Source organism: Chelonia mydas, chromosome 1 (assembly GCF_015237465.2).
Source record: "Chelonia mydas isolate rCheMyd1 chromosome 1, rCheMyd1.pri.v2, whole genome shotgun sequence".
Lineage (NCBI taxonomy): Eukaryota > Metazoa > Chordata > Testudines > Cheloniidae > Chelonia > Chelonia mydas.
In genome coordinates, this window is record NC_057849.1 from 165,790,263 (window position 1) to 166,258,461 (window position 468,199).

General features: G+C 41.8%; 1 protein-coding gene and 2 long non-coding RNA genes across 9 annotated transcripts; all 3 read left to right on the plus strand.

The window, feature by feature from the left end:
- Nucleotides 1-33,146: 33,146 nt before the first annotated feature.
- Nucleotides 33,147-38,202, plus strand: LOC122462161. The gene is made up of 2 exons (XR_006284551.1): nt 33,147-33,639; nt 35,306-38,202. It is a non-coding gene; the product is annotated as an uncharacterized LOC122462161 (long non-coding RNA).
- A 63,796-nt stretch (nt 38,203-101,998) lies between these two features.
- Nucleotides 101,999-403,368, plus strand: LOC102936614 (amyloid beta precursor protein). Of its 7 annotated transcripts, XM_043538320.1 has the most exons (18): nt 102,355-102,549; nt 176,586-176,753; nt 220,721-220,850; nt 247,969-248,081; nt 249,860-250,053; nt 265,074-265,276; nt 277,541-277,708; nt 287,697-287,777; nt 304,927-305,060; nt 327,713-327,787; nt 329,080-329,238; nt 343,282-343,410; nt 344,877-344,976; nt 371,963-372,184; nt 378,558-378,611; nt 390,059-390,159; nt 394,801-394,947; nt 402,156-403,368. In XM_043538320.1, the coding sequence occupies exons 1-18, from the start codon at nt 102,490-102,492 to the stop codon at nt 402,255-402,257; spliced, it is 2,340 nt and encodes a 779-aa protein (XP_043394255.1). In that variant the 5' UTR covers nt 102,355-102,489; the 3' UTR covers nt 402,258-403,368. The 7 variants fall into 7 exon arrangements, with proteins under 7 accessions (XP_037761521.1, XP_037761532.1, XP_037761537.1 ...); XM_037905593.2 differs by lacking the exon at nt 287,697-287,777 and having other exon boundaries at nt 101,999-102,549; XM_043538321.1 differs by lacking the exon at nt 378,558-378,611 and having other exon boundaries at nt 102,354-102,549.
- On the plus strand, nt 176,773-179,777 carry LOC122464098. The gene is made up of 2 exons (XR_006287974.1): nt 176,773-178,951; nt 179,082-179,777. It is a non-coding gene; the product is annotated as an uncharacterized LOC122464098 (long non-coding RNA).
- Nucleotides 403,369-468,199: the final 64,831 nt, after the last annotated feature.

The window sequence follows — 468,199 nt, forward strand, 5'->3', positions numbered from 1 at the left end:
TCAGGAGCACCAATGCCTAAGGCCCCTGCAATGGAAGGGGATTGATTTCATGAGCTATATCCAGATGATCCTAGTAAGCAACCCATGAGGAAGAGATTGGCAAAACAAACAAAGGGCACTGCCAATCTGCTTTTAGTGAATATTCCTTCCCAACCCCACATATGGCAACCAGTTAGACACTGAGCATGTGAGCAAAACCCACCTGCCAAGCATCTAAGAAAGATAATTCTCTGTATTGCCTGAAGAGCACCGGCCCATTCCATCTGGTGTCCCCTCTACAGACATCACCATCTCTGATGCATCTGATGAAGGAAACCAACAAATCCCATAACATTTTGAGGGGAAAGGTTTCCTTCCTTCCCCCCAAAGGTGACTGTCCGAAGCCCTGAAGCATGAGATTTAGGAACGTAAGACATAGGACCAGAAGGGACACCTTGGACCACTAAGCCAAGTGCCCCTGCCACTGCAGGCAACTTTGTCATACAATCCAACTCATTCTCCAGGGGGCGTATTCTATGGAGCTGTGCAAGAATCACAGGAACAGCTTTGTCCCATTCCCAATCTCGAAAGCATGGAAATGCCAGGACAAGAATGAAGCCATACATCATCTACTACATATTGAAGCCATACAAACTGCTCCCCATTGTATTTATAGCCTCAGAGAACTGGGAACAAAGTGAGAGGGGCTCCACCTGACAAACATCTAAGTAAGTCCCTAAAGGCGGCTTATTTTCACATTCCCATTTTACCATCCCATGGACAATTCCTCCATCTCTCATACGGATGGCAGTTTTGTCTCCCCCCTAAAGTTAAAAATTGCCATTTGATCTGACCAGAGGTTCCCAGGGTCTTTTCCATGATCATGGTAATTTTCATATTGGCTTTACATCACTTTAACTCTCCTGGGTGATTTTTGTGATCACCACTCCTTATAGAGAGAAAGCTGAAAAGAACACGTAACACTGACAGACTCTGGTCATTAGGAGGATCGAACCTAAGGGCCTCTGTAGCTAAATGCATAAGCCTCTGTTGCGTTAACTAAAAGTCACAGGGCTCTTAGCCAAGGCTGTAGCACGCTCATCAATCGCTAGCTGGGCTAGGTGCCACCAGAGGGGGACAGAGCGCCACACCAAGCTGGCCTGGGTTACGAACACAAGAGTGATACAGTTTCTAGAATCGTTGGGATTCATGCTGCACACAGACACATGGTGGCAGGAAAGTCAATCATAGGGAAGTCAATATTATCATGTACAAGATCCCATCTCAGCAGAATGTTAACACAAGCTGAAGAGAGCCTTAAAGGAAAATAAGTGGTATCACAGAAACAAAAATCCAGTCCTTATTGGAGCTTATTGGGAATATTGATCTCATCCACAGGCATGCCTCAGTGACTCAGAGTTCTTATAAGGCCACATCTACACTACATATCCTAGTGTACGTGGAGCTACACAGAAAAGTGAAAAGCAGGCTGTGTCTACACTGCAGTGGGTAGCTACACATGTCAGTGAAAGGCTCTGGCAGGGGGGCAGACCACAGGAAAAGCTTCAGCAGCTCCCTACTACCGGAGCCTTTCCCTGAGGCAGTGAAGAGCTTCTGCAACAGGGTCCTGGCAGCCTTTCCCTGCTGCTAGAGTCTTTTCCTATGGTGGTGTAGGACTCCAGTAATGGGAAGCTGGCAGCCTTTCCCCACTGCCAGAGTCTTTCCTATGGCAGAGCTTTTCCCCACTACCGCCCCCCTGCCAGAGCCTTTTCCTGCTGGGGGAGTCTTCTCTTGCAGGGGGAAGGCTCCAGCATCAGGAAGGCAGTGGGACGCTACAGTGCTAAAAAGAGCAGTGTAGATCAGGAGGAACTGCTTGGGTGAGTAGAGAGCATATAGGGTATGCACTCACATACATACTCACACCCTTCAGGTGTGGCTTTACTCACTCAAGCCATGCCTCACTGGCCACGCGCCTATTTATGCCTGTGCTGGGGGGCTCTGTGTGTATGTGTACTACACACCACCCAGAGTGGTATGTAGTGTAGACATAGCCTAAAACCTATTCAGTAACTACTGTTACTCCCTCCACGCAGAGCTCAAGGTCCAATTGTGTAGCCTTCCCTCAACTGGTGAGTGCAGAGAACCAGACTTTTGAAGGGATCTACCCATTATAAATAAGGTAGCATGATTCTTGTGTCTGATGCCAGCTGAGAATAATGCAGGGGGCTCATTCAAGCCCCAAGTCAATCCAAGGAATGGCTACCAGGAAGAGACACAGAAGAGCATCCACTAGCTGGAATGCAATGATTCACTGAGGTGGCAAAGCACTGTTCCTTCCATCGATAGCAGACTATTCTAATCATAACAATCAATGTGTCTGATGGGGATTTCATCATTACAGTAGGAAACACACGATCAGCCCTCTCCCAAAGAGAGAAATCAACGTCTGTCCTGGGCTGAGCAAGTTTCTATCTCCCGAATTGGCAGGGAGACTAACACCTATACATAGAGATCAGAACTTGGATAAAGCAGAGTGGAACCTGCACTCAGAAATAACCTCACACATTTTATGTCCAGTTGGTGGGCTGGTGCTTTTAACTTCTTTGCATCTGGAAACAGCTATAAAGTGCCCTATGGCCTCTGCATATCTCAGGACCTGGGAGTGAGGTGGGGAACAACCTCTCAAAAAGAAGGGCAATGTCTCTGATATATGCCTTCCCACCCTTTTGTCTTCCCTCGGGACCATACAAAAGACAGGAGGGAAAGAGGCCTTCTGTACTGAGATCGGTTAGGCAGCTGCATAGCCATTCATACATAAATTCACCAAATTATGCACATTGATCAACCAATCTTTAGCAATGCAAGATTTTTTATTTTATTTTATTTTATTTTATTTTTTTTTGGCAGAAGGCTTCACCATGCCTTAGGGGACAAGGGCAGATGAAGGATATATAATATCTCTCTTTTTGGAGCTCCATATTTAAAAAATGCTCTTACTTCCCATCCCTAGAGGCACACTGCTATGAAAATCCCATTGTAACAGATCTGTGGGCCTGAACATGGTGACAAACAGGAATATTTATCTGTGCTTATCTGAACATTTCATTTTTTCAAGTACTAAATTGCATCAATCCAGCCCATCCTGGATACAAATAGATTACCCAGAATAGGGATGAAAATTGATATCCAAAGATTTGGGTTTGGAATGAGGGAGAATTTCACATATCCTGCAGTAGAAGAAATTATTGTGCATTTTCCTCAATGTATATTTAACAATTTAGGAAAGATTTGAATGATCATGGCTGTGGATGTTATCTCATCTGAAGGGAGTAGGGCATGCGGCTGCTGCTGGTGACTGACAGGTCTGGTTCTGCCCTCAAGCCAGCTGAAATACCCATTGTAACAGATCAATGGGCCTTATTACTTGAAGAAAGGAAATTTTCAGGTAAGCACAGGTAAATTTTCTTGTTATTTATACCTCAGAGATCAGTGTTTAAAAGTACAGAATCTGCAGATAAGGATACTGGACAATCTTGCTGTCTTGTCTTGCCTCTATATTTCCCAAGGGACTGCCAAGTGTTATTTCCTCTCTGGTGTTGTCATTGTCTATTGCCTTGTACATGATATATATTTCAATTGACAATAACATATATTCCAGTCATACTGAAACTGCATTTTATTGCCAGTGTGGATGGTAGTCATAATTGAGGATGTGTCAGTTAGTTGCTGGAGTATGAATAATTGATATTGAACAAAATTCCTTTTTATAGTTCTTATTCATTAGAGAGAAGGCAATCAGGGAACATCATTTTCCTGTTGTTTGCCTTCAGGTATGATTGGACAGTCTGTGTGTGATTCAGAAGGGGAAATAATCATTTTTATACATGCAGCATGTGGTTAGGTTCTAAGTGAGTGAAGACTTGAACTCATAAATGTAATTGGGTATGACAAAATATTCAGTTTTGCCCATGGAAATATCAAATACAAGGTTAGCAGTGAAAATGTGTCCGCAGCATTGCATGCTAAAATGAGTCAGCAAGTCTCAGCTGACAACCTTTTCGCCTGTGTGTTAGAACATCAAGGGATCAGGGCCTGAACCAGAACTTGGGCTCCTACTCCAGGCTGACATTTCAGTAAAAAACCTATAGGAGTTATGGTACCATTTAAAGTCTCATTCTTGTATGAGATATCTTCCCCTCCCAGGTTCTGGAGGCTGTTCAGATGGAAGATAAAAACCACATGACAGTTTTCTAAGCACCAATATGGGAAGTGCCACATTGAATCCTCTTTTTATCTACATAGTATTTGCAGTACAGGCAACAGCTGGGCCCCTCAAGTGAACCTCCTAAGCCACATTCTTGAGCTATAACCTTTTAGGGTGAAAGAGTGGTTTATTCTCCAAACCCATTTAATCCTGGGCTTCTGCTGAGACTAATTGTGACGGTGATTAATGTCTGTCATAGGGAATAGCTCAACCTTGGGGGATTCAGGGTGATAACCCCACCCTAAGCTTGTCACTGGATAGAAATCTCATAACCCTGTGCACACTGCAGATATGTAGTCAGACCCAGCAGGAGTTACAAAACAGTGGGGTTTGCTGGCAGGTGTCCTTCATTAGCTTGTCAATTAACCCAGCAAGCTATAGCATAGGTTGAGCTGTGCTCAAGTGAACCTCACAGACATATCCAAGACAAGCTACAGGCAGAACTCTATGCTAAAAATATATAAATAACTAAAATTAACCGAGGGGAATGTATATGTTTAGTTGGAGTGTTTCACTGATTTCTACTATTTGTTTATAGTGACATAAGGACCTGACCTGTGGCCCTGGATTAGGAATCTGTTTTTGTCCTTGTTTCTGTTGAACACTGAATAAATGTAAATGGTTGATGGGGGGCAGGGGAAGCTGTCATTTAGTTTAACCATAACCCAGTGAGACCAGTGTCTGTTTTAGGGCAAGGAAGTTTGGTCCCATTCCATACCTGAGTTCTTAGACACCAAGATAAGAGGCCCCTTAAGCTTTAGTCTTTATTGCTAAAAAATTTGTTTTTACCAGGGGGTAACCAATGCATGTTAGCTACCTCACTGTAAAATTCTAGTGCAGGCATGGCAATGTAGTTTTATCATGAGTTTAGGGTCGGTGAGGTCATCCATGGGTAGCGTATATAGTGTTGACCTCATCCAGCTACCTTGCAGTAAAAACCAGAGGTGTCTTCTCTCCACTAGGGTTTTACGGTAAGATAACTATTGTGTCAGTTATCTTGCTTTTTAAAAAAAAAACAACACCTTTTTGGCAGTAAAGACACAGGCTTAGAAATAATTAAGATTACATATGGTCACATATCCATGGGATTCATTTAACATAGGCCATTGAACAACTATTAGATGCTAATAACTTTCAGTCACTATGATCTTAGGCCCAGATTCCCTGCCATAGTCCCAGCTCCTTTCAGGTTACTGAGTAATGTGGCTAGAATCACAGCTGGCCAGTTAAGAGCTTTCCAAGCAGCGTGGAATTCTCAGATGGAATAAACCCAGGCTTCTGTTCCAGACACACTCTCTCACACACACACCCTGGGGGAGGCAATGCCTCAGGAACATGTCAAGCCATAGTGAGTAGGGCTCTACTACACCAGTTCACAGCTAGTGGATGGGATACATACAATGTTGAGGTGGTGATGTTTTGTAAAGGTGGTTTTTTGGGGTTTTTTTTTTTTTTTGAGTAATTGTGACCCCATGGCAAGGTTTACATATCATCCCAACTATCTCTAGTCGACAGCAAGTCCAATGCAGATGTGATATGCCGGCTTCTTCCTTGAAAACTGCTTGAAACTTCATGTTAAATATACTGGAGATGGCAGCTAGTTTTGGCAATTATGTTTGTATGTCTATATTTGAATTTCATACTTCAATGCACTCTCTCTTTACCCTGAGAGCTGTCTGTATACATCAGTGAAGCCACTTTGGCCCAAACTCTTCTTACTCACACAGGTGGGCCCATTGGCTTCACTGGGATTACTTATGGGAGTAAGGTGAGCAGCATTTAGCCCATTGTTTGCCTTATTAAGATGTCTTTGTGAATGCCCGGACATGTGAACCCAATGCAAGATGACTGGATCACCCATAGAAATATTCTTTTGTGGTATCGTATCAAGGCAAACAGAAGAAAGTGTCAAACAGCTGACAGGGTGATGGGTGGGACATTACAAAGAGAGCCTGACATGCTTTCCTTATCACTGAGCAGCCTGTTTGGTGGTGGGCTAGCACAAACTGCTACAATCCCCAGAGAAATGACAGCAGGCACAAGCTTACTACACAGAAGAGTCATTGTTTCTTGCTGTAAAATGTTCCGTGCGCAGATTTCCTCTGTGACCTTAGGCAAGTCTCTTTGGATCAGAATTTTAAAGGTATTTCAGTGTTTGATTCCTATTGATGTCAATGGGCTGAATGGAGAGGTGGCCAGGCCAAACCTGAATGGTGCTGCGAACCCATGCAATACCCTAAGTGGGGAGCCAGGACTAGCCCCACAGGACAGGAGCCACTGCTGCTAGGTGAGTGCTGGGCAGGCTCACTCTCCAGCCCACCGCCAGTCACTAGTGACCCATCGTCCCCTTACACACACAGACACACACACCCATTTCGAAATCTGGCTCTGCCACTTGCGGGTACCTGATGAAAGAGTGAGCACGGAATGCCCCTAGGCTGGGTTGCTCTCCTAGAGGGAGCGCATTGGGAAAACGTATTTGGTTAATGGGGATGGGGTCAGTAGGAAAGGTATCTATATCATGGAGGGGAAGCTAGTCAAGACTGAATGTCTCAAGTTGGATTGTGTTGGGCATCAGGAACACTATGAGGTAAGTGCATGGGAACTGGTCTCTAGGTTAGGAGCAGTGAGGAATTGGTTTGCTGGGGGGAGAACAAGTCTCACTCTCCCACAGCTTGTACCCCAATATTTCCTGTCAGAGGCCAGTTTATCTCACTGAGGAGCCGGAGAAGGATTATATAAACTTCTCTTTTTTCAATTTTTATTTTACTGGCCAAACTATAAATTGCTGCCACCGACTTGCAGGAGCTGTTGGTTTATTTGTTGCACAAACTGGCAAAAAAAACCCTGACTAAAGACTAACAGCTCGTAGACCCAATCTATTGTATGTTCCCAAATTATCTCTGACTGTACCTAATTTTTTTTCAAATAGAAGAGACCTGCCTTAGCTGTTCATCTCAATCCTTATTATAAGGGGTTATCAGTAGCCCTTCTGCCCACAAAAATGAATATTCTTTTCTATACATAAAACCCATATTAATGCTCATGGGCGGCAAGGAGGCAGGCAACTCATCACCTCCATTTAACTCAATTCAGGGGTGGGTGGGAAAAGCTCATTCTGAAAGGCCTTTCTCCTACATAAGCTTGCTACCTACATAGAGGGGGGAGGGAACCAATAGCAGCCTTTCCCTAAATATCTCTTCTGCAGCAGATCTCAATGGTACATGTCACTTCATGTGCATCTTATAATACTTTGGTACCAGTATTAGATCATGTAAAATGGCTACTTATTTAAATTATCCCCCTAGTTAAAATTGTGTGGAAAAGGGAAAAAAATAGGCAAAAATGTGATATACTGCAGTTGTATTATTATTGCTCTTTGAATTTTCTGTAATAGTTGTGCAATATACGGTCCTCTGCAAAAAGATTTATGATGAACTGAAAATGAGCCTTCACTAGAGCTAGTTGATTTATTCCTAGCATACAATTTATTGAGTGGCTTCAGGCCTTTTCCTGTCTGTGATTTGTGCACAGGCATTTATTCTTATTATTGTGCCATATCTCACTAGGCCAGATTGTGCCCAGCTGCTCAGTATGGGAGGAGATGCCCTGCTTCTTACACCCCTGCAGTGGACAGTTGCGGTCACTGGGCTCGTTGGAGAGTAGGAAACGCTCCCTTTGATGTAAGAGAGCCCCAGGGGTTACACATCATGGGAGGCAAGAGAGTTGCTTGCAAACTGTTCACTACAAGTGTTGCTTTAAGTATTTGCGTTTTGTGACTGGTCTCCTATGTCACATGTATTATTTCTGATTCCCGGTTGGATGACTTATCCAGTCTTTTTCTCCTAAAAACAAATTTTGTTTAGTCACTAACCAAGTTTTGTTTTATGATGAAACCAGTTTCAGCAATGGGTCCAACGTTCATTTTCCGAGCATGCTCCTGTGATTGATTGTTTGATTGATTTTCATTTCAATGTTCATGGAAAAGTGAATAAAGTGGGAACACAGCTGAAGCAAATATCTATTTAGAGGACTTTAAAATGTTCAGGAACTTTCCTTACTTGTAGCTCAGCTCTGTTTTTCCCATGACTTCAAACTGTGCTCTCTAAAGCCATGATCCTGCTCAGACCTATTCACATCTGTAATTTTACACACTGTGGGAAACTGAGCATAAAGTTGTCAGCTCTCAGGAAACTCCAACTTGTACAGAACCCTGCAGCAGGTCTCAGCAACACAGGTCACCACGAGCACAGCATATTTTTCTTATGATCTCTGTTGCTGGCTTCCCATAAAATATGGAGTCAAGTTCAAGGTCTCCAATATAAATGCAGAGCAGTGGTTCCCAAACTTGTTCCGCCGCTTGTGCAGGGAAAGCCCCTGGCAGGCCGGGCCGGTTTGTTTACCTGCCGCGTCCGCAGGTTCGGCTGATCGCGGCTCCCAGTGGCCGCGGTTCTCTGCTCCAGGCCAATGGGAGCTGCTGGAAGCAGCGGCCAGTACGTCCCTTGGCCCGCGTCGCTTCCAGCAGCTCCCATTGGCCTGGAGCAGCCAACCGCAGCTACTGGGACCCGCGATCGGCCGAACCTGCGGACGCGGCAGGTAAACAAACCGGCCCGGCCCGCCAGGGGCTTTCCCTGCACAAGCGGCGGAACAAGTTTGGGAACCACTGACACAGAGCAATGTGTACATTTAAAACAAACAAACAAACTCCAAACCCTACCAAAAGAAAACATTATACTACACATACTATTCTTCCTCTGGGGAGGGTGGTCAGAGAGAGAATGAACGCACACGGCCGATGTTGGTCACTTTATGCACTAGTGGAAGGAGCTTAGATACTACTGTGCTGAGGAAGGTATAAGAATCTGTATAGCACAGAATATTGGGAAGTTCCACTGAAGTCAGTGGGACTACTCACAGTGTATAACGTCAAGCACATGCCTATGTGTTTGCTGAATTAGGGCCTCAAAATGGTCAAATAACATTCGAACCGTTTGTTTGATGAAAGTTGTGATTTTTTTTTTTTGCATAAATTCTTTGAATTTTGTCATTCACCTATCTCTAGTATTTACAGCTTTACTCTTTTTTGTGTGCAATTTCTCGGATCTTTTTACAGATTAAAAAGCTTTGAAAATAAGCAATTGATTTGTTTTGGCCACCATGGATTCTTATTATAATTTCAGGTCTAATTTTTGCTGTAGAGCAGAGTAGGGATGGAATGGTTAATATCTCCTAGTTTTGAGGAAGCCTATGGAGAATAAAAACAAGGAAACTTAATAATGCATCTATAATAATCATAATGCCAATGGATGTTTTCCCTTGGGCCTGCCACAATAAGTCATATGCAGCCTTAATGCAGACGGTCATAACTGAAGATTGCCTACTAGTTCTACCTTATGCAACATAATCTGTTTATTCAGAAGCTATGCTCTATGTTCTGAGCTATGATTCAGGAGAATCTTAATCTGACATGATTTCTTTTGTTCTGTCTCCCTTGTAAGTAATATTGCAGTTGCAAATGTTGGACTGACTCTTTATTGAAAACAGTGTGTTATAAAATGATTGTCTTGTCAGAGAAAATGTTATCTATAGCTGTTATTAACTATTTTAATCTGGTATTTTCATTCTATAACAGTAGTATTGTTTTGGAAGAGAATAGTTAAGTGTGTGTGATTTATTTTTGTTTTTATTGCAAGAGCAAACTTGCTAATTAAAAGCAGGGACAGGGTATAAAAAAATGTTTAAATAATAATTTTTAGCACTCCAGATTTGAAGCTCTCAGAGTGCTTCACCAAGCTTGGTAACTGTTAATAACCCTTTGTGCTTTATAGGTGAGAAAACTGAGGGACAGAGGTTAAGGCCCACATTTGTCAGAAGTGACCACTGACTTTCGGGTGCCCAAATGGAGGTACTCCTGGCCTGACTTTCAGAAGCACTGAGCACCTGAAGCTCGGCACCTCAGGGAAAAAAAAATCAAGCCGAAGGTGCCTCAATTTGGATAGCTAATTCCCCGAGACACCCAAAATCAGTGGCCACTTCTAAAACTTTTTGTCTAGGTTCCTGGGCAAGGCTTGCAGCTTTTAGAGGTGGTGAGCCAGTGATTTGATCAATATCTAAGCTATTTACATTATATGTTCTCAAAACACTAAGCATCGTTTTTCCTTCTCCATTGTCCTGTTTTCCTCTCCCTCTTCCCCTAAGGGCAAGGGTCAAAGCAGATGTTGCTCCCTCATTCAGTGTCCATGGTCATTCCTAATCAAACCTAAACTACAGCCATAATAAACAAAATGTGAAAAGTCATCCAAAATATCATGTTAGTTATAGAACAAGTGACATTCTCAATCACTCAAAATGGAGAACAGTTGTCAGCTTTTTGCTCAGTCAAATGTGATGACATTATAAGAGCTTCTCTCCTCAGTTTCTTGCTGTCCCCTCCCCTGCCTCTCCGCCTCATTAATCCATCCTCATTTTAATTTCCAAATATTTAACTCCTAACAGGATACAGCACAGGATTGGGTTTCAGGAGACTCATAGATTTATAGGCTTTAAGGCCAGAAGGGGCCATTGTGATCATCTAGTCTGACCACATTCAGGTCACACGCCACCCACCCACTCACTCCTGTAATAGACACATAACCTCTGGATGATTTAAAGACTTCATGTTACAGAGAAGCCACCATTTACTCTAGTTTAAACCTGCAAGTGACCAGTGCCCGATGCTGTAGAGGAAGGTAAAAAATCCTCAGGGTGTCTGCCAATCTGACCTGGGGGGAAATTCCTTCCCAACACCAAATATGGTGATCAGTTGAACCCTGAGCATGTGGGCAAGACCCATCAGCCGAACATCTGCGAAAGAATTCTCTGCAGTAACTTAGTGTCCCATCTCCAGCCATTGGAGATATTTGTTATTAGTAGTCCCAAATGGGCCACATACCAATGCAGGCAATCTTATCATACCATCCTCTCCATAAATGTATCAAGCTCAGTCTTGAAGCCAGTTAGGTTTTTTGCCCCACCGCTCTCCTTGGAAGGCTGTTCCAGAACTTCACTCCTCTGATGGCTAGAATCCTTTGTATAATTTCAAGCCTAAACTTATTGATGGCCAGTTTATATCCTTGATTCAATTCCCAGCTCTGCTACAGTTTTCAGATGTGACCTGTGCTATTGATTAAGTTCTCCAGGAAGCGTAGAGATGCCACACTTCCTGGAAACTTTAGATGCAGTCTTTGGTTTCCTGGGACATTTCCTGCTGAGGAGTAGAAACAAAGAAGTGCGAGACAGGGCGGTCATAGGCTGCAGCTATGCAAAGCAGTAAAACTGGAGAAATGGTCTGAAGTAAATAGGGCAAAATTCAATCAGGACAAATCCAAAGTACTCCACTTAGGAAGGACCAATCATTTGCACACATACAAAATGGGAAATGAGTGCTTAGGAAGGAGTACTGCGGAAAGGGATCTGGGGGTCATAGTGGACCCCAAGCTAAATATAAGTCAACAGTGTAACGCTGTTGCAAAAAAGGCGAACATCATTCTGGGATGTATTAGCAGGAGTGTTATAAGCAAGACACAAGAAGTAACTCTTCCGCACTTCTCCACACTGATTACACCTCAAATGGAGTATCATGTCCAGTTCTGGGCCCCACATTTCAGGAAGGATGTGGACAAATTGGAGAGAGACCAGAGAAGAGCGACAAAAATGATTAAAGGTCTAGAAAACATGACCTATGAGGGAAGACTGAAAAAATTGGGTTTGTTTAGTCTGGAAAAAAGAAGACTGAGAGGGGACAGAATAACAGTTTTCAAGTACGTAAAAGTGGTTACAAGGAGGAGGAAGAAAAATTGTTTTTCTTAACCTCTGAGGATAGGACAAGAAGCAATGGGCTTAAATTGCAGCAAGGGTAGTTTAGGTTGGACATTAGGAAAAACTTCCTAACTGTCAGGGTGGTTAAGCACTGGAATAAATAGCCTAGGGAGGTTGTGGAATCTCCATCATTGGAGATTTTTAAGAGCAGGTTAGACAAACACCTGTTAGGGATCATCTAGATGCTACTTAGTTCTGCCATGGGTGCAGGGAACTGGACTCGATGACCTTTCGAGGTCCCTTCCAATTCAATGATTGTATGATTCTATGATTTAGGCTCAGTCTCTGTATGGGCCAACTTCCTCTCTGATGTTACTTCATTACAAAAGGAGTTACCCACTGTTTTAGCCCAATGACAGCATTTCATTTTTATCCCAAATGTGTTACCTTGCATTTGCTCACACTTTCTACATGAATATGTAGAGTTTACATTCAAACTCGTCTCCTGATACATTTTTCAGTAGGTTCTATCAGACTAGGCATTATAAATGCCAGTGTCATAGACTTAGCATCTCAGACATTTTAGGGTTAAAATGCCAGTCAAGTTGTATACAAAGAAACATATTTTTAACAAAATATGGTACAAATCAGTTAAGCCTTTAAGAGAGGCATTTCAAGTAGGTCCAAATTTGTCGTCTTCTTGGTTAATCTTTAAAGATTTTATTTTGACCAATAGTTTTTCTCCTTCCTTCTACTCTTTTTCTTCACTGTAATCTTTCTATTTTATTTTTTTCCTCAAGAATCAAATTGAATTCATAATCCCAATATAAGAAGACCAAAAAGTAGAGCAGGGCAAATAATTTGTAACAAAACTGTGTTTTATTGGCTACATAGAGCGGCTGATTTGGAACCACTCTGTAATAATTTATGAATATTGTATGTTGGCTTGCTTATTGAGATCCTTGCTGTATGAATATATTGAGTTAAATCAACTAGGCTGCCTGGACAAACAAGCAGGAATGAAAAAGAATGGCTCAAAATAAGCCACTTCTCTGCAAACACTTGAGAGTTGTTAAGGCGAAATGCCAGACCTAAATGCTTTTGCGATTCCGGTTCAATCTCCTGCTGAGCCTACAAACTAGTAATGACCTGATGGGTCACAGCTGCGGAACACAGAAGAACACAAGATCCCTGAAAGAATTAAAATGAACCTTCTCTTATGGGAAGCGGGGTAGTTTTTTGGGGAAAATCAGAATGAAACGCAAGCACCCACTGAATGAAACATATGCCTACTTCAGTTACCATCATGGGATGGTAAGCCTTTAGCTAAGGTAAACATCTGTGGACTTTTTAAAAATCCTTTTTCTCTAAATGCTTTGTTATATCTGTTAAAATAAACAATTCTCTGGTTTTTGAGAAGATTGTCTGGTCATTATATTCACCACAGGTCACAGATTTCCAAAGAGAAGAACTTCAGGTTCTGAACACAGTTGGACCTGCAAAGTAACCACTGTTGACAGATCGTGCCCTGTGTTACAGCACCCTGTGTAAGAGGGAGAGAAGTGCACAGTTCCACACATAAGAGGTAACGAGGCCTGTGACACTCAGAGAGACCAGCATGTGGACAGAGATCCAACTAACCCAGTAACCTCCATGACGCATAAGTCACATGGTGCTTGGATACATGGATTCTAAGAGCATAATTCTTAGAATCTTGTTTCCAGAATGTATGCTCCCAGTTATGAATTTGAAGTTATGGAAAGCAAATAAAATTGGCATGTGACCTGTCAAAGCAAAATTCTAAAACATTTGAATGAATATTCATGTGAATTTTTTTCAGTATTTATTCAGCTCTGCTAAAGAAACTTGTTCGGACTTCCTCATTCTCCTTGTTGAAAGAAATAGGTTTCAGTAAGGGCAGCTTGTGAGACTGGGGTCTGTGATGTTTGTGTCAGTCTTTTGAATTCTAATTAAATATTGAAGAGAAAAAGGAAACTTGGCAGACAATTGCACTTACTGTGGACTAATGTCATTCAGTTTGTTTGAAGAAAAATGTTCTAAAACAGCTGAGAAACTGAACTTAACTTTGAAAACCACACTGAGCACTCCCTGGCAAACTACTCTTTGCTTTATCCTCAGCAGTGGAAAATTAAGGTTTCAGAGTAGCAGCCGTGTTACTCTGTATCCGCAAAAAGAAAAGGAGGACTTGTGGCACCTTAGAGACTAACAAATTTATTTGAGCATAAGCTTTCGTGAGCTATAGCTCACTTCATCAGATGCATCCAATGAATTGAGCTGTAGCTCACGAAAGCTTATGCTCAAATAAATTTGTTAGTCTCTAAGGTGTCACAAGTCCTCCTTTTCTTTTTAGTGGAAAATTAACACTACTAAAACATCAGATTTATTGCAATGAGACTGAAGATCTTACGTTAATGTTCTCTCCGACATTGCAATATGACTCCTGGCTTTTGAGGGGCAATATCTTTGTTGTTTCAAACCAGCTTAGATAGTGATTGGTAGGTGGCCAGCTGGCAGGTTTATCCTGAATATTGCACTAAATTGGTTAATCTGTGCTATATTTAAACAGTGGCAACAGCTAGATTTTTCACATACTGATTTTTCAGACTCTACTAGCTTTTTGAAACAGGCATCTTTCCTTCTCTTCATAGTAATTGATTCCAAACCAGTATCTAGTAAAATTACACAAATGCATCTCCAGTGATTATTGCTACCACGGCCAGAACAAATAAAAGAGTTACCAGTTCTTCCTCTTCCAGAAGTACTTGATGCTTTGCTGGAGTCTTCTGCCTATTCTTCCTGTATGCTCCAGCCCCTCCTGTACTTCCTCAAATGAAGATTAGCAGCATTCAATAAATAAATACCACTAAAAACCTTCTAGTTACTTGAAACTCTAGTGCAACAAACTGTACAAAAAGGAAAAGTTGTGTCTTGGGAAAATCTTTCTGTGCCCCATTTCAGGGGTTCTCAAACTTCATTGCATCGCAACCCCCTTCTGACAACAAAAATTACTTCACGACCCCCAGGAGCAGGGACCAAGCCTGAGCTTCACTGCTCTGGGCAAGGGAGCCAAAGCTGAAGCTCAAGGGCTTCAGCCCCAGGCAGGGGGACTGCAACCCTGAGCCCTGCCGCCCAGGACTGAAGCCCTCGGCTTTGGCTTCGGCCCTGGATAGTGGGGCTCAAGCTTCAGCCCTGGGCCCCAGCAAGTCTAAGCCAGCCCTGGCGACCGCATTCCAAGCTGGTCGCGACCCACTTAGGGATCCTAACCCACAGTTTGAGAACTGCTGCTCTATTCCACTCCTTGGGCTTATTTCTTCATTCACCTCAACCAGTGAAAGTAAAGAATAACTCTACCGAGGTTAACGGAGCTACACTTAGGTAAGTGAGATGAGACTCAGGCTTCCCATAGTCCCACTAAACTTCATCCCTCTCTACTGCTGCTTTATTTTTTCTTTTGCCCTACGCTTAACTTGATGAGTCAGATCCTAGGCCAATATAGCAATTTGCATCTGCTGAATGAGGATCTGCTCTCATCCCTCTTTCTGAGGTTGGGGCAGCCTCCCAATCAGCAAGCTAGAAGCCCAATTTGTCTCCTTTTTCATATCTCTGCTACAAACCTCCCTGTTCCATGACATCAGCCTGTTCTAGTCTTCACACACAGCTCCATTATCCACCTCTTGTGTTAATCGTACTATTTCCTTCTAGACTAATTTCTGATGAGCTTGTACCTTATTTTCTGTCCTCGCTGTATTTTTACTACTGTTCAGTGCTTTGTGCATCTAAAATGTAATATAAAAATAAACCCCTAAAATTCAGTTGAATTGGCTATTATGAATGCACAGGAGCTACTGTTCGTAACATTTGCTTAATGATTAACAGATTAAATCTTCTTCTGACAATATGATTAATACCACTGCTTCCAATGAAAGGGCCTCTTGTAACAGTTCATCTGCCTTTTGGTTATAAGCCCTGAAAGTCCATTTTTTTACCCAGTTATTTAATCTCTTCACTCTTTCAAATTGCGTCAGGCTGAACTTTGGAATATGACTCATCAACCTTTTCTTAAAGAGAAGGTCACCCCTCAGGAGGACAGAGGATCACCATGGCTTTTGACTTTGTTACAATAAGAAAAGTAGACAATGAGAGGCTAATTCATACTAAGACAGGGACAAAAGTCTTCTCTACTTAATCCATTACTGCTCTGGATCCAGAAAATATGGGTATCATTAGAACAATGCATAGGCTGGCAGGCTGGCTTCTCGTAGTCTTTGATCTCTGTGAGATGCCTCTTATAGAATTAACATGTCTGAATTATTTTCACAGAAACAAAATTTAAATCTGAGATTCTTGTAAACTGTAAAAAATGTCACCTGAAAAGGAAACAAATGTCTTGGGTGACTGCTATTCTGTACTGTAAATTAAAACAAAAGGAAAGCAAATGCCTCTCCAGAAAGCTCAGATTCCCATGCTCATGATGGTACAGATTGAGGATGCAGAACACTTCAGTAGTACCCAAGGAAATTTAAACAACAAGGAGTCTGGTGAAATCTTAAAGACTAACAGATTTATTTGGGCATAAGCTTTCGTGGATAAAAAATTCACTTCTCCAGATGCACGGAGTGAAAATTACAGATGCCGGCATTATTATACTGACACATGAAGAGAAGGGAGTTACCTCACAACCAATGTTGACAGGACCAATTCAATCAGGGTGGATGTAGTCCACTCCCAATAATTGATGACGAGGTGTCAATTCCAGGAGAGGGAAAGATGCTTTTGTAGTGAGCCAGCCACTCCCAGTCCCTATTCAAGCCCAAATTAATGGTATTAAATTTGCAAATGAATTTTAGTTCGGCAGTTTCGCTTTGAAGTCTGTTTCTGAAGTTTTTTTGTTCAAATATGGCTACTTTTAAATCTGTTATAGAATGTCCAGGAAGATTGAAGTGTTCTCCTACTGGCTTTTGTATGTTAGCATTCCTGGTATCTGATTTGTGTCCATTTAGTCTTTTACATAGAGACTGTCCGGCATGCCGTGGTTGAGCTTTGTGACTTTGTCCTCACCCACAACCATTTCAGATTTGGGGACAACATATACCTTCAAGTCAACGGCACTGCTATGGGTACCCGCATTGCCCCACAGTATGCCAACATTTTTATGGCTGACTTAGAACAACGCTTCCTCAGCTCTCGTCCCCTAGCACTCCTCCTCTACTTGCGCTACATTGATGACATCTTCATCATATGGACTCACGGGAAGGAGGCCCTTGAAGAATTCCACCTGGATTTCAACAATTTCCACCCCACCATCAACCTCAGCCTGGTCCAGTCCACACATGAGATCCACTTCCTGTACGCTACAGTGCAAATTAGCGATGGTCACATAAACACCATCCTATACCAGAAACCTACTGACTGCTATACTTACCTACATGCCTCCAGCTTCCATCCAGGACACATCAGACGAGCCATTGTCTACAGCCAAGACCTAAGATACAACTGAATTTGCTCCAATCCCTCAGACAGAGACAAACACCTATAAGATCTTTATCAAGCATTCTTAAAACTACAGTACCCACCTGGGGAAGTGAGGAAACAGATTGACAGAGCGAGATGGGTACCCAGAAGTCACCTGCTTCAGGACAGGCTCAACAAGGAAAATAACAGAACACCACTGGCCATCACATACAGCCCCCAACTAAAACCTCTCCAGCATATCATCAGCGATCTACAACCAGTCCTGGAAAACGATCCCTCACTCTCACAGACCTTGGGAGATAGGCCAGTCGTGGCTTACAGACAGCCCCCCAACCTGAAGCAAATACTCACAAGCAACTACACACCACACCACAGAAACACTAACCCAGGAACCAATCCCTGTAACAAACCTCATTGCCTGCTCTGTCCCCATATCTACTCTAGCGACACCATCAGAAGACCCAACCACATCAGCCACACTCTCAGAGGCTCATTCACCTGCACATCTACTAATGTTATATATGCCATCATGTGCCAGCCATGCCCTCTGCCATGTACATTGGACAAACCGGACAGTCTCTATGTAAAAGACTATATGGACACAAATTGGACATCAGGAATGCTAACATACAAAAGCCAGTAGGAGAACACTTCAATCTTCCTTGACATTCTATAACAGATTTAAAAGTAGCCATATTTGAACAAAAAAACTTCAGAAACAGACTTCAAAGCGAAACTGCCGAACTAAAATTCATTTGCAAATTTAACACCATTAATTTGGGCTTGAATAGGGACTGGGAGTGGCTGGCTCACTACAAAAGCATCTTTCTCTCTCCTGGAATTGACACCTCGTCATCAGTTATAGGGAGTGGACTACATCCACCCTGATTGAATTGGCCCTGTCAACACTGGTTCTCCACTTGTGAGGTAACTCCCTTCTTTTCATGTGTAAAGTACAATAATGCCTTCATCTGTAATTTTCACTCCATGCATCTGAAGTGTGTTTTTTACCCACGAAAGCTTATGCCCAAATAAATCTATTAGTCTTTAAGGTGCCACCAGACTCCTTGTTATTTTTGTGGATACAGACTAACACGGCTACCCCCTGATAAGGAAATTAAATTTTTCTATTTTCTTTTCTACTACTCTGATTCAGTAAACCCCTTCTCAGGAGCTAATCATGTTAAGTGCTTTAGCTTATATTAGATGTGATAGTGGGTAGTCCCATCTAGGTCTAACAGCTGACTCATACGTCAGCTAATGATCAAAGGGTTAATTTATATTCAGAATACTAAATGTGAAATACCTCAGTTTCAACACCAATTTTTTTTTAGGAATAAATGATACTGTAGACAGCACAGCCTCTTTTGAACCCAAGAGAGGAACCATTACCATGAGAGCTCTCTGTGTCCCAACTTCTCTAATAAAGGAAGTCCAAAATATTCCTCAGGATTGAGAAGCCAGGAGGAGGAGGAGTTTCTTCAGTTATTCAAAAGCCAGAGGCAGGGATATTGTATGTTGCACAAGAGGTTCTGAAATAAAGACGCTCTGATCTACACATCAGTTTGGTCATTCTCATGTCACCCTAATGGCCAGCTTTTGTGCTGGAATCATCTTCTCAATTATCAAAAGAATCAATCAATATGGACCACATACTGAAGAATCTTTCTGGGCTTTAGTTACTATTACAGTTACTACATGTAAGGGAGGAAAGCATCTTTGGAATCATTAAACACCTTTCATGTTGATAGAAAAAGTAATTGCAGAAAGGCTCTTCAGAAGTCATTAAAATAGCTGTAGATATTTTTGAATCAGACACTTGTGTTACAAGAAGATATTTCAGAGAAGCAAGTTGGAGCCACTTTAAAGCACATACTCATCAAATAAGCCCACAATTTGTTTATGATAGATATCCAGCTTTGCAAACCTAATGCCAATGAGATCAAATAGCTGATAGCCTGAAATTTGATCAAGGGAGACATTCTATGTGGACAAGTATTTAAATTGGCTTATCTAGTGAAGAAATAAATCAATGTTTTGCAAACTCCACTCAGAAGTCCACATCCTATTTGTCAGATTCAGTCATAGACAGTATTTAAGTTCGTGTTTGCCACACACTAGATATGGGCTCAAAATTGAAAATTCTGGATACTTATTTAAATTTTGAACAGTGCAAAGTCAAAGTTCGGTGAGTGCTGAGAATCCAAGGTTTTGATTCACCCCGTTATATAGATAGGTGCCATTTGCAAAATTTGAATCTAGACCCCTAGAGTGAAATCTTGACCCTATCGTAGTTAATATGTTTTACCATTGTCTTAAATGAGGTTAGAATTTTACCTCAGTTTTTGGTTTGAGGGAGGGTCCATCTCTAATGTATGTAGGTTTTGCATCTAATCAGGATCTTTTCATCTGATCACTAGGGAGCATCTCCCAAATCTGAGAGCTAACATACTAGGAGCGCCCAATGCCAGATGGCATGCTGTTATGATATTTACCCAGAATGTAGCATATACTGTATCACTGGAAAACTAATATCCCACTGATCATTAACATTCTTGCATGATGTCCATATAGTAACCCCACAAAGAACTTTACAGATGTGCTGGAAATCTGTGACTAAAAGGTACTTAAACTAGACATGTCAGAGGGAGTTGATAAACGGGTTTTCTCCAGACAAATGAAAGAGGACAACATCTCAAACCAGGTGTGGCCGAATTCTATGGGCTATTCATTTGTATCAGAGGTTGTTGCAGGAAGAGATCATTTGCACTGTAAAAACCACCAGCAGGGGAGGAACCAGCTTGGTGTCTACACCCATCCAGGGAAAGGAACTTTATCTGGGTACACCCTTCAGAAGAATGCATTTCAAAGATTAACTGGACTATAAAGAGAGGGGGAGAGAACCCTTAAGTTATCCTTCACCTGCGGAGTCAAAGAAACTGAGAATTTGAGCTCTGTGAAGGGTCTTAGCCAGAGAGTCTGGTCAGCTGTGTTCCCTCTAAGTTATGCACCTGCACAGCCGCACAACAGTCCATCAAGTGCCGTGCACTCGATTATTACAGCTGCACACCTCCTCCTCAGCGACTTGTGTTCAGTGCCCCTCCCTCCACTGCTCTGCTGCCAGGCTGCTCCTGCCCTCTGCCTTGGAGCCATCCCTGGTCAGCTGCTTCCAGGAGTTTCCTGCTTGCTGTGCAGAGTGGAAGGAGTGCTGATGTCAGGTGTCCCCCTCCTCCAACCTCTCCCCTCCGTCCATGTACCCATCTCTGCAGAGCAGTGGGCGGGAGGGGGGACAGGGCTCAGGAGTGAGATGGAGCTGCTGGCGTCTGTTCCTGTGTTTGAACAAGCCTTTAGACTGCTGAGTGCCGCTCTGCTTAAAGTGACAGTGCACAATCTCCTATACACTTCCCCAAAACACACACACTCTCTCTCTCTTTCACTGTCTCTGTCTCTGTCTCTCACACACATACACCCTGCCTGTCTGTCTCTCTCTCTTTCTCATATACATACACACACACACACACATTGTCTCTTTCACAGTCACCTCCCAACACATACTTTTGGCGGTGTGGTTGATGTTACTTCTTGGTACTTCCTGCAATGCACATATGTTCTCTATAATTTTATTCTTTCAGAGTGCTGTTATTTTAGTTTTTTGACTGGTCTGTCCATTTCATAATTTTATTTCTCTCTTCTACTTAAATTTAATGCGTTGACTAGTGAGTTCTAAAATGCCTACTCTGTCCTAACTGGAGTAATTATCATTATTACTTTTATTATCATATTGTGCTTTGTCATTCATTATTTAAAGTAGTACAATCAAATAATAGTACCCTTCCAGAATGTAACTTTAGCCTGTACTAACCTTAGAAGTGCTAGTTTAAAAAACATTAGTTAAATAAATAACTTTAGACACTGTGCAGATGAAAGTTGCTTATTTTCAAATTGTATTTTTAGTTATATCTGTAAAATAACTTAAAATTTGCATGAAAATAAATGCAGTATATCTAGGTTTTTTGTTTCAACTGGTGGTGCACATCTGCACATTACTTCAATATTATTGGCGCACATAACAAAATTCATTCCGCACATGGATCGAAAAAATTAGAGGGAACATTGCCGTCAGCCATGCTGGAAAAAAGACTTGGTTAGAGCTAGTTTGTTAATTCAGGTTTTAGTCCTAGAAGTGTATTTTTACTTTTGTTTGCTTGTAACCCTTTCTATCATTACTCCTTATACTTGGCATCACTTAAACCTATGACTTTTTGTTTAACAAACTTGTTTTACCTTTACTACAAACCAGTTCAGTGCTTTGATTAAAATAGAGTGTTTGTTAACCCCAGTTAAGGTAATCAGCTGCTGAGTGCTGACTCTCTGAGGGAGGAGAGAACTTAATAACCTCCATGAGTGCTCAGTAAGAGGGCTGGACACTGAGAGAGACACCTCTGAAGAACTTGTGAGCTGGGTTCATTGATTGTTGCCTGCGGGGCAAGGTTTGGATGGGCAGCATCCTGAAGAGTTTGCTGGCAGAGCAGACAAGTTGGTGTGTGAGGGAGCTGATACATAGCTTAGCAGCAGCAAAACTCTCAACTGCTGGGGCGAAGAGGGGTAACAGAGTAACTCACAGTTCTGGGAAGTCCAGCAGATTGTCAAATATTATCCACTAACACTGAAAATAGAATTTGGCTGCAAGTATTCATCTTAAAATCATAGAACCACAGGGTTAGAAGGGACCACAAGGGTCTTGCTCAGTTCCTGCATTTTTTTGTCAGGTCACTATCATCTTAACACCTTAAAATTATAAGAGGGCCACAAATGGACTACCCCGGCAGTCAGTGACCCTTGTGCCATTAAAGAAAAAAAAATTAAGAACTAAATCTCTCAAGTTGCTTAAGCTACATTGATGACAAGAGAAGATTGAAACTATTAAACTGATCATGTATATCAGCTAGATAACTATGCTATCAGCATTCTCTCACTGAAGCATTTTGCAGGTGGCAGAAGGTTTCCTATGTATAAAAAACAGAGTGATCCCAGAGGGAGGTGGTGCCCCTTTGCTTTTTAGGGACTGGGTGTGTTTGCTTTGCCTATCACTTTCTTTATTTTCTTCTCCAGGTCATGGGATAGATGAATGTTAAGCCTATTGAGTCTTGAGTTATAGTATTTCTCAGGTTCAACAATGTGCCCAGGATGGTCCAGGATTCGGTGTTTGTCTAATTATCTTATACTCTTTCTGCTGGTCCTACTCACTAATAAAGAGGACGGGATTCATCCAACAACAACACCTCACCTCAGTTGAGCTTTTCGAGCTGACCTCAGGGGACTAGAGATTCTGCCAGCCTGAGGAAGTAGCAACAACTTTGACCTGAAGCTGACAACAATCATTACCATCTAAGTGCTGTTAGGTTTTTGTTATTGTTTAGGTTTTTTTCTACCTTCTGGCTCTGTTCAGTTGGGGAAATGACTTGATAAACCACCAGCTTTGGTTAGCACTTTTCTTAAAGTGATGAAAGTGTTAAGAAAGGAAAATCCGGTTAGAATTTTTCCCTGGTTGTTTAAATAAATATAGAAGGTTTACATTGTGTGTGGCGTTAAGAAGCTAAACCTTAAACCATGGCAGAAAATCCGAAATATTTTAGCATTAGTTCTTAGCACTAACTACTACCGGAATCTAAGTAACATCTAATGTAGCCATATTATGTGTGTACACATGCAGAGATAGCAATTTTCAGTATATTGGTCATGAGGCAGTGTCTACTAAAATTCTGCAAGAATTCCATAGAGTTGAAGCCAATCTAGCCTCAGTATTTTTTTATTTGTTGGGACTTAGGCGAGTTTCTGCTTCAGGAAGCCAGAGAATTTTCATTAAGTCTGGCTCGGTGCTGGCAATAGTTGTATTAGTAGATATCCTACTCAACAAAACTTGTTTTTCAAATTCTCCACTATGTATAAACTTTGTGTGCATTAAACCATTGCTGTTGCTTAATTAGATACACCAGTAGATTCCCCGGAGTATACAGCCAACAGTTTCTTTAGCTTGATACCTGCAGTTACTTGTGTCTCTTGGCATTTCATTCTTTTTTGTTAGGAGAAAATCTCCTCAGCATTGAGGTGAGTCACTGCTCAACTTGCCTTTGACCATCTGTCAAAGCCTTACGGTGGTATACAGTGTGTGGTGCAGGCCCCAAATTAAAGGGAGAGAGAAAATTATTCATGTGTTAAAATGTTGTGGAATTCATTCATTTGGCGTCATTAACTTTCTATAACCTCAGTTTTACGATTTTGCATTTCTAATGTAAATTATTGTCAAACATGAAAGTGAAGGGACATTGGAGTAAAGTGAAATGTAGATAATTTTGGAGTTTAAATGAGTGTTGTCCCTCAAAATGTGGCACAGTTGAGAAGTATGCTTTGCAATGCTTTTTAATTTTTTTCTTGTTTTGCTTAATATCTTTGCAAAAAAAAAAGTGACAAAACTGTGGCAATCCGTATAGAAATCTTCTAAAGAACCCCTGTAACAGACACTGCCTGCTAATGGGAGCTGTGTGTACAGATCTGTGAGGAATAGATGCCTTAATCATCATCAACTTCTGCCTTATGGTTCTCTGAAGTGGTCTGTAATTCAGCCCTCTGTCTGTTAAACACATTTTATGTTTCATATAATTTCTTAATTATCCCACAAAATATGTGAGAAAACTGCTCATCTGTCTAGGGAGTGGAGATTAAAATTAAAACTGTCACAGTTTTCTTCTACATTGTGTGGGTGTCAGCTTAAAAACTAATATGGAGCAGACAAATATCAACAGAGATGTCAGCAAAACCAGTCATTACAACAGCTGGAATAGTAGTTATTTCCTTTTTTCTGTGAAAGTGTTTTCTCAGTCTGTCTGTAGGTAATAACAAATCCGTTTAAATACATTTTGTGTTCATTGCCTGACATTGACTCTGGAATGTTTAATCTCTCACTACTAAATGGTATTTATGTTTTAAGAAGTAAGGGTGAAAAAATCCTATTTCTTTTAGCACCAATGTTGAGGGAAACAGCGACACCGCCCAGGCATTTGTCCTTTTTGGGGTCAGTAAGAAGCTCCTGTAGAAATTCAGACTTTGAATATGCTAAGAATCTGGTTATTGCACGTAGGTTGTGGCACTGATTGTTTCATTATTTATTTCTCTGGTTTTGTTCCCACACATTAACATTTTGCAGGTCATAGCCTGTTAATTCAAGATGAGGAGCAGATGATATTTTCCCTCCCTAGTTCAGCAGAGAACAGCTGTTGCATGGCAAGACTCTCTGGTTAATAAAATAAATAAATAGAAATAGGGTGATACATATAGCAGTAGTTCAACCTGGAGCACTAACAAGAAATTACCCAGGCTGGTATCCATGGGTTAATTGACACTGACCATCACAGATGTGCTTTCCAATTAGCCTTTGGATAATTTCTCATCAAAATAGAAATAATGATCTAATTATAAAGACTAATTAGGGCAAATACATTATAGGTACTAGCTAGTCTTAATATAATTTACTATACAATAATCCAAACTTGTCATTGGAAAATGTCTCTAAAGTACAGAGGAGGTGTGCAGGACATTTTAAGGCTATTTTATCCATGGCAACCACTCAGTTACGCTATGTCTGGAATAGCATTCAGGTCTGTTTTAAATGTCTTTTGGAATCCATGAATTTTGGACATGGTTTGTGTCAGTGCAGGGTAAATCTTCCAGAGATTTCAAACACATACTTATCCAGTAAACCAATTTTCCTAACCATAGTGTGGGTGGAATTGAGAGAATAAATATTAAACTGGTAATTCCTGGAAATGTGCAGGGGCAAAGAATATCTTATTAATGTTCATTACTATGGAAGCCTGAAAATGCACATATATATGGTTGACATTGAGATGACTGTGAAGAGGGGAAGAACAGTCCACATGGAAGATGTTCTGGTTTATTGAAGCACTGTTTATACTCAATGGTTCCAGCAAGACAATGGTCCAAACTTCCCTTCGTTTCACAGGTATACATCCACAGTATCACCACTGAATTTGGCCCATTGTTGGGCTAGAATCAGCAACTGTCTTGAGAAGCCATTGGACTTTTTAAAATGCCACCTGCTTTGAGATGTCATCTGACCTGCTGGCTTTAATTTGTGCTGAGCCAATACAGCTGTCAGGTGCTTGTTGAGCTGCCTGGACTACTGCTGCTGTTGCTTTGGGATGCCTTCTGGGCTACCACTGCTGGTACTGAAAGGCAGCCTTTAAAGGTGGTCCCTGTTGTCTTTGCTTTTCCATTGCTCTCAGTTATTGTACTGCCATGGAGACGGACAATGCTCCAGGTGTTATATTTCAGCCCTGCTAGACTGGCGGATCACTGGTGATCACGCTGATGACCCTGGGTGGAGAATGGGTAGCTGTACTCCTGACGGAGAAGGGCATGGGTCTGGGGTATGCACTGGCCCTACAGGCTTAGAACAAGGCAAACCGGTATAATGCCCAGTGCTGTTGGGACAGAATTTTTTAATATGGGACACTAACTACATCTGATGCTCTTGATATATGGCCGCTCCAATGGAAAAAGCACTTACATATACTGTGACTGAATTCCGTCCATAGAGTAGAATTTAAGGGCTCCTAGTTTTTCTTGTTGGTGATGGTTTATAGTTTATTTGTAATATGCTGCATTCAACATGAATAGTGTAGAATTCAATGTGACTGGGTTTTGATTAATTTAAACTTGAGAGTGGCTTTTTTCCCCGCCATGGGTTAAAGAACTTTGCCCTGTGTTTTAGTTTCCAGTCTTGTCATTAAGAGCCAACATATAAGGGATGGCTACTCCCTAAAGATAAAGCTGATATCAGTGTATTGAAGAAATGTGTTTCCTGAAATGCTTCCTCATCACATCTAATTTTGAAACCAGAATGGAAACACTCTGACATGCAGATATGAGTGACTGTTCTGGGTAATCTAAATCTCCTGAGCAGATGCCCATATTCAGCAAAGAACTTGAACATGCCTTTAAGTCCCATTTACTTCAATGGCACTTAAGCACATGCTTAAAGTTAAGTGTATAATCAAGTGCTTTGTTGAATTGGGGGTCTTGAGATATTTCACTTGATAGTTTCTCCCTTTTCCCTAGCCACTGAGGTTCCTGCAACTAAACTAGATGTCTACAGTCCCTGTAACAAGTTTTGGGGAGGGGGAAATACTGAATTGAAGGTATTGTTACATCTTGAGGAAAATTTGGAGTTGCAAGTTTAGGGAGAAAATTCTAATCCTTTAATGGGAGTATTTATCAAAGGAAATGTCATATTACATTGAAAAGTAGAAATTACTGCAAATAATCTCAAAAGATTAAATCTCAGAGTATTAAATTTATGCAAAAGGAGAAAAGGAGGTGATCCCGGTACCAGTTTACTTGCCGTACTGGAATCTTTCCTTGAGAGAATTTAATCTATCAGTGCAGATAACTGAAATTTTCAGAGTGCTATTTAAATCAGTGTTCTCTAAAATACCACCAAAATAGGCTTTTGCATGCTCTTGTCATAACGTTTACCTTGTTTTGAGATAAAGACTGCATTATGTTCAATATCTAAAAACATCATGATTGTATGTCCTTTTAACAGGGAAAACCAAAATAAACAACTTTTCCGATTTAGACCAAACAATACAGGCCCAGAAGAAAAGAATTACTAACATCTATATTTACTTAGGAATTAATTATACTGTTTTACTTGCTGCCAAATTTCAAACTATTAGCGATGGGGAGAGGAGGAAATATTGTTCTCTACTATAGTACTTGATTTTGAATGAGCAGAATCTAAAAATCCTGCAGATAGTGATAAACAGAATGTAGAGTGTATGATGCTCATTCTGATATATTGTTGAAATCTATAATCCCAGATTTTGAATACATGATAGATTGGATTTTCAGAAATGATAAAGATTGCTAATTACTTGTTAATTTGCCTCTTTTTTTCACATGACATGCCAATGTGTAACTTTAATAACTAAAGTAATCTTTCTGCTCAATCTATTTTAACCCATTTGTTGTTTGTGGTGTTTATATGGTGTGCAACATATCCTCCCCTTTCCTCCCCATCAGTAGTACCTTTTTGATCTTATTCTGATGGACCCACTTTGTAATTAAAGGGGGCTGTATACTGGAAGGTGATTCTATGACTTTTTCTTATGTATTGTAACCCTGTTCCACCCGTCAGCTCTTAGATCAATACTCTGTATATAGATAGGGGTATGCATGTAATGTGTATATTTTAAAATTGATAAATCTTTTTAAAGTCTATTTGCACTGAATTAATATGTCTTTAAAATATACAGTAAAACATACTATAGGTCAAACCATGTTGCAGATCTTTTGGAGCTACATGTCTAGCTGGAGTCCACAGTCATACAGGTCCATTCATGTCCTGCAGCTGAGAAGGGGTGGCAGAGCCTTCCCAAAAGTGCTTGGGCGAGGGCCCCCCACCCCACCCCCAAGGCCCCACTCCCACACCTCCTCTTCCCCCCAAGGCCCCATCCCCCCCCCCGCCCCTTCCCCCCGAGGACCCCCTGAGGACCCTACCTGTGTAGTCTCCTACCTGTGTCCCCACCCCAGGACTCCTATCCAGGGCAGGTGAAGGGAACCAGGCTCCCCACAGCTGCCCAAGCGCCCCTTACCCAAGGGATCACCAACGTTTGGCACGCAGCTCGCCAGGGTAAGCACAGCATCCAGGGCTGGGTCAGACCCACCCCCAGATTTCTCCCCAGGCTGCAGGAAGCTCTGCAAACTCTCCCCACCCCCACTTCCTGCACCCATTGCTCCTTAGGTGCAGGGGGAGGGATCACTGTACAGGGAGCTGCTCCCCCATCTACCCCCTGTATCCAGACCCCCTCATACTCAGACTCTCCTGCCGAGCCTCAAATCTCTCCCCCCACCCCCCGCACCCAGAACCTGCCCTGCTGAGCCCCACACCCCGTACACCTGGATCACCCCGGCGAGTCACTTGTACCCAGAGCCCCACCAGCTGCACCTGGATCCCCACCCCACTGAGCCCCACTCCCCCAGCATCTGGACCCTGCACTGAACCCCCCCACCCCAGACCCTCCACCCCCACTGAGCTCCAACCACCTTCACTGGAGCCCCTGAAGAGTCCCAATACCCTAGTACTCAGAACCCCCCCACCAACAAATCTCTGTGCATCCAGATCTGCCCGCCCCCTCACCCAGATCCCCCAATGAACCGCCTGCACCCAGATTGCCCCACACAGAACACTCTCAACCCACACCTGGATCCCCACACACTAAGCCCCTCCATGCTTGGATCCTGATGGACTGAGCATTTCTGCACACACCTGGTGCACCAGGCACAGAGGAGCAAGGCCCTGGGGTGTTTCTGGAACAGGCCCAGTCCTTGCACTGTGTCAGGGTTGGGTGCGGCCTCACTGCTGAGTACGTGTCCTGGGGGTGGGTGGTGGGGAGGCTGCAGAGTGATCTCCCACCTCTGTGCAACCACTGGCCTGTGCTCCCCAATACCATGCTAGAGCCTCCACATTTATCTGACAAATAAAATTTGCAGAATTTTGCAGAATTTTTAAATATTGTGCACAGAATTTTTTTTTTTTAGTGCAGAATTTTTAGGCGCAGAATTTTTAATTTTTTGGTGCAGAATGCCCTGAGGAGTATGCTACACATTGGAGGTAGTTTAATTATGTCAATGGGAGAGCTGTTTCCTGTCAGCATAGAGTGGCTACACAGGAGATCTTACAGTGGCGCAGCTGCATTGGTACAGCTGTGACACTGTAAGCTCTCTAGTGTAGACATGGCCTAAAATGTCTCTGAGGGGAGGCACGAGCTAGAGGGGCTGAGAAACGATGAAGAGTATGTCTACACCCTACACTGCAATGTAAGACCAGGATTAGTAAAACTCAAGTAGCTGACCCTGGGTTAGAGAACCCAGGGACTGAGCCTCAGCACTGATTGTTAACCTCACGTTGAGAATTTTCTAACATGGGTTTGAACCTGGGGCTCTGGCATCTGCACTGCAGCATGCAGACCTGAGTCAAACTAACCGTATCCCAGCCTCCCTAGCACCCTTCCAAAATGTTGCTGCTCTAGTTGGTGCACTGTGGGTAAACTTGACTGTCCACCCTGCATGTTACAGGAAGTTGAAACAGCCCACCGGCACAGCCTGACGAGCAGTTTTTTTAGCCTGTGTGCTCCCAGCTACTGGAGCCAGCACCACGGACGAAGTGCCTTTTGAAGACCTTCTCTTGCTTGTGCTTCCACTGCTGTGCCAGGAGACAGGCAGAGCTTCCGTGAGGCCCTGATGGACATTTTGGCAGTGTTTTCTGACCCACCAAATGGCAGAGCTTGTGATGGAGGAGGAGGAGTACCCCAGCATGGCAGAGTCAAACTGACTGATGCTGCTCATGACTCGCGGTAGAGCCGCTGATGCCCCCTGCATAGACCGGTGCTTTCTGCATCACATTGTCATGCAGGCCTAGGATCACCAGCAGTGGGTCCAGAACTTTTGCATGAAGAAAGCTACATTTCTGGAACTTTGTGAGAAGCTTGTCCCAACCCACATGAGGGCAGCCTTTGCCAGTCCAGAAGCAGGTTGCTATAACTGTCTGGAAGCTGGCTACCCAGGACTGCTACAGGCTTGTTGCCAACCAACTGGTGTTGCAAAGTTGACTTTGGGTAAAGTGGTGGCACATGTTTCTGAGCCTACCAGATGTGTGGTTTACCCCCAGGTGGCAGCATACTAGCTATTCCTAAAGAAATTACTGGCTTTGAGACAATGGAGTTTCCAACCTGTGCTGGGGCCATTGATGGGACTCATGCCCATAGTTTGGCCTCCTCAAAGAGTACATGAGTACATAAACCCCAAAGGGTACATTGTTATGCAGTCCCTCATGGACCACAGAGGGCAATTTATGTATGTTGGTGTGGATTGCACTGGGAAAGTTCATGATACCTGTGGTTTTTGCCAATCAGGAATCTGTATTCATGGACAGGCTGGGACATTATTTTCCCTCCCCTCCTCCCCCCCCCCCCCGCCCCCCCGACACTGTCATAAAGAGAGTTACTGTCCCCACCGTTATTCTGAGAGACACTGCATACCCCGTTTTGCCTTGTCTTATGAAACCTTACCCTGATTTCAGAGGCCCTAGCAAAAGGTACAGAATGGTTGTTGAATGTGCTTTTGGAAGTTTGAAATCCTGTTGCAGATGTCTATAGACCTGTTTGGATTCCAGTGTCATCAATGCTGCCCACGTTACTGGGGCTTGCTGTGCTCTTCACAACCTTTGTGAAGCCAGAGGTGAGCTATTTCCCTATGAATGGACCTATGACAGCGAGGGGCTGCTGAATCGGTCCCCTCAGCCAGAACGTGCACCTAGAACTGCGGGAGCTGGATGCGCCCGGGCAACAGAAGTCAGGGAGGCTCTGTGCTCTCACATTATGGACTTTCATGGCCAATGGAGGAGGGGGAATAGTACTTCTATGAATGTATTTGTGAGCAGTGGAGATGGGGCTCATTGATTTCGGGGGGGGAGAGGTTCTGTGCTTGGGGAGGATTGGGGCCTTGATTACCATGTAATGTACCTGTGAATGACATGACCAGGAACAACAGAACCTTCCAAAAAAAGTGCAAGAACAAGTGCAAACAGTGAAACCAAATACAAGACAGAAACCCCCTACCATTGCATGTCCCCTGACCCTTTCCCCTTCTTTCCCTGTTTGCCGTGCACTTGGCACTGGGAGGGGAGGAATTGGTTTGAGCTGTGGTTTGAGCATTGAGCTAAACCCAGGGTTGTAAGTTCAATCCTTGAGGGGGCCATTTAGGGATCTAGGGCAAAAATCTGTCAGGGATGGTACTTGGTCCTGCTGTGAAGGCAGGGGACTGGACTCGACCTTTCAAGGTCCCTTCCAGTTCTATGAGATAGGTATATCTCCATTTTTTTTTTAAAAGTGGGGTGAAGGCAGCCACAGGGGAGGAGGTCAATATTGAGGGATTCATGGGACAAGGTTATCCAGTCCAGCCATTTCTGGGACCCAATTCCATGGGGCACCCAGCCGTGGAGTTTTCCACTCTGTTTCTGGACTGCATCACAAGGTACCATGCAGGGGACTCGAGCCCTGGTGTGGGTGATGTAGCAGGAGCCAATACCTTAGCGGCCACTAGTGATGTCAGGTACTCAAACAGTTATTTCTGCTCAGCTCTGTCCTCCTCCCTTAGTCACCGTTCCTGCTCCAGGAACTACAATGCAAGTGTCTGCTCCTGTTGTGAGACCCTGTCCACAAGCTGTGCAGCCAGCCTCTGCCTTTCCTCTTGCCTCTCACCATGCCGTTCCACTAGCTGTAGGTCCCTCTCTCTGTGTTACTGGGCCTGCTTGTTGGCCCTCTCCAGAACTTCAACCATAAGTTCATCATGGAAATGCTTCCTCTGGAAACAGTATGTCAGCGCAGGCTTCTGCTGAAGTTTGGGCAAGCTGTGGAGGTACTGCTGCTAGCAAAGGTTGAGAGGCCTGGAACAAGACAAGACACCGAGGGTTATTGTCTCAAATAGCTCAGTGCAAGAGCACAGAAAAAATCCTTGTGGAATTTCAAGGACATAAAATGTTACTTTTCCAAAGTGAACTTCAGTGTATTGTCAGAGAGATGCTTTAGACCACAGAAGCTCCCTGGACACAGCCTGGTTAATCACAGTGAAAGAAGTGCAGAGACAATGGTAAGTTAAAATTCAAAGCTGTCTTTTGTTTTCTAAAAATTGCAGAACTACTGTGTTCTAAAACATTGCAGTGGACGTGCTACAGAAGCTTTTTTCTATCACATCAGTCATGTCAGGCCTTCCACATTTTGGAGGACATAACTGTACTTGCGGTGCCCTATGGGCAAAGGGAGATGTTATTCCAAGCTACTGGTGGGAAACCTGCAGTGTAAGCAGCCGAAGTAGTCAAATATAAGTGATCGAACAGCACATCTCTGAGTGGAGTAGGCTAGTCAGCTTCCCAAGTGGCCCTGGAAAATACATCCTTCCCTGCAGTGTGACTACCTATCTAGAGTTTCTGCTTCAGGAAAACGTTGCAGCTTTCAGCACCCAGGACTGGGTTAGAATTCATGATGATGCAGTAGAACAGACTAAGCCAGTGGTGGGCAACCTGGAACACGCTGGTCATCACTTTCCGCAGCTCCCATTGGCTGGGAACAGAGAACCACAGCCACTGGGAGCTGCGGGGGCCATACCTGCGGATGGTCAACTGCGTCCGGCAACCAGATTACCCTGATGGGCCGCACACCTCTCGACTAAGCCATACGGAAGCTGGCTGCAGGCGAACATGCAGAACTCCACAACCTTCCTCCTCCCCCCCAGCCCATTTCTGGACAGAATTTCAAATCCCATTCAAATTTGGCACATATGATTTTGTCTGTTTGTTGGGGGTGTACTCCCCACATTGGTTCTGAGAGGGCTGAATTAGGCCAGGTGGGCCCAATCAGCCAATTAAGCAGCAAATGAGGGAGACATAAGATGTTTGGAGGGAGCTAATTAGGAGCAAACTCACCTGTGGAGAAACAGAAGGGGGTTCTTATAAAGCCCTGTAGCTGAGAGCAGTGAGGACCTGCAGGGAAGTAGTTTGCAGTAGGTCTCTCGGCGAAGAGATGTGTGTTTGGAGACTACAGAAGCAAGTAGCCTACAACTACTACCTAGGAGGAGGAACTGGGAGGCTGGCAACCCCAGAGAGAGAAAGGAGCCAGACAGGAAACCCTCAGGAAAAGTAGCAGCAAGGTTCAGAAGGGGATAGATCTTGACTGTTGATTAGAGGGTCTCTGAACTGGAATGTGGAGTAGAGGGTGGGCCCAGGTTTTCCTAGAAGCCATTGGGGGAAGTGGCACTGGTTGGGCAGTGAATGAGAAGACTGCCTGAGTCTCTTCCAAAGAAAGGACTTTGATACCCCAGAAAGGGAAACTGCATGGTGACCTGGCCAGAGGGCTAAGTCATGAAGCCGCAGCAGCTCCTGGAGTGAGAGATGGGGTGCAAACTCAGGAAGGGGCATTAGTTCACAGAGTTAATCCCCAGAACGGCCAGGAGGAGGTGCTTATCTAGCGGTGAGTAGAGCACCTTGTGACAATCACCTATGGTGAATAGGTAATATGAATTAGTGGGGGGGGGAGCCAAAACACACTACAGTTGACCCAGACCAAAAGAGCCCAACACATCTGACTGCTAATGCTGTTTAGTAAAATTAGCCATTTGTTCTTTCAGTTATAAAGGTGAACATAGAACTATCTGGGGGCAAGCGTTTAGCCTCCAGCCCAATCATGTGAATATTTGTATACTGCATTATTTACCTACAAGTTATGTCACTAATCCTGAAAGACATAAGCACGTGAGTAGCTCCACTGAAGTCAATTGCAGGATCAGGGCCTATGGATGCAATTTCAGTCATATTTGAAGCCTATGCCTCACAGCTAGAGGTGATCAGAAACTTTTCACTGATAGTTTCCATTAGCATTTCAATATAATATGGGAGGTTTTCATGACATTTATGGTGACATTTTTCTCCTGACTAGCTAGTCACAGCTTCAAGTGTAACCCTTAGGAAACTAGCTAATACCCAGAGGGTGTTATCTGGGGACTGAGTAACTTCCATAGTTTAAGGGAGGTCACTGTGGCATGATAGGGGCCCACTTTGGAATGGTGAAGAGAAGTTTGTCCCAAACATAACTCATTTTTCCTGTGAGTAACATCTATTGTCTTGCTACCATATTCTGCCTCTTTCTGTTGCTGGTTCTTGATGGCTACATTATAGCAGGAACAAGCATGGTTCAGCAGTTGAAACCAGGGGTGACGAAGAAACCTCTTGGAATACAGAGCAGCTCAGAACCAGTAGTACGGTGAGCTGGGTGGGGGGGAGAGAGAGGCTTTTTGTTCACTGGGGTACGTACCATTTTTGTCACTCTGCAAGTGGCTACACCCTGCAAGGAGAGGAAGGGCTAGGCTAAGGAGTGAGAGGTAACAAGAGAAGGTGAGGAAGCTGATTAGCTTTGCATCAAGGTGTATTTGACCCAGGTTATTTAACTTAGCCTTCCATTAATTTAAAAAAAAAATTGGAATAGGGATAGAGAGAAATTTAAATTCCAAACAGAGCTGACACTTAATAGAACATTTAGGAGTGAGGGTCAGGGATACAGCAAAGGTCTGGGAAACACCATCTTTAGCAGTGGTCTCACTATCTCTTCTCATTTTGGTGAGTTTGTGTGTGTGTAGTTTGTTTCTTTCATGCTGAGTGGTAGTGTTGAAGCCTGAGGAGGCAAATTTTGCCCTTTCCAGGCACAGTTGCTGGTTCAGGTTGTTAGATATCTCCATTCAATATGAAGGCACCCAGGGGTACATGGGAAGATCCTATTTCAATAAATGTTCATTTCTAATGAAAAGTAATTACAGAATAGGAAGCAGTTTATTGATTGGCTAAACACTTTTGCAATATAGTTATCTTTCTGGGGACTCGTTCTCATGGAGACAAATTTCACTGAGAAAGGAAATCCGTACTTTTTACAAAGGTTGGTTATTCTTTCTTTTTCTAAAATTATTTATCCTAATCCCAGAACAGAAACCTAATTGATTCAGAAGGAAGGTAATTTATACCGAAACTTTGTGAAGTCCTGGAATGCATCAATGACATTATCTGATAATGGAATGATACATCAAGGATATTTTCAAGTTAGAGCAAGAACTAAATGGCAAGTAGTGAATTTTCTTTTCTTCCCACAGATAACAATGTTTTCATGGAATGGCATCCAGTATATCTTACTGCAGGAAGGAAGCAGACTGTTCTACAAATCTATGATAGCCCAATTACTGAAAAACATAAGAGGCATTTTGAACGCTGTAGAGTAATTTTCTCAAGTCACCTGCAAAACTTTTTTCAACTTTGTCTCTTTTTTCCAGCTTATGAGACTTATGGTCCATGACAATCCATTTCTACTTTTTTTTTTTGGTCATAACCACAGTTTTCATGTTTGTTTTTTAAAATTAAGGATAGTGGCTACGCCCTCCCTCTCTTGGAAAAAAAACATTTAAAAAACAAAGAAAAGTGGGCTGTTTTGTTATTGGGACCTAGCATATGCTTTTTAGCTTTTAGAGGGCAATTCAAAAAAGTTTTGCAGATCCTCATTAAATCCAAAGCTGTGAGGGTTCCTTCAGCTGTGGACACTTACTGGGAAATCATAATAGGTGACATTGGCCTCAGCTGGATCTTTGGCACTATATTCAGCCATGTGAAGAGACACTTCCCCCATAATGCGGTACACCAAAGCCAAAATAACATTTAAAAGCAAAGCCCAGTGAAACATTTGCTTCATGAATTTTGATTCTTTCCCCTTTTTGCACATGGAGCATCCATGAGTAAAATGCAATTTATTCAGAGATTTAATTTTTAGAATGCATTCAGTTTATTTATTATTTTATTTTATTCTCTGGATTGAATACAAATGGTTCACTGCAAGTGACTTACTCAGTATCCTAAATTTAAGTAGTGTGCATTAGGGCAGGTGTACACTTGAAACTTGCTGTGTGTTTTGGGTATCCACATGTAATGTATGTCTACATAGCCCATGGCTGGCCTGTGTCAGATGACGTGAGCCAGCTGTAGGTTTTTAGTTACAGTGCAGACATACCCTAAGCGATCCACAACAACCACGGCACAAGCAATGCATAAATACCACATTGTTATCCCACAGTTAGGTTATTCTTTTCTCTCAATATTGTGGTCATGCAGCACAGCAGTGTTTCAAAACAAGCGCTCAGCATTCTGGTCAGACATCACATGGATCATTTCTTTATTGCGTTGCAAATTGTGAGATACCTACCAGAAGGCAATGGGATTCTGGGACTTGGGGATAAACTAAAAACTCCCCTTGATGTCTCTTTCATCCCATCAGTCATCTGATTTTTACAAGCCAGCACGATTTTCAAAGTGCTCTCAGACAGCATGGAGGAAGCATTGGCAAGAATTGTAATCAATACAAATAGGCCATTGGAAGCATATCTAAACAGAACCAGGGTAATAAGAGCACCTGAGGAGGGGGAAGCTGAACTTGAGCAAACACATCTCCAAGATCTCTTTCTAGAGTGGTTTCATTCCTAGAGCACCACTTTTGAGCTCAGCCAACTAGCACTGACTGGTGGGACAGGATAGGGGTGATCAGCACTGGTGAAGAACTTCAGGATGTCAAAAGCCACTTTCCTAGAAATCTGTGTAGAATTCTTGGCAGAACTACAGCTGCAGAACACCAGCATGTGTTGGTGCATGGAGAGGCACGTGGCCATCACCAACTGGAAGTTCGCCACCTCCAATTGCCTCAAGTCAGTAGCCAGTCAGTTTGGTGTTGGTAGAGCAACCATCAGGGCTGTTGCCATGGAGGTGTGCCGTTATCAAAAAGGTACTGCTCCTCTGGATCATAAGGTCTGACAATTGACAAGAGGTTATTAATGGTTTTGCCCGGCTGTACTGAGGCCATTGAAAGGGTCTGTGTGCCTATTCTTTGCCCCCAATACCAGGCCTCAGAGTTCATCCACAGAAAGGGTCTCCATGGTGCTGCAAGGCCTGGCTGCTCACTGTCAATCAGTGTTAACATGAGATGATCTGGAAATGTCCAGGATGTCTTGGATCTTTAAAAACTCTAGACTGTTTTCTGCAATGTGAAATAGAACTTTGGCTCCCATGCTTTCTATGGACACTGATGGTGTTGCCATCCATGCTGCCATTCTGGGGGACCCTGCTTACTATCTGCATCCATGGCTTATGAAGCCTTTTGCTCGATAATAGGATGGGAGAATGGAACTGTTCGATTATACCTTGACTAGTTCTAGAATGACAGGGGAATATGCATTTGGGAGACTGAAAGGCAGAAGAAGGAATCTGGTGTCGAGGCTGGAGACTGACTAAAAGTATTTGCCTCTCATAGCTGTTTGCAGTGTTTTGCACAATACTGGTGAAATCAAAGGGGAGAGCCTTTCAGATAGATGGGAGGAGAAGGCTGGTAGACCTGCTGAATGTTTTGAACAGCCAGATAAGATTTCTCTAAGAAATGTTACAACTACTCAGGGCAGAGCCGCTGGGGTCCCCTGCCCACTGCAGCAGCATGGGGAGCTGCTAGGTAACTCCCCTGCCGCTACCGGGACTGCGTGGGGCATACCCCTTGCTGCCGACAGCTAGGAGCTTGAGGACACTGCTGCCTCAGGCAGTAGGGATACCTCACAGCTCCCTGTCACCGCGGGAGGCTGTGGAACCCTGCAGCTCCCAGCCACTAGGGGATTAAGTCCCGGAGGTCTTTGGAAGTCACAGATTTTGTGAGTTCTGTAACCTCTGTGACTAAATCGTAGTCTTAATTAGGATTACAGCACGCACATTGTGTGTGCAATGGTGCAAAGCTTTTATCATGCTTCATGTGGGGATTCTAACATGGTGCATGTATGAATCTTGTAGTGTATGTGCAGGTGGTATTTTCATGGGTTTTTTAATGAATTTGTGTACAAGACGTGCATTTTCATGAATTGTTTAATGATTGTTGCATAAATTAATGCATGGAGATTGACATTTGCAAACTGTTCTAGTTGTATGACTGAAGACATTTTCAATGAATTTTTAATAAATACACCAATTTAAACAGTGTGAATAAAATACTATTAAATATACCTAACAAAGTGAATTAAACTCATCGAAACCCCAATAAACTTATGAAATATAGTGTTCAGTCAATTTTGTGCTTTTAAAGTCACAATTTTGTGTATGTAGGTTGCTCAAAATTGCTCTCTGCATCTTGGGATGTTAGTAGAAGGGCCTTCCCCTCAATGGTGAGGGAGTTAAGGGGATCTCCCATTGTCTCTATTCTTTTGTTGTCCTGCGGCAAAGATTGCCTAGAAAATGACCTGTTTCTGGGCATTGTTGCAGTGAATGGTGTATGTCCCAGAGTGCTCCAGTATCAGGGGTAGAGGGTTGCAGGGGATTTGTAGTCTGTGATGTAGTCCTTGACTAGAAAGTCACTGTGTTCTCTACGAGTGGTGTTTGCCTCTCCATCATCACCAATAGCTGTGTATGTGAGGACCTAGCCAGTTCCACATACTTTTCTCTCCTCTGTTGTACTTTGGGAACGCTTCTCTTTTTAGCCCTCTCTTGGGATGTTGATGAGTTCTTTGAACATGTCATCTCCTGAGCTCCTATTCCTCCAGTGTAGATTGGACAGACGTTCACTCAATGTTAGTACTCCTGTTTTATCACCACAGCATGTTAGTTGCTATTGGCAGGTGGGCAGCGGGAGGGGAGGGGGGAGGGAATGGACAATTAGTTAATGTAGACAGTGATAAAATGTTGCTTTTTCCTTAAATGTGAAATTCCATTCCCATAGGCTCTTCCCAGTCTTGGTTGAGCTTGTCATAGATTCTAAGACCGGAAGGGACCATTGCAATCACCTAGTCCAGTGGTTTTGAAACTGCAGGTCGCAACCTAGTACTGGGTTGCGGAATGTAAGGCACTGGGTCATGGTGACTCTGGTCAGCATCGCCAACTGGGCCATTAAAAGTCCAGCACCCCAGTCCCACCCCAGAGCCTGGACACCCAGCCCAGAGCCCTGGCCCCCTCCTGCACCCCAAACCCCTCATCCCTGGCCCTACCCCGCAGCCCTCATCTCGCACCCCAACCCTCTGCCCCAGCCCTGAGCCCCTCCCACACCCCAAAACCCTCATCTCCAGCTCCTTTGGGTCGCAGGCATCAACAATTTTCTTCAACTGAGCCAGAAAAAAAAATTAAAATCACTGATCTAGTCTGACCTCCTGCAGAAGATCAGACTAGAACAGACAGGCCATAGAACATCCCTATGCAATTCCTGGAGCATGTCTTTTAGAAAATCTTGACTGAAAAACTGTCAGTGATGGAGAATCTCCACATCCCTTGGTGCTTTTTCCAATGGTTAATTCCTTTCACCGTTAAACATGTATGCCTTATTTCCTGTCTGAATTTGTCTAATTTTGACTTTCAGCCAGTAGATCATGTTATACCTTTCTCTGCTAGATTGAAAAGCCCATTATGAAATATTTGTTTCCCATATAGGTACTAGTAGACTAATCAAGTCACTAGTTAACCTTCTCTTTGTTAGACTCGAGGATCTCAATCTACTTAGCCTATCACTATAAGGCATATTGTCTCATTCTGTATTCATATTCTTGGCTCTTCTCTGAACCCTTTCCAATGTATCACCATCCTTCTTGAATTGTTGGCACCAGAAGTGGACACAGTATTCCAGCAGCAGTTGCACTCATGCTAAATATAGAGAAAAAATCACCTCAAGATTCCGATTTATGCGTTCCCAGGATCACATTAGCTCTTTTGTCCACAGCATCACACTGGGAGCTCATGTTCATCCACTACAACCCCCAAATCTTTTTCAGAGTCCTTCCTTCCCAGAGTAGAGTCCCCCCAACCTGTAAATATGACCTACATTCTCTGTTCCTAGAAGGCTAAATGCAAATGTATACATTGTTCACTTACACACAGTTTACCATGTGATCCAGATGGCTCTGAATCATCTGTCACCTTCATTATCTACTACTCCCCCAGTGTTTATCTTCAGACTTTATCAGTGATGACTGTTTTGCTCTTCCAGATCATTGATAAAGATGTTAAATAGTGTAGGGCCAAGGAACTAGCCCTGCAGGACACCACTGGAAACAAAATGACAAGGTGTTTTCACAGCCTCTCTTATTTGTATAAGACTCCTGTGGTGTGAGGGGGGTGGACTGGCGGTGGCTGTTCTGCCAGTTTTGGGAAAAGGTTAGTAAACGAAGGTAGGTCGTGGGTGGTGGGGACCTATTTAAGGATTGTGCAATAGAGGCAGTCTAGTAATTGCATCTCTGCAGGTTGCTAGTGGGGTGGGGGTTGGTGGCTGGAAGGTGTGAGGGAGAGGCAAAAAGAGGCTAATAATTGTCTGTGCACTTCTGGAGTATGTTCTCCTGAAGCATGTCCATTGTCCCCAAAAGGCAGAGAAGGATTTCATTCACAGACACTGCGGAAAATATGCCATGTTTTGCCAGGATGGTGCCCACAAAACTGGTGTGGGAACAGAAAGAAACCACAAGCTATGTGGGCAGTGCCAAGAAATCTGTATTGCCATGCAGTCTTTGTGCTAGATTAGAGCACTATGTTTGACTTAAATTTTCTTTTGTTAATTGCTATGAATAAACATATAGTGCTCTGTAAAACATACAGAATTCTGCAGTTGCCCAGAGGAAGGTGACATACTTAGTGCCTTATAACTTCTTTAAATATTTGTGCAGCATGACTTTGCTGATTTACCTTATTACCTCACATGGTATAAAAGCTGAAGTCATCAATGAAACTGTGGAACAATGCTAATCAATGAGACATAGTAATACCAGAGTACAAAATATATAGGAATGACCGAGTAGAACATAAGAACAGCCATATTTGGTCGACTAAAGGTCCATCTAGCCCAGAATCCTGTCTTCTGACAGTAGCCAACGTCAGGTGCCCCAGAGGGAATGAACAGAACAGGTAATCATCAAGTGATCCATCCCCTGTCGCCCATTCCCAGCTTCTTGAAAAAGAGGCCAGGGACACCAACTCTGTCCATCCTGCTTAATAGCCATTCATGGACCTATCCTCCAGAAACTTATCTAGTTCCTTTTTGAAGCCTGTTAGTCTTGGCCTTCAGAACATTCTCTGGCCAGGAATTCCACAGGTTGACTGTGTTCTGTGAAGAAATACATCCTTTTATTTGTTTTAAACCTGCTGTCTATTAATTTCCTTTGGTGCCCCCTAGTTCTTGTGTTATGAGAAGGAGTAAATAACACTTCTTTATTTACTTTCTCCACCCCAGTTATGATTTTATAGACCTCTGTCATATCCCCCCTTAGTAGTCTCTTATTCAAGCTGAAAAGTCCCAGTCTTATTAATCTCATATGGAAGCTGTTCCATATCCCTAATAATTTTTGTTGCCCTTTTCTGTACCTTTCCCAATTCCAATATCTCTTTCTGGAGATGGGGATGACCAGATCTGCACACAGTATTCAAGATGTGGGCGTACCATGGATTTACATAGAGGAAATATGATATTTTCTGTCTTACCATCTATCCCTTTCTTAATGATTGCCAACATTCTGTTCACTTTTTTGACTGACGCTGCACATTGAGTGGATGTTTTCAGAGAATTATCCACAATGACTCCAAGATCTTTCTTGAGTGGTAACAGCTAATTTAGACCCCATCATTGTATGTGTATTGTTGGGATTATCTTTGCATTTATCAACATTGAATTTCATCTGCCATTTTGTTGCCCTGTCACAGAGTTTTGTGAGATCCGTTTGAAATTCTTTACAGTCGGCTTTGGACTTAAGATCTTGAGTAGTTTTGTATCATCTGCAATTTTTTTCTAGATCATTTATGAATATATTGAATAGTACTGGTCGCAGTACAGACCCCTGGGGGACACCACTATTTACCTCTCTCCATTCTGAAAACTGACCATTTATTCTTACCCTTCATCTCCTATCTTTTAACCAGGTGCTGATCCACAAGAGGACCTTCCCTCTTATCCCATGACAGCTTACTTTGCTTAAGAGCCTTTGGTGAGGGTCCCTGTCAAAGGCTTTCTGAAAATCTAAGTACGCTATATCCACTGGATCCCCTTTGTCCACATGCTTGTTGACTCCCTCAAAAAATTCTAGTAGATCGGTGAGGCTGATTTCCCTTTACAAAAAACATGTTGCCTCTTTCCCAACAAATCGTGTTCATCTATGTGTCTAATAATTCTGTTCTTTACTGTAGTTTCAACCAATTTGCCCAGTACTGAAGTTAGGTTTAGCGGCCTGTAATTACCAGGATAGCCTCTGAAGCTTTTTTAAAAATTGGCATCACATTAACTATCCTCGAGTCTTAGAACCATAGAATCATAGAATATCAGGGTTGGAAGGGTCCTCAGGAGGTCATCTAGTCCAACCCTCTGCTCAAAGCAGGACCAATCCCCAACTAAATCATCTGGTATAGAAGCTGATTTAAATGATAGATTACATACTATAGTTCTGCAATTGCACATTTGAGTTCCTTCAGAAGTCTTGGGTGAATTCCATCTGGTCCTAGTGACTTATTACTGTTTAGTTTATCAATTTGTTCCAAAACCACCTCTATTGACACCTCAATCTGGGACAGTTCCTCAGATTTGTCACCTAAAAAGAATGGCTCAGATTTGGGAATATCCCTCACATCCTCAACCGTGAAGACGGATGCAAGATTTCATTTTTCCACAATGGCCTTATCTTCCTTGAGTGTTCCTTTAGCATCTCAATCTGGAATTGAGCCCACTTACTCCTAGACTGAATTTAAATGTATATTTGTAACCTTTCCAGCTCAGGAATAAAGGAGACAAAGTACTGAAATCATGATAGCATAACAAGGGCTATAAAGAACAATTTTATTAAAGCTAGCTCCATACTCTGAGGCTGTTTAATAACTTGTTTCAGTCTTCTGCAAACCCACTTTTCTCCTTCAATAGCTTTGATTCAATTCTGGAAAATTAATATAACACTCCGATAATGTAACAGATAAAACAAGGGACAACGGATTAATGTCAGTGAGCTATAAATATTTCATTTCTTAACTCTCAGAAAACTTTTATATCTTGGCTTTAATTCAGCCTATTGATCTTTTGTGGTGTTTCTTGTGAGTTTATGAAAGGATTTTATTATGATTTAATCTATGGTGTGATCGATGAATGTTGTTTACCACAGCTGACTGGTTCTAAAAACAACATTGGCCTGGTTTGAGTCTTTGAGAAGTGCTTCCTGTTTTTAATGTTTTAAGCTACTTGTGCAGTTTTAGAACCAGGTAAAAGATGCAACTGACAGCAGCGTTTGACCAATTTGAGACTTTACTAGACAATTCAAAACAAAGAACCCAAACCAAGCAATTTGCTTACCTACTGTCCAAGCCTGCACCCCTAAAGTCAATGACCAATCTCCCACTGAAATCAAGAGGAACAGGGTTCTTAGGTCCAAATCCTCAAAGTTGTTTAGGAACCTAACTGTTTCAGTGGGAGTTAGGCAGGTGGCAAAGTACCTTTGAGGATTTTGGGGCCCAGTATCTTTACTGGCATGTTTAACCAGTGAAGTAAAAGGCCATTTTTCCATTGTAAAAATGTGTCAGGCAGCACAAATATTGCTAAAGAAGTAAAAAAAATTTCCTTCAAAAAAGCTTTCCAGGACAGTGCCCAGCATATGGGGGAGGGTGTGTGTGAAAGCTCCTTAGTCTCAATGCATTACTACTTGTTTATCTGGGGTAAGTGTTTTCAGCTCAAACTCTTTGTGTTAAAGACAAAATTGGTCATTATAGATGACATGCTCTGTTTTGTTTAATTATTTATGGTTGTGTATTCTCTTCAGTCTTCAGCTGCAATTAAGTGTTCCTAGCAACTTGCAAATTAGCCTGTCATTTTTAAACATTGCATTTCCAACTCTGTAGATATAGCTCTGTAATTATGTAACTATTCTCCTTATGGCACTAATTCACCAGGTACTTAAGCCTCTGAGTAGTCCCTTTGAAACCACTGGACCTACTCACATGCTTAAAATTGTTCAATTATTTGCCAGTATACTTAGCTAGAGATGGTGATATGAGTTGATGGGTTGTACTCATTCTAAACATTACAATCAAATTTGAGGTTTCTTTATTATGAACCTTTAAAATTAGTCTCTGCAGCTGAATAATGGCACTAGAATTTCAGTACCATTTTAAAAAACCTTTAGATCCCTATAAATACATCAGAGAAATCTGTCTTCTGTCTTAGAAACTAAATTTATCTAGGTCCTACACATTAGGAGTAATTCCCAAAACATACCTTTATCTAGCATGTATGTTGCATTATTTTGAATGAATTGGAAAACCTGAAGCATGGCCAACGGGGTGGTGTCCTTCCGTTTTCAAGGAAAACGAGACAGTGAGAACCACCTTTTGAAAAGACCTGGAAAATTAAGGTGGCACTAATACTTTGTACACATTTTTACCAGAATTCCACATAATTTCTAGGCACCTTGAAAATCACTGGAATCCACAAACCCTGCATTAGGCACCTAGTCTCCATATGCAATATGCTTGGGGAGAAAGAGGTTTCTGAGAATATGATCCACAAAACCCAGCATGTTAGGCCAATAGGAGATGCTGATGAGATTTTGTGCCTTAAACCCCACCTTTCTCTGACTTAGGCACCTCTCTGTAGCCCAGACTTAGGTGCTTATCTCCTCTTGGGATCCACAGCTGGGAACCCTCTCAGAGAGTCTGGCACCTAAGCCAGCTCTTATGGGAATGTCAGCAGTACACGCTCAACTTCATACAAAATGGCTGGTGACAGCAGTGGCAGCCTCCCTCATAATCTTCACCCCAGCTGTTAGGGTACTCACCCAAAATGTGAAAAATCCTAATTCAATTCTCCCTCTACCTGATAAGGATGTGAACAAGGATTTTTTACCCTCTCAGATGAACGCTCTAACCACTGGGCTAAAAAATAATTCTCATTCTTTATCTGGCCCAATTAATATTTAATTATTTAATACAAAGTAGAATATCTTCAAGAGATTGAGGGAGATATCCCAGTGGTCAGGGCCTTCTCATGAGAGATGGGAAACCTCTATTCAATTTCCTCCTCCATACCAGCAGAGGAGGGATATTGTACTAGTGAGTACCCTGATCACTGGGCTAAAGTTTAGAAGGGAGGCTAACTTTGCCTCCTGCCCTCCCTGGCTATTTTGTGTGGAGTTAAGAGAGTTCAGAGCACACCTACAGATCAGGTCATGCTGATAAGACAGGCAGGGCAACACCTATTTTCATTTTTCAGTGAGGGTCACACTGGGGCTTAAGCATGAGATAAGCAGCAGTGCACATGCCCTGAGGCAGAAACTCATGATACAATTCTGCAGTGACCTGGAATCCCACTTTCGCTGTCTCCGACTCAAGGAATATTTTCACCACACCACTGAACAGTACACTAACCCACAGAAACCTTCCTACCAACGCAAAAAGAAGAAGGACTCCTCCTGACAGTCAAAACAACAGACTGGACTTCTGCATAGAGTGCTTCCGCCAATGTGCACGAGCTGAAATTGTGGAAAAGCAGCATCACTTGCCCCGTAACCTCAGCCATGCAGAACACAATGCCATCCACAGCCTCAGAAACAACTCTGACATAATCAAAAGGGTACCCAGAAGTCACCTACTACAAGACGGGCCCAACAAAGAAAGTAACAGAAGGGCACTAGCCGTCACCTACAGCCCCCAACTAAAACCCCTCCAGCGCATCACCAAGGATCTACAACCTATCCTGAAGGATGATCCCTCACTTTCACAGACCTTGGAAGACAGGCCAGTCCTCACAGACAGCCCCCCAACCTGAAGCAAATATTCACCAGCAACTACACACCACACAACAAAAACACCAACCCAGGAACCAAACCCTGCAACAAACCCCAGTGCCAACTCTGTCCATGTATCTATTCAAGGGACACTATCATAGGACCTAACCACGTCAGTCACACCACCAGGGGCTTGTTCACCTGCACATCTACCAATGTGATATATGCCATCATGTGCCAGCAATGCCCCTCTGGATGTACATTGGCCAAACCGGACAGTCTCTACGCAAAAGAATAAATGGACACAAATCTGACGTAAGGAATTATAACGTCCAAAAAGCAGTACGAGAACACTTCAGTCTCTCTGGTCACTCAATAACAGACCTAAAAGTGACAATTCTTCAACAAAAAACTTCAAAAACAGACTCTAATGTGAAACTGCAGAAATGGAATTAATTTGCAAACTGGACATCATCAAATTAGCCCTGAATAAAGACTGGGAGTAGATGGGTCATTACAAAACCTAATTTCCCCCTACTGTTACTCACGCCTTCTTTTCAACTGTTTGAAGTTGGCCACTCTCATTACCACTACAAAAGTGATTTTTCCTTCCTTCCTATCCTGCTGTTAATTGAATTGTCTGGTTAGACTGACCTCCAACTTGGTAAGGCAACTCCCATCTTTTCATGTGCTGTGAATTTATACCTGCTACTGTATTTTCCACTCCATACATCTGATGAAGTGGGTTCTAGCCCACAAAAGCTTATGCCCAAATAAATTTGTTAGTCTCTAAGGTGCCACAGGGACTCCTTGTTGTTGTTATAATCAAAAAGGCTGACAAAGGAGTTGCTGTAATCATCATGAATAGGTTAGAGTATGAATGAGAGGCTGCTAAGCAACTCTCTGACACCACATTCTACAGGCCATTACCCTCTGATCCCACTGAGGGGTACCAAAAGTAACTGCACCATCTGCTCAAGAAACTCCCTGAAGAAGCACAGGAACAAATCCACACAGACACACCCCTAAAGCCCCAACCAGGGGTATTCTATCTGCTACCCAAGATCCATAAACCTGGGAATCCTGGATGCCCCATCATCTGAGGCATTGGTACCCTGACATCAGGATTGTCTGGCTATGTGGACTCCCTCCTCAGGCCCTACGCTACCAGCACTCAGCTATCTTCGAGACACCACTGACTTCCTGAAGAAACTACAATCCATTGGTGATCTTCCAGAAAACACCATCCTGGCCACTATGGATGTAGAAGTCCTCTACACCAACATTCCACACAAAGATGGACTACAAGTCATCAAGAACACTATCCCCAATAATGTCACGGCAAACTTGGTGGCTGAACTTTGTGACTTTGTCCTCACCCACAACTATTTCAGATTTGGGGACAATTTATACCTTCAAATCAGCAGCACTGCTATGGGTACCTGCATGGCTCCACAGAATGCCAACATTTTTATGGCTGACTTAGAACAACGCTTCCTCACCTCTCATCCCCTAGTGCCCCTACTCTACTTGTGCTACACTGACATCATCTGGGCCCATGGGAAGGAGGCCCTTGAGGAATTCCATCAGGATTTCAACAATGTCCACCCCACCATCAACCTCCGCCTGGACCAGTCCACACAAGAGATCCACTTCCTGGACACTACAGTGCAAATAAGTGATGGTCACATAAACACCACCCTACACCAGAAACCTACTGGTATACTTACTTACTTACTTACTTACTACCTATCTCCAGCTTTCATCCAGACCACATCAGACGATCCATTGTCTACAGCCAAGACCTAAGATACAACTGCATTTGCTCCAATCCTTCAGACAGCGATAAACGCCTACAGGATCTCTATCAAGCATTCTTAAAACTACAGTACCCACCTGGGGAAGTGAGGAAACAGATTGACAGAGCGAGACGGGTACCCAGAAGTCACCTACTACGAGACAGGCCCAACAAAGAAAGTAACAGAACACCACTAGCCATCACCTACAGCTCCCAACTAAAACCTCTCCAGCGCATCATCAAGGATCTACAACCTATCCTGAAGGACGACCCATCACTCTCACAGACCTTGGGAGAGAGGCCAATCCTCACTTACAGCCAGCCCCCCAACGTGAAGCAAATACTCACAAGCAACTACACACCACAGAAACACTAACCCAGGAACCAATCCCTGCAACAAACCCCGTTGCCAACTCTGTCCACATCTATTCAAGGGACACCATCATAGGACCTAACCACATCAGCTACACCATCAGGGGCTCGTTCACCTGTACATCTACCAATGTGATATATGCCATCATGTGCCAGCAATGCCCCTCTGCCACATATATTGGGCAAACCAGACTGTATTGGGCAAAAGAATAAATGGACACAAATCTGACATCAAGAATTGTAACATTCAAAAACAGTAGGAGAACACTTCAATCTCCCTAACACTCAATAACAGATTTAAAAGTGGCCATTCTTCAACAAAAAAAACTTCAGAAACAGACTCCAAAGTGAAACTGCAGAACTGGAATTAATTTGCAAACTGGACACCATCAAATTAGATCTGAATAAAGACTGGGAGTGGCTGGGTCACTACGAAAAATAATTTTCCCTCTGATATTCACCCCTTTTCGTCAACTATTAGGGTGGATGTGGCCCATTCCCAACTGAATTTGCCTTGTTAGCACTGACCCCCCCCCCCCACTTGGCAAGGCAACTCCCATCTTTTCATGCGCTGCATATTAATACCTGCTGACTGTATTTTTCACTCCATGCATCTGCTGAAGTGGGTTATGGCCCACGAAAGCTTATGCCCAAATAAATTTGTTAGTCTCTAAGGTGCCAACAACTCCTTGCTGTTTTTATGTGCCTAGGTGATTCTTACAGCAAAAATGTAGGTGCCAAGTGAATTTAGGCACCTACATGTTAGGCAGTAGCTGAACAGGAGTTTTGTGGATCACAGTGGTGCCTGTTTCTGGGATTTAGGCACCTAGATCTGGGGTTTAAGTGCCTAAGTCCCTTTGTGGACCTGGGTTCAACTGATTTGTGCAAAACATGATAGAACAATAAAAAATAAGGAACAGGAACTGGATGGATAGCTTTTTCAGGGAGGTGGGCCCATCTGGTCCTGATTACCTGCCTTCCCATTGATGGATTTGCATTGGTTTTAATGATATTCATACAACCATTACATTATGAAGATAAAGACAACATAAACAGGGCAGGAGAGAAAGGAACTTTAGCCCAGCTATGTACAGCCTAAGCTCAAAACGCAAAGATTGAAAAAGTGAAAATATTCATCCTGGTGTCATAGGCTGGGTTTTCCCCACCAGTGACTAATTAGCAGACAACCAGATGATGATTTTGAGGCCAAAGATCAGGTGATTGAGGATTAGTTGAGCTGCAAGCAACCAGCTAAAAAGCCAGCAAGTAGTTCAGTTAGGGGGCAGATGTATAGGGAGTAGAAAGGCATTCAGGGCAAATACCTGGAAGGGAACTTTCAACACCAGACCTGACTAGAGATAACTGCTGCTTTGGCATGGACAGAAGTCTAATGAGGAAGAGGCTTTAGGAGGGATCAGACAGCAGGATCAGACAGCAGGTTTATCTCTCTTGCTTGGTTTTGTTTTGAAAACAGGCCCACCCCTGAAGAAAAGGAATGAAATTCTGCTGCTGTTTGGGAGCTCTGTCATACAAGGGTTTTACTTGGGGCAATGAGAGGGACCTGGCAATGAGAATTGGAATGATGATTCTGTCTTGTGGTTGTGGCCCATGTATGGACAGTGGGACAAGTGACCGTGGAGTCTGTGACCCTGCAATGTGGTGAATGACCCATAAGGAGCACTTCCAGTCCATGCATTGCATTGTTCTGTTGCGTCTGTCATAGCACCTGCATTTACAGTGTGGGCAGTGATACATCTGTGCAGCATCCAGCTCCCTTACCCCTGTCATGGCTAGGGTAGTAAGGGTGGCCCCTGACATTCTCAGATTTTCCAGGAGTTGGTCGACCCAGGGTTCCCCCCTCACCGTGATGCCACCTCTTGTCTGGCAATTCCCTGCAAGCCAACCTTAGCCTGCCTCCACAGAAGTCACCACTTCTTCTTAATGTCCTTGGTTCCCCTCCCTGGGCATCGACTCAGTCTCTGAGCTGCTCCCAAAGCCTTTCCCTAACAGCCGAACTCATCTCTGCAGCTCAGGCACTCATCAGGACATCAGCATGGGTGACCATGAACCCATTTATGGCTGACACTCAGCAGGTATAAAATTGGCCCTGCGCTGCCCATGCCCTCCTGGGTGCCCACTGGCTGCTCCCTCTCTCCAAGACAGTACATGCCATGGTGATGGCCAAACTGAATCCATATTGCTGCTTTTTATCAGCTGTTCAAAATGGACACTTCCCTGTGACCTCATAGACATGTCTTTCTGTCCACAGCTCCTTACCCAACCCCTGCTTGCAGTATGGCTACCAGATAGCTACCTCAGTCCAGCTCCCTTCAGGTTTGGACAGATCTCTCTGACCTACGGAACTGTGCCTTTCCAGCATGGGCTGGCCTTCATCTCCAATCTGTGAGGTCAGGGGTTGGCTGCAAGCCCACCTAAGCTCAGGCCTATTGCATGGCTGCTGCTGGCAGGGTTTCCAGTTTTCTACTAGGCTGCCCATGCAGGGCAGGGCAGGGCGGGAGAGGTGGAGGATGGGGACAGTAGGAAAGCCCAGGAGTTTCAAAACAAAGGAATGGCTGTTGTGGATGCCAGGGAGCTTGCACCCGGACACAGATCCATGTCTCCCCAGTTCTACTTCCCTCCTCTGCTGTGTGGTCCTCATGGAGCACAGTGGTCCAGTCCTCAGGGGTCCTCAGACTATCTCGTGGCATAAGATCTTCCTGGGTGTCACCCCTGCTGCTGGCAGAGCAGCTCTTCTGCCTCCCCTCTTTTGTGTCTCAGGTAGTGGTGAGTTGTCCTTGCAGTGCCTGGCCTCTTTCTTGATCTGTGGGAGGCAGTGCTGGGGGCGGGGGGAGAGAGGGCTACAGGCACCCATGCATACTTCTGGAGGATGAGATCTTCCAGGGTTAAAACCAGCCCCGGGAGAAGGTAAGTCCTGTCCCAGTTCCCAGGATAGGAAACTGCCCCCTTCCATGCACGTATGAGGTCAGGCAATATGAACTAGTGCATAAACCCAGGGGGTGTCTCCATCTGTTAGATTTCCGATATTCTCTAGAATATGACCTCAGGAGACTTCTTGGAGGATTTTCCTTGGGTTGGATGTAGTGGGTCGCTGAGCCTTTGGTAGAGGGATATAGCGTTTGTATGTGACAGCCTGGCTCAGTTTCCCTCTCCCTTTGGTGACTCTGCCCAGCATCCTGAGTATGTGAGATCATATGTCCCTCCGCTGTTGTTGCGGGGGGGGCAAGAGGGATCTTAAACTCACCATACAGTGTGTCATCTGTAAAGAATCCAGGTGTCAGCTGAGCTGTGTGCCTGCTGTCCTGTGTAGAAGGCTTGGCAAGGGCAGAGGGGTACTTCTGCATCTCTCATTCTGTAGCTTAGGTGGCTGTCTGCCTAGTTGGTTGACTTGGTGGATCATGTACTTGGATCTCCATTCACTATATAGAGGACCTTGGTTCCCTAACTGTGCTTGGTGGACAGTAATGTTCCTGTAATTTTCAAGATGCCTAAAAGTTAGGTGCTGTAATGCTGAGTGCAACACCGATGTCTCTTCATGGATTCCAGGGTATGTGCTAAAAGAAATCCCTGTTGATCGCTCTTCTGGGCAGAGATCTCATCTTCCTGGTCATTAAAAAAAACTGTTCTGATAGTGTTGGATGCTATTTGGGGGGTGGGGGGCTTGGGTTTTTTTAAAAAAAGCAGCCAAGGAGTTTTAGTTATAAGGTTAAATGTTTTTTTTTATTGGCTGGATAACTCTATAATACAAACTCGCCCAAGTGAATTCTGGAGTAAAGGGTGCAAGAAAGCTCAAGAGACTGACATGATTCCTTTAAGACAGTTGGATGGAGGGAAACTTAACTAATAACAAAAATATTCTTTCTGGAACATTACTTCTGATAGCAGCATCTATGCTTACTATAAACTCAAAAATGTTCACTGATTGTGATGACTGAAAATTGAAAAAAGAGAAGGAGTACTTGTGGCACCTTAGAGACTAACAAATTTATTTGAGCATAAGCTTTCGTGAGCTACAGCTCACTTCATTGGATGCATTCAGTGGAATAAATTTGTTAGTCTCTAAGGTGCCACAAGTCCTCCTTTTCTTTTTGCGAATACAGACTAACACGGCTGCTACTCTGAAACCTGAAAATTGAAAGTAGATTATGCCCCTACTATGGAGTCACCGGGCTCTACAGTATTTGCTCAAGTAATAATGTTCAATCTAACTTCCTGCAACTGAGACTTATCGTTTTGTTGTTCATTTTCTGAAGCCTTGATTTTTTTTGGCAAGAGGAGTATAGTGGAGAGAAGGTGTGATCTTGAGAGTTCACAGGAGGCCTGTCCTTCATTTGTAATGACAGAGGTGCTGGGGCTCAAGAAATTAGGTGCCAGGGCTCAGGCAATTTTTTCTTTCATAACTGATGCAGCAAGCCCAGAGATGCCGGGGCTCTGAACTGCCACTAAAGGTGCCAGCCCTGGCACAAATTAAGCACTGCAGGAGGCCCAGATTAAAGAAAAGAGGGGAAAGTCTCTGGATGAAATCCTGGCTACATTGAAGTTATTGGGAGCTTTGCCATTGGCTTCAGTGAAGCCAGAATTTTACCTTTTACTTGCAGGTTTTATGTTCAACCAAAAAAGTCTTTAGCCTCCCTCTCTAATACAGTTAATCTATTGTCACACAAAACATAAGCAGAACAGCTTTTCTGTCTACAGAGTTGCCTGTTGCAAAACATTTTTTAAACACTTTTTTTTAAAAATTGGGGGGATTTTGATCAGTCTGCTACAGAGCTCCGCATTCTGGCTTCTGGTCAGGAAACCCCCAGTCACTCAATCTCCTAATAATAATCTATGTCTTCTTAAGGATCTTATTCCACCTAGACTAGCTATGGCTGATGATTTTACCTCAGGGAGCTACTGACAACCTTTTTGGAATTTAATCCCCAAAGCCCCATGCTGCTCTCTGACTTTCTAATGCAGCATGGGAGGTGTCTCATCCAAAGACCACCAGTGAGTTTGAGAGGTACAGGGCTGCAGAACAAAAAAAAAAAAAATACACTACAATGAGGAATATAGGTAATCTGAGGTGAGATGCAAAAGTTGCTGACTGACAAAAAGACAAACAAGGCAAAGAATAAGAAGGAGTTGTAAGAGAAAAAAGAAGCAATAAACAGTGAACCTACAAGAAATAAAGATTTGTCTACACGCACACTGCAACCAAAAGAGCTAAAATAATTTTAATTATTTTAAACATTGAATTTTTGTGTGTGTGCACATGTGCTAGTATCTGCGTGGCACTATTATTTTGGAATAAGAGTGCCCATGTTTGATTTAACTAAAGTTTGTTTTACTGACTGAAGTTAAATTGAATTTGGGTGCCCTTGTTCCCAAATAAGGGTCTATACTCAGACTTGCACTGAAAGAACTAAATGTGAATTAAAACCAATTTTGTTATTTTTGGTTTGAGTTTGTGTAGACAAACCCTAGGTATTTACAAAGCACAAAACATGAAAAATGATTTGAAGTAGGGAAGCACTAAGACTTGAAATATGTCTCTAGTTCTCATTTGTATTATAGATAAAGTTTAGAGATGCACCTCTGATCTTCAACATGCACAGTCTACTCTTCCCTCCCTCTCAATTACTTTCCTTTTCCATTACTTGAGGTTCTCAAACATAATCCCTTATTCTGCACTCCAATTACATCCTGGGAAAGTGGTTTTTAGAAGCTAATGGGTTAATTAATATTTATGAATGAGGCTGATGTTTGCTTTTAGAAAGATTAACTATCAACATTAACACAAGTGAGTATTTTAATGTAAACACAAGTATGGGGTTCCAATTATTTTCTGTTTCCCTTTGTTTGCTCACTTGTTGCTTTATCTAATGGCTTAACAGGAACAAATACTCAGCAAATAACAATTTCATTTTACCTTAGCATACCCATAAATTTCATATTAATATACTTCTTTTCATTGATTTGAACGATACCGCTACTTTGGCATATATCCCTTACCCAGCTCCTTCCCAGACTCCCTGCTGCTGATCTGGACTGATTCAGCATATGACACATGATGCGCTGGTGTCGCTGCACTGCTGGGTCTGTTGCCACTCCCTTCCCACCTGTTCAGGAGAGTTATGTAGCTACTCTATGGACAATCCTACCAATTATCTGCCCTACCGGGTAGCCAGTATAAGAGAGCAAGGAGATACCTTATGCCCCTAATTCCCTTTCACTGGCACACAAGAGTAGATATAATCTGACCCTGTATGTGTAAGTTAATGTATTTTTTAAATTATTTAATGTGTACTACACAACATACCAGAAGTGTACTATGACTGACTTAATCCTGGAACCTTAACATTTAAGGTCAACCTTCCTTGTGATTTTTTGTGATTTCTTGTTTGTTTTTTATCGTGCAACCCTTAATCATATCGTTGAACACTCACACAGGTAGTCCTATTGACCTCTCTCTGTACAGGCTCACTCACCTGGAGGCATCATGTCTGCTTTTGCCTTAAGAAGGTACAATGAGCCTACCCACTGTTGTTCAGCCATTACCTCTTTTACTGTATGCTGGCTTAAGAAAGCCATAATTGTTATTAGGGTGAACCCTACAAACACCATCAGGCATAGCACAGACTGCTCTGGAGCTCCTCATCACAGTCAATACTGTGCTTGACAATAAGGGTTGGATCCACAAAAGGGATTTGGTCTTAGCATTGTAACACCTAATTTTAGGTGCCCTGCCACCCAATGGAATCTTCATCCCCTCATTAGGCACCCAGGCTCCCTATACAATGCATGGGGACAGCTAAGCACCTAAGAATGGGATTCATATAAATACGCATGCTAAGAAGGGAGCCCGCTAAACCAGCCAGTAGGAAATGCTCTGGGTAGGGGTGGAGCTGACGCCCCACCCTTGAAAAGGAGTTTGGTGCCTATCTCCACTCAGTTCACAGCCAAGAATCCTATCTCTCCTGGAGTGAGGTGCCCAGGCTCTTTCATACAAAAAACTGAGGCAGGATTGGGGCCCCACCCATGCTTGTAACCCATAGCCTGATATTTAGAGCACCCAGCTGGGTTGTGGGAGACCTGGTTTCAAATTCCCACTCTGCCTGATTTGGAGGAGGGAACCTGAACCTCTGGTCCCCATATCCCACTTGAGTGTTCTGACCACTGGGCTATGGCTCACTTGATTGCTCCTGTTGAAGTTGTTCTTTCTATAAAACATTTACATAGTCATCAGAGCAGGACCCGGAAGCTAATGCTCCTAAGTGAGTGCCCTAGCCAATGGGCCATAGAGTCATTCGAATTGTCTCTGGCCTGGGTTCAGCTCCCAGCTCTGAATCCAGCAGAGTGGGCATTTGAACCCATGTCTCATAGAACCCAGGTAAGTGCTCTACCCATTGGCCTATTGCATATATTGGGGGCACCTGTGGAGTGGTAAAAAATGGAGTGGGTAAAACTAAACTCCATATTCCTCAAATGAGAAGTGGGTGAACTCTGTTTACCCTAGACTACGCTGCTGCTCCTCTGCCAATGCCACGTTTTGTGCGAGGCCTGAGATAAGCTCTGAGCACACCTACCAAATCAGACCACACGAGTGAGATAGGTGGGGGGATATCCTAATTTTAGAATCCCACCGGGGCTTAGACACCAAGCAGCTCGGTATATTCAGGATTTAAGTGACTTTGCACATGCTCACAAGCAGAAATATAGGTGCCATGGGGACTTTTCTGGGGGAAATTTAGGAGCTTAAAGTCCCTACCAGGTTAGGCAGCAGGTGAGATGGGGTTTTGATGAGCTAAATTTTGCACTTAAATCTCTTTGTGGATCTAAACATTTGCAGGATCAGCCCTTATTTGGGAATATACCTTTCTTTAAACAATTCTCTTTCGCAGTTTGTAATCCTTGGGGGAAGGGGATGGAGGTTCCATTTGGGTACTATCAAATTTTATCAATGCTTTGAACAGTCCCTATATTTTGTTTTTCTTACAAAATAGATGTAGACTGGAGATCATGCCTAATAATTAGACCTGGGTTTTTTTTAGAGGTGTGATTTCTAAAACTGCAGCATGTAGATTCTATCCATGACCTCCTCCCAGAGTGACTTTATCTTCCCACACTCCTGCAAAATCATGAGCCTTCCTTGCTCTTACAGTGCTTGGATGCCTTGTGCTTTTTAGCCTTTTTTAAATAAATACAATACTTAATTTCTTTCATCAGTTATATTTAATGAGCCTATCCATCTCTGGTGTGACTCAATTGATCTTAATGAAGTTACACCAGGGATGTTTGTTCCAATGACTTTCAGGGTAGTATACTGTCTTCTCCTTTCTGCCCATGCCCTCTTAATCTAATTTTTAATTGTTTTTTCCCCCCTGCATCTGTTGAAGTTGCAACATTCCTATTTTGCCTAAATGCTAGGGCAAGAAATGCATTAGAAACGTATAAAGGGGTGTTTTCCTTTATGTCCTATGGGGACAGTGTCTTCATGACATGTTTGCAAGAGTAACCTGGTACAATAGGGCCCTGACTGGGACCTGTAGGTAATAATGGAATGTAAATCTTCTGAACAAGACTCTTCCCAGATTTCATCAAAATAATCATGATAGCATCCTAAGAATCAATTAGATGTTTTACTTTCTATGTTATGTCTATGAATTTAGCATTGGTGAAGGGATATACATTGCCAGTCTAGTGGTGAAAACCTCTGTTTGTCCATAGAATACCTTAGTGCAGCCATGCGGTATGTATTTCTTTCTACACAAGGCTACATTCTGTGTCTGAGAAAATAGAGCTGAAAGTGCCTTTGTGGAATTATTTCTAGGGATCAGAGTGTAGCTCATTCTCTGTGCCCATTTAGTTCTTGGCTTCGATAGCACCAGTGCTAACATTCTCAATTTAATGCCACTTATGTTGAGAGTGGATAGCAATAGGGACACCTGTCCATTGTGAAATGCACCGAGAATAACTATTTGTCACATATGCTACAAAAATAATTAACTATTTTTTCCCAGGAGTGGAGGTGTGAGCGTTCATTCACTATTCTTTTAACCCTGTAACAGGAAGCCAGGCAGGAGGGGACTGTGGAAGAATTGAGGTGGAAGATTTACACGAGAGAGAGAGAGAGAGTAGTTTTAGGGACTATATGGTTTTCATTATTTTAAGAAAGTGCCTCATTCAGTGTTGCGCGGGGGGGGGAAGGGGGGAGTCACTTTCTGTGACCATTGTTGCATCACCAGTGGGGAGGAGCTGAAAAGAGTAAATTAATTCATGAACTTCATAAAGTTTACAAGCAAAAGGAATGAATTCAAGTCACTCATCAATTCACTGATGAGAAATTATGAAGAATGTCAAATGTTAACTTTTTTGTTCTCATATATTGTGTTTTGTCCTCTCTAGAAGGAAAAGACCCACGCTAGCTCAACAGGGAGACATATTTTTATGAATTGATAGTTTTTACTTTAAAATTAGTTTCATTCATTGAAACCTCTTTTCACAGGTATTAAATAGCTCAGAGTGAGAGCCAAAGGAGGTGTGGCCCTTGTAAATAAACCTGTACATGCTGCTAGGCTGGAGTTCAAAACTCCTGCCTCCTACATAGGCACAAGGGTTCAGATTTTTAGTCTAGGAGCATAGGTGCTGGAACTGCTGGTGTGGGGTGGGCGGGTGCCACACCTCCTGGCTTGAAGTGGTTTCTATTATATACAGGGTTTACAGTTTGGTTCAATGGCTCTCCGCACTCCCACGATAAAAATTGCTCCAGCACCGCTGTCTAGGAGTTAGATATGTGTCTCAGTCTTTAAGATAGCTTTGAAAATTTTAGCGAGGATACTTACTCCAGCTAGTCATTCTTAGCATTCTTCAGAATGTGACTTGTAACCGAGGGATAACATGTGGTGTTATATGTAGCTATTTTGTATCTGTCCACCTAGTGGCTCATCTTTGAGGCTGGCAATGGAATGTGGTATGTTCAGATGTAAACCCTAGCACATAGATGCGGGGTAATGATGTGTTTAGAAAGGCAGGCTCAAGAATACTGCAAATATCAGTTGCTCCCTCCATTTTCAAAGCTTTATTCTGGGCTCTAGCAGTGAAATTCCAACCTACAGTATACCTGAGTCATGCAGTGAAAGCTTCATGCAGTTTTTTGAGAATGTACGAGCTATGTGACTGTATTTTTTGCCACATACTGCTTTAAAACTCACAATACTGGTTCACACTTAGTTGTTTTATCCACATGAAAAGGAAGTTTCCAGTCATCTCTCTGGGACAGATTCCTAGCTGGTGTAAATCAGCTAATTTGCATCATCTGAGGATCTGGCTCTCTCTTCTCTCCCACCTTTAACTAGAAATAAGAATTATAAGCATATGCCTCAGTTTACATCAGCCATCTCACTTCCTGCACCTAAAGAACTGCTGTCAGTAGCCCTAAAATTACTTCTCATCCTGTGAGAGTGGCAGTGTAGGAGATGTGCTTCCCTATCCTACATCTTTGCTTATTTACCCAAATATTTCTTGCAAAACTGTTCTCTTTTTTTGGTCAGCTTTTTCAATGCACTGAGGGCTATGGACTATATATGAGAGATGTATGTGACTATTTGTGAAGCTGCAAAGACGTACAGATTTCAGCATCTCAAACAATATTGCAATATGAATAAGCAGATGACCTGACTCACCACACATGATTGCCAAGTGCCTACTACACCTGCAAAGGAAGGACTATAGGACGCACAATATTACTTGTTATGGACCATATGAGGCTGCTGAAAATGTTTCATGTACTTATACTTGGCTGTGGGATTCGTTCTGTTTCCTGAATATCATTTGGCCTAATGCACAGTTGGTTAACAAGGACTTATAGGGCTTACTTGCCCCATTAAAGTCAAGGAGAATCATCTGAATAAAATTTCAAAATGAGGGGGTGGAATAGGGCTGGGTTCCCTGGAGAGGAACATCTAGGTTTAGGATGATGTAAATTTGGCAATGCTACGTTGCCATAGATTTTAGCTTGCCTCTGGCAGAGGCATCCCATAAAAATGGGTGACCTCATAGGGAGCGATATGGCATTTGAGGGGGAAAATGAATTTTGAGCAGAAGAAATGTCTCCTGGATACCCTTGGAGACTGCTATCTTCTCTTATACCTCTTCAGTGGCTAGAGACTGAGAACAGTGAACTTCACACCAGCAAATATGCCTTTATCCTGACCTGGGCTGGAATGACAACTTCTGGGAATGATGAGGTAGTTCAGTCTCTATACCCATTCAGTCCGTTTCTTATCAGATGTAACAATAACTATCAAAGTATTTTGAAATTCTGATTAATTCTTATATTGAAATTAAAATAATTAAAAAACCAAGATGAATGTTTCATGAAAACTTTCACAAACTGCTTTCCATTTTTCAACCACTTCTAGTTGTAACTTTGCACCTTAGATTTTTAAAATGTCAATACCGTAGTCTCGGTAGTTAAAAGTGAATGGTCTCTTGGAGTTGAACATAATGTAGGCTGATATAATACTATTTTAATGGCATAACCTTTGATAATGTTGCATTCACATTTTGCGTCCTTTCATGCAAAAAAAGTTAGAACAAAATGTAAAGGTCAATTGAACAAGCAGGCAAGGATTGGAAGGAAGATGAGGGTTAAGAGGTGTGGGCAGGCTATATTATAGTTATTTTTAATTGAGAAAACAATGTAGAGAATACAATGTGTTTTATTATTTGAATAGCTATTCATTCCCTCTACATACTATTACCATTACAAACCTATGTAGGTTAAATTAAAATAAAGCCTGGAGACTTAACTGAAACTTAATTTTTATAGCTGCATGTTAATTAAATTGTATATTTTACCTCTAGAAATAAAATATAACTCATAACAGTTAAGCCAGTTTTACAGTTTTAAGTTCTGAAACATCTCCATCATCATGATTCTGAGTTATTTGGTATATGAGCCATAATATCCATTAGAGAATGTGTTTGGTCTTTGAACTTTCATTTGCAGCTAGGTAACTATCCATCTATTATGTGAGTGGTGTAGTAAATAAGTAAGTAAAATATTGTCATCCTCTAGAATGAGGTGAATGTGCATAACTGCAAATTCAAAGGAAAATTCTCCTGTTAAAAGAAGATGCTTCTGTCCCTAATAGAACATTCAAGTTTGCGTGGTAATTTCTTTCTTTTTTTTTTTTTTAAACAAAAAGCCTAAAAAGCTCTGAAACCATTGTATTATAAAAATGTTTGCTACCTATACTGAAGGACATGAAAATATTCCCAGTTGACCTTGGAGAAAAGAGTGAAGGACATTATGTAATTTTGCATCATGTAAAAGAAAACCTTAATTTTAACTGCAGATGTTCCTGTGGCGCTTATTTCTAGCATTTGATGTGACCATGAATAATCTTGCATGCCTTCCCATTTTATATCACACTATATAAATATTTTATCAATCGTGTAACTCTCATAAGACCTGATCTCCATTATTCACATACTTTAACGTTATAGATTTTTGCACATCAAACTAAATCTGTCTGGTTTCTTTCACACGCTGAGATTAGTAAACTTGATGTAATACCTTAGACATGTTTTAATAACCTATTGGACTAAGGTACATCAAAAATATGGATGTACTTGTGATTAACTCAGTCTTTCCTGGTTGCCCTCTCAGAGTACAATAACTTTAGTGGCTTTTGAACCATTCGTCATTGCCTGTCCTACTCCAGTTAGCAAATGACTGAGTTCAATCCAGCTGCCCTTTTAATCAATGGAGAGTCAATGGGAGTCGGATTTGGCCTCAGTGAGGTTGCTTTAATTTGGGAAATGTCAGAACTCTAAACCCACCTATTGAAATACTTTAAATGGGGTCATGGATGGGAAAAGAAAGTGATAGGAAGTTGCATGGATCAGCTGCAGAGCCCTGGAAGTAGGAGCTGTGCAAAACACTTCATGCAGAATCAGATGCACTTGTGACTTTCCTGGATCTGACTTTGTAGAGTTTTCATGAGTTGGGAATGTTGTGTAAATTGTTCATATAACTCCTTTCACTCACTTTTCTCTCAGGGATTGGATGCTTTTTGTGCATCTTCTGACTCAGCCAGAAAAAAAATTATGTGGGTTTTTTTTCTCTGTACCTGAGCACTAGGGATTTTTAAACAATCACTTCCAAGAACCTACAGGAGTGATGTATCTGTGCAAGTTTCCTGGGAGCTAGTGGAAACAGCAAGAACCACTGTGGGAAGGAGGGTTACTTACTGTCCCCTGAAGACCATCCTGGACTGATGATAGTAGTGACCAATGCTCATCAGAGAGGAGAGCAGATCATCAACCATACAAACCACTTGTTCTTCCTCCCAAAATGCAATGCTAGGTATGAGTGAAAGGGGTTGTTGGCATCTTTCTGGTGGCAAAGTATTTGTGTTGAGCTGGGGGGCCACAGTTCTGGCTTCCCTAGTTTCAGGTAGTAGTTTGGATAAGCATCCATAATTTGGAATTGAACTTTGATGCATTTGAGGTTTATATATAGTTCTATGCTGTCTAGGCTAGTTTACTGCATATGTATACAAAGCTTTTGTGACCATTCTAGAAGCTTGATTATTATATATGTCTCATCATCACTGGATGGCACTACTGGTTATTTTGCTTTGGATTAGTGAAAAGGTAATGTTTTTAAGATTATGAAGTCATAGTCCAGCATAGCCCTCAGCTGAATCTAAACTATTGGTTTTATTTATTAACAAGCAATACTTTACACCAGGAGTCTCAAATTCAATTTACCTTAGGGCCAGTGCCAGTCCTCAGATCCTCCCAGCTGGCCAATAATGTCACTGAAGATGGTGTTCAGAAAAGAAAACGTTTATATTGTATTTTTTATTTTGAATTTCTTAGAAATAATAAAACGGTCATACAACTTTATACAATTCTTCACCTGCCAGAGAGTTTTTACTGTTTGCCAGATACCTGGCAACGCTTCAGTTCTGTCAGTTTGTTGACATTTGGCCTCAGTGACTGAGCGGTTGAAACCTTCAGGATTGCAGCAAGGTGTACCGCAGATAGCTGTGTTCGGTATTTTGACTTGTTTATAGTCGTGGAAAAAAGTGATGCTGCCTCCATGGCTGACTCTGCCCAGGGACTAGTGATGGTATCTCTTGTCCCTCTCCCCCAGCCAATGGGAGCTGCGAGGGGCGGTGTCTGCCACAGATATTGCTGGCAGCGTGTCTGCATATGTCTGTCCTCCGCGGGCTGAAGTGGGGAGGTTCTCGGGTTGCAGATGGCCCGCGGGCCGGGACTTTGAGACCCCTGCTTTACACACAAAAACACCAAGAGAAATATGTTATATATCAGTGATAGGAGATTACAAGTCATTTAGTTATGTTGATGTTCATTCTTAGACTATAAAGTCTCTTCAGGGCAAAGACCTGTTCCAATATGTGCAAAATGTCCTCTTGAGGACATTCTGCACCAAAAAATTAATTCTGTGCACAGTATTTTAAAATTCTGCAAATTTTATTTGTCAGATAAATGTGGAGACTCCAACATGGCATTGGGGAGACAAGCCTTTGGCTGCACAGAGGTGGGAGATCACTGTGCAGCTCCCCTCCAGGGCTCAGACTCAGCGGTGAGGCTGCACCCAACCCTGACACAGCACAAGGACTGTGCCTGCCCCAGAAACACCCCAGGGCCCTGCTTCTCTGTGCCCGGTGCACCAGATATGGGCAGGCAGGCTCAGCAAGGCAGGATCCAAGTGTGGAGATGCTTAGTGTGGGGGGATCCAGGTGTGGGTTGAGAGGGTTCTGTGTGGGTCAGTCTGGGTGTGGGTGGCTCGGCCGGGGATCCAGGTGTGGGGGGATCTGGATGTACAGGGGCTTGTTGGGGGGTTCTGAGTGCAATGGTAATGGGACTCTGCAGAGGGGACCAGGTGAAGATGGTTGGGGCTCAGCGTGGGGCGGGGGGTTGGGGGAATAGAGCTTGGCAGGGGGCTGGGTGTGCGGGGAATCAGTGTAGGGGTCCAGATGCTGGGGTAGTGGTACTCAGTGGGATGGGGATCCATGTGCAGCTGGTTGGGACTCTGTAGGGTGGGGATCTGGGTGTGGGTGGCTCATAGGGGTAGTCCAGGTGCAGGGGGAGTGGGGCTTGTCAGGAGTGGGGCTTCTAGATGTGGGGGGGAGGCTTGGCAGGGGGGGTCTGGATGCACGGGGATTTGGCAGATGGGGGAGCAGCTCCCTGTACAGTGATTCCCTCCCCCTGCAGCTGAGCAGTGATGGGCACAGGAAGTGGGGCGGGGAATGTTTGCAGAGCTTCCTACAGCCAGGGGAGAAATCTGGAGGTGGGTCTGACATGGCCCCGAATGCCGTGCAGGGGAAGAAGTCCTGTCCTGCCCAGCCAGGAGTAGCAGCTGAGCCCAGCACAGTGTAGAAGCTACCAGCCTGGTCTTCCCCAGTCCTTTCCCCTGCACCACAGTAATTTAACTCTCTGCTGGCTGCCCTGGGCACTCCAAACATACTGCTTGGGAGGGTCACATGACAGGTTTTGTGGCTGCCCTTTGCTTCCCCATCAGAAAGTCATTTTTCTGTGGGGAAGCAAAGAAATCTGCAGGGGACATAAATTCTGCTCATGCGCAGTGGCACAGAATTCCCTCAGGAGTAATAATGGAACCCTGAATCTGATTAAGGCCTTTGGGTGTTATGGTGGCAGAAGTATACAATAATGATAATTAATAAAATATTGCATGCTCATTTACTGAGTCGTCATATTGCTTCTGGGATTTGTATGTTTTTGTGGTTTCTTTCCCTCACCAGAGAAAGAGGGCAAGAATTATTTAAAGGATACATTTTTGTTAATTCCATTTAGGATTCACAAATGAGCAGGGAGAGAAATATGAATAGAACTAGCTCGGCTGGATGGGCGAGGAATGTTAGCTCCCGTCCTTCAGTGCATACTCAGAGCATGTATTCAATGCAGCACTTCATTACCTGTGAGAGAGGAGGTCAGGCTCAGTAATGATTTGGCAACACATTTACAATAGTGAGAAAGGCCTTCCAGTCTGGTTTTCAACTAGGATCCTATCTAAAGTTTCTGTTACTGATCCTGACTGAATTTACTATTTTATTATACTTTGTCGATCAACACGCCTGTGCACTTACTCTCTGAGACCCTGTCAGGGGGCCAATTTTAGTGTTGCTGAAGATGCTGTTTTCTGTGTGCAGGTCTGTGTTTCATCTAAACTCTGTCTGTTCTTTCAATCCTCCTGCTGCTTGTGTTTGTCTTTCTCTGTATCCTGCCTACCTTCTGTCTTACACATCCATATCCCTCCTGTCTAATGCAAAGGTGGTAAAAATGCTGGCAGTCAATTTGTCTAATTGTGACCAAAGGTGCCAACTATTCCCGGTGCCGGTGGGAGCTCGTGCCCCCCCCCACGCCTCCATCCCAACTCCACCCCTGCCCCGCCCTTGACCCGCCACCATTCCAACCCCTTCCCCAAAGTCCCCGCCCCAACTCCACCCCTCCCTGCCCCTATTGGACTCCTTCCCCAAATTTCTGCCCCGGCCCCACCTCTTCCCCAAGTACGCCACGTTCCCCCTCTTCCCCCAAAGGAAAAGTCAAGGTGAATTTAGTGTTCAAGAAAGATGCTAGCTTGACAGCTCTGAAGGTTCTCTCTCCCCAGAGCAGGTACAGAGTAAGTACTTATACTGCAAATTTTCCCACAATACCATGCCAATGTGCCTCAACCCTGAGCTGGAATGACAACCTTGAAGGGTGAGAGGATATTTCAGTTTCCATACCATTCAAATCTCAATTTCTCTCCTTCACTTTCTTTCTCCTTGTCCCTACTCTTCTTTCCTCCTTTCATCACCTGTCTTTATCCTCCACTTATCATCCATACCATTGTTTCTCTCTCCTCTGTTCTTCCCACATTTTCTCTATCCTCACCATTGATACACCTTTCCCCTTTTCCCTTTGTCTCAATTCCAGGGTCTGTCCTTATTTCTCTGTTCCCTTCTGCCTTCCTCAATCTGTTCCTTGCTCTTATTCCATTTCACTCTATCCCCTTCCATCTCTTTTTGCCATTCAGGGGTCCAGACTGTCCCAGGGAAAAGTGCATGTCCTATCTTTAGTATCAGTCATTTTGTCCTTGGTTGCCACAAGCAAGAAGACAGTGTTTCCAATACACTCCTCTCCAAGTTGCAGAAGCAAGCTTTAAGAAAATGATGCAAAAAGAAGCCTTGATTCACCACACTTTGACGACTAACTCTTCAAGTCCAAGGCTTCTACAAGTTACTTAGAAAATAGTATCTTATAGTTACATTTCAAATACTTGTTTCCTGCAAAAATGATTTCCTCCATTATTTATTGCCTTTCCTAGCCCCATTTTAATCCTTTTTTCCCCCAACAGGGATAAGATGATGAAATCAGCTTTTGGTAGTTCTTTTTTTAAAGCATGGGTTAATATTGCCCTCTGTTTATTAAACCTTCTGTCCTTGTACGGTGCAGAAAATCAATAGGCACTTCCCAAAGGACCGCAGTGCCGGTCCAGCACCTGACAGTGTAAAATGGACCCTCACCATGCATGCATCTTGTGTAGACTCCACATGCTGAATAATGCCTTTTGTAAATAAAACAAAAAATCTGAGATTGAAATCTGTAGATTCTCACTTTGTGTATGGGACTCGCTATGCTTTGAAGTCAGCCATTTATTATCATTCTAATACTGGCACAACCTATAAAACATTTATCCTCTCTGGAATACTGTGACAGGTGCAGTATGTCCATTTTTATAGTGATTTGGTCTTAACTCGAGCATTCACGTAGGTACACTCAACTGCAAAGTCCTGCAACACTGGCTGTGCTGTCCCACAAACTCAGACACGGGAGTTCCAAATGCGAGAGATCTAGGCCTTCAGCTTGCAAGGTTCTTCATGCCCTCAATTTCTGTTCATCACCATGGGAGCTGAGAAGGCTTGACACCTAGCAGTTGGTGCTCAGCTCTAATACTACTAAGGTACCCACAAAGAAAAGAAAAATGACTGGTGCTTACTAAAGCTAGTCTGGTACATTTTATTGGCAAACATCTTTTCTCAAGAGAGGAGTATGAATTCTGTAAGTGAATTGAAAATTTTGCATACATTTCATTGATAAATGATCAACAGTGTTATGGCCTAATTCAACGTGGGACTGAAGTACATGAGCAGTCTCACTGAGATCAGTGGAACTATTCCCATGTTCAAAGTTAAGTATATGCTTGTGACTAGTTCCATTGATCTCGATGAGACTACTCAAGTGCTTAAAATTAGGCACTTGCCTAAGTCCCTTGCTGAATTAGGCCTGTAGCTGTGAGGTAACATTCTTCAGTCATCTCTCTCTTCTATTTAACTGCATTCCTCTTCCTCACATGGTTGATTGGCTTTACACTTTAACCTCTTAGCAAGCAGTCATAAATGTCTACACAAATCTGAGGATGTCAATAGTAAATGCCAGCAACGGCAAAACAAAACCTCTCCATTAAATTTTGGTCTGGTGTGTTCATTTTTATTGACAAAACCCTACTCTACTCATCAATCACATTTGTTCACTTTGAGATTTTTTTTTTTACTTTGTTTTTACCAGCGCTGCAAGATGTGATTTATATCCAAATGACTGTAGGTGGTTATCTAGAAAGCATGAAAGCTAGTAAAGGATGTCTTTGGAAATGGAATACTTAATATCTTTTAGCTCATTTCTATTCTTTTTGCTCATTTCTGTTCTTCAACTTACCTCAGCACTTGCTTAAATGTGAACTTACTCTATCCATAACCAAAAAAAAAATTGCTTTAGACCACAATATCTCAGTAACTGTAAGATAATATCTTCAGTTTGCTATGCCAGCAAAAAAATGTCTAGGCCTACAAGACTGCCAACATTCATAAAATTCCTTTGCATCATTACCAATTTATTGGCATAAATCTACCATAACTCACTTTGTTTACTGGTTTTGCCTCAACCTCATGTCAATGTTAACTTTCTTCGCTTTAACTCTCTCCAGTATGTTTTGACATGATGCAGGGCAGTTTGGATGTTTTTTTTTAAAGAGGAGATTGTCTTCAAAAGTGGTGTTACAGGAAAGAGAGGTTGTGTTCAGACTGATAAAGTTTTCTATAGTGAGCTTAATGTGGACTTGAGCCAAAGAAAATATGCATCAATGTTTCCTTATGTGACACACTGAAGTTTAAATTTCATTATTTCGGACTATTTCATCCAAAAAAAACCCCAAAAACCACAAAACCTTTTGGTCTGAGTCCACTGCTATGATGAAGCCAAGCTCTGTGCATCACAAAATGCAATCTGTCACGTCCCATAACCATATAGTGTAACAGCATGACTTCATTTCTAGCGAAATTTGCTGACTGAACATTTTGGCAGACACCTGCATGATACTAGAGCAGCCGAACTTCCACCCTTAACAGTAAGAGATTTGTGTTGTGGCGCTAACTATGGATAGGGTTCCTGATCATCTAGTAATGGGGAGTCAATGGAAGTTTTGCTTAAGAAAGAACTCATCAAAGACTCCAGGTGTGACATTATATCCCATATTCTTCATAGAAACATTAATATGAATATGGCATAACTAAGATATGTTTTATGCAAGATGTGTCATGTGAGGTATCATTGAAAAGATTCTGATCTACTGACTGTGTTTATCCAATTTGTATACATGTATCATTTCTGTATCTGAGGTTAGGAATATTGACTTTGTTACAATTACAGCTGTGTGTGTATTGAGGGGAAACACCCCAAGCACTAGGCTACTAGCCTGAATGAGCCATTTAGTAACTTCAAAGATCTATTGTCCTTCTTAATCTCCCACTGTCCTGAGGAGCTTCCTGGGATGTTGCTTTGATACTGCAGGGTCATCTGATGATGTCACCTGGTACGGAGTATAATCTTGGACACTGCTGGTTTTTTTTCCACTGGAAACAAAGGATTCCCACCTTATGTAAATTCTATTTAAGGCTGGTAAGTAAGGCAATTGGGACTCTTCTCCATTGCCTCCCTATCCAAGAAGATTGCTAAAAACATCTGAAGGGTAAGGCAGGGGCTTAGTCCAGTCATAAAGAGAAATAACTGGAACTCTAAGCTACAGAAACTCTGCAACCTGCCTAAAACAACATTTAGGGTGAGAAATTATATTTTTGTAACCTGTTTCTTCAGTGTATTAAGCTTAGTTTGCATGTTTTGTTTTATTTGCTCAGTAATCTTTGTTCTGTTTGCTATCCCTTATAATCACTTAAATTTACCTTTTGTAGTTAATAAACTTATTTATTTATTTCAAAACCCAGTTTGTGAGATTCATATTGTGGGGAGGGGGAAGCTGTGCATATCTCTCTCCACATTAAGGGAGAGGGCGAATTTTTATGAGCTTGCGCTGTGCAGATATTTCTATACAGCGTAAGACAATATTATTTTGGGTTTATACCCCAAAGGAGATGTGCATGTGAGAGCTAGGAGAATGGCCAGCAAAGTCCTCCCACACAGAGCTGATTTCAGTCTGTCTGCAGCTAGGTGTGGCCTTACCTATTTGCGTGCTGGAGAAGGCTTAAGAGCCTAGTACAGCAAGCACAGGTTGAGAAAACCCAGGCTGGTGGAAAGGGTGGGCTCAGTGAGACCCCAGCACATTAGGTAGCACCCCAAGAGGGGGATCTAAACTGTCACACCAGGTTTGGCCCCAGACTTATATAGAAATGACACTCATAATAAGAAATTATATTTGTGAGCTGTAACCTGTGAAGAGGTTTATATAGCACAGGCAGCCAGACAACTGTGGTTCGTGCATTCCTGTACAGTGATGCCAGAGTCCCTAAATATATTATTGACACAGAGGAAATGGACAAAGAGTTAACTATTCTGTTCTGTTCTATTCTTGTGCCTCCTTCATCACACTAATATCTGAGCATCTTCCAGAAGGTAAGCACATCACTTAGTCCGCATCTATCACGTGTGGTTCATTCTTTCTCTCAACCTCTTCTTAGAGGGAGAATTGTGCGAGGAGTACGGAGAATTGATGGGGAGGGAGGAACTTTTTAAAATGTATATGCGACTCTGTGCTTGTATGAGAGAAGGCAAAGTGAAAGAAGCAGGTCCTGCCCTTGGAACAGAAAGGAGTGAGGTTTGTGAATGCCTTTAGTTCCTCAGACTGGCCCCTGAGAAAGTTGTGTCCCACACAGAGGAGCTTAACACTTATGATCGAAAGTGGCATTATGCCTGAGGAGCAGAGTTGCCCACCATGATCCTCATGCTTGAGCATAAGTGATCTTTAAGATATGCTGGGCCCAGGCCATTGATTGCCTTGAAGCTAACAATGAAGTCCTTGAACTTGACTGGTTATTCTATGGGAAACCAATGTAGATCTCAAAGCACAGGTCTAATGTGTTGCAGTAGCCCATGTTGCTGAGACCACCTACCATGATCTGTACTAACTGAAGTTTCCTAAGAGCTGATGGTTTCATGCCATGTATATCACATTACAGTAGGTAACTTTGAGAGGCATATGGAAGGTACGGATAGGTTATATACTATTTTTAAAATAGGTAATGCTTGTCAGACTTGGTAAAGGAGTTAAACAAGCAGTTCTTTCAACTAACCCTTTTTCCTTCCAAATATTCTTCTGTTAGCAGATTTTATGTGGTACAATGGAGCTTGTTCTTGTCATGTCATGTATCCTGTGATTCTCCTTCATGGGAAACCAAAGTTTCCACCAGTGAGCTGGTCAGGGAACGCGCATGACGTGTGCATCTTTAAGAACATGAGATTGTTCAGAAAGCTGCAAGCAGGGACTTTTTTTTTTTTTTGGCTGACTGGCAAATTACCCTTGAGAATGTTGGCATGCCAATAGTATTCCTGGGAGACACAGCTTATACCATACTCCCGTGGCCCATGAAGCCATACACTGGGCACCTCAACAGCACCAACAAGTGTTTCAACTACAGGCTCAGTGGTGCAGAATGACAGTTGAATGTGTGTGCCATTGGTCATTTGAAGGGTTGCTGGTGTTGTTGTTTACTTACAAGATTGGACATCCTTGAGGAAATATCCGAATGGTTATAGCTGTCTGCTGTGTCCTGCATAATGTCTGTGAAGCAAAGGGGGGAAATTTTAAACCAGGGTGGAGGTAGAGTAGCTATCTGCTGAATTTGAACAGCTAAATACAAGGGTTATTAGAGCTCAATGCAGTGCTATAAGGCTCAGCGAGGCTTTGAAAGAATATTTTAATAGTGAGCCAGAGTAACGGGTATTGCTGTAGAGTGTGTTATCTGGCCTTGCTCTCTTCCAGCCTAGTATGATTCTTTTAGTAATTGTTCTGCATGTGTTGGATCATATTAAAGAAGTTCTGTATTAAAATCACAAATGAGTTTGATTCCCCATAGTTTAAATTCCAGGGTATTACTAATTAAGAGGTCTCTTGGTTTTTGGTACTGTTTCTCTCCCTCTAGGTGTGAAACTTGCAAGCTGCTAATTGTGTTAGTACATTCTAAGACAGAGTCTGTTCTCAAAGCAATTCACAGAGACTCAAAGCAATACTCTAACAACAGAAACAGCACCCAGAGACTCCCCGCCCTTTTGTTGTATTAACAATTGTGATTAAAATAGAGATAGAGGATGTATGTGGATGGATGCTTGGTGTGGATAATAACTGCATGATCAGGGAGGTGCCAGCCTAAGAATCCAGTGTCCATCGGCTGAAGAAGGCGTCAAGTGGAAATAACCAGAGGACCCCCGGAGGGCAGACTGGAATCCACCCAACAGCCTCAAGAATGGGAGAACCAAAGAACAAGATAACATCTTGGAGCCGTCAGGAATGTGCCATCTGCTGATTGATTCAGCAACAGCATGATGCAGCAATTCCCATAGACTGGCATAGGAAGAAATTCCTATAAAAATAGACTCTAAAAAGTGAGAACTTTGGGGTCTGATTCTGCAAACCAACTTCCAGGAGCATCAGATGAGCATCTGACAAGGCCCTGCTCCCTCCTCATGTCCAGGCCACCTGGCCAGTGGCTTGGCATGAGCAACTCTAAGGCTGGTAACTATGATAACAACTTTGCAGAACCTGTGTGTGTGTGTGTGTGTGTATGAGTGAATGTGTGAATAAATATGAGATTGAATGGAATGTTATAGCTATAACTAACTGCTTACTATGATAACAACCTTGCAGAACCTGTGTGTGTGTGTGTGTGTATGAATGAATGTGTGAATAAAGATGAGATTGAATGGAATGTTACAGCTGTAACTAACTGCTTACTATGATTCTTTCTGTATTCACAATAAATGTGGTATTTTGCCTTTTTCCCTTTAATAAGATCCTGCTGGTTTTTATTTTATTGGTACAACATTTTGGTGGAGAATTGCGAAAGGGGGAATATTGGTAAAAAACCTCAGTTATTGTAAATATTGGTGTGCACACCGCCAGCTCTAGTGAGCTAGGCATTTCTATTAGGTTAACCAGACCTGCTGGCCTCCGAGAAGGTAGCAGGGGACCTGCTGGCCTCCGAGAAGGTAGCAGGGAAAACAGATTAAACCAGACCTGCTGGCCTCCGAGAAGGTAGCAGGGGACCTGCTGGCCTCCGAGAAGGTAGCAGGGAAGAACAGATTAAACTAGATCTGCTGGCCTCCGAGAAGGTAGTAGGGGACCTGCTGGCCTCCGAGAAGGTAGCAGGGAAGAACAGATTAAACTAGACCTGCTGGCCTCCGAGAAGGTAGCAGGGGACCTGCTGGCCTCCGAGAAGGTAGCAGGGAAAACAGATTAAACCAGACCTGCTGGCCTCCGAGAAGGTAGCAGGGGACCTGCTGGCCTCCGAGAAGGTAGCAGGGAAGAAATAGGTTAACCAGACCTGCTGGCCTCCGAGAAGGTAGCAGGGAGAAATAGGTTAACCGGACCTGCTGGCCTCCGGGAAGGTAGCAGGGAACCTGCTGGCCTCTGGGAAGGTAGCAGGGGAAAAACGCATAGATTAAGCTATGATTTCAGAATCTAGGCTGTGTCACTTGCTAAGTAATACCATCAGTGACAAAGAGATTGAAATATCCATGTTAAGATGTTTAAAAGAAAACAGGGTAAGCCAGTACCAGAGGGAGGAATGGAGTCAGAAGGAACTCCAACCTCACCTTTTGTTAAAGAAATTACACCTTTTAAACAAATCCTTCAAAAATTTGGCCACAGTCCTTGGACTAAACAAGCCCTAGCTGATGTCTGCACTATTTCGGACCTAGAGGATAGATTGGCTCAGTATATCCTCATATACAAACCTTCTAGTGGTGCCAAAAGAGATGCAGCAGCAATTTGGTTGTTGTGGGAGGCATGTAAGGATTCTTCCCTCCGCTTGTCTTCATGTAAAGAGGAAAAGACACAAACGGAAAAGGGAGCAGACAATTGGAAGGTGCTGGCTACAAATACCCAAAGCCAGCTGAAAATAGTGAAAGAGGCACTCCAGGAATACAAAAAGAGTGAAAAAGTTAACTCTGCAGAGGCTGGAGGGAGGCAGGTAAAGGGGGAGAAGGTCCTATGTATGGCACCCCCAGGCATAATTACAAAGAGAAAAGAGTAAAAAAAAAAAAAAAAACTCTGCAGAGGCTGGAGGGAATTAAGCAGCTAAACTTTGAAAATGTTAAAAAGGAAAAGTGTTAGAGAAAGAGCATTCTTGGCTTCTTTGCAGCCATTCTGAAAGAAAAATGGGCCCTTTTCCAAAGGAATGTTTGTAAATTAGCCAAGCAAAAATAAACTATCTGATTAAAATCATTTGACTGGACAATTTAGTCAAATTTGCTAAAAGAACATAAGAGGATTCTATTGGAACTTAACTGCCTCAAATGTATAAAGGGAATGTAAGCTGTAAAAAACAGAGCAGTGTGGAAGGGATGTTAAGGAAAAGAAAATGTGTATGTATCTGTCTGTGTGTGTGTAAATATGTAAAGTTCTAAGGACCAGTTGGTTTTGTTTTTGTTTTAAATAATGCCACTAAAAATCCATTTGACTCTTTAATTCAAAGTTGCAAAACTGACAGACCTTTTTGCTAGACACAGGTAATTAGTGTTATTTGGCTTTGGGATTTGGCATTTAACCCTTAAAAGGTAACTCAATGCTTTACAAAAATTAAAATGTTTTTAAGTTGTGGCTGCAGCAGGGCAGTCAAAATCAGGAGAATATAAAAAAAAAAAAATTCTGGATTCTTTTTGTTTGTTTGTTTTTTGTTTGTTTGTTTTTGTAACAAAATAGCAGATGAGAGTTGTAGAAAAAAAAATTAAAAAAAGACAGTGCCTCTCTGAAGCAACAGCAGGGGTGAGGTGCACAAAACAAAAAGAAGCAATGTGAGAAACACTGAGTCTTAAAATGGCTCTGAGTAATCAGACTGTCACTTTGATAAAGGTACATGAAACCTCTGTAAGCAAAAAAAAAGAAATAGTGACACCTTACGTAAAAATGGATCTGGATAATGTTATAGAAGTTAAACTATGGAAGGAATGTGCATTTGCCCCAGAACATGTGCAGGGTATATTGTAGAAGGGGCAAAAGAAATGCAAAAATACCATGCTACTTAATTAAAATGCTATTAGGGCTCCAAAGGGAGCCACAATAGGTTGGGTTTTCTTTTTCAGATTGCTGTGTGTTTTGGAAGCAGAAGTTAAAAGTAATCAAAACTCTGGTGAAAAGTTGATTGTGTCCCTTTTAAGATAGAGTCTCTGAGCTGCTGATGGCTTTAAATCCAAAAGCAGGAAGCTTCTGTGAAAATGCAAATTACCTAAATGATAAAGGAAGGAAAGAACTAGCAGCACAAAGGAGCTGCAGATAAAGGACATACCTGGTCAGCAAACAAATTGTCTAAATAAAAGGCATGGGATAACAAGATAATTTTAATAAATTTAATGATAATAAGTATCCCTGTAACAATGTATAGTGTGTATGATTTTTGGAAAAACCCTTTAACGTCGTATGGTAATGATGCTTCTCAGTTATTACCTGTAAATAAAACTTAAAGCTTAACACAGCAGGAAAAACATTATAAACTTGGTCTGCTGTATAAGAAGGAAAACTCAGGGATTTAATGACTAAACAGTGGGATAATTTCCCCGTAACCCCTTAAAAGATAAAAGCCATTGAAACCTGGCCTGCCTATAGAACAAAAACAGGAAAATGTGGGGGCAATTCCTCTGTTTTGCCTGCAATCAGCAAGGGTATTTGTAAAAGAAATATTTTAAGCAATAATCTGCCACCCCAAAAGGGGTAGAAACATGTTCTTTTTGTCTTTCAGAAAATCAGGAAAAGCTGATGCCAGCTGAAAAGAACCCAATACCATGAATCTACTGTCACAACAGAAATTGTGTTTTGTGTTCTATGTTTTGTCTTGTGTTTTGTCTTGTTGCTAGCACTGTTGTGTGTTTAAAAAAAAAAAAATACTGAAGACCTGCAGGAACTTAAAAATAAATTAAGCTTTCTGTCCCAACTACAGGACAGCCTGATACAAAAACAAGTACATGCCAATGTAGACTTGGTCCAAATTGGTCTGGGTAACCTAAAAGGCCGATGGAATCTTTAGTAATGGCTTAATACTATCACATGGCTTATCCATAAGAAAAAAAAAATATATTAGAAATAGGAAACTACACAGCCATAGCTATGGGACGCACTGAAATGCAGAGACTTGCACTAGCTACTTTGGAACACAAAATGTTCTGGGTCATATTGGGAAATATTAAGGGTTTGATGCATTTGTTAAAAAAGAAAGAGATCATTGTTTGACACTTATCAATATGAATGGATGCAATATGTTTCCAGTATTGTAAAACCAGACTTGTTAATGGGAGAAATTGTTGTCAAAATTGCACACCAACAGTCCCTGGAGGCAAAGGTATTGAAGGTTAACCCACTCCCCATATTACACATGGGATCCTTCTGGCTACCCTGGACCTCGAGCCAGTGGGCTGGGGAGGGAGTGAAGCTATTGGACACTAGAGGTTGTACCGAATGGACTCCTCAAAAGTGGGTGTGCCTCACCTTGCCTGTTGCCCCAGAACCTTGTAGTAAAGATACATCACTAGGATCGTGTATGTGGCATGAATTGGAATCACAAAGTCAAATTGCCTCACAGTACTCTCTCTTGAATAGGCTACATAGAAAGTGACACTGACGATTATAAATCTTAGTGTCAAAAGGGGGATTATGTTGGATCATATTAAAGAAGTTCTGTATTAAAATCACAAATGAGTTTGATTCCCCATAGTTTAAATTCCAGGGTATTACTAATTAAGAGGTCTCTTGGTTTTTGGTACTGTTTCTCTCCCTCTAGGTGTGAAACTTGCAAGCTGCTAATTGTGTTAGTACATTCTAAGACAGAGTCTGTTCTCAAAGCAATTCACAGAGACTCAAAGCAATACTCTAACAACAGAAACAGCACCCAGAGACTCCCCGCCCTTTTGTTGTATTAACAATTGTGATTAAAATAGAGATAGAGGATGTATGTGGATGGATGCTTGGTGTGGATAATAACTGCATGATCAGGGAGGTGCCAGCCTAAGAATCCAGTGTCCATCGGCTGAAGAAGGCGTCAAGTGGAAATAACCAGAGGACCCCCGGAGGGCAGACTGGAATCCACCCAACAGCCTCAAGAATGGGAGAACCAAAGAACAAGATAACATCTTGGAGCCGTCAGGAATGTGCCATCTGCTGATTGATTCAGCAACAGCATGATGCAGCAATTCCCATAGACTGGCATAGGAAGAAATTCCTATAAAAATAGACTCTAAAAAGTGAGAACTTTGGGGTCTGATTCTGCAAACCAACTTCCAGGAGCATCAGATGAGCATCTGACAAGGCCCTGCTCCCTCCTCATGTCCAGGCCACCTGGCCAGTGGCTTGGCATGAGCAACTCTAAGGCTGGTAACTATGATAACAACTTTGCAGAACCTGTGTGTGTGTGTGTGTGTGTATGAGTGAATGTGTGAATAAATATGAGATTGAATGGAATGTTATAGCTATAACTAACTGCTTACTATGATAACAACCTTGCAGAACCTGTGTGTGTGTGTGTGTGTATGAATGAATGTGTGAATAAAGATGAGATTGAATGGAATGTTACAGCTGTAACTAACTGCTTACTATGATTCTTTCTGTATTCACAATAAATGTGGTATTTTGCCTTTTTCCCTTTAATAAGATCCTGCTGGTTTTTATTTTATTGGTACAACACATGCAGGACTATTAGATTGTCCATGCACCTATTAATATTGTCTGTGAATGATGTTATTTGTTCTGTGACAAACTGAAGTAACAGGAAATTGGTGGGTGTCAGACCTGATCAGCATCAGACAGCATATGTTGTGAACTAATAAAGATGAATGTTGTTCCCAAAAATAGCATTTTATTCTGTAACATGAACCAGGCAATTAAAAAAATTAAAACTTAATAAATTAACAGAATAAAACTTATGAAGGGGAAAGAACATTTATTTCAGGTACACATACACGAACCATGGCTTTCACAGGTCAGTGTATGTGAAGCTGTGAATGTCTTTCATGTCCCCCCAGATGGAGTGGTAAGGGTAGTACACTGACCCCTGATGCCATGTGGAATGTTGATGGGGGAGTATAGGGAAGTCCTAATATTGAGTTCTCTATAGGCTGCAGAGGGAGGCAAGCATGGGAATGTTGAACCTGCAGTTCTACCAGAGTCTGCAGCACCTGTGTGCTGTCTGAGAAGCACGAGCATCTTCTGCTGCACATACCTTTCTTCTCTCCACTCTCTCTTTCTCCATGCTGTCTGCAAGGTGATCCTGCCAGCCCTGTGCTCGTTCTCTGATGCAGCACTGGCTTGCAGGATCTTCTGGAACATGTCATCTGAGTCCTCTTCTTTCTCTTCCTTATCCGGCTCAAGTGTTCTGCAGGTGTGGAGGAAGAGACCATGAAGGCCACAATGGCAGCAGCGGCAGATACAACACACAGAGGTACCATTTGTCAGTGTATTCACAATGGAAATCAAAATGTAAGATACTGAACTCACTTCCCCTCCTCCCCAAAAGTTGTAATTTCTGCATTCTCACTTCTGCTTGGGATTGATAGAACACAGCACCAATCACAGCACCAGCCAGGGTGAGTATGGCCCTCAGAGGCTGGGGGGAAATGGAGGAGGAATAGCTGTGGCATGATTATAGTTGTATAGGGCAATGGGACTGAATACGGCACCGTTTTCCACCAGTGCTGGTGATTTTAGAGGTGATGGTAACAGAGGCAAAGAGAGCATAGCTGCTGCAGGTGTCCCGATGCTGCCCAGGCCTTTATGCTGCTAGGCTGTGTATTGCAATAGTTCCTGCTGAAGTAATCACCGACTGGCATGGGAAACTGTCCTACCATGCTGAATGTAATAAGGCTGCCATCCCAAGAAACCGTCAGCAGAGGATTGCAGAATGCCTCCATGTAAGTTATATCGAGATCTCTAGGGAGGAGTCATGTTCCAGTACCTCTTCTAGCACAATCTCCGCATGCCCCTTCTACATGTCGCCTATGGGTGTGGTCTTCAGAGATGGAACAGAATTACTGTAAAACTTGGGAGGAATTTGTTACACTGAATGTGAAACAGCAGCATTCATTTTAATGGGCTGTGCTACCACAGATGTTTCTTGCGCCACAGATGTCTTCACTATGCCTATGATAGGTGGCAGCCCTGAGAAAAATGGACCATTTTCCAATATATGAACACATTTTTAAAGGTGAAGTTAGACGTACAGGCACATACCATCACCCATTGATTGAAGTGAACATTGCCCCTCCAGGACAGACTTAGAGTTAAAGGCATCAGAAATTCGGAACGAAGGTTGCATTTGCCACAAAAAGCCACATGTATTTTACACTAGGCTATTTTGGAAAAAAGAAAAGGCCACACTTGCTACCACCAGTTCAGCTACAGCAGTTGTGGCAACAGAGTATTAGTGCAGACAAAATGTCAGAAGCTGCCAGCATTTTTACCATCATACCACTCAGACCTACTCTGAGCAGGCTTAGACAACAGTAACAGAAGTTCTGGCAGCTCCGAGAGCCTTGCCTACAATGCAGAGGAAGCTGTTGGAGCTCTGCAACAGGCCTGAGATGGCTCTTTGGAGGCTTCTGAAATCCACCCACCTACCAGCAAGACTCAGTCCTCCTAGCCCCTACCCTGCTGAGTCAAAATACAACACAAGTTAGGGTCTTCAGATTCTAACAAGTCTTTTAAGCTTGTCAGAGGTCAGGAGAGACCAATCATGAGGTATGCTAAACTTGTTTTGGGGAGGGAAAACAAATTAGATTTAGCCTTGTGGGGCAGGGTGTCCAATGTGGGAGGCTCACTCAGGGTTCTTGCTTTCCTTGGGCTTCAGAAATTTCACAGGAGGAATTCCCTCAGTCTCCTCCCCCGCATCCCCAGGCTCTCTTCAGATGCCTCACAGATCTCCTAAAGGCCTGCAGGATAAGACTTTCTAGCTACAAACCTCAGCAGGTCCACAAGGGGAGAGGACTGACTGAATGAGAGCAGGGGACACACAGGTAGGATACTAAAGGGACATTCCCCACATTCTGCTTTTCTGGGGAGTGAAGAACTTCCTCAGCTAACTCCTACTGCCCCCTGACTTGCACTGGTGGGTTCCAGGCAAGCTAAACATAGCTACCAGTCAGCATGCCATTGTAACACTACTAATTCAATTTGTATTCATTTTTGAAATTTGACTAACTCAACTCAGCTTTGGTCCCGTGGACTAGATCAGGGGATCTCAATCTTCCCAGACTACTGTACCCTTTTCAGGAGTCTGATTTGTCTTGTGTACCCCCAAGTGTCACCTCACTTAAAAACTACTTGCTTACAAAATCAAGCATAAAAGTACAAAAGTGTCACAGCACACTATTACTGAAACATTGCTTGCTTTCTCATTTTTACCATATAATTATTAAATCTATTGGATATAAATTTTGTACTGTCATTTCAGTGTATAGTATATAAAGCAGTATAAACAAGTCATTGTCTGTATGAAATTTTAGTTTGTACTGACTTCGCTAGTGCTTTTTATGTAGCCTGTTGTAAAACTAGGCAAATATCTCGATGAGTTGATGTAACCCCTGGAAGACCTCTGCATACCCCCAGGGGTACATGTACCTCTGGTTGAGAACTAACTGTGCTAACCTATAGGAGGAGTACACCTGAACATTCTTAGGGTCAGGAAGTTTAAATATGGACTGAGGAGGCTGGACATCTTTATGAATATTCATGATAGCCATCAAACTCTAGAACAGGGCTAATCACAGCCGGGGCCATTGGGAGCTGTTGTCATGCCTGAGATAGGATAGGACCTTCATGGACCAACACCTGTCTCATCACTTCTAGGTCTCCACGAGGATGGTGTAAGTATTGTCCTGATGCTGGACGTATGGACACTATTGTATTTTTGCTATGTACTTTTTTGGGTTGGAGTGATTGTGCTTTTACTAATTGTTTTATTAAAACTATAACAGGTTTTTTCTTAAGTTTGAGTATTGAACCTGTGCATCTCATGGTTCCCAAATCAATAGTAATTCTAATAACCGTGGGCTTGATCTTGGGACTAGACCCTGCCAACCCACAGAGTGCTAACTGGGGAGTTTTAAGTAATCAATAGAATTAATACACAATCAATAGACCAAGCAACCTGCTTCATCAGTACTGAAAAGTGTTTTTTTTCCATGTACCTGGTACTATTATGAGAATCAGTATTGTTTTTCATGACTAGATGTAGAGACATATCAATAATTGCCATAAGAGTTTACAATATTTTCAGTATTTTTTTTAGGGCTGTCAATTTTTATTAGGGCTGTCAATTAATCACAGTTAACTCACGAGATTAACTCAAAAAAATTAATTGCGATTTAAAAAATTAATCACGATTAATCACACTGTTAAACAATAGAATACCAATTGAAATTTATTAAATATTTTGGATGCTTTTCTACATTTTCAAATATATTGATTTCTATTACAACACAGAATACAAAGTGTACAGTGCTCACTTTATATTTTTATTACAAATATTTGCACTGTAAAAATGATAAAAGAAATAGTATTTTTCACTTCACCTCATGCAAGTACTGTAATGCCATATTTTTATCATGAAAGTGCAACGTACAAATGTACATTTTTTGTTACATAACTGCTCTCAAAAACAACAATGTAAAACTTTAGAGCCTACAAGTCCACTCAGTCCTACTTCTTGTTCAGCCAATCAAGTTTGTTTACATTTACAGGAGATGCTTCTGCCTGCTTCTTATTTACAGTGTCACCTGCAAATGAGAACAGGCGTTCGTATGGTACTTTTGTAGCTGGCGTTGCAACATATTTATGTGCCTGATATGTTAAACATTCATATGCCCCTTCATGCTTCGGCCACCATTCCAGAGGACATGCTTCCATGCTGATGATGCTCGTTAAAAAATATTAATTAAATTTGTGACTGAACTCCTTGGGGGAGAACTGTATGTCTTTGGCTCTGTTTTACCTACATTCTGCCATATATTTCATTTTATGGCGGTTTCGGATGATGACCCAGCACACATTTGTTTTAAGAACACTTTCACAGCAGATTTGACAAAATGCAAAGAAGATACCAATGTGAGATTTCTAAGAATAGCTACAGCACTCGACCCAAGGTTTAAGAATCAGAAGTGCCTTCCAAAATCTGAGAGCGACAGGGTGTGGAGCATGCTTTCAGAAGTCTTAAAAGAGCAGCACTCCGATGCAGAAACTACAGAACCTGAACCACCAAAAAAGAAAATCAACCTTCTGCTGGTGGCATCTGACTCAGATGATGAAAATGAACATGCATCAGACCGCTCTGCTTTGGATTGTTATCGAGCAGAACCCATCATCAGCATGGACGCATGTCCTATGGAATGGTGGTTGAAGATGAAGGGACATGTGAATCTTTAGCGCATCTGGCAAGTAAATATCTTGTGATGCCAGCTACAACAGTGTCATGCAAATGCCTGTTCTCACTTTCAGGGGACATTGTAAACAAGAAGTGGGCAGCATTATCTCCTGCAAATTGTAACAAAGTTTGTCTGAGTGATTGGCTGAAGTAGGACTGAGTGGACTTGTAGGCTCTGAAGTTTTACATCGTTTTATTTTTCAATGCCGTTATTTTTTGTACATAATTCCACATTTGTAAGTTCAACTTTCATGATAAAGAGATTGCAGTACTGTACTTGTATGAGGTCAATTGAAAAATACTATTTCTTCTGTTTTTTACAGTGCAAATATTTGTAATAAAAATAAATATAAAGTGAGCACTATACACTTTGTATTCTATGTTGTAATTGAAATCAGTATATTTGAAAATGTAGAAAACATCCAAAAATATTTAAATAAATGGTATTCCATTGTTGTTTAACAACGCGATTAATCGCACGATTAATTTTTGTAATCGCTTGACAGCCCTAACTTTTATATATTGTGTTCATAAAGCGGAGTGGGCGGAGGAAGCAGAGATCAGAAAGTATGCAACTACACAATTTCATCATTAGATAGTAAGAGCTGCATTACAATATACCTTCTATTAGATCAGATTCCATATAAAAGGTGTAAGAAATCAAATGATCCTCCTAACACAGTAAATCAGGCCAAATACTGCTAAATATATCTATCTGCTCAATTTCCTTCAATGCACTTTTATTTGAGATTATGGTGGTTGAGCATCCCCATGTCCAAATTAAAATACTGATTTCTATTTATTCTTTTCAGTGTTTAGTTTTATAGGCACTGCATACCCTTTATATGCTGTGTATTTATGATGATAGAAACATTCGCCTGTTATTTATGATATGACCACCCTTTTTTAGTGTTCTCTACCATAAGAATTTCCACCTGGGTCTACACTACTAAACTTTGGTATAACTTAATATCACTCAGGAATGTGAATAAGCCACCCCTCTGAGCGACGTAAGTTACATCAACGTAAGCGCTGGTGTGGAAAGCGCTGTGTCCACGGGAGAGCTTCTCCTGCCGACATAGCTACCACCTCTTTAAGAGGTGGATTTATTATGCTGATGGGAGAGCTCTGTCCCGTTGGCATAGAGCATCTTCACCAGATGCGCCACATCAGCACAGCTGCATTGGTGGAGCTTTGCTGATGTAGTGCTTCTAGTGTAGACTAGCCCTAGGTTGCCAGAAGAATTCTTCCGTCAACCTCGCTACCTCCTTTGGGGAGGTGGATTAACTACAGTGACAGGAGAACCCCTCCCGTGACAGTATTGAGCGTCTACACTGACACACTACAGCAGCATAGCTACAGCTCTGCAGCTGTCTCACTGGAGTGTTTTAAGTGTAGACATAGCCTAAGGCGTCTTAGGGCCTGAATCACTTTTGAAAATGGGACTTAAGCAAGCTATTACTGGATATTAGTTTAGCCTTATTTCAGTTGATCTAACATATGATGCAATAGTTCAAAGAAAATTATGTAATATATCACAGCTAGTTAGCTCTTCAGATGGATTTCTATTGATTAGGCTCCAGTTTGGTGTCCGAATCTGCTGTGTTTTTTCAGTGCTGATGCTTTGAGAGTGGAATGATCTTTCAAATATCTTACACAGCACTCATAATTCCCCACTGCTGTAATACCAGCTGTATCATTAAATGCACCCATTTTGAAGCAGCTTTTAATCCTTTTTTTAAGCTGGATATTTAAAACAAGGTGAGTAGGAGGGTGATGATCTATAAATGTCAGTACATCTGTCATCGTGAGTTCTTCATGCTTATGGGTGAAGTTCACGCCCCCATCCCTGCCCAAAGCCTGAGTGAACAGGGGACTCTGCTTGTACTGGGAGTGCAGAATCCATCCCCATCCTGCACGCCGCATATGGGACAGTTGTGGAGCCCTTCTGAGGCTGTTACTGCAGCTCCTGAAGTGGAATGCCAGCCACAATCCCTCTCATATATGGGGATTTGTGGCCACTGAATCTATGCTAACAGCAGATGCCCTGTCCCTCGCTTTTCTCAGCCTGCATCCTAACCCCCAACCTGAGGTGGCCCATGCATAGCAACAGCTGAGCCCAGTCCCACTGCAAGCTAGTGTTCAGTGTCCCACTTGCAGTTCTCATGCAATGGATCCAAGGTGATTCTACTGCACGTGGGGCTTTCCACAACTCCTTCAATGGCCGGTGAACCCATGAGATCACCTACTGACATCATGCCTTTGTGCCTCTATTCTGCACCAGAAAGCTTTGCTGTCATTTTTAGAAGGGGGATAAGCCAGACATGTGCAAATTTGATTCAAACAATAATTTTCAAACCCTTTTGCTGCAAAAAATTGCAGTGTGATTACAAAAAAATACAGGAGCTGAGGACGACATTACTCTTGTTTATAGAATGATCTGCAGTTCTTCACCATTTTCTCTTCCTTCATTAACACTATTTCATTCACTGTGAAGATCCTGCAAGCAGTGATTTATAGGCTGGTCACTGAACTTTTTGTCTCTAATATTTCTAACACTTCATAAAACATGGTTACAGCTCTTCACTTAGATGGACTCACAAATATCCCTAAGAAGTTACATTCTCTACTTATCACCGTGTACTCATTACCCTGTCTGTTGCTCTTGTGGTGGTGTTCAGCTGCCTCTGATTTTAGTCTTTCATCAGTTATTTCAGTATTGCTGTGAACCTCAGTAAAAAGAAGCCATATGGAAATGTCTGGTTGCATTTTGTCAGTCACCTAACCTGTGTACCTGTATAATGTTCTACCCTTCATGGCACCACTCCACAACTGAAGAATATCTGTAGATTGGCTAGGAGGATTTTGGTAAGTAATACTAACTGCCACTGGTCTTTGTCCCCACACAGTGGTAAGAGGTGAACAAGGGGAACTTGAAGGTTGGTCAGTGCTACTTCTAATATTTGCTTTTCAATTCAGAAAGAGCTAAATTTAAGACAGTACAAAACAAAATACCTGCCATTGAATAGCTGCATGAGAAAAGTTCTGACTTTTCTGGGGACTTTTCCATTAACTTGACCAGCATGAAATAGAACTACATTAAAAGTTTATATCAGAGCTCAGCAAGGGTGGATGAATATTGCACAGGTTGTTTTTTTTTTTTTTTTTTTAGTCTAGCCATTATCCCATTCCATCCTGCGCTTTTTCCTTTAAACAGTAGCCTAGTTCTTTATCTCAGTGATAGTGGGTAGGCAGTTTAGCAGTCTTTGCAGCATGTCACACTGCCCTATATATCTATCCAGTGAGAAACAGTACTCTTAATGTCAAATGACAATGGTTCCATCTCTTTGTATTCTATTATTTATGTCATGAATTTCAGAGTTTGAAGTATCACGTTTGAAGGCAGAGAAATATTAAACTCTAGCAAATTCTGATTAGAACAACTTTTCTTATGGAAGACAGGTCTAGGATTAACAAGGCTGAACTATGTGGATTTTATACAGTAGCTGAGTGTACACTGATATCCAGTGGAGGTGGGTGACATCTGAAGACAAGAAGATAAAACTGACATATACAGAGATGGATGATACTTTGTGATATCATTCTCCAATCAACAGACATTGTGAGAAGTAGAACATCTTAAAAATATCCACTAAGTTTGGAGATAAGATGAATTTCACTGTATTTTAATACACAAACTAAGTGACCACCTAAAGAACTGGCAACAACTGGATGCCTCTCAGAGCTGTTCACTAACTTTGTGTCAAGCAAAATTGTACTGGAACCTTGGGGATTTGCAACAGTGGACTTTTAAGTAGTGTGGACTTCCCTGTGCTTATTCTAGCCTTTGACCTTTCAACAGCCGAATATTTGAAGAAATGAACACCTTAATGTAAGGGGACTGTTGCCCCCTTACTAACATTCAGTGGAGGTGTTTTGGTTGGCTCTGTCCCAGTACTAAAAGGGGGAAGGGTCGATGGGGAATCAGGACCCTGAGACTGACAGCCCCCAGGTACAATGGGGAGAGGCCAATGTTCCAGGTCAGCCTGAATGACAGGGTGGGCAGGCTAATCAGAGAGTCAGGAGGCTAGGGACGTCCCTTCCTCCGTGTGAGCTGGATTTGCCTGGGTCAGACAGAGTGGGGCCGAGCTAAGGAGAAAGCAGGGGCCCAAGCTAAGCTGGGACGCAGAGCTGCAGCCCCTAAGCCAGAGGCACAGCCCAGAGAGAGCAGACTTGCCCTGGGAGCAGAGCCGCAGCAACCAGAGCCAGAGGGGCCAGAAAAGCAGTGCAGGAAGCAGGTCAGTGCTGGGAGCAGAGTCACAGAAGCAGGCTGCAGAGCAGACCTGTCCTCGGAGCAGAGCTGCAGCAACCAGAGGCAGAGGGGCCAGAGAAGCAGCCCAGGGAGCTGGAGGCAGAGCAGCAGCAGCAGTGCAGAGACAGAGTGGTGGAGCTGGGGCTGGAGCAGTCTGGAGCTGGGTGCAGTGAGCAGCTGGGGAGAGCAAGGGGGACCCTGGGCAGCAGGCCCAGCACAGGGAGACTCAGCCAAGAGGCTCTGCAGCCCAGGCTTGGATCGTAACCCCGACAGGGCGGGGGTGACACCGGGAAGAAGGGTCCTACCACTTAGAGCCTGAGAGCGTGTGGCCACCACCAGAACAAATGTCCAACCCACAGCATCCCTGCAGCACAGCCAGGGCCTGAGAAGAAGGCCTGGGACTTACAAGGAACAGACTGTGAACTGCCCTGACATTCCAGAGACACTGTGATGTTCCCTGCCACAGAGCGGGGTGATGTGTTTCCTTTAACCTTTCCCATTTTTCCTTATTCTTTTTAAAATTAATTGTTGATTAAATAACTTGCATTTGCTTTAAATTGTATGTAATGGTCAGTGGGTCAGAGAAGTGCCCAGTGCAGAGAGAGTACCCTGGAGTGGGGACACCCTAGCCCCTGTCCTAGGTGACCACAGCAGGGCTGGGGGTCGAGACCCCCAGGAATCCTGGGCCCAGCCCTACTGGGGTTACGAGGACTCTGCCAGACAGGAGAGTGGAAGGGGAGGCCACTGGGTAAAGGAAGTGGGAGCGAGGACTCAGATCCTTTCGCTAGCCCACTTCACCGGGGTACTGCAGAAGCCAGGAAAGTTCCCCACAAGAGCGGGACTATTCTCCCGCTTACATTAACAAAGCTGTTTGGCCCAGATCTGCTTATTAGGTCTTTGGTTTCTTTGGGGGTTGTTTTTGTTTTTTAATGTTTTGGCTAACCTTGATGCTTATTAAAGTGAGACACTGGCAGCACTAGTTAAAATGATAGATGTACACGAGCACAGAAGTGGTGAAGAACTTCAGTATTTCCTCCTAATACATTTTTCTTGTTTAGTTCAAATAATCCTTTCCCCTATCAACAGACTACTAACTAACCAATCCCTATAAAATTTTAAAAGCTGCAGTAAATAAGTGATTAGCCTTGTCATAGCAGGCCTTTTCAGTCCAATAAAGATAGATCGGGATAGTTAAGTGCCCTTCTTGTGGTGATAAAAGAATGCCATGGAGGGTCTTATCATTATTATAAGATAAGACATTAAAGAATTTTTTTTCGATTTTTCAATTCTGGGAACTCAGTGACTATGGGCTGCCATTGTTGCAATGGAGATAGATTGTGTTCCTCCAAGTCCATTAGTGAGGGAGGCAGAAAACAGTGACATGCTTCTTTCCCCAGGAAGACTTTCTTTGCTTCACGGTGAAAGGAACTTTCTTGGAGAGGGGCTGGTAGTGGCTTGCTCCCAACTCTTATGACTTTTAGCCAGGACAGTGGCTACCCAACGCCATCTCTAGAGCCGCAATCACCTAGAGGTAGAGTGATGGTGCTTTGTTCCCCTCTACAGAGGCAAAAGGTCTCCTAGTCAGGACACTGCTACTTTTCTCCTTCGCGGATGGTGAGGGAAGCAGTTTGTTTACATTTTGTTAAAATATGCAAGATTGGAACTATACGTTGACCACTCAGAACACTGCATGTAAATTCTCAGCATTCTTCCAGGTTGAAAATAATGTTGACTACAATCATCCTTGTTCGTTCATTGATCTTTATGCAAAACTCCCAGTGGTCTCCTTAGGAGTTCTATGTGCAGACCTAAATACTAAATGACCTTTAAATTGTGGGATAAGTTTTTGAAGTAGTACTGGAGAGATGCTCTGTGCAACAAACATTATGTAATTGCATTGAATGTGTGTGTAATTTTCTCCCGCTATGAAAAACTATTTCTCTGTGGTCATGCATGAACAAGTATGAACTGTTTAAATCCAAGGCGAGAGTCAGAATGGGGATAACACCGAGCATTCTCGTCAGAGGTTCAGAGCCCTAAGGTGGAAACCAGACGTGTCATTTACCCGACATGCCTACCACATTGTGAAACATTGGGATGCCTGGATATCAGGAGCAAGTGTTGAATCTCCAGTAAATTTGCCCTTCCTAATGCAAATGGAACAATTCTTAGAGGGTGTTCCTGAGGAAATAGAAAGATACATCCCAGATGGGAAGCCCAAAACTGTAAATGAGGCAGGAGAGATTGGAGCCAGATGGGTGGAGGTGGCAGAGAAGAAGAAAACTGGTCGCAGTTGGAGCGGAGACCAGAAGGGACAACCCCAGACCACACCCTATTACCGGGGGCTGCCCAAGGCCCCACCTACCTCCCGAAGAACCCTCCAGACCCCTTATCGTCCCACCACCCCGTTCTCCAGCAACCCACCTCGTCCCAGTGACCCGTCAGCTGGACGATGTTTTAAATGTAATGAGCTGGGGCCTGTAAAGGCCAACTGCCCTAAGAACCCCAACAGATTACAGTTCATTGCACCGGAATCACACCAGAGGTCCGCAGGCCCAGATACCTCCCAGATACCCTTGGAGCGGAGGGAAACTGTGAGTGTGGGCGGGAAGAAGGTCACCGCGTGGAGGGACACCGGAGCACAAGTGTCAGCTATCCATGCTTCCTTAGTGGACCCCAATTTAATCAACCCAGAGATCCAAGTGACGATTCAACCCTTCAAGTCCAACTCTTTCGATTTGCCTACAGCCATGTTGCCTGTCCAGTACCAGGGCTGGTCAGGAACGTGGACTTTTGCAGTCTATGATGATTATCCCATCCCCATGCTGTTGGGGGAAGACTTGGCCAATCATGTGAAGCGGGCCAAGAGGGTGGGAATGGTCACCCGCAGCCAGGCTAAACAAGCCGTGAGGCCTAGCTCTGTTCCGGAAACTTCTATCAGGACCCGGTCAGAGGTGATGGACCCGGACCCCAGGCCAATGTCTGCAACAGCAGTAGTGGATCCAGTCCCAGAGACCCAGACGGAACCAGTCCCAGAACCGGAACCAGCGGAACAACCAGCACCAGACCCATTGCCAGCACTGAATCCAGTACTTGCAACCTCAACACCAGAGTGCCCCACCGAACCTGAACCGGCGGCAGCCCATAACCCTACACAAGAGGCTCAGCCAGAGCTTGAACCCCAACAGAGTGTCCCAGCGGAAAGCGGTTCACAGTCAACGGAAACAGCCCCATCCCCTACATCGCTTCCAGAGGGACCAAGCGTAGGTCCACAATCCAATGAGGAACTGATGTCTCCAGCATCAAGGGAACAGTTCCAGACCGAACAGGAAGCAGGTGAAAGCCTCCAGAGAGCTTGGACGGCGGCACGGAGCAACCCACCGCCTCTCAGCTCTTCTAATCGATCCAGGTTTGTTGTAGAAAGAGGACTTTTATACAAGGAAACTCTTTCTGGTGGACACCAGGAAGACTGGCATCCTCAGAGACAGTTGGTAGTTCCAACTAAATACCGGGCCAAGCTCTTGAGCTTAGCCCATGATCACCCTAGTGGCCAAGCTGGGGTGGACAGGACCAAAGACCGTTTGGGGGGGGTCATTCCACTGGGAGGGAATGGGCAAGGATGTTTCTACCTATGTCCGGTCTTGTGAAGTATGCCAAAGAGTGGGAAAACCCCAAGACCAGGTCAAAGCCCCTCTCCAGCCACTCCCCATCATTGAAGTTCCATTTCAGCGAGTAGCTGTGAATATTCTGGGTCCTTTTCTGAAAAAGACACCCAGAGAAAAGCAGTACATACTGACTTTCATGGATTTTGCCACCCGATGGCTGGAAGCAGTAGCTCTAAGCAACACCAGGGCTAAAAGTGTGTGCCAGGCACTAGCAGACATTTTTGCCAGGGTAGGTTGGCCCTCCGACATCCTCACAGATGCAGGGACTAATTTCCTAGCAGGAACTACGGAAAACCTTTGGGAAGCTCATGGGGTAAATCACTTGGTTGCCACTCCTTACCACCATCAAACAAATGGCATGGTGGAGAAGTTTAATGGAACTTTGGGGGCCAGGATACGTAAATTCATAAATGAGCACTCCAATGATTGGGATCTAGTGTTGCAGCAGTTGCTCTTTGCCTACAGAGCTGTACCACACCCCAATTTAGGGTTTTCCCCATTTGAACTTGTATATGGCCGTGAGGTTAAGGGGCCATTACAGTTGGTGAAGCAGCAATGGGAGGGATTTACACCTTCTCCAGGAACTAATATTCTGGACTTTGTAACCAACCTACAAAACACCCTACGAACCTCTTTAGCCCTTGCTAAAGAAAACTTACAGGATGCTCAAAAAGAGCAAAAAGCCTGGTATGATAAACATGCCAGAGAACGTTCCTTCAAAGTAGGAGACCAGGTCATGGTCTTAAAGGTGCTCCAGGCCCATAAAATGGAAGCATCGTGGGAAGGGCCATTCACGGTCCAGGAGCGCCTGGGAGCTGTTAATTATCTCATAGCATTCCCCACCTCCAACCGAAAGCCTAAGGTGTACCATATTAATTCTCTAAAGCCCTTTTATTCCAGAGAATTAAAGATTTGTCAGTTTACAGCCCAGGGAGGAGAGGACGCTGAGTGGCCTGAAGGTGTCTACTACGAAGGGAAAAGTGCTGGTGGTGTGGAAGAGGTGAACCTCCATGACCCTTGGGCGTATGCAGCGACAGCAGATCAAGGAGCTGTGCACTAGCTACGCGCCGACGTTCTCAGCCACCCCAGGACTGACTGAACGGGCATACCACTCCATTGACACAGGTAATGCTCACCCATTTAAAGTCCAACCTTACCGGGTGTCTCCTCAAGCTAAAACTGCTATAGACCGGGAGATCCAGGATATGTTACAGATGGGTGTAATCCGCCCCTCTGGAAGTGCATGGGCATCTCCAGTGGTTCTCGTTCCCCAACCAGATGGGGAAATACTTTTTTGCGTGGACTACCGTAAGCTAAATGCTGTAACTCGCCCAGACAACTATCCAATGCCACGCACAGATGAACTATTAGAGAAACTGGGATGGGCCCAGTTCATCTCTACCTTGGACTCAACCAAGGGGAACTGGCAGGTACCGCTAGATGAATCCGCCAAGGAAAGGTCAGCCTTCACCACCCATCTCGGGCTATATGAATTTAATGTCCCCCCTTCCGGGCTGCGAAATGCACCCGCCACCTTCCAAAGACTTGTAGATGGTCTCCTAGCGGGATTAGGAGAATATGCAGTCGCCTACCTTGACGATGTGGCCATATTTTCGGATTCCTGGGCAGACCACCTGGAACATCTACAAAAAGTCCTTGAGCGCATAAGGGAGGCAGGACTAACTGTTAAGGCTAAGAAGTATCAAATAGGCCTAAACAGAGTGACTTACCTTGGACACCAGGTGGGTCAAGGAACTATCAGCCCCCTACAGGCCAAAGTGGATGCTATCCAAAAGTGGCCTGTCCCAAAGTCAAAGAAACAGGTTCAATCCTTATTAGGCTTGGCCGGTTATTACAGACTATTTGTACCGCAATACAGCCAAATCGCCGCCCCACTGACAGACCTAACCAAAAAGAAACAGCCAAATGCTGTTCAGTGGACCGAAGAGTGTCAGAAGGCCTTTAACAAGCTTAAAGCGACACTCATGTCTGACCCTGTACTAAGGGCCCCAGACTTTGACAAACCGTTCCTAGTAACCACAGATGCGTCCGAGATGCATGGTGTGGGAGCAGTTTTAATGCAGAAAGGACCTGATCAAGAATTCCACCCTGTAGTGTTTCTCAGCAAAAAACTGTCTGAGAGGGAAAGCAACTGGTCAGTCAGTGAAAAAGAATGTTACGCCATTGTCTACGCCCTGGAAAAGCTATGCCCATATGTTTGGGGACAGCATTTCCACCTGCAAACCGACCATGCTGCACTACAGTGGCTTCATACCACCATGGGAAATAACAAAAAACTTATTCAGTGGAGTTTAGTTCTCCAAGATTTTGATTTCGACATCCAACATATCTCAGGAGCTTCTAACAAAGTGGCTGATGCACTCTCCCGTGAAAGTTTCCCAGAATCAACGGGTTAAAATCGTCCTTGAGATGTGGAAAATATTGTTAGTCTTTATGTACTTGGTAGTATATTTAGGGGTGCATGTGTCTTATTAACTTTGTTTTTCCTAGAGCTCCAGGAAGAAATCCCAGCCAGTGTTTCATCCTAGCTGAGATTTGGGGGGCATGTCATAAATAGAAAGGGAAGGGTAAACCCCTTTAAAATCCCTCCTGGCCAGAGGAAATCTCCTCTCACCTGTAAAGGTTTAAGAAGCTAAAGGTAACCTCGCTGGCACCTGACCAAAATGACCAATGCGGAGACAAGATACTTTCAAAAGCTGGGAGGAGGGAGAGAAACAAAGGGTCTGTGTCTGTCTGTATGCTGCTTTTGCCGGGGATAGAAGAGGAATGGAGTCTTAGAACTTTTAGTAAGTAATCTAGCTAGGTATGTGTTAGATTATGATTTCTTTAAATGGCTAAGAAAGGAACTGTGCTGAATAGAATGACTATTCCTGTCTGTGTGTCTTTTTTGTAACTTAAGGTTTTGCCTAGAGGGATTCTCTATGTTTTGAATCTAATTACCCTGTAAGGTATCTACCATCCTGATTTTACAGAGGTGATTCCTTTACTTCTATTAAAAGTCTTCTTGTAAGAAAACTGAATGCTTTTTCATTGTTCTCAGATCCAAGGGTTTGGGTCTGTGGTCACCTATGCAAATTGGTGAGGATTTTTACCAAACCTCCCCCAGGAAGTGGGGTGCAAGGGTTGGGAGGATTTTGGGGGGAAAGACGTGTCCAAACTATGTTTCCCAGTTAACCCAGTTAGAGTTTGGTGGTGGCAGTGTAGATCAAGGGTCAAAGGATAAAATTAATTTGTACCTTGGGGAAGTTTTAACCTAAGCTGGTGAAAGTAAGCTTAGGAGGTTTTCATGCAGGTCCCCACATCTGTACCCTAGAGTTCAGAGTGGGGGAGGAACCTTGACAGAGGGGATTATTGGAGTCTCTCAGTTTTCTCCTACCTGGCTCTTTTCTTTAAAGTGCCCCAGTTTTAAATTGTGTAAAGGGAAGAGGAAGCTGCTTTTCTTTCCATCCCTTGTCAGCCACTTCCCTCATCCACATTAACAACCTATTCCATCACATGTGCACACCCACCAGCAAGGTCTCAGGTTTTCCCTAGGAAAATCTGGCCATTTTACAGAGGACAGGTAGGGGTTGGAGAGGCAGAAGCTGAGGGTATGGCCCCTGGGGACCCTTCTTGGAAATACCAGTTGAACTGGCTACCTTTTGGAATTTAAGGTATTGATTTTGACCTGTAAAGCCCTAAACAGCTTAAAATCTGCCAGCTTCTGAGACTAACACTCTCCCTGTGCAATCTGGATTGGATCCATAGAATATCAGGGTTGGAAGGGACCTCAGGAGGTCATCTAATCCAATCCCTCTGCTCAAAGCAGGACCAATCCCCAATTTTTGCTCCAGATCCCTAAATGGCCCCCACAAAGATTGAACTCACAACCCTCGGTTTAGCAGGCCAATGCTCAAACCACTGAGCTATCCCTCCCTGCAAAAAGAATCCCCTTCAATTTAAAAGGAGGCGGTTAAGAGGGGACTCTCTGTGAGAGCCCATTCACTTGGAATTCATTTCCTGCACACTATCTCCCTGTTAAATCTGAAATAATCCAAATTTGTTGACTTTCCAGGCATGCTGCAAAGCCAATCTATTTGCATGGGCATTTGGGGAAGGCTAAGTTGTGTAGCGTTTTGAACAAAGCAAGCTGAAGGGCAGTTTTATGGCTGAGTGCTGTTTTGTGCTTGGTGGGATCTGCAGCTGTTTTGTTGTTTTGTTTTTATGTACATTAGTACAGATTGTGGCTGGGGTTTTCAAAGAAGCCTAAAGCAATTCGGCACCCAATTTCTATTGAAATACAATGGTAGCTGAGTGCCTAATGCCTTTTTACCTTTGAACATCCCAGCCTGTGTTTTTCAATCAGGTTGCCTCAAACTTCTGATAGGCACTTCTAAGACATTACTCTAAAAGAAATAAAATAACTGCATTCATTTTTTTCTCTATATTCTGTACGGAAGCATTACTCGCTTCAGCTGAGTTCACTCAGATCCTTAAACATTTTTAATGTGTACCTCATTCCAGCTGCTGCTTCTTTTTTTTTTTCAGTGAAGTGATAAGTAAAGAGCCAAGGCTCTGATCCAACAGCTGATTCTACAGACAGACTCCAATGCTCAGACAGAGCCCCATTGCCTTCACTCCGTGTGGATGCAGGGATCGAGCTGCATAGAATCACTTGTAGGATTGTGACCAGAATCTGGGTCCAATGGAAGTCAATATAGAATCACCATGATTTGGCTCAGAATTCTTAATAAATCCTAGCACCATTTCATTTTTTATTACTGCCCCTCCCCCCCCCCCCCCAAAGGAATTAAGGAGGAATTAGGCATCATATCTCAGGACATTAAAAACGTATGCCACAAAGACAATATAAGATAGCTGGCATATTTGTATGAGTACAAATACACATATGACTTAGACATTCTCAGCAACTTATTCTAGCTGTTTAAAAATAATTACTACTCCCAAAGATTCTGCTAGGTGGAGAAGAGTAGCCTGCAACATCTAAGTATGTTTTAATGAGTACATTACTTGTATTCTTAGCTTGTTGATACCTGAGATGGTGAGGAAACAGAGCACTAGAATGTCTTTCAGTTGCAGTATTTTATTGACACAGAGATCAGTCAGCACAAGGCCTAAAACATGCAGGAAGACTCATTGAATGCAGTGAAAAGAGTGCAGTGAATGGTAGATCCATTCTGCAGGGCACATTTGCATTCTGTAAGAAATGGGTAAACAAAATCATGGATGGCAAATCAGAGTCAAACGAAGCAGAAGACACATTCTGAATATCGCTTCTTTGAGATTGCATCAGCAACAATGGCCTCTACAACTCCAATATGTGCAACTGGGATAGGCATGCAATAATGTTGTATTTGCATTGCACGTGGCAGTTTGCATACAAAAACACATCCTAATAACTAAGGACTTATTCTTGTACACTTCCTTATTTATCTCATCTGTATACCATGCCTCTCTTCGAATTTAAGATTGTGTTCTCCTTATTCACTCATCTCTATCACTTTTACTGTCTACATGCTTCAGCAGATACCATGTTATCCTAACTCAGTATTATGCAGAAGAGAGATTATTCACATATAAGCAGGTCACTATGGCTACTGGTTACCTATTATGTAAAGCAAGTCTGGGAGCCAAATATTAAGGCACCCTGCAGAATTCAGGCAAATATAATCTCTTATATGGTACCTCTACCCTCAGTGAAGTCATCCCCACCCCTGGTTGCTGCTCACATTGCAAACTTCCCTGGGTTTGATCAGGTACAGTTCTCCTTTTCCTGTTTTGGAGTAAGTTTTATAGCATCTATTACCTTTGCTCATGAGGTGACTCCAAAGAGCTCATAGACTGCAAGGTCAGAAGGGACCATCATGATTAACCAATATACCCAGATGTTTCTCCTCCTGTCACTTCCAACTGATAAATCCCCAGTTTATAGCAAAAAGTCTTGTTGTTTAGTCCCTAAATGCATGAACTTGCACTTTGCACTATTACATTTGATCCCATTTCTATTACTCCTATTTATAAAGTCATCCAGATCTTCTTGTATGATATTCCAGTCCTTCTCTGTATTGGCAATACCTCCCAACTTTGTGTCATCCACAAATTTTATTACCATACTCCCACTTTTTGTGTGAAGGTCAGTAATAAAAATGTTAAATAAAATTGGTCCCAAGACCGATCCCTGAAGAACTCCACTAGTTACTTCCCTCCAGCCTGACAGTTCACCTTTCTGTATGACCCTTTGTAGTCTCCCCTTTAACCAGTACCTTATCCACCTTTCAATTCTCATATTAATTCCCATCTTCTCCAATTTAACTAATTTCCCATGTGGAACTGTATTAAATGTCTTATTGAAATCCAGGTACATTAAATTGATTGAATTTCCTTTGCATAAAAAATCAGTTATCTTCTCAAAGAAGATCAGGTTGGTCTGGCATGATCTACCTTTTGTAAAATCATGTTGTATTTTATCCTGAGTACCGTTCACCTCTATGTTCTTAACTACTTTCTCTTTCAAAATTTGTTCCAAAACCTTGCATACAATTGAGGTCAAAATAACAGGCCTGTAGTTTCCTGGATCACTTTTCCCCCCCTTTCTTAAAAATAGGAACTATATGAGCAATTCTCCAGTCATAGAGTACAACCCCCACGTTTACAAATTCATTAAAAATCCTTGCTATTAGGCTTGCAATTTCATGTGCTGGTTCCTTTAATATTCTTGGATGGAGATTATCCGGCTCCCCCACTTCTACACCTTCCCGCCCCCCACTCCCATTTAGGCCCATTAAGCTGTTTGAGTTTGACTTCCATTTTAGATATGGTAATTTCTACCTCCATATTCTTGTTCCCATTAGCCACCCTGGCACTACCCCTGCACTTTCTGACGTCCAAGACACTGTGTTTCTGAAAGATAGTTACACAATGGCAAGTAGATTAATTTATAATCGTAACAGTTAAAGATCCAGCATAAACTGTATGGAATTTCAAATACAATAAATTCTGTGCTGTTAAGAAATTCTGTTGGAAGGTCTGAAATGTACTTTGAAATTTTCCCCTACATTTTTGGATCTATGGAGGAATACTAATACAGGCTGGGACTTTCAGTGAGCCTAAGGGAGTTAGGCACCCAAATCCTATTTAAATTCAATGGGATTTGGGAATTTATCTCCCTTAAATTCATTTGAAAATACTAGCTTAGTACTTACATAGTGCATTTGTGTTAAGTGAATTACAAAGGAGGATGGGCATTATAATTCCCAGTGGAGAAAATGAGGCACACCAAAGTTAAGTGACTGTAAGGTAAGACAATGAATCAGTGGCAGAGTCTGGACCAGAAGCCAGGTCTCCTGACTTGGAGCCCTCTACTCATCCTGAGAAGAACTGAAGTCATCTCAATGAAGGTATTGGCTACATCTGCCCTATACTTAAAGTTGACTGAAGAAGCATCTATAATGTGAATAAAATATAGTTGGGAATGGGGCACATGGTAGCATGAGGGATAATTTTATAACAGGGGAGAGAATAAGTCACCATGATTTGCAACTGACTGTATATCAGTCAACAAATATAAGGAAATGTTATGCACACTGCACAATTAAAGGGACACAGTTGAAAACATCTGGAAGTACTTTAATCAAAATCCATGCACAGGAGGTCTTTCTGCCTTCAGAATTCATGTATGACTCCTGCTATTATAATTCTCTGATGTGAGATTTTGGCAACCATCGAGGGAGAAATAGGCCTCACTGACAGTCTACAGTCTGATATTAAAACAATAGAATATTTTAAGTGTTGAGCCACTATAGTAGATTTTCTAACAGCCACCCTGTCTTCCTTCATGTTATTTTGTATTTTCTTTTTTGTGTGGAGAGGGAGTGGATATTTAACAATCACTTCTGTCTCTCAAGGCTGAAATAGCCCAAATCTGTTCAACTTCTGGGCACAAAGCAAAGCCCATCTGTTTTTATTTTGTTTTGTCCCTGGCATTTTGTGGGGGTGAAGGTGTAGAGGGGGGTAGAATGATATATTGGGTTACTTGTTTACTATTGGCTATATATGGATTTTGTTAGAGTGTGAAGCCAATTAGGATATTATAATATACTGTACAATATTGTATATGATTTTAAATAATGGCAAGGTTCTGAGCTTTTTGGATAAGGGCCTTTTGTTATCTTAGAAAGTTCAATGAAAAAATGCATTTAATATTTGTTTTGTTGGGGAGGGTTGTCTATATGCAACAATATTTACATCTTAATATATTATATATTTTTACTGTAAATCCATGCCACTCAGAAAGACAATGCACACTGCTTCAAAACAGTCAAACTATGAAGCATGGCATTTAAATAGTATATCCACAACCAGCCATGAAAATAAAGTTGGCTAAGAAAGCTAAGCAATTTTAAAAAATCACTTCTGAGCATGTTCAGTAGTCATCTGCAAAGAATTAACATTTAATCACAGCCTACTACAGCCCTTCCCACTTTGTGGTATCACCTGTGCACATTTTCCCTTGCTCAGTTGCTCAACTTTCAGTCTCTTAGCTATTGTAATGTGATAATTTCACTAGTTCCCCAGTTATCTTAGAGTTTTCTAGACTAGTCCAAACCTGAATATCTATTCTAAAAAACAAATGGAGGAGAAAATAAATCTTTCAGGCCTTCTTTATATACCACGAAGAAGAAGGAAAAAATGTGACAAATTTTTCTTTCCCTTTGCAGGTCATCTGCAAATTTTGAAGCACCTATAAACTAGTACTACTAAATGGGCCCTCAGTTGCTATTGCCTTTCAATATTGCTAACTTTATATTTCCTTATGCTATATTATAAACTAACATTGCTGGATTGAACAGGTGTGGGCTGGCTGTAAATGTGAATACTACACGTGTCATGCTTACAGGGCTAGCTGCACCTTTGATTCCTCTCTGAGTGCACCTCCTCAGGAGTTAGGCCCCATATCATTATCCTTCTCACGATAGAATCCTGTGTAAGCTCAAACACTTGTCTTTCTCACCAACAGAAGCTGGTCCAATAAAAAATATTACTTCACCCACCTTGTCTCTCTAATATCCTGGGACTGACATGGCTACAACCACTCTGCATACAATGACTGACTATATGCATGTGTTGGTGTATATGTTAGATGTAGCTGCTGGACACTGCAGAACTGTGTAGGATCTTATCTACTATCTACCTGCCAGAGATCACTGAAATCAGCAAGTGTGATCAGAGCAAATCCCAAAAGCCCAGCCCCTCCATGTACTGCCTGCTCCATAGGCACCGACTTCTACTGGCGCCGGTGGGTGCTCGACCCCGCCCACCTCCGGCCCCACCCTGACTCCAGCCCTGCCCCCTCCCCAGCTCCTTACCCAAAGTCCCCACCCCAACTCTGCCCCTTCCCTGCCCCTATTCTGACTTCTTCTCCGCACCCCTACCCTAACCTCGCCTCTTCCCCGCCTCCTCCCCCCTCCCTCCCGGAGCTTGCTACAGCTGTTTAGCGGTGGCCAGCGCTGGGTGGTAGGCAGAGGAGCAGGGACGTGGCACATTCAGGGGAGGAGGAGGAGGTGAGGTGAGGTGGGGCGGGGAGCTTGGCTGCCAGTGGGTGCAGAGCACCCACTAATTTTTCCCCGGGGACTGGAGCATCCATGGAGTCGGCGCCTATGCCCTGCTCATTAGTTTGTTTGAGAAGGTTCATATTTGTATGAGGCTAAACTGTCTTCTAAATGTATGTGCTTGAATCTGAAATAAATCTGTGGAGTTAATATATTTTATTATTGTATCTATCCACCTTATAGAATGCTCCAGTTAAACCAGGGGCGGGCAAACTTTTTGGCCTGCGGGCCGCATCGGGTTTCAGAAATTGTATGGAAATTGGCTGTGCCTCCCCAAACAGCCAGGCATGGCCCGGCCCCAGCCCCCGCCCCCTATCCGACCCCCCCTGCTTCTTGCCCACTGACAGCCCTCCTGGGACCCCTGCTCGATCCACCCTCCCTGTTCTCTGTCCCCTGACTGCCTCCGGACCCTCCACTGCCCCATCCAACCCCCCTTCTCCTTCCTGACTGCCCCCTGGGGACCCCTGCTCCATCCAACCACCTCTTCTCCCTAACTGCCCCCAGACCCCCCCACCCCTAACTGCCCCCCACGGCCCCATTCCAACTCCTCCTCTCATTCCTGACTGCCCCCCTGGGACTCCTGCCCATTCACCCCTTCTGCCTCTCCCCTGACCGCTCCCGGAACCCCTGCCCCTGACTGCCCCCCGCCACCCCATCCAACTCCTCCTCTCATTCCTGACTGCCCCCCTGGGACTCCTGCCCATTCACCCCCTCTGCTCCCTGACTGCCCCCAGAACCCCTGCCCCTGACTGCCCCCCGCCACCCCATCCAACCCCTCCTCTCCTTCCTGACTGCTCCTCCCGCAGGACCGCTGCCCCATCCAACCACCCCTTCTCCCTGACCACCCCCGGAACCTCTGCCCCCATTCAACCCCCTGTTCCACACTCTCTGACCGCCCCAACCCCTATCCACACCCCCGGCCCCTGACTGCTCCCCGAACTCCCCTGCCCTCTATCCAACCTGCCTCCCCCACTCCCTGCCCCCTTATTGCACTGCCTGGAGCACCGGTGGCTGGCGGCGTGGCTGCACCAGGACATACAGCCATGCCGCCCGGCTGGAGCCAGGCACGCACTGCGCAGCACAGAGCACCCGGTCAGGCCGGGCTCTGCAGCTGCACTGCCCCAGGAGCTCACAGCCCTGCTGCCCAGAGCATTGGGCCAGTGGTGCAGTGAGCTGAGGCTGCAGGGGAGGGAGGACAGCGGGGAGGGGCTGGGGGCTAGCCTCCCGGGCCAGGAGCTCAGGGACTGGGCAGGATGGTCCCACAGACTGGATGTGGCCCGTGGGCCATAGTTTGCCCCCCTCTGAGTTAAAGTCATGTGGCATATATCTGGAGGGGTGGGATGGGAGGGTGTGTGTTGTTTGGCTTGTGTAAAATAATTAATTGATAAGCAAATAATAGCTGAACCTCATGTAGCTAATCTAATACTTGTTTATCAAGATGAGGTTAGAGTGTATAATATCTCTCAGAGTAAAATACGGGGACCATGTTCCATAGTTTGGAGCATAGGTACTAAAGCTCATTCCTGGCTAAATTACCCCATCTTGTAGTATGACCCAGGAAGGTGGAAAATGCCATGAGGGTCCTCTTGCAAAATCTCTGATTGTTCAATCAGTAGGTGGGCTTTGCTCTTCTAAAGGCCCACCCACAAATCTTATGGATTCACATGAATCCAAGACCAGCCACTGAGAGGCCCTGTGCCTGTGCGCCAGCTCTGTGGTCTGGACTTGATCTTTGATAAAGATGAGGCTCTGGCAGCAGAGCTTCAGCTTTATCTCAAAGGAGGATAGATACCAACTTCAGTGTAGAAACAGCAGAAAGGACACTACAGCCCCAGGATCTATTAACATCTTTTCCATGTACTCCATTACAGGAGTAGGGACAAATTATGTGGCTCCCTTCATTTGGCCTGGCCACTTCTCCCTCTTATGTGGACTTTGGACCCATGGACTGGACTCCTGGGGGTCCAGAGGAGAGTGTGGACACGGTTGCAGAGGCAGCTCCTGTCTGTGAGAAAGTGGAGATATGCAGGCAGAAGGTCTGTGTGTGGATCTGGGGAAGCATGGTCAAACCCAGAGATTTTAAAAAGCAATTTAAACAAGCTGAAACCATTGACAATTTTTAAGCCCACATATCCTATATTATGTCATACAGGGAGATCGCCAGTATTGATGGTTTACAACAATAAGAAAACTCTTGACATGAACATGAAATGTGATAAAGATCATGATTGTACAAAACATTTGCTTCTAAATTTGAAAAACACACAAAAAATTTTGTGGGCTTTGGGGATGCGGGTTGACTAAAAATAGGATTATTTTTGAATCGAAATTAATATATTTTGGGACAGATCACTTGGTATTTTTGAAACTGTATGTGGATGAAGATAACTGTTCACAACAAAATATGCTATTTTTCTAACTTTCACAAATTTCAGTGTGAAACTATGATAAAGATTATCCATTTAGGCTTCCTTGCCGATTTATTGTACACATTATATTATACAATATTAATTCTGTTGAGGCCACAAGAAAATAGTTTTTTGTCATGTATGGGTCTTGGGCACCAATCCTGCAAGCACTTACACCTGTACCTAGTTTTACTCATGTGAGTAATCCCATAAATTCAAGCACAGATGCTGCAATTAGTAGTAAGAAATGGTGCCCCCTTATGGGCACAGCTATCCACCTACAAGGTACCAGTTGTAGAATTTTGGCCTTGCTTTTGTGTTTGCAGGACTGGGGTCTAGGGAATTGAACCTATGCTTACCTACAGGATCTAGCACCCCAATAAGGTCATTAGATCATGGTATAACTTTACCAGTGTTTGAAGAGACTAGTTTAATATGACAGCTAACTGGTCTGTAAAAAAATTAATGAAGAGCAAAATTTCTCCAAATAATCTGCAATTAACTTGTGAATGTGTATTTGTGGAGACTTCACAAACATTTTCGGGGTTATCTCTGCACATTATATATATATATATATTTTAAAACAGGGATGACTGATCAGTCAACAAAGTACCCCAGGCATATGAGCATTCTGTAAAAGATATCAGCAAAAACTGCTGCAGGCAGAGAATTACAATAGCTTTCGGAGCAAGGAAAATATCAGTGATCCCACAGCGATTAAAAAGATGTTCTGGTTACAAAGCATGAATACAAATCCAGCATCAGTTTAATGCCTGAACTCTTGGTCCTAGGAGATGGGCTCCAGGACATAAAGAACTGCTGCCCCTCCGACACGAGCTTGGAAGCAGCTGTCTTTTATTTGGATTGAATTTCGTTAAAACGATGCGTTCTGCCTCTCTGGCTGTGGCGCAAGCAGCGGGTCTGACAGCAATCTCAGCAGAGGGGTGAGGTGAGGCAGGCAGAGCTCAGCGTCTCCAGTGCTACATTTTGCAACAGAAAGGCAGTTTGCCTTCCCTAAAAATAGCTCCCGCCTGCATCGTGCAGGAAATACAGAAGAGGAGCGGGCCTGACACCGGTCTCACGCACAGAGGCACCGCTCCCCTCCAGTCTGGGGGAACACAGACGGGCGTGCACTGTGCTCTGTGGCTGCGAGCCTCGGCGGGCAGGGAGTCGGCTTGGGCTTGGGCCCGGGCCGGCTGCGCTTTCCCCGCGCCTCCGCTAGGGGTCTCCCCGGGGTGTGTGCGCTGCCTCTGCCGCGGCTCTGGGTGGGCTGGGATATCAGCTGACTCGCGCTCTCGCCGGAGCTCGGCTGGTGCTGCCGCAGCTCACTCCGATCCCCCGGCAGCGGCGGCGGCGGCGGCGGCGGCGGCTGGTAGCGGACGCGCGGATTTACAGCCGGTCCCCCGTCCCCCCCGAGGCGATGCTGCCCCATTTAGCGCTCCTCCTGCTGGCCTGCTCCTGCACGGCCCGGGCTGTCGAGGTAAGGGGCAGGCGGGCGGGGGGCTGCCACTCTCTTCCCTCCTGCTCGGCTTCCCGGAGCCTTTGTCTGTGGAGAGCCCAGAGCCGCCCCTGTCGCCGGGTGGCTCGGCCACATCCAGGCGCCGCAAAGGTGGGCGAAGGGACCCTTCCCTGTCTCCCGAAAGGAGGGGCTGGGCTCCCCCCATCCCCCTCCGTGGCCAGGCTCCCTCCCACCGCTGAACAATGGGCTTCTCCAGCTGAGCAGTGCAGGGAACAAAAAAAAAAAAAAAAAAAAAGTGGTGGTGGGGGGGAAGCAAGCTGCGAAGTGCCGTGCACCGACCGCAGCCCCTGCGCACCTCCGGCTCGCTGCTGGGTTTCATTGTGTGCGAGCTCTCCGCCCCGGGGGTGCGGGAGACATCGCCCGGAGGCGGCAATGCCCGCCCCTTACCGCGGGGAGTGGTGTGCACTGGGGCTGGGGTGCTCCTCGGCGGGGGCAGAGGGAACAATCGTGCATCCCCTGCGGCGGGGATGCCCCGCGGCGCACGGACGCCTGGGGAGCTTGGAGCAACGCCCGGTGCCTTGTTCCTGGTTAACTTCAGCGGTGCTGCCCCCGGGGCGGGGGCAGGAGAGACCTCGTCCCTCGCGGAGCGCGGGGCGCAGCCCCTCGGCATGGGTCGTCTCCCCCCCTCGCTGCGGTGCAGGCGATGAGTAGTGGGGGGCGAGCGTCCCTCGCAGGGCAGGGTCCCCGGGAGGCGCCTGCTGCTGGAGCCCGTGCGCTGCGGCGGAGCCCGGGGCAATCCCCTCCCGCCCAGCCCCGGGGAAACAAAGGGTTGGCGCCTCAGCCGGGCGGAGCTGCCCCTTCCCCGGCCTCTGCGGGCCGGGTCCCCGCGGAGAGGCTGCTTTACCCCCGCCTGCCCCTGGCCGGGAGCAGGGGGGTTTGATGCCCCCGGGCTCTGCTCAGGTGGGCTGGGAGCGAGGGACATCCGCTGGGGGGTGGGCGGGGAGGAGACGCCTTCTCCCGGCTTTGCAAGGGGCAGGCGCTGGCCCCGGCCCCGGCCCCGCGCGTGTGGAGCCGGGCTGCGGCGGGTTTCTCTCGGCCGGGCGGGTATAGGGCGAGCGAAGATTCAGAGCGAGAAGATGGCGCCTCTGCAGTGCAGCAAAGACAGGCTGTCATGAAAGCTGCAGCCTGGAGAAATCCTCCCACCGCTAGGTGTTTAACAACTCTCCCTTCCATTCATGTCCCTGCCCAGCAGGCAGCCAGTGCTGCATGCAACACGGCCATGCCTGCGAGCAGGAAAAATAGCCAGCACGATGTTGGGGGGCTGCCACTCAGTCCCCATTAAAACTAATACCCGCGTGTACGCTTTCTGTTTCCCTCTCCCTTCTGAATCGTTGCCATGAAATTCCGGGGAGGGGAGGGTTCCCTTGGGAAAAACATCCCAGCACCATGCACAGTTTAGGAAAGGTCTGACAGCTTTGCTGTTGTGCTGAGCTTTTGTAGATGCTCGAGGGTTTCCCCCCTGTTAAGGGAACTGTGGATGGGTAGAAAGAAGAATTAAATATGTCCTAGCGCCTTTGGAATTGAGGAGGCTCTGAAAAGAGAGAAGGAATCATAACTTAATTTCTTAAATAGGGTTCATCGTTTTCACCGTGAATCTTAGCGGGTAACAAATGCAAGTGCAGCCTGGTTGCTCCCCTTCATACAAAATCAGGACAGATAGTCATCCTCTGATCTTGTTCTGTTCTTGCTTTCCAAATCTTTCCTTCAAAGGCACAGGTTCTCCCTCTCTGAATAAAGCGATTAACGCCTTGCTAGGAAGGAGGAATTCAAAGAATGGGAGTGTAATAAAAACAAACGGCAAGCTCAGTATAAACAGCCAAGCAAAAACCTACAGACTGCCATTCAGCAATGAACCACAAATCTTTATTTCCTAGGGGGGCCCTTCAGAATATCTTACTCTAGATAGATGAGATGAGGCAGGAATGCATTTTTTAAAAACTTCTCCTGAAATAGTTAAGAAAATACATAGAACTCAAATGTTAAAATTATTCCATGAGTTTAAAATTAAGGAGCTTGAGATCAGACCCTGAATCTAATAAACGCTTCCTGTGCAGTGTAGTGCTTACAACTGAGAGTGATCTCAGGGAATCTTGCAGGATTAATTTTTAAATGGTTTGGGTTCTGTCAACTTGATTCAACGCAGTATTATTTTAAATATGAATGAATTAAATCTCCGCCTAGATGCTATTAGCTGAAAACTAAAATAAGGTTACACGTAGAGACAGAAAACAGGAGGTAGAAGAAGAGGGCAGATTTTTTACATCTTTATTTTGCTGCAATACTGTCTTGGGTTCTGATCCTGCAAACAGTTATCATGTGAATAATTCTATATGAAGATGGTGAGTTAGTCCCGCTTACATGTATAAGTGCTTGTGGAATCAGGGTCTTGGATTTTTTATCAGTTTTGTGTTTCTATGGGAAAGATTAATTGTGTCTAGTTTTAGGGGCCCTTCCCTCACCCATCCTTTTAGTGCTCTTTGCTGAAGAGTGATATTCTGCATTTTCAGAATATTTGCTCCTATCTGAGAGTTTGCTGCTTGCTTTAGAGTCTTTTAAAATCTTCCTTCTAGGAATAGAAGTTTTTCTCCTGCAGTTTAAAATTGCTTTTGGAATTCAGAAAGTAGCAGAAATTCCTGCAGTTCTTGTTTAAGAAATCTTCGGGGTGAGTGACCGGAAATTAGAAGTTAGGACAAGGATGAGAAATTGTTTGAAATGGCACATGGAGGAGAATACTAAAGCTTCTTGAAACATTTAAAAAAAAAATGCATTCCTTATTACTAGTGCACTGACCTTATACTTGTTTAAGTAACTTCCTTGTTTCATCCCATGTGACTATCTTGTGTTGAAGAATGTAAGATCCACTAAGCAAAAATTGTCATGAGTATGAACAAGCGATATATATAGTTGGAAAGCCATTTCTGCTTCTAATTATTATGCTCTTTAATTGATATTTTCTATTGTATCTGTTTCCACTAATTGTGTTAATTTATTGAAATCAGAGAAACAGGCACAAGTAAGCTGTCTTCCTGATATTTCTTAGTGAACAATCTCATTTTATTAGCTGAGATTTTCCTTTTTAATTAGAGTATTAGTGGAAATATCAAGATTTCTGTCAGCTCTGTTTTGAATGCTCTAGTTGTTCCAATGTTATTTACAAGTGAGGTGGTTCTAGCATGTTAATAATACTAAAATTAAGATGTCTAAACAGGTTGTATTTTAATTCATTTGGTATGTTAGCCCTTAGAAAGTTATTGCAGTTAATGAAAATACAAAACATTTGTTACCTAACAAAATTCTTGACATAGTGACTTTTAAGAAACACACTTTACTTCATGTTTCATAAAACAAACCAAAAGAGAGTGGAAATACAAAGTGAGATGTCGAGAATTTGAAGCAAATTCTTTGCCAGAGGGTGCTTGTGCAGTCGATCAGATGATCTTTCTTTCTTCTGTGCTGGCTGGCCAGTGTTTTGTGCAAGCTTTATGCCAGAGTGATACAGACGCTCATAGCATGGCTTCATGAGGGTTTATGCTGTTTGATCTTTGCATTTGTGTTTGTTAAATATTTAGTTGTGAAAGTTCAACATGGGGCATATTTAGTTTGCAGGTAAGATCTTTGAAGGAAAACAAACATTTTTCCCTCTATCAGTAGTCTTTTTAGAGTATGAAGCTCCACAAAATAGTTTCATAACTTAGCAATTGTGTATAACTGATTAATTGGCAACTTCATTTTTATTGACTGATTTGTTTTCAAACATCTCTGTGAAATAATGCCCACAAGCTGTTGGTTGCAGATAGCTGGTCGACAGAACATTTGGATCACATCTAAGTTGCAGTATGTTTCGAATGGTTGGTTTGGCTTTTTTAAGAGTATCTTTACACTGAAATTATGTTTGTTGCTCATTTACCTACTCAGTTGGTTTATTTCTCCCCTTATATTATCTTACTATAAAATTCAGAATTCCCTAATTTGCAAAATATAAGGTTACTTGCACGCATTCTTCCTGGAGATTTTTAATTCTTTGCTGTTTTTCATTCCAATCCTGCTCCTCTCTCTCTCAAAACAAAACCAATCAAGAGAACAACAGCAGCAAAAATTGGAAAACATTCTCCCAGTTAACATCTGAAGAGTTGCTAGCACTGCATATGGGTTTTTACTAAATATTTATTAGTTAATAAGTATTTTGTTAAGTAAATTGTAAGAACATACAACGAATAGGAGTAAACTACTAATACGAGTATAACTGGGTTTATGTATGGTAATATGTTCATTTAGTGTGCTGTCTGTCATGCTTTTAACACTTAAGTCTGCAACTGTGTTATTGGAGTTAAATTTTTGGGATTTTGGAGAAATCCTCTGGTATAAGAAGATTACAAGTGAAGCAAATTAAAGAATTTGTTACTGTGTTACTTTTTGTTAGCTTGGTTAGCTTTTGGAACATGTTCTTATATGATATGAGTTCACAAATTGCTGCCAATCTGAACAATGTCAACATCTGGAGAGAAAAACAAAAAATGAGAACCTAAAGCAATATTGTGTGAAAGAAACTTTTAATGGAAAAGTAAAAAATGTTTTCTTATTGTTAGGTAAAAGAATATAATCAGGGTTGTATGATTCTACAGTCCCAGAATTTGCGGAGGCATCTATCTTTTCCCCATACTTTGCTTCAAACTTGTTTAAATTTTAAGCTTTCATGGTTTTTAAAAATATATTTTCTAGTAGTTTGGTGGCAGTACCAAAGACGTTGAGAACTTGAACTAGCTGTGCTGATTGAGAGTTTTCAGACAGCCTGAAATAATAGCTCAATGAAGTGAACCAACCCTTACATCTTAATGTGCTGTTGATTCTGAAACCTGTGGATGGCAATTTAAGCATCAGTATTGCTAACAACTTCATTTCTGCCAGTTTAGCAGAAATATCCAGCCTAGCATCCTTATCCCGTGATCCTGAACAGCTTCTGCCTTCGGCTTGGTTCCAAAAAGCTCCAGTGGCATCCTGTCCAGTTTCCAAAACCTCTTTCCTTTCCCCTGAGCATTTCCATGAAGTGGCTGTATTGTCAATATACAAATCTGCAATGTAGGAAAAGTGTAAACTAAATTGAAATGATAGTCCCTGCCACAGACAGCTCACAGATCAAATCTGTAGCATTCGATTAGAGAGAGGGCTGGAATTAAAAATGTATCTCTTTTGTATAAAATGTGATCATTTTGACACTGCAGTTGTCTAAAGAATATACAGTAGAGGACACTCTGTTTTTGAAAGGTGGTAAATTCAAATACGGTAAAAGGAAATATGTTTCCACATGATTCATGGTTAAACTCTGAAACTTACTGACACAATATATAACCAACGCCAAAGTCTTAAGAGGATTCAGAAAAGAATTATCCATTCACATGGATAACAAGAATATCCAGTTGTTAAATTAAAGTACTGAAGAGAAGTAATCCCTTTTGAAGGGACATAAATCTTCAAGTCTTGGAGCATCAGCCAGTCTCTAACTATTGGGCTTATAAGTAAACTTAGTTTCTTGGAATTTTACAAACATGGGGCAACAGAATTATGGCCTATAGGACCAAGTTAAGTTTGGGTAATGTAGTTTTTCATGGTTAAGAAACTCACTAGCAGAAGAAGAGCTCTCTCTAGCTTGAGAGTTTATACCTTCCACCAACAAAAGTTGGTCCAATAAAAGATATTACCTCACCTACCTTGTCTCTCACTAGTATATGACTCTTCTTTTTTCTCCTGAGCATTTTCTCCTCTTCCACTTTCAGAAATTAGAATTAGAAGTTGGCTCAGCCACTGAATAAAGATGAGCAAAAGAAATAGGCCAGCCACTGGGAATTATTTCAAAGCTCTATGGTTGCATCATCTGTGTTCCTGAAGCACGTTTGCTGTTACCTTTTCAGCTGAATGGGAAACTGGAGAGGGCTGGTGCTGAAGAAGAGAGAGACTGCTTTATTCTAAAAAATAATATTAAAGAATCGCAAACCTTGTAATTAAAACCTAGCCCAAGAGCATAGGCTAACCAAAGAACTTTTTATTTTTCTGATTCTTTCACTTCCATACTTGCTCTTGTTCTCAGATGCAATGGCATAGCTTTGAGACAGAAACTTTGTGGTTGATTGTGTGTTTACGGCAACAGCAAACTTCAATTATTTTTAAACTTCAGTTATAAATACCTTTTATATAACTGAGATACTACACTAAGCCTGAAACGTGAAACATTATGATAATGCAGTTGCTTATGACCATATGTCTTTGCATCAATAAAAGAGATCTTGCCAAAAAAGATCCACTTGCTCCTTTCTTTTCTTAAATGGCAAAATGATTCAGTAATAATATTAGTTGTTAAAGATTTGTTAGTTTCTATTTTAATCTCTTAAATTCACCTCAAATCTTAGAAAATAGTATGCTCCGGAAAGCTGTTCTCTCTCTCTCTCTCTCTCTCTCTCTCTCTCTCTCTCTCTCTCTCTCTCTCTCTCTCTCTCTCTCTCTCTCTCTCTCTCTCTAGCATACATATATGCACAGAAATACAGCATTGTTTTGCGGGAAAGTAAACTACAGAAAAGAAGTGCAGGAATAATTTGGAATGGAAAAAGAAACCTCCAATCATAATGACCGTATGTTAAGTCAGAGAGGATAAAGAAATCAGTGGTTGTAAGATGACTCATAGTCAAGAATTAAAGAAAAACAAACCAGAATAGTTTAGGTATTATAAATGAACATGAAGTAATTAGTCCAGGTTGTGGATAAATAGTAATTGACTTATAATATGAGTTGTGAGTTAGTCCATGAAGGTTTGCAATATTTCTTAATACATTTCATCAAGATCAATAATAACATGCTATCCTAATACTAGATAGTTTTGAGTGTCATTTTCTGCAATTTTGCAGTTCCACTACGTGTGGCGTGCCCTCCCCCGCCTTTCTTAATCCAGAGCTGAGTAAAATTGCTTTTTAGTGTCAGTATTTTCAGTTTTCTTTAGTGTTTTGGAGCATCCACTGAGACCTTCTGATAACTTTTTCAGCTGTCTGGGCCATTGCACTATTATCCTTGAAGGGATGGTGTTTATAAAACTGTATATTGTTGTCAATAACAGACCATTAAAACTGAGAATTTTAGGTCTCCAGTTTACTTGTCATTGTTTGTTATGCCAACTCTTGGAGTTCTGTCACAAGTTACTTGATCTTTCTTAAAGTCCCAACTCCTGGTATCATGTGATTATGTGAGATTCTCAGATTTAATTAAAAAGAGAGAGTTTCTGTCCCTTGTGAGAAAAGCCTAAAAATCTGAAGCCTAAATGCTCAAAAAACCTGAAGGCATATAAAGGAACCAGTATGTATTTTTTTTTTAAAATGTCCTGCCTTTTTAGCTGCTCTCTGTTTAGATAGCGAAAATCATTGCCTTGTTAATTTTCAAGACTTCCAGGCAATGTTTGTTTTAAAAAAAACCAGCTGTTTTCACTATAACGTAATAGATTTATTTCCCCCAGAATTGTTTTGTGCTTTTAAATTGGTAATCTTCCATTCAAAATCTGTTCAGAAAGATGTCACAGCTCTTAACTGTTTTTTATAAAACTGTCTTAGACTAGTTATAATTAAGAGGATCTCCTTGCCATTTAATCCTACATTAAAACAAAGTTTTGCATAGGAATTGTCATATTGGTTCAGACCAGTGATCATATTTTTAGCAGTTGCCAGTATTGGACACTTCACAGGAGAGTGTTAGAATGCTCATAATTCATGCTGTAGATGGAATGGTAAGGTTCTTCTATTGATCCATGCTGTTAGCAAGTGTTGGAACCATGCAGAAAGTGGCTGACTGATTCCTGCTGACTCACTGTAGCAGAAATGATTCATTAACTCCACTCTGATTATAAAGAAGGTTGAAGTGAAGGAAAAGGGAGCTAAGGTCTGGGACGGAAGTACTTGCAAAGAAATCCTAGGAATAGCCAAGGTTTGGGGGATAATTTAGGCAGAGATACAAGGTGGAGCAATTCAAATCAAGGCAATTTACTGTGATGATTTAATGTATTTTGATATTTTTTAAAATAATGGATTTAAATGAGTCTGAGGCTAAAACTAATTTGAAAATGTGTGCTATTTTAGATTAACATTTATAATGATTATAAATACCACTTGGTAGGGTATGTGTTTGAATTTTATAAATTGGCTGTTGGCAAGGACAGAATATTTACAGTTAAGGCACTGAGCCTGCAAACACAGAAAGAATCAGGTGTGTAACTTCAATCACATGAATAGTCCTGTTGGCTTCAAATGGTGTTTAAAGTTAAGCATGTGCATAAATGTTCTCACCATGAAGGGCTAAAATTATATTTTTATTAAAAGCTTTTTTTCATAGAATAAAACCTGCCACTTGCAAACGAATTTATTTTTAACAATGAGAAGTCCAGACTTTATTTAGAAAACAAACGTTTAAAACAGCTGTTACACACAGGCCAAATATAAAACAAGACCTGAAATGTTAGACTCCGTAAACACATATTTAGGGCATGTCTTCACTGGCAGTGTTAAAGCACTGCTGCGGCAGCACTTTAACGTGGCTTGTGTAGTCGTGCTCTAAAAAACCCACCTCCACAAGGGGAATAGCTCCCAGCGCTGGTGCAGTGTCTACACTGGCACTTTACAGTGCTGAAACTTGCAGCTTTCAGGGGGATGTTTTTTTCCCCACGCCTTAGGGAGAAAGTTGCAGTGCTGTAAAGTGCCAATGCAGACAACCCCAAAGTCACTTAAAGTTGGGATTTTCAGAGCCACCTGGCTTAGAAGCACAAGCCCTATTGACTTCAAGCTGCAAGATCTGATGGGAGAATAGCCTGGTCCAGGCATTTCAGATTTATTGCCTTGTGGAAGTTCAGTTTATCGCAAGGTAGTGTTGATTGCAAATACAGCTCAGGATATTTGATGGTGATTTTGGTGTTTTGAATATGTGGTGTTCTCTCAGTAAAGATGCTAATGAAGCCTTGAACTTTGCTTTTTCAGCGTAGATGAGCATCTTATTTTTGAAAGTTCTTGATAGAAACAAATCTCTTATATGAAATCTGAAATTCTGCTAACAGGAAACTAATTAAGGAAACAACTACAAAGCACTTTAGCAATTTAAGACTATAAAATGGGAAGCTAGTCAAGAATTATCAACATCTAAATAAAAAATAGAAATCATTTTTATACACTGATGAGGTATGTATCTGTTTTGAGTTAGAGATGAAACCAGACCCCAGGAAGAGGGTAAGTTTGTACTATATCCAGTGCCTGTGAGATTCTTTGCTGTACAGGTTGGGAACTCCATCTGCTTACATATCGTCATCTTAGGTCCATGCAATCAGTGGTTGGCTTGTCTCTTTGGGCGTTCCCGAGAAGAATTTTTTTTTTTTTTTTTTTTTTTTTTTTGAAAAATCAGTTTTTCTTTGTTTGCTGTGTTGTAGCTGTGTTGGTCCCAGGATATTGGAGAGACAAGGTGTGTGAAGTAATATCTTTATTGATCCAACTTTGTTCTTTTAAATAGTTTCCTTGAGTTGTTTAGATAGCTGTTGCTCTCATGCGTAAGAATATATTTATCTTCTTGAGTGTTGAGCTATATATCCAAATGGCTGCATCTGCCAGAATATATAAGCTGAATGCTGATCATTAAGAAATATATCCTGTAGCTCACAGAAGATGTTCAGGTATTTTCTCTAAGAACAATGGAGGCTCATTCAAATGGTCGTCTTACATTTTGGGAGTGTTACTTTTTAACCAAAATTCAGGCTAGATATTAAAAGCTGAATTTCTTGAACTGTTAGTAACAAGCAAAGTATTTAGTATTAAAGCAAAGTATTTAGTATTCAAGGAAAGTTTTGTGTTAGGAATCATAAAGAAATTAGCACATAGGTTGCAAAGACCCTGTGTTAACCTTTTCTTACACAAGTCCAGCTCCCATCGACTGAAATAGGAGTTAAGCCTGTGTTGTCAAGAGCCAAAATTACCCCTTAGGTCTTAAGAAAACTGAATTGATTGTCAGTCCCAGCATTTCAGTGGCCTGTCCATCATGATGACTGCTGTATTATTTTGTTCATAACTATTGGACTTCAGACAAACTGGTTATCTGGAGTTTCTAAAAAAAAAAAAAAAAAAGTTTTCATTCCCTTTGTAAAGTTTACACAAGCCTAAGGCATTTCTTCAGTCTGTAATACAGCACAAGGGGAAAGCTGTATTTTTTGATGGCTTGTTATGAATCTGTACATAGATATTTTGTTCTGAATCATTTTAGCTATTCTTGGATATTACCCACATGTATAGTCCGACACAATCATGTTGTTGAGATTGTATAAGATTAGATTTATTTATGTTTCAGTCTTTGCACTTGAACAGTTGTTCAAGCCAGATATTGCCTGGCTGCACATATTTATATGAGAAAACATGATTGGATGAAAGGATGAAAGTGTTGGTCATAGAGTAGTTCGGATTTCAATTTTTTTCGGACTTTCGCCACTTCGTGTATTAAATATCATCTATCATGTTGAATAGGACTTTTGTCATAATATATGCCATGAAATCAATAATTAGAATGGACTTACGTTCAGTGGCATTAAAGTCGAGTGCAGTGTCACATTTGGAGTACATATTCTGGAATATTTTTGGCTTCTGCTAAGTGACTTACTATAACTGTTTCTCTGAAATATTTTATAAATGGGTTTAAATTAATTTAGTTTTGAAATGTAGTATTAGATATATTTAGTGAATTAATAAATTAAAATTGAGGTCTTTTTAAGAATAATTTGTGTATCTGGCTCTAAATACAACTAAGCTGTAAGTCCAGTGTTTCACACTGTCTAGTAAGCCTTAATGAATATTTCTGAGCATGCTGTATATGGTCTTTATTTAGCCAAAGCATTTAAGTATATGCTTAAATCCATCCCCATTCAGGAGACTCAGTGAGATTTAAGATAGTTCTTAAGTGTTTTTTTGGATAGAGTGGCTTTTTTTAAACTTGGGGCCTATCTGCCTATAAATTTCCATTGGTGTAGTAAAGTACTAATTTTAAGGCATGTGTTTAAGCTTCTGCCTCTTTTTGTGACATCAAAAGGCAAAAATTATAAAAAGGCACATCCTCACCAGTAGTCCATCCAACAGTGCCAGCACCTATCACTGGGACTAGGAATTGATTCTAACAGTGGCCCAAAGAATGTCCTGAGACACACCTCATGCAGTGCCTTGAATTGTTTCGACAATTGAGTGGTGTCAGCTATATTGTGTTTGACCCAAAGCATTCTTAATGTTGTTTACTCTATGGTCTGTAAATTGTCTTGTCTCTTTAATACTGGATTTGTCCTCAGGCAAGTGCTCTCTTTAGCTGGCCTAGGTTGGTATTCAACCACTATATCTAGATTGAAGAGTTTGAATCCTCTCTTTAGCAAAGATTTTAGGGTCCACGGCCTCTGCACCTTCTGGCAAATCTACCACTCTTGCACTAGCTGCCCTCACTTGCCTCTCCCAGAAAGCTACAGTATACCTAACTGAATGACTGTTCTTAATTATGCTGGCAGCCAAATCCTTGGTATAGTTAAAGGTGACTTGCAAAGGGGGGGGAAAAATTAAGTTTGTGGCCTTTTATGCTCGCTTATGATGTACTATGACAGCTTGAAAGGTTTGTTCAAATTTTAATCTGAAAAAACGTTGTTGTGATTGGTAAACTGGTGAAATTATGATATCACAAGACAAGAGTGCAAGGTGAGAAGAAGGCATTTAGTCACTCTTTAAATCACGTGTTGGGTTTTTTTTAATACACATCCTTAAGTGCAATGACTAATAAAGGTTTTGCACAGAGAACATCTTTGTTTAAGGTTCACCCTTCAATTCAGGTGTGAGAAGTCTATACTATAGGACACCCAAGAATTCCTCCAGCAAAACTGGGCAAGGTTAGACGTCATTATTGACATTTCTGAAGTAAAAATATGAGCAAGAAAACAAAACAGTCTTGAGATAACAGCTTTCCTGGCCTTCTTTAAGGACACAAGACCAGTTTTGAAAATTCCGTTGTAGCGTATCTTTAGTGTTTCAGCTCTCCATTGTCGGAGTTGCTCTGTGCTTAGCTCTTCAGCCGCCTCTCTAAATTTGCTAAAACTACAAGGTGAATTTATGGAATTTTGAATTCAGTAGCTTATGTTGCTTTTGCCACCTTATTTGTGCATCAAAAGTGAAATTATTTTCTGGTGCAAGAACAAGGTAGAGGCTATTGGCCTATGGCTCACCTTCCCAACTTTGGTTTAAAAATAATTGGCTTGAGGTATTGCTTTTTCCCCATTTCTCTCTAAGTCATCCTCTAACTTTGGCTAATGCAGAAAGTACTGCAGAACTAGTCTAGGAGGATGAGCATAGTTTCATTTTGTTGTCAGAGCTCTGCTTGTTTCTTTCAAGAAACATTTGTTTGTAGCATCAGCTGATCTGCAAATCAAAATGGATGAAAGATACAGTGCATTATTAGGTGTTCTAAAACATTAGTTTAGCACCTAGCATCCAGTTGAATTGAAATTCAGTACTCCTGGTCCAACGTAAATGTCCGTGTAGGAGTGATGGAACCTGGGGGGTTAAGGGTGCCTTGGCCCCCACACTTAAAAAAGTGGAAGGGCTATGTCTGCCCAGTTTTTAACATGGGTATAGTTTGGAAGATAGGGGGCCACGCCCCCCTTCCCCCCCCCCCCCCCCCCCCGCAAGCCTTGGGCAGGCAGGGACTTCGCTTCACGTCGTCGGGGAGCTGATGATGAGCTCCCCTGCCGTGAAGCGCATCCTCTTCCCTGGGGCGGGGGGGGGCATGGCTATGGGCATTAGTGCCTCCCCCTTGTCGTGAGACCTGGCCCCTCTCAGTTGCCTTGCTCCTGCTCCTCCTCTTCCTCCTCTCTTCCCCCCTGCCCTCCCCTCGGTACCCTGACCGAGCCAGGCTGTGGCATGAGCCAGCCAGGGAGCCTGGGCCACTGTGGGGAGCCCTGGGACAGGTCCAGGACTCCTTACAGCGGCCCAGGCTCTCTGGGCAGCTTTTACCATGGTCTGGCTTCTGGCCTGGCCGTGCGCGCGCGCGCGTGTGTGTGTGTGTGGGACGGCTTTGGGCAGGAAGAAGAGGAGCGGAGGGGGGGGGGAGGCCTTTGGGCGCAAAGAAGAGGAGCAGGGGTGGGGTCTCATGGCTGCCCCCCACTTCTACTGAGGACACTGGAACGCTGAAACTATCTTTATCTTTATACCTTTATGTTGTGACTACTGTGTGTGTATATATATATATATAAAATGTTTTGTTTTTTTTTTAAAGCAAAAGAAGCATGAAGTAAGTTTTAGGCCTGCATTTCCTTTAGAAGTCTGATACATTTTTTAAAAAGCAAGCCAGCGTTTGTCTTAAGATGTTCCTGAAGCTGCACAGAGTGATTCGCCAGTCTACATTAGATTACATTTGTTATTTTTAAAGTAAAGGTTGCTAATAATACCCAGACTGGAATACAGGACATAGGACATGACATCAGTTGGGTGTTCAGTCTGGAGCTGCTGCTAAGCATGCAGGCTGCATTTCACCACAAGAAATTATACGCTAAGCAAACAGCTTGTACAAAGGCAGGTGAGAAAAGGGGATTATGTGAGTTCTATCCCCCCCCCCCCTTTTTTTTTTTTTTTTTAAAGAATGTGATGATGAGTCTTTTTTTCAAAAGCAACACTTACAGGATTAGTTTTTGTTTGCAGAACACTGTAAATATGTAGTTCTACAGCTTGTATTGTTTTGATTAGGTGTTAAAAATGCTTACAATAATTGCTGAAGAGTCTGAGCAATTTCTTGCTCTGAGTGTGAAGAGCTTTTCAGAAGTGAATTGAAACAATGAATTTTTATTCAGAGATGGCCAAAAGATGGAATATTAATACAGGAGAACTTGACAATGGAAATAACAGGAATGCTTTTAAGGTAGGGGTTACACCTTGCCTCTTACACGTTAGTAAGTGACATTTATAATTCTGCAGTTGATTTCCCTACCGACATTTTAACGTTACATTCCTGACCAAAATGACCAGAGTATTAAGAGGCTATCTTTATTCATATATTTAATCTGTTTTACAATCACAGATACAGATTTTGCATTTAGTATTGTGTACTTAAAGGATCATCAAGACTCAGGCCAGGTCTACACCAAAAAGTTAAGTCAATCCGGCTACATTGCTCAGGGGTGTAAAAAATCCACATCTCTGAGCAGCGTGATTAAGCTGAGCTAACCCCTGGTGTAGAGAGGGCAAGAAGAATTTTTCTGTTGACCTCGCTACTGCCTCTTTGGGAGGCAGATTAACTACAGCGGTAGGGGAGCCCCTCGTGTCACTGAAGAGAGTGGTGTCACTGAAGTGTTACAGTGGCAGAGCTGCACCTGTGTTGCTGTAGTGATTTAAATGTGGATATAGCCTCAGTTGGGTTTCTAGGCTGAAATTGTAGGCTTTTGCAGTTTGTTTTCAGATGTCTTTTAAGCCATAATATTAGAACACATGCAAACATTTTCACTATTTCTCCTGCAAGGGTAGGACTGGTATGTTTTGCAGCCCTTTTGCGCTGTGGGTTTTCTCCTCTCCTAGATGTAAACTAAGTCACTATCTGAGGTTTCTATCATGGAAGAGGAATGATTGATAAGCCCCTTTGTGAATGGGTAGAGTCTCTACTCTGCTTTCAGCACACATGTTCTCACACACTGCGTTAGCATCTAAAACTCTCAGTCCCCTCTCCCTCAACTTTGTCTTGGTAATTCTTCATTCTTAACTGGAAAACAGACACTAAATCAGAGCCCGAGATTTCTCCTTCACTGGCTCTCACTAGGATTTTTCCTGGTGAGCACTCCTGCATCAGCCCCGGTTTCTCTCTTGCCCTAAACTCTCTGGCTGTGTTAAGCTAGTAGAACTCTCCAGGGTTGGAGCTAACGAGACCGACCTGATCTAGTTTCTAGGATGTCCTGGTATGGTCGCCGTGCAAAGTTCTGGAGCAGAGGTTCTCAAACTGGGGGGTCGGGACCCCTAAGGGGGTCTCAAGGCTGTTTCATGGGGGTCTTGAGCTGTCAGCCTCCACCCCAAACCCCGCTTTGCCTCCAGCATTTATAGTGGTGTTAAATATATAAAAATGGGTTTTTAATTTATAAGGGGGAATCGCACTCAGAGGCTTGCTAAGTGAAAGGGGTCACCAGTACAAAAGTTTGAGAACTACTGTGTCTGGGGCTTTATATTCTATCAAATCTTCTCCTTGCTCTGCTCTAAGAGTTCTCCTTTTGTACTAGGAAACTAAGCAAGGAGTAGTGGAGCTCCCTGTGAGGTTGCACTCAATATGCTTTATGAAAATATGCTTATGAACGTGAATATGATGTAACTGGAATACCCTACAAAAGACCTTTTGCATAAAGCGTATCATTACAAAACTTATGATCTACTGAGTGTGTTCATCCTGTTTGCTTGTACGTATTATTTCTATGTCTGGAGTTAGGAGAATAAGATACAAACTTGTATTACTGATGTAAACATATTAAGTGGAAGCCATTAAGGGTGCTTCAGAATCAATGAACTGTGAATGGCTCTGTTTACTTGCAAACCTTCCTGTGTAAATGTCGGCCAGTCCAGGACGGAGGCTGGGGTCTCGCAGGGCATGTGACCATGTCGCCTGATAATGAACTCCATCTTAAATCTGGTACTTTTCCATTTAAAAGGAGGGGTGGGGACCCAGAGAGACAATAGTTTCCCGTGTGCCAAAGCTATAAAAGGAGGTGGAGCAGGACAAAGGAGGCGAGAAAACCTCATGAGAAAACCTCTAGTTACCACCTGAGATGTCTGCTGGGACTAACAAGGACTGTACCAGGGGAAATAATTGGGCCCAGACTAGGAAGGAGTCTAATCTGTAAAAGAAGCTTATTGGAACATCTGAGGGTGAAATATTACCTGTAATCAGTTTCTTAATGTATTAGGCTTAAACTTGTGTGTTTTTGCTTTATTTTGTTTGGTGACTTACTTTGTTCTGTCTGTTATTACTTGAAACCACTTAAATCCTACTTTTTATACTTAATAAAATCACTTTTGTTTATTAATGAACCCAGAGTAAGTGATTAATACCTGGGGGAGCAAACAGCTGTGCATATCTCTCTTATCAGTGACATAGAGGGCGGACAATTTATGAATTTACCCTGTATAAGCTTTATACAGAGTAAAACGGATTTATTTGGGGTTTGGATCCCTGTGGGAGCTGGGTGTCTGGGTGCTGGAGATTAACTACAGCTGCTCAGCAGGTTACCTAAGTCTGCAGTTTTGGGGGGTGGACCAGACCTGGGTCTGTGCTATAGCAGGCTAGAGTGTCTGGCTCAACAGGACAGGGTTCTGGAGTCCCAAGCTGGCAGGGAAAACGGGCTTAGATGTAATCTCAGCACATCAGGAGACAGTCCCAAGGGGATCTCTGTGACCGAACCCGTCACACTCCCACCTCAAAGATCAATTTCTACATATGTTGATTTCTAGCAGTGCCACATTCACCACATTCTAACAAGAAAAACATTAGTGCCTCTCAAGTTAGGTGACTTAGATTACTTTCAGTGACTTTCCTTGTAACTAATTACCACAGCACAGTGAGTTTTTGAATTTGGCGTACTGTAAACAGAATTTCGCTAATACATATCCAGTAAAGAGAGTTTTCAGAGTAGTAGCCGTGTTAGTCTGTATTCGCAAAAAGAAAAGGAGTACTTGTGGCACCTTAGAGACTAACCAATTTATTTGAGCATAAGCTTTCGTGAGCAACAGCTCACTTCATCGGATGCAGCTATTGACTCCAAGCCAAAAAGATAAGCTACATTCCACTTTCTCACAAAGTTTCTCAGTCTACCTTCTGTCAAAATTCTCAGGGGAAGGAAGAAAAAACTGGCACAATTTAGATAGCAGAAAAGAATTAGAATTGCACCAAGTGGATGAAGATCTGTAGAAATGTGTCTGTATCATACCAGTTTTTTTCAGGGGCGATAAAGCAAACAAAGGACAGCATAGAAAGATTGATAAAATAATTGATAGCCAAACTCTACAAAGACTTAGACTAATTCCTTCATTTGATCTGCAAGCATATTCCTCAGAGGGCACAGCCATCTCCTGTGCTGAAAACGGATCAGCCTCACCAGAGGAAGTGTGTAGCATGGCAGTATGGTCTAGTTGACTTACCTTCATGAAGTATCATTATGTGATTGCAAATGGTTGCCATTCTACAGTTAAAGAGGCGGTACACAGAAAACAGAAGTATCTGCCTGCTAGTATTGAGATAGCTGCCATTTTGTGTTTCAGTTCAGAAGCAAAAAATAGCGAGTGGCTGTTCTTTCCCTCCTGTCCATTTTTCCCTAATCTGAAATAAACCATCCTGCCTGAAAAACATGTGCAAGAGATTGTGTTTTCCTAAAGTTAATCACTGTGCTTCAGTGGATGCAGCTTTTAAGTAGATGGTGCCTCCTGTTGTCCCAGACTAGAACTTTGAGAATTTTAAATGAACAGGGAGGAAACTTGAATTTATGTGTGTAGAATATACCTCAGTTATTCCTAAAAATCTTTTTATAGGCCAAGATGAGCAAAAATTGATGCCTAAAATTAGGTTTCCAAGTCCCGTATTCAGGTATTTGCATGAGTGGCCTGATTTTTCAAAAGTGCTGAACACTGGGAGCTGGTATTGAAGTTGGAGGGAAATACTAAGTGAGTGGTAACTTCAGACATCTTGGGAAAAAATGTATCTTGGCCATAGGCCTGTGTTTTTTTTTCCCTCCATGTTTTTTCTCTCCTTTTTTGGAGATGGCATCATTACCTGCCAGTGAGAACTGCCAGTATTTTCTGAGGAGACAAAAATTTGACTTGCTTGTGCTTTTGCTTTTGCTTCTTCTAGAACTTGGCAAGTCTCTCTCTCTCTCTCTCTCTCTCTCTCGGCATGGAGAGGGATGGAGACTGGAGGGTGGAAACGGGAGAGAAAATCTAGAATTCTTTGGAGTCTAATTCCAGTCAAATCCGTAGCATATAGGATCGGAAATAGTACCCTTTATCATTGTTCCAGTTTGTGTGTGTCTGTAACCACATTAAGCAGTACTTAATTTAGCTCTAAAAACCATTATCTAAGGGAAGAGTGAAAGGAGCATGGCTCATTTGTACCTCTGAATTTGCCTTTGCCTGCACAAGCTGAAGGCATAAGCCTGAGGGCTGACAGGCGTACGGTATTACCTGACCAAAAATAGCACTTAAGTTACATTTCTCACCTCCTCCAAAGCTCTGTTATTTCCACTCTTAAACCATGCATGTTCATATTTAACGGTTTCCTGCTTGTACTACCTTTTGTTCAGGTTCAGCGAGAATTTTATGCTGAAGAACGTGGCACAAGTGCCATAGTCTAATAGTTGTACATGTGCCTTAAGCATCAGTCATCAATACGAGTTGGAAATGTGCTTTTTTTTTTTCCCTGCCCTTCTCTGTTAGCTTGGTGATGTGAGCATATTTAGTGGTAGCTTCATGGCATTTAGCAATAATGTATCATAAGATCAGATGGAGAATTTTTATGGTTGTTTTTGTTTTGTTGTATGTACAATACCGAAAGCTCCCGTTCTTAATATGATGTAAACAAAAGCAACACTAGAAAACTAAAAATATAGTGGAGACTAAGTGGAGACTAAGCATCCCACTTCTAATATTTTTGTAAAATGTTCAAATATTGAAAGTTTCAGAGAACTTTTCTGTGCTACACATTCTCCCACTGGTAGCTCTGATGCTGTTAAATTGCTTTTATTTACTGTTTCTTCGTGATCGTGTGTGTACTGATGGCTCCTGTGGGCAGGTATAGAGTAGGTGGCAATACCTATATGTTTAATTGAACATGTTGTGACTTCTACCTGCAGCTGCTGCTGTAGATTGGCTGTAAATGCAACATGGTATGTCAGTTTCACTGACCCACTTCAGATATCATGCTTGAATTGTTTGTGTGTCCATGATTCTTGGTCACATCTTCATTAGAAACTTGTGGGTTTGTGTTTCTTTTTAAGGTCCACTGCATTTATGGTCCTATATTCTGGAAAGTTGATTAAGAGTTGACAACCACACAAACAAGATGCAAGATTATTGCTAAGCCATATGTGGTATTCTCGTCCTCAAGATGTCTTGCAAATTTTAGTCTCTAGGGAACGTTATTTTTTACTCTCCTAGGAAGAGTGCCTTGCAGTAGATGTTTTCTAAATATGAAATTTTATATGCTTCTTATTTTACTCTTCATGTGCTGACTTTCTTCCTATAGTAAAACTTGCTATGTACAAACTGAAATCTCTCTTCACCTTCCCGTTATGATTTTATTTTCTTCATGTTTGCTTAATACTTAAAATATATAAAGAATATAGCTTTCATAAAGTTTAATTTAATTTAGAAGATTGACTATTTTAGTGAATAATTCATTCCACTTCATCTATGTTAGGAGGAATTTTTTTAAACCTATGTGAGTCCATGTTTTATAGTATTTTGAACAAACTTTTTTGTAATCAGAAAGTTCTTGAATATGGATAGAGCAGAATTGTTCTGTACAAATTGTACTATTAAGTGACAAGTTGTGAAATAATACCGACAAAATTCACAGCCTCCCTGGAGAGTTTTGGCAGAAGTACAAGAATAACCAAGTTATCAGTTCCAAAGGGAGAGATCTTATGGTAGTGGTTGCACATAAGTAATCATCTGGAAGATTGTCCTTCTGTCTTAAGACAGCTAATAAGGGAAATACCTAGCCCCAATTTGTTGTTTCATTGGTAAATTCATTATCGTGTTCATATTAACCACAAATTCCACCTTTTAGATTGCCGGTAGTAAAGTATAAATTTGTTACCCATATTCTCTAGGACAAAGATAAGTCTTTCTTTGTAAAGATGAAATGCTATTTTAAACAACTGATCATTAAAGCGTGAATCAAGTTAGAATGGGTACTGTGCAGGTATTAGTGGGAAATTTGATAATGTAATAAAAATAAATGATTACAAGTAATCCGAGCTGGATAAAATTTTGAAAAGTGGTGTTGGTGGTGAGAAATATTTCGACCAGTTGTCAGTATAATATTTCTAGAGTTGGAACAAAACTGTCCAAAAAAGGAGAGGTGTGTTTGTTTAATTTAATCTTCCTGGATATGTGTGGGAAGTAAGTGTGTGTGTACATAATTTTGATTGCATTCACTAATACATTCCTCCACAGCTGCTGCAGGCTGCTGCAGGAGAAGGACTTATTTTACAGAGAGGTAGCAAACCACTGGGACTGAGAGTGGTGCTGGTATGGTGGGCTCTTCTGAATGTCAAGAGCCTAGAAACCACTTAGGACTGGAACTGTAAAAGTCTGATGAGGAGCAGCAACAGCCCATGTTCCTGATTGGTGGGGTCCTCACAGAGAGGAAGTGATATTTTAGTAGTAAAGCAAATAGACTCTGCAGTCCTACTTTTTTTTTGAAGGGTTTTAATCTCAAAAAGAAAAGGAGTACTTGTGGCACCTTAGAGACTAACCAATTTATTTGAGCATGAGCTTTCTTGAGCTACAGCTCACTTCATCGGATGCATACTGTGGAAACTGCAGAAGACAATGTCAGACTAACACGGCTGTTAATCTGAAACCGGTTTTAATCTCATTACTTTCAAATATTCTAAAGATTATTCAGTCCTGACTAATTTGCTACATTTTTGATTGGTAATTGAGGGGAGGTTCATGAGACTACTCGTAAAACCAGGCACACTGATATCCTTCAGTGGGGAGTAAATCAAAATAGTATTTGTTCTTCTCAGAGATAAACTTCATGACTATTTGCTGTTGGGAATTGGGCTGCTGATTTTGAGCAAAACTAAGTAATCTGAAAGCAACTTCTCATCTGGTGATTGTGCTGCTATCATAAAGTTCCACAAAGCAAATTTCAACAATGTGGGAGGAATAGTGTAATACTCTGAAGATGTTACAGGAACATGCTTTGTGCTAGAGAGGTGTGTGTGGATACTAGTATGTAAATATATTATGAAATTGGTCTGTACACCAGTTATTTTGAAGAACATTGTGTGGTCTGCTGTGAGTTTGAATTGTGATGAAAGATCCAGAAAATCTTACTGATATTTGTTGACCACAGAGGAAACATGACTTAATGTTTGGAATCGTGAATTTAAACACTTCCAGTAGTCTAAGATGATAAGGAGTACTTGTGGCACCTTAGAGACTAACCAATTTATTTGAGCATAAGCTTTCGTGAGCTACAGCTCACTTCATCGGAGGCATACTGTGGAAAATACAGAAGATGTTTGTTTTTATACACACAAATCATGAAAAAATGGGCATTTATCACTACAAAAGGTTTTCTCCCCCCCCACCCCACTCTCCTGCTGGTAATAGCTTATGTAAAGTGATCACTCTCCTTACAGTGTGTATAATAATCAAGGTGGGCCATTTCCAGCACAAATCCAGGGTTTAACAAGAACGTCGGGGGGGGGGGGGGTTAGGAAAACAAGGGGAAATAGGTTACCTTGCATAATGACTTAGCCACTCCCAGTCTCTATTCAAGCCTAAGTTAATTGTATCCAATTTGCAAATGAATTCCAATTCAGCAGCCCACCATCAACCTCAGCCTGGTCCAGTCCACGCAAGAGATCCACTTCCTGGACACTACAGTGCCGGAAACCTACTGACCGCTATTCCTACCTACATGCCTCCAGCTTTCACCCTGACCACACCACACGATCCATTGTCTACAGCCAAGCTCTGCGATACAACCGCATTTGCTCCAACCCCTCAGAGAGAGACAAACACCTACAAGATCTCTATCAAGCATTCTTACAACTACAGTACCCACCTGCGGAAGTGAAGAAACAGATTGATAGAGCCAGAAGAGTTCCCAGAAGTCACCTACTACAGGACAGGCTCAACAAAGAAAATAGCACAACACCACTAGCCATCACCTTCAGCCACCAACTGAAACCCCTCCAACGCATTATCAAGGATCTACAACCTATCCTGAAGGATGACCCAACACTCTCACAAATCTTGGGAGACAGGCCAGTCCTTGCCTTCAGACAGCCCCCCAACCTGAAGCGAATACTCACCAGCAACCACATACCACACAACAGAACCACTAACCCAGGAACCTTTCCTTGCAACAAAGCCCGTTGCTAACTGTGCCCACATATCTATTCAGGGGACACCATCATAGGGCCTAATAACGTCAGCCACACTATCAGAGGCTCGTTCACCTGCACATCCACCAATGTGATATATGCCATCATGTGCCAGCAATGCCCCTCTGCCATGTACATTGGTCAAACTGGACAGTCTCTACGTAAAAGAATAAATGGACACAAATCAGATGTCAAGAATTATAACATTCATAAACCAGTCGGTGAACACTTCAATCTCTCTGGTCACGCGATTACAGACGTGAAAATTGCGATATTCCAACAGAAAAACTTCAAATCCAGACTCCAGCGAGAGACTGCTGAACTGGAATTCATTTGCAAATTGGATACAATTAACTTAGGCTTGAATAGAGACTGGGAGTGGCTAAGTCATTATGCAAGGTAACCTATTTCCCCTTGTTTTTTCCTAGGCCCCTCCCCCCCCCCCCCCCCCCCCCCCCCCGAGACGTTCTTGTTAAACCCTGGATTTGTGCTGGAAATGGCCCAGGTTGATTATCATACACATTATAAGGAGAGTGATCACTTTACATAAGCTATTACCAGCAGGAGAGTGGGGTGGGGGGAGGGAAAACCTTTTGTAGTGATAAACACCCATTTTTTCATGATTTGTGTGTATAAAAACAAACATCTTCTTCTGTATTTTCCACAGTATGCATCGAATGAAGTGAGCTGTAGCTCACGAAAGCTTATGCTCAAATAAATTGGTTAGTCTCTAAGGTGCCACAAGTACTCCTTTTCTTTTTGCAACTACAGACTAACATGGCTGCAACTCTGAAACCTAAGATGATGATGATGCTTGTTAGTTATGTAGTATTTTACATTTCAATAAATCATGCAAACATTAATCATTCATGCAGTTTTAGCACTTGGGAATTACCGAGAGGTAATACCGCAAATTTTATAGATGGATAAAGTGAGACAGACCGCTTCCGTGGCTTGTACCAAGCCATATAGAGCTGTTGGCAGAGCTGGGTTTATATAGCTCAGGAGTTCTGCCTCCTAATCTCCTGTGCTCATTTCACTAGACTACACTGTCACTCAAGAAATGAAGAAGCATTCTGTCCAGCCATCAACGAGCAAATTCGTGTTCTTAATAACGTGATCACAGACTTATTAACTTCAAACGTACAAAGTAAAAGCCACTGTATCTCAGAAGCTAACAAGGAAAAAACTCTGCTAGTCCTAATACCTATCTCTCTCTCACCCCTACTCCCACCTTGGGTAATTTTATTTAAAACAAGATACAAGAGGAAATTGCCCTTAGCACCCAAATGAATTGAAAAATTGCTGTGAATAAGCTATCATTAAGATAATTAAGCACGGTGCTAGAATAGCCTAAACATCAATGCCTCGTGTGAAAGAAAGACTTCTTTGTATGAAACTTCACTTTTTTAATACATGGGAATGCTACAAGTTCAGGACACTTTTTAAATGGTAAAATTCTTGACATTTCTTCTAGTCAAACATCTTACACTATGACATTGCTATTAGTCATTCTGCTTTTTCTGCCATTAAAAAGATCCATGTAGCTGAAGTTAAAGAACTGACAAATTGCCTATGTAGAATGCTGTGAGGCAAAAGCCGTTCTCCACCTATGTAACAGTACAACATATTTGATTTCATTGTAAGGAAGACAAACAGTTTAATCACAGCTTCTTTCCTTATATATAAATTCTTTTTGGACAGTTATTTCACAAGGCTCTAGTACATAATTCTTCACATCCCTTTTTGTTTCCTGTTGTACATGAAGAGGTCTGGAATTTGTTAAAAAAAAATACTTTTAATTCTTATCTATCCCAGGGAATTTCAGCCTGCACCAGTGTTCCCAATATAGGGAGTTGCTAGTGTAGATGGCATTTCAGGCCTGGCAGCCATTTCAGTGCTTTAAGCAGGGTTACGTTTTTATGTAGTGGGAAGGGAGAGGGGACTTTTTTTAAAAACTCTCTAGTGTCAACAGAGACTTGCTTAATCAATTCTTGGGTGGCATCCATACTACTAATTCCCATAGGTATTAATAAGAGCCACAGAAGAACATCTGAATAGCTCTCCTTAGGGTTACCTTTGTACATTGCTGTGTACTGCTGGAGGAGAGGGTAATGATAAGGAAACTAGTTAAGATAAAATAAACCAGACTGTAACTGAACTAATTTTTTTTTTGAATGTACACTCAGGCATGAGAGATGGAAGAAACCTAATTAGGTCTCCAAGTTCATCTCCTTGTCATAGCAGAATTGTTTTTTACGATACATTCTTGACGTCTTGTCCAGTTTGACTTAATGTTCCATGAGACCATTCCAGAAACAGATGCATTTCCCTGTTATGAAACCTGGCATATGACTGTGTTCCCTCTTGATTTTTTTACATCCTATCACCTCTATATGAATCCATGTATCAGCCTTGAATAACTCCTCTCTGTTCTGGGGAGGAATAGACAGAATACTCAGTCTTTGATTTAATGCCTCTGCACTTGGTGGCGCATACTAGGACCCAAATTGCTGCCATACTGAGAGAAGTTTTCCCCAAAGCATTTCTGGCCCAAATGGAAGTGGGAAGTGCTAGAAATTTTAAAGGAGTGCATGCTTTTATGAGGCTTTCACTCAGTTTTCCCGGCTCTGAACAAGGTTAGCTAAGTCTCCAGACATTTGAATGTTTATCCAAACCTTTTTGAGGTTCACCCTCCACTGTACTAGATTTATTGCTGATCTTTCTCCTCCTTGCTTCGCTTATTCTCACTACAGTATAAATCTTAACTACTTGTATGGGCCAGATGAAATATAGTGACAGCATGACAAGGCAGTTTTATACAGAATGTTTCATTATGTTGTCTTCCCCAGTGCCCTGCTCTGAACGCTGTGCTGTGTATGCCAACAGTTCAAGCTAGGAAGCTTGCAGATTTCTCTTAATCAACTTGGCCTGTATGTGACCAGATCAAATGTTGGTCTGTGTGCGCTCATTACACTCACATCCTGTGGCTTGTTCCAAGTGTTTTGATGTCTATTTAACACGGATGAGTTCAGCAGCTGCTCTTTTCCCTTAGTTTATAATGGAAAATTTGATTGTGGCATTTTTTCACGTAGAAATATTTTCCTCTGGTATTTAGATATGTGAGCTTCAATTATATTTGTTTTGTAGTTCAAAATTAGCGAATTACGTTCTAGCAATTAGAGCCGTTAGCTTAAGAATAGCAGATTCATTGATTGAATTTATAGCTGAGTTCATGACCACAACCAATTTTAGTAAACTATCCGTCTTTAAGGTTGTCTATTAATAAATGTATATTAAGCAAGTTTTTGTTTCCCCTCACTTTAATCTTAATTGAAAAATTGCTTATTGAATATTTAAATTAATGAAAGTGCCAAAGTTTAAGTTTATGATGCCTTGTTTAACATATTGTAATTCCAAATGTTTTCATGGAGACATTGCTTTCATTTTATGGAAATTTGTGTTGATATCATGTATTCTTAGTTACTTCGACCCATATTGTGAAACTTTGAGTTGGTGGATGCTCCCTTTTGGTATGTATACATCTTATTATTTGTAGCTTAAAATGATAGGATTTTTTTTCTCATTGAAACTGGAATCTGGACTGACATGTTCCCCATCCTGTTGTATATATTGCTTATGGAATATTGAGAAGTTGGTTACTTAAATGTAAATACTTTATGGATTTCCCAACACTATTTAGGTTTGCTACAGATCCTTTTTTTTGGTTTTGTTTTGTTAAAAATAACCCCTTAATAATCTTATACTAGTGTAGCTCTGTCTTTTTCAGCCTGTAAATAATTTGTGTACTGAAGGGAGTTGTCACTGGAACAATTATGTATACCTGTGCAGGTAGGTACCTTATGCAAGATGGCAAAAAAATAAAAATTTAAAAAAAAAATCCAGTTTCTTTTATTTCTCAGTGGGTGGCTGAGAAGTGTGATCATTAAAATAAAACGTTAGTTAGTGTTAGTCTATGAAAGTTGTGTCCTCTTTTACCCAAAAATAAAAAATTGCCATTTGAAAATGTCAATTGAAGTGATACCTAATTCCTAAGTGATACCTAATTTCTTTTGCTGCTTTGACAGGCTGCATTTTCTCTATGGATCTGAGAAAATAAATTAGCTTGTATACTAAAGTCTCATGAATAACCTGGTAAAATATCCAAAATATTTTCTGTGCATATTTTTAATAAATTTTAAAAATGTTTTTTGTTAAAATATACAAAAGAAATTTACTGATAACTTATTCAGGTGATGATACCAGGTGTATGTATAAGCTTAAACAAGAGATCCAAGAACTTGGGGAGGGACACGTTTTTAATTTTGTCAGGTTCTGTCTCTTGTTAGATAAGGGTATGAATTAGCTCTGAAACATTGTAATAATGTTGGAAATGTAATATTAAGCTCTTTAACTTTAGAGTAGCAGATAAACCTGGATTTTGCTTTGGAGACATGTCTTTAGAGTTAATTATTGAGATTGGCAGTTGGCAGTCCACATTATTTTAGCACTTGCATTTTTTTTGATGTTTTTAAAAGTTGGCAGGCATTGAAATTCATACTAACTTTGTTGTTGCCTTGCATCAGTATGTTTGTTTATACCAAACCTTTATCAAAATAAAACTCAATCCTTCAAGTAGATCAGTAGTAAATACTGTGCATAATGTTTTAATCTTAATTGCACTCTGCATCCTAGCTAGCAGGATTTTCTTGCTAATTCTAGCTGTAAAGCAAACCAAATGGAAGAGAGTGGAACAGCTTTAGATGTCCATGTACCCACTATTCCTTGAATTCTCTGTGGCTTTCAAACTTTAATCAATATGGAATGAAACAGAAGTCAAATTAGTGAGGTATGTAAAGAAATGGAGGGTTTTGTTACACATTTGCTTAGCAGTACTGCCTCTAGCTAAGTAATATTGCTAACAATTAATTATTAGTAGCAATTTACATTGCTACTTTTCTGGAGTCCTTTCAGTCTTTTGTCAGAAAGCCAAGACTGTAAAGAGGCTAAGAGTCTGAATGGCTTCCTTCTGGAAACAAATGGACTTATTGTTATGGACAGTATTTTGTTACAGTTAGTCCCTTTTTATAATCAAGAGAGAAGAAACAGGGTATTGTCGTAAAATGGCTTCATTGTATATCCATATAAGCTGCTGCTTTGTAGAGGAAGATTGGGAGACTGTCTTATGTTACCTTTGAACACACACAAACACTTGTGATATGAAAACAGCGAACTAAAGAAATTTTAAAGGCAGGTTCAAAACACGTTATGTTTGATATAAAAGCCACTTGAATAAACTGCTGTTAAATGGACCTAAATCACGTTAGGATTTTTTTTGGCGGGGAATTATTGTTTTTTTGGGGGGGGGAGGGAGCTAGATTCTTGCAAGTTTGAACACTTACTTTGTTTTATTTCTTTGTATTAGATTGGTTCCTAGAGGCCTGAGCCTTGTTTTGGTCATCACAGTACGGACATAAAGAAATATTTGTTTTGGTAGAATGTGGAGTAGGAATCAGATTTTTGAACTGTTCTGAGTATTTTTTATGGTGATAGAACGATTTTTATGTCTGTTTGTTTATATATTAGTTTGCCTATTTAAACATCAGACAATTTTTCATAAACTTTTAATAGGTTTGTCTGAATTGTTTGTTTCTCAGTAAGCTGTTAATCCACTTCAGCTTTTTCTAACAGGCTTAATTTGTGGACAGCATTAAGGGAAAATGCTGGTCCCACTTACGTAATATTAGAGTACTAAGAAATGTAAATGATTTTATTATTCAGCTGTCTGGTAAAGGCTTCTCCTGTTGTGGTGCACTTTCAAGGAGTGAAGCTGAGTAGAATAATGCTAATAATGATTAGGTTTGTAAGAAAGTTCCTGTGATCCTAGAATGCTTCTGTGCACTATGACAGCTGTTGCAGACTAGACAGATAGAGCCACCATACAGGAAACCCAGAGGGAGAGCAATGTCTTGCTTAAGGTTCACTGCCTGTAAGTGCCTTCCTTACACATCTGTTTATTCAGGCATTCAGATATTGTAATTTTGCACATTGTTAAATGATATTTTGGAAGTACTTTGGCATTGTCTTAAGTTTACTCAATTTCTTTAATTTAAAAAAATGTGAGTTTAAGGTTAGTGGGGTTAGACCAATGGACATATTGGTATTGCAAGAGGACATGAATGCTACGAGATAAGCCCAGTGGGCTAGAAGGAGTTCTGATGAATTGGCTTCTCCTAACGTGGCAGTGACTGACTCTGAAGGCTGTCCTCTTCTCATCTGGCCAAATGACTGCTATGAAGAAAGCTCCTGAGGACAGACAGACTAATGCAGAGAAAGGAGGACTAGTTCCATTGCTTCTCATAGACTTTAGGGCCAGAAGGGATCATCATGATTATCTAGTCTAACCACCTGCACATTACAGGCCACAGAACCTTACTCACTCACTCCTATAATAGACCCCTAACCTTGGCTGAGTCACTGAAGTCCTCAAATCATGATTTAACGAGTGCAAGTTACAGATAATTCACCATTTACACTAGTTTAAACCTGCAAGTGACCTGTGCCCCATGCTGCAGAGGAAGGCAATCTCCCCACCCCCAGGGTCTCTGCCAGTCTAATCCTGGGGGAAAATTCCTTTCTGATCCCAAATATGGCGATAAATTAGACCCTGAGCATGTGGGCGAGATCCAGTAACCAGACCACCTGGGAAAGAATTCTCTGTAGTAAGTCAGAGCCCTCCTTATCTAGTGTCCCATAACCGGCTTCTCTCGTTGATTAGAGGGAGGAGGGAATCCAACCGATCAGTCCAAATTCACTTATGTTCCCCTATTTTTTTGCTTCCTGTTCCAAGTGAAGCTTTTTTATCATATTCATTAATATTCAGTAGTATTTCAGAGACAAAGCCTAAGATTTTGAGCCCCCAAATTTGATCTAAGTTCACTGACTGCTGATTGTCTCTTGTCTTCTAACCTTATCAACTCCTTAATCAATGTGAACCAAAACCAAGAAATTGAGAGGGAGTTAGAGGAGAAGCACAAATGTTTTCTTCTTTCTCTTTGTTGCGGCACTTTTGCAGCACATAACCAGGCTATTCTCATAACTTCCCTGAATCCCCTTAATGAATTGTAGTTATATCCAGTTAATCCTCTGCGTCTCTGAGGCTTCCAGAGTGCTATTGTAAAATAAACTATCAAGGTGCTCTCCAGAGCACCCAAGATTTAGTCAGGGGTATGTAGTATAAATCGTGGACAGGTCATGGGCCTGTGAATTTTTGTTTACTGCCTGTGACCTGTCCATTACTTTTTCTAAAAATACCCATGACTAAATCTTAGCCTTACTTATGGGTTTATAATCTGTGTTGCCAACTTTTGCCATTTCTTCCTGAGTCATGTGGTTTTTGGCTGAGTCTGGAGCCAATCTGGTGGTAGTGTGAGAAGCTCCTGTCTTCATGCAGAATTTCAGCTGTGACTGGGGAAACCTTCCTCCTCCCCGCCCCTGCTTTGCCTGCCTCCCGGGGCAGAGAAGCCATTCCAGAGCCAACACCATTCTCAGGTGAGGGAAGGAAGGAGGAGAGAGAGACTCCAGTAACTCAGAGCAGCTCTGCTCCCTCCTCCTCCTCCTGTGAGCAACGGGAGGGCTCTACTGTACCACGTAGCCTAGGAAGGAGCAGAGGGGGATGAAGAGCCACTGGAGCTGCAGGAGGAGCAGAAGTGTGGCTGGAGGAGGGCTGGTTGTAGAACAGAATGAATTCCTGAGCAGAGGGGCGGGCAGATGTGTGGGCGAGAACTCCTTCAATGGGGAACTCTCTCCCCCCACCCGCGGTGGGCGTGTGTTCCAAAATCAAGACACAATATAACCTTAAAAAAATCGTTATTTTTAGGACAATCTCATTGCTTTTTGGGGGAGTGAGGTGTGATTTGTGAACCTTTGGTGTTGGCCATACTGCAGTCTAGTTTCAGCAGTGTCTCTTCTGATGAGACTAGTTGGAATGTCATTGAAATTATACGAAATAAGATACCTTGCACTCTGAAGAAAATATGAAAATTGCAGTCATCATAGGGTAGATATGTGTTATACATGTCTTACATTCAAAATCGTTCATCTTCTAGTGGTGCGAAGCTACATTAACAAATTCTTCTGTATATCTGTATTTCTAGGCAAAAGTGTCAAATCACAATGCTTTGTATTAAAGATAAAAGGGACACTTACTAGGAGAGCTGTTGGACTGTACAATGTTCAGGCATGCTGGTGTTCTAGCAAATTTCTTGCCCGTTCTTCTAGGGTTGCTAATTAAAAACTTTAACTTAAACCCATTTAAATCAGGAATGTTGATTGGAACAGTAGATGCTGATGAGGTTTGACAAGTCCACTTTGAAAGCAAGAACATGCTATCTACTAAATCTCAAAAGGTGCAAATAAAATAATGGAAGTAGTATGCTTATGAACCTAATATCTTCAAACTGCAGGTGGTTAGCTGCCGTGGCCTCATACACAAACATACACTATGATCTCAGTGGGGATTGAATTCCAGACATGTAGCACCGCAAACCCAATTCTGCTAGTCAAGCTGAAGGAGAATTTCCTTATCTGTGAGAAAGGTAAATACGTGTTTGGTTTTTGGGGCCAGCCAGTATGAGGAGGAGTCATGGGCAGACGGACAAAGCCACTTGAATACATATTCCTGCTGTTCTATAAACTCTTCCCTGAATCTGAGCACAGGAGATGAAATCCCAGCAAGGGTGTCATTTTGTAATGATCGGTGGCTGCCTGTACTTTTGTCCACAGTAGATATGACTTAAATCAGTAAACAGGAAACCTTAATTTAAATAATCAATTTTAATTGTGTTTTGCATTATGATGTTTGGTTTTCCAAAAGAAAGGTTGATCATTGTTAGTTGGTAAATATTTAAACTTAGCCTATGCAATAAATTTGGTGCTTTACTTTAACCAGGAGGGTACACTATATCTATACACATTTATTTAAGCGATTTTATATATTAATTTACATTTATTCAGATTCTTAATTTTTGTATTTTTATGTTAGAAAATGGTGAATGATAAATATTTTTATTTGCGACTTGTCAGCATTTATTTGGATGGAAATTGGAATTGAAAAGTGCACAAAAACATCGTTTTAATTTTTTTTATTAAATTAAACTACTGTTAAATCTTCAATACAAGAAATTTTTTTCAAAAATCTTTTGCGTTTAAGACTAATTTATTAAACAAAGGAAGTATGATCTGTAGTTAGTGAATTGAACTGACTGTTTCTGGTCACCCCAGGTCCTTCAAAGTTTTAGAGCTAGTAGATCTCAGCCTCTCTCACCTGATTTTTATTAGTAGATAGGAGGAGGGAAAACGAGCTTTTCTGCTTCAACTCATAATTGGTTTCTTAAATTTCAGTGAACTGGGCTTTGAATTGAACTAGGTGAATAAACTAAAAGGAAGAAAATACTGTATTCTCTCTGCACCTTCAGAAAAGGCTGTTGCTGTCAAAAGCTGGTTTAGCACTTCAACAGACTCTGGTTCCGGGTACTTAGCCAGTGACTTCCACCATTTCAATGGTTTGGCTTTCTTTAACATTTTTTAGGAAACATGTACTTCTTGAATATTATTTTTAGTATTTATATAAATGATTTAAATAGATTATAAGAAGTTTAGGCCTTAACATACATTATCATTTTCAAATTTAACTTAAAAGAGGTTTATTTTTTTTCTAAATATTCTTTTTTTTAAAAATCTTCTCTCTTTTATCCATCCTGCTTTGATTAGCTAGAGGAAAATTTCATTACCAGCGTATGAGCCCCTACAAAGTGAGATTGTGATGTCGTTCCATGGTCGTGTATATACAGACACCATGGTCTAAACTGTGAAAAGTCCTCCTGCTGGTGACGATGGTGTCTTTGTTACTCCTGGGGGAATTCTGCGCCAAAAAAAAATTAAAAATTCTGTGCATAATATTTTAAAATTCTGCAACAAAATGCTGCGTATTTTATTTGTCAACAGTATATAATTACGTCAGTTTCAATTATTTTGTAATTTGTTTCAAAATACCTATCAGCAACTATGTCTGTAACAATACAGACAGACACACACAAATTCCCCCAGCAGTAGACAACTCAGTTCCTGTTTCACTGCCCCCCCCAGCCCAGCAGGAGGCCAGAGACCCACACCCTCTCCCCTCAGAACTCTGCTTTGTCCCTCCCGCCCCAGCCCAGACACTCTCACCCCCTCCCCACCAGAGTCCAGGATCCAGAAGGAGAAACAGCTTGATGCTGGGTCCTAGGCTTGAGTGGAGTTTCCTGTACGCTGCCTCCTTCCTTCAGGGTGTGCTGAGAACTGCAGCTGCCGGGAACCCTCCAGCTTCCCCCCCGACCCTCCCGCAGTGTCTTCTGTTTGCAAGCTGGGCTCCGCTGGGTCCTGCAGCCCATTTCTGTGGGAGGAAAAGAAAATTGTGCACATTAATTTCTGTGAAAATTCTGCGCTGCACAGTGGCATAGAATTCTCCCAGGAGTAGTTTGTGTAGGTAGCTATGGCTTGTTACTTTAGCATCTTGGATTGTCTTTGATTGGGCTGTACACCTGTCATATATGACACCTTGCAAAAAGGCATTATTTTTTTGCTATTCCCACTCATGTACAGAAATAGAACAAACGGAAAGGTTTGGTTAGTGAACCTGTTATTAAACTAGTTGCTATGTTAGTTATAGTGTGACTGAGGAAATGAAATACAGTTTCATGCTTTCATTTAGCTATTCTAAGCTTTTGAGGTAAGTGAATTGGGAGTGAAGTTCTTCCTTGTATGGTGGTTCTTGCATAAAATTGTTTTTAACACTAATCTGAGCAGATCTGGACCCAGAAGGGAATCTTATTTTATTTTATTTCTCTCCCCTCATTCTTTCACTACTTCCAGAAATAACATTTGTTTATTGCTGTCACTATAAATTCTTATTCTGCTCAAGAGCCAGTGCAGAGGCTCAATTTGTTAGTGCTTGAAATATCTAATTGTATGATGTAAGTGGGTTTATGGTGCTCCAGTGTATTCAAGATCAGTTGCTTTTGACCGGTTTTTATTAAATAGCAAGATTTCAAGTTTATTTTTAAATGGGGCTAAATGAGTTTGGACAATGCATGTCTCCACAATCAAAGTGTGATCTGAAATGGAGATAAAACCAGTGATGTGTATGTATATATGTGAAAGAGTCATTGTTTTTATAGACTTCATAATCAGATCAAGATCTTGTGACTTGGCCACTTCTGAAATCTTGCAAAACAAATGATTAAATAAAACCTGTTGTTCTGGTTAAAAAATCATAAGGATTGATTCCGTGGCATTTAAAACACAACCCCTCCCCGCCAACACTTAACCATTCTACCATGGAATGTGGGAAAAAGCGTGTACTGTAAACTATTCAGGAGACATTACTTTGAAGACATGCCAAGTTTGTGGATAGCATACATGAGGATGGTGCGTGTGTGGAAGCTAGATTTAGAACTAGTGGGAAAGACAAAACTATTCTTTAAACAAACATGAAAACGTGTTTTGGAAAAAGAGACTTCCTCAGTATGTCCTAATCTTTGTGCAATAGATGTTTGCCAATACTAAGAGAGATACAGGAAAAAAAATCCCCATATGGTAATTTATCAGTATTTAATGGTTTCTTAAACCTTGGATTAGCTCATTGTTGTATGTTGCTTCTAAAACACACGTTGCTTATTGCACTGTGACACAACAGGAGTGACTCTCTTCACTTTTTGAGTAACCTTTTCTTATGTTAATGCGACTTCAGATAATTGAATGATGTCTTTGTGCAGTACTTTGACTTTCTTTCCCTTTCATATTATTTGAAAACACATTTTTTAACGTAAAAGTCCACATTTTCAAATGAGTCCACCCAGACTTTTGCAAATGCCCATTTTAGGCACTCCAGATTTCCTGATGTGTGCACAACAGGAAATCTGTGTACTTATCAGAGTCTGTGTGTCAGGATGTTTGCCTGACTAAATTAGAAGTCCAACTTAAACCCAGGCTAAACAGTATAAAATACACTTTAAATTTAGATCAACCAAAAGAAACCTCATAGTAAGTGTTTTATATCATGACTGCCATTCTCATGATTAGTATAAAATATTAGTGTTAGATTATTAATCATTGTAGAGTGTCTTGTTTTTGTGGATTCTTGTGTCTAGCTCTCTCACTTTGAGTGAAGAAGTAAAATCTCGTTGGTTTTTCAAGTAGCCACAGTAGTGTAATACTTTTTCTTCTCAATATGGTGGTAATGTTACCTTAACAAGAAAATTTATAATAAATGCTAGCATTACATTAAGTTGGTAGCACCTTATATGCAGAAATCAATTTTTTTTTTTTTAAGATCACTATGCTAGGTTTCTTTTAAATGGCCAATCCACAACATAGTCAACAATTATTAACCAACCTTTGTTCCTGGCGAAAGGAAGGTGTGATTCACAAGTGCTGATAAGAGAGAACACTTCATTTCTCTGCCCTAGCCACTGGCTAATGGGTCAGTTACAAAAGGTTGTCATGTGATGGTATATTTTCCGCTGACTCCAGTAGCCGCTCTTAGGCTTGGCTTTATTGAAAGATTGTTTCAGGTCTTACACATGTATTGTGAATTGAAGTGGGCTGGCTTCAATCTCTAACAAAGAGCAACAAGTAACTTTTGTAGTGCAGATGACTCTTTGGTCCCGCTCCTCTCACAAGCACAATATTAATAAAAAATATATAGACCATGTAAGAAACTGTTTGTTACGGGAAGAACAGGACCTACAGAAATTGGGATTGGTCCTGCTTTAAGCAGGGGGTTGGACTAGATGACCTCCTGAGGTCCCTTCCAACTCTGATATTCTAGGAGTCTATGGTTATGTGGATGTGACAGCCTCCATCTTGGCTAACACCAGGGATTCAGCTGAACCCCTCCAAAACTGAAAGCCATGAGGGTACACCTTGAGCTAAGAAGCCATGCTGTCAAGCTGTGAACTTTAACTGATTCTGTTCTTAATGGATTGGTCTTAATCGGGGCCATGAAACCTGCATTGACCCGTGGGTTACACTGGTCTTATCGGTGTCTTGCTTTTAAACATGTCATCCAGTTTCATGATGGAAATCTGTAGTAGTGTATCAAAAGGTGAGCTGAGAGATTTGAACACTAAAAACTTTCTAAAAATATCTTTCATTTTAAATGTACTGTGATTTCAGCCTTCGTACTGGCAAGTCACACACAGTTATTTTAACCTTACTGAAGCTGTGTGGTATACACCTGTGTCATTGCTTATAATACTGTAAATTAGCTATTTACTTATGCATCTTGGGCTGGGCTGTGTCTAAGGGTATGCCTTCACTGCAGAGAGAGCCTGGGTGATTGGCATCCGGGAGTGAGCAGCTACACTGCAAAGCCTTGCCTGAGTTACTGGGTCCTCATTGGTGCTGCATACCCCTGTGTGTGTGTCACTAAGACTTCTTGGGGGCACATCTCATGGTTCTTGGTGCTGCAGTAAGCTGAGCTGCCCCTTGATGATTTTTTCCCAATGAATTGAGGGAGAATTTGTTTCTCCTGGGCGCACAGGGAGAAATACGGGAAGTCCTTGGAGGACTAACCGCAGTTGAGTGGTTTAGTCTATATCCTCACTGCAAAGTGGGCAGGTTCCCAGCCCGAGTGAAAGCTGAACCTGGGTTCTAATCCATACCCCCAGCTGGGCCAGCTAGCCCGGGTTGAAAGCACCACTTACCTCAGATGAGAGGTTTGTGTGTGTGAATGGGAGCGGGGGTTAGGGTTCACACCTGAGTAAAAGGCTGGCCTAACAATGCAGGGAAGACATACCTTAACAAAGGGGTTCTCAAACTTCATTGCACTGTGACACCACGCCCCTTCTGACCAAACAAAAAAAAAAATTTACTATACAACCCCCGGAAGGGGGACCGAAACCTGAGTCTGCCTGAGCCCTGCTGGCCCAGGGGAAAGGGAGGGGAAGATTTGAAGCCTGATTCCCACCTTCCCGGGCTGAAGCCCTTGCTCTTTGACCCGGGGCGTTGGGGCTTGGGCTTTGGGCTCGGGCTTTGGGCCCCAGCAAGTCTAACATCCGCCCCAATTAAAATGGAGTCATGACCCACTGAGGGGGCGGTGAAGGTGGCATTAAGTCACCTTTGCACCCTCTTAGTTTTGGGCTTTTTTGGGGGCCGGATCAGCCCTGGGATAATTTTAAGGAGGGTTGCCTTTGTTATTGCTGCCTGTCTCTGCCTGCCAATGGCTAGAAACCCCACCCAGAATTTTTGCAGCACTGCATGCTGCAGCCCTGTCCCTCCTTTCTTTCCTTGCCTTGTTTCTGCCATGCCCCATATGCCAGGGATGTGAGAGAGACTTCTGAAGACAGTTTGTTGCTTTTTCCCTCATTTCCTTTGCTGATGGGAATCTCCCTTGGCTTGGGGCTTTATGCCATTCACCCCTATTGTATGCACAAGGCAGAAACAGGGGAGGGATATGAATCTCAGCCCTTATTATTCAATACTCAACATCAAGCAAGAGTAAATCAATTAGAATATGTGGTGTTGTATGTCCTAGCAGTACTAGTTCTGTTTATCTTTCACCATAACTGGTGGTGAAACACAACTATCTAAATAAATATGAAAGGCTCCAAATCCTGGGTTTGAAGATGTTTAAAAAAAAAAAAAAAAAGCACACCAATTACTTGAGAGTAAATCACTGTCAGTTAAAGGGACATCCTGGGAATAAGATGTTTTTGAATGTTGGGTAGATTGTGGTCCAAGCGGTTCAGCAACCAGTTTACACAAGACTTTTTATCACATATTGTCTAGAGCATAGTTTGTGAGCTCTCTAAGAAGGGGGTTTGGGGAGAGGTGGGTTGATGACAGTGTGGCTCTAATCTTCGGTTGGAGTCCATAGGCACTACAGCGGTAGAAACGATGCATAATAAACAATCTTCCATTTTCAGGGCGTGCTGTGATCGAGGCAGTCTGAAACGCTCATTGGCACCCGCAATACCTATTTTTTTATCCTCTCATAATTAATGATTAGAAATGAGATTGCTGAACTCCCATTGTGAGACATCATTAGTGTTCTGTAGGATTCTGCACAATGGAACTTCAGTCACCGTAACCAAGTAGAGATTTCTTCCCTCGGTGATAGCAGAACATGTGAGTGCTTTCACAATAACTGGTTCTCATTAAATCAATAAACCTGAGAAATGTGAGGTGGGGGAGGAGGGAACTGCTTCCTGTTTATGCGTTTGGCAACAGAATGCTACAGCTGATGAGTTTCACAGAGACGAGCTGTGATATTACTCATTCAGGCTACTTTGAACATGTAAATCCCCATAAACAACCACTTGGAGGTATTTAAAAAAAGAGATTTACAGTGTATAGCTCCAAAATTACATAAACTGAAAATTGAATTTTCATTACAAGAGAAAACTAATGGTCTTTATTTTTCATTTTGATTGTCTACACCAGGTTTAGTGCACTTGCAGGTAATGAACCTGCACTTACTTGCCCATTATCGTGTCTTTCCGTATTGGACCAGTCCTCTTGCATTGGAGAATAATAATGTTAAATGTTAACATATTCATTAGTTTCTTCACATCTGATAATATTAAGAGTGATATTTTTCACTTTACAGCATCTTAAGGATCTGAAAGCATTTTAAAATCCATCCTAACCTTTCCTTCATAAAATCTTGTTAAACTCAATCATTGCAAATTTCTTGGTAGGTCCTCTGGTAAGTTATAACATTATTGACATTCCTCCCAAGCCATTCAGTCACATTAGTGTGGGTGTGTTGCTTTTCCACTGTTGTCAGAAGAGGAGGGAACCACCAATTTAACAGGGTGGGGTGAAGCTAACCAGGGCCCTAGGGTTCCTGTCACTCCAGAAAAGAGATTTCTCTGAATGTTTTTGTTCCTTGACTTACCGCATACAATAGTAACTTTCTTTTCCCCTATACTCCACTCTAAATATGAAACCTTTGTGCAAACAGCTGTTTACTGTAGTAGCTGTACGTGCTCTCCTAGGAAAGCAAAAGTTCTAAGATATCTCTTGTAAATTGTCCTGGGTTCCAAAGAAATCCACACTGTCCTTGGCTAATAATAGACTTGAAATGGATTAATGTGCTTGTCAAGTGCCAGTAATTCTGGGCAGGATCCCTGTATTTCATTCAAATCAGTATAAACTTAATGCCTACATCAACTATTCCCCAGAGATTGTGCAGTTTTACCTGGAATTGACAGGATTTCAGTATAGAATTACATTAGGGTTATACCTGGCCCATGTAGCATTGCAAATTATTTGGGAGCAGGGACTGTTTGTTTTTGTTTTTTAAACATATATGTGCATTGGGCCTAGCATAGTGGGGCCTCAGTCCCTAATTTGGGTTTCTGGACCTGTACTACAATATAAATAATAACAGTTGTGGCAGTCCCTTGTAAGCAAAAGGACATAGATGGTGAGTATCGTTTGACCTGACTGATTTAACCAATCATTTGAAGAGAACATCCAGAGTTATATGCAATACTTTCGGGGGCATCGGGAATGGTAGTGGAGGAGAGAAACTCCTGGAGCTGATTTATTTAAAGGCTATTGTAGTCACCCAGAAGAAGGGCGAGGTTTTCCTATTAGATGCTGAGATTGTGAAATGGAAACAGTCTGGATTGCATCCTGTTACATGACAGTTCCTTGTCCAGTTTATCTGAATTGATGATCTCATGACATGACCAAACCCAGGGTAGAACTTTTGTCAGAAGACTTAACAGTCCTATATCCCCAGCCTTCTGCCTCATTTAAGTGTGATTTTTATAGGGGCCAATGTGCAGAAATACTCTGAAAGGAAGTGCTGTCATGAAGCAATGAGTGTTTTACTTGCCAAAGTCTAGCCTGCTAGCATTGAGGGCTTCTGTATGCGTCCTCTTGGTATGAGGAAGAGCATTGAGTAAGACGCATTTTATCCCCAGAGACTGGGGCAATGGCAATGTTGGTGCTGTATGAGAAGAATTATCAAAACAACTACTTGCTGTTCAAAACAGTTTTCCTAGCTAATGTCAAAGGGCAAGGTAATACAGAAGTACAAACCTCTCTTTAGTTGGGATCAGCTGGAGCTCATCTCCAGTAGGGCATTTCTTGGCCTGGGGGAAAATTACCCACTCTAGGCAGGTGTTGAGATCTTTCAAGAAACTGCTCTTGGATCTCAACCAATTACGGTTATCTTTGTGAGACCCACTGTGAGCTACTAGGTGTTGTGCCACTTCTTTTATGCTCTTGGATGCATAATCTAGTTCAGTGGTTCTCAAAGCCGGTCTGCCACTTGTTCAGGGAAAGCCCCTGTCGGGCCGGACCGGTTTGTTTACCTGCCGTGTCCGCAGGTTTGGCCGATTGTGGCTCCCACTGGCAATGGGGGCTGCGGGAAGCGGCGCAGGCCAAGGGATGTGCTGGCCGCGCTTCCCGCAGCCCCCATTGGCCTAGAGCGATGAACCGCGGCCAATGGGAGCCGTGATCGGCCGAACCTACGGACACGGCAGGTAAACAAATTGGTCTGGCCCGCCAGGGGCTTTCCCTGAACAAGCGGCAGATCAGCTTTCAGAACCACTGATCTAGTTGCTCTTGTATCAGTTATGCGAGCAATGGTGTTAATAGCTTTCTGAAGATCAGGTAAAGTGAAAGGGCAGCAATGTCCTAGTTTCTTTCCCAAGGTGGTGGTAGCCATGCATACTGTTTACACTCTTTGACCCAAGTGGTTAGCCAAATTTTGGGTGTTGCAGGTTGTTCCATTAGGAGGAGAAACTGACGGTAGTATTTTCTTTGATTTTATTTATTTGTTCATTTGTTTATTTACAAAGATTATACATGGAGTTCTGTTCCCTGAACACAAGGAACTGTGCAGGAAACTGTTTGCTTGTGTTCTCCGCCTGCTTTTCCAGACAGCACACTGTACCTAAAAGCTCACCTTAACTTTCTCTCAGGACCACATCACTATTACTTCTGTTGTTCTCTACTCCGCTTCCTCCTTACTTTTGTCTCTGTTCTGACCTACACACACAGTCTCTCACTCAATAAATACCCAGCAAAGACCCTGCCCACATAGCTCAAATTCCTGAGTGGCCTTGGTTTTGCCTTTGTTTTGGCTGGACACATGGACCTGTGTTTGGGGTGGAGGACGCTTAACAGTTTGAGTCACCTGATTACAATGGCTTCTTTACATGTATTCTGAATGCGAGGTGGCTATTACGCCGGACTCATAACAGAAAGATTTAACCCAATTGATCACAGTACTAAATTGTGTATTCTTCCTAGTTTTTACCATTAATCCTAGGGCTTGCAAGGAGGATGTAGCACTGTCTCATTATCATCATGGCCTTCAAAGCATTCATCATGACACAGGCTGTGTCTTCACTAGGAGAAAAGTTGTGTTCTTAATTCGAGTTAACTGAGATGGAAAGCAAGTCAATTAGTAGCTTTCACGTGAGCTAGCAGGTTGAGTTGAAGAGTATGGGGGAGACTAGTTTGTGTGAAAACTACTACCTTATCTCCACTAGGATTTTACGGTGAGAGCATTGATTATCTCACTGTAGAAAAACACTACCTTTTTTCAAGTGAAGATACAGCCTTTCTGTTGTTCTTCAGAGGTCCAAACAGAAGCAATTGCAAAATGTATCTCTGAGGTATTTAAAAAAAATACTATTGTCCCCTTCTTAATTAAGATCCGTCTCTCTCTCCATGAACTGTAGCTGCTTCATGAGCAAAAAATAGGAAATCTTCTGTGGAGGAACTATGTGGTTTTCAACCTGTGGCCCATGGACCCCTGGGAGTCCACAGACTATGTCTAAGAGGTCTGCGAAAGGTGACTGTGAAAATGAAGTTTTAGATCCCATAAAAGGCAGTCTATTTTTCTGATCAATCAAATTATGTGAATACCCTCACCTACAAGTCAAAACCCAGAAGTGTTCTCATTACCGTAGAAGCCCGCAGTTTAGCGCCATTTCTCGCATTATGTCAAATGCCGTGCTGAGCATGTGCAGCATTTATAGTTGAATTCTGTTCAGACAATTTTCAGTCTAAAGCTTCTATGGTAGGGGGTCCATGGACCATGGGGTGAATTTCGAAAGGGGTCTGCACCTCCATTTGAAATTTTTTAGGGGTCCACAAATGAAAAAAGGTTGAAAACCACTGCTTTAAGATGTTCGTCAGGTAGATGATTAGTGCTTATTGTCTCCCTTATGGGTGGGTCTTGTATTCCTCCTGCTTTCCTTCTCTTTTGTAGTGCCTGCTGGAGATTGGTACTCACATTGCTCACAATGTACACTGATGAAATCAGGCCACAGAAAAGATACACTACTTATGTTTTCTCCAGTTAAATTATTTCAGTCACACTGCTCTTCAGTTTAATTGTGGTTAGGGGTTTTTCCCCAAATGTTGAGGTGGTTATGCTGCTCAGAATTAAAGTACCAGTTCTGGAAATTCTTACTTGACATGGTGAAAAAGGGGACGGCTTAAGCCAGTTTTGTTCCAAAACAAAACCAAACTCACTCACTGAACTCCTATTTATTGGTTCTTTTGTATGACTGTCATTTGGTCTCCATTGGAGTGACTGAGGTTATACAAAAAATTAGTAAAGTTATTTTCACATTATATTTTAAAACAATATTGATCAGAACTGTTCTCCAAGTCATGGGTTGAGATTTGATACAGAGCCATTGAAATGTGTAGCCATTTGATGACCTGTATGAAATGAATTGGTCTCAGTCCAGTTTCTTATGAACAGAAATAACATCACATGACAGAATTAACGAACACAACTGGAACTGTTATTAGCAGACCTGCGAAGATTTAATGGACCTATAGACGAGTCCATTTTACAACAGGCAATGTTCTTTTAAAATAGAGTTGAAGCTTCCCCTGGGTTGAGGTGATTGTGTGGGGAATTTTGTACTGCTACTGTCTATGGGCACCTGTTGTCTTATTTTGGGATTTTCTAATGCTAATGATCTGAGGAATAATTCATATTTTCTTTTTTCTTAAATATTTGCTGGAGTTCAGGATTTGTCAGAAGTGCTGTAATACACTATAATTACAACTTAAAATACAGTATTTAGGGTCATGAGCAAATTGATTCTTACAAATTTGGAAGGAAAAACCTTTTTAGCATGTAATTTTTATAGGAGCTAAACTGAAGAATTTCAAATGTTTTTGTGTTTGTAATTCAGAAATAGCTTACTGAAACATGATATTTAGGCAGAGTACTTGTCAATGTGTGTCTGGGCATTTCATTTAGAAAATTACCCATTGTGTATGCACAGAATCATTATTTAATAAAACATATTAATGGATTTTTGTATATAGAGTCCGTACATTGTCAATAGCTCCATTGACAAGAAGTTGTAATAGCTTTATTGTTAAGATATTGAAATATATATGTTGTAAACCAGGATAATATGTATTATCATGGTATAGCAATACAATTGAATAGGAAACAAAATGGAAGGCTGTGAATGTATTTTAGGTACAGAACAAACATAGTATAGTTTAAACTTTGTAAACTTGCTGTTTTTTTGTTCAAACATGACTTAATGTTTAAGATTTTTTGGGGCAAAGACGTGTTACTCTGCATTAATGAGTGTTCTGTTTCATTCATATCTTTCATTACTTAAGAGAGCTTCCAATTATATGGGTTTTTTTTCAGTTGTTGGAAAGGGTAAATATTGGGAAGTTTGTAGACCTGCAAATACTGCTTCTAGCTCATGCATTATGGGATTTTATTTTGTCACCATTCAGTCACATTCATGCTCTGCCCTTTTTTCCTGAGGCTGTGATATACTGCAAGGATGAGTCAATCTTCTTGAACGAGAAATAGCGCCTAGAATCACATTGGTTGAAATTTGATGCGTAAAACAAATGTCATTTAAAAAAAAAAAAATAGAATGCTTGTTACTTATATGTGACTAAGATGCAAAAGGCTCTTGGGACAAATGCTTCTAAGTAAAGATCAAAAATATGTGAAACTTTGTTCTTGAAGTAAGTTTTAGTGTTGATCTAATTGAATAGGCTGCCGGATGACCTTTAAAACTATCCTTTTTTGTTGTTTTTAATATGAAATATTTATTGAACCTTTTTGTAAGCAAAGAAACACTTTCAAGTAAATAAGGACAGATTTAGTTCTTTCTCTGTCTTTGTGTTTATCTCATTTGTTTTAGTAAAACCTAATAGTTTAGTATTCGCTGCAGTCATGTTCTCACTAAGAAAATCGCACTGCAAGGTTAGTGAAAGTAGATTTTAAGGCCAGAAGGGGCCATTACCACCGTCTGGTCTGGTCTGGTCTTCTGCATAACACAGGCTTTAGAATTTTTGCTAATTATTTCCTGCACTAGAGGGAATTCTTCAAAATGTTACATGGGGTTGGATACAACCCCATTCTCTGTAGCACCCCACTAAACATCTTATTTTCTGCCCTTGTTTTGATGCAAGTGTAACTCACTGAGGTAACTTAAACTGTTCTTGATGAGGATAAATATCTTTGAAAAATATTGGTTAAAAATAACAAGGATGTAGTGCCTGACATGCTAGGATGTGTGTCTGCAGTATCTTGAGCTCCACATATGGAAATAAGGTTCCACTCCAATACAGTTTTGTTTATCTTCCATAGTAAAGATGGAAAAGATGGTCAAGATGATCCCATACAAAGTTATTCAAACAGATACTTAGTGCATTTGTGAACATGTAGCCTGTTCACTTTTGTACACAAAGGAAGCTCACTGCAGAATCCTAGATTATTGGTTGAACGTGTAAATGTGTAAATAAGGAAATATAGTGGCTTCCTGCATGGAATTTCTTATCTCCTGTGCACTTGAACTAAACTCTTCACCATAACTTTTGATTGATATGTTTTTTCAAATTGATTTACAAAATAGATTGTCAAGCACCTGTCAGACATAATATGTGTTGGTCTGTAACTGATGATGTGCTCTCCAACTGTCAGTTGCCAGAGGTTTAAATTTAGTGCAGTACTGTGGGGAGCCTTTTCATTTTTGTTTTGGAGAGACTTCCTCAGGATAACTTACTTGCATGGTAATGCCTCTATTTTATTATTGTCAACATCTTCAAGAATTTGACACACTCTAAGACTATGTGAGTTAAGTCAGTTTGTCTCTTCTCTGGAGGTGTACAGCCATGATCATGTTGAGTGATATATCTCTGCTGGGTACAATATGTTGGAAAGAATGAAGAATGAAAGCTATCATGCTGACCAATATTGTCTCATTGTTTTCTTGTGTTTCCTCGTCTGTCTGTAACCACCTGTTGTCTCTTATTTTATACTTAAATTGTAAACTCGTATGGCCACGGAGCCTTGTGTTTCCAGGGTGCCTAGTAAATGGGGTCCTGGTCTGTGGGTGAGGCTCTGAGGTGCTACTGCAATACAAATAATAAATAACAAAAGCATGAAGGGGATGGAAGGAGTGGAAGAATAAATGAATATTGATAGCCAATAGATTGTGAAACAGCATGTCTTCTTTGAGTAGCATCCCTATGGGTGCTCCACTGTAGGTGTGTCTGTGTCCCTGCATTGCTGATAGGAGAACTTTGGTAGCAGTGTCCATTCAGCCCATGCATTCGCTGCCCCGTGCTCTGCCATGAGGCTAACCAGTGTGCACGGGTGAATCCTCCTCAGTTCCTTCTCTACCACAGAGTCATTGACAAGAACTCTGAAGTAGAAGGGAGGAGGGTGGGTCTTGGAGCACCCGTACAGGGACATGTCTCAAAGAACCACCAGTACTGCTTCCACTTCTGCTCTTAAAACTTTGGAATAATTGCTCCTTAAACTCTGATTATTTTCTAATAGCCTAGTGATCTCCTGTTTACTTCTCTTTGGTAACTGAGATCGGTTGCTGTTGTATACAAATCACATCATTTCTGAAATAGTGCATGAGATTAATTGGTAACATTTTTGCCTGAAAAGTAGGTTTCTCTAACACAGGGATTGGCAGCCTTTGGCAAGTGGCACACCAGGGAAAGCCGCTGGTGGGCCGGGCTGGTTTGTTTACCTGCAGCGTCTGCAGGTTCGGCAGATTGCAGCTCCCACTTCCCGCGGTTCACCATGCCAGGGCAATGGGGGCTGCGGGAAGTGGCGCAGGCCGAGAGATGTGCTGGCCACCCCTTCCTGCAGCCCTCATTGGCCTGGAGCGGCGAACTGCAGTGGGAGCTGCGATCGGCCAAACCTGCAGACGCTGCAGGTAAACAAACCAGCCCAGCCTGTCAGCGGCTTTCCCTAGCAGGCCGCGTGCCAAAGGTTGCCGATCCCTGCTAACCTATGTTCACTAAACTGCATTTCATAAGCAAACACAATCTCCTATTTTACAGTGGTGTAGTAATAGTGGGTCTTTCATTATGTCTAGGTTCTGATAGTGATCTCCTTTGTAAAGTGCTTCAAGATCTACTGATGAAAAGCACTATGTAAGAGCTAGATTTTTATTATTATGTATTATTACATCTACTGAAGACCGTGGCAGTTTCCAAAAAAGGCCACATGCCAGTATTATATATTGCTATGATGAACTAAAAAGTGTGAGACTCATCACTAGTGGAATAGTAGATTTTTCTAGTAACAGATTACTCTAATGCTCATTAATATTGTGCAGAACCACATCTAGTTGTATATTTTGTTTTATCGTGATGGATTCAAGGAATTTAGAATAACTTGGAAAACTACTGCAAAATTTTACATTCCTTTTTCTCACAATATTGCTATGGATGGGAAATATTTAAAAAGTCCAGACCTTCTTGTGGTAAAGAGTTTAACAATTAGCCTCTGGGTAATTCATTTTAATATTACAGTCAAAATCTGCTTTAACACGAATGAGTCTATCATGCTGCAACTTGTGTTGGACTTACATGTGTGCTTTGAAATTAATCCAAATAACTCTGTATGCCTCTTAAGCCTAGCACTGACAGATAAGTTCCCTTTTCGCTCATTCATGTCTGGTATTTGTTGGCTAAAAGAAATTGAATCTCATTTTAGACAAGTTGACATTTGTGTAGCAAAAATAATAACTCAAAAAGAATCTTACTGAAGAACTTTTTCTTGGGGCAGGTAGTGAATCCTCACCCAGCCACACACTGAATAATGTTAATGATTAAAGCAAGGGAAAGTCAGGAATTCTAATTTTCTATGAAACATTAATATGCTATGTGGCACTAGGGAAATGTCATGCCCCATGGGTCTTGAACCCAGGTTCATGAGGGTCCTGGTAGTCATCACATTCTAATCATCCATCTCCCAGCTCACAGACAGCTGGGCACCAGGAAGCCCAAGTGGGGCACAAGCCCTGCCCCTGAGAGCTCCAAGGTTCTTGATGGGGCCACAGCCCCTATTTATGCCTGAGGAGGAAACTGAAAGTTGTCCATACAATTAAGCTTCACCCTGACATGGGCTGCCAGTCTGGTATTTACCTATTCCTGCCTTCTGATCCTGGCCTTCTAGTATCCTGACTTGGTCTGACTCCTGGTAACAGATTCATCATCCCTTCCCTCTGATTTATGTCTTGATTTTGATCTCTTGGCATTCCAGCCCAGCCTGATTCCTGGTAATTGGGGCTCGTGGATGAATTTAATCTCCCAGGCTTGTCTTTTGAAGGTGTTGTGCAGCTTTCCTTTGACAATGAGGACTGAGAAGTCCGATGTGGAGCGATGGTTTTGTGAAAAGTGTTTGCTATGGGTTCTATCGTGTTTTTTTTCAGTCTTTTATAATTTTTCTGTGTGAGTTCATTTGAGAGTGTAGTGATTATCTAGTTTCACCCATTTAGTAGTTTTTGGGGTATTTGATGCACTGGATGAGGTACACCACATGCTGTGATAGGCAGGTGTAGCACCCATGGGCCCTGAAAGGTGTGTTATGGGAGTGTCTTGATCATCCTAGCAGAGAAGATATGTTTACGTGTTTTGCATCTGTTGTTCTGGAAGGGTCCGGTGCTGCTTTGAGTTGGTGTGTCCTTGTTTATGGGCAGCTTGCTTCTGATGATGAGCTTGGTGAGAGTGTGGGGGTTGTTCGAAGGCCAGAAGAAGGGGTTTGGGAAAGATTTCTTTCAGGAGGTTGTCCCCATCAAGTATGGATTGTAATTGTTCGATAATACCCCATGTGGGTTCCAGGGTGGGGTGATAGGTATGTGTTTAGTGTGCAATCAGTTTTGTTTTGTCCATGTGTTTTTCTCCCCCTGCTCCCCATATTTGGAACAGGTTCTCTTGGGGTATTTGGGTGCCTTGTTCCATGCTGTGATCTGCTTCTCTGGTTGAGTGTCCTTGTTTGGTGAAGGCAGTTGTAAATCTGTTAAGGAGTGTTTTCCAGACTTTCCCCTCTGGGCAGTGTAGTCCCATGGAAAGGGAGGCGTGAGGGGAACCCAAACATAAAATCTCTGAAATAGAAGTGAATTTTATAATTGTATTCTCTGCAGAATAACTGTAATGAGAAGCAAACTACATTGTGAAATCACCAGGTTATATTAGTCTTCTCACATGTGTTCCCTTTCAGATATATTGTGTCTTCGTCTCAGTAAAACCTGAGGGTAGTATTGCTCATATATCTTGAGAATAAGGTAGCTGGTTTGCTCTGTGGGGTGATCCCTTCAGCGATGATGCTGACTTTTTGATGATTAAGCCAACTATGATCTGTTCCTTTCTCTCTCTTCCTCAGTACAAGAGGAATCTTTTTGTGTTTAATGTCTAGTTCAGTCAGCCCCTTGAAATTGTCTGTACCTCAGCGTTCAATGAGATTGTGGTTTTGTTGTTGAAAGTTTTATACTTAGCTTTTTTTCCCTCAAAGACACAGGAATTATTCCAGTTCAAGTATCTTACTAAAAACCTAGTTAACACTTTGGTGTATGCTTGTTAATCATTACTGTACAGATGCCATGTTATGAAGCTGGATAATTTTGACATGGGCTGTCTGAGGAAACTGATGAGGATAAGATGGCAAGACAAGGTTCCAGACACTGAGGTTCTCATACGGGCAGGTATTCCGAGCATCCATACTTGGTTGATGAAATCACAGATGAGATGTTCAGGTCACGTCACCAGAATGTCAGATGAGCAACTGCCAAAGAAGATCTTTTATGGTGAGCTAAAGGAGGGAAAGCGCTATCAGGGAGGCCAGAAGAAATGTTTCAGACTCCCTCAAGTTATCCTTGAGACATTTCAACACTGACCCACAGTTTTGGGAAAATCTCACTCATGACCGTTCTACCTGGCGATGTCCACCCATACTGGAGCTACAGTCTATAAGCAGAGGAGAACTACTGACAGCAGAAGTGCCAGCAGTGTAAATCTCAGAACAGCAGCATGTCTGCTGATAATGAAGTAACCCATAGTAGCATCTCTTGTTTATTGTGCCACAGACCGTTCAAAGCTCAAATTGGCCTGATCAGCCATTCACATGTTCACAGAAACCAAACCAATCAGTGATATCATGGTCATCTTTGAACTCGAAGGATGAACAACAACAACTGTAGATGCAATCCTGATAAGGATATAGGTGTGTGTTTTTAAGGTAATCTGGGTCCTGATTTAAAAAAATTTTAAGGCAACACTGTGTTAACCACTATTGTCACATTTTGGTGTTGTGTGTTCTAGAGTGTATCTTTTATTAAGTTCTCAGCTGTCCTTTTTGTTTTCCCTGGGAGCTGCTGCCTGCTAAGTGTCTGAACATCTAGCCATATTGGGGGTCTTGGTGGAAGCTGTGCTCTTCTGACAATGAGGTTCCAACTGTGGTTGCTGAGCACTTTGGAAAATGTGTCCCTAAAATTTTTTTCACTGAGATTTGATATAAACTGAATTCATATCAGAGGACTTCCATAGATACCTGGTGGTATCTGTTAAGAGTATTTAGAGAATAGAGTGCCAGCCATGTTTTACACAGTTTTGCTCATATCTTTTTATCAGGACCCCTATTACCTAAAATCACACCCCTCTGACCTTGCCTTGATTGGACCCAACATCCCTACAGTAATGATCTCAGTGGGAGCTGAGGGGCACTAAGCTCTTCTGAAAACCTGGCTTGAGTGTAAAAGAGACTATTTGGTAATCTTTACTTTTCATGTACTGGATATAGTGGCTAGTGCTAGGTGACACTGTTGCATTAGTGTGGCCAACTGATTGGATGGAAGTACTTTGTACCAGAATATGTTATATACTGCATACGGGCATATTTGAATGTGTTGTGGTGTCAAACTAGATGACTTGCAGTTCATTATCTGAGCTGTAGAAGGGGGTATGTGGGGTGTATGTATAGGGGTAGCAAAGATATCATTTCAGTCATTTTTGGATTAAGTTGAAATACATTTTGCGTTCTCAATTTTAATTCATCTGATAAATTACATTATATGACACACACAACAAAGAAAATCTGCTTTTATTAACCTCAAGTGTTCATGTAAAATTGATTATTTTATGTCGGGTGTTGCCACTATTGTTCTGCAAACAACCTTATAATTGACAAAATATCTCAAAGGAAAGTAGTTGTTCTACTGCTGGAAGTAAATTTAAAAGTAGGAGAATTCCTTGTGTTTCATTGGTTTAGGTAATGTACTGTAAGCAAAATCACAACACTGAGTTCCTTAAGTATCAAAGTATGAGTTTCCTCAGGCCCTGTTGACTTTAATACATCTGACTTCTCTAAATATTCTTGTGACATTCTGTACCTTGGGGGAGTGTCTTGTAACCCACATATTCCTCATCTGTGTATATATAATTGTGATATTACCTTACAAGGCATGCTTTATATGAATCGGGGAAAGGTTATGATCTGCTGAAAGTCATTTCTCTATCCATATATGTAAGTCATCAATGCATATGAAGTTATGAGAATTGTGTTGAATGGTTGTCACTAAAACATGCTGTAAGTTGGGGAATCAGCCAGATGTTAGCTCTCCAGAGGCAACAGCAAGGATAGTAACCAACGCCCGGGTGGAGTGTCAAACAACCCATCAACAGCCATTGTCCACCAAGGGAGCTACAATTCAATGACTCACCTGCATGAGACCACGCGACGGGAATTGCTCAACCTTGCCTGGAGACTCAGCAATGCTCCCCAGACATGCCTGCACTTGTGTTCCCCAAGCACATGGGACTGAGGGTATAAAACAGAACACAGGGGCCACATGGTTGGCCTTTCTCCTGCCCCGACCTATGCTGCAAGCAACAAGGAGATTGAGAAGACTTAAGACTTCAACAGAGGAGAATGGCCCAGGTTTCAGTGGTGAAATCTGTGTACTATGAACTGCAATATCCAATGTGGTGAGAGAAACTGCTTAATCTAGATGTTGCCCAGTCTAATAGGGTTGAGAGTTTAGACTGCTTGCTTATTTTCTTTTATTTTGGTAACTAACTCTGACTTTTTGCCTATCGCTTATAGTCACTTAAAATCTATCTTTTGTAGCCAATAAACTTCTTTTACTGTTTATCTTTACCAGTGAGTTTGTAAGAAGTTTGTGGCAAAACTGGTCAGGTTTGCAAAGGCTGGTTTATATCCACTTTCCATTGATGAGGTGGTGAACCAATTAATAAATCTGCATTTCTCATCTTGAGCAGTGCAAGAAGGTATATTCCTGAGGTGCAAGGCTGGGAGCTGGGGGGATTTGCTTGGCGCCTTTCCCTGTGTGATTCATTAGTGGCTCTGGGAGCATTCATACAATCTAGCTATGTGTGGGGCTCCACATGCTGTTGTGCTGAATGATAACAGCGCCTGGAGCGGTTTGCTGCTTGTCATTAGCAAAGCACTGTGAGAGACAGCCCAGGCTGGAGAGTTAAGGGGGTACAGTGGTCCCACAGTCCCAGGCTGCACCTTGGAGAACCTGTCACAATTCTTTAGCCTGTTCTTTCCCTATTCTGGCTTGTGTTCCTTCACCCTTGTTAATATTAATTGTGTTAAACATCTAGTCACAATTAACTGTTTTAGTGAACACTGAAGCAAAATGGGCATTAGACACTTCAGTCTTGTTGTCATCTATTATTAGCTTTCCTTTCCCTCTCAGTAGTGAACCTACACTTTCCTCTGTCTTTCTCTTGCTCCTAATATATTTATAGAACCTGTTCTTGTTGCCTTTTATGTTCCTTGCCAGGTGTAACTCATTTTGTGCCTTTGCTTTTCTAATTTTATTTCTATGTCCTTGCATCTTTTGTACTCCTCCTTAGCAATTTGTCCATGTTTCCATTTTTTGTAGGATTCATTTTTCATTTTCAGGTCATGAAAGAGCTTTAGATGCTGCTTTTCCTTCATGTCAGGATAGTTTGCTATTGTGCTTTTAGTATTGTCTCTTTGAGCAACTGCCAGCTCTCCTGAACTCCTTTTCCCCTTGGATTTTCTTCTCATGGGACCCTACCTACTAGTTTTTTGAGTTTGTTAAAGTCTTCTTTTTTGCAGTCCACTGTTCTTATTATCGTCCTCTGACTCCTTCCTTTCCTTAGAATCATGAGGTAATTTCACAATCACTTTCACCCAGATTGCCTTGCATCTTCAGATTCGCAACCGATTTGTCCCTGCTACTCAAAATCAAGTGTAAAATGTTCATCTCGATGGTTACGTCCTTCATCTTCTGAAACAAGAAGTTGTTCCCAATATGTTCCAAGAACTTATTGGACATTTTGGAATAAGTCAGTCTGGAGGTGACCAGTGTATGGCTCACTGAGGCCAGAACTTCATTCAGGGGTAAGCGGCAAAGTTTCCTAACAGGTAGTGTGGTCTGCCTTTTGCTTTGTTCTTTATGAACATAGTGAAAGAGAACTGTGTATTGCATGTGTACAGATTAAACAAATCATAACTAGGTCAATTCAAAATCTGTTTTCTCTGGAATGCTTGTCAGTGAAGGCTGTTTCACTGCAAAATTTCAGTTCCTCAGTCACTTCGGAGTGAGCTGTTCAAAGAAAAACTATGCTTTTTTTTTTTTTTTTGTAGTGGGCAAAGTGGGTTCCTCTCCCTCTTTTCATAGTCCAAAATGGCTGTTTTGCATACCCTTGCCAAAAACTGTTCACTTTCAAACAGAGACTACATTTGTAAAATTGCAGCCCAAATGGTGACAAGTTTTACAAAGTTTTATATATTGCTGATAACAATGCTTAGTTGTAGCCAACACTGCTGCTCCTGCACTAACAATAACAACAAGATACTGGACCCTGATTCCAAATTATTCATGTTCAGCTTAGCGAACTTCTGCTCTCTTACAACTTTTTAAATCTCTCATCTGTCCCTGGAAAGAGTCTCCTGACTTTTGGTAGCCTTGTAATTTGTAAAAGAAGATGTCCAAAACCAGTAATTCAATATTCCCTATCTATTTCTTTTTACTGCTGTAATCTACAAGAGGACTCTTTTTTCCATTACTTGCCCATATATTAGAGGGGGAGAGGCGGGGAGTTTAAGTTGCATCCCTTGATTTTTTTTTCACAATTATTCCTTTATATGCTTTAAAACATTGTTTGGCATAACCAGAGTCAGCCAGATTCTTATAGCCCAAATTTGACTTGATTTAAAATGAAGTCACATTTGCTCATTGTGTAGCTCATGGTCTATGTGATTATGTATGTGGCCACTTAATTAGAGTGGCACTTGACTTGATTGAACCGTGAACCCCCTCTACTTTAAAGATGGTCTTTGTTTATGTGCCAGAGATTATATATTGTGCAGACTATTGAGTGTTTAACACTGCTCCCTTTCAGAAAGAATATGACTTCTTGGCTTCTGTTGGGCCCACGTGGAAAATCTAAGTCTTAAATCTTTTAATGGTTTCCATTTTCTGGGTAATCTTTATCTCCTTCAGTTTCTAAATCTGAACATTTGAAAAACAAAACAAAAATCTACCCCTGAGCAATCACATCTGGGAAGATATGGTTTCTGTAGTTTTAAAATGAAGCAAGCTGCATCAAATCTGTAATTTTTTTAATAGGCAGAAAACTCTCAAACTTCAGTCTGAAGGCAGTCTGTGTGCATAATATTGGAAGGATGGCATAACACCGTAGGAATGGAAACTTATCCTCTGCAATATTCAGTCCTCTCCAAACCTGTAATTTCAGGAAAGGGTTTAAGAACTTGCACTGAATACTGTGTAGTGGGTTCAGAAGGGTAGAAAGCTGCAGTCGCACAGCTGAACCACTGCTGCTGGAGCGCTTCAGTGAAGATGCTACTATGCCAATGGGAGAGCTTCTCCCACCGGTGTAGTTAGTCCACCTCTCCCAAAAGCGGTAGCTATGTTGATGGGAGAAGCTGTCTAATTGACAAAGCGCTGTCAACAGCAGGGGTTAGGTTGGTATAACTGCGTTGCTCAGGATGTGAATTTTTCCCACCCCTGAGCGACGAAGTTATTGTAACGTAAGGCTGTAGTGTCGACCTGGTCTTAGCAATGAGAGGCTGAAAGAGAGAACTTTAATCAAGTACTGTAGTTATTCACATCAAAATGAATGCATTCCTCTTATATCAAATGTAAACATGGAGCTGAATGCTGAATGTACTCTCCTTGTGGATAGCAGCTAATTAGAAACTGTGATATGAAAAGATCTGGTTTGAAGCTTATTGCAGTTTTAGACTAGCTTTTGCACAATAGAGGCAACCCTTTGAAGGATGTAGTGTTTGTAGGAACCGTTTCTGGAGTGGCAACATTTGAGACAGCATTTGCAAAGTCTGCTAAAACTTACTTTCGCCTGTTGTGGCCTTTTGTAGTTATGTTGATAGTCACAGCTATCTGGTGTTAAATTATATAGCTTTGATTTCTCAGCGAATACTTCTTGAGGTAGATACCTTCAATTACCTAGGCTTTTTTGTATTCGGTTAAAGTAATGGCAAATTTACTGGATTTAGGAGTGGGGAATCAAACTCTTGTTATACTTACTGATCATGCTAGAGCTGAGCAAATAGCTGTTTTTTGTGTGTGTTTGTGTTTTGTTTTGGTGGCTGAACTGAAAAATCTGAAGAAAAATATTCAGTTTGTTTTGAATTGAAACTAATTTTTTTTTTAAATTTTTTTGTTTTTCCTTTCAGTGAGACATGTTTTGGGTTGAACAAAATGTTTTGAATGTTGATTGAAATGACATTTGAAAACGAAGTGTGGATTAAGAATAGACACTTCTGAAATTCATGGTTTTTTTTTTCGTTTTTTGCTAGGATTATTTGCCAAATTTAACCCAAATTTGTGAATAGTTTTGGTGCCCTCCAAAGTGTTTTTTGACTAATTTACGATTTGCAGAAAAAAATTTCACCCAGCTCTAGCTCTCACATGTTATCCTTAATCCACTGGTTTAGTGTGTTTCTGATACAGCTGTGCCCTCTGACTAAAATATATGGCAGTAGTTGACCAACATGGCTACAACAATAGTGCGTAGGGCATCTACTGTAAGGTGAAACAGTAATGAGAGTTAAGAGAATTCAAGCACTTCTGGCTCTGTGAAGGTAAAGTGAATTTTCTTGGCTTTCGGGAGTAGTTAAACCAGTGGTTCTCAAACTTTTGTAGTGGTGACCCCTTTCACATAGCAAGCCTCTGAGTGCAACCCCTCCCCCCCCTTATAAATTAAAACACTTTAAAATATATTTAACACCATTATAAATGCTGGAGGCAAAGCAGGGTTTGGCGCTGGAGGCTGACAGCTCGTGATGCCCCATGAAATAACCTCATGACCCCCTGAGGGTTCCCAACCCCCAGTTTGAGAACCCTGAGTTAAACTTTTATCAGCACTTTGCATTGATACAAATTATCAATCCCACAAGTTATATATGTGGTTTATATTTTGAAGTGTAGAAACTGGCATTTCCTAGCACTTTGAAGAAAATTGTTTGCATCAGTCCTTTCTGTATTTCTTATAAACCTTAGCTGTGGGAGGGGAAAAGCTATACTGCTATACAGCCATTTTACAGAACTATTCCAGTCACAGACAACTTTGCATTAAAAGTGAGTTTTTTATTTCGAGTTGATCTCTCTTTTATAAGGTTTAGTAGGAAATATTGATTTTTGTATCTTGTTTTTAAGTTAATTACGCTATTTTGAGATTGAAGAAATGTTCTCTGGAGTCCCTGTCTCCCCCCCCCCCCCCCCCAAAAAAACAAAAACAAAAACAAAAAAAACCCACCCCAAAACAAAATAAAGAATCCCAAACCAAAACACTTCTGCTTTCACCTTCCAAAAAAAACCCCCCCTTGAGCTTGGGGTCAAGTGCCTTATTAAATAATTAAACTCTAAAGCTCTAAGCACCAAAAAGCTCTTTACGGCTATTTCTTGTAAAACCAGGCATTCATTATTTTGATATGACTTACATTTAGGGTAGTTTGTGTTCTCAAATTTTAACTTTGACTTTGTCATGGAAGAAAGTTAGAAGAGCCTATCTTGGTAAAAAAAAGATGATGGCCAAGATCATTTTAAAAAAAAAAAAGCAGGGGTTACACTAAAGCTAGGTTCGTAAGCCCCTATTTTATTTTAGGCAAATAAATTTTAAAAAATCATGGTCTATATACTATGCAGCAATGATTAGTCACTAGTGGATTTCTATAGTAGTACAGTGAAGACTAACATAGCTGTTATAATAATGTGACCCCCCCCCCCCAATTTGAGTAATTGCTGCATAATTGTATGCCAGAAGTCGGGCAAATAAAGTACATAACATCCCTTCTGGATTCTGTTTAAAGTGAATAGAATAATGTACGATTACTACTTGATGAATATGTTTGGAGGTATTAGTATTTCTATATAAGTAATAAACTAGATTGCTGCTGTTAAAATGGTAATTGGTACTGTATGAGTTCGTCTTTGGGAAACTAATCTGTCTGAAAGCCTTTATAATCAGTAGCGGGGAGGTTGGCACCACGGGCAAGTTTTAGGAACTCACAGTGTAGCTTTATTTTAAGATGCTCAACATTACCATTTAGAAACTGCATCTCTGTACAGGTGCAGTACTTTAGAGTTGATTATATAATTACGTTTTTAAGTACAGAAAAGGCTTCTTGGCAGGATACAGGCTTCTCATTAATGTGAATGAAACCAATAAATCATTGGATACAATGAAAATTAGCATACATAGAATTCTTCTTACAAATGTGCTTATTTTAACTTGACCTTTATTTGAAGGATCAATGCCTAATGGAATGCTTGAGGTAGATTATTATTATTATTATTGATTACTTGTTTGTATTTGAGCAGCACATAGAGAGCCCAAACAGGATCTCAGGACCTGATTGTGCTAGATGCTGTATAAACACACACATTTTTTGACTTAAAATACCAACACTCAGCTTCCTAGTTCTCTGCTGCAGTGCATGCAGTGTTTAGAAATGTATGGTAAGGAAGATGTCTTTAATCGTAAAAATAGGTTCTTGTGAATTTTTTTCAACTTTGCTAATAATGACTAAACGAATACGTGGTATTAACAAAACTTGTTTGTAAGTTGTATCTGTTACCTTTTGAAAAGACCCACTTGTGTTTGGTTAACCTCTTATTATTATCTCCATATTTATTTTGTTCAAATCCCCAAAATGGTAACCATACATTATAAAATCTACTTGATCCTGGTATAAGACTGTTATTTTTTCCGTTGAAAAAAATATTTTATTTCTCCATGACACCGATGTTGGGGGATCTGTTCTTTATTTACTGGAATCACCATGGTATTATAGTGATAGTGATCTTAATAATAATATTTCAGTAAATTTGGTGCTTCCAATCCCGCTTCCAGAGTGGGTCTGTAGAGTCGTCTTTTATAAGTTGTGGGAACTTTTTGCCCCCTACAAATGTAATAAAATTCTTGTCTGAATTTCTTCTAGAGTTCTTTTTTAGTATCCATATTGTTACAGCCGGAAATAGAAAGTTAATTTTTGGCAAACATAAGCTAATTGATTGTTATGACTGGAATATGGCCTAGCCAAAGCAACTGTAGTTGTTTCCAGTCCAACAAATTGATTTTTAATTTTGAAATAATGGAAGGAAACTTAATTTCATATAGCTATTTGAGGTTATAAGAAATATTACTCCTATGTGGTTTTTTTTGTTTAGACTGCACAAACTCAAATGCAACTTGCAGCTGTTTAATCATCGATTCCTCCAGCCGTATATTTAGTATTTCAGGTGTAGTATAACTTATAGCCTGATATATCACCAAATTCATTAATTTCTTTAAGAATGTAAGTCATAGATTGTACTGGATCGGTAACCATTAGTATCGCAACATCAACATACAGTACAGTTTTATGTTCCATTTTATTAATTTTAACCCATTATGCTATTATTCTGATGTATTTTTTTGTACCACAGGTTTAATAAAGAAGGCAAACATCTAGGGGGACAGAGGTCAACCGTGTCTGTTTCCTCTTAGTAGTTGAAATTTTTTGGAGTGTGGCCCCATTAACTTTTATCCCTTTATCGTATGTTATCCAAGTCTTCATATTGCCTCCCAAACCCATCTCCAATAGCAGTGTTTTTAGGAAAGGCCCTGTGCTTTTTCAAAGACCTTTTTGACATCTAAGATCTAAGTATTAGGTCTTTTTTAGTCTCTGTTTTATGAATTACTCCTGTGAGCCATTAAATGTGATCACTCAGTTATCTATCATGTATGAAAACTGTTTGATCAGTGTGTGTTAACGGAGGAAGGACTGTTGCTATTCTTCTGGCAAGAGTCTTTGAAAATATGTTTGTCTACTTTAAGAAGCAAGATTGGCTTCTACGAGGCCAGTTTTTAAATTTTTTTATTTCTTTTTAAATATGAGAAGTAGAGGAATAGTAATTAAATTTTTAATTACAAAACTCACTAAATGTGACGAGGGCAATCAGTATTTTGAAAAAGACAATGTACGTAGCTATGCCTAACTAGAATTGAAGTCATTAGGAATCCCAGTGGTTAAGAGAGGCACAATAGAATGGTACACAAGTAAATTTTTAGCGGAATAAAATGAATTTACAAATTAATTCCATTGAATAGTTGACTTATCCAAGTGCTGTGCACTTAGGATAACTTGTTGATACCAGTGGGTTCAATTCTTTTATTGAGAAAACCTCAATAAATAAATAATTCTGTTTACTACCAGTAGATAAATCAGCACAATACAGAAAGAGTTAATACTTCACCTGATCTGGAGAACAGGCTTGCAGCTTACATTTGTACACTGTTCCAAAATCATTAGCTAAATTTTGTCCATATTTATACCTCACTTGGTTTAGAACCATTGGAATAGTTCACAGATTTCATTGGTATTACCACAGACTTTTTGTCCCTTTTCTTATATAGTTTTCTACATATTTTAAAGAGCACACAGACGTCTATACACTTCCTTGCACTGACCAATGCTCCTCAACCTTATTCAGGAGATACCACCAATAGGGCTGAGAGAGGAAATGTGGTCCCATTCAATCTTTCCACATGATTGAGATTGTAAGAGCCAAATGGAAGCTTTCATGAGGTAGCTTTTCTGACTCCATAGATATTTCTGAGTCTCTCCTGATCCTCTGTCAGATGCTAACTATTTTTGGTCACTACCAGCATGGGTACAGGTTAAATAATGACCTAGATCACAGAAAACTCACTTGCTGGCTACAAAATCTGCAATATTAGGATTTATATTGCTTTGTTGGTTTAATGGGATTTTTTTTTACTGTTCCAAAATAGAAAGGAAATGCAATCTTTAAAAAAAAAAAACCTACCTGTCCAATAAACATTAGTGCTCTGTAGAAGATTTGCCTATAGTATGCACCCTTCACTGTAGATTTTTGTGAGCTATTTTAACCCACAGAAAGTTTGTAGAGTAAAAAAACAGCCACAGTTCAGATCTTTTAGAGCTGTGGTTTTGAGCACAACTCACATTGTAAATCTGCTAAAATAAATTTGGCAGAAGGAGGAAAACTATGAATTGTCTCCCTGAGCAGATGTAGTTAAGATGAATTTATGTATTGATGTACTTTTGTTTAGACTAACAAATTAAATAGCCTGCCTGTTGGGGTCTTCAGGGCACATTACTAAAGTTAATGGAATTTAGTACATTGCTTTTTGCAGGTAACTTTTTTAATTCTAAATGTTTTTCAGTGCGGATTTATACTGGCCAGAAAAAAAAAATCGAATAAAATAACAAAAGTGTAATTCTTTGTTACTTAATCTTTTATTCCTTTGTATTATGTTCTCTCTAAATTCTGATGGTGGAAGAAGGATGCATATGAATTTGAAAGAGCACAGTATGGTGCCACAGAAAATCCTTTTATTTACTTGACAGAAAAGAGAAAACGAAATCCCTTCTGCTTTTTTAAAGGTTAAAGAAAATGACAGTTGGAAAGAATTATGTTGCTTCGTAAAATAGGGAAATGGGAATCTGAACAGAGACCTATTTAAATGCTTTTGGAGATCATGATCTTAGTAAGCGTTCAGACACTAGTATGGACCAGTTTTGTTTACAAATCCAAATTTTTGTTTATCCTTCAGCTAATTATTTGACACTTCATCTACATTGTGAAGCTGTACGAGAGGCTTCATATTTAATACTGTAACGGGTTCCTGTAGAAGCCCAATCTTAATCCTGCCTCTAAACATCATGATGTTTCATGATAGGTAAACTCTAGAGCCAAGATAGAAATTCTCTACCAATTTTTAAATGAATTGGACAAGAGGTTTGCGAATTATGACACCCTAAAAAAGTGTGTTTTCATCAGCACTCAGAAAAATCTAACTTTGTTACTGCTTTTGTAACAGAAATCAGGAAAGAAGAAGAGGAAAGAAGTGGTGGTGGGAGGGTGAGAGAGAATCTCATTTACTGGATTCCCTAGCTATGATCCAGTCTACAGGACCAAAGATGAGTTGAGTTAGTCAAATTTAAAAAAATGGATTCAAATTGAATTAGTAGCGTTACAATGGCGTGCTGACTGGTAGCTATGTTTAGCTTGCCTGGAACTCACCAGTGCAAGTCAGGGGGCAGCAGGAGTTAGCTGAGGAAGTTCTTCACTCCCCAGAAAAGCAAAATGTGGGGAATGCCCCTTTAGTATCCTACCTGTGTGTCCCCTGCTCTCATTCAGTCAGTCCTCTCCCCTTGTGGGTTTGTAGCTAGAAAGTCTTATCCTGCAGGCCTTTAGGAGATCTGTGAGGCATCTGAAGAGAGCCTGGGGATGGGGGGAGGAGATGGAGGGAATTCCTCCTGTGAAATTTCTGAAGCCCATGGAAAGTGAGAACCCTGAGTGAGCCTCCCACATTGGGCCCCCCACCCCACAGAGCCTAAGGGCTCGTCTGTTTCCCCACCTCCCCATACGTCATCACTGGCCTCTCCTGACCTCTGACAAGACTTGTTAGAATCTGAAGACCCTAATTTGTGTTGTATTTTGACTCAGCAGGGTAGGGGCTAGGAGAACTGAGTCTTGCTGGTAGGTGGGTGGATTTCAGAAGCCTCCAAAGAGCCATCTCAGGCCTGTTGTGAAGGTCCCACAGCTTCCTCTGCATTGTAGACAAGGCTACTGCTGCCAGCTCTTCTGTCGTTGTTGTCTAACCTTGGTCAGAGTGGATCTGAGTGTCTTGTGGCAAAAATACGGCAGCTTCTGACACTGTCTGCACAAGTACTCTGACTACTGCCACGACTGCTGGAACTGAACTGGTGGTAGAAGAACGGGCCTTTTCTTTTTTCCAGATAGCTTAGTGTAAAATACAAGTGGCTTTTTTGTGGCAAACACAGCCTTCATTCCGAATTTCTGGTGCTTCTAAGTCCCTCCTGGAGGGGCGATGTTCACTTCAATCAATGGGTGATGGTATGTGCCTGCACATCTAACTTCACCTTCAAAAATGTGTTCATATATTGGAAAATGGTCCCTTTTTCTCAGGGATGCAACCTATCATAGGCGTATCCTTCTTATTCAAACCTGCTTGTGTGGCTTATTCAGTACTAGTCAGAAAATCTATGACTGGGGCGTGGCTTTTTGCCACTGTTAAGTGAAGACATCTGTGGTGCAAGAAACAGGTTTCCAAGAGTGTAACTGTGGTAGCAAAGCCCATTAAAATGAATGCTGCTGTTTCACATTCAGTGTAACAAATTCCTCCCAAGCTTTACAGTAATTCTTTCCATCTCTGAAGACTGCAACTGCGTCTTCATTTTTGTCAACTGATGTCTTTAAGTCCATAAACTTCCTCAGAACTGGGATTTGTATTTGTTAGGCTTGTCTATACTTACCAGGGGATCAAGCAGTGGCCATCGATGCATCGGTGGTCGATTTAGCGGGATAGTGAAGACAGGTGCAGATCACTCTCCCCTCGACTCCTGTCCTCCACCGGATCGAGAAGAGTAGGGGGAGTCGATGGGAGAGCATCTCCTGTCGACATAGCGTAGTGTGGACCCCATGGTAAGTAGATCTAAGCTACATTGATTTGAGTTATGCTATTCATGTAACTCAAATTGCGTAGCTTAGATTGAATTTCCCCTGTAGTGTAGACAAGGCCTTAGACTCACTTTTTTGTTTGTAACGTGTTTATAACTGAAAATGTTGGTGTTAGATGATAATATTTACAAGTATATTGACTAAAATAACGTTGCAAAGGATTTATGTCATTCTAAAGACAATTTGTATACCAAACCAAGTCAGATTTTTTTGATAAAAATTAAGTCATTTTAGACAAATTGACATTTGAAATTGGGTATATATTGATTCTGGTATGGCCTAACAGATTTTGCTTTTGTAAGAGAAAAATGCCTACATTTATACTTTACTTTATTCTGTCTGCTGCACATGGAAATGACTGTGATGATAATTCTCTAGCATATAAAATTGTAATGGACAAGCCACTAACCACAACTGCTTTAATGCGATGCACTTTTTTAGCAGCTTAATGTGTTTTGTACATGGACAACGCTCTTAATGATTGTGACCAACAAATAAAAATCAAGTTTTGTCTGGGTCTCTGTCAGCTGTTTCCATTGACCAAGGCTTCCAGCTGTATAGAGATAGAGGTCGATACAGTAGACCACATACTTTAAATTTGAAGGAACCATTTTACCAGTTTTTGTTGCATATTAACTTCAAGGCCCAATCCAAAGCCTACTGAAGTTAATGGAAAGATTCCAGTTGACTTTAATAGGCTTTGGATCAGGCCCCTTGACAGCAAAACAGTACTTGGAATTTTTCTGCCTTGGTCCCCAGAAGCCACAGACTGTTTTGCTCGTCTTTTGGTGAGGTCATTGATATAACCTTGCTTAAGGGAGATCCCCAAGAAGGGGGGCAAGGAGATACTTGTCTCTCTACTTTATTGTAGGGGTAGTCAATAGGTGTACTGTGGGCCAAAATCTGGACTGCCAGATGCTTTTGAATGGACTGCAAAATCCTTTTATTCACTGATTTTTATCATTTATTTTTATTACAGTTCGATTAGTTGTTTCTCTGGATTCTGGATCTTGACTATACCTTGACCAAGAAATTTGGACCTTGATGATAAAATAATTGACCACCCTGCTAGTGCATAGTCCCATTTGCCCCCCAGCCTTTTCCCTTGGCAGAAATTTCTGCTGAACAAGGGTACACTCTGTAGTCTCTGGAGGACAACATTTTCTATTCCAGCCGCAGTGGAAATGCACTTGGGCTTGTGGTGTCTGAAGAGTAAGAATCTCAAGGCGTGATAGAATCATAGAATATTAGGGTTGGAAGAGACCTCAGGAGGTCTGGTCCAATCCCCTGCTCAAAGCAGGACCAACACCAACTAAATCATCCTAGCCAGGGCTTTGATAGCCTGGAGTTTTGTCTCTTTCTACCACATGTGTACAGTCTTGTGGGGCAAAAAGTGAAAGTCTTGACCTTTTACCATTGGGTGTAAGAGGCTGGCTTTAGAGCAGTTAATTTAAGGGAAAGGTAAGTTTATGGCTGAACTGCCTCAGCAGGAAGGAGCTAAATAGGGAAATTGATTTAAAACCATAAGGCATCCTAGTTAATGAGTCAGAGGTGCTGACTTGTGAACTCTTTTGAATGAAGGGTTAGACGAGAGACTGAGGGTTTGATTTTTCTGGAAGCAGCTGCTATGCTGAATAAATGATCTGAACTAAAACATAAGGTAAGATATTTGCATGCAGTCAGTTATTAATTCAGAATTCAGCATAGTTAGCATACTAAAAAGAAGATTACACTAGGTATATTCACATGTTAATGGTCACTTATTAGGCATGTGAGAGAGAGCATGAACAGCAAACAGGATGTTAACTAAAAGGAAGTAAAGAGAAAAATGTGGGGTTTTGATTGGTCTTACTGAACAGGAATAAACTGGAATTCAAAGTTGTTGTGCTAGATTGTTCTCAGTGGGGATTTCACTTGTTCTGTGGGTCCAATTTCCCCCATATTAAACCAAACAGTAGTATGGAACACAATGGAGGCAGTATTTTTACCAGTTTGTTAGAACTAGTGAATCCTAATTTTATTTAAATTGGAAAGCTCTTTGGTGCTCATATTACTGTTAGCTTTAATTGGTACTGAGTAAGGTCCTACTTGAATCGTGGGATGATTGTCAAATAATTGTGACTGAGTTGCGGACAAGACATGGAAAATCACAGAAAAGTAATAATGGACCTTTATTATTTGTGATAATTTGGAAGAGCTGACAGTGGGAGCCCCTGCCACTGGCCCCCCGGGGCTGACAGCAAGAACTCCTGCTGTCAAAATTGCAAGGGAAGTCTAATATTGCGGGATCAACTATTTCCGCAAAATTGTGAATTCAGTAGGGTCTTAGTAATGAGGTGTGCCATTTTACTCCAGTGCAACAGAATCTGATTTGAAGCAGAATGTTTAATTTGAAGTCTTCAGAATTTTCTTGAATTCAGCTGTAGGGCATCAGCAGAAAGGTTAATGGGGAAGTATCTTGGTGACAGGTTTTCACTGGATATTTTAATGTATATGTGCTGCTTATTATGTATTAAAAGCACAAACAAAACCATAGAGTCAAAAGAAGTAAATGTAAACTAAGGAGTGCGTTCTGTTTAAATATACCAGCACTACTGCTAATTAAAATAAATGATTGTTTACTTTGAAGTAAGTATATGTAATAAATAAGTTCCTTCATTAAATTCAATTTCAGTTTCTTACTTTGCAGTGCAATTTTTAACAGTCAAGTCCCTGAAGGAAACTGCAAACTGAAATGTCACAAGAATGTAGTGCAGCAAATAACATGATGCCGCTGCCATTGTGATTTCCATGGCTGCTAATCTAAGAATTGGCATCCCCTTTCACTCAGATTGAGCTAGGATGAGCTGAAGCTGAGGCTATGCCCTTCCGTTTTCTAAAGATCCATTTATAAGTCCAATTCCAGCCGCCCACCTGCAAAAAAATCTTTCCAAGGACCTCCAGCAGAGAGATGTGAGGAGTTGATATGTTTTTAATATTAGAATTAGGGCTGTCGATTTAATAGCAGTTAACTCACACGATTAACTCAAAAATTAATCGCGATTAATTGTACTGTTAAACAATAGAATACCAATTGAAATTTATTAAAGATTTTTGAATGTTTTTCTACATTTTCAAATATATTGATTTCTATTACAACACAGAATACCAAGTGTACAGTGCTCACTTTATATTATTATTTTTAATTGCACTGTAAAAATGACAAAAGAAATAGTATTTTTCAATTCACCTAATACAAGTATTGTAGTGCAATCTCTTTATTGTAAAGGTGTAATTTACAAATGTAGATTTTGATTTGTTACATAACTGCACTCAAAAGCAAAACAATGTAAAACTTTAGAGCCTATAAGTCCATGCAGTCCTACTTCTTGTTCCGCCATTTGCTAAGACAAACAAGTTTGTTTACATTTACGGGAGATAATGCTGCCCGTAAAGTAGAAATGCAAAATAAGGCTGAGGAAGTTTTGAAATTTTTTTTGTGTATGTGGATTCATTGAACAGTTTTGCCAAAATCTGTGCAAGCTTAACCTAGTGGCTTTCACACAGCATGTTTTGCTACTAGCATTCTGGACACGCTGAATGGAAGACAGTTGTGGTTTGCAATAACAGAAACAAGGTAATGCCATTGATTAGAAGGATGGACAAAGGATTTTGTGAAGTGACGCAAACTGCACATGTGCTAGAACAAAACACAGTTGTAAATGATCATTGTTGCACATAAAACTAGAGAAATAATTACGTTAATACAACTCTTATTTCTTATTTTATAACCCAAAACATGGGTCACTCCATACTGTAGTTGTAATTATGGGAAATGCAACTGGCTTGTCGCTTTTCAACCTCTGTCTCTCCCAATATCTTTGATATCAGTGTTTATCAGAGTTTTGAAAGCTGAGCCTCCTTCAGGAAATTTTACTGAAGTCTTGACAAATTCTTAAAGACCTGAAGAAGAGCTCTGAGTAAGCTCTAAAGCATGTCTTGTTCACCAACAGAAGTTGGTTCAAGGTCATCTTCCTTGTCTCTAATAACCTGGGACCAGCATGACTACAACACTTCAAACAAGATTTTACTATGAGTTTTAAATTGAAGAAGGTCACCAGAAAATTCAAGAGCAAGGGAATTCTCCTATAAACTGGATGATCCATATGAAATGAAGACTAATTTTTTACAAGTTTATATCATTGAAATTTTATGACAGAATGTAGAAACTAAAAGAGATTCCATTTCCTATATCTATTATAAAATATAAACAACTGTAATGCCATAGACTGGATATGCATACATGCCAAACAGAAATAGAAAGCTCTGTGTGTGTGTGTGTGTGTGTGTGTGTGTGTGTGTGTGTGTGTAAAATATAATATGCTACCTCTCCTCTTCCCTCTCCCCCTGCATTTCTCAGTTGTGGTATGGAAGTAGTCAGACTTATGGAATCCAGCAGTAAGTCCATTTCCTTTTTAAGAGATGAATATGCAGTGGGTAATTAGAGGATTTTGTAATAATGTGGGTTACATGTTACCCACTTGGACTTGATTAGTAAAACTAGACCCCTGTTCATGAATTCTAATGTTTCAAGGATCACAGATGATCCTACCAAATTTCATGGCCATAGGGTTTTAAAAAATTGTAAATTTAATGATTTCTGTTATTTCAATCTGAAATTTCACGGTGTTGTAGTTGTAGGGATCCTGACCCAAAGAGGAGTTGCGGGGGTTCTCAGGGTTATTGTGTGTGTGTGTGTGGGGGGGGGGGGGTTGTGGTACTGCTACCCTTACTTCTGTGCTGCTGCTGGTGGCGGCGGTACTGCCTTCAGAGCTGGGCAGCTGGAGAGCGGTGGCTGCTGGCCAGGAGCTCGGCTTTGAAGCCAGTACCGCCGCCAGCAGCAGCGCGGAAGTAAGGATGGCCTGGTATGGTATTGCCACCCTTACTTTTGCACTGCTGCCTGCGGAGCTGGGCCCTCAGTCAGCAGCTGCCATTCCGGCTGCCCACCTCTGAAGGCAGCAGCACAGAAGGAAGGACGGCATGGTATGGTATCGCCACCGTTACTTCTGTGCTGCTGCTGGCGGGGCGCTGCCTTCAGAGCTGGGCACTTGACTAACAGCTGCCGCTCTCCGGCCGACCAGCTCAGGAGGCAACACAGAAGTAAGGGTGACAATACCGCTACCCCCCTGTACCTCCCTTTTGGGCCAGGACCTCCAATTTGAGAAACGCTAGTCTCCCTTGTGAAATCTGTATAGTATAGATGTAAAAGCACACGAGACCAGATTTCATGGGAGAAGACCAGATTTCACAGTCCGTGACACGTTTTTAGTGGCCGTGGATTAGGTAGGGCCCTACAGATGAGTATATCAAATGTGACATAATTGTAACCTAAATACTGAGGCAAGTATTTGTAGGTCTCCCGTGAAGAAGCCTGTGTAAAATAATCCTCCAGGTTTTCAGAGAAAAATACGTTTTTAGTACTTTCTTCCTAAAGATTTGATACAATTTCCTTTAATCACTGATTTTTAATAGAGATAAATAGAAATCATTCCATAGTTGGCATGATATATGAACTTTAATCATTTACAGAGAATCCCAGTCTTCCCAATCAACTCTTCTCGACAGGTTTCTTTTTTGTTAAAATTACACCATCTCATAAATGTGCATTAGGGAAGTTCATGATTGTTTTAGTGCCCTTATGAAGCATCATGCTTTTTTCATTTTTCTGACAAACTAGAAATTTAATATGCAGGCACATCTTTCACCTTGTCTTTGGCTTGTGGTGGGTAGAATTATTTTTACTGGCTAATCAAATTACTAAAACAAGTCACGAACACATTCTGCTTTCCGTATTTTGAACTGGCATGGCTATACTAATTAACTCTTGACTACAATACATATGCAGTTAACACAGACATTATCAGTGTTGCTGAACTGTTCAGATCATAATCATGAATATTTTAGATGTATAATTTTCAAAGTTAAACTGTGCTTTAACCTTAAGGAAGGGATGGATTTGTTTATTGCAGTGGTTTCTGGCTGAGTAAGGGCTTGTCGAGAAGGAGCTGGCAGAGTACACTAAAGGCGTGTGATATGTAACGTGTTGTAATATGTAGAGCTCTAATTGCCCTGTGGAAAACCTGCTGGTGCTCTCTAAACAGTATTTAGCTCATGTTAACGACATACACAGACTGGGTAGCTTTTAGAGGGCACCAACAGGGTCGTATCTGGGCTGGTAGAGTGCAGCTCTTTAGAGTGCTTTACAAATCGCAACCGCTGGTGCACTTTACAGTGCAGTGTAGACAAGACCTAAGAGATGCTACTGAGCCTTTAAATTAACTTTTATGTTCTAAATACTTGGATCTGAAATAACATACTTGACCATTTCAGATCTTTGATTAAGAAACTACGTTAAACTGAGTGGTTACCATCCATTTGCCTCCTGGTACCTTATTAACTACAAGCCTCTCATCTTTACTAGTAATTAGCAAGTAGATTTTTCCTTTTGACTTTTCAATTTGATTTCTGTAAAATTTGCAGTTATACCATGAAAGCCTTTACAGGTAGCTGTTTTTCAACCAGACTGGGATTTCCTGTAGAACACGAATGGAAAACCCTTCCCTGTAAAATCGCATCCTCTAGTCTCTTAATCCAAGACTTTCTCATCTTCATCCTTTTTTTTTTTATATGCTATGATATTCTTTTGTTTAGAACTAACTCTGCAGATAATACAATGGTGGTAACTTCTTGAAATGAAAGAAGTCTCTGGCTTTTACAGTGTTTTATACTGAAGGCTGGTATTCACTATGGGGAGATTGACACTGCTGCAATCAATGCAGAAGGGATCGATTTAGGGGGTCTAGTGAAGACACTAAATTGACAGTAGAGTGCTCTACAGTACTCCAGTTCTCCGAAAAGAGTAAGGGAAGTCAACCGGAGAGCGCCTCCAGTCAACGCAGCACAGTGAAGACACCAGGGTAAGTCGACCTAAGCTACATCGACTCCAGCTATGACAGGTTTCAGAGTAGCAGCCGTGTTAGTCTGTTATTCACATAGCTGGAGGAGCATAACTTAGGTCGACTTACCCCCGTAGTGAAGACAAACCCTGAGATGATAATCAAGAAGACTTTGAAATAATGTTTTGTGTGTGTGTGTGTGTGTATGTGTAGTGGTGGAAGGAGGAGGTGTGTGAAGTCTGTGGTTGGCTTTAGTAGTGTTAAGGAGATGTCTGCTGACTCTTGCTGACTTTTGAACAGAGACAATGATTGAGTGATGAAATGATCAAATCCTGGTTTTTTAAAAGTTAAATTCTAGGATTGTACCCTTCTGAAGTATTCTCCTTCATCTCAGCCCCAAACTGATCATGTCACCTTTTAGGTTTTACAACTGTTTTTTTTTTCTCTCCTTTGTCTGAGAACATTAGAGTGAAAATACATTTTAGTATGCAGCCACTGGTGATTCATATTTTGTTAGATTCCAAGGCCAGAGGGACTATTGTGATCATCTAATGCAGTGGTTCTCAAACTTTTTTTTCGCGGACCACTTGAAAATTGCTGAGGCTCTCGGTGGACCACTTAATGATCTTTCCAAATGTTGTTTGTACCGTTAACTAACTGTTGTAAAGTGCTTTGGATAAAAGTGCTATATAAAAAAACCCTTAATAATAATTACCTTTTTTTGTTCTACAAATAAAAGCACACAACTCGCATTTTAATATCAGTAGTCTTACCAGTCTAATGTGATGGATGTGCCCTCTTTCCCCTGCTGCGGCAGCCCCCGAGCTGGGGCGGGGAAGGAGAGGAGGTCTCTCCCGTGCCACAGCAGCCACAGAGCTGGGGCTGGGAAGGAGGGCCGTTTCTCCCCAACAACCGCAGCTCTGGAGCTGGGGAAAGTTGTCTATTTATCTGGCCGCTGCAGCCCTTCACGTCCCAAATTCCCCCCACCCTCTCTCCTCACCCCACTGCTCTCTCCCACCAACCCCCTATTCCCCACAAGGCCACCACCTCACCTTACATGTGCATCTTCTCCAGGGTCCTGGCTCCACTAATTAGGTGAGTGGCCCTTCATTCTCTTGTGTGCAGCCACCCAGGCGCACACCTTAGAGGGAACTATCCGTGGACCACCTGAATGGAGCTCACGGACCACTGGTCATCCACGGTCTATGTTTTTGAGAATCTCTGATCTAGTCTGACCTCCAGTATAACACAGGCCATAGAACTTCCCCACAATAATTCCTAGAGCAGATCTTTTAGAAAAACATCCAAACTTGATTTAAAAATTATAAGTGGTGAGAATCCACTGTGACTCCTGATAATCTGTTCCAATGGTTACTTACCCTTACCATTAAAAATGTGTGCCTTATTTCCATTTTGTTTGTCTATCTTTGACTTCCAGCCATTGGATCGTATTACATCTTTCTCTGCTAGATTGAATAGCCCATTATTAAGTATTTGTTCCCCATGGAGATATTTGTACTCAAATCACCCTTTAACCTTCTCTTTGTTAAGATAACTAGAGTGAGTTCCTTGAGTCTGTCACTATAAGGCATATGTTCTAATGCCGTCACCATTTTCGTAGCTCTTTGAACCCTCTCCAATTTATCAACATCCTTCTTGAATTGTGGGCATCTGAACCGGACATAGTCTTTCAGCTGTGGTCTCACCAGTGTCAAATACAGAGGTAAAATAACCTCACTCTACCTACTTGAGATTCCCCTGTTTATGCATCCCAGGGTCATAGTAGCTCTTTCGGCCACAGCGTCACTTTGGGAGCTCATATTCAGCTAGTTGTCCACCACAGCCTCCAAATCCTTTTTCTGAGTCACTCTTTCCCAGAATAGAGTCCCCTATTCTGTAGACATGGCCTATATTCTTTGTTCCTCGATATATACATTTCCACTTAGTTGTATTAAAATGCATATTGTTTGCTTGTGCTCTGTTTACCAAATGATGTAGATCGCTCTGAATCAGTGACCTGTCCTTTTCATTATTTACCACTCCCCCAATTTTTGTCTTATCTGCAAATTTTGTCAGTGATGATTTTATGTTGTCTTCAAGATCATTGATAAATATGTAAAATTGTGTAAGGCCCAAAAGCAAACCCTGTGGGACCCCACTGGAAACACACCTATTCAGCAATGATACCCGAAGTAGAAATACATTTTGAGACCTATCAGTTAGCCAGTTTTTAATCTATTTATTTAATGTGGCCTTGTTAATTTAATATCATTCTAGTTTTTTAATCAAAATGTCGTATGTGTACCCAGTCAAATGCCTTACTCATGTCTAAGAACATTACATCAGCACTATTACCTTTATCAACCAAACTTGTTGTCAAACTAGAAAATATCAAGTTAGTTTTACAAGATCTATTTTTCATAAACCCATGTTGATTTGCATTAATTATGTTACTCTCCTTTAATAATCAAGGCCCATATTAGCTCCTCCATGTCTTACCAGGGATCGCTATTAGGCCTATAATTACTCTGGTCATCCCGTTTACCTTTTTTAAAAATTGGAACGTTAGCTTTCTTGCAATCTTCTGGATCTTACCAAGTGCCCCAAGACTTATTGAAAATCAGCATTAATGCTCCAATGAGCTGCTCAGCCAGCTCTTTAAAAACTCTTGGATGCAAGTTATCAGGGTGTCACATCACTTTCAGTTTACTGCTGCTTAAAAAGTTTGTGTCTTACTATGGCACTTTGCTGGCAAGGAAAGGTAATCTATTAATAGGGACCTAAATAACAGGAAGGTGAAATACACAAGATACTGATCAGTTTCAGTGATGTTCAGAAATTATTGTACACACTGAAGGCAGCATGGTCTAGCAAATAGCACACTAATCTGGGATTTGGAACCCCTAGGTTTGGTTCTTTTCTCTGCCACTCACCTACTGGGTGATCTCTCTGTGACTCAGTTACCCATCTGTAAAATGGGATTAATGATATTGAATTCCTTTGTAAAAGACTTTGAAGATCTAGTAATGAAAAGTACTATGTGAGAGCTAGGTATTGTTGTGTGTTAAACTTTTGGGCCTCAGTTATAAGAATCTTGTCAATTTACCCTGCTTGGATAAACTATGTGAAACAACAAACACCAAAGCGATCTGGAGGCAGAGTCAAAAATGGTAAGGGGTGCGTGGTGGGGAGATTATTTGGAAATCTCTTCCTTCATCCTAAAGCAAAAGTTGGATCGGAAAAGCTACTAACTGTAGCAGCTTAGAGCAGTGTTTCCCAAACTTGTTCTGCCGCTTGTTCAGGGAAAGCCCCGGCGGGCCGGCCTGGTTTGTTTACCTGCCATGTCCGCAGGGTTCTGCCGATTGTGGCTCCCACTGGCCACGGTTCGCCGCTGCAGGCCAATGGGGCTGTGGGAAGTGGCAGCCAGTACTTCCCTCAGCCCGTGCCATTTCCTGCAGCCCCCATTGGCCTGCAGCAGCGAACCGCAGCCAGTGGGAGCTGCAATTGGCCGAACCTGTGGATGCGGCAGGTAAACAAACCAGCCCGGCCCGTCAGGGGCTTTCCCTGCACAAACGGCGGAACAAGTTTGGGAAACACTGGCTTAGAGGATCACATAGGTCTGTTTTCATAACAGCCAGGTTTTTTTTTACTTTCCTGTACTGCTCCACAGAATAGAAATGAGCATGTGATGCAAGTCGTACCTTTATGTGAATGCAAGTGAGCTTGAGGGCAGTGAAAACCTCCATTTGTATTTGTATATGAAAAACTTGGTTGCCTGAATCATAGCAACTGCCATATCATGAGTACATGAGTCAACCCCTAAATGTGAGGGCTGGGTGGTGGTGGTGGGGGGAGAATCATGCATGCTGATAGTGCAAATGTCTGATGTGATTCATAGATTGATAGATATTAAGGTCAGAAAGGACCATTATGATCATCTAGTCTGACCTCCTGCACAATGCAGGCCACAGAACCTCACCCACCCACTCCTACGGTAAACCTCTCACCTATGTGATGTGATGGAAAGGACAGTTGTGAGGGGCAGAAGGAAGGCTATGTTCGGCTTTTTGCTACAGTGCTGGCCCAGAACTTTTATGGGAGATCTTTCTTCCATTTTGGGCTCACCACTTGGTGCATCTGCTTAATTTTTCAACCTCCTAATATTTAGAGTGCTGCTCAACACAGATGCTTAGATCCATCCATACTCCCTGCTGGAACGTAATACCCTCTGATGCTGATGTTTGACATCTGTTTCCATTGTATTCTTGCCAGAGTTTGCTTTCAGTTAGTAACATTGTGGTTAATGTATCTGCTGATTCTTTCATTTCAAACAACTGATTTGTCTCCTGTCACAAGGTTTCACTGCACAATCAGCATCTTGAGGGTGATTTCAGCTTTGAAGAAGTTCAATACTGAGTTACTTAAGGAGACAATCTAGACAGAAGGATGTTTATAGAACATATGGCAGTCTCTGAAAGCACTGGTTTATAAGGCATTTAGAAATTCCTGGGGGTTCACACGATATCTGAATGTAAGATGCATATATATAAATGGCCAAACAGAAACTTTCAGATATTTAAAGTTTTATGTAAATATCCTATTAATATAAATGACATCATTACAGGAAAAATAATTTAAAAATGAGGGAATTTCTAAATAAAGCTCCACAGACCATCTTTAACTGTGCCCCAGTGAATAGTTATGATATAACAACTTTAAGGTTTTTTGTTGTGGTTGTTGACTCATTCTTATATATATATATATACACACACACAAATAGAGTCTACACAACATCACATGTGACTCCCTTCAGCAATTACACAGGCATTGGGGGGGGGGGGGGCGGCGGGGAGGGGTTGGTGGTATTAATTTTTGTTCGTCATTTGTACTCTGTTAATACCTAGATGCTTCAAGTAGACGGGGGGGCCCATGGTACCAGGCATTGTAAAGACATATTGGGCTTGCCCACAATAGGATAAGAAATGTATTTTTAAAATGTGTTTGCTAACACATTTTAGCTAGCACATTTTAAGTGTCTTGTGTAATCCAGGTAAACTGTATTTTAGAAACTTCGGTGGAAGCTTGGGTTCACCTCTATCGTACCAGCTAACACACATTAAAATAAGCCTTATCCTGTCTACAGAAGTGTTTAAAAAGTGTTAATTTAAATAGAGCTGGTTGAAAATTTTCAGAGTTTTTTTTAATGAAAAAGGGGCCAAAGTTTTATGAAAACTTTCCCCATTTTTGATCAGCTGAAGTTAAAACATGTTACCCAGTGTGTGTTAACTACATATGTCTTTTATCCTAGTCTAGACAAGCTGACAGTGAATGTCAATCCCTGCCCCAAAGAGTTTTCAATTTAAAACCTCTCATGTCTTGAGTTTGTTGTGTGTTGAATTACTCAAGAGATTTTTGTTTTAATCTCCCAAATCTCTGTGCAGAGATTAGCAGAAATTATTGATTCCAGTTCATTTGAACTGTTACCACCTTGGATTGAAATTTCAATAATTAATAACAATGTTCTCCTCCTATTTCCAGGTGCCTACTGATGGAAACGCTGGCTTGTTGGCAGAGCCCCAAATTGCCATGTTTTGTGGCAAACTCAATATGCATATGAATGTTCAGAATGGAAAATGGGAATCTGACCCCTCAGGGACCAAGACCTGCATTGGCACAAAAGAAGGGATTCTGCAGTATTGCCAGGAAGTAAGTTCCTAGTTTAACAGATAATTTAATGGGTTTTTTTCGGGCACGTAAATAGAACTTTTGCTTAAGTGTTGAATCCACTAGGATCTTACTCTTCTCTGTTCCATTGCCTTGCCCTTTCATCCAGTTTTCATCTCTCCAAAGCCTGTCAATCCTGCTTCAAGCAGTGGCTGAAGAGGCTATTTGAGAGTAATGTAAGTCAATCCTCCTCCTCTTGCTAAGTGCATTCCCTGTACAATGAACTAATTGTTTGCAAAGCTCTTTGAAGATTAAAAATGCTGAAGAAGTACTGTTTATTAATATTAATATCCGAGTTCCTGCTAGGCGTGTTTTGAGGGATTGAGTTCTGATAACCTTAATGACATTGGAGCACTCCACAAATATACATCAGGTCAACCCACAGCTATTTGTTTCTGTGGCACAATGAATCATTTGAGGATTTTTTAGTAGAAAGCTTGCACTGCAAATGAGGTCACAACAAATGATTTGGTGTTTGAGAGCAGAAACTTATTGTCCACTCGCTCAAGTCCTGTGAACAGATTGTGTATCTAATTTTGTTTTGTCCCCATGCTGTGATAATATGATAACCTTGCACCAGTGTGTGACAAGTGGAAGAGAAAATGTGGTTTTCATGTCATGAAAGAAAAGAGCACAGCTTGAGCTGCTGTTTTAATCCCTCTGCCTTCTCATCCAGACTTCCTTTTTTTTAAACACAGGCCACTGCTTTCCAAAAAGAAAATATTTCAGAGCTTACCCCCTAAATGTCACTCTAATTCTTGCAAAAATCCCTCTCTAAAAAGCAAAATATTTCAGTATTTGAATTTTCTTCAGTGCCCTGATCCATATCTACCTACCAGTCAGGTGTCCTTTGTACTCCTTGCAGTGATTTTTCTTGGCATGTATTTTTTTTTATTGTGGCTTTTGGGTCACATATATAATTCTGCAAGGTGTTTGGGTTTGGGATTTTTTTTCTTGCAAATGTAATGCCTTGGCAACAATGCTGATTTTTCGTTCCTAGTGCTCTCTTCTGTACCAAAATCCGTATTAAAATGATTCATGAAATTTGTTTAGACAACGTAACTATTTATCCTCTATCAAGGCATCATGAATGATTTGGCTTTGAAAAGCATGGGCTTCGTATCTGTTTTCAAAAGGCATCTTTTAGTCTTTTGTTGGCTTCCTTGGGACTTGTATATAACCAGTTTTTATATATAATGAAACTAGGAAAAGAAATTAAAAAATAAGGAAACAAAAGTCAGACAATGGAACTACATCCGATATTGCCCACTGGGATAAAAGTCAGTGGAAGTATTAAGACTTAAAAAAATAAACAAAAAACATAACTTTTTTTAAAGCAGATAACAGGAGTAATACAATTAGGAAATTTCAAGGTATAACCCTATAGTGGCCTGATGTTCTAGTTACGCATGCTAAAAGAGCTAATGAAAGGATTAAAAAAAAAAAATGGAAAGTGTAAGATAATAATGAAAATAAACTGAATTTTGATGTCCAGCATGGTAAAATATGTCCAAGGAAATTTTTAATTAAAAACAACTAGAAGTCAAACTTAAAAGGGGAAAAAATTATCCAGAAATGCGTATTTCTCCTGGAGAACAGAATTACACCAGACAGTAATGGATAACAAAATGTAGCCTTTGTGCTTAGTGTCTGGAGAAACAGGGGGCCATGCTATGCTGTATGTTTCAGAATCCTGTGTGTATTACTTGCTACACCTATCGTATGCCCCATAAGAGGTAAATTTAAATCCAGAGTGCCCTCATGGCTAGCATTCTGGTCCCGGGGACTAGGTAATTGGACTGTAAGAACTCAGCTCTCAGGAGTAGTGGGGATGCCAACTAGAAAATTTACATCCTGAGTGTGTGTGTAGAGATCCCAGGCAGAGCAGTGCCTGGACCCTGTTCAGATTCTGGAGGCTTAATTAAGTATTTGGATCCTCTAACAGCAGTCTGGTGAGTGTCTAAAAGTGCGGGTTCAACTAGATCTGAGACAAGGCCATAAATTAAACCCCAGGCTTCTGCTGCTGCTGGATACTAAGTAACACTTCAGTACTTTAATTTTTAGATCGTATTTCATGTCTGACACTGTCCAAACTTGCCTGTGAATGTTTTGGGAGGGTACCCTATAATGACCAGGAGTAGGCTGAATTAGAAGCTGCTTCTCTGCTGAGAATCTCAATTGTGAGAGGGAGATTGTTTTACAGTGGCCCTGGCCATTATCACAGCACTATTGTGCTGGGTGAGGCACAAATACATAGTGAGAGGTAGTTTCTGTCCCAAGGAGCTTGCAGTCTAAATAAACAGGCAAAAGGTGGGTGGGGGAAGAGAAAGGTGAAGTGACTTGCCCAGGTTGTTGCAGCAGATCAGTGGTTTAGCCAAGAATAGAACCCTGGTCTCCTTAGCTCCAGACTGGTGTCTTATCCACAGGACTATGTTACCTCATTATCCTCCTGTCCGAATCCCAAGTCCCCTCTGGCTCCAGCAGTGGTAGACTGATCATGGGAGGCAGCTGGTGGTTCCCTTGCCTCATATGAGCATGGTGATGGTAGGGATAATAAATGCATGCCACTTAAAGGGGAAGCAAGGGTTCTGCTGACACTTGAGAAAATAGTGGAGGGGAATATAAGCCCTGCCTTCTGCTAAAGTGCGGCAAGTTAGGCTTTCCATTTGTCTCTGAGAAGTCATCTGCTGGCTGTTCTACCCCGTTCCACTTCTTTCCTTATAAAGTGGCAGACTATAACCTGCTAGTGGAGGAAGGATGAGCAGGGGAGAAGGAAAAGCACCAGGCCGAGTCACTGAGACACTGTCCATGACCTAGACCTGCAACAGAGAGGAAGGTTTCATATAGCTCTGCTACCCTCAGTGTTGTATACTACCCTGGGAGCTGACAGGTGCATGGGTGCAAGTCTTGGGGTGGGAGGCCAACGTATTCTTTACAATTTTTAGAGCTGGTCCAAAGTTTTAAAATATTTTTTTAATCAAAGTGTAGCTACTTTTTTTTTTTTTTTTTTTAAACTTGACAAATACAATGAAAATTTTTCAAAGAATAATGAAATTTATCAACTGTTCTCAAAATTTTTATTAAAAACATTGAGCAAATGATTATAGTTGATAAAATGGAAACTAACAGTTTACTAGAAAACCAACTCAGTCTAGTGAAAAGAGAAATGGGAAGCTCAGATAAAAGAATTGATATAACAGAGAAAATCTGAAGAGATGTGATAGTAAATATAGAAATGTAAGCTAGACTCACTGTTCAGCTCCTGTCTAGAAGCCCTTATTTCCTGACACTCCAATATTCTTTGTTTTCCTGAGGAGGAGACTTATAGGTGAGATTCTCTTTCTTTTGTCCCTTTTCCTTCTGCTGATTAAAGAGCAAGACACTACTGCAAATCAGACACGGGAATTGGGCACACTTTCAGTTTTCCTGTTAGCAGGGAAGCAATAAAGCATCAAGGCTGAGATGTGGTACATTTTACACATAAACTGTGCGCCAACTAATAATATTATCTCCGTTCAGAGTCCTTTTGCCAAATGAAGCCACCTCCTTTTTTCTCTCTGTTGCCCATGCTTCTCTCCTACCTAATGAACTGATGCTACTTTGGGGTGTGTCTTCCACCAGTGTAGAGGGAGATTAATTCTATCTTCTTTGTCAATCAGACTGGTGGTAACCAGTCTTGGATATACTGTTTGTGGTCAGTTCCATCTTCTCTTGGCATACAGGCAGCTTCCCCAGATGTTCCTCCTGCCTCATTATGAGCAGCGGATCCTGGTACCTCTCTGCTGAGGCACCATCTTTCTTCCAGGTCTCAAGAGAGATTTGGAGTGACATAATGCAGATGAGGGCAAAGGAAATTTCCTCATGGAAAAAGCTGTCCCTCAGGTGTTGCTCCCCTGAAATCTTCAGAAGCAGGTCTGTTCTGCCCATGCTCCCTCTTCCTTTCTGCTCATGCTGTGATCTTGCTGTGGTAGCTCCATGCCAGGCCCAAGCATGAATGTGAGTGGCTAAAATCTAGATGAACACGCTCTACTAAAGTAGGTCACCAAAGGTTCAGTGGAACAGCTTACAAGCCCTTCTAGATACCCAAGAAGGTAACTTACAAAGAGAACGCCAGTGTCAGGCAGGAGTTTGCAAGATTACATGTTGGAAGTAGGGCTCCCTCCTCTCCTTGTCTCCTCATCTAGGAGTGGGAGCTGGGATCAAGGGGGCCTGTGTTGCCTTCCTATTTTCCTTCATAAAGGAATTTTTGATTTCTCCTCCAAAAGAACTTCTCAAAAGCTCTCCACCTCCTCAGCGGGTGGGCTTCCTGGCCCCATCTTTCATTGTCTTCTCTGACCCAGGAGCAGGAAAAAAAAATCTCATCCTTCGTTTTCCTCCTGTTAGATACGGAGTGCCCTGGAGAGGGCGAGTTAGTGGGTTCGTCCAGATAAGAGTCTGTCTTCAGTCCCTTCTGCTACCTATTTTCTATTCTTTACACAACTCGAGGAGGATCACCCCAGAAAAATGTTACTTGTTCTCCCACATAACAAAATCTCTTCTCTCTCAGGTAGAACAAGAGTCTTCAGAGGATGAGATGGGGAGATAGCTGATTTTGCCTAGGAGGCAACTAGTGATCTGTTTGTTGGGCAGGTGGTGACAATGGGCTGTGCCTATCCTTTTTCAATACCCACCTTGCCCAAAACCTCTTCAGGCTCTGCAGATGGACACCAGCATCCATAGTTTCTAGCTGTGCAATCAAAAAAAGGGCTGGGGGCTTCCCATTTTAAGCTCCCAGACCTCCCTCTGAAGACTGATTTGTTCCTTTGTGACCACCTGGATGGGAAGGTGGAAGGGGCTGTTAATTGCCCATTTGAACTGCGGGACACTCAGCTTGCTTCTTGAAGCCTTGCCTCCTACACCTCTTAAGCAACCGTCCAGCAGTTCACAGGACCCAAGAAGACAAAGCTGTCTGTATCTCTGTACGAAGGAACCACTTGGAATGCCTCATGGCTGTCAGTGAAAGAAGGTGTGGGGGCAGGAAGCACCTTAAAAACCCCCAAAAGACTCAAGAATAGAGAGGACACTGGGGAAGGGAATTGCATTCAGGTGTGTGTGTGTGTTTGCTCCATAGATTTGTAATTCTAGTATGCTTTTTAAGAGTTAAGTAAGATGTGGTTACACGTGTGTTTTAAGAAATTTCTTTGTGAGGCTTGTGTGCTTTGTTTAAACAGAATCTTGAGTGCCCAAGAGGGTGGACCTCTAGAGAGGGCTTGCCTTAATTATGAGGGGGGCTGGAAAGGTCGGCACTGGTGTCAGGGATGAGGGAAGTTGGACTTGCAGGGTCCTACATCCCAAGGAAGGGTTCCCAGACAGGGAATCTGAACCCTGAAGCTTGCCTAAGAGGCCAGAACGAGAGACAGTATAGATTGCTAGACACTGTGCAGAACCAGGTGGCTTGAGAGCCTGTGGGATCGCAAGACTGGTAATTGTGTACTAGAGGAGACTCAGCAAGGGCTGTAACACATATGCCCTAAGTTTGGCAGGAGGGTGCATCATGGCAGGAATGACAGTTTAGGCTGACTTTGGCATCTAGACATAAAGGTGGCAGGAGGGAAGAGGGTGAGGGTTGCAGAGGCAGAAAGAGGAATTAAAGCAACAAGGAAGTGTACACCTCTTTCTAAAGATGTTGATTTTTCTGTCTTATCTTTTTAAAGTGTGAGCTTTTAGGGACTGTTGGGGTTTTTTTATATTTGGGCAGCACTTACAGTTCGGTAACACCTTAAACGTGCTAAGATTCTCATTTATGAGGAAATGGAAGATGCTTGGATGATAAGTAAAGTCAATTAAACTGTGTTAATTTTTCTATGCCATTTCAACACACAGAGAACTACAGTACATTGTGCAGGTTTGAGAGTGGAGAGAGATGTCGTTCTCTTATCTCTTTTGGGGCAGTGTTGCATAAGACACCACAGTTCTTTGAGAGTTAGCAGAGAAAGCTGGTTTCAGAGTAGCAGCCATGTAGGTCTGTATTAACAAAAAGAAAACGAGTACTTGTGGCACCTTAGAGACTAACCAATTTATCTGAGCATAAGCTTTCGTGAGCTACAGCTCACTTCATCGGATGCATTCAGCGGAAAAATACAGTGGGGAGATTTGAAAGCTGGTTACTCTTCCCATATCAATGATTTATTTCAAAGTTTTTACTTTTCTTGCATCTTGGTAGAATGAGACACATTTGCAGAAGTGTAAATAATCAGTTACCTTTGTTGTCAGTAAACAATTTATCTGCTACAAATAATTTCCTCACTGCCATATAACAGCACCCCTTATTGGGTATGGGCCTCATCTGCAGTTAATCTGCAAATCAGTAGAACAGTACTGTATCAAAATGAATTAATGTAAGATGGATGGTAATACCTGTACAAGTGCCAGAACAGTTAATGTTGTGGACATAGAAACTGCCATATTAAATTGGGTTGTTAGTTCTTCTAGTCCTGTCTCTGACAGCATACAGGACCAGTAGCTTCATAGGAATGCTCAAAAAAATCCTGCAATAGGTAGTTATGGAATAACCTGTCCACAGGGAAAGCTTCTTCCTAAACTCCATTAATTAAAGTTTGGCTTGAAGCATGAAGAGACAGCTGCTCCTTCATTGTGGAGTCAATTTAATGTCCCCATGTACAGATGTTGAAGATGGCAGCTGCCATATATTCACACAGGGAGAATTAATTTTGAGTGGGTTCTGTTCCTATGTAAAAGGATTTACTAGAAAAAGGATTCAGGCAGAACATTCATTTTACTTTACTAACAATATTGAAAATAGCCTCTGTACTGCATCTTATTTCCAGTAATTGCAGTACATTTTAAATGTAGCTCATAGGACTGAATTAATTTTGCTCTTTGTACTGAACTTGTTCATACTGTATTGTAAAGATGACATGCAGGGATGGTAACAGATAAATCCAGTTTTGTGTAGGACATGATTTCATTCAATTAGTTCACGTTAGAATGCTCATTTTCATATTAAATTTGACTTTTCTAATTAAATGTGCACCAAGTTGAGCAGAATGCAAAGTAATCTTTCTGAAAATTAGTTTTTTCAAGAGCAAGCCACAAATTATAGTAAATTTCCTTTGGGTGGTCAAGTGCATAGTGGGGTATAGAACTGGGAATCGGGAGACCTGGGTTCTGCCCTCAGTCTTCAAATGCAGCTGACCTGCTGTGTGATCTTCAGCTTGCCTCTTAGGGCACATGAAGAAGGCCACCAGGTTCTATTAACTTTAATGGGAGTTGGAGTGCCCAGCATTTCTTAAAGACCCTTAACTAGTCAGTTTACTCCTCTGTAAAATGGTGCGATTTGCCTGCCCTTTGTAAACCACTGAGATCCATGAAGGCAGAATGCAGATGTTGTCTTTTCCTGCAGTAGGAATATTTACCAACTGTAACCGCACACTGCAATATCTTAGCATTATTTTCTTATATATTTGGAGCAGGAAATAACTGCATCGTCTTTGATGTCACTGGTATAGCTGTTGGTAAAATAATCACCTTTGTGAATGAAGATGACGTGTATTATATATTCAGTCCAACCTGCCTTCTTGGCATTTCTCATGCATCCTACCGCTGTACTGTTTAGGTACCAAAACATAATTAAAACAACACAATTCCTTTTTTGAAAGGACTATATTCTCCGCTTTTCTGTGTTTATAACATTCTTAAATGGTCTTAGGTTTGTTTCTGGAAAAAATAAGTGACATAAAACTTCAAGCCAGATCCAGCACATCTCGAATTGAGTAATAGTTCTTACTTGAAGAATGATGAGCCATTAACTGACAACTGTAGTCTTTAGGCTAGTATACACGTCCAGTCACTCATACAGAAACAGTGCTTCCATACCACCTTTTCCTTTGGTAAGGAACTAAAAGGACCATCAAACCTTTGCTCACCCTTTCCCTTGCTATTTATCTGCCATACCGAGGTAATCCTGCTGTGCTCATTGCTGTGGTAGCTAACATCTTCCAAAATTCTATAAATGAATATTAGTGGCCTCTTCGTTGTCCTCTCTTTTACACTCCCTGTCCAGGGACAGGTAGAAATTGTATTCAAAATAGCCATTCAGTTAAGAGGCAGCAGACATTCTTTTTTTGCTAAGTGTGAAACTGTGCATGTTTAAAGGAGGCAAAACTGATACCTCAGATTTTTGCTGAGGAAAGCCACAGTCAACTGAGGAAAGTTAAGAGTAACCTCTCATCCCTAGGTTTTTGGTAGGGCCAAACATCCATTTTAACAAATACCAATTTTAAAGACACATAACGTGAATTATTCCACAGGATATGCATAGTGCTTTTAAGTTTCGGAGTTTTGCATCTTAACAATCTCTTTGCATTTAAGGTTGATCTTAATCATTCTGTATATAACTTACAGTAGAAAAGTGTGCGTCTTTTGTCCCTATGTAGTCGCTGGTTCACACAGGAAGTTAATCAATCTGCTGCAGCTGCTAGCAAGGGGACATAGGCTATGCCTACACTACAGGCGCTAAAGGTGCACAACTGCAGTTGTAACGTGCACACTTGCTAAAGCGACAGAAGTTTTGCCTGTCACTGTGGTAAATCCATCCCCTCAAGAGGCAGTAGGTAGGTTGATGGAAAAATTCTTCTGTTGACCTAGCAGTGTCTATACCAGGGCTTAGGTCACAGCTGTGAGCAATGTAGTTAGGTTGACCTAAGTTTTAGAGGTAGATCAGGCCTGAATCCTTTAGTTCAAGCAGTTGAAGCTTATTCTTTTAGTTTTGAAGGTCTTGGGTCCAAACTCTGATCCAGTGATAAATTTATCCTAGGACGACAAAGAGACAATAACTTAGAAACCTTACTGCTTTAACAGTACTATTCTAAACTAAGTCACACTCTTCTAGCCCAAAGGAACCTCAACATGTTCATGTTTCTGTGTGTGTGTGTAACCCATAATTTATACAGTTTCCAAACTGAGCAATTGACATAGCTCAGAAGGTACATTCAAAAAAAAAAATCTTTGCTTTTTAAATAATAGCAGAACACTTTTGTGTTTGCTTTTCACATGCTCTCAATATTCCAACACTGTATTTCTCATTATAACTGTTTTGACAATTGATGTAAGGGACTCATTTATGCAGGAGGTGAGACCGGAGATGATCACTGTAGTCCCTTCTGGACATAAAAATCTCTGGTACGCTTTCTGGAGGAGTAGTCACTAGTGTTTATAGCCAGTTAAGCTGAACGTATGATTGTGTCCCCAGTGGGGCTGGGAAACGAAGGAACACACACAAGAACTGGGAGCAGTGAAGGTTCTGTCTCTTTTGGGTAAGCACAGCTGGCAGGAAGAACTGAGCAGAGAGAAATAATGTAATACCTAGTGCTGTGTGCTACGGAAAGTGGGATTGAAATGAACTCTGATACTCAATGATCACCACTATTTCAAACTGAAAGGCCACTTTTATTGAAGTGTTATTGACTGCATTTTCTCCAGAGAGCGATTGTTACTGAAATAAACACAAATATGTTTTCGAGGATAAGTGTTGGATTGATCTTCTAAATTCATCTCCATTTGTCTCAGAAGTGGAGAGACATAAAGTACCTGACTTATGTTTTTAAGTGTTTGTTGGGTATATAGGAAGACTGAAACTTTCACTAACGCTCTGCTCATTGGGTGAAATAAAGGCATTGTGGAATCAGACCTGTAATTTCTCTGTTGGAAATGTTAAAACTCAGCCATTTGAAATTCTTTCAAAGCCAGTCTTAGTGCATGAGAGGAACAAAGGACTAAAACATAAATATTTTTTTTTAAAGAAACAAAAGGTGTGCATTTGCACATCTTTTGGCAGTTCAATCAAATGGATTCTAGTTCTGGAGAGTTAGGAAACACAATATAATATTCTAACAGGGCTGACCTAACTGCTGCATGTAGTGGTTAGAGGCCTACAAAAGACTGTTCATCACTATCTTCCTTTGATGTACAAGCCTAACTATGTTTAGAGGAGATGTTCCCTAGTACATAGGTGAATAAGTTATGGGACTCATAACTTTAGGATACACTCATATGCAGTTGGAACTCTGAAGAGCGTTTATTGTATTAGCGCCTATGGCTGGGCATCTCTAGAGGGAAAAAAAACGGGAATTCTGAAAGCGTGAGGTGCACTGAAAACTAGAAATTGGGATGCGGGATACAGATTAGACAGACCAAGTCAATATAATGGTCTTGTTTGGGAACTTCAGTTCTCACAATGCTGTGCCTAGCTTATTGGAGTATTGCAGACTTCTTCTGCGAGTGGAGGGTTCACCATGTTACTATGCCTAGGAAACAAATCTGGACTTCTCCCCACAAAGTCATCTTTCCTGAGACAATAGGGCCAGAAGAGACCAATTGGATTAATCCTAACATGATCCCCTGCATTTTGCAAGATTATGCATTTAGAGTTTTACATCCTTATCCTTTCCTCCAGGCACTTTACTAATGACATTACTCCCATTAATACATTTAATTTAATCTCTTCTTGAACATTTGTAGTGATTGTGCCTTGACCACCTCCTATTTTGTTGTTTCCTACTGAATATCCAGCCTAAACTGTTCTCTCCCTCAGGCTATTTGATATTTTGTCCTAAATTCTTCTGGGACAATGAATAATTCCTCTCCATTTAGGTTGCTACTTGGAAGATATTTGTAGTGTGAATCATGTTCTCTCTCCCCCAGTCGTCTTTCTTAGTCTACATATTCTCTCAAGTTATTCTCATCATATCTCTTATCTTACAACCCTTATACCACTTTTATTGCTTTATTAATTTACCTCTATCCTGAACTGAGTACTGTGATGGTTGGGGGGCATTACCACCTTTTCTGGTTTATATGGGATCTTACCAAATACATTAGTCGTTGGACCAAATGGCTAGTGGGACTGAATGAGTAACCAGTCATTCACTGAATAAAACCAGCAAAAGATCAAAAGAATAATAACTCTTTATTGGAAGAGAATATTTATCATACATTAACTGCCAATGAAGTATGGTTCTGTGTGTCTGTGCCTCACTGTATGCCAGTTGAGGCTCAAGTGTCCTTTAAGATTTATATCACTTTAACTCCACTTGCTAGTGACACATACCAAACTAAATATGAGTTTCCCTCTTCGTATGGTGTGAAAATGGCTGAGAGAGTTCAGGGTGCACAACTAGGAATCTGAGTTCCATTCCCATCACAGTGATCATGGGCACACTCATTTAACCTCTCCATCTCAGTGTCTCACTCGGTAAAAATGTGGGAGATGATTGCTAATCTCACATGGGTGTTGTGACCTTTGTTAATTTTAAAGTGCTTTGTGATCTATTTGATGAAAGACCAAAACCTGTTCCATGAAGCAAAGGTCTAGTAAAATCTTGCCTGTGAGAAGCATGTAGAAGTTGGGGACAATTTTTCCCTGTCTTTCTTTCCACCATCCTGGAAAATGTACACCAACCCGGGCAAGTAGGGCCTGCAGCTAGTACTGCAGACTATAGGGAGAAGTTAAACACAATCAGGTGCTTCCCTTTCAAGCAGTTTTGAGGAAGAAAGGTTGTAGAGACATGCTAACTGCATTCTGTGAACTCCTGTGAACAGAACCAACTCAGCACCATGCTCTGCGGCCTTCAGGAAGCTGTGAAATTCGTTTGAGCAGGTTTGGTGATGCTTGTCCTCACTTTGTGGCAGAAATGGTGTTTTTGCTGTGTTTTGGACACTCCACACAAGGGCACAGGTTGGAATATATTTGTATAAGAAGATTCCAGGATTGTCACCTGACTGTGTGTCATTTTGAAGCCTGGAGTGTCTGTGGCGTCAGTGTGAAGTTATGGAAACAGCTGAAAGCAAGGCTGAGAGTGCTTTCTGTTCAGAATATCACCAGTTTCAGTCATCACTGGAATTCCCAATCTGTTATAGTCCAATTTTTAAATTCTCAGCCGTTTGACTTTATGAATTACACCTGTGTGGTGTACAGATACAGTATGGCTTGTATCTGTTATGCCAAGAGCGCGTGACCATTCTGATATCAGAGATGACTCAACCAATCATTACCCTTACTCTGCAGCTAATTTGAATGCAACAGTTTCATTGGTTGTATGAGGGAGACTGCACAGACGGTGGATTCCTTGGCCCAACTGCCACAGTTCTTCAAAGCCACCCACACAACAACACAGTTAGCACATTCAATAAACCCAAACACACATTGCCCCTCACAATAACAAACCTCCCTCATTCACCACCCCCACTAATCAACACAAGATCTTTCAGCACAACACACATATTCGCCCACCCTCAGTCAGACATGCTATAAAACCATAATGTTGAGCAGCAAAGCTGTGGGTCATCACTAATAATAAATACATTGTAAATAATGTTCAAAATAACAGAAACTTGGGTCTTTCTAGTCTCTGTCCTGACTGGAATGGATCCTGCTGCATTGTCACAGTTCCAGTAATCCTTTCATTTAATTTCATTATTCATTCTTTTTGTTTTTTCGTATCCAGAACTACATACTGTATTTTTCTTCCTTGGAGGATTTTACACCCCCATCTTCTGTGTCAAGATGACCTGTAGATGGACTATTAGCAATGAGGCCTCCCACACACTAATATTACAAGCAGAAGAGTTATATTAGGTTCAAAGGGGATATTGGTCACATTAGTGGCAGGTCAGGAAAAGCTCCATAAATTGTAGCACTGCCTCTATTGCATTACCACCTTTCCTTTTCAGGAGGGGAGAAGTTAATGTCCTTGCTGCTGTACCCTTTCCCCAGCTTCTTAGCTCTAGATGATGTGTACGGTCATACCTCCCTCTAGTGACTGGCATCAGTAAGGGTATTGACAGCTTAGTTAATCTGGAAGGGGGTTGTAGTTTGCTGCTGAAGGTTCCAGATGCAGACCCCGTTGTGACCACGGGGTGCAGGAGATGTGTGCACACAATTATATTAGATATGTCTCCACTACTGTCTCAGCCTAGAGTATTTTTAAGTTGTCCTACTCCTCCATAAATAGTTCCATAGCTTGTCTGTGCTTTCCCAAGCAGTTGCAGAGTGAAATTCACACGATTCTTTTCAATTTCACTGCTGCCCACAGGGTTCTGAATAGCAGCAGAGAAACTGATGAGAGTTTTGTTCATTTCCCTCTGGTGCTGTTTAGGAAAGCGATTAATAGCGGACCCTGGAGTGATCTGGCTGTAGGATCGGACACAACTACATAGGTTCATGTTCAGAAGCCTCCCTTCACAACTCTAAGGGGGTTAGGCACACTTTCTGTATGTGTTTTTACATCTTAAATTCTGCAGAAATCCATGGATTAGTGGGGAGGGAGGAGGGGGACAGTAAGAGTGGAAACTAGGCTCAAAAATTCTGCTCTTCAGTTGAGTATAATCCCCCTCCTCTCCTCATCTCCCCCCAGAGTAAATGCCTGCTGCTGCCCTGGAGCTCTGTAGAGTTCCAGAGAACTGCTGGGAGTTAGTTCATTCTCTTGCTGTGCTGCCATATGTGCTCCCTATAAACTCCCAGCTTGTTGATCCTTGTAGCTCCCTGCTGCTTCTATACCCCCTCTGCAGGGAGACGCTCCATCTTTTTCTCCCTTCCCGGCAGGCCTCAGGGATGGGTGACAAACGGATGTGGGAGAGAGGCAGATATGCATCTTGAGAGGTTACGCCTGACAGGAGGTATTAGGAATGAAGAAGAAAGAAAATACTGGGGGGTGAGGAGAGAAAGGCAACCTCTGTCAGATGTTCATTAAGCCCAGTACAAAATTACAGAGGGTGGGTGGGATCTAGATATAGTGCTAAGCATCCTTCCCCTCTCCACCCAGCTCCCAAGCTGTTAGGAAGATGGAGCGTGTTGGGTTTCTTACCAGAGCAGAGCCATTGGCCCCTCTGGGATTGGGAGGGAAAGGACTTCTGTCTTTCCTATTGGCCTGCTAGTCAGATGCCAAACTTTCTAACTGGTAGAGTTGGGTAGATTTTCAAGCCATTCCATTGTGTATTGTTCCCACTTGGTTTTATACCATCATTTTGTAATCTGTGCCATGACATTTTCATCTTGTTGGCATTTATCCAGTTTCTTAAGTAGCTCTATATTGAATGCCTTCCTGAAATCCAGATGCACTGTATCTTTGTCCCCTTTATCTATGTAGTCAAGAATTACATTGATGATCTTCTAACATGTATTTTAATAAACCTGTGTTGTTTAGGCAATATTCTTTTTGATCTATTTGTATTTATACCATCATTGTGCTAATTTATGTACCCAGAGATGTCAGAATACGTGCCCAAATAATTTTCTTCTTTTTCTGTCTGCTGTTAAGATAGGTTTCATGTTTCCCTCTTTTTAAAGTCATGAGGTAAAATTCTAGCCCACTGGAATTTTTACTGTTGGTTTTAATGAGGCCAGGTTTTCGCATATGGAATATGTTTCTTTGCTCGTGACGTACTGAAGATCCTTGTTAGAGATTCTTCCTTCAGTTCTTCTAAAACTCTTGGGTGCTGTTAGAGCCACTGCTCTGTTTCCAGTTTGTTCGTCACCATGGCTCCAAAATTATTGTTATAAAGCATGGAATGGTATTGGCCTTTGAATGAATTTTGTCTAGAAAAAAAATAATTTCCCTGCCCTGAGCTAAAATAGATAAGGACTTTAATATGCGCTTCTCTAGATGTACCAGATACTGTGACAAATACCGCACACTGTTAAAATTAGCTTTTTTATTTTGCAGACCTTGACAATTGTTGCCTGTATTGACATTTATATAGCAAATGTGTTCTGCAAGAAAAAGGTTCAGTAAAAATAGCAATGGTGCGACAGTGAAAATAGCTTAAAACCACATACCTGTTCTTCTGGCCCCTCTGGGCCAGAAGAACAAGTCTCAAAAGAATCTCTTTTAAATCTCAAAAGAATTAACGCTGATAGTCAAGACATACAAAGAAGTATAAATTGTAATACTGTTTCCTTGCCATCGTAGTTTCTGTCTTTCAGTAAATCTCCTCTTGGTCAGGAAGGAATAGACCCCATTTTTGTCCTCTCCTGAATCTCTGACAACTTAACACTACTGAAGATGCTCAATCCGTTTTTCTTAAGGAGTGCGCTGTGGTGTTAAAATTGTATTATATTCTTGATGTATCATCTAGTGAAATGAAACTTGATTTAATCATTTTGGTTCACATCCTGGGTCATATCACCAGGCTTTCAGTAAGACACACAATTAATCATTTACAGCGCCAGATGACTTTCTTCATTCACTGCATGCTTCTGTCTTTTAAACATCTTTGATTGCAGAGAGAAAGAGTAAAGTGATCAGTAAATGGCCCGTTTACCCTGACATGAGAGTGCAAGTTGTTTATCAGGTTTCCCAGCTTTCTAAACTAGATTTGAGAGGTAAGGTGATATCTTTTATTGGCCCCACTTCTGTTAGTGGAAGGGATAAGCTTTCAAGCTACACACATTTCTTCTGGTTTGGGGGAAGAAATCAGAGTGTCTGAGTTGAACACAAGTTGGGACAGGTGGTTAAGCATAAGGGGTAACATGTGGTAGGAAGTCACGTGAGATGAGTGTGCTGTAAGGGTTAGATGGTCATGCAAAAGGGGTTTGAAATGGGCCATTAAGGGTTAGCAGGCAGATGTATGTTACAGATTGTTGTACTGATCCATGAAACCAATGTCCCTGTTAAGTTCATGGTTTTTAGTGTCTAGCAGCATTATGAATTTAAGTTCCTAGGGTCACCTTTTGAAGGTGTTACACAGATTTTCTTTGAGGACGAATATTGAAAGATCATTTTGTGAAAAAAGTGTTCGCCCGTGGGTGATATGGTATTTTTGTCTTCTATAATTTTTCTGTGTGAGTTCATTTGAGAGTGTAGTGATTGTCTGGTTTCACCCACATAATTGTTGTTCCGGCATTCGATGCACTGTATAAGGAACACCACTTAGAGTTGGTGTGTCCTGGTGTGTGGGCAGCTTGCTTCTGCTGATGAGCTAGGGGTGAGGCTAGGGGTTATTTGAAGGCTAGAAGAGGGGGTTCAGAATGATTTGAGGATGTGGTCTCCTACAAGCCTTCATTGTAATTGGGTTCCAGTGTGGGATGGTAGGTGACAACTAGGGGTATGTGGCCAGTGGGTTTTTTCTTCCTGTTTTGAAGCAGGATCTGTTGGTGTTTTTTGGAGGCCCTTTCCACAATGTGCTCTACTGCTTTGTTGGAGTGTCCTTATTTAGGGAAGAGAGTTATAAATGTGTATCCTGGACACACACTCTTTGGAACAAATTCTGTGGTATTTGAGTACCTGGCAGATAACAACAGATTATGTGGGTGTGTTTGGGGTGGTTGCTGGATCTATGGAAGTAAGTAGAGTGATCTGTGCATTTCTTGTATATAGTTGTTTGTATGGTTCCCATCATTAAATTCCTATATAAATTGTGTATGTTGGGTGGTCTTTTAGTTCTTTATATGGATGGTGTCAGAGAGTTCTGTTTTCCTCGTTGGTGTAATCATTGCAGTTAAGGACTATGATATGCCTCCCTTTGTCTGCAATAAACTATACTTCTCAGGTGGGTGGGGAATCATTCTCTTGATATTGTATTAAGAGCCATTATTGCTAATTACCCTACTGTGTTTTGACTTAAGATGAATTTTCAACAATTGCAAATACCATTTTGGTTTTGAGTAATTTTATATTTAAAAACTATAAAGCACTGCAGTTAGCATATTTTTGTCCAGCTTGCCACTCACCCACACATTCTTCTGGCCCATCTAAGATAAAGGATAAGTATACTCTGCTTTAGAAGTGTGTCTACTAAGGAAACAAATGACATTCATGCCTCAAATCTGAGACCCGTCTGCTCCTAGGTGGAGGTGCGACTGGGCACATCTGCATGCTGCCTCTGCCTGTAGATGCTGCCCCCACAGCTCTCATTGTCCTCGTTTCCTGGCCAATAGGAGCTGCAGAGCCAGCACTCAGGGCAGGGCTGGGGCAGAGCGCAGAGCCGCTTGCTGCGCCTCCATCTAGGAGCAGCCTGGACATGTCGCTTGTGGGGAGGCGCTTGAGGTGAGGGCCCCCTGGATCTGGCACACTGCACCCTCTCATGCGCCCTATTCCTCTGCCTTGAGCCCCGTCCCGCACCCAAACTCCCTCCCTCTTAGTTAACCGGCATTTTTTTCACTTACCGGCACCCCCCATTCCTCCAGCATGCTGGATAAAAAAGCTTTTACTGTATTATCTGTAGTTTCACTAACTACAGATAATACATTGCTTCTGGTCACCATATCCTTCAAGATTTGAGAACTAGTAGATCTCGTCCTTTCACTCCCTTTTTATTCATAGATTGGAAGAAGAAAACAAGCTTTCTTGCTTTTTTAACTCCCTGTCATTTCTCAACTTTGAATGAACTAGTCATTGAACTGAACTGTTTTTGAATAAACTGAAATGAAGAAATTATTCTCTACACTTGCAGAAGAGGCTACTACTGTCAAAAACTGGTTTAGCACTTAAACTCTGTTTCCAGGTGCTTTTAGCCAGTGACTTCCTCCAGTTCAGTGGTTTGACTTCCTTTGCATATGTCTACACGATAGAAGCTCTGCACGGGCGAGCCTATCTAAGCTAGCTTGGATCCAACTAGCACAGGTAACAATAGTGATGAAGACCGCACAGGTTTCTGTGCAGATAATATAAACCCGGCATGGACCCTGGGTATGTACTCAGCCCACTAGCCAGCCCTGAAGTCCGTGCTCGGCTGTCTTTGCTGCTGCTATTATCTGGACTAGCTGGATTCAGGCTAGCTTGGGTAGGCTAGCCCATGCGCAGCTTTCCCTGTGTAGACATACCCTTAACTAGTGGCAGCAAACATGTACTGCTTGAATTATATTTCTTTATTTAATTTTAATTATTTTAATAGATTATAGCTTGTTTAGGTCTTAATTTAGGTTGTCATAATGTCTAATCTTTTTAAATAGGTTTATTTTTAAAAGAAAAATGTGTTTAATTTAAATAAAAAACCCAGTGTAAATGTCTGATTTATGGTTTTTTAAAAATCATTAATTTTATGAACGCTGTGGCTTGTTAATATAGTCCTGCAGATAAGATTATTTAAAGCTTTGAACTGACCTTTTTCTAAAGGTTCTAACAGAAGGGCACATTCACTTCTGCACACAATCCTATATGACCATAAATAATTATTGATTCGAGTATCTGCTGAAACAATGTGTTTCTATTAGATTTTCAGCTTGGAAAAACTTTTCATCCAGAAGTCCATGACTTGAAAAGGCTGAATTTGATATCTTTGTTCCAGTGAAATTCTGTAAATTTAGTTATTGCTGGGGGAGAAAGGGAATCAGAGATACAGGTTTTAATCATAAGCATCTAAATATGGTGTACTATTCTGAACATGAAACATAAAAGTATATTGGTGAATTATCATTTTTGCCATAGGTTTTAACTTCCTCTTTGACCTTTGGGAAGTCTCAGGTTTTATGGTGTGTGTGCAAACTAAGTATGATCTAATTCCGTTAGTGACTTCATTTTTAAAGATGGGATTGCCTTTAATCTCTCTTGGTGAATGTACTGGGATGTGAAGTGATTAAACTGAAGAATGCACATTCCTGCCTTTTTCATTTCTTTCCCTTTTTGAAAGGTGATAAAGGCTTTCTGCTATTACTTAAGCTGCTGATTTGTCAAATACTATTGCAAAAACCAATTGATATTTGAGAGCAACTGAAGATAAACATTAATGTTTCTGATGTTTTTGAGTTAGCGCACTGCTTTTGTTAAAATTATATTTGAAGTATTTACCTTATAACCCTCTTACTAGTCTTTCCTACGTAGGGTATTCTTTGTTGGGATTTTTGTAGAGAGCTGTTTGAATGAGATGCACCAAGAGCTTATTTCCTTGTGTGGAAAATGTGACTGTTTTGCGATATTGTGTATTAATTGGTTGCTTGATGCAAACTGTTTCATTAGGGAATTGTCACACGGGGAGGGGAGAGGAAAGAAATCATAGCAAACTTTAAATGTCAGTAGAATTCTGGGTACAAGTTATCATAGCCCCTTAAAAGTATGCTGTGCTTCTGTTTCCTTGTCTTGCAAAAATCTTAGTTGTACATCATCCTAAAGCTTATTTCTTCCTACCTGTAGCAGGAGAAGAGGGAGAAACTGAAGATCTTTCAAACATCAATTCTGCTGTGCAGGAGGCTCTATCCAAAGCAACTGTTCTTTCTCCATAGACAAAATAGTGCTTCCCAAATTAGAAATGAACAACTGTTCATATGAGGTGTGGCACTGCACATCAGACCTGTCCTGTGCTCTCTGCACTGGCGTCTCATAGAATATTGAGTCAAATTCAAGGTCTCAGTCCTTATCTTCGAAGTAGTCAATGGTATGGGCCTAGGATATATATAAAATACCACCTAAAGCACAAGGATGAAGTCCATCATTCACAATGGAATTTGTGAAAGCTCATCTGTTGTACTGGACTTAATTTTTAAATATCTTCAGCTGTAACACAGAGTCCCAACCTTAAATTCTAGGGCCCTACCCTTGTGGGTAGCCCGTGCACGCAGCCCATCAGGGTAATCCGCAGGCAGGCTTCGAGACAGTGTTTACATTGACTGTCCGCAGGCATGGCCTCCCGCAGCTCGCAGTGGCTGCGGTTTGCTGTTCCCGGCCAATGGGAGCTGCAGGATGTGGCGGCCAGCACGTCCCTGCGGCCAGCGCCGCTTCCCACTGCTCCCATTGGCTGGGAACGGTGAACCACGGCCACTGGGAGCTGTGCGCAGCCATGCCTGCGGCCAGTCAATGTAAAAACTGTCTCACGGACCATCAGGGGTAATCTGCTGGTGGGCTGCATGCGGCCCGTGGACCGCAAGTTGTCCACCACTAACCTAACCTTTAAAGACGTGGATAATGGAACTTTCTCTGTGTATGCAATATTGTAATGTAGATTGTGGCAGCTGACAAAGTGCATGTAACACAGTCTAACTAGGGAAATAGACTAAGCCAGATGGACTGGCTGTGTTAACAAAATAGCAAAGGAAAATTTCCTGTGTAGTCATGGATTTTCACGCATGAAGACGCACATCAAAAGATAGATAGCGGGAAGATTATATTATGATTAATGAGAACGCAAAGAGAACTGCCATAACCCCCAGGGTTTTGCAATCACCAAGGGTCTGAAATAAATATAAGTTCACAATCTGCAAATGTTGATACCCAACAGATATACTTAATGTGGAGTATTTATTAAAAGCTCTTTGATGATGTTCTGGGGTTAAAAAGAACAGGAAGACATCATCATTCCAAGCTTTACTGAATTTCGAATTGACATGTATGGAAGCCTTTAGCAGTAGTATACATTTAACTCCTGGTCAGTGAGAGACCAGATTTGCAGATCCTGCACTAATAAAAATCACATAAGCACTTAATGGCATTGGGAATTTTTGGCTGTCCATTTGCTTGAATTAAGATGTGCAGTTAAGTGAACAATACACAGATCTTAAGGCTGATGCCTGAAACTTCATGTTAAAAGGTAGATTTATGAAGTAATGAACAAGAAACTACACTGATTGGGCACTCACTCCAGGAAGTTTAAAACGTAGTCTTGGAAAGGAATATAGGTAGGGTTATGTACTTTCTTGTTGTATGTTGTGGCAAGCACCCCTGAAAAGATTTATTTAAAAAAAAACAAACCCTTATTTTTGTTTAATATTAAGAAATTCAGATTTCCTCTACGTTTGAACTAGTGAAAAGACTACACAACCAAGTATCAGTAGTTGCAGCAATTGAAAAGGAAAGTGATTTTACACCATGGTGTAAAACTTTTTTTTATTATTTATTAGTAGATATAATAAATTGATACAAAACATTTTTATAATTCTAACTTTACACTTCCACAAAGGATAGGTTTGGTGTATGTACAGGTTCTGATATATAAAATGGCCTTCAGAAATCTGTATTCTGGTTTTTTTTAAAGACTCATTTATTGTTTAACTTCAGTAAATAACGTTTGGAAAAGGATATCTTTGTTAAAGGTGTGAGACCTGATTATATAAATCTTCTGAGATATCTAGTATGTTCTCCAGCAAAACCAGGGAAGATCAGAATTGGGATTCCTGATGTGTAATGAAGAATTGAAAGCCATTTGCTTAGGGATTGTCCACATGGAGACCTAGTGAGGGGGGAAGCCGGGGTATAAATTTGCAGCTCCCTAGCTTTCTGCACACTAATGTGGATCAAAGTGCACGATATCCGGGTCCACACAGACATTTAGCATGCAGCATGCTAGTGTGCTTTAGATTTACACCAATGCTTGTTGAGCCCTTAGAAACCTCGTAAAGCAGCAAAACCAGGCACAAGTCGTTTAAAAAGAAATTCTTTTTTAGAAGGGTGTGTGCATGTGTGAGAATGATTGTGGGGCAAGGAGAGGGAGGTGGGGAGAGAACTCGTGTACACATTTGTACTGTAGGTACTGAATCCTCCAAACTAGAGCTGTTCAAAAGTTTGAAATTACAAAAAGATGAAAAACTTAAAATCATGTGTGTGTCCCCCAGTTTCTGGTTGAAATGTCTCCAATTTTGAAGAATTTTTTAAATTTAAAAAAGAGGGAACTTTGCAAAGTTTTCTTCCTGTGTTTCAACTTGCTCTGCTCCAAATAACCCCGACAAATGTAATTTCAGTATTTTGGTAAGACTTTCCTGCAAATTTATTATTCAAGGGCTGAAATTAGCTAAATATCTTTTTTGATGCATAGTCAACACCTGCTGGTACTTCAGTTTTTTAGTCTGCTAGTGTTGAATATTCTTGATATCAAGACTAGTCTCTCTGGAGTCTTTAATTGTTTAAAGCTTAAAAAAAACCCCATATTTGTAATAAAAGTTTGAATCCTTGAGATATTGGGTTAGTCAGTCAGAACAATTGATAACACAGCCATCATTCAGAGCCTCTTAATGTTCAGAACAAAGATTGTTTCTTTCACTGATTGAAATGATACTACTACTTACAATAGACCATCTCCAAATTGGGCTTGATGGCAATATTCAGTATTTTTAAAAAGAAGAGATTAGACTCAAAATTACAGAGAAAGTTGCTATGATGGGTCTTGGGCTATACCTGTAGAGAAATGCTAGACCTGCAAATAGTCTTTTCGGAAAACTTTTTGCTGGTCCATTAGTTTGAGAGCTGCTGTAGAGAAACATACTAGCTCAAAGCCCTATGACCAAAAAATTAACTGAGCATAAAATGTCCTCTTTTAAATGTGTACTTTCTAAAGCATTAAAGTTATGGCCTATGCGATCTAGATTTGTGAATATAAATCAAGCGTGGATGTTAGTAGACTTCTAAAAACTTATACAGATAGCTATAACTTATCAGTGGATGGCACAAGAGAATGGTAAATTCACTGAGTGTGTCCGTGGAATATTAAATGCTCACCTCTGAACATCTGAGGGAAAATGGTTGAGAAGCAGAGTCTTACAGTTTAAAGCCAGAAGGGACCACCAGATCATCCAGTCTGACCTCCTGTATATCACAGACCACCTCACTACCCAGTCACTTTGCAACCTAGAACTGAATTTTAAAGAGGGAGGGTATAAATATTGTCACTTAACATTGTTAACCAATGTAAGAGGGATAGGGATTGAGAAGGATTGTATCCTTTTGGGAAATAAGTGGTGTTATATTATTCCCAAAAGCCTAATCAGACTACGAAGATGGAAGATGCTCTTAAAATGTTTGCATGAATCTCTTGCAGGGACATGGACTATGAAAAGTTAATATGTCAATATCCATATACCTTACTAAGTGAGAGCTAACTTGGAGTCATTAATTTTTATGATCTATAATCTTGGGTTTGGTGATATTGTTTAGAAAATCGTAAAGAAACTACATTTACAAAAAACTATCTCTGCAGAATGTTACGGTTGAACAAAATTTTTGAAGTCATAATCTTTTAATACCCAAAGAAGAGTATTAAACATTACATTGTACATCCCTAACTTCCCTTTCCTACCCATACATCAAACAGACTCTCTAATGATGTGCTTTGGGAGTGGAAGGAAAAGCCATATTACCTTACATTAGCTCCTTTCTTATGCATGCTGCAAGGCCCAAGTTTGCTCTTGCTGGCTCTGACTTAGCTTATTTATAAATAAGCTAATAGACATTAATTGCTGTCAAGGATGTATGTTGTGTGTATTTGTCTTTCACATTTTATCTGACAAAATGTCAAGATACGGGAATGATTTAAATGCCACGATATATTTTTTTTGTCTTATGTGGCATGGATGGCTTAGGATGTTAAGGGGACACATCTTGATCTATTAAACAGGAACAAGGCACACAATACCAGTGAGTCCCCATGATGGAATTTCAAAAGAAGTAAAGGGCAAGATGAGCACACAAAGTGAACCATTCTCCACCCCCAGTGGTGCCTCGAAATTAAGATTATACATGTAGTGCCTCTGGGTAGACAGGAACTGACTATATAGAGCTCTCAATCTAGCACTTCTTTTGAGCACTGAATTCGCTTATTGTTTTTAAAGAAAATGTGTAACCTTAATGTTCACATTCAACCTGAGTCAATTATAAAAACAGTCTCCAGCCCTCCACCCCTCTGTCAATTTCTCCTTTTCTCTCTCTCTCCCATTACTACTGTGAAAGATCCACTCAGAGGGAAGACAGAATAACTATGTGGGGAGAACTGTGAAACTGACTGCACAAAGTGCAATGAAAAGTACTAAGTAAACAAGCTGAAAGAATGATTAGGGCAAAAATATTTTTCTTTCTATTCTATTAACCTTAGATGGAGCTTATAACAGTTGGTGAAACTTTTTCATAGAGGAGTGTGAATATTTTTTAAGATGACTGTGTGCCTTTACAGTATCTGATAGGATGGAAAATACTAGATATGTTGTATTCCATTTCAGATGTACATATTACTGTTCAGCTAAAAGATAAATGCTATTGTAGCAATCTCAGGGTAATTACACCAGAAATCATACATTTTACAGACCAATCCCAAGAATTTAATATGCACATATTAAATGCAAGTTACTATAACTTCAGCAAATAAGTAGCAGATTTGAATATCTTCTGCAGATGTAACTTGAGGTGTCTTTGTCCCTCATGTTTAACTTTTCATAGGTAAAATAACAAAGCTAATCAGTATATTCAGTTAGGATATCTCTTTTGTTGCATATTTCCTAGATCTTACTCTATTTCTTTAATTTAGTATTAAGCCATGTTCGATGCACGCTGTAGTGCATTTTGAATTACTCGGAACACAATCACCATTTCAGAGTTTAAGCATATGATACTATGTTACAGTTTTGTATTTTTGAAGTTAAACCCTGAGGTGAGTTCCATTAAAAAATGAAATCACAGCTGTATTTGTCTCTTGGGATATGCAAAAACCTGAATCTAGGTTCTTAGATTAGCAATTACCCTTTGGCTAGTTCCGTAGTAAACTCAAGAATGCATAAATTAATTAATTATGAAAAAATGAGTTCCCAGGCCTGTTAGTTTGTGACAGCTCACACAAGGCCCTGAGAGAACACTGACATAAAGTAGGTCATTTCATAAAGTGATGAAACTTGGAACAGCTGAATAGAGAAAACAAGTAATGTTTTAAAAGGCATTTCCATAGAATGTATGCTACCATTTAGAAATATAATACTGTGATCTAATTAATAACCATAACTGTAGCTCATTCATACATACATCTGTCCCATTCTGTCAGAAAGATGCAATTAGAGATTTTGTAGCTGAAACTTGTGAAACTGACTCAGTAGCTATACGATCATTTTAAATATGAAATCTAGTTTACTAATACCTAGGAGCTCTCAAACAGGAAAACCAAACTATAATCCCACATGGCTTGAGTGTTTCCCCAGAATTAATTTTCAGATAGATTGCTAGTTTTGCGTTAAAAAGCTTGTTCTATCCTTAGGCATAAATTTCTGGGGAAAGACCCCTGAAGAGGAGACAAAAAATAACGAAGCCTGGCATACTCTTGCAATCTGTGTCAAAAGATTGTGACGTTTCATCATCTTTATGAGACCAAACATACATGAGGATCACGTGTTTTAGTTGCTGTAAAGAGGCCCTTAAAAGAAACATACAGTCCTCCTAAGGCTACCTAAGAAGTACAGCAGCTGTCACAGCACAGGCTGCTGAAATCTCTATTACAGTCGACTGGCCCTGCCAGGAGTAGTGTAGCAAAGGCAGCTTTGTTTAAGCATCCTCCTTGGTACATGTTAGTACAGAGGCAGAACAGGCTGTGATATAGGGCAGCAAAAGATTTCAATGACTGTGTGAGGTGAGAGTGGTTGCTAGTTGTGAAAGAAGAGAGACCTTCTACTGTGCGTAAAACAAAAGATCCCTTAAAAGCACGGCTGCTTGTTGCCCTATGTGTAAGGCTATGATTTTGTCATGGATATTTTTAGCAAAAGTCATGGACAGGTCACGGGCAATGAACAAAAATTCATGGAAGCCATGACCTGTCCCTGACTTTTACTAAAAACATCCCTGACCAAATGGGGAGGGAGGAGGGTCCAGCACCCTGTCCTGCTGCATGAAGTGGCAGGGAGCTGCAGCCCCTCACTCCTGAGCAGTGGCTGGGAGCTTTGGGGGTCTGCCCAGTGGCTGGGATCCAGGAAGGGGGAATCCCCGCCCACTGCTGGCAGAGGCAGCTGTGAGGGGGGTATTCCCTCTGCCACCAGCGGAGGTGGCTGTGGAGCTTGAGGGTACTCTTCCCCCCCCCCCCCCCCCGGCCACCTGAGAGGGCTGGGGAGCTGCAGGGTGCGGGAGAGGGGGCAACTGGGAGCTGTGGGGGTACCCCGCTGCCGCAGCAGCCCAGCTGCTGCGGGGCCCCAATGCCACGGAGGTCACAGAAGGTCACAGAATCCATGACCTCCGTGACATACTCGTACCCTTGCCTATGATACCAAAGGAAACCCCTACTTGCTGTTGAAAAGAGATGTAATTTACTAGCTTTTGAGAGAATTAAATATGCTGTTTTTAAATTGTAGTTTAAAATGTTCATCCATCTCATTGCTTTAGTATTTCATCATGTTCTGTGATACACAGGATCAATGCAGCAGTTCAGTCAATGCCTGTGCAAGCAGGCTAATGGGTTCTAAGTATTTGCCAGGAAAGAAGAAGAGTATGGACTCTGTTGCTTTTATTCCTACCTGACTATCAGTGTGGATCTCTTGATGGGTCTAAGCATTTATTGAAACAGAACCTTGCCTGCAAGGTTTGGAATGTGTTTCTGTTGAGGAAGTTGCTGCATCTATGTACAGAGTAAGAGAAGAGCTGCTGAATTTGAACAAACATATTGAGTGTAGGCAGGTTTACAGGAGGTGATGCATATAGTCATGTTTAGATTGCCGTCTTGGCACAGGAGAAGTTGAGCGTCAGCTGTAATTGCACTGCATAGACTCAGAGGCCTGGTGTCTGCATGCCTCTTAAGAGGTAAACTAAATTTTGACATGAGGGAGCTGACATTTTGTTTTTTGTTTTCTTATTGGTAATTTTTTGGTATGTTTAGGTTGCTATCTTGTTCTTTTAGTGCCAGATCTTCTCTGCTCTGCCAATGAATAGCAGAGAATGCTCTGGTGCCCACATTATCCATGTTCCCCATCACCTTCCCTGTCCAACTGGGATATATTTTGCAGAGAACACACAAAGAATGACACGCAACATTGGGATTCTGCTGTCTCACAGACATTTTTACATGGGTTGTTTCTATTTTTGGGGAGGATGTGGAGGGTAACTAATGAAGAGTAGGGCTAACATGGAGCTACAATGGTGCAGTAGAGAAGAGGGGGATTAAGGAGGAACTGATGGTTGAAATAAGCAAAGGGGTGATTTTCTATTTGACTTTGAAATGGAGAATGTTACCTGTTTTTGACTCCTCTCATAAGGTGGTGGTATTCTGCAGAGTTGGTGTCAATACCTACTTCCTTACCAGTTGATTCGATTAATCTCTTGTTGAATCTGGCCAATCGCTTGTTGAATCTTTTCACTGACACTGCAGAATTGTGGGATTTAGGGACTACACAGTGTGAGCTTTAACAGCATGAGTAGAAAGATGAGGCACAGCATTGTGTGATGTCAATTAGTGCTGTTACTGCTTGGAAGGCAGTTGGTATTAACCAACAGATGTTTCTGGGTTTATTTTGCTGTTACTGTTCGGAAAGAAGTTGGTATTACACAAACAGATGTTTCTAGGTTTATTTTTGGCGGGGGTGGTTAAACTGTTTTTTGTTCAGATAGTAGGAGGATGAGGCAAATCATCTCTTCATATGCAGGTCAGTCCTAGCCTGCTGTCTTTTCAGGGACCAATAGAAAATGACATTGAAGAATTGAATTTTGAGGATAATAGGGATGGCTAATCAGGTGCAGGGAATATAACTGTATAATCAGTAAATATCTCTACTAACTTTGCTTACACCTTCATTTGGTTCTGCACGTGTGTGTGTGTGAGAGAGAGAGAGAAAGAGGTTTGAGGAAAAGGGTGTTGCTTTTGGATAGGTACAGTATAGAACAGTTGAACTGAATAGATTTGACAGAAAATCAAATGCTGTAATGTTGACTCATGTAGAAGTGTAGTGAACTGGGAAAGTGAGACCTGCACTTCATAGGAGAGTGAAAGCAGTATGTTTTATGGAACCCTTGCAAAAATAACCCCGCCCTCCAACACACAAAATTGGATACTTTGCAAAAATGTAAAACCATAGTGTTAGCTGTTCTGAGCTGAGAGCAATCCCTTTTGACTCTCCATTGGGGAGAATGAAATACCCATTCATACTTTTTACCGCAGACAGGTAAACAAAAAAGAGCAGCGCGCTCCCTATATATCTCTTTGGTGAGGGGTAAAAGGCTACAGAGGGTATGTTTGGTTGTTTTGCTTCTTTCATTTCCTATCTGTCTCTTATGCAGATATTCCTTTTTTAAGACACTGAAAATGCTCTTCATAGATTTTTAGGGCTAGAAGGGACCATTATGATCATCAAGTCTGACCTTCTGTATAATATAGGTGTGAGGTTTTTTGCAGGAGTGGTGGGTGAAATTCTGTGGCCTGCGTTGTGCATGAGGTCTGACTAGATGATCATAATGGTCCCTTCTGACCTAAATATCTATGAATCTATATAGGCTCCTTTAAGCATCACTTTGTGCATTCTGTTTTACTGAACACTTTTTAAAAAAACATGTATAGCCTCTGTTCTTTTTCTGTTTACAAATTTAGTCCTGAGAGACTTCCAGATGTCCACCTGCCCAGTATCCAAGTTTTCTTTAGGCTAGGCAAGACATCCCCATGATCCTAAAAGAGGTGATGTGCTACTGTTTTTCTCTGCCTTCCCACAGATGATGATGATTAATGCTATTGGATTATTTGTGTGAAGGTAGGACTCTAGAGCCCTGATAAAGATCAGAGTCCCAATGCAACGAGTGTACCAAACAATAGGAGAGTTGAAGGGAAGGAGAATGAGGGAAATGGTAGTAAGATCCCATGGTTACACAGATGAACAGCATGCCCAATTTAAAGCCTCTGAATCATGTGAACGTGTGGTTCTCCCCCACCCCCCATTTATAGATAGTGTCCACTTTCTCCAGCTGTCATTCAACCTAGCTGTGAGTAGGGGGCCAATTTCTTGTAGGCATCATGGTATTTAGACATTAAGAACACATACTTCTTGAGTCTGAATTGAGGCTTAAATCTTGCTGCAGGGATGTAAAATTTTTACCGCTCAAGACTCTCTAGAATATGTGAAAAGGAGCTGTAAAAGAGGACAAAATTGGTTGACATATTTTGATCTCCCGACACCACACAATGGCTTGAATTCACATACAATTGACCATGTTGCAAGTGTCTCAGCACTTCTTAGCCTGTTTTTAGTGTTTAGCTCAGGTTTGGCTGGGCCAGTGCAATCTGTGGTTAGGACCAGATGCCACAAGCATTTCAGCTGTGCTGGTTCCTCTGGGGCGTCTATCTCCATCCTTCAATGCCCAAGAGTCCCTGCTCCCAGCAACAGTGGTGCTTTAGGAATCCCAGAATGGTGATGTGTGTGGGAACATCAAAACAGCTGTTAGAAGCTGTTACTGCTGGGTAGCCATGCTAAACTATTTCAGGGAAAAGGGATGCAATATCCCTACAAAGATTTCCTCGCTGGTACTGTACCTCAAAGGTCTAGCTACTCCGTCTGGAATGACAATGACTTATTTTTTCTCTTCACCTTGTTGAGTCATCAGCTCTGCCTTCTGGCAACCTTGATAAAAGAAATTTTTGAACTCTTAAAATCTAGTTGAAGGAACAAAAACTTCCCATCAACTTCTAATGTGGCATAGGGGAAACCTGTGATTGAAGATATTTTCCATTTTCAGAACATAGTTATAATTATCTTTTTCAGAAATCCTCACTCTATATCTTCAAGAACACTATTTTCCATAATCAATTATACAACAGCCACTTTCCTGAAGATTGAATATTGAATGTACGGATTCCTTTGAAATGTGCTCCTAAAATGTTGTCTGCCGGATATTTCATTTAGATGATCAAAAGACTTTCCTGACTCTGTTTGTTTGAAGCCTGAGGATATATTTTTACCTATTGTATGTCCATTAAAGTTTTCACAGCTCTTTTAAAATCAGTTCTCCTAAGACGTCAGCGAATATTTTGTGGGGATTAATGCAACCTAGGCATTTTAATAAATGGCATATTAAAAAGTATGAAACAGTCAAGCTGGAAGATTTTTTTTTTTTTTTTTTTACTTATCCACAGGGAACAAAGATTTCAAATGTGGCTACCTGGCAACAAAATTTGATTGTCTCAGTTTTGAGGCCATGTCTTATTTTGTCAAACAAATTAAAATCTTGTTGCTTGATGCGATTTCCTCTGCATTCTGCTTGTTCTATCTTGGACTGTTGTGCTGAGGCTTTCCAGGCTTCTTCTTTTTTTTTAGTGTGTCTGTCCTTCACTTGGTTTTGTGTGTTTGGTTTTGTCCTTGTTTTAATGTAAATAAAGATGCCACTGCCACCACCAGCACCTGGAGGACAACAACCTGGGGACTGAGTCAGATCTGAGACATAAAGATAGTAGGAAAAAATCTCTTATCAGATTTGAGATCCTGAATTGATCATACCAAATAACACCAGTCCAGTACTAGTGCTGCCTCCTGCTGTTGATGAGCGTGTGTTGTGACTGTCTGCTTTTTGTTCCGCTTCAGGTCTGTAGAGAATAGAGAATTTTTATAATTTGTAATACAGTTGATTGTAGCAAACCCAAACAGAATCAGATCCCCATTTTGCCAGGCCCTCCCCTGAATAATTTGATATAATTTAAAACCAGACCTGCAAGTGTGGTGCAGCAGACTTTTGGAAGAAACATGGGAGGATGGATGAGGGGAAGCAGTAAGAAGAACATACAGTTACTCATGACTGTCATTCTGAGTTGGGTAGACCCAATCTCTCGCTTTGCTGCTCAGCATAGACTTCTGATTAGAGCACAACAGACAGCCCATTCAAACTGAGGTGGGAAATACATAGGGTTTTTCCCCTCAAGTATTTCAGCCTAAATTGAGAGTTGAATAGGCGTGTTCATTTTGTGTATTCATTTTAAACAGCTCAAGTTTTCCGATTGCCAAATGTTCAAGCCAAATGGTGAAGGTGCAGGCTAGTTTCTAATTACATTTCTAAACCAGTTCATCTAGTCTGGTACCTCCATCAAACGCCTGTCTTCTGTAGTCCAAGGTAAAGGTTATCCAGGCATCATAGCAGCACCATGACTATATCTTTATTCTTCTAGCTATGAGCTTTAGTCCCATTTAACTATCTGTACATTCTCATCAGCAAAATAGCTCTTAATTATTCCATCCTGGTAAAACACCTTATTTATTTATTTTTAAGTATCAGGGTCTTCATTCTGGATGTACAGAAAAACCTACTTCAGTTCTTCAAACTGAGAGAGATAAAAATGATTAGACAAAGTATTTTTATTCAAAGTACAAATATGCTTACAGTGCATATTCTCTATCTCAGGTGAACTAAACTGTGTACATTAGGGCTGTCAAGCAATTAAAAAAGTTAATCACAATTAATTTCACTGTTAATAATGGAATTCCATTTATTTAAATATTTTTGGATGTTTTCTACATTTTCAAATATATTGATTTCAGTTACAGCACAGAATACAAAGTGTACAGTGCTCACTTTCTATTTATTTTTGAATACAAATATTTGCACTGTAAAAAAAACAAAAGAAATTGTATATTTCAGTTAACCTAATACATGTACTGTAGTGCAATCTCTTTATCATGAAAGTTGAACTTACAAATGTGGAATTAGGTACAAAAAATAACTACATTCAAAAATAAAACAATGTAAAACTTTAGAGCCTACAAGTCCACTCAGTCCTACTTCAGCCAGTTGCTCAGACAAACAAGTTTGGTTATATTTGCAGGAGATAATAGTGTCCGCTTCTTGTTTACAATGTCACCTGAAAATGAGAACAGGCATTCAACTGGCACTATTGTAACTGGCGTCACAAGATATTTGCATGTCAGATGTGCTAAAAATTCATATGTCCCTTCATGCTTCAATCACCATTCTAGAGGATATGCATCCATGCTGATGACAGGTTCGCTCGATAACGATCCAAAGAAGAGTCGACTGATGCATGTTTGTTTTCATCATCTGAGTCAGATGCCACCAGCAGAAAGTTGTTTTTTTGTTTGTTTGTTTTTTGTGGTTCAGGTTCTGTAGTTTCCACATTGGAATGTTGCTCTTTTAAGACTTCCGAAAGCATACTCCAGACCTCATCTCTCTGATTTTTGGACAGCACTTCAGAGTCTTAAACCTTGGGTCAAGTGCTGTAACTATTTTTAGAAATCTCACATTGGTACCTTTGCGTTTTGTCACATCTGCTGTGGCAGTGTTTGTAAATCAAACAACATGTGCTGGGTCATCATGCAAGACTGCTATAACATGAAATATATGGCAGAATGTGGGTAAAACAGAGCAGGGTACATACAGTTCTCCCCCAAAGAGTTCATTCACAAATAAAATTATCGCACTATTTGTTTTAAGAACATCATCAGCATGGAAGCATGTCCTCCAAAATGGTGGCTGAAGCATGAAGGGGCATATGAATGTTTAGCATATCTGGCACTTAAATACCTTGCAATGCCGGCTACAAAAGTGCCATGCGAATGCCTGTTTTCACTATCAGGTGACATTTTAAATAAGAAGCAGGCAGCAGTATCTCTCGTGAACATAAACAAACATGTTTGTCGTAGCGATTGGCTGCACAAGAAATAGGACTGAGTGGACTTGTAGGCTCTGAAGTTTTGTTTTTGAGTACAGTTACGTAACACAAAAAAATCTACATTTGTAAGTTACGCTTTCACAGTAGAGATGGCACTACAGTACTTGTACGAGGTGAATTGAAAAATACTATTTCTTTTGTTTATAATTTTTACAGTGCAAATATTTGTAATAAAAAATAATATAAAATGAGCACTGTACACTTTGTATTCTGTGTTGTAATAGAAATCCATATAATTGAAAATGTAGAAAAACATCCAAAATATTTAATAAATTGCTATTGGTATTCTATTGTTTAACAGTGCAGTTAATCATGATTAATTTTTTTCATCACAGTTAATTTTTTTGAGTTAATCGCATGAGTTAACTGTGATTAATCGACAGCCCTAATACTAGTGTATAGCTTGATTCACTAGTACAGAATAGTTTTAGTTTAAATGCTTACAGACAAATACCAGTCAACTCAAAAATTTTCATGGAATAGTTGAGTTGAACATATAAATATTGTAAACCTCTTGGGGAAACAACAAACATTGTGATGCAAGAAATGATATAATGAACAAGCAGAGGCTGCTGTATTAAAAACATACAGGGCTGGGCTATTTGATGAAGGAAATACAGTGCTTTATTTTGGAATTGACAGAAGATATCAGAAACAACTACTTCTCTAATATAATATTTTATAGCCTTTTGCTTGAACCTGTATACCGAGCACAATGAATTATGTCAGTACATGTGATTAGTAGTGAAGAATCCTTCTAGCAATCTCTAATAGACTTTAGTGTGTGATTGTAATTAGGACATGTCATCTTTGTAGATGTAGTTCTGTTAGGTTCATAGATTTTAAGGCCATCAGGTACCATTGCGATCATTTAATCTGACCTCTTGCACCGCACAGACCATGGGAATTCCCTGAATTAATTCCTGCTTGAGGTCCAGTAGCTGTAGTTGAACTATAGCATATCTCTTAGAAAAACATCCAATCTTGATTTAAAAATTTCCACTGTTGGAGTATCCACCACAATCCTTGCTAAGTTTTTCCAGTGGTTAATTACTCTCCCTGTCAAAAATTTGCACCTGACAATAGAACCTCAGAGTTACGAACACCTTGGGAATGGAGGTTGTTTGCAACTCTGAACAAAACGTTATGGTGGTTCTTTCAAAAGTTTACAACTGAACATTGAGTTAATACTGCTTCGAAACTTTACTATGCAGAAGAATAATGCTGCTTTCCCTTTTTTTTTAGTAGTTTACATTTAACACAGTACTGTACTGTATTTGTATTTATATATTTATTTTTGGCTCTGCTGCTGCCTGATTGTGAAATTCCGGTTCCAAATGAGGTGTATAGTTAACTAGTCAGTTCGTAACTCTGGTGTTCATAACTCTGAGGTTCTACTGTATTTCCAATCTGAATTTGCTTGGATTTGTTTTCACTGTGGGCTAAATCAGTGCTGCTGCGATCGGTGCAGCGGGCATAGATTTAGCTGGTCTAATGAAGACGCAGTAAGTCGATGGGAGAATTCTCAATGAGAGGCGGAAGCTATGTCGATGGGAGAGCATCTTCTGTTGACATAGCGCAGCACAGACACTGCTGTAGGTCAATGTAAGTTACATCAACTGAAGTTACCTAACTTAAGTAACTTAACTAGCATAACTGAAATCGACTTACAGGGTTAGTGTCGACAGGCCCTTAGTTTTGACTTTCAGCTACTAGATCTTGGTACACCCTTTTCTCTGGTAGACTGAAGAGTCTTATCAAATTTCCGTTCCCCATCTGGGTACTAACAGACGGCAATCACATCATGCCTTAATCTTCTCTTTGATAAGCTAAATAGATTGAGCTCCTGGAGGCATAGTTTATCATTCTCATAGCTTTTTTCTGAACCCTGTCCAAGTCATCAATATCTTTCTTGAACTGTGGATATCAGAACTGAACTCAGTATTCCAGCAGTAGTATTTCCATTGCCAAATACAGAGGTAATATAACCTCTCTACTCCTGCTCAATATATCCCTATTTATACATCCAAGCATTGCATTAGCCCTTTTGAACCAAAGCGTTGCCTTAGGTGTGTTCATGTTCAGCTACTTATCCACTATGACCCTTCCAGTCTCTTTCAGAGTCACTGCTTCCCAGAGTAGAGTCCTCCGTCCTGTAAGTGTGGCCTGATTCTTTGTTCCTAGATGTAGAACTTATATTAGGCTGTATTGAAATGCATATTGTTTGCTTGCACCCAGTTTACCAAGTGATCCAGATAGTTCTGTATCCATGACCTGTCCTTTTCATTATTTAGCCGCCTTATGTCACCGGCAAACTTTATCAGTGATGATTTTGTTTTCTTCTACATTGATTTTAAAAAAATGAATACATAGTATGCTACGAAGTGCCACAAATTTGATTAGGATAATGTAGTACAAATCAGTGAACAAGAGGTAGGGGCGAAATCATGCTTACAATAGTCCTGTAAGTAATGCAGATTTTTGTTTTAAAAAAAAAAAAAAGATTTGGTTTTCAGAAAAAAAAAAAGAATTTTGCAAATCAAATATTTTTATCAAAAACAGTTCACAAAAACCAAAAATTTTCCAGTTTCAGTATTTTGTTAAGTTTTCATGGGGAAATTTAAGAGAAAAAAATTCCTTTTAAATGTGTTTTTTTATAAACTTCCCCCGAATAGTTCTGCTGAAACCACTGAGAATTACTTGTGTGGCGTGTGCAGGATTTGTTCCTGTGTACAAAACAGACATGCATTTATTTGTTTTACGCTGGCCCCAGTTGTTTGAAATCTATGCAGTTATTCTCAGCAATAATGTTAAGCACAAACATAAGTCTTTGCTGGATTGGGGCCTATATAATCAAATGTCACCAGGGCTTATATTATTTACAGCTAAATTTAACTGGATACAAATTGCGTTAAATAAAATGAAATTTTAAAAATAAACTTATATAAAAACTTTATATATATAAAAAGATTAAAAAAAACTTACACGTGGATAATTTACAGTTCGTCACCTTTTGATTGCCTAAATGTCTTTTATGTTTTTGCTCAACTTCTATCCTTAGTCTATTTAAATATTGTTTTGCTGTACAGTAATTCAGAGGATTGAGAGTATTTATGGCAGAAGGGATAGCTCTAATTTTCTAAAGTTAATAATTTTGACCATCTAGAAGTAACTGGCTCCTCAGGGATACCACAAATAAAAAATGAATATGATTTCCCTCTGGCCCTGAGTAGATCCCACTTCAATTCAGATCAAATATCTCACGTAAGTCAAGTTATGGGAGCTGTTGCTTCAGTAGGTTCATCTTACCAGTATTTGATTAATTAGTGAAATCAAAGTCTAATTTTGGTTGTGCAAGTAGGCAAGGCTTCGTTTATGTGAGCTGTCGAAAGAAATTAGGAATCTAGTAACTAATGTAAAATACAACAGAACACTTTTTTGTATTGGTGCTTTTATGTGGCTAAATGGTATGTGTCAAAAGCAGACTAGTCCATGGTATTTGGTTCAGTAAAAGGTATGTTGCCAACAACTTAAACAGGCCATATCCATGCTGAAACTAGTTCAAACATTTTTCCTCTTATTCATGAGGTCCATGGATCCATGACACTGGGTACTCTGCTCTATGCAGCCTTGGTGGCAGATCCTACCTGTCAGCCAGAGACAGGGGAGGGGAGGCTCCAGCTCTAAGAAACCTCCAGCTTTCATCTGCCTCTCCAGCTGTAGGCAGACAACAGCTCCTCTCTGCTGCAGAGCAAATTTGAAGAAGGCTTAAAATCTCCAGGCTGTCAGGGTCTGCCTTTATTGGCATAGAGGATTCCCTTTCTCCTCCACCTCCGGGACTGCCTGTACCCTGCTCATCATCCATGCAGAGTGCTGTGTGGCAGAGCCGGCTAAGGCTACCTCTGCACTGTGAGCCAGGGGTGTGGTTCCCAGCTCGTATAGACATACTCACACTAGCGCTCAGGTGAGCTGCCGTAGCGTGGATAGCCGTGGCACACGCTAATGGCCCAGAGTACGTACCCACGAGGTGTGGCTGGGTTTGTACTCAGCGTGGCTAGCACCGTGCTGCTGCTGCCCATGCTACTGCTGCTACTATTATTTTTAATGTGCTAGTTCAGATGAGAGCTAGCACGAGTATGTTTACACAAGCTGGGAATCACACCCCTAGCTTGCAGCGTCGATGTAGCCTAAGAGAGGGAAAGCCAGTGCTCAGGCATGGACAGGGTTTCCAGCAGCCTGCCTCCCCAAGCAGGAGAGCTTCCAGGGAGCATTGGCAGCATCTTAGCAGCAAAATTCCCCAGGCCTGGTACATGCTATGGCAGCAGCCCCAGGAGTAGCAAGTGATGGCTCCCTACTCACCCCTAACTCCCTCATACATACGGGGTAAGTGTAGGTTGAAGCACAATATCAAAGGCCCAGGGAAACTTCCCACCTTGCCGATGGAGCCTTGGCTCACAACCACGACTGTTGACTGTGAAGCACCTGCCCAGCCCCTCTCCCATACTACTTCAGTGGCAGGGAGCTAGTGACAGGGATCCAGAGATGGAACAAGGAGGGAAGCCTGGTAAGGGGCCATTGGGCCCCATCCCCTCCCTCCACTGTACAGCCAGCCCCCTTTCGGCCCTGCAGTGATCCAGAGCTACATCCTACTAGTAATGTCAGCCCAGCGCTATTTCTCAGTACAGCAAACAGCCCAAGGACTTGCCTTTGAATGTCCAGTTTTGGAGCCTGGTTCCCCTGGGGTGGAGGTGACTATCTCCAGGCGAGGTCCAGGAATTTCCCTTAAAGCAAGGGATGCAGGGGAGCCCCCTTCTGGAGCCATTCCAGCACAGACCTCCAATCTGAACCTCCTCTTTTTCAGGGCCAGAAACCTGATCAAAAGAATAACCAACCACATGGTTCTTTCCCCCAGCCCTCCTGGACTGTCATTCTGAAATTCCTCTCTCCTGAGCAGGAAGATCAAAGGGAGGCATAAGAAAAGAAGTCCCAACATAAAGAAAAAATAAAAGCTCTCAGCCCCCTTCATCTTCTGAAGAGTCAGATTCAAGGGATTCCCCTGGGAGGTGCTCTAAAAGGCACAGAGTGAAATCTGTTTCCCTCAAGCTGCATAAATCTGCAGAGTACAGCAGGGCAGATATCCACAGCACCTAGTTCCCCTGCTCATCTTCGTGGAGTGCAGCATGGGGGATAATCCATCAGCACCTATGTCCCGTGGTCACCTTCATGGAGTGCAGCATGTGAAATCAATGCTGGAAAGACCAAGCCACAGAAAAGTGTTGTTTCCTCTCGACATGCATACACAATCCCACAAAAGAAATTCTCTGTGCTTAGAGGAGGAAATCCGACACTCCAGATCAGAGCTAAAGACTCACATAATAAAATATTTTAAAAAAGAGAGAAAACCCATAAAATAGATTTTAAGGCAAAAGAGTATTAAGCATTCTGCAGATGCCTTAGACAAGCTGTGGCTATACTCCTCAGAAACCCTGTGGGTGTGTAATAGCATGATAAGGATTTTTCTGCCACACCTAAAAGACTCTGAACATATTGGGACTGTCCTCAGCTGCCACTGTGGGTCTCCATACCATAACTATTGGGCTGTCATTCCCAATTCCCCCTAATCCGCCACCCCGGTTACTTTCAGATACAATGCTAGCATGGATGAACAGTATTGTGAGAATGGTCTCTCTCAGCCTGTAAATAAATAAGTTTGCATGGCCTAAGGAATTCTGCCTAAGGAAGAGTTAGGGTATGCAGACTACCCATCTCATCCTAGATCTATGAATTAGAACAACTGAACCTGTCTCACCCCTTCAGACAAAACAAGGCCACAGAGCAGCTCTTGACGTTATCTCAACAGATCCATGAAGAAATCAGAATTCAAGATGGAGATCTTGTAATCCACACTAGCTGCCATGAACAAAGGGACTGCAGGACATCAGTAGATTTGAAGGACACCTATCTTCATACCTAATTTGACGGTCTCATAGATGTGTCCTAAGCTGTGCTTTGAGAGCCCAATGTTACCCATACAAGTCCTTTGCCTTTATCAACAGCACTGCCAGAGTTTATGGAAATGCTGGCAGTGTTAGTAGCAGCTCAAGAAGGAGTCTGTGTCTGCTGTATTTTGGTGACTTCCTTATCCAAGCCTCATCCAGAGTCAGTCATAGATTGTTCCACGAAAGCAATAAGTATGCTGCAGAGCCACAGTTTTTTGACAGAGTTGTTTAAAAGTCTCAACGTATTCCCAGTGTCATGTCCTCTGCCAAGCACCTTATTGCAAGAAAGTCAGAAGAAGCTAAGAAGTCTTATCAAAACAGTCAACCTGTTCGTGCACTTCTCTCTCTTCTGGTTTCAGTGATCTCCCATGTGGATATTCTTATGCCTTGTCTACACGACACAGTTTTGTCCGCACAAGGCAAGAGCTCAGGGCAGTCCAATATGATCTCGAGGCTTTGCTTTTGTATCTGCCTCATGCTGATCATGACTGACAACACTTCAGCAATGTCATACATGAGAAGAAAAACGGGACCATGGTTTACAGTTTTTTCAAAGAGAAGCTGACCTCCTGATGACTTGGGCAAAGGAGACACTACAGACAAGTCGCTCCCTTCATATCCAAGGGGAAATTGAATGTTGCGGCTAACTAGCTCAGAAGGCAAAAGTTAGATCATCCAGAATGGGAACTGCACCCAGAAGTGTTTCATTGCCTGATAAGATAGATCTGTTTGCCTCCCACCTGAAGTACAAAGTGTCAGTCTCCTCCTTTTGCTGGTGGAATCACAAAGCCAAGGCAACCAAGCCTGTTGCAAAGATGGCCAGAAAGGACTTTTCTATGCCTCCCTTCCCTTCCCTTTACACATCAGAATGCTACGAAAGACCAGGAGAGAAGCAGCACTGGTAGTTCTGGTAGCCCAGTTCTAGTCAGAAGTCCTTGGTTCTCTGACCTTCTTGACATTGTACAAAGACCTCCCATCAGCTGTCTGTCCAGAAGGGGTATGATGATATAAGGGCCAATTATGCATCAGAAACCAGACAATATGAGCCTAGCTGCCTGGTTCTTGACTAGAGCCTCTTAAGCCAATTTTATTCAGAGAGGTAATATCCGCAATTTTAGTTACCAGAAATAAATCTACTCGCACAATGTATTCAGGGGCCTGGTTGAATTTTAACAAGGGTCTTAACCCCCACATATGTTTCAGTACCACAGAGTCTCAAATTCCTTTAAGATAGACTAAGGCTATGCCTGACATCTTTTTTTAAGGAGAGCAGCATCTCTTCTACATCCTCCTGTAAAGCATCAAGTTCTTTTATATGATCTCACCTAGTTCTAAGTGCCATTACAGGCCCTTCATTTGAACTACTCGCAAAGGTGCCTCATTACTTTCTAATCATTAAAGTGGTGTTTTTGATAGTAATCTCATCTGTTCTCAGGGTATCTGAGTTGTGAGCTCTTTTCCTGGAATTGCATTATTGCATGTTTCTTAAAACCAAAGTGGTAGTCAGAACTGATCAGTCTTCATACTAGAAGATTAACTGCAGACTCCGTAAAGCACAGGAGATTGTTCTTCCATCCTCCTGTCCAGCTCCAGTGTGCTGCAAAGAGAAATTGTGGCATACTTGGGATGTCTGCAGAGCTCTCCAAGTATATATTTACCACACAGCTCAGGTCAGAAAGACACATGCTTTGTGCTTTATTATGCAGTGTCAAAGGGAAAGAAGGCTTCAAAATCCTCCACTTCCAGGTGTCAGAGTTATTTTATCTCAGAAGCACACAAATTAAAAACTAACTCAGTCTTCCGGAATCCGAGCTCACTCCGTTTGAACTGTGGCAACTTCATGGGCAGAAAGATCATATGCCTCACACAAGAAAATCTGTAAAGCAGCTCCCTGATTATCTGTTCGTACCACCTTCAAATTCTACAAGCTGGACATCAAGCATCTGGCGCTGCCTTTAGTAGGTGGGTGCTCCTTGGTATAGTATCCCAGTAACTCTTAATAAAGGGTTATCCTCTTTTGCATCTGTAAATAACTCTAAATAGTTCTTGCCTCGAGTGGATGCTGGTATAAAAATCCTGATGTCCTGGATCTGTGGACCTCCTTATGAATAAGAATGGGAAAATTTATCCAGGGCTCACCTGGACATTTCCTTTCTTGGAGTAATGCGGTCCACAGATCCAACCCACCTGAATGGGCTGTCAGTTGGGAAGATATTGAATTCTTAATTAGCACTCAGAGTTTTTTGTTAGTTGAATATCTTTCTCTGCAGGAGAATTATTCTATTTAATCTTACTACTTAAATTTCCTTACTGATAGAGTGCTTAGTTTTTCCTAGGAAGTGTCTCAACTGGTGGTTGGCGCCGCACCTTGCCTGCTTCTGATTGACAGGTTTGGTTTACCTCCAAGGCTTGCATAGAGTAGAATACTCCAGTGTCATGGATCTGTGGACCTCGTTTATTTCAAGAAAGGAAATTTTCAGGTAAAACATGGATAAATTATCCTATTTTGTCTTAATCTTTGTCTTGCTACTACTGTTTTAACAAGGCGTCACATCAATAGTTAATTTTAATCATCAGGAAGGCACCTTAGCATGTGGTTAACTTTAACCATGTGCTTAAGTGTTGTCCTGAATAGGAAAGATTTTCTGAATTGGAGTCCTGAAGTCTGCATATACTTTTCAGGATCTTTCTTTTTCTCTTCCAACAAAAACACTTTAAAACTTGACATTTTGTAGATGTTAGATTTTTTTTTTTTTTTTTTAAATATACTTACGTACAGTAGCCACATTTCCATTGTGGGTTTGACTTATTCAGTGAACTATGTCAGAAAAATTCTGCAGTGAGAACATTTCAGTGACATTGCATCATATCTCAGTTTTATGACCCAAGGTATTGTTAATGATGCCATCTGAAATTCAGTTTAAGGTGTTTATATTTGGAGTGGTAAACTTTTGTCCTCTCAAATATTGCCCGTAGTCTACACAGCAAACCAAATCCTTCTGTTCCTCTCCCATGGCTCCCGAAACAGCCTGTGTGCTTTTGGGTAGTGGTGTTTACACAGCAGTGGCAGCTTGAAACTTACCAGCTTCATGGAATCCTAATTAATCCATTTTGGTACTGCTGTGACCGAGAACAGGAACATAAGCATGATTGCATACTCACCTGTCAGGGAAGAGAATGAGGACCATTAAAGGGAAGAGACACCAGGTTTCAGGAGGTGAAAAGTTTTTATTTCATTCATAATATTGTCAACTTGATTAAAATTCAGTACTTGCACACTTAAGGAGAATAGAGCAGAAGATTCTGTTGGATTCACTTTATGCAGATGTTTAATAACTGAATATGGAAATCTGGTGCATTTACAATGTAAATAGTGAATACTTAAATCTATCTGCTACAGGACAGACACAAATAAGTGGAACAGAGTCAATCCACGGTCTCACAAATACAGAAATATTGGTAGTAAACTCCGCAGCAACCTTATCTGTATAGACCAATAGTCTTTGGATTTCTTGCTTTGCCTCAAATAATGGTCCTAGAAGCTAGAGTCAAAAATCCCAAACCCTGTCGCTTTTACAATTCAGAGAAATATGTCTGATCCAATGTAAAAGAGAAACTGTTCCATATAACATTGGAAGTACAGTAGTTCAGTCATGGAGATAATACAATGTCATGGATTTTTTTCTCTTCCCTTTTTATAGTAGTAATTAATGCAGTGCCATGTGATATATCGGATGGTATTCACCCTGTCAGATATGAACATTCACCATAACATGCTAATCTTTCAGCCTTGAATAACTCTCTCCTTGCATAATTGATCATTTTGCATAGCAAGAGAAAGTAATTGTCCTGGGCTTACATGTAACAAATTATTTAAATGTAATTTATAATGTGTTTTAAACATACAGTCCAAGGTGTGGCTGTACAGTATTTCAATTACAATCACCTTCAGTTGACCATTAGGAGAGAACTGCCCATTCCCACAATCCTATGTTTGATGTTTATACTGCATCCTACCCCTCCCCTCCGCTATACATGTGCTACCCCTACGCTGCTTGAATTCAAGTAGTGTTAATCTCAGAGCAGCATAAAAGAGCACACAAATGTATTGCTACTTATCATTGCCATTTAAATGTTATGCTTTCAAATTTCAGCTTTAATTAAAGATACAGTTCTGACTTTGCTATACCCACTTGTTTCATTTTATCTTAATTAGATTGTAAACTCTTTGGGAAGGGGTCATCTTTTACTCTGTTTGTACAGTACTGGCCCGGATGAGGCCTTTCTCCTGATTGGGTCTCTGCGTGCTACCAGAATGCAAGTTAATAAAAATGATAATTTAACTTAATATAATCAGGTGTCTTTAAAACTCCACCTGTTACGCAAAGGGTTTCCTACTCTGCAAGGTGTATTCCATTCAACAACACTGAGTTCCCAACTACAGAAAAAAACAAACAAAAACCTCCCTTTGTGGAAGGCAGAATTCTGAGGCTCCAGAACTGTATGCTCTTTCAAGTATCTTAATGCACAGCAGTTACAATGATTGAGGATAGGTTGGAATAGTTGATGAGATGAGAAATAAAGGGAAGTTAGTACCACAGTAAGTTCCATGTGAGGACCTGGTTGACAGATTACTGATCGTAGGCAGCATTAGAGATAAGTTTTCACTTTCTTTCAAAAGAGGGGATGAAGAAACTAGATTATTGGGAGGTGAGCAGACTGTTCCATATAGCTGGTTAGCAGCAAAGAATTGATCCCTGACAAAAGAGAGCAGACAGGGCCAGAAATGAGAGAGGAAGAGTGTATGTAGGATTGAGAGAGAAATGAGATCTCAGATGGGGATGGATTGGGATCATGGCAATGACTGTAACTGAGTAGTTCCTTTCAGGGCTGGAACGACATGACTGTCAGCGCATGTGTGGGTGCAGTAGTGTACTGCAGTGTTTGGAACAGACTGGATTTTGAGATGAGCAATTTAGGAAAGTCAGAAAGGAGGGAACAGCAATAATCTAAGCATGCAAATGAATAGGTGATTCAGCAAACTCTCAGTGTGGAGGCAGATGAGGGCTGTATTGGGAAAGTGATAGCTGACATTCAGAAATAGTTTCTGAATGCAACAATGTTAGGGGAAAGGAGGGCTCTGAGTTTAGGATGGGTCCATGGTTAGACTTGGGAAAAGAGGGGAAGTTCAGTCTTGAGAGGAGATTGATGGACTGGTCATGCAGTAGGGGATACGGTAGCTAAATAAAAAGATGTCCCTTTTGGTGACACTCAGCTGAAGAAAATTAAGGCGAACAGGGATTGATATGTTCAGTTCAGGTGGACATGGAGTTGGGCATGGGGGAGAGGAGAGTCATTTAAGGTTTTAAAAGACAGTTGGGTGTCACCACATTCACAATCATAGTTGATAATTATTGGTTATTATTTTCTTAATGGAGTATAGCTTCTACTTGGGTGAATCATATAACAATATAAATTCATTGTATGAAATGGAACTGATGAATGATAGTTACATAATATACAACAGATAGGGGAAGGCATGATATTGAACATCACTCTGATGTCGGTGTCAACGCTATTTAATAACACAGTAAATATGCCTTTGATTGATTACATTTGTTCTCTTTGTATTTTGAACATTAGGTTTATCCTGAATTGCAAATTACCAATGTTGTGGAAGCCAACCAGCCTGTGACCATCCAAAACTGGTGCAAGAGGGGACGGAAGCAGTGCAAGAGTCACCCTCACATTGTGGTTCCCTACAGGTGCTTGGGTGAGTTGTGTAGATTTTTAAATCTGCAGTTCTGTTTTCTCTCCATGTATCTATTCATTTAAAACTCTCTCCTCACTGGGAAATGGGGACAACTATGTAATATTCTCACATCTTCATATTTCTCCTGGCAAGTATTGTCCATTTCAACAGTTCTATAGACCAGGGGTTCTCACCCTTTTTCTTACTGAGGCCCCCCTCAACATGGTATAAAAACTCCAGGGCCCAGTGGGACTTGGGGCTCTGTGCCTGGGGGTAGGGAAGGGGGGGGAGCCTTGGGCATAGGCATAGTTTGACTTCTGTTCACGCGTGGCTCCCTGTTTCAGCGGGGGGGCTCCCCGCTCCAGCCCGGGCGGCTCCTGGCTTTGGGGAGGCACCAGCTTCAGCCCCACAGGGGAGCGCCAGGGCTCTTGGCTTTAGCCCCATGGGGAGCGCTGAGGCACCGGGTTGAAGCTGCGGGGCCCCGTTAACCCCCTGAAAGGGCTTGGCGTCTGCGGACCCCCAGTTGAGAACCACTGCTTAAACAATTGGGAAATATGGGGCTATATATAGATAGATACGTACATACATATATACTTGGAGATATGGTTTTTTCCTTACAAATGTATCCATCTTCTGGTTCGATGTACTTGTATAATTTTTCCTGTATATCTATGCAGGTTATAGCTTTTTTTCTTCAGTGCTAGATTTTGAACAATTGGCGCTGGTGGGAATGTTTTATCGTGGGGAGCAAGAGAAAGGCCATGCATGCTTAGACTTTAAGATTCTAGAGTCCTGTGTTCCTTTACCCAGCAGTAGATCAGAGCTCCAGCATTTCCACAAGATTCTTTTTGCAGCAGCAGCCTCCTATTCCTTTCTGTGACCTTCCTGCACTGAAACAGCATATTGGCTGGAAGTGATGCTGAGATAAGTGATCACTTCTAATAAGTTTTTTTACAAAAGAGGGATAGGGAGAAACAAATCCATGCTGATTCTTGAGGCATCTGGTTCTAATTTTTCAGAAATTCCTCAAATCTCCTGCTGTAAAATAAAAAGGGTTTGAAATAATATCAGGGAACTGTCATGTTAAGGACCATGGTAATTTGGGTTGGGTGTCTTCAAAGCTACATACAACTTCCAGTTGGAGTTTGCCTTTGTATAAAGACAGTGCAGCTAAAAACTAGTGTATGAACCGTAATCTCCTCCAAAGCAACTATGAACAACTGAAGTTTGACCAATTATTCAATGAAGGGAATGATGGCAGAAGGACTGTAGTCCTGCAATCCTTAGTTTTTTGTGTCAGGAGGTGGAAGAGGAACAGTAGGTGGATCTTCACTATTTCTTTCCTGATGTCCAGGTAGTGACCCTACTGATCAATGTCAAAACAGGGACTCTGGCATCATAGTATGTAACTGTTCACTCATTCCTTGTCTGGAAACCTACTCTTCCTATGTGGTGCCAATTTGGAGGAGGACATGGGCGAGTTTTGTTCTGGTTGACCAGGGTTTAGCTGAAGATATTATTTTACACTTATACTGCAGTCGTGCTTTTCAGACCAAAGGAGCATAGAGTAATTTAACTATAGCCCCTACCACAAATAACGCTGGCTCTGATTAAGGAGTATGGAGCCGGGAGCCAGAAAAGTTTTTGAAACAATAGGTAGGAGTCATGCAAAATGATGGGATCTAAATTAGCTGGTGCCGCTCAAGAAAGAGATCTTGGAGTTATCGTGGATACTTTATTGAAAACATTTGCTTAATGTGCAGCAGCAGTCCAAAACGCTAACAATGTTAGGAACCATTAGGAAAAAAAAGAGATAATGAGACAGAAAATATCATAATGCCACTACTTATATCCATGATACCCCCACACCTTGAATACTGCGTGTCTTTCTGGTCTTCCCATCTCAAAAAAAAAAGAAAAAGAAAAAAAGAAAGAAAGATATATTAGAATTGGAAAAGGTACTGAGAAGGGCAATAAAAATGATTAGGGGTATGGAACAGTTTTCATAGAAGGAAAGATTTAAAAGACTGGGACTGTTCAGCTTAGAAAAGAGACAACTAAGAATGTGAGAGAGGTCTCTAAAATCAAGAATGGTGTGGAAAAAGCAAATAAAGAAGTGTTATTTACCCCTTCACACAACACAAGAACCAGGGGTCACCCAGTGAAATTATTAGACATCAGATTTAAAAGAAACACAACACACAGTCAACTTGTGGAACTAGTTGCCAGAGGATGTTCTGATGGCCAAAAGTATAATTGGGTTCAAAAAAGAATTAGATTAGTTTCTGGAGAATACGTCCATCAATGGCTATTATCCAAGATGGTCAGGGATCCAGCCCCATGCTCGGGGGTGTCCCTAAACTTCTGATTGCGAGAAGCTGGGACTGGATGACAGGGTGCATCACTCGATAATTCCCCTGTTCTGTTCATTCCCTCTGAAGCATCTGGCCCCAGCCACTGTCGGAAGACAGGATCCTGCGCTGGATGGACCACTGGTCCTATGCAGTATGGCCGCCCTTATGTTTTTATATCTTTCTATGTGTTTGAACAGTGCCTTCCAAAATGGGCCCCAGATCTATCTCAGGGCTTCTAAATGCTATTGTTATAATAAATAAATGTTGGGTGGTAAAGGAAACATCTTGGCTTTAGTCCCAGCTTTTGGATCCTGTTTTTTTCCTCTGTGGTTTCCGTTTTTCAGAGGTGAAACATGTAAATTAAGAGAATAGACTATTGAATTCTAATTAAGAATATGTTCAGTTCTTCTTTGAGTCCTTGTTCATGTCCATTCCATTGTACGTGTGTGCGTGCTCGCCACATGCACCGGTGCTGGAAGTTTTTCCCTCAGTGGTATCCATAGGGGACTGGTTCTGCTGCCCTCTGGAGTGGCACGCGTATACGCCGATATAAGGGGTGCTGCTGGCTCCCCCCTCCCTCAGTTCCTTCTTACTGTCAATGACCGTGCTGGAACGTCTCCTTGCCTCGGCGAGCTTTCCTTCTCAACTGTGCCTAGTTGTGAATTCTCTTGTATATAGTTCTTAGAAAGTTTGTGTAGTATATTAGTTCCCTTAGTGTATAAGTTAGAAATAGTTAACCCCCTGCGGGACTTAGCCTAAGGACGGGCTTTAAGCCTTGTGACCGCTGCAGAAAACATATGCCAGTCAGTAATCCCCATCAAAGCTGTCTAAAGTGTTTGGGGAAGATCTACCTGAGCGACAAGTGTCACATTTGTAAGAGTTGCAAGCCGCGAACCGAAAAGGAGCGGGACATTCCGCTAAGAATGCTCCTTATGTCGTCGGCCCTTGCACCACAGCTTTGGTGCGGATCACACCGCCAGCACCGGTCAGAGGCTAAAAAGCAGAGCGAGGCCGGGAGAGGGTGTTCTGCTACGTCCCATAAAGGGAAAAATTTAACCTGATGAAGAAAAATGAAGGGGAACGAAGACCCGTGCAAGGCCACTCTTCCCCTCTGGATGGTGGCCAGGCTTCAGCACCTGTTCAGCTGTCGAGCCCCCTTTGTGACCCCGCCTGCCACCCCGGAAAGCGGCAGAGGCATTCGGAAGCGGCAGTGCCATCCACGCCAAAGGCCTTTCAGGCCACTAAGGACATATGGTCCCTTCCGGTGCGGCCCACGCCAGCCAATGACGTGCTCCGTTCAGGGGTAAACCCGCTCTGGGACCATCATCGGTGCAGCACCTTTCCTCGACACAGGGCGTGCCCCACCAGCGCTCACCAGAGCAATGCCACCGGCTTACCTGGCAGAGTTCCTGGCGTTGTTCTCCAGACTCTAGACAGCGTTCCCCGGGATCCTGGAGTCGTTTGCTGGCTGTCTGGCGCAGACCTATGGAGGTGCATTGCCAGTCCCCAGAGTCCCAGCACCAGTCCTTGGAGCGGTGAGGTCAATCTCCAAGCTTGCGGCACCACTCTGGAGAGTCCAGATGCCGGTCCTCAGAGTCCTGTCACTGGTCTACAGTTTGCCAGTACTGATCCCTGTGGGCAAGGACATTGATCCTCTTGCTCCCAATCCATGGAGTGACACCGCTCTCAAAGTGTGAGGCGTTGATTGCCGAGATACCATCACCAGTCCTCTGAACAACGATGCCAGTCACCGGAGGCATGGCACTGGGAGACTTCATCGTGGTACAGGTCACTGGTGGAGACCCACGGAGTGGGCAAACGGTATTGGGGTAGACAGGCAGCATTGGTACTGTCCTGGTCCCCCAGATCAGTCTCTCCCTCCTTAGACTGAGTGAGTGAGGAGGAAGATCTATCAGCAGGCCAGGGCCACCCACTGGGGGCATTGACGTTCCCATCGGGACCACCAGTGGCTGCCTGGCCCCAGGGTCAATGGCTGGCTCCCTGGCAGCTATGGAACCCCTGGGGGTTTCCCCAACCATCGCAGGGCACCGATCGGTCTTAGGGGTCTCTGAGAAATGGTCAGCAATGGTCTCCCGCCCACCCCCAGACTGGGAAGCAGAGTCAGACCAAGGTCCCCAGGGTCACCCAGTCCTGGCTGGGGCTCCTCTGGCGGCGGCCACGGAGTTGGCAGACCTGTCGTTACCCCCCTCCTCATCCTCTTTACCTGATGAAGTGATAGAGGGACCTTCCCACATGGTCCCTTAGGATGATATAAAAGCCCACCAGGGGCTTTTTAAGCGGGTAGCTTTGAACTTGGGCTTAGAGGCCGAGGATTTGGCAGAACCCTCCAACTCCCTATTTGGGGTTTTAAGCACAGCAGCCCCCTCCAGGGTGGCATTACCCATCCACGAAGGAGTGGCAAAGCTGATCAAAGCCTTGTGGCAAACTCCTTCCTCTTTTCCCGCTTGGAAATGGGGGGCAGGGAAGTATTACAGTATCTCCCTGCTAAGGGATTTGAATACCTATATACACACCCCACCCCTAGCTCACTGGTGGTATCGTCAGCCAATGAGTGTGGTAGGCAGGGCCAACCAGTATTGACCCCTAAGAATAAAGAGGCGAAAGGGCTCGATCTCTGTGGCAGAAAAAATTATTCCATGGCCAGCCTCCAGTTAAGAGTGGCCAACCATCAGGCCCTGCTTGGCCACTACGATTTTAACATTTGGCAGTCCATGGCCAAGTTCTGACCATGATCCAAAGTGCCTCGAAGTTCAGGGAACTTGCAATCCGAGTATTTGGTTTCAGCTCTTCTTAAAATCCTGCGCTACATGAAGTTACATCTGTTCTGTGCACTCTGTGTCAGGCTGCAAAGTTTTATACTTCAGCAACTGAGTACAGATACTACTGCATAATGTAAACAGTCATTGTATGACTTTCTGTTCTGGATCACTTTATTCTGACTTACAACCATGTTGTCTTAGTTGAGTTCAGGTTAAAAATAAACTGATTTTTTTAAAAAAAAATTACTTTCTAAGGAAATTAATTTTCTCTAAAAGCTATTCGTGTAATTTTAAAAAGTTAAATTAACTTTCTGTATGTACATTGGGTATCTTGTGCATCCGCTGCTCTGCCTGGCTGCATGTGTGTCAGCTGCTAAAAATGCAGCACCAGCATTGTGACCATTCTGTATGGTTATATAAGACCCTGGTCCTCCAATGAGCTGCACATAGACACCTGAAGAGAGAGAGAGCGAGCCCCACTGAAGCCACTGGGACTCCAGACAGCTACAGGAGTCTGCCTGTAAGAACCTCATTGCAGGATAGTAGCCTAAATATATCCAGAGAAAACAATACTTTGAACAGAAGCTTTAAATGCTCCCACTTAAGGATCTGTTAAAACATACACCATCATAACATACTAAAGTGGTTCTTCAGGAACTATTGTATAGACTTTTTATTTTATTTTCAGCAAGAGAGACACTTGGAGTACACTGAGTCAGTGCGTAGTCTATTTTCGTTTGGGATTTATCTCTCCATAGGGGTGAGAAACGTTGTTTGAGTGGCAGAAATATGTTTGCTTTCATGACAAAACATCTTCACTATTCATTTGCATGCCTGTCTTTTAGTTAAGAACTTCTGGGATATGAGGATGAATCAAATCACTTTAGCACTTGGCTGCATTCTTAGCCTCGCTCATGTGAAACTATGCTATATTGCAGTTATGCAGATTGTTTGTAGCAAAGTGTTCTAATAATATTGATCAAATTTATTAGATTACGTAGTTCATATTTCCTTTCCTTGAGTTCATGTGACTAAAGAAATAAACAATAAAAAATTAAAATGCAATCCATTATCTGAGAAGGCTACACATGTCTAGTTAAATTTTTGCCATGGGGGAAATAAGAAAATTTAACCTGATGAAGAAAAATGCTATCATTTTTGCTTACTTTCAGATGTGAAGCAACGCTGTTGTGCTGGGTTTCCCACAGTGTTTTTAAAATTGCATCACGTAAATTTGAGTGGTCTCATGCGACGAATGCATTTCACTTTCAAGAATATAATTTTATCATGTGTCTTAGTGTGTGCCTTCTTGGGCACATGGGATTATTTTAGGCATTTCAGATTGTGGAGAAAGGGAAGCTTTTCATTAAAGGAAAGATTGTCAGGATCCAGTGAGTGAAGTTTTACTTGTTTTAGCAAAATATTTTCTTCTGTTGTCTTCTCATTGTTGGATAATGTGTTTCAGAGCCTCTTTATTATTAAAGTTCAGAGCTTCTCTGTTTACACTATGCAGCAGAAATATGGATTTACATTTACATAGCCAAAAAATTCTGAGATTTTTTTAAATCTGTTTTTTAATAAGGACCCGGCTGCTGCTGCTGTTTGTATAATACAGAAGTAATATCCATCATGGATCTTTAGGAGATTAAAGGGCTAAATTATCCTGTATAAGAGACAGAAGAGGGCTGTTTGAGTAGCAGTGTCAGGAGGCAGAATGCCTCCTTTGTGCTTGGTGGAGGACAGTGACCAGCACGAGTTGCTAGAGTGACTGATGATGATGGGTGTAGCCAGTGCTTTTCCAGAACTCTCCTGGCATCACTTAGCGGCACAAATGCCACCCCCAGACATGAAACCCCTTCATGGATTTTAATGTCAGACAGCAACATTATAATCACCTAGCCTGATCTGTGTAACACAGGCCAGAAATTTTCATTCAGTGTTTCTTGCACCAAGTCCATAACTTCTCGTTGAGTTAAATATCTCTTTTTAAAAATAATATCCAGGATGAAATTTTGGCCCTCTTGAAGTAAAGGGCAAAACTTCCTGTTGATTTAAATAGGGACCAGGGTTTTCACCGTGAAAGCAGTGAGTACTACAGGTAATTCGAGGTCTTGCACTCTCCAGTACCTGTAATCAGATTATGCAAATTATAGCTGCCTTTTGTGTTCACGCACTAAATGGAAAGGGGTAGCAGTCTTTCTTGCACCCTCTTCTCCTTCTCTACAGGGGCAGGCATATTTTGTTCCGCTAAACAGACTGCATATCAGATCCCTGGATAAAAATGCTCATGTCTCTATTTTGTATATGTATAGAAGAAATTTTATTTACCAGTAATGAAGTATAGAATGGTCACTCATTATGTACCACAGCCTTGGGGAGAATGGGAAGAGCTAAAGACCAAATTATATGAAAACTAAGTTTGCATGAGAAAGTGTAGAGAATCACCTTGCATTATTTGCAAATGGATGGATTCTGACAGTGTGAGCTTTTAACTTTGATTGCTGTATTCAAATAACCTTTTTGAAATACCAATATGTACTGCAAGATCACCCGTTTCTAACAGACAGCAGAAAAGTACACATTTTACTTTAGGATGTCAAATAGCTTATTCATATGTAAACAAATTAGATTACATAGTAAGTATTCTTCTACTGTTCAGCATTGCAGAAAAAAGCCTGACTTCAGATTGGATTTTTGTTTAACAAAAATTGCTTTGATTGTAAATATTTATTAATTTGCCATTCTTATTTCTGTTTTTTTAAAATAATTATCACTTAGTTGTGACCCAAAAAAGCGCATGATATTTAACTAAAGCTTTTATGTACATGCTCATAAAATTGTAAGGCATGTGCTTGATGATCCATTTAAACATAAATGTACACAATATACTGAACTCTTGTGGTTTATTTTGTAACCCATTTGCAAATTTAAGTTTTTTTAATACACAGAATACGTAAAGTCTGCACAATTTTATGTTAGTGTTAAAGCTTCCATTTTATTTTTCTTCGTCAGCTCAATTTCCACCCAAAAAACAGTCCTCCCCCATCCACTCACACCCACACATAAGCCTCCCTTCCAAACAGTTAGATGTACTTACAGTAGGGTCATCTACCTGATCAGTCAGACAAGATTAACTAAGCTATACAGTTCTTCTAACTTGCTTCAGTCTCCACTCAGCTGTGTGATTGATGCGGACAAACCTCATGCTGCTTTGTTTTCCTTAAATAAAGAAAGCACTAAGCTTCAACCTACCCATCTATAGAATGTTTAGGTTTTCCTACAGGACTGGTGGACAGGAGCGGAGAGGAGAGGAGAAGAAAGGGATGGCAATTTGAATATTTTAGTGAGGATGCTAAAAATAGAAATACCCCAGATTCTGTGAAAGATGCTACCATTTATTACAGTAGTTTTGGGAAAGGAACCCTTTCACTGTATTATTTTCTTCATAAAGGGGAGTATTCCTGCCTGATGCTGATATTAACATTTTTGCTAAGCTATTGGCAGACACAGTAAAAACAGTTCTGCCTGAATAAACCAGACACAGCTTTTTTGTAAAATGTGCAAACCTTACACAGAAAATAAGGTCTCCTTAGATTAGTCCTGGGGGAATTCTATGCCAAAAAATTAAAAATTCTGTGTACAATATATTAAATTTCTGCAAAATTCTGCATATTTTATTTGTTAAAATAACACATTATAATCACTCCAGTTTCAGTTATTTTGGTAATTTATTTCAAAATACCCATCAACAAGTATGTCAATAATACATACAAAAACAAAAAAGATTCTCCTAGGAGTAGAGAGTTAAAGAAGCCCCTATGGCAACCCAGTTCCAGTTGAGGGGTGCTAGATGGGGCTGCATGGGCCCTACAGAGCCCAGACACCTGCACTCCTTTCTTCCCAGAGCCCAGTTGTGGGGCACGCCCCTTCCCCCCAGAGCCCAGCCATGGGGAACCCCATGGCCCAAACACCTGAAGCCCCAGACGCTTTACTCCCCACAGCTTCTTTACTGTCCCGCCGGGGAACATGGTATGGTGCAGCGCTGCCCTGCCTCACCCTTAGCCAGAACTGGATCTCCCATCCTTGCTGGGCGCGCCCCTCACTGTGAGCCAGTGGCTCCTAGTGATGGCCAGCACCTCTGCAGCTCCAATTTGGCAGGAGGTGTGGAATTCTGCACAAATTCTGCATTGCGCAGTGGCACAGAATTCCCCCAGGAGTCTTACATGTAGGAGTCTCTTGCTTCAGCAGTGTCTTTTGACACTATCGTCATATGCCAAATGTTAAAAATGTTTCAGTTCTGAGGGATCTTTTCCTGACTCTCAATCCAGAGCTGCAGTGATTGACTCATTGGATTGGATATTTTTCCAGCACCTTGCAACCAGAGTTTCCAATATCTGTGTTCTCTCTACTGAATCATTTGCAGTGAGCTTTTATGGCCTCAGTTCAGCAAGTATGTGCTTAGGTGCATTCCTTTTCAGCAAAATACTTAAGCACATGCTTTAGTCACATGCTTAAAGCTAAGCATGTGTTTACATACTTTGCTGAAGTGTTGTGTGTAGCCTCTGTCAGAGAGAAATAAATGGTAATTGACAGGTAAATATACATTCATGTATGATTAAGAATAAATAGAAACTTTATTAAATGAGTATATAATGGAAATACAAAGGAGGAAAAAGAGACATATATGTGATTTATAGTTGGTATGTATATGAGTATGATGATACACATGCCTCTTTTGATACCGAGTCAGCTGGTATCTGTAGTAAGATTTACATCACCACCAAATATTGCAAAACAAATCACAACCCACAAAACACTCAGATATCTTGATCCCAGTAGTTGTGGAAATGTGCTGTGAGATACTAAAAGTAATCCTCCAAGTAAATGTTGAAAACTGGATGTAGTCCATAGTTATGGTATTGAAATTTGAAAGGGAAAGGATATAATTTATATGCTTGAAGAATAATTGTTTGGTGACTTTCATGGATGTATGGGAATCCAGTTAATGATTTCTTGAACTAAATTGGATTATGTCAATATGAATTGCATAATTATAAGTTTGTGTTGTAGTTTATAGTCACACAGCTTATTCAAATATATAAAAGCTATGTGATGATGACTTAAATCTGTTAGTAGGACCAATATTTAGTTGGGATGAATTCTTCCAGTGCCTCAGAATGGCTTTCATAGAAACTCTGATGACCATGTCTGAAGGTTTTTGTGTGTGCTTGCTTTTCTACAGTCCTCAATGTAGATATTACTTGCATACAACCCTGCTCCCTCCCTCCCCCAGACCTATATTAAGAGAACATTAAGGTTGCAAAATCCAGTGCTCAAAGTTAAGAAATGCCAGAATTGAGAATTTGAGTAGCAGCCGTGTTAGTCTGTATCCGCAAAAAGAAAAGGAGTACTTGTGGCACCTTAGAGACTAACAAATTTATTAGAGCATAAGCTTTCGTGAGTACAGCTCACTTCATCGGATGCATACTGTATTCCTTTTCTTTTTGAGAATTGAGAGTGTCTGTGCAATCTTCATTTTGCCCCGTCATACATAGATATTATGATAGTGTCTAAGCACATGATCACATACTATTTTTCCATGTCCTTCGTCAGATGTGTTTTCCATAATGCATAATTATAGTGTCCGAGGGCTTTTTCTTGCACAGTGTGCCAAAAAAATTTCACCCATTTCTACTTCAGGTGGAATCATGAGAGGTTTTTTTTTATTCAGGCTTTAATTTCCCTTTTCCACTGAAAAATAGTTTGGAATCCTCCTCATGTCCCTAAAGTTAGTACTTTTGCTGCTGTATTCCCTGTGACGGGCAAACTCATTATTACAACAGCCCCCTATGAAGGAATGACTACATCCTTCAGGAGCAAATAACCTTTTTTTCCCCATTGTTTCTGCCCTATGTAGTCTTTGACATTGGTGCAGCTAAAAATTATATCACCTCTTTTCTTGTGCTTATTTTGAAATCATTATCTTACAATCGAGACAAAAAGCACTTCCACCGTTCTTCTGTGCATGAAATCCTGTATTAGAATTCATTAAAAAAATAAAATAAAAATAGGAGCCAGAATGGTAATACTTCTTGCAGAGAAAATTAACAAGTAGATGGAAGCTATGGAAATCACTTCATTACACCCAAAATCATGGATTGATTCATACCAGTATTTCATAGTTGTGCAGAAAATGAAGTGCTGATTCATAGTCATCACCAGTAAACAACTCGAACAACATATTGAAATGTTCAGTGGGGTGTGCTTAAGAACTGGAGTTTTGAAAGCTGAAGAAAAATTATTCTTTAGGAGCAATAGGTGGAATTTAAGTCTGAGCCTCTTGTTCACAATTGAATGCTATTAAGATTGTATTTCTGTAGGCTTGTAGGGAGACTTATATGTTACGCTCTCTGTTTTTAAAGCTGTGGCATGTGAATAGAAATGTGCTTTCCTCTATTAAATCTAGCCGTGAAATAAGATTTTTTTGTTTGTTTAACTTTGGGACTATTTAACATGTTTATTATTTGATCACCACTGAAAGAGAGTATCATTTGGAGTTTGTATGTGGGAGGGAAACAGAAAATGAACTTTTTTTTTTTTTTTTTTTTTTTGGTATGAGTATCAGGGCCAGGCTTTGGGCAGCTGGCTTGCCCTAGTCAGCTGCTAAACTGTGATCTGAAGACGAACAGTAGGGTCAGGAGGGAGCTGGGTCAGAATGCCAGAAAGTCAGGGTTGGGCACCAAGTTGTAGGCAGCAGGAGATAGCCGGGTTGGAGTCGAGCCAGGTCAGGATACCAGGAAGTCGGGCACCAGGTTATAGACAGCAATTGAATAGCAAAGTCGAGGACAAACTTGGGTCAGAAACCAGAGTCTGAGGTCTGTCACAAGCAGGGTCTGGAGAAGAAGCAGGCAGTCTACGGTGTTGCTCAGACTGTTCCTCAGATGGCTTCCTTGTTTAAATACTGGCATCAGCCAATCAGTGGACCGTGAGGGAGCGCCACTTAGGCCTTTCTGGGTGGTACTTTTTGTCAAGCCTAGCTGCACAGGGTCCTCCTGGGGGACCTCAGGCTATGCCTCAAGTGGCGATGCAGACATCAGCAGCCTAGAACCCCTATAGTCCCAGATTCTAATCCTGCAAGTTCTTACATCGAGGTTCATGCATTCAGATGCAGCAGTTGCAGGTTTGATCCTCACTGCCCAGAACACACCCAGGGGTGTCAGTGTTACACATCAAATAATTGATTGCTCACTTCCTTGCCCAGGGAGCCCGTTATGTTTACTTCTCCAATGTGTCTAAGCCTCATTGGTGTAAATTTAAAAACTCCTGTGCTTTCCAGACCTGGGATTCTTCCATGCAACAATACTTCCACCCACTTACCAGGCTGACTTTTCACTTAAATACATTTAATCTCCAACCAATACTTACAGTAAAATGGTGCTTAATTTACCATATTTGAGATCAAACAAAACAAAAATCCTAGTGCCTAATACAGCCCACACTGTATATTGGTTTTTCATTTTCAAAGAACTGTACACGCACAAACTAACTAATCTTTCCATTGCCTCTTTAAGGTAGGTAGACAAAGATATCCCTGTCTGTAAAATGGTAATAATAGTGCAGAGAGATCACCGCCTTCAAAGTACACATTACCATGATATTGTTGGTTGACCTTGACCATGCACAGAAACATGATGTCCTGAATTCCACCCTTGGCACATAAAAGAGAACAGGAGATTTCCTTCCTTGTGTGAGCATGTACCCAAGAAGATTTAGGGCCTTACCTTTTCAGTGGACAGTATAGTTTTTTGCAATGTTTGTTTCCAAGAAGTCATCTGTCCTCCTGTAATCACATTGCCAAGTTAACTCTGTGCATGTAAGAGAGAGCCCAGTTAATTTTCTGTATGGAAAGGGATTTCTTATTAAGCCCATGTTGCCCTTCATGAAAAAGGTCTTATAAAACCAATACTTAGTGATGTGACAGCGCAAAGTGACAGAATTTATTTGTTGTCTGGATGAACTGCCCATAACTAGCAAAGAAAGACATAGCAGTACTGCCTGGCTGTTCTCTACAGAAGTAATGGAAGGCATTCAGCTATAAAAAGCATTCAACTTTTGTGATCAGCAAGTCCTGTCGTTGAAAGCACCAGACCAACAGGAGGGTATGGAGCTATGTCCAATATGATAAACTAGGCAGTATTCCAGTTACATGAAATGACACATCTTATAATGCAACTATTCTAGGCTGATTTCCATAAACCTGTATTATGATGGCACCTGCCATCTTACCGCTGAACTGATCGCTATGCTCTGAATTTGTCCCTAGGGAAACTTACAGCACTTTATCATTGTATAAACAAGATCTTTGCAGGAGGAATATGTTGACATTTGAAGGTTAAACATGCTACAACACTTCTCCCCTTATTTTCTTTTTCCTTCTTTCTCCCCCTCCCATTTTAGGCACAAAACCAATTCTATTTGAAGGAAGAAATTGTTTTGGGTTTTTAAATAACTGTTAGTACAAGCTTTCCCATGAAACAGTAGTATAAAATAAAACATCTGTGTATCAGGAGACATTTTGTATTCAACATAGGTTTTTTTTTTTTTTTTTTTTTAATTCTTACTCCCAGTAAATTTACAGAATGAATAATATAATTTGAAAATTATATGTCCTGGGTTCCCTGTGGTACTGCTTTGCACTTTCCTGAGGCTCAGGGGTGGGCTGAGGTGGGCCTTAGTCCCTCTCCCGCCACCATGGGGCCGTGCATGTGTCCTGCTTTTGCCTTTTGAAAAGATTGTCATCCTGTAGCAGCTGCATGTAATATAGAAGTTCAGATCTCTGAATCACTGTAAATACAAGCTTTCATGTGAAATAGATATTCCAAAAAAAAAGTGTTGGCTTTATTTTTTCTTGTAAATCTTGGTCTCATGACAAAGAAAGGAGAACTTTAACTTGTGTGATTTTTCACTTTCACTGTAAGCCAACATTTTCTGAACCATGATTTTTTTTCTATGAAATTTTTCATCAAAAATTAAAATAAACCCTGCAAAGAATTTTGACAGATACTTTAATCTTCTCCCCACATCTCACATGTTTTCAACCAGCAACAGAGCAGGGTGCAATTATATATATAAAAAGTACAAAACTTTTTTAAAAAAAGTTTAACCCCCTCAACTGTAGCTATAACTCTTAGGCTGAAGCGTACATCAAATTTGTGTTATCACCTGTTTATCCCTTTGAGTTAATGACAATGGAACTTTCTTACTTACTTACACTAGTTACAGACAGAAGAAGAAAAACTTTAGTTTACAATATTCATTTCAAAAAAATTAGTTATGTTGTTAATGGCAAATTGGTTGTTGGGTGCTAGTTCTTTTTAAGAAGTCATATTTATGCTGTACATGACAATACTAACTAACCTATGTTGTAAAAATCAGTATCTTCATAACTTGGAGATTTTTTTCAATTCAGATCAAACATAAAATTAATCTTTCCACATATGTTAATGAATGTGAGATTGGTATCACATTTACATTTCAGTTTTATTTTGCTGTAGAGTTAAAATGGAACGGACTTTAAATTCTTGGACTTGTTTACAGACCTCCAAGCTTATTTATAATAAATAATGGTTTAAACTTCTTAGCTGGGAGGAAAACTTCTATGATTTAGAAGTCTTTTCTAATGACTGACCTAAGGGACAAAATTATGGTATAAATCAGTGGTACTCTGAACTCAGTGGTTCAGGAGCCAAATTAACAATCGGCATTACCCAAAAGAGCCACAGTAGTATGAATTCATTGTTTCATTTACCATTTATATATATAATTGTTTCATTTACACACACACACTCTCTCTCTCACTGTCAAAATAGTAAATGAAACAATATATACATTCTCACAGCAAAATGACTGGTCAACTACAATTGGTTAATAACATAGTAAAAGCATCCTGATTGGTTAATAACTAAATCACACCGTGTTTTCATATCATGTGATGCACAGTGTAGCAGGAGACATACTAAGGAGCCCCTTGCGATTCACGAGCCTCAGTCTGAGTATCACTGGTATAAAGTAAAATTTGCTCAAGGAAAATAGGTGGACCTAGAAGATTTAAAGCTAAGGTTAATGTAAGCTATTTCAATTTTGATTAACACCTTAAAATATGCAAAAACAGAAACAAATTGTCTGCTTAATCTGCTCAAGTTTTATGGTTTACTTTGCTCAAGTATTTTTTTCAGTGTGCGTCTGATCTTTTTTATTTATTTTTTTCACTGAATTATATGTTCAGGTCTGGGCTTCTCGGTCTAGTCCTTTACTCATCGTGGAACTCCTGAGTTGAACTATTCAAAAATAGTTCCTGGGTGGGTGGGTGGGTGGTTGGGTGGACGGATATATATATATGCAGACACACGGCAGCAAAAATTATTTGGTAACGGTTGAGGATGAAGATTTCTGGGGACTGTTTGCTTCTTACACTAATATCTTGCATGATATAGTAGTTCCTGTAGGGTCTAACATTAAATTAGTTCTTGCTGTGCAAAATATTTAAATCTAGCCTAATTGTGATTAGATCATTGTATTTAGGTCAAAGGAAAATTGAGTCATACCAATTTATTAAGAGTTTATCTGGGCAAATTAATCTGACCTCTGCAATAATGACAGGGTTTTTTTTGGGACCAGGGGCAGGTTCTATGCGGAAGGTAGAAAAATAGATCAAGTCAAATATATGAATAGCGCATACTTTTTGTCTGTTGTCTGATCTTGCATTCTTTGCAGGAAATATTTTTTTCTTTCACTTTAATGGTTCAGTATGTTTTTTTAAATAGTTCTTGCATATATTTTCTCTTTATAATGAAATGGAGTCTTCAAGCTACCACTTAGTGACTTATTTTACACTACAAAGAACACAAACTCCCTACCTACCAAACTACCTACCATAGAATCTCTACCTCAGTTTCATATGTCCCCTAACCACAAGCCAGTGCTGGGGTTCTCAGTACTGATTTCAAGTCCCCCTGCAAGTTAGCTTTTGCAGTAGGTTCACCTCGTTATAGTTAATATGCAAAAGGTAGTGTTTTAAAAGAAAAGCTTTATTTTCCTGTTTTAAATTTGGGAAGATTAGAGCAAATCTAAAAAGCGTGTGTGATGCATTGTCACCCCCAGGGTGCAGTCTCGGAGCTGCGGGAAACGCAGCGCCCCTCTCTGACACACAGCTGGGGACACAGCCAGCCTCACCCAGACCCTGTTATCACCCAATGCTCTCCCAGACTGGGCTACTTGAATGCCAACAGCAGACACCAACCTGTTTCCCAGCTCCCTGGGCACCCTTCTCCCCCCCTTCTGGAGTATAAGCCCAAAATTATACTGTCTTGCACTGCACAGGGATCTGTACAGTGTAAGCACATTAATATGTTCGCCCCTCCCTCAGTGTGGAGAGGAATATGCACCAAACGCTTGTGTTAAACCAAGCTGAGATTTTCCCCCAACATTTTCAAAATCACACTGAATTAGATTAACACATAAACAAGTTTATTAACTACAAAAAGATAGATTTTAAGTGATTATAAATGATAGCAAACAGATCAAAGCAGATTACCTAGTAAATAAACAAAATCACAAAAGATACTAGAAAGATAGGATATGAATTAGCAAATTCTTACCCTGGCTGACGATACAAGCGGGCTTGCAGATTTTTAAGGGCCAAGCTACATTTGCTTTGCAGTTTGGGATCCCCACCCCAGTTTCCAGTCCTTTTTTTCAGAGCTTCTCTCAGGTGTTGAGTTGTGGGGGAGTGAAGAACAACAGATGATGTCATTCCCTGCTTTTATATAGCTTTAGTATATGGTGGGAACCCTTTGTTCCAAACTCAGTTCCCAGCCCAGGTCGTGGAAAAATACAGGTACCCAAAATGGAGTCCAGAGTCCTGGAGGGCTGTTCACATGCCCTGGCAGCCATTATTTACAGACTGGAGGAAGTGTCCACAGGGAGACTCACCATGTGGGGAATAAGCTTCTCCTAAGGCCTATTGTTTTCCCTAGTGGCCCATGACCCTGAATGGGCCTGTGGAAGTAGATAAAGGGAATTTGGATGCAGGCCTCTGAAATGAGCAGGAGTCAGGCTAACTCTAGCTTTAATGACGCAAGATTTGTAGAAGCGGGGATAGTGCGAAGTGAGTGGAAAACAACTGTGAAAGAGGCTGTTGTGACCTTGTATTAGATAAGAATAGAATGCAGACTATAAGAGAAATGGTAAGAAAAATAAGATATCTTGAAGGAATATGTATAAATAATATGCAGTTGTTGCTTATTATTGTCTGTAATAAAGGTATAAATACTTGCTCAAATTGTTTATCTGGGAGAGACCTGCCTAGTGTCCTAGTGCACACTCTCCCTCTGTGCAATTGCTTGAGGTAATAAAGTGTATCTGATTTGCTGCACCGAACCTGAGAGTGAGAACTGTTTTTTCCTCCGACAGGCCCTTCACAACCAACTATTTAGACTGGAAGCATCTTGCCTAGTGGGTGTCATCCAGGTGTGACAACATGTGAAATACAGATACAGAGTCAATATTCATCACTTCAGCTACAAAAATGATACATGCCTACAAATAGGATAATCATATTCAGCAAATCCTAACTTTTCCAATGAGACCTGACATGAATCATCTTGTGCAAAATGCATCATAATCATGCCATAATAATAATAATATAAATAGTACCCACTATGAAGAATGTGGGGTGCTGTGTCACTGCATGTTTCCTGTCTTCTACGTGATTTTTTTACATAGGCAAACCTTTACACGGCAGTCGAATTAAGGGTGTCACTTAAGCAAATGAACTTCATTATGCTTGCCACTCACTTACTAACTCTTAATTCCCAGTTTTTAACAGTGTTCATGTTCTGCTCTTACTGAAATCAATTAGAGTTTTGTTACTGATTTCATCTGAAACAGGAGCTGGGTCTTTGACAGGGGCTTTAGAAAAATCACTCTTAAAAGGTGACCAAGTGGCCATGCGGTGCCCTTGTCTGTCTGAATTAGGCTTGTGGAGAATTGTAAAATTGAGTATTTCAATGCAGGCATTATGTGGAAGCCTGGATTTTGTGCTTTCACAAGCTCAAGTGACATATGCATATGATGTGTCATTTTCCTTTAGTAATACGGTATCTTTTATGCAGAAATGTGCATATAAAAATGACTACTCAGTTCATAGCACCATACACAATTAAAAGCTAATACAGTCTTTGGCTGTTACTCTTAGATAACTGTTTTATTCAGTAGCTTACGCTGATTGAGGTCGTCTACAATTTAAAAGATGTGGTGTGGTGCATATAGATGGGGAGACTTGCGTGAGGTCACTGATTCCAGTGGAGCAACAGCACAACAATATCTTAAGAGATCTGGAAAGAACCAACACTTGCTAGGGGGCAGCAGAATGTACTACATCCTGCCTAGCTGGAGCACACACTGTTGCATGGGAAGGGAAGATGAATGAACATGCTGGTATTATGGTGATGCAGTATTTTGTTTGTTAGGGGACCTTGTCAGTTGGTTAATGGTAGCTAGTTAGCCAGCTGGAATGCTGGGTTTGATGTTCGAGGTTAATGGTGTAATATGTACTTTCAAATGCTTATTATAAAATCTTCATTCTTGACCCTCATTCGTTCAATTAATTCATTACCATGTCGCTTCTAATATTGTCTGCTTCGCCAGGCAGTGTATAATTCCATTAAACTTACTGTTTTATTCTGTGTCCGAATACTACACAAACTATCTTTGCCAATCTATCTGTGAATTGGTTATCTTTCTTCTTTTTGTGATGGATCAAACTCATTGCCATTTGTTTCAACTGCGGAGTAGAGCATGCCCCAGGCAGACTCTCCTTTACAGTGGTTGGGTATGCTGTGGCACTGTACGTGAGAGAAGGGAGATTCAGTGCTGGCACTCAGACAGAACGGAGAAGGAGGAAACAACCCTGGCTGAAACACAGAGAGGTGAGGAGTGCAGGGAGAAGGGATAGAGGCAGGAACTTGGGGAGAAGATCGTGGGGGGAGGGGAGGTTTGGTTTAGTGCAGAGGTCAGCAAACTATGGCCTGCTTGGGGAGGCACAGCCTTCCCTGCCCAGCCCTCCATATAGTTTTGCAACCCCGATGTGGCCCTTGGGCCAAAAAGTTTGTCCATCCCTGGTTTAGTGTGATATTAGCACAAACAAACTCTGTGGCAGTGGTTGGGTTAGTAACCAATTTTCCACAGTGACATTCAACTACCTTAATAGCTAGAAGCTCTTTTCTTTTCCTGCAATCTCCTGACTCATTCATCGAACAGGGTGAATGAGAGGATGCCTGTTGGCTGTAGGACCTCTGCCTCACTTGTTGCTGAAGTGGGAAGAGGTGTAGTGAATGAGGTGGGGCACTTCAGAAAGAAAAACCTTAGTTCTGACGTTTCCTAATCCTGGGGTGGTTGACGTTGCAACCAGATTTGGGTTGTTTTGCAATGTATCATGTTTGAGAGGCCACACCTTGATTTGTGGTGCAGCATTTTTTCACCACTACAAGAAAATGTGATTATCACAACAGTTATGCCCTTGAGAGTCTAAACTAAATGGAAGGTTTTCAAGTAACCTTGCTCTGATGACCTGGAACATGAAGTTGGGGTAATGGACATTGTTAATAAGTGAGAGGGAGCAAGGAGGGCATTTCACTGCAGGGTCAGATATAAGATGCATTTTTTCTTTAAAGAAGTGGGGGCGGGGAGGACCTAGAAAAGCAAATGTATTTAAAGCCTGAATGAACCACTGTTAGATGCTGCAGTGCTTTAAAATGACTTTTAACTGATGCATCTGTAACAGTGCCAGGCCTTGTAAATGAAGCATATTTAAATGGTTTTGCATCTAAACAAATGCACTCTCTATTTGCGTGGTGTGTAAAATCTGAATGACATTTGCATTCTGTCTGAAAAGAGAGAACAGACGTTTTCATTATAAAATGCAGTCAAGCAGAAAAGTAGCAAAGTGAGCAGAAATTCCCATTTAAGCTATGATTGAAGCATTACTTGGAGGAAAAAAGGGCCAAGGTTTGAGAATAGCCCAGTTTTATACAGTTATGTAACAGGATATTTTATGACTAGACAGGATTGTTGGACACTTTTTTTTGGGAGCATCCCTTGAGTAGTACACAAGGCTTAAAGCTCACTTGCACCCATTTTAGACTAAGTGAGCTATTGGTGGCTTCATACCACTTCATTAGTTTTTGTTTTCTGTCTTAAGTACACATTGTACACTTTCTATAGTTCATTATTTCATTGAGGCAGATGTTGCCCCTTTGATTATGCATTAAAACTTACCACATTTTTATTTTTAGGCCTTTGTCTCCAGAATTTAGTTTCAGGTGTTGGGGCTTCTCAAAAAGAGGAATGATCATTATTTATTTGCAGTAGAACACAGAGCGCTAGGTCAAAATTGGGTTGTGTTGTGCTAGACCCTCTACTGACATAAAGGCAGACATAATCCCTGCCTCAAAGAGTTTATAATCTGTTTCCTTTTACTTTCCGAGGGTGTAACTCACCTGATTTCTTGTGTGTCCCATGCACAGACCAAGCTATGCTCATGCATCTGGTGCCATCATAGGATGCATGGAAAATGGTACTGTTTTAATGTCTGTGATTTGCAAAATTATGTTGGAGGAATCTAGTGATTAAGAACGAGAGTACAATTAGAGTCAGCATTTAAGGTAAATCAATTTTATATTCAATCAAGATAAATTTGTTAATTGAAGCCTATAATTTTCTGTACTCTGACAGTGTGGACCAACCTTGCTCCTTGTGTAACTTTTTTGACTTTAGGGGAGTTACACCAAGGGTGAATTTGGTCGTATGTCAATGATAAAATGTTAAAAAACTCATTCTTCCTGGATTTTTATTTAAATATAACTTTATAAAAATGTCCTTTATCTCTTCAGACTTTTACTATAGCAGGGGCAGGGAGTATGTCTTAATCTCTTTTTATAAAGCACTGTGTAAACTTCTGTCCTTTCCTGACGCCAGGGCATTTCTCCCTACCCAGCATTGTCCTGAGTTAGTGGTCCAACAGCTTTTCTTTGTAGTGCAGCTTTCAGGACTCCAAAGTGCAGTGAACAGCATAGTATTCAACCTCAGAAGATGTAACCCATACCTTTATTTAGATGTTAGTATACTACATACTGCTAATTCAGCTATTGATAAACAGGTGAAATGTAGCTCTAACGTGTACCAACCTGCATCATCTTCAGTGCTTAAACTAAGAAAGCCTCTGTGGGTTAGGGATGTGATTAGTGAAAATCACACCTCTGTAATTCAGTTCTTTGCCTCTCAGTTCTAGAAGTAAAAAGAAAAGGAGTACTTGTGGCACCTTAGAGACTAACCAATTTATTTGAGCATGAGCTTTCGTGAGCTACAGCTCACTTCATCGGATGAAGTGAGCTGTAGCTCACGAAAGCTCATGCTCAAATAAATTGGTTAGTCTCTAAGGTGCCACAAGTACTCCTTTTCTTTTTGCGAATACAGACTAACACGGCTGTTACTCTGAAACCTGTCATTAGTTCTAGAAGTGCCATTGTTGCCTTGCTTGATTTGGCCAATGATGAGTCTTAAGAAAAAGACAAATTGATTATCAATTACACAAATGGGAAATGACTACCTAGGAAGAAGTTCTGCAGAAAAGGATCTGGGGGTTATAGTGAATCACAAACTAAATATGCGTCAACAATGGTATACTGTAGGAAAAAAGGTGGACACCATTCTGAGATGTATTAGCAGGAGTGTTGTAAGCAAGACACAAGAAGTAATTCTTCCGCCCTATTCAGCACTGATAAGGCCTCTGCTGAAATATTGTGTCCAGGTCTGGGCACCACACTTCAAGAAGGATGTGGACAAATTGGAAAAAGCCCAGAGGAGAGTAACAGAAATGCTTTAAAGTCTAAAAAATTAGGAAAGATTGGAAAAAATGAGTTTGTTTTGTTTGGAGATAAGACTCGGGGGGACATGATGATAGTGTTCAAGCACATAAAAGTTGTTATAAAGAGGAGAGGGTGATAAATTGTCCACTGAGGACAGGACAGAAAGTAATGAATAGGTCTGACAAACACCTGTTAGGGATGGTCAGAATAATCCTTAGTCCTGCCCAGGGCCGGCTCTAGGTTGTTGCCGTCCCAAGCAAAAAAATTTTTGGCTGCCCCCCACCCCAGCTCTGGGCTCTCACTCCCCCGACCAGTGCCCACCCCCTGCCGCCCCAGCCCTGGGCTCTCTCTTCCCCCCCGGCACCCGCACCCCCTGCCGCCCCAGCCCTGGGCTCTCTCTTCCCCCCCGGCACCCGCACCCCCTGCCGCCCCAACCCTGGGCTCTCCCCCCCCGCCAACCCGTGCCCCCTGCTGCCCCAGTCCTGGGCTCCCCCCCCCCCCCCCCCACCAGTGCTGACTCCGCCTGCTCCTCCCTTACCTCCAGCCAGTCCGGCGCTGGCAGGGTCAGGGTAAGAAGCAAGGCTCCCAGGCCGTGCCTCAGCCCAGGGTGCTGCCAGGACCTGGGAGGGCAGAGCTGGGAGACAGCCGCGGCAGGGGGCTGAGGAGCCAGGGCAGGGCAGCCCCAGAGGGAGTGGAGCCCCGGAGAGCGGGACGCGGGCCCCGCACGGCAGCACCCCACCCTCTATGGCTCTGCTGCTGCTGCTGCTTCTAGCCACCCTACTGCAGTCCCTGGGCGGCTCGGGCCACTTTGCCCAGCCCCGGCTGCGGCGCTGGGGGGCGGCCACCCTGTGGCACCTGCAGGCGGTTCCGTCTGCCCCGCAGGGCGGTCCCCAGCCCGACTGTCCCCCGCTCGGAGCCTTCCCGGCCCAGCCACAAGGTGCAGGTGTGCGGCGCGAACTGCAGCGGCCCCAGGGCGCCCCCCGCGCACGACGCGGTGCTGCTGCCAGGGCCGGCTCTAGGCTTTTGCCGCCTGAAGGAAAAAAAAGATGGCCGGAATGTTGCCCCTGAAAATGTGTCACCCCAAGCACGTGCTTGGTTTGCTGGTGCCTAGAGTCAGTGCTGGTCCTGTTTTAAGGCAGGTGATTGGACTAGATGACAGTTCGAGGTCCCTTGCAGTCCTACATTTCTGTGATTCTGTGGTTCAGTTCCCTGCTCCCTTATAAGTCACTGGCCAGAGAGACTGTTGCCTCTACCTTACCTTGGCACCATCTGATACCTTCCAGGAGCAGAGGCTGAATGTGCTGCACTGCAGCTACAAATGTTTGTGTCTTATAGGTTCCATGAGGACATGGAGCTCTCAAACTCATTTTGAATGCAGAATAATAATACTATATATCCCTGTGGGTTTTCTGTTATTGTGGGAATAAGTGGCAAGCATTATGGTGTGGCACACTGGGGTGATAAAATCCATTCTCCCCCAGAAATTTGCTGACTTAGGTTTTAATAACTTAAAATCACTAACATTGAATACAGGAGAAAAAATCAGTTGGACTACAAATGTAATCAGTCATTAGCAAATGGAGGCACACTCCTTTTGCTGAAGTGTGATATTGAAAAACTTTCCCTGTTAGTTAATTTTAAAGCAGATTTTTTTTAATCAATAAGTAATTCTCAAGAGCCAGCACATAGTCAGTAGCCAGCACGTTTCCTTGCCTAATAATAAACATAATTACTTCACTATGACTCATTTAACCATTATTTCAACATGTAACCACTGGACCATTTTGGTTCATTCATTTGAAATGTGAGTACTTTAATTTTCTTGGACGTTGCTAGAAGCAAGTATGGTTCAGGGAGCAGATAAACACATGCCACTTGAATCATGTAATCTTCTTTGAGTGCTGGTCCCTGTTTGTATTCCACTGTGGAATTTCGAAAGCAGTGTCTGTTGGTCCGCACATGCTCCCTTGTCGTCTTTTTGCCCCTGACTGAGGATATAAAGGGTAGAATAGGTGACGACCTCTCCAGTTCCTTCTCACCATCACATAGTCTGGGCCACAACTGCTAATGTCCAGAGCTTCATCTTTATTCCTTTATCTGCACACACACTCACATATATATATATATATATATATATATATATATATATATATATATATATATATATATATATATACATACACACGTGCACACACTCACATATATATACATTTCATATATATATATGAGATTATAGTACTTTGGCAAAACAGCTACCATGGTGCTCGTGGACTGATGGTTTGGTGAATACACTCTTTGAAGCCATGCTTGCAGGCAACCGAGGTGAAGCTTGACATATGGTGTGACGTAAGTGCATGGAACCATATGAGTCAGGAAAGAGACAAATCTTGAGAAGTGCTCATGGGTTTCTTATGATTTACCCTGAGATCGTTCAGTGCCTGGAACCTATTTATTGGCAGGTAAGGCCTTGCTGTGATTGAATTTAAGGATGCCCTGATGAAGTCTAAATCTGCGTCGGGGTAGAGATGGAGTTTATGCTCCCCCTCAAGTAGGGGGGGAGTTGCATCATTTCCAAAGTCCAACTGTGACCTCATCGCCTTTTCCATTGGATGCTTTCTGAGGTAAAGTTTTCCATCCCTCTCAGGGAACGATTGGCATATACTGCACTTTGCCACGATGTGAGCTTCTCCAAGGCAGTACAAGCAGCACTGATGGTTGTCATTGACTGAGAAGTAGCGCAGGCACCAATTTTGAAGCCCAGAGTGGTAAGCATTGTACTGTACCTGAAACAGGATCTGGGGACATACAGGGGGGCTCCCCAGGTCAGGGAGGCTAACTACAAAAAATTTAAAACTATTATATAAAACTCTAAATCCTACCATCTTCTAAAAACTCTTTACAGATACATTTCATATATATGGTCCACGAGCACCATGGTAGCTGTTTTGCCAAAGTATTATAATCTCTGGTGTGGTAGAAAAATCCTCACCATGTATGCGTGGGGGTTCCCTTCCTTGCTACCCCATCGGATAGGACAGCTGTTACAGTCACTTTCCTGTTGGACAGGGAAACTCACATGGGCAACCATACAGTGCAGGGCACCTGGACATTTCAAGAGTCCAGAATACTGTCCAGTATTTTGGAATTGCGAGCAGTTCAAAAGGTTTGCAAAGCCTTTCTCCTTTTATTCAGGGTTGCAGTGCCCTCATGATGTCAGACATCTTTTAGACCATCTTTAGATGGCCATCTTTTACATCAACAAACAGGGAGGAAGGAGATGCATCTCATAGTGTGCAGAAGCAGTCTGTGGAACTGGTGCACCAGTAATCACCTCATTCTATCAGCAGACTACCTTCTACAGAGCCAGAATGTGCCAACAGACATTTTGCTGTTGACCACAAAACTGATCAAAAAGGTTTCCTAGACTATTCGTTGCCATAGCAGAAAGAGTTTGGAGTCAAGCTATATCCTCCCAAAGAATCTCTAAGTGGATCTCAGGCTGTATTGTGCTCTGCTATCAGCAAACACTAACTTGATGGTATCAGCTGTCTGATCTTTCTCCCCCATCTCATGGGATAAGGGCCCATTCCACAAGTGCTCAAGCAACATTTGTTGCGTTGCTTCAAGAAGTATCTCTACTTGATATCAGCAAAGCAGTTTGCATGGAGCTCCGTCCACATGTTTGCGAGGTATTAAGGTTTAGTTCAGGCCTCCTCTGCTGAGGCATCCTTTGGAATGGTGGTCCTTCATTTGGCTCTGTCATCTGCATCCTTGCACCCCTCCTCCTACTTGAGTATTGCTTGTCAGTCACCTACAGTGAAATACACATAGGGACCAGCACTGAAAGAAGACGTTAATCACCTTTGTAATTGGAAGTTCTTTGAGATATTCAGTCCCTATCTGTATTCCACTTCCTGCACTCCTTACCCTCTGCTTCAGTTCATCTTTTGGATTCCCAGCAGAGAAGGAACTGGAGAGGCAAGTGCACTGCCTCACCCTTTATCGCCTTAGTTAGAGGCACAAAAGGGCGAGGGTGAATGTGCAGACCAACAGACACTGCTTTCAAAATTCTCCAGCTTTAGTGGAGGTGTACCCACATTGGAATGCAGATAGGGGTGACACACCTCAAAGAATCTCCAGATACCAAGGTAGGTAACTACTTCTTCCTACTGTCCAGACACATCCATACAATAGAGTACATCAGTTCTCTGACAGATTCCTGCTTGTTATTTGTCTAGTATCACCACCTTTGTAATTAAAAAAAACCACCACAACCTGTAATGCCAGAATTGCTACAAAATTACAATGATTGCAGTGCAATATATCATGTTGTTCATCATATTTCCCCCATAATTGTAAACACCAGCACTGTAGACATTTATTCCCGGGTGTGTTTTTCAACACTTTTTAATTGTACAGCAGGTGGATCCCTCCTGACTAATTAAAGTATAGTGCTCTAGAGAGAGGCAGTGATCACACATTAACTTGATATACAGAGCTGACAATCGGATGATCTCAGTGTCTTATGATGATGTTTCAGAGTACCATTAACCTTCACCTGCTGGTGAAACTGGCTTAAGCTGAAAAGGGACTAAAATACTATTAATTTTTTTAAAGCTACACAATAACAATGTCCTGGTAGTCCTGTCATTTACTAAAATACTTTAGAATTATTTGGAATGGTGATTTGGTGTCAGATTTGTTCTGGATGTAAAGAATGTAAACATGTTCAAATATTCTTCAGATTCATGTTTTAATGTTTGTCAGATAGCAAGGTTACAGCAAACACTAACTTAATGGTAAAGGCCATTGAAGTCTTCGGTCCTGGAGACGTTGTATTAGGAACACAGGAATTGCCACACTGGATTAGACCAGAGTATCCCGACTCTCTGAAAGGGACTGGTACCACATTCTTCATTAGAAAGTTAAAGAATCCTTATAGTGGGAAATTATTGAGTAACCTGTCTGTCAGGGAATCTTTCTTGCTAGCCTCTATTAGTTGGAGGTTGACTTATTCACTGTTAAGTTTTAAAAACAAAAATCATGAGTGAAATGAAAACTTCATATTGTTTTCTTTCAGTTGGTGAGTTTGTGAGTGATGCTCTTCTGGTGCCAGATAAGTGCAAGTTCCTCCACCAGGAAAGGATGGATATATGTGAAACTCACCTGCACTGGCACACTGTTGCTAAAGAGGTACAGTATATAATTTATCTTGAAATTTCTAGCCATCTTTCTTTCAATTTGTATCGCTTTCTTGGGAATGCATTTAATTGCAACAGTGTTGTTATAGAGCAAATGGTGAGGACACAGTTGCATTTGTAAATATTTATTGATGGGTGGTGAATTGGTGCTTTTAATTAGGAGAAAAACAGGAAAAGTTCTGTTAAGTTTATTTTGTTTCAGAAGCAGTATTATTTTGTAACTTGATGTGTCATGTAGCGTCGACGTTTGAATTTTCATATCGTTGTTGTTTTATACCATATTCTGATTTTTTTATGCAAGTTCCAGTGTTTGTGCATTGTTTCTCCCCTAGTGGGGAGGCTTAAGGCATCGGACTCTGGCCCTGTGTTGTCTCCTTATGGTTGTGTCAAGTAATTCAAAGGGGGAATCATAAGGATGGTACTGTTAGCATATAAAGAAACTCTTTACCTTTTTAAATTGTTGCATTCCCTTCACCAGCTTCTTCTCCCCAGCTTTTAGCTTCCCTTATAGCACATACCTGTAGTTACATTCGTTCATAGAAAGCTGCTGTGTTATCAGGTTGACTTAACATTGCTCTTCTGTTGGAGAACTACATCTGTAATGTCACTACTCTGTGCTTGGAAAATAAGAACATCTAACTCACTTCCCATAAACTTTTGTCCCAAGTGGTACATGACAGTATTAAACTGCTCTCTCTCTCTACTTCCTTTTAATCACCTGTAATGCTTGACACACTCACATGTATTATTATTTTATTTTATTTTATTTATTATAATTTTGTGCTAAGTGCTTCACAGAATTAAGACATGACCCCTGCCTCAAGAATTTACAATCTAATCTCAGAGATGATGCAATTAATGAGGTTGTCATCTGACCGAAAAGAAGGGGGATGGGAAAGGAATAGAGAGAGAGAGGACAAGGAAACTTGTGAGGACAATGTGTAAAACTGATACAAAGCACAGAACATATGATTTTATAACTCACTGACATTTTATTAAAGACCCTCTGAAACTTAATTTTGTAGGTGTCGTGCATCCAAATGATAATATCTTAGTCCTTTGTAGGAATATGTCTTCTTAAAGGTAAATTGACAAGAGTTTAGAGTTTCAAATTACGATTTTGCCTGGACCCTACTGAAAGTCCGTTTGACCCTGTAATATCATCAGCTCACAATGACATAGCCTTGAGTGGATTTACCATATAGTATTTAAATGTTTTCTCCTTTTCCACATGTTCTGTCTGGCTTTGTGTTTTAAGTGTTTTGTGCAACCTCTTAAATGATGCATAATTAACAGTTTTTGAATATGGCTAGAAGGTACCATACTGTACGAGGAATCAAACCTCAATGCATCAAGTGTTTTAGGTGTTGATCTCCTCTTCAGTAGCACTGTTACCATAGGCAGGGCAAACTATCACTCTGTCTCCCGTGGTTATTTGTGCACAGCAAAAGCAAGCCCTCAAAGGAGTTCTAGGTAAGAGGATGTAGAATTTGTCAGGTGTATGTGAGGGGGTGAAATCTTTTGGCAAGGAGAAGAGTTGAGGAGAAGGAAAAGCTTGTTGCCTAAAATAACGAGACTGTGGTTTGTTTGCCCATGTTCCCACGCTGAATGAATTTATCAGTCACAATAGTTGAGAGGTCAATTACCAAGCTAACTCTAATTATCTGAGGCTATACACAGATTTTTATTATTTTCTTAACCTCTGTGCCAACTTTTCCTTGGCCAGCTCACTGTGTAACAATGTTGTCGCTGTTCTCTTTATTTTTGTAGTCCTGTAGTGAAAAGAGTATGAATCTGCATGATTACGGTATGCTGCTGCCCTGTGGAATTGACAAGTTCCGTGGTGTGGAGTTTGTTTGCTGTCCATTAGCAGATGAAAGTGACAATGTTGATTCAGCTGACGCTGAGGAAGATGATTCGGATGTCTGGTGGGGAGGTGCGGATGCAGATTATGCAGATGGAAGGTAAGAGAGGTGTTTCCCCTTCCTGGTTTACTGAAAATTGTCAGAAGTTTGTTTGGAAAGACTAAAAGTTAGCAGCAGAGTTTTTGATATGAGTACACTTGATGGATCTCCACATTGTTTGAAACATTTGAAGTGACCCAAAATGTCTGGGTTTTAATAGGTTTTTGATTTTTACAGAACCCTAAGGCTTATAACATTTTAATTATTTTTTTTAAAATGCAACGAAAAATATCTTGTTGAGCTGTAAACATTCCCTTGCAGTATTTGCAACCCAACACTATATTATGAGTGCATATGACAACCAAAAATTGAAACAGGCTACCTGGGACGCTTACTTTCACTGGCAAGCTGAGTGAACTGCAAAAAATGCACACCCAACCCAATTAGTGATAAGTGAGGTATTTTAAAACCCCCTTTTTAGTTTTACTAACGTAGGTGTTAGTGGCACAGTAAGAAGACTGTCAAGCTGGCAGCGTCCCTTTTAATTATGCATTGAAAGGTATTTTCAAAAATCTATTTAAATGGCCACACATTGACAAGACATATTCTTCTTTACTAGACCTTGCCTGTGCTACAGTTGCAACTCTGTTATGGGAGTCACTTTGCAAGACAATCGTGCAGCGACCGTGTTACAGCATGGACTGGTTTTGCCTGTGTACATGGGGAAAGAACATGGCTCTACCTTGGTTCCTTTAACAATTTAGCATCATCTAAACATACAGAAGGGGTGCTGGATTAAGCTTGGGGTATGATCATACTGTAACTGGGTATGCCAGGTTGATATGGCCTTTTTCATGGTAGCCTACTAACTGCATTAGGGTTATACCAGTGTAAGTGAGAGCTGAGTACAGTTCTATTCAAATCTTAAATCTCTGGTGAATGAATTTTAAAATACAATGAAAATTACCCTCCTTTACTAAACTAAAATCCAGGGTCATTATTCTGTATTTGACCAAACATCACAGCATGCTAGATTAAGTCAGGAAGTGCAGAGTTTAGATGTTGGTAGTGTCAATTTTTAGAAAGGGGAAACCAAATCCAGATCTCAGAAATTGGCTGATGAATCCCTTTTCATTTAATTTCATCTTCTGCATTCATTTCACAGCACCTTAGAACCAGGACGAGCCTGGCAGATGGGAGGGAGTTCAGAGAAGAACAACGAAAATGATTAGGGTCAGGATGGATACATTTATATGGCAAGATTAAAAATGCTAAATGTATATAGTTTGCCTTTGCAATGACTAAAATGGGAACATTAGCCTACAAGTGTTTCAGGGATATAAAGATGAAGGATGGAGATAAATGACTCTGACTAGGAGCAATGGAATGACATTAGGACAACGAAAAATTAGACTGACTTTCAGGGAAATCTTTAACAAGGAGATGTATTCAATCGTGGACATGTCTTTTGGGGAAGGAGTAGAAGCCACATCACGGTGAACGCTTAACACTAGGTTGGACAACGCCCTAAAAAAAGCTGTTGCAGGGAACAGGTCTTTAATGGCAAGGGGATGGATTAGATGAATGAAATTAAGGTCTTTTCTCTGATTCTTCATCACAAAAGACTAATATCAAGGCCCCTGCTTTTGGCCCCATCTAGGGAGGGAGACATCTTCAGTCTTGGAATATTTGATTTTTCTTGATGAGTACATCTAACAGCCAAAGTGTAGCAATAGAGCTACTTTCGAGGAGGTTTATAGGTCAGATCCCACAGCATCGTTACGTAATTTCTGTATATTTGGTTTACGCATTGCTGATTGGGGTTCAAGTTGTTGAAAATGTGGGCTAAGAATGAAAGATGTTTGCAACCCTCAGATTAATTTTTTCCTATATAAAGATGGAGAAATTTGCAAAAATGAAATATTCTCCCTTAATATGTCTGGTCAAAGATGTCTAAAAATATGAAATAAAAATGTTCTCATAATGATGCATGTTACAGCAATTAACAGCAATTATGAGGGATGTATATAAAGCAGTCTGAATTATCCATTTGTTTCAGTTGTTCATGTTTGTCACTGGGGAAGCAAACATAATCTACTCAAAAGCAATTCAAGTTCTAAATTGAGCAGGTCAAGGATGACTTCAGAAAACTGATATCCTATTAGAGCATCAACTGGAGTTACATTTGAATCCAATTCTGAAATTCCCAGTGAATAGTAAAACCTTTTTTAATATAGAAATACCTTCAGCAAATCTGGAAAGGCCAAGTTGCTTTTATGAAGTAGTTGGACTTTAATTAAGATGAAAAGCTCAACAATTTCCAATTCTTATAAACTAATTCACTAGTTTCATTTGCTGGCTCTTCAATCCTCAAGCTGCATCCAGTCCCTCCTCTGCCTTGAAGCCAAAAATACACTCATGAAAATGATTGAGTCCTTTTGCATCAAAATTAGAGTATCCTTGATATCAAATTACAAAAATAGGTTTTCCCACTTTGAACATGAGTAAGTTTAAATGTTGTATGCTTGATACAATAACGAACATGAATCATATAATATATTATGCTACAGTATCTGACTACTAATATGTAACATTAGAAATTATGATCAAATTTTGGATTTTTGTATCTTCGTTTTAAGATCAATAGGGAGGGATGCTGATATTGCTTGCTCTACCACTAAACTAATGTTTATACCTCTAAAGCAGTTTTCTTTGTTTGGAATATTTACTTAGCTCCATGTAGTTTCACCGTAAGTCAGTAACCTTACATTTAGTCTCAGAGTAACAGCCGTGTTAGTCTGTATTCGCAAAAAGAAAAGGAGTACTTGTGGCACCTTAGAGACTAAATAAATTGGTTAGGTGCAACTAGTGCTCTCTAAGGTGCCACTAGTACTCCTTTTCTTCTTACATTTTAGTGTTCCTTTCATCATGAGGCCTTCCAAAAAGCTTAAAATCTCTTCCTGTAGTGTATATTATTTGATACTGTATAAAAAGTACAGAAGGTGCTGATAACTCCTGCATTAATGAAGCTTCTGTTTCTATCCCTCTTTTTTTCAATAGCTTTTAATTTGATAAAACAAAATCTTCTTGGACACACCCCAAAGGAGACTTTTTTTGTGGGGGAGGTGGTAAAGCTTTAGCAAAATCAGTTGAGTGATGTGTTGTTTTCCCCATAACTGGTGATGAAAAAACAACTGAACTAGGAACCTTCAGACGTGGCTTTTGTAGCTTTTTCAGCAACCAGATTAAGAGGAAAGACAGGTTCAGTTTTGGAGACAGCAAATTTTAGACAGCAGAGCAGAGGTGTGCAAGCTTTTTGGCCCGAGGGCCACATCGAAACTGTACGGAGGGCCGGGTAGGGAAGGCTGTGCCTCCCCAAACAGCCTGCCCCCTATCTGCCCCCTCCTGCTTCCCACCCCCTGACTGCTCCCTTCAGAACCCCCAAACCATCCAACCCCCCCCTGTTCCTTGTCCCCTGACCGCCCCCTCCTGGGACCCCCGCCCCTAACTGCCCCCTGGGATCCTACCCCCTTATCCAAACCCCCTCCCCCTCCCCACGGCCCCTATCCACACGCCCATCCTCTGACAGGCCCCCCAGGACACCACTCCCAACCCTCCTTGTTCCCCGTCCCCTGACCGCCCTCCCAGAACCTCCACCCCATCCAACTGCTCCCTGACTGCCCCCACCCCCTTACCATACTGTTCAGAGCAGCAGGAGCTCGAAGCCCTGCCACCCAGCTGGAGCCAGCTGCGCTGCCCGATAGGAGCAGTGGGCCAGAGTCCTGGCAGCGTGGCAACATGGCTGTGGTGTAGGTGGGAGGCGGAAACAGAAGGGTAGGGACCAGGGGCTAGCCTCCCTGGCCAGGAGCTCAGGAGCTGGGCAGGATGGTCCTGCAGGCCAAATGTGACCCGTAATTTGACCACCTCTGCAGCAGAGCAAGCTCAACCAAGAAGAGCAAGGAGACCGATAATGAGAGGTAACATTTGCAAGTAATCCACATAAAAGTGGAGGTGGAAACCTTAGTGGAAGTGCAGGTGGAGAAGAGGAAAGGAGCAATGACAGAACATCGAGGAATGTCTACCAGGCAGAGAAAGGAGGATAAGAATTCAATAAAAGGATTTTAATTATTATTGTACATTTTAATTTAAAATAAACAGCTAATCTGTATTTGTTTTATTGTAAAGTGCCTAGGGTATTTTGGTATCTCTGCTCTGTAGGCTTTACAATCAGAGGGCTTGTCTACACTACCCGCTGGATCAGCAGGCAGTGATCGATCCAGCAGGGGTAGCTGAGCACTCTCCTGTTGACTCTGGAACGCCACTAGAACAAGGAGTGCAAGCAGAGTTGACAGGAGAGCGTCAGCTGTCAACTTACCGCAGTAAGTAGATCTAAGTATGTTGACTTCAGCTACACTATTCACCAAGCTGAAGTTGCGTATCTTAGATTGACCCCGCACGGTGTGTAGACAAGCCCTAAATAGGTAAGACAGAAAATGTAACGAGAAACAAATGCACAGAGAGGTAAGGTGACTTGCTCAAGGTCACACAACAGGTTAGTTACACAGCTGGGAATTGAACTCAGGTTTCCTGAATCCCAGTCCCGTACCCTGTCCACTAGAACCTGTTTTTTTGGGGGAAGAATTTATTTGAAATCATGCAGCTGTAACAGAAGTTTAGTTTTTTTTCTTTTATTACTTTAACTTTTGTATTGACTTTTACTTTCATTTCTCTCAATTATACATTTAGTTAGTTAGCTTTGTGTCTCCTTTGTGCAATGATCTTGTCAAGAGCTGGAATTTATAGCATACTTGGACGGAATTTTTTCTTAGCCTTCCAAGAAAAAATAGAATGAATGTAATTTAGTGACCCATACCGATGTCGATAAATTTGTATTCCTATTTGTAGTAGATTATCTGAGTCTTTTAAACTGACTGTCACACACACAATGCAGCATTAGTTTCTAGTGACAGCTTTTAACATCTTCATTGCACTGTAAGGAATTTGCCTTTGGAATAGGATTTCAGAGATATAATAGAGAAAGAAGTGCAGTCCTTGAACCTGCAGTAATTATCAGGGAAATTGCTTTATCGTGCACTTAGCTGTCATTTACTTTGAAACATTTCTATTCATACAAAGATAAGTAAAGTTAGAAGATTTTATTTTAAAAATACTTCATTATTTTATGCTATGACTTTAGCATCATTCTAATTTAAGAATTCTTTAGCACGTGTGTTGCAGTTGTATTATTTTGATATTTTTGTGCAGTGCTTTTGCAAAAGTGCAAAACCGCTGATTAGATTTTTTGCAAAGTGAATTTTGTATTTAAATAATGCAGAGTAACTGAATATTTAAATAATTATAATGTGTTTTTCTGTATTCTTTTTTATTAAATGCTGATCAGTCTTGTCTTGTGTTTTTAGCCCTATTGTGCAAACAGGAGCTGTTAGCAGGTTTTACCAGATCTGACTCTTCTTTAATTTTCATGCAGTAGCTAGATATGTCGATAATGTTATCAAATACTCCTCCTTAGAACCTAGTCCAGACCCACTCTCTGGATAGATCCATGTCTTTTGCGAGTGACTGAACTGCTAGATCCCAATGTTTCTGAGTCCCTGAGTCTGGATAGTGACTGGTCACTGTCCCTAGCTCCGGATCTCAAAGGAACACTCCCAGAGGCTCACCCTTTGTATGAGACCCTTCCGGGACATTGGAACCCTGCAGTCCAGCTGCCCTAGACTCCAAAACCAGTCCCTCGGCCCTTTTCGGGACCTTCCAGTTGCTTAGACATGTTCCCCTCAGAGTCCACCCGCTGTGGGAGCTCTGGTTCCTAATTAAACCCTTGAGGGACAATGTGGCAGAAAAGCAAGGTCTTAGCAAAGGAATTTTTTTTTTTTTTTTAACTATAAGCTCTTTACTCTTGTAAGCACTTTGAGAGTTACAGATCCATGAAAAACAACAAAATTTTGAATACAGTCACCCTTATTCTGATATCACCCCTTCTCTGAGTCCTAGGTTTGATCAGTGTCCTTAGACTAGACAGAGTCTCTCCTCCTCCTCTTTCTCCTGCCTTTTTTTCTGGTATGTGCCAATGGGCGCATCTGGCTTAATGAAGCCACCCCCTTTTGCTCATGTGCTTCTGCTGAAGGAGTTACAGGCTCCATTCCCCTCCCCATCCCCAGGTTTCTGTGTAGAGAGTAATTCTAACTCAGTGGCCCTACCAGTAGACAACTCGTTGCTCCAGAAGGGGGCGAGTCACTCAGCATTGATTCAGATAGTCTTTTTACTTGGTGCCAAGCCCCTGTTACCCCCCCCCCCAAAAAAAAAAAAAAAAAAAAAAAGATGTTCTAATCCACAAACAAGATTGCAACACAGCATGGTCATAATCCAAAGTGAAAGTCACAGTACAAAAGTGGAGCTCCTGAAACAGAATGGGGTTCGCAAAACAAAACGGACTTCACAGTTTGAAACAGATGAATCCCCACTTTATCCCCATTTCTAGCGGCTCTGACTGTTCACAGTCTGCTTGCGACCTGTCCCGGTGCTTTAATTCTTCTTCTGTCGAATTGCTGCTGCGCCTGCTGTGCAGCGTTGTGTTTGTTTGGATGCGCTTTGTATGTTCCACTGCAGGTGGGTTTCATCTGGACCGGTCATCCGTGGTGGTTGATGCTTCCTCATCAGTTGTACCTGGTATTACATATTTTTTTGGTAGAGTCTACTTGGACAGCAGGTCCCCAGTGTGCCTCGTTCAGGTGTCTGTTATGTGCTGCTTACATAACAGGCTTTTCTTGTTTTAACCCCCTCCATTGATTACTTGTGGTTAAAGAAAAAAGAACGATGCTTATGTATGTTTATGCTGGAGAAGTATTGGAACCCTACATAACATGTAAGTTGGCAGTGAGGCAGTGCACATGCAAATAACACTGAGACTTTTAGTGCTGGTTCTGGATGGAGGAGAGGGTGGAGCCGCTGCACAGGATCCCCAGACCTGCTGCGTCTTCCTTGCTGCCGCCTCTCTCCTTGCCTGGCTCCTGTGTGAGAGCATGTGCCAGGGCACAGGTGAGTAGGGTAGCTCAGCCAGCTTCCCAAGGGAATAGGAACCACAGCACATTACGACGCTCCCCATGCTGGAAGCGGGCATTGCAGTGGCAAGGTTACCTCACTAGCTCACAGGGATGCTTTGCTCCTGCCCTGTGCACTGCCGCCAGGATGCGGGAGCCCTGAAGGGAGGTGCCTGGCAGTGCTAAGGCAGGTAAGAGAGAGGGGAGGGGGCTCCCTAAATACACCCTTGCAAGCCAAACCCGACAGGACCCGACTACAAGGGTCACACTGGGTATGAAAACAACTCAGTGCTCTCAGGCTCAGGTCAGGTTTGGATTGGCTGTGATCTAGTCAGTTCTGGTTGGGATATAAAATTAGGTCTAACCAGATTCTACTAAGCAGGACAGTGCGTCTTGTCAGAATCCCCATTCAGTGTGTATTTTGGATCCATCATTGCTTCAGAATTTGTAAGTACTTTACCATTGCTGGCCTGTACAGCTGACGAAAAGGTTGCAACCTTTACTCTCAAATGTGGCACTGGTAACAGTCATCCACAGCTTCACTCCCTCCACCTAACCTACCCTAATGAACTTTACTCTTGAAGACTGCCTCAGAGGCAAGCAGTGAAGCAGCTGCCGCCCTTCTGCACAGCTGCATTGCTCTGTGGTGACTCTGTCCGCATCCAGGTGCAACTCAAGAATGGTGCAGTTCTGAATGGTGGACTGCATTCTTTTATAGGGGCTCCACTTCGTACTGCAGCTTTCATTTTAGAGCGTGAACATGCTGTGTTGCAGCTTTTTTGTGGATTACAGCATCCTTTTTGTATCAGGCGTTTGAAAGACTGACTGAAAAGCAAGGACAGAGCCTTGAAAGATGGGGCTATCAATGTGGAATGACTCTCCCCTTCTGCGACAATGGGCGTTCCTCTGGTAGGGCTTTGAATTACTCTGTACACAGAAGCTTTTTGTCAAGCTTACAAGCCTTGACTGCCCTTGGATCGAGAGCTTAGCTACCTCCCACCTTGTATCCCCAGATGGCAGCTAAGATATGGATGCCCTTGCTAGGACTGACCTTGTCTAGGATTAGCAATAGAGTTTTTAACTGAAGGCCTTCTTTAGAATTTTATCTGTCTAGATATAAGAGACACAGGGTGGGTGAGGTGTTGTCTTTTATTGGACCTACCCAGGGGTAGTCAATAGGCGGACCGTGGGCCAAATCTGGACTGCCAGATGCTTTTGAATGGACCACAGAATCTTTTTATTTAGTTATTATTGTCATCATTGGGGGTGGGAGGCAGTGCTATTATTTCCTCTGGAGTCTGGACCTTGACTAGACCTTGACCAAGAAATTTGGACCTGACAAAAAATAGTTGACCATCCCAGCTCTGTTAGTGAAAGAGGCAACAGTGAAGCTATTACCTCAACCACCTTGTCTCTCTCATATCCTGGGACCATTTTTGTTGTATTAGGCATTTTTATTGAAATTGTTCATGTAGTCTGAATCACCGAGAGAAACAGCACTCTGTGGCAGTGTGGTGAAAGCCACTGGGCGGCACCAAAATTAGTCTTAAAAGATAGCACTCAAAGCTGTAAAGGGCAATGAAATTTGAACTCCAGAAAACTGTTCCATATTAAAATGAATTTTTGAGGGGTAATAAACATATTTTCTTTCTCATGTCTGTTTAGTTTTATATATAATATGTAAAGGTAAAGCTCAATTGTCTAATTAGCTTGTAAGGCATCCAAAACTTGGTAAATCTGCATTTTGGAAAATTTACATTCCAAGGGGGAGAAGAATGGTTTAGTGGTGTTTTTTGTTTTGTTTTGGTTGGGGGGTTTTTTTGTGTTTGTTTTTTGGGTGGGGGAAGGGAAATAAGTGTTTGAATTTCAGATAACAGGGTTTCAGACAATCCCAAGTTCATAGCTTTTTGAGGTTTTGTGACAATCATAGTTATGAAAATTATACTAGAAATAGAGATGAAACATCATACTCATGTATGTTACTGAAAGTCTTTTTTAACATCCATGTTCTTTAGATGCGCAATTTCCCAAGGAAGATCTGTACTCTATACGTTTTATAATACATATCTGTATAAACATTTTTTAAGATTAAAACACAGGACTTTAACTTTTTTTTTAGCTGTGGTACTGTTTTTTTTTTTTTTTAGCTGTTAAATCTGTTGTATTAATTATGGACATAATAATGTTCCTGCATATGTTTTTGCATCTCTTGGAATAATATGTTACACATTTTAGATTAAAAACTTACTTGATTAAAATTTTAAATAGTAGAATTTGTTAATTTCTTGTATTTGTCTCCTTGCTGACAAGTTGCAATATTTAGATTTGAAGACATTTTTGGTGCATAATGGTTTTAATAACTAATCTTCCTTTTCATGGAAGCTATTGAAATAAACAAAGCATAGAAAGTTTAGGGGCACGTGAGCATTAGAGAGTCCAGAAAGACAAATATAATGTTGAATCTGTACAAATGGATGAGTAGAGGGAGAATGGAACTGATGAAGCAGCTTATTGCTTTGAGAGGTAATTGCTATAGTACTGCAGAGGCAATTCCAAGCACCATTTGAGTATAAAATGTTAACTCTAGTGATGGACGAGCTCTTGTGCAGAAACAATTAATCTAATCTGGGAAACAATGAATAGGAAGTAGCTGAGCTTTCTTGCTTCCTTGAAGGCTGAGTTTGTCAGCCATGAGATCTCCTATTTGACTTCAGTGAACTTTCAGCATCTTGCGGGAGGTTAATACTACACTTCTGCATTTAACTGACCAAAGTTAACTTGGATGGAAGGGTTATGACATTATGACTTAAGGAACCAGAGCTATACATTGCGAAGCATGATGGAGGCCTTAAATAATAACTGACTCAGGATGAAAGGTTTATGATAAGTTAAGGTTATAAACTATCATTACAAAGTTGTAATTATGTAAACTATTGGAATTTTGTAACTATATATACTACTTACAGTATCTGAAAAAGAAATTTGGACATGAAAAATTCACAAACAGCTTCTGACTCTGTATCCCTGCCCCCATCCCATCCACCTGCCTTATTGTGTAGTATCAGATTTATATACGGATATTATTGTGTGACTCAACAGTGGTGACAGAGGCAATGTTGTTTCAGTACTGAACTGGCTGTTTATGGAGGCATAACAAGTGAGACTTTTTTGCTGTGGGTAGAAAGCTGAAACAGACGAGAATCTTCATTCTGCTTGACAGCCATCTTCAGTGTGTGACAAGGGAGATGAGAGGTTGGAATTATGTACTTTTGGCCTTGTTAATTTTTTCCAGTATGAACTAAAGCCGAAAATTTCTCTCTCCAAGAGATGTTTTCAGTGGTTTTGATTTGTTTATATCTTTACTAGATTCATGGTCTGATCCTTAAGGGTTTGTGGTACCTAATGGAAATGTGGAAGTGGTTTTGTGGTTAGGTGACTGGTGATGTGAGATAAATAATTTAATTCCCAGTCTTTCAAATTTCTTTCATAACAACACCATTATAATGTTTTATTCTAAAGGTTGTCTGTTTATAACATTAACTTCTTCATCTTAATGGAGCCTTGTCTGGAGATTTTCTGAATTTCTTTAGAAAGTATTTTAAACTTCGATATGGGGAAAATAGTAGATTGTTTTGTTTCTTTCTGTTAAAGGATATAAATTGTTATAATTGTAAAGGTGGTCTAATGATGGTACATGATGGTGTGTGAAATACAATACAATGTACTAGATCAATCGTCTGTTCTGCCAAATGAATCTATAATCTCCTTCAACCCAAGCGGTTTAGATAACATAGTTTACAATGTACACATGAACTCCGCTGGATCCTGATAAAGCAGTCCAAAATTCTAAAATCTGCACTGAATAATCCCTGTGGTCTTTTTGATGGTAAGTGAAGCTTTTCTTAAAATTTACCACCACTGTACCATCACCAGTGGCCAGCAAGGGAGAGCTCTGTTGTAGACAAAGCACTGGTGGCTACCTGCATTCTTACCCCTGTGCCTTTTCAATTTCCCTTGAGCAGGGTTAGATCATATGGTAGTAGAAATACCAGTGGCTAGCACTCCCACTGTTGGCTGCCCTTAGCAGAGCTGCATTGATGCTGATGAAATTGTGGCAAACTTAAGTAAAAGCTCTGTGTAGATGCAGACTGTAACTCTCCCATTATATATGTTAATTGAAGAGGATGGTTCTGTTGATGTGGTATGAGTCAGAACTAATGACCTTAGATTAGCACCCTGTTGTACAGCACTGAACCCCCCCCCCCCCCCCAAAAAAAAAAAAAAAAAGACGTTAACTACCCCTTTTTATGGTGGTAGAAAACAAATTAAAAAGCTGTCCTGGGAAAAAAAGGAATTACACTGGCAATTCTGTTCTTTATTCACTCTAGTGCATTATGAGAAATGCATACTTATGGCAGAATAATACTGAAGTACAGATAATGCAAAAGGTGATCACATAATACATTAGACAGGGGAGGGGGATTAATAATTCAGTTGACCTTAACACACTGCAGTGTCAAGGGTGATATAGTTTGCTTTTCCCATTGACTTAAGTGGGATTTGAATCAGTCCATCACTTTAACATATAAATTCTCAAAATTTCAGTCCTGCTTGGAAACATGACACTTAATCCTTTGAGGACTTGGACAAGTATCAGAGTAAAAGAACTGCTTTCAGATACAAGCAATATAAAAAGACACTTGCAAATTTAATTTTGCTAAAAAATTACTCCTAGCAAGTAGGAGAGACAGAGGTATATGACTGAAAATGTTGTATCCATAGTAAATAAAATACCAAATTGGGGCTACTAATGCATCTTGAGGGTTGTGGCAAAACCACTTATCTTCCTACTTGTGGTTCATCATTATGTCACAATAGCCACCCTTTATAACTTTATAATTGCGCCCATTATTGGTTTTGTTATAGGCAGCACAACTAGCAACGTCTGTAGTTAAGGTTCCGCAACGTTGTTGATTTATAAAACTGTTTTCAGTTGCTTATAACTTAATAGAAGCTCTACTCATTTAGGCTGACATTTTCCATACTTGGTGTCTGCTCCAGGCTGAACTTTTTGGAAAACTTCAGCAAAACAGTTCAGCTATTTTGCAGAATAGGTTTAGAGGAAAATGTGCTTTCCCCATGTTAAAAATTCTTACAACCATTTGGCTGAAAAGCTCTAGTGCTTCTGTGCTTGGGAGCAGACACATGAACTGTGGCTGGCAGGCTACCCTGGGGCTAGGGATGTGCCTTTGACACGAAAAACTCCCCGGATTTGGCCAACTTACAACACTTTGGAAAATCTCAATTCATGCTTGCTCAGTAAAGACTTGTTAGAATTTGGCAGCTAAATTCTCAGAAGAATCTGTCCACAATGAGCATCCTTCAGCCCAGAGATGAGGAGGCTGAGCAGGACTTTTCATGCAATTGCTGCTACAGGCCCTGTGACACCAGGCACCAGAACACAAAATAAAGAGATGTTATCTTCTGTGCTCTCAACGGACCCCTTGCTTGCACCTGGGCAGCCCGGAGGAGGAGGAGGAAGTAGCCTTACTGAAATGCAGAGGGAGAGGGCTTGTAGAGTAGGCTGGGACAAAAGGCCACTGGAATAGGAAAAGGACAAGTAGGTAACAGCTTTAAAATGAATTAAAACTCTTCCTAGGAATCATTAACGGGCAATTGGGATGGGGAGCCAAGGGGGGCTGATGGAAAACTGGAACCAGAGGATGTGGGGAGACTGGAACTGGGACAAAGACAGGCTGAATAAGCCCAGAAGCAGAAGGGATCAGGCTTGTGGGGGAGTGGGAGATGGGCAGAAAGGTTTGAAACCAGCAGAGAAGACTTAGGACCTGGAACAGAATCAAGGTTCTTGAGTCTCAACATTCCTCTGCTGCTAGCAAATAGCTGTGAAACCCACTGGCAAAATATGTGCCACATCTCCCTCTAGTGGCTGGCTGTCCTATCGCTTTCAGTTATTGTGTTAGCTCCAGTGACAGAGGCCTGTGTTGTGAACCTAAACTTTCTGATCCTTCCAGTGAACCATGTGGGAGTTGATGCTGTTTCCACGTGATGGGCTTTCTGGTTTTTTTTAGTTTGTTTCTTTAAAAACTCAGGAAATTACATGAAAAATATTACATTCAAAGAATGTTGAAGTTGCAAAGCAAACACCCAAAGGCTAGAAAATGCCAGACAGTTGCCTATGTGTATGCATTATGATGTAGTCCTTAGCTGCATGATCAAATAATTTTCCACAAGATCCCTGCCTCATTTGCTTCAAAATTTGGAATGTGTTTAGTGAATAAGGTCGGGGGGGCGGGGTAGGGGGAAGAGGAGAAGTGTTGCAAGAAGAGTGAAGGGATGTTCTCAAGGTTTAGGCAACTGAATGTCACCCAGGAGGATTGGATTCCATCCCTGTCTCTGGCGCTGAGACCCTGTGTGATGCTGGGCAAGTCACCTAAACCAAACTTTTCGCAGGTGGCCACTAATCAATTAGTTATCTTTTTTTGCGTGCACAATTTGAGACACCTGGGGTTTGATTTGAAGAGTTGAGCACTCTCAACTGCAACTAAAGTCATTGGGAGATGTGATCTGAACAAATAAAGTGCTATAAAATGCTACGTTCTCTTAAAACTCATCATAAGCTTCTAAAACTGAGTACCCAAAATTAATGGACACTCTTTATATTGTGTGTCTGCCTTTTCTACGGGTTCACATATCAGATTTGTTTAGAATTCTACACTAAAAAACACGATTGAGTTTTAGGGACTGCAAATATAACAACACAATGTGCATTCACATGGCAAAATGAATTGGTCTTATATAGCTAGACACAGCTGGATATTGGATGTGTACAAGTAAATTGTTTCTATAGTGCTTTTCCCTGCGCCTTCTTAAATTGGCTTTCCTTTGTTCCATTACTGCTTATGTTTATTCAGAACCCTACAATCAGAAACCATAGAAGCCTTACTTTCAGCATTCTTAGGGAAAATGTCATTGGGTTTCCAAGACTAGGGGTCTCTCAACCTGGATGTCACAAACAGGTGACAGAGGGTCAAGACCACCCTGCTCTTCCTGTGTTGCTACGTGGGTGGGTTGTCCCAGTGTGGGAAGAAGGTCACAGTATGTAATAGGTGAGACCCATTACCCAAGACACACTACAACATTGCAAACGCCTTAGCTTGCCTTGTGCTTAAACAAGAGGGTCTACTGTGGTTGTGATTCACACACGCTTGTTTGTCTCACCTGAGTACCAAAGTGAATTAAGCTAAACTGAATAAAGGCCACTTTTATTCTGAATAACATCATCCACACTAGGATTTAATGGTATATAATTAATCCACTCCAAATTCACACCTTTTTTCAATTTGGATTAATTTTCCAGGATGCTCCTGTGTAGACAAAGCCCTTAGTTCCAATGGCTTATGATTTTGTCCCATATCTTCATATGTGTTTGAACAGTGCCTAGCAAATAATGGGAGCTACCAGGATACAAATAATAATAGTATGTGAGTTTGAGTAAGTTGAGTATTATCAGTCATTGATGTCATTTTCTGATAATAAGAATTACTTATTATGATCTGGGGTGTGTAAGTGTTTAAGAAAATATCACTTAGTGCTGAAGGCATATGGCCATCAGCTTCATTCATCTGTTTGAACCCACCTCAGTCGTTTTACAGAATTCTAGTGCAGCATAAGACATGCACACCCAAAGCATTAATCAGTTGGCACAATCTGGTATGATTAATACAGGGCCTTTCTCCTTTCAGTGCATGCAGAGGGGCTTCATACTGGTGGCATCCTGCTATGCTAGCAGCAGAACATAATCCATATTTATCTCTTGTTACTGTTTCATTTTCAGTGTATGCATTAAATCTCACTGCATTGCTCTCCAGAGTGCCAGGCTCTTACTTTTTGAGAGTGGGCTTCCTTGTCACACTTCCACGAGGTTCTGAATAAGCTGTTGTCTGATTTCTCATCCAGTAGGTGTTTCATTGCTGACTCAACAAAATCCATTGATTCTTTCAGTGATGACAAAGTGGTAGAAGAGCAGCCAGAGGAAGAGGAGGAAGTAACAGACGTTGAGGACGAAGATGTCGATGATGATGACGATGATGGTGATGAGATTGAAGAAGAGGCAGAGGAACAGTACGAAGAGGCCACGGAAAGAACTACCAGCATTGCTACCACAACCACCACTACTACCGAATCGGTAGAAGAGGTTGTTAGAGGTAAATTAAAGTTTGTTTAGTTTGGGGTCTGCGGAATTGATCTTACTGGTGTGTATTTGCCCTTTACTACTAAAAATGTTCCAAACAGCAAAATATCCTAAGTTGCTACATCATTATGCTTTGTCTTTATATGATTTGCAAGTTTTTTCCCTTTTGTATCTAATCTTAGGATACATGGATAGTGATTGCCACATATTTCATTGAGATTATTTTCACAAACAGCATAGTAAACTACATGAGAAGAAACAGTGTTGTATGCTGGTAAAACAATTAGTGTGAAAGAAAAGGGAATGTTGATATCAAGTGGAAAACGTGTGTTAGAAAGCACTGTTAGGCAGGACATTGTCTTACATTAACATTTTCTGGTTAGCTATTTTATTCAGATTCTTGGATTTTTTATACCCAGCATATCTCAGTAGTAAGCAAATAATGAAATTTTAAAAATCCTATAGTTGACCTAGTGTATGGGTTACAGATTAAAAATAATTATAAACAAAATTATAATATGGTTGTTGTCTATGGGGGAAAAAAAGAAACAAATAACATAAATGGGGTAAAATAGATTTTAAAATATGCTCCATTTGTATACGCTTTTATATGGTGTCATTAAAGCAATTTAATTAATAAATTTGAATATTAGCCTACCCATAGACAATTTGACAATCCAAATCATGGTAGAATTTTTTTTTCTGTTCCTCTTCTCTTGTACAATTTATTCTTTAAAGGAGCTCTTCCTAGATTTCTATATGATTTGGAACTGTTCTATATGATGTAATATTTATATAATCCAGGTATTGGTTTTCTATATTATTCATCCTCCCGGTAGCATTGTACTTATCAAATGTCTTTATAATGTTCTTCTACCTCCTAAGAAATGAGACAGAGGTAAAAGCCAGGACAAAACATAAAATGAGCTTAGTTCCTAGGACTTAAAATGAAAGGAGTTTCAACTTAAAACATTCAGAGACAAAATGACCATGAAATGGCTGTAGTGGAACTAACATGGACATTTCAGTCCTGGTTCCCTTAGTCCATACCTGCTGCTATTGGAATTGAGGGACACAGACCCTTGCAACTTAAAAATGTACACAAACCCACACAGACCTTCCTATCCTTCCCTGTGGCAGGGTTGTTCTGCCCTGTTGGCTGATGTTTATGTTGTTTGGTGGTACGGAGGACAGCACAGGATCGATCTTAGCTATGATTTTAATTCCGTGATGAAATATGTATATAATTGAATGGAATTAAGTAGCTAACCTGGAAAGTGTACTCTTCCTTTATTAACATTTCTTGTCCTTCCTTATTTTTTTCTCCCTGTTTCAGGTGAGTGGCTATGATCAAATGAATTGATGTTTGAGTAAAATTGATTTGCAAGGGCTTCGTTCTTAGGCAGAAAAAGCTCTTATTTATCCAAACTCTGTCTCTTGAGTCTTCGATTCAGTCACTGGAGAACCAGTAAAAAAAGAAAGGAGTACTTGTGGAACTTTAAAGACTAACAAATTTATTCGTTTGCTGTAGCTCATGGAAGCTTATGCTCAAATATATTTGTTAGTCTCTAAGGTGCCACAAGTACTCCTTTTCTTTTTTGGCGGATACAGACTAACACAGCTGCTACTCTGAAACCTGTCATTATGGAGAACCAGTGCGAGATGAATGTAAAAATCCCAGTTTATATCTTTAAACTGCTTAACTGTATTTCCATATGTGAGCTCTTACTGCCCAGGGATGAAACACCCTATCCTCACTAGTAAATGAATATTAAAAAAGATACACTTCACTTTAATGGGATTTGGGATGAGTGGAAATGAGAACAAATTAGGTACAGTATGTCTTTTACCGAAGCTGAAATTTCAAAGAGGTTAAGATGTTCAGTCTTCAGGCAACTAGGATGTTTAATGTGAAAGTAAACTACAAAAAAGGTGAAGCAACACGTTGAATTTATATAAAAATATATTGCAACATATAAACATTGACATTTAATGGTGCTGGTTTTAAGAGCCTAAAGATAATCGTCTTTAGTTTTTGCATGTAAAATTGGTAAAATGCATGCGTCATGAAGGCAAGATTTTGGCTGCAGACAAGTCTAGTGTAATCAGCTCAATGCCAGATTCCCTGTGCAGCAATCCTGAGGCACCTCAGCCCATCTGACCTTCAGCATCTTCATCTCTCTTTAAGTATGAGGCCTCTCTTGATTGGACTGTTACTTGTACCAAATTATTTGCATGGTGTTGGTGCTGTAGATGGCTACCCCTGGTTATTTTGTTGAGAGGACTAAACTTTCATTGTCAAATTGTGCCACAGCTGCTTCTGCAGCTCTGATGACAGAGGTGTCCTCCTGGGGCAAAATGCTAAGAGACTGGTCTGCAGACCAATAACTGGTGGTCTGCAGAGAACTGGCTTTTCTCATGGTATAGGTTCATCTCCTTGTTCCCAGTGGTAAAATGCATTGAAAGAAGCTAAAAATACATTAGGAAATTAAGCAGTTACTGTAAGATGTTGACGGTTGACACAGGGATGTTATGCTGTCACACATGGGAGGAGAGTTGATCTACATGATTGCAAATAGGGGAGGGTCTGTGAGACTTTCTCTATTAAGATGTGGTTCACGCTATGGAAGACGTTTGAGAACCTTGTAGATAGGGCTTCTTTGCCATGGGTGGCTGACTAGCTTTAACCCATTTGGATTACAAGTAAAACTAAGGTCACTTTTCCAAAGGGTTAGGGCAATGAAGTTTATACCATGTATTTATTCCTGGGGGAAATCTGCACCAAAAAATTCTGTGCCAAATAATAAAAAACTGTGCACACCATATTTTAATATTCTGCATATCTTATTTGTCAAAATAACACAATATAATAACACTAGTTTCAGGGTTTTTTTGGTAATTTATTTCAAAATACCTGTCAGTAAGTATGTCTGTAACAATACAAGGCGGGCTGGAAAACAGCTTCTGCCCCCTCCCTATATGCAGCTGGCTACTCAAGCTCTGAGCTGGCTTCCCTGTTTCTGGTGCCATAGCAGCCCTGGTGGGCGAAAGGTGTAATTGCAGCACCTCCCTGGCAGAATGTAGTATTCTCTGGGGTGGGAGTGGGGGGATCTGCAGGGGACATGAATTCTGCACATATGCCATGGCGCAGAATTTCCACAGGAGTAAATACTCTCCCTCCTGATTGCACATACAATTTCTTCCTTATACTTGCTGGAGGCATAATCGTTATTAGATCCATGAGCATTAAAGAATGTGGTCAGAAGTTCTTCATGTTTTATAGGAGTTATCTTTCGTATGTGAAGTCAGTGGAAGCTTGTTTTCTTCTCAAACCATAAATTAAGCTCTTCTGATAATGGGTGATGCGAAGCCCAACCAAGTAAATGGACTGACTCCCATTGGATCAAACCCTAAATAAATAAAGCATGTACGGAAACTCAAGCTATATGATGGAAGACATTCATGCTGTCGGCTGTAGTTTCAACATGTCATGCTGTTTCTTATTCGTAAACATGTTTTAATTAGTAGTGACCAAAATACCCATAGCAAAACAGCTCACAACTATATTTCCAACAATCAGGAGCAGAACAATTTTAGTCTTTTCTGGAAAATGCCAGATAGCATGAAAGTTCTCTTGAGCCAATAGCTCATTGAGCTGACACAGTCAAGGCATGTCAGTTTCCTAGCCTGCAGTACACAAGGGAGTGATGTGGCCAGCATGATGTCTGCCGGCCTATGACTGCCCTAACGCAATGGATCAGGTACCCATTTTGCATCTGGGTGAACTAGAAGTGGCCTTTCAGGGAGAAATTGAGTAAGAATCAAACCCACGGCCATCAGGATTGTCATCAGGTGCCTAAACCACTCAGCCACTGCACCTTGACAGATGGCAACCTGTTATTTCATGTCCTGTGGCAAACATGTTTTTTAAAGCTGCTGTGTTTTTTAGCCGTTTTTTCTTTATTAAAGAGATTATAGAAAGGATGGATTTGGTGAATTCCTTTCCATTGTCCTAGCACAATACTTAGCAATATGCGCCTGCCTTTGTCTGACAAGGGCATTTATGCTGTAGGTTTTCAGATAGATTGAACACAGGAATCAGGAGTCCAGGATTCTGTATATCTGTGTGCCAATAACTGGTTATCAGCTTGTAAGTCTCACCGAGGAAGCTGTGTACCTTGACTGGTGGGCTTGAGGTCACGGGCTCTAGGGAACCCAGAAGCCAGCCCTTTTCAGTTCTGTATTACCCACCCCCATCTGTTGGGAGATGTTATCCCCGAATTTGTATTCTTAAAGCCACATGACTGATTTGTGCAGGAGTGCAGGCACTTCACCCAACCTACATACCAAACAAGGGAAGTCACTTTGAAGACCAGTCATAACTAGCAGATCAGCTCTGGTTCGGCTGAGATCACTGCCTTATTGTTGTTTCAGAACCAGAAAATGATACTGAGATATCGAGATCCCAGAGAGTTTTTGCTAGGATTAACTGAATCATGGCGAAACTCTGTTCTCCCATGCTGTGTAATTGTTTGTGATTCCATTTCTGTTCTTCAGCATGGTTGTTGGTAAGCAACATTATTCCTCTCTTAGCTTACATCAAAGAAAAAGCAATTAGATCTTGTTTTTAGTTTAATGCTTCCTGTCAACATATCTGTTAATTAGACCTTATTTAAAGACAAGCAGCAGGACCAACGCAGCAACCTGTTGAACATTTGGCAGCTTGCACACATACCATTCAGCAGATGTGGGAGATTCAGGAAAGGCTTGACCACCTGGTTTCCGTAGTCGTGCCAGTTAGCAATGATTTCACCATCCCTAATTCAAACAGATTTGTTTAAATATTTAGGAAAGAATTGAAGTGGTGCTGCTTGATGTGGCATTGTGAATGTGTTTGTAACCTGCAGTTGCACATGGGAATCTCTGAGCCAGCTTTCTAGCAAAAGAGAAGTGACATGAATTAGGGATGGCAGATGTTAGCCTTATTGCTCTACTGTATCTTGTTTGCTGTTCCCTGAAACATTTCATAGATTCTTTAAATCCATTCAGTGACAGTTACTACCTATTACAAGGCAAGTTATTTAGCTTATTACAGGGAAGTGCTGGTGCTATCTATTGCAGGCTTTGATATAGTATTGGAGTATTAATGCCTTGTTCAAAATCAGTTCTGCTTTAGCCGACACTGACTTAATTGCTTTTCCTCCTTTTCTTCTGTGAAAGGTTATTACCTTGGTTTAAGCATCAGAACGTTTTATGTTTTTCTTCACCTAATTTAGGGTGAATTTGATTGGTTGCCTGATTGGGTAAAAGAGTTTGAAAAGGGATAATAGATGCTCATATTGCATTTTAAGAAAATACCTAGACATTTGTACAATAGTATCCAATGTTCTAACTATCTTTCTGTCCATTGACAAAAAGCATATGTGATTTTTTTTCCTTACTCTTATGAATGTTAACATGCTCAGTCTAGCCTTGGTTATAGAGAACCATGTATTGGTATATTTTGATTAGTACAACTATTAATTTAATTGGATGTTTTGATTTAAAATTCAGTTGTCCCTCCATAAAAGGACATCTTTAAGTTGTCTTACATCAAATGAAACCCTTTTCACTGTTAACCAGAGCTGCTGAATCATAAAAGAACATGTTTTTTAATTAAAATTCTGGGTCAAGGGCAAACATATTGGAATACTTTATAGAGCAGTTCTGCTGTTTTACATAAGGATGAAAATTTCATTATGATCTATGCTATACTTACTGAATTCTGTCCTCTGCTCATCTGATTCGCCAACAGAAAATATCATTTTAATGTACTGAAACTGTAATGATCTAAAGCTTTGGTTTTATTTACTAATCTGTTTAATATTATCCTACATTATCATCATCTGTGGGGATAAGTCTTTTGGATGAGTGAAATGCATTTCTGTGCTAACCTTCTGATCAATATATCTGCTATGTTAGTAAAATCATAGTGTTATGGGAAAGCTGCATCTCTTCTAAAACATACATAAAATATGGAATTTCATTGATTTAGTCTTACATTCAAGCTGTCTTTTCTTTGCCACTTGACATCTTGGTTCTAAGTGAAGTTATTCTTCACACAAATAAAATGAAAATATGTTTTATACATTTGTTTTACATTGGAATTGGAAGGTTTTGTATTTTAGGCACAGTATACAACTATATTTTATTTATGCCCCGATTATTCCCTGTGAGTAGGCTCCAAGTCAACATTAGAGAGAGAAATTCAATCTTAACTGGCAATTACAATTTTAAGGTATTTAACTGTTTTAAAGAATTGTTCTTTGGCATTGCATTTATAACTAATCGTTCAGCTTTTTATTTATTTTTTTTATTTTTTTTTAAACTTTCTCTCTAGAAAGTATCAATGCTGTTGTGTAGCTAATGCATGGGCTTTATTCCCAGAGCTGGTGCCAGCTCCGCAGCTGCCTCCTGCTGAATTCCAAAAACCACTTAGGTAATTAGTTTTTGTCTTTGAATGTTCAAATTAAAATTTGGCTGCTGGTTTCAGGCATATATTCAGAATGATTTTCCACTGATTTCCACAGTGGAAATGAGTTTCTTCTTTAAATATTCCCTTGGGAATAATCCACAAAGCAGAACAGTAGCATAGATTTTTGACAAAGGAAAGTGTAAATACAAACAAAATCAACAAAGGAGTAAACTTTATTTAAAACATAGTTCTATATCTCTGAAGTAGTTACATACTGGAGAGTGATGCTCCTGATGTATATGTAAGTACATCCATAGAGGTTTACAAATTACCCAAATTAAGGGAATAGCAAAAGTACTGATTGGAACCCTAAATTTTAGTGCCTAATGATGTTGAGCAGACATTTTGATTATGTTACATTTGCTAGGGTGATATGATTCTTTTGCCCACTTTGTTACATTAATCATCTACACTGCATTTTTTTAGTGGAATATAGATTATAAAATGTACTTTATTTTACACCTTATAAAAATACAAAAAATTATGGTCCCAGCTCATCAAACCCATGCTTAAGTAAATCCCTACTCACCAAAGTTGTTAAGCATGTGTTTAATTTTAAGCCCATGCTAAAGTGTTTTGCTGAATCTGGGTCTACATGAATACAGCATAAAGGTTGCACAGATAGACTCATAATATTTAAACTGCTTGTATTTCAGTGGCTACCTGCAATAACTTGTCTTTATCACACACTGTGGCATATTTTATTGTATACGCTTTCCATTTTATGACATAAATAGTAATATGAAGCTGCACATTCAGAGGATAGTCTTGGAGATAAAGCATAGTATTGGGAATCAGGAGATTTGGGTTTTGTTCCCTTTCTCTGCCAAAGACTTTCTGGGTGTAAGTCACCTAACTTCACTATGAAACTGGGACTTGGCTGCATCGTAGGGCTGTTGTTAGGGTGAATTTTACACATTTCTAAAGAAGAGCTTTGGGATTCTCAGATGGAAGGGTGCTGTAGAAGGTCAAAGTGTTGATGTCATAGGAAAAAATATTGGAAAATGCTGGATAATGACAATAGAGCAAAGTTATGGAATCTTGACTTTTGCTTTTCCTGATTGTTGATTAATTTAACTGGATGGATCTTTGAGATTTCCAAAGGCACTAAGTGGAGTTAGAAGCTTAGCTCTCCTGGAAGTCAGTCGGTTGTCTAATTCCCATTTTTGTCTTTGAAAATATCCACTGTATTTCTTTAGATTTCATTTCCTAGATTTTTTTAAGAGTGAAACAGACTACACTTCAGTGTGCTCAGATCCTGTTAAGTCATCTTTAAAATGTTTAAGGTGGATTAGGTCCTTAAGGTGACAAAATAAGAACTGGTCAGAAAAGTGAATGTTTTCCTATGAGAAATTTCATCTGAAATTTTTCAGTTGAAACATTTTGGTTTTCCCACAAAAAGTTTCAAACCAATTTGAAAAAAGAAAACCGGAAACATTTGTTTCAAATTAACATTTTGAAATGAAGAAAAAATGTTCATTTAATTTCAACTTAAAATTTCTGTAAAGTGAGCAAAATCATACTTATTTCCTTTGTAATAAAGCTAGGTATTACTATTAACTGTTAAGTGCTAGGTATTATTTTGTGTCAGTTTTTCAGTTTCAAAAAACAAAAATGAAACAACATTTTAAGTTGAAATGCAACAAAAAAAATTCATTTCAAAATGTGAATTCAAATGGTCAAAACAGAAATTGTCATTTCCTGTGGGAAAATTGTAATTTTGAAACATTTTTCATCAGAAAATATAATATGAAAATGTTTTCATATGAAAAGCAGAGAGATAATTTTATCTTTAAGCATGCAAACTTTTCCTGCAAAAGTTACAACTACCTGTATTAATGACACATTGATCAATGAGCACTTGTGAAATAGCTTGGTGTAAGCAGCTGTAAATCCAAAAGTCCAAATGTTTGAAAAGTGTATGCTTCTAAATTTGACCACTCAAAATGTTTTACTGTGCCTGTTCAGTAGCTGCTTTTCAATCAATAACTTCATTATCTAGTCATTTAAAAAACTGATATGGGGATATCCCTTCGTGAGAGAGATATTTACTGGCTATATTAAAAGTTCAGCTGTTTTTTAGTTACTTGTGTGGAAAAAGTATGGCAATTTTGTCAAATAGGAAACAAAAATCATTTCTGCCCATTAGAACTCAAAAATTTGAGATGTAAACATTTAGCATAAATTTTCTGGACAGGCTAGCAACAGGAAACCCTCATTTCTGGGCAAGGACAATGCGCTGGAAATTTTGAGTACTAAAAGTGGATTGTTAGAGAAAGTCTGAGCATGTGAAAACAGCAGGTTAGAACTTGAACTGTTCAGAAATCTCAGCTATAACAAGCACTCCAGAAAAGCTCGCTCTCTTTAATTTGCCTTGCTTTCTTGCAGCCAAAGGCAAAGAATTGCTTCAGTTCTTAATCAGTTCTCAGAAACAAGATTAAAAAATGAAAGTTAACATTTTGCCACAGTGTAATTTAATTTTTCTAGTTATCACGGAGAATTTGTTCCCAGTGTGGCCTTACTAGTGAGTCTTTTATATTTTTGGGGAAAAAATTAAATGCAAAGAATGTTTTTAATTCTAAATGACATGATTGTGCAATATGTACTCTCTGCTGCTAACTGTAAGTGTATCATCCTGCTCAGATGATGGGCTAAATCTTCACTAGCCCTATGCATCCATGCTAAAGACTTAGGTTGTAAGGCACCACCTTACTGTCTTACAAGAGTTGTGTACCATGGGTTTCAGCGAGGGAGGGAAAGCTACTCTTCTTCCATCCCAGTACAGATGACAAGCAGAGGGGAGACCAGGAGGGATATTGACTCTGAATTACAGTCTGCTGCCTTGATCAGGGCCAGTCATAAAGTGACGATCTAGCCCCATGTTTGTATCCTGCATTGTTGTTAATCTCTAGGTGTTCAATTCTCCTCTCATCCCCACGCAGCAGATCTATGTTTTGATATTCCAGTCTCCTGGCAATGTAACACCATCCATACAAGGTGTCAAGACCTACGATGTAGATCTGAGAGGGGGATTTTGCCCTGTGGTAGCACTGGCTTCCCCCTGGGGAGGGAAAAGGAAGGCATGTCTCTAGCCCTGCATTAAGTTCAAGGAGGGAGTCTGATTTAATTTCATGATCGAATAGTTACTCTTTAAAGGGCTATATTTTCCATTTTCATGCAAACAGATTGTAGTAGTTCTACTGCAAGGGTCATATTAAACTCAATGGCATTTTTCTGACTGCCAGCCAAATGAATTCTTAATATGTATAAATGTCTGTAGTGCCCCAAGAGTTGATTCCTGATTATTATTGCCATTATTTCACTGATGGGTTATCTTCATTATTTTTCACATTATGTAGGTAGCAAAAATATACAGGGTACTAAAAGTCATTGCTTTATTGTTCCTATGTGTGAGACATGTAGGGATTGTCCCCACTTATTGGTGAGGACAGGTGTACACTATAGGGCCAGGTTGACCTAAGTTACACAACTCCAGCTACATGAATAGTGTAGCTGGAGTCGACATACCTTAGGTCAACTTACTGTGGTATCTACACCACACTTGGTCGACGGGAGATCGATCGGCTGTCGATTTAGTGGGTCTTCACTAGACCCACTAAATTGAGTCCCGGTGGATCGATCGCCATGAGTCGATCCCCCAGTAAGTGGAGTCAAGCCCAGAGATTAAAAAGGAAATACCAAAGTGAGTCTTTGGAACTTTCACATACTGATAAGAGTGTGTGAAATATAAAATGATAAAATAACTTACACTTCATAACAAAATTTAGATGTATCAAGGGAATCCTGGAAGGCATTTACTTCTTTATATATTGAGGTTGACCGACAGTTGTATTAACTGAATTATTGTTTAAAAGACCAACAAATGTAAGGCCCTTTGTTCTAGAAATTTGGTATTCTTTCAGCAAAACTGTTCTTGATTATACCTGTCTCTTTAATGTCAATCACTCTACCAGTGATTAATTTTTAAAATGAAATTTGTGGGGTTCCTCCATATATTCAAAACCAGGGAAAGTTACTTTGTGTGTAGACTATATAACTATGTTGTGTAAAAATCAAGCAAGAGTAACTGGTTATGGAAAACACTGTGTACTATTAATCATACCTGTACTGTTTTTAAAAGTAAGACGCTAACTCTCCCCTACCATAACTTATTTCATTCATTTCTACAAACTAAATAGTGTAAGTGCCTAATACACTGTTGATGTGTCTGTGTAAAGCTTTCTGTTGGATCAATCATAAATGCTTTACAGTAAATTATTATTGATATAAATATACATGTGTGTTGATTACTTACAGAAATTTGATATAAAATGCACGCTGCAGAAAGGAGGTGGGAAGGGTTATATGCTAAACAGAGATAAACCAAACAGCCTAGAAGAAAAGAGGCTGTGAAGCAGCCAATGAGACTCTCCAAATCTGGGCTAATGCCAGTGAGAGCCTCTCAGGGGTGATGAGTGTGGGGAGATTTCGATTGCTACATACACTAGCAGGTGTTGAGGTGACCCAGGGGAAGACCCCATTTCAGTAGTAAAGAGTCAGCCTTCCACAAAATTAAGACTTGTAAAGTAATGTCAGAAACAGTTGTAGATGAGTTACCAGTTGTCTGCCATTATTTTGAACCCATGTCTGATGAAAGCATAGCAGGGGAAGTACTGGTATTTATTTTCTACAATTTTGCAAATGATATACAGCATGCTGAATGTGAACGCTGTTTTTCCTGTTTGGAACATTATTGGTAAAGGGTTATATATGTGTCCAGGTGATGGGCTGAATTCCAATTTAAGGACAGAGTTCCTGCATTCACTTTTTATTCTTTGATCTTAATTTGTACAGCTCAGTTCCTCACAGATTTCCCATTGAGTTTCAATGCAAATGCAGTGACTGTTCTAGCTCCCAGTGAAAACTGAGAAACACAAATCATGATATATGTTCAAAGCAGATTTCGTACTGTCATATGATATGTTAAGTAAGGAGGAGAATCAGCCCTATTCACAAAGCCGATGCACCATTTAAATCTTATTTTGAGGGCTTTTGTGGATTTAAGTGGTAGATAAGCCTTGCGCTGAGCTTCTACACATGAGGGAGTTTCAACCAAAATGATTGTGTATGTGTATGGAAGGAATTTTATTCCCTGCATCATTTATATAGTCTTTTTACAAGCCATGAAATCTCAGTATTTTAGATGTATTTTTTAATAGTTCGATGTGTAGATGTTTCCTGCTATCAAGAGTTTCTCCAAAGACAATTATTCAAACTTCCTCATGGGCAAAACTCCAATTAAGGGCTTGTCCACACACACAGGCTGTACTGTTTTAACTTTACCAGTATACTTATAGTGATACAACACCCCTCGTGTGGATACTGGTATAGCGACTCCCATAAGAGATGGGGAACCATAAGACATCCACACTTATGTCCACACTAGGGGCTATACCAGTATAACTATTTCAGCAAATAATCATGCCACTAACCAAAATAGATATACAAGTACAAAAATAGTGTGTAGAGCAGGAGGGATTTAGTTGTGTTAATCCAGATGAGAATACATTGTTTTAGAGACTAGATAGTGAGTTAAAGTGTAGTAGTTGAATTGCTTTGTGAAAGATATAGATGCTTCCTTGATGCATCCATTTTGTAGCTAAAATGCAAGAGTTAGAACATGTAAGTAAACTTGTGTAGATGAAAAGAAAGACAATACCATTTTCATGCTAAATGTAGTTCCTCCACATCTCCTATAATTAGAGGTGTGCTCTGAACAAGCTGAGACTGGTCCTTGCCGAGCAATGATCTCCCGCTGGTACTTTGATGTGACTGAAGGAAAGTGTGCACCATTCTTTTACGGCGGATGTGGTGGGAACCGAAACAACTTTGACTCTGAGGAATACTGCATGGCAGTCTGTGGCAGCGTCAGTAAGTGGACCTCTCAAGCCTGTAGCAGTCTTTCTCTCTCTTGCCACTGACTCTGCTGTTTGTAACCGATCTTTTTTTCTGATTCTTGGGATGGGCCTGTGCTACCACTAACCATATTTCTGTCAAGATGTTATAATTGCCCGTGTTCTGTAGAGTGTGTTCACTCATTAATATCTGTCTTTCTAATCCAGCATGACAGTGAGTGGATGACTTCTTTAATCTATGTTATAGATGCAAGAGTCTTGCAACTAGGGAATGAACATTTTGTCCTCTAACATTTCTATCAACAAGGCAGTTAACAGCTACGGTGTCTCATACAGGTCTTTCTGTAAAAGTGTATTTACATTTCTGTGTCTCTGTGTTTGTCTTCATGCATGTATTATGCATGTGCAAAAAAACCCTCAAAACCAAATTTATACCCATTTGTTAGTGAAGCTTTAAGTGAGTTAAAATAGTTTTAGAATCTCATGAAAATGCTGTTTTATATTGTATTTCCTATTTTTGTCAAAGCAACACAAACACATCAAAATGTCATGATATTTATTTCCACACTTAAATATTAAGCATTCACTTCTTCCTTTTGGAAGCTGGTTGTTAGTGTGTGTGCGTGTGCATGTGTGTAAATAAGTAACTTGGAAATATTTCTTCTTTTATGTAAAAATTTATATTTGCCATTTGAGGTTTAGGTCTTCAAGTGTGATGATACACGTTAATATGAATTATTTGCTGCCTATTTTATGTTTAATACACCATACATTTTAATGGTTAACTTTCATGGAGAAGGAATACTCGCTCTTGAGTCTTCAGTTTGTGAAGCGTTGCTGTCCCCCACTGGGGAATACTGAAGCTGATAAATCAAAGATTAAATTTAATCTGGATGTGTTTTGGCTTGTGAGCCTCTTGTACTGTCCCTTTTCCTCTGCGTGGGGGTTGTCCATAAATTATGTAACATATGTTCTGGTAATTTTCAAGGCCCACCCACCCCTTGTAACACTGAAACAAACATCCATAATCAAGAAGTCATTCCCCCAATATGTTCCATAATTTATGAACAGCCCGGTCTGCTTTATTCATAGGAATTATAGCCTCTGTTTACAAATGAAATGTACAAGAATGATTCCAATATCCAGCCTGCTCACAAGAAAAGAGCAGTGCAGCCAGACTAGCAGGAACCCACCATGACTTAATTTTGTAGAACATTTGAAAAGCGGTGTCTAGAAAAGCTTTAAATAATACAAAGGTGAGCAAGTGTGTGAGTGAGTTTGGGGGTGGAGAGTAGCATGGGGTGGGGGAATCCTAATGTGTAGGCAAGCAAGAAAAGAGGATTTTGCAGATGAGGTTTTCAAAACATTTGGGGAGTTGGAGAGGGATTCAGATAAAAGCTGCAGAGAACGAGTCCACGCTAGCAGTCACAAGATTGTATGGAAGGACATGGAGGAGGCAAGTGCCAGAGAAGTGGGATAGGAGTAGTAGAAAGAGAGAATAATTATGGTGTAAGATGGAACAAGTTCACAGAGTACTCTTCAGAAAGAATTAAAGTGCAGTTTTGAACTGAGTCCTGAACTGAATAAGACCTGAATGGAGTCCTCTGACGACGAGTGATGTGGTTGTAGTTTTGCGTTTGTATGTTCTATGCTGGTGCCAGGAAAAGCTGGGACTTGGGAAGCCCATGGAGAGTCGATTTATAGCAAGAAAGGTGAAAGTACGGTTGAGAATTTTAGCCAAGGTAGAGCTGATGCAATAGCAAACTCAGGTGGTATCGTGTTGGTGATGGGCACATATGTAGATAAAGAATGATGGAAAAGTAAAGTTCAGAATCAAGGATGAGGGATATGATAGAGACAGATAGTAAATTCTTAAGTCCAGAAGTGAGTGAGAGAGTAGATGAAACTTGACCAGTGGTGGATTAACACATAGACCCTTGCCCAGAGGCCCTGGCCAATTTGGGGCCCCACAGAAAAATGGCGCTCCAAACCCCAGCAGAAGCCACGGGGTTGCAGGAGCGCCGGAAGCTCCCTAGAAGTGGGGAGTGCCCACCGGCACCCAAACCATGTCACCTGGCCCCCCGCTCCACCTTGTTCCCCAAGGCCCCCACCCTTATGCTACTACTTCCCCTGGGGCCGCTCTCTCCACTGTCCCCCACCCATCGATTGCCCTTAAGGCAGTGGCCCCCTGCCCTCTCTCCACTCCAGTGCCCATGGGCTGAAGCCATGAGCCCAGGTGCTTCCTTCCCCTCCCCCAAGCCTCATCTGAAGCCCGGAGCCTTACCCCACACAGCTGAAGCCCAGAACTGTGGAGTGCGATTCACTTCTTGCTGCCAGGACTGAGTGATCGCTTTCCCTGAGCTCGTTCTGGGCCCTAGCGATAAGCCAATTGCATTGCAGCCACCCTGCCTCTGAGCCCTATGTCTACACTGCTATTTTCCGCTCCACAGCCCAAGGCCTGCGAGCCCCCAGGCAGTTGACCCATGGTCTGAGACTCATTGCCATGTGGGAGTTGGGAGGGAGGAGATTGCACACTGGGCTTGCTTCTCCCAGCATGAAGGGAACATCATGCAGAGAAGCCACCATGTCAATGGGAGGACAGAGAGAGAGAGCAAATCCCCTCTGCCAACGCCATCCAGCTGCCAGGGAAAGGCAGGGACAGAGAAAGCTAATTTGCAGCAAGATGTCTAATTCACTCCATGCCCCTGCCAGAATGTTTCCATGCACAGTGGGATTCAAAGGCTGCAACCTTGTGCCCAATTTAAAGAAGCAGCCCGTGTAACTAGCAGTATCCGCAGCAGCATGTTCTCTTAGTGCTCCTCTCCCGCCACAGGCGAATTTCTTCTTTGGGCTCCAGGAGCGCTGGAACCTGTGTAGAAGTGCCCCCGCCACCCCCAACTGGCACCAAACTATGCCCTCCCCTGCACCTCATCCTTCTCCTTGAGGCCCCGCCCCCTGGCCAGGCCAAAAGCTGGAGCCAGGTCATGGTAAGAGCTGCCCAGGAAGCCTGGGCTGCTGTGGGGTGTCCCAGAGCCTCCACCTGCCCTGGACAGGGGGCCAAGGTGCCCAAGGGCAGCCCCCAGCCCATGTCACTGCTCCCTCCAGAGCCCACCACCAGGGCAGATGGAGGGTCCGGGGCTCCCCACAGTGGCCCAGGTTCCCTGGGCAGCATTTATCACAGCCCAGCTCTGGGCTTCTGACCGGCCAGGGAGTGGGGCAGGGCCCCGTGGCGAGAGGGTATGTGGGGAGGGTCCAACTGTTCTTTGTGCCCAGGGCTCCAATAAATCTTAATCCTTCTCTGCTGTTGAGTATGCTCCTTTTTCCCTAGAAAAGTATTTCTGACTTTTCAACATTTAGCTTCAGGTAGCAGAGATGGACGCATGGTTTTATTTGATCATGATAGGCATAGAGAGTGGACAGAGGGAGGAGTAATTAAATATGTCAACAGCACGTCCAGTTAAATGGCAGTGAAGACTGAAAATGAGGCGAACTTGTTCAAGGGAAAGCCGAGAAACTGAGCCTTGTGGGACTCCATAGAGGAAGGGCCTTGTTGCAGAAAAATAACTATAAAAAGTTAGTTTATTGAGGAACCATGACTCACCTGCACAGGTTTTTAGAGATTGCAGGAGCGTTGACTGTCCATAGCTGCACGGATGTGAAGGAAAATGGGTAGCTTTCTCCAATCACTGTCTAAATCTGATATTGCACTCACCACCATGGTATCTGAGTGCCTTTGCCAGGAGAAGTTCATTAATCAGTTTCTTCTGCATAGTTAATGTGCAGCAAAGTGAAATCCAAATTGAAAACGGCTATGAGAATCATGTTGTGGGTTTGTCATTGTATGGTCACTCACCAGAGTATTTTGAAACTTGCCTACATTGATCTGTTTTTTAAAAAAAATCACTGTTTGCCTGAATAGTTACTACATAGTAACATAGAATGGGGCATTAGTTACTTACCTAAAGCTTCTAATTACAATTTTTATTTCTGGTTTGAGCAACATTGTCAATTTGAGTACAGGAAAAGATTCTATTGGTTGAAAGTGAAAATAGTGCAAGTTTGCAGATGACACTAAACTGGGAGAAGTGGTAGATACACTGGAGTGTAGGGATAGGATACAGAGGGACCTAGACAAATTAGAGGATTGGGCCAAAAGAAATCTGATGAGGTTCAACAAGACAAGTGAAGAATCCCATGCACTGCTACAGACTAGGGACCAAATGGCTAGGCAGCAGTTCTGCAGAAAAAGACCTAGGGGTTACAGTGGACGAGAAGCTGGATATGAGTCAACAGTATGCCCTTGTTGCCAGGAAGGCTAATGGCATTTTGGGCTGTATAAGTAGGACCATTGCCAGCAGATCGAGGGACGTGATCGTTCCCCTCTATTCGGCATTGGTGAGGCCTCATCTGGAATACTGTGTCCAGTTTTGGGCCCTACACTACAAGAAGGATGTGGAAAAATTGGAAAGAGTCCAGCGGAGGGCAACAAAAATTATTAGGGAGCTGGAGCGCATGATTTATGAGGAGAGACTGAGGGAACTGGGATTATTTAGTCTGTAGAAGAGAAGAATGAGGGGGGATTTGATAGCTGCTTTCAGCTACCTGAAAAGGGTTTCCAAAGAGGATGGATCTAGACTGTTCTCAGTGGTAGCAGATGACAGAACAAGGAGTAATGGTTTCAAGTTGCAGTGGGGGAGGTTTAGGTCGGATATTAGGAAAAACGTTTTCACGAGGAGGGTGCTTAAGCACTGGAATGGGTTACCTAGGGAGGTGGTGGAATCTCCTTCCTTTGAGGTTTTTAAGGTCAGGCTTGAGAAAGCCCTGGCTGGGATGATTTAGTTGGGGTTGGTCCTGCTTTGAGCAGGGGGTTGGACTAGATGACCTCCTGAGGTCCCTTCCAACCCTGATATTCTGTGAAATCAAATCTATACTGTGATATTAAAAATTATTTCTATAATATCCTGAAATGATCATGTATATCTGGGTTGAGTTTGAACATTTAGCAGCCCAAGAAGCATCTATGATTGAAGAGCAAATGTTTGCATATTTGGTCTCTCTTATGAGACCATCTGAAAAAGATGTTAGGATTCAAGCCCAGAGTATTGGTAATGGGATGTGGAGCCTTTCCTCTCTAGGTTACCCGGTAGAATCCAGCACAGGTCAGTCATGGCAGAAAGCTGGCTGGTTGTTACATGACCTAAATGGAATGAGTTGGCTCTAGTTCATTTCCCAGTTAGCAGGTGTCCACATAACAGAACAGCCACCCACACAATTGTTGACTATGTCCATGGTCTTTGAAGGGAGGCCATGGATTAAATGGGGCTGGTGACTACCCTCCACCCTCAAATTTGTCCAGTTAGATCAGGTTTGTGCCTCATTGATGGGAAAGAGAGGAGAAGTTTTTCCTATTACTGTCTGTGCTCTGTCTGTTCTGCTGATAAAAGGCTTGTAGTTCTAGAATGGTCAACCCAACAATTTTTGCACAGTGCTTAAAAAGAGAGAGAGAGCAGACTCGGTGTGGATCTAAAATAAATTGATTGATAAATCCAATCCATTAGGAAAATAATTCTTTTTTTTATTTATTTATTTAAACCTGGAGATATAATAGACACATGCTTTCTTGGGTTTCTATTTATAACATGGTTTTAGTTCAATGAAGACAGCAAATTCCCATGTGGGAATTCTGAGAAGGCTTTTTTTGGTGGGGAGGGAGAAAGGAAAGAGGGAGAAAATCCAATCTGTTATTCCATAATGCAGATTTGATGCTTGAAGGTTTTTTTTAAAAAGAGGAATAATTTCAGAATTGAGATTTTATAAGGGTCAGTTGTGCATTCTTTTTTTTTTTTTTCCTGTGTGTAAATTCACTGCTCATGAAAGTTGTGCAATTGACAGCCCTAGAGTCCAAAGTCTGCTTTCGTTATCCACAGTTGGGTGACCAGATTTTCAGACCTGGACACCCAATTCTTCCCTCCCCGTCCCTCTCTTGCAATCTACTCCCATTTTGTTCCTTCCTCTCTAACCATCACCTTCCTATTTCCCTCTTGTTCTCTGTGCTATACTCATGCATGCTCAGTTATTTACTCTGTCCTTCATTCTCATCCAAGCACAGGTTTTTGTTTTTTCCCCAATGTTCTGTAAAAATTCATCTGGGTAGGATATGTGCAGGTGCCAAAATAGACTGTTCAACATCCATTTGGCTCATTGTTTAATCACAGTGAGTTTGATTCCATATCAACCTGCTTCGACGTGCAGGAGTGGGCTGGGTCAGAAGGATATGAGGATTCACTGGGAAGCCAGGATGGCAACGTATGACAGCTCTTGAGATGGGGCAAGTCTGAATGGAGAGAAGACCACACAGGACAAAACTGACAGAACTTGTGTGGGACTTGCATAGGTGCAGGGCTACCCTCTCCATAGAGCAAGGCTAGCATTCCCTATGCACACACACACACACTACTCTGCTGATGTCCCTTAGGTTGTCATCTCAGATGAAGGCTATGTTCATCCAATCCTTAGCCTTTCTGTATATCATTGGTCTGCCAAGTGTACTGAGTTTTGTCAAAAAGATTTTTGTCTCCTGGGAATGGGCTAAGACTGCAAAACTCATGGTTTCATTCACCACTGAACTACACTGAAATTGATCCATTAACCTAAAGGCTAAAGGTTTTAAATATCAATCACCAGTTCTCTTAGCCTTCCAGAGCACATGCCCCCTCCATATTGATCATTATTAAGGATGTTCAATACAAAATACACACATTGTACAATGTAAATTTAAGTACTTAAACTTCCACTACATTAGTATCCATTATGACTTCAGAGGAGCCATTAGGATCTGTCAAATAAGTAATTCAGATCAAATGACCTTGGTGTGAATATCCATTGTCAAAATAGACCAGAGGTAGCCTGTTCTGAAGGAACCATTTCTATATTTTCATCATACCATAAATTCACCAGTTATAGGATTTGGTTTACTGATTTTAGATTTTATTTGTTTAAGCTGTCCTTAAAACTACAACAGAAACACGAATTTAATATAGGTCCAATTGTTAACGTTATTCAGAAAGGATATAACTCCTCAAAGGCAAAGAACTTCAGATTTGGGGCTTTTGCCTCTCTCTTAGGTTTAACTTATTTTACCAAAGATGGAATACACTATAACATGCTGTTATCAGGCCTCTACAGTACCAGCATTTGTAATTTGGTGAGTTCAGAATATCATTAAATCCTTAGGTCTGTATTTCATTTGTTCTTGATTTTAAGCCAAATATGTATGACACATATATTGTACAACCATATTATTATTGTTGCTAATTGTTCTTTTTTTTAAAAATAGGTTTTGAGAAATTTTAATGCATTGCATATCTCCTTTGTTCAAAAACGTAAGGGAGTCACGGTCACATTAACATATGTTTCCTTGCTCACTGAAAACCAGTTCTCTGACATTTATTTCTTAAGTAAAATGTAGGTGTCAGCTGTCAAATGTTATTTCTTAGGAAAAATATCCACTGATATTTACCTCCAGTGGCGTTGACCGGTCTTACCGAGGCTGAATATTAGCGTTAGCAAAAGAATAATCCATTTTCAATTAAACTGAAGGGTCCCACCAGTTAATCTTAAAGAACGTTGCTTGCGGTGAAGATTTGCTTAATGCAGACTCTCTTTCAAACTCCTGGATAACTTAACATTTTCAGAAGAGCCTGAGAGACTTAGGATGTCCTAAGTCCCATTTCAGAATTGGCATAACAAAAATTTGGGAGTATTCAGCAATATACATCAGTATCATTTCTCTGGTGGGCCCCATCAATTTCTAAAGAATTTAACATATCATTTGAAAAGGAAAAAATCTAGCTCCTGGGCTGGGCTGTGTTGCTAAGGCTGCCAAAACAATGGAACTTGCCCAGCTATCCCATTCATTTCAGTTGCATAAATTCTGAAGCCTAATGATGACCATTTTGATTGTCAACATTAAGTGTTCAATTGCTGACATTTTAGAAGAAACTTCCTGTCACTATGGGATTTTGGGTGGAGCGTGAATTGAATAGCATCCCCCCAATATATGTTGAAAACAGTAAAACTACTCAACTTGCTAAATCAACATCAATTTAAGCAGTAATTGTATTTAGTAAGTGGTATACGTTTTGGTTTTAAACCGTAATTTGAAGCAGGGAAAATTAAAATTAGTATCATCCATTTTATTTAGGGCCATATCAAATTCACGGTCCATTTTGGTCAATGTCATGGTCACAGGATTTTAAAAATCATAACTTTCATTATTTCAGCTATTTAAATCTGAAATTTCATGGTGTTGTGATTGTAAGGAGTTTGGGATGGGGGGGGAATCACAAAGTTATTGTAGGGGGCGTTGCAGTACTTCTACCCTTACTTCTGCGCTGCTGCTGGCGACGTCGCTGCCTTCAGAGCTCAGCAGCTGGAGAGCGGTGGCTGCTGGTCAGGAGCTCACCTCTGAAGGCAGAGCCACTGGCGGCAGCAGCAGTGCAGGAGTAAGGGTAGCATGGTATGGTATTGCCACACTTACTTCTTACACTCCTGCTGGTGGGGCGCTGCCTTTCGGAGCCAGGTGCCGAGCCAGTAGCTGCCACTCTCCAGCTCTGAAGTCAGCACAGAAGCAAGAGTGGCAATACCCATGACACCCCTAAAAGAACCTTGTGTTCCCCCTGCAACTCCCTTTTGGGTCAGGACCTCCAATTTGAGAAACGCTGGCCTCTCCCATGAAATCTGTATAGTATAGGGTAAAAGCACACAAAAGACCAGATTTCACGTGAATTTTATTTTAAGAAACATCCGTTGAATAATTAAAATACAGTATAAAACAAAGTATTTTCTTTTCAAATTGACTGTGCTATTATGCACAAGATGTGGATAGTCTAACATGTATGTCTTAACCTGTTACTCTTTGCATAGGCTAATTTCACATTGACTTCAAATCTGGCATCAAACCATCAGTGTCTGTTGACAAAAGCATATTTCTTAAAACACTTCGAATTTGTGCTCCTTAATGAAACTTCAAGAAAATTGGGTTACCTCACATCACAATGCTATGTACTATCTGGTTTAATATGTCTTCAAATATAATACACATTGTAATCTGCCCCTTTCAAGAAGAGATGCTGAAAGTCTGTAAAACCATAATTTCCTATTCTCAGTAAATTTCTTGATCAATTTGCTGTTTGTTTTGGATCTTGACATCCCTCTAATTAACGGGAAGTAAAATGTTTTGACAGCTAAATGTCCATGTCAACATCAGAGTATATTTAGCAGTAAGGAATTGAAATATTTTGCTGCATGTGTGTAAGCAGAATGGGAAAAATATACGTAATTTTTAATTAAAGAACTAAATGGCTCTTTCCATCTTATTTATCAGATGAGTGCTCCAGACAGATGGAGGTCGGGTAACAGGCTTTAGGGCAGAAAACAAGCAAATGAGCAAGAACACATTCATCTGCCCTGGATGGCGTTGCCCTTTCATTGTTCTTGAGTTTTATAGGGTAATTGGCAGGACTATAGCTATATAAAAGCAGCAGAGCTTGCAAGTTGCTCCATCCAAGAAGTGCCTTTCTGACCGTACAGAATGTGATGGGAAAGATTCATCACAGTAAGCCAGCTGCAGCCTTAACTCACCATAGCATTCCCGAGGGCGTAATTTAAGGTATAGAAGCCTAGCGCTAAAATTTTAAATCCCCAAAACCTAATATTTGTTAGAAGTGAATCTAAGCTTGACATTGCAGCTCCGTGCTCCTCCTTGTGAGTGTGAAGTCTTCAATTTGAATGAATAAAACACACAAGTGAATTTATTACAAGTGTTTATTAAACCAGTCCCCAGGTATAATCTACCAAGGGCGATTTTATTATCTAGGCACTCACTCTATTCTTAACAGAGGGATCAAACTAGCTCGGGGGAGTTAGCTTAAGAAAGCTTAAGAGGCAGTTCCCTCTCCTGTGTGAATTGCCTGCTGCTGCTGACTTCTGTTTCTCTGGCACAGGAAAGAGACAGGACACATGTCTTGATGAAGTTGATGCCAGTTTTAGCAAGATGAGACTCAGGGACAATCACAGGAATGAAGGTCTCTGTTGTAATTATTTGAGATTTGTCCTCCAATGAATCTTATCTATACATTTATTTTTATGTATATTACCTTCTGTGGCTGTTTAGTGACAGCTGACTCATTGAGTATAAGTAATCAGCATACATGGGACAAGCCACTTAAAACTATGATAATGTAAGTTGGGTTCATGGCTTGTCCTTGGTCCATATATGGAATGAGCATAGGGTATGAAACTTCACCTTAAAATGGATTTGGATTTTTTGACATTAGAATGCATAATGGATGGATTAGTATTCACAATAGCAACAATACAAAGAAGTGAACATGCATAAGGTTATGGCAAGAGTTTGATAAGATGGTAGATTCAGATGTTAGTGATTTTTAACAACATCCCTTACAACTTATAGGAGTTGACTTTGGCCAAGTTTGATGGCTAGAACAAATAGAAGCTTCTCAGATGCTGATCAGTAATTTAGTTTGCCTGGGAATTTTCTACAAATAAGAATTTATTTTTCTGTATTAGAGATCAAAGATATTTTTGTAGGGGCTTGCCCATCCTTTATCACTTTGGCAGGAGGTAAATGCTTGAAGTACTTCTGCATCCTTCACTTCTTAGTAGTAATCTCAAGGTATTTAACACAAGTGAGGAAGGATTTTGTATTTTACCATTTTTTCCCTAAATTGGGGCAATTTTTCTTTCCTTAATTCCCTTCCCAGTATAGTCACTATGTAACACTTTTTATTATGATGATGATGATTTATCATTTGTAGTACTTTAGTGCCTAGGAGCCCTGGTCATGGCCAGAGCCTGTGGCGCGGAGGCCCATTGGGGCTAACTGGCAAAGGGTTCATTGTTCTCTATAAGCAACTCTGTCTCAGACCTGACAAACTCACTGCACCTAATACACTGTTTTCATTATATTTATCCATAAAGGGTAGCTAGTGAGGTCTCTATTGAAAGCTTGTAACCTGTCAGTGCTCATAATCATTGCGAGATGTATGTACTGGTAGTATTTAAGGATTAATGTAACTACTGAGAATTATGCCTTTATGGTCTTGGAGTAAAAGTTAGTCACCAGGTAACCATGTGTCTTGATCATGACCAAGGAGGGAGCGGTCACCCCACCTTGGCTGGCTGATTATCTAATGTGTTGTTCAGTTGCCTACCCTTGCCCCATCCCAGAAGTAGAATTACCATGTGGCTGGTATTTGACAGGCCTGGTCGGTATTTTTATGGATTTTCCAGTTGCCAGAAAAATAATTTAATCTGTCGGGATTTTTTTTATGTGGATCTAAAGATTTGCATTATCATCACAATACATGGGGATGTCTAATGTTAAAAGTTTCTGTGTCCAGCTAAAGATGCTGCAGTGTTCCCACTTCTGCAGTTTAAGTAAGAAGATTGATAACATCATTTTATCTGTTCTCTCTCTCGATACTGTATGAGTAGCTGTTGAAGGGTGCAGGTGTTGCAGAGTTGCATTGTGGTTGGGGGTAAGGCCTGTGGTGGGCTTGCCTTGTGAGGGAGAGTGCCTGGTTTTTTTTGCATTTCAAAGGTGGTAACTCTACCCAGAACAGTCAGTGAAAAACCATCAGAGACAATTGTAAATAATCAAAACCACATGCAGGTAAAAAGGAACACCATAACAGACAGAGATCACCTTGCCTATGAATAAAGGCAAAAGACTGATTCAGTATATGACAGGGCAGACAAAGACACTCTGCATCCATTCACTGAGGAGCAATCTTGTTGAGCAGGAGTGTTTTCCATGAAAGATTGGATCCTGGTTCCTGTGAAGCCTGCAACAGACTGACCTGTGCTGGGGGGAAAACTACTTTATTAGATAGGAAAGGTAACTATTAATAAGTGTAGGCCTTAGTTAATGTTTTGTAATTTTGTTTTAAATCGTAACCATTTGCTTCCATCATGCTCTCTTGTTTCAAAATAAGATTTATTTAAGTTTTATTATAAGTGCTCACAAGTGCTGTGCATTATGCAGGAGCAGTGATTTAAGATAAAACTGTTAAAATGGGGTACATGGCACTGGGAGCAGATAGAGTTGCCAGGTGTCCGGTTTTCAACTGGAATGCCCGGTCAAAAAGGGACCCCGGCGGCTCTGGTCAGCAGCACTGACAGGGCCATTATAAGTCCGGTCGGCGGGGCTAAGGCAGGCTCCCTGCCTGCCCGGCTCTGTGCAGTTCCCAGAAGAGGGACATGCTGGCCGCTTCCAGGAGTCACCTGAGGTAAGCGCCTCCTGGAGCCCGCACCCCTGCCCCATCCTTGAGCCCCCTCCCAGAGCCCACACCCCAACCCCCTACCCCAGCCCTGAACCCCCTCCCACAGCCCACAACCTGCACCCCAGCCCTGAGCCCCCTCCTGGACCCTGCATCCTGAACCCCCTCCCGGAGCCCACACCCTGCACCCCAACCCACTGCCCCAGCCCCGTGAAAATGAGTGATTGAGGGTGGGGGAGAATTAACAACGGAGGGAGGAGGGATAGAGGAGGCTGGGCCTGGGGAAGGGATGGTGCGGGTGGGTGAGGCCTCGGGGAAAGGTGGGGCAAGTGCATTCAGTTTTGTGCAATTAGAAAGTTGGCAACCTTGGGAGCAGAGGATCTGTAATTTCTGTAAGTAGCCTTGTCAGGGGCTGGATATCACAGGGGAATACTTCAAGGGGACTTGGGAACTGGGGTACATTTTTTTTAACCTGCAAGGCAAAGACAGGGCTGGCATAACCCACAAGAGGGCTTGTGGCTGAAAAGCTGTAGCTATTAGGGACCTAACACCCAGTCAGCACATGCAAGACCCCCTCTTGTTAAAAGCAGGGGGTAACAAGGTGACTTTCAATCCAGAGTACCCCAAAAACCATCACAGGGCCCCATTGTACTGAGACAGTATTGCTCAGCATGAACCACAAGGAGTCGGGTGGCACCTGTCTTTAAGGTGCCACTAGACTCCTTGTTGTTTTTGTGGATACAGACTAACACGGCTACCTCCTGATACTTGCTCAGCAGCCTAAATGTTGTCAAGGTTATTTTATGCATCATATCAAAGGAGAGTTTTTTGAGGAGGGATTTGAAAGTGGATAATGAGGTAGCTTTGCAGATGTTTATGGGGAGCTCCTCCCAAACATGAGGGGTAACTTGGGAGAAAGCACGAAGGGGCTTCTTTGAAAATGTAACACATGGGTGATGGAGGCTGGTATCATGAGGTGGGAGACAACATTTCAGTAACGTCTGAGAGGTAGTAGGTAGGATGGACATAGCCGATGAACAGCCTTGAAAGTGAAGACAAGCAGCTTATGTTTGATGTGATAGAGAATGGGGAGTGACTGAAGGGATGGAAAGAGAGGAGTGACGTGGTCAAAGCAACTGTTTAAGAAAGTGATCTTTGCAACAGCATTCTGAATGGATAGGAGTAAGATAAAATTGCATTTGTCAAAGCCCTAGAAAAGAATATTGCAGTAATCAAGGTGCAAGATGATGAGAGCCCGAATGACGGTTTTAGCAGTGTTGTGTGGATGAATAGGAAAGGTTGCATCTTAGAGATGTTACATGGAAAGTTAGCTTTGTGCTAACTAGAAGAGAGTATCAATGCCAGTACAGGCACTGGGTGGTGAACAGTGTAAGAAAGGTAAACTTCCTTCCCCAAAAATGGCTTTTCTCAGAATTATAGTAAACTTCCTCTCAAATGCATTTTCTTTGGATGTTCTACCTTGCTGTGATGTACAGCAGTAGTATGTAACTGTTACATTTCAAAGGCCGATAGGCTGAGAATTATGTAACAGTAAGTTTGAAAGCTTTAAACAGTAAGTTTGAAAGCAAACATAATTTCCAAAACATTAAATATGAAGTAATTTTCCATCCCTGTACCATTAATGTTTTTGTCCGAATCTATAGAAATTCGTAGATTAAGATGTGTAATTAAGCTGTAGATTACTTAATTGAATAAATATGAGAGAATCAGTATACAGACTTTTGTGACAAGACATTTGAGCCAGGACAGGAGGTAAGGTAATAAAAACAGGAGAAGAAAAACGACGGTTAATAGAAAGGACTTCCAGGGAGCAATGGATGTGTAACTCCATTAAACTGTACTTGTAAGTCATTGTAGTTAAACTCATGAATGTCCTAAAACAAAACCCATGAAAAGCATATATTTGAAAAAGGGAGAGATGTGGGATATTTCAGTCACAAAGGCCTCACTTCTTTTTTGTAATGTGGAAATTATGACAATTGTGTGCCATTCTAACCTTTTTCGGACACGTTTGCCTAATTCAGTGACATTTTGTTGTTTCCTTAGAAGTACAGCAACATTTTGAAGTTGGAGATGGAAAGGAACTAAAAGTTTGGTCTCATAATGGGACCTAGCCATGACTCCTTTTAATGTGTAATTTATGAATCCCCATGCATATGATCAGTTCTAATGCAAGTGACACTTTTTCTGAAAATCTGGCCTCGAGAGACAATGGCTATTTGTCCGATAGAAAATACATTAGCCTGGGTGTCCTAGCCTAGTTTTAATTTGGGTGATTCCTGTGTCCCTTAAATTCCATCTCAATATGGCAGCCCATTGGATTGAGTATTGGAAATTTGTTGTGATCTTTTGTGATAATGCCAAACGCGGATATTGATCATGAGATCCACTATTACAGGAATAGTACATAGCCCTGAACTCAGGTTTCAACAAATGTTGTTTGAGTTCTTCAGTAAACACACTTTGAAAGGAGATGTTCCCTAGCTCCAGAAGTCGGATCTGTAATTCTCCAAAGTTTGGCATGGCTTTGGAGCAGTGCCGCAGTTCAGGCCCAACCAGTGTTTATTAAGTCTGCCGATGGTTATGGAGCTTTGAACTTATGGCCTGAAGCTCCCAGAGTGGGACAGTGGGTTCCAGGGCCCAACCAGAATCCAGGGCAGTTGGGAGGGATGTGATTTTATTTATTTATTTATTTATTTATTTTAGTATTTTGAAAAAGCATTTGCAGATTAAAAATAAAATGTTACTTATGCTTAAATCCAAATACAGAATACTTAAAATACATAAGTACAAAAAAAATACTTAGGTATGCACTTAAGTACATGGGAACACTGTCTCTCACACACATGTATAGCAACTCTCCCATCCACAAGATGACTGTATTTCATTGGAGCGGTATATAATTTGTGAATAGTAGTGTATATATACATAATATAATATTCAGTGAATGAATAGATTACTTCTGAAATGCAATATATTTAACTATGTCATCAGTGTAAGATTTAGGTCAAAGCTTTTTAGTCGCTGACTAAACAAATTCAGATACTTACAGCATTTAACATAAGCTTTCATTAATTCATCCTTTCCCACATCCTCCACTAAGTTTATTTATGGAATGTCTTGGGAAGATGGGTTGTCAGTATTCTCACTGCTAATTTAGGAGAGACACTGTTTTACGTGACAGTAATACAGTTCTTATGTGGACAAATTACTCAGTCTAAAGCTAGGTAGTTCAGCCTGAGTATTACTGTCCTATAAAAAAAAGTCCAGAAAGCAAGCAAACAAAACTATGAATGTAAAACTGTAGTGTTTTTTTTTTTAAGAAATTTACTAGCTGAGAGATGGAACAAGATTAAAGGAAGAGAAAGAGAGGCATATTGGTCCATGGTAAGAAGCCATAACTTTATATTTAGGAGAAAGCAGGGATGTACAGAAATGTGCTGGGATATCACTACAGGACGATCACCAGGTAATAAGAGCTTTACAAAGTTTTACAGTTAATCTGGTTTAATTAGCCAGCCATGAACCAGCACATACTGGATTATTTCACGACAGTGTGAGCCTCAAAAGAGAGTGCCAGCAATACAATTATAAATTGACTAGTCCTGAAAATGCTAAGGAAGACTACGCTTAGGTTTCTAAGATGAAGGACAAAAGCAGCGAAAACTCCCCTACTCTCCCAACCCAGACTCCCTTCTCCAGCACCACTTCACATCCTCACACATCACGAGAAATAAAGCCTAGTTCTCTAGACCTGATCTAAAACCCAAAGGGGCGGCAACAGTGTCTTCCCTTCCATAGAAAGGAACACCTAAGGATGATATGGCCATGAAAACCAGGAACATTACAATGTTCAGGGCCTTTTCCTTGTTTCCAGTTAGTTTTTACAGACAAACAATGTTTTGTCCTGGTTTTTGGCACTCCCTGCAAACTAGCTTCATGAAAGAGCAGCCAGCAAGTAGAGCTGGTGAAATTGACAGCAGGCTGTCTTTGTGCAGTGACACTGAGGGATCACCACCCACCCAGAGGCCTTTCATGTGTTGCCACCCTCTTCTTTTCTACTCCACTCACTTCCCAAGGAGCCTTCAATTCCTGCTCAAAATCTTGAGCTAGCCTTCCTCCCCACTGAGTCAAATCTACAGGATGACAGGGGAGGAGACTGAGGTGGGTAGCTTACCTGAGGAGAGCGACAGGGCAGCTGTTCTGAAACAGTTTTTATAGTGGAAGTGTTGAGTCGTTCGACCAAATTGTAAACCTTGTATACAATGGAAACCACTTCAAGCCAGCGTGTGCAGCAGCACCCCTAGTTCCAGCACCTATGCGACAGGGAGCAGTATGATTTATTATTTATATTACTGTAATGCCAGAGGCACCATCATGGACCAGGACCCCACTGGGCGAAGTACTACACAAACACAAAACAAAGAGACTGTATCTGCCCCAAGGAATTTGCAATCTAAGTATAAGAAAACTGATGGATACAGACAGGCAAATGGGGGCATGCCAGGAAACAAAGACTCTATACTGGTCAGCAGGATCAGCAGCAATCGTTGCCCACCAGTGGCCTAACTGGTGTCAAGTTTTTCTGATAAGCATCCCGGAAAAGGAGAGCTGTAAGGAAGGATTTGGAAGAGGATGATGTGTTAGTTTTGCAAATGTATCCAAGGAGTTCCTCCCAAGTGTGAGGGGTGGCATGGAAGCACTAAAACCATAACCTTAGGCCCATTTCCCCTGAAAACAGAGGCCTTTCTGTCAACTTTGAAAATCTTGTTACTGTACACTACCCACGTTCTTTCTCCCTCTGGGCAGCCTCAGGCTCCAAGCCCATCCTGTCCTCCCCCAGCACACATCGCAGCATGAGTCTAGAGCAGCATCAGCTGTAGGGTAGAGGAAGAACAAGGCTGTAAGCTTTATTACTTTATTACTCCTCTATGACTTTATTATTTTTATTTTTACTCTATGACTTTATTATTTTTATTTTTAGTAATAAAGCTTTATTACTTTATTACTCCTTTATTACTCCTCTATGACATATGAAGGCCATCTGAATGAGGGTTGTCTTTGTATATGTGTGCGCGCACATGATTTTAGAGGTAACTTGCTTTTTTCCCTGACTACTCTAAGGTATGTCAAGTCTGGTCTTCCCTGTTTTGCTGGAGGAATTTTATGGGTCTCAGGGATGTTTACTGTGGGCTTTTGCACCGTAATTAAAAAGGGATCTTTAACAAAGACATTCCTTCTCCAGAGTGTTCAGTCAGAGTTAAATATATGTTCAAAATGCTCTTTAAACATGTGTGACTCAAAACTCTTCTCACTCCCCCTCTTCCATCTGCTCAGCTTTCAGCATCTTGACTCTTCTGATTTCATCATTTAATTAGTTCTCCACTTACCACAGAGTCTTCCAGACTAGACAAGCCCTGAATTTCTAACAAAAACCAGGGAAAAATTCCCCAAGAAACCTACTCCTTATTTTAGTCTTTTCCATATATTTTCAAAGTCTCTCTCTCTCTCTTTCCCCCCTCCCTCCATTTGAGGTCATCTTCAAGGAAGTAGCTCTCTAGGGGTATGTCTACACTACAAAATTAGGTCAATTTTATAGAAGTCAATTTTTGGAAACCGATTTTATACAGTCAATTGTGTATGACCACACTAAGCGCATTAAGTTGGCAGAGTGCGTCCTCACTACCGTGGCTAGCATCGACTTACAGAGCGGTGCACTGTGGGTAGCTATCCCACAGTTCCTGCAGTCTCCACTGCCCATTGGAATTCTGGGTTAAACTCCCAATGCCTGATGGGGCAAAAACAATTGTTGCGGGTGGTTTTGGGTACATGTTATTAGTCCTCCCTCCCTCTGTGAAAGCAACGGCAGACAATCGTTTCATGCCTTTTTTCCTGGGTTACCAGTGCAGACGCCATACCATGGCAAGCATGGAGCCCGCTCAGCTCACTGTCACCGTATGTCTCCTGGGTGCTGCTGGCAGGCGTGGTATTGCATTGCTACACAGAGCAGCTCCTTGCCTTTGCGGCAGATGGTGCAGTAGGACTGATAGCCGTCGTACGTCTCCTGGGTGCTCCTGACAGACATCGTTGAGGTCAATCAGGGGCACCTGGACAGATGTGGCTATTCTCTGAATGGGAGCCAGATACTCCAGGTCATTCTCTTCTTTTTCTTATTGTGGAGATTCAGTCCTGCCTGGAATATCATGCGAACTGGAGGCTTCTGCTCTCAGGCTTCTGCCTCAGGCTGCCTGCCAGCAGCACCGTGCAATCGCACCTACCCCAGCCTACCCCTTGCTCCCAGGGTTCATGAAGCCTGGACAATAGTAAGGAGCAGTTCAGCTATAGACTGAGCAAGTGCAGAATGGTGGTAGAATGTGCCTTTGGACGTTTAAAAGCTCGCTGGCATTATTTGCTGACTAGGTCAGACCTCAGTGCAGCCAACATTCCCATTGTTATTGCTGCTTGCTGTGTGCTCCATAATATCTGTGAGAGTAAAGGGGAGACATTTATGGCGGGGTGGGAGGTTGAGTCAAATCACCTGGCGTCTGATTTTGAGAAGCCAGACACCAAGGCAATTAGAAGAGCACAGCAAGGCACGCTGCGCATCAGAGAGGCTTTGAAAACCAGTTTCATGTCTGGCCAGGCTTCAGTGTGACAATTGTGTGTTTCTCCTTGATGCAAACCCGCCCCCTTTGTTGATTTTAATTCCCTGTAAGCCAACCACCCTCCCAACTTCGAAATAAAGTAACTATTGTTTTGAAACCATGCATTCTTTCTTTATTAATTAAAAAAAAAAATGAGATAACAGACAAGGTAGCCCGGGTGGGGTGGGGTGCGGGAGGGGGGAAGGACAAGGCCACATTGCTTATTGTAGCCACACTAAAAAACTGTTTCAATGACAGCCTTCTGTTGCTTGGGCCATCCTCTGGAGTGGAGTGGCTGGGTGCCCGGAGCCTCCCCCCCGCATTCTTGGGCGTCTGGGTGAGGAGGCTATGGAACATGGAGAGGAGGGTAGGCGGTTATACAGTGGATGCAGCGGGGGTCTGTGCTCTTGTTCGCTTTCCTGCAGCTCCAACAGATGCTTCATCATGTCCTTTTGCTCCCCCATTAGCCTCAGCATCGCGTCCTGCCTCTGCTCTTCGTGCTCACTTAATTCTTTCCTAGTCTCTGTCACTGAATGCCTCCATGCATTAAGCTGTGCCCTATCAATGCGGGAGGACTGCATGAGCTCCGAAACATGTCATTGCGAGTGCGTTTTTTTCGCCTTCTAATCTGCGGTAACCTCAGGGTCAGAGATGATAGGGGAAGCGTAGAAACATTTTATGCTCTACGATTCTGGGGGGACTGCATGGTCACCTGTGCTGCTGAGCTCACCACGCTGACCAAACATGAAATGAAATTCAAAAGTTCCTGAGGCTTTTCCTGTGTACCTGGCTAGTGCATCGGAGTTCAAAGTGCTGTCCAGAGCAGTCACAATGGAGCATTCTGGGATAGCTCCCGGAGGCCAATACTGTCGATTTGTGTCCTCAGTACCCCAAATTCGACCCAGCAAGGTCGATTTTAGTGCTACTCCCCTCATCGGGGAGGAGTACAGAAGTCGATTTTAAGAGCCCTTTAGGTCAACGGAATGGGGTTGGTTGTGTGGACGCACTTATTTTTAAATTGACGTAGCGCGGCTAAATTCGACCTAACCCAATAGTGTAGACCAGGCCTAGGGGGAAAACCCAGACCAAACCAAATCCTTTTCTTTGGTCATGAGAAAATCTCCTGTCTTCAGCTCCAGACATGTCCGCAATCTCATTTGTACCAAGATGTGTCAACACCCTTCCTTACAAGGAGAGTTGCAGGGGAGGGAAAGATAACCAGAGGGCTATTAGATTTTCACTCAGAGGGAGCATTAAAAGGCTTGGATAAGAGCCTCTGGATACTTACGGGAACTTATTGAGCCTAGCCCATCACTAGTCTCATTAGTTATCCAGTGCAGATACTGATATTTTTTAAAATTAAGTTCTGAGGTTCAGAAGATCTGAGATGTGACTAATCTGCACATTTCCCTGCATAGAAGTTAAGTTCAGAGCACTAAATTGTGCTGATTATACACAGTTTGAAATTCCTGTCCTCGTTAGAACCTTTTACTCCAGCTGCCCGTTTTATAATGTATAATATCCTGAACTTCCATTAAGACATTCGTTGATGTTAATGCCCAATTCTTCATCCATTTCACCTACATTTTTAGCAGCTAGGGTGAATATGAAATGAGGTTGTTTTATATATTTTGTCCTTTACATACCTTTTTACAGTTGGGAATTTTTAAAGAAGAGGAGTGGATGTTTTTACAGCAAACTTTTGTTCACGGAACGCAAAGCTTCAGCCTTAATCTTATGTGGATGATATAGTTAAATATATTGCATTTCAGAAGTAATCTATTCATTCACTGAATATTATATTATGTTCAAATCACTTCACAAATTATGTACAGCTCCAATGAAATCTAGTTATCTTGTGGATGGGAGAATTGCTATAAATGTGTGTGAGAGACAGTGTTCCCATGGGCTTAAGTGCATACCTAAGTATTTTGAAGTACTCTACATACTTGTACTTACATATTTTACTTATTCTGTGTTTGTATTTAAATACATTTTAAAGGTACCTAAAGCATAAGTAACTTTTTTTTAATCTGTGCTTTTTCAAAATATTTTATATATTTAAAAAAAAAAAAAAATCACATCCCTCCCAATTGCCCTGGATTCTGGTTGGGCCCTGGCAGACACATACCTCTCCATGCCTGCATTGAAAGAAGGAGCTCAATAAGCACATCTTTTACTTTCTCTTCCACTATGTGCTTATATTATTTAAGTAGTCGTCCATATATTGACCAGACAGTTGCAGGAAATGCAGGAGTTGAAAGTATATGCGCTTATATTTGTGTTTATAAATACCTAAGTGCTGTTTCCATGGCATACTGTACTTATAAGCAGTGCTTAATTTGTAATGAGACACGTGCCGGGGCTCAAGCAATTTTCTTTACTTTCATAACTGATGCTGTAAGCCCAGAGGTTCCAGGTCTATGAACTGCCAAGCCTAGAGATACCAGGGCTCAGCCGTGGCACAAATTAAGCACTGCTTATAAGTCCTTCTGTAATGGTGTGTTTGGCACTGATACGCAAGTCCTTTTTATCAGCACTTTCAGAAACACTTTTGAGAGATGGGAAATTTTCATCGAATCATAGAGTTAGAAGAGACCGCAAGGGTCATCTAGTCTAACTCCCAAGGGCACTCTTACTTTATTTAAAGGGAGTGGGGGCATCTTTTATTATCCTATTTGAAAGAGTCTGTAAACTGCAAAAGGCAAGGGGCACAGCTGGCCCTGTTGAGATTTAAATCTATGTTTCCAGGAAGCTTAGATTATTATTTTATTTTATTTTATTTATTATGTTAAACCTGATGCTTATATCCTCTATGCCACCTGTCCAGGAATCTATAAAGAATCCCACAGGAATTATTGATGAAGAAAAGAGCCTTATGAATAGGGAAAAAGCCCTTGTCTCCCCCTCCTCCAGCAAGTTTGCACTTTTTTTTCCTGTCAGGTTTCACATAGTAGCTATTGCATACTCAATATACCTAATTTAACTGATGGAACACAAAGTATAGAAAATTGAGGCTTCCATTTATTTACTAGTATCTTCATAAAGTGAGAACAGATTGCAAAAAAACGAATCTTTAAGGTATTCTTACACGTTGTTGTCTATGCCTACCCAAGAACATTTGCTGTTGGTACTGGGGAGGGTGGGGGGGCAGTCTGTGATACACCTCTGTCATTTAATGTTCCCAAATTATTCAAATGAAAATTAAAACTTGCATGAAAGGGAGCAATGAAGGATTTTTAACAAATACTTCTGCTAATGTAAGAGTAGAGCGGACTTTGTGAATACACAAAATAAATAAATTGCGTGGTGACCTTGATTTTTAAGCAGACCTCTGTTTTTTAAAGAAAGTTTTTACTAGTCTCTTATGCCAGATTGACTGGTGTTCTGCCTGTTATTTTTAAATTATCTTATTCATCCACTGACAGTGCCAGATTGTTCCCTACAGGCAAGTGAGTGCTAATTTTAAATGACACAAGCAAGAAAACTTTTCCCTTTTCAACTGGGAGACTATTCCACATTCTAATAAACCTCACTGTTAATATTCTGTTCTAATAGGCACTCTAAACTTTTCCTTTGATCTATTTAATTCCTTCACTCTTAATTAAACTTTCTGTACAATCTTAAATAATTCCCCTGTCCTTGTTGTTTGCTTCAGATATTTGTACATGGTCATGTTAAGCTCAGCAGACTCCTAGTGCACCTGTAGCATACCACCCATCCACACAATATTTCTATCAGTGGTGCCAAGCATTCATGCCACCACTGGGATTCTATTTGGACTGGTGCTGGACTCGTGACAACAGCAAGCACTGATGTCCCAGCTTTATCATTTCATTTGATATTCCCATTTGACTCCCACAGTGCTCCTGCCCACTCTTCAGTGATGCCTTTGACAGCTCCGGGCACTGGATGGGTCACTGGTCTAATGGCTATATGCAGGCTTCCAGTGTTCTCATTTCTCTCCGGCCCCTATTTGTCACTGTCCATGTATGCCACGGGTTCCACTGCATTAGGTAGGTAAGGAGGAATGTGCTGGGCCCTGTGGAAGCATCTGGAGGTGCAACCTCGCTCCAGTCCCTGACCTAGATCACTTCTGCTTCTGTCTCCCAGGAAGAGAGCTCGAGAAAGAGGAGGAATCTGTTATTTCATCTGGAAAATAAAATAGGAGGGACCAGAGCTAAAACTTAAAAATTGAAGACAAAAAAGATAAAATCAGGCTCCTTAACTCCTCAGGCAGAGGGACCCAAAGGTGGCAGTGCTTGTCTTAATAGATACCAGGCCACATGTTGTCTGGCATTGGGTCTAGAGCAGGGGTGGCCAACCTGAGCCTGAGAAGGAGCCAGAATTTACCAATGTACATTGCCAAAGACCCTCAGTAATACATCAGGAGCCCCCCATCAGCTCTCCCCCAGCTCCCAGCGCCTCCTTCCCTCCGGCAGCCCCCGCCGATCAGCACCTCCCCCTCCCTCCCTGCACCTCCTGATCAACTGTTTTGTGGCATACAGGAGGCTCTGGGGGGAGGGAGAGGAGCGAGGTCATGGCAGGCTCAGGGGAGGGGGCGGGAAGGGATGGGATGGGATGGAGGCAGGACCGGTGGCAGAGCCAGGGGTTGAGCAGTGAGCACCCCCTGGCCCATTGGAAAGTTGGCACCTGTAGCTCTAGCCCCGGAGTCGATGCCTATACAAGGAGCCACATATTAACTTCTGAAGAGCTGCATGTGGCTCCGAAGCCACAGGTTGGCTACTCCTGGTCTAGAAGTTGCTGGTGATTCTTTTATCCTGGTTGCAAGTGTGGGTGCATAGCACGGCATAGGCTCTGCACTTTGAAATGCGCACATAGCTTCTCGGGCAGGACAGAACGGTTCAAGGCAAGCAGTGGAACAAACCAAAAATGAGAACAGGTGCAAATGGACGTATATTACAGACATCTGCCAGCTGCTTACGAGAGTACTCTGGGATAACTGCAATATTCCTGATGTTTCAATGGTTGCAGGGATGCTTATGCCCTGTGTGTGTGGCGCATTGTGTGTGACAGCGGTAAGGTGGTTGGTGTTGGATGTTCTGCACTGCTGCAGTTCCACCAGTTCTGTTAGCAACCACAGATAAGATTAATAGAGTAAGGCCAGAAGGACTCCTGCATAAAGCAAGCATTGAACCTCACCCCTCCCTTGTGACTGAGCTATAGCTTATCTTTTAGAAAGACATCCAGTCTTGGTTTAAAGATTCAAGTAAAGGAGAATCCACCATGTCCCTGCGTACATTCCCCCCCCCCCCCCCCAAAAAAAAAAAAAAAAAGCTTAATTACACTCACTATTAAAAATATGCATCTTATTTCTAGCCTGAATTTGTCAAGCTTGGGCTTCCATCCATTAGGCCTTATTATGCCTTTTTCTGCTAAATTAAAGAACAGTGTGCTATCAGAAATCTCTTCCCTGTATAGGTTCTTGTGATTGTTATGGTTTAACCTTTTCTTGGATAAACTAAACAGACTGAGCTTCTTAAGTCCCTTGCTATAAGGTATTGTTTTCTGGACCTCAAATCATTTTTGTGGCTCTCTTCTAAACCCTTGTTCATTTTTCAACATCCGTTGGACTCCAGAACTGGATAAAGTATACTAGTAATGGTCTCACTAATGCCATATACAGAGGTAATACCACCCCCTTAGTTCTTCTTGGTATTCCTGTGCTTATACATCCAAGGATAGCTTTATCCCTGTTAGCTACATCATCTCACTGGGAGCAGTTGTTCAACTGTGTATCCTGGTGACACCTATGTCCTTTTCAGTGTAACTCTATTTCAGGATACAGTCCCCCAATCTTGTAAGTTTGATCTACATTGTTTGTTAGATGCAGTGACATTGGCTGTGTCTCTACTAGCAAACTTCGTAGCCGTTATTTTCCACCAGTGGTACCTGCTCTGAGCAGGGTTAGGTGATATGTTGGTAAAAAGTCTGAGCTGTCTCTTAGCTACAGCTTCCACAGTTACTACCATGGGTGGAGTAGCATCAGTGAGGAATCACAGATGTGAATTTTGTACGGGGACACCATTAGTGGCCAGATTTTTTTATTAAGTGCTCAGCACACACAATTGGGTCCAGATTTTCAAAACAGCTCAGCACCCAATATGCTGAGCTCTTTAGAAAATCTGACCATAAGTATCCCACTGAAAACTGGGTATTGAACACTTCTGAAAATTTGCCCCTTATTTAGATAACTACATGGGAGAAGAGCTCTTGAAAATCTGTCCCTAAATGTGTACATGACTTGATTGATCTTCTATTATTCCAAATGCCTGTGATCTTTTTTGTGTGCAATAAATTAAACGTTAAATTTGCATACTTATTTATTGCACAATTATTTCATTCAATCAGTTTTTTCCACTTAAAACTTTTCTTAGTGTTACATATTTTAATTTTACTTTTTTCATTTTTAATAAGTTTTATTAACTGTAGTTTCAACAAAGAGAATACATGGAGGAAATCAAATAGATTCGGCATGTGACAAATATTAACCACAAAGGTAGAAAATTGCATTTTTGAAATGCTTTAAGAACAACACAAAATGTTTTCTCTTCACTCAGTTCAAGTTCCAAATGATCACAGTTGGAATTCATCCGTGCTAATAAATTTTCCCAACAGACAACACTGTATCATAGCAGGAGTGTCTTAATCTGAAACAAATTATTTGCCTTATCTTTCATTTGTAGCATCTTGTAAATTTAAGACGCTCTATAAAAGTTTTGTGATAAAAACAGCATGGGCGTCCGGCACAAACCATGTAAGTTGTATGTTTGTGGGTGAAATTTATGTTTAGTGGTGTGACAAATGGAGGCAGATTGGTCTGATGAGCATAGCAAAGAATCAAGACTTTCCTGAGTTCTAATCTTGACTTTGAAACTGTCCGATTACATGTTGTTAGGCAAGTAAGTGAACCTTTGTGTCTCAGTTGCCCTATCTGTAAAATGGTAATAACTCCTTACTTTTCTCACAGGATTGTTGTAAGAACTATTGTACACTACATATGTACAAAATATTATGATTAATAAATATATGCTGGCTACTAGCCATGTGGGTTAATATGTGTAGGTGACTGAATTATAGGGCTATATTTACATTACATCATAATTACATAATGACTCCAAGAGTAGAAAATATTACAGCTTTTGCATTTTGTGACTCTTTGGCGTTGTAATTGTATAATTTAACATTCCATTCACATTGGGGTTTTTGGCAAGGAACAGGAGAGTTTAAAATAAAAATAGTAAAAAGAAATTGTCAGTACTTAGTTAGACAAATATTAGGCCCAGTCAGGCTTTAAAGACTATATATAAACGTAGTAGAGAAGGGTCTAACTTTTTGCAGCTTGTGTTTGCCTGGAGGGTTGTATTTGTTTCTCTTGTTTTCATGGCTATATCTTTTAAGTAGGTGTTTTTTGTTTAAATGAAATCTTCAAATGTTCAAAATATGGTAGAGTGCAATAAAAAAATATGGAATAACCCGAAAAATTACAGTATAGGAGATGGTTGTGGAGTCCATGATTTTCAGTAAATCTCTACTAGAAAATGTTTTCCCTTGTTACTTAGCAATTGATGGTTGCTACTGAATCACAGAAGAATAGGCTGATTATCTCATAGGAGTTTCTTTTTTTAAAAAAAAAATAAGTATTCTTGTTAACCCTCCAATGCACTGATCAATTTTAGCATAGGGTTTTTTAATCCGTGTTATTGTGAACAAAGCACATCTTTATGAGGACAGAATGCCAGTGAGAGGGATTTTGAATAGAATGTCCTTGGACTGCAGTATGGTTGTGGTTTATATCGTCTCTGTAGATGCTTTAAAGTGTGTTTGTTTTGTTGTATGTTTGTTTTTAATCTTTATAAATAAATAAAGCATGTGGTTTTGAAAAAACGTGTCTGCTGTCAGTTTATGTACCTTAGGTAGTGCCAAGTGTGTTTGCTCTTTGTATGTTTCCTTTGCCAATAGCTCATAATCTGTTAAGTAACGTTGTACTGAGTGGAAGAGTTTTTCCTGAGTTACCAAAAAAAAAAAAAGGGGGGGGGGGTGAAATCTTTCTCCTATACCACCATTTTTTATATGTATATTTGATATAGAAGTTTTATAAAGCTAGTCTCCTGACTGAAGTTACTTGAATGGCTTCATTCTACTGGAAAAAGAACGATGTTCGTTCCTGTGTTCAAATGAACTTTATTGATACTAAACTTAAATTGTGCTTTTTTCCCTTTCTCCTATAAAAACTCCGACTCTAGTCCCCACCACAGCTGCCAGCACTCCAGATGCTGTTGACAAATACTTGGAGACACCTGGTGATGAGAATGAGCATGCCCATTTCCAGAAAGCCAAGGAGAGACTCGAAGCCAAGCACCGTGAAAGAATGTCTCAGGTAAGTCATACTGTTGTTCATAATTAAGGCTGATGTCTTCTCAGATGGGTCACAGGATTAATGAATTCCTTGACTTCCTGTATTTTGGGGAAACTCACGTGGCTTTTACCTGCTGCTCTTCCAATCTGCAGCGGAGTAAAGAGACCAACTGTTCCCTATTTTCAAGTATATGTTCCTGTGCATGCTCGATCATAGGATATACACATGCCTGTGAACTCTCGACTGGAGAATTCAAAGTAGTGTCCACAGGCCTGCGCCTGCTCAGAGCAGCACCTTATGCCTCCAAACAAGGGCACATGGGGAGGCGCGGGCCTGCTGCCACTTAGTTCCTTTTCTGTTAATGGAACTCAATGGAACAATCGCATGTCCGTTTATTCTCAGCTTCCTTCCTTTCTTAGTTTATCATTCTAGAATTTTTTCCCTTATTTTTGTAGTTATTTTTATTTCTTCAGTCTTATACAGTTGTGTTTAGAAGAGGGTTCACCTTCCTTTTTTTCCTGTTTTCTCTCATTCTTTCTTTGGTCCACTACCTCTTGGGTTATGACAAAGATCCGGGTGTTTAAGCCCTGTGTGACGGGGTGGGTTGCGCACCGCTAGGATTGTGCCACCTCCTGGCCACTCTAGGGCAGTGGTTCTTAACCTAGGGTGCACGCACCCTCTGGGGGTGCGAGATGCCCTTTCTGGGGGGTGTGAGACGTGCCAGATTTTTTTAGAAGGTAAATCATCGAAAACACAAATTAAGCACGGGCAAGTAAATACAACTACTTTGTTTCATCAAACCTATGTATGTATTAACATTGTACATTTTTTAACAATTACTGTAATATACAAACAAAAAATATATCTAGGTTTAAAGAACTGGCCTACTTCAATTATTTTTGATAAGGGGTGCGAGAACATATTTTGAGAACCAGAGGGGTGCAGGCTGCAGTAAAGGTTAAGAACCACTGCTCTAGGGAATAGCTCTCAAGGTCGATGCCCCTTCCCACAGTTGCACGCCATTCTCTACCTCTCTTTCTGTGTCTGCAGCCCCTCTCTCACTCCACGAGTTGCTGCAGCCTCTTTGTGACTTCGCTCTCCAGCCAGGTTACCTAATGGTTTCCCCTTCTGGGGTTGGAAAGTCTCTTCCCGCAAACAGGCTCAGGCAGTCTTCCTACTCACTGCTCCCCAGTGCCACTTCCGCATTGGCTGGCTGGGGAACTCAGACCCACCTTCTACTTCAGATTCTGGCTCAGGGACCCTCTAGTCAGCAGTCAAGGTCTGTTCCGCCCTGGACCTTGCCATGTTTCTCTGAGTCCTTTCCTAACCTTCTGGCTCTCCTTTCCTTCTCTGGGTCTGCCAGCTTCACCAGTCCCTCCTCCCAGGGAGCAACTGCAGGCTACGTCTCTGCAGCCTCCGGACACTCTTCCCAGAGAGTGACTACAGGCTTTCCCAGCAGCCCCCTCAGCTGCCAATTTCCTGCCTCTATAAATCTAGCCCAGCTCATTCCTTCCCATCTAGGCTCCCTCACTCGGTCTGGGGAATACTTAGCCATGTAATTCCTCTCCTCTCAGCTGTGGCTGGCTGGGTTAATTAGCCCCCTTCTTAGTCTTCATTAACCCTTTCAGGGCAAGTGTGGTGTGAAAACTTCATCACACCCTGCCAGACCTGCCACAGGTCTTTTCCCCATAGTGACAGACATTCAAGATGTCTCTGCTGCGTCAGAGACACCAACTTCTGATTTAAGTTGAAGGTCTGTACAGGTCTTTAAAGCTGTTACAGCTGCCCACCCAGTCTCCATGACAGTGGTACTGAGGTGGCTTGTGGGTTTTTTCTTTTGTTCGCTAAACGTCTCTAGATTGCCCAAAGAGCTACAGATTTCCAATCTGAAGGGCCAAAGTCTTTGCGGAGAAGACAGATTTTTCTCTCCACATCCTGAAGGATTCTCGGACCGCACTACACTCCTTAGGAATCTACACTGTGGAACAGAAGAGAAGATATACCTCTCAGTCTCACCACAGATCACAATCTTCTCAGTACTCACCATTTCTGTGCTGTTATGAGCCACAGTGCAAGAGGCTCAGGGCTCAAAAGTGAGAACAGTCTGCACCCCAGTCCATGACCTCTCAAACTGCCTCTTATAAGCACTTTGATGAGCTGGTCGGGGGCCTGAACAATGATACCTTACAGCGTCAGCTGCCATCTATACACCTGTCACGCCACTCAGACGTCAACTTACCTTACTTCACAGCAGTTAGGACCAGCTCTAGAGCAAAGAGATTGATTTCTAGCCCTAAACTTACAGGTTGCCTCCTTCCATATCTCAATACAACCATCATACAGGAGATTTCCTACTGCTTACCTTTGGGGCAGGATCATTATAGGTACAGACTGCTCTACTCAGGGTAGTCTCCAAGGTTCACTTCATTGTAGTGACATACGAACCCTGGTACAGTGACTGGACTTTATCAGCACCAACCTGATGCAGTAGAAGCGAGAGCGCTCCTCTCACTATCCACATTCACCACCCTGGGACACATGTCTCCCTAATACGCTGGGGAGCTCACCTACGCAACAACAAGGTTCAGGACAAATGGCCTTCCACAGAAATGACCTTCCATATCACTCTTCTGGCTGTCAGGAGTGCCTGTGCCCAAATTCTGCCTTTCATCAAAAACAACACACAAAGCTTATGATGGACTTAATGTGACCTGTATGTTTTGTATAAACTGCCAAGGAGCTGCCAGATCTCCCTCCTTCTGCAAGACAGCATTCAAACTTTGGAATTGATGCACCCATCACAATGTGCTCATCTCAGCTGTCTGTCTACAAGGGATACGGAACGGGATAACCAACAGTCTCAGTTGGAATTTTCTCATGACAGTGAGTGTATACTGAATTCATAGGAGCTTCAAGATATAGCCACCTTTTGGGGAAACATTCACTGGCAGTTGCCCTCATCTTCCCAGCGGACAGGGCCCACTTGTATGTCTTTTCCCAGTTTCCTACCCTATCCAAGATTCTGTTGAAAATTCAACGAAACAAAGCGAGAGTTATTGTGATTGCCCCTCTTGACTATGACAAGTCTGGCTCCCTTACCTGACGCAGATGACCCTCCTGTTCCTCTGACGTCAGCCCATTCCTCACCCGCTCTCTCAAAACAATGGGCTGACCCTTCACCCCAACCTATGGGTCCTCTGCCTCCAGGCTTAGATCTTTCTTTGTTCCAAGGCTTAGAATCAGAATGCTCTAACAAGCTGAAATACATGTTGCAACACAGCCACAAGTTGACCACTCCACATACCTATCTAGAAAATGGAAACAACTCCAAGTTTGTACCATTCCAAACGGACGGACCCAACCTCATCTTTCCTCCCTCTGATTTTGCACCACATTTTAAACTCTCACTCAGCTCCCTTAAGGTACATCTCATGGTGAAAATGGCTTCCCACTTCAAGTTTGCTCAACCACTAATGCGTAGACTCTTTAAGGCCATTGGGACTCTCTTCCCCCATGTGACACCACCCGCTCCAGCCTGGGACCTTAATCTAGTTCTCAGGGCTTGGACTAGACCTCCCTCTGAGTCCAGGGCAACTTGTTCTCTCTTACACCTGTCCATGACGACAGCTTTTCTAATTGCCATCACCTCAGTTAGGCACATAGGAGAAATAGCGGCCCTGATGCCACACCCATCATTCACAGCCTTTGTCTTTATAAAAAAAAAATAACAACTCTAAGGCCATATCCCAAGTTTCTCGCTACTTTTTCTGCACTTTCCATATGAATCAACAGATCCATCTCCCTGTTTTTTCCCAAAACCACATTGTGACAACTGGGAGACAATTGTGCATGTGCTAGATATTAGCAGGACATTAGCATTCTACTTGGACAGGACTAAGGACTTCAGGAAATCCCCTAAACCCTTCCTTTCATCCACAGAAAGATCCAAAAGCTCTGTGTGATCTCCTCAAAGACTATCCAAATGGGTCTCTAGTTGCGTTAATCACTTAGCAAGGGCCCAACTTGCTTCTGTCCATACGCACGCCATGAGATCAGTTCCTATCTCAATCACATTCCATAGGGATACCCCTATCTCCCCAATCTATAGAGCAATGATTGGGGTCTCTGACCGTACTTCTGCAGAACATTATGCGATCCCTGAAGATTTGGCCGCTGACACCATATTCGACTCCACAGTACTCTCTGTAGTAAAAGACTCCGCTCCGAAGTCCCAGGCTCCAGTCGTGGGTACTGCTCCGGAGTCACCTAAAGTGGAGCACCCATAGGGAGGCTACTTGAAGAAGAAGAGGAAGTTCCTCACCTTGTGCAGTAACAATGGTTCTTCGAGATGTGTGTCCCTGTGGGTGCTCCACTACCCACCCTCCTCCCCTCTACTTCGGAGTTCTCTGTAGGAATTGAGGGGGGGTTTCCCCGTGCAGTGCTAAATAGCCTCGAGGCAGACCACGAGGGAGGGAGAGCACATGCATGGGCTCTACGGGCACTGCTACCAAAAATCTCCGATTAGAGGTGCAGGGGCACACAGACACCTAAAGTGGAGCACCCTTAGGGACACACATCTCCAAGAACCATCGTTAGTGCACAAGGTGAGTAATTTCCTCTTCTGCAGGCACAACTTCTAGATTCCGAGCCATGACCGTGGTTAAGCAGAGAGTATCCTGGTTCCAGTCTTCCAGCCTCCTGAGGGAGGTGCAGAGTACAGCTGAAGACCTTCCCTTTGAAGGACCCAAGTTCTTTAGCTCTGATACGAACTTCTCCCTCCACACTGACAGACTCGAGAGCTGCCTTATGGTCTCTGGGGAATTTACATTCCTGCAACAAAGAGACAGTTTATTAGGTCTCACATCGCAGCAATCTAGGCCATTCCATTACAACCCTCAACAAGTGTTTCCCAGACCGTAGGACTTTCAGAGGAGGAGATCTAGAGCTCTGAAAAAGGATCCTCCCCCTTCTTCAGCAAGATTATCTGCACCTCTGTATAAGAAACAGTTTTGCCATCTCGGTAGAGGGCCTTGAGCAATCTACGTTCCCAGATCTTGTGCTGAATGATTCCATCCAGTTCCCCTTTGGAGATCAGCTATCCCACTTCCTTCCTGCTTTGGAACTAATTAGCTCAGACAGATAGATTTTGGAAATGATCGATTTGGGATACTTCATCTGCTTCCACGCTATTCCCCGTTCTTCATCACGCTTCAGGGACCCCCTCACAAAGATCTCTTAAAACAAAAGGTCCAGTCTCGCCTACTCTTGGGGGTGATCGAGCTACTTCCCCCAAAGTTCATCAGCAGAGGGTTCTATTCCAAATATTTTGTAGTTCCCAAGAGGGGCAGAGCTTAGAGACTGATCCTCGACCTCAGAAATCTGAACACTTATCCTTTCCCAGCACGTCAGGATGGTTACGTTAGCCACTATCATTCCATCCTTAGGTCCAGGAGACTGATTTTTCACCTTCAGCCTTCAGGATGCCTACTTTCATGTAGCTATACATCCATCCCACAAACACTTCCTGTGCTTCAAACTAGACTGAGGATACTACCAGTACCGAATCCTTCCTTTCAGGCTCTCCACAGTCCTGAAGGTCTTTAGAAAGCTTCATTCAGTGGTGGCAGCCCATTTACATCAGTGGAGCAGAGTAGTATTCCCTTACATGGATGGTTGGTTCCTCAGGGGTCGATCAACTTTATAGGTCCAGTCAGCAACTTCCAGGGCTCTAGCTCTATTTCAGTCTCTGGGCATTTGCATCAATTGCAAGAAACCTACATTGACCCTAGTCTAAAGAAGAGACTTCACTGGAGCCACTCTGGTCTCCCTAACCACCAGAGCCTATCTCCCCAAGAAAAGATGCTCCACTGTCCAGTCTAATCTTGACAACCACCACAGAGCCCACAAACAACTGCAAGGACCTGCCTACAACTCGTGGGCCACATATTGGCCTGCACATTCGTCGTGCCTCCTAGACTGTACCTCATATGTCTTCAGATATGGCTAAAGTTTGTGTACACACCAAAGAGTCTCTCCAAATGAGTCCAAGTACCTCAAAAGGTTCTGGACTCTCTCCGATGGTAGAAGGACCCACTGAAGATCTGCGTGGGAACCCCATTCTTACATTCCCCAACCCTCAAAAGATCCTCACAACTGGTGCTTCTCTTCTGGGATGGGGGCCATCTCCTAACGTGCCATGACCCAGGGCAGGTGGTCCACACAAGAGGTCACACTCCACATCAACATTCTGGAGCTGAGAGTAGTTTCTTATGCTTGCCATCACTTCCTTCACACCATACAAGGCCACTCCATCAGATAATGCTAGACAATAGGGCTGCAACGTCTTACTTCAGCTGACAGGGATGGAGCAAAATCCCAATCCTTATGTGCAGAGTCTCTAAGGCTGTGTAACTGGTGCCTTTCGTGTCAGATACAAGTCGCAGCTATCTGTCTTCCAGGCCTCCAGAATACAACTGCAGGCTCCCAGAGCAGTCACTTTCTTCAGGATCACAAGTGGGAGCTCAACAGTTCTGTCTTCCTCAGCATCTACCAGATCTGGGGTTCCCAAGAAGCAGACCTCTTTGCCATCCTGAACAATGCAAAATGCCATCTTTTCTGCTCCATAGGAGGATGTGGCAGATGCCCTGTTAACACTATGGCCCCATATCGTGCTGTATGCTTACCCGCTTCTACCTCTAATCCTTTACTCAAGCTGTGTCAGGAAAGCACAATAGTTATTCTCATAGTGCTCTCCTGGTCAAGATGAGTTTGGTACTCTAACCTCTTTTACATATCTGTGATCATGCCTGTTCTACTTCCTTTCAGGAAAGATCTCCTGTCACAGAACTCAGGAATCCTGATCCATCCCAACCTCTCCTCCTTGAACCTGAAATCATGGTTGCTAGATGGTTCTTGAGCATGGAGCTAACCTGTTCAGAGACGGTCCAGTCAGTTCTCCTACCTAATACTTGCAAGACTTACATTCAGAAGTGGAAATGCTACCATTCCTAATTTGCTCTTTACTCTTCCCAAGCCTCAGTGATTCTGCATTCCAAAATCCTGGACTACCTTTTGGATTTAAGAATGCAAGGTCTATCTATGAGATCAGTCAGAGTATATCTGGTCACCATCACCGCCTTCCATTCACCCACCAAAGGCTTCACAGTCTTAGCAACTCTACTGCAGCTAGGTTCCTCAGGGGCTTATGCAATCTGTTTCTGCCTGTACAGAACCCAGTCCCCCAACAGGACTTAAATTTGGGTCATAATGCCCAGAGGAAGCCTCCCTTTGAACTGGTGGCTACCTGTTCTCTCCACCTCTCCCTCAAGACTTCGTTCCTCATAGCCATCATTTCAGCTAGTCCAATGAAAGAGCTTGGAATTCTCATGGCTGATTGTCCGTATACTCCGTTCTGTAATGACAAGGTTGCACTGCGTCCCCATCCTCACTTCCTCCCAAAGGTCTCTTTGGAATACTACATTAATCAAGAGATTCGCCTACGAGTGTTCTACCCAAAAGCTCACGTCTCCAGAGAGGAGACCAGCTAGACATCAGACGGGCCCTTGCCTTCTACTTTGACAACAGGACTAAGTCCTTCTGGGCCTCTCCTAGGCTATTTGTATCACTTGCGGAGAAAATGAAGGGCCAGCCTACTTCCACACAAAAAGACTAAGGGGGTTCAGGTTACATCATCATCCGCTATGCATTGGCTCGTATATAGCCTCTTCACAGTGACAACACATCCGACATCCTTGGCTCTATTGAGGGACTTTCCCAAAACAGAGATTTGTAGGTCTGCTACTTGGTCCTCTATCCATACCTTTGCCAAGCATTACACCATCTTACCTGCTTCCAGAGATTCTATCTTTGTTGACACAGTCCTCCGAACTGTCCTAAACTTGCCTTCTCAGCACCCACCTCCTTGCTGAGTTACTGCTTCGGAGTCTTCTACAGTGGAGCAGCTGTAGAAACATAAGCTCAAAGAAGAAGGAGCAGTTACTTATCTTACAATAACTTGAGTTTTTCAAGATGTTTTGTTCTTATCAGTAGTCTGCCTCCCGCACTCCTTCCTCTGAGCTGCAGGGGCTCCGCTTCACAATTGAGAAGGAACTGAGTGGAACTGAGTGGTGTCAGGCCTATATGCCTTAATTTGGAGGCACAAGGCAGCCAAGAGCACATAGACTCATAGATTTTAAGGTCAGAAGGGACCATCTTCTAGTCTGACCTCTTGCACATTGCAGGCTACCTCACCCACCCACTCCTGAAATAAAGCCCCTAACCTCTGGCTGAGTTACTAAAATCCTCAAATCATGGTTTAAAGACTTCAAGTTACAGAGAATTCACCATTTACACTAGTTTAAACTTGCAAATGATCCATGCCCCATGCTGCAAAGGAAAGTGGAAAAACCTCCAGAGTTACAGCCAATCCAACCTGGGGGGAAATTCTTTCCCAACCCCAAATATGGTGATCAGTTAGACCCTAAGCATGTAGGCAAGACCCAGCAGACAGCTATCCGAGAAAGAATGCTCTGTAGTAACTCAGAGCACTCCCCCATCCAATGTCCTGTCCCCACATGTTGGTGATTTTTGCTACAGGCAGTCGCTGATGGGCCAGGTGCCATTGTAAGCAGTGCCATCGTACCATCCCCTCCATAAACTTATCTAGATCAGTCTTGAAGCTACTTAGGATTTTTGCCCCCATCCCTCCCCTTGGAAGGCTGTTCCAGAACTTCACTCTGATAGTTAGAAACCTTTGTCTAATTTTGAGCCTAAACTTGTTGATGGCCAGTTTATAGCCATTTGTTCTTGTGTCCACATTGGCAGTTTACTTAAATAACTCCTCCCCCTCCATGGTATTTAGCCCTCTGATGTATTTATAGAGAACAATCATATCTGTCCTCAGCCTTCTTTTGGTTAGGCTAAGCCAAGGTCTTTGTCTCCTCTCATAAGGTAGGGTTTCCATTCCTTGGATCATCCTAGAAGCCCTTCTCTGTTTGAGCACCTCTTCCAGTTTGAATTCATCTTTCTTAAACATGGGAGACCAGAATTGCACACAGTATTCCAGATGAGGTCTCCCCAGTGCTTTGTATAATGGTACTAACACCTCCCTATCTCTGCTGGAAATACCTCATCTGATGCATCCTAGGATTGCATTAGCCTTTTTAATGGCTGCATCACATTGATGGCTCATAGTCATCCTGTGATCAACAAACATACCCACGTCTTTCTCCTCCTCTGGCGCTTCCAACTGATAAGTCCCCAGCTTTTAGCAAAAATTTTTGTTAGTCCCTAAATGCATGACTTCACACTAGTAAATTTCATTCTATTTCTAGTACTCCAGTTTACAAGGTCATCCAGATCTTCTTGTATGATATTCCCGTTCTCCTCCGTATGGGCAATACCTCCCAACATTGTGTCATCCGCAAATTTTATTAGCAAACACTCACTTTTTGTGCCAAAGTCAGTAATAAAAATGTTAAATATGGTTGGTCTGAAGACTGATCCCTGAGGAACTCAACTAGTAACCTTCCTCCAACCTGAGAGTTCACCTGTCAGTAAGACCTACTGTAGTCACCCCATCAACTATTTCCATTAATTCGCCTATTAATCCCCATCTTTTCCAATTTAATTAATAATTTCCCATGTGGAACTGTATCAGATGTCTTACTGACATCCAGATAGATTAGATCTACTGCATTTCCTTTGTCTAAAAAAATCAGTTACCGTCTCAAAGAAGGAGATCAGATTGGTCTGATTGGCATCCATGCATCCTACAGTGGAGCACATTTAGGGACCAAATGTCTTGAAGAACTCAAGTTACTGTCAGGTAAGTAACCTCTCCTTTCTGACTCTCTGCAGAAGGTGAAAGGGTGCTGCTGCCTAGGACATGAGTCAGGACAGAAAGTTTTGCTACTTACAAATGGATCACATATCTGTGATTTGATCATAATTTGCCATAGCTTATCTGCGATGATGTGCAAAACTTCTTTTATGAAAAAACAGTGCTGCTCATTAGAGAGAGAAATTGTTTGTAGTCTTTAAATTGGGAGCTGCCCCAGTGCGTACAAGATCATACATTAGCAACTAAGGAAATCTCTGAAGGCTTGTTTAGTCCTGTAGATATACACACATTTTGCCATATACTTGTTAAAATCAAGAGGGGGGTTGCGTGTGTGTGTGCCCCAAGGTGACATGAAATACATCTAAAACCAAAGGAGGAAGATACAGGCTTTGAACTAAATATGAAGCAACTTTTTTTTTCTTTAACCAAAAAGACTCACATAGCCTGAGACTCTACGTATTATATTTCATCCTGCTGAACATTAGGAGCTGAGCTTATATCTCTTTCAGAAACAGGATTTGTAATGGAAATGCCAGTAGAAACTTTTCCAGTGGTATTTCCGTAAGCAGCACAGAGGAAAAAAATGTTTTTAAAAAAGAAGTGCAAAGGAAGTTTGCAATACATACTAGGGACAAAACAGCACCCCCTGAAAGCTAACCTGGTACAAGTTGGATATGCTGTATATAGTGTACAGGTATTGTAACTGTAATTTTTCTATAACTTTCATTCTCTGCTCCTTTACCCTATTGGATTTTACTTCTTTTTCCCATTCTCCTGTATACCGCCTAGTCTCCTGCATAATGGAAACCCACTAACCGACAAGCATGAATGAAATTTTCAGACCTATGGAGACTTTGCGCCATTAGTAACAAGCTCTTGGTCAGGCTGCAATAATAGAATATATCCTTTTATAATACGTCCTTATTAAAGCCTATGACACAAAGAGAATCTATCAATAATACTATTCTTTAAGTGGCCAGCTGCAAGCAGTGTCTTAAAGTTACTGCATAGCCAAGGAGAGTTGCTTTGCAAATAAAAGGCAGTGTATAAAGAGATGAGATTTTTCTTAATTATTCCTTACAGTTTGGCTCACGCTTTCAAGCTGATCCCAAAAACTTGGTCTGAGTTTTAATTGTGTTTGACTTAATCTTTAAGAATGACGTTTTCATAAACTATGTCTATATTTTCTTCAGAGCTGAAAGGTTCATATAGGAGAACTAATCAAATGTGTAGAGTATGCAATTAAAAAATAACTATAGTACTTGGAATTACATCGATTAACAGGAAAAGCAGAGAAATTGTAGCTCCAGAAAACTTTAAAATAAAATTCTGTTAAAATACATGTTAGCAAGCATTTTTGCTAACTTTATAAATTAAATAAAATGTCATACTGCTGGGAAACTGTTTAAAGGGAGACTGAAATATTAAAAAACTTCTTAAAAATTAGTTTTTACCTATGCTTCAAGTATCCCATTGTCCCCTCTTCTCATCATCTGACTTTTTCCCCACGAAGAGTGAGAACTGAGGGGCTAAGATCTACAATGTTAAAAAAAATGACAGGATAAATACATTCTATTTGCCATCCCTCATCCCATCTCCAAGTACATGCAGAGTCTTGCATCTGTGTCTCAACTGCTCCTGCTCATAATTTATCCCTAGCAGGTCAGATAGAATGATAGTGACAGTCTTTGATTGGTTTGGATGCCTTTATTACCCCACATTTGCCTAAAGTGGGACTGATAGCAACAGGTCAGGTATTCTTGCACAAAATCCATCTATGGTTTCCCTTCGCTTACTGTGAAACTCTCAAACATAAATTCTTTTCCTGCCAGGTGAAAACCTTCAAATTTGTTGTGACTCAAATTGTTTCCCTCTATGACTGAGTTGGTTCATTTTTGGAACTCCCAGAGGAGCACCGTATAGCCAGATCAGGAGCATGTGTTGTGATTGTTTAACATCTTGACACAGCTCTGTGCCTCAGATCTTCCCCTATGAAAAAGCATGATAACATGGTTAAGACTTGGGAATTCTTGGTCAAATCCTGTGTCTGCCACTGGTGTTATGTTTGATCTCAGACAAGTCACTTAGAGCCATATTTTTAAAAGTATTTAGGCACCTAACTCCTGTTGGTTTTAGTGTGAATTAGGAACCTACATATCTTTTAAAATCTGGTTTTTAATCTCTTGAATTCCACATGTGTAAATGGAAGATGCTACCTCCTTTCTCCCATCATTTGTCTCTGTCATTTAGATTATAAACTCTTCTGGATACAAACTGTCCCTTACTACAGTATGTAAGGCACTTAGTGCAGTGCGGCCTACTGGGGGTATTTAGGCACTACTGTAATACAAATAATTATTAATATGGTGGCATATTTTAGTTTTTACCAACAGAAGAACCAAAAAAAACCCCATCAAGAAAACCATGATTCTATGCTGACAAGAAAGTTTAATCCATCCAAATGTGACATTTAAACATTTTTGCTATTTTGTCTATACAACTTCATCAATTTCAAGCTGCCCTAGTTCTTATTTCTTGTCCTGATGGGATTCTCCCTTTCCATTTCTCTCTCTTCTCTGTGCCCCCGGTTACAGATGCACATGTGCACCGGCACCTCCCTATTTCCTCGTATTTTAAACATCTATTTAGGTCTAGTTGGTAAATAGCCCTGATGGCACCAGCTGTTGTACTTTAGTCAAAGGAGAGCAGTATGTTTGTTTGTTTTCCCCCAAGCATATTGAGGCTTTACAAATTATTCTTCTTGAATTTTTAGGTATCATAGTTTGTTGGGATTCGGAACAGTTTAAAAATAATGTTTCATCTCCATGCATAGTCCTGTTTACCATGCAAGTCAGATTTTTGGGAAGGCACAACAAACACTCTACTGTCTTCAAGATAATATTAATGCTTTCTTAGTGTTTTGAGTTATTTCTGTAGCAATAGTGTAATTTAACAAACAAAATATAAAGTAGTTCCAAACCAAAGTGCTGAATTCTGTTATTCATCCTACAGTGTAACTTTAAACAATTGGGTTGCATATGTGAGAGGTGAGACTTAAACTTCTAGAATACCAGCAGAGGATGGTTCTGCCTCTAGGCTGTTCAGAAGCTAATTCCCTCATGTTGCTGTGGGGGGGCCAGGTTTTTTGTGTCATGGGAAGATGTTGGTATGGTCTTTTATGGGTTTTTTAGATCTATATTATATAGCATAGGACAGCTTTCCTTCCTGAGATGGTGGCTCAGAGGGCATCAACTCTCCCGTGTCCCATGCGGTGACAACCATAAAACACACAATTCAGACACACAATTCTGCTACTCCCTGTACCAAACATTAATGGTCCGTGTCCCCCTCATCAGCCAGGCTCAGAGCAGTCTCTTGGTAGGCCCATCCCTGCTGCCCACCACCAGTGTGCAAACCCAGCTTCTGCTGGCAGATCAGCACCACACTGGAGCACCCGTCAGTGCCAGCTATGGGGTAGGTGGGTCAGCAAATATGGTTCCCAGCCTGACTTTTTTTGTCTTCCCCACACGCGGTGGGTCGACTCTGGTGCCGCTGTCAGGATATGATGCACTATGGGGACCCCCACACATTCACAGTGGCGTTTGTGGCTTTCTAATGCCAATCGATAAAAAGAGAAGTAAGGACAACGTGGGGAAATACAGACAAGTCAATACCCAGAAAGACAATGGAGCAAATCATTAAGCAATCAGTTTGCAAACACCTAGAAGATAATAAGGTGATAAGTAACTGCATGGGTTTGTTAAGAACAAATCATGTCAGACCAACCTAATGGTGCCTAACGGTAATAAGCCTTGTGGATGGGGGGAAGCGGTAGACATGCTATATCTTGACTTTAGTAAGGCTTTAATACTGTCTCGCATGACCTTCTCATAACGAACTAGGGAAGTACAACCTAGATAGAGCTACTATAAGGTAGGTGCATAACTGGTCAGAAAGCTGTTACCAGAAAGTAGTTACCAGTGTTTCACAGTCAATCTGGAAAAGCAAATTAAGAGGGGTCCCCCAGTCCAGTTCTGTTCAATAGCTTCATAAATTATTTTAGATAACAGCATAGAGAGTACACTTATAAAGTTTGCAGACGATACCAAACTGGGAGGGATTTGCAAGTGGTTTGTAGGATAGGATTAAAATTCAAAATGATCTGGACAAACTGGAGAAATGATCTGAAGTAAACAGGATGAAATTCCATAAGGACAAATGCAACGTACTCCATGTAGGAAGGAACAAACAGTTGCACACATACAAAATAGGAAGTGACTGACTAGGAAGGAGTACTGCGGAAAGGGATCTGGGGGTCATAGTGGACCACAAGCTAAATATGAGTCAACAATGTAACGGTGTTGCAAAAAAAGCAAACATCATTCTGGGATGTATTAGCAGGATTGCTGTAAGGAAGACTCGAGAAGTAATTCTTCCACTCTACTCCACGCTGATTAGGCCTCAGCTGGAGTATTGTGGCCAGTTCTGGGCTCCACATTTCAGGAAAGATGTGGACAAATTGGAGAAAGTCCAGAGAAGAGCAACAATAGCAAGTAAAGGTCTAGAAAACATGACCTCTGGGGAAAGATTGAAAAAATTGGGTTTTAGTATGGAGAAGAGGAGACTGAGAGGGGACATATCAGTTTTCAGGTACATAAAAGGTTGTTACAAGGAAGAGGGAGAAAAAAATTTCTCATTAACCTGTGAGGGTAGGACAAGAAGCAATGGGCTTAAATTGTAGCAAGGGAGGTTTAGGTTGGTCATTAGGAAAAAACTTCCTAACTGTCAGGGTGGCTAAACTCTCAAATTCCCTAGGGAGGTTGTGGAATCTCCATCATTAGATGAACAGATTAGATGAACACCTGTAAGGATGGTCTAGATCAGTAATTCTCAAAGCCGGTCCGCTGCTTGTTCAGGGAAAGCCCCTGACGGGCCGGACCGGTTTGTTTACCTGCCGCGTCCGCAGGTTCGGCCGATTGCGGCTCCCACTGGCTGCGGTTCGCTGCTCCAGGCCAATGGGGGCTGCGGGAAGTGGCGCGGGCCAAGGGACGTGCTGGCCGCTCTTCCCGCAGCCCCCATTGGCCTGGAGTTGCGAACCGTGGCCAGGGGGAGCCGCGATCGGCCGAACCTGCAGGCGCGGCAGGTAAACAAACCGGTTCGGCGTGCCAGGGGCTTTCCCTGAACAAGCAGCGGACCGGCTTTGAGACCAACTGGTCTAGATAATATTTAGTCCTGCCATGAGTGCAGGGGACTGGACTAGATGACCTCTCGAGGTCCTTTCCAGTCCTAAGATTCTATGATTCTCCCCACCATAGCCCATAGGACGCGCTGTCTCCTCTCACCCAGAGTCTGTGTGATCCTGCTCCATGTGAGGAATCATTTTCAACTCCAAGCCTGGTTAATCCTTTTTCAGTAGTAGCAGTGCTTCCTTACCTACTGAGCCACAGTTCTTTGGGGATTGTTGAGGTTACCCCCGTAGTTGTACCAGGGAAAGCCAGAACCTCCGAGTTTAGGAAGAAAGCCCTCGACAGATATTCACCTTGGTGTCATGATTTTGGCATTCTGAATAAAACCTTTTCCCGAGATAGGTACCTGTACTAGCATGATTGATTTTACACAGATTAGTTTATATATACCCTCTGTATAGGTAGGCCTATCATGCACTAGAAAATATAGCCAGAATAAATTCCTCTGGTCAAAGTATAATGGGATTTGCGTGATTAGCATTTGTCTTAATAATAAATAACATTTTTGTTACTCCCTCTTCCCTTTTCCGCTTGTATCCCTCTTGCCCTCCTATCCCCCCAAAAAGTATAGCATGCAGTGTCTCCTGAACTCTGACGACTGTTTGACTTTGAAATGCCGTGCGTCTTAAATCTCAATCTAGATGATGTCATTTTCCCGGCATGAAACAGCCAAGTCTTTGAAGTGCCATAAATCTGTATGGCCTTGATAGCTTTGTTCTTACCATGAAGGAGAATATCTTTATAAGCACATACGAGACAACTTCATGGTCCTGAGGCAGCCTTCTTCTGCAAATGTATGTCTTCAGAATAATTTTTCTTGTTGCAATTGTTTGTTCTCACACAGATGCTAACAGTTTTTTGTTGGAGTCTCATAATTTCTCTAAACCTATGACCTAAAAAAAATAGAAGTTTTCTTTGGGTTGTGGAGTTGATGCATATGGATGGCTGCTGGCAAAAAAAAAAAAGATGAGTTTTTCTGATCAACTAGTATAAATAGAGGCTTTGAGCACTTTAAATTTGACTGATCGCAAAAATCCAATCCTTAAAATACTGCTTGTGCAAATACTACAGTGAATGTTGTTTCTAAAGATAATCATGCTATTCTACTTTTTCACAAGCCATTCATTCTCACTACACCAGAGTTGAACTCCGGATCCCAGAATTATCATCTCCTCAACCCGGCTGTGTGAGCTGTCACTTTATAATCTCACTTCCTGTACCCTGAAGGGTTTAGGGAAATGATAACAGGCTGTGAAACCTGATCTAGCCAAATATGTCCTTATCACATTGCCTACAATGCTTGTTTTCATCATATGGATTAGCAAAATGGCTTTGACATTAAATTTCAATGTTAGTTTTGAGGACAAAGATCAATTGTTTGGCAAAGAAATGTTGTTTTCAAAAACTTCTAACTGCAAATTCAGAGTGAAAAGGAGTATTAAAGAGAGGTTAAAGGTCTGATTTAAAGCCACAAAAGGGAAAAAAAAGATCATACAGAGTTGCTAATCTAGGCTGATGCTCAAGACTTAACATGTACCATGGTGTTTTAGAAAGGCACAGTGACTTGAATTAATGCTGTAGTTTCCATGTTCTCTCATAACTTGCAGCATTCATGATAATTCAGTCTTCTAAACAGAAACTGCCTGTATGGTCTGGGCAAGTTTTTAAGGCCACCAAAATCATGACCTAAAGAGACGAGTGCTTAATGTGCACTTAATGCATTGTACCACCCTGTACACTAATAGGCGCATTTCTAAATACACCACGCTGTTCGATTCACAGACCAATGGTTTGATGGTCTCTATGCCTCTCCTTGTTCCACCATTATGGTTAGGTTTGGAAGGATTAGCTTTTTAACAGTAAATCTCAGTTAACGTCAATTTCACCACAATACAAACCCACAAAAAATATTTTTATTGATAATAATCTAAATTTACAGATAGACAAAGTAAGAAAAATGCTGCCTGAGAACTTATTAGAGTTTGTTATGAGCATATTTACTTTGTATATTTTGACATGCAATGTTAACTGTTTGTATTTTAACAGTTCTAGAACTTTAACTTTTACACTTGAATATCAATGCTCTTGCAACAAAAAGAAAATACAGCAGGTCTCAGATGGCTCAACAATCTCACCCACAACACTAGCTGAACTGTCCAGGAAGAAGCCCAGATACCCTAAGAAATGGTCGTCCTCCTCAGCAACCTCCCAGCCAGCGTCATCTTCAAAATGCCTGTTTTGACCCAGTGGTAGAGGGTCATGAACTATCTGCCATTCCTGATCCTACATAGCACCTATTCCCTCCCACCATTAGGGCGATTATCTGTCCCATTTCCTACCTTCCTGGGATCCTATCAGCTCAGGTGGATGGATCCTGGAGGTGATTTCTCCAGTTCAGCTCCTTACCACCCTCCTGCCCTGTTCCTCTTCAGGGACACCTCTCACAAAGACTTCTTAAGGCAGGAAATACAATCCCTCCTAGCTCTGGGGGCAATCAAACTTGTCTCACCAGACTTCATCACGGAAAGGGTTCTATTCTTGGTACTTCCTCGTCCTGAAGAAAAGCGGGGGATGGAGATCCATCCTGGACCTCAGGACTTTAAATACCTTTGTCCACTCCCAATGGTTCAGAATGGTGACTCTAACAACAGTAATTCTCTCTCTGGATCCAGGAGATTGGTTTGTTTCCCTCAACCTTTAGGATGTTTATTTTCCTGTCATCATTCATCCCTCGCACAAACTACTCCTACATTTTATGGTAGACAGGGACCACTACCAGTATTACATCCTACTCTTCAGCCTCTCTGCCACCCCAAAGGTATTTACCAAAGTTCTGTCAGCAGCAGCAGCCTATCTTCACTAGAAAGGCATCATAGTCTTTCCCTATCTGGACGATTGGCTCCCAAAGGGTCCCTCATTTCTCAAAGCACAGACAGCAACCAGCAAGGTCCTGTCTCTGTTTCACTCTCTGGGTCTCAACTTCAACTTGGAGAAGTCTGACCTAACACCACACAACATATAGACTTCATCGGAGCCACTCTGGACTCCTCTTCTGCCAGAGCATACTGAACCAGGGACTGATTCACCACAATAGCCAACCTTGTCTCAACAATACAAGAGGGTCCATAAAACACTGCTAGGGTGTGCCGACAACTTCTGGACCATGTAGCAGCCTGCACATTTGTGACTCCCTTAGCAAGACTTCACTCTCGGTGTCCTCAAGCATGGTTGAGAACTGTCTACACCCCCAACAAACACAATCTATCCAAGCAGCTGTCCAGACGTCAGAAGGTCCTCAATTCTATGAACTGGTGGAAGGGCCCTCAAAAGGTGTGCATGGGAATTCCATTGGTACTGCCCCTCCCACAAGGATTATCACCACAGATGCCTCCCTCATAGTTTGGGGTGCACACTTCCATCACAGCATTTCACCCTCTGTAGAGGATTCTCAGTCTTTGCCCACCCCGCAATTGCAAAAGCCTATTCAACCTCTTCCTTCCCATCAAGGAAACAGTCCCACCAGGGGACATCGCCTTAGTTTTCAGTGCTCTAAGGAAACCCTCATTTGGATCTCTGGGGAGTTGTTTCTTCCTTCATTTGTCCCTAAAGATCTCATTCCTTGTCGCCGTTACTTGCACCAGGAGGGTGGGGGAACTTCAGTCCTTAAAGACGGAGTCACCAAATATGATGTTCTACCAAGATAAGATGAGACTGTGTCCACTCTTTCTTCCTTCCTAAACTCTTCTGAATTCCATGTTAATGAAAGGTTTCAGAGTAACAGCCGTGTTAGTCTGTATTCGCAAAAAGAAAAGGAGGACTTGTGGCACCTTAGAGACTAACCAATTTATTTGAGCATGAGCTTTCGTGAAGTGAGCTGTAGCTCACGAAAGCTCATGCTCAAATAAATTGGTTAGTCTCTAAGGTGCCACAAGTCCTCCTTTTCTTCATGTTAATGAAGAAATTCAGCTACTAGTATTTTACCCCAAGACTCACTTTTCAAGAGAAGAAGGGAGCCTCTACACACTGGACATGAAAAAAGCTTTTGCCTTGACAGGATTAGTCTCTTTCAGGCATCCGCTAAATTCTTCATCCCTTTTTCAGAACAAATGAAAGGACATCCGATCTCTATTCAAAGACTGTCCAAATGGATTGCAGATTCTGTAATGCTACAAAGCATTCGGGGTTCTTCTCCTCTGAGAGTTATTGCTTATTCCACCAGGGCCCAGTCTATCTCTGTAGCCCATCTCAAAAATGCACCCATTCCAGACATCTGTAGGGCAGCCACCTGGTCTTCGCCTCATACATTTTACCAGCATTATGTTCTCATGCCTGCTTCCAGGACTGATGCAGCTTTCCTAGGGTCTGTACTATATCTGCTTCCTTGGCAGCCTTCTCCATGATGGAGGTACTTCTTGGGAGTCTCCTGATGAGATCACTAGGAGTCTCCTAGTCGAAGGAGAGTTACTTATCTTGCACAATAACTTGCGTTGTTTCAGATGTCTGTCCCTGTGGGTGCTCCACTACCTGCCCTCCTTCCTCTCTGCCTTGGAGTCTCTTTCTTGGGACTTGCAAGTTTGAGAAGGAACAGATATGGTGGTGGTTCGATCTTTCCCTATATGCTTCTGTACTGGGGCATGAGGGTGACTAGGGCTCAGATGCAGACCTGCAGATGCTGCTGACAAAAAAACTCCAATCAAGAGCACACGTATGCTGATGTGGAGCACCCATTGGGATACACATCTCGTAGAACTCAAATTACTGTACAAGATAAGTAACTTCTCCACCTTTCTTGTTCCACATCTCTGGGACTAGCCAAAATAGGATAGTTAATTTTCCAGTTAAAAGACCCTGTAAATTGATGGGACATGTTTATACTATCACCTCATATCTGTTCTTAGGGCTTCTGATTACAACTGATAGATGCTAGTAGAAGTTTATTGAGGTCTAGGCCATGACTTACAAGTTAAATAATGTCAGATCCATTTGTTTTAAAATATTTTTCAGTCACAGTATGACCTCTGAGTTTCTAACCATTATCTAAATACCAGCCACCCTGCTCCTAATCAGTTCAAAAACAATATGCCTCTGAAGTCCAGAAGCAGGTAGTCCAAAACTTGCTTACTTTAGGATTCGCAGCATCACACTGGCTACTAAAATACATTCCACTACTTTTTGGCCCGTCATTGTTGAAGACCAGAAACACCCCTATATAAAACAAAATAGCCTAATTTGAAAGAAGTCCTCTCATTTTCAGGAGGAACAGTGTGCATTGCTTTCTTCAAGTTAATGTCTTTCCATCCTAGAGATGCATTATAACAAAATTGCAGTTCAACCTTAAAATGTATTAGAAATGCATATACGGTGAATCTTTTTCCTTTCTTTCTAAATAGCATGTGTAGCTGTGAACCTTATATTTTTCCTCCTGTGACACTCTGTACCTCAAAGCAGCACCCTGAAACCACCATATTCACCATGGTGATATGATTGATATGTTTTGTACAAAGTATACCTTGTGAGGCATCATTTTAAAAGTCTTGATCTGTTGAACATTAATATCCTGTTGGATTGTATGTGTTATCATTGTATGTGAAGTTATTAAGTATTACTATGTGTGTTACTGAAATATGTTGTGAGGTTGGGAACACCCACAACCAGCCTTTCAGTTACAACCATTGAGTAGCCATCCATAGCCATACAGTATTAATGGCTCATCAACAACTATCAAGAATCCACTATCCCAGAGACTCCTTAAAGAAGGCACATATGCAATTAGAGACTGCTTGACCAGTGGGGACTGCCTGAACCCCTCATCACAGCAAGGAACTTTCCAGCAAGCTGAAAGAAAGTATAAAAGAGGGGAAGTGACATCATTACTTGGCGCGTCTCTCTCTTTTACCTCTCCCCACATCTCAACACCTAGAAGAAGGTCTGGAGGAAAAAGACTTTCAACTGGGGAAGATTGGTCCCAGACTGGAAGGTTAGTCCCGGCCTGTGTAAGGAGGAACTGAAGCCTGTTTGTACCATCTGTCAGGGTGCAACATTGTTGGATTCAACTCTGGCTTAGACTAAAAGTTTAGGATTTAAAATGTGTGTTTCTATTTTTATTTCTTAAGGTAATTGTCTCTGACCTTTATGCCTACCACTTAGAATCTCTTAACCTTTCTCTTTCTGTAGTTAATAAATCTGTTTTATATTTTACCTAAAACCAGTGCGTTGTGGCTGAAGGGCTTGGGGAATCTCTGCTCAGGTTAACAAGGGCTGTTGCACGTGCACTTCCCTTTTGTCGGAGTGGCGAACTCAGTAATGAGCTTACACTGGCCAGGCTTCTGACCTGTGCAGGATGGCACAGTTCTGCGGTGCAAGGCTGGGGAGCTGAGGGGAATTGGCTGGAGCCTCTCTGTTGATGGTTCATGAGTGCTTGGGAGATCATTCACACAACTCAGTTGGGTGTGTCCCGGCCTGTGGAGGTCTGTGTACATGCAGTGCTTGTCAGAGGCTTGTAATCCGCGTCACAGTGTGAGAGGCAGCCCAGGTTAGTGGGTTTGGAGGGCTCAGTGGTCCCACAGTTCAGGTTGCACCCCAGGGACTCTGTCATGCCTGCCCTTTGGAAAAAATATTTAAATGAGTTTCTGTTCTAAATGTCATGAAGGCTGCATTTTCTGTTGACGGATGGGAGACCTGTGTATTTTGCAGGAAAGTTTGGGGGGTTATTTATTTATTTATTTACAATAGTGCAGACAGAGGTCACTGTTGTTTGCACATGCAGTGTTCAGTGGAAGAAGTTCTACTAATGCACAGAAAGTGCTGTCTTCAAAGATTGCTGCCTAGGAATGAAAATGGAGACATTCATGAGCAAGATCAAGTTTTTGATAACAATTTACAGTGATTTCAAATGGCACGTATAGAACACACAGAGAAGGAAACAGCACTTACCCCCCTTTGCAAGAGAGTATTGCTTTTCATTCCCCGTGGCAGGTGACCTTTCAGATTGTTCAAAATAGGCCTACTGCAAGTTTTCCTATATCGTTCTTCTGCCAGTATTGTACTTGGGACATAAGTAAGCTCAGTTCTTTGTGTTCAGCATGCATACAGAACAGACTAGCAGAAATTGCACATAGTCTTGACCTGTTCTGATCAAAAGCCAGCTGATGTACTCTATCAAAAACTAGAAAAGTTTGTGATGTGAATGAATGCCTTTTAGAATCAGTTGAAATTGGTTCATTTTAACTGAGGACATAAAATAGATTTAAACCTCTTATTTTTCTCTGAGATGAAAAGGTCAGTATGTTAACCCAACTAGTAACTCTACTTCCTCTGCTGATGCTGGAGGGTCTGTTAAACATCTACAGTTAATGCACTGCTTCACTTCTAGCAACCTCAAGTTAAGAGAACTTGGATGATGTTCAGACAGGGTGATCCATTTCTTGTTTTTAAATTGGCAACAAGACTCTGTTAAATGTTGCAACTATTCTTTATAAGGGGAGCAAAAGAGATGATTATCTGCACTATGTTATATGACTGTTGCTAAATCCCAAACCGTGAGAGGAAAACTCAAAAGTTATGCTCCATGTTTTGTTGCTGTGTAGGTCATGAGGGAATGGGAAGAAGCGGAACGCCAAGCAAAGAACTTGCCAAAGGCTGATAAGAAGGCTGTTATCCAGGTAAAAAAAACACAATTACAAGCAGACCAATTGGGGTTGCAAATAAAATATGAACCACACTAATTGTGGTATAATTTGGAAGCATATTTGTGTTGGGGAATTATTATTTTCTGCTTTTACTGTTGCTCTTTTAGCTGTCAGATATCAGTCTGTGCTTTTATAGTTAGCAGTTGAATTGCGGTGGAGAGACTCACAATGTACAGTGTTACCACTGTGGGGGAAGGTTTTCAATGAGATTAGGATAAATCTTCAAAAGGAGTTAGGAACCCCATTCCCTTAGGCCACTTTAACCATCCCAGATGTAGTGAGTAGTTACATCAGAATTGTAACAGTATAAACTTCTGATACTGTGTATCTTAGTTCCATGTAGAAATGGGCAAATAGGTTTTGGGAGGTTGGAATAGGAACCAACCTCACTCAAAACAAACCTTCAACCAAACTGGAAATTATCTATTTTTCTTTCTGAAATATTGGAAATGTTTGGAGGGCCTGCATCAGGGCAGAGGGTTCACCAAATTTATCTGAATATGCTAATAGAATGAAAGGAAAGCATTCCCCCTCCACATACCTCCAGATAGCACACCAACCACACACAAAAACCTAGCCCAAGTAGAGCTGCCTGTAATCCAAAGAGCCAGAGACTCCTTTGGGTCCACTGGGGCCACTTGAATTAATGTGGAAGGCATTCATATACTTCCAGGTTGGTTTCAGTGCAGCATCACAAGACGGATACAAATCAAGAACCAGAATATTACTTATTAAATCCTGCAGTCTTGCTCAGTGTCTTTTGTCCATTCAGACTTTTTCCAGCTCGTGGTCATTTTTTGTTTTCTAAGTGACCAATGTTAAGTAAATTTCTGATGTCTCATTCTGTTGAAGGGGGAATTATTTTTCCCCCATATATATGTTCAGGATAGTCAGAAGAGGCTGAGAATCTCCAAGGGCAAGGTGCCTATTAAAATCAAGTGCTTTCCTGCACTGAATCTTATCACCTTGAACAGGATCCTAAGACTCACATGAAGGATTCATGTGTTGTCATGCTGAAATAGGCAAAAATATTTGATTGGTTAATATGGCCAGATGATCAGACATGGTAAGCACCTAAGCTCCCATTTTAAGCCAGTGTGGGGAGGGTTCAGAAATTGTACAGATCAACACACTTGGCTGTAGTAAAAGGCAGGTCACTTCCATCATTTGTAGACAAGGATTTTAATGCTCTGTGCAAAAGGTACTTACCCTTGCTCTGCCAAGCTCTTTAACCATTGTTCTACTATTGTTCTTTAAACATGCAGCATTTCCAGGAGAAAGTGGAATCACTGGAACAAGAAGCAGCAAATGAGAGACAGCAGCTAGTGGAGACTCACATGGCCAGAGTGGAAGCCATGCTGAATGACCGTCGCCGCATTGCTCTGGAGAACTATATCACAGCTCTGCAAGCCATCCCTCCCAGAGTAAGCAGTATGCCACAGACTTCACCTGCTATGTAGAAATCACATTAGATATCCTAGAGAGAGGAACGCACCAAAGTACAATTCCCCTCTATAAAGGCACAGAATAACATTTTCTTTTCCTTCATGAGAGATTCACTAAGGATGTTACCCAGAATTTTCAAACCTGGATCCCTAAAGTTATGCTCCTTAATCTGCATTTAGGCACCTGATACTAAAAGTGACCTGAGCTTCAGAAGTTGAAAGCACCCACAAATCCCAACAAAGTAATAGTTAAGTGCTACAGTGTGGTGTGCAAATAGTAAGACGTAAGATGTCTTTTCCATCTCAAAGTTTTGTGATTTTTGTGTGCTTAAATATTGGGATGCTGGGGGACAGAGCTCGTTTGTGAGAGGATTGTTGGGCATTGACTTCAGCTCCAGAACAGAATCTTAAATATTGTTGTTGTTAATTGTGATATAAACACCAGTTTCAAGATGTGGATTGGATGTAATTTTTAATTAATCCGTATTTGTAATGACTAAATGTAGTCCAAAAATTGTAGGTCTTGTGACAGGGTCAGGCCAGATGGCTACAAAAGAGTGCTTGAAGGTAGATACATTCGTTCCAGGTTAAGCAGGTCCCTTTTCCCTGGGTAAAATAACAGGGACTATTCCAGAATATTCAAGAACTTTCTAGAACTAATTAAGGCAGGCAGGCTAATTAGGACACCTGTAGCCAATTGGGAAGCTGCTAGAATTAATTAAGGCTAATCAGGACACCTAGTTTAAAAAGGCTCTCACTCCAGTTAGTGAGGTGTGCGCAAGGAGCTGAGAGTGAGAGGGCATGCTGCTGGAGGACTGAGGAGTACAAACGCTATCTGGCATCAGGAGGAAGGTCCTGTGGTGAGGATACAGAAGGTGTTGGGAGGAGGCCATGGGGAAGTAGCGCAGGGAGTTATAGCTGTCACACAGGTGTTACACAAAACACTATAGACAGCTGTGATCCACAGGGCCCTGGGCTGGAACCCGGAGTAGAGGGTGGGCCCGGGTTCCCCCCATCCCCCCAGCTCCCTGTTGGATACAGGAGGAGTTGACTTGGACTGTCCCACCAGAGGGGAAGGTCCCTGGCCTGTCCCCCCCGACCCACTGGGTGGACCAGCAGAGACTGTGGGGATTGTTCTTCCTTTTCCCCATGCTGGCCAGTGATGAGGTTATCTGAGTGAACGGCAGATTTGAGCCACGAAAGTGGCCAAACTGAGGGCTACTGTGAATCTCTGAGGCGAGCAAAATCCGCCTATAAGCGCAGGACCCACCAAGGTAGAGGAGGAACTTTGTCACAGTCTGTATTTCCCAGAGAAAAATGAGCCCACTCAGAGTTTGTGGAAAACAGTCAGTCATTTTATATTTTACTGACACTAGATGGAAAAACCCTTAGGGCACTGACAACATTTTAAGTCAATTGTACAAGTTATGTAGAGTTAGAAGAGACAGATTCAGCAACTTTCCACTTTTTGGAAAGTGATGCAAGTGATAAATTTGGAAATGCATCCAAAGCATTCATTAATCTGCCAGAGCAGAAAAAAAAGACAGTTGGAAATATATGGCGACTGAGATTTTGAAACAAACATTCCTCCGCCACCACACATTCTTGTGGTTAAAAGTCGTCTAAACAGTTCTCTGATGTGCTAGAACGTTGGTGATGATGACCAGGAGTTGGGCTTATGTAAGAGGTTTAACCTCTTATTTGTCAGAATAGACTATGTCAGAGAACCTCTCCCTGATGTCACTTGAGTAGGATGGTTTCCTTTATGGAAAAAAATCCACTTTGTGGGGGAAAATTCCCCTTTGGAAGGAAAACTGCTTGTCAGCTGGATTGTGTGTGAGACTGTCACTACTTAACCACAGTGGTAGGAAAGACTTAAAAGCTGGGCTTCCACGTTCCAAGATTGTGCGTTGTACAACACAAGGCAGAAAACAAAAATTGCTGCAAACAAGTCTTTCAGATAGATGATTAATGTGCAACAGCATTGTAGTTATAACAATAAATATTTTTAAAATGAGGAATACTGGGTTACAGGTGAAAACACAAATCTCAAAATCACAGAATTTGAAGATGCTAGGGTTTGGGTTTTTTTGGTTGGTTGGTTTTATTTTTAATTAACCAGTTAATATTTCATCATCAGCTTTAACTCAGCCCCTCTATTCCAAAATCCTGGTACGCTTGTTTATCCCACAGATACAGTTATAGAACCCTGTTACCTGGCACTTAAAGGAAACTGAAATCTTCCCAGTTACATATATAAATGATGATGGTGAAGTCTTTTGTAGGCTCCTACAACTTGAGCACACCTTTTTACCCTGTATCAATTAAAAGGGGAATCTCAGGCCTTTCTTATAAAGGCTTGTAGTGTATATCCTGTATATTTGGGGTGAATGTGGAAAAGTGTGATTCCTGGTGTATGTTTTGGAGCATGGGATCTCTGATTAATTTTGACAGGATGAAAAGACATGCAGTCTGTGGTGTGGTAGTGGATGGTGCAGGGTGTTGTGCAACCATATGTTAAGAGTAAGATGCGACATGTTGTGGCCTCTGACTCGTATCATAAGGATAGTGAAAAGCCTGGTCTCCAGTCCTTAATTAGTGGATAGGTTAGCAATTTATAGATCAACACACAGTTTCCTTTGGGACAGTGTGGTCAGTAGCTCACAGCTGAAAGTTACGTGGGGGTAGCGCTTGAGATAAATCTAATCATAGCTTTTCTATTGATTTACTGCATGGCCTTGGGCAGATCACTTAACATCACTGCGTTTAAGTTTTCCTCTCAGTAAAACGTGGATAGCATATCTGCCGTACAAGAGGATTGTGAGGAATAAATAAACTTCTAAAGTATATTGGAGAGCCTCCAGTGAAAGGAGTACAAAGAAGTAAATATTTTAGTCTAGGTTTTGGGAGCAAAGTAACTAATGTGCAGATATGGGGTCAGCTCCATGTCAAAAAGAGCTAAATCTTTTCCTACTTAAAAAAAAAAAAAAAAACTATTGGGACTGACAACCTGTGTCATCCTTTGGACTGATGTGCTGAGTAATGTGGATTTACACATCACTCCATGGAAATGGGGATTTAATGGTATCTTAAAGTGTCCCTGAACTAGTCACAGCAAAAATCCCACAGTACAAAAATTGATCTGTTTAAAGAGAGTCAGCCCTGCAACACAAAGCTGTTGCCTCCTGGAGATGTTACCATACAGAGCCTCACCGTGATCAAATGGAGGCTGTGAGGGATGAACAGCAGCTCTGAGGTTTTTAATAGTTCACCTGCCAGTTTTGTTAATGGCACTATACTTGCCTCCACCATTTTTTCCCCCTCATTTTCGTTACAGTCTGTTGCCAATATCAGCTGAGATGTGTGGTTCACAAAGTGCAGCAAACAAATGTTGACTGCAGTAGCAGGGCCTGTTTTGTTTTGTTGTTGGACAGTGGCTGAGAGCTGAGGGATAGTTAGTTATGTGTGAACAGTCTGTCAGATGAATTTGGCCATGTGAGTGTTCGGATGATCTTCTGATTCACGAACAGCAATACCATCAGAATCCAAATATCAGGCCTCTTGCGCTCCCTGAGGGCTTTGTCACTAGCAAACTGAAAGGAGTTTGGGCCTGAGGAAATCAAACCTTCTTTGTTTACTGCTAAACAATCCTTGCCTAGAGGGAATTCCCCTCCAATAACACCTTCCAATGATAAGTCAAGCACTGTGCTATTTTGTTAATATACTCACTACAGAAATAAAGAGTAAACATTTCCAGCAGCTTAATAACTTAGTTTGCCAAGTGAGGTAGCCAGATTCTCTGAGAGAAGGTATGAGAGAGCATTTGTGTCTAAATTGGAAAACAAATGGCTGTGTTTCATTGCAGTTCCTCCACAGAAGAATGTGAATCCCTGCTGCACTGGCTAAGGGGTGAACTTTTTGTGAATGCTTACTGTTAAGATACTGGCAGCACAACACTGCCTTGAGAGAGAAGCAAGTTTGGGTTCGTGATAAAGCTGTTTTGAGCTTTTTCTTTGCAGGGTAATTTTCTTTAGGCCTGTGCAACGTCTTTCTCAGATGGATGAGAGGGTCACAAGCATTACATGTTGTCGATATTCCTTTTATATAATATCATAAATACACTTTCTGCTGCAAAAAGACTTTCAAAGAGAAGATAATGTAGTGAGGAGGGGCAGTGAACTGGGACTCAGCAGATCTGGATTCAGCTCCTGGCTCTCCCCAGTCTTCCTAGTGAACCTGGGAAAGTCAATCTTGCTGTGTCTCAGTCCCCCTTATGAAAAATTAGGATAATGCTACTCTCATACCTCACAGCAATGCCATTAATAAATGGTGGGGTGCTGTGATACTACAGATAAACACCTAGCAAGGCATTAGACTGGAGGTGGGCAAACTACAGATGTGGCCCGTGGGACCGTCCTGCCCAGCCCCTGAGCCTCCAGCCCCTCCTCTGCTGTCCCCCCTCTGCGGGGATGTGGATAGTGGTCGGGGGAGTGAGGGGACAGGGAGCAGAGGGTGGTTGGATGGGGCAGAGGTTCTGGGGTTGGGTCAGGGGACGGGAACGGGGAGATTGGATAGGCGTGGGAATCCCAGGGGGCCTGTCGGGGGGCGGGGCAGTCAGGAGACAGGGGGCGTTGGAGAGGAGGTGGGGGTCCCAGAAGAGGGCGGTCAGGGGACAAGGAGCGGGGGAGGTTGGATGGGTAGCAGGTTCTGAGGGGGGCAGGAAGTGGGAGGGGACTGATAGGGGGCAGGAGCGAGGCTATTTGGGGAGGCACAGCCTTCCCTACCCGGCCCTCCATACCGTTTCTCAACGTCGATGTGGCCCTCAAGTCAAAAAATTTGCCCACCCCTGCATTAGACATTCCCAGCACAAGGCTGAACAGGGAAAAGAGTGACAACACCGGGACTGGGGTGTGGGGGGAGAAGGTTAAAATTAAAAAAGGGGAAGAAGAAAGTAAAGAGATTATAAAACAGGAGAGAACAGTTTGGATGCTGTCAGACAAGCACAGTACAGTTTTGTGTGCACATGTGTATACATCCAGACACACGTTCCATACTATCGTCTTCCTTGGCCAAGGGCACCCTAGCTGGTTGTAGCATCTTGCACATCAGTGCTGAGGAACTGGAATTCAGTAATGGTTTTATTTTGTGCAGGACAGATTGGTATAACTGCAATATTTTTGAAGTAATTGTATACCACAGTACAATCCCAGCTACATAGATGTTCTGCATGGTGACCCAGCATTCAGGAAAACAGAGAAAGTACAAAATGGAGTCACATAGCTCAAGGCTTATTTAAGAACAAAACTAAGCAGAAAATTGAGCAAGATAGTGCAATTGAAAGCAACATCATGCAAGCTGTCCAAAACCTCAGAGCTGATCCTTGTCTCAGATTCTTTGTGCAGCCGAGCTGTTCTGTACTTTGTTGCCTTTGGAAATGGAATGCAGCTGTTCAGTCTCCAACCTCAAAATGTTGCACTGGTTTGCACTGCTCGGTGGTATTACTACAGAAAGGAGGATTAATGTCAGGTGGTGTTAATATGTAACTACAGCTTAGATAATCAGTCATTTTGTTCTTCATTTTGCAAATAAAAAAAACCAGGGGAATACATAGTCATAATTCTCTCTGAGTAGGTTAGCTCAAATATTTGTTCGTTTTATTTTTCACGTGTACGTCGAGTTTAATAGGCTTCCCCTCCTTTTTTCCCCCACCCTCTCCCTCACTTTTCCATTTGATCTTAATGGTTACCTTTGGCTTCCTATGTAAAAACTTGTTTTTCCCCTCAAGTTCACAGGGTAAAAGAAAGAAAATTTAAGGAAAAAGTTCTGAGGCTCATTTTCCCACTGGCTTGTACACTGCGCAGAGGGTTTAAAATGCTACCGTTCTGATTTGGAAACGCTTGGCACAAGTGTAAATCACAGTCCATGGGATAAGGCCCTGAATGTCTATCTGAGTTTCAGCTGCCATGTTGGTTTTGTTCAGTTGCTTTAAGAAGACTATAGTTTGTGCTTTTAGGGCAACACAGCTCACTTGAAGAAGGTGGTAGTGCTCTCTGCACAATGGGATAGAGTTTTGGCCATCTCGGTGGGAGAGAAGGGCATGTGAAGATGCCTCTCCCTGAGCACTGCAGGTCTTTGCTGAACCCAATTAGACTGCTGTGGGAGTAGACCAAAGGGGGAGGGTCTTTTGTATCTGCAGTTGCACTGATCCAGTGATCAAAATGCCTGGAGTCAGGAAAGAGGGGCAGCAGCCACTGTTCCAGCCCATAGACCCACCCACCCTAACCCCACAGAAGTGGAGTTTTTTTCACAAAGACCTATTATGGGATTTGTGCCAGGAGGAGTAGGTTTCAGCTTTTCTTTTAAACTGGGTCAAACTTTGAAAATGCTTTTGTGTGAATAAAAACAGACTCCCTTGCTTCCTAGATGGTTTGCTTGGTCACATAGTGTAGTCATAATCCTCGGTTTGCCAGCAGGAGAAGATGAGTTTTCTAGGAGCAAACTACTGATGAAACAAAATGGAGCCATGTGGTAGGTTTTAAATAACTTTGCCAGGTCCCATTTTATCTAAAACCCAGATTTCAGAGGGAAAGTTTTTTCTAATAAATGTTTCTGGCTTTGCTCCATCTCAATCTCAAGTAAGAGCAAAATTTGCAGGTGTTTTTAATTTTGTAAAACATAGTGAGTTAAGGTTCCGAAAAGCAAAACCACAGTTGGTCCAAATCTTGGTCCCATTTTATCCTTCTCTCCAAAAGTCAAGGGAGGTGTAAAGCTGGGAAGATTGGATATAAATTGTGGCATTTTGCCCATGTGTAGCTTAAATAACAATTTTTTTTTTTTGTAAACTAGCAAAAGTTGCAGATGGAGACCTCATTAAAACCATGTGAAAGGAAACTGCATCCAGGTTTAATTATGTTTGAAATGTTATTTCAGTATGAAAGTCTCTTTAAATATTTGAGGCTCACCCTTCAGTGGAGTCTTTCTTGAACACTCCCAGGATAATCTGCTTTTTCTGCACCAGACCAGTCCCATTAACTTTATAGTCACCTGATAAAATCCAGCAAGTTAATCATCCTTATAGGCTAATAAAAAGAAGTAATTGTTGGGCATGCCTCTTGGTTTTTAAGTGTGAGAAAAGTTTTTGATCAAAATGGTGAGGCTGCTCAGAGTTTTGCATGGAAGTTTCCCTAGAAGCTGTTTTTCAAATACACAAAATTGCTTTAATTGGGTTTTTGTTGGTGCTGTTTTTCAGTGGTCAGTATTCTGGGCTAGCAAAATGGGAGTCAGCTTGTTGTCTGTATCAATCTAGACTAAATGTGATAAACTTCCATTTTCGATAAACGCAGTGAAATTGTTCTTTCAAAACACGTTGCACACGAGTCGCTGAGATTGAAATGCTGGTTCAATAGCGTAGGAAGACAATGTGTTTAAGGGTTGTATAATATTTCTCACCTGCTTGCAACTGTTGTATCAGAGCTCAAATTTCTGATAATGTCTGGTTTCTGGGTCAGGAAAGAGACCATTGGGACACTTTTCATTGTAATTGCCTCTTGAAAAGAAAATGTAAGTGTTTTCATGTGCTAACTTGGTGGGTATAAATAAAACCAGACTTCGATCAGTTTAATCATTTCCACAGGTCTCCAGTATAGAGGAATCCTTTGGGTACTAAAGCTGAAAGCTGGAATAAATGAGAAAAAAGAAGGGGGGACTAAACCTCAGGATATAAATTAATAAAATTCCCTTTATAGACAAATGGCAAGGAACTGTCAACATTGACGAGAGTAAAAATCAAACTAAGGCCTGCTTGGTATGCTGAAGATTAGTTTAAAATGGAGATAAAGAACTTTTTCTATTTAGGATGTTATAGGGACAGCTTCTGTTATGCTACACTTTGCAGCCTTCTGTTTGCTTCATGAAAGTATTTCATAAATGAATGCCTATAACCGTGAATTCACTTTTATGGGGTGAGTGTTCTCTCAGAGTACCTTTCATTTATAAAGCTATTTAATCAAGAAGGGTCTCAAAATGCTTTTTTGGCCTTAGATGTAAGGATCACTTCTCCCACCATTGACGTGCAGCCATTTCTGGGATGAAAATTCAGCAGCTATTGTGCATCAGGAAGATATCAAGAAAAACTTGAATAAGTAAAATTACAGGAGGGATTTAGACAGACGGATTCTAATTACCTGAGTTTGGAATTTGTCCAAGACATTAGAGTTAACAATTCACTCTTGGAAGTGGAAGTGGAAAAAGTTGTCTGAATATTCATGGATTGTTTATGGTCATGAAACCTTTATTTTGCCTCTCATCCAAATGATGGCACTGGCAGTAGCACATCTCCCACAACTCCAACTTAAGGCATAGATTCAATACTACTATAACCAAGAGGAACAGATGCCATCTGCCAACTTGTCATCAGAGTTTCCTGCTTCATCTGGGCTTTCATTGTGTCTCTCAATTTCCAAACTGTTTTGGAAATTTTAAGACTGCATGATTAAGCACACTTCAGTCAGGAAATTATGCAGTCACAATCACATTTGCAACTTTAACTCTGTCCTTTGTACACATTTTCACAGTGTGTAAAAAGACTGTTTCCCAAATAACAGAGTATAGACACTTTTTCCTACAATCTTAGGCACAAATGCACTACCTTGTAATAATGTGTATGTAGGATGAGCTGAATGGAAGACATTTACAAACCAACTATGGAAACTACAGATAACCATCATTACACAGCTAAGTCTGCAATAATAAGGCTAACAGTTAAAATTGACTGGCCTGTGGTAAATTTGTAGCTGAATTACATTGTAGTTAACTGTCTCATCATCTGAATTGGACCAAGAAAGACAGTGCTGCTGAGTTGGTGGAAAAATATATAGTATTTGGGTGCTAACAGAATGAGTTAAAAAAAGAACTTATCTTACACTTAGAACTTATCAGAGAGAAAACTTGTCCGTAAAAGTATAGGCTAGGCCACTCTGGCAGTTAATTTAAGTATAAAAGATTATAAATATGATTGTAGAAAATAATGCAGTATATATTCTATAATATTGGAGAAATAATATGTGATCATGTAATTAGACTGTACCATACGGAATACACAGAAGGGGACTAAGTTTTGTTTGTTTCTAAAAGGGCAGGTGTTTGAATCTGCTGAGAAGTTCAAGGTAGAAGATGGGCTACTGAGTAGGATGCAGGTGAAATAGTCAAGAGTGCTTGATGAGCACAAGTTATCGTACCACTCCACAATTTATTACATAGATAACCTCAGTTTGTTTGAGTCTGCACACACGCACACTTTTCTTCTTAACATATAGAAAATGTGAGCATGTCCTTGCTTGTAAGAAAGTCTCTGTGCCAACCAATCAGGATTTTCCAGTGTTCTGAAATCAGAACTATACAATATTCTTAATGAAATAAGATGTGTTCAAAATGTTGAGGAATTCGGGATGCTGCTTCTTAGGAGGTAATTTAACATTCTTGTTACTGGATTAAGAGGAGTAGCCGAAAGGGCCAGTCAAGATAAATATAAGCATGCAGATGAGGAAAGTCAGTTTGCAAAATCCAGTTCGCTTTCTGATAAAGTTAAATGAGATAATTAAAAAAATAAGGTTTTGTCAATTATGCTCGCTGGACTGTAATGAAAATTATTCTATAGGTCTCAGACAACCCCTGCTAGCTGCCTTAAGTAGTTTATTAGCTGTTTGGCATATAGTCCTCCAGCAGGTTTTTTTTTAGTAGTAGTAGTAGTATAGCTACAAATGTATAAAAAGAAAAAAGAATCCTTAAAAATAGGGAGCAGAATTTTCAATTGATAAATACTATACCCAGGGTTTTTTTTCAATAATTATCAACCCTGCAGATTAAATATTAAATATAAGACATGCGGGGCTGACTCAGTGGTCTAGCAGCAGAGCAGTCTTAGGCAGAGGAGATCAGAGTTCAGACCTTGAGATTTAAATGATCAGATAATATCAACATTTTCATTTATGGTTTAATTTGAAGGTCCCTTCCCCTCCTCCCCCTCCAGATGTAGTAATCCATGCCCCAACATAACAATAATCCGTCCAGCTGTAGGAACTGGTCCTGCATCCCTTCAAAATGGGTAATTCTCAGTGAAGAGAATGGGAGTTCTGCATGTGATAGGATTGCAAGGATTTGGCCCGTGCTGCAGACTTAGTTTTTGTGGGGTGGATTCAAGATCACTTTAATCCCTCCTTAAAACGCAACTCTGCCAAGACGCCTACAAGATGCGATATGCTGAGAACAGCTAGGCAGGAAGTGAGCCATAACTAATGTTCATTTTGCTAAGACATGCTCCTTTCCCTGTCACCTCTGCCTCCTCACCTTCCCCTTGTTTGCTGCATCCACCTAGATTATAAACTCTTTGGGGTAGGTGCTGTCTTTTACTATGTCTTTGCCCAGTTCCTAGCATGATGAGTTCCTGATCTCAGTCGGGGCCTCTAGTTACCATCGAAATACAAATAACATTGAACTGATCTTTAGAGACAAGTACCACCAACCCATTCTTTTATATGCACATCTCCAGCACCAGCAGTTACCAGTTCATTATATTCTGTTTCCATTATCATCCTTGAAAAGTAATTTTACTTTTCTGTGACCAAAATTTTGTTTATAAAACATATAGGTTATTTGTGGTCACAGCCATACCCAAACAGGCAAAGCTGCTACTGTGCTTTCATCGCTCCTTACTAAATTTGACAGCTTTGTCTAGAGTTAAGTTTCTTAAATTTCTGGCATCAGCCTGGGGAGGGGCGGGAGTACTGACCTCTTCCAGAAAAGGCATGAGTATGATTATTCTTTCTTAGACAACTGAAGACTCTGGAAAAGCAGAACCATCTGCTGTACATTGGATGTTCAATAGACAATATCTCATTTGGTTTGTTGAGCCCAAAGTAGAAATGACCTCACATACCTCCTTTTAGCCAGGGAAGCTTGTAGATTATTTGCTCACAGTTATGCACAGGGAGTTGGTGGCAGTGACAGGAATATAACCCAGATCTCCTGACTCAGTCTCTGGTAATAACTACTGGACATCAGGCAAGCCTGAATAGTTTTACATATTGTAAATAAAATGGCCACCTGCCATGTGCCCGGGGTGGTTCTGCGTTGCCTTGCCCTTTGTTCTCTCTCTTCCAGTCCCTTTTACAGAGATTCCACACACTTGCTCGTCCAGACACCACCCTGAGTGGGGGCTGGGGTTATTCAGACAATAACTCAAAAGTAAAACTCAAAGTTCCAAAAATCTGTCCCAAAAGCATGGCTCTGACCTCAGAGCCATGGGGAGCGAAGGGTTCCTTCTTAAAGTTCTTTCTTTTGAGTTATTAGGGGTGACCTGCCATGTGGTTCAGCTTGCAACTGCCTGCTCAGAGCTGACTCCCATGTAGACTTCCTAGAGTCAGCTCCCCCAAACAGCTGCTTCTCTTCTCTTATATGGAACCATCTGCTGAGACTCCCTCCCCACACCAGGTGTCTCTTGTTAGCTTATGTAACAAGGCTGATCCAGGCTTCAAATCTCCTGCAGGCAGCTCCCTCTCACCCCCTTTGCTCTCTCACACGTACTTATGGGGACGAACGTTGTGGCAGCATTCAAAAAATTCTGTTTTATAGATAGATGCAATCCAACTCTTCCAGGGATGGCTTTGTTCACAAGCTCCTAGCTATTGGCAAATGAACTTTATGAATCAGTGTGAGACAACAGAATGGTTCACAGCATCAAAAACTCTCCTTAGCTTTAAATCACACTTCTTCAGAGTCCTGATTTCCTAACCTTCATTGTGCTGTTTGATAAATAAGTAGACCATTTGTTACTGTCCAGGTCTTACCTTGGGTCAGCATAGTTAAAAACAAACCTGCAGGCTTGTTTGAGCACATGCAGACTGTCTAGTGCTTTTTTTTTCCTCCATTGGAAAGAAACTAAGATGTCATGACTGTACGAAAACCCGTACATTTAATAGTTCATTTGAGGTCTTGTGCTTTTAATTAAGTTTCATGCGCAAACATCCAAGAGTCATTTCTTGGCAAATGATGCTCTAGGCTCTCATGATTTATCTGTTGTATCCTCCCCTGTTAGTAGTAAGTTTTGGGCTTTCCTCTGTTCTTTAAATAATTACACTTAAAGTATGCTGCCATGTTATGCAGATGGGGCTAAGTCAGAATAAGTGGTCCTTAAGAGGGATTTATTATTGCTATAGCAGTAAGACCTCTCTTAGTATAGTTGTCCCAGATAATGTAAATCTTCCTGGATCTTACCATCACAGTAGACAAAAACATGTTGAGGGAAAACAAGAAATATGTCCCATGGCATTAAACATGAAACTTAAATGGAGAGTCTCTTCAAGAAATAGAAATTAATCTGTTTGTCTTCTCTACCCTAGCCTATTTTATTTTTATATATATTTCTTGAGGCAAAGAGGACTGAAATGTCAACAAAGATAATCTCACTTCCTTTCTTCGAAGTTCCACCATTGTTTTAAGTCCCCGGTGCTTCCTTCTTCTCTAGGCTCTGTTTCTGTAATCCTTTGACAGTTGTTGTTTCAGTTCACGTTGTCCTTACAGCAGCACTCATAAGGTTATTTACTTTTAGGGACTTTATCCATAGCAGGAGTCTGCTGGCAGTTTGTTTCCAAGACTCTGTACCACTAATGAATTTCAGTCCTAAAGCCAATAAAGCTTCCTTTGACTTTGGAAACAATTTTGCATTTTTTTTATCTCTAGGCTAGAAATGTCCTTAGAAGAGATTTTCATTTTCTTTTTTCTTTTCTAAAGATTTTTGAAAACTAAAGAGATCCTTAACTCTTTGAACACTGTACATCAGTGTACACATCCAGAGTAAATTTCAACAGGCTTTATCCCTATAAATGAGCACCCGTCCCAGTCTTCTTCACACCTTCTGAACCCATTCTTGATTCACTCCCACCCTACTTCTCCAGGGTGGAGGTGGGAAAATGCGGGCCTGGGGGTGGGGAAGGAAAAATGGGGACCTAGGAGGGGAGGGATCTGTGTTATGAGGAGGGAGAGGATAGAGATGAGGGAACATAGAGACCCTGCCTTGGGAGGGCATTGGGGGAAAGGGGAATGGGAGTGAATACAGAAATCCTGGCAGGGGGGAAAGGGGAAAATGGGGAGCATCGGGGGGGGAGTAGGGTATGGGAGGGCACACAGAGCCTCTCTCATGGGGAGGGTCAGTGGTATGGGTACAAATCCCCTTGACATGAAGGACAGGGTGAGAAGAGTTGCATGGAGTCCATGAAATCTAGGGAGATGGGAGGGTAGCACACAGGGAGCTACTGAGAGGGAAATGAAGGAATGCAGAGAGTTCCTGGTGGGTGCAGTGTGTTTGGCCTAGACAAGCTGTGGAAATGTGTGAACTCCTAGTTTCAGGTAGGCCTAGATTAGCATGTTAGCTAGGCAGCTCAGAGTGATTAATTATTGCTGACACCAACAGTAAAACAGTTACTGGGTACATCTACACTGCAGTTAAACACCTACAGCTGGCCTGTGCCAGCTGGCTCGGGTTGTGGGACTGTTTAATTGCAGCGTAGACTTACAGACTGGAGGCTGGGCTCTTTGACCCTGCGAGGTGAGAGGGTCCCAGAGCTCAGGCGGAAGCCTATACTGCAGTTAAACAGCCCTGCAGCCCGAGCCCCATGAGCCCAAGTCAGCTGGCACTGGCCCTCTGCGGTTTTTAATTGCAGTGTAGACATACCCATGGAGAGAAATGTAACAGATGGAATTTAAACCGGGCCAAGCTGGACACTCCCAACACTCTCTAGCTGTCATATCGATCTGCGGCCATTGCCCAGCTGCATAACCTGCAATATACTGATCAAGTGACTGGATGTTCTTCCCAGTAGTTGCACCTTCTTCAGTGGACAGGTGTTACAAGCAATGACTGTTTTAGTGCTTTGTCTCAGGAGCAGCCTCTGATCTAAGGTATCCCAATGGTCAGATATGCAGAAAAGTGTGCTGAATTCAGAATTTTCTCCTGCTTTTCCTCCATAGCCTCGCCATGTGTTCAATATGCTGAAGAAGTATGTGCGTGCAGAGCAGAAAGACAGACAGCATACCCTCAAACACTTTGAACATGTCCGCATGGTGGATCCAAAGAAAGCTGCCCAAATCAGATCTCAGGTAATAACCAATAAATAAGGCAAGCAGCGTTTTGAACTATTGCAAATCTAGTATCAGCAAATTTAAATTAACTTCTGTCTCCTGAATATACACTGTAAACTGTGATACTATCTGCTAAATATTTGACTCCCTCTTTTACAATTTTCAATACAATAGGATCTCAAACATTCTGACCAGGATTTCTGTAGCCATTTGTAAGGGTACTTTGTGGTGCCCATAAATATAAATTGTGCATTTTGCTTGTGTCTAACACACTTTTCAGCTGAGATCACTGTATTTCATGGAACATCGACTGCTGAATGTTTGTGCAACCCTTGATACATTTGTTTTGGAACAGCTTTCATATTTTCCTTGCAAATTACATAGAACAAAAAAGAAGCCAACAGAGATATAGCTGACTTTCAAGATGCCAATTAAATTTGGAGACACAGTGGCTGAGTTTGAAAATCTGTGCGGTAATCTGTAGAATCTGCTTTTTCTTTACCGATACCATTAATTGGAAACTCTGCCCCAGCTGTGATTCTTGAACTGATCAGGCATTGCTAGCAGCCAAATTACACCCCTTTGTTTGACACCCCTTAGTTTGAACTTCTGTGCCAGATTTGGAAGTTGAGATCCTATTGTTTTAAAATCACTGGAATCTGAAATGTTCATCTCTAACTAGCCCCTGAAAAAACCTTAAAAAAACATTCCCCCCCTTTTTTTTTACCTTTAATATGACCATTTATTTTAAAATTTGGATTACTTTAACACTGAGCCCGTGTGCAGCTGAAATTCGCAGCATACAGGCTTCCTGGTCAGATTACATCATCCATGATGCACCATGGTCTAGCTTCTTGGTGATGGGAGATGGTGCTTCATGGGAGTCCAGTGGCATGGTGCATCATGGGAGAGGAAGGCCAGCTGGGAAGCCCAGCTCATAGAGAGGACATGAGGTAACAGAACAGCTACCCTTTCTGAATTGAATAATTTTGACTTTTGGATGAAATCATTTTGGTTTCGGAACATTCTGTTTTTCAACAAAAAAAAATCAAAATTTTACTCAGAAAGCAAACACTTCCTGTGAAAATGTTTGTTTAGTCAAAAACCCAATTTTCCATCAAAAAGCAGGTTCAAATTTGACCACCTTCCTTGACACCCTCGTCTCATTCAGTCCTTATTCACATGTTAGGTATGGACAAGGATGCTAGGAGAAGATGTAAGCTCAGATGCAGGGACACAAGAAGGGGCCAGACAGCAGAACCATTGCCAGAAAGACTGTTTCTTTGTCAGCTGCTGGAGAGAGCTGAAATGTGCAATAGATTTCATGACTGGAGACTTGCAGAATCCACAAGGCATGCTTCAGTGTGTTTATTATACCTACTTCCTCTGAAAACTGTCGTGCTCTGTAATATATAAATCTGCAATGATGACTGTAGGTAAAATGCTGATGATTTCCCTCCAAAATGGATCTTCTATTTCTGTAGGTTATGACACACCTACGTGTGATATATGAGCGCATGAACCAGTCTCTTTCACTTCTCTACAATGTACCAGCGGTTGCTGAGGAGATTCAAGATGAAGTGGGTAAGTTAACTGTTTGTTTTTTGTATAAGAATCATAACAATCTAGAAAGGAATTGGGTCTTAATCTTCAAATAGAAAAAGAGTTAAGATACAATGCTTCCTTTTGTCTATAGTGAAGATAGCTAGCAAATAAGAGGACAAACCTGTCAATGTTTTAAAACTATAAATAGGGACATTTCGGGAGGTGTAAAATATGGACGTATCTTTTAATTTGATGTACTCTGGACTACGATGAGCTTTCTAGAGGGACTGAATGGAAAAAGATGATTCATATTTTGCTTTCGTAATGGCCTTTCCCGCCTACATTATGTTTCTTTGACGTGGCTATCTTTTTATATAGGACTTTAAATCTCACAGAACATATGCAACAATGTCTTCACAATTTTTGTCTGAGTGTAGTAATTTACACTTGGCACCCACACACTGTAAAGAAATCAGGGACAGCTGTTGACTCTTGTCACCACTAGATTTGGGAGGATAACTGATGGAGATCAAATCATGTTTCTTCCTTTTGGATATTTAATTCAATGTGATAAATCTAATTCGGGTGTCTTGGGAAGACCCCAAGCAAAATATTAACTTGCCAGGACTTAAGCATCTTTTCTTTGACTGATCAATAAAATGCTTCCAAGCTGGCATATTTCCAGTTAAATTTCAGCAATTCCATGTCACTCATTTATATGACATGGGAAATTTGAGAATGGCAATGAGTCACACCACTGTAGAGTAGATGAAAGTTAAATGGCCTAGAGGAGCCATGTATCTAAGTCCTCCATGAGGGTTTTCATTGTGCTAGGTTAAAACTGCTGATTCTTCTTAGAGTGATGGTACCTATTATATTTCACTCTGGGTTACACATGTGCACCATGTGCCTGGAGTCGGAGAATTTGAAAGTGTTTGTTGGTCCACGCATGCATCCTGGCTCCCCGTGTGCTTCCATCTGAGGCGATAAAGGGCTGGGTAGACCAACCGCATCTTCAGTTCCTTCTCACCACCACATTGTCCAGATCAGAACCTTCAGTGTCCTAGTCTCTGACACAGTTCTAATAATTATAATTATATAGTTTTATCAGATTTAGTCATAGTTTTGATAGTTTAGAATAGGGTAGAGCTCAGGGGTCTTGACCCACCCCAGTACCCCATTCGGTACCAGACTATGCCCAGAATTCCAGGATTCAAACCGTGTCTCCTCCCTGTGATCCTTGTCGGTCAGTGACAACCACCAACGCTGCCTCTACTGCCTGAGAGAAGTTCACATCACGACTAGGCGCAGTATTTGTCAGTCTTTCCCCGGCCACACCCAAGAAGAATGAGCACTTGGTTTCCAGAAGTATCTCATGGAGATGGTCATGAGACCACAATTGCACCCAGGCCATGGAACCCCCCTATACATCATCCTGAATGAAAGAGGAGCATGGCTCCTACTGCTCTTAGGTCCGTCTCTGATATCAGAGGAGCCACTCCCACAGACCCCACAGGAGGGCCTAGTTGGGAAGTTAGGAAGCACACCCATAAACATGGGACTAAGTCTTCCTCCAAGTCCACCTCAAAAAAATTGGACATTCCTTCCACCAACTGGGCTCAAGGGGACATAATATGTACTAAGTCTCACAGAAGAAGATTCTTAAACAGTGGGATCCACTGGTTCCATGCCAGCAGTCCATTAGTACCACCGTTTCCAGTGCCTCATAAAACCCGAGACCCCCAGGCACTAGCAAAGATTTCATTGAGATCCAGATCCCTGGCTGCTCCTCAAGATATCTTTGCCTTTCTTCCCTCATCTCTGGGCAAAACTATCATCACCGACATGTCCCTGTGAGGCTGGGGAGCCCATATGGACAACCGCATGACACAAGGGACACAGAAACCTGGAGAATCCAGAATGCAGATCAGTATTCTGGAACTTCTTGCGTGCCTTCCTTACTGCTCATTCGCTTCCATCATGTCCTGATAACGTCAGACAACACCACCACTATTTTCTGCATCAACAAACGGGCGGAGGTTTGAAATCCAAAACTCTGTGCAGAAGTGGTCAATCTCTGGAACTGATACATCAGCAATCAGATCACCCTATCCCCAGCCTACCTTCCAGAGCAGAATGTGCTCGTGGACTCACTCAGCAGACACTTTGCAATTGACCATGAGTGGGAATTGCACGATGGAGTATTACACAACATCTTCATGCAGTGGGGAACTCCAACCAGACAGACATTCGCTTCTCAGGCCAACCAACAAGTGTGCCACATATTGCTCCAGGGGAACCCTCAGTTACCACTCTCAGGGAGAAGCTCTCCTTCTTTCCTGATCAGACCAGCACAACTGTGTCTTCCCCCCACTATAGCTCATACCTCAGGTGCTACACAAAATCTGACGAGACAAGGCGACAGTCATCACGATTGCCCCCTTCTGGCCCAGACAGTTCTGGTTCCCGAACCTGCTGTACATGTCATCCCGTCCGCCAGTTATCATTCCGAATTTCCCCAACCTTCTGACCCAGTGCAGCATCAGGATCAAGCATCCCAATTTATGACTGCTCCACCTCAGAGCATGGTATTTGGACGGGCATCAACCCTAGAATGGGCGTGTTCCTCAGCAGGATATTCTCTCTAACAGCAGGAAAGAATCCACTAGGCAATGTTACTGGGCTAAGTAGAAATGCTTTTCCTCTTGGGCACAACAAAAAAACTCTTAGACCAGAAGCTGTGGAGATTTCCCTTATCCTGGATTACATTCTATCTTTGAAGACTTTGGGTCTTGCCCTCAGCTCCTTGCGGGTCCACCTTGCGGCGATTAGCACGTCCTATCCTCCTACGGAGGGTTTCTCCATTTTTTTACACCCGCTAACTGCTAGATGTTTGGAAAGGTCTCCTAAGAGCCTTCCCACCATTCCAAAATATTACGCCCTAATGGGATCTGAAGCTGGTACTCACAAAATCCCCTTTGAGCCACTGGCAACCTGCTCCATGTCCCTCCTTTCCAGGAAGGCTGCCTTCCTTTTAGCCATCACTTCAGCTAAAAGGGTAGATGAACTCAGAGCTGTAATGGCAGATCCACCATTTATGGTATTTCACAAGGATAAGTTTCCTTACGCATATAACCAACATTTTTACCAAAGGTGGTCTCACAATTTCATCTTAACCAATCCATTCACTTAACTGTTTTCTTCCCAAAACCGCACTCATCAGCAGAAGAATGTAGACACCATTTCCTTGATGTTTGATGAGCCTTGGTCTTTTATCTGCAGAGAACAAAGACAGTTGGGAAGTCCCCAAGACCTGTTTGTTGCAGTAGCAACCATGAGGTTCTCTCAGGGAACATGCCATCTCCACCCAGAGATCACCCACAGTGGAATACTGTAGTGACCATCACTCAAAGAAGAAGAGGTTACTCACCTGTAACTGAAGGTTCTTTGAGATGGCGTGGTCCCTAACTGTATTCCACTGCCTGCCCTCCTTCCCCTCTTCTTCAGATCTGTCAGATTCACAGAGAGAAGGAACTGGAGACATCATTGGTCCGTCAACCTCCTTTATTACTTTGGAAGGAAGCACGAGGTGAGTCAGGGTGCATGCATGGACCAACAGAAACTACTTGCAAATTCTCCAACTCCAGGCATAATTCATGGTGAAATACAGATAGGGACCGCATGTCTTGAAGGTCCTCCAGGTACAGGGAGGTTGAAGTCTATTGAGCTTATTCCTGATACTAAAGAACTCAGAATCCTTCTGATTTTGAGTACAGATCAGCTTGAAACCAGTACTGTGTCAAGTCTGTATTGTGAAATGATTCGTAATTCTTTTCCTAAACCCATGCAAAAAGAATTCTAGGGTATGTAGAGAAGTAAAATATTAATAAAACTTTGTTGTTACACTCTAACAGTTCCAAGGCCAGAAATACTGAAGTTCCCATTAAAAAGACAAAGGTTTCATGAAATATCTTTTGTAAGAAAGAATTGGCTTAGAAAGTCTGAGTCAATGAAATAGCTTTATAATGTCCAGATCTGAACTTATTCACACACATAGTCTATTTTAATAATAAATTGCCAGCAATAGTGCATTTGAAAATAATTCTTCTCTGCAGCTGGAAAATTGTCTTGGGTGCAATGTTCCCTCTAATTTTTCCCATCCATGTGTGGAATGAATTTTGTTATGTGCACAATGATTTGCAGCGGGGATAGGGTGAGGGGTTCGGAGTGTGGGAGAGGGCTCAGGGCTGGGGCAAAGGGTTGGGGTGCGGGGTGGTGAGGGCTCTGGCTGGGGTGAGGGCTCTGGGCTGGGGATGGGGATGAAGGGTTCAGGGTGCGGGATGGGGCTCAGGCCTGGGGCAAAGGGTTGGAGTGCAGGGGGGTGAGGGCTCTGGTGGGGATGTGCAGTTCAGAGTATGGGAGGGGGGGTCGGGGCTGGGGCAGAGAGTTGAGGTGTGAGGGGATGAGGGCTCTGGGGTGGGGCCAGGGATGAGTGATTTGGGGTGCTGGCTGCCCCGGGACCACAACGGGGAGAGAGGACTGCCCCCAGCCCTCTCTCCCTGCCGGGGTTGGGTCCTGGGAAGAGGTGCTTCTCCCCAGCCGCAGCAGCGCCGGGGCCTGGGGAGAGGCCTTTGATAGGCTGCTGCATGGCTGTGCAGCCACGCAGCTCAGAGGGAACTTAGCCTGGGTGGTTGATTTTTTTTTTATATAATTTTAATTCTCTGCATGATTATTTGTCTACTGTTTCCAGAGCTACAGTTTACTGCAGAGCTCCTCGTGAGCCATTTGTGCCTTGAGGAATTAACACCCCATCTTTTTTATTAAGAGACCTAGCCCTGTTTAACATAGTTTTTCAATAAATTAACAAACAAATGCAAGCCTTCCCCAGCCCTTGAGACTCCTGACTGCGTGCCCAGTAGAGAAAGTTTATCAGTGGAAACCAGATGTCCTTTTTACATGAACACACAAGAATATGTATGTAGCAATAAGGTTCATCAGGGAGCTCTGCCCTTAACCTGGAAATCCTTTAGTATCCTTATACTGAACCAAGAATTCTAGAGTAGTTCTATTGGGAATTTAAATGGCTGAGTTTGAGAGGTGGTGCCTCATCCAAGTCTATAGTCAGCATTAAAATCCAGGAGTTCCCGGTCTCCAGTCCAGTGTTTGAACCACTAGACCATGTCTGTATTGTGCCTGGAATACTGGCAGATGCACAGAGAATCTTCTGTTTAACAGTATGTATAGAGCCTTGCAAATTCGTGGATCAGATGTGGATACAAATTTTTGTATCCGCACTGGGCTCTAAGTATGTAGACCCTTGCAGAGACTCTTGCATTGAGATAGAGAATCCAGCAAGCTCATAGTGTAAGTGAACCAAAATTCACTGAAATGGACTGTGGGAAATCAGGAGATTTTGAAGATGCTCATGTTGAAAAATGTATGGATGGAAGGTGATTTTAGGTCCCTGAGAGAGAAATACAGGAATCTGTCTTGTCCCACCCCTTTGTCGTGTGTGCACTGCTTTGACTGCATTGGTTGACTTCTCTGGAAGAGAATTATATGGTTGAGGGATCCAAAATAACAAATCCATTTCTCAAGCAAAAGCAACCCAGCGTTCTGCACATGGCAATTTGTCATTAATACATGCAGTGAAGAAGGTGGCAGGAACTTAGTTATGGTACAGTTCATATCAATTGCAGTCACTGCCTGCGGTGGTTTCTGACTAGTTGGTAAGCATAGTTTTTAAAAAAATTAAAATAAAAAAATGCTTGCACGTATAGATATGTAAAAAGACCTGTGCAACACCAGGGAACAAAGAAAGCGAGCAGCCTTCTGTATCCTTTCGCTTCTTAGTACTTTTGTTGAATATTTGTATATCAGAGTAATAGGTGCCTTACATACTTATTTTCGCTAGTTAGCTAGACATGTGCTATAAAAGTAAATTTCAACAATAATAGCAAGAGCAGTGCTGGTATTGATGCTGGCTGAATACTTGCCCTTAGTGTTGGGAAAATCAGTCTATCTCAGAAACACAATACTAGTGAGGACTAGAATCCAACTGTGTGTGTCTTCTGACAATGCTGGGAGACACATAGACAAGTTATTTGCCCAGGAAAATACATCTGCCTCCCTGGATCCCAGTGGTCTCTCAAAGGATAATGAGACAACACATGCTACAGTTCATACCAGGTCGCAGTGTGACTGACACAGCCCACAGCATTGAGCACTGCTATTCAGAGATGGAAATACATTCCTTGGATGTATGAGTGGCCTTGAGAGTCTGATGAGAACAGTACTATTACACCCACAACACACAGGAGAATAAACAATCTGATTAGCTTAGAATTTGTATTCTCCTGATCTGATACGTTTTGTGTAACATGCAGTTTGTATAAGACATCAGGCAGAGCAGTGGTGGGGTGTAGAGAGGAGACGGCAAAGCCATTTTGACATACCTACTCTAAATCCTCATCTGATTTAGAGTATTTACCAGTGTATGGAAGGAAGCAACTTATTCCCAGGAATGGTGCAGCAGGCACTGATTCTGAATCTTATAATGGTGACATTAGAACTCTGTTTATCAGTCAAATATGCCAAGGTCAGGCAGAATGTTGTTACTACTTCTGCTGTGCTCAGTTCTCAAAGCAGCGTCTCTGGTTCCCAACTGGTGCCCTCCAGTGGAGCCAAGAGCATGATCTGCACCCCAGCCTGCTAAGGCAGTGCAAGAGGAAGGGGTAGGTAATTGAGAGGAAGGGGTAGGTAAATTGAGAGGAAGGAGTAGGTAAATCTGATGCAAACTGTAATCCTGTCCCTTTTCTGCTGTGAACCCCTGGTCTTGAGCAACATGTGGCAGGTTACAGCAAGCTGATGGCAGGGGCCAGACAAAGTATTTCTGAACGAAAGCACTCCCAGAATTGAACGCACAGCTCAATGGTTTGAGCTCTGGCCTGCTAAACCCAGGCCAGTTCAATCCTTGAGGGGGCCATTTAGGGATCGGGGGCAAAAATTGGGGATTGGTCTTGCTTGGAGCAGGGGGTTGGACTAGATGACCTCCTGAGGGCCCTTCCAATCCTGAGATTCTAGGATTCTATGACTAAGCGTTTTGCAAGATCTGAGGAACCTGAGCTATTTCATGTGTTTGGCGGCTCAGCTGTCTGCTGCTGAAGTATTTTTTTGGTTGGGGAAGAAAGTAAAAGATCTTAGGAAAGGTTTCTTCCCTCACACACTGATAGATGCTTCCTGTTTCTGAGTTGCTCTTGTCTTCTATCTAGATTACTAGTTCGCCATAGGAAAGCTGGTAGAGAATGCTAGGTGATCAAAAGAAGTATTGGTACCCTCTGTTCAGATTGGTGCCCTCAAGTACTTATGTTGCTGTACTATATCCTCCCCATCTTTTGTAGCTACATGATGTATTCTGCCTTGCTACAACCACTAATGTTCTTCAGCAAAGATGCTCATCCCGATTTTCCATGCACAAACTTTCTTTTAAACTTAATCTCATAAATATTGACATGACTTTAGGTAACAAAAGAAACTCTGGAATATGCAGACACACTGAAAGGGATGAATGGCTTTACGTTTTAAAAGAAAAATTACAATCTGGAAAATATGAGGCACTCTGCTTTTTAACCTTCAGAGTTGATCAGAATAGAAAGGTCTCTCTCATGAGATTTATTTTGGAATATTTTTCCCCTGGCTTAAAAGAGAGCATCTGAAAATCTGTTTTATTTTAGTTTTTTCCTTTGAAGAGACATGGTCTAGTGGTTCAAACACTGGACTGGAGACCGGGAACTCCTGGGTTTTAATGCTGACTGTAGACTTGGATGAGGCACCACCTCTCAAACTCAGCCATTTAAATTCTCTGCCTCAGTTTCCTCACTTCGAGAATAGGAGAATATGCCTTACTTAGCTCACAGGAGCACTGGGAGAATTAATTGGGTAATATTTGTAAAGTGTTTGCTAAACTAAGTGCTTACTATGATCAAAAGCCACTAATTAGAATACTAGCCAAAAGAATAAAACTAAGGACAAAGCTGTATGGGTGGACAAAGAGTTTAAGAAAACAAGCTCCAGTTTCAAGCAAGATACTCTGTACCAAATTTCTGAATTAAGCAGATGAAATCATGTGCATATATTTGCACATGGCTATCTTCCATTCTTAAACACAGAGGAGCCCAAGTCTTGACTGGAGTCCCTAGGCTCCCAGTATAAGTAAATAAATAAGGAATTGTCAGTGTGTATTCACAAACCAGACTAGATATGATCACTTAGACCAGGGAGCGGCAACCTTTGGCACGCAGCCCGCCAGGGTAAGCCCCCTGGCGGGCCGGGCCAGTGTGTTTACCTGCTGCGTCCACAGGTTTGGCCAATCGCAGCTTCCACTGGCCGCAGTTCACCGTCCCAGGCCAATGGGGGTTGCGGGAAGCGGCACTGGGCGAGGGATGTGCTGGCCACCACTTCCCGCAGCCTCTGTTGGCCTGGAGCAGCGAACAATGGCCAGTGGGAGCTGCAATCGGCCAAACCTGCGGACACGGCAGGTAAACAAACCAGCCTGGCCCGCCAAGGGGCATACCCTGGCGGGCCAAAGGTTGCTGATCCCTGACTTAGACTAACTGATGTGTGTGCACAAACACCTAGAATTTACACTTGTATAGCAGGTATTTGTGTACATAAATTACACATGCAAATATGCACACACTTAAATTTGAAAATGTAGCCTTTTTTGTGTGAATACCATATGCTTCATCCCAAAAGCCGTTCTGCCTTTGAAATTTCCACTTTGCCAGTTGTCTTCTTAAACCATCTGAATTTCAGAGCTGCTTCAGGATATGCTTAGAAGCTTCTAATCTGGTGAAGGTCTTTCAATGAAATATTTGACACTCACAATGTTGACATCCCATTCTACCCCCCAAAAAATCAATTAATTTAAAAAAATAAAATAAAAAACCATACCCAAGCAGAGTTTTACCTCAAAAAGGAAGATGTGCTACATTAATGTCGTTAGGGACTTTGCTATTCCTATTGACTTAACATGGAAGGCACTCAGATACTACGGTGATGGACAGCTGTATCAAACGCCGAGAGAGAGATTGTGCTTGAGATTTCAATAGCCATAGTCCATCAGAGTCTTTTAAAATCAAGCATACCCTAGCCCCGGTGGAATATTATCAAAGATAAGCAGATTGTTAACAGACAGTACAATGGACTCGTTGAGAAAGGAAATTAAGGGTTTGGTCCTGCCTTATCTAGCAAAGCATTTAAGCATCAGACTGATCACATGCTGAAAGTTGAGGACATGCTTAAGGGCTTTGCTATTTGGAACTAGAGTACTCAGCCTTCGCATGATCAAGCCCTAAATGGAGGCTTATTGAAGTTATGATTAGTTTGTGGACAGGGTGATCTCAAAAGGTTAAGATCAGAATCCAGAGCTTTCGGGACGGGGGTTAACCAGGCTTCCGGTTAGAGTTTTTGACCTTGCTAAGTAAATCTTCTGTTTTCTAAACTAAACATATTCCAATGTGAAGCTCTCCCACCTAAATACTTCTGTCTATCTCACTGCTTACATGGACTTCACCATTGTAGTTTCTGAATGACCAAAAGTCATTAATAGACTTTATCCTCACAACACCCCTGTAAATTAAGGAAGCATTATTCCCATTTTACAGATGGGGAACTGAGGCACAGGGAAGATTTAAGTGAGCTGATCATGGTCACACAGGAAGTCTGTGGCTGAGTCAGGACTTGAACCTGTGTCCACAGCCATCCCAGTGCTATGCACTATCAACTAGACCATCCTTCGTGCCGGTTAAAGTTATAGATCTGTACAAGAATGTAGCTTTGGATTTTTTTGTTCTACGACATTCTGGGCATATAAGTAAGGGTAAGCAAAGATGAGAACTGAAGAGATACAATACTTGTTGGTTATTAGGATACAATAATAATACAGGATATTAGTCCTTCCCTTACAGAACATTACATTGGTGCTATCTTTGGATGTGAATTCATTGTTCTACTAAGAAAGGTGGCTTTTGTCCTCTTTCAGTTTCACACCTCTTCTTAAAAATTGCTTCTGCCAGTTTACTTAAGGGAATTGGGCAGGTAATACATCTTGCACTAAACTTAAAATGTCGTTCTTTTACTGGAGAACAAAAGTATGAAATTGAATCTTGAAGCTGTCTAGATTGCACATATCAGTTTAGAAAGGTTAACTGTGATGAGACAGACTTTGCAAATATATGGCTTTCAATTAAATAAAGTGGCACTGGTTCAGTGAAGCATGGTCCCTCTTATAGAAATGGCATCACTCCTTATTATAGAAAAATATTTGTACTGAATATATGCATAGAATGTGTTTAAAAAACCACAGCTGTATTAAACATGCTTAAGATACATTTGAAACGGTGTCCATTTGTGGAGTCCATATGGAGGATCCCCTGCTGCGCCAAAGGAGTATTTGTGCTCTGTGATCACCTCTTCCCACTTGCGCCAGGTATCACTGATAGCTGGGGTAGACAGAGACACCCAAGCCACACACTTTATTTTTCCCCCAGCCAAGCCTCTTTATGCCAGCATCCATGAGTAGTAGACAACCAAGGCAGCTCTGTGCCACCTGAGATCCTCAGTGGCCCAGGTTTAGAGCCACTTTGTGCCAGCAGAGCACCACAGACCTGCCAGAGCCTGGGCTCTGTAACTCCTGTTTCTGGTTCACACCTACTACTGCATGACCTCTAATTGCTCCCTGAAAAAGAAAACATTTGCATCATTCTGCATAAGTCCGCCCTAGGTTATTGTCTAATGTGCCACCTCAATCTCTAAGATGAAGGAATGAATCATCTCCAGAGGTTCTGGATAAACTTTCCTTCAGTAGCAAATAGTAACTATTTACAGAGCATTAGAGATATAACTGTCCACAACAGTTATCTACATCTACTACAATACTCTATTTATGCTGCTAATAGTCCAGTCGCTGTTCCAGACAGTGAGTATCTAGAATTCTTATCTAAGGGTTTTTAACATTGCGGCCTGTCATGCATATCCAGTATAAAAGTATCCTGGTTAGGACAGGATATGCCACTCTAACTAATGACATACAAAGTTAGGTTTTTCTCTGACATAATTCTCTGTTCAGATGTGCTCAGTGGAAGAGCACAGATAGACATTGTGTTCATGAATAGTTGAACAGGATGATTCTAGCTAAATGTGATCTTACTTAAAAATAAATAGAAAAAGGATGATTGAAGCCATTTAGTGTTACACAATAGACGTATTGAAGGAAACATTGCAGTAGTCTCCTAATAGTGGGCTCCCATGCAACTAGAACATAAGAACACAAGAACGTAACAAAGGCCCTACTGGGTCAGACCAATGGTACATCTAGCCCAGTATCCTGTCTTCTGACAGTAGCCAATGCCAGGTGCTTGAGAGGGAATGAACAGAACAGGCAATCATTGAGTGATCCATCCCCTGTCGTTCACTCACAGCGTCTGGCAAAGAGAGGCTAGGGACACTCAGAGCATGGTGTTGCATCTTTGCCCATCCCAGCTAATAGCCATTGATGGATCTATCTTCCAGGAACTTACAAAGTTCTTTTTTGAATCCTGTTATAGTTTTGGCCTTCACAACATCCCCTGGCAAGGAGTTCCATAGGTTGACTCTGCATTGTGTTAAGTACTTCCTTTTGTTTGTTTTAAACAAACCAGTCAAGATTTTACAGACCTTAAAGGGATTGGAAATGGAGTCATTTTTCAGCAAGATAGTGTCTACCAACAAGGGACTCTCAAATGCCCAATTTAATTTCCCAGAATGACATCATCTGGGTAGGACTCCAGTGTCGAGCAATGGTTTCTTGTCATTATCCTGGTCTCTGCTAGAGAACCAGCTATATGAAATGTATTGTCAAAACTACTGAAATAAGATGTACTGCATTTATCTGTATTTTGGTACATGTGGCCAGGATACTCATCTCAAGAATATGAGAGTATCCAGAATGCATTTTGCTTATAAATGCAGTATATGCAGAACTATGAATAAGTATGTAAGACCTTATGTAACAAGGTAATAGACTAAAGGTGCCCACTTAAGATGTGTAGAATTCCGACACTTTGGTTTAAATTGGTGCGTTTTAAGTAGATGGAGTGTATCAGGTGTGACAAAGTTCCTGCTCTACCTTGGTGGGTCTTGCGCTTATTGGCGGATTTGCTCGTCTTGGAGCTTCATGGCAGCCCTCAGTTTGGCCGTTTTCATGAACCCACAGTCCAGGTCAACTCCTCCTCTGTCTGACCAGGAGTTGGAAGGTTTGGGGGGGAACCCAGGCCCGCCCTCTACTCTGGGTTCCAGCCCAGGGCCCTGTGGAATGCAGCTGTCTAGAGTGCCTCCTGGAACAGCTGTGTGACAGCTACAACTCCCTGGGCTACTTCCCCATGGCTTCTTCCCAACACCTTCTTTATTCTCACTATAGGTCCTTCCTCCTGGTGTCTGATAATGCTTGTACTCCTCAGTCCTCTAACAGTCCGCGTTCTCACTCTCAGCTCCTAGTGCATCTTGCTTCCAGCTCCTCACACGCACACCACAAACTGAAGTGAGCTCCTTTTTAAACCCAGATCTCACAGGATTGCTTTGCTATGGTCATAGAATCAGAGGAACCCAGAGTGATCAATTAAAAGTTCTGAACTGTTAATGTTTATATCTACCTTTAATTTCTGTAAATCCTTCCTTGACCCCCACTGCCACAGAAGTCAATGGGGGTCAATGATTTCTGTGGGATTTGGACTGGGTCCTTAAGTATTGTCATCTCATATAAACCAGCTGATGCCTGGCTTTCTATTTTAAAGGCTGTGAGGATTTGGGGGATGTGTCCATACAATTTTTGAATTCTGTATGATATTATGAACTCTCTATATATCTTTACCAAGCTGCAGATTCCATTTTGAGGGTGCAGCTTTTTGCCTTCTCTGTTGAACTGAAATTTCAAAGGTAGAAGGCAAAGGGCTAACAAAAGAGGGTTGTTGACTCAAGTGATTGACAGTTGAAAGTAGTTGCTCTAGACAAGAGGCTGGATGCTTCCCAGAGGAACTGATTTAGCAGGGGAGAGGTCACCTAGCAACAAAATCCCCAGTACTGTAGGACTCTGTCAGCCTCAACAGGAAACCAGGGAATAACCTAAGAGAGTGGAACATTATAAAGGACACAGTTTCCTGTATTTGCTCTCACTCCGGCCATTTGTCGCTAGCTTAAGACAAGGGAAGCTGCTGTAGGAGCCAGATGAGTTGGTGGCCGGGAGTAAGTCTGCCTACCTACCTGAACAGAAATGGGTCCCACAAGGACTCTTAAGGAGGGGTGAGCTAGAGTGAGGGGAAATGTATGTAGGGTCTATTAATTTTGTATGCATCTGCGTATTTCTCATGTGACCAAGTAAAGAGCAATAACATGTTACATGTCTGCATGTGCTATATGACGCACCTACCACATGGCTTTGGAAAGTTAAATGTAACCTAAAAGGCTCACACCTATTAGTGGCGTTCAGGAAGAGATTGTTGTTTAACCTGTAAGGGGAATCTTAGGTGTTAGCACTGGTTTCAGGGACGAGGCACCTGGGCCATATGGATACAGCTCTCAAGAGGGGTGCTAGACAGATGGTCTGCACTCTGTGTGCCTAGGGACCTCAAAGCTCTGAAAGTCTGTACCTGGGGATCCATAGGTTGGATTCCTCCCACAGGAGTCCCGTGGGCCACTGGCAGTGGGAGTCTGACCAGATCTATGACATAGAAATAGTTGTTTTCTATTTGAACTTTGCTGTGTAGTTAGAGGATTTGCAGATGCTTATATCAATGCAGAAAATTTGATAACATTCTATAGAAATGTTTTATTTAAAGGCTTTTTCGTAGGGTAATTTTAATTGTAAATCATCATTACATTATAACTCACTTATTTGGGATGTCTAGTTTTTTTAGATTTCTCCCAGATATCCACTTTAGAGTAGTCTGATAGAGAAGAGTAACAACTGCTGGTTAATCACGATAGAATTGGCAAAAGTTCTGCCTTTATTCTGTATTCAACCGGTTCCAAGACATTAAGTGGTTTTAACCAGGAGTTAAATAAGTGTTGAATTTTAAGCTTCAGGATTTTAACACACATAGTGCCAAGTCAAAGTTAATATACTGAAATGTAGTGAATGTTATTGAACCTAGTATTGTATTTCAGTTAGGTCTTTTCAGACCTTTTCTAATGGCCTCTTTGATTAATTGGGCTAATAGGCTGATCACCGGAGTGTCCCAAGAGAATCTTGCTGTATTGAAGAAAATATACTCTTAATTTGTGGATTGCATTAGCCAGGCTCTTTTTATATTTTGGAGCCTTTTTCTATATCTTAAATAGAAAGAAAATGACTGAGTCCAGTCTGGTAAGAGACTTTCTTTATTCCACGCATCTCAGCAGAAAAAATTGATTTTTTTGGTAATCTTTCAGGTTAACCTAATAAATAATGTGGATGGCATGGCTTTTGCTAGCCTTGTTTTTTGAGCATTTGGGGTACGGATAGATTCTGTATGTTATGCAAGGAAAAACATTAAGGCCCCTGTCTCTACACTAAGAGACAAATGGTGCTGGATATGTTTTGAAACATGGTTCTTCCCTGAAAGGCAGTAAGTTCCTTTGGCCACTGAAGGCCATACCATATCATGTGCAGACTAGAACTTAGTGCAGAAGGTCAGAAAAAGTTAGTATGAGCTTCATGGAGGGGAGTGACATGCTTCAAGTTGCAGGTAGGGAAGATGGTCATAACAAAGGTTTTCTGAATGCATTGGGGACAAAAAGGCAAGGAAAGGAGATTGCAGTGGTCAAGGAGAAAGATGATCCAGGTATTAATAAGAGTTTGAACCACAGGACTGAAACTGAAAAGAACAGAATTTAGTATTTATATTAATCAAATCAATTTGAGTACTTTTGACTCCTTAAATATTGTTGACAGTGTCCTTTTATGAAGGTATCTTAAAATAGTTGTTCTAAAATTATGTAAATACTATTTATTTTAATATCTGTCTCCACAATTTTCAGTGTGCTAAGGAGAAACAAGAAGTGGAGTTTATAGTGTTAAGGACCTTCGGTCCACGCCCACCAGCTGTGAGTGGGCAGTAGTGGCACCTCTCACTTCGCTGTCTGGTTGTTTGTTTTTTTTCAGCTCCAATTTATATACTTTTGCACTGGTTATATCTTTCTTAATGACATGTTGTGGTTTGCTGCTTTTTAGGTTTTTACTATTAACACTTTGAGGGAGGATTTCTTTAAGGATGCTGGAACTCTAGGATTGCCATGTTGAAATATTTGGACTTGCGAAATAAATAACTGCGTTCCATTCAGAATTTGTAAGAAGGCGATGATTAACAGCAGCATGCATTAGGTTTAAGTGACAGTAGCTGCTCTGAGATACTTGACTTATGGGTATAATGGCACATTTTCTGCTTGAGAGGGAAACAGCAATGTAGTAATGTACAAGACAGAACTTTATATCTGATTACAAAGAAGAGTTAATCACAGATGAGTAAAATGTGTCTTAAATATTTATTATTTGTATTTTAATCATCTGCTATCTAGAAGATAGTCTCATGTATTTGTAGAGTGGGATTTTGTTGGGATTTGAATGCCTGAGAAATCAAGGGCTTTTGAAGCTGTGTAAGATTAAGTTCTGTTTTTTTTTTTAAAAAATACTGTTAAATTATCCAAATTTAATAAAATAAATAAACAGTGGAACTTGATGAAGGGGCCTGAGTCACGAAATTGAGCTCTCGAGCCAAACTTTGAAGTATGTTAAGGACAGAGCAGAGTCATTCATTTTAGTTTTTCCATCCACAGCCACAAACCTCAGGTTTTAGGTTCTTGTCTTATTCTACAAGCCAACTGCAATACTCTTGGCCTTAACTAATGGAAAACTCAGTAATTAATTTTACCCCAGAGAGTTGAATATTAACTAAATGCTATACTTGCATTCATACATCTATGTAAAAGTATTTTGATGGTCTATATGTATATGTAGATTCATACACCGTGATACAATAGTTAATAGGTTGCTCACTAAGGGATAATAATTAATAATTGCAGTTTTCCTTCATTTAAGGCAAGAGTAATAAATATATAGAAGACTTCTAGAATTAGACAGGAGTCCAAAACTTGAGGTTTGTGGCAGTCTCTGAAAAAAATGGAAACAAATGACTGGTATTCCCATAACAAAATGTCTCTCTGAAACTGATAAATCTTTGCCTTTGACTTAAAAAACTTGAGCATGTGTTTAACTTTAACCATGTGGTGAAATTTATCTTTATTCAGAAGGGACATAAGCACAAGCTTAATTTCAAGCACATACTTAAGTTGCATTGAAATCAAAGTTAAATATGCACTTGTGCTTTGTTAATTGTGCCCTTAATATTGCATACTACTAAGTGTGATCGTTATAACTTGATCAAAAACACTACAAAAAACAGAAATATACAATTATGCTCTGTCCGGGGTTGAAATAATCCTTTTTATAGCATGAGTCAAGTTCTAATCTGCAGGGCATGGCCAACCAGAATTTTATTAAATGTGACCCACCTGCTGTAGGGAGCAAGAATGACTTTTTGTCTGTGCAGTTGGATGGTAAGAGGTAACAGAATCCAGTACATAAAGAAGAATAACAAGCTCCAGGAAACGAGTGGTGGTGCTGGTGAGGATAAAGGTGTGATGTTTTGGACAATTACTGTATAGTCTTGGAAATGGGCCCAACCTGCAATGTTCAGAATGTTCATATTGAAACGGAAGCTTTGTTACCTTATTAGAGTAGAAGATTTCTTATTCATATAGTTAGCTTTGGCAGTTATCCAGCAGATCTTCTCATCTGAAATCTTTTACTGATGTAGTATGTAAGTCTTCTCAGTGAGGAGCTGAGACCCTTAAAAAGCAACTGAGATCTGTGGAAAATAGTCTTTCACAACTCTTGAGTTTGGCTTCTTTCAAGATTATACATCGGCACTGATGCAAATAAGAGTATAAGTAGTAGCACAGTAGCTTTGCAGACTCATCTGGAAGATTTCTCTGTTATAATCATCAAAGCTTCTGTTCTAATAAGGCGGCAAAGCTTCTGTTTTCAGGATTCCTGGAATAAAACAAGTGAGTTTACTGAAGGCAAGTCATTTAAGACAGTGTAAATAACTCTTTGCCAGCCAAAAAGGATTAAAAACAAAACAAAACACTGTTTTATATGGTAATGGACCTGAGCCAAAACTCAGGAGACCAATACCCCTGAATTTCTGAGAAGTTTTTAAATGGATCTGAACATTACAAGTTGGGCCCATTTCCAACATTACACAGTAATGATCCAAAACATCACTCCTTTATAGTCATTTTCGTTTCTCTCTTATTTCCTGGTGCTTATTCTCCTTCCTCATGTACTGGACTTCAATATCTGTTACCATCAAAGCACTCAAGCAGAATAGCCATTCTTGCTCCCTCCAGTAGTCAGGTCACATGTAATGAAGCTCTGGTCAGCTTTGCGCAGGTTAGAGCTTGACTCTGACTATAAAACAGAATTAGTTCAACCCTGAACAGAGCGTAGTTGAGTGTCTGTTTTTTGTAGTGTTTGATAATGGTGTAATGATCACACTTAATAGTATGTAATATTAAGGGCACAGTGAATCTTAAAGAACCCAATTAAGCAAATACAAGTGCATATTTAACTTTGATTTCAATGTAACTCAAGTATGTGGTTGAAATTAAGATTGTGCTTACGTGCTTTCAGAATAAGGATGGACTTCAACACATGGGTAAAGTTAAGCACTTGCTTAAGTTTTTTTTGCTGAACTGGGTTCAGAATGCAGAGTTTGTTACAAATCTCTGGTATAGTTTTTGTGTTACTGATGTAACCATTTTTACTTAGCGCAGTGTAGTTATTCTCTATATGAAAGACATTACATATGAAACCAGAAGTTGAGTTGATTTACTTAACTGGGCCTTGGAAAAGTTGGATGAATCATGCCAGACCTTGGGTTGGTGGGGTTTTGCCTGGTTTCACCTGCCTGGATATGTACGAGGAAACAGACTGAGTTCAATATGAAATGGAGACAGTTCAGGAGCTATTAACAATAGAGGAAAATGCTCAATTTCAAATAAAACATGTCTAACTGCAACTTAACTATTTAGGCTTCTGTCATGAGATACGCAGAGCACATTTTGATCCAAAAACCTAAGTCCTCCTAATTTCACATTTTTCTCCGTACTGATAAAATTCTACAGTTCATAATTTGGAAGTCCGTACTCAAGTGTCTATTTATATCTCAAGTAAATTCTACTGAGAAACATTCATAAGGTGCATATAATGTAACTGTGAAATGCATCTGGGCATGTGCATTGCATTTGTTAATGTGATACACTTTTGTTTACTGAGCAGTGTGAAATTAAGACAAAAATATTTCTATTGAAGCCCAAGTCTACACTGAAAAAATTTGCTAGCATAGCGGTGTATTGTTTTCTTTTAACAACATAGCTATGCCAGCAAAATCCACAATGTGCACACAATTAAACTGGCAAAAAATGCTTTTGCTGGACTAACTTATTTCACTCTCCAAACCAAATGTCAGTAAGAAGGCATTGTAATGCTTATACTTATATTTGGTTTGCTTTTGGTTTCCCTATAAGGCCAATAAATTGTAGCAGTTTAATTAAATTTGTTTAGAAACTGATGTAATTAAATCAGTGCATCCTTTTTGAATGGACACTCTTATTTCAGTTTGAGAGTGCCTCATATCAGTGTAGTTTAAGCTAAACCAGTATAAGGCACTCTCAGACTGAAGTAAGAGCATCCACAATTGCACTAATTTCTTTAAACCCATTTCTAAACCAATGTTAAATTGTTACAATTAACAATTGTAACAGTTAAATTGTTACAATTGTCTCATACAAACAGGGGTTATGAGGGAGTGTTTGCAAGTCTGTGAAAGACAAGTGGAGTCTATGGAGTTACTCAAAGCGGTAGTGCACAGAAGAGTTTTTTCTCATATTGAGAGGGTGATATTTTTTGTTTTTTAAGGTGTTATTGGACCAGTTAGCTGGGCAAAAATATACTCTGTTTAACTTGGGGGAAAATCCTTTAAGCTTAGTTAAAATTAAAATGGCTACGTTTATAGTTGCTACCTAAGTAAAGACCAGACAAATATCCCTTACATAGTGATACTACCAGAATGGCCTATACTCTGTTACACTTTCTTTCCACTGAGTCAGTATCACTAAGTACTAAACCTGGACCCTTCAGAAATTTTAATTAATGAATTCTTACCCACAATAGGTAAAAATAATGGTTTGGAGTGAGACTAATGGATTCCTGACATTCCTGAGCAGCCGTTCTGTCCCAGGGACTGAAACCTGATGTACACTTAAAAGTTTTGCCAGTGTAGCTGTGTCAGTTAGAAGTGTGGGGAAAATCCACACCTGTAACTGACATAGATATGCCAGGGGCAAACTAGTATACATGCAGTTATACTGGCAAAAAAGTCATCTTGCTGGTATAGCTTATTTTGTTTGGGGAACTGGTATAAGGTATACCAGCAAAATAACTCTTTTGTTCCTATAAGCTCCATCTCCACTTGGAGGGTTTGCTGGTGTAGCTATACTGGCAACTCCTTTCTAGTGGAGACAAAGCCGCATAGGCATCAGAGCAGTTTATCCACTCTACAAACTCCGGTCTATTAGAAGCTGCCACAGCAGAGATTTCACTGTTCTCCTCTCCCTTCTTTTATTTGCCACTCTTCCTGGCTCATTATAGTGGGGGGGGGGGGGGGGGGGGGGGGGACCAAAGGGAGCACTTGGAGAGAGACAGACATTGGTGCTTGCTTCCTGATTACTTCCCCAACCACACCTCTCCTCTTTCTCCCTTCCTGGAGGGGGAATAGGTTCTAGAGAGGGTCATGGAGAACTCCCACAAACAGCAGGCGAGAGGATGGGAAAGACTGTGATGGCCAGATGCCCAATTAAGATGATAAAGCAGGTGTGAGCCTCCCATTCAGTCAAGAAGGAGTCAGTGAGCCCAGGCCTGTGGTTACCTGGGGGAAGGGAAATAGTATAATGGGAGTGTAGCAGAGCAAGACTTGCCAGTGCAGCACCTCCTGCTGGTCGTCCTGGGAATTAGCTCTTCCAGCCCAGAGCACCCTCTGCAGGCCGGTGTCTTGCCTGTTGCTGGCCCCTGTGTCCCTCCTGGACCACTGGTGCCCCTCTACATCAGGGTTCTGCCCCCAGTAGTAACCCACAATCTGGGTCTCCCCACCCAGGGGAACCCTCTATCCCCACCTTGCCTCAGTGGCTACTGCCAGTCACCATCTAGCCCCCGCTCACTGGGGCAGACTGAAGTCTGTAAACCACTCATCATTGGCAAGGGGGGTCTGGATCAGCTGCCTCTGCCTATTCCCAGGCTACACTTCTATAGCTCCAGTACCTTTCCTGGCCTTTAGCAAGGCCTGCAGCCTGGGGGTTTTCCAGGCTGGAGCTCCCCAGCTCCTCTAGCCTTCCCCCAACCCTGCTCAACTCAAGGTACCCTTTTCTCCCAGGCAGCCAGTCCCCCTCTTTCAAAAGCTAGAGAAAGAGTCTCTTTCTGAGCTCCTGGCTCACAGCCCTTTTATAGGGCCAGCTGTGGCCTGATTGGGGTGTGGCCCCATCAGTGGCTGCTTCCCCAATCAATCTAGCCTTTTCTTGCAGCCCCAGCCCTCTCCCAGGGGCTTTAACCCTTTCAGGGCCGGAGCAGGGTAACTGCCCTGCTACTGGGGGGTTCTCCATAGATCTAGATAAGAATCCTATTTGTAGAATGTTAATTGGATCTGATCCAAACGCTGAGCTGCTGGGAGTTCTTCTGTCACTGATTTTGGATGTGTGTTATTTTCAGAGTTGTGGTTAGTTCTGAGCACGTTCTCACAATGCAAAACGATATGTACCAAAATGCTATCTTTTGTATGAGTCCTATACGATACAGTGACATAATGAGCTATATTGAAAGAGAACATCTATTAAAGGATTTTGGTCTGGGTTTTTTGTCTGCTTGGTCTGATATGAGATGAGGTCTTGTGGAACAGCCTGAAAATTATCTTTTTTGTGGCTCTGATAATGAAGATAGTCACTGTATACAGAAACCTGCTGATATGCACTTGAATGCACATTCTGGCCTCCAGCTGTGTCCCCCTGACCACGAGTTTATTTAGAGAATTATCCTTTGCAGGGAAGTGGAAAATCAAGGATTGGAAAAAATGGAGGACACTCTGTTGAAGAATAACAGTGTGTGATAGTATCAAAAGCCATGAATAATTTGAGCAAAGTTAGCATTGAAAGAAGACCCTGAAATTTGGCAGTCAGTATAAATAACTGGACATTTTAGGGTAGTCTTTGTAGAAGTTAGTGGTTTGCTATATTGCCAGGGTAGATAACTCATTTGAATTCCATTCTCACAAAAATGTTGAAAGATAGCAGTGTTCATGCAATTCTAGGATAAGGAATCAACCAAAAAGTTTGCCCCAGTTCTGACAGTTCAATGGCAGGCCTCACTATGCTTGCTTTCTAGACTCTGGGAACTGTACTATTTCTTTGTCATTTAAAGTTTGGACAGTTTGAGTTGTTTTATAACTCCAAAACCAGAGATTTAAATCAAGGGACGGAAACTCCATTTTTCTTCTGCAGCTTAAGTAGTCCGATTCTTTTAAGGTGCTGTTGATGGCATGTTGGGAATTTTTTTCTGATTTTTGTACAGTGTGTTTGTCGCTGTTTCACATGCTCCTCCCCCTTTGTAACAGTAAACCTCTTTAGAGAGGCAGACACCATGGTCAAGTGGACTGAGCATTGGTTTAGGATCCTGAGCTCTTCTTTGAGTAGATGTCACTATGGCTGTTCCACTTCAGTTGCACTTGCGTACCCTTGCACCTTTGATCACAGATTTTCAGTAACAGAGTCCACTGGTCCACGACTACACCCTAAATGTCCTTATATTCTGATCTGAGATGGGTGGACCCAGCGCCACTCCAGTTCCTTATTGGACACTTGCACCCTGAGATGGACCCTTGCAGTGTCCGTTGGTTAGTTTTGCTAACTCTTTGCCCTTCTCTGTCTTATTTCTTAATATTTTCTTACTCTTTCTGTGTGTTCGGCGGGACCTCCAACTATTCTTTTTCTCCAGTGGCTTCCCTGCCCACCTTGGTTCCTTTCTTTGAAGCCCCCTTTTTGCTCAGGGTATGCCCCAAACCCCGGGATTTAAACCTTGCTAGACCTGCAAAAGGTCTTCTCCCCTCAGCAACGGACAAATCAGCTGCCTACACTGCCTTGGGGAGGTGCATATTCTGTTGAAGTGTAAGGTCTGCACTGACTTCAAGAGCAGATCTAGGAAGCCGAGGGAAGACAGGCTCAAGTTATGGTTTGCTTGAGGTTTGCTACCGACTCAGAGCCCAACCTCACCCCTGCATATAGATCTGAATGCCCTGGTGATCTCCACAGCTCAAGCTCCAACAAGCAAGTCTCAAGGGATAGCTTCAGAACCCTGGAAGCATTCCAAAAAAAGAAGACACAAGTCCCCTGATGGAGAGTCAAAGAGGAAGGGGAAGTTGCCCCAAAGGTCAGGTACTAAGGAGACCTCGCGTCCCAGTGCAGGTACCGCCGAGGCTGCTAACTGCCCCTCCCCACCCCAAATGAGTCTCTCAGACCCTTGAAAATGGCTTTGAGTTCTTCCCACACAATGAAGCCTTATTTAGCACCAGCATCTGGACCCAATTCATAGCCCTTTATACACAAAGACTCTTCAAAGAAACTGGCATCAGTTCTGGCTCCCCCAGTATCAATCCTGGTAGCAGCCAGGAGTATAAGGGGTGTGCGGATTAGCCAGCTACACTGTCCCCAGTACCAATAACTACGTCACAGCCGGTCATCCGGCAACCTACCTCACTGGAACCAAACTGATTCCTGCTCTCAAAGGATCTCCAAATCCTTGAGGAACCTGACTTTTTTCTCTCCTGCCAGGTACCAAGAGAGCTCATCCAGCGGCACTAATAGTACAGCTCATGCCTTCGCCCCCCCCGACACACACATCCTGTCGTCTGCTCCAGGGCAGCCTCCAGGACCATCGTGACTAGCGGCACAAACCAGTACCTGTAACCAAAGGCCCAAGATTTTGTTTTTAGCCTTAACATCCTAGTGGTGGGAACTGAAGATTTTATAGGCAAAATTCTGTGAATTAGGCTTGTTACAAATAACTAAAGCTTAGCTTTTTGAATCTCAACATCTACTGCCATTAAATAATCCAGTCCCCTACCTAATTTCACACCACTATGAAAATCTAAGTTGATACAAATTAAAAAAATTCTTAAAAATAAAAATCGATATCCATCAAAATTACAAAAGAAAAAAAAAAAAAATCAAATTCTGTCCAAGCCTATACTGATATCAGAGGGGTGTGGAACCACCCAGGAAGAGGCCTAGATACCAGAGGAAAAATTCCTCTGTCCTTTTGATACTTTGGCTGAGAGCCATGAATTACTCCTTCTGGTCCCACCTCTTCCACCACTCTTTCCTCCCTCACCTCTGCCCTATATCAGACCATTATGGGAGCAGATCACATTACACAGATGGGGCTAGAAGTCATTACATCAGGCTGTGCCATTCACTTCTTCATCCCCATTCGCCCCATCCCTAATCCTCTTTCAGGGACTGTTCTCACGAGAGTCACCAAGTTCAGTCCCTCCCTTCATCAGGATGTGGCTCTACCCAAGTTACTCCCTGGTACCCAAAGAGAATGGAGGCCAGTCCCAGACCTCAGAACTCTGAACACATTCATCTGGACACAGAAGTGCAGGATGCTAAAGTTAGCAACAATAATACAATCTCTAGATCCGGAAGATTGGTTCATAGCCCTTGACCTTCAGGCTGCCTATTTTCACCTAGTGATGCATCCTGCTCACAGATGCTTTCTACAATTCACAATTGGCAATGATCACTGTTAATATGTAGTGTTCCCCCTCAGTCTCTTGACTGCACACAGAATTTTTGCCGAAGTGCTTTTGGTTGTGATGGCCCTGTTATGATAATTGGGGATAATGGTCTTGATGACGGGCTCCTCAAGGGTTGGTCCTTTCTCAGAGTGCAGTCTGTAACCTGCAAGTCCCTGGCCCTCTTCCATTCCTTTGGACTGAGCTTCAACACAGAAAAGTCCACTTCGACACCTGTCCAACGCATTGAATTCATGGGGGCCACCCCAGATTCCAGAATTGCCAGAGCCTTCCTGCCTACAGACAGATTCATCACTATGACCGACCTCATCTCTACCCTTCAGAGGAGCTCTCAAACCACAACACGGGCCTTCCTGCAGATGCTAGGTCACGTGGCAGCCTGCATGTTCATTACACCCCATGCCAGACTGCATTCGAGATGTCTCCAGGCCTGGCTCAGGACCGCCTACACAGCTTGAGCAAAAGGGTATCTATTCCACAGAAGGTTCTCGACTCCCTGAATTGATGGAAGGATCCCCACAAGGCCTATGTGAGGACCCCATTCACATGCCGCCCGCTGCAACACAAAAAGAAGAACCATCACCATAGATGCCTCATTGCTGGCTTGGGGCACTGCTGGATTCATGGCCCAACCCACAGGCTGTAACAGCCCTGTGTGGACCCTGCTGGATTACGTTAACTCATCCTTGGAACCTAGAGCAGGCCAGCACAATCTTCCCAGGAAAGAGGTCCCGCCAAGGTAATTAAGAGCCCTCGGTGTCACAGAAGGGCAGCTTTTCCCTTTTTCCATGTTTGGGTCTGGCCGCCAGGGTCTAAAGGGAACACGCAGATACCCCTCCTCCCTGGCCATAAACAGAGAGGGGAAGAGAAAGGGGAGAGGTCTTGGTTCCTCAGGGCAGAGATGGGGAGAGAATGGTCCAAGAAAACTCCCTAAGTTCTCTCATTTTTTTTCATAAAAATCTCTAAAAGTCTCAGAGCAAGGTCGGCATCTCTGCACTAGCGTAGAATCCCTTATGCCAGTGGAGGATTGGCATAATGAAGCAGTCTTCTCTCTTCCCTAATGTCCATTACCGAAGCAGGAGGTTGGATGGATCAGGAGCCAACTGTTCCAGCTTTACACTGGCAGGTAGTTCCCTTCCACACGGCGAATTCTCCCCTGGTGAATTATGGACAGACTTGAGCCCCTTTGGCACCCTCGGAGTGACTTAAAGGGACTGGCAGCATAACGGAGATTTCTGACTTTCTATAACGTCACAATTTTCAAATGTAAGTGTATAGCTACAAAAATTCAGTAGCTTGTATTGACAAGGGAATGAAGAGGCCATCCTTAATGAGAGTTATTGTATCACCAGTTGTCTTTTTTTTTTTCTCTCTGAGCGTAACCTTTACAGTCACTTGTGTCTGAAAAAAGTATGTGTTTTCAAAACAGCATTATTAATTAGCTGCCACTTTATTGGCAATTCTTAACAAGTTTCCTTCTTGGCAGCTGTTTGTTAAAATGCCCAAAAGTATGCCAGGCTCCTCAAAATACAGGTACGTTTCACATGGCCGTACCCAAAGACTTTGCAATCAGATTTGATGCATGATGCAAGAGAGTGAATCCTAAACAGTCAGTGGAATGGGAGATGAGAGAATGGGAGTGTGACAGAATCATTCAGGCCATCTCAGCCTCTTGCTGGAGGCATTGGTGTCCTGACACTTCCTGCTTAAGAAAAATCTGTTTTGGCCAGTGAGATATAGTCCTTCAGAGGCGCAGAAGGGCCAGAAGGTATACGGGCCAACAGGGAGATAGCAGGACAGTTAAGAAGACTTGCTGCTCCCGCTGAGGGTAGAGCTGGGTGAGACTGGGACAGAAGGGGAGTGCTTCGATGTTAACCCAGAACTCCAAGGCCAGGTCAGTCCCTTGGCTTAAAGTGCTGCAACCAAGCGCCTGTCTTTTGTATATGTGGATATGTTTGTTTGTTTAAAAGCACAGACAGCCAGAGTCTGAGTTAGTTGTTATTTAACTGTTGGAGGGCTATATGCTGAGTTTATGGCATGGGCCACCGTCCTCCTCCACATCTTGTAAAGTGAGGCAGGGCGCAGTTGCTCACCCAGAGGCAACGGGACACAACAGTGTTTACAAGGAATTACTGTGATGAGACATGAAAGGTCATGTGTTGTTATCCAACTAATTTTTAGCATCTTGGGAAGCAAAACAGCTAAAATATGTCCCTAAAATATGGGACTATGAAGTGCTCTGTTCCTCTCTTTTCCTAAGTTTTTCAAATCCAAAAACAATAGGTACTATATTACAAATGTGTATCTGGCTAATTAATGATGATGATATCTCTGCAGAGGATTGAGTGTACTGTATTATTCATATATTTTCTTCATTTTTTGGCCATAAGTTTATATTCAATATGTTTTATAGAACCTTCTATAGGTTCACACTATAGGTTGATAATGTAGGTATCTACTACTTTGAGATTGTTGAGATTATAATTATATTGCAATAGTTTGGATAAAGTATCCACATTGTATTAAAGAAATAGCTGTTTCCTTAAGTTGGTTTAGTGTCCCAGTAGACCCAGGTTTATGCAATAAGTGGTATTGGGCTGTAGATTAGGGGGCAGAGAGAGATCAAGAGCATTGCAGAGATAATGATGTGCTGCGACTGGAAGAGGAAAGAATGAAGCTATTCCTTCATAGTTTCCGCCCACCTTAACACATGACAACTGACATGAATTAACTTTTCCCAAATGTGGACAAAACAATCAAGTTCATCAAAAGGAATGAGATGCCCCAGAATGAAGGGATATTGACCCATGCTTTGATACTCTGGGTAGGGAAACTGGGTATCAAATGTTTCTTGTAGGCATTTGGAAAACGTTTCACCGAGCAGCATGAAAAATGTTAACCATGCCAAACTGTTCCTTTAATTTTTTTTCTTAAAACTTCTTACAAAAAATAAAAGCTGCTATTATAAATTCCTATGAGAGGAAAATTGAAATAGAGTCGTCATATATTAACATATTTTATTTGTTTGTTTTCAGATGAACTGCTTCAGAAAGAGCAAAACTACTCTGATGATGTCTTGGCCAATATGATCAGTGAGCCCAGGATCAGCTATGGAAATGATGCCCTCATGCCTTCATTGACTGAAACTAAAACCACAGTTGAACTTCTTCCAGTTGATGGAGAATTCAGCCTAGATGACCTTCAGCCATGGCATCCTTTTGGTGTTGATTCTGTCCCAGCCAACACTGAAAATGAAGGTAATGTAGAATCACTGAGAGAAGGCCCCACCCAGAGTGTTTTGAAGTGAGTTGGTTTGTGATGATTGATTCGTGCCCTGAAAATCTTGGCCTTTCTGACTTAATTAGGAAATTATACATTCTGATTGTCGGAAATGGTCTGCCACACCTGCCTGGCTTCCTTAATGGGACAGAGAATCCTGACTACATCATAAATCTCAGTGTTGAATTTCATCTACTCCCCTTATTATAAAAAAGCAACATTTAAGTAAAAAGAAAAGGAGGACTTGTGGCACCTTAGCGACTAACCAATTTATTTGAGCATAAGCTTTCGTGAGCTACAGCTCACTTCATCGGATGCATACTGTGGAAACTGCAGAAGACATTATATACACAGAGACCATGAAACAATACCTCCTCCCACCCCACTCTCCTGCTGGTAATAGCTTATCTAAAGTGATCATCAAGTTGGGCCATTTCCAGCAGGGTGAGAAAACCTGGATTTGTGCTGGAAATGGCCCAACTTGATGATCACTTTAGATAAGCTATTACCAGCAGGAGAGTGGGGTGGGAGGAGGTATTGTTTCATGGTCTCTGTGTATGTAATGTCTTCTGCAGTTTCCACAGTATGCATCCGATGAAGTGAGCTGTAGCTCACGAAAGCTCATGCTCAAATAAATTGGTTAGTCTCTAAGGTGCCACAAGTACTCCTTTTCTTTTTGGGAATACAGACTAACACGGCTGTTACTCTGAAACAACATTTAAGTGATATTCAGTAAATTAATGGGGTTAATGTGTGAGAAGTATGTACATTTTAAAATCACTTAAACAGCAGCTTTTAATTGCTAGCATCAAAATGAATAAGCACACTACCCTAGAGTCATACTAAAAATAAAACGTTGTGGTATAAGTATAAATGTAATTTTACTGATTAGAATATTTTCCAGTATTTATTGCCGGTGCATTCTGCATGCGCTCAGCATTTTGAAACTGGACAGTGAAAGCTTCTAAAGGAGTACTTTGCGTAGCTCCTGGAATAACCAGTTGAGACAGTCCTATGCTCTTCATGTTTTTAATTTTAAATAATTTCTATCTAATCTATTAAATTTAAAAATAATTGGGCATTTTACTGCCAGGGCGGTAGAAAGGCCAGGTTTTGTCGAGGTGCCTGAGCCACATTAATCAGAAATCTAGAAAACTCTTTCTTGTTCACTTCCCTTAAGTTTCTTCTTATGTAAGTGTTGAGATGAATTAACAAAGGGAAACATAAACTCCACCAATTTAGTGAGAGAAACTCAGTCCAGGTTAATTGAAACAGAAAAATGAGCATTTATGAAAGAATAATAGATGCTACTTGAAGATGACACTCTTGCTTCCCCGGGCAGATAAATTGCATCTAGATGTGTGGTTCTTATTTCTTTTAATAAGTTCCTAATAAAGATGCACAAACAACTCTGCTTTGACTAAGACACTGTTTAATTTTGGATTATTGGGCATTTTAATACATGCTACATTTGTCTGTTGTGGCACTTTCAGTGTTTACTTTGTAAATCTTTTATAGCTTTTAAGGAGTATTGAAGGGTCTTTATAGACAAGAATATTCGTATTGTTGTTGTTGCTTCACAAATAATTAATCATAGTACATGTGGGATTAAAAAATACCCCCGTAGAGAGATTTAAGATACACTATAATGAATAGTTGAAATAATAGGAGTAGCCATTAGATGTGAGATGCTGAGCACCACCCAAGAATGCTCTGCAGGACTGACCCTTAGAGGAGATTCTCGTTCTCTGGATAATGTGGCACATGGTTGATCTAACAATTTTAACTTGGGTGTTTTGGTAATTTGATCATTGTTTAATGAATAGCCAATCTACAGATGCTAATACTGCTTTGCTTTAGCTGGAAGTAAATCTAATTTTTGAAATACTGGTGATCAGAAATTCTGCGTGTTAGTCATTTGGCCTGGGAGTGTTAACTCCCTAAATGCAAACATTAACATGAATGCAATGCTATTCCTTTGTGGTATTGGTAGACAATATACTTCACTATTATCCAAAGCAGCCCTTACAATGTATTGGGTAAACCAGTTTAGATTTAACGTGCACATCAGAATACAAATTTTTCAAACAGACACTGATATCTGTCAGGTAAATTAAATATGCGTTTATGTGACAGACTGATTCTAAATGAACTGTTACGTTGTGTTTTTCTCAACATTGTCACAGCTGCATGAGATGTTTTTAATTAACCATTGAAAAAGTAATTCATGAAGTTGAGTGATGGTAAGAAAGAACAAGTGAAAGCAAATCCAGCATTAAAGTCATAATTTGGTATTTCAATCTAGCACCTCCCCCTTCTGGAGGTGTGTTTAAGTAATCATCAGGATATAGTATATGCAAAACTGCTGTCTATCCAGACATCCTTTTATCCTGCTGGTGTGATGGGGGATGATTTAAGTGTGAGACTTCTTACTTTCATTCTGAATTTCCCTGTGGATTGCATATTTGTGTAAAAGAATAAGTGTTATTTTAGCAGTTTCTCTCCATTTAGAATTGCTTTCCATCTGCAGTTGTTTGCATACCTTGGTTAGAAGTTAAGGAGCCAATGAAAAATTGATTTCTCTGCAGTCTAAGTTTAAGCCTGCTAAGATCCAGCAAATCCCCTCAGACTTCTGAAAGTCCCCCACTCTCCCCGTGTATACACTAAGTTAATTTCCCAATAAATATCCAATGTAAATTATATTCAAGGATGAATATAAACCTACATGAACTCTTAGATCTTTGATCATGTGAGTTATCTTCCAGTTACTGTGAAATATTGACAGGTTTACAAAATCTGTTCCTTTCTAGTTTTAAAAAAGATAATTTAAGTCCACGTAATAAGTCCAAGAAATGAGGCATATTGTATTTAAAAAACTTGGAAAAGAGAATTTCACAGGTACTGTTATTTTAGCAATGAATTATAATACAAATTAACATATTTCTAGCTTAGTTAGTAATGCATGGCCATCACATTTGCCAGTGTCTAGCTCAGCTCAACTTAGCTAAGCTAGATATACTTCCCCTAACACTTCTGAAGAAACTAAGGGTGAAATCCTGGCCCCATGGAAGTCAAATAGGAGTTTTTGCCAGTGTTTTCACCCTATGGGTTTTCCCCTGACAGACACAGTTGTCCTCAGTGAGGAACAGACTATTTATCTGTTTGTTAACATAACTTTACGCTATCGTGATGTGGCCAATCACCACTTTTACCTCTCTTGATTCCATGGAAGATTGTACCACTACGCCTGTCAGTTGGTCTGTCTTGGATTTTGAGTTCTTTAGGGAAGGACTGCCCCTTCTTTTTCTTTTGGAAAGAAAAAGCACATTGTGGGTGTTTCCAGATTAAATAAAAGTTACATATATAAGTGCTAGAAATGCTCATATTCCCCTCAGATATCTTAATATTAGATGTAAAGTGACGCAAGGGCACACTGAATGAAGCCTGCATAGTCATCCCGTCATGAAAAAAAATAGGTACAATAATTAACTTCCTGGGGCCAAAATTTTATGGAAAATAGCATTGGGCTCCGATTTTGTGCACTTGCTGATTTGTGCCTAAAATTACCATATTCGCATGTGAAAATGAGGTCAGTATATATACAAACAGTTTTGGAGCATGCAGAATTAGTGTACTACTTGAAAACTTGGACTGCAGTGTACCATGTGTCGTCTTAGTACTTTGGTTATCATATCTTTGCACATAGTCATCCTGTACATTACAGACTTATACCACTTCACATCTTCCTCTGGCACCCACCCTTTCTTCAAAGAACATATCTATAAGTCAGTGCTCTCCCTTATGCACATCTCATGACCTGAAATATGCCCACCTGCTGTTCCCCATGTGAGGAAACCCTACCTGGGGATTGTTTTGCAGACATGTGCATTGTGGTTGTTCTACTCTGTTTCCAGCTGCCCTGGCTCTTCTTCCCTAAGCATACAAACACTTATCATTGCAGACAATCCCCTTGTGTTGCCAAGTAACTGACAGCACTAAAGCCACTAGCACAGAATTGCAGGGCCTACTTTGCACAGGAAGGATGTCTACATGCTATAATAGGAAGGCAATGTAGTACAGGAAGGGCAGTGGATTAGGAGTCAGGAGTGCCAGGCCAAAAATTTCAGAAGTGACTAATGATTTTTGAGTGCCTCAATATAGGGTGTCCAGTTAGAAAAACCTTAAAAGGGGCCTGATTTTCAGAAGGCAGATGCTCAGCACTTTCTGAAAATCAGGCCCCATTAAGGTGTCTCATATTGGGCACCTAGAAATGGAAGATTCCAAAATCACTAGTTACTTTTGCAGATCTTGAGGTTCTGTTCCCAGCTTTTAGCCTTCCTATGTGACCTTGGGCAAGTCACTTCCCTGTGTGTGTCAATTTAACCATCTGTAAAATGGGGGGAAATGATACTTGCCTTCCTTTCATAAAGCACTTTGAGAACTATGGATGATAAGAAACGTAGAAGAGTTGAGTATTATTATTATTTCCCCCATCCCCAGAAGTATTGAGTCAGCCAGATGTAGCCACACCAATTTACAGCAAACAGTTCCCTTTTCCTCTTCCTCTTGAGAAACCTAGCAAAAGATTTAGATGAGAAAACATTTAGTGGCTGTACTTTTATTTAGCATTGTACAAAAAGCAGTTTCTAGTATATCTTGTGAAGGCAATCACATGGGCTACTGATGGTGCTCTGAATTGTCAGGAAGATGATTTGATAACTGATCCATCTTTACTTCCCCATATAGGTGAGCACGGAGTGTGCTAAGAAAGCAGTGCAATCCCCTTGAGAAAAGCCCCTTTCAACACTCAATAGCAGAGCTGGTTGGGAATATTCCATCTGACTGATTTCCTGTCAGAAAATGCACTTTCCACAAAACATTATTTTGTCTCAGTTCAACCCAAACCAGCATATTTTGTTTTTAACTGATCCAGTCTGTTTTGTTTCTAATCAGTTCAACAAAACATTAAACTACATTTCCCTATCAGCACATTGCCTTTTGAGAGTTGTAATTTGGGACCCTCCTTTTTTTCCTATGAGCCAGGTTGCCTGGAGGACATCTTTTATAAGGCAACGTGGATTTCCCTCTCATTGAGCAGTGTGGTGCATCGTGGCACTTACATGACTTGGAATAAACTATGGGAAATGTTGTCCAGTCAGGGAGCCTGGCCCATGGGAGAGAATGGGGCCATGAGGCCTCTTAACTACAACTCCCATGAGGCAATTCACCACTTTGGGAAAATGCATTTTAATATTGAACTGGCTCAAAACTAAGCAGCTCAGGTCAGTAAACTGAAACAAAACATTTTAATTTTGGGACTGTCACTGTGGTTTATATTCAGAAATTCCATTCCACAAAAAAATTTGAAATTTCAACTTTTTGTCCCAATTCAGGATAAAAGCAAATGTTGAAATGGCAGAATTTCCTATAAGACAGAAATTCCCAGTTTCACCCTGCTGTTCAGTAGCAACTCCTTTGTCTTATTTCGGCTTCACCATCACTAATCAGAAAGTTCAGATAACCATCCCAAAATTCAAATGCATAACAGAACCCTGTCTAAATACCGTGGATCTGGAAAACCAGGCTGTGACTTTCACAAGCCATCTGGTACTTTGCACCCTATTTCCAGAGCAACCAAAAGCAGAAACCAAGTTCTTTGTGCCATTTTGGCACTTCCAATGCCAACTGGAACAAAGAAGCATAAAAGAAGAAAAATAATGACGATGGAGGGGAGGAATAACACCAAAAAAGATGTGAATGAGGGGCACAGAAATATGGTTGTTCTTCAAGTCCCTTTCCACTTTTAAAATGGAAGATAATCTAATTAGATGGACAATTTTACTGCATACAAACCAAAATATACTAGGAACTACATTATTATATATTTCTCTAATGCCTGTAACTGTTGCCTTCAAAAGTTAATAATCTGGAAAAATAAACTAAGATTTAGTGGGTGTGTAGAAATTAGCAATGATTAAAACTTGCTACAAGGATTCATGTCAATTCCTGTTCCCAATTATAATCAAAAGTCAGGAAGATGTTTCTAAGCATATAATGTATAAAGCCTTACCCTACTCACTGTAAAATTCTTTGATCTTCATAGTTTCTAATTTGAGCAGTATCCAGAATAAAAAGTGCTGGATGGTCATGTCAGCGACAAAATACACTATTGAAGTTTTTCCCATCGCCTTCCTTTTATTTCCAGGATTAATTTAAGGCAAATCTTTTCCAGCTGCTGCTATTATAACTTTGTTTATGGCATATGTCTCTCCTGCACTATCCCAACAAAAGAGCAGTTGACTTATCATTTTGGGTTTTTTGTTTGCTTTTATTTTTTTTGCACATGCCCAGTTGAGCCAGTTGATGCCCGCCCAGCTGCAGACAGAGGACTGACCACAAGACCAGGTATATAACTTGCATGGCTTTTACCTAACCTATGTTTTTCCCAGCATGTCTGTGACCTGCTTGAGCTGAAATGATCACCTTTTCTTTGTTATTACCCCCTGTTAAACTGTAGTGTCATGTCACGAACCAGTATAGATGGCGAGTTGCAGCCAGAATTCTAAAAGGGGCTCTCACAAATCTTCCTTCCAAGCCTCTGAGTACTCTCTCTGTATCAGTATGTGCTTGCAAAAAGGACGGGGGAGAAGACTGGAGGAACGTCCATTTTTTCTTCCCATGTAGCAAAAGTAGGTTTTTTTAATAAACAAGAGGGAAGCAGCACCGCTGTGCATATAGACAACCCTTACTTTGGAGGTATGTGTATACTTTTGTTCCCAAAAAATAGATGGTGTTTTGTAAATTGAAAATAGTAGTGCAGGGTTCAGCTTCTACAGTTTGGAAATTGATGGGGCCATTAAAACTTTTTAGGGGGTTCAAGGGACAGGACTTATTTTTTTAAATACCAGCCACCCCTTGATGCAATTTCCAAAGGCAAAGTTGCTTTTTCAGATGTCTTTTTACAAGCTTAGTCTTTTAGCCTGCAGAAGAGAAGAATGAGGGGGGATTTGATAGCTGCTTTCAACTACCTGAAATGGGGTTCCAAAGAGGGTGGATCTAGACTGTTCTCAGTGGTAGCAGATGACAGAACAAGGAGTAATGGTCTCAAGTTGCAGTGGGGGAGGTTTAGGTCAGATATTAGGGAAAACTTTTTCACTAGGAGGGTGGTGAAGCCCTGGAATGGGTTACCTAGGGAGGTGGTGGAATCTCCTTCCTTTGAGGTTTTTAAGGTCGGGCTTGACAAAGCCCTGGCTGGGATGATTTAGTTGGGGATTGGTCCTGCTTTGAGCAGGGGGTTGGAGTAGATGACCACCTGAGGTCCCTTCCAACCCTGATATTCTATGATTCCATGAAGCTCAGGAAGAAGTCCTTTCTAGTAGTAGTCTCTCTCCAGGTCTGACTCCATTGAAGGTAGAGCAATTGCTCCAACCTTCCCTTCATGGTAGAATTTAGATTTCCCTCCAGCACATCAGTGATATTAGATTAGTCAGTTCTTGGATTGGAATTTCAGCACTGCAACAACACATTTTTTAAAAGCAAGTGTAACATTTACCACCCCATGCCCCCCCCCCCCGCCCCAAAATCAATCTTTCTCTCTCCCCTTCCAAATTTCTGATACTAAGAATAAGTAACACTTGCGTGTGTAAATCTTTCAGCTAAAATGACTAGTATTTACTACCTTCAGAAAATGTTACAATAATAAAAACCCACATCTTCCAAAGTAAGTTGAAGTACAGTTCACAAGATTCAGCCTGGTAATGTGATTGCACCATCATACTGACTGACTGGTTTTTAGTTTTGTGCAGAGCCCCAATTTATTCTATTTAGGATAAGTGGGCCAGGAATTCCATCAGTTACAGATCTAGACATGCTATTCTAAACATATTGGGATCAGCGAACATCCTCCTAGCACCTAAGTATTTTTGTCTTCTGGGATATAGATCTTCCTAAAAAAGGGTAGAAATATCATAGTGTATGCAGCATTATTTTATTTTCATTCTCCCTCACCCACAAAATATACTCACGCTTTAATCCTAACCTTGTAACCTGTCTGCTTCACAAGGATTTTTCTTCTCATAGTTCTTTTCCTGCATAATGTCTTCTTCACTCATTTATGCTTGTTATCTTGTTGATATGCATAATCAAAAGCCTGCTGCTAAGAGACCCATGTTCCTTGTTAAATATTTTTCACAAATGAGGGGTGGAAAGTCTGGTGGGTATTGATGTGAGAAGACATTCCCTTGCTCCAGTTTGCCACATTCAGGCTTCATCTTGTTAAGTGATAGCTATCATTAAACCCTTGATAATGGGGTTCTTTCTTACTTCTTGTACATTCCTTTGGCTGGCAGTGGTATTGTACCAAGAGTACCCGTGCCAGTGTAATTAATGATCTATCCAAGGTTGTATGTTAGATTTCTGAGAGGGGCTGTGATATTTTGAAAGGTGATTTTTTTTTTATAGCTTCAAATTTCCAAAAGTGAAAGAGGGCAGTTTTTCTTCTCATAAGTTACACTGAGTGTTTCTTTAACTCTTCACTGCTTGAGTTTTAGGTGACATTCACTCGAGTGCAAATGCGGCATTGTGCAACAGCCTCTTCAACACTTAAGCCTTTAACATGGAGTTTGAGTGCTGGAGAGGTCCTGTTGTAATCACTTAATTTCCCTTTGCCTCAGTGCCCTGCTTTCCTAGAGTCCCCTTGCGTGAATCTTACCCTTGTGAACATCGCCATCCCATGTAAGTGCAAACTGACCATCTTATCAATAAATGAGCACAATTACTCTGGCAGGCCAACTAAAATCTAATGCTGGAACTAATGTCTGTGCCTGCACCCTGAGTTTGTTGGAATAAACCAACTTCTGTGGTTCAGTTAGAAGAAGATGGGGAAAGTGGTTACCTTGTGTTAATTTTTGCACTAATTGAAAATAGCATAACCCTTTTACATTACCTGGAAAAGCTTCTTAACATCTACACTTCCAGATATTTTTTGTCTTCAGAAAAGCCTAATGGATTTTTAGCCTATTAACTTTTTTTAAAACATTAGCAGATTCCATTAAATAAAACTGTCGAGTTCCCTTTGCGTTTGTGTGGTTAAGTGCTCACGTCAGGAAACGATCAAGTTAATAGGGTGATCTAGTAGGTAGAGTATTGACTTGGACTCAGGAGACCTGACATTCATCTACAAGTTTCCTATATGACCTTGGATGAGTCGCTTAATTTACCCTTTGCCTCACTTCCCTGTCTGTAAAACAGCGATAATGCTTTCCTAACTCAGAGGGGTGCTGTAATAAAAAAAAAATCCATTTTAGGCTACAAGGAAAAGCTTTATACAAGTAATTACTGAAAATAGAGGATTATAATGGAAATATTTATGCATCCTTAGCTAGATTGGATTTACTCTCTGCTTCAAATACAGCATTCCAAGATGCCTTGTACAACATATCATAATATACAATATACATAAGAGACAACATAGTATCCCTCACCACCCTGTCTCTGCACAACAAGTAAGAGAGAAGGCTTTCACGGAACTCAGAGGTCTCTGTGTTGACTTACATGAGGAAGTCTTGAGGGCATTGCTAATGCCCATCTGATGTTAGGATGAGCCAAACAATTATTCATTAGGCTCCAACAACCTTATTTGCCAGGTTTTTAATTAAATAATATTCACTTAGCCTCTGATCTCAGCAACAAAAGGAGTCGTAGTAAATGGAGCTACTGCATATTATCAGTCGACACAATGAATTCTTAAAAACCTGATCAAGACAGGGCAAACGCCATAGTGAAACTTTCTGCCAGTCTGCCCAAAGTGTGAGTGTCTAGCAACAAATACCCACCTGATTTTTCCGTCACACATTGAAGTTATAATTTAGGTAATTTTAAAATACTTCTGAAGCATTCAGAGCTCGTACACTAGTCGCTTTCCAGCATTCCAACTAAAGTAGATAATTAATCGAACTCAAAGTATTAAATGCAAAAGGAAAGCTGTAAACTTAAAAACTACCCTTCTGTCTGAATTTTTAACCACTTATTACAAGTAAAACCAATGTATTATAACTGAAAAAAGGAAACAATATTTTTCTCTGTATATAGTTGGTTTCACTGAATTTTTTGTATAGAGGTCAGCTTTCAAGTGTTCTTTCATACATCAGTAGAGGAGAGAAAAACATTGTGAAATAGGAGGGTGTGTTTGTAGAACCACAAATATTAGCAGAGGGACTCAAAGGCATGTGAAATACCTGACACTACTTTAAACAATTTTTTAAAAATGGTAGCGATTCCAAACTGGTTTCCCTTTAAAGGGTCCTCATGTCACCATTTTGACTCTTCAGTTTCTGCTTCTGCAGGGTGAAAATATCGATGTCTGTCATCCATAATCAGGCTTTCCTTGTGGTCTTGGAAACAAATGAACATCTTGACTCAAATATATTGCCATGAGCTAACTTGTTAGACTTGCCAGTGGGTGCTCAGAACCTTTTAAAAAAAACCCAAACAGATGTTTAATGCCTCCACATATACACTAAAAAAAAAAAAAAAAAAAAAAGCTGATATATTGGCAAGTACAGTAACAACTCACTTAAGGTTGTAGTTATGTTCCTGAAAAATGCGACTTCAAGTGAAACTATGTCAAGCGAATCCAGTTTCCCCCATAAGAATTAATGTAAATGGGGGGGTTAGGTTTCAGGGAAATTTTTTTTGCCAGACAAAAGGCATTATATACTTTTTAAACAAGCAATTTAATAAAGGTATAAGTTTTAAAGAGTTTTAAAGAAACCATTTAATATTACAGTCATCGTTGCTGAGTGTGAAGCTTGGTGGGGGAGTAGTGTGCAGGTGCTGTGTGTTTACAAACATACTGTACATACAGTATTATAGTTGTGAGGTGCCCCTCCTTACCCTGCACAGTGAACTGGCACTGGAGACAATGAGGTAGGCAAGGAGGCTGAAGGTGCCGGAGGCTAGGAGAAGCACCTTGCACAGCAGCAGCGGCAGCTTCCCCTACTCTGCAAGCACCAGGGGTGGGGGGCTCAACTCTTGGCCTGCCCATTCCACCCCTTCCCCCAAGTCCCCACCCTTAACCCACCTCTTTTCCCCCCTCTCCCTTTTACTCTGCACGCTGCGTCCTCGCTCCTCCCCCATGGCGATCAGCTGGCTTGTGGAGTTCAGGAGGGAGGGGGAGGAGCAAGGACATGGCGTGCTGGCTCCCCCTGCCTCCTGAATGCTGCAAGCCAACTGATTGCTGTGGGCAGGAGGGAGCAGGGGGAAGGCTCTGCGGGGGTGGGTGTAGGGGAGCTGATAGGAGGCTGTCAGCTGTGGACAAAGCAGGCAGCCAAACAACATTATAGCGGAGCATTGCACAAGTTTAAACGGAGCATGTTCTGTAATGGAGCAGGGACGTAAGATCGAAACAACGTTAAGCGAGGGGACGTTAAGTGGGGAGTTAGTGTAGGAAGTTCTCACAACCACCACCTTATTTCTATGCAAACAGTAGGATCTTCTTGAGATCACACCTAGATCAGGACCCACCATGAGAAATAATGCAGCCTGGGTCCATCAGAATGATTCTTAGCCCAGCTGCTTGCAGTCTTATCAGGTGTAGCAACAGTTTCATATGGAGTCTTGTTGCCTAGTAATTATCAGTCCCCTGAGCAATCATGTCAGAAAATGTGAAGAGTTGTCAGGTCCATAGAGTGGTGAGGCTTCTGAGGAAAATGGCACCAAGTCTCCAGGGCCTTCACTAAGAAAAATCAATTGCACCTATGCCGCTCCACTATTGCTAGCAAGAGCAGAAACAGTCATGTAAAGAGGGCTTGCTCTTGAGTACAACAGACTCTGTAAACCCCCAACATAGTTTAAATTAAAAAAACAAAAACTTGGAGGGGCAGGGGAGGTTTCTCTGAGCGATTGCCTGTAGCCAGTGGTGTTGCATGTGACCAACTTTTCCTAATGTAGATACAGCACCTGCAGGACAGACTTTTGAAATGAAGCCTAATGCTTCAGCTCACTCTGCTTCCTATATGTCATTCACAAAAGATGGAACAGGGATAGAATTGTGCTTAAATACATTCACTCCCCCCCCCCCCCCCCCCCCAAAGGAAGTAAGTTAAGAGAATAAAGAAGTCAGTGGGAAGGTAAAAAAGGTATGGAGGTATCCAAAACCTCATATGCTGAGTAGTCAGCCATGAGCTGTATTTTCTTTTCAATTCTAATTTTATAAATAATTATGTATTTATTACCTTACAAAAAACTCTTCCATACAATGAGAACTTTATAGTGTATAGTATAGCCCAGAACAAAATGTATTGCCAAGCTTTGAAAACCCCTCTTATAGAAAGGATTTGTAATGAAAAGAGTAACACCTCTTAGCTGATAGCTGAACTGTAAGTGCTGCTTTAATAATATGTTTTCTTTCCAGAGGTCACTTGTGCATTGTTTAATTTCTTACAGCTGAATTCTTAGTGCCTGTGCCCCAGTAAATTTTTATGGATAATAGCACCATGAAAATACACAAATGAGCCCATTACATCTCAGTAACTCCATATTAACTTGGCAGCCCTGGTCTAGGAAAGTGAAGGCAAAATTAGAAAACTAGCTATTATTCAATACTGACAGAATTTCCAACGCTCCATACAAATAAAAATGCTAGTGTTGCCTTCCTATTAGGTCAGATTCTTCTTTGTCCTCACTCTTGCTAAATCCAGATACCACCGTCTGACAATGGGTCTTTATGGGCCAGGGTGCACAGATATTATGGCATCACTTCTTCCTACTCTTATTGAAGTAGTACTGAATGTGAAAACACTGGTTTTCAAATTACTTGGCCTTTTAGGATTTTCCCAACATAGCTGTCTGGCTGTTGTTTAAATATTTATCTAATCATTTTGTGGGGACTCTGCTCATAAAACCTTTTCTATTTCCTCCTCTCATCCTGTCCCCCTACTGCTGTAGCAAATTCAGTAACCTGTCCTCCTTGCTTCTGTTATATTATAGCAGGCTTAGGTAGTACTAGCCAATACATGTAAAGACTCCCTAAAAGACTGTTTATGTTGCAGTATTATTAAAACATCTGTGACGTTCTATCGGAGGTGTGGGCAGACAGTACACAAGTGAATTATTGATGATTTTAATACCATGAATAATCGCTCTTCTCTTTTAGTGAAATTAATTTAATTCAGTTGTTTTAACCAAAGCAAAAAGAAAAAGGATACCCCAGCAACAACTCACCATGTGGCTCTGTTTTGTACTTTACTATTTCTTCCTTCTTTATAAAGTGGGGGGAGGGGGAGCGGAGTTACTTTTACTTGGCCATAAGACTTTTTCTCTGATGAAACCTGGCAAATAAATTCTTGGGTTGGGAGCAAAGCAATTTTTAAAAAAAAAGTTTAGAAATCTATTTCCTGAAGTTGGCTGAAACTGTGATCTTCTGTATATTTTCAGACACTTTTTATACTTCTGAATCCAAAAATCATTTGCAGGTTTTTTTCCAAATAGGAAATTTTCAAATCATTAGTTTATAAATAACATCCTAGTTATTTCTGTGCATGCACAGGGGTATTTTTAAAAATAATTTCCATGAGGATTTACAATGCATTTGCACAACAGCTGCATCGACTCATGCCAGGGAGAGACCTGCCAAATTTGATTCATTTTGGGTTTTTTACATTAATTTAAAAGCAAGTTTTAAAATGAAGGATTTTATACTGCATTTCAGGGAGATTTTAAAAATCTTCTTTGAATTTGCTCACTATGGTTCTCATAGAGAGCCCTGCAGTAATGCATGGAGTAAGAAGAGTTAACAAAACATAGATCTTATCAACTCCTAAGGAGTGTCTGCAAAATTATTAATCCCCTGCAGTTACACAGCAGTTTTCACCCAGAGATCTCTCATACATCTTTACAGACGTACATCGCCCTCATTTTACGGCTGAGGAAAACGAGGCACAGAAAGCTTAAATGCCTTGCCCAAGATCATGCAGCAAATCAGTTGCAGTGTGTGGAGAAAGAGCTACAGTCACCTGCTTCCCAGTCACTTAATCAGACCACTAGGTCATAGCTCCCTCTCCATGCAGATTTTCCCTTGGAAAAATATATAACACACAATCTATTACAGAGGGAATGTCAGTCAGAGCACACACAAAAAGAAATAGCTATCACATTTCCCAGAGTACTAAAACAGTAACTGGGGAACGCAGGATAGGGAACAATGGAAAAAGAGATCAGGACAAAAAAAACAAAACTACATAAATTCTATCGGTCCCAAATATAGAGCCAGTACACACCGCCTTGTGTCCCCTCCCAGCACCTCCTTAGGCAAATAGCAAGTTCAGATGGGTGAAGTCAGAGGCCAACTTAAAACAAAATAGCAATATAAATGAATACAGGTGTTCTTACGAAGTAGCCACCCCAAGGAGGGGAAGATCATCCTTACATTGCTCTGGTCTGGATTTCAGTGTGCAGTTAGGCTGGCTCTTGGTGGTAGGGTTGCCAATTTAGTTGGATGTATTCCTGGAGGTTTCATCACACAACATAATTAATTCCAGGAGACTCCAGGACAATCCTGGAGGGTTGGCAACCCTACATGGTAGCCTGACTGACTCTCTTCAGCCTCCTGGATTTCTGCTGTCTGCTGAGATACACTGTTCAGTTTCCCAGAAATCCTAAAAGGACTCAGTCTTCCCTTGAGTAGGAGTGTGGAGAGTCAGAAGGGTCCTCCCTGCCTTTGATGCTTCCCTTCCTGCTGCACTCTAAACACAACCAACCAGAGTAAAACCAAAGCCTTTGGGTATGTCTGTATGTACAGAGCTGCAGCGGCACAGCTGTATCGATACAGCATGTCTGGTGAAGACACACTCGTCAGCAGAAAAAAACAACCACCACCACGCACCTCCCCAAACAGCAGAAGCCTCCTGCCGACATAGTGCTGTGCACACAACAGTTTATGCTGGCATAACTTCGGTTGCTCAGAGGGGTGGTTTATTCACTCCGCTGAGCAACATCAATGACGCCGGCATAAGCGGCAGCGTAGGTCTCTGGTTCTGGTAGTGTTACTAGCCAGTTCTATCTCTGCTCTGGACTCTAGGCAATCTGGAAACAGGGTCCTGAATCTCTGTCATCAGTGCTGCTGTAGTCCGGGGGCGAGTCCCCCTTGACTCTCAGTCTGATATTTCAGGGGCACCCCGTCCAGGAATGAAGATTGGTGAGGAACCCTGCAAACCAAAACCACTGAGTCCTGCACAGCTGTTTAACCAGTAGATGAAGCAATTACAAACTATGAAGTAAATGATCTACAACTGGGTAGTTACCCAGCGGAATTCATTCTCTCTCTTTTTAAAAGGCCTCAACACATATTTACAGAAACATGTATGTTAATTTATTTGAGACAGGAACAATTCCCACAGCAGCTGTTTTACTCTCTCAAGTAATTTAATATGAAATTTTAAAATTTCAATTGGTTTTTCTCTTTTAAGATAATAGGGCAAATTTGTATTTTAAAACAGTCTAAAGAAATATATTTAAAAAAATAAGGCTGCTAAACAGCAAGATAGTTACATATCACCTCATTTAATAAATCTAAATACTTAAAAGCAAGGCAAAACATGTTTAAGTTTCATGTTTTCAGTTGCACATATAAGAAGAAAACGCTATTCTTATCAAGTATAAAGAAAAACATTTAATGAAGACACAATCTAAAATTTCACTCATGGAAGTTTTATTTTTATCTATCCTCCCTCTGGTATCAAAATATTTTCTGTTACGGGATAATGTTAGAGGGGAAATGTTATCAGTTAACAGTAAGATTTTTAAATTAAAATACGTAGAATTGCTGCATAAATGTATGTAATTTATAGTAAATAATTTTTCCTTTTGAACTTGCACTGAAGCTATTTGTCACTAATGTTTCAGTGTATTTTTTTCAAACAGGTTTTGTATTGTGTTTTTTATTTTGTACTTGCTAATGAAAGGACAGCATTTATTTTGTATTAGAGTTAAGGTTGTTTTGTAATGTAATTTATATTTCTGTATGCTTGATAAGAATAATGAGTTTATTATGTGGACAGTGTAAGTTTAACAATGTCCTTAACTATTTCTTGTTATATTACATTTGGCAAGACACTTAAATTCTGTTCTTCAGTTACTGCCTCTGGAAAAGGGTCATTCACTTTGCACATTCTCTCTAAGCCAAGTGTGTATTTTGTGGGGCATGCAGGAGAGAGTGTCACTTAACCAGATCCAGGAGTTTCCTTTCACTTGGAAAATTAGTATTAGTCTGGTTTGGAGCTAGAAGGAAAATATTCTGTCACCTTTTTTATTTATTTAACCTCCCTCAGTTTCCTTGACCAAAGCATGAGGTGTAGTTTTCAAATTGCAATTCCCTAAACATTTTACTATTCTTGACCTTAGAAATTGCCTCTTGCAATGAGAAAATGTCAAAATTCACTGTTTTAAATTTAATGGTGTAATGTGATCTTGTTAAAAAGCAGACACCTTGCTCTTTTTAAAAAAATGTTAAGCATTTTAACATCAATAAATAGTTAACTTAATAAATCAAACATGCCAGAAAACAGTCTAAATGCCTAGAAGAGTGTCCTGAAAGTGAAAATTTCTTTTTTTTTTTAATGTTGTGTTATAAGAGGGATCAAAATAAAAATGGGATCATTTGTATAGTCTGAAGGTAGTTTGGGAGCTTCTGTTCTGCTTGTCTCATAACACAAAGGACAAGAGGACATTCAATGAAACTGAAAGGTGGCAAATACACAACAGATGAAAATAAATACTTTTTCACTCAACGTTAGTGCAACTAATTTCCACAGGATGTCACCGAGGCTAAGAATTTAACAAGATTCAAAGAGGGATTATGCAGATAACAAGACTATCCAGAGTGGTTATAAACAAAGAAATTTGGAAGAGATGTACAACCTTCTTCAGGTTTAAAACAATCACTTAACTCTTAAGGATTAGGATTGAGACCAGGAGGGGGAGGGGCTCACTGGTTACTGGACTAGGTAACATGAGGCTGATCCGGTACGGCAGTTCCTATGTTCTTACCATAGTAACCATGGAGAGGGGATAGTTTCTAATGAACAACACATGCCTAGACTAGACATGCCTTGGACTAGAATCCTTGTTTTGTGCCGCTAAATTCAGATCACTTCAGCTTTTTTTTTTTTAAACTCAGCTACAGAAATACCCAGAAGTTACAACAGTCAAAATTTGAAATCAGGATAATTTTTAATGACTTGCACTACAGAAACAGAGTTCTGTAAACTTCATAGAAACATCATCATTTACCTTCAGAGTAAGTGTCCCGAATCAATTTTCCGAGCCCAAGTGTAAAGTTGTGCTGAAGGTAGTGCTTTATATTGAAAGCTGGTTTCAGCCTCAACTATGGAAAGTCTACTGTCTCTCCATAATTTTTAAAATAAGATACAAACTCACAGAAAGCAAAGTAAGATGCAATTCACAGCAGTGGGAGTTAAATAGGAAAAGTTCAGCCTTAATATCAATATTCCTTAATGTCAAAGCATCTCAACTCTTCCATCCTGTGGGCCACTTCATGAGACCACTACCTTACATCCTCACTACTTGATTCTCAGTGTTTCTTACTGCAAATCTTTGGTGCATTCACCACCACAGCTGTAGTGGATTGAGAAACACTTACATAGAGGAGGAAGTTTACTGGCTCATTGTCAGTGGGAATGCAAAATTGGATACACTTCATTGCTTCCCCAGCTCAGTTTTCACATTACATTACACTTCATTTATGTGAGTGACACCATTGCCTTTTGCTGTCAACTTTTGCTAGCTAATTATTTAAGTGGTGGATTTAATAAATTATTTCATTGTGGTCAATGCAGGTTCTGGATTGACCAATGTTAAAACAGAAGAGATCTCTGAAGTAAAGATGGATGCAGAGTTCAGACATGATTCAGGATACGAAGTGCATCATCAAAAATTGGTGAGTGAACATCTAGAGCTTTAAATTTGTTTTGAATCACTGTGGCTAATAACATCCTTACCTACAGGGACATTATGGCCCACATTTTTTTAATTGCGTAGTTGGAAAAAATATCTACACATAATTTTCACACACACTGTCTGATTCTGCTCCCTCTTAGATTGGTATAAATTGGGAGTAATTCCATCGGAGTCAGTAAACTTACACCAGTGTAAGACTAGTATGAGAGGAAAACACACACCGTATTTGTGAATCAGCTACCAACCTGTATGGTCATTTATGCCTGTACCACGTATGCTCAATGCCTGTGATCCAAAAAAGTAAGAAAGAAAACATTGAACTGGGAACATCGTTAGACACGAGTAAAAATACTTCTGGAACCCCAGTGTTGTCCCAAGATATGAGAGATACAAGGTGGGTGAAGTAATAGCATTCACTAGACCAGCTTCTATTGGTGAGAGAGACAAGGTTTCAGGTGACACAGCTCTCTTCATCAGGGCTGGGAAAGGTGTCTAAGGCAGCGTTTCTCAACCTTTTTGATACCAGGAACTGGCTTGCTGCCTTCCTATACAGTGTCAGGGAGATCTCAAGGATCGGTTGTTGAGAAACACTGCCCTAAGGGACCATTCACGGTGAAGGGGACCATTCACCTTGAATGGTTCCTTAAACTATGTTCTAACTACTTATGCTAAACTATCAGTTCAATCTTGTGTTTAGCTGCCACGCTCTGGGTATGTCTACACGGCAAGTAAAAACCCATGGTTGGCTCAGGCCAGCTGACTCCGCCTAAGGGGCTATTTAATTGCAGTGCAGACACTTCAGCTGGGAGTCATCTAGGCCAGCTAATAGGAAATGCCAAGGAAAGGGGTGTGGCCTAAGCTCTTCCTCAAAGGGAGTTAGGTGCCTCCCTCCAAAATGGAGTTCAGCAACTGTCTCCACTCCCAGGGTTGGTCACCTAAACCATTTTTGCAAGAAATTGAGCAGCAGAGAGAGGCAGCAGCAGTGGCGGCGGCCCCCTTGTAACCTTTAGCCCCGTGGTTAGGGCACTCAGTCAACATATGGTAGACCTGGGTTCAGTTTTCAGGTCTCTTACCTCTCTGGTGTATGCCCCTACCACTGGGCTGTGAGACAGTGTGGTGTGGGTGTCTCTCAAACTCTTCTGTGGGAGTTGTTGCATGGTCTATAAATAATTAAATATTCATTGAGCAAAAGTAAGACTGACTGGCTCTCTAGCCCAGTGGTTAGGGCACTATGATGGTGTGCGACTCACCACTGCGGCACCTCCTGCTGGCAGTCTTGGGAATTAGCTCTGCACCCTCTTCTGGTGGTGTCTCGCCCACTGTCACCTCTGTTCCGGGACCTGTGTCACTCCCAGGACCACAGCGTCCTCTGCAGTGACATTGCCTTCCAGATGTGCCACATTCTACGTTTCCCCGCTTCCAGAGGAACCTGCAATCTACTGTCCAGCCACTCCCTTCAGTGGCAAACTGCAGCCTCTTTGCCCTTGCATCATGGCCTCAGGCTGCAGATCCCTGCAGTCTGCCAAGAGCTGCCTTTAGCTCCCTAAATCTCTGCCTGCAGCACTGCTCTGCCCAGGGTGCTTGCTGCCCTCCACCTACAGCCAGTTCTCCTCCCGTCTCAAGCTCCTGGGAGTGACTGATCCTGCTTTGTTCTGCAGCCCTTCTTCTATGGGCTGGCCCAGCCCTGATTGCCTGTTCCTATAAGCCCTATAAGCAGATGCCCCATCACAGCCACACATCTGAGAGGTGGGAGACCCAAGTTCAAATCCCTTCTCCATATCAGGCAGAGGAAGTAATTGAATCTGGGTCTCTCACATCACTTGTGAGTACCCTAACCACTATTAGGTTATAAAGGGTCTGCCAGCTCCTCCCCTTCCCTGTCTCACTCACTTTCAAAGGAGAAGATTCTCCACTAGATTTAATTTGCCACTGTAGTTACTTATATCTTTATTTTGTTTGATATTTTTGTACAGTGAGCAATAAATTACACTGTGAGGTAGGCGGGAGAAACACCCTGCCTTAACAGTGCATTGTGACTCTTATGAATACGAGGATATTCAAATGAGAGAACACGTCTACTAACAGGGACAGATCCAAAGCCTGTTCAGAAAGATTCCCCCTGACTCCAGGAATCAGGACCATTTTGAGCAGGACCATTAGGAGTAATGTAGTGGAAGATTCTCGCAGCAATGTTGCAATACTACAAGTAAATAGTTAAATCTGTCTTCTTGCTTCCTCTTTTGCGAAGGAATAATACATGGTGGAATTTCATATCTTAGATTTCTAAAATCCTAATGATAAACTTGAAAGGTTTCTTTTTAAAATATATTCTTAAACCTAAGTAGTACTGAAAAATTAAAATTAATATGGGACTCAACTTTGCATTTGAACTAGGTAATGACTGTGTAAAAAGATACTCAGCTCTTTGATGCTGAGAATTGAGAATTCCCAGGGTGACAAGCTAATCCAAAATGCATTAGCACTAATTTGGGAAATTCTGCCACACCTCACTCAGGAGGGTTAAATATTATGATGAAATAAGTCAGAGAAAGGTTATTGGGAAGAAGAAACCTGGCACTAGTGCATTTCAATGTACTTATTTTCATTGTATTGCCTCTGTGTCACACACAGTCAATTATAGTAACTCAAAAAGTGACAGTGCAGGTATCTGTGCAAGCAATTAGGAGCTGCAGCTCCTTCTACTGTGCTAGTGGAAAAGATAATGTATTGTATTTGGTAAAGAGAATATTGTATCTCTTTAAAAACACCTGATTTTAAATTGTGTTATCCTGTGTTATCTACTGATAGCCAGAACCATTACTCAGTATTAATTAGTAAGTCATCCTCTTCATATATCACATCAGTTCAGTTTTTATTGAAGGCACATACTGGGGTAGTATTCCCATATTGTTTCAAATGTACTGTGATTGTCTGAAAATACATGACAATAAATTTCTTATTACCATACACAGTGTTACCATCTTAGTCAGACTTCTTACTGGAAAGACACATTAATGTTGTTGTTCTAAATCAGTAAGCATTCCTAAGTATTATTTTCTCTTTCCCCTGACTGGAGTTATTTCTGAGTTCCGTGTCTGAGATTGTCACCTGATTAGGTGCAATTTGAAAGCAGTAGATGTAGACATGCTTTTAGATTTCTTTTTTTCTCATCTGGAAGATTTTTAAAGAGAAAATCCCTTTGGAATATTTACTGAGATGCTTAGAATGCATATGTAAAACATAATGCAGGGCTGCAATTAATAATTGACCTGAAGTTGCAGTTATTTTTCTATTAATAGGTATTTGTGTTTTAGTAGGATCATACATTGTTTTTCATAACTGAAAATCCTTCAGACCTTCATCTTTTGCTAACCTGTATGAAGTAAACAGAAATTATCTAAATTTAAAATAAGTATATTTGCATGTTTTTGTGTACATGCATGTAATATTGTCAGGAGACATTAACACTGTCAGCACAACAAATTATGCAAACTCTGTACATTTTATGTCTGTTGCATTGCATTTTTAACATTGCTTAAACATCTCTTGTTGACAACAATGAAACAGCATATTTAATTTGCATGTTTTAATGCCTTTACGTGGAAGACTGTTTTCTTTAAAAAAAAAAAAATGTGATACAGCTCTTTGATTCTTAGACAAGAATTTGAAGAGGAGGAAGAAGCAGGAAATCAGCTAAATATTATGCTCTTAACTTGCCCTGGTGGGTAAATGAAGATATAAGAAAGAGCAAATAATTTCTCCTCTATTTAATCCATATTATATATATATATAACTATTATATATGTAGCTTGTGTACAAGACCTTGCTCTGATGATAAACAAGAATGTTCATCATTGAGAAGCAGACAGGCAGTAGTTATTTTAATTATATAAAAATAAATTAAAAATAACTATTTTCTCCTCACTCTGGAAAGGCTTGATTTGCCTTACTAGACACCTTAAAATAGAATGTTTATTTTCCCATTGGCTAAACTCTCTCTTTGCTGTTAAACAAATCACCTTGCTTTCTTGAACTTTCTCCCCTTAACCCAGCTGGTTACATTGAGGCTTCATTGTTATCCTGTAGGTCTAAAATAAGCCTTTATATCAGACAAGCACATCATGCTTACCCAAACCAATCTTGACTATATGTAAATTCATGAAACATTTAATCTTTTAGCATCTCAAAGGTAGAGAAAAATGTACATTCTTCCAATATTTTCCCTCAATCCTCACCAATCACCCTGGGGTTTATATAGCCATCCCCTAAACTAGCCTGAGCAGCAATTACAAGTCATATTTCAAGTGCCTCTAAAACTGATGGGCAGTGCTGGCTTAACAGCCATGGAGAGAAGTCCTCCATGGATCCACAGAACTGGTACACCACGGGCAGTAGCCATTAAAACTTGCCACACTGCCCGTGTACCTTTCTATGACAGGGAGAGCTTAGTGCTTCAGTGACCTGGTTGCTGCACTGCTGAAGAGATTGGAACATTGGGGTCATGAAATAACATTTCTGCAAAGTCCACTTAGACTTTTTGTAAATTGCATAGAAGACTGTACAACTTAGCTAAATAGCAGAGGGGATTTCATTACTTATCTGCTTTATTTTTGTTTCCTAGGTATTCTTTGCTGAAGATGTGGGTTCAAACAAAGGTGCCATCATTGGACTAATGGTGGGAGGTGTCGTCATAGCAACAGTCATTGTCATTACCTTGGTGATGCTGAAGAAAAAACAGTACACATCCATCCATCATGGTGTAGTGGAGGTGGGTAAAGGTTACCGAGCAAAGCTGCGCTTACGTGAATGGAGATGGCAGCAGTGTGCTGTGAACAACCATGTAAATCCATGTGTTTACAAATGGGCTAAGAAAATGAGCTCCTTGATTAACCAGTGATTGAAAGTAGTGTGGCTGTCTTGTTAAACTAATAATATTATTCAGCAGGATGGAACTGAATGATCTGAACAAGTAAATATAAGCACAGCAATCCATAGGGTATGCCCCATCTAATTAAATCTCAAACTGCAAAAATCTGTCCAGGAATTATCCATGACCTATGACCTTTAACATGGACATTAATTTCCCTTTAGAATTTAACACTAGCTGCAAAGAGAATATTGTATGGGTTCAAAAATCTGAGTTATTACTATTGTCATTGGGAATTCACATGTAAGGACTTTTTTAAATTGGTTTCTAAAAGGTTAACTAAACAGTTAGCTAGGATTTGTGGATTTTACTGTGTACAGTAGCAAATGCAGATTTGCCCTACACAGATGCGGTATTATTTTTTGTTCTACCAACAGGACTAATTCTTTCCAGCCAACAGCCTTTGATTTACAGCTAATATGAAACTTACAGATTTGAAAACCACATATAAAACTTGCAAGATCTTTTCTCAGAATGAAAACTGCTTCATATCCCAAAGTGTCCAGTAAATCCATCACATGCTCACAATACATTTAAAGTAGAACTGCTGCTGCCACCTGCTGTGATTTAATGGAACTTCACTATAAATAAAAAGCATAATGAACTTCAAAAAAAAAAAAAAATCTCCTCCTTTGGTACTGATGCCCAGAACATTCACTGTAGATATCTATTCATTTTGCATTAGTGCATCATATCAGGCAATCCTCAAGAGATTCAGATCTTTTCTTTCCAGAAACCGCCAGCTAAACATTTTCAGTTTTAAATTAAACTAAATTTTGCTACTTTCTTTAGGTGCATTTGTCTCGGCAGCAATTGAATTCATATGAGTGACACTTCAGGCCCTACAGGATACATAGGAGGGATGATTCTTAAACACACACAGGTCATTATTCAGTGCAGAAGAGATTTAAAATTTTGGGGACTCTGTTTTATTTTTGTGACATATTTATTTAGTATTCTTATAGCCCAGACAAAATTAAACAGATGACCATTGTGACTGACTGGTCCTGTGCCGTAGGAACTCTTAAGCTTTTAATTTAAAAAAAAAAAAAAAAAATGTAGGTTTGGATAAAAATGGAGAGGATAATCTTAGATCTGTGTGAATTTTCTGTAACAAAAATCAAATCAGACATGTTAGCCTAACTCTTGTAAATACAGTAGCAGCTTACGTACAACTGAGCAGAGTATTTCAATGGCAGTGTAACTGACTAGTGAGTAAATAATAATAGCTAGCGTCTACAGAGGACTTTTGAATCTAACATGAATACCTAATCAATTAGCAGTACAGAAATTAAGGCAATACTGTCTAGTGGTTTGTTTGGGAATGGGCTCCAGGATTCTTGATTGTGTCCTTGGTTTGTGGCCTTAGTCAAATCACTTAACCTCTCTGCCTTAGTTTCTCACCTGCAAAATTGGGATAATACTTATCCTCCCAGGGATGCTGAGGATTAATTAGTAAATGTTTTTACAGCACTTTGAAAAATGTAAAACTCTGTAGGCAGTAAATTCTTCTTAACAAAATGTCTTTGAAGTAAGGATATTCCAGTCCAAAGAGGATTAATTTATCTGGCAAAGTTGTGCACTAAAGGCATAACATTTAAAATATAAATAGCTTTGCATCTGGTCTACATTAGATGTATTTTGACAAACTAATTTTGGACCCCATCTGTTTACCTTGTGTCGGAAACTACTATGACAATTTAAATTTATGTGAATAGGTGTAAGTTTACAAAACAGTTTCCATTACAACATGCTCCTAGCTTTCTGAAAATTCTCTACTGGGGATAAAATTCTTAATATTTGTTCTCGAATGTGATTTGGGGCGGGAGGGAAATACTATGGCCATTTGAAAGGTGTTGCAATATTTTTTTAAACAGATTTTTAAAACTGGCTCAATTTTGATGGTTAAAATTTTCCATGTGAATTGTCCTCGTTGAGAGATCAACCACAAACAATTCTAGGGGGGGACAAATTGTTAACTGATACAAATGATTGCAAACATAAACAGTTAAAAATGGGGTACAGACATTGTGCATCATCACCTTAAAATAAAATCCCAAAACCCTAAACATCTTTGCTTACAATATACTTGAGGGCTCTAGGAAATATTGCCTGCTATTCCAGCTCTAAAGTTAGAGTAAACACTCCTTGAGAACCAGCTCCTGAAGTCACATGAGGATTAGCTGAATAGAAAATCTGTACGTGAGAGCAAAAGGGGCTGTACAGACAAAAGAAAAGGCTATTTACATAAAGGAGAAAAATGGTAGTGAAATACTGCCCAGGCTTATACCAAGAAGTATTCTCTCTCAGAAAAGAGAAGTGCTGTCATTGTTATGCTCTCTAGAGCTTCAGCATGTCCATACCTGGAATATTGCGTTCAGCTCTGAGTGACTCAGATTGGACAATATGGAAACTGCTAAGAGAAGAACAAAAAAATGGTTATGGTTGATGGGGTTAACTGACAAGAAAAGCATAAGAGTTAAATGTGTATAGATTGGCAGAGCAGAAACTAAGCTGAGACATAAGTCTACATATACCTGAAATGTGTAACTATCGAGAAGGGAGGAAAAAATATTTAGCATCTTAAAATAGGTAAAGAAAGCAGCAGAGAAGGGAAATGGAGGCTGCAAAGTGGGGTTGGCAGTGAGATCAGAGAGTCTGGGGTATAATCACCCCCAGAGAAGCAGAAGAATTCTTATCACTTGACACTTCTAAAACAAAACTGGGGGGAAAATTACAAGAAAATGTACAGTAGTGAAAACTGACTAGGAGTGAAACTAGATGTCCTAATAAGTCTTTGCTATCTATAGATTCCATGGTTTGGTTACGATAGGGAATATGTTATAAATTAGCTTATCAAATGTAGGTTTTGCCTTAATATGGAATGTTCTATTCAACTTAGCCATGTTTTCATAGACACACATATTGCTGTTGCCCTTACAATACAATTGTTTATAATGCTCCTGCTTATCTCTTCAGTTTCTTATCCGTTCTTTAGTCTCATCTGTTTCTCCATCTGATTAAATAAATAAAAAGAAGAACAGAGAGTAATCGCCTCATCCTGTCTCACATCTCGGGTAGATTGTACTGTGTGCTCCTCCTCCCCTCTGATTCTGAGCAAAGGAATCACACTGGGAGCTCAAAGCTAAAAGAACAGATGGAGTTCAGTACGGTATTGTCTAAAGCTTCAATAAGGAAGAGTACAGCACAGCCATGGCCCAGTCCTGTAGCCCAGATTCTCTTCGCCCAGGGCCAGCCTAGTGGCAAGGCTAATGGGACTAGCCATTTAGCACCAAGTATCAGAGGGGTAGCGGTGTTAGTCTGTATCCACAAAAACAACGAGGAGTCTGGTAGCACCTTAAAGACTAACAGATTTATTTGGGCATAAGCTTTTGTGGGTAAAATACCCACTTGAACTTTACCTTTACAGGTAAAAGGATAATTACAGGTACCGTTATTAATTACTTGTATTACATTACTGTGTAGGGCTCCAGTCATGGCCTAGGACTGCCACTGCGCTAAGCACTGTATAAGCGCAGAACAAAAAGATGGCCTCTGCCCCGAAGATCTTACACTTTAGCCTGATTGGCTCTACTGGGCAGTACTAAAATATGAATATTTCATCATTATAATTAAAAATGTTGTTGTACAGAATCCTGATGGTGGAACATAGTCCTGGCCAGGTATTAAATCACTGAATTGTGTTAGATGCAATATAGCCATGTATAGGGCAAGTGGTGACCTGTGAAGAGAGGGTACTTTAACAGCAGGAGCCAGCCAACTAGTCTGGAGATAATTGCTGAGACTCTGTTGTGGGCAGAGCCTGCAGCACTGTCACTATCTCCCACCAAGCCCCACTAATGCCAGGGCTGCTATCACTATGGGAAATAGTAATGAGGACTCTCCAGGAGAGGTAGGATAGAAAGGAAAACACTGGCAGGCACGGAGAGTGTCATTAAAATGTAAGGGCAGGATTGTGCTGAGCAAGTCATTGTACCAGAAGTCTCTTGGGCATTTGAGGGCAGAGGTTGAAGAGGAGACAGGATGTGAAATTCCCAAGGGCTCCCCTGCCCTTGATAAATTGGAACAATTGTTGACAGCTAAGCTGAGCACTCATCCGCTGCTTGCACCAGCTGAAAGAAACAGTAATATTCTGGCACTATAAAAATGTTTTTTTCTTTGGAAAATGAAAGGTTTGTTCCTACTCCCAAAAGCTAGGGGAATGTAAAAGAGCAAGCCTCCTCTCTAGCCAGCAGTTGGTTTGTACAAAGCCACGTGCTGTGTCAGCTTGACGCAAGACGCACACTTTTCAGGTTTGTCTCAGGACAGTTTGTGTATATTTTTACATCTAACAACATTGCTCATTGCAGGCTCAGCTTTAAAAAGCCTAGCACCCTTTATTGACAGTATTTTAACAAGAGTAGGGTCCAGTTACATTCTAGAATAGGGACCATAGGAAGTGCCAAGTCAGACCAGACCAGTGATCCATCCCATTTAATATCCTGTTGCCAATAATGGCCATGAGAGAGGGCAAGAAACCCTCCTATAGCCAATTATGGAACGACCTGCCTATGGCAGCAGGGTCTGACCCTTAAAGTTAGTGATCTTGCTTGACAGAGAAGGGAAAGGATTATTCTCACACATACAGATTTTTTTTAAAGGCGATTTACAGTCTGTTGAAATTGGAACAAAGGTGGGGAGAGAAGATTTTTAGAATGGATGCTAAAATAGGGCTGATTTTGATGCAGCAAGTCACCTGATGTATTTTTACATGTGACACTTTTCTTTTTTAGTCAGTGGGATAACATGAGGTAGGAAATGGTTCTGATGGGAAGATACTGTGAGACGCAAGGGGCTAATCTAAGTCACAACCCATGCAGAGAAGGCCATAGAAATAGGTAGATTAGCTTGCATTTTCCTTGAATGTGGAACAACATATCCCTTATTTTCCTCTGAGGCTTTAGGTAACATAACTTTTAAAGGGGGACAGTCTTGTCCTCCCCACGCTAAAATATTTCCAGTGTTGGAGATCATATTTCAAGAAAATCAGGCATCAGGTTTGTTTAGTCTGGAAAAGAGAAACTGGGGGAGGCATAATTTTTAAGTACATAAAAGATTGTTGCAAGGAGGAGGGAGAAAAATTGTTTTCTTTAACTTCTGAGGATAGGACAAGAAGCAATGGACTTAAATTGCAGCAAGGGAGGTTTAGGTTGGACATTAGGAAAAACTTCCTAACTGTCAGGGTGGTTATGCACTGGAATAAATTGCCTAGGGAGGTTGTAGAATCTCTATCATTGGAGATTTTAAGAGCAGGTTAGACAAACACCTGTCAGGGACGGTATAATACTTAGTCCTGTCATGAGTGCAAGGGACTGGACCAGATTACCTCTCAAGGTCTCTTCCAGACCTACAATTCTATAAGCGCTTCTCCTTTACTTATTCATCAAAAGGTTAGACTAAACTAGCCTGCTACGTAAGATTTCTTGAGAGAATACATTTTTCATTATCCCAAAGGTTATTTTATGCTAAAAATAAAAGGTTATTTTTGCTAAAGGTCATTACGTACAGAAATTCACATTAAAATTTTCATAGCTAATATTTTAGAGTAGTTTAGAATACTCTGTGCCCTTCCTGCTTTTAAGTCTTCGGACAAAGTAGTTTTTTTTTTTTAAAGGAAGGTGGCAAACACGAGAGGTAAAGGATAGCAAATAGAATAGTTATGGGGGGCGGGTCCCCCTTAGCTGTGTTTTAATAGGTAATTAGGAAGTTAGGCAGGCGATGGTAGGTTTTGAATACACAACAGTTATGTGTTCACACATTAACATTTTTTAACATTTAGAGACTGGTCTCACCACCTCTAATGTGGTATAGTTTCACATTATTGTAATGTTCAGTGAAGGAAACTAATATATGGAGCAGCGGTTACTCAGAAATGAAGTTTCAACCACTGAGCTGTCATTGTTCCTATCTGCTAAGAAATTAAGTCACTTTTAGTTAAGTAGAAAATATTTAACTAGGTCAGAAACAAAGCGCTGATATTGGGGACCAAATTCAACCCTGGAGTAAGAGGACGTGTTCCCCATTAAATGCTATGGGATTGTTGATTGTGGGCCCTCATCAGTATCCTTAATTTTTACTAGCAAATTTGAAAGGTCCCAATTGGCAACTATGGACAGTGTCTAATAGGGTCTAGCACAAGCCACCTCCTACTGTTCTGCCAACGTGGTTTGTATTATTGAGATTCTAGTTACACGCCCTCTGTGCCAGGCTCTCTGCAAGCACAGGAAGAGTGACCTAAGCATATGCGACCTGGAAGACAGCCAGTAGATGAAGGAGGTAGGAAAACAGGATGCAAACTGTCTCCCTTTTCCCCATTTTTGTCTGTCAGGTTGCAAATTCTTTGAAGCAGGGACAAGCAGTAGTGGTAAGCACACTGCAGAAAGAAGCTGGTCTCTCTCTCTCAAGCAAACGTAACCACTTCTGATGACTAGTTCTTGTCCTGCAGCTTACAGCAGCAGAGAGGCAAGCCATTGCTGTCTAGGGCAAGAGGGAGGTTCCTTCAGGCCAAGGCAGTAGGAGCAGGGCTGAGCTTACCTGCCTGCAAGTTACTCTTCAGAGAAGCTTCTAGTTAATAATTCCCAGGTGCTACTCCAGGTGTTGAGCCATAACGCCCTTCATGGTTTGGGTCCTGGATATCTTTGAGAGGAGAGTCAGCCTCTTTCTTTAAGCTGGTTGTTGAGCGCTAATAGACCTTAGTGTGGTGGTGCGTGTTCCCTGGAGAACCATCCCATCTAGAATTTGGTCCATCAGGGCCAGAGTCTGTTGACTAGGGCAAGCTCCAAGACTTACCTCCCTACTTAGGCTTTTCCTGTGAGGGTAGGGTTGAGGAGTGAGCCCTTTGCTTGCTTTTCTTTCTTATGGGGTTGGAGCTTTCATATATGTGTTCAAATGCACTGATAAGAGCTCAGAATATAAAAGGAATAAGTAAACTTGAGCCATTGTGTGGATCAGAGGAAACCTGACCATGGCCCGTTTTCTCCCCACTCTAGGTGGATGCTGCAGTGACACCAGAAGAACGCCACCTTTCCAAGATGCAACAAAATGGCTATGAAAATCCAACCTACAAGTTCTTTGAACAGATGCAGAACTAGAACACCACAACAGCCTCATGAGTTGGACAGCAAAATGATTGCTTCACTGCCCATCGGTGTTCGATTCTAGAATAACGTGGAAAGAAACAAAAACACTCTGTTTTATTATTTACTCATTATCGCCTTTTGACAGCTGTGCTGTAACACAAGTAGATGCCTGAACTTGAAATAATAAAAATCAGTAATGTATTTTCTCTCTTTACATTTCAGTCTTTACACTACATTATTAATGAATGTTTTTTGTGTACTGTAAAGAGTTTAGCTGTATTTAACTAGTGCATGGATAGATTCTCTTTCCCAATTATTTATCATGTGGCCCCTTAGCCAACTGTATATTATTCTTGTGATTTGTGGCAAAAATTAAGTCCTTCTTGAAATATGCTTTAAAGAATTGATGGGGGATGCTTCCTGTGTCTTAGCTGCTTCTCTTTGCTGAGATTTTTTTTTTCTGATCAGTAGGCATTTTAAAGTAAAACTACTTTTTTTAAAGTATTCCAGATGAGTTATTTTCTTCTGCAGTTGCATTTTATTGTACAGATGGTTGCTTCTGCTGTATTAGTGATGTAGGAATCATGGGAATACACATTTGTTTCTTTGTGCCTGTTTTATGTGCACACCTTAGGCATTGGAAGGTAAACTTATTTTCTTTTCCATGTACCTTTTTGATCTTTTAATAAAAATTAAAAATTAAAAAGAATCCCTATTAATTGTGAGCACTTTCATAGGGGAAAAAGTGCCTGCTGGTTGAAAATTAATGGGGATCCTACAAATGTTTCTGCAGGATGATTGTACAGAATCATTGCTTATGAATTGATAGCTTTCTACACTGTGTTACATAAATAAATTAAGAAAAAAACCTTTGGACAAGAGTTTTCTTTGGAGGCAGAAACAGCTATGTTGAAAGTAAACAGTAATCATCAAACATTCATAGAGCTGGAGGGAAGGGGTGTTTTTCCTGCAAGTGGATATGGACCAGAACATCCACAGTTTGAATATAGAGGAACAAAATGGCAGTGTGGGGAGGGGGCGTAGCCTTTGGCACCCCTTCCCCTGTCATTTTTTTCACTTTGTATGATAGCATTTTAATGTAAATAAATACATTCCTGGAGGAGTTCCATTGTAGTGGTGTGATTATGTAATTACCAACCTCCCTCCTCCCTCCCCCAATAGCTTGTCTAAACATGTGCAGATTGATGTATGCAAAGTCAACACCCAGGAGACAGGAATGATTGACTGGAAGGTTGTTCTCTCATTACTACTGCTCCTCCACTGGTCATGCTGTGCCAGTTGCATTCTCATCGTGTCCCATTTAAATCAATGTAATGTTGAGCTGTATGCAGTCCGTTAGCAGTCCTGAAATCTGCAACAAAGCATAACTGCTACGCAGCTCTTCCTTTTCCACAACACCAATGTGTGGTTTGCAAAGGCTAAAGACAAAATTGCTTTCCCTGGACCTGCCTGAAGAGAATGAATCGCATGATAATGACAAGGTAATACACAGCTGTTGTACCTCTCTCTCTCTCGGTGATCCATGAAGCAGGGTAAGACTGGTATCCGTCCGCCTATCTCACCTACAGTGCCAGAGCTGGTAGGCATGCTCAGAGGCCGGCTACTGGATCAGGTCCCCTTCAGAATCTGTCCAGAGGTGGTCGTGGTGCTGCTGCTGTGGCCCACCTTACGTTTTAGCCCAGTGGTTAGAGTACACCCCGGCACATGGGAGACCTAGGTTCAATCCACCTCTCTCCTGATAGAGCGCGGAGATTCTTGTTCAAAGCCTAAGGAGAGTGTTCTTGCCACTGACGTGAGGTCCCTCAGACTCTCTTGTGAAAGCCGTTCCACTGTGGATAAATACTTAAACAGGAGAGACCGAGGGATCCTATAGCCCAGTGGTTAGAGCACCCTTCTGCAACATGAGACCCAAGTTCACATCCTTTCTCCACATCAGGCAGAGGAGGGGAGTTACACCAGGGGCCCCCATCTCAGGTGAGTGTGCAGACACCTGCCAGGAGAGTTACAAGAGGGGCCCTTTCTCCTCCAGCCAGGTTTTGAATGGGGCCAGGGCCAGAGCCAGCAGACATACTCTGAACTCAGGCACTGCAGGCAGGGGAATGTCTATCTTCCCCTCGTTTGAGGATCACGTCAGGGTGTAGGCTGAAGACAGGCATCCAAAAACCCAGAGTGAGGCAGAAACGCACATGCCACGGGCACTTTTTACAGTGCAAATGTAGGTATTTTAGCCAGTAGTCAAACGCGGGTGTTGTGGTTCACAATCATGCCTAACACTGGGACTTGAATACCTAAACCATAGATTTAGGCACCGATGTTCCTTTGTGGCTCTGGGTCCTAAGCCCCACTGCACTTCACTGCTAGCTCACTTAGGTGTCTCTTGTGGTCCCACCCTTAGGCACCTCCCTCTCTCTATGCATTGTAGAGGGAGTCTGGGCACCTAACTGGAGGTTGTGAATTCCACTAGTTGGCAGGGTGTCTAGGAGTCAGGTGTTGCAGCATCCAAGACCTGTGAATCAACCCCTTGCTGCCGTGATGTGTGACACTTGCTTATTTTAGTAAGGGAGCAAAGTGAAGACAAGTTTCTTACTACTCCATATTGTACAAGTTATCACAAATGGATTGTGAATAGTTCCATGCAGCAAATGTGCTTCCTGAAGCACTTATTGCCACCAGTAATTATCTCTCTCCAGCTTTTAGGGAAGCTAGAAAGGCATGGAAAACTATTTAAAGTTACTTGCATTAGCCACCTGCCTAAACACCATTGCAAGGCACTGAGAATCCATTGATACTGCTCCATTGCAGGCTAAGAGACTGAAGTTCTCAGTAGCATGGAAAAGTTTGGATCTTATTTTCATATGCTACCAAGAAGCTACCTTGACAACTCCTACATGGGGAGTTCAGTCAGTATAACTGCGTCACTCAGGTACATGGATTTTCCACACCCCTGAGCAACATAAGTTTTTAGTGTAGACCAGGGCCAGGACTCTGCTTCCCTCCCCAGTCTGTTAGTATCTGAAACCAGCTGGACCATACTGTAGCTTAAGGTAGGAAACCAACTTTCCAAAGCTTGCTTCCTGGTAAGTCCAGCTTCACAAGGGGCTTGGAGTTGTTTGCTTTTATCTTTCTTTTTTCCCTGTGACAATTTACTCTGCCACAGACACAACACTCTTCCTATTGCCCTCCTAGCTTCATGACCTGATTTACACCTGGAAAGAAGCACCATATGCAGTTATTAAAGCAAGAGCAAGGGAGCCGTCAGACTTTTAGACCACTTAAATCTGCTGTTAGCTGAGTACTATATTTGACTACATATTATACTAACAATAGCATCACTTTAAAAAAAAATGTGTGAATAAAGCATCTCTTCTTCCTCTCCCCTGCAGACAGATGGTTTAAGCCATTTGTCTGAAACTGTGTTGTGTTTTCTGGTTGCAGCCTGGGGTATGTATACATGTGTTATAAATAAAGTAACTTGAGTAAGAGGGCAAACATGAAGTGTGTCAGTTTGCAGGTGCCCCCTTCTGTCCATTGCATCCACCGGATAGGGTCTAGGTGTGCAGTGGCCACCCCATGAGAGCTGGCACCCAACTTTCATAGGCCCCTTTCGAAATATCAGCTTTAAACCACTTCCAATGAGACTGCAAAGCCTTTGGGAACACTGCAAATTCTATGCAAAATACTGTTCATGCGTAGGACTAAGACAATGATCACCTAAGAGTCAGGAAACGGCGTCAGTTCCCTCTAACTCCTTGCAGGAGTGGCTTCAAGGCCTGTAGGAGCCCACCATTTCTGGCTAAGAACAGTCAGACAGCTGGCTTATCAGAGCCGTGGCACCACTTTCTAACAGCAGTGATGACAGATCATGGAAGAAGCTGAATTCACTTAACTGTTCTCCCAACTGCTATAGTTTCATTACTGGCTCCTGATCCATCTGGGAGAGGTCAGGAAAGCCACAGATGCAAATGGGGAAAAAAGTCACAGGCAATGCCAAGGGATGCTAGACACACACTGGAGACATAGTCAGGAAAGGCAGGCAGCTGGATGGGACCTTGCCCGCATTACTTTGTACTGAGTTCCACAAACACCAGGACTGGGCCTGTTCCCTTGCACGCATTACATTAGGTCTAAGCACATATTTCCATGCCACCTACAGGCATACAAAAAGCTTTCCTGTGTGCATCCACACTAGACTACAGGAAAGGGTATGACTTCAATATGAACAGGATCTAATTCAATGTATGGCAGGCTCATTAAAGGAGCATTATCAAAATTCCCTTTCAGAACAGAGTAACCACAAATGGTATATGTGCTTCCATAGTTAGAGACAATCCCAGGCATAAAACCCTAATTCAATACAATCCCAATTACAGAAAATGTAGTTGCTTTGAATAACCATTCCCAAACCAGATTGCACGCTGCACAGTGGGAGGTACTCGTATAATGCGACACTCTCATAATACAGATGCACACAGGAGCAACATTAAGGTGGAAGGTGGCTGTGTAGGAAGGTCTCCATATTACTATCTTGGTTTAAGTCCGTGGTTCTTAACCTGGGGTGCGAGGTGCCCTTTCTGGGGGGGTGTGAGACGTGCCAGATTTTTTTAGAAGGTAAATCATCGAAAACACAAATTAAGCACAGGCACGTAAGTACAACTACTTTCTTTCATCAAACCTATGTATGTATTAACATTGCACATTTTTTAAACGATTACTGTAATATACAAACAAAAAAATATATCTAGGTTTAAAGAACTGGCCTACTTCAATGATTTTTGATAAGGGGTGCGAGAACATATTTTGAGAACCAAAGGGGTGCAGGCTGCAGTAAAGGTTAAGAACCACTGGTTTAAGTTATACAAGACATACCACTTTTAATTAAAAGGTAAGATTTTATAAATAAAAGAATTGTCCAACACATGAAAGTTACCTCGTCTTAATGCAAACCCTATTGCTATCAGCACAACAGGACCCTAGCATTTACAGAGTTTAAAGCTTTTATCTTAGTATCCAGCTCTTACTAATAACAGCAGCATTCTGACTATCCCTTACCACCTCCATGAGCTTATTAGTGTGTAAAGACAACATTAAAATGAATAAACCCAGCTGATCAATGAACTGGAACAAGTACACATAAAAAGAGCAAAAGATGATGAGACCAGCAGGGGACACAGGAAAGCTTTAAATGCAGGATCCCTTAGTTGGGAGGCATCTGTCCAGCCAGATAAGAAGTTGAACAGTTCAAAAGCAGCAGAGCTACCAGAGTTCCAGTTCCAGACTTTGAGCAGACTCTTGGTGGCTGGCAGAAGCCCCTTTCTGGCTATTAAGTTAGAGGGGGTAAAGCCAGTGCTATCCCCTTCAGGCATCCACCACTGCCCCCGAAGTCAAAATGTTATAGTATGTGGCTTACACATCTCACTATTTGAGTTTGTTAAACTCTATACACATAGACATAACAGTGTGCAGCACTTCCATACCGTTCTGAAGGGTGCTATAGAACAGTGGCTCTCACCCTTTCCAGATTACGGTACCCCTTTCAGGAGTCTGATTTCTCTTGCATACCATGAGTTTCTCCTCACTAAAAAACTACTTGCTTATGAAATCAGACACGAAAATACAAAAGTGTCACAGCACACTGTTACTGAAACATTGCTGACTTTCTCGTTTTTATCATGTAATTATAAAATAAATCAATTGGACTATAAATATTGTACTTCCATTTCAGTGTATAGTATATAGAGCAGCCTAAACAAATCATTGTCTGTATGAAATTTTAGTTTGTACCGACTTTGCTAGTGCTTTTTATGTAGCCCGTTGTAAAACTAGGCCAATATCTAGAAAAGTTGATGTACCTCTTGGAAGACCTCTGTGTACCCCTGGCTTAGACCCACTGTTATAGACTAACCTACAAATGTCCAGGTGACAAAGAGGAGGGTTCTTATTACAGCAAGGTTACTGAGCAGCGATCATCCTAGGACAGGTAAATGACTCACAGGCCAAGGACTTTTAAAAATGGGTGCTTACAGTTCAACGTCTAAATCCACATTCAAACACTTCAATATGTGGCTTGGTTTCCAAAGGTGCTTCCCCTCAAAAGCACCCACTGACTTCAGAGAGGGGAGTTGCCTTCATTTAATCCTCATACCTTGCACCACCCTATGAGCCTCCCCAACATGCCCGCATTGCTTTTCCACCTACCTGCAACTGGGAAGGTGCACGTGTCTTCTCACCAAGCTTTTCCCAATCCAACCATTTTCCAATGCACGGGCCCTTCCCCAAACACACCCAATGCAATGTCCCTTCTCAGAGCAAGGCAGGAGACAGTGAAATGGCTGCAGCTGCTGTCGCACACTGCTGTAGCTCTGATGCCACGTTACTGGTGCGCTAGGAAGATCTTGCATGGGTCAAAGTGTTTTCACCTGCAGCTTCTGGGTTGCCTAAGGCTAGTTTTTGATTTGGTGAAACAACATAGATGGGGGTGTTATGCTTTTCCTAGAGAACTGATCGTGCTGTGGGATATGAGGAAGGGTAAACATACACTTCTGCTGCAGTTAAGTTTTTATTCTAGAAATATCAAGTTTTAAAAGCAATTTACAAGTCTGGTAAGTTTCACAGCTGCTATTTTGAGCCCTGCCTGCTGCAGGGAAAACAGCAAGGATCCTCTCGGTTTCACACTGTTGTCTGGAGAAAGCGATGAGCAGAGGCAGAAACTGCAGTTACTCATGGAGAAGCAGACTGCTTCCTCCCCACAAAAGAAGAGAGACTGGAGAAAGAAGGAGTAAAATAGTGAACCCTTCTTTTCCTCCCTTTAAGACAGCCAGGAGTCTTTGGGAGAGGGTAGACTGGTACAGACCTAGGTCTGAATGCACAAAAGGAGTTGGAGTATGGGGGCTGGATCCCGAGTTTCCCGCCTCCCAAGTGAGTGCTCTAATCACCACCAGGCAAAACAAACACACCCACCCATCCACTTCTTGCTGCTGAGTTTAGCTCTCCAGTTAGCAAGTGATCTGGAAAATGTTCCAAGCCCCCTGTTGGACAGAAGAGGAATAGCTGATGTATATTCCGTTCTCTTCAGCCTCGATCCCCATGTCTGCATTTACTGAGGCAATTTCAGAGCTAGCACCCAACTACTCAGTATTATTGTTTAATGGATTTTGTGGGTGGGTAAGTTGCCGTTCAAATGCTTCTAGGCAGAAAAATTAAACTAGCCTCATGGTAGATAAGAATGGATTGCAATTAATAGTATGTGCAGCCCCTTGGCGCTGGCAGCTTGAAATCTAGTAAATAATAATATATTGTTTTCTAATCCTGCGCAATTGTTTTTACCACTGGGAAAGAGAGAGCCCACATTCTGCCAGAAACATGGGTTGCGTTTTTTCTCTTTCTTTTCCATTCTGCACATGCGCGCGCACACAACGATATAGTAAATCTTTCCCAGCTACTTTGCACAGCTCTGGGGAACTCTTTTGGTTGGCTACACAAGAAACTCTACTTAATTTCCAGTTGTAGGGCTGGGATTTATTTAAAAGAAATAAAGTATTCTTAGTCTATTGGGATTCTTAATTAAAACTTTGGAATTTAGAGACCCAGGAGGAAGATTCTTCCTAGGTATTGTTTATTAATCTTTATTAATCACCCATTTTCTTTTCCATGGCTCAGCTGGAGAAGACTATTATCCTTTTTGATCTGACTGACTCTAACCAGTCCACTATATATAAAATGTTCCACTTTAAAAAAGCAAGCGAGAGAGACTGAAGTTGGCAGAGAGCATTTGCCTCGTTAAGGATTGAATTTGACCCTTTGCTACCAGGCACTGAATCCTGGCAGAAGTGGCTCACATGCTGCAGCTGTTCTAAAAGGTACTGAGGTAATTATGGCAGACCTGAGCCACTGATAGCGAGGTAGCAGTTTTAGATTTCTTCTAACTATGCCAACAAGGGCACAGAGTGCTCCAAGCAGTGACACTGGGGAGGATTTCAGCGAGCTTTTGCCTGTAACTACCCCACCCCCCAAAATTCCATTTAACCACTGCAACCTTCTCTTTACACCCTTATTAAATAAGGACCCTGGTACTCCTTGCACAGGGCTAGGCCAACTTCCATCAAATGGGAGTTTACCCCTTAGCCTGAAAAGAGCCAAGAGATGAATAGAGCTACAAATTCTTCTCTTGCTTTCAAGAGCTCTTCAAAAAAATTCCAGAACAAGTAGATGCTGAGGAAATTGTTTTTATTTTACCTTTAAGGAGTTCTATACTGAACAAGCTTTCTGGAAGCCCAGAGAAGATGGGCCAGCACTTGAGTCTAAAGCAGAGGTCTCCAAACTGTGGAGTGTATCCCCTAACATTTGGGCTGGGGCCTGGGCCAGCCCCAATCTGGGGGTGAGGGGGGGGGGGAAGAGAGCATCACCCAGCTCCTCTACTGGCCCTGGCTGCCAACCCCATGCCCAGGGCCCACTCCTAGCCCTGCCTCCCCCCAGCTGTGGCCTCATCTCCCTTACCTCTGTCCATACTGGAGCCATAGCCCTGCTCCCTGCCAGGTGTGGGGGGGCACGGACAGGGATGGGGGGGGTGACGTAACAAGTTTGGGGACCACTGGTCTAAAGAATCTTACAAGCAGATGGGTAAGAGCAACAACTATCAGCTGAGAACATGCCATGCACCCCCAATGGATTTTATTTGTAATCCACTGTGAAGGAGGCCCCAGGGACATCCAGCCCATTTACTGATTGCCATTGGGATCAAGCCAACTCATTTTTATTATGTGAAGTAATATTAAGACTGCAGTGCCACTAGTTAGTTGCTCAAATGGAAGAGACACCCTTGATGAGGCACCCAACTGTGATAAAATGACTACATTGCTACACTAAGACACCTCAATGAGAGGCTGCCTACTGGGGGAGTTTAAAACTGTATTTCAAACTGTGATATAGTTACAGCTGAATGCCTGGTTGCACTGCAAAATATGAGCATCATTCATTTGGTGAAATTTAATGGGCCAGATCTTCAGCTGGTATAAATCAGCATACCTCTGTTTAATTCAGTGATGCACCACTGTTTTACACCAGCTGAGGATCTAGTCCAAAATCTTCAAAAAAGCTTAGCATTTCAGTCTTCTATAAGCCATAACAGATACTGGTATTGCATTTGATTTCTACGTGTGTGCTACTCAGGGGATTGCATCAAGCAAGACTACTTACTGGCTGTTTAAGAGACACACCTAATGAAGATTGGTATTTAGGAGATCTTAGCTAGAAACAAATACAGTAAAATGTGTATAGGTGCAATAATGTAACAGTACCGGTCAAGATCCAGTGAAAATACTCTTTATTTGTTACCATGAAACTAGCAAAAGATTAGTTGCCTAGCAGAAATAGTCTTTATCTGAAGGTCAAATTATACTGGAAACATTCTGGATACTTAATCACCTAAAGTAGGGGGCTGTCCATTGAAGACAAACTTGAAGGCATCATTCAATACATACAAAACCTGAGAGATTTATTCCTGCCTTATTGGGATCCAGGAAGTAGGCGGGCAAAGCTTCCCACTGCTAAAGGATCCCCCACCCCCACCCTAAGGCGGGGGGCGGGGGCGTCCACAGGACCTGGAAAACCAAATAATTACAGGGGACAACTAATGAACAACAGGGACAGGAGCGCGGTCAAAGGGTCAAACGAAGGGAACCGGACGGGGACACCAAGCAGAGAACCCCGGACAGCGCCCACTGCTCCTCAAAGGCGTCAAGAGAGTCAGTGGATGCTGCCCAGAGGAACTCTGCCCGGAGGCGTGAACGGACAGAGGATCGGAAATAGGCCCCACAGTCACAGGAGACTCCATCGGCCAACCTCCTCACCCTGGTTTTACAGATGGCCTCTTTAGCCAGGACCAGGAGGAGGTTGACCAGGAGGTCCCGTGACTTAGTGGGGCCACGGACAGGGAGTGCATAGATAAGGAGGTGAGAGGAAAAGTGCAGCCAAAATCTTGACAAAATATTCGTGAGGAGCCAGAATAGGGGCTGCAGCCTGGCGCACTCTAGGTAGACATGCGCCAGGGTTTCCCTCATGCCGCAAAAGGGGCAGGTGTCCGGGATTGGGGTGAACCGCGCCAAGTACACGCTCGTGCTCACAGCCCCATGAAGGAGCCACCAATCCCCGGTGGGCCTCGGTACCAAGATGGAATATAGGCTGGCCCACTGGGGCTCCTCACCCTCTAGAGTTGGCAGGAGGTCCCACCACTTTGTGTCAGGGCAGGACGCGAGGGTCAGGACGTGAAGGGTGTGGAGCACGAGCGTGTATAGATGTTTCCTTGGCGTGGTCTGGAACCGGACCGGCTGCAGCTCGCATAGCCGGCTCACGGTGAAGGGGCGGAGGGGTCGGTTGGGTCCACGGGGCAGGGGCCCGATGAAAAGGTCCGGAGGACCTGGGGTGGAGGGTGGGCGGGGCACACCCTCCCTTAGGACCCGGTCAAGGTAGACCTGAGCAGCAGGCGGCAAAGCAGCCCTCACCTCCTGAAGTACGTGCAGGGCAGTACGATGTCTGGAGAGCCCCATGCACTGAGCAAGCATCAGGGGATCCAGCCGGTCTCCCTGGTCGTAGTCCAGGAGATCTCCGACTCTGGTGACTTCTGCCAGGACCAACCTCTGGCGCACCGAGGGGGACTCCGCCACCTGCACATGGAGCTGGGGGTTGTGTAGCAGGGGCTCCGCGAGGAGATCTTCCCCCACAGAGACCGCCACGGACCTGGTCGCTGTGAACAGTTTCCAGGTCCAGAGGAGGTCCTGGTAGAAGACCGGCAGCCAGGAGAGGTCTCGTGGAAGACCTCTCGGATGGAGGTAAAGGAGCTGCCGGTCATATCAGAGCCCTCGGAAGCGGCGCAGGAAGGCGTGCACCAGTACGCTTCATGCCGGACTACCTGCACCATACAGGAGCCTCTGCAGGGCCTGGAGGAGGAAGACATGGAGCTGAGTGTGGAGACGCTTCAGGCCCTGCCCTCCCTCCTCCAGGGGTAGATGGAGAACCCCTGCAGAGACCCAGTGCAGTCCTGACCAGAAGAACTCCAGAATCAACGTCCAGAGGTTGGCCAGGAAATCCGGGGCCGGAACCAGGGTGTTGAGCCGGTACCAGAGCATGGACAGGACTAGTTGATTAAGCACCAGTGCCCTCCCTCGAAGGGAGAGACACCGGAGTAGTCCTGTCCATCTCTGGAGCCGCTCTACCACCCTGCCCTCTAAACCGTGCCAGTTCTCCGGTGGAGACAGATGCGTGGCAGAGAGGTAAACGCCGAGATAGAGCAGCAGACCCATGCTCCACCGGATGGGAGGAGGAGTGGATGGGAGGGAAAACGGGTGGGAGGGAGCTCACCTGCCGCCAGTCCCCTACACCAAGCCAGAGCTCTTGACCCAGTTGACCCGGGCGGAGGAGCCTGCTGAGTAAACGGCCTGGCAAGCCTCCACCCGCGTCAAGTTGCCCGGGGCCTGGACCACGAGGATCACGTCGTCAGCATACGCCGACAGGACCAGCCGCAGCTCCGGCTGAGATTTATTCCTGCATCATGAAGGCATTCTGCTGGCACTGGCTTTTGGCTTGCTAGAAGTAGAGTCCACAGAGTCTCTGCTGACTGCCAGAATTCATGAGATTAAATAAATACATCCATGATGGAGCTGAGCCCAGGTATCACATTAGGGTGTCCAAATCACCTAGAGTTAATAGAAGTCACTTGACACTTGAACAGAATAAAAAGCTTGAACAGAGTAAAAAGGCATGCCTAAGAGCAGGATACACTTAATTTGGACCAACCACCACCAGTTTGACTGGAGGATGAAATTGTCATTCTGGACATGATCTGGAGGGATCTTAAACAACAACAGACTGGAATTATAGTTTTGATCATGAAGATCAGCTGTATACTGCCCAGGTTAAAAAATACTGCATATTCTGATCCGGGGTCTGGGGAGGATGGGGAGAAGGAGCTTCCTTCTTCCTACATTTCTCTGGCTCCCTGTCTTCTCCAGGCTTTTACCAGTTGTTAAGGAACGATGTTTAAATATGGTTCCAGCTAAAACTGACTCTGACCTCATCTGACTGATAGATATGGAGAGGGGTCAACAAACTACAGTATATTCATAGACTTTAAGATCAGAAGGGACCAAATGTGATCATCTAATCTGATCTCCTGCACACTGCAGGGCACAGAACCTCACCCACCCACTCCTGCAATAGACCCTAACCTCTGGCTGAATAACTGAAGTCCTCAACTCATGATTTAAAGACTGCAAGTTACAGAGACTTCACCATTTACACCTGTAAGTGACCCATGCCCCATGCTGCAGAGGAAGGCAAAAAAACCCGAGGGTCTCTGCCAATCTGACCTGAGGGAAAATACCTTCCTGACCCCAAATATGGTGATCAGTTAGGCCCTGCATGTGGGCAAGATGCACCAGGCAGATATCTGGGAAATAATTCTCTGTAGTAACTCAGAGCCCTGCCCCATCTAGTGTCCCGTCTCCAGCTGTTGGGAATTTTTGCTACTAGCAGTCACCATTGTAGGCAATCTCATCATACCATCCCCTCCACCAAACTTATCAAGCTCAGACTTGAAGCCAGTTAGGTTTTTTGTCCCCACTGATCCCCTTGGAAGGCTGTTCCAGAACTTTGCGCCTTCTATGGTTAGAAACCTTTGCATAATTTAGAGCCTAAACTTATTGAAGGACAGTTTATATCCATTTGTTCTTGTGTCCAATTTGGTGCTTAACTTAAATAACTTCTCTCCCTCCATGCTATTTATCACTCTGTTGTATTTATAGAGAGCAATCATATCTCCCCTCAGCCTTCTTTTGGTTAGGCTAAACAAGCCAAACTCTTTGAGTCACCTCTCCTAAGGTAGGTTTTCCATTCCTTGGATCATCCTAGAAACCCTTCTCTGTACTTATTCCAATTTGAATTCATCTTTCTTAAACACGGGAGACCAGAATTGCACAGAGTATTTCAGATGAGGGCTCACCAGTGCCTTGTATAATGGCAATAACACTTCCCTATCTCTACTGGAAATATTTCACCTGCTGCATCTTAGGGTTGCACAAGCCCTTTTAATGGCTGCATCTTTCAGTGCCAACGTCAGTAATAAAAATGTTAAATAACATTGGCCCCCAAGACAGATCCCTGAGGAGCTCCACTAGTAACCTCCCTCCTGCCTGACTGTTCACTTTTCAGTATGACTTGTTGTAGTCACCCCTTTAACAAGTTCCTTATTCACCTTTTAATTCTCATATTAATCCCCACATTCTCCAATTTAACTAATCATTTCCCATGTATCTTACTGACATCCAGATAGATTAGAGCTACTGCATTTCCTTTGTCTAAAAAAAAAAATCAGTTATCTTCTCAAAGAAGATGTGTTAGGCCATGCCTAGATAATCTTTAATCTCCCCCGCAACCTCCATGTTTAGCGGCCCATTCCTTCTTTCCTAGTTTTCTTATTTATATGGCTATGAACCTTTTACTACCGGTTTTAATTCTCTTTGCAAAGTCCAACTCCGCTTGGTTTTTGGAAGTTCTCACTTTATCCCTACACTTTCTGACCTCCAAGAAGTAGTTTTGCTTGATGATTCCTCCCACCCTCCATTCCTTGTAGCTCTCTTTTAATCACCTGTTTGAGATGCTTGCTCATCCAGTTTGGTCTGCAACCCTTCCCTACAAATGTTTTCCTCTTGCTTGGGATGCAGGCTTCACGTAGCTTCTGCAACTTTGACTGAAAGTAATTCCAAACCTCCTTGACATTCAGATCCTCGAGTTCTTCAGTTTAGTCCACTCCTCTAACTAATTCCCTTAATTTTTTTAAGTTTTCCCTTTTGAAATCTGCAAACCTAGTTGCAGATCTATTTTTGTTTATCTTTCCATTTAGTTTAAACTGAATTAGCTCATGATCACGCCAACCATGGTTGTCCCCTACAACCAGTTCTTCTATGAGGTCCTCACTATTCACCAATACCAAATCTAAAGTGGCACCACTTCTTGTTGGTTCATTCAATGACTATTTGGTGAAGAAATCTGTCAGCTATCACATCCAGGAAAATCTGGCCCCTACTATTATTAGTAGCCATTGTACTCCAATCTATATCTGGGAACAGGGCTGTCCCTACCCATACGTAAACTATGCAGCTGCGTAGGGCACCAGGAAATTTGGGGCACCAAATTGCCCCAGATTTCCTGGTGCCCTATGCAGCTGCATGCTGCATCCAGCTCCAGCAGCCAGCCTGTTCCCCCGGATGACTGAGCCAGCCCGTCATGGGCTGTGCACAGCAGGGCCCAGGAAAGCTGCCTCTATCCTCCCCCCCACTCCACTCCTTCCCCCACAAACCCTGTCCCCAAGCTATGCGTCCCAGGGGACTGCAGCAGGGGTTGGGGTCAGGCCACTCACCAGGTGGTGGAAAGTGGAGTGAACTGGCCCTAGCCCTCTTCACAGGCTCGGGCTGGGTCACTCCACTTCCTGCCACACCCATGAGTGCGGGGGTGGGCCCAACACCTGCTGCCTTCCTGCATTGGCTGCTCCTGTCTCCCAAAACCCTTGGGCACCTTCCACACACACCCCGCGGAGGCCTAGGACACCCCCCACCCCCTGCAGAGGCCTAGGATGCCTCCCCGCCAGAGGCCCAGGGCCGGCCCCCCCGCAGAGAGGCTGCGTAGGGCACCACAATCTCTAGGGATGGCCCTGTGTGGGAAGTCTCTCATAATCACACAGTTCCCAGTAGTATTTATTTAATTAAAAATATTAAAGAGGTCTCTATCCATATGCACATTGGATCCTGGGGGTCCGTAGCACGCCCCAAGCATTATCCCAGGGAAACTTCTAGTAGCTTTCTTTCCCAAAGTGATTTTGGCCCAAACAGACTCTGCCTTATCCATTCCATCACTTCTAATTTCTTTACAGTCTACCTCATCATTAATTATACAATGCTACTCAGCCACCTTTACCCTTATTTCAGTTTTTCCTGAGCAGCACATATCCTTCAGTACCTGTGCTCCAGTCATGAACTACTATTCCGTCATGTTTCTGTTATCCCTATAATATCTGGTTTCACTTCCTGCACCAGTAGTCCTAGTTCCTCCATTTTGTTCCTTCGTTTCATCCTTGCATTGGTGTGTCATAGTTTTGGTGGAGAACTGCGGAGTGGGGGAGCCCTGCGGTGCGCGCCAACCGTTTTGCCCTTGGTATTTCATGTTAGCTCGGCCCAGCACTGTTGGTATTTCATGTTGAGGATTTTATGATTACAGGTGTGCCCCACCCTTAGTTGTAGCATGACTGAGAACCGGAGAGGGGTATAGCATTCCTCTCTCCACCTCAGTCGGTGGGGAAAGGGTGCAGGTGGGTCAACCCCTGGTCGTAGGAGTGCCGGGCAATAGGAGGTGGGCTTAGAGACTTTCGTTCTATGCGACAGGAATCCTCAGTGCATACACCCTCAGTCGTAGTATGGCCGAGTTGAAGAGGAGAACATAGGGTGTCTCGCTCTGCCCGGGAAGGGTTTTTGGTGTATGGACCCTCAGTGGGATTGGACCGAGTAATACCGAGGGAGGCTTAGCGTCTCTCCCTCCGGCCCCGAAGAGGGGGTGAGCATTGTAAGCCCTGGTGCCGGCGTGGGCTATGTGAAATCTCAAGTGATTAAAAGATCTTAAGAGTTGTACTAAGGGATTGTGACAACATGTTCAGGAAACAGAAGGGTACAGCTGTGGACTTAGGAGTCCCACAGTCATGGGCGATGGCATCAATGATGGGTTCAAGGCCGGACGTAGGAGCATTAGGGAGCACGGAAACAGTAGTCTGGCTGCCCGGTCAGCTGGCATCACGGGAGGCAGGTGGACCTGATGCCAGAGCCACGGGGGAGGCAGCAAAGAGGGAAGGGACCCTGCTGCCTCTTTTGAAGGGGGGTGAGGACCTCTCCCGCCTGGAGAGGGCTCTCACCAAAGTGGGATACAATCCCTGGGGTTCCAGGGTGGAGCTTCAGAGGGGCATGCATACTTGGCAGGATTTACTAGACTTGTATGCCAAGTATGAAAAGCAAAAGGGAAAAAACCTGGGGGCAGCTGTGGGATTAATTTGGACGGCAGCAGCCATGTAGTATCAAATATTGTCGGGACAGAAAGAGGAGTTGGGGAAAAGGGAAGAGGTGTGTACCCAACAGCTGGTGGAAATTGAGCAACAAAAGGCACAAATCACTAATCAGGTAGCAACCCAAGTTTACATCCAAGAAAAGTTGCAAGCCTTGAGACAAGACTTCCAGGCGGAAAAAGCGGAATGCACCCGCCTGGAATCACTGGCTAAGCAAATACCAGTCCTTCAAGGACTTGTCAAAGATTTGACCATTCTTGTTCAGCATACACTGCAACAGCAGCGTGCCCGCCCTGAAAAGGAAATTAAACAGTTAAAACGTGTATTGGCTGTGCGTTCAGTTCAAGTGGCGAACCTCATGGGGGATGAATCGGGTGACCCTTGTGAGGGCTTTGATCTCTCCCTTTGTGAGGATCCTCAATACTGGGCAGAATCTTGTTGCACCCCTATAACAGCCCTCATTAAGACCAAGGAGAGGTCCAGCGGGTGAAGGGGGAGAAAGTCGTATGTATGGCACCCCCAATTACAAGGAGAGCACCCCGTGATGTGATTATAAAGAGGAAAGGAACCAGGAGGGGTGGGGGCTAATTAAGGAGCCCACCTTCCTTGCTAAATTGGTAGTGGAACAAAGCTTGTGCCCAGGGAAAGGGACGGTGCAGTGAGAAAAAAAGGTTTGGGCCCAGACAAGCAGGCAGGCAGCAGATAAAGAAATTGGAAAACAGGTTGGAAGTCCTAAGGGCATAGTGGCAGGAGTAAGGGAAGCAGTAAGTATAGGCATGGGAAATTCAGATCCCTGAAATAGCACTTGGAATGGTAAAATCTGCATTGATGAAGGTGTCATTTTGGGAGATAAGCAAGTGATTTAAGAAAAGAGAGTGAGAAGTTAACTCTGCAGAGGCTGGAGGGAATTAAGCAGTTAAACCCTGTAACAGTGTTACAAAGGAAAAGTGTCGTAGAAAGAAAATTCTTGGTTTCTTTGCAGCCATTCTGAAGGAAAAATGGATCCTTTTCCAAAGGAATGTCTGCAAATAATCCAGGCAAAGAGACTATCTAACTGAAATCATTTGACTATGGACAATTTAGTCAAATTTGCTAAAAGAATATAAGGGGTTTCTATTGGAACTTAACTGCCCCAAATGTATAAAGGGAATGTAATTTATATACAGCTATGGAAAAACAGAGCAGTGTATATTGTAAAAGGGGTAAAAGAAATGCAAACATACCATGCTACTTAATTAAAATCCTATTAGGGCTCCAAAGGGAGCCACAATAGGTTATATTTTCTTTTTCAAATTTTTGTATGTTTTAAAAGCAGGAATTGAAAGTGAACAGTAATCAGTACTCTGATGAAAGTTGATTGTGTCCCCTTTAAGACAGAGTATCTGAGCTGCTAATGGCTTTGAATCCAAAAGCAAGCCAGAAAGCATCTGTGTTAATGCAAATTACCAAACTGATAAAGGTAGAAGCCATTGAAACCTGGCCTGCCTATAGAACAAACACAGGAAAATATGGGGGTAATTCCTCTTTTTTTGCCTGCAACCAGCAAGCGTATTTGTAAAAGAAAAAAATATTTTAAGCAATAATCTGCCACCCCCAAAGGGGTTGAAATATGTTTTTCTTGTCTTTTAGAACAACAGGGAAAGCTGATGCCAGCTGAAAAGCAACCCAGAATACCATGAATTTACTGTCACAATAGAAATTGTACTTTGTGTTCTATGTTTTGTCTTGTGTTGTTTGTCTTGTTGCTAACACTGTTGTGCACCAAATGCTGCAGGGAAACCTCCTCATGTAGCAGACTCCATATTAGGAGAAATTGGTTTTGGAGCAGGGATTATAAATACTGTAGACCTGGAGGTGATTAAGAATAAATTAAACTCTCTGTCCCAGCTACAAGACAGCCTAATATAGAAACAAATGGAAATAAAAAAAAACATACTGCTATAACTATGGGATGTACTGAAATGCAGACACTTGCTTGTTCACCTTGGAACACAAAATGTTTTGGGTAATATCAGGAAACACTAAGGTGTTGATACACTTGCTAAAGCAAAGAAAGAGATCACTGTTTGATACTTATCAATATGAATGGATACAGTATGTTTCTAGCATAGTAAGGCCAGACCTTTTAATTGGGGAAATTGTTGTTAAAAATGCACACCAACAAGCTCTGGAAGCAAGGCTATGGAAAGTTAGCCCACTCCTCATATGGCACATGGAATCCTTCTGGCTACCCCAGACCTCGAGCCAGTGGGCTGGGGAGGGAGGGAAGTTATTGGACACCAGGAGTTGTACCGAGTGGACTCCTCAAAAGTGGGTGTGTGCTTGTCCTTGCCTGTTGCTTCAGAGCCCTGTAATGAAGACATTTCACTAGGATCCTGTATGTAGGATGAATAGGATAATGAGACCAAAGTACTGTATAACGGGCAATGTGTACATGTTAATTCCTGGGAAGAGGTGTTTTGGGAGGATGGAAGTGTTAGCAACCCTCTAATAGACAAATGTAAGTGTAATGTAAGTACTGTGTTTACCAATAATCACATTTACTATTTGCCACAACCAAAAAGTCTCAGCTTTGCCCAGTTGAGGAAGGAGCTATGTGAAAAACTGCGAAACCATAGAGGCCACTTTAGATAAAGAAAAGGCCAAGCGTAAGGGAATCATTGTTAAAGACATTCAGGGATGGCAAATTGGAGAGAAGGTAATGTGACAAAAGCTGGGGAAAGGAGCCCCACCCTGGACATTACGTGTGTGGGTCCATACTTCATTGTGAACCGCATTTCCCTGGTAGTGTACCAGCTTCAGCTACCAGGCAAACTAAAATGGGCACATGCCAATCGGCTCAAAACATAGGCTTCTCCCTAGGTTCTGGTCATGGTGTCATGAGCCTTGGTTGTGGACCAGCCACCTGCCTGGACCATCTGAGTTGCCAGCTGTCCATGGGATTATCTGGATAATCATAATTAGGAGGAGGAAAAATACCTCCAAAGGCTCTCCCTAGCTTGAGCGGCTGAAGGGGCCAGAGCCATAGTGTGGTGGAAGGTGGGAGAGGAGGCACCTTGGAGACAGTGCATAGTCTGGACAGATACAGGGGAAAACAACTGATGTAGCATCCCTAAAGCCAGAATGTTTTGGGAAAACCGAAGAAGACACGAAAGGCTGGCTTGGACCAGTACAAAGAGCACGCGGGGGGAAGGGGGAGAAGTCCCGGACTGAGACACCACCAAGGGACCCTAAGGTTTAAAACCCTCCCACGAGCAGAAGCAAATTGGAGATTGGCAGCAGATCCTGGACGACCTGTGGCACAGGACAGAACTCCCATTCACCCCTCCCCCCTCTTATGTTACTACCCGAGGCTGGCCAGGCCTGGGTGTGAGTGTGTGAGTATGAAAGTGGGTTAGGGCTTGGGGCACTAATGCTTTCTTCCTTCCTCTGTGTGATGTGGGGAGCACCCATCACTCTCCGCTGTTACTTTATTAATAAAGCTTTAAAACGTAGACACTTGGTGTGTTCCATCATCTCCTCCCTTAACAATCCTGTGGCCTCAGCCTGATCACCTGACACCTTAGGCAGGTTGGAAACAGAAGTCTCTCACATTCTCCACCAAAACTGTGACAGATTTCTGTTACCAATCTGCCTGAGGTGTCAGGTGATCAGGCTGAGGCCACAGCTCTCGGGAGGGTTTTAAACCTTAGGGTCCTTTGGAGGCGTCTTGGTCCGGGACTTCTGCCCCACCATACTCTTTGCATCAGTCCGAGCCAGCTTTTCATGGCTTCTTCAGTTTTCCGAAAACATCCTGGCTTTAGGGATGCTATATCAGTTGTTTTCCCCCTCGTCAGCCTTCACTGTCTCGCTCGGTTTTGCAGCCACTGCAAGTTTATGCAGTTGAATCTTTTTTTCTCGCGGCTCCAGCCCCCCGCCATCTTTCTTGGCAGGCCGCTGAGCGTCGGTTGTGTGCTGTGGCCTTGAGCTGGAGTCAGCGTCTTATCTTCGGACCGAGCTAGCCAAAGTGTTGAGTTAACTCGTTCTCTGCTCTCTCCCTCCCTCTTTGGCCTTTTGCAACCTGAAAAGGAACCTTTCACCCACGCTCACACCTTTAACTCTTCCCAGTATACTTTGCAATGCCTACAACAGCGTTAGCAACATACAGTGCTGATCTGCCTTCCAAAGGAACCCCCTGAGGGGGGAGGGCATGGGGGTGTGACAGATGTACAGACATCTTAAGTGTTGCTGCTTGGCTTTGCCCACACTCTTCACCCAATTAGGTGCAGTCATTCTATTCCCAGCATTGCCTATCTGTCTGGTATCAGCACTATCCTTCCTCTTAATGTCCATTCTTCTATTCACTCCTCTTCCTTTCTCTATTGCTGTATCCTTTCTTAGTTGATTTTCCTCCCTCTCAATGTTAAAATCAAGAGTTATGATTACATGAGCTGAATTACATTACATTATATTACACTTCTGAAGGTGGACTTGAACTGGCAAGTTTGAATCCCGATACAAAAGTTCCTAAACATTTATGGATGGTTTGGATCTAGCATTTTGGGTCAGGCTCAAAGCTGTGTTTAGAAAAGGTGTTTTAGATTTGCAGTAGGTCAAGTACGTCTGGATCATTTGCTTTCCCAATTAGTGTAACTGAAATATATATATTTGTCTAAACATATTAACACTAATTTCTCTGAAAGAGAACAGCAGCAACCATGGAACTAACCTCTTTCAGAAGTAAATGTGGCACTTCCTTTCCCCCTCAACAACTTCTTTCTCAGTTTCCTTCACACTCATAGCCAATAACATAACACAGACACAACTAATAAGCTAATCAAGCTATTTCTCCTACACGCTGGGAAGGAAGAGAGATTGCTATTATTATTATTTCTATTTTTAAACAATTGGGAGTTGCTGGGATGCTATAGTTATGTGGCCACATACAGTATAATAGACACTGCATTAACACAGGATGCAAGCATAGCATAAGATGCAAGTTTAAATACACAAATCAGGAAATGCAAGAGTTAAAGGACTTACAGTAAGATTATCCATAAGGCACATACTGTGTATAGATGTAGGTATATGTGCATCCACAATGGAGACATTAAATGTCTCACTAATAGCAAATTATATACACTAGGGCTGTCGATTAATTGTAGTTAACTCACGCAATTAACTCAAAAAATTAATTGTAATCACAAAAATGTATTGAGATTCATCACAGTTTAATTGCACTGTTAAACAATAGAATACCAATTGAAATTTATTAAATATTGGATGTTTTGCTACATTTTAAAATATACTGATTTCATTTACAACACAGAATACAAAGTGTACAGTGCTCACTTTATATTATTTTTATTATAAATATTTGCACTGTAAAAATGATAAAAGAAATAGTATTTTTCAATCACCTCATACAAGTACTGTAGTGCAATCTCTTTACCTTGAAAGCGCAACTTACAAATGAAGATTTTTTTGTTACATAACTGCACTCAAAAACAAAACAATGTAAAAGTTTAGAGCCTACAAGTCCACTCAGTCTTACTTCTTGTGCAGCCAATTGCTAAGAGAAACAAGTTGTTTACATTTACAGGAAATAATGCTGCTCTTTTCTTATTTACAATGTCACCTGAAAGTGAGAATAGACATTCACATGGCATTTTTGTACATGGCATTGCAAGGTATTTACATACCAGATATAGACATACTAAACATTCGTATGCCCCTTCATGCTTTGGCCACCATTCCAGAGGACATACTTCCATGCTGATGATGCTTATTAAAAAAATAATGTGTTTATTAAATTTGTGATTGAACTCCTTGGGGAAGAATTGTATGTCTCTGGCTCTGTGTTTTACCTGCATTCTTCCATATATTTCATGCTATAGCAGTCTCGGATGATGACCCAGCATGTTGTTCATTTTAAGAATACTTTCTCTGCAGATTTGACAAAAAACGCAAAGAAGGTACCAATATGAGATTTCTAAAGATAGCGACAGCACTCGACTCAAGATTTAAGAATCAAAGCACCTTCCAAAATCTGAGAGGGTCGAGGTGTGGAGCATGCTTTCAAAAATCTTAAAAGAGCAACACTCTGATGTGGAAACTACAAAACCTGAACCGCCAAAAAAGAAAATCAACCTTCTGCTGGTGGCATCTGACTCAGATGATGAAAATGAACATGTGTTGGTTTGCACTGCTTTGTATCATTATCGAGAAGAACTCATCACCAGCATGGACGCATGTCACCTGGAATGGTGGTTGAAGCATGAAGGGACATATGAATCTTTAGTGCATCTGACACGTAAATATCTTGCGACGCCAGCTACAACAGTGCCACGAGAATGCCCGTTCTCACTTTCAGGTGACATTTTAAACAAGAAGTGGGCAGCATTATCTCCTTCAAATGTAAACAAACTTGGTTGTCTGAGCGATTGACTGAACAGGAAGTAGGACTGATTGGATTTGTAGGCTCTGAAGTTTTACATTGGTTTGTTTTTGAATGTAGTTATTTTTTGTACATAACTCTACTTTTGTAAATTCAGCTTTCATGATCAAGAGACTGCACTACAGTACTTGTATTGTGAATTGAAAAATACTATTTCTTTTATTTTTACAGTGAAAATACTTGTAATCAAAAATAAATATGAAGTGGGCACTGTACACTTTGTATTCTGTGTTTTAATTGAAATCAATATATTTGAAAATGAGGAAAAGATCCAAAAACATTTATATAAATGGCGTTCTATTATTAACAGTGCAATTAATCGTGATTAATTTTTTAAATCGCTTGACAGCCCTAATATACACATAATGTAGGGCAAGCCAAAGTAACATTAATATCAGAACTATTACTTTGATACTTGAGTGTCGTAAGGGTCTGATCCAACTCCCACTGAAGGCAACAGGAATTTTCCATTGACTTCAGTGGGAGTTGAATCTGGTTCTATCTTTACAACATTACCAGTGCATTAGCAGCTTTTTTTCCATTTAGTTGCTAATGGAGAAAAAGAGAGAGGAGAGAAAAGTCTAATCATAGCTATGCAACATGGGGCAGCTGAATCATGTTTTAAATGACTCCATGTGTTTTAAACTCAGCTATTTACTTTGTAAATATACACAATACCAGCTAGGGTGCTATCATAGAAATGCAAGGCTGAAAGGGACCTCAAGACATCATCTAGTCCAGCCCCCTCTGCCAGGTGCGCAGTGTTTTGTGCAATTCCATAGTGATGCCACCCATTATACGACTTAATCGCAATGACTTTTCTGATTTCAAAACAACATCAAACGTTTAGTTTTTATAAAACTTTATTTTTGTAGTTTTTCCTTCCAGACATACCTGGAGACTACTTAGACTGTTAGCTCTTTAGGGCAGGGACAGTCTTTCTGTTCTGTGTCTGGACAGCATCTAGCACAGTGGGGTCCTGGTCCACAGCTAGTGTTCTTAGCTGCTACTGCAATACAGTTAACAACACTCACTAAAAATCTCTTTTACTTGTTTGAAAAAGTCTTGGTAGCTTTTAAGACAGACAAGGTATTTCCACTGTATACGTGTAACTCAAAAAGCGCGAAATGGAATTGGCATTTTAAGTCACTTTTTGATTGAGACCTAGCATAGGAAGTTTCAGTTGAAAAGAAACAGCAGAATAAGTTTGAGTGAGTATTAAGGAGCCATTTCTAATGGAAGTTTGAAACACAGGCAAGTGTGTGTGTAGCATTCATCACTGCACACACTAATGTGAAAATGTAACATTCTTCCCCACGTGGAATTGGGCACAGACTCATTAGATAAACGGAGGAGGAAGGTGCAGGATCCTCAAACTGCGGAAGATGCCTCACTACAAAATGAATCCTGAAATATCCAGGAAGTTCTCTTGTAAAATGAAAACAGTTGACTCATCATTTAAACTTTTGTTTTCATTGAGCAGGGAGCTTCTGTTTGCACAGTCTGAACACGCTCTCAGACAGGTGTGAGCTATCTCCCCACTTTGAAAGAGGAAACTGTAGGGAGCGAATTAACCTCATTAGTGCCAACAGAAACTTCCAAAGTGTCAAGCCATTCCAAGCAATTCTGCATGGATGCATTTTAAACTGGAGCAGCATTTGTGACTAAAGTTAATTCAGCAGAAGTATAGATTTTGGAGTCCAGATAATTATAGCTTTCTCCAGTTTAGTAAAAGGGTTGAGTCAGGCCCCAAAACCACAAGATTATTTTACAAATCATGAGACTTAAAAAATAAATGTGGAGTTCTTTTTATTTGCCTTTTGAAACTTTAGGGCACAAGTTGCTTCACATTTTCAGTTGCAGGTTCCATCATTTCATCTTCTTACCAGTGTCCTGGTCAGATGACTCTAAACTTTGAGCTACACAGTGACTCATCATTTTGGAATAGAGCCTGTAACCCTCCCAGGGTATTTCAGAAAATTATTGCCCCAGTCTAAATTGGAGAAACTATCATTTTCTGGGCTCCAGAAATCTATGTACATTTACTGATTAACATAATATGGCAAGGACTCACAAGCACTAGAATAGGGTTTCCCATTTAGAATATAACTTTAGGGACCAGAGGTGCCTGCTACAATTGTGAGCTTTATAAGACAATGATAAATGTATTACCAATTTGTATCACAAACATAAGAACAACCATATTGGGTCAGAAACAAGCTTCATCTAGCCCAGTATCCTGTCTTCCAACAGTGGCCAATGCCAGGTGCCCCAGAGGGAATGAACAGAATGGGTAATCATCAAGTAATCCACCCTCTGTTGCCCATTCCCAGCTTCTGGCAAACAGAGGCTAGGGACACCATCCCTGCCCATCCTAGCTAGTAGCCATTGATGGACCCATCCTCCATGAATTTACCTAGTTCTTTTTTGAACCCTGTTATAGTCTTGGCCTTCACAACATCCTCTGGCAAGGAGTTCCACAGGTTGACTGTGTGCTGTGTGAAGAAGTACTTCCTTTTGTTTGTTTTAAACCTTCTGCCTATTAATCACCCAGGCAAAGAATTTCGGTAGTTTTAATTACTGATCATGGACACCAATTCTTATGTAAAAATGGCTAGGAATTGTAAACATGCCAGTCTGAGCCTTTCGCCCAAAATACCCAGAGAATAAAAAGATGGCCAAGACCTATGCAGACTGTAAAAAATCTCTCAGAAAGCCATTCATGACAATAAAGATGCTATCTCTATTGATGAACAAAGCCACCACTTCGTCCTCTTTCAGATCCCTCCTTAAAACTCACCTCTAACTTGCTGCCTACGGAACACTCAGCAATGATTAGCAGCGGGTGTGCTGTAACTGCTTCTCACATTGGTCATTAGAGGCTGCGTCTACACTACCGACCTTTCAGCTGCACCGCTGTACGGTCTCCCATGTAGCCATTCTATGCCATCAGGAGAGAGCTCTCCCTTTGGCATAATTAAACCACCCCCAATGAGCGCTGTCCACACTCGCGCTTTTGTTGGTAAAACTTATGTCAGTTAGGGGTGCTTTTTTCACACCCCTGACAGACAAAAGTTTTGCTGACAAAAGTGCTAGTGTGGACAAAGCCAGAGTCTCATTGTTACCTTGTGCTCTGCAAACCTCACTCCCCATCTTTTTGTTGAAACTACTTGTTGGCTCCCATCATGTAGTTAGATGGTAAACTTTCCAGGACAGGGACTGCCTATTTCGTTATGTGTTTGTACTGTTCATTCAGAAGGGGACTGGGGCCTCTACCAGCGAATGCCAGACAAACTGCAGTGACTGAATCTTAGAAGTGTGACAATTTGGGAGTATGTCTGTCCAGTTTATGAATTCTGTGTGACATTTTGGATCTTGTGTCAGGCTGCTCACATTTTGAATATGCAGTCTTTTGCCTTCTCTGTGGCCTGTTTGCCTTCATTATGGGTTGAGATTCCAAAAGCTGGTGGCAAAAGAGTATCAATAAAGGCTAGTTGACTATTTCCCAATTGTTGGAAAACTATTCCCTCTAGACAAGAGACTGTCCCTGCCCAGAAGAACTGGTTTAGCATGATGGAAGTCACCTTGCCATCAAGTCGCCTGGCAGAGGTTTGTGCTCAAGTGGGGAAGCTGACAAGGGTATCACTGGACACAGGAGGCTGAAGATTTTAAAGAGGGTCATCCTGATGAGTGGTCAGGATGGGGCACTTGCTAGAATCTGTGATGTACAGCAATGGAAGGCTTGGCATCTCCAGTAGACTCTAAAGGTATGTTTACACCAGGACCCTGAGAGAGTGGAGGGTCCCAGAGCTCAGGCTCCAGGCTGAACCTGAATGTTGACACTGCAATTAAACAGGCAAAAAGATACAAAAATGAAAGTCCATCCAAAGTCCAACTAGACAACCAGTCCACCAGAGAACAGACAACAACAGTTGGAAACCAGCAAGTGTTCATTATCTCGTCCCCTAGAATAGCCATGATCATATTTTTGTGAAAATGGACAGACAGACGTACTGAAGGAGTCACTGAGATTAACTAGAAATACCCAAGATATCTCAAATTCCTGATGATTCAGTATAATTTTGTCTTGTGCTTTCCCCTGCTGACACCAACTTCTGAATCAGACACAGACAGACACCAGACCAGACAATATGTTATGGGAGGGGGGTGGGGGAATTGTGTTTCATCTGAACAAATCAAAACACAGCTTGGAAAAAAACTATCAAACTTTCCACGTTCTACTGCCTTTTTCCTTAAAGGAACATTTTCAAACTGATGCACCATTACACAGCATTAACATAGTAACTGAATCAGTGATAAAGCAGACACACATGGCAACGTAATAAAACTGAGCAAAGAAGCCAGCCAATAAATAAATACTGTAATCTGTGCTTTTTAGTCATCTGTGATGCAAGATTTACTTGCAACTGTCAAAAAAGAAATGGTATATCCCACACACAGGTCCTGAAATCCTCTCAATGATAATGAGGCAATGACTTTCCCCGTCATATGGAATGGAGAGATTTTGCTAATTTGATACTGAAAACAGCCAACCAGTTGATTGGGAGAAGTCCTGGATAAGAGGCAAAGAAGCCTTAATAGCTCCCAGGAATTTCCCAGGTGCAGCCCATATGATTAACTGCCTACGTTATACAATTAACCCCTTGATCCCATGGTCGCACTATAGCCATGCAGTGGTGGTGATCAGCTGGAAGCTGACATTTCAAAATTGACATACAGGGGACGGCAATGGAACAGAAGGGTCATTTTGCTACCCTGATCAATGTGCATGAGACAGTGCACAAGTGGTTAAAACTAAAGCAACTCTGGGGCAGGAATAGTTATTGAAATAGGAGAGTAAAACTGCAGTGCTGACATAGCAGTAAAGTTGGCAAGGGAGACGTTAGACGCATGGTCGGTGGTCCCTTACAGTGATCAGATTGAAATGAAACACTCAGGCAGAGTAATTGAAATAAAGGAACATAACTAACACTGCAATAGGGATTTTTTAAATGAGTTTTAAAGGTTGCTGAGATAATAGTATTGCTTTTCACGGTGATGTAAGAGACCTGGGTTTGATTCCCAGTCTTCTGCTATTGCTGCATCTGCTGGGAAGGGCACTGCATCTCTGGCTAGCGAGAACGCCGCTGATCAAAGGAGCAGAACTGATAGGCTCCAACGGTAGGTCCATCATAGCAGCAATGCGGATTTCTAAAGGGGAAGGAAGTTCAGGGCTCTGACAATGAGCCAGAGGATCCCTGGAAGCAAAATGGAATTCAAACATTCAAATGGGGTCATGCAGAAAGGATGATTGGTTTCAGGTGCTTAATGCCACCAGTGGACACAGTTTTGCAATGCTAAAATTTCAAACTGAGACAAAACAATTCTCAGACTGGACACTGGGGACCTGGCAATGGAGGAATAGCCCTCTGGCCCTGGCTGGAATGGCCGCTTCCTCCGAGAACTCTGATCACTGGGACTACTTACTGATGCAACATACCTGTTGCTACTGGCAGTGGCGGATTAGCCACTGGGCCAACGGGGCCCATGCCCCGGGGCCCCCGGCCAATTGGAAGGAGAACCAGGGTGGGCAGGGCAGGGGAAGCCCCTGTGTCCCTTCCCCATTTCCTGGGCAGAAGCGCTGGGGGTGGGGCAGGGGGAGGCCTGCAGGCGGAAGAGGTGGGGAGAGGCCCCCCACTTGCTCTGGCCCCAGCCCCACAAACCCCTAATCCTCCTCTGGCTATTGTGACCCTGTCCCTCACACCCATTCGTTCAGTCATCCATTGTGTCTTGTCATAATCATAGACTAGGGCTCTCTAGGGCTGAGGCTGGCTTGGTTTTAATCGTTTGTATAGTGCCTAGCACACAGCACCCTGATTCCTAATTAGGGTCTCTAGGCACTACTAGAATATAAACTATAATACTCATAAAGCAGATTTACAAAGAAATAGGAAGACAGAGGAAACTTGTTACTTTCCAGGCCTTTTTGTTTGGCATTTCCTAAGATGATACCAGGATGCTATAGCTGCAATCTCTAGTATGGAGTTACTAGGCAAACCGCAAAACGTGTTGTTATCTTTTGGACTTGACTTTGGGTACGTCTACCTGCAATAAAAGACCTGCAGCACAGCTACAGCTGGCCCATGGCAGCTGACTTGGGCTTACAGGGCTCGGGCTCCAGGGCTATATAATTGCTGCGTAGTTGTTTGGGCTCAGACTGGAGATCAGGCTCTGGGCCCCTCCCAGGTCTGAAAGCCCAGGCACCAGCCCCTGAGACCCGGCAAGGGAGGTGGGTGCCAGAGCCCAGGCCAAGCCTGAACATCTACACTGCAGTTTTATAGACCCACAGCTCTAGCCCCACAAGCCTGAGTCAGCTGTCCCAGGCCAAACACAGGTCTTTTACTGCAGTGTAAATGTACCCTTTGTGACCCTGCAAACTAAGGGGATCACCATGAGCCAGAAATGGCATGGGACTGCTCACTAAACCTACACAAAATGGATTCTGCACAATTCTTCCAAACTTGTCACTCTTTATTGGCTCACTTACAGTATTGAAGGTGTCCTAACATTTGTCATTTTAAGGCTTTGAAGAAACAGACCCTATTGTACTCTCAAGCATTACAAGCTCTTTTGGTCTGGTCAGGACTGCCTCTTGTGCATAATTATGAGTTTTTTTGAAACAAGAGCTAATATAGCTAAACAAACTTTTTAAAAGGTTAAAAACAATTAGCAACCCTGTAACTGAAATCCTTCCTCTTAACTCATTTATTTTCCCTCCTGTTTGGGGAGAGGAAGGAATTTGCTTGTCTTTTCCAGCCGTTGGTGGGAGAGTTTTTATGCTGATATCATAAAGCCCTGAAAGTGGGGCTTGAAAGGCATCATTAACGTCATGCTGGATTTAAATTAGGGCAAAACCAGACCAACCTCAACACCTGCATCTTGGTTATGATACTACTCAGAGATACATCAGTGTGTCTGCCTGCTTAGCTTGGAATTATCAATGCTACACACACACTCTCTGGGACATTTATCAAGGTACTTGTGAAGCATGATCTGTCTATCCCAGATTAGAATCCAGCCATTTCTTTTTAATATAGTCTGTTTTGCTCAGACTTTGTGCTCACTATGTACTCGAACAAATGGGTGACTGCTTATGCTTCTATAACTTCATATCACTGGAAAACAGAAAACTTTCCTCACATCAGCCCACTCAATAGTCAAAACTATGCTATGACAATGAATGTACCTGTCTGTAATGCCTTTCCTCACAAAGGCTCCCAAACTATTTCACAAATATTATGACACTTACTTTGCCCACCAGGTGAAAGTCAGAAATTTTAATACCCATTACACCTAGGTGGAGGGCAAAGCGAACTCTTAAATGCGGGGAGACACCAAAGGCTGTTCTGGCTGAGATGGAGCAACATTGGAGTGGTCCCAACTGCTGTGCAGGGAAGAAAAGGTGCCCTTCAAGGGGCAGGCATCTGAGAGAAAGCTGTCATGGCAAGGGTGGGGGATGGTCAGGCTGAAGCCACTGCTAAAGTCCTGGCTCAAGTGGTTTCATATACCACATGCTGGATAAATAAATTAAAGGACTCCATGCTTGTAAAAATTAAAGTGGCTCTTCACTAAGAGAACTATTTACAGCGGTGCTGCAATTACAGCTAGCATTTTAGCCATGTGCACACAGACTTCTTGATGCGTTCCCCAAACTCTTCCCTCGTGCAACCTGTGCTGCTCCCTCCAAGTTCCATGCAGTTTACTAGGGCACCATTGCTTAGGCAAGGGTGGTGTTCTTCTTTTGCTATTTAAACCATCATGAGGTCTTACACTTTATACACCATTTAGAGGAAAGGGGGCAGTTAACACTTCTCTAACAGCTAACGGGTTGTGCCAGCCTGTCCTCTGCTGTAAATCACCATAGCTTTATCTGAGCCGTTGCTGCAGGCTCTCTACAGTTAATGTTTTTTTTTAAACTTTAAAACATACGAGGAATTTTCTTTCACAGCGTAAAGCTTCACTCATCCACGTACTCCAATTACATGAATGTGTATGCACATGGAGTTGCAGAAATAGAGAGCATGATAGATATTTCTATTATTTTCTTCAGTTAGCAAGATAGGGTTTTTTCCCCTTGGACCAAACCCCTCCCCCTCCCATATTTTGTTTTAAAAAACTGGACAGCTATGAGTTCACGTTGTCCACCCCCAGCAGCTTCTGGCAATTACTGCATCCCCATTTTCTGCTTAAAGCAAGGTAGTAAGTCAAGGCAAGAGCGTGGGCTGAAGTTTGTGATATCTTTCACTGATCCGAACACCAGGATGACTCATTAAGAGATAGTTTGAGGACAGACCTTCAGAGGGCTCATAAATCTATGAGCAAGCCGAGTGAGCCTGTAGATGAAGTTTTCATTAAGCTTTTTAGAAGCGTCAACACAATGCCATGGATTACTTGCACACACACACAGCACAGAGGAATGAATCATGCTGACTGTTAAAGTGACAACCCTGTTTCCATACCATCGAGTCCTGGGAAGGTGAGATGAAATAGAAAACTAAATTACAAGGATATGTGACAGGGCTCCATGACCTTCTTATCCCTTCAGAGAACTCTGTGTTCGGTTTTCTGCCAAAGTACCACAAACAACCTTCTTGTAGTATTCCCAAGCCAATTGAATCTGCAAAGAACTAATGATCTCCTGGAAATTTCCAGCTGCAGCATGATGAGTACTTCTCACTTCTAAGAAAAAACATCTTGATGATTGTGGCTTGTCAGTGGTTTGGGTCATATAATCAACAGCAAGGCTGCTGGGCAGCCTGAAAATGGGCAGGGTGGGTAAGTGTTAGTGTCTTACATAAATTCTGTATAAGGAAGTATCCTGCTGCTTGAGTGATTCAAACACCAGCCCCACAAGGTCCTGGTTGAATTATTCCTGTTTTATTCTTGTTCTGATTCTTCGTTCCCTGTCCATCCTGCATCCCTGCTTTGTAGGGATGACTAAAGAGAAGATATTGTGTACAAGTTGGGATACTTGCCGTTGACCCAAGGAGAACCTAAGTGACATAAGGACACAATGGAACAAAAAAGACTATTCTGAATCTCTTCCTGTTGGAGGAACAGATTTAGAGCGTGCTAGTCTAACCTCACCCCTTCATTTCGTGGAAGCACAATGTGTCTGGGAAAATGCAGATGACAAATAGGGTGACCAGATTCCCTGATTTTATAGAGACAGACCTGATATTTGGGGCTTTGTCTTATTTAGGCACCTGTTACCCCCCACCATGTCCTGATTTTCACACTCGCTATCTGGTCACTCGAATGACAAATCCCAGGTGGAAATGCATGGGAGCTGGGGAAAAGTATTTTCAACTCAGGGGAACAAACTTTAATCAACAAATCAACCAGCCCACCAAAAACCCAAACCAAGCATCACAAAACAAAAATACCCCAAGCAGAAGTTCTACCCTGAAAATGAAATGCCAGAAACGCCATGAAATTCACTAAAGATTTCGCAATTGCTATTCATTTTACACAGAAGTCACTTAGATACTACGGTAATGGGCAGGTGTATAAAACCCTAAGATACATACGATAGAGTCTCCACCACAAGATTTACAAGGAGTGGCAAGCTGCATGGCATTGGAGGACTTATTGGATACGCTTACTGCCTATATAATTTTAACCATTTACTGGATATTGGTGGAGCAGCAAATGCAAATGTAGAACAAGAGGTAGTAGCCAAAAAGGCCTCAGACGTCTGGGCCATGCACACACTAGAATTTTTCTTAATGGGTATTTTCAATGGTGGCACAACTGGAAATACTGCAGTTGATTGGGTTGAGGTGTTCTTACCACCGGCCGTGCCCTGAACAGCAGTAAAAAGGCCTGCATCCATATTAGTGTTTCCACTGGGAGAGTGGGTTATCATTGGGAATAAATGGTAAGAAAAATTATAGTGCGAACAAGACCTTGGTAAAGTAACAGATCAATGTGGGTGGCAAACTAAAAGCCCTGGAAAAATTTGCCAGGACCAAAAATCTCAAAATATTAGGAGTCACTGAAAATGCGAAAGCTACCGTATAAATTGACTAAGTAATGCACAGTGTCAGATGTATCTGACTCTAGAAGATGAAACTGAGTTCTGCATACCAAGCAAGAAGAATTGCATACACCAGAACTGCAATTGTGATAGTAATCGTGACACATGCACTTGCTAAAAGATGATTCTGGTAACTGCAATGGAAAAAAATAATCTAGAAGTAGATGTGTGACTAGGAAAAATAGATGGCTTTGTTTTTTGTGTTTTGCCTCTTTATATTTTTAAGAAATCTGCTAATGTGCACACAGAAGTAACATTTTGTGGTCATGGTTGCTGAAACCTGTGCAGAGAACACAAATATACACTGTGCTCTCTCACTCGGGCTTTTGTTGTCGTCACTGGCTCCTGGGTGATCTTTTGAGGAGCGCTTTTTAGTGTGTCCTTGGTTAGGGTACTTCTTGGACCCTCATCTCTAATTAAATCTAGCGGTCCACTTCAGACTCTTGGCTGTATTTGTGGAGGCCCGGATATCACCCCCTTTGCTATCCCAGGTAGGGTTGCCAACTTTCTGATTGCAGAAAACGAAACATCCTTGCCCTGCCCCCTACCCGACCCCTTCCCCAAGACCCTGCCTCACCCCTTCTCTGAGGCCCCGCCCCCACTCACTCCAGCCCCCCCATCCCTCTGCCACGTGCTCTCCCCACCCTCACTCACTTGCTCATTTTCACCAGGCTGGGGCAGGGAGTTGGGGTGCGGAAGGGGATGCGGGCTCTGGGTTGGGGCCGGGGATGAGGGGTTTGTGGTGCAGGAGGGAGCTCCGGGCTGGGAGGGGTGGGGCTGAGGGGTTCGGAGTGTGGGCTGGGGCAGGGGTTGTGGTGCGGTGAGGTGAGGGCTCTGGTGGGGGACTGGGGATTAGGGGTTTGGAGTACAGGAGGGGGCTCCAGGCTGGGGCCAAGGGGTTCAGAGTGTGGGAGGGAGTTTGGGCGTGGGAGGGGGCTCAGGGCTGGGACAGGGGGTTGGGGTGCAGGCTCCGGGAGGGAGTTTTGAGTGTGGGAGGGGGCTCAGGGCTGGGTGGGGCAAGGGGTTGGGTGCGGGAGGGAGTTCAGGATGTGGGCTCTGGGCATCACTTACCTCAGGCAACTCCTGGAAGGGGCCGGCTTGTCCCTCTGGCTCCTACATGGAGGCACAGCCAGACAACTTCACAGGCTGCCGTGTCCATAGGTGCCGCCCCCGCAGCTCGGAAAGCCCCGGCTGCCCTTGTGCCTAGGAGCGGGAGGGACATGCCAGCCACTTCCGGAAGCCACACTGAGCCAGGGCAGGCAGGCTGGTCAAGCTGCTTGCCTGTAAACAGGCGAGGCTCTCCTTCCCCTTCTGTCTATGCTCAGTCTGGGCTTTGTAGAACCCATTACAGTTCTTTCCTGTTGTTTTCCCTACTTTAAAATAAAAATCATGCATAGAAAAAACATATGTTTTTTCCTTGCACAAGGACAATAACAGAATAGAAATTAGCTCTTGACATTTCTGAGTCCGAGCCCAATTGCAGAAATTGAGGAGAAACAAACCTACAGTGATTAAACCAGCTTTTATCAGGAGAGAAACTAACATTGCACTCTTATACCTTACAAAGCTTCAGAGAAGCCATAACAAATGCTTTTATTTTCTAGGATCCAGCACCAACACCAAAACTTTCGGAAAACATTAAAAGCAACATGATGGCAAAAGGCTGGACTCTAGTAATAGATGAGACTTGAGATAGTGTGTTTGGTTAGTTTAACCGTGCATGGTAGAAGGAAGTCAGGTACATTTTAAAATATACTGCAGTGTTCTATTATTGTATTGCTGTAGGTTATTCCCTAATATTTAACAGAATGGTTTGTCTTAGCAGAAAATAGGATGTTTAATCATCTAAAGCATCACCACTTCTCTGTTGGGAATAGAGCTCGGCAAATTTTCATGTTATGTTCACAGCATACAAACAGAGAAGTTAGATAAAGCTTTTGCTTTTGCTGGAAGGCTGCAATATAACACTACTTTATTTCTTGGAATTCAGAACAATAACACCCAAGAACCCCAAAACAGAGAGACAAGAAGCAGGCTGCTCCCTAAAGCACACAGGCACAACTCACCCCATTTTACCGTAGGCTGGCTGGCTGCAAACTGAGTGTTGCTAGGCCCAGATAGAACATTTCTCTACAGAGGCCCCTAGCTTGCAAGCAGGGCCAGGAAAATCCTCTGGAATTTAAAATGACAGCCTATAATTTTAACAAAGTTTTCAGTATACCACAATTCAGAGCAATTTTTTTTAGAAGCGGTAGAGCTACCGTGAAAACGTGAAGGACATGAGGATGTAGTGGGTACAATATTGCTAGCCTCAAGAGATCCAAAATCATGAATCAGACTCCCAAAATCATGAGACTGGCCCCCCAAAATCATTTGATTAAACCAAAACCAAAACCCAGCTCTTTTTTAGTCTGTCTGTTGACTTTTTAACTCCTCTCTATTCCTCTGCCAATGTGCATTTGATAATTTCTGGTTGAAAAGTCAACCTTCCCTGGACACAGAAATGCATGCTTCTCCCTGGCTGCTCCAGTGAAGACACCACTTATTCATAGAATCATAGAATATCAGGGTTGGAAGGGACCTCAGGAGGTCATCTAGTCCAACCCCCTGCTCAAAGCAGGACCAATCCCCAATCAAATCATCCCAGCCAAGGCTTTGTCAAGCCTGACCTTAAAAACTTCCAAGGAAGGAGATTCTACCACCTCCCTAGGTAACGCATTCCAGTGTTTCACCACCCTCTTAGTGAAAAAGTTTTTCCTAATATCCAACCTAAACCTCCCCCACTGCAACTTGAGACCATTACTCCTTGTCCTGTCCTCTTCTACCACTGAGAATAGTCTAGAACCATCCTCTCTGGAACCACCTCTCAGGTAGTTGAAAGCAGCTATCAAATCCCCCCTCATTCTTCTCTTCCGCAGACTAAACAATCCCAGTTCCCTCAGCCTCTCCTCATAAGTCATGTGTTCCAGACCCCTAATCATTTTTGTTGCCCTTCGCTGGACTCTCTCCAATTTATCCACGTCCTTCTTGTAGTGTGGGGCCCAAAACTGGACACAGTACTCCAGATGAGGCCTCACCAATGTCGAATAGAGGGGAACGATCACGTCCCTCGATCTGCTCGCTATGCCCCTACTTATACATCCCAAAATGCCATTGGCCTTCTTGGCAACAAGGGCACACTGCTGACTCGTATCCAGCTTCTCGTCCACTGTAACCCCTAGGTCCTTTTCCGCAGAACTGCTGCCTAGCCATTCGGTCCCTAGTCTGTAGCTGTGCATTGGGTTCTTCCGTCCTAAGTGCAGGACCCTGCACTTATCCTTATTGAACCGCATCAGGTTTCTTTTGGCCCAATCCTCCAATTTGTCTAGGTCCCTCTGTATCCTATCCCTGCCCTCCAGCGTATCTACCACTCCTCCCAGTTTAGTATCATCCGCAAATTTGCTGAGAGTGCAATCCACACCATCCTCCAGATCATTTATGAAGATATTGAACATTATCAATGAGGATATTCTCTCCTGACCCCTAAGACAGGGGATCTGCCACCCATTTCCCATAACTATCTTGACCCAGCAGCAACACATCTCTGTCTCCTGTTACCCAGGGGCCTTCTCTACCTGGCAGCTAGCAGCACCATTTCGCTGTTTCCCCTTCTCCCTGGCCCTGGGAATTCTCCTCTGCCTGGGTCCAGCAGCACCATTTCCCCAGTTCCCCCCTTCCCACTGCCCTAGGACCCTCTCTCTGCTCTATGCCATATATGAAAGCAGGACTTGGGGCGGGGCAGGTGCTGTGTCCTCAGCACCAAGGCTCTGCCTGCATGCCCAGTCCCGGGAGCAGGCACCAGAATCCCCTGGCTTGCGATCAAGTCATGGGAGTTGACAATGCGACACACTGTCCTCCCCTGGCTGCTCAGAGGGGATGCCCCTAACCTCCATCATACCCAAGCTGGGGGCATTGCCTCTGATCCCTCCGTCTCGCACCCATTACTATCCTCTATACCCTCAGACTCCCTCCTCATTCTCCCCCACCCACCTTTCACAGGGTCTCTGCAGCTGCTCAGTCCCTGTGTCCTGCCCAGCCCCCTGAACCACAGAGTAGAAGCCAGTTTGCCTGGCTTCAGCCTCCCTGGGAAGTGGCAGCCAACTTTTATTACGGGCACTTCCACATGCAGATCAACTGCAGTGACATGGTAGCCATCTTACTGGCATCAGCCCATTGGCAGAAGATCCCTTTGAGGATCTGGGCCTCAGAGCCAGTGTGGAGAGGGGACTGACAGGGAGGGAGCTGAGCCAGCTATAGATGGCAGTCTCCTGTCTGTCCGTCCAGAGAACAGCCCCCAGTGGCAGGGTGTTGCAACTGCCACTGCATCCTTCTTGAGCCTCAGGGGAGAGGCAGGGAGACTCACTCTTTCCTTGACACCTCCCTTCACGCCAGGTGGTGGAATTGGAGAAACACACTGCAGCCCCACACTGACACATGGAGGAGAGGAAAGGTGTTTCTCCCGTCCCGTTCAACCAAAGTTACGCCCATGCACTCAATCCCAGCTAGACACCTTAAGCGCTCTGCCCAAGGCTCCCCTTCATTTGAGCTGCAACAGCGGGACCTCCCCACTCCTCACCCACATTCTTTACCAGTGCAGGACTCAAACATTCAGCATCCTCTGTCTTTAAAGTAATTTTTTTTCCTGGTCTTTTTTCAGCATCTCCATCAGGGTCTTTCTTTTACTAGGTGATGATTGCTATGTGTCCTCTCCCTTCTGCACTTCCCAATATTGCACATTCTTTACGCCTAGGAGAAACAAATGCAGTTCAAAACAGAGGGCATACTAACATAAGCTGTGTCTTTTATACCCTCACTACTGGGGGTTAGCGGCAAAGAGACCAAGACATCTTTCAATTCTTACTACTGACTAGGGATGCCAACCCTCCAGGATTGTCCTGGAATCGCCAAGAATGAAAGATTGTATCATGTGATGAAGCCTCCAGGAATATATCCAACCAAAATTGGCAACCCTACTACTGACTAGAGCAGAGATGGGCAAACTACGGCCCGCAGGACCGTCCTGCCTGACCCCTGAGCTCCCGGCTGGGGAGGCTAGCCCCTGGCCCCTCCCCGGTTGTCCCCTCTCCCCTGCAGCTACGCTGCTGTGCAGGCAGCGTGGCTTGTGCCCACCCACCTCCCAGGCTTTCCAATAAGCCTGTCCTGCCGCTCTAAGTGGCGTGGTGGGCGGGGGGGGGGGTTTGGATAAGGGGCACACTGCTGACTCGTATCCAGCTTCTCGTCCACTGTAACCCCTAGGTCCTTTTCCGCAGAACTGCTGCCTAGCCATTCGGTCCCTAGTCTGTAGCTGTGCATTGGGTTCTTCCGTCCTAAGTGCAGGACCCTGCACTTATCCTTATTGAACCGCATCAGGTTTCTTTTGGCCCAATCCTCCAATTTGTCTAGGTCCCTCTGTATCCTATCCCTGCCCTCCAGCGTATCTACCACTCCTCCCAGTTTAGTATCATCCGCAAATTTGCTGAGAGTGCAATCCACACCATCCTCCAGATCATTTATGAAGATATTGAACATTATCAATGAGGATATTCTCTCCTGACCCCTAAGACAGGGGATCTGCCACCCATTTCCCATAACTATCTTGACCCAGCAGCAACACATCTCTGTCTCCTGTTACCCAGGGGCCTTCTCTACCTGGCAGCTAGCAGCACCATTTCGCTGTTTCCCCTTCTCCCTGGCCCTGGGAATTCTCCTCTGCCTGGGTCCAGCAGCACCATTTCCCCAGTTCCCCCCTTCCCACTGCCCTAGGACCCTCTCTCTGCTCTATGCCATATATGAAAGCAGGACTTGGGGCGGGGCAGGTGCAGGTCCCGGGGGCAGTCAGGGGACAGGCAGCGTTTGAATGGGGCGGAGGTGATCAGGAGACAGGGAGAAAGGGGGGGTTGGATGGGGGTGGGATCCCAGGGGGTTGGGGGGGTCTCGGGGGGGGACAGGGAGCAGGGGGGTTTGAATAGGGGGTGGGGTCCTGGGGGGGAAGTTAGGGATGGGGGTCCAGGGAGGGGGTGGTCAGGGAACAAGGAGTGTGTGTGGGGGGGTTGGATGGGTCGGGGATCCTGGGGGTCCTGTCAGGGGCGGGGGTGTGAATAGGGGTTGGGGCAGTCAGAGGACAGGGAGTGGGAGAGTGAATAGGGGGTAGGGTCCCGGGGGGGGGGCGGTTGGGGCGGGGGGTCCCAGGAGGGGGAAGTCAGGGGACAAGGAGCAGGGGGGGTTGGATGGGTTGGTGTTCCGACTGGAACAGTCAGGGGGTGGGAAGCGGGAGGGGCGGATAGGGGGCAGGGGCCAGGCTGTTTGCGGAGGAACGGCCTTCCCTACCCAGCCTTCCATACCATTCTGCAACCCTGATGTGGCTCTTGGGCCTCGGTCCAAAAACTTTGCCCACCCCGGACTACAGCCAGAAGGAGACTGTGTCATCTGCCTGTCAAACTGAAAAATTTGACTTTTTGTCAGAAACCATGGTTTTCAGCTGCATTTTTTTGTTTCTCAGTTTTGGGCCAAAAAACATTCAGCAAAAATTCTGTTTTTCTGCAGAAAGCACATTTAAAAAAAAAAAAAAATTCACTTTGCTGAATTCCCCCCCCACAAAAAAAAAAGTTGACAGAAACTTTTTGACCAGCCCTACTACTGACTTAGAGGAGACTCCTGCTTGAACCCTTCCCTGCACAGTGCAGTAAGAATTTTATATACTTCAGCATGGGCTTGGGCTCCAAAGGGCTGGACACATTTAGATAAACAGCTGTACAAATGAGCTTTATCAAACCTTTTACATTTGAAATGTTCCCTATGACTAGTATGTGTGTGAAATGTATCAGTGTCACAGGAAGTACAGAATGCCCATGTGAAATTAAAATACATAGATTTTTAGAACAAAGTACATGCCCTCTTAATCATATGCGTGACTTTGAAAATCATGAAAGCAAGGCATACATTGGATGTGCTAGTGTCAGGTATTCTTTCACGCAGGCACTACCCTATCAACTGCTCTACACTGCTCTGCCAATTCATGTCATTGCCACAACACAGCTGCTGCTTTTCCTGTCTTGAATGGGCCTCTTCTGAACAGGAATGATCAGTTATGACAAATTGTGTTGTGGTTTTATTATTCAAAAAAACACCCACTAAAGACCAAGCATTTTCACCAGTAACTTGCTAAAAGCATAGCAAAACACCTAACACTACAAAAACTGAGATTAAAATGAGGCATTCAAGGAAGAAATTTGACTGAAGGGCTGGCTTATGCAGTATCAGTGCCAACCATGTGGCTGTCAAGTGTCACAGCAGGGAGAGGGAGAGAAAAAAAAAAATAGCCAACATAAACTGCCTAAGTCATCCACAAATCTCTTTGGAGCAATGAAGTAGATAGATTCTTGACTGAGCACTCTATTTACAAAAACATTGATTTTCTTCTACAGTGCATGTAATGACTGATAGACAGAGATGCTGCTTCCAGTATGAATGGGAGATGCATACATTGATGTGAACAATCTTTCAAGACAGTGCACAGATTTAGTGGTATGATTAATCAATATGGCAGCCTAGAAGCATCCAGGATTTCCTAAAATTCAGAATCTCTCCTATTGTGGAGAGTCACTTTGTCTAGATGTCAAAGGGCTGGGAAATTCTGGGTTCCTGATAATGTGTGTTGTTTGTTTGCTGATAGAATGTTACACAGCAATTTGGTTTCAGTCTGACTGTTTAACAATGAGACCATTTCAGGTTACTCCTTTTGGAGTCAAAGAAATGGTTTTAGGAATAATACTTATGACAGCGTATATTTATTATGTCATTTTAACATCCACCTGCCCCCAACCCTGTTTCTATTTCCATCAGCTCAAAGACTCTTCCACTTTATTCAGTCTCTGCTTAATTGATCTTCATCTTAATTTGTCAAAAACCTCTATATCCTAATTTTTTATTTTTTTTAAATATTTTAAAAATATGCAATAATATAAAAATCTCAATCAAGGTATTTCAACATAAGCATATTATGGTACAGAGGTAAATCAATTGACCACAGCAATAGGTATTTGCATTACATATCTAATGGAGATGTCACAACCCCAGATTAACTCTTTTGACACCATTCCAGTTACAAAAGCAATGTGTGTAAGGGTGCAGGCGGAAGGTCCAGACAAGACCCAGAAAGGAGAATCCTTAGAATTATGGTACATTCTGAGGTGTGTTGGTCTGTAATGCAAGTCCCTCAATGGCGTGAGATAGAAATGGGCAGCCCGCACCCTGAAAAGATTTTCTCTTTGCTATTGGGCGCAGGAACAAGTTTATTTTGCCAGCTCTTTCTTCCTTCAAAGACAGAAGAGGAGGGGATCAGTTTGGCCAGCCACCCTTTAAAAAGTGTCAAGAGTAGGGATTCAGCTGGCCAGCCACCTCCTAGAGCTACCACAAGAGCAGGAGGGTAACAGGAAGCCATTAGCAAGCAAAAGGCAAGGAACAGTCCAAGACTTCTGGAAGATGATGTGCTGACTATTGGCTTTGAGTAGAGCCCATATGAAACTTTAGGTTTACTTGGCTTTCAACCAACACCACACAAAACTTGGTGCCATTGGCTGAGTTTTGCTTTCATTTTTTTGGGGATACATTTAGAGTCGGCCCTAGACCAAATGGCTCCCCAGGTGAGAAGCATCTTCGGCGCCTTCCCCCTCCATTTGTTAAACTTTTGAATACTTTATTTTTTATTGCATTTGTAGCTCATTTCTCAACTTTGATGCACAATTTGCACGAATGATATATCCTTGTCATATAAAATGATAAATTTGCATGCTAGGATCTGTAAATCTATATTTATTCACGCTAACAACAAAAACAGCACCCCAAGCCCAGCACCATAGGTGGTCACATGGGTCACCTGCCCCTAAATCCGGCTCTGGATACATTTGTACCTGACACTCAGTGAGGTATGAACCCATGGAACCAAAAGGGATAGCGATGGTTTATCAACCCCTTCTAAACCAATGCTGCAGAGTTTCACATAGCTTGGCTGCTTAGGCAGCTGCCTGGATTCAGCCACAACTGAAAGAAAAGCTAAAGTTGCTCGACAAATATAGCTCAGGTCTTCATAGATAGCTGTGAAGAGCTATCCCAGAACCTACTATCTTGTCCCAGCTGCCTTCATGAGTACCCCTGTGTGTTTGTGTCACTTCACAATGGAGTCAGAAGAACACTGTTGACGGAAGCAGTACAGTAATGAGTTGAGTAGCACACAGTTATCATTTTACTGTTATTTGTACTGATTGTCTGGAGGGAGGTTTCTTGAAAATCCAAGATGTGCCATCGCTGTGTTTGGAGTGGCTGCTAGCGGCGATACAAAGTGTTGAAAATAATAGACATGGCAGACCTAATTGAATAAAACAGTAATGTAGAAGTGGGGCTTCTACCCCTTTAAATTGTGATGTTTACAAATTGTGAAGTTCCAGTGGCTCTAAATTACTGCTTACAGAGGTGCTTTACTGGTTCACTTAATCTCTGTAAATACTACCCCATTCTAGCTTCCCTGGGCATCCACTAAACCAGCTTCCTGTTCCAGTTTTGAATGCAAGGAGTGGCTGCTAATGAATTATAGGCTCTGCCAGCTTCAGACAAACACTTGATGACAGCTAAAAATTCACTTTTAAGAAAAGGGAGCAGCGTGTTTGTGTGGAGAGAAAGATATTATTCCTTCCAGTTACTTTATGTTGGACTGCAATGCAAGGGGCTCTTCAAGATGACAGGTACTCGGCCTTTTGCTGATACACAAATACTGGCATCCCATACTAACCTAGTACATGAAAAAGAAGTAGCAATGCCATCTTGATGGGTCTGGACAGCTGGGTAGGCCAGTCTGATCCTTCAGTTACCTGAGCCCAACCTCAACTTTACCAGACTAGAAGGAAATGGCATGTATTGTTCAGGAGACATAGGCAGAGGTATACAACAGGGCTGGCTGGAAAACAACGTTTCTGTTTTGCCAAAAATTGAGGTTTCAGAATTTGTTTTCATCCCATTTCAGAATGAAATGAGACCTTTTGAAAATTTTTTTTTGCAAAAGTGTCACCCCGCCCCCAAAGAAGCCAATAGCCTAGTGGTGAGGGCATTCCCGTGGGATGTGGGAGATCCAGGTGCCAGTCTCTGCTTTAGAGTAAGGACTCAGACTTCATACTCCCCTGTGGCAGTGAGTGCCCGAACCACTAAGTTATAGTGTCTCTCTCTTGCTGGCCAAAAGAATAGTTCATTATTTATACCAAGGGGAACAGCTCCAACAGGAAAGATTGACTTAAAGCCAGGTGGTTAGGACACTTACCTGAGATGTGGGACGTTTAAGTCCCTGCTCTGTGTGATTCAGAGCAGGGCTCTCTCACGCCCCCCACCCCCCAGTCTCCCCCACCCACATTTCCATGAAAAGTTTCAGTTTCAGTCCAAAAAGTTTTGTCAAAAAAGTCCTGAGAGCTCTAGTATAGAGCCAATAGGAAAAAATGAAATAAACAGGGTAGGGTTACAATTCACACATGTGTATGATTCTCTAAGCTGCAGTTCTGTTAAAAAACTAAGGCTTGGTCTCCGCTTAATAGTTAGGCTGCCATAGCTTTGTCAGTTAGGGGTATGAAATAAAATCACACTCCTGAGTACAGCAGCACCTCCAGCTGGACTACCCCCAGCATTGACTCAGCTATGTCAGTGGAAGAATGCTTCCACCAATGTAGCTAACTTCGTCCAGGGAGGTGCATCAGCATAGGCTGCATCTATACAAAGGAATTAAGGAGGCATAGCCATGCCCACGTATCTGTGCCAGTATGGTCTCCTTGGAGAAGACACCAGCCTAAGGAAAACTTTGAATATCACGCTGCTTTGTTTGCTGAAAACCAGTGTTGCCAAAGATGAAGACTCCCTCACCAAAAGCATGGGATCTGAAATACTCACAGAGCTGTATTATCCCAACTCTTAACATTAATAACAAACACTTTGCAGTTACAAACCCCTTTTATTCTGAGGATCAGAGCCATTTACAGACATTAATTATGTGCCACAGCTTCTCTGCAGTGTAAGTGCTGTCCTCATTTTAGGAATGGGGGAAAGAGACACAGAGCAGCTAAATGACTTGCCCAAGATGGCATGGCGAGTGAGGAAAGGGAAACAACTAGATCAGGTGGTCAAAGAGTCAAGGTTCTTCTCCACGCTTCACAAGACTGATTTCCCTATGTTTCTTATGGGTTCTATTTTCTTAACATTAAAACACTAACTAGTGTGGCAGCATAATGAAGGTTATTCTTTTCAAAACCTGCTTTTGAAGCCTGTGGTAAAAGGACAGTATGTCTTTTAAAATAGCCCAGTTAGGGGATTGGTAGTAAGCACGAGCAAGAAGGCATTTTACAACTGACATTTTAATGTTTTTATCCAAGTTATTGACACTGCAATTTTCTTTTTAATCTCCTTTGGATTTATACCTTTCCTTAAGGAGAAACACTCCCAGACACATAAGATTTCTATTTATATCTAGCAGAGCTATTAGAGAAAAGGCTATGTGGGAAAAGTAAGTGTCTATCTGGTAAATAGAAGGAGGTAAAGATTTGTAACAGACAGTGCATGCAGATACTATAGCTTTCTATATTTTTCTGTATTGCTTCAGCTGAAGTGCTTCAAGCACAGCACGGAAAATATCACAGCAAATCAGTATCACCAAAAGAAGAGCGTTGTTGATGTGACTCCGTATGACACATGAAAAGATGGAAAGCACTTCTAACTGTCCTCTACTGATGCTTTCTGCCTGTATTAATGCAGCTGTTTTCTGCTCCCCATTAGGAACCAGAGAAGTGTCAGTGTTTTAATCTTACTCATGTGACCACCCTTGCCCTTAGCCTGCTCATACCACAGAAACCATTACCAAACATTTTAGGCACTGGATGTAGTAGACTAGTGCAGTCTGTTTGGAGACAGGTAAGAAAGAAAAGTCATTCTCATATACTTGTGAGGGAGATGGGGAGTGGGCCTGGCCCTAGAATGATACAGACATGCTTAATTGAGTCATACCATCATAGTCATCGCTGTCACACACTTTCTGTATGACTTTGGGCACGTCATGCCCAACAGCCACTGAAGTTAATGGATCTCTCTCTACTCAATAGACGTTGGGTCTGGTCCTTAATCTCGGGACCTCAGTTCTCCATTTGTAAAATGGGGATGATTCTTTTCTAGGGGAAATGCCTGGGTAACCATGAGACATTCCTGGTGCTTGAGGACTGCTTATGAAAGTTCAGAGGCTGAAGTGATGAGTAGCATAGAAAAGCCTACACTATACATATATAAATAAAGGAGTGAAGATGATGGATGATGTCAAGGTTGACGCTGATAACACATTCCTTTTATAAGTGAGTGTTGAGCAGCAGTGGTATGATGCAAGAAAATGGTCTCTAGCCATTCCCAGGTTACAATGTGTGTTACAACCAGAGAATGCTCTAGATCACAACATAGTAACTGTTAACAATAATTTTAAAAAATGACACTACACAATGGAAGTTTCCAGTGTCAAGACTCCACCCCTGCTTAGGGTGGTTCTACGAGAGCAGACTGGTCAGGGCCCACCACCTTTCCTCACTGAGCTCACTGTCCCACTACTTTGTTTCCAGGTGGAATGGATTAACAAGAGAGAACATGCAGGCTTCACTCATCCAAGCATAGGACTCTGTTGCAGTGGTAGGTTGGTAAGGCTAGCTCCAAAAAGCCATGATGGAATGACAGTAGCAAGAGCCCTTTGCTTGGGTTCTGGCTCCCAAACTATTAAGTTCCAGTATTAACAACCCAATAACCTGAACAGGGCAGTTCACACCTCTCAGAGCTATTGTTTCAGGCTGTCTGCAAACTCAGACCTGTTACACTCAACATATTCAAGGTGTTCTGCACATCCAGGAAGACTCAGAAGCCCAGAGTTATTCTACCCAAGAGTCTCTGTCAAGCCACAATCGAAAAAAAAATGTCCCTTTAACAGAGAATTTTGCCAATTAGCCAGTTAAATTCTCATCCCATTAATGTCCATGTGATTTTTACCAGTGAGTTCACCTGGCCTTTTTCTTGACATCCTGCTTCTTTTTTGCTTTTCTTATATTATGTTATGATTAAGCAGCCTACATGCTGAGGCTAAGGATTTTAATCTCCTTACTTTTGACTTGTCAGGTTTTTTCCACTAGTTTCCCCTTTAAAAAAAAATCTCCTTTGGGAATTTTAATGTCACAATGCTAGTTTAGCTTCTCTGAATGTGATATATAAACAGTTTATATGTAGATATTTGAACTTACCCATTATACTACTTTATTAGTTTTCTGTGATCCCCTCTTAACAGTGTACAGCCTTTTCTTGATTGAAAGGCCAGTAGTATAACCCTGCTAGTATATTTGTGTTCTTAGGTCTTGGGTTATGACCTATTGGTTTCAGTGTAGCCCTCTCTTTCTATGCACAATGTACCACCTCTGTTTGACCAGTCTATAAATTCTGTTACTGTGCTTATCCTTGCCCTACAGCATGAACAGACCATCTTTTTATGAGGTTGACCCAATTCTAATGCAATGCAAAATTTGCTCAGCAAACATCAGTCTGAACATACAGCTGAGATGCCCCTCTTTGAAGAGGGAGCACGTCATTCTCTGATAAGTGCTGTACATATGCACCATACATTCACAGATGCAAGACTTTAGAGTCTATATTTAGAGGAAAGGCTCTTTCATGTCAGTGCACTGCTCTGCAGATGAATTTAAGGAAAGAGTTATAAATCCAGACCACATGACATTACCTCCCCCATGCTTCACCCTCTAGCCTTCACAGACAAACCCTTTCATCAGCTATGTCAATTTGTAGTTGATATTATAGATCTAGGTTCCAAAACTTACCATCCTTTGCTTGAATTGCTTTATGCAAACTAATCACATAGCCTCTGTTTCACAGTCATAAAAGCTCCTCTCTCCTTGTCACTGGTTTCAGCTGGTGTAAACTGGGATAGAGCCCTTCATGTCAACAGAGCCACATTGTATTCCACCAGCTGCAGATCAGGTCTTCAGGTTTACACACTTACCAGTAGGATCATACGCTTTACATTCTTTTACAATTTCCCACCCTCCTGTTTCATTCAACGGAGCTCTCTTCCCTCTACTACTGTCAGACTTCCATAAAGCCTGTTTTATTATAATGACAAAGACCTACAGATCTGTTGAGGTTTTATGTCTATGTAGCTTTGATTTAAATGGCATTGTACTAGTGAGGTCAGAGCTCAGTTCTTCCCACTCAGCCTTGGTGACTTGATGCTCCATTTTCTTGTTTAAAGAATATAACACACTGTTAAAGAGTTTGTTAATACCAGGTTATCTCAATGAACAGCTGCAAAGTATCAGATTCACCTGCCATAAAAAGTTTAGGAAAGGGGAAACTCTTTGAACTTTAAAATCTGGTGCTCACTGAAAAGATTTTTTTAAAGAATACAGTTCCATTTAAACAGTTAATTGAAAGTAATATGGAAGTCAGAGATGGAAATGACCTATTAGACTATATCATTGTCACCATCAGACCTTCATTTGCAGGTCTAATGCCTGCAATAGATTTTCTAGTGTTCTGCCTGGTCTTGTTTTAAAAGTTCGCTCAGCAGACTATTTCACAACCTGATACATTGTAAAGTCTTTTCATACACAACACTTGGTACCTGTAAGTAACATACAGTTACTCCTGGAGGAATTCTGCACCACTGCACGTGCCCAGAATGTATGTTCCCCACAGATTTCTTTGCTTCCCTGCAGAAAAATGACTTTCTGATGGGGAACCAAAGGGAAGCCACAAGAGCAGTCATGCAACCGTCACCAGCAGTATGTTTCAGGTGCCCAGGGCAGCTAGCAGAGAGGTAAACCACTGTTGGGCAGGAGGCGGACTGGGGAAGATCAGGCTGGTGGTTTCTACCCTGTGCAGAGCTCAGCTGGTAGTCTGGGCTGGGCTGGGCTGGGGAGGACGGGACTTCCTCTTCCCCTGCATGGCATCTGGGGCTGGGTCATACCCACCCCGAGATTTCCCCCCCAGCTTCAGGAAGCTCTGCAAACTCCCCTCCACCCTGCTTCCTGCACCCATCACTCCTCAGCTGTAGGGGGAGGGATCCCTGTACAGAGAGCTGCTCCCCAATCCACCCAACCTCCGTGCATCCAGACCCCCTCATACCCAGACCTTCCCACTGAACTTCACACCCCCCTGCACTCACACCCCCCCGATGAGCCCCACTGCTCCTGCAACTGGACACCCCAACAAGCCACCTGCACCCAAATCCCCACCCAACTGAGCCCCAACCAGTTGCACCTGGATCCCCAACCCACTGAACCCCTCACACCCAGACCCCCTTGCCGAGCTCTACCCCCCACATCCAGACCCCCTCACTGCTGAGCCCCAACCACCTTCACCTGGACCCTCCTGCAGAATCCCTTTGCCCCTGCACCTGGAACCCCTTAACAAGCCCTTGTGCATCCAGATTCCCCACTGAGCCACCCACATCCAGATTGCCCCACACAGAACCCTCTCAACCCACACCTGGATCCCCCCACACTAAGCACACCACATTTTGATCCTGCTTTGCTAAGCCTGTCTCCCATACCTGGCACACCTGCCATGGAGGAGCAGGGCCATGGGGTGTTTCTAGGGCAGGCCTGGTCCTTGCACTGTGTCAGGTTTGGGTGCAGCCTCATCTCTGAGTCCATGTCCTATGGCGTGGGGGAGCTGCACAGTGATCTCCCACCTCTGTGCAGCCAGTGGCCTGTGCTCCCCAATGCCATGCTGGAGCCTCCACATTTATTTGACAAATGCAATTTGCAGAATTTTAAAATATTGTGTGCAGAATTTTTAATTTTTTGGCTCAGAATGCTCTCAGGAGTAACATACAGCAATATAGCATGTGGAGATAATCAAGTGCAACAGCACATTTTCCATTTTCAGCCTATTTGCTGTAAACTTTTAGGACAACAGCATAGGGAACTTTGTTCTTCTTATTAGTAATATCTTCCTTGCTTTGGGCCTCTTAGTTATCATAAGTCCTGATGTCTTCCTAGGAGAATCAGCTATTCCAGTCTATTACCTGATACTTGGCTTTTCAGAGTCAGTTTTGGTATTTTGTAGAATATCAAGTCAGGACCATATAATAGAAATTGCTGTGATATATCACTGCAAATGCAGTTCAGAAGATTTACCCCCAAATGTCATCATATGAATGCATGCAGCACTTCCATCATCCTCTAGAGCAGGGACTGGCAATGTTTGGCATGCAGCCCACCAGGGTAAGCCCCCTGGCGGGCCGGGCTGGTTTGTTTACCTGCCGCGTCCACAGGTTCAGCCAATTGCAGCTCCCAGTGACCGCAGTTCGCTGCTCCAGGCCAATGTAGGCTGCGGGAAGCGGAATGGGCTGAGGGATGTGCTGGCTGCTGCTTCCCACAGCCCTGCTTACCCTGGCTGGCCGCGTGCCAAACGTTGCCGATCCCTGCTTTAGAGTCATTCCACCATTTCTGCTGACTCATAAAGATCAGATCAATGAAGGTGTTCTGTTTATCCAGCCATTGACACCCAAGTTGAGTCGTTAGTTCTGAAATTAATACTAATAAATTTCCCTCCTGCCCTCAGAAGATGGGTTTCCTCTCTATTTAAGAACATGATTAGATTTATATCAGGATTTTTGCTTTTCTACCTTAACCCAGATGTCTTTGATTCCATTGCCAAAGTGACTCAGGTGGAAAAACAGGAACTGGAACAACTGAAGACTTTATCAGCATTTATGTTTCTCCCCTTACCACAAAGAAGATTAATCCCAGTTCTGATGAAATCCCAAATATCTACTACAAGATTGCAACTTTCTGGGATCCCAACCCAGTCCAATCCTCAATGACTTTAAAAGAGCTACACTGATTTACATTTGACCTAATTTTTCAGAACTGTAAATTCTTTAAACATAAAATTTATAAAAGAACGTCAGAAAGCTACAATAAAAGTTCAGTTTTAGGATATCCTTTCCAAGAAAGAGTAGAACATAGTGAGCCTAATTCTGATCTCACTTAATTACATAGGTGTAAATTAAGAGCAAGTCCACTGTAATTGTAAAGGTTAGACACAGTGTAAACTTGGAGTGAGGTCACAGCCAACATGCTGGTGGTTGGCCATTGGATATTCTTTTTGGTCCTCCTGGAGGTCACCTATTACAATACTATGTTAGAAAAGCAAGGGCTTTTGTTAGGAATTGCTGTCGGCCAACCCTCAGCCTGGGATTGGCCATAGTCTCTTCCAGTCTCTTGCCCCTGACTCTTTTATGGGAACCCCCACTCCTGGGCAAGTTTCCTGAGCTCACTCTGAGGGTTCCTTTCTGGGTCTAATTACCTGCAGTCCCTGGCACTGCTCCTCAGGTCCAGCTACAGAGCACTGACAGACAGCAGCCATCCAGAGCCCTTGTCAGGACTGCAGTGTCTGTCTGCCCTAAACAAGAGGGGTGGGGGGAAGGAAAGGCTAGTCACTGCCTCAGGCTGAGCTCCCCTAGCTACTGGGCTCCCTAACAGCCTCTCCTTTTGGGCAAACTTCCCGCCCTGTTCTGTGGCCATCTTCACCTTTTTAAGATCCCCTTCTCCAGGTACAGAATGCTCTGCATGTAGACCTAATTGGCACTGCCTGAATGCAGGAATGCTGGTTAGATTTGCTATTAGCGGGATGGGGGCATGCACCAAGACTGCTGCTGCAGAATTTACTAGGTGATTCAACACATTTATATAATCATTTCTGCTTCTATTTACCAATATATCTATTCTCAAACAAGAACATAACATACTGTATACGATCATGGCACAAATCAGGATTATACTTCTTTCTGGAAGATATTGCTACAAAGTGAATGACCTTGGACAATTTTGAAATGCGCAGATAAGCAGGAAATATATTATATCAAATTGCTCTTTGGAGAGAAAGCGTATGCACTTCATTTCTGAATACGTGCAAGGAGACTGAAGAAATCCTTCTCCAAGTGGAGGATAGGTAAAATAATCCTAGGAGACTTAAATCAGCATGAAAAAAAATCCATTTTTCTTGGGGCAAGGAAGGCTTTCAGTAATGCTTATGGATATTTTAATATGAAAATCTTGTTAGGTGCAGCTGAGCTTGCCTTTTGGGAAAAGAAGCTATACAAGCTCTTACTTGCTAATGCCTGTGATGTTTGCTACTCTCTAATCTATAATTAATTTGTTGAACAGACATGGTCTTGACAGAAGAATCTGTAATTAGGAGTGAGGTCTGATCTATACTACTATATCGGTATAACAATGTCACTCAGGTGTGAAAAATCCAGACACCTGAGGAACGTAGTTACGCCAATCTAATGCCCTATGTAGACAGCGCTATGTCAGTAGGAGAGCTTCTCCCATCAACATAGCTACCGCCTTTCAGGGAGGTGGATTAACTATGCTGATGGGGCAGCTCTGTCCTGTCATCTTAAAGTGTCTTCATTAAAGAGCTACAGCAGGACAGCTGCATTGGTGCAGCTGCATCGATGCAGCGTTTTAAGTGTAGATTTGCCCTCAGTTTGGCATCTAGAGTGTTGTATTCTCAGGGAATGGCAAACATTTGGAATCTCTCAGTGACTATGGGTATATCTACACTGCAGCTGGAGCTATAGCTCCCAGCTCAGCTTGCTAGCTATGCATGCTAGCATTGATTGTGCTAGCATGCTAAAAATAGAAGTGTAGCTGCAGCAGCATGAGGGGGACTAGCCCAGGACCTTGGGTAGGTATTCAGGTGGCTAGCCCCTGCCACCACACCCATTGTCATGACTACCCTTCTCTCTTTAGTGTGCTACCTTGGTCAGAGGTAATGCGGGTATGTCTAGCTGAGCTGGAAATTACACCTCCAGATCCAGTAAAGACATATCTGTTGGAGTTCCCCAAGACCTATTCCCCAAGAATTCAGTCCAACTCCAGTCTTGTCACTCAGGTTCCTTTATCTGGCATACAGTAAAGCTATGTTGAGTTGATCAGACTCAAGCAGAGGGGGTGGGTATAAGGCATATCATACATCCAAAGATACATAGCCAACCTCTTCCTTTGTATGCGTTTACACATCACATATTTTGGGATTGGCTTGGTTACTTTGCCTAAAGCGCTCCTTGTACAGCATGCTCTGCCCATTCACTGTCCATGTCTGACTTACTCTTTACCTCCTCTTTAGGTTCCCTACTTATCTTATCCATTGTAATTGGTTCCCTGAGTGTTCCCCTTTTTCTTAACTAGTACAGACATTCTGTCTCTTCGCTTACTGCCCCATTTATCTATTTTAATTAGCACAGATTTTCAGCCTGCTGATCTATTTACTGCCCTAATCCTATTTCCCAAGAAATGAGGCCTCCCTTTATGCCCAATTACTCAGATCAAGCCAGACCTACAATATCCTATGGTAATTTTTGTGAAATGTTCTGTCATCTCTACAGGTCGGCATCATCAGCATCCAGGGTTTAAAAAAGAAGTTTTATTTACATGACATCTGAAAACAGTTATTCTTTCTGGATACTTACTGTGAGTACATGAAATGTAGCGTCATCTCCTAACATTTTTTTAATTACAAAAATATGTTGATGCACGGTTATTATTGATTGTTAGGGTTATAATACTGCTGAGAGGCCTAAATCAGAATGGTGATCCCATTGTGCTAAATGCTGTACATACAAAAAGATCCAGTAGCCTCCCAAGACTCTGGTCCTGCGGAAGTTTGTGTACATATTTAACTTTAAGCACTTGAATTCAAAGGTCTATTCACATGCATATGTGTTTGCAGGATCCAAGCTTAAGACAAGTTATGTACCACAAGTATGGGGAGAGAGAGAAAATTTGCTCCATATGGTCACTTCATGCTTTTTGTGCATTAATTGTTATCTAGATCAGACTAAGAAAGACACTCAGCTTCTTGGGTCAGGGAGACATTCTACACTGCATGCTATGCAGGATGAATCCCACTGTTGGTACTCAGCTAGTAATAGTCAACCATAGCCAGTAAAGGGACAGGGAAAACAGAAGATACAAACACATACATTGATAAAATAACCATTTGGGCTGGGCTGTCCAAAGTAGCCTAACTGCTCTCCATTCCAATTGAATTTCAATGGGAAAGAGAGTGATTTCTCCCCCTTTTCTCACTTTTTTCCACTGGGGAAAAAAGGAAATGTCCCCCTCCATCCCAGAATTAAACTTTTTCAAAATATTTTGAAAAGCAAAAAAATGAATGAATATTTTTGAATGAAAAAAAAATTCTATTTCTGTTGGTATTTTTACAAAATGTACTTATCTTCTTTAGATGAGCTCTGCTATTTAATAGAGACTTTAAATATGACCCTCCACACCTCTTATTTATAACTCTTTTGCCTACCTGATTTCATCCCACCTTCTTTCCTACAGCAGATCATGGCGTTTCACTTCCTGTGTTATCTTCTGTGTCTGTTTTTCTCTTCCTTTTTTTCCCTCCAACCTTATCACTTTCCTTCCCTACATTTTTCAGAGTAGCAATCATGTTAGTCTGTATTCGCAAAAAGAAAAGGAGTACTTGTGGCACCTTAGAGACTAACAAATTCCCTACATTGTGTTCTCAATATCCTTCCTAATATTTTCTCTCTCTTCTTCTCTCATGTCTACTTCCAAAATCTCTTCCCCTTTCCGTCAATACTGTTATCCCTTTTGGCCAGAGGGGTTAGCCAGTTTTGGGGGAGCTTGTGAGTTGTTTCTGTTAGGAGGAGAAATTGATGACGGAGTCAAATATTTCTATGCAAGCCTGTTTATTTACAAAACAATGAACATAAAGCCCTGTTTCCTGGAGCACAGTAGGAATCAAAACACCAGGAGGGATGCTCATAGTTCCAAGACTGTTTCCCTCCAGCTCTCTGCCCCAAAAGCTCACCCTCTAAGCTTTTTCCTCAGAATCACACTACAAGGTGCTTCTCTGGTGCTTCCTATGTACCTTCTCTGTGCAATTCAGTGTTGTTTTTGCTGCTTCTCTCACTCACACTTGCAGACACACAGCTGCAATCAAGTCAATCCCCTACCCCATGTTTGTTACTGGATCCCCAGGAAACCCCTGGGACTGCATGGCCAGCCACTACCCAGGCTTTCATGCAGTCTAATCCTTGGGAGATGGATTTCCATTGTTTCAGCTATCACTAAACAAAGGGACATTCAGTTGTTCTCTCATTTAGCCTGAATGGAAGGAGGCTATCATACCTACCTGCTTCAGTGAGGTCGTGTGATTGTCCAACCCCAAACAAGTATGTTATTGCTATGCATCCCCAGCATAGCAATAACATACTTGGCTTTTCTAAACTTATCCCATCAGTTTCTCCCTTTCACACACAAGACTTGGAAATTTTACCTAACACCCTAGCCGAGGAGTTAGGTCTGGTCTACACTAGGAAACTAGGTCAGTATAACTAGGTCACTCAGGGATGTGAAAAATCCACAGCTCTGAGCAAGGCAGTTAAACTGACCTAACCTCCAGTGTAGACAGGGAGAATTCTCCCATTGACCTAGCTACCACCTCTTGGTTCAGCTTTGCCTCTTCAGCATTTCAAGTGTAGACAAGACTTAAACCTACTAGTCAATGAGTGATAGGAAACAACCCAATGAAAAGCCAATCCTCACCACAGCCCAGCTCTTGGAAAAAGGGAAAGGTGTTGGAATTCCCACTAGGATGCTATTCTTGGATCCTACTTGGAGGAGAAGATGGGGGGACTCCATTGTTCATATCATCCCCAGATTCATAGGTCCCTGATAAATTTTCAGCACGCCCACAGCCTGGGGCTACTGGAGAGAAATCCTGTTCTCCCATTTCACCCTAGAGCATCCTGGGTGGCACAGGAGTAGGTAGGAGAGTGTCAGACTCCATTTGGATGTGAATAGCTTCAATGCACACTTCTAAGGATGCTCATAGTTTTCTCAAGTAACAGCATGATAGAGTTGACATTCTTTTCAATTTCACTGCAACCCACAGGGTTCTGACAAATTTTCATCCTGCTGTAGCTTGGAAAAACTGTGAGCAGCATCTCAGGCACTGATGTCTACAGACTTCGTAAGGCAGCACTATGTATGGATAATAGGGTTATATTTTAAGTTATGGAACTATAAATTGGGCTTAGGAATGATTTAAGGTTTTTACCTTTTTCACCTACATAGGTTACATTGTGTGTGTTGAAGATTTGGAATCAGATCAGTGTGTCTTTTATAAATGTATTAAAAGATTAAGTAGGCAGTTATAAAACAAATACAAGTTTAAGTGAAACTAGGTAGATGAACTTATAGTTCTCCTGATTTAATTTACAAGCGTACATTAGAATGGTCAAATTGATATTACAGTTGAAATACAATCGGTAAGTCAATGGTTCAATTTATCTAGTTCACTAATTACAACAAACAGTAATTAAATCAAACTAAGTTAAGAAAAGCAATTCTTAAGATTTTACAGAAAGGTTGATGGAAGAATCCATTTTTCTTTAACTTGCTTAATTTAACTCAAAGTCTGCTGAAAGCAGCAGCTGTTACTTCACCTTAATGATAATGGAGTACTACTCTCAAAATGATTTCCTGGTAGCTTTTCTTTGGTTCTCTTTCTCTCATTTAAGCTTTGCTGTTCACAAAGGTTGTATCCAGCTTGGTTTGTCTAATATATTTCCTTCTCCATGTTACACAATGCCTATAGTTTTCAGACAGTCTGGCACAAAGACAAAATGATTTCTAAAATTCCAGACTTATAGCAGCTTTTGAACATCACTGATTTAACCGAGGGAACCCTCACTGTTTTGATAACAGACTGAAGGGCTTAGTGTTTAATTTTGGGAACAGTTAGTAACACACAAAGAGACATGTACACACATGCACACACACATACACACTCTAGTGGGCACTGGAGTGGTTGAGCATCCTCAGATTACACTGCTGAAGGATCTTCACATCTTCTTTTCTTTGAAGTCTTTAACTCACATGATTGATCCAGCTTGGATTTAAGTTGACATTTGCTGGTATCTTCATCAATGACAAGATGTGATCTGTACTTTTGCATGTGGTGCACTTGCTCTTTCTTGACATAGGGTTTAGTGATTCCTCTGCTCCACCCCAAAGGGATACTCTTGTCCAGTTATAGATTCCAGTATGTTGGTATAGGTCATCAGGGACCAACATCTTGACACCTTGGTCTGAGAGTTATGTCAAAGGTTCCAGGCTAGGAGGGATGTGTTGTAATCCGATTAACTATTAACCACAAACAGGTAACTGATTCAGAGCAACCTGGATTGCTTGGTAAAATGGATTCAAGCAAACAATATATGTTTTAATGTAGCTAAATGTAAATGTATATTTCTAAGATTAAAGAATGTAGGTCATAACTACGGGATGAAGGACTCTACCCTGGGAAGCAGTGGCTCTGAAAAAGATTTTGTGATTGTGATATACAATCAGCTGAACATGAGCTCCCAGTGTGATGCTGTGGTTTACCTCTGCATTTGGCTCTGGTGCGACCACTGCTGGAGTATGGTGACCAGTTCTGGTGCCCACAATTCAAGAAGGTTGTTAATAAATTTAGAGAAGATTCAGAGAAGAGTTACAAGAATGATTAGAACATTAGAAAACATACCTTATAGTGAGACTCAGAGTTCAATCTATTTAGCTTAACAAAGATAAGATTAAGGGGTAACTTGATTACAGTCTGTAAGTATCTGCATGGGGAACAAATATTTAATAATGGGATCTTCAGTCTAGCGAAGAAACATATAACAATCCAATAGGTGGAGGGTAAAGCTAGACAAATTTAGATTGGAAATAAGGTGTAAATTTTTAATGATGAGAGTAATTAACCATCGGAACAATTTACCAAGTGTCGTGGTGGATTCACTAGCAATTTTTAAATCAAGATTGGATGTTTTTCTAAAAGAGATGCTCTAGGAATTATTTTGGGGAAGTTCTGTGGTCTGTGAGGTCAGACTAGATTATCAGAATGGTCACTTCTGGACTTGGAACCTATGGCTCTTGAAAACAGGATGCAAGAAGTTGTCATGTGGTAAGGAATTGTTAGGAGAGCGTCTGCTTTAGGTCCCAGACACAGATGTCTTGATTGTGTAAAAATGAGTAAAAGCAGATCCTTTAATACGTCATGAGAATGTCTAAATATAATTCATGACAATGAGTTAATTATAGCAGTGGGAAAATAGTCTCAGAAGTGGATAGCAGCTGGGACAAATGTATAGTCTTTATCCTAATAACTCTCTGCCTACATACAAAAAGCTGTTTTTAGCATCTCTTAGCAATGCTAATTTTTGTTATACATTTGGCCACCCAAAATCACTTGGGCCTAAATCCAGATTTGTCCCGTGTTCCTTACAATGACATCAATTACACTGAGTTTACATTTGGAAGTTTTCTTTACAACCATATGGGCTGGTAATTTACATATTTTTAAACATGAAAGCTTACAATCTGCAGAAGTTGCTAGCACTCACCTTCCTACTCTCCACAGATTGGGCAAGCATTGAAACCCTGGACATACTTGTTAAGTGTTAGATTGTCTCTGAAATGGATCTGCCACTAAGAATGAGAGCCCAAGGGAGAGAGATACTAAACTTTAATAAAGAAGAGTATTCTAGTTTTAATAAAACTCTTCACTGAAGTCCTGAGGAGACAGAGGAGAAACAAGCTGCTGGGTGTATGTTGCTGGGCTGGTCTCTTCCCTCCTACATTTATATGATCAGAAAGACAGGCATTCCTATCTCAGAGGAGTATTTTTTCCCATTCTGGGTTTCTTCTGAAGGCAGGAGAAACCTAAAATATTTGCTTGTGGGCACCATCTTCGATTATGTATGGAAGTTGGGTTGCACTTGTGAGTCCTGCTTATTTAGAGCCCTGCATAGTGCCACAGGGTGGCAGGAATGCAGTATGGCAGTTTCCCATTGAGGTGAATAAGAAAACAGCAAAATACTGGTCTCTTGTTTGTTGTCTTGCCTGGATGGCTGCTGCTAGTGGCCCCATACTTCCTCCTCAACTGGAGCGGCCAAAATTTTACCTGAAAGCACATGCACAAGGGCTTCCCTGAATGGAGGCCTGTAGCTACAGGGCGACACTCCCTCATACTGTGTGTGTGTGTGTGTGAGAGTGTGAGAGAGAGAGAAAATATAGATATAGCCAAGGTGGACAATCCCTATTAAAACTTATTCCCTTTTCACATGGACTCATGATCTCATATTTCTGCCCAAAACACTTTCCCCAAAACAATGTATTGACCTGAAGTTTTAAGAGAAATAATCCCTATGCCACTCAGTGAAACAAAAATAAGGGTACAGCTTCCACCTAGTGGAGGTGTAGCACTTTTCTGCTAATCTCTGTCTATACAGTGCTCTTGGGAGCAGGCAGTATAATGGAGTTTACAAGAATTATGCTCCCAGCTGTGCTCAGAGAGCAATGTGCTTGTAAAATTTCCAGTCTGATCCAAAGCATTTCATAAATTGCTCTCCCAATAGGATGTGGACATGAGATGTGATATAAAGATCATGAACAGCCAGGTTAGACAGTGGCCAGGTGGATTACATGGTCCCTTTAAAATCGTTAGGGCTAATGTATTATTTACTGACTGATAGAGAGCTACTGTCATACATCATGGCTCTTTTTCAGGATTTTTAAAAAATTATTGTAAACAACGAAAACAGAGAGGGAAGCCTTCAATTTATATTGATAACAGTTAATAGTCTGAGCTAAATTACTGTCCCACCGCAGATTGTCCCATCAAAGGCTGAGCAACAGTATAATATAACACAAAATAAAGACATATTATAGTGGAAGCCACAGCCACCATTCTAGATATAGACTGAATGCACTTTTTAATTCTCACTCCTTGCATTCAGTTGCTTTAACTCACCTTCTAGATGGAAATTTTCACATGTATGTGGCTTATTATTACTAAAACGTACAATACAAATGAGGAAACTGTCAACATTTTGGATCAGATTTTTGCTTTCAAAAAGTGTCAAGAATTTGTTACATTAAAAGTATCCATGGATAACTACTTGGTGCTATGCAGGATAAAAAAAAAAATTGGGATCCAAGCAGTGAGAAGGTGGATCACGAGAGGGTCGCTTAGAATGAAAATGCTGAAGAACTCAGAAAAAGTTCAGTGACTGATACATAGGGGGAAATAAGTTAATTGAAATTTTGCATTCAAAAGTACAACTTGAACTGGATTAGAATTCACTGCCTTAAAAATACAAGACCGAAGTTACACTACAGCAAACAGTGCTGGTTATAATCCATAAAATAAGCTTAAATCAAAAGCTTTTCATTGCCAGACCTGTGGGGTATTATGTGATTCAGCTCAGACAGCAAGTGAACAGCACTTCATGGAAATAAGTTTTTTGTTTGGTCCTCTTCACCTCAGATGTTCCAATAACTAACCTTGCTATCTGTCTACTGCTCTGGGGACCACAGTTCCCTCTAAGCTGGGCGCGTGTGCGCACGCACACAGATCCTAAACCCTGCGCACACGGCGAAACACCGCACGCACAACAATTTGCACAGAAGACATTTTTTGTGCACATGGCCTGTCAAAAATTAGAGGGAACATTGCTGGGGACATTCAGCTCTGAGTCTAATTTGTGTATCCTTTGAGTACTACCTGTAGAATGAAAATAAGGTTACTAAATGCTAATTCCTGTTCAACTTAGGTTGAAATTCATGTTGGGGAGGCAAGAAGGAATATATAAATGGCATAAGATATGATAGAACTTGTACTGGTAGTGCTACTTAGAAAAAAGTATGGAGAGACTATCAAATCATATTCAACCCAAATTTAGATTGTTGTTCAAAACAATAAGCAAAACATCTGTACCACTGATGCAGACCAAGTGAAATGTTTCTATGAGTTTTAAAAAATCCACTAGAGTTTGTTTCAAAGAAACATACCTCTGCAGTTTTTACAACCCAAACATTTCAACACTGGAAAACTGAAGTTGAAAAGGCTATAAACAAAAGTTAAACTGACTTTTAATTAATTTCCATTGTCCAAGCTGAGACAAATGCAAAATGTAAACTACATTTACCTCCCCCCTCAAATCCATGTTAGTCATCGAAGATGTTATTACAAACATAGGTAAAGAATTATTTACAGTAAGATTTAAATTGTCTCTTTAATGTAGATTAAACAGCTGTTACTGGCTAGAATCTCCCCTTTCAACTGCCTTAATTTCTACTAAGCAATTGAATTAATTAGTTGCTTACAGTTATGATCAATAATTCATTATCTTCATTTGGTGTTATTTTCACATCATAGCTTGTTACTGTGATACCACCTACAGAAATAACATGCTTGGATGTTAATTGTGTCATGAACTACAGATGCAACAATCAATTTCCTTGTTAACCGAGATAACCGAGAAAGTGACTGTTACTCAGGTGACAGATATATCTTCAGATGCTATTGCCATTAGCAATATTTATTTTTGGTTTTAGGAGGACCAATTCTGCAGAGAAGGAGAAAATATTAATTAAAGGCAGACATTCAATATTTGTTTCTCCCCCTCAGCATTTTTTTAACCTTTGATTCAAATTATTAATGGCTAAATCATCAATACTCTAAATTAGATGCTGTTAAAACTTTAGTTTGGTATCTGGTCAGATACTGTGGGCTCTAATTCCAGAATGTATTCAGCCACATTTAATGTTTTAACTCTTCTATATATCTATTTTTAATACTAGAACATAGCCTAACAGCTTCATAAGATTTTGCTGAGGTTTTTTCCCTAGCTATAATTAACGGCCTAAGTAACAGAGCAGAAGGGGGATCAACTGGGCAGGACTGTATTTTAGGACTTGGGAGACCTGTGTTCAAGTCCTGGCTTTGCCACAGACTTCCTTGGTGACCTGGGGCAAAACTTAGACCCAGTGTGACCCAGGAACCTCTTTGTGCTAACTGATAGGGGCTATATAGACTTTTACAGGGAACCTTAGGGTCAGACATATGCCTAATAATTCATTAAAGGGTGGCATGTGAGCTCATCCTGTTTATCCTTTTAAAATATTGGCATAATGTCAGCTTCTTCTAGTCTTCTGGAACTTCCCAAGACTTTTTGAAAAACAACATTAATGGCCCAGAATGCTTCTCAGCCAGCTCTTTAAAAATTCTTGGATGCAACTGAGCAACTTGAGTAGCTGCTGTTTAACATCCTTCTGAGTTAACATTGGAATTGAAAGTATTTCATGATCATATGGTCTGAGTACACCATTTGGGTTTTTCCCAAATCTACAACAGAAATATGTATTAAACATTTCTGCCTTTTCTGCATTATTATTGACAATTCTACTATTGCCATCTAGAAACAGACCAATGCCATTATTAGGATTCCTTTTGTTCCTAATATACTTAAAAACAATATTGTCCTTAACTCTGCTGGCCATAGATTTATCCTTGTGTCCCTTTCTGCTTCCTTTATCAATTTTCTACAATTTCTAGTTTCTAGTGTATATTTATGTAAATATCTGAGACAGCTAATACATATTAATGGCAACAACATAATCATAATTACCCAAACTTATGTGCTAGCTGGCAAGGTTTTCTTGTGCACAGCTTCTTATGAGAAGCCAGAAAAGACCAGGAACTCTATTTATCCATTAGGTAAATATCTACAAGAAGAGATTAATTTTGCACCATTCCCTAAAAAATTACTATTCTTAATCACCATGGCAGCTTTATATGAAAGCTTCATTCAAGGAGCCTACAAATTGTATCATAGGCTCTCAGCCAAAATGTCTCAATACAGTGCTGCTGCTTTTTCTGGGAAAAACAGAGAGGGGCATTTTCCTGATAGAACTGGATTGTGGTCCATTTAGGCCTTCGTAGAGGAAGACCTGTTAACAGACAGGAAAAAATGTATGAATCTATGCTTTGTGCTCTAGATTCCAAGACCAGATCATTTAGTCTGACTTCCTGTAGAACTCGACAAAATAATTTCTTTTGAACTAGAGCATATATTTTTCAAAAAACATCTTGATTTTAAAATTGCCTGTGACGGAGAATCCTCTCCCTGCCCCCTGATCTTGGTAAATTGTTCCAATGGTTAATTACCCTCAATTTAGTTACTCTTTTTGTTAAGAATTTGCCCCTTATTTCCAGTCCGAATTTATCTAGCTTCACATCAATCCAGAATCATACTACATCTTTGTTTGCTAGATTAAAGGGCCCCTTATTTTCAAATATTTATTCCCCATGTATGTACTTATAGAGTGTGATCAAGCCATCCACATATTCAATACTGATTTGCTGTCAGATGTCAAAACTTTCAACTGCCATGTATTCAAGGAGATCGGATACTATATGGATAGGTACCAATAAAGGAAAGACAGGTAGATCAAGGATAAAACTAGCTACGTCCCTAGCAGGTAGTTCTAAAGCAATACTGCCACCATGGTAGGTAATGAAGCCACTTCACTAGTTCTGCCAATAGAGGGAGCATAGTGTATATGGTCCAGGAGAAAAGCGCAAAACACAAACTCACAAGTTCTTGAGTACATACTCTCCCCTCTCTCCAGCATGCTCTGCCTTAGCATAGGGAGTCAGGACAGGAGTTCACAGACATTCACACCAACAGCACAGCAACTGAAATAATCTGTAGCAGTATGGAAATACCATGATTGTCAGCTAAATGCATACACACAGCATCCAAGATTAAGAGTCACTTTGTGCCAGATACATATGCCATTACAGAGTACTTGGTAAGCTAATAAATCTGTTTAGTTTACCAAGCATTTGAGTCAGAACTCATGACATATATAACAAATAAACATGTGAATATAAGCCCTATGGCCAGAAGCTCCAGAGGGAAAAAGTTCTCTCTATTCCCTCTATTGGTGAAGATGGAAAAGTGGTGCCATAGAAAGTGTTATTTGCACCAGTCATCTACCCACAGTTTACTGCTGGGGGAATTCTGCACCAAAATATCAAAAATTCCCCTCACATTATTTTAAAATTCTGCATATTTTGTCAAAATAACACAATATAATCACATCCATTTAAATTATTTTGGTTATTTATTTCAAAATACCTGAAAGCAAGTATGTCTGTAACAATACAGAAAACAAAAAAGATTCCCCCAGGAGTACAGAGTTAAAAGAAACCCCTACGACAACCCAGTTCCTGTTTCTCTCTTACGCTTTTGTCAGTCTCAGACTGGGTGTGTCACATGTGCCAGCTGGGCACATCTTGGGGAAAAGCTCTGGCCCCCTGGTCTTTTAGTCGATTCTCTTTTTTTGCCCTGCTCCTGTAAGATTACCATATTTCAAGTTCTTAAATACAGGATACTGCTAGGGGCAGTTGGAGGAGGGGTAGAGTTGGGGGTGCTGGAGGGGTGTGTGTACTGGGAGAGAATGTTTAGGGGTGCTGGAGAGGTGTGTGTGTGTATTGGGAGAGGGTATTTGGGAGATGCTGCAGAGGGTGTTTGGGGAGTGCTGGAGGAGTGCATGTGTGTGTGTGTACTGGGAGAGGGCATTTGGGGGCTGCTGGAGGGAGCTGTGCAGGGCCCCCCGGTCCAGATTCCAGCAATCCCCTGCCCCCAGAGCCCAGCCATGAGCCTAGATGCCGACACTCCTTTCTCCAGCCAGAGCCCAGCCACAGGCTCCGCTGCATACAGCTTCGTTACTGTCCACACAGGGGATGCAGTGTGGTCCCACCCTTCATCACCCTTTGTGAGATCAGGGTCTCCCACACCTGCTTCTGTCCCTGGGTAGATGAAGATCAGGTCTGGCAGCCACAGTATGCAGAGCCTCATTCCCTGCCAGGCTGGGTGCTCTGCTCACTGCAGGGACAGAGCCCAGGGTGTGCCAGGAACCGCAGCTCCTGGGAACCCACCAGCTTTCCCTCACTGCCTTCCATCCTCTATTTGTGAGCCGGGGAGCCAGACTCTGTGGGATCCAGCGGTCCCTAGTGGTGGCCAGCAGCTTTGCAGTGCCAAATCTGCAAGAAAATGAAATTCTGCCCAGAACATTAATTCTGTGCAAATTTTGCATTGCATAGTGGTGCAGAATTCCCCCAAGAGTAACAGTTGTTACTAGTGACACTAGTTTCTAGTGACACTTAGAAAATCATAATTATTGGGGAACTTGGATTTGGGTGGGTAGTGGGCTCCCGGAGAGGGAAAAGAACTCGTACTATGTGGCAAAGAGCTCATTTTTAAGCGGCCAGACTCTGCTGAAGAGTTCTAAACATTCTTGGATCCCCTCCCAGAGGGATTTTGTGGCAAGAGACAGTACAGAGGATAGCAGCACAGCTAAGTGGACTCTGGTGAGGGCCCTGTTATAATAACTGGTCCTACAAATTTACCCTCATTGAAAGCGCCACTTTGAGGCGTGAAAATTTATAAAATGTCACAGTAAACTACAACAATGAGCACTAATGGGAAAAGTTGCAAGAAGGAGACACAGACTAAGGTAGTTCAAACAAAAAAGGCCAATAGGTATAACTCAAGGACTATGTTATAATCATGCCTAGTAAACAAGAGAAGTGTGGGACTGGACATCAATGGACCAAAATTGGCATGTCAGATATTAAGTCTAAATGGTGAACAAAATAATGAGGGGATGGTCTTTTATGCCCATCACACCCTTTTATGGTCCTGAAAAAAAGCTTTGGGGGGAGGGAGTATTAGCAGATGCTGGCTGACTGAAAGACGGGTAACAGGAAGGAGCAAGCTTTGCCATCATGGCTGCCACCTTCACAGTCTACCAGAACTCCAGAATCCACTATGACACTGTTGGGCCTTCCATCATCCTAATCCCAAGGGAGGTCCTGGCCAGACCCAGGCCAGAGAGAGGGACCCAGATGACATTTCCACGAGCTTTAAATGAATCCCAAATACCACCTGGGATGTGACACTTTTTACCCCCAACACTGTGTGTCCTTTCCCCATCACATTACCCCTTTTCTTTCCTGTCCCTTTTCTTTTGCCATCTGTTTAATAAGGCTTTGTCTACACTGGCAACACTAACGCCAATCCGTGGGGCTGGAAGTTTTTTGGTAGCAGGAGAGCTCTCTCCTGCTAATAAACAGCAGCTGCACTGCATGCCTTTTTAGCAGTACAGCTGTAGCAGCACAGCCATGTCGCTAAAAGCTGCATAGCGTAGACATTGCCAAAGAGTGTGGCTTAGCTATTTTATCTTGCAACAATACTGTGAGCCCATGACCAAAGAGGCAATTAAAAGCCATGTCCTAAACAGCCTGATGCTCGTACATGTTTGCCAGGTCTCAAAGTGGCTAGATAGATTGTGTGCCATGCTTGTGTATCGCCAGAAGTGAGGCTGCAAGAGAAAGTCAGCACCATAGACAGAAGCTGCATTTTCTATCTTTGCTGTTATTCTCTTTCCCCTTTTGTGTGTGGGGTTGTCTTGTTTGGTCTTCTAGAAAATGGGATAGTATTTCAACAGCTCCAGCCCATCTCAACTAACTTCTCTTTTTCCCCAAAGGACAAGTTCCTCCAAAGTAACATCTTTAATACCTTCTAAGAGACAGTCAGACTGAGGCTGGTTTTTTCTAGAACTTTCTACAGCTAAAAGGAACAAGGACTATTGTGAAAATGAAAATCCATTTCAAATGCTGTGTTTTTCCATATTTTTCTGTATCTTAAATAAAAGGTTGAAAGTACCATGGCAAACATCATTAAAAATCTATTTACCACTGTTTCATGTTGTACTGTAACACAGTCACCTTTAACTCTTTGGGCCCATATATTCCATCAAAATTAGCACACTCCCCTGTCAATTTAATAAAGCTGAATTAGTAAACTGGGTTAAGCAGCGGTGCCACTCCCTTGGGACTGGAGACAGACCTGGAAAGAGGCACTTGGATTACTGCTACTTGCTGATCCCAACTGTGAGTAGGGTTTGGTGGAAGGGTGCCGTGGTGCAGTCACAGAACTATCACCTGTGGGACATTTTCACTGGCAGGTGAGAAGGGAGTTTGATGCACTACTGCCAGTTACTGAAAGGGGTGGGTGAGTATTTTACACTCTATTTCCATATATTCTGTTGCTGCGTTCTCCCATGATTATGGCTGTGTTCCCTTTCCCCTAAAAATAATTTCCTTGTCTGTACACAGTCTTGGAGTGCTTGTGAGAGAGGCAGTTTTGCATGTTAAGGACGACCAGGGAGGGTACATTTAGTTTTCTCGGGTTTCATGGTGGTGGCTTTAGCTGGTTTAGTTGTTTATCAAGAGAGACCCTAGATATATTG

What these genes read in the sequence shown, in the direction of transcription:
- LOC102936614 (XM_043538320.1), top strand. Translation starts at nt 102,490, where the DNA reads ATGCTGCCCCATTTAGCGCTCCTCCTGCTGGCCTGCTCCTGCACGGCC. An exon ending in TTCTGCAGTATTGCCAGGAA is followed by an intron (nt 176,754 to 220,720) that starts GTAAGTTCCTAG and finishes TTTGAACATTAG; the next exon opens with GTTTATCCTGAATTGCAAAT. An exon ending in GGTTCCCTACAGGTGCTTGG is followed by an intron (nt 220,851 to 247,968) that starts GTGAGTTGTGTA and finishes GTTTTCTTTCAG; the next exon opens with TTGGTGAGTTTGTGAGTGAT.